This window comes from Eulemur rufifrons, chromosome 8 (genome assembly GCF_041146395.1).
Source record: "Eulemur rufifrons isolate Redbay chromosome 8, OSU_ERuf_1, whole genome shotgun sequence".
Lineage (NCBI taxonomy): Eukaryota > Metazoa > Chordata > Mammalia > Primates > Lemuridae > Eulemur > Eulemur rufifrons.
The window spans coordinates 59,814,747-60,313,253 of record NC_090990.1 but is presented as its reverse complement, the minus strand read 5'-3'; the positions used below and the strand labels follow the sequence as shown (position 1 = coordinate 60,313,253).

Below are 498,507 nucleotides of genomic sequence, written 5' to 3'. Positions count from 1 at the left end.
TACAATTTCAAACCCTCAAAACCAATCCATGCATCCCAGATTAAGAACTTCTACCACGGACCCTCAGCCCTCAAACGAATGAGTGTTAACAGGCATTCCAACCGTGTATTGAGGATGCATTTATTATTGATTTCAATTTCATTTTAGCTTTTCTCAGTGTTTCACACAGAATTAGGCAACCAAAGAATTGTGAATGTGGCCAATTATTAGGCGGGATAGCCACTGCTCTCGGGTTCTGTCTAATACACAGTAAATTAATAGGGAGATACGACAGGAAAAATAATAACAAAAAACCCACGATACTGTTTCTATGTGCCAACCTTAGCCAAAATATCCGTCAGACTCAGAGATTTAAGAATTCCAGTTGCTGAGCATATTTGTGGTGAAAAGCCAAAATAATGTTGCAAGGCTAGCTAAAACATGAGAGCAAATGTTACTATTGTTATCTAACGAACAAGAATGAGCAATCCTTTCTGTTTTCAAAATTCCCATTTAGTCAAATGGAAAATAGGGAGAATGGCAACACCAATGTGTGATGTTACTAGATGAGTAATAACTAAAAATGCACAGACTGAGTTCTATGTGAAAATATTTTGCACTTATAAAGTAAATGAAGCTCTTGAGACTTGAATCTGGAATTCGTAAGGCTATTTTTGCTTATACCCCCATTTTCCTCTCTGCTGCCTCCTCCCTATTTGCCACAACTTTCAAACATTAAAACCAATGGAAAGAGCAATAATGGTGATGACTACCACTTAAAGCAACTTTCCTGAGAACATTATCTCCTTTAATTCCCCAATAAACATTATAAGAGAGATACTATTACACAGTGGGTACGGATTATATTCTTTAACAGGAGAATAAGAAATACTGGGCCGGGGTGAGGTGGCTCATGCCTGTAATCCTAGCACTCTAGGAAGCCGAGGCAGGAGGATCCTTTGAGCTCAGGGGTTCGAGACTAGCCTGAGCAAGAGCAAGATCCCCGTCATTACTAAAAAATAGAAAGAAATTAGCTGAACAACTAAAAAATATATATATTAAAAAAAAAATTAGCCGGGCATGGTGGCGCATGCCTGTAGTCCAAGCTACTAGGGAGCTGAGGCAGTAGGATTGCTTGAGCCCAGGAGTCTGAGGTTGCTGTGAGCTAGGCTGATGCCACAGCACTCTAGCCTGGGCAACAGAGTAAGACTCTGTCTCAAAAAAAAAAAAAAAGAAAGAAAGATAGAAAGAAAGAAAAAAGGAAATGCCGCATTTCATTTATTTTTCTAAACCAAATGTAATTTGCTCCAAGTCTTTCTTCTGGGTTGGAAGAGTACTGTGCTCAATCTTAGCCATTATTGGATATATTAATTAAGATGATGTTAGCTACAAGTAAAAGAAGAGTGAATAAATGAAAAACAGGGGACTCAATGTCTTCTGCTATTCTGTACCAGGAAAAAAAAGTAGAGCCTGAATTAATTTTAAAGGCCTGTCCCTCCCCCAGATAAGCGGTCATGTAATACTCACTAAACCAGAGAGTGGAGTTTATGGAATAATAACAGTTGTTTCCACTGTCCAAATACTGCAATACTTGCTACAGCAACCATTGATGAATTTAGGGCATCTTATATGCATAGCATCAAAACAATGCTGTGTAACAAAGTTGGTACTTTTTTATAAAAAAGAAACAAACAAAAAAAATGCTGTGGAGTCAGACTGCCTGGGTTTGAATCCTTTCTCTGCTGCTTATTAGATGCATGATTAAAGGGGGAGAAAAAACTATTTTTCTATACTTTCAACACCCCTGACACTAAATAGGTTGAGGTTTTTTTCCCCACCAAACAATTCTTCAATTATCTGCAGACACCAACTGGGTGTCCTACAATTCAATTCAAGTCAATACTATCTACCTGGAATGCATCAGACCTGTTAAGGGCTCAGTCCCACAAGACTGCCCCTATTTCTGATGCCAATCACGAGTCCCAGGTTGTCACCTGTACTTCTGACTAACCAGCTGTAAATCAAGGATTCCCAAAATCCCCTCCTCACATGCAATGATTTGCTATAATGGCTTACAAAACACAAGGAAACATTTACTTACGTTTGCTGCTTTATTACAAAGGGTTTTACAAAGGATATAGATGAATCGCCAGATGATGAGGTACATATGGCAAGGTCTGGAAGGGTCCTGAGTACAGAAGCTTCTGTTGCCATGGAGTTGGGGTATGCCACCTTTCCAGCATATGGATGTGTTCACCAACTCAGAAGCGGTTCGAACCCTGTACTTCGGGGATTTTTATGTAGGCTTCATCATGTAAGAAGTATTGATTATTAATTCGATCTCCAGCTCTTCTCCCTTACACAGAGGATGGGGCATAGGACTGAAAGTTCTAAGCCTTGTGGTTTGATTTTTCTGGTGACCGTCCTCCATCCTGATGCTATACAGGAGCCCATCAACAGTCACTCCATTGGAACAAAAGGCACTCCTCTCAACCAGGAAATCCCAAGAGATTTAGGATCTCTGTCAGGAACTGAGGACAGGGACCAAATGCATAATATATTTCTTATTATTTCACAGTGGTCTTAGGCAGGGTATTTACCCTCTTGCTTTATGCCTCAGTTTCCTCCTGCGGTGTTAGAAAGATAAATGTAATAATTCTTGTAAAGCACTAAGATTCTTATGTAAGTTTTTTGTTTTGTTTTTGTTTTGTTTTGTTTTGTTTTTAAAACAGGGTCTCACTCTGTCACCTGGGGCTTGAGTGCAGTGGCATCATCATAGCTCACTGCAACCTCAAACTCCTGGGCTCAAGCAATCCTCCAACCTTAGCCTCCTGAGTAGCTGAGAGTACAGGCACATGCCACCATGCCCGGCTAATTTCTCTATTTTTTGTAGAGACAGGGTCTTGTTATATTCTAAGGCTGGTCTTGAACTCCTGGGCTCAAGTGATCCTCCCACCTCGGCCTCCCAGAGTGCTAGGATTACAGGCATGAGCCATTGTGCCCAGCCTCGTATGTAAGTTTTTAACCTGGGTACTTGTACCTCCATAGAGTACAAGGATGAAACTCTATTTCAATATTATTGGTTTCCTTTGTAATCCTATGTATTTTGTTTTATGCACATAGAAGCATTACGTTGAGAAAGGGATCCACAGACTTTGCCAGAATGTCCATAAAACCAAAAAAAAGGTTAAGACCATAGAACAATCCTGGTATATATTTCTAAGATATATGGCATATTAAATGAGACTCTTTGGTGTCTTTTGGCAGAAGCTCCAAAGCTGAGAAAAATAGATGTCCAGTATCCTAAGAATTTTAAAAAAGGATACTAGGCCATCCACACAGGACATGCTGGAAAAATGTGTAGTGCATTTAGCAATCAGTTCTCATGCACCTCCCTGGAATGATATGGCAGGATTGATGAAAGAAGTTTAGATAATGAAAATGCCTACAAGATAGTTTTCTGGAGTGCTATGCATTCTCCTTCCCCTTCCCCAGGAGTGTGGAAAGGAGAGTGCTTATCTCACCCTATACCCCTTCAAGCCAAGTAAAGGGACTTTAAGAAACTCAGACAACTCAACCCCTGTGCCCTGGAGTTTATGCCAATTGGAAAAGTCTAAAAGCGATATACTATCCAGAGAGGCCTTTGATGGCAGAACAGTGAGAAAGGACTGCCCCAGAAGTGGCCTGTACTTGCAACTTTGCAAGAAAAATTTTCGTGTGGGGCATATGAATGCCACTGAATGTAATCTGATATTTTATTTAGGTTGTTCAGGATCATTTCTCACTACAGCTCAGACAATATGTGGCCAACGTACTTCACGAATGATCAGTGGAAACAGCACTTATCAAGTGACAACAGTAAGCCTGACCAAAGAAGTCTAGCACATTTAGGATTTGAAAACAATTACATCACCTAAGTAGATGAACACTTTTAGGTAATTCATATCTCCAATTATCTTTTACATTAACTGCTAAAACTTGGCAGAGTCCCCAGAAATACTTCAGGGCCTCCTTTCAAATTAACACAATGATATAGGGCACATATTGGCCATTGTATCTCTGTTCTCATCATCCAAAGTGTTTTGCAGAAACCCTCTAAAAGTCCTGTAAAGAACTAAGACAAATAAGGCACCAGAACTCAGAATATGGTTCTAGATGCTAATTTAGAACATCTATCCAGAGTACAGTGGTTCCATAAACACATCCAAATATTGCAGATTCGGTTCCTCAAAATGTTAAACATAGGGTTGCCATATGACCCAGTAATTCCACTCCTAGTTAATACCCAAGAGAAATGAAAACATACATCTATACAAAAACTTACACAAATATGCATAGGAGCATTATTCTTGATAGCCAAAAAGTGGCAACAACCTAAATGTCCATCAACTGATGAATGGATAAAATAAAATGTGGTATATCCATATAATATTATTTGGCCATAAAAAGGAATGATGTACTAATAAACCCTATAACATGAATGAACCTTGAAAACATTATTCTAAGTAAAGAAGCCAGTCATAAAAGACCACATATTGTATGATTCTATTTATATGTAATGTCCAGAAAGGCAAATCTATAGAGACAGGAAGTTGATTAGTGGTTGCCTAGGGCTGGGAGGCTTGAGGGGAAATGGAAGTAACTGCTAAAGGCTATGGAGCTTCTTTTGGGGGTGGTGAAAATGTTAAATGTTCTAAATTTTTTTTTTTTTTTTTTTTTTTTTGTGTCAGAGTCTTGCTCTATTGCCCTGGCTGGAGTGCAGTGATACAATCACAGCTCATTACAACCTTGAACTCCCAGGCTCAAGTGATCCCACCTCAGCCTCCGAAGTAGCTGAAACTACAGGCCCATGTCACGACACACCAAACTATGGTTAATTTTTAAATTTTTTTGTAGAGACAGAGTCTCACTATGTTGATCAGGCTGGTCTTGAACTCCTGGGTTCAAGAGATCCTTCCACCTCAGCCTCCCAGAGTGCTAGCATTACAGGCATGAGCCACCGCACCCCACATGTGCGTATATTTAAATGATGGAAATTTTAAGAAGTACAAGACAATTACTGTCTTTCCTAATTAGAAAATACATCTTATACTTATTTCATATTTTCCCATTCATTTGTCTTTTTCAGCAACAGGTTTATCGATTTGTTCATTTCCTACATTGTGCCATGTACTGTGCTGAATGCTGGGAATACTAGAATGAGTACGAAAAATCCCTTCCCATAGCTTAGTTCAGGAAATAGAAAAGCAAACAAATCATCGCTATGTCTAATGTCTAATGATGACTTTATAATGCATGTTGTATGGTCAAGCAGCAGTAATCCCTAGAGAATATGCTATAGACTACAAGGAAGGACCCATGCAGTGTGGAAAAGTCAAAAGAAGCCTCCTCTCCCTTAAAAAATCAGTAGAGTTCACTTTTGAGAGAAAAGGCAAAAGGCAAAAGGACATTCCATACATAAGGAAAGCAGCACTCAGTAGAAGAGGCACAAGCAAATGTTTTGCATTTGAGGAAAATGAAATGTAGGCTAGAATAGCTTGAGGACAGGGTGTTTGGGTGTAGCAAAAGAGAAGGTAGGTGGAGCATATTTGGGTCAAACTAAGGCGATGAGAGAGACTAGGATGAAGCAAGCAAGGTGCTTACGGACCACAATTTGAAGAGGTACTCTCTGGTTTCTGCAAGTGCATGGTTCTTCATTATTGCATTCTAGGCAACTTACTTGCCTCACCCTAGGCCCTTGGTGACAAAAAGGCGTCTTTGGGGCAAGGAGGAGTCACTAAAGACTTATATAATTGGATTTGTGTTTTAGAAAGGGCGACGTTTAGTCTAGAAGTGTGGCATTGGACTAGAGGACGCTGAGACTAGAGTAAGAAAGACATGTTAGGGAGCTGTTAAAATAATCCAGTTAAGAATGACGAGGATCTGTATAGAGGAGCCTTCCTAGGCTTCATCTCCCATGTAGTCAATTGAAAGTCTATCAATTTTATCTCCCAAGTAACTTTCATTACCATTTCCACTGCTAAGCCCTTACCTTTGCCTGTCTGGATTCTGCAACAGCCTGCTTCTACTCTATGCTGGTCACTGCTGTCCAAGTAATCCAATATATAGATCTCATCATGTTGCTTCCTTTCTCAAATTTTTTCATGGATCTCTAGAAGGAAAACTACTCAGCAGATAAGATCACTCGTAATCTGTCCCTCTCTGTCTAGTCTTTTCCCCTATTCCCTGCTCTCAATCTTTGCTTTAGCAATACTGACCTCTTGTAGGTTCTCAACTGGAGCATATTCTCTCTTGTTGATGTGCCTTTGCCTATGATGTTCCCTCTGCCTAAAATGTTCTTTCTCCTTTAGCCCATCTGGAATCTTATTTGGCTCTAATGCCAGTATTGGCTATCCATTCATCACTCAATTGTCATTGGAGCTGCCTTGTTCTTTCATGTCTAAGAGCTGAATGCTCTTATGCACTTGACCCAGGTGAAGATAATAAATCCATTCTTTGGGATTATTTTAAAGTAGGATCTCTGCTTTTGGAGAAAACTCTAAGATGGCAAATTAAGAAGTGAGAGATGAAGAGATCATGAGGGAATCCTAGCAATGTCGAGTCCCTGGCTTTACCTACCCTTCCCTGGGTCAATAAATCCCCCCCCCTTTTTTTTTGCCCAGCTCACAAATGTGTTTCAAGTGCCAAGACAGTGATCCCTGCTGGAAACCTCTAATTGCAAGCATCCTTGTCTATTGATCTCAGTGTATTATAATTTTCTCGATGATCTGATGTGATAATCTGAAAAAAGTTTGAGAAGCACTAGCCTAAACTAGAGCACTGATTCTCAGCTGGGGGTGATTTTGCCCCCTGGGGGACATTTGATACGTCTGGAGACATTTTTGTTTGTCACCATTGGGAGGAGGTGCTACTGACATCTAGTGCAGTGGTCCCCAACCTTTTTGGCACCATGGACCAATTTCATGCAAGACAATTTTTCCACGGACTGGGGGTAGGGAGGCAGGGATGGTGAGCAATGGGGAGCAGCTGTAAATACAGATAAAGCTTTCTTGCTCACCCACCACTCACCTCCTGCTATGTGGCCTGATATATCCAACAGGCCTCAGACTGGTACTGGTCCACAGCCAGGGGGTTGGGGACTGCAGATCTAGTGGGTAAAGACCAAAGATGCCGCTAAACATCCTATAATGCACAGGAACCACCCTCCACAACAAAGGATTATTCAGTCTAAAATGTCAACAGTGTCATTTTTGAGAAAACTTGATCTAGGTAACCTGAACCATTACTCTACGAGTGAACGAGTGAACAGATGGTAACAGATTCTTGGCAGAAGCTTCAAATGCCAGAGCCAAATACTTCCATATTCAAATTAAAGTACCACCTGGAGGGGGGGAAATTACTTCTCCCTCATGTCAGGCCAAGTCTGAGGGGCTTCGAGAGGACCGTTTGGAAAAAGATGACATGTGTCCACTGGAATCTTGGAGAAATGAGACCTGATAACTGATTCACATCTGAGAAGTCTTAAGACAAGAAGCTGAGGCTGCCTCTGAGCAGAAGATGCACACAGGGCTGATTGGGAACAGCTCACACTTCTGTGCAAGATACTGGTATGCTTTTTGTGGACCAAGTGAATGCCCTGTGTAAGCTGGACTGAGTCATCTTGAGAGCAGCTGTCCAATAGAACTGCCAGTATGGATGAGATGACCCTAACCTAGGGATGGACCCCTGGAAACCAGGAGACCGAGATGTCTGTCATAGGTAGCCAGGCAGAAGATACATGGCTGAGCCAAGAAACTATAGGTGAGGGTTCCCCAGGGATGCACTGCATGAGAGAAAGGGTCAGCTTCACAGGGCAGCTACATCCGGAGGGCACTAACACCAAGCTAAAACTGTTTCAGTCCAGAAAGATTCTTTCTGTTTTTGTCTTCTCCAACCCTGGAGGGGCCCCAAACAAAAAGCTAGTCAGCCAGGGAGAAGGAAGAACAAGGTGGGGAGAGTGGCAGAGAATTTTTGAACTGCATAAGTCTGGTCATTTTTGACATTGCACTTTTCAGCATTTTTTTAATACTAGGGGGGAAAGACCATTATTTTATTATTAGAAAATAATTGGATGACTTTTTAATTGCATGAGATTGACAGGAAAAGCAAAATGCTTTTCTCAGATTTTGTACTAGGAGAGGGATCCTCAGAGATTTTCAGGGATAATAATGAGATAGAGTAAAGTTGGTTTCTGCTTGCCCCCTGCCAAATCTAGCTTGTTCATCAAATTAAGAACAACAGTTTAATTGGGTTTCTGGCACTTATAACCAAAAACATATTTTAAAGCCTCAGTTTAAATCAGGGTTTCACCACAGGGGGACTAATGGTGTTTTGGACTCTCCTGTCACATCAATGCAAAGGAAAGTGACTAATTCCTTCTTCCGCCAGTCCTCCTCAGGAATATTGCCAACTATCCACCCAGGGGACAAAACCACCCCCAGTTGAGAACCAATGAATATTTGAGTTCTTCAATGCTAGGCTCTGGGAATATTATGAACAAGACAGATAGTCACTGTTCTCATTGAGCTTAAGTTCAGAGGAGATAGGTAAAAACATAAAGTACACAAAAAAAAATCTTAAAATAATTACAAATTATAATAAATTCTCTGAAGGAAACAAGCAGGATTCTGAAATGGGAAATAATGGAGTGATATACTATGTTAAACAGAGCATATATAGGTAGGAGTTAGCCAGGTGAATAAGGGATAGGGTTCGGGAGTGTCTGTAAAAGTGTCTCTGACTAAGGGAACGGTATTTGCAAATGCTTATTTAGTCTCAGGTACATGAACAATAAAATGTATGTTTTGTACATTGCTATTTTTCACTTGCCATTACTCAGTTGCAAAAACAAGAAAGCATTTATTTTGATATGACCATTCAATTGTCTTCTTCTTTCCTCCCTTTTTCTATCTCTTCTTCTTTTTTCCTCTTTCTTTTCTTCCATCCTGTCATTTTTTCTTTTACCCTCCTTGCGTTAGAATACACTTCAGTACCTGGCCTGATGCACAACTCTAGGTCATACAATTCACATTACATTCTCCATGAATGGCACCTCTCGAATTCTACTCCAGAATCAGTGTGACTTAGCTGGGTGTCCACCATATGGAATGTATAATCTCTTCTCTCAGAGAGGGAAGTTAATTGATTTCCCAGTGATGGTGTTCTTCATTATAATCCATCGAGAGGTATTATTTCAAGAAAAGTAAAAGAGTAAGCCTTCTGGATTGAGGCATAAAAGGATAAAAATAAACACCCAAGAGTGGAGGGGCAGGAATCCATGGAAGTTAAAAGTGGGAGAGATATTGCAGAGTGTCAGAGTGCATTTGTTTCATGAGGACTGGTCCACAGCAAGGACTTTACCTGGTGTCCACATGAGAGGTACTTGCCTGCTATCATCTAGGCATGAGTCACACCTGCTTTGAACAGCCATGTCAGTTACTCTCCCTGAACTGACAGTGCCCTAGAACCCCTTCAGGACAGGTAAGCCCAAAGAGGACATTGGTTACCAAGCAAAAGAAAGGGAGTCTTTGGAGTTGAATTGAATTTGCTAGAATGCTATAAGAACAGAATACTCCTGATACATTTTCAATGCAAGAATTCTGGAGAAGAGATGTTTGCCTGTTTTTCTCTTTTGTTGCCTGTTTTTCTTATTGACTTGTGGAAACATATATGTACATGAATCTTTATCAGTTATATATATTTCAAATATCTTCTATTTGCTGGCTTGACTTTTCATCTCTTGATGTCTTTTGATACAGAAATGAGATTTCGTAGGTGACACATAATTTTTGAAGGAAAATTATTTAATGATGGGAACATTTCCTAACATCATTTTTCAAAATGCTCTCTCCACTGCCCCGGTCTTTCAAATGTAGTTATTTTCTCACTTATTTTTAAAAATATCACTTTAACTTTGAAGTGATAGGTTCAATGTATACATTACAAATTTTTTTGTGTTAGGTAGCATATTGCTGATAGCCACTTGTCATTACAGAAAACTTCAGAAATTTAGAACATTTGTCTTTTTTCAAACAAACCTATAAAATTCTCATTTAAGTCAGAAAGTTCTTTGCTGCAAGACGTCAGGGAACAAATGAGTTCACGAGCATTCTCTTATCTCTTTACAGAGGAGTATAAATATTTAAAACATTTAGACATTTGATTTTTTTTTGAAATGAAAATTAACTACCTTGCCAACATCCTGTAGCTTGTAAACTGTCATTTTTGAAATAGGCTGAAAATAAAAGGAGTAGCAGCATCATGAGTACCCTCCAAATTTGAAACTTCCATTCTCATCAGTAAACCCAGGGTAAGTTATCATTTGTGGTGCAAACTGAGGCCTCAGTGTCAATGTCTACATAGAATATTGTGTCATGGTTAATTTCTTTCATTTTTACCATAAAAATAAGTCTAAGCTCCTATATTTTCTACTTGTTCTCGATGGAGATTGAACATCTTGCACAACACTTGGGTACATGCTCCTATTTTGGAGACCAAAGAATTAGAGGTAATGAGACAGATTGAAACTGGCAATTTTAACAATTTTTATTAATTTAAAGGTTTTTATACATGGATTTGAACATCAATCGAATGAATTAACAGTTACGTAATTAGAAGGCGAGTCTCTTCCAATGCTCCAGGCACTAATCAGATACTAAGGTTTCTATAAATATTTTATTTGATCTTCTTGATTTTGGCCAAAGGGGAAAATGGTAGAGATAAATTTCTTCTGTGCATATGTGGAAAAGGGAAACATAATTGCATCCGGAAAATCTAGGTCCTAAGGAGTTGAGAGAAGAAAGATGAGAAAGGAATACAGTGTTGAATTGAGATAAGTCTAATATTACTTTGCACAAGGTCGAAAACCTGAGGCCCCTCGGTGGCCAGCCTTCATGGGATTCTGTAACGCATCGAAACAAGACCTTATAATGGTCATAATGTGATCGCAGAAGAGGGGGAGAACACATGTAAAAACGAAAAAAGCCCTAAACTTCAAACTGCCACAGGTACACGGGCCCTGTACAGTCAGCCGCCTTAGAAGTCCGAGCCCCAGGGCCCGCCAGGGTCCAGGCACCTGGGCCGAGCCCCACCCCCTGGGCGGGCTCTCTTCGGGGCTCCGCCCCTTCCCGCCCTCCAGCGACGCCCGAGACGCCTGCGGCGGCGGTGGAGACACCGGAAGGAGCCGCGGCTACTGCGGGAAGTGGCTGGTTCGGGAGGCGGGGACCCCACGGGCTGCGCTGCGGCGCCGTTTTCCGGCCCTCCCGACGCAACGCCGCTCCTTTACGAGGCCAGGGGTGGAAAAGAGGAGCTTGCGGAGGTGCGGCTGCGAGCCACCATTGGCCGCGCTGGCGGGGCCCGTGGGGAAGGCCGTGGAGGTGAGTGCTGCGCTGCTGGGAGGGGCGTGGGGCCAAAGGGCGCCGCGCCCGCCGCCTGGGAATGGTCTCGGTTCTCGCTTCCGCGCGCGGGGGGTGCGGCTGCTGCAGCGGCCTCTTTTTCATGGTCTTGGGTGGTGGTGGGCGCGCGGGCGGGAATAAGGCCTTGGCTTCCCAGTGCTCTGCGTTGCAGAGATAATCTGGTGGCCGCTCTGTCAGGGGTCGGCGGAGGACGCGAACCGGCTCTCCCCTGGGAAGCAGGAGGCGGGAGGAATAAAGTGAGCCTGGGAGAGGGGCTCCGCTCCCTTCCTCGGTTTCCCCACTCCGGCTTGCCAGTCTCTCGGCGGATGCGGGCGACTGAAAGCCCCGCCAGGGCACTGGGTTCTGGTTTTGCTTTGCGGCGCAGTTGGGGTGACGAGACCTGGTCTTGCAGCCCCGTTATTTATTGTTGCGAACGGAAAAACCGAGATGTCATCGTCCTTGGAATTTTTATTCCACCGATGTTTGATCCTCACTACGAGATTACCCCTTACCGTCTGTCCATCTGCAGCTTTTGTTTGGATCAAATTTCCACAGTGTGGTTTCACAGACCTTTACTCTGAAATATTTCTCACATACGAAATGCTCTTCATTTGAATAATATTTACAAGGCGGAAGTTGAGCTTTTCCATGAATGATGAGATTTTTTTCTAGGTGCTGTGCACTCAAGTGTATTGAGGATTTACATTCTCATATAATCCCTATTAGGCCTGGAAAATTGAGCCAGAGGGTGAAATACTGGCAGGAACATAAACTAAATGGAGGATGAATTTCGCCTCAAGGATCTCTAGACTTCTTGCTTAATAAATAAATGGAATTACAGAATTTTTTAGTTTAATCATATTTTTCCTTTAAGAAAAACTTCTTACAAAATGTAATGAGGCCGTCATAGTTCCATTTCTGGTTGAGACAAAACAGTAGAATCATCTGAAAAGGTCGGACCAAATCAGATTATTATAATAGGCTATTTGACGTGAACATAATACAAATATTGTTAGTGAATTCATACTATTAATATAAATAAGAGGGAAATTAGGAATCTTATTGAAAGACAATGCTAATTTTAAGAAAAAATAATAGCAATAGTTATTATTATGTTATTACTAGTTATGGTAGGAGCTTTATATTATTTCATTTACTTTGGCAGGATTGAAAAAAAGGACAAGATGAAAAATATTCCTGGAATAAAATATTGACCTGATATGTGCAAGAGGGATATTCTACTTAAGATTGCTTCTTATTTATGACCTGGTTTATTGTCAACTTTCACTTTTTCCTGCCTTTTTTGAGCTCTTTGTAACCTATCAATAAGCAAATCTTTTTACATAATTAGTTTAATGGCATTAGACTGTAGTAAATAGATGACTATTTTTTTTTTTTTAAGACTAGTCAAGTGCAATAGTGAGGAGGGGGGAAAGTAGTAGAACAAGGAGTTCAATCTGTAACTGACTGTGAACAATCAAGTGAGATAACTCACTACCTTCGGACCAGCCAATAGATGACTTTAAATATTTGAAATTCAGAGTTAAGGAGATGATAATTCTTACATTTGTATATTGCTATTAGAATTTTTAATGACCATTCTCATACACAACCTTATTTGATCCTCAAACCAATCCTCTTAGTAGGGAATGCCAAGAAATAAAGTCTTTCCCCATGACAGAAGCATTTCAAGATTGTGTAAGGATCAGAATTTCCTTAAAGCTGAAATAATTACTAAAGCAGCCTTTGACATAAACTGGAATTCAGATAGATTAAGATTGGGGCACTGTGAACTATAGCATATGACTGACTGTAGATTCTTCACAAGAAAATCAATTGTATAACATGCTGAGAGATTTTTGGTGAGAAATGCGAAATGCAGTCATTTCTAAAGAGGAAAATAACAAGTAACAGCTCTATTTAGTGTAATTTTTAAACTTGTTGAAAGTCTACATGTGATTGCAGGAGCATTTCCGTAAGTAGGAAACCTCCAAAGAATCTGAGATGAGTACAGTGGGTTTTAACTGTTTACAAAAAGGCACATGAATTATGTATAATATCGTATGCCTAGAACAGGTATTTAAGAAACAGTGGTGCATCCAAATAAATGTTGCTTTCAAATGTTATTTCAGAAGGCTAAAATAGGTCAGTGTTTTGAGTCTACCAGGGCAGGGCCATTTGGAAATTAAAAAGAATGAAACATGATTTCTGCCCTTAAGGAACTTGTAGTCAAGTGAGGCAGTTTTTTACACAATTATAGTAAGTGCCTTAGTATTATAAAAGTTCTTTAGGAATTTAGGTGAGGGAGGCATTACTTGTGATGGGGGCTTGGTGGAGATAGTATTTGAGATGAGTGAGCTTTGAAAGGTAAATATTGGAGGACATTTCTAATATGAATAGATTAACGAGTTCCTGGAAACGTACAAGTTATATTTGAGAAAGGGTCAGTAGAACAATTTAGCTGATAACAATTCATAGTTCATATGTTAGTAATAGCAGAGAAAGAAGACAAATTATGGAGACTTCACTGAAGGTGTTTGATCAGAAGAGGTTTGTGATCCACATGAATTCTTCTCTGTAATTGAGAGAAGATTGAGATGGGACTACTTGGGTGGCTTTATGTTAAGCTAGATCTTGACAGCATTACCTTTGTAGCCCTTGTGGTTTCTCTGTAGTCCTTCTTGAACTCAGACCTTGAGAGAAAGGACATGGGTGCAGGTGAGATGCTAGGAAGCATGAGTGAGGGAGTAGGTAGTCAGGGGGCTTACCCTTGTCCATGTTCTTGTATAACTGCCTCAGAATTGTCCTACCAAGTTAGTGAAAGGGGGCTAAGGTCGTCTTCTACCTATGACCAGTCTTCATTGATTGAGATTGCCACTAAAAATGCTGCCAGTACTTTAGTGTTCCCTGGTTAGGGCTGTGCAAGCTCCTGAGGTGCTGGAGGACTTAGTGAAGTGGTTCAGGTGGGAAGCTATCAGTATGCCTGGAAACTATCCATACCAGCTACAAGTGAACACTGAGGTGAGCTGAGGCCAGGTATCAACTGTGTTTGTTAATAAGCATTCTTATTGAGTAATCCAGATGTGAAAGAAAAGCCTCAGCTGGAGACCTAGAAGTGTGAGTTGAAGAGCAGTGGTGAAAAAGGCAGTAGAATTTAGTAACTGATAGAAAGTAAGGATGGGAACTTGGCATGGTGGTGCGCACCTGTTGTCCCAGCTACTCAGGAGACTGAAACAGGAGATTCATTTGAGCCCAGAAGTTTGAGTTCAGCCTGGGCAACATAGTGAGACCTTGTCTCTAAAAAAATAAAACAAGAAAGTAAGGAGGGAATCTGAGATGGTACTGAGGTTTGAAAGTTAGATAATTTGTGATAGAGAAGGGTTGGCAGAAGGTCATTGACTTTCAAATTAGTTATTTAAGGAGAATAAAAGAGTTACAGGGTGTTGAGGGTGAAAATAGAGTGTAGATGAACAGTCATTCGAAAAAGAAAATCTGGGTGGAGAGATGAACAGTGTTGCCACCCCACTAACTTAAAATGTCTGGCCCATATTGATTGTAAGTGTTTGTTAAGTTAGTCTCTATTCCTAGTGCTTAACACAAGTCCTAAAATATAGTAATGTGTTGAAAATATGGGACTGAATGTGACCTACAATAAAAACACCATTTCTTATAGTTTTTAACTGCTTATAAAATCCTGGTGGAGAAATTTCTAATATTTTTAGTGAAGGCTTTACTGTGTTTATTTGTTTATTTTAGAGATAAGGTCTTGCTCTGTAGCCCAGGCTGGGGTGCAGTGGCACAGTCATAGCCCAATGCAGCCTTGAACCCCTGGCCTCAAGTGATCCTCCCACTTTGGCTTCCCAGAGTGCTAGGATTACAGGTGCAAGTCACCATGCTCAGAACATTACTGTATTTAGATGAATAAATTTTGTTCATTTTATAAGCCCCAATATTATAGTCCAGTAAACAAATTAAAAAAAAGATCGACAGTTTCTCATACAGTATTTCTCATTTGATTATGGTTGTTGCATTTATTTTTCCATGATTCTACATGGTCTACGTAAGAATTTTTAATGACTGTCCTGTAATGCCTCTGTACTGTTATTTAACGCTTAAGCTTGCTTAGAAGTTAGACTTAAGAACTAATACCAATACTACTTAAGCTATTCTAAGAAGGAGGGGATACTCCCAAACTCATTCTATGAGGCCTATGTCACCCTGATACCAAAACCAGACAAAGACAACAAAAAAAGAAAACTATAGGCCAATATCTCTAATGAACATAGCTGTAAAAATCCTCAGCAAAATACTAGCAAACCAAATGCAACAACACATTAAAAAGATTATTCATCATGATCAAGTGGGATTCATCCCAGGGATGTAAGGATGGTTCAACATATGCAAATCAATCAATGTGATGCATCATATCAACAGAACAAAAGACAAAAACTATGAACATTTCAATTGATGCTAAAAAATTTGATAAAATTCAGTGCCTCTTCATGATTTAAAAAACTCTCAAAAGTATAGAAGGAACTTAGCTTAATATGATAAAAGCCATATAAGACAGACACAGAGCGAGTATCATACTGAATGGGGAAAAACTGAAAGCCTTTTCTTTAAGATCTGGAACAAGACAAGGATGCCCACTTTCACTACGGTTATTCAACATAGTACTGGAAGTTCTAGCTAGAGCAGTAAGACGAGAAATAAAGGGCATCCAAATTAGAAAGGAAGAAATCACATTATTCTTGTTGCAGATGATATGGTCTTATATCAAAAGAAACCTAAAGACTCCACCCCAAAACTATTAGAACTAATAAACAAATTCAGTAAAGTTGCAGGATACAAAATCAACATACAAAATTCGGTAGCATTTCTATATGCCAACAGTAAACACTCTGAAAAAGAAACCAAGAAAGTAATAGCTACAAATAAAATAGAATACCTAGGAATAAACTTAACCAAAGAAATGAAAGGATCTCTATAATGAAACTATAAAACATTGTTGAAAGAAATTGAAGAGAACACAAAAAAAATGGAAAGAGATTCCACGCTCATGGATTAGAAGAATCGATATTGTTAAAATGTTCATACTGCCTAAAGCAATCTACAGATTCAGTGTAATCCCCATCAAAATACCAAGGACATTCTTGACAGAAATAGAAAAAATAATCCTAAAATTTATGTGGAACTACCAAAGACCCAGAATAGTTAAAGCCATCCTGAGCAAAAAGAACAAAAATGAAGAAATCGGGCCGGGCGCGGTGGCTCACGCCTGTAATCCTAGCACTCTGGGAGGCCGAGGCGGGTGGATTGCTCAAGGTCAGGAGTTCGAGACCAGCCTGAGCGAGACCCCGTCTCTACTAAAAATAGAAAGACATTATATGGACAACTAAAAATCTATATAGAAAAAATTAGCCGGGCATAGTGGCGCATGCCTGTAGTCCCAGCTACTCGGGAGGCTGAGGCAGTAGGATCGCTTAAGCCGAGGAGTCTGAGGTTGCTGTGAGCTAAGCTGGCGCCACGGCACTCACTCTAGCCTGGGCAACAAAGTGAGACTCTGTCTCAACAAAAAAAAAAAAAAAAAAAAAAAAAAAAAATGAAGAAATCGGCCGGGCGCGGTGGCTCACGCCTGTAATCCTAGCACTCTGGGAGGCCGAGGTGGGCGGATCGTTTGAGCTCAGGAGTTCGAGACCAGCCTGAGCAAGAGCGAGACCCCATCTCTACTAAAAATAGAAAGAAATTATATGGACAGCTAAAATATATATATAGAAAAAATTAGCCGGGCATGGTGGTGCATGCCTGTAGTCCCAGCTACTTGGGAGGCTGAGACAGGAGGATCGCTTGAGCCCAGGAGTTTGAGGTTGCTATGAGCTAGGCTGACGCCACGGCACTCACTCTAGCCTGGGCAACAGAGTGAGACTCTGTCTCAAAAAAAAAAAAAAAAAAAATGAAGAAATCACATTGCCTGACATCAAATTATAATACAGAGCTGTAGTAACCAAAACAACATGGTACTGGCATAAAAACAGACACATAGACCAATGCAACAGAATAGAGAACCAGAAATAAATGCACACATCTATAGTGAACTTATCTTTGACAGAAGTTCCAAGAACATACAGTGGGGAAAGGACAGTCTCTTCAATAAGTGGTGCTAGGAAGCTGTATATCCATATACAGAAGAAGGAAACTAGACCCTTATCTTGCCATATACAAAAATCAAATCAAAATGGATTAAAGACTTAAATCTAAGACCTGAAACTATGAAACTCCTAAAAGAAAACATTGGGGAAATGTTTCAGGACATTGGTCTGGGCGAGGACTTCTTGAGTAGTACCCCCAAAGCACAGGCAACCAAAGCAAAATTGTGCAAATGGGATCACATCAAGCTAAAAAGCTTCTGCACAACAAAGGAAACAATTAACAAAGTGAAGAGACAACCCACAAAATGGTGAGAAGATATTTGCAAATTACCCATCTGACAAGGGATTAATAACTGGAATATATAAGGTGCTCCAGCAACTCAATAGGGAAAAATCAAATAATCCCATTTAACAGTGGGCAAAGGATCTGAATAGACATTTCTCAAAAGAAGACATACAGATGGCCGATAGGTATATGAAAAAAATGCTCAACATCATTAGTCATTAGAGAAATGCAAATCAAAACTATAATGAGATACCATTTCACTCTCGTTAAAATGGCTTTTATCAAAAAGGCAGGCAGTAACCAATGCTGGTGAGGATGTGGAGAAAGGGAAACGCTTGTACCCTGTTGATGGGAATGTAAATTAGTGCAACCACTATGGAAAACAGTATGGAGGTTTCTCAAAAAACTAAAAATAGAACTACCATATGACCCAGCAATCCTACTGCTAGCTATATATCCAAAAGAAAGGAAATCAGTGGTATATTGAAAAGATACCTGCACTCCCATGTTTGTTGCAGTCCTATTCACAGTGGCTAAGATATGGAATCAACCTAAGTGTCCATCAACAGATGAATGAATAAACAAATTGTGGTACATATGCACAATGGAATATTCTTAATATGTAGCCACAAAAAAGACTGAAATCCTGCCATTTGCAACAACATGGGTGGAACTGGAGAACGTTGTGTTAAGTGAGATAAGCCAAGCACAGAAAGACAAGTCTTGCATGTTTTCACTCATATGTGAGTGCTAAATGTTAAAAACAATTGATCTCATGGAGACAGAGAGTAGAATGATAGTTACCAGAGGCTGGGAAGAGTAGCAGGGAGGAGGGGGATAAAGTGAGGGTGATTAATGGATGTAAAAATATAGTTGGATAGTTAGATAGAATGAACAATATTTGGTAACACAACAAAATGACTATAATCACCAATAAGTTAAGGTATACTTTAAAAATAACTGAAAGAATAGAATCAGAATATTCCTAACACAAAGAAATGTTAAATGCTCAAGGTGATGGATATCCCGGTTACCCTGATTTGATTAATTCACGTTGTATGTCTGTATCAAAACATCACATGTGCCCATAATAGATATACAACTATTATGTATCCATAATAAATAAAAATTTATATAAATAAAAGAAGTGAGACTTAGGGTGAAAATTACCATCCCCTTATTTGAGCCTATATTAGAACTCTCTCATTCATTAATTTGCTTATATTTTCTCACTCTCTTTCTGGTATTTGTCACAATTTTTCAACTAATGAAGGCTAAATTGACCATATTTTGCCATTCATTGGACAGATTTTCTTTCCTTTGTAAAAAATGCTAATTAATATTTACAAATCTCAAAGGATTTCATTTGGAGTTAGGGTTGCCAGATTGAAGTTATGCTTTAGGATGATTGTGGCAATGTTAACAGTAGATTCCAGAATACATAGATTGTAGGTAGAGAAATCAGTTAGGAGACTATGTATTTCTCTTAATAGATTTAAGGCTCTCATTAATTAAAGTGTTAAGGGTCAATGAGAGGGAGGAAGGTGGAAGGGTGTGGTAAAAACCTATTTAACAGGTACAGTGAACACTATTAGGGTGGTGGACACACTAATAGCCCTGATATAAACATTATAAAAGCTATCCATGTAACAAAAACTTCTGTACCTCCTTAATACCTTGAAATAAAAAAGGAAAAGGGTCAATGAGACATGTTTTTAGGAAGAGGGAACTAAAAAGATTAGTACTAAATGTCTTTTTCTATGTTATGGTTTGAATGAAAATTAAGGATTTTGTATGCTAGAATAGTTGTTTAAAGGACAAGAAACAGTTCTTTAAAATGCTTGTCAATAGATTTCATAGTTTATTTTTTTTTATTTTTTTATTTTTTTGAGACAGAGTCTCACTCTGTTGCCCGGGCTAGAGTGAGTGCCGTGGCGTCAGTCTAGCTCACAGCAACCTCAAACTCCTGGGCTTAAGCGATCCTACTGCCTCAGCCTCCCGAGTAGCTGGGACTACAGGCATGTGCCACCATGCCCGGCTAATTTTTTGTATATATATATTTTAGTTGTCCATATAATTTCTTTCTATTTTTAGTAGAGACGGGGTCTCACTCTTGCTCAGGCTGGTCTCGAACTCCTGACCTCGAGCGATCCACCCGCCTCGGCCTCCCAGAGTGCTAGGATTACAGGTGTAGATTTCGTAGTTTAAAAGTCTCTGTGAACACTTAGTATGGATTGATTTAGAATGAAATAAACTTACCTGTTTGTTATTACACTTTTCACTGATACTTCCATTAGTCAGTTTTTGTTTTTTGGTTTTTTTTTTGACTTGCTTTTATTGTGTAGGGGTTTTCTTCCATGAATATCGAAAGATAAGCCATAAGCTTGTTATTGTGTTGTATTTTTTCTATTAAATGTAAAGTGCAATATTTAAAATGGCACCACTGGACTAGTACTGATGGAACCATAGTCTAGGTTGAAACTGTTGAAAGACAAATTAATTTTTCAATAATTGTAGAATTTTAATTAAATTCTGAGTTTTTAGTGCAAAATACTGTTCTTTGAAATACCTCTGACAGTTGGTTATCCAACCTCAGTGTAATGATTATGGGGAACATGCTACTTCCTTGGAAGTTCATCTATATTTGAACCAAAATCTTCTCCATTGATTAGATTTGCTATTCTAACTTTCTCAAGTTACATAGAAAAGAAAGGATCCCTCTTTCTTTGGTCATCGTGTTTGAATAATTGGGACATGTGTCAAGTCCTGCAACTTTTGCTTTCTGCTGTGTAAACATCCATGCTTTTAATTGTTGCTCATGATAGTTGACATTTATTGAGTACTTGCTATATCACTCTCTTCTAAGTACTTTATGTATGTTAATATGTTAATATATTTGTTACATGTAATTATATAATTATGTATTAATAATATATATTAATCGTTCCCAAAACACCATGAAGTAGATATTTATAATTGTATCAATTTTTTGGTTGAGAGAACTGAGGCATAGAGAAGAAATCTACCTATGGTCGCAAACATAGGAGATAGTGTTTAAGGCTTTCTATGGGAGGCACTCTTATTCTATACCTTTTAGTATTCTTAGATAAAATACTGTATTCCATCTATAATCTACTTAGTTTATGAGTACATTGAGACTGGCTACTTTTTTATTCTGAAACTTATTCTGTTGATTAATTAAGAATTGTATTGTGTCATAGACCTTCTAGGTCTAGAATCTAAATACCCGAACCATTTTTTTTGGCCTCACTTTATATGGTAGATTTTTTGAACCCCGATATAGAATATTACCTTCATCCTCAATTATATTTCATCTTGTTAATTTTAGCTTATTTTTCTAAATAGTTTAATTTTTCTCTAAAAACTTATTTTTTATAATTTTAAGTTTATAATTAGATTTCACTGGCCTGCGTTCTGTATCTTTATCCAGATTTTTGTTTAAAATATTGAACAGTTCTGCCACCTGCTAGTGAAGACTTCCTTTTGCATTCATATTAATTTTACATATAACTATTAAATAGCTACCAATTCTCCTGACATAATTTCTTTGTCATGTAAATCTGACTTTTTATGAATAGCTTTACTTTTTGGAATAGACTAGACAATTGATTATAGGCAGTTTGTCAATATTAAACAGTTCTCCTTAGGTTATCAACTATGCCCTGATATGTAACAAATATATTAATAGCATGGGTCCCTATGTTTTTCCTAATATTAAAATTTAAATATCTGATTATCTTCGTTTTTTTCCACCTACAGCTGCATCTGATTGTCTTCTATTAGGGTAGTAGGGTCAGAATTTCAGGCCTGGGCGAGGGTGGTGGCTCATGCCTGTAATTCTAGCACTCTGGGAGGCCAAGGTGGGAGGATTGCTTGAGTTCAGGAGTTCGAGACCAGCCTGAACAAGAGAAAGACCCCTTCTCTACTAAAAATAGAAAAAAATTAGCCTGGCATGGTGGTGTGCACCTGTAGTCCCAGCTACTTGGGAGGCTGAGGCAGGAGTATGGCTTGGGCCCAGGAGTTTGAGGTTACTGTGAGCTAGGCTGACACCATGGCACTCTAGCCCAGGCTACAGAGTGAGACTCTGTCTCAAAAAAAAAAACAAAAAACAAAAAAATTTGAGACCTGAAATATTCCCCCCTTAAAAGTAATATCTTTAAAAGCAGTTTTGATTTTTAATGTAGATGGGCAATTGAGCCCCCAATTTGTATATCATAGAGCACTGGACAAAACTGTATTTAATGGAATTAGAAACAACAGAACAAAAGTGGTGGAAAAGATAAATAAATCCCAAAGCTGGTTCTTTGCAAAGACCAATGAACTAAATGAATTTTAAAGAACTGCAAATTCTGGCTCATATACCCAATGTGCAGCTAAAACCAAACATTGTGATACTGGTGCTTGGAGATTGAATTTGGTCAAGGTGAGAAGACAGGGAGAGCAAAATCTTTCAGATCCATCTTAACAAAAGGATGAAGTAGGGAGCTTTTATGCAGTTAGGAAAGGAGGGGGAGTTTCAGAGTACTGAAGTGGGCAGTCAGTCTATGTTACTTTTAGTTTCAGATAATGCCTTGAGTAACCCAGACTTCTGGGCATCAGCAGTGAGTCACAACTTTCTCAAAGGCATTCATTCCTCCTGCAAAACAAGCTCATAGATTTTCCTCGTGATGCTGGAGTTTCTGCCACCTGCTTGACAAAGAAACGATACTTCGGCAGTTAATAATTTCTGTGAGAACAAGAGGTGCTGAGCAGGAAGCAGGCAGTTAACATGTGCAAGCAAAGAAGGGTCTAGTCAAGGTTTATATTATTTCAGTCATTAAAAAAAATGCTGGGGTACTAAAATCTCAAGGGGCTCAGCTATAAAACCTCTTCCATGAGGGGAAAGAATGGAGTAAAAATACACAAGATTAGGAATGAGGAAACACCATGGACCCCAAATATAGGAAAGATTAATCTTTGGCAAGTTTTCTTGAGAATATACATATAATGCTATGGTGCCAAAGTTATTTCAAGAGGAAATGGGTGATGTTATAGCAAAATACAAATAAGTAAAATTGACCCAAGAAATAAAAACTTGACCAGTTCTCATGAAAGGATTCAAAAGATGATTGAAGATTTGTCCTTGAAAAAAGCAGCATAGCAGATGGTTTTGCAGCTGAATTTCATTTAATTGTTGAAGAACAAACACATCATCATAATAAGAATGAACGCTATTCTTCACTATTAAAGATGCAGAGCTACTTAGTGCATTCTGTGAAGCACATAAACTTTTTTTTTTTTTTGAGCCAGGGTCTTGCTCTGTTTTGGGGGCTAGAATGCAGTGGTGTCATCATAGCACTCTATCCTCCAACTCCTGGGCTCAAGCAGTTCTCCCACTTTGGCCTCCCAAAGTGCAAGAATTGCAGACATGAGCCACTGAGCCTGGCTCGTGAAACACATACACTTTTATCTCTGATCAAAATGCTGCTAATCCTCCTGATTGAAGTACCAGAAAGAGCAAAAAGAAAAAAAAAAATGCTGCCAATGAAGATCAACCTTACTTGTATCTAGAAATATAAAATTTCTAAATATTAGATTAGTCAGTGGAATATAAGTATGAAGCAACAGACTAATAATGCACTTTGATCCAATAGGGTATATTGCGTCAATGCAAGGATCATTAAGTATCAAATCTTAATATAATGGATTATATGAACAAATGAAGCAAGAAATTTAGTAAGCCATTAGTAACTGTTGAGAAGGCATTTGATAAAGTTCATCAAGACTATAAAATATCTAAGTGAATTAAGAAGAGAAGGAAATTGTAGCAAATACCCTAAATATCAAGATCACTAAAATTAAGAACTTGATGAGGGTGCCCATGATCACACTTCTATTCAGTGTTGTCTTAGAGATTCTAATAAATGCATTATAACAGTAAAGTTAAATAATTGGTGTTAATATTAGAAAATAAGTAAAACTCATGTTTTCCAGTATATTCAGAGAATAGCCAAGGGGACTGAAAAGGATTAGTGAGAAGATGTGTCTTATAAAAATATTCTGTACAGAGGTAATCAGATTAATATAGTATTTGCATGGACAGATTAGCAGAAACAAATAGAGAATCCAGAAATCCATTATATGTACAAATTTAATAAGTGATAAAGGTAGTATTACAATTCAATGGGAAATGAGTAGATTATTTAATAGGTGGTGCTGGTACAACTGTCTTGCCCATCTGGAAGAAATAAAATTGGGTTCTTAAGATAAATTCCATATGGATTAAAACCTTGTGAAAATATGTAAGGATATGCTACAGATTTAGTTATACAAACTAGGATGAAGGAAACTTGAATCTCAGAAACTCAGAAGCTATCACAAAATAAGATGTATATTTAATTTTATAAGAATTAAAACCTTTTAATGGTAAAGGATACCATAGGGAAGTCAATGACAGTATTGGCATTAAGACAGCCATAAACCGGTGGAATAGAGTAGACAGCCCAGATATCAACCGTCATGTGCTGTATGTGGTCAAATGATTTTTGACAGTGGTGCCAAGGCCATTCAGAGGGGAAAGGAGAGTCTTTTCAGCATGGTGTTGAGCAAACTGTATATCCACATACAAAGGAATGAAATGGGACCCTTACTCTATACCACATACAAAAATTAACTCAAGTGGATGAAAGACCCAAAACATAAGTGGCAAAACTAACCCTTAGAAGAAAACAGGGAAAAACTTGGATCTTGGATTTGGCAGTGATTGCTTGGAATGACACCAGAAACATAGGCAAAACTTGAAACGGCCTTCAGTTAGAGCCATATTTATGGCTGGGTGTGGTGGCTCATGCAGGTAATTTCAGCACTTTAGGAGGCTGAGGTGGGACTATTGCTTGAGGCCAGTAGTTCAAGGACAGTTTGGGCAAAATAGCAACGCCCCATCTCTTAAAAAAATTTTTTTTTTTTACCGTGTTCCATTCTTTCCTTCCTTGCTTGTTCCTTCCATGTGGCAGGTGTTCTAGATGCCTATGATAGGAAGATAAATAAATGGCCAGGAGTTCAAATCACTCACTGACTGATGTAAGTGGTAGGCACAACTCCTAGAAGAAAACATAAGGGGGAACAAAACTCCACTTGTACCCCCTGAATCTATTGAAGTAAGAAAACATGAGAGAAAGCTTCTTGACATTGGTCTTGGGAACGATTTCTTGGATATGACACTGAAAGCACAGGCAACAAAAGCAAAAATAGATTAGAGGGACTATATCAAACTAAAAAGCTTCCGCACAGCAAAGGAAACAATCAACAAACTGCAAAGGCAACCTACAGAATGGGAGAAAATATTTGGAAGCCCTATATTTGCTGAGGGGTTAATCTCCAAAACATATGAGGAACTCCTACAACTTAATAGGAAAAAAATTAAATTAAAAAATAAAATAACCTGATTAAAAAGTGGGTAAAGGGCTTGAATAGACACTTCCCCAAAGAAGATCTATATAAAATGGCCATGAAGCATATGAAAAGATGCTCAACATCACTAATCATTGGAAAAATGGAAGTTAAAACCACAGTGAAATATCACTTCAAACCCAAGTGTCCATTGACAGATGAATGGATAAACAAAATGTGATATATAGTAGAATGTTATTCAAACTGGAAAAGGAAAGAAATTCTGACACACACTGCAACATGGATGCACCTTGAAGACATTATGTTAAGTAAAATATGAGAGTCATGAAAAGATACACTGTATGATTCCACTTGGGAGGTACCTAGTCAAATTCATAGAGACAGAAAGTATAATAGTGATTGCCAGGGGCTGGGGGAATGGGGAATAGGGAGGTTGATGAGTGTAGAATTTGAGTTTTGCAAGATAAAGTGTTCTGGAGATTGGTTGTATAACAGTATAAATGTACTGAACGCTACTTAACCATCTTTAAGTATGCTTAAGTATGCTTAAAGATGATTAAGATGGTAAATTTTATGTTATGTATATTTTACCATAATTAAAAAACTAAATAGATAAGTTTGAAAAAATATTCTGCAATATAGAGCACAGAGGATTACTTTTACAAGAAGAGGCTATGGACCCAATAGTAAAAAGGGCAAAAGATTTAAAGAAGCAGTTAATAAAAAAGCCAATTCAGGAGGCCATAACATTCGTGAAAAGACACTCAGACTTACTGGTTGTTAGGGTAATGCAAATTAATTAAAGTACTAGTGAAATATAACAATATGTCCATCAAATGACAGAATTAAAAAAACAGTACCTTTTGCTAATAGAGAAAACGGTGGTGTTGTGCAGAACATGGTATTCCCTTTTGATGTTAGTGAAATACATGTTAGTATAGCCCCTTGCAAGAAAGTAATCTTGCAAGACCAACCAGCCCATGTAAGATTAAATTTACAAGGATATTTTTCCCATCCAAGCACTAACCAGGCCTGACCTGCTTAGCTTCTGAGATGAGAAGAGATTGGGCATGTTTAGGGTGGCATGGCTATAGACTACAAGGATATTTTTAATGGCAGAATATGGAGACAAAGTGGCACAATGTGGAAACAAAATAAATATCCGTGAATAGAAGGATTGATTAAATAATTTCTGCAGTGCATGCATCATGAAGTCATGTATATTCATGAAAACAACACAGAAGGATGTCCATTAAAGTATTACTGAACAAGAAAAGCAGGATTCAAAAAAGTGGTAAATGATTGCATGTTTTTTGAAGAAACAGTGACAAATAAGGCCTTGTGTATTTGTGTATGATTATGTGACCATAGAAAAATGTTGAAGGATACATACAGATTTTATAGTGTAGATATGCTGGTGATAAATTCTGCTTTTGTATGCCTAAAGAAGTCTTTATTTTCATTTTGTTTTGTAAGATATTCACCAGGTATGGAATTCTATCTAGGTTGACAGTGTTCTTTCAGTACTTTAAAGATGTTGTCCCACTGTTTTCTGGCTTGCATTATTTCCAGTGAGAAGTCTGCTGTCATTTCTTGTTTCTCTGTACATTGTGGGTCTTTGTTGGCTGCTTTTAACTTTTTTTTTTTTTTTTTTTTTGTTAGGGAGTGGTTACAGACATTTTCTTTTCTTCTTTTTTTTTTTTGCTAGTTTTAAGCACCTTGTTTTTGATGTGCCATGGTGTAGTTTGTTCATGCGTTTTGTGCTTTGAGTTTGAATTGCTTGTGAATTTTAGGATTGTAGTTTTTGTAAAATCTTGAACATTTCCCCATCTGTCTCACTAATGCTCTGATTTAATTTTTTAAATCTTCTCTGTGTGTTTTAATTTGGATAGTTTCTTTTGCTATGCCTTCAAGTTCATTATTCTTTTACATTGTCTAATTTGCTGTTAATCTCATCCACTGTATTTTTCACCTCAGACATTGTGTTTTTAATCTGTAGAAACTTAATTTTTGTCTTTTTTTTCTGTCTTCCATGTTTCTCCTTAACATGTGTATGCTGTATTTTATTAATATCATCTGTGTTATTTCTGGGTGTCTTCTTTTTCTCCTCACTGTGGGTCAGCCCATTGTAGGCTTTGAGAATTGTTCTACTTACTCCTTTCCTGTGGTTCTTTCCCTATCTTGGGGTAGTTTAATCACATGTATGTGTTCACGGGTGCTCAACTGAATGAATATTTAATGGTAGCCCTTTACAGATCTCCAGAGCTCATTCACTGTCTATATGATCCTTTTGTCTCTGTTACCGAGATCTAACCACCCTGGCCTCCCGAAAGTCTCCACTCAAGGAGACTGCCAGATTCTGTTTGGGTTTTCCCCTAGCTGCAATGTGGCCTAGACATTCTCTCCAGGCAATAAGTTGGGGTGGTCATAGGGCTCACCTTGTTTTTATCTTCTTAGGACCAGTGTCCTGCACTGCCTGTTGTCCATTGTCTGAAAAACATTGTTTTATATATTTTGTCTGTTTTTTTTAGTTATTTAAGATGAGAATGTAAATCTGGACTCTGTTTGTTACGCATCTTGGCCATCGTTGAAAGTAATCGGGTAGGAGGGCAGAAGAATCTAACCAAAAAAGGAAGTGAGAGGTGGTAGGTGGGAAAGATTGTCAAACCTTTCCCCAAACATAAATAAGAAATAGAAAATATTAGCAAATACTGTAAATTTAACTTCACGCTCTGAAAGGCTGGAGCATGGCTTAATATTATGTAGTAATGTAACATTTAGAAATGTTTTCACTATTAACCCTAGAGTGGTTCCTGGTGAATTTTGTGTGTTGCAGTATAATAGTGGATTGATTATTTGATTTGATTTTGCTCAATCTTCCTTTTTGTTTTAATGGTTGTTTTAATTGTTTTAATGGTTTACTAATGTGTTACTATTTCAGCAAACTGCCGACAAACACTATTATAGGCTGTAGGGTAACAAAGGGGTTGTATACAGCATAAACTATTACATTGACCTGCAGGTTTATTGAATAACTTACAAACCATAAAAGAAATTAATTTTATAATATTTCTGAATGTAAAAGTTTCATACTGTTTCATTCTATCCTGGTAAGTTCCTTATCTCTTTCCCAAATAGTATTCTAAACCCCAAAGATGAATTAAGGGCAAGAAAAGCTCTGTTATTAAAAATGTACAGCCAAAAGAAGATCTGAAAATACTGAATTAGACTTGAGATCTTTATTCAGAAGTCGCTCACTTTACTTGAACTAAGCACTGTGAACTCATAAGTTTGCGTTCTGTCTAGAGATACTGGTTGTCTTAGCTCAGAGTGGTGGTGGGGGTTTTGTGGCTCTAGTGGGTAGAAGCAAGAATGTTGCTAAATATCCTGCAAGGCATAGGACAATCCCTTGCAACAAAGAATTACCTAGCCCTCAGTGTGAATAGTGCCAGGATTGAGAAACCCTGATATAAAGGGGCTCTCCTAATGCCGGGATACTAGATGAATTCTTTTATATTATCAGTAGGGCCTGCTGTTAGTGGGAAAAATGAAGCTTTTCATTTGAAGTTTCATTTCACTTCCTATTCTACCCTAAGGATATCTTTTTTTAAAAAAGATAAAAATGCTTCAAAATTGAGTAACTTGCCTATTCTCCCTTTAATTTATCCATAAAAAGTAAAGTGGGAGAGTGGGAAAAAGCAGCAAAGGTCATGGAGAACCAAACTTATATTTGTTTGTAGGTGTCAATTTTCATAAAATGTTTATTTGGTAGAGAAATTTCCAATTGTTCAAATTAACTTCAATTATGAAAACTTACTTAGGTATTTTAAAATATACTCTTTTTCAGGGTAGACTTGTAAACGTGTCATTCTTATGTTATCTTTTATTTAAATTATTTTTAATAAGTTAGCTTTTTTTTTTTTTTTTTTTTTTTTTTTTGAGACAGGGTCTCTCACTCTGTTGCCAGGGTTACACTGCAGTGGTGTCATCATAGCTCACTGCAGCCTCATGGGCTCCTGTCTCAGCCTCTTGGGTGGCTAGCACTATAGGTGCATGCCACCACACCTGGCTAATTTTTCTATTTTTTTGTGGAAATGGGATCTTGCTCTTGCTCAGGCTGGTCTTGAAATCCTGGCCTCAAGCAATCCTCCCACCTTGGCCTCCCAAAGTGCAAGGATTATAGACGTGAGCCACCTCGCCTGGCCAGAGGCATCTTTAAATTAATTTTTTGTGTCACTTTTCCTACAGGTATTACCTCATTTTGAAAGCCTTGGGAAACAGGAAAAAATTTCTAACAAAATGTCAGCTTTTCGAAATTATTGTCCACATTTGGATTCTGTTGGTGAAATAACAAAAGAAGATTTGATCCAAAAATCTCATGTAAGATATAGATTTTTTCTTCTACAAAACATTATATTCACTTTTCTCCCAATTATGCATTTTTCATAAATTACTATAGTACTCTATGTTCATCAGTCCCTTTTTAAAATATGTGTGATGTTATTAGTGAATTGTGTTTGGTTGTGTCAATATAACAAATGTCATCTCGATTTCTTTTCATAGGGTACTTGTCAGGATTGTAAAGTCAGAGGACCAAATCTTTGGGCATGCCTGGAGGTATGTGTATGTTTTTTCCTGAAAAGTTTGTTATAATAATAATAAATGTAAATCTGATTAATGATAACCAGAATAAATTTTGATACTTACAAAAAACATGTTGTAAATAAACATGTTTTTTAAAGATCATATTATTGATAACAAATTAAACTTTGGAAGGATTTTAACTTATAGTGCATCTGCAGAGTTTTTAGTAAATCATCCTGAGATATTTTACTCTTGCCTTTTATTAGAAATGTTGTAGCTTTTGGCTTAGAAATATATATTCTGGTTTTATTTTATGCCTTGTACCTTTTGGTTAAATTAGCTGACAGTGGAAAGGCATTTGATCATTGAGTTAAAACATGTAATCAAAACTTAATTGTAAATAAAATTATAATGCTATTATAAATATACACATATAAAATATCTTATTTTTCTTCCTGTATAATTATAGAATAGATGTTCATATGTTGGCTGTGGTGAATCACAAGTAGATCATAGCACCATACATTCCCAGGTATGTATATAAAAATGTTTAGTACAAGACATTTTTAAAAAGAGCCTGAAGGAGAGGGACCCAATATAACATTATTAATTCATGTTGTAATTCAAAATTTTGTGCTCTTTTATGAGTTAAAACTTCACTTATACTCTCTGTGAAAGATAGAGGGGTGCTAAGAAGATGAATATTAGAATAAATTAGTAATTAAGAAAGTATTGATTTAAAAAGTATATGTCCAGATATGTGGAGGTGATAGCTGGGATATTAGAAGGTTATGGAGGTTGAAGTCAGAGAATGGATGCTTGGGTTTGTGACATGGCCTGGCTAACTTCAAGTCTCAACTCATACCCTATTGCCTTTTCCTGCACATCATCCTAATTGGAGTCTCCTTTCTACTTTGCTCTGGTTATTTGGTACTTCCCGTGTGACTCTGGCATGCCTATTTTAGAGTATAAGGTAGAGCTCCCATTCTACACTATAAGTTTCTCAAATGCACTGTTTTTAAGATGCACATTGATGTCTCTACAACATCAACTGTTCTCAACCAGGATTCCTCAAGAGAATTAGTTAAGCCCATATACCCAAAGCTCTAAGGCATCATGGTGCATGATTTGCTTCTCTTTTGTGCATCTGGAATGGTACTTGCTATGTATCATCCTTGGGAGATTTGTGAAATCAGTCACTCAAGTCATTTTCTGTAGGGCTTAATTCTCTTGCAAAATTCTGGTTGAGAAAGGCTGAACTTTTATTTCTCCAAGATCATATATTCCCTATTGCTTGAGCTCGTCTATGCTTTGACCCATGTCATTTCTGTACTTTTGCCATTCCGATTTCCTAGAATAGTTATTTGCTATTGTCAGTTATTTTCTTGTGTTATACTTATTTGTCAGATGCAGAGATACTCTTGTATTTATCTTTGTATAATGAATAGTGGGAGGAAAATGACAATAGAATAATTTCTAAAGTAGGCTTAGATATTGTTACTATTCACTATACTTTAGCAGTTTATCTAAAAATTTGTTTTGGCACTCTAGATTACGTCTTTTGAAGATCTTGTTGTTCATCAAAGGCCAGCAGCTTATTTTCTATGATCTTTTGAAGAAATGTTTTCAAGTATGTCTAATTTTGGCTCCTCTTCTCCCTCTCATATGAAATTATGCAGGAGACAAAGCATTATCTAACTGTGAACCTTACCACTCTTCGAGTATGGTGTTATGCTTGCAGCAAAGAAGTATTTTTAGATAGGAAATTAGGAACTCAGCCTTCATTGCCTCATATAAGACAACCTCAGCAAACACAAGAAAACAGTGTCCAGGTAATAATCTAAATTCATTTAATTAAGGTATCAAACATTCAGGTAATTTCATAATTTGTCATACAGTTGAAATTTAAAAAAGGAATCCTGCCTTACATGTACTTTAAAAAATTTCTGTAATGTGCCTTTTTCCCCTTAAATGAAGCACTTATGCTCTTCTTTCTTGTGTAGCATACAGTGATAGATTAGGGTGAGATTGAAGCCACCTGTCTGAAGATGGAAAAGTAACTCATGAATTTTAAAAGCTTTAAAAAAAATACTTTAGGTAGTCTTTATTTTTTTCTAGTAAATATGATTGAAGGAGGGGGGTAGGCTGTCTTTAATAGGGAATGGCAGGTACTATTAACAATTTAGCTTCTTTTCCCCTTCTCCACTCGTCTTGTATTACTGTGAACTTTTTACTAATTATGGAAAACCAGATAGAATATAATAAAGCTTAGCATTGGTCTTTGGTTAAAGACTTTTCTCCCTTTAGATCAAGAGGCTTATATAACATATATAGCCTTGCTTGTAAAATTAATCACTTAATTTCAGAATTCTCCAGTCATATGAAAATAGGAAAAAGGGGCTGGGCATGGTGGCTCACACTTGTAATCCCAGCACTTTGGGAGGCCAAAGTGGGAGGATCACTTGAGGCCAGTAGTTCAAGACTAGCTTGGAAAACATAGTGAGACCCTGCCTCTACAAAAAAAATTTAAAAAATTTGCTGGGTATGGTGGCATACACTTTTAGTCCCAGCTACTTGGGAGGCTGAGGCAGGAGGATTGCTTGAGCCCACAAGTTCAAGGCTGCTTTGAGCTATAACCATGCCACTGCACTCCAGCCAGGGTGACAAAGTGAGACCTTGTCTCTTAGAAAAGGTAATAGGAAAAAGGAAATGAAGAAATTAGAAGTGTTGGCTTCTAACTTACTCTGATCATTTTTTTTTGGCGACAGAGTCTTGCTCTGTTGCCTGGTTAGAGTGCAGTGGCATCATCATAACTCAGTGCTACCTCAAACACCTGGGCTTGAGTAATCCCTCTGCCTCAGCCTCTCGAGTAGCTAGGACTATAGGCTTGTGCTGCCACACCCATCTGATTTTTCTATTTTCAGTAGAGACAGGGTCTTGCTCCTGCTCAGGCTTGTTTGGAACTCCTGAGCTCAAGCAATCCTCCTACCTGGGCCTCCCAGAGTGCTAGGATTACAGGTGTGAGCCACCGCCCCTGGCCTCTGATCATCATTTGATTTGATTAACAGCAAGTTTTTGTCATGTATGTTATAATAATAGAAATAACATTGCATTTCTGTTCTTGTTCCTTGATACCAACTCTCAGATTTTTCTGTTGTATCTTTGTATACCATTCTTATGGTAGACATTTGTGATAGTAAATTTGCTTGCCTCACACATTATGTAACTTAAGGTGGCCAGATTTTAGACAAGGAATATTTTTTGCATTTCTAGCTTCACAGTTGAATGACTCTAGTTAATAATCATCACCATTCCTATTTCTCCCTATTTATCATTTACAAATGTGTTTAGTCTTTTTCAGAAGTTCTGATAGTATGAAAATAAAAGTTTTCTTGAGTCTTCTTACATTATTAACGAAAGTGTGATGTGATGACTCAAAGTTTAATCACATAAGGAACTGATAATCTATAAGGACAAAATTATCAGCATCACTTACTAAAGAAAAGCAAGTTAAATAAGCTATCTGCTGCCATTTCTGCCAGAAGAGATCAAGATTGCAAACTCCAATAAATGTTGAATATGATAGAATATAGAATAAGTATAGTGACATTTTCCTGATGGCTTGTAGATAATTTTCTGGTGACTTACAAATATGTTATCACATAAAAAGCATGAACTTAATTTTGTGCGACCTCCTTATGATCCCATTGTTGAGAAATTATTAAGAAGAAAAAGTTACTCAAATTTCTTTACAAGTACAAAATTTATAGGCTGTTTGAATCCAGTTCACTATAGCATTATTTGTAAGGTAGCTAAACATTGGAAACCATGCAAATGTTATTAATAATATTTTTCAAATGGAAATGTCTTCTAGGTGGTAGCATTTTGAATTTCTTTTAAGCCTCTGTACTTAAATATTTTGTAATGAACATGTACCATCTTTATAAAAACAAAGTGAGAATACGGGACCTACTTAAATGTCCAATATCTACAGATGTCAGGAATGTAAAGGTATAAAGTGGGTGAATGTAAGTGCACATGCCTGCATTGTAGAGGTGGAATAAGGCTATAATAAGTTGGAGAACTAGAGTACACGCTAAATGCATGCTGCTATTCAGTTTCCGTCTCCATCTGATTGTTGCTGAATGGGTTCAGTTTACTTCGATCTTCTATTTCAAGAGAACTTGCAAATTCTAGTTTTTATGTGCCTTCTGATTTTTTAAACTTTAGCTCTTTTTGTTGTTGTTTTTTAAGTGTGGGTTATTGCTTTGCATAATCAGCACTAATAAAAAAGAAGAGGGGAAAGAAATTAAATTTAAAAAGTTAAAAATTTGGCTGGGCACGGTGGCTCACACCTGTAATCCTGGCACTCTGGTAGGCCGAGGCGGGAGGCTCACTTGAGCTCAGGAGTTTGAGACCAGCCTGAGCAAGAGTGAGACCCCGTGTCTATTAAAAATAGTAAAAATTAGCTGGGTGTGGTGGCGCATGCCTGTAGTCCCAGCTACTTGCGAGGCTGAGGCAAGGATCGCTTGAGCCCAGGAGTTTGAAGTTGCTGAGAGCTGGGTTGACCTCCATGGCACTCTAGCCCGGGCAACAGAGGCGAGACTCTGTCTCAAAAAAAAAAAAAAAGTTAAAAATTTTTAAAAATTAAAAAAAAAAAGTGTGGGCTAGCATTTGGCCAACAGGTCACCAGTTGTAATTTCTGAGGTAAGCCAGTTCTTGGAAATTAATATTAGAATATTTTATTGTTAAAATAAGAGACCATGTGGTATCGATAGTGTACTTCGAAGGTCTTTAGCTGCAATGTGGTGCCATTTAACTGGCATTAGTTGTTGGGTTTTAATTTTAAAAAGTTATAAAAAGTTGGTTTGTTACTCAAGTACGTATATTAACAAAGCTTAGGGTGATATGCTTTTACCTAATGTAGATCCTTATTTCCTTCAAAATATGAATGTAGATTTTATACTCTTATTATTGCTAATACCACAAATTCTTAGGGTTCTACTATTAAAATAACATCCCAGTTGTTTTTATAGTGTAGATGTTATATAAATAAAATTATTTTTTTAATGTAAGGATTTGTTCAAGTGTGCTATCTTTTTTGTTATCAAGGATTTTAAAATACCTAGTAATACAACATTAAAAACTCCTCTGGTTGCTGTATTTGATGATCTGGATATAGAAGTGGAAGAAGAAGATGAACTTAAGGCAAGAGGTAAAATAATTCTCCTGTGTAACACTCCTTTGTATGGCACTGCCTATTTCTTTAGTAAACTGTATAATGGGAAAATTTCAAAATCTGGAGGTGAAAGGGACTTGATGATAAAAGAACTCTGAAATTTGGCCTAGTAAAATTGTATTTGCAAGCAAACTTTTGATTTCTCTGGTATCAGTTTACCAAAGCTGGGATCCTAATTACTCTTTGGCATTTGAGCCTTATGGTCCTTTTTGCTTAATTGCCTTTTGCAGTCTGTTTGCACAATGGTTCTCAGTCCATTTTTCTATTCTTAACCTGTCATTGATGGGGATTGGTGGGAAATTATTAGGGTATCCTCTTAGCAGAATTTCTTAGAGCTGTGGTCTCCAACCCCTGTTAGGGACTGGACCACAGAGCTCTGACGCCCCCACTGCCCCCCACACCAAATTCTCTTCCATCAAACTTGTGGGGGGATGCGCACGGCAGGAGGTGAGTGGCGGGCAAGTGAGCGAGGGAAGCTTCATCTGTATTTGTAGCCACTCCCCTCCCCATTGCCCATCACTGGCATCACCATCTGACCTCCCTTCCCACCCTGAGTCCATGGAAAAATTGTCTTCCATGAAACTGGTCCCTGGTGCCAAAAAGGCTGGGGACTGCTGTTTAGGGGTAATATTCATTTAGAAAAAGAATCAGGTGATTCTGATACTCTCTTCCCTTGTTCCCCATTCACTCCCTCTCAACCCCTACATTGAGAACCAGTCTATTAGGATTTTCTATATTTTAAGCCTACAGTTCTTAGTATAAACTTTAATTTTCAGCTTTTCAGTTGATACTAGGCACATATTGAGTGTGTATATAGATAATTATCTGGAAATTAACACTTTGGTATAAGTTTAACATTATGTGAGATAATTTATAAATATGTATTTCTGTATGTTAGCCCATTAATTTAGCCTACACTATTTATTGGATACTTATCAAGTGTTAATTCAGCCATGTTTCAGAGATTCCTAGAAGTTTAAATTTTCTTTGTATTGCTCTAAATTCAAATAGCATTTATAATTTTATTTTTTAAGTATATGTTATTTCATCTTTTAATAATGGAGTAAACTGATGAAAGTGAACTTGAATATACATGGAAGAGATAACAATGACTTCTTTACTGTATTAGCTTGAGCCATATGAAATTGTCATTTTTGTAGGTTGAATGTTAGTAGTTTCCTATGGTTCAACCTAATAAATATTGCTTTTAATTCAATACATTGAAATGGGAAGGAAAAGCATACTTATCATTTATCATGATGTGAATTTTTTGCATTGTCGTTAAACAACTTTCTCACAATAAACTTAGTTTATAATGAGAAATATAAGTCTCAGCTAGTACTCTTTAAAAATGTCTGTTCTTAGTGAAATGATAATAGGAAAGGCTGTTCTTCTTGTGCAGATATCAGAGGTTGAACTAAGTAATCCTTGAATTTATCCAAAGCTCAAAATTTTGGTGATTATGATTTTGTGATTTTGATTTCCAAAAGTGTGACCTCTCTGAGTTGTTCAGGTTGCTATTTTATATTTCTGTGGTCCTTAATGTACTTTGGGAACCATAGTATTCCCCCCAAAAGTTGAGTCATTTTGTATTATTGAATGATGACTTAATTTATATTTTTTCTTCATAGGTCTTACAGGTTTGAAAAATATTGGAAATACTTGTTATATGAATGCAGCTTTGCAGGCTCTTTCTAATTGGTAAGTAGAGAAATTAATTTTGTTTTTGTTTATATAATTTTTAAATTCACTTTTTTTAGCAGAAAACTGTGCTACTATAGTAGTTAACTAACTCTCAAGGTAGAGTAGGCAAGAATCTGGTTTGGGACATAATCTGTTGTTGTCCCATTGGGGTTTACTATGTGTATATCTATAGTTTCTTTTTTTTTTTTTTTTTTGAGACAGAGTCTCGCTTTGTTGCCCAGGCTAGAGTGAGTGCCGTGGCGTCAGCCTAGCTCACAGCAACCTCAAACTCCTGGGCTTACTGCCTCAGCCTCCTGAGTAGCTGGAACTACAGGCATGTGCCACCATTTTTCGTATATATACATTTTAGTTGGCCAGATAATTTCTTTCTATTTTTAGTAGAGACGGGGGTCTCATTCTTGCTCAGGCTGGTCTTGAACTCCTGACCTCAAGCGATCCACCTGCCTCGGCCTCCCAGAGTGCTAGGATTATAGGCGTGAGCCACCGCACCCGGCCTATCTATCTATAGTTTCTTGAAGCTACTGGTCTTGGCTTAGACCCTAGGTAGTTGTGTGTCTTTGAGCAAGTTATTTGTTTATTACATCTAGAAAATGAGGAACTGGAACTAATTAATTCTTCAGATTACTTTACTTCAGAGATCATATGGAAATATTTTATATTTTTCTGTGGGTGGAAAGCTTCTAATAAATATTCAGATTTTTTTTCCTTATTGTAGCCCTCCAAAGTAGATAGGCCAGGTGGTATTACTCTTAAGATTAGATGCATTGAGTCAGGACCAGAATTCATAAATCACTAACTTTGACATTACCTTTGCTACCTGATTGAATTTTAGAGCAGTGGTTGGAAACTGAGCATAGACAGGTTTTGTATCTCTTATCTGAAATGCTTGGGACCAGAAGTGGTTGGGATTTTTTCAGATTTTTGAATATTTGCATTATACTTAGCAGTTGAACACCGGTGCCTAAACTGAAAATCCAACATTTGAAATGCTCCAATGAGCATTTTTCTTGAGCATCATGTCAGCACTCAAAAAGTTTCAGGTTTTAGAACATTTTGAATTTTGGATTTTGGGATTAGGGATATAAAACCTGTATATCTTCCCAAAATAGTTTCATTTCTATTATATATAACCCTGTATAAATGCTTTGTCTTCAGTTGTCTTATGTTTCATAACCCTTTAAAATAAAGAGAACTCAATTTTTATTAAGTGATGAGAGAACACCTCTTTGAAGAAGTGACATTTAATCTGAAACCTGAAGAATGAATATGAGCTGGTTGTATGAAAAGATGGGTAAAACATTCCAAGCAGAAAGATCAACACTTTGTAAGCAGCCTTGGGGTGAAAAAGAGCTTGACACTTCTGAGGAACTGGAAGAAAATCTATATGACAGGAGTACAGGAATAATGGGAGTGGGTCTAGGTCATGTAGGCCACATTATTTAGATTCTGTGTAGTAAGACACCATTGAAGTGTTTTTACAATGGAGTAGCCGAATAATCTAACTTATATTTTAAAAAGATGACTATGGTTGCCATGTGTACAGTGAATTGGCAGAAGAAGAAAATGGAATCTAGTAGATCAGCTAGGAGATTATTATAGCAATTTAGGCAAGAAATGGTGATGGCTTGTACTATTTAGGGTGGTAGGAAAGAAGTGCAGGAATTGAAGATAAGCATTTTTAGGAGAATGACTGGTTGATAGGATGTGGGTTAGAGTAAGTGGAGAAAGGGAAAAGGAGATTCATGGTTTAATAATATAATCATATGATGAAAGAACTGTAGGTTAATGCTATTGTTATTGTTATGCATGTAAGAAAACTAGACATAAAAGTTTAAATAACTTTGCCAATGTAACCAGCTAGTAAGTACTAGAGGAGAATTCTAAATTTAAGGTTTATGTGTGTGTGTTTGTTGTTCTGAATCCTTTGATGTTGATTACTGTACAGTACTGCTTCCACAAATTTACTTTGCAACTTCTTTGATTCCATTGGAAAAGATGTGACCAATAAGGTTACACTGTTTGCAAAGAGGTGGCTTAGTAACTATCCAAATGCCTTCAGTGGATGGTTAATTCATTGCAGGTCAGGATTTGGTCCTTTGCCCAGTCAGTTTCCTATAACTGAATAGATTCATGGAGGTTCCCTCAAGCTAGTCAAACTCATAAAAGATTATATTGCCTTATAAATTGCTAACTTGAGTCATCAACAGATAACAGTACCACATACTACAATGTAGAAGCCTGGAGGAAGAGCAGGTCCACTTGAAAGTTATATTTTGCGCATGTTAAATTTGAAATACCATAATGGCCATCAGTTCGGGTATTTGATATAAATCTGGAGTTCAGCTAACATGGTTCACTTTATATAAATTTGGCCATAATTGGCATATGGGTGAAAATTTTAGACAACCCAGGTGAAGGAGTACATAGGGAAGAAGAAAAGTTACAGGATCAAGTCCTGAAGAACGCTTTTATTTAATACTTAGATGTCTAAGAGCAAAAGGAGCAATAAAGAGGGAAAAGAAGTGGCCAGGGAGGTAAAGAGGAAAAGTAGAAAAGTGCATCACAGTAGTCCAGAGATTTGTTCAAGAACGAGAGAGTAGTCACCTATAACAAGTGTTACTGAGAAAGCACTGAAAGGTATTAACTGGACCTGGCAGCATGGAGAACTCTGATACATATGAGGGGGCCAAATCTGACTTGAATGGGTTGAACTCATTAAGAATATGAAGAAGTGAAGGTGAAGCTGTAAAAGGCAGCAAAGGAATAACAGATACAGAGATACATGTGCTGTCAATTCATTTAATGATTTGAAATTAATTAGTATTAAACTTTGATTCCACTCTGATATTTTTCTTTTTTAAATTAGCCCACCTTTGACACAATTTTTTCTTGATTGTGGAGGACTAGCTCGAACAGATAAGAAACCGGCCATTTGTAAAAGTTATCTCAAGCTAATGACAGAACTGTGGCATAAAAGCAGGTATATACTTACTATGTTTCTTTTCTTTTCTTTTTAACTATTATAAATATTAAAAGGGTGTAGGTCTATTTATAGAGCTGAAAAAAGTGGAAGAGAGACAGATTGGAGATAGTTCAGTTTCATGCATATTACATTTGCAACTGAATATCCAAATGAAAGCGTCATAGAAGTTTAGAATTATTTGGACTGGTAGTATAGTGTTGAAGTGCTAAAGCTGCTGTTACTGAAGCTTTTGAGTTTCAGTGCAGGAGTAGGCATTCTCACAATACTAAAATCAGACCCTAAATACCTATATTAATGTTTTCCTGTTTAAGTTTATTCTTTGTTATGTTTATACTTTGTTCTAAAGTTTAGCATAAGGATAATTATTTGCTGTAAGATGTTAGTATTTTGTTTAAGAACTATTCAGGAAACTGCTTTTTTGAAAAATCTTACAGTGGAGATTGATCATTTATTTGGGGGAGGAGAGCAATAAAATATCAATTAAAATATCACTAATATGTTCTCATGTACCTCTGAAACATAATACTGGGCAGATTTGAATGATTTTTGTGAAATATAAACAATTTTCAATTTATCGAGCACTTTGAATTCTTGGTTGTTAACTTCTAAAACAAAAATTAAAAATCCCCAAATTTCTCTTTAAAAATGTATTCTTCAGGCCAGGATCTGTTGTGCCCACAAATCTGTTTCAAGGAATTAAAACTGTAAATCCAACATTTCGGGGGTATTCTCAGCAGGTTAGTCTCTTGCTTTTCATTCATAATTTTAATAATCTTAAATAAATGTGGAAAATGCTATTAGGCTTTTTGTCTGTGTATGTCATTACTCCTTTGTCTTTATTTGCCAAGATTAGTAACCTATTATCATGTTTGTTTACAGTTTTCCAACTTTTAGTTTTATTATGTATGTTTTTCTAGACACTTTTAAATGTCCAGGTGGGTAAATACATCAGTATATTTCTTACAGCTTTTAGCTTCGAGTTCTACACTCAGAGATTAGAAATTTTCACCAATATTTTCTATATTTTATGCTTTCATTTTTTACATTTAATTATTCAGTACATCTGGCATCTATTTTGTGTTACAGTATCATTCAAATTTCATTTTTATTTTTCATAAACAAGTTATACTAAACTCTACAAATGTAAGAATTATCTTCCTATCTGATTTAAAATTTTCTTTGTTAATTTTTTCATTCTTATGTTAATATATGATAGGATCTGTTTCTGGGCTTTCTAATCATTTCATTGACCTATCCTTTTGAAATAGTACCACATGGTGGTTTCAGTTATTGTAGTTTTTTTATATAATATCTTCTAATATTAATACCTAGTCCTCTCACATTTTTTTTTCAACCCATTACCTATTCCGTGTTCATTTTTTCCCATGCAAATTTCTGGATCTTTAAAGATCATGATTTGGTGGTATGAGTTATTGTGTTTTCAGTAAGTACTTCAGGTTGATCAAGGCATTTTCTTTGAAATACAGTGCAAGATTGGGGGAAGCTCTAATTTAAGCCAAACATGTAAAATATTTGAATTTAGGACATCTCTCTGAATTCTGTCACATGAGGCAAATCCTTATTTTTTCTATGTCTTATCCTTCCAGTTTATTAGTAGCAACACTACTAAAAGCTGATCTCTAGATCATCTTCAGTTTATTAAAACTTTTATTTACACAACTTTTTAGAATTTAGCGTGTCCTATTCCTCTAGCACCTAATGTTTTACAAACTGATATTCTTCAGTATAGTGCTACAGATTCATAAATCAGTTGACAAACATATTTTGTATATTTTCCCTGAAGTTTATACACATGTAATGAAGTGATAACATTATGTTGCTGATGCATTAGGATGCTCAAGAATTCCTTCGATGTTTAATGGATCTGCTTCATGAAGAATTGAAAGAGCAGATAATGGAAGTAGAGGAAGATCCTCAAACCATAACTACTGAAGAGACCATGGAGGAAGACAAGAACCAGTCAGATGTAGATTTTCAGTCTTGTGAATCTTGCAGCAACAGTGATAAAGCAGAAAATGAAAGTTGCTCTAGAGGCTTTTCTGAAGATAATAATGAAACAACCATGTTAATTCAGGATGATGAGAACAATTCAGAAATGTCAAAAGATTGGCAAAAAGAGAAGATCTGTAATAAGATTAATAAAGTAAATTCTGAAGGAGAATTAGATAAAGATAGAGACTCTGTATCTGAAACAGTTGACTTGAACAACCAGGAAACTGTCAAAGTGCAAATACACAGCAGAGCTTCAGGTGACAATTTAATAATTTAATCATGAAAATGATAGTATTCATTTTTAGACAGTGGGTGTTTAAATAATTGTTACTTTGGGGATTTCTTATTTATTTATTTATTTGTTTATGTGTGTATGTATTTATTTAAAGAGACAGAGTCTTGCTCTGTCACCCAGATTAGAGTGTGGTGGCCCAGTGACAGCTCACTGTATCCTCAAACTACTGGGTTTGAGCTGTCCCCCTGCTTTAGCCTCCAGAGTAGCTGGGACAACAACATCCTCCTTTAAACTGTAGCATTCCCAGCTACTTGGGAGCCTGAGGCAGGAGGATGGCTCTAGCCCAGGAGTTTGAGGTTGCAGTGAACTATGACGACGCCACTGCATGCTAGCCCAGGCCAACAGTGACACCCTGTCTCGAAAAAAAGTAGAGTTATAGTTTAGCAATATTTGCTTGTGAGTGTTAAATTAAAGCCATAAAAGTACCCAACCTGAGGATAAGAGGAATTTTATGGGTCATTTAATTATATAAGAAATTTATCATTTTGAACTAAACATTTCATCAAAAGTCTTTTATGTAGTTATGTAGTAATCTAGAAAATTGGGCTTCTCAGAATTTAAGCAAATTCTGTTGAGTGCCCAGAAACAAGTAAAATAACCCAAGTTGCGATTTTTTAATTATACACACTATTGTATTTAGATTGCTGTCACTGGAGTCCCATTGGATGTGTTTTAGTGTAGGAGTTTAATTAACTATACTGAGGCCAGGCACGGTAGCTCACACCTGTAATCCTAGTACTCTGGGAGGCCCAGGTGTGAGGATTGCTTGAGCTCGGGAATTCAAGACCAGTCTGAGCAAGAGTGAGACCTCCATCTGTACTAAAAACAGAAAAAGTAGTTGGGCGTTGTTGTGTTTGCCTGTAGTCCCGGCTACTTGGGAGGCTGAGGCAGGAGGACCGTTAGAGCCAAGGAGTTTGAGGTTGCAGTGAGCTGTGATGATGCCACTGCACTCTAGCTGGGGTGACTGAGCGAGGCTCTGTCTCTGTTATGATAGATTATGCTATAATGTACTAGTCAGTGTTCCTTTGAGAAAGAACGAGTGGCCAAATTAATGATATTTGAGTTAAATTGCTTTGTGTATTACATATATCTCTTCAAGAGTTAACTTATCTTGGCTTAACATGATGTTTTAGTTTTCTAAATCACACATAATTGGATCATCAGAAGTTCAAATTATGTGATCTTAAAATAAGTGGCAGACAAGTAACATAAGAAAGTTCATCTTTTGTAATTACTAAAGAGAGTTACTAAACAATTTATTTAGGTATTTGAATGAATCCAGAATTTTTTCTTTTATTTATTTATTTATTTATTTATTTATTTTTTTGAGACAGAGTCTCACTTTGTTGCCCAGGCTAGAGTGAGTGCTGTGGCATCAGCCTAGCTCACAGCAACCTCAAACTCCTGGGCTCAAGCGATCCTCCTGCCTCAGCCTCCCGAGTAGCTGGGACTACAGGCATGCGCCACTATGCCCGGCTAATTTTTCTATATATATATTTTTAGTTGTCCATATAATTTTTTTCTATTTTTAGTAGAGACAGGGTCTCGCTCTTGCTCAGGCTGGTCTCAAACTCCTGACCTTGAGCGATCCACCCGCCTCGGCCTCCCAGAGTGCTAGGATTACAGGCGTGAGCCACCGCGCCCGGCCCAGAATTTTTTCTTGAGGAATATTTCCTTAACTATACAAAGACTAATGGTTTACCTGTGTACAGAGCCTTCTGGTCAGGAAAACTAGGAGTGTTAAGCTCCTTAATTATACTGACCTTGTGTAGAAGTTGTTGAATCAATAAATTTGTCAAATGTCAGCATTGAAAGAGTTAGCCTTGACACCAGCCCTTTCTTGTCAAAAGCCCAGTTAAACCTCATTAAGGGACATGCTGGTCCTTTATTGCTCTGTAACAAGCTTCTTCTTATACATAGTAACTAGGGGATGACCTAAATCAGGAGTCTGAGCTTTTACGTGTTTTAAAGCTTGATGAAAAAAATCTGGCAAAATCCATATGGCATGCAAAACCTAAAATATTTACTATTGGGCCTTTTCTAGGAAAAATTTGCCACCCCCTAACCTTGATCACATTAACTTTATTCCTTTCAGAAAGGCCTAGAGTGAGTCTTTTTTTTACCCCAAATAATATGCGGTCTGATTTAGTCATGGTTGAAATATTCAGAAGTGTCTATGTGAAAAATGATTTTGCATTATGTGGAAAAATCCCTGAAGACAATCTGTTTCAAAGTATCTTGTCAACATTTCTCTTTTCTTCATTCAAATAGTTATTGAATATAGTCCTTGTCCTGGAATATGTGTAAGGCAATAAGAATCCAACAACAAACTATCAAGATAGCTCTCATGGAACTTGTATTTTCTGGATTCATCTTATAATTTAATTCTAAAAAAGATCCCTTCTTGATGAATATATGTGTTTTCTTTTATCACAGTAAGAATAAAATGACATATGATTACCTTATGCTTAGATTTATTTTTTATTTTTTAAATTATTATGAGTACATAATAGTTGCATATATTTATAGGGATATGCTTCAATTTCTTGTTTGAGTCCCCCCACCCCAGCAAAGTGTTGCTCTGTTGCCCAGGCTAGAGTGCAGTGGCACGATATAGCTTACTGCAGCCTCGAACTCTTGGGCTCAAGCAATCTTCCCACCTCAGGCATGTGCAACTATGCCTGGCTAATTTTTTTTAATTATTATTATTGTTTGTACAAACAGAGTCTCACTATGTTGCCCAGCCTGGTCTCCAGTAATCCTTCCACTTTGGCCTCCCAAAGTACTGGGATTACAGGCATGAGCTAGTGCACCCAGCCTTTTGTTTGATTTTTATTACTACATTAGTTTGGGAGATTAATCTCTCTTTTTCCCACAGGGTTTTAAAACTGTCCTGAATATCTTTTTTTTTTTTTTTTAAATATTGACTGTATTTGGATAAATAAGATCCTCTTTGGTTTTGTGTCATTCCGCTGCTCATTTCCTGAATTGCCTACAACAGTAGTGTGTTATAAACATTAATTGGATTCCTAGTTGGAAAATCACTATTATTTTGCTTAGCAAGCACTTTGTCTATCAAGTATTCACCTGACATTTGTTAATGTGAATTGTGTTCAAAATGTCAAATTAGAAAACCTTTAAATTAGTTAATGTTATTGGACAGGTATAATAACTTTACTACTTAAGATAATAATACAAATTTCAATATTACAGAATATATCACTGATGTCCACTTGAATGACCTGTCAACAACACAGATTCTTCCATCAAATGAAAGTGTTAACCCACGTTTATCCACGAGCCCTCCTAAATCAGGCAATTTGTGGCCAGGATTGGCACCCACACACAAAAAAGGTAAAAAGTTTCCCTTATTTAAATTCTTTTACTTTGGGTCTTAATTTAAAATGCTGATTTTGACATTTGATAATTTGAAGTGTTATTCATGAAATATTATTTGTTCCTTTAAAATTGACAGCATAATTTTATATAACCATGATTTAAAATTTTGTTTGTTCTTTCTCAATTTTTAAAAGTTTACTTACAGTTGAGCAGTCTTTTTCTTGTGTAGAATTTTATTAGTTTTAACACATGAATAAATTCTTGTTACCACCACAACAGACAGAATATAGAATGGTTCTAACACCCAAAAGAATTCCCTCATACTAGTACTTTGTAATCAGATCATTGTTCTATCCCTAAGCCCTGGCACCGTTGATCCTCTTCCTGTTGTTTTGCCTTTTCCCTGAATGTCATAAACGGAATCGTAGGCCGGGCGTGGTGGCTCACGCCTGTAATCCTAGCACTCTGGGAGGCCGAGGCGGGTGGATCGCTGGAGGTCAGGAGTTCGAGACCAGCCTGAGCAAGAGCGAGACCCCGTCTCTACTAAAAATAGAAAGAAATTATATGGACAACTAAAAATATATATAGAAAAAATGAGCCGGGCATGGTGGCACATGCCTGTAGTCCCAGCTACTTGGGAGGCTGAGGCAGAAGGATTGCTTGAGCCCAGGAGTTTGAGGTTGCTGTGAGCTAGGCTGACGCCATGGCACTCACTCTAGCCCGGGCAACAGAGCAAGACTCTGTCTCAAAAAAAAAAAAAAAAAAAAAAATGGAATCATAGTCTTTTGAAGTAGGCTTCTTTCACTTAACATAATGCATTTGAGATTCAGTCATGTTATTGCATGTCTGTATAGTTCGTTCCTTTTTACTACCAAGCAATATTTCATTGTATGACTGTACTACTATTAATTCGTTAATTCCATCATTGAAGGACTTTTGAATTGTTTCCAGTTTTTGGCAATTATGAACAATGCTGCTCTAAACATTCATGTGCAGGTTTTTCTAAGAATGTAAGTTTTCATTTGTCTAGGATACATACCTAGAAGTGGGTTTAGTGGGTTTTATGTTCATTTTATGCTTAACATTGTGTGAAACTGCCAGACTTTTCCAGAGTGTCAGTACCATTTTGTGTATGGGAGTCCCGGTATTACAAAACGTAAAACTATAAATCTTTGAGAAGAAAACATAGGCAAAAGTCTTCATGACCTTGGGTTAGGCAAAGAACTCTTAAAGACATCAAAAACTTGATCCATAAAAGAAAAAATTAAAAATTTTTCTTGGCAATGGACATTGTTAGAAGAATGGAAAGATAAGATTGGGAGGAAATATTTACAGAGCACATAGCTAACAACAGACTTGTATCCAGAAATATATAAAGAACTCTGAAAACTTACTAGAATCCTTTCCTCAAACAAAGCCTTACTTGGAACCAAAATCAGGTAAAGCAGAATTACTCTGAAGTCAAGATGGGGAGACTGAACCCCACCTATTTCATCTTTAGCTTTTACTGCACTTTTTAACCTCTTTCTCTCTTCCTTTGACTTGGAGGACATAAGTAAACATACCAGTGATGAGGCTAAACTCTTCATTTTGCATATGGAAAAAATGCCCTGAATATTGTGCTAATTAAGGATTTTTTCATTTCCCCATTTGTACATTTATGGTGGCCAAGGATCACACATGTTTAAAAGCAACAGCAGCTTAAACCTTGTCTACTTAGTTTCTCTGTTTTTTGTTTGTTTATTTTTAAGTAAAGCTATTTTGAATGGTATTATGAAAATTTCCCTTCAGTGTAGTAATTTTTACTAGAGAAAAATGTTAAAGGATGTACTTTGATTGTTTTTTTAAATGTTGTATACTTGTGTTTCAATCCTAGCTCAGTCTGCATCTCCAAAGAGAAAAAAACAGCACAAGAAATACAGAAGTGTTATTTCAGACATATTTGATGGAACAATCATTAGCTCAGTGCAGTGTCTGACTTGTGACAGGGTGAGTATGAGGGAATTAGAATACACAGAAAATTTCTGTCAAATGCTTTTTTTTTAAAAAAACCTGGCAAAATGATGTGAAAAATTTAATTCTTTCTCTTTGCTACTGATGTTCATACATGCATTTCTTGTGTTTGCAGCAATATAAATTGGTTCTAGGAGTAGAATTTAGTTTTTTGGAAGTAATATTAATAGTAACATCCTTTTTAAAGGGTGGGTTTTGACCCATCATTGGACAGGCATATGTATTATAAGGAAAAATTACTAAATTTTTCATTTTGGTTACATATAAAGGTGAGAAGTTACTTAGCAACGAGAATTGGTAACACTTACGTATTCTACCAAGGCTGATGAAATAAGTATGATTGGAAACTGTTGCTACTCACAGGGCACAAAGCTGTGAATGTATCTCTTACATTTGGTTCTACTTATGCCTTATAAATAATTCCCCATGTTAAGATTGGAACTCTGATAATAAAGGTAGTGTCAAATTCATAGACAGTAATAAGGGCATACATTAAAATCATCATGAGTTCTTTAATAACAGTTAAATCTCTTAAAGTTTCTTTGAGCTTAAGTATGGTTTCATTTTAGTGAAATAATGAATATAATTAATGAATATGAAATAATATTTCAAAAACAATACTAAGTTTTCAGTTATTGTATTAGAATATCAAGTCCAATGTAAGGGCTTTCAATAGGGTCATTTTAAAGTAGGTTATTTTGGTGCTAAATATTTAAATGTAATTATCAGAAATGTTTTCAGCTATTTAAAATTAGATACCAGATTTGGCTCCCCCCCCTTTAAGAAAACATTTTAAAACTATCCTTAAAGGTCAGTTTTCAAAAATAAATACAATATTGCTTAAGAGTTTGGACCTTAAGCTACAGTGGCTGGATTTGGAGTGCTTGATGCTGTAATGTCTGTGACTGTAATGGAGATGCTAGTAGCTACTGCACTGGGTTAATGTAAAGATTAAATTTGGAATAGCACCTGGTATAGAGCAAGTGTTTTTTTTTTTGCTGTTCATTTTTTTTTGCTGTTCAAAAGCAGTTCATTTTTTTTGTTTTTACTTATTATAACTTGCTTTGATCTTTGGAATCTGAAATCTAACCTTATAAATGTGCTGGATTATTTTCATCCCATTTTTAAAACACAAAACAATTTTAGGTGTCTGTAACGCTCGAGACCTTTCAAGATCTGTCCTTGCCAATTCCTGGCAAGGAAGACCTTGCTAAGCTGCATTCATCGAGTCATCCAACTTCTATAGTCAAAGCAGGATCATGTGGCGAAGCATATGCTCCACAAGGGTGGATAGCTTTTTTCATGGAATACGTGAAGAGGTATGTATTTATTTTCTTTGTATAAAATGATTGTTAAAACTACTGTTTCTGCTGTACTGGCAGAACACTGCCTTTTTTTTTCTGTCAATGATGTTTCAGGTTTGTTGTCTCATGTGTCCCTAGCTGGTTTTGGGGTCCAGTAGTAACCTTGCAAGATTGTCTTGCTGCCTTCTTCGCCAGAGATGAACTAAAAGGTAAGATATAATAATATCTATGGCTAAATTGTTATAGGTGAAGCTAAAATACTAGTGGGACTAAATTATAAAATGTATTCACAAAAGCTAAATTTTAAGACAGCTTAAATAGTACTTGCTCATTGGTATAGTGTCAGTATTTATCATGACAATATAACTACAACAAGAAAAATCATATCCTAGAGGAATTTATACAAATTCCTATGTACAAGACAAAATGATAAGTGAAGTGTCTTAAAACCGTTCCGAGATTCAAAGAAGGTCAAACAACCAAAATAATGGGCTTATTTACATACCTGGAATTGTCTGTGAACTCTGTATCATTTAAGGTCCTTCACTGTTTTTTGTGTCTAGGACTTTGCTTGAACATGTGACAGGCAGTCAGTAAATTTTGTTGAGTGAGTAAATGGAAAGGATATTTATTATTTAAAGTAGGCCTTCAAAGTTGAAAGGAGTAAAGGGAGGGGAAGGTAAACAATGTTCTGACTCATGAGCAAAGACTAAAAAAAGGAACCTTGTTTTATTGAGCTGTGAGGTCAGCTTGTGGCAAAATCAAAGAATTATAGAACCAAGAGAAAGTAATTTGCTGTTAATTTAAGAGGAATGACCAGATCTGTTCTTTTTGCAGGTGACAATATGTACAGTTGTGAAAAATGTAAAAAGTAAGTGACATTGGTGATGCTTTTGATTACATGTTGTATATTTTTCCTAGTTATATGAATTGGGCATATGGAGTTAGATTTGCCACTATATTTACAAAAATATAGGTCAGAAAGCTTTGTCCTTATTATAAGAAAGAGAGTAAAAAGACAACTATTCTATAGCCAACACAATTTTGTTCCTGAAGAATCAGAACAATTGTTTCTAGGGTGCTCGATGCTGCTGTTCTTGACCTTAAAAGTACAGTGTGCTGCTTGCTACAATGTTCTCCTGGCAGTAGTGTTGATAATCCACCAGGGTGCCACATCTAGTGACTCTGTTCATCTTGGTGTGTGGCCCTGGCATGCTGATTTATCCTGGTCACTTTAGGGTTAGGATTTTTCCCCCCTGCCAGATGGGAGGATTTTTTAAAATGGCAGCATACAGAGCTGGAACTCTGTTTCCATTTATATGAGGATTCAGGACCTCATCCTGTCTGGATTCAGCTTGTAGACAGGCAGCTGTCCTAAAGCAGCTGTGTAAGATGTTCACCTGTTCATGCTAAGATAAAAATGTAACAAATTTAATAGGCTTATCTAAGCTATGAAAGTGTATATTTTGAGGGGTAAAATGAATGATTTTGCATAAAACATTTTTTTAAAAATAAAGCAATGTTGTCTTCTGAATTACTCTTTTGACAGGCTAAATTCAGGAAGAAAAAGGTATATAGTTTCAGATCTACATAAAATTCAGAAAGGGTATACCAACTTTGATGTTATCTGCTGTTATAATGGCAAAATAGAACAGCTAAAGTCTAATTTTGTTTATATCTACTACCAGCTGCCTTTTAATGTCTTGTAATAAATTTGGACTACAATGCTTCTTGGTGGTAAGTCAGAAAAAAGTGAGTGCAGACTTGATGAAAGAATATTTTGAGGTAGAGTGAACTGGGAAATTTTTCTGAGTCTTTGTAATAGAAAAATAATGGCCTCCTAGTAAGATCTAGAATCCTAATACAGACTTCTTGTTCTTGGCAGTAACCTCAGGGAAAAATTGATCTGCAGCTGTTGGTCCTTTTCCTTGCAGAAAGGAATGCTGTACTGTTTGGTTGATAAAGATGAAGATGCTGCCTTATACTTTTGGAAAGATTTTATCAGTTTGTCTTTGAAGCCCTACCTGACAGCTAAAAAGGGAGTTGGCTAGAGAGGGATCCTTCCTTGTAAAGCAGAGCAGACTAAGAAAAAGATAATAGTGAAGATGGAAAAGAACCTTGCATCTACCCCCAAAATCCAAAGTAGATTGTCAATTGTGTATTAATATTGATTATTAATAATAACCATCCTTTATTTCAAGTTTTTTTCCAACAATAAAGTTTTTTTTTTTTTTTTTGTCAAAACACCTTTAATGATGGAGGGAAAGATGCTAATACCTCTGCTATCTGCTTTTAACATTTTACTATGATAGGAAGCTCTGGAGCCTACAACTTTGGAGGAGAAGCCATCATTCAAGTCAGTCAACAGCAAACCCTCACTCTTTCCTCCTCAGAACTCCTGTTTCAGATGATCCTATGTTAAGAGTAAACCCTGCATCTCATTACAAGACAGAGAGGCAGAGAGGACACCACCTGGAGTTCGTCTCCCAAAGTCTGGGAGTCTTAAGACAGTGGCAAAAACACGAGCTTGGTCAATGGATAGACAAAATGGGGAGAAGAGGAGTCTTGAGAAAGGAAGATGAGGAAATATGAGGCCAGGGAATAACAGAGGAAGTTATTTAAAACTAGAAGCACAATGGTGCTAGGAAATCCTCCGTGATCCCTGGTGCACTGCTGCACACTATGTCATTAGCCCAAAAGAGTATGTTTGAAAATGTTCACATTGACAAGAATTTGAGACTTCTCCCTTCCATCGTGTCCCTTTCTTAATCAGTCAGGTTGCCAGCAAGCCCTATGCTTTAGCAACATTCCTCAGCTCTCCTTCATTACTTCATCAGCCACCCTCACCAACAGTACTCATTAAAGATAGGAAGTAATTGCACATTTTCTAAAATATCGCATGTGAGACCTCTTGGCAATAAATCAGTTTGTCTCCCAGCTTTGAGAGGGAGCTGGAGAATGAGAAACTGGAGATGAAATGGCCTGTTGACCAGTAACACCTGTGCCTTAATGTGACTGTCAAGGGATTTACTGGGAAAATTGTCCTATGCCCATCATTTCTCTGGATTGAGCCACCAATTACTGGAGTATCTTCATTGCCGGCATCTTGTGGAGCAGGGGGAGGGAGAAAGAATATACAGTTTGCTATTTATCATCAATAATGGGCTTCTCAGGCACTACTGTGGATGCAGGAGGCTGAACTAGGAGGAGGGAACTGTCTTCTCCTTGGTCTCTCTGGATCCTGTTGTTGGAGGTACCTTCCCAACCACAGCTCCTGTGCCAAACAACACTGGTGGAGCCAGGCCTAAAGTGGTAGTGGAGGTGGAGCTGTAACCCCAGGGCTTGGTGTGCAGGCCACTTGACAGAAAAGGTGTGTACTAGTTCCAGAATGACAGGAGACCCACCCCTACCAGCTGAGCAGGGTCTTGGGACAAGAAGTCTTGTAAGTTGACCTGCACTGTGCCCTTCAGAGACAGCTGCTGGCCCCTTTGGGCTGGGCTGCAATTCCAAATGTGGGTCTCAGGTGCACCTGCCAAAGGGAAAAGGAGAAGGAGAGAGGAGAAGAGGGGACAGGGTCACCAGGGAAGCTGGCGAGGGTTTCCCTTAAGAGTGTGAAAACTGTAGAAAATCTATTTTCCTCAGATATCAAGAATGAAGAGGGGAGAAAATTTCCTTAGGGGACCATCCCCTTGTAAACACAATAATTTCCAAGCTCAGAGACTAGAGAAAAGCCACTAGGGACGTACCATGTAAGAACTCAGAGGAAAACACAAAAGAAAGGCTCATAAACCGTGGAGGTCCTTCTGTGGAGCTTTCAGTTTCTGCTCCCCAGGTCAAAGGGCAGCAGATACAGAAAAACAGGCTCATGGAGTCATGGAATCATCTTTTTGGGGAAAGGAGGAGAGCCTGGGAAAGTAATGGAAGGTGAACAGGCAGGGATCAAGGGAAGAGCAGCAATATTCTGAGGGCCATGGGGGCAAAGGGCTATACCTGGTGGTGAGCCAGCAGCATATGTTTCTTGAGGGTATCCTGTTTGAGAAAGCCCTCCTGCAGAAGATGCAAGTGAACAGTGGCCCCTTTTTGAGTAGGTCGCCCAGTGTTCCTCCAGAGCTGCCTGGGTGGGAAAGATGTGGCCACATGCTTCACAGGCCTTTTTGCTCCTGCTCTCTTGGCTCCTTTTTCTCATTGCCTCATGCAAGCTCAGCTTCTCCACCGAGGCGGTGCTAGTGCCCTCCCCTTCTGGAGTGGGTGCTGATGCTGGGCTTGAGCTCCTCTCGGGTTTGGCCCCCTCTTCCTTGCCTCCTCAAACAGCACTGCTTCCCCGCTCCATCGGCTGAGGCTGATCCAGGTTGTCAGGTGGTGGTGGTGGCAGAGAAGTCTATTGAGTTGCTTTCTCCTAATGAGAAAGTCCATCTCAGTCCCAGCTGTGGCTGTTAGTGCCACTGTCTCCACTTCCTCCTCTGCCCCAGATGCCTCTTGCATATCACCTCACACTGATACTGTCTGCTCACCTCCACGCTTTGAACCTCTCCCTGTCAGGAAATCTTCACCAGTCACATCTTCCTCATCTTCTCCCTCCTCCTCAGACAACAACTCTTCTGGTCATGGCTGCTGAGACTGCTGCTAGGGGAAGCTCCCTGCCTCAGAGACTAGATTGCCATTCTCGTGGGCAGCTCCTCCCCCTTCAGGGAATGTGGTACCACCATTGGGGATCTGACTCCACAAATGCATCCAAATATGCTGCTGCAGAGAGACAGCGTTGGTGAACTTTTGGCAGATGGGGCTGGACTGGCCTTATGGCCCACAAGATGCACACTCAGATAGCCCAGAGTGGAGAAAGCTCTGCCACACACTTTGCATTTGAAGGGCCACTTACCTCCATGTTGGCCATAACACAGGCGTAGGGCCCAAGGACAGTTGAGCACACAGAGGTAGATGACACTCTGGTTAGGGCCAGAAGAGGCTGACGATGAAGGTGCAAGGGCAGGGGTGGTGGAGGCTCCTGAGGCAGTAGAGGCCACTGCCATCACTCCTTGTCAGTCAGTCTTTTCTACAGTTGCTGCAACTTTGATGTCTCAAAGGGTGAGGCCTCTAAGGGCTCTAGCATATCGGAGGAGAAGCTGCCAGTGGACTTAAAGTGATTGGTAAACACTGCCCAGCTTGGCAGTGAAGACACCAGCTTACTTAGCTGCACATGGGTCGCTGTGCTACTTTCTGCCACCCTCACTCCCTGGTGCGGTGTTTTCATCAGCTTTGCTCTTCCACTGCCTTTGTGAGCACAAACTTACTGAAAGCAGGGAGCCCTGGAGCTGCAGCTGTGCCTGCGCCAGTGGAGAGCAGCGTAAGGCTCTCTGTGGCACTGAGTGCTGTGGTGGAGACCACCAGAGGCTTGCACTTGACACTTCTACCTGGTATGGCTGCCTCTCCCTTGGCCTTCTTTGGTGGCACAGACACACCAGCAGGGCAGGCCACTGCTGGTGACTGCATAGTTTAGGTGTTCTGACATTGGGTGTGGGTTCATCTCCATGCGTGGGTACTTCTCATGATACTGGTGGAAATGTACTTTGAGGTTGCCATGGGTGGTAAAGCAGTTGCCACAGACATTGCACTTATCGGGCCTCTCATCTGTGTGGGAATGAAGGTGGATCCGCAGGGCACTGTCACTGCCAAATACTATGGCACAGAAGTGGCATTTGTGCCTTCCACCAGGCTTCTTCAAGGAACCCATTGCTTCACCACAGCCCAGCTTACCGTTCTTCAGTTTCAGGAGCCCTGGGGAGGCAGCCTCAAAGCCCTTGGGCCGTCCCAAGACACTGTGCTGCCAGTAGTCCAGTGGTGCTTGGGAATACCAGATGAGGGGAGGCAGTCGGCTGATCTGTGCTACCTGGTGGGGCTGAGGAGGGGGCAGGGTGGGTTTGTGGCTTCACTGAACCCCTCCAGCAGATAAAGGATGCTGTGACCCCTGTGTGTGGTAAAGATGGAAGAAAGCCGCTTGGCTATTTCTGCCCCTGAGGAGGAGGAAGAAGATGCCAGTGTCTTGCCAGTTTGGATAGGCTTGATGGGGCTGAAGAGGAGTAGTAGGGACTTGGTGGAAGAGGCAGTCCCTCTCCCAGGTAGCTCTCAGGGGACTGGCAGGGACACCCACCATCTGGCCTGAAGAGCTGAGCAGTAAGTAGCACTTGCCTGTAGATTTACATCTGATGGATCTGCTGCTACAGCACCCATAGCTCTTCCAAGATCAGGAATGTTCAGGTGGCCACTGTTTATATGTGGGAGTAGAGGTGGGAGTGGTGGAGGCAGGGGTGCAGGGGTAGATTTTGGAGGTAATGGCGTTGCTCCCAGCTTGGGACTTTCCCAGATCAGGTTCTTGACTCCCCTAGCTGCTATACCTGTGGGAGCGACCAGGAAATGCCCTTAAGACTCCACTCTGCTCTGGGCCCCAGGTGGGATCCATGGGCACAGAGGACCCAGATTCTGGGGGGTTGCTGTGCTTGTATCCATAACCTGGGAACTATTGTGACCCTCAGGCTCAGGTTAAGAGGAGGCCAAAGAGTTTGGTTAGAATTCTCCTGGTCCCCAATGACCACCATTACAGGAGGGTCAGTAGAACATGTTTTCTTTCTCTTGCTCGCTCTCTATGTCCCCCCTTCCTTTTCCTTTCCCCCTCCCTGTCTAAAAGTTTTAATACATTGACCTGAACTACAGATTTTATAAAATTGAGATTTTGCTTTTAGTTTTACTTGGATGTTTTATAGGCATGGCCAGACCATAGACAGTAGCACACTTCTTAAAACGTAAAATAGGCCAGGCATGGTGGCTCACGCCTGTGTGGCTCACTAGCACTTTGGGAGGCCAAGGCGAGAGGATTACTTGAAGCCTGAGCAACATAGTGAGACCCCATCTCTACAAAAAATAGAAAAATTAGCTGGGCATGGTGCTGTGTGCTTGTAATCCCAGCTACTCGGGAGGCTGAGGCAGGAGGATAGCTTGAGCCCAGGAGTTTAAGGTTGCAGTGAGCTGTGATGATGCCACTGCCCTCTAACAGGGGGAACAGAGCGAGACCCTGTTTCAAAAACAGACGAAAACAAACATAAAATAATTTCTATCAAAAAATTATACAGCTCTCTAAATTTTTATTACTGATATCTTGGTTTAAATTATTTTTTACAATAAGGGACTCTAGTGTTTTGATTATTAAGATATTTACTATATATGTGTAACAATTCAATAATTAGCATTTCTAGTCTGATAGCATTTGTCTCTGCATTTTCTAAAAGAGTTTTCCTATGTATTTAAATATGCTAAATCTTTTGTAGATTCATTGGTTTTCTGTTTTCCTGCCTTAGGTTGAGGAATGGAGTGAAGTTTTGTAAAGTTCAAAAGTTTCCTGAGGTATGGGCTTTGATTTTAATTGTTTATATTGTCTGATAGGAACAAACATAAAGTATTAACGAACATAATGTTGTAATAAATTCTTAGCCAGGTTGAAGAATGGAGTGGTTCTATTGGGAAGTTGCTTTGCATACCTTGTTAGAATTATTCATTTTTAAAATAGTAGGTTAAATACTAGAAGTGTGCTATGTTGAACACAGTTTAATAGGACTGTAGGATCTTGCAAGTATAAAGTATAGAATTAGAAAACAAACACCAGTGAACTTAGGAAGTGCCATGTTTCACCATTTCCACATTTTTACATCTCTTCAATCAGGTTATAATTGCAGGTTAATGTTAAACCTTGACACTTGAAATTCATTATATTTGATAGACTCCTTTATCTAGCATATAAAACTAAATAAAATTTTAAATAACTTTATACTTTTATTTTGATTGAACACCTCAATTTCTTGCTTGTATAATAAAAAAACTAGTGTACTAAGTTTTACCATTTAGAATACTTTTAGTCTTTTGTAATGACAAATTAGAGTTTCGAATTTTATTCTCTTTCAGATCTTATGCATCCACCTTAAAAGATTCAGACATGAACTGATGTTTTCCACCAAAATCAGCACCCATGTTTCATTTCCGCTAGAAGGCCTGGATCTTCAGCCATTTCTTGCTAAGGATAGTCCAACTCAAATTGTGACATATGATCTTCTGTCAGTCATTTGCCACCATGGAACTGCAAGTAGTAAGTATACCAATTTGACATTTGTTTTTATATTTAAAAAAATAAAATAAAACATCTGAATTGAGTCCTTAAATAAGACCTGATTGACCACAGGAGAAAAGTATTTAAAAACAGATTTTGCTGGTAGTTATTAAAAATGTGTCAGACAATTTTAGGAAATTGAATATTTTTTACTATGATATTTAGAATACTAGAAATTATATTGTATAAAGTTAAATAATAAGGACTTTAACATGATCATTTTTATACTAGGTTTTTAAAGATTACATATTCTGTCCTGTGTTTCCTTATATGGCATCAATAATATGTATTGAAAAAAATATGCATAGTTCTTGCTATATCTAAGTTGCTGTGCTAGGCACTAGGGATACAAAAGATTATCTTCATTATTGTTTTAATTTTGTTATTGTAATGATTTCTTTTCCCTCAAATTCAGGTGGACACTATATAGCCTATTGCCGAAACAATTTAAATAATCTCTGGTATGAATTTGATGATCAGAGTGTCACTGAAGTTTCAGAATCTACTGTACAAAATGCAGAAGCTTATGTTCTTTTCTATAGGTAATGGAAGTAACTATTTCACGGATAAGTAATTTTTACAAATATGAAAGAACATCTCTCACTTTGGGGTTATTAGTGACTTCTAAGACTTTCAAATTGCCGAGTAAAGATTAGAAATTGTTTTCCTTTCATATCATTAGACTAAAGTAAAAGGCTGTATGCAGAATGATTCTTTGTTCAGAAAACATTAAGTCATTTACTTGAAGGTCAAAGGGATGTATTTGGTTTTAGAAAGATTAGTTTTAATTAAAAAATTAGGCACTGATGGTGGGAATTAAGTATGAAATTTTCTCCTAAAATAGCAAATAAAAGAGGTATTACTATTAAAGTTTTTGGTATTTTTTAGTATCTTAGAAAATGTTAGCTACTGAAATAGAAAAACAGATTAAATATTTAGCTTGGTCTTATTAACAAACATTTGAATGCCTCCTAGTGTGTACCAGTAGTTATGTGCCTATGTACCAGTAATTAAAGTACAGTATCACCCCTACAGGTGTAGAATGAATTTGGTGGATGATACAACATACATTTTCTTTTGCCATTCCCAAGACCTAATAGGATTAGTATTAAGATGTGTGCTAAGTCTAATAAGAGGAAAAATTCACCTATTTGTCTAATATAGTAAAATGTATATTGAATTTAATTAATCATTGTCCTTAATAGGAAGAGCAGCGAAGAGGCACAAAAAGAGAGGCGAAGGATATCAAATTTGTTGAACATAATGGAACCAAGTCTCCTTCAGTTTTATATTTCTCGACAGTGGCTGAATAAATTTAAGACTTTTGCTGAACCTGGCCCTATTTCAAATAATGACTTTCTTTGTATTCATGGAGGTAAGAAATTCTATAATGCAAAGTGGTGATAGGTGTTTGCTATTAAATAATTTGCACTTTAGGAAAGAGTCAAGAATTTTCCACTTACACTTATTCTGTATTTCCCCATCTGCAGTCCAACTTAATGCATTTAATTACATACAGTTTCAGAAATTGGCCTTTTCTTTCTAATTACAGGCAATCTGTAGCCTCTTTTTTGAACATATATTTACTAAGTACCTGTTCTAGAGCCTAAGGACACCAAAGACCCTATTTCTGTTCTCAAAGCTCTAATTTAATAGTAGAGTCAGTTACACAAATGGCTAATTACAGCACAGTGAGCTCTTTTTATTACACACTACTTGTCTTAGCTGAAAGGCATTCCTTTGATAGTGATTTCAGCTACCAACTACATTCATGGTTTTTATGCCTTTTGTTTAAATGAATAGCTGGCTCTTTTCCTAAGTATGGAAATATATCTGGGCTTTAACAAAAAAGATGCCTCATAGTTAAATATAATTTATGCCTTTGTGATTGGCTATGTTAGTGTTTGTTCCACAATAAATAGGACCTTCGTGTGATACTTCGATTAAACTTCATTGTGGAAGACTCAGTATACTTGTTAATTATGTTTTTAGTAAAACCTCAAGGGTTAGGAATATCCTATATTGGATATAGAAACCTAAACTTTAACACACATTTCAATATGTGAATATCAAGGTGTATGTTCATGTTTAGGAAACATAATTACCAAAAATTCTTTATACTTACTGTTTTGGGAGAGGGGGTTTAAGAATAGTGATTGACCAGTCATTAGTTATTGTTTAAAAATGAGTTTAATCTTTGAAAATAATATAAGTGAATTAAAGAAGACAGACATGTCTAAATTTTTTTAGGTGTTCCTCCAAGAAAAGCTGGTTACATTGAAGACCTGGTTTTGATGCTGCCTCAGAACATTTGGGATAACCTATATAGCAGGTTTGTTTTTTAATTTTTTTCTTTTTTCTTTAGTTTTTCTTTTTACTGCTGTTAGAAACACACAGGTTTGTTTTTTAAATCAGATAATAGAGTATTGTGAAAATAAACTGGTTAAAAGGAGATTGGATTGATTATTTCACAGATGTTCCTTGTGCTGTACATTGCTTATGGAGAATATCCCTTCTTTTTCCTTCATTTATTCAATCTGAAGTGTGAGCAGGAAGACTTTGTAGCTAGTGTAACTGTAGTCTAGATAATTAATTCTGATTTTTTTTGTTCTGATTGTCTGTAAAGGTATGCTGTGATATTTAACTTTAAGTACCTTGTTGGAAAGATTTTGCATACCCTAGCACTAAAATTTTATATATGTATATATTTACACAATTGAATTTTCCTACTCTTAAATTTTATAATTTTATTTTAAACCATTTTGTATCATAATTCTCTTATTAATTATGTTTTTCTTAGTTAAATATTAAAAATAATTTATACCTTGAGTGCTTCTTACTTGAGAGGCCAGGGGAAGCTTTCATCTGATTCAAATCCGACTATGACTATGTATGTATAACTGAGGTTCATATATTATATGCTAATTTTTTTCTTTTTTTTTCCCCTTTGAATCTGGATTTCAGATCATTGTATGCTAATTTTTGAAAACCACTTCTTTTACTTTGTTGTGGCCTCTAACATTTTGGAAAAGAAGTAGCTATCAGGGCAAGTTGAAATATAGATAAAGCAGGTTAGGCAATAAACTAAAAGTCATTGACACTATTAAACATAAAATCAAATCCTCCTATGATTTTTAAATTTTTACAATACTTTGAGATTTTATTGTGTGGATTTATTCTTAACTGGGGATTTAGCCATTGACTTAAAAGTTAGAAACAAATTTCCTAGAAGATCACCTTTCTTTAAGATTATCATTATTTTAATTCTTAAATTCTTCATGCTTTAGGTATGGTGGAGGACCAGCTGTCAACCATCTGTACATTTGTCACACTTGCCAAATTGAGGCAGAGAAAATTGAAAAAAGAAGAAAAACTGAATTGGAAATTTTTATTCGGGTAAAAAAAGTGATGCTTTTTAAACTGTAAATGATTTAGGATAAGGATGAAGACCTGACAGTTAGCACAACTGTATGATGTTAGTGAAATGATTGGATGAAAGCATTGTAGTAGATTTCAAGTTTTCCGGGTACATAACAGTGAGTGACCTCAGGCACTTTATTACAACTCCAGTGAGATAAGTTCTCTCTCTGTGGGTTTTTCTTTTTATGGATTGGCAATAAATTTTGTTTTATGGATTGCTCCTTGCAAGAAATTTCCTCACTGAAATGGAAAATTACAGGTTTTCTTGAGTTAGTATTGTCTGCGGTATACCCAGACTGCGTGCACTACTTCCTTCCCTTTGTGAAATATAATATTGTTTTGTCTTTTGGGGAACTCTTTGTACTTATAAATATACCCATTTTCCTCAAAATGAGTATATTATGAGATGTTCCTTGATTGTAAACAACAGAAAGTTTTGGTCACAGAATTAAAAAGCTGAACAACCAGGTTTTATGGATAAGGACTAGTACAGTTTCAGCTATCTAGGTAGCAAGAGTCTTTTCAAAGTGCTGCTGTCAGTAACATAGCTCCAACTATTTAAGACAATCTAAAGTTTGGGTTACCTTAGAGCAGCGGTTCCCAACCTTTTTGGCACCAGGGACCGGTTTCATGGAAGACAGTTTTTCCCCAGTCCGGGGGTAGAGAAGTGGGGTGTCATAGGTAGGAGGGGGGGCGCTAGTGCAGAGCTCAGGGAGCGATGCGTGGCCCATTTTCTAACAGGCCATGGACTGGTACCAGGCTGTGGTCCGGGGGTTGGGGACTGCAGCCTTAGAGGCATGTTCATTGACAATTTTACTGAGATAATTTTAGGGGGAGGGATAATACCGCGGGAGAAAATTGGGATTCTTGTAGTAAAAGCAGGGGAGAAACTATTGAGCAGACCAAAATTAGATGTCCAATACATTCCATGTTATGTCTTCCCAGTGCATGTGCAGACACACACACACCTGCTTGTCACTGATTCAGGGTTTTTTTTAATGCCCTTGCCTAGAGTAAAGAAATTTTACATCAGGGAAGGTATGGATTTATTTTATTTTTTAATATTTCACATGGGCCTCATTTGCTTCCTGAATGTAAGGAAGCAAGTTTTAGTTGAATATTAAAAATAGTTCATTCTACCAATGCTTAAATAATGGTTAATAGCTGTATCTGTCACGGTTTGATTAACAGAAGCCATTCTAAGTGTTTTTAATAGAATTGGAATACAGAGAATGAGAGACTTACATAACCACTGAAAGGACTGGGCAGTGAAAGTCAGGATGACCACTGCTGACTTTCCAGAAGTTTTCAAGTGAGGTAGGCTGCCACACTGGCGGTAGGAGTGGGGCAGTGAAGAAGAGTGTGGTATCCTAGCCAAGACAGGGTGAAGAGAGCTTCTGTGTAGTGAATGGCATGAGCCAAATCAAGGGTGTTGGCGCCCAGGCAGGATGAGAAGGGATGCCCATGTTGGCCAGAGATTAGTGGCTGTAGGAGTGTAGCATAGTGGCAGTGAGAGATTGATTCCAGATGGGGAATTGATTAAATAATAAATGTAATGAGTGCTGAGTTCCTCATTATCAGATAAGGAAGTTTCAAGTATGGAAAGGGAGAAAACTAAAATGCACTTTGTGTTATTAGATTGGATTTGTAGGTATTTTTGTGTGCTCACGGTGATAACTAAGTAAATATGGAGGTATAAAGTGTGTGTGTGTATGTGTGTATTTATAGAAACTTGATGTTTCTTAACTTCACTGAAAGGACCTGGGATCAGTGATTACTCCAGAAGGATTTATCATACCTAACTGTCAGATCTTGGCTTCTAAACATCTTTTTGTGCTAAAAGGAACTAGCTTCCCTTGGAGAAATGGCTGATTCCAGGGCCAAGCCAGGGAAATTATAAGATGAAACTGGAACCTTATTGTGCTAAAAAGTAAAGAAGTTCTTGAAAAATGGTGGGGACCTGTCAAGAGTACACAGAAGCCAGCTTGACAGGGCTTCTACTTGCCAAATTTGGGACAATTTGAATTTTAAAATGAATTACAGTAACATATAATTCATTAAACAAAATAGGAGATGTTCTACCCATGTTGATATAAATAAATAAGTGAATAAATGAAAAGGTTAAGGAATAAGATATTTACATCGTTTCAACTTCTCCACAAAATGCTTACTAATTATAAGGGGAAAGGCTGGACATTGTAGCTCATCCCTGTAATCCCAGCATTTTGGGAGGCTGGGATTAGGAGGATCACTTGAGGCCAGGAATTCAAGACCAGCCTGGGCAACATAGCAGGATCCTCTCTCTGCAAAAAAAAACAAAACAAAAACAAAACAAAACAAAAAAAACTTAGCTGGGCATGGTGGCATGAACCTGTAGTCCTAGCTACTGGGGAGGCTGAGGCAGGAGGATCACTTGAGCCCAGGAGTTCGCAATTGTATTGAGTTATGATCATGCCACTGCACTCCAGCCTGGGTGACAAAGCGAGATACTGTCTCTAAAAAAACCCAAAACAAAACAAAACAAAACACCACAATGAGAAAAGACTAGCTTTCAGCAGAGAATCCTGGTACCACCTAAATGAGGTTATTAAAGTGGAACACCATTAGAAATGGAACAAATCGAACTCGTGTACCAAGAGAGGATAGAATGAGAAGAACATGATGTTACTTCTTTGGGACATAGATACGTAACCTGAATCTCAAATGAGGAAAGTCACAAACCCGAATTGAGGGATATTTTGTAAAGAAACAAGATATTTGGAGGAAAGGAACATCTGTTCAGCAACTTGTTTTGAAATTGGACTATGAAAAGAAAATTCTTCATATTGTACTTGGAATTTTCCTCTAAGTTTGAGATTGCTTCAAAGTTAAAAAAATTAAAAACGTGCATAAAGTCTCCGGAAATAATCTGAGCTCCCCACTTGTGGCAATTCTCAGGAGAATGCTCAGAAACCTGAGAAGCTGCTGCTAATGATGTCAGGACCCAGGTGGGTTATTTGGAGGATGCCTAGAAGACACAAGACGCTGATGTAAAAGATCTTAGCTGCTTATGATGCTAAGTGAGATTGGATTTTTGGGAAGATGCTTGGAAGTGGTGGCAAAACCGTATTTATGCCATCTCTGGATACCTCAAGCCTGCCCATAGCTGCCTCCAGAAGGAAAGAAAAGGTTTTGTTTTGTACCTTTCATATATTACATATATTATTGGCAGTGTCTGATCTGAAGCACTACCAGCAAGGGATCCTGGAAAATATAGGCTTCTCTTTGAAGAGGAGAGTATAAGAATGAATGAAAAATGATGACCATTAAAATAGCTACTACAGTATAGTCTGCCTCCCTGTCAACTCAGCATCCATTTGTATTCATACATCCAAACAACAGTAGCAACGGTATCATACTTTTGCCTAACATTATAACAATTAGCTCATGCACTAACATGTGTTGCATTTACCCTTTCTTTAAATTTAAGAGATCCAAAGTCCTATTGGTTACTCTACACATTTCTAAATGATGGTCATTTATCTGTTCAGTCATTGCAGTCACAATCTCCTTTTTATAGTCTGTAATCTAAAGAATAAACTACAGTGTTAACCAGTAGCAACATACCTTACAATAATAGTGGAATGAAAGAAAAAAAAAATAAATTGGTAATTGTTTCAATATTTGGTAAATGTTTATAAATATGTACAAGGGGCAAGGAAGACATATGTGTCTACAGCTGATCACTACCCATTCCATATTCCCTTTGTTCTCAGCCAACACCTCAGCTGGTTGTGTTTACTTAGTAAAGTAACCCAGACCATCATTCCTGAAGGGCCTGAGTCCTTAGCAGTCTTGTCTGAATTAGATTTCTCTAGTCTATTAATTTTAACCTCTGGATATGGAAATACTAAATGGCGCCTGCAGTGAGTTGAATGGTGGTCCCCAAAAAGATAATTCCATGCTCTGTGAATTGACATTATTGGTGAATGTGGTCTTATTTGATAAAGGATCTTTGTTCTTTATTTTTTCCTTTTCTTCTTCTTCTTCTTCTTCTTCTTTTTTGTTTTTGGAGACAGAGTCTCACTCTGTCACCCAGGCTGGAGTGCAGTGGTTTGATCATAGTTCACTCCAGCCTTGAACTCCTGGGCTCAAGCAATCCTCCTGCCTTAGTCTCCTGAGTAGCTGGGACTACAGGCACATTCCAACATGCATGGCTAATTTTTAAATTATTTTTGTAGAGATGGAGTCTCACTGTATTGTCCAGTCTGGTCTCAAACTCCTGGCCTCAAGTGATTCTTCTGCCTCACCCTCCCAAAGTGCTGGGATTATAGGCATGAGCCACCACACCCGGCCAGGTCTTTGCATATGTAAGGATTTTGAGATGAGATCATCTTGAATTGTCTGTGTGGGCCCTAAATTTAATGTTTGCTTTTTAAAAATTTTTTTTTCTATTTATTTTTTATTTCATTACTTACACCTTGCTGTTCGTATACAACAGTAAATGTCCTTTTAAGTAGACACAATGGAGGAGTGAAAACCATGTGAAGATGGAGGTAGATATTGGAGTGATACAGCCATAAGGCAGAAGCTTGAAGAGGCAAGGAATTGAGTCTCCCCTGGTGCTTCTGCAGGGAGCACAGTCTTACTGACACTTTAATTTTAGAATTCTGGTCTCCAGAACTGTGAAAAAATAAACAACTCTTCAGCCACCAAGTTTGCGGTAATTTATTATAGCAGCCTCTGAAACTAATGCAGTGGGTATAATCTCCTGGTTTCCAAACATAATCCTCTTTGCTCCTATATGTAGTAGTCATTTTATTTACCCTGTATAACTGGGATCAGTCATTGCAGCCAGTGCTGTAAACTTCCTCTTCGCCTGCTGATCAGTGGCATGAGAAACCCAAAATGGCCAGGGGGCTGTCTCAGCTCCCAGTCCAGTGAAACTGTTATTGTGTTGCCATGGGAAATAAATCCTCCAAACTAGTGGAGGCCAAAGTTGTGGGGATGAGAAGCAAAGCTTTTGTGAGTAGGTAGTAATAGACGAGCTCTCCTGCTTCCTTTTCCTGATTCTTAGCCTCATGTATTCTGGTTATGGGGAAAACCACCATATATTGGCTTCTAGTTTGGAGCATATACTAGCTACATCATGTAGGATAGTAACCACACCCACAGAATTTTGCCACACAAGCACAACTGAGTTTTCAGTAGGCAGCAGCTTTTGGGTAATAACACCCAGTAAGATCAGTGAATCTTACGTGTATGAACCTGTTTCTTCTTTTATGTAAAATGAATTCCATGGTCATAAGCATTGTGAGATATTATGGTAATGAATGAGACATTCATTCAGTAAGGGGCTGGGCACGGTGGCTCATACCTGTAATCCTAGCACTCTGGGAAACTGAAGCGAGAGGATTGCTTGAGCTCAGGAGTTCGAGACCAGCCTAAGCAAGAGTGAGACCCTGTCTCTACTAAAAATAGAAAAAAAATTAGCCAGACATCATGGCATGCTCCTGTAGTCCTAGCTACTCAGGAAGCTGAGGCAGGAGGATCACTTGAGCCCAGGAGTTTGAGGCTGCAGTGAGCTACGGTGACGCCACTGTGCTCTACCCAGGGTAATAGAGTGAGACTCTGTTTTAGAAAAAAGGAAAAAAGAATGAGAGACATTCAGTAAGTCTGAGAGTGGTTGTCCTGGAAGTGGTTGTGGGTTAGGATGGTAGACCCAAACCTAGTGTAAGTTACAGGTATTTGCAAATCACAGGTCTTCAAAGGACTTTGGATACAGTCTGGATATGACTATATGAAGAACTCATACAACTCAGTAAGCACACAAATACTCCAATTAAAAAGTAGGCAAAAGATTTGAATAGACATTATCCCTAAGAAGATATGGCTAATAAACACATGAAAAGGTACACAATCTGAGTCATTAGGGAATTCTCGTATGAATATTGATGGAGGGATGCAAAATGTTTGCCAAATGATAAACAATTTGGTAATTTCTTTTAGGTTCAACACTTAGCACGTGACCCAGCAATCCCACTCTTGGGTATTCACTCCAGAGAAATGAGAACTTACGTTCACATAAAACGTGTAAATAAATATATATAGCAGTATTGCTCATAATTGCCCCAAATATAAACAATTGAAATGTCCATCAGCTGACTAATGGTAAATAAAACATGTTATAGCAGTATAATGGAATACTACTCAGCAGTATAAAGATCATGGACTACTGATGCATGTAACAACATAGATGAATCTTAGAAACATTACACCAAGTGAAAGATAGACATAAAAAAAACTTATGTCTAATTCATTTATACGAAATTTCTAAAAGGGAAAAACTATGGAGGCAAACTCAGTGGTTTCAATGGCTGAGAGCAGGGAACTAATTGCAAACTGGTACAGGGGAGTGCTTTGGGGTGTTCCAAGTGTTCTAACTGGATTGTGGTGACAGTTGCACGATTAAAAATTTATTGAAAAACCACTGAACTTCACACTGACAATGGGTGGCTTATACCTTAATAAAGTTGTTTTTTAAAAAATGCAATTCTCTGATTATTCCATAACACTAGGGTTTTTTGTTTTATTCAACCTCCCCTGCTTCTTTTTTTTTAGAGATGCAGTCTTGCTATGTTGCCTAGGCTGGTCTCAAGTTCCTGGCCTCAAGCAACACTCCCCTCCTGAGTAGCTGGGTAGCTGGGATTATAGGCGTGAGCCACCATACTCCCCCCAACCTTTTTTAAAACAAAGCAAGTGCCTTAGTATAAAAAAAAAAACAACACTGGAGTACAAAAATAGATGTCCTTGGTGGATTGGAAACTAAGTGAGGTTTCTGAAAAACTGAAAAAGCAGATAGGATCAGACTGAAGAAGCAAACCAACAGCCACAGGAAATGACTACATGGCCTTCAAGCTTGGAAGTGGCAGATACCAATGATGACCTTAGCATTCTACCTGCTGCATTGTACCAGGCAGCAAGCATAAAGACATTTGCCTGGATAGAGCAGTGAATATGGACACATGAAGTGCATAAGGATATTATGTCCCCCAAAACAACACAACACAAATAAACAAAACATAGTAAATGAGTTGGTTGAATAACAGAATAAATACTGCTAGAAAGCAAATTAGTGTGCTGAAAGACCTAGCAGAAGGATTTCTCCTATAATGAAGCACAAAATGATAAGCAGATGGAAAGAAGAAAGGTTTTGATATGTGGGATAGCTATAGGATCTAATATTTTTCTAACATATTTGAAAATTGAATAGGGGGAAAGAACTACGTTTAAAGCAACAGTTTAGAGAAATTTCCCAGAATTAGAAAAAAAACACCTCTTTAAATTAATGGGGTAACTGTGTAATTTTTTAAAAGCCCCCACCTAGACACATAAGGAAGAAACTTCCTAATACTAAAGGTAAAGTACATCCTGAAAGTGTCCAAACCTGATCGTACAGAATCAGTCTGACATTACATTTCAGAAATCTCAGTACTCTAGGGACAAGTTGTACATCACAGAAAGTCCTAAGTTTAATTCCATGCCTTGAGACAAACATGCCTTGATTTCTTTGTTAACCATCAGAGACAACCACAGCATTTTCATTTCCTTTCATCGTTCTATTGCAGCAGATACCTTGTGTCCCAGAAAGATCTTTGCCCTCACAGAGCTTACATTTAATAAATCAGTTATATTAATATAATATGTTAAAAGATGATGAATACTATGGAAAAGGAAAATATTGAACAGAGTAGGAGGGATCAGGAGTACAGTGGTGAAGGGGGGAGTACAGGTTGCAGTTTGAAATTGTATGGTCAAGATAGGCCTCATTGAGAAAGTGAGATTTAAGCAAAGACTTGAAGGAGGTGAGGGAGATAGTCATTCAGATACCTGCAAAAAGAAGGAATAGCCAGTGCAAAACCCTTGAAAGGCAGAAATGTATTTGGTTGGTTCCGGGAATAACAAAAGAGGTCAGTGACCATTGGTGAAAAATGAAGAAGAAAGTATTAGAAGATGAAGTCAGATTGTGGGGCCAGATTATGAAGGTAATTCTGGGCTGTTATAGGGTTATTTGTGGATGGCCACAGGATTTTGGTTAGGTTTGATTAGAGGAATGACATCATTTGAACTTGATTGTCTATGTCCATAGGTAGTATGTGTCATGGGCATTGAGTTGCCCATCATGAAATATTTTTAGGAGTCTGAAACACTACTACAATTAGAAAAATTCCAAATACCCTCCATTTCCATGAGGCTCTGTTACCTGCACCTCTCTTTGTATACCAGCTTTTCTATCAGTTGGGTTTCTTTAATTATAAATGGTAGAATCCAGACTGGCTAACTGAAGCAAAAAAGAAATTTACTGAAAACTGAAAAGCAAACTTCCAGAAATTTGAGAACCACAGTAGCCTTGGGTATCTAGCTAACAAGAATTGATGTTGGAAATATGACTCTGTTCTAACCATTAGGTCACAACCCTGGAGATTTTCATTTCTGGCAAAATTGTATCTAGTTTGAGTTACTTACTCATTCCTTAGGGCTGGAAAAGAGAGTGGAACATCTTTAGAGACTGTCTATCACTTTTGAGAACTTTTATTTATTTATATATATGTGTGTGTGTGTGTGTGTGTGTGTATGTGTATTGCTTATGAAATGACATATATAAGATTATTAATTGCTACACTGGTAATATCAAACTGTCTCCCGGTATCTTAGGTAATACTAGATAGTGGATATAGCATGTTTAAATAAAGTTTATACATTGGATTTTTAATAAATATATGAAGTATTTATTGTTTTGAAGACTTTGCCTTCATTTATTCAATCTTTATGCCCCCTTTATGTATACTTGTCAAATTTTGAGACATAACCTAAGATTGTTTATTAATAGATGCTACCATGTATCCTTGTACTAAGATAACTTAGCATTATTGTACATCCTACTGTGATACCACATTTTATGTGCATGAGAAATTGCCCTTATCAGATGCTGAAGTAGAATGATTATATTGTTTTGCTACCAAACAAGTTCCAAATATTAGGTGACTGATTTTTTTCCTCCCTATAGCTCAACAGAGCATTCCAAGAGGAGGACTCTCCAGCCACTTTTTATTGCATCAGTATGCAGTGGTTTAGAGAATGGGAGAGTTTTGTGAAGGGTAAAGATGGAGGTAAGTGGTTACCTGAAAATTAAATTTTTTGTTCTTTCATTTGACAAATACTTCTTGAATATCTGTATGCCCCTGGGATCAGACCATTGAATGATAGAGAAAAAGATCCCTGCCCTTCTATTTTATATTCTGGTGGTTTAAAAAAATTTTAAAATACATGATATATTCTACTTTGTATTCTGATTGTTTTAAAAAATGTTAAGCCTATTTTATGAATTGTAGCATATTCATAGCAGGAATGAAAGAACTGAACAAAATTAAATTAGTCTGTGATCTTAATATTGAAAAAATTTTAAAAATCCAGACAGCAATAGGAGTTTGTTTAAATTATGGTCTATTCAGTACAATGAATACTATGTGGACTTTTAAAATAATTTTATATGATAATACTTAATATAAAAATAAGATGTTCTTGATATATGAAAAATGTTGCAACACAATAGGAATAGTTTGAATCTTTTGTTATTTTAAGAAAACAAACAAATATTATGCAAAGACAAAAAGACCACACCAATATTAAAACAGTTTCCCTATTCTTCTGTAGTGGGGTTACAATATTTTTTTCTTCTTTGTTCCTTTTTTCGAGATTTTTTTTTTTTTTCAAGAGATAGGGTCTTGCTATGTTACCAAGGCTGGCCTCAAATTCCTGGGCTTAAGCAATCCTCCTGGCTCAGCCTCCTGAGTAGCTGGAACTATAGGTGTGCACCTGGTTTTTTTACAGCTTTTGATAATGAACATGCACTGTATTTTTGTATTCAGGGAAAAAACAAATACATTTTTTCCCTTAAATTAAAAAAGAATGTATTTGACATTTTCTTTTCTAATACTTTTATTGCTTTTAACTTACTTTAAATAATGATAATCTGAAACAAATCAAGAATTGTACCATTTGCTTATTCTTGAATTTTATGTAATGTATATCATGTACTCTACTATTTCTGGCCTTTTTTTTTTTTTTTTGAGACAGAGTCTTGCTCTGTTGCTCTGGGTAGAGTACAGTGGCTTCATTGTAGCTCACTGCAGCCTCAAACTCCTGGGCTGAAGTGATCCTCCTGCCTTGGCCTCCCAGAGTGCTAGGATTACAGGCATGCGCCACCATGCCTGGCCTGTATAATTTCTTTTTAAACTATAAAGTAATTGTTATTTTTTAACATAAGTGGCACATTTTGACCTGTAATCCCCAAATGGATAGGTAAGAAATCATTTCTGTTAGACTTTCAGTGGTTGTGAGAGAGCCTCTCTCATCTGTTTCTGTTTCTATTTTGGGAGAACTAAGGCCCAAAAAGGATGAAGTTCAGGAGAAGATATTAAGAATTGACTATGATAATTTGGTTAAAAAACAACTAATCTGATTGTATAGTTAAAGCTGTCAATGATTTCAAGCACAAAATTGTGTGATTTTTTGGTACATTTCTTTTAAAAATGTGGGGTTAAAATTTTTCCTTTTGACTTAGATCCTCCAGGTCCTATTGACAATACTAAAATTGCAGTCACTAAATGTGGTAATGTGATGCTCAGGCAAGGTAAGTTTGATTCATATTTAAGCCTTTACTTACTAGTGTTTGTCACTGGTAGGGCTGTGTCATCTGTAGCCATCTATGGTACTTTGTTACCCAGCTCAAGAATATAATTCATAAATCAACTTGGATAAATAGTGGAAAGCAGCCAGTGTTTAATTTTTATCTGAGGAAAGGTTTTAAGGCTCTTGGTAGGAGCTCTAGGAAGAAGCATCTCTAACTTTTTAACAATGGACCATACGTTGCTGCTTATAACTGTATAGGCTGGCAGTCTGCAGATTCATGTTCCAAAAGTTCTCAATTATCCCTAGAGGATTTGTGCTGGAGGTTACTATGAAAGCTTTTGCAGTATGAATATACAGATTTGTTAACATTATTCTTTCTATATAATTTTAGGAGCAGATTCTGGTCAGATTTCTGAAGAAACGTGGAATTTTCTGCAGTCTATATATGGTGGAGGGCCTGAAGTTATCCTACGACCTCCAGTCGTTCATGTTGATCCAGATATACTACAAGCAGAAGAAAAAATTGAAGTAGAAACTCGGTCTTTGTAATTTTGAGGATATAGAGAATTCTAATGAGAAATCATTTTCACTTCCTCTGATATGTACACATGCAAAAACATTCCTAAAAGCATGTTTCTTTTCTTGATTTTTCATCTTTTATCTCATTTATTCCTTCTTAGTGGGCATTATGGAAGAATATATTAAAATGTATAATGTACTACAAGTTGGTATATTTAATGCTAAATATTTAGCATAAAGTCTTTCAGTGTAATATTTTTGAAAGAGAAGGGACAATTGTGATCAATTGGTAATCATTAGGTTATCTTTGTTCTACATACAGATCCATAGCATCCTTTGTAGTGTTGTAAATACTTTTGCTTTGAAAACTTTTTCATTACTCTAAATCATAACTCTGACCAATCTTTTCAGTTCTCTAAAGCTTAATTTAATTCTATAGTGTTGACATGGCTTCGTATAATGAAGAGCCTATTTTAAATTGAGAATAGTAGTCAGAAAATTGTTGTTAATTTCCTAAAGCTCAGGAAATGTAGAGTGTCACTTCTTTTGCACTGCAGCATATAACTAGCATATTGAAATATACAAAATGTCTTTTTTTGAATGTATCAAGAATGTATTTAGTTCAAGTGGAATTTGTCAGCAGATATCAGTAACTTATTGCCGCTTATATTGTAAAATGTTAAACTTCAATTCCTATAACCCTGGCTAGAATGAATTAATGTCAGTAACTAAAGCACTTAGGGTTAGTTTTAGGGCACTTTTTATTTTGAGAGCATGAAGTGTGGAATGTGTCAGTGAGATTGTTGATAAAGCTGAAGCCACTTGCAAATTGATTTTTTTAATGAAATACATAAAGTCTTTTTGAATAATATAGTATGCACTGCTATTTGCTTGATTATGTAATGTCAAAAGTTTAACTATATTCCAAGTACAAAAACATACTGGATTACATTGAGGATGTTGAATAGCATTCATGATGGCTTTGTTTTGGTTTGGGGCAGCTGTCACCGGCCAAAGTGATGTTAAAATTAGTTCAATAAAAATGATTTTAAAATATATGACTTGAATGTTGAATTTATTTGATAAACATTAAAGGTAAAGGGCATAATGTTTGTTGATATTAATATGCTCTTGTTATTTCTTAATCAGAAATATGCAATTAAGTCATCCAGTGTAACGTTTTGATACTTAAATGAATTTATTAATCAGCCATTTATGATCTATTTTAAGTTTTTCAAAAATATATAGTTTTTAGTTTTCTTCTTGTTTCTATTTCTATTTTCTTCTTCCCCATAATTGATACTATAGTCCTCCTCAAGGATTGAGTGATGTTACTGATCTGTGTATGAATCACCAGAATTTAGTGTAATGCCTGGTATTTGGTATTAATCAAAAAGGTTTGTTTTGCTTCAGTCACTCTACTAAGTGCTTTCCTTACATTTAATCCTCCTAACAACTCTATGACTTAGGTTAAGTGGCTTGCCCAAAGTTATAACGGCAAAGAAGTGGCAGATATGTGACTCCAACTCAAATCACTTACTTGTACACTGTAATATGTTGTTTCCCAGTGAATTCCTTTGAAACTTGGGGTGGTATTTCACATTCATTAATAGTAACATCTGTTATTGTAATATATAATATGCTAAAGAATACTGGTCCCTAAGAGCTTATACGATTTTTTTACATTATAATTGTCAAAATACATAAATGGGTAGCAGTACCATAAAGTCTTAAAGGTTGGCATGTTGACAAATGTGGGATAAAAAAATAGTTTCTGTAAGGATGATTTTCTTAGAAATTCTTAAGCTGAGAAATAGGAAAATTGCAGTCAAAGGCTAATGAGAACCTGTGTGTTAAGTCTATTGATTTTTTTTTTTTTTTTTTTTTGAGACAGGGTCTCACTCTGTTGCCTAGAGTAGAATCAAGTGGCATAATCATAGCTCACTGAAATCTCAAACTCCTGGGCTCCAGTGATCCTCCGGGCTTAGCCACCCTAATAGTTGGGACTAAAGGCATGCACCACCATACTCAGCTAATTTTTCTTTTTTCATTTTTTTGTAGAGATAGGGTCTTCCCGTGTTGCTCAGACTGATCTCGAACTCCTGGCCTCAAGTGATCCTCCTACCTCAGCCTTCCAAAGTGCTAGGATGACAGGTGTGAGCCACCTTACCCAGCCAAGAGTCTGTGGAAATGAAGGTGATTAGGTTTGGGGCCCTGGAGTCAGTTTGCCTAAATTCAAATCCTAGTAGCTTTATCACCGTCTAGCTATGGTTTGTAACACAGTTTAAAGTTCTCTGATCTCCAGTTTTCTACATTTGTTAAATGAGAATATTACAGGTTGGGTTTTCCAGGAAGCAGATACTGAGATGGTGTTAGGAAGGTATATGATTTGTTGGGGAGTAACATAGGTTAAAGAAAATGAGAGGAAACTGGATTGAGCAGGAGTTACCAGAGTGATACAGGCCTGACAAAATCTCTGTCAGCCAGCCCCATAAGGAGATCTGAAGCTAAGATTGCCCATTAGAGGAGTCCTGCATTGGGCAGAAATGGCTAAGTCCTTGTACTGTCAATAGGTTTTGTTCTGTTACCCGCTAGTGGCTACCTGAAAAAAAGAGTGAACTCAGTTTGACCTGGATGGAGTTAATAGAGGTTGTTAGCCAACCACACTCCCCTCAGCTAGGCAGCAAGTGCTTTCTTGAAGAGGGGTCTGAACAGCAAATCTCTGCCACACTTGATCATAGGATTACGATAATTATATATATTATATATAAAATACTTAACATAATTGGCAGTCAATGATATAACCCCTTATTCTCTTTTTCCCTTTGAAAATGTGTAACTTCTGTGCTTGTTTCAGCAGTGCACATACTAAAATTGGAACAATACAGATAAGATTAGCATGGCCTCTGCACAAGGATGACACACAAATTCATGAAGTATTCCATATTTTTAAAAAATAGAAAACATGTAACCTCTAAGGACATGTTATCTATGTAAGAGTTCTGTGAAAAATATTTAATCTGATTATCATGATGGGAGAAAAGATAAATTTTTAAAAGGCACATTGTATAAACACAGCTCTCTTGGACTCCAAAAAAATAGTGTTGTGATAGACAAGAAAGGCTAGATGAAAATTAAGAGAATATGACAATGCAAATGTGATCCTTGATTGGGTCCTGGATTGGAGGAAATAATTTATGAGGAACAATATTGGAACAGTTGGAGAAATTTAAATATGGATTATATATTAGATGATTGTATCAATGTTAAATAACTGGTAAAATAGAAGAATGGCCTTGTTAGGAAATATATGTAGATATGCTAAAGTTTTTAGGGTTGAAGTCAATGCTAATTTGAAATACACACACACACACACACATCAGACCATAACACCAAGCCTATATAGAATTGCTTCAGCCTAAATGGAGAGATACTGTAATAAAGAAGGAGTCCCATAAAATTAATTATTGAGTTTACTAGAAAGATGCTGTTGAGGATACTGCTCACATGGTCTTGTTTCTATTTTCCTTTTGCCCCAATTTTCCCATTTTAATTATTTTGAGTCCTATTTTACCCATTATACTGGTAATTTTTGGTAAGCCACGTAAGCCTTTTCAGACATGAGCACAATGTATTGGCCTTTTTGGTGATGTACAACAATTTCCCATTACTCATTAAACACCAAAAGGTTTTGTCTTGTTTACCTCCCAGTGCTTGACATAATGTATGAGATAAAATAGGTTCTTGGTAAATTTGTCTAATAAATTCATATTGAAGACTCCCTTTTTCACATTTCCCCCTCCCTGGTTTTTGGATATCACTCTATCCAATTTTTTTGGTACTGTTCTGGTCCCTCATTTCTCCTCTGGTTTTTGTTTTCTTTCCTTGCCTACAACAGTGTCAGTATTTCTCAGGTTTTGTTCTTGATTTTCAGCTCTTTTCACTCTCTGTGCTCTCTCTAGGTAATGAAATCTAAACCAAAGGGTCGAGTTACTATTATATTTGTAAACTCAAGACTCACAAATCTGTATGTTCAGCTTGGACCTGGAGCCAGCATCCTAGACATACATATTCAGCTGACTCCTGGGCAGCTTCATTTGGATGTACTACACTTACCTCAAACTCAGTATACCTTAATGGAACACGTCATTTCCCCCCTAAACTTGCTCCTACTTTACTATTTCCTATGGTCATTGATGAGACCGCCATCCCCCCATGTCACCAAAGCTAGAAATCCTAGACTTTTCTTTACCCAATCAACTACCTAAATTGTAGAGATTCAGCCCCCAAAATATCTGTACATATACTGTATTTGGACATGAAGACACTCATCAAACCAATCATAATAGTATGAAAGTGCCCCCAAATAGAAAATGGTTAAATAAATTATATAACCATCTCTTGGGGTTTTTAAAGAATATTTACTGACATAGGAAAAAGTGTATGATCTAATGAAAGAGATTAGGATACATGATGTCACATCAGATTTTATATATCCATAGAAAAAAACTATTACCTGGTTTCTTTTAGGTAATAGTAACTAGTGGCAGTACCAAGTAAATAATATCAAGTTCCATCCCATGTAGGGGGCTTTGCATCAACTGTTCTCCTTCTCTGGAATGTTTTTCCTGCCTTTGCCTAACTTCCTAACTGCATTGACACTTTAGGTCTCCCTCAGCCTAGATGTTACTTCCTCAGAAGTACTTTAGAACATGTACTTTTGGGCATATGGACATATTCTCATAGTGAACTGCACTCTTCATGCATGGTACTTACCAGATTGAATTTATGTACAGTATTTATGTGATTATTTCTTGAATGTCAGCCTCCCTCCCTAGACTGTAGGCTGTCAGAGTGGGGCTTATGTTTGCTTTGTTCTCCAGCATCTTGCATAGCATTTGGCATATTTGTTGAAAGAATGAATGGATGAACTACATCATTTTCAGAACATGTTCTGAGGCAGTGTCTTATGTGCCATGGTAAGGAACTGAGGGAAATGTCAGCTGGTTGCCCACTCCCAGGCCTTCTTTTATTTGGTTCAAATATTGGATTTTGGAATAAGACTGGGATTATAAAAGGAATGGCAGTGCTTTAGAAAATGTTATACAAACTCCTGAATTAGTTGATCTTGAAGTCTCTTCCATCTTCAACATTCTGTGTTGAAAATAAAGGCTATATAGGAATATGTAATTAGGGAGTGGCATTTGCCTCAAAGGTTGGCAGTGGTTCCCTTTTCCAGGAGCAATGAAACTCTTTTCCATTCTTCGATAATTGAGGATCTCAAGGGCTTCTATCCCTTTCCACTCAGCTGAGATCTACTCCAGGCCTAGAGTTTTCTTTTCTTAGCTAACCCTGTTTACCATCAATGAACTGGTCATTTCTCCTTATCTCTTAGGGCTTACTCCAAAGACCTTGCAGTCCAGCCACTTGGGGTTACTTGTAGTTCTCTCCCTTCCCACACTCATTCATGCAATCACCTCAGCTTAGAATGGACTTTTTTCTCTCTGTTTAGCAAAGTCATCCTGTAACTCAAATGCTAACCATTGTAAAAAGTCTTTCCCAAGCCCTCCTCTGCTAGTACAATACTTCATTCATATATCTATATAGGCTGGGCATGGTGGGTCATTCCGGTACTCCTAGCACGCTGGAAGGCCTAGGTGGGAGGATTGCTTGAGCTCAGGAGTTTGAGGTTGCAGTGAGCTATGATGATGCCAATGCACCTGGGTAGACCCAGGGCCACAGAGTGAGACTCTGTCTCTAAATAAATAAATAATAAAATAAAATAATATATATAAAGCCTTCTGTGGTTCAAATGGGCAAGTCACTTGATCTGTTTTATCAAGAGAAAAATATGAATAGTGTCACAGGTTGGGTTTTTCAGGGAGCAGACTCTTATGTGATTGGTATGCAGGGAATTTATTAGGGAATGCTCTTGGGATCATCACTTATGAGAGGGAAGAAAAGCAACAGCTATGAAGTCTCAATGAAATGCCTCAGTTGATCTTGAAGCAGGAGATGAGATGATCCATCAGAATTGTCCCAAGTTTAGGTGAGGGGGCTGGGCCTTTTTATCCCTGCATTGATTATTGGATGTGGCCTCCCTGAGAATATTATCACATTGTGTGACACTAGTATGCCAGAAATGGGCTGACAACTGATGGCTGGCTGTGGGCAACATTCCTGGTAGGAGATGGTAAGTACTTCATTCTTTTTTTTTTTTTGAGACAGACTCCCGCTTTGTTGCCCCAGCTAGAGTGAATGCCGTGGCTTCAGCCTAGCTCATAGTAACCTCAAACTCCTGGGCTTAGGCAAGCCTACTGCCTCAGCCTCCCAAGTAGCTGGGACTACAGGCATGCGCCACCATGCCCAGCTAATTTTTTCTATATATATTTTTAGTTGGGAAGATAATTGCTTTCTATTTTTAGTAGAGACAGGGTCTCGCTCTTGCTCAGGCTGGTCTCGAACTCCTGACCTCAAGCGATCCACCCGCCTTGGCCTTCCAGAGTCCTAGGATTACAGGCGTGAGCCACCGCGCCCGGCCTGTACTTCATTCTTGAAGGGGGATCTGAGAAGTACATCTCAGGACCCACCACAAATACTATCTATCTCATAGGATTGCTGGAAGCCTAAAATACGGTAACACATAAAAATACATAACATATTGCCTGGCACATAGGAATTAAGAAGCTATGGTTGTTATGGTTATTATAAATAGAATTTGGCTGTATGAGAATATGGGCAAGGTAGGGAATCTTTGTGTTTATTTTTGTGTCTCTAGCCTTAGTATAGGGCCTGGCACCAAACAGATTAAATAAAGGCTTGCTGAGGTGTTGATCGGCATAAAAATATGTCACCCTTTGTTTTGAAGCAGATGTTACTTATGAGTTGAATTGGAAACTGAAACAAATACAAAAAGCCATTTCAACTACTTAGTAACTTTTATTAGCAACATAAAAGAAGGCACTTTCCTGGGGGGAAAAAAAAGTTCCAAAGACCAGAAAAAAAGCAATGAAGCAGTACTTGACAATTGTCAGGCAAGAGCCCCAGTTAATGTCTTCTACCACTGGATTTGATGTTTGGAACATAATCTTCTAATTATAATCAGGGAAGGAGGTTTTAGCACAGTTTTCCCACAGCTCATAAACAGTGAAGTTGTCTATGGTACGATCAACCCAATGTAAGTGCTTATCTTCATTGTGTGTTAGGCTTTATTTACCTGCATGCTTTATATAGTTGGTAGATATGTTTTTTTTTTTTTTTTTTGAGACAGAGTCTCACTCTGTTGCCCAGGCTAGAGTGAGTGCCGTGGCGTCAGCCTAGCTCACAGCAACCTCAAACTCCTGAGCTCAAGCGATCCTCCTGTCTCAGCCTCCCGAGTAGCTGGGACTACAGGCATGCGCCACCATGCCCGGCTAATTTTTTCTATATATATTTTTAGCTGTCCATATAATTTCATTCTATTTTTAGTAGAGATGGGGTCTCACTCTTGCTCAGGCTGGTCTCGAACTCCTGAGCTCAAACGATCCGCCCACCTCGGCCTCCCAGAGTGCTAGGATTACAGACGTGAGCCACCGCGCCCGGCCGGTAGATATGTTTTGATAGAGTATTTATTGAGCACTGTTTTGTTCCAGACACACTTCCTATGATAGAGCGATAAGCAAAAGTTACTAATTCCCTGCCTTTAAAGAGCTCGCATTCTTGGTGGTGATGACGCCGACAAATAAGGTCTGGAAGTTATAACTGTTATGAAGAAATAAAAGCAGGTAAAGAGAGTAAAAGCAGTGATGCAGGTGTGCTCTTTTGGATAAACTGGTCTGGGCAGCCCGCTGATGTTGACCTTTGAGAAGGGACCTACAATACGCATCGAACATCGAGGAGTTAAAAGAAATCTGGAGGAAGTGTTCTAGCCAAAGAGAACAGCAAACGCAAAGGCCTGAAGTGGTTCGAGCTTGCGTGCTGTAGTAACAGCCGCAAAGGCAGAGAGGTGAGCGAGGGGGCTGAGCGAGCGGATGGAGATGAGGTAGGCAAGAGCACATATAATAATAAACGTATATGGCTATTTTTTTGGCCTGAGGCCACACTGCTAAGAGAGCAAGGGTTTACAAGTTTCTTAAGGGGCCATAAAGAGCAGGATGAAGCGGATTTCCAACAGCGAAGCTACAAGGACGCCTTTCTTCCATTGATAGGGCCAGGTTAGACCGTCGCAAGGGATGGACTGCGTCCTGCCCTCGGAAGACCAACCTTCGCCCAAGGGCAGGGGCGGGTCGCGGGGGTGGGCCTCGACAGCCCCCGGCCCTCGGGCGCTGCACGGGCCACGGTTACCAGCAGGCGGTGTAGTGAGCGCGCCTACAGCAGCCGCCGCCGCCCGCCCGTCCCAACGAGGAGGAGAAAGGAGGGGACCGGAAGGAGCCGCTGGTGCTGCGGGAAGTGGCAGGAGCGGGAGGCGGAGACCCACCTGGAAGCGCCGCGGCGCCGCTGTGGAGCTTCCTGCGGCAGCGACCACCCGAGCAAGTGCCGTGGCGGGGGCGGAGAGCGGTCACGGCTGCGGCGCCTCCCCAAGTGGCCCATGGTGCCCGGTCCCGCGCGAAAGGTGAGCAAGTGCTCGGAGCACGTGGTGGGAGCCAGACGCGGGGGAGGGAGAACGAAGGGGGAGGGGATGGTGGGGGGGAAACGATCGGCTCTGGGACTCGGATTTGGAGCCAAGTACCGGGAGGGGGTGGGCTGGCGGCAGCGGCGACGACTACGAAGCCCCCACGTGGGGCGGGGGTGCGCGCGCACGTGTGCGCGGGCGATAGGGGGCGGGGAAGGCTATTGGGGACGACGGGCGCGCGCTCGCTCAGTAGCGGCCCACGTGACAGGCACGCAGAAAATGCTCCACGTGACTGGGAGGCTGGCGGAGGCAGAGGGATGCGCCGTGTCTGGTATAACTGGTCAACCGAGAGTTTTTTTAGGTTTGCCTGCAGCTCTTGTATACTAGGAGAATAGAAAGAGACGTGTAAGGCGGAAGAGGCTTCCTGCTCTTTTTGTGTTTTAGACGTCTTCCAGTTCGTTGATGAAATACTTTGAGTTCCGAAATACTGACTTTTCTGTGCCGCCATGTTGTTTCTAGAGGAAGCTCGCGAGATGCTAGTGGGTTTGTATCGCGAGATCTCTCGATTCTCGCGGGACCTTGTTGGCAGAGCAGTTGTCCTGGATGGCGGAGCCTTGGCTTCCGGGGGCCTGGGACCCGCAACTCTTTCTACAAGGCAAGTCGTTAGGGAGGGGCGAGTGCCTCTTGGTGCCGGCAGACGTGCTGTATTAGCTTCCCCTAGTCTTGAAGGGAATACAGTAAACCCATTGAGGCAACACTGTCCTCTTCCCCATCCCCCTGCGGGCGCTCCGCCACCTGCAGAAGCTTATGTGCCCCTCAGCCCGGCTACTTCTCTCCACGCAGTGATAGTTCCACCCCAGTCCCACTCACTGGAAGTCCGGAGCCGTGCTCGAGCAGACGTGATGATTCCATTGGATACTGTTCTTTCAAACGTTCTTGCCAGTTTTTTCCCTTGCCGTTTTCTAAAGTATTGCAGACCTGTTAACCATTCTGTCGCGTTCTTTGCTGCAGTACCTTTCTTCAGACGCTTGAAACAACGCCTTCCATGTCTTCTCTCTGGGTATCATTTACTCGGTCATTGATAACTTTCTCATCACCCCGACTTTATATTACAGTAACTTTGGCGGTATTTGGAGGGTCCCTAATGTCTCTGACGGTACTTGAGGCAGGATAAAATCATTCTTTTGGTCATTTTATACGTACGTACTACTAACTCAGTTATCGGTAGGGTTTTGAGTGCTACTATGTTACTGAGATGTTAAGGGATGGTTGTTTTAGGTTATATATTTAAAGTAATTTAAGGTAATAGTGATTTGTTTTGGGTTAAATTTTTTTATTAAAAGCAAACTTCTCATAAACTTCGGTATCCAAGTTTGAGCTCAATTTTTTCTTAAATAAGTTTGAAATAAAATTAATTTCCACTTCCTTAATGTCTTCTAAAAAATGAATTTACAGTATGCCTTTGTTTTTTCGTATTCTTGAGCAGTATTTGGGTTTTATTTAGTATTCGAAGTAGGAAGTTAATTATAAAACTAATCAGGTAACTAGGTAATTCATTCATAGCTTGTTTTTTTTTTTAAACTACAAAGGTATATTTCGTTTATACAGTTAATACAGAGAGGTATACTGTATAGAGTAACACATTCCTTGTTACACACTTAATCTCTGCCCTTAAGTAACTGCTCTGTGATTGTTGTGTAGTATTTCAGATATTTTCTGTGTTTCAGTTTGGTTTTTTTTAATGAAGGACAGTAGTGAAGTGTTTTATGATGTACTGCTGCCACATTGACAATCAGTAAACATTTTTCTACTAAATTAAATTTTTACTTAATGATATTTGTTGTCAGGATTCATGTATGCATACATACTTAGATAAAAAGCAGATTTTTTTGTTTGTATTTTTTTTTGTCGTATAGATTTAGTGTGCCTGGTAGCTTTGCAGAAAACGTTCATCTAAAGTAAGATTTAAAGAAAATGTTTTGTTACTTGATTTTTATATTTCTATATTTAATGTTTATCTTATATATTTACTTTTATATGTCGTATGCTTATTTATTTATTTAATTTGAGACAGAGTCTTGCTCTGTCGCCCTGGGTAGAGTGCAGTGGTGTCATCGCAGCTCACAGCAACTTCAAACTCCTGGGCTCAAGAAATCCTCCTGCCTCAGCCTCCCAAGTAGATGGGACTACAGGCCCGTGCCAAGACGCGGGCTAATTTTTCTACCTTTAGTAGAGAGGGGTCTTGCTCTTGCTCAGGCTGAATTCCTGAGCTCAAGCGATCTTTCTGCCTCAGCCTCCCAAAGTGCTAGGATTATGGGTGTGAGCCACTGCGCCTAGCCTATATTGTACATTTAAACTGAAACCCAAGTATGTCTATAGTATTTTTTCAGTTTTAAAAGTTTATCAGCTTGATTAAAATAATAGTTCTGACCATGCAGTTTAGTGAACTCAACTGGAGAGTGGTAGATATATATCAGTTAACACAAATGTATGTATACTTAAATTGAAAATTGCTTAATAGCTATCATTTTGTGATTTTTTTTTTTAATTTTTTTCTACTTCAAACCTACCAGCAATATTTTTTATCAACCCTGTTACATAAAAAAGTGTCCACTCTTTGGGCAATGTGGTTTTTGTTGATAGTACAATTATTAGGAATAAAAGTGTGTTGAGAGGCGTAATGTAGGAAAGAGGGAAAGGAGTACATGGGTTGCTATTGAGATGGAATTAGAGAAGTTGCAGCGAAAAGAGGAGTGTAGAAGGTTGACATTGTGGCAGAAGTCATGGTCCAAAAAATAGGCAGATTCATAATAGTTGGGAGGACAACCTGAGTTGACCAGAATTTGGAATCAGTATTTGAGGCAAATTTTTTCCTCTATAATTTTTTTACACAATTCTGCAGTTCATCCCCCAAATTATTAGGTATCTCCTGTCATAAAAGTCAAGTCAGCACCTTAACTTCATATTTAATTGAAACTTGGCGAATTCTTTAAATAAAGCCATTGTGTTAAATAACATTTGTTAAGTACATTTTATTATTTTTGGAAGTAGGAAATTGTAAAAACAGGACAATGGGTTTGAAGGTCACAGTTCTACAGTGGCCTTTGCAAAGGTATCTATGCAAGTTTAGCTTGGTAATGGGGCCTTTGGTAGTCATGTGTGCATCTGATCTACATAATAATATATGTTCCTTGCTTTTACAACTTTTGCTTTATAAACTGTTTTCAGTAGTGGGTCTTGGGAAGTACCAGTCTTTTACAGACACTAAGTTATTCGAGGTTCTTGGTAGATATACAGAGGAAATCCAAGGAAGAGGAGAAATGTATTTTACATGGTTTGAGTTTGCTTGAGCAAAACTTAACCAAGAAATTTTATTTTTCTTTTTTTCAGTTATTATCATAGAAGTGGGGAAGGCTAGTGGGCTTGAGTGATCAGAGGAAATTAATTAGTAACAGTGATAGTACTGATTTGTCCTCACTTGAATTTTTTTCCTTAAGGTCTAACACCATGCTAATTTCCATAGACCTGTAACTTTGTGAGCTGTACAGTGTGATACCTATGTTACATATTAATTATATTAAGAATATAAATTTTATTTCTTACCTCTTCTTGAATTGGCGTCCAAGAGGGATTACATACAGTAAACTATTTCACCAGAAATATCAATGAAAGTACGTTATAGTTGCTTTTTTAAAAAGCTAATTTCATATGAAAATTCAGTTTGGAGTTATCTACAAGGAATAGTTGCTGGAGATTTTTTGATTTTTATAACTGTTTAATGTAGATGTGGTATATACTGTAGTGCCAATTGCTGTAATTAATGCTCTGATAACCACTGTAATTAAACTCTACAGAACACTGTCAGTAAATATTTTCCAGAAGTCCAAAATCACAGTTTGGTTATTTTGTTTGAAACTATCCTTCTCATCTTTTTTTCCTTTCAGCTGTTCTTTTTTTTCCATCAGTGTAAGTAATTTTTGTCTTGTCAGAGACAAGTGAGTTGAGTAACTTTCCCTGAGGATAATATCATTTTGTGATTAATTGAACTATTCAGTTGTTATTACTACTATTTTTTTGGAACTTTGGTGTATTTATAAGTTAGAGTCAGTAATTCAGCTAACATTTATTGAGTGCTAGTGATCTCAGCCATTTGGAACATAGCAGAAATCCTGGACATAAAAAGGTCTTGGCCTTCAATAAGTGTAATCAAGAACAATAAGCCAGTGGCCTTTAATAGGAAACTACTAATTAGAAATAGCACACAGATTAAAATCCACAGTGTTGACTATTGGACTTAGGAACACTGACAGCTGAAATGGCATCTTATTTAAGGGAAAAGGAAAATCTATTAAAAAGTAGATGGAAGTATAGAGTAGTGTTTTAAGGCCGTTACGTAAAGACACTCATATAATCATTTAACATCTGAGGGAATCACAATGTTGTAGAGTAGTAGAGTAAATTGAAAAGACTGTTAATAAAGTAAACATTTTCAAAGCTTTGTCATTATGTTAAATTTCAGTTTTCTGGAGAATTCACTTACAGAACTCCTTATTTGATTATACCAAATAAAAATGGTGCTATTGTGTATGAAATTTTCATTGTTAATTTTATTGCTTTTATCCATTTATCTTTCTAGTTATTTATTTTATATTTCAAGGAATTACTCCCAAACAAGGCTCAATTATATTTTATATTTGATACCAGTATTAAACAGCCAATTTCCCAAGATTAGCACATTTGTTAATGAAGGAAATAGAAAAGTAGGTAATTAGAATTTGTAAATGACCTGCTCGTATGATTCAGTTCTGTACTATTGAATCCTGGTATTGAGTCTCTATCCTTAGCCCAGCTAAGTGTCCTGGGATGAGAATTGTTTGATTTTGTAGTGAGTTTTCATTGTTGCATTGTTGGCCGTCTGTCTTTTACTATGTTAATTTAAACTTTGTGCTTCCTCCACTGGTGAAGTAATAGTAGATAGTATTTGACTGGGGTATAAAGTATGTTGTATGTATTTTAAGAATTTTTAACGCTGGCTTGAGGACTTTAAATCTTGGGAATTAATATAACCATTATTAGCATTTTGATATATTTCTTCTGTTATTTTAAAATACATTTTTTACATACTTGCAGATACAACATTTAATTTTATGTTCTGCTTTTTGATACTTTCCCATTCTCACAGTGAGTCTTAATAACTATCATTACAAATAGTATAATGTTCTATGCAGTGAACCTATCCTGTTATTCCTTATTTTAATTTTTTGCATATCTAAATAATAGTGTGAAGAACATATTTATACATATTTCTTGTATATAGTATTATCTCTTAGTATATTGCCAGAAATAATGTTTAGGTACATTTTAAAGACTTTTAAAACGTTGCACAATATTTATCAAAAGGGATAAAATTTACATTCCCGTTTGAGTGGCTGTTGCTCTATACCTTGTCAACATTTAATATTATTTATTAAAACTGTTAATAGGGTATAAGACATATTGTACTGCTTTATTTCGTTAATTATTAACGAGGTGAAACTTTATGATTAATATATGTATTTCTGTTGTGAATTTTTAACATAAACAGAATTTTTAAATTAATGCTGTCAAATATCTTGATAAAATTTTGTTCTGATCTTATTAAATTCCCCCTTTTCCAGAAATGTAATAAATAAACAGTACTGATTTAATACTGTTTCTTTAGTTTTTCTAGGTTTAGATTTAAATAAATTTAGCTTTTTACCTTATCTAGTATTGGTGTGAAAGAGAATTTAAATGTTTTCTTCCAAATTGATAACTGTCTCTACCCTTTATTAAATAACTTTATTTTCCCATTGTTTTGTTATGCTTCATTTTTATATTTTAGTGTTATATTTTATATTGTTTATCTTTATTCCAAGCCTTAAAAAATATTAGTATGTTTGTAGATGATTCTTATGACATGTTTAATATCTTTTGCCTTGGCTTTCTTTTTATTGTAGTGCTTGTTTTCTTATTGATTTTTAAGAGCACTTTATAAATTGAGGACAATAAAGTTTATTTTTTACAAAACAATGTTTTATAATTCCTTTTCTTGTCAGCCAACATTGAGATATTCTTTTTCCATACCCCAGGATTTAGTAGCATTGAATGAAGCAATTTATTTCTTCTTGAGCAGAGGTAAAATATGAAACTACTTAAAGGCACTGTATCAGAGGCCATAAAGAGAAAAACTACATTGGTAGATTTTGTGGAATTAGAGCAATTAACTTCTAAGAGCAACAATTTAGGATGTGTGCTTAAGGTATTTCCTTTGTTGAACAATAGTATGCAACTTGACATCATATCCCTCTAATATATTTAGTGAGAAAGTGTTAATTAGCTTTTGTAGGATTTAGGGTACAGAATCACAATACTTTTCTTCTTCAAATGTTGAGAATGGCAATATGATGCATTTACTGAAATTTAATAATGAATAACATAAGAAATTCAGATAAGCATTAGGAAGGCATCCATGCCAATGAGAGCATTTTTAATATTGAAAATGCTTATTATTTACTATGGTGTGTTTTTTTTCTTATGAAACAATTATTCAAGCCCAGGTACGGTGGCTCACGCCTGTAAGTAATCCTAACATTTTGGGAGGCTGAGGCAGGAGGATTGCTTGAACCCAGGAATTTGAGGTTGCAGTGAGCTGTAATGACACCACTGAACTCTGGCCCCAGGGGACAGAGTTACACCTTGTCTTTAAAAAAAACAAAACAAAACTATTTGAGATCTTAAAAAAATTTGAGAAAAGGTATTTATACTTATTTACATTTTAAAATCGATGGCTCCAAAGCTATTGTTTTGTTAAATAGTGACTTTAACATTTCCTGTTGTTTATACATTTTTGTGATTGCACTAATGCTAGTAAGAAAAACCTGGTTTAAGTAACTTAGTGTGAAACAATAATAAATATTTGAAAAACCGTGTATTTTGTGTTTGAACACCTAAAGAGAATTGAAGATGAAGAACTTGATGTGATGAAATTTCCTTCTATCTTCGGTTGCGAGGAGATTTAAAGAAATTGAAACATAGTTTGTACCTTTTGTTTCTTTCTTTTCTATTTTTCTTTTTTTTTTTTGAGACAGAGTCTTGCTCTATTGCCCAGGTGTTGAAGTGCTGTCATCATAGCTCACTGCAACCTCAAACTTTGGGTTCAAGAGATCCTCTTGCCTCAGCCTCCCGAGTAGCTGGGACTACAGGTGCATGCCATGACGCTGGGCTAATTTTTCTATTTTTAGTGGAGGCGGGGATCTTGTTCTTGCTCATCTGGAACTCCTGAGCTCAAGCAATCCTCCCACCTGGGCCTCCCAGAGTGCTAGGATTATAAGAGTGAGTCACCTTGTCTGGCCCTATACCTTTTGTTTCTGCTGGAATTCTGCTACCACTTAAGGGATCAGTTGCTTTTTCAAAATGTCACTGAAGTGGTCCAGGAAATAGAGTTGCTAATTATATTTTGGCACTGTTTACCCTCCTTACTAGTACTTTTTTTTATTGGTGAGAAGTTCAAGAAAAATAGTTCCTGCCATTCTTATGTACTTTCCCATGAGAAAGCAGATTGATGTGTTTCATAATGTGAAAATAACACTTTTAGTAGGCTTGCCTATATTATAGAGTGAGTTACCAAGATTATTTCTTTTGGAAAAGGGGTGTGTGTGTGTGAGAGAGAGAGAGAGAGAGAGAGAGATTTGTCCATTGATAGCCCTTGAATAATTTTGTAATACTTCTCTGTATTTACTCTCCACTCCCTACCCCACCCAAACTTATAATTCTTACCTGAACTGTCCCCACTGAATATAAATTTTTATGTTGTTTTGCCGTAATATATTTCTTTTCCTGAGGAGAAATTTCCTTTTATTCCTTCCTGCCTTTTAAAAAAATGTAAGTATGACTAAAGTATAATACACAAAGTTCTCAGAAGCGTATAGTTCAGTGAATTTTCACAATGTGAATACACCAGTGTAATCACCACTAAGAAGCAGAACATTATCAAAACCTCAGAAATTTGTGCCCTTATTCTTGTCATTAATGGTCCCTGCCCACCCCCAGCCCCCAAGGGAAATCACTTTTTTGCTGTCTAGTACCATAGGATAATTTTGTTTGCTTTTGAACCTAAAATCATACAGTATGTACTGGGCTTTGTGTCTGCTTTTTTTGCTCAACATTGTGAAATTCAACTACTTTATCTTCATCATGTTGTGATATAAGTAACCTGAGAAATCCTATAACTCAATCTCATTTATATTGGGCAATCTTAATACTTAAGACATTTTTCTCATGGCATTCATAGTTTTCAAGAACTCCTAGGAGGGGACATCAAAGAACAGCCTTCTTTGCTTTTAGATTGTGTGGTAGACTGTGTGTTCTAATGTTATTTGGGCAAACAGTATATTTTTTATTTCTGTCATTGATGACTTATACAGTACCTCAGCTGCTTTTTTTTTCCACTTAAAAATTTTGTTTTGAAAACTTTCATACAGCATTTCTGACCAGCTAATAGATTTTTGGACTTCTATCTTATGACTTAGTAGATTTCTTTTCATTCTTTGAATTCCTCAAGCAGTGATTCCCATTCTAATTTTTATGATACCCTGTAGTATCCTCAGTTGTTTGAAAGAATGTTACGAGCCTCTCCACCAAGAAAAAGGTCCCAATGTAAATCTAAGCCATTTTACTTTCAAAATACTTGTATTTATGAACACTACAACATTGTGGTGTGCAGATTATAAAATAAAATAGGCTATTAAAAAATTGGGAATCAGCTAAAAGCCTTACCTAGTTAGTATCCCCTTTTAGGTAGGCTTTAAGCGTATGTGCAACTTTCTTATCAGAAATTCTCCCTTTGTATTTTACTCCCGTTTTACTTTGTCATAGTGAAATGGAAAGTCATAGTGAAATATTTATTACTGTATTTCTGCACATAGTTTTTTCAGATAAGTCCCATAGTTAGCCTAGATGATACACTTAATTTTCTTGATAAGTGAAATTTGGTTATAGTTAGTAATTGTTAGGGCCAGAGTATTATAAATGGCCTATAGCTGTTGAAATTAAATATTTGGTTTAAGCATAAGAGTAACATGTATACTTTGGAGTCCTATACTTTTGACTTTATTTTTTATTTGCTGAGATATTGTGGAATTAAATGAGATGCAGAGTTTTAGCCTAATTTGAAAAAAAGTTTTTTGTTTGGAGATTTTAAATGTCTGACTTTGGGGGAATATCATATTGTAGGAGAACATTATCTCATGAAGAATGGGAGAGTAACTGACTTTTAAAAATTTTTTTCAGAAATCTTTTCTTATGTAGCCCAAGTCATGGAAGCCTAAGTAAGTGCCTTTCGTAATGGTTATAGAGTGAATTCTAAATTTGAATAAATGCTGTTGGTACCTAGTGAACTAGTCAGAGCATTTTCTAATTTGACTTTAGTCCCATACATTGGTAAACACTTTTTTTTTTTCCTATAGTCAGCAGTATTTCACCAAGGAAATTTTGATTCATTTGTAACTATAAGGCAGTGGGTTCTCAAAGTTGAGCATGTATCATAATCACATGGTTTGTTTTAACTAATAGGTTCCTAGGCACCACCCCTGGAGTTTCAGATTTAGTAGGTCAGGAGACCACACTTTGAGAACCACTACTTAGGGTATAGCCAGGGCACCTGCATTAAAAAACAAACTTAATACCCCACACGTGATTCTGATATACATCCTAGCCGAGAACCTTTGATCATTAGTTCTCAATACAGTATATGATTTGGAGCATAGCATGACTTGGGAATGTGTTACAAATACAAATTTTCTCAAATTCTGGGGACAGAACCCAGAAATTTGTGTTTTAAAGTTTGAGAACTATCCTTGTAACTTAAACATACAGTTCCTGGCACCTATCAGGGAACTTTTATTAGATTTCAGGCTCCACCCAGACCTCTTGAATGACAGATTCTGAATAACATAAATTCGTTGTTTTTAGTAGAGACAGGTTTTTGTTTGTTTGTTTTTTAGAGACAGGGTCTTGTTGTTTTGCCCAGGCTGATCTTGAACTCCCAGCCTCAAGTGATCCTGCAGCCTCGGCCTCCCAAAGTGCTGGGATCACAGGTGTGAGCCACCATGCACAGCCTCAGAACCTCATTTTACAGTAGTTCCCCTTTATCTGCAGTTTGGCTTCTGGAGGTCAGACAGTGTTAAATGGAAAATTCAAGAAATCATAAATTTTAAATTGTACACTGTTCTAAGTGTCCTGATGAAATGTATTGTCCCACAGACTTGAATCATCCCTTTCTCTAGTGTATCCACTCTCTATATGCTTCCTGCCCCTTAAGTCACTAAGTAGCCGTCTCAGTTATTAGATCAAAGAAAACATTCTTGGCCCAGCACGTTGGCTCACGCCTGTAATCCTAAGACTCAGGGAGAGGCCGAGGCGGGAGGATCACTTGAGCTCAGGAGTTCGAGACCAGCCTGAGCAAGAATGAGACCCGTCTCTACTAAAAATAGAAAAACTTAGTTGGGCGTGGTGGTGTGCACGTATAATCCCAGCTACAGCAGGCTGAGGCAGAATAGCTTGAGCCCAGGAGTTTGAGGTTGCTGAGAGCTAGGCTGACGCCTTGGCACTCTAGTCCAGGTGACAGAGTGAGACTCTGTCTCAGAAAGACAAGAACAAACATTTTGTATGTTCCTTGGTTTCAGGTATCAAATGGGGGTCTTGGAACATATCCTCTGCAGGTAAGGGGGGACTACTGTAACTAAATTCCTAGGTAGTTTCTATGTGTATCTAAGATTGAAAGATGATTTTATTTTATTTATTTATTTTTTTTTTTATTTTTTTTTTTTTTTGAGACAGAGTCTCACTCTGTTGCCCAGGCTAGAGTGAGTGCCGTGGCATCAGCCTAGCTCACAGCAACCTCAAACTCCTGAGCTCAAGCGATCCTCCTGTCTCAGCCTCCCGAGTAGCTGGGACTACAGGCATGCGCCACCATGCCCGGCTAATTTTTTTTTCTATATATATTTTTAGCTGTCCATATAATTTCTTTCTATTTTTAGTAGAGGTGGGGTCTCGCTCTTGCTCAGGCTGGTCTCGAACTCCTGAGCTCAAACGATCCGCCCACCTCGGCCTCCCAGAGTGCTAGGATTACAGGCGTGAGCCACCGCGCCCGGCTGAAAGATGATTTTTAAAACTGTTATAAAAGTAATACTAATAATTGAAATTTATACTCACTACAACCTTATATGGAGGGCCACTGTTATTCTGCAGATAAGCAAATCGAAGCAGAGATGGTAAGAATCTTGCTCAGTGCCAGAAGTGCTAAATGCAGGGTTTGGGATTTGAACCTAAGCACTCAAACCCTGCTTTTGAAGTTAGAGGTGCCATCTTTAGGACCATTTGTGTCCGTATGTGTCCTTCCTAGTTTTTCTAGCACCATAGTATATATTCTAATGAATTTTTTTTGTATAACATTTTGCAGTGACATTTGTTTGTATTTTTGAGACAGAGTCTCACTCTGTTGCCGGGGCTGGAGTGCTCTGGTGTCCGCCTAGCTCACAGCAACCTCGACCTCAAACTCCTGGGCTCCAGTGATCCTCCTGCCTAAGCCTTCCAAGTAGCTGGGACTACAGGCCTGTGCCACCATGCCTGGCTAATTTTTTTTTCCATTTTTTAATAGAGACAGGGTCTCGCTCTTGCTCAGGCTGGTCTCAAACTCCTGAGCTCAAGTGATCCTCCCGCCTTGGCCTCCCAGAGTCCTAACATTACAGGCATGAGCCACCACACCCAGCCAGCAATGACGTTTGAACTTTCTTCCTAGGTCTTATAGTCACCAAGACAATCAGAACTGGAAGTAGCTGTGATATGAATACGTTTGATTTTGTCAACTTAAATCAGAGAGCCTCTCTATAAAAGAACATGTTTATTTGGGAATAGAGCATTGCAATGGGAATACTCCTGCCATAGTAAACTGTGCATTCAGGGAGGTAAAGGAAGATAAAGGTTTTTAGAGGAAAAATAAGGAAGACTGCATAATTGTTTTGAGATAATTATTTTTGACTACAAGGGTGGCACCAGTCTGAGGTTAGGCAGGCAGTTGATGGGTAGACATCCTCACAGAAATATTAATATTTTTAAAATTTAAGACAGGGTCTGGCTATGTTGCCTAGACTAGATGTGAACTTTTGGGTTCAAGCAGTCCTCCTGCCTCAGCCTCCTAAGTAGCTGGGGCTACAGGTGCTCCCCACCATACCTGGGTTTATTTTTGCATAAAGTTTCTGGCAAGGTTGTGGGTTTTGCAGTCTTTTTTGATAGTTTTTGTCAGGTATACATGCATGGAAATGCTCCCTTGATGGCCTTCCCTAGCTCTGTTTGTCAGGGTTTTTTTTTTTTTTTTTTTTTTTTTTACACAGGTGACTCCGTTTTGATTCTGACAACCTTGATGGTCTTTAAAAATAGAGATCTCTAAGTTTATTCATCAAGGTGTTATTCATCCAAACATTTTGTTGCATTGTAAATTTTGTGTTTGTATGTGATTTTAGTAAGGCAGCTTTTCCTGGTTAGTGTTTCAGATAAAATATTTCACAGTGCTAATTGTCATATATTCAGGAACTGTATTATTTTATTGTATTTTGAGACAGGATCTGCTCTTTTGCCCAGGCTAGAGTGCAGTGGCATCATCATTGTTCACTGCAACCTGAAACTTGTGGGCTTAAGCAATCCTCTTGCCTCAGCCTCCTAGGGAGCTGGGACTACAGGTACATGCCAACCCTGCCTGGCTAATTTTTCTATTAATATTTTTTTGTAGAGATGCAGTCTTGTTATGTTACCTCCTTGGGAACATCTCATTATGTTTCCTCCTCAGCCTCTCCCAAAGTGCTAGGATTATAGGCGAGAACCACTGTGCATGACTTATATTGGTTTATTAAAGAGGACCACAGTGTGCAGTACAGTACCTAGAAGTCCCCCATGTGCTAAAATTACACTTTGGGGTTCAGTTCAAGTAAAACATGTAGATTTGCATGATAATCTAAAAGCTGTTGTTAATTTCAAGGGAGTAATAAAAGGAAGGGGCAGCTGGTTGCATTTATTATAGGTTTTTTGGGGGGAGATTTCTTAGTCATATTAATTCTTTTTTTAAGTGTACAATTAAGTGGTTTTTAGTAAATTTACAGTGTTGTGCAACATCACCATAATGCAGTTTTAGAACATTTCTATCACTCCAAAACAGTCTGTTTTACCTGTTTTAAGTCATTCCCACCATCAGCCTATTATAGGTTTTTCTTAATCAGTTGGTGCATTTTAGAAGTCCTTAGCTTAGTAATAAAACATACCTATACATTTTAATTCATAAACCTTTTTTTTACTTTTAAACTGAGTAAAAATAGTTTAATGGTATTCTACCTCTTAATTTCTGTCCACTTATATCAATTTACCTGATTGACAGAATTTAAAATGATGTGAACAGTAGTATTTAGGGCTAGGAAACATTCTTTCATTCACTTAGTGGACAATTCACAATATAATGGATGAAGAGGAAATGGGGAGAAGAGAAGATAATTAAGAAAACTTACTATGTATGGTTCCATGATAATATTGACAACCTTCGAATTCGTGTCTGTGGTTGTTACTTGGTTTCTGGAAAACTACTGTATTTCTATTTTCTTGTTTTGAATGCCTCACTAGAATGACACTTTTCTTAAAAAACCTTTTTCTCTACATAATGTGTTTCAGGAACTAGGTTATGAATAATAGCTCCGTATGCTCAAAAGAGTAGTTCAACTACCTGACTTTTATATCCCTTTAGTCCTTGGTTTTTATAGTTGTGCATAAGGCTGTTTTTAAACACAAAAGTATTTGAAGAATATGTTTGGCATAGTTTGATACAGTTTTTGGTTTTAATTAATCACGACATTAACAATAAAGATTATCATAGTTTTTGATAAATTCTCGTTTTTGCTTACAGTTTAGTCTCCTAAAAATTGAAAAGAATTGTCGATATGAAGTTGATTCTGACCAAAAAGGAAGAGCAGTGAGGTACATATAGAATTAACCATTATTGAACATCTGTTTTGAGCAAATGAACCCTTTTTAGAGTCACTTTTTTTGTGATGTAGCAAAAAAGAACATAGTGTGGAGACAGATAAACCTGGATTTAAGAACTGGCTGTAGCACTTACCAAGGTCTGAAACTGTAAGCAAGTTACTTATCTCTAAACTTTGTTTTCCTCATTCTAAGTATAGTACTTTCTACTTACGTAGAGAGTATATTAAATGCTTGATATAAAATAGATGCTCAATAAGTGCTATTTGTTATTTTATTGATGTGGAAATGAATGTTCAGAGAAGTTTGTCATACTGGTAAGTGACAAATACCTAATTTTAAAGGCCATGTTTTTCCGTGCCTGCTAGCTAGAAATGAAAATGATGGGAATCAAAAGGTAGTGCCCACACTGTCTTGGAGTTTATGTTAGGTAGAAATTCACAGAAAACCAGGTTTCAGAAATTTCAGAAAAAAGATTGCTAAGGCAATCAATATTGATAGAAGGGTCTTAAAAATGAAACCTGTTATTAAAATTACAAAAAGGGGAGAAAAATGTGTGAGTAATCTAAAGAAATTATGACTTCATAAGTAATTTCTAGTAAACATAAATTTCAAAAGAAAAACATATCAAGGATGCCCATATATTTAATGGTGCATAACTAATGGTTAATTCAAAAAGTAATGGTTCTGTGAGAATGTGGGGAGGCTAGAATTCTGAGTTAAGATTTGCAGAAATGCTTAAGGACCCCAAAAAGGGCTAGCTTTAGCTAAATCCAAAGCAAGATCAATAGGGAAGAAAGGCCTACTTATTGGGGAGAGAACGAACATTAATGAGAACTACTCAAATTCTGTTTTACTTCTCTTAATGTCTAGGAGAATGATTTTCATACTAAAAGGGAGAAGGTTAAAAAACTGCTTAAAGAGGAAATTTTATTCTATGATAATGTTACATGATGAAGAGTATCTAGTTTCATTAAATTTTAGATCTCCATTTCCAGTGCCTAACTTAGAGCAAAGAAGTATTAGTGTGAGTTTCTTGATGTCTATGCCTGCTTTTGGGTGTAAAGAAGACATTGTAAATGTTGGGTTTTTAAAATAATATTGAATAATTAGGATCATAAATGTAAAGACTTGTCTTCACGTTCAACTTACACATTTTCTTATTCTATTAATAAAATCTAGAAAGTTTAATACAAACTAAGCATATTTTTTTCTGAGTGGGGGAAGACTTTAATAGCCTAGTGATTATAGTTGAACAGATTACATCTCCTATTATAAAATCCTTCTTAAGTAAAATAACTTTTGTAATTGTTTTGTTTTCCTGGAATACTCTTTTCAAATATTTTCATGGTTTATTCTCTCACTTGTCAGGTTCAAATGTTACCTTATCTAGAGAGGTTTTCCCTGAGAGAGTTTTTAAGGGGCATCATTTGCATAGACTTCAATGTGAATGGTGCTCACTGGTGTGACCTTCATTAATGTCCCTAAAATAGCACCTTCTTCCTTCACTTTCCCTGGTTTTTCTTAGTAGTAATTATCATACCTGGTATTTATTGTTTGTCTCTTCTTAGAATATAAAGTCCATGAAGGTTAGGATTATGATTTGTTCTCTGCTGTAGTTCTCAGGGCCTGGAATGAAGCCTAGTTCATGGTGGATGCTCAGGGAATACTTGCTGAATGCATGAGTTTATATTGTAAAACTGCAGACTCCAATCTCTGGGCTGCCAGTATTGGTCTGTGGCCTGTTGGGAACCAGGCTGCACAGTAGAAGGTGAGTAGCAGGAGGTGAGCAATGGGCTCCCATCACCACCTGAGCTCTGCCTCATGTCAGATCAGCTGTGGCATTAGATTATGCATTATGGTGAGTTGTAGTAGAAATAAAGCACATAAGACATGCAATGCTCTTTAGTAATCCTGAAACCACATCCCCTCAACCCTCCCTTCGGTCCATGGAAAAACTGTCTTCCATGAAACAGGTCCCTTGTGCCAAAAAGGTTGGGGACTGCTGCTGTAAAGTGTTTGGAACAAGGTAGAACACTAGGAAAATGCTACATGAATGTTAGCTATTAGTACTACTACTACTGCTGCTTAGCTTACTTACATTCCCTATTTCAACAAGCAGGATTTTTCCCAAGAACTTAAAACTTTTAAATTTTATTTTCCCAGCTTTACTGAGTTATAATTGACAAATAATAAAACTTTTAAATTAAATAAATGAAACTTGTAAGTATAGTGAGTCACAAATTCTCTTAAATATTCCAATATTGTTTTTTAACCAAACTAAATATTCTTATATTTTTAAACTTAAAATCATAAGTGTGAAATCAGTTACTATTTTAAATTTAGAATTATAAGACTAAACTGTCACATTCTGTAATGTTAGAATTGTCTTAAACATAAGAACTTAAAAAATACAGAATAGTTTTAAACTTAACAGAGAAATATTAATATCATGAGTTTGTTGTACTTAATTTCAATATTTAATTCTAATTCATCATGGAGGTTGGACAGTCACTTACCTAAGGAACAGTTTTGCTGTCTCAAAGAAGTTGAGATTCCCGTGACATAGTTTAGGACCCCAGTTCAGTTACTATCTCTTGACAGCCTGACGTTGGCCTTGGAAGCTGCCTTTATCCAGGTCGTTTATCTTGTACCACAGGTATACAAAGTGAACTGTTAGCAAAAATTGTCCCTATGATAACAGTGGAACTCTAAGACAATGTTGGTTTTTTCTGAATTCAAGTTTAAAGCCTTTTGTAATTATTTTGTAGTTGCTGTTTAACTCCATTGCCCAGTCAAGTTCTGTTAACTTCACCCAGGCTGCTTCACCACTTGATTGGATTGCAGGAATCCATTTTATTTCTACTTGGCTAATGCCACAGGTTTTAGATCATTATAATGACATAAAGGAATTGCGAGGTATTTGGCTAATACCACAGGTTTTAGATCATTGTAATGACATGAAGGAATTGAGAGTTAATGATAGCTTTTGTTAATTTGTGGTGACTCAAAGTATGCCAGAAGACTAAAAACAAAAAAGTCTTTTTTTTTTTTTTTTTGAGACAGAGTCTCACTCTGTTGCCCAGGATAGAGTGAGTGCCGTGGCGTCAGCCTAGCTCACAGCAACCTCAAACTCCTGAGCTCAAGCGATCCTCCTGTCTCAGCCTCCCGAGTAGCTGGGACTACAGGCATGCGCCACCATGCCCGGCTAATTTTTTCTATATATATTTTTAGCTGTCCATATAATTTCTTTCTATTTTTAGTAGAGATGGGATCTCGCTCTTGCTCAGGCTGGTCTCGAACTCCTGAGCTCAAATGATCCGCCCACCTCGGCCTCCCAGAGTGCTAGGATTACAGGTGTGAGCCACCGCGCCCGGCCAAAAAGTCTTATTTTTAACAAAGAAAATAATAGTTTTGGAAATCATTTTCTTAGCACATCCTTGGAGGTGAGGTAGAGAAATACATTCGAGATCATCAACGTTAAGAACATTACTTTAATATGTGTAAAATAACCTTAAATAGTGTTAAGAAGGAATTAAGTGTCAGACTTTGAGAGAAGTATCTGAAAAGGCAGTTTTTGTCCTTGACCATATTAATGTTTTAGATACATGCACAGTTGTGCTTATGAAATTTCAGAACAACTCAGCTGACAAGGGTAAATGACTAAAACAACTTTCAAAGTTCTCTTTGAAACTACAGGCAGGAACCTATACTGTGAGTTGCTGAAAAGTGTGGAATTAAAGAAAGTATGGAATTCAGAAAGAAAAAGTTGTATGAGCAGAATTTTTTCAATTCTTCAATTTTAAGATACTGTATGTATTAAGAAAAAAATGTATTGCTCTGTTCCTTCAAGGAGCCTATAATGAAGTAGGGAATATAGACATATCAAATTATACATTGTAAATTCTGTGATAGAAGAATTAAGCATTATCAGAGCAATGAAGACAGCATGTAATTCTGATGGATCATTGAATTGGGCTTTGAAGAATGAGGGTTTTTTAGGAATTGTAGATGGGAGAAACCAATTTTGTCTGCCCCCTTCTCCTTCTTCTGTTATAGGACTGAAAAATCACTTAAGGGCTGTGTTTATTAAGATAGATATATTTGTGAGCAGATAAAGAGTAGATTGGAATGGGAGACTAATTAGGCTATTACAGTTGTTTAAATGGTTTGATGATAGCCTGAACTGGAGCAATAACAATATAGGACAGAAAGAGTAGACAGTTTTTTTCATGACATTTTGGAGGTAGAATAAGAAAAGTTTATTGACTATATATTGTTAGAAAAAGGAAACAGTTAAGATGTTCTAAGTTTTTTAGTTTGGGTAATTAGATATTTGTCACTGAGATTATTGATACAGAGAGGAGATGATTTTGGGAGGGATTGGAAGAATATGACTAAGGATTTTGCTTGTTAAATACAAGGTAATTTTAGGACATCTAGGTTGAGAGCTCAGAATATGCTGGTCTGAATATGAAGTTTGGGGTGGAGGTTGGGAATAGAGATATAAAACTGTTTATAGATTAAAATTATCTGAATGAGAGTTAATGAATTTACCTATAAGAGAGAGGACTAGAAAGAGACATGTACATTTTGGGGAAGAGCAGAGGAATCATGACTAGTGAGACAATGGAGGGAAAGAGACTTGATTTTTATCTCAGAGTTATGAGGAAAACTAGAAGGAAATGGAGGAAGTCAAAGATGGGAGTTTCAAAGGAAGGAGGGGATGATGACTTGGTTAAAAGCTTCAGAGGGATTTAATGGTGTGGGGACTGAAAAGGGAAACTTGTATTTAGGGGAAGAACTAGCTGGATTTGATAGAGACTTTCATGAGTTTGGTTTTGTGTAGTCTCAGGTATCCAACAGTGAGTTGCTTTAAAAACAAAAAACAAAACAAATGAAGTACCACATTGCATTAATAGGATTCTGTCCATAATAAGGGATATAATACGTATTCTGTGTAGGTTAGAACACATTTACAATGTTGGCCTTATTTCTGTAAGCTATACTTTGAGAAAAGTAAATGAAAAATTGAATATGTCAAGAGGAGGGTAACCCTTGAAAACCATTGGAGGAATTGAGAGTGCTTATTGTGGGAATGGAAAATTTGACTTGGGAGAAATGAGTGAACAAGGGGAGGGAACAGTTATTTTAAGGTAGTGAAAGGGTATAATAGATTGGTCCATGGAGCAGAATTAGATCCAGGATAACACCAGACTTTTTTTTTTTTTTTCTTTACGAAGAACTAGGATATTCTCTTAACTACAGTTACAGTGATCAAAATTAGGAAATTTAACATTAATATACTATTATCAAATGTATAGTCATTAATTTTGTCAATTATCCCATAATAGCCCTTTTATAGTTTTTTAAAATCAAAGACCATGTATTACATTTAATTATCATATCTCTCTAATCTCCTTTAATCTGAAATAGTTTGTCAAATTTCTTGACCTTGGCATTTTTAAAGAGTTTTAGACTAGTTTTTTTGTTGAATGTCCCTCAGTTGGAGTTTCTGATGTTTTCTTGTGGTTAGATTCAGCTTAAGTATACGGATACTTTCAATTCCAGTCATTACAGTGTATATTCAGATTTTCTACTTTTCCATATTTGTGATAATTTAAGTTTGTTTGCTTCATGTTTAAAAATACCTTGTTAACAATTTGAACCATGCTCAAAAAATGGAAAAGGGGCATCTTGTGATATAAGGAACTCCCCCAAATTGGAAAAAGGAAACAATTTTGAGTGCTCACTTTATGCCAAACGTTCCTCATTTTATTCATACGATAATTATTCAAGATTGGTATGCTTTTCTCTTTTATAGAGTAGTTAAATCTCTCCTTGGAGAGGTTGTAGTTTTTACTAGCTATCTGACTAAAATGCCCTTACTCCTTTCTGTCTGTGACAAGGCAACTAAGTGACAGAAAAACCAGTAGGATATAAACCCTGATTAGGTTTATCAGAAAATTCAGATGAGATAATAAATTGGATTAGTTAACCTAAATTTAAAATTGTCTTTAATTAGTAACATTAAAACACTTTAAGCTACAATGAGCAATAGCAAATTAGTAAAGCGTGTTATAAGCCTTCTTTTCTATGTAAAATATGCTTCATAAGCTATTTTAATGAACTTTCTCATGCAGTCATTTAAAAATGAATTTAGAATTTTTGTTAACAAATGCAGCTTTATCATAAAAGCAACCTGACAGTGTCCGTGAAGGACGTAAAAAAATTCATATTCTGTGACCCAGTAAGTCTGTTTTAAAGAAACAATCAGAGATGCAGACATGCAGTGTACAAGCACATTCATCACAGTATTTTTTAAATAATGAATACTAAAATAGCAGAAGCAGCTTAAATGTCCTAACAGAATGGAAATGGTTAAATCAGGAATTATTTATAAAGTTTTTATAGGGCCATTAATGATTTTAAATCCTTAATCATGTATTATTAAGTGGAATAAAAGCAGGATACAAAACTGTGTGTGTGGGTGTGTGTGTGAGAATTCTGATTTTAAAAATGCATGTAGAAATAAGAATGGAAGGGAATATACCAGTATAAGTGGTTGTTGAAATGATATAAGCTATATTTGCACTTTATCTTATGGATGTGTCTAAGTTACTGTATTTTGTATAATCTTCATTCATTTAACAAATATTTACTGGACACCAAGGACTAGATTAGGCTCTGGAGTATAAAAGTCAAGAAGATGAAATCCTTCTAGTGGAGCTTATAATCAAGTTGTGGGAGACAGAACAAACAAATATTTGCTTGAACCTTATTAAATTGCTGTTATTTGACCATTTTAAACCTATAAAACTGGCAGTTTCGTATAGTTCAACCTAATATGTATGTCAGATGGTGATGAATAGTAAGGAAGAAACTGAAAATAGGGTTAAAGGGCTAGAGATTGTGGTTGTGTGGAGGCAGGGGGTGGCTACCAGGGAGTATCAAAGGTAGGTGGTCATGTAAGCTTTCTTGGATACGGTGATATCTAAGCAGAGAACTTAAAAAAGTGAGGGATCTAGACAGAAAAGTATTCCAGGCAGATGGAACACTAAGTTGAACTCCTGAAGCCTTGTAGTTGTGTGATGCTCTATACTTCTGAGAATGCTTTAATATGTTTTTGTGGTATAATGTATTTTAAACACATGATTTAGCTTAGGCCAACTATATTAGCAAATTAAATTTTCCTAGGCAGAAGCATAGAACTAAGATTTGATTATCTTCTTCTTTTTTTTTATGTATGTGTTTTCTGGATAATAGGTCTCAACTTTTTCCCTATAAAAGATCTCCTTTATTATTTTCCTTCACAACTTATATTTTCCAGGGCTGTATTTGCTAAACAGATTGTGTTAATAGTTCTGATCAGCATTGAGATAGCTAGTGGTTTCTATATAATTTTCTAGTCAGAAATCAAGAATTGTAGATGGAACTGATGATTACTAGACAGTGTAAATATACAGTTGATCCTTGAACAACAGGGGTTTGAACTGCACAGGTCCAATTATATACTTGGATTTTTTTTCAGTAAATAGAGTTGGCCTTCCATATTAGAAGATTCTGCATCACAACTAAATGTGGATGAAAAATACAGTATTTGTGGGATGTGAAACCCAAGTATATGGAAGGCTGACTTTTCATATAGGCAGGTTCCAAAGGGGGCTGACTATGGGTCTTGAGTCTGCATGGATTTTTCTATATGAGGGAGTCCTGGAACCAATCTCCACATATACTGAAGGATTACTACGTTCTGTTCTCATTATTCTCGGATGCCATATTTGTGAACTCATCTATTAGCTTCAATTTATTTGTAACCTCCAAATCAATACAACTGGCACTTTCACAATCAGTTGCAGACATGTTTAGAGTGGTGAAAATTCAGTCGCCTGATGTACACATTCCCAACTGAGGTTGAACAGGATGATGCTCTATTCTAGTTCCAGCTTTCTTACTGTGAACAAGTGTTTGAGGTCTTTTTATTTAGTGCCATATCTTCTCTCTTTTGTCCTTTTTTTTGGGAGGTTATTTCACTGTATAAAATTACCCCCAAGTGCTGAAGTGCTGTCTAGTGTTCCTATGTGCAAAAAGGCTGTGATAAAAATCCACGTTAGATAAACTTCATTCGGGTATGAATTATGGTGCTCTTGGCTGTAAGTTCAATGTTTATGAATCAGTATATATTAAAGTATCTTTAAATAGAAACACATAAAGCAAGGATATGTGTTGATAGGTGATGAAAATGTTTTGATTAGAGGCTTGTAGGAGCTTAACTTTGAATTTCCCTTGGTATTAAGCATTCACTAATTCAGTGTGCTAACTTTATAGAACATAACTACCATGGATGAGAATTGACTGTATATGATTTGTTATGGCAGTTATGGTTTTTGAAATATTGAAAATAGCATGAGAACTCCTTTACCTGCTCTTCAGACTCTTAGAGGGGGTAGAGAATCCAGCTTAGAGGTTGATTAGTTATGCTGGTGAAAAATTTTTCGTGCCCTGTCAGAATGACAGTAACACTGTAAGAATTTAGAGGAATGCTACATATCTGATAAGATTTAAGGTCCTCTGTATTTTGCTATTCAGACCTTGACAGTGATATCAAGGATAGTTCTGGGAGGACTCTGTCGTACTGACAGAGAGGAATGGTAAAATATCCTAACTCTATGAATCTTTACCTTGATCTGTCTCCTCTTGATTATTTTATTTGCTTTTAAGACTTTTCGTAGTCTTACTTGTTCTTGATTGTTGTGTTGACAAAACCACTGAGAATTCTTAAGACAGAGGGGAACATGGCTTTTATAAAGGATTAAGAAACCATTTTATTACCTGTGACTGGTTTTTTAAAAAACTGACATTAAGTAACATCCTTAAAGATAAGAATCACTGAATGAAATTTATGGAAATTTAGCCTTTTATCTAAATTTAACTAATTGACAAATGCATAATCAGTCAATACAGCATTGCAGAATTTGATTTTAAAATTATTATGCAACTTATTTTTAATATTTTAAAGGTAGCACTTAAGAATCATAATTTTTATAAGCATTTTAAAAATGCAGTATACAGTTAGCTTTTGTGAAGAAAACTGCAAGTTGATAAAAGTAAAAATTGTAGATACAGAGGGATCTTTACATCAGGTGTTTCACATAGGCCTTGCTGAATTATTTATGCTTCAATTGCAGATGTCTGTGGAAGATGAATGGTTGTTTAGTATTAAGATCATATCTTAATGATAAATACGTAGGACATAGTATACATTCAATTAATGCATCTTGAAAGGAATCAATCTTGCTAGTGCAAGAATCATTTTCAAGCTAGCCTGTTCCAGGATTTAACAAGCTCATTTGGACCTAAGAATGATATATAATGCTTTCTCATTTCTTCTTCTAAGTCATCAGTAAAAAAAGGGACTTATTTTTATTTATTTATTTATTTATTTATTTTGACTTAATGAAACTGAAAAATCCAACATGGCTTCAGAGCAAAATTAAAGTGTTTAAATCTGCAGTCCCCAACCCTGGGCCATGGACTGATACCGGTCCATGGCCTGTTAGGGACTGGTGGTAGAGTTCTGATGCACCCTCCTCTTCCCTCCTCTTCCCTCGTCCATGGAAAAATTGTCTTCCATGAAACTTAGGAAACAGGGGTGGTAGGATCGGGGGAGGGGGTGCACAGCAGGAGATGAGCCTCCTTGAGCCAGCTAGTGAAGCTTCATGTGTATTTACAGCTGCTCCTCACTGTTCCCATCACCACCTGAGCTCAGTCTCCTACCCCCTGCCCACCTGTGATCTGCAGAAAAATTGGCTTCCATGAAACTGGTCCCTGGTGCCAAAAAGGCTGGGGACTACTGGTTTATATGATGTCTTTTTTTGGAGACAGGGTCTTGCTCTGTCTCCTGGGCTAAAGTGCAGTGGTGTCATCAAAGCTCACTGTAGCCTCAAGTTTCTGAGCTCAAGAGATCCTCCTGCGATCCTCTTGCCTCATCCTCTGGAGTAGCTGGGACTACAGGCATGCGCCACCATGCCCAGCTAATTTTTCTGTCTTTTGTAGAGTTGGAGTCTTCAGTCTTGTTCTTGCTCAGGCTGGTCGAACTCCTGGCCTCCAGCAGTCCTCCCACCTCTGCCTTCCAAAGTGCTAGGATTACAGGCATGAGCCACCGTTGCTGGGCCTACATGATGTCTTTTTAATGCTCTGCTTCTTTCTTTTGCTTGGTCATTGATGATTTTAGCCTTATTTTTTGAGAGAGAGTATTGTCTGTCTATCTGTCTCATTAACCATTATCTTAGTCTGTTTGGGCTGTCATAACAGACAACCATAGGCTGGGTAGCTTATAAACAAAAAATTTATTTCTCGCTGGTACACCCTTAGCCTTCTTGGCTTGTGATGCTCTGTGCCACCTGGGAATTCTTCAGAGAGTCTCCAGTGGCAAGAAGGCTCTCACCAAAGGCAGCCCCTTGCCTTTGGGATTCTCAGCATCTATAACTGTCAGAAATACTAATTCCTTTCTTTTTTGTAAATTACTCAGTTTCTAGTATTCTGTTATAAGCAACAGAAAATGGACTAAGACAGCTTGCTTCTCTTAAGTTTTCTATTCTAGGAGATAAATAGGAAATAAATACAACTGACACTTTTGGTATCAGGCCTTATGTGCTGCCTTGTGTTCAGTCCCACGCCTCTCCATGGATAGATGGATATTCTTTCCCTTTCTATGAGCAAAGGGAGGGACTAACTTTGCAGGAGAATCTTAATGACTTAACAAAAAGTATAAAATTCTCATCTCTAGTTCTCTTCTAAATTATTGTCATTCATTAAGCAAGAAACATACCATAGAAAACAGTAATAGATCTGTCAAAATATATTCTGCTTCTGATTAGCACTGAGTTTTTCTCACAAATTTCAAGTAAGTAGTGTAAAGTTGTTATTGATATTCTCAAGTAAATTTATATTTTAACTTCTGGAAAACTTGAATGTTCACAGCCTTTGGGAGGAAGTCTTAACATGGATCAGGTATCACTTACATTTCAGGCATACCCATCTTTCTCCTGGAAGAAGTTCTTCATTCAAAGTGTTTATAAAATTATTAACATGATGCAGAGAGTCACAGAGTTTCTTGGATTGTACTCTGGCTTGGGCATTAAGACCTAGGTTCAAATTCTGGCGTCATTATTTGTGTGATCATGGGCATTTCTTGAGTCTGTTGCTATATACAGTATATAGGATATGAAGATGATGTCTTACCTATCTACTTTGGAGGTTATTGTGAAAGTACAGTGAGAAAGTCTTTGTTATTGTAAAGCACAGCATCTGTAGAGTGGTTAAGACTGTATTCTGCCATTTAGCTTTGTAATGTTGGGTAAAATACTTAACTTTTTTAACCCTCAGTTTTCCCATATGTTAAATGGGGGTGATATTTTATAATAGTACCTATCTCTATAGTTTTGTGGGGGGGGTTTTTTTGTTTTTTTTTTTTTGTTTGTTTGTTTTGTTTTTTTTTTTTTTTTTGAGACAGTCTTGCTCTGTTGCCTGGGCTAGAGTGCCATGGTGTCAGCCTAGCTCACAGCAACCTCAAACTTCTGGGCTCGAGCGATCCTACTGCCTCAGCCTCCCAAGTAGCTGGGACTGCAGGTATGCACCACCATGATTGGCTAATTTTTATTTTTTTCTAATTTTAGTTACCCAGCTAATTTCTTTCTGTTTTTTAGTAGAGACTGGGATCTTGCTCTTGCTCAGGCCAGTCTTGAACGCCTCACCTCCAGCGATCCTCCTGCCTTGGTCTCCCAGAGTGCTGGGATTACAGGCGTGAGCTACCATGCCTGGCCTCCATAGGTTTTTGAGAGTTTTAAACGAGAATGCATATAAAGTATAGTGTCTAGTATATTGTACATAATAGATACATTATGTACTGGGAATACTTTGTATGATTTATTTCATTTAATTCTCAGGACAATTCTATCTGATAGGAATGCTTTCCATTTCACAAATGAGGAATGGGTGTCAGAGGTTAATTACTCAAGGTCATATAGCAAGTAAGTGGTTTACTTGGGATTGAAACCCAAAACTTGTGTTTTTTTAATTAAATAGTATACTTAGATGCCTCTCAAATATATGTTCTAGGTACATCTGCATTATATAGACAGATCACCTTTGATTCATGTTCATAGAATTTTTCAGATTGAGTTTTATGCATTTCCTGTGTTTTCAGATATATTCTATCCAAGTCTTATTAGGTTTCTTTAATTTGTTCAATCAACCAGAATTTTTGCAGAAATAAACACGCTCTGTTGTATATAATTAAGAACGGTTAATGGTTTGTTTATAAACCACTAGACTCCTTGTGTCTGGCTGATTAAGCTATTAGAGAGTGACTTTAGATTTTGCCTCTGTAAAGGGAAAAATACTCTGATTTTATTTTGTCTTTGTAAGGCGGTTACTTCAATCTGATATGCAAAACTGTAACGACTTCATAGCCAAGGGCAAAAGGCCGACAGACCCAGAAATGAAAAAATACCTATCCTTAAATATTTCTGGATGAAGTTTTTTGTTGCTAAGTCTGGGGAAATAGAAATAGCCAGTGTATTTAAAAGAAATTTTGGGAACTATATTGAGGTTTTCTTTCTTTGTGTTTTTTTTTTCTTTTTCTGTAGCAGTACATTTTTTAAACTTGGAAAAATAATGGGACACTTTTAAAATATTCCTACTCAAAGTACCTTCTACATTATGGCCATTCACATTTTACTCCATTGCTGTAAAATGGGCAATATTCAAATATAATCTTTCACTTGGTGCTATATATTTATTAAAAGTCCACTTTTGAAAGGCAGTTAATGTGGAAAAGTTTGTGTATTTGGGACTAAATATTTTTCTACTGGTAGTTCTCTGTGAAGTTTAATTTGTAAACCTTTGGGAAAATAAGATATAATTGTATTATCCTGGATGGAGCTGGAGCCCCATTCGCCTAAGTGAAGTATCACAAGAATGGAAAAACAAGCACCACATATACTCATCATCAAAATGGTACTAATTGATCAACAATTATATGCACATATGGAAGTAACATTCTTCAGGTAGGAAGGTGAAGGAGAGGATGGGTATATTCACACCTAATGGGTGTGGTGAGCACTGTCTGGGGGATGGACATGCTGGTAGCTCTGACTCGGGTGGGGCAAAAGCAATATATAACCTAAACATTTGTAGCCCCATAATATTCTGAAATTTAAAAAAAAGACATAATTTATGAATTTTATAAACAACTTGAAATTTATCTTTTATGAAGTTAGATATAGGTGTTTATGAAAGATAATTTCTGTTATTTGTAGGTCATAATAAAACTATTTTCTAAACTTTAATCTTTTTCCTCTGAGTATTGTTTTTATTGTACCTGGATATAATCTAAATACAATTCTTTACTTCATGTGTTTCTTTGATTAGAATTTTTTCACCTACTCTCAATGTAAAATTTTTAATAAAATTATTGATTTCATGTACTAGTTACTCTTTTCCCTAACACTTCTTCAAATAAACACTGCTTAAATAAATGCTCATTCTTTTACTACCTGAAATTATCAGCACAGGAATGAATAATGTACTTTGAGAAGTGTGAAATTAACTGAATTACATATAAAATCAGCATGTAACCGAAATTCATAGGAAAAAAGTGGGAAATAGTCCCTAATGGTTAATGGGTCTGCAGCTTATAGGAAAATTGCTTCTAAATGAGCCTTTTAAACTCTATTTATCTCCTTGATCTTACTTGTTTGTATATTTTTATTTTATTCCTTATGCCTTTAATCCACAAATATGAAATAGAATTATTGAATAATATTTAGAAATAATAGTCTGATAATTCTTTGTCTTTTTAAAACTTATTTTTGCCACTTCAGTGTGGTTCCAAGTTATTGTAATTAATTAACAAAAGTTAAAGTTTACAGACCAGTATAATTTTCAAAAAACTTTGAGGGCATCATTGTGGGGTTGCCAACTTTTAATTTTTTAAAAAATGATGTTAAGAAGCCGGATGCGGTGGCTTATGCGTGTCATCCCAGCACTTTGAGAGGCTGAGGCAGGAGGATCGCTTGAAGCCAGGAGTTTGAGACTAGCTCTGGGCAACATAGCAAGACCCTGTGCCAAGCGTGTTGGTGCGTGCCTGTAGTCACAGGGTATTTTGTGCCATTATCCATTTATATACATAGTTCTGGAGGAAGAACTAGGTTATTGGGGCTAAAGGGAAGATGGTGAATTCAGTTTTTTTTTTTTTTTTTTTTTGAGACAGAGTCTCACTCTGTTGCCCAGGCTAGAGTGAGTGCCGTGGCGTCAGCCTAGCTCACAGCAACCTCAAACTCCGGGCTCAAGCGATCCTCCTGTCTCAGCCTCCCGAGTAGCTGGGACTACAGGCATGCACCACCATGCCCGGCTAATTTTTTCTATATATTTTTAGCTGTCCATATAATTTCTTTCTATTTTTAGTAGAGATGGGGTCTCGCTCTTGCTCAGGCTGGTCTCGAACTCCTGAGCTCAAACAATCCGCCCACCTCGGCCTCCCAGAGTGCTAGGATTACAGGCGTGAGCCACCGCGCCCGGCCCGTTATCCATTTATATACATAGTTCTGGAGGAAGAACTAGGTTATTGGGGCTAAAGGGAAGATGGTGAATTCAGTTTTAAACAAGTAGAATTCGAGGTTCTTATTGAGTCCAGCAGGTAGTTGGATGTATGGAACTGAAGCTCAGAAGGGAAATGCAGAAGCTGACATTTAGATTTAGGATCCTTCAGCATAGTGAAATGATTGTACAATAATGAAAGACAGCAGGAACAGGAGGAGGGCTAAGACAGAACCTTGAGGAGGAGTACTGCCCGGGCAGAGGAAAGTTGGTTTAAGAATCTTTGATTTACTTTCTCTAAAAGCCTCACATACAGTGTATTAGCAAATTCTGTGGGGCCTGCCTTCAACATCTAAATTGAAGTGGATAATGTCTTACCACTTCCACTGGTCCTACACCATTATTTCTTCTATAGTAATAACAGCCTCCTAAACCATGTTCCATTTTTCTACTCTTTTGCTGTCTATAGTCTGTTCTCCACGTAGCAGTCTGAATGATCTTTTTAAAATGTCAAATCATTGTGGGGCTTTTTTTACTATTTTTTTTTTTTTTTTTTTTTTGAGACAGAGTCTCACTCTGTTGCCCTGAGTAGAATGCCATGGCGTCAGCCTAGCTCACAGAAACCTCCAACTCCTGGGCTCAAGCGATCCTCTTGCCTCAGCCTCCCAAGTAGCTGGGACTACAGGGGTGCACCACCATGCCTGGCTAATTTTTCTATTTTAGAAGAAATGGGGTCTCACTCTTGCTCAGGCTGGTCTTGAACTCCTGAGCTCAAGCAATCCTCCCACCTCGGCCTCCCAGAGTGCTAGGATTACAGGCATGAGCCACCATGCCTGACCTAAAATGTCAAATTATATTATTCCCTTGATCAGTATTCTCCAGTGGCTCTCATTTTGCTCAATATAAAATCCAAAGTCCTTCTTGCAGTCTACCAGGCCCTACATGATTGCTCTTTGACTGTCAGATCATTAGAGTTTCTCCCTGAACACTCGTCTTTCTTCATTGTATTACCAGCTTTATTTTTGTAGCATTTCTCACCTGACATAATTTGTATTTGATTTGTTTATATAAAGTGTAAGCTTTGTGAAAGCAGGGACTTTTTGTTTGTCTTTGTATTACCAGTGCCCAGAACAGTGCCAATTATGACAGTTGGTCCCAATTAATATTTGTTGAATGAATGGAAATCAGCGACAAAATTGGATCAGTATCACTTTCCTGCTTCAACTTTTTATTCCTTTGTTCTTCTGGGTCACATTTATTGTACTCTTGTTCCTTTCCCATTATGCTCTAAGTTCACAGTCACACAGCAGCCAGAATGGTCTTTTAAAAATGTATATTAGATTGTGTCCTTCCTCTCCTTAAAATTCTTTAATAGAATAAATAATCCAAATAAAATTTTAAGAAAGTAAATAGAAACATAAAACAAACACAGATCACAATTCTTACCATAACCTACAAGGCCTTTCATCTACTTGAAAGCTTATTTAATGATGCTTTCCTCCTTGCCCACTAGTTTCAGCCTCATTGGCTTTGTTCAAGTTCCTTTGACAAGCCAAGCTGTTTTCTATTTTAGGGCCTCTACAGATACTGTTCCCCTTGCTTCATGTGTTTTTTTTTTTTTTTTTTTTTTGTATACCTTACTGATTTATCCTTGATATTTCCTCTTAGTTTGAATAATGTCCCAATAATAATGTTTAATAATGTTTTCTAGGCACAAGGGAAATGAAAAATAAGATAGGGCTTGCTATAGAACACTTTTGGTGAGTGAAACAGACAGGTGAATAGGTGATGGGTATAGTAAATAGTTATTTTCAAACTCCTAGGGGGATAATTTGAGGGAGGGTGGCCAAGCTTACTGTCTTGCAGTTTACTTTACCCTTGCTTTTAACTTGAGTAGCTTCACTTTCTTCTATTTTTCCAGGATATAATTTAATTAAGGATTCTTATCTTAAAAAACAGTTGTAAAAAACACCACAAATGCTCATTAGTATGATAAGAGCTGTGCACAGACAGAATTCCCTGAGAAGGTAGTTGCATCTGATCTATGACATGAAGGGTAAGATAAATGTGAGGTGAACAAAGAAAGGAAGGTAAAGATGCCTGAGACAGAGGTAATAGTTTCAATCCTTGGCTGCTCATCATACCATCCTTGGAATTCTTAAGGAATATATACCTCTACATTTTGTGATAGTTCATCAAGCCATACATTTATGATTCTTATACTTCTCTTTATGTATAATTATACTTCAGTAGAAAAGTTAAACACTTATAAACATAAAATTTTAAAAATTACAGAAAACTACAGCTGGACTGAATTCTAGACCTATGGAATGAGAAACTCCTGATATCTTTTTTTCTTAAGTGTAATAGGTGATTCTTATACTTAGCCATGGTTGAAAATCTCTGTGATAGGGGATTGCAATTTAGATCTGGTTAGCTACTAGGGAGGATTTAGAATAGAATTAGGTAGCGATGGAAAAGCCAGGTACAATTTGCACCTTCATTAAGATGCTTAGATTTTAACCTGTGTCTTTGAAACTACTTTGTTTCTTGGGTTTATTTTGGAGTAGCATAATTGAGGAATAATTGACTGTAAATATTTAAAGTATGTAATTTGTTAAATTTTGATACATATGTACACTGTGCAGCCATCACTACAATCAAGATTATGAACATATCCAGCTCCCCAAAATTTCCTCAGACCGCTTTCTAATCCTTCCAAACTCCTGCTACCCTCTTCCACATCCGATGGTAAACCACTGATCTGTTTTCTCTCACCATAGATGGATGTTGAATTGTTGTCAGAATGCCTTTTCTGTATTTGTATAGACGATCTTATGGGTTTTGTTTTGTTTTGTTTTTAGACTGTTATATAGAGTGAATTGCATTGAACCAACCTTATGTACATGTAAACCAATCTTACATTTTGCGGATAAACATTTAGTCATGGTTTATCATTATCCTTTTATATCTTGGATTTGGTTTGTTAAAATTTGTTTAGAATGTTGCATCTTTGTTTATGAGGAATGTGGTCCTTGGCCTGGAGTTTATTTGTTAGTAGTTTTTAACCTATAACTTAAATTTCTTTAAGAATATTTAAGAAATTTCTTCCTGGGTAAGTTTTGGAAGTTTGTGGTTTTTCAAGGAATTTGTCCATTTCATCTAAATTGTTGGTTTTATTGACAAGATGTTATTTATAGTCTCCTATCTTTAAAAAGTTGAGACATACACATGCCATAAAATTCACCCTTTTAAAGTGCACAGTTCAGTGATTTTTAGTATATTCACGAAGTAGAATGACCATCACCAGTACCTAATTGCAGAAACTTTCATCACTCTAAAAAGAAACCCCATACCCATAGCACTCACTTTCTACTATCTCCTCCCTCCCACAGTCTCTGTAATCACTTACCTACCCCTTTTTGTTTGTTCTCTGTGGATTTGCCTATTGTGTACATTTCCTCTTTCACTTGGCATGTTTTTAAGGTTCATCCATGTTATAGCATGTGTCAATACCTCCTTTTTATGGCTTAATATAATAGTATTTCATTGTTTGATAAACCTTGTTATTCAGCACTTGATGGGCATTGTGGGGTTGTTTTTACTTTATGGCTATTATGAATAATGCTACTGTAAACATTTGCGTACAAGGTTTTGTGTGAACATATGTTTTCCTTTCTTTTGGATAGACGTAGGGATGGAATTCCTGGGTCATATGGTAATTCTATGTTTAACTTGTTGAGGAGCTACCAAGCTGTTTTCTAAATCAGCTGTATCATTTTATGTTTCCACTAGCAATGTATGAGGGTACAAATTTCTCTACATCTTTTCCAACACTTATTATTGTCCATCTTTTTTATTTTAGCTATCCTAGTGAGTGTAAAATGGCTTCTTACTGTGGTTTTAATTTACATTTCCTTGAGGGCTAATGGTGTTGAATATTTTTCATGTGCTTATCAGCTATGTGTATATCGTCTTCGTAAAAATATCTTTTTTTGGGTTTTTGCCCATTTTAAAATTACGCTTGTCTTTTACTTATTAAGTTGTAAGGATTTTTTTTTATAGACAGATATTTGCAAATATCATCTTTCATTCTGTAGGTTGTCTTTTCACACTGTCAAATTTTTGTAAGGCTTAAATGTTTTGATTTTGATGATGCCCATTTATTTGTATTTTTCTTTGGTTGCTTATACTTTTTGAATTTTAATTTTTTAATTGTGACAGAATACATACGACATAGAAAATTTCCCATTTTAATCATTTTTTAAGTGCTCAGGTTAGTGGCATTAAGTATATTCACATTGTTGTGTAACCATCATCATCGTCCCATCTCCAAAACTTCATTCATTTGGTAGAACTGTAACTCTGTACCCATTAAGCAGTAACTCCCCATTATCCCTTCCCCTCGTCCCTGGCAACCACCATTCTGTTTTTTGTCTGTATGAATTTGACAACTCTGGGTAATTATGTGGAATCACATATGCTTTTAGCATCATGTATATAAGAAACTGTTGTTTAATCCAAGGTCACAAAGATTTGCACCTATGTTTTCATCTAAGAATGTTATCATTTTAGCTCTTACATTTAGGTCTTTGATTCATTTCGGGTTAATTTTTGTTTATGGTGTGAGGTAGGGGTCCGGCATCATTCTTTTGTATATGGATATCCAGTTGTCCTAGCAGCATTTGTTGGAAAGATTATTCTTTCTCCATTGAATTGTCTTGATACCCTTGTTTGAATCATTACTTTTAAAAATATCTATAGAATCATTTTTAAAAATATTGATAATTTGTATTTTTTTCCTGATAAGTCTGGCTAGAGATTTATCAGTTTTACTGATTTTACTTAAGCAGCTTTAGGTTTATTGATTTTTGTCTGTTTGTTGCCTTTTTGCTTTCTATTTCATTGATTTCTGGTCATTTTTTCCTTTTTATATGGGTTATATTATCCTTTCTTTTTCTGGTTTCTTAAGGTAAAAATTGAATTTATTGAGACTTCTTTTTTTTCTAATAAATGTTTGCTGCTTTAGATTTCTCTGTAAATAATGCTTTTGCTGCATCCTACAGATTTTGATATGTCATGTTAGTTTCCCTTTTGATTTCTTCTTTGACTTATGGGTTATTTAGAAGCATGTTATTTATGTCCAGATATTTGGGGCTTTTGAGTTATATTTTGTATAATTGATTTCTAATTTAATTCCATTGTGGTCACAATTTATATGACTTGAATCTTTTAAAATTTATTTATTGTTATTTTTCTCAGTTAACTAAATAACTGAATTGCTTTAAGCTGTTTTGGACTATTTACATTTGAAGCAGTTACATTAAAGTGATTATTGACATAGTTAAGTTTAAATTTATCACGTTGCTATTGGTTTTTTATTTCTCCCATATGCTTTTTTTTTTTTTTTTTTTTTTTTTTGAGACAGAGTCTCACTCTGTTGCCCGGGCTAGAGTGAGTGCCGTGGCTTCAGCCTAGCTCACAGCAACCTCAAACTCCTGGGCTCAAGCGATCCTCCTGCCTCAGCCTCCCGAGTAGCTGGGACTACAGGCATGCACCACCATGCCCGGCTAATTTTTTTTTTTTTTTTTTTTGTACATATATATTTTAGTTGTCCATATAATTTCTTTCTATTTTTAGTAGAGACGGGGTCTCACTCTTGCTCAGGCTGGCCATATGCTTTTTGTTCCTTTATCCCTCTTATTCTGCTTTCCTTTGGATTATTTTTTAATGAAATTTTGTTTCCTTTGTTCACTTATTAACCATAACTTTTTCCTTCCCCTTCCCTTTTTAATAGTTGCTTTAAGGTTTACAGTATACATCTTTAATTTATCACAGTGTACTTTGAAGTGATATTATACCACTTCACATATAGTATAAGAATCTTACAACATTGTATTTTCCCTTTCCAGTTGTGCTGTTACATTTTACTCCCATGTATGCTATACACTGCATAATATATTGGTGTCTTTTTTGTTAGGATTTTTTTTTTTTTGAAGAAATGGGGTCTTACTCTATAGCCCAAACTAGAGTGCAGTGGCACAATCATAGCTCATTGCAGCTTCAAACTCCTGAGCACTTCCTGAGTAGCTGGGACTACAGGAGCATGCCACCACACCTGGCTGAATTTTCTATTTTTTGTAGTGCGGGATCTCACTGTGTTGCCCAAGCTGGTCTTGAACTCCTAGACACAAACAATCCTCCCAAAGTGTTGGGACTACAGGCATGAGCTACTGCATCAGGCGTAGTTTTAAAAGATATTTAAAAGCTAAGGGGAAAGTTTTTTATGTTTATTTTTACTTTTACCATTTCTGATTCTTTCCTTTGGATAGATCCTGACTTTCATCCAGTATGTTTTCCTTCTGCCTGAAGAACTTCCTTTAGCATTTCCTATAATATACATCTGTTGGTGATGTATTCTTTTAACATTTTAAGTTTGGAATTGTCTTTATGTCATCTTTTTAAAAGATATTTTCTCTGGGTATAGAATTTTTGCTTGATACTTTTTTCCTTTTCTTTTCTTTCTTTCTTTCTTTCTTTTTTCTTTTCCCAATACCTTAAAGATATGTCTTCTCAGTTTGCATTTCCATGGAGAAGTCTGTTATTCTTAGTTTTGTTTTTGCTTTTGTTTTTGTTTTGGAGTGTTTTTCTCTATCTGCTTTTAAGATATTCTTTTTATTATTGATTTTAAGCAATGGGATTATGAATTGGCTTACTGTAGTTTTCATGTTTCTTGTGCTTGGGTTTATTGAATTTCTTTGATCTGTGGATTTATAATTTCCATCAAATTTAGAAAATTTTGGCCTATTTCTTCAAATATTTTTTCTGCCTCTCAGTCATTTGTAGACTCCCATTACTCATATGTTAGGCTTCTTGATGATGTTCTACAACTCATTTATATATATTGTTTCCTGTCTTGTTTCTCTCTTTTATTTTGCATGATTTCTATTTGCTATGGCTTTGGGTTCATTGGCCTTTTCTTTCCAGTGTCTAATCTGCTGCTAATCCCAACCAGCATATTTTTCATCTGAAACATTGTGTTTTTCTTACTAGAAGAATCAATTTGAGTTTTTAAAAAAATCTCATATCTCTACCCCTCTACCTTTTTCAACATGTGAAGAAGAGTTATAACTGATTTAATGTTCTTCTCTAGTAACTTTGTCATGTACAGTTTTTTTTCTGTTGATTGAATTTTCTCATTATGAATGGTATTTGCCCACTTCTTTTTATGTCTGGTAATTTTTTATTAGATTCCAGGCATTGTCAGTTTTACCTTGTTTGGTGCTAGATGCTTTTGTATTCCCGGGCTTTGTTCTGGGTTATGTTAATAGTTAAGCTCCTTGGAAATGACTTTGTTCTTTTGAGGCTTGCTTTATATCTTTGTTAGGTGGGACCAGAACAGTCTTTAGTCTATAGGTCACTTTGTACCACCACTGAAAGTAGTGGTGTACTGAGCACTGTACTTGTGATGTCCCATGGATTATATGAGGTTTTCCACTACAGCTGGTAGATACACAAACTGTTTACGGCCCTGTGTGAGCCACGTGCAGTGGTGTGCTAGCGCTGCTTTTTGCAAGGCAATTGTTAAAATGTCAGGAAGTTTGTGAGCTAGTTTAATTCTTAATAGAATTAAATTATGCAAACTTATAATTGAATCAGTTACACTGAGAACAAGAGTAATAAATGTTCAAAGCTCACTATATATTACTATTTTTGTGCACTCATAGTAATTTACATCTGTTGTGTCCTTATGGTACAAATATAATGTATAATATACTACCATATATTTCTTACCAACTTCTCATTCACTGATATTATTTAGTAGCTTGAAATTGGCCATAGTGGAAGTATACACACCACAGACATTAGTAACCCTGTAAACTAGGAACTAAATACCAGTAAACCTTCCACTGTTAGGTTTTCCAGCATACCCTCACTAATGGGTGTCTTTCCCTTGGATACTGATCAGTATTTAAGAAGTACTTCTGAAGATCTACTGAGATCTTGTTCCCTCTCTGAATCTTTCTTCTTTTGTTGTGGAGAGTGTAGCTACTTTGGCCTCCTGAGACTCCTTACTTCCTCATCTTAACTCAGCGAAACCACCGAGCTTGCCTGGGATCGCCTTCCCTGCTCTGCAACCTAGAAACTCTCCAAGTAGTAAGCTTGGAGGCAATTATAGGCTTTATCGTATTTATTTTTTTCTCTTTCATTGGTCATTGTCTTCCACTGTCTGGTTTCCATTGTCTGAAAAATATTTCATATATTTTGTCCAGATTTTTACTTGTTTCAAACGGAAGCATAAATCTCATCCCTGTTAATTTATCTTGGCTAGAAGCATAAGTCTCTTGGAAGAGTTTTAGATAGGAGAGTGACATCTCACTTGGTAGACCATGCATTTTTAAAGGACCAAGATGTAAGTAGAAGGACTAATTAAAAGGCATTTGGGTTAGATCAAATGAGAGATGATGAAGGCCTAAAGTTGGTCATGGATGATGATACTACAGAGGTGGGGAATAATTTGAGAAATATTTAAGAGGAAAATCTAGTGCAGGGCTTGTTTACTCTGAATCACCTATATAATGATAAATGAAGAATCTGTGCTCCATTCTAAGTTTATTGAACCTGAATTTCTCGATGAGGTTTAGAAATTTGCATTTTAAATGAGTACCTAGGTTAATGCTTAATGAACACTGAAGTTTTAGAAGATACAGAGTGATATAGTGATATATCAGTGATATATATATATATATATATATATATATAGTGATACATAATGTTTTTTTTCAGAGTACGATCATCATTGTGGGGGGGGAGCTCCTACATTGGAATGACATGAAGTGCTTAAGTAAATATGAAGATTGATGCATTCATGTCCAGGCCTGCTGAATCTGAATTTCTGGGGTGATTGGGTCCGGCAATTTCTTAGACACACTGAAGTTTGAGAGCCAGTATGCTGAAGTACTTCATGGACATGATCTTTTCTGAACTTCGCAATAACCATGAGAGGTACTAGACTGGTATTATATCTCCCATTTTATAGATGAAGAAATAAAGCACAGATAGACAAAGTGGCTTGCCCATCTTGAATTAATTATTGAAGACAGAGAATCATGCTTCCATCTCCTTCCACCAAATCTGATACTTTTCTTGCTATCCTTCTGTTGACTATGAAATAGGCTTATCTTTAAAACTGTAGAAGGCATCCAAGACATCGAACCTATGGTTCTAAATAATTTAGGGAGCCAGGAAAATGTGTTCTTCTTTGGTCATGCTTTGTACCAAATAAAAATTTGGTTCAGCTCTTTATAGCAAGTAACTGTGAAAGGTAACTTGTCTGGGAAGGGTGTTTCTGTCTTTGACCATTATCTTAATGCTTTTTTACAACTGACATTGAATATCTTTTTCTTTTAAAATCATTGTATAGTGCACATATTTAGTATTTTCACTTGTAACAACTGAAGAGTCAGGTACTAAATGTGAGTCTATAGTATAACCTTTCTTTTTTTTTTTGAGACAGAGTCTCACTCTATTGCCCAGGCTAGGGTGCCGTGACATAAGCCTAGCTCACAGCAACCTCAAACACCTGGGCTCAAGCGATCCTCCTGCCTCAGCCTCCCAAGTAGCTGGGACCACAGGCATGTGCCACCATGCCTGGCTAATTTTTTCTATATATATATTTTAGTTGTCCATATAATTTCTTTCTATTTTTAGCAGAGACAGGGGTCTCGCTCTTGCTCAGGCTGGTCTCAAACTCCTGAGCTCAAATGATCCTCCCGCCTTGGCCTCCCAGAGTGCTAGGATTACAGGTGTGAGTCACTGCACCCGGCCTGTAATATAACCTTTCTTCTGAATTTTTTCCAAGCTCTTATAAAACTAAAAAATATTTGCAGTGTCTCATAATTTAGGTTGCATTTAGCTTGAACTTCACAGTTTTATTTTTATAGTAAATTGTGTGTCTTATAACTTTGCTATATCATTAAAACTGCTAATATTTTCTAGTGAAATTTTTGGTAGTCTTTTAAAGTGCTTATATATGTGTGCTATGAATCTGAGGTTCTGTAATCTGTTAAACACAGTAGTACCAGAGTTAGATTGCAAGTAGTAGGAAAAGTAATTATTTTCAGTGAAGATTGGCTTGGGGGTTTGCTTTTGGAATGCTTGAATAGTCAACAAATTTTCTTAGTACATGAAAACAAGCAAAATTTTGTACTAAGAAATAAATAAGAAGGCTTTAGGAATGGGACTTAAATAGTTTTCCATTTTGCTTGCTTTTAAAAAGACAAAATAGCTAAGTTTTTTAAATTTCTGGAAATAAGTTACCATAGTTAAATAATTCAAATGAAAAAATTATTGTAACTTGTCATAATTTAAAGTATGTACTTCAAGGCCGGGCGCGGTGGCTCACGCCTGTAATCCTAGCACTCTGGGAGGCCGAGGCGGGTGGATCACTCAAGGTCAGGAGTTCGAGACCAGCCTGAGCAAGAGCGAGACCCCGTCTCTACTAAAAATAGAAAGCAATTAATTATATGGACAACTAAAAATATATATAGAAAAATTAGCCAGGCATAGTGGCGCATGCCTGTAGTCCCAGCTACTCGGGAGGCTGAGGCAGTAGGATCGCTTAAGCCGAGGAGTCTGAGGTTGCTGTGAGCTAAGCTGAAGCCACGGCACTCACTCTAGCCTGGGCAACAAAGTGAGACTCTGTCTCAAAAAAAAAAAAAAATAAATAAAATAAAATAAAATAAAGTATGTACTTCAGAAAGCATATAGCATTGTTGCTGAATGCTTAAATTTGAAATGTACAGCAAATGAAATGAACACAATGTAGAGGCTATAAGAGTATTGGCTAGTTTAATTTCCTTGCTTGTTATAAGAGAGTCGTGACAACCTTGAAATTTAGAATTACTTAGATCTGTGCTAAACTTTTTTAATTTGTATAAATTTATAGCATACAAGTGTAATGTTACATGGATATATTGCATTGTGGTGAAGCAAGAATTTTTAGTGTATTCATCACTGAAGTAATGTGTCCATTAAGTAATTTCTCATCATCCACCTTCCTCCCACCCCCTACCCTTCCAAATCTCCATTGCTTATTGTTCCATACTCTACATCCATGTGTGAACATTATTTGGCTTCCACTTATAAGTGAGAACTTGTGATATTTGTCTTTCTGTGTCTGAGTTGTTTCACTTAAGGTAATGGCTTTCAGTTCCATCTATGTTGCTGCAGAAGACATGATTTCATTCTTTTTTGTGACTGGGTATATATGCCACATTTTCTTTATCCAGTCATCTGTTGATGGACACTTAGGTTGATTCCATATCTTCACTATTGTGAATAGTACTGTGGTAAACATATCAATGCAGGTATCTTTAGGCTATGATTTCTTTCCTTTTGGGTAGATACCCAGTCGTGGGATTGCTGGATCAAAGGGTAGTTCTATTTTTAGTTCTTTGAGAAATCTCCATACTGTATTCCAGAGAGGTTGTACTACTTTACATTGCCACCAACAGTATGTAAAAGTTCCCTTTTCTCTTGTGAACTAAGATAAAATCTTAATCTCCCCCGCCAGCTGACTGGACCCCCCTGTTGGCCAATGGCCAACTAAGTTGCCGGCCCTGAGAAGGAGGTCAGACATGCCGCATCATTTGCCCCTCCCTTCTTGGAGATATCCTTTGTAACTCCTTAACAGGCCTAAGTCTATGCAAAACAAAGCTTAAACCGCACCTGCGGGTCCTCAATCCACATAGCAAATCACTTGAGTCTGGGTATATGGCCAGTGACTTGTCTCTGATTAGCAGACTTCCTTATCTCTCTTAACTTGAAACATTTCAAGCCTTTAGACAAAGCTTCATTTCAACCCACCTATAACCTGTAAGCCCCCTGCTTTGAGATGTTCTATCTTTTCAGGTAAAATCAATGTACGCCTACAATTTTACGTATAATTCCTGTCTCCCTGAAATGTGTAAAACCAAACTGTAACCGGACCACAGTGAGTCCACTTGCTTTAAGGCTTTTTGGGCATTGCTCTGTGCCCTGGTCATCAAATCTGGCTCAGAATAATAAACCTCTTTAAGTTATTTTACAGAGTTTGGCTTCTTTTCCATTGACAATTTGTATTCTCGCCAACACCTGTTATTTTTTGTCTTTTTAATAACAGCCATTCTAATAGATATAAGATGATATCTCATTGTGGTTTTAATTTGCATTTCTCTGATGATTGGTGATGAGTGGCATTTTATCTTATACTTGTTGGCCATTTGTTTGTCTTTTGAAAAATGTCTGTTTATGCCCTTAGACCACTTTTTAATGGGATTATTTGTGTTTTGTTGTTGAGTTGTTTGAGCTCCTTGTAAGTTTTGAATATTAGTTTCGCTGTTAGATGTATAGCTTGCAAATATTTTTTTCCATTTTGCATGTTGTCTTTTCACTCTTTTGATTATTTCTTTTGCTGTGCAGAAGCTTTTTAGTTTAATTAGGTCCCATTTGTCTATTTTTATTTTTGTTGTCTGTGCTTTTGAGGTCTTAATCATGAATTCTTTGCCGAGATCAGTGTCCAGAAGAGTTTTCCCTAGGTTTTTTTTTTTAGTGCTTTTATAGTTTCTGGTCTCACATTTTGTTAAATTTTTTATGGTGCTAATTAAGATATTTTTTAATGGTTCAGAACATAAATGAATAGAGAATAGTGTTTGAGGATAGATATGGGTGTTTCTCAATCCCTCTATATTGTTAATGAAACTTTTCACTGAGAATACCTGAAAGGTTGACAACTCCCATAACACATTTTATCCACAAAACTGATAGCATCAGGTTATCTGCATTTTCCAAGATTTTTGCCTTCTTTTTGTTGTGTAGAATTTGGAGTGACACACCATGGCGAATCATTTTAGAATACCATTCATAGGCTTGTTTTTGTATGAATGAACATTTTTTTGTAGCTCATTTTCTTCACTGATAAACTAACTGGTTAAAATAACTTAACGTTTTATATAATGCTTTTTGTCATAATTATAAGCACATGGATGTGTTTCTTAGACTTGTAATCAGCAACCAAGTTTGTTTTTAAGAAGCTTACTTTTAAAGAATGTTTGTGCAGCTACACTGATTTATTTTAAATCACATTTATTTTCTATTTACTTCCAAAATACTTTTAACAGAGGGATAATTAGTCTATAGAGGGATAATCGAAGGTGGAAAGATTACTTCAAAAGATATCAAATATTTTAAAGTCACATTTAAAGTCATGATCTTTTTATACTTCATTCTTAAGCATTATAGATTCATTCCTTAATACATCATAAAACACACAAAAAGTACTTTTCTGTTAATGTCAAGCAATTATAGACTTCTGGGAAATAAGATATATCTATATTGGTAGTAAGAAAAGGAATCTGAGGAACTCTCAACTTTGTAAAATTTTAATTTAGAATTAAATTTAGAAAACTTGTATGTGAGTACTATCTGAGAAGAATTTGTGTTAGCAAATTATCTTAGTTTGTTGAAGATAACATGTATTTCACAATTAAATGTAAGGAATAATTTGTGAAATTTATTAGGAAATGAAGTGTGCTATGTAAGTGTTTAGAAATATTACTGCTTTTATCCACAGATCTATAAACAGTAACACATCCATAGTGACTATATTGTGGTTTCCCTTCACAGATATCAAGTTGTGCTAGTACAACCATATAAATAATTAATACCTGAAGTCTCAATGTAACATGGACATTAACAGTGATGACAGATAAATACAGACGATTGGGAATCAAATACTAGGCGAAACACTTTTAAAAAGGTAAGAAAAAAATGTAATCTCAATTAAGGCCACATGGGGTTTAGTTAGAAGTAATTGACTGAAGTTTCTTTTTCAGTGTATCAGGCTTTTAAGAAACATGTCTGCAGGATCCTGTCTATCTTAATGCCGGTAGAACTCAGCTGTAAGTATCAGTTCTACTGTGAAAGCAATAATTGCAGATGTTCTTGCCTGATAAATATCATAGTAGATGATGTTCCTATAGGAACATCATCTATACCTTATAGGGACCCAATAGGGGTAGGATAGTAATGTGGCTGACTAGAACTTGATAGAGTGTTAGAATGGGCACATCCCTCTGTGCTCAGAGACACATTTTAAGTTGTAGATCCTCTTTGCTTCTGACGATTGCCACCATCTTCTCACGCTATAGAACGTAATGTTTTACCATGTTTGTGAAAGGCTTCAGGGTTGGGTACAAATGAGTTGTCAGTTGGCGTCTTTCTTACAAGAAAAGTGAATTTTCAAGTCAGGGGTTACTTCTTGTAGGATCATATTTTTACTGTGCCTCCCCTTCTCATGTTAACTGAGAACATTTTTTAATGTACTGTAGTATTAAATGGCTATATTTAGATAATTTTCCTACCTTGTGCTTTTAAAAGAAATTATAAGGCATATTTGTGAGAGGTTGTATCTACAGATATTAGCCCTATTCCCCTTCTAACTAAAACGTAATCTATTTTTACTACACAATAACTTTAGTTTACAAGGTTTTATAATTGTTTCAGTCTTTAAATTGTAACACTTCACCAAAATGATGTCACTTTTAGAATATCTACTTTTATGCTTGTAATAAAGTGACAGTTTCCATCATAAACATGTGCTGGTCTTTTTCCTGGTATTCTTCCTTGTTTCCAGATGGGCATTCATAATAACCCATTTAGCCAGATTGTACAGTCTCTGAAGAGGATATCATAACACATTATTATAAAGTAAAAATTTAATTAACCAGACTGGCCCCAGAAATGAAATGTAATTAGATTAATTAAAATATTTGGCTAACTAGGTGCTAAAACAAGAAAATTCTTATTGTTTTTGTCCTTGTTGAAAATACATATGTCAAAAATAATAGAAATTTCCTTTTTCTTTTGAATCTTTTACTACTTTAATAAACGTCAAGGTTATTCTGTAGGTATAGAAGACTTGGTTGATTCTTTGGTGTACATAACCTAAATGATTTTTGTGGTTCAGTTTCCAGTTTTGCATACTTGAAGTCCAAAATTTGGAAAGTCCTCTAGGATAAGAGATTATAAATTCTGTTATGAAAAAAAATCTTATCAAGGCGATCTTTAGGTCATAGCAAAAAAATATTGCTTTAGAGCAGACTATAGAAAAGAACTGAGTCATATTTTGACTCAAACTATTACTGAGTAATTGTAAGGATTTGGTTTATTTCAAGGTCTTTTTGGTTTGTTTTTGTTGATTTCTAAAAGTCCTATTCCAACTTCTTAATATCCCTGAGGCTACAGACTTACCAGGAAGCACTGAAGATATAAGTATGAGTAGATTCTATTACCTGCTATTTCGTCTTATTATCGAAGGAGTGAATCTATTAGCATAAGTTAATTTTCTTCTTTAATTCTTTTTTTTATTATTTTATTTTAAAGAAAGGAATTTAGGAGGTTCTAGTATTCTCCATGGCTGAAGCTGAGAGTCTGAAACCCTGATGCTTAAGCTCTATTCTAGATCATAGCTCCAACTCCTTCAGGATATAAGGAAAAGAGATAATATTACCACAATGATAGATCTTTGGTTGTACAGGTAAGTTATTTAGTTTTGCAGTAGTGAAGACAACTGTAGTTTGATTTTTTTTTTTTTTTTTTTTTGTGGGAGGGGGTTGCTATTTTTCTATACTTCATCCTCTGTGGAAAATTGTATCATCTGGCTGGCTGTTTATAGGCATGTAGAACTATAGGGTATGGGTTAGGGATGAAATGTTTTCCCACTTTTTCCCTAAAAGGGTGATAAATGAAGTGATTGAGTATGTTGTAATCTCTAGATCATTAAATCTATCTTTGATACCTTAGATATTTTTTATTCAAAGGGCATTATGATATTCCTTGACTTCTCTTTCTTCCCAGTTGTCTTTTTAAGTGTATATTCATTCACTTCTTCTATCTGTCTATCTATCAATCAATCATCTGTCATATATCCGTTTCTCTTAATGGGAAAGAAAGAAGAAACTCCTTTATATAAGACAGTACATGATAGCGTTCCCAGACTTAAAAGAGGTGAATATTAAGAACTTTAAGTCGAATTGCATGGGTGGGTCCCCCAAATTTTACCCTTCTACTTTTAACCTTATAGATAATGGTGATAATTACACAGCTGAAGTAATTTGTCTTAAAAGAAGTATATGACATGCATAGCCTGAACATTATTAAACACTTTATGTTTGTGTCCTAGACAACTAGAAAAGTAATCGTATTGGTGACACTTCCCAGTTGCTTTTATTCTTTTTTCCCTTTTACTTTGTTTTGTGTATGTGACTATATACCCGTATCATGACTAGTTTTCTGAAAATTGTTCACTTAGTAAAACTAAATATTACGATAATCAATATTGACTAGAGCATTGGTGTTGATGGAGAATTGCCAGCCCCTCAATTAAAATAAAATATACCACTTTGGTGATGATAACAGGAGCAAAGCTTACAGCCAGGGTCTTTGAAATATCTTTTTGAGATTTCTTTCTCTTAAGTAAGTAGCTGCAGCAGTGTATCACTAGGTGAGGCTTTTTAGTTTAATCATTTTTCCTTTTAGTTGTTGTTGATGCAGTTCTACAGATGTGATCACAGGGGCTAGAAATTTATCATTGGAAACATAGCGGATTGTATTTCAGAGATTGTTTCATAATCCTGTAGTTAGATTTGGGTAACAATAAGTTCAAATTTAGAGGGGAGAGTAGTTTAACAGCAAATAAGTGGGTAGGATATGTGGAATTATGGGTAGGATTTGGGGCTTACTATGAATGCAGAGGCTGAAATTTGGTTGACTGGCCTATCTCAGATATACCCTCCAGTAGGATGAAAATTTATGAGGGTGGAGAAGAGAGGAAGGGAGTCTGGTTACTTTTAGTGGTTGATCACATTCTCTTCCTTCTGTATTCTAGAAAGTCCCACTACTCATTAGTTGGTGGATAGCATATAGGAAAATCTTCAGTCTAGTTGTTAGATTGGGCTTTGTCCATATGAATATATTAACTAATGATTTCCCCTAATTCTAAAACTAGAGTGATTAAATTTCTTTTTTCTTTTTTCTTTTTTTTTCTTTGAGACAGAGTCTCACTCTGTTGCCCGGGCTAGAGTTCTGTGGCATCAGCCTAGCTCACAGCAACCTCAAACTCCTGGGCTTAAGCGATCCTACTGCTTCAGCCTCCCGATTAGCTGAGACTACAGGCATGTGCCACCATGCCTGGCTAATTTTTTATGTGTATATTTTTTTAGTTGTCCAGCTAATTTCTTTCTGCTTTTTAGTGAGACAGGGTCTTGCTCTTGCTCAGGCTGGTCTCCGAACTCCTGAGCTCAAACGATCTGCCTGCCTCCGCCTTCCAGAGTGCTAGGATTACAGGCGTGAGCTACCAGGCCTAGCCATTAGTCCCTTTTTGTTAAATTTCATGCTTAGTTTATTAGCTAACTGTAGAAACTGTGTGCCTTTAGGTATGCCTATCCAAAATAGAAAAGATATGAAGAAAAAGATTAGAATAGAAGAAAAGATCATCAAAGGGAGGGTTGGTAAAATTTTATTTAACTCTAATCTTAATTTTAACCAGTTTAGGTTGGGCACAGTGGCTCACGCTTGTAATCCGAGCACTCTGGAAGGCTGAGGTGGGAGCATCGCTTGAGATCAGGAGTTCTGAGACCAGCCTGAGCAAGAGCAAGACCCCATCTCTACTAAAAATAGAAAAAATTAGCTGGGCGTGGTGGCATATGCCTGTAGTCCCAGCTACTCAGGAGGTTGAGGCACGAGGATGACTGCAGCCTAGGAGTTTGAGGTTGCTGTGAGCTAGGCCACAGCACTCTAGCCAGGACAACAGAGCAAGACTCTGTCTAAAAAAAAAAAAAAAAAACCAAAAACAAACTTTTCAAAACCAGTTTATTGCCCCAAGTGTATGTAGTATGTTAATTTCATGCAAGAGATTTTTATAGTCCTTTGTTTGGTGCTTCCTTAGCCAGAGGGATCATGGCCTTATTTATACATTTTTAATTATTAGGATCCAATAAGGAATTAAAGGGAATTATAAATAGGTCTCATTTAGCTTGAAACTTGATGGCTATTATTTTATTAGATTTCTGTCTGAATGCAGTGATCTAAGAACAGTACAAAAGAATCATCCGGGAATCTGACTCAGTGGTAGGTCTGAGACAGGGCCTGATATAGTCTGCATTTCTAACAAGCTTCCAGGAGATGCCTATGATTGTGTTGCAAGAGTTTGAGGTACTAAAAGGGGTCCTTGGTATGAAACAGGTTCTCTTTAAATACAGATCAGTAGTACAGGACTTGAAAATCCTAAAACTTGGGCTTCATGGTAGTTGTTGAATGAAATAAAAACGTTTTCAGGGAGCAAAAAAAAAAAAAAACAAGTTTAATCTTTATTAAACTATATTAATCAGTGTTTTGGTATTTTATTTAATCTTTCATATTAATCAGTGTCTTAATATTTTAATCACTAGAATGATAAATAAGATAGGCCCTCAGGTGGTATTTTACACTGATTTTTATATATACTCTATTAGAGGATCTGAGTACTAATAAATACATTTATTTCATCCAAAGTAGTCTCTTTTGAGAAGTTTGTACTGCAAGACAGAGATTTTCATTTGGATTGGTGTGGAAAGAAAAGGTCTAGGAAGCCCTTTTATTAGAATCATTTAAGAGGTTTATATGCCCTTAATTACCGTTGCATTTTAAAAAGTAAAGATTAACAAATTTTTTGTGTGTGTGTTTATAAACTATTACTATTGCCAGCATTAATTTTGAACCATAAATTATGAGCATAATTAAATTAGCATAAAGGTACTTGTTACATTTTGTAAGTAATTTATAAAATTAACTTATTTTTACATTTTTTGTATTTGCGTATGTATTTAATATTTAAAAATCAGGAATCTTCAAATTTGAGAGCTCCAGATTTGGGTACATGAAACAAATACATTGCTTTTAATATTTTTCAGTTTGTGTTCTTTTAAAACATCATTTGAAATTTAAGTTTTTTGTAACTAAAAGTGGAAATTTATGGGACATCCAATGTTTGTTACCTGTGGATAAAAACAGAAAGACTATAGTCTTGATGACAGGATACTAGCAAAAAATAATTACATGTCGAGGTCCCTATAATGAATCCCCAAATAAGTAAAAATTTACTGTAAGAAATGTATTTCTAAGTTCTGATTGCTGTTGAGTACTGATTTTTCACTTTATTGCTATGAAATTCTCTAGAGCAAATAATCATGCTTTGATTCCAGGGCTAGTTTTGAGAATTTTGTAAGATTTTTTAAAAGTTGTTAATTAAAAATTTAAAAGTTTGGCATACTTTGAAACAAAACCAGATTCAGCCAACTTAAATATTTTATAGGATAGTTTCTCAATTCATTTGTCTGCAGGCAAAGGGAGACAATTTCCTTTAATGTTCCTTTTTTGTATGTGGTAGCATTTTGCCTTGTCTTCTGTACTTCTTCTAACCTTTCCATTATTAGATCCTCAGTTGAGGCAAAGGATATATATGAGGAAAGGAGAGATTGTATTTGATTTTCAGCAACAGGGGATAGAATGGCATTTGGAGGGTTATATGAGAGGAGGGAGGCTGTTGGAAGGATGACCAAAGGCAGGAGGGAGGGGATTTTGAAACTTTGCACTACAGGTATCACTGACCTCTTCTTTTTCTAACAACCATCCTGTCCCCTTTTTGAAGCTAGGCAGTGGCAAAGTATCTTGTGAAAGCTTGAATAGAAGAGGAGCAGGGGAATAGAGATGTGAAATGTTAACAACTCCTTTATTCTGCTTCATGGGAGAACCTTTGGAAGACATCACTAAATTGCTCAGTGTCTATCCAAATGGATTAATCTGGGCATTTTTCAATATCTGTCACATTTCTGTCTTATAAACACCAAGCATCCACACCAGAAAACCTGTTCATCTCCCAAATCATGTATCAAAACTTGCATACAAAGGAGTTCAAAGAAGGAAAGAGTGGATTATATGTGTGCTCCTGGTTTCTTAAATATAAATGTTTGCTTTGGAGGCCTTTTCCCCCATTTTCTTCTATCCTCTTTAGAATACTTCCTTTCACTTGCTGATTTATGGCTTTATTTCTAGAGAGTTGGAAGGCTTGGCATTGCTTTATTTTGTTCTTAGCCAGTGCAAGCTAGGATTGTGATTTCTGTCCGTCAATTTCATTACAAAAAATTCTACAACCAGAATTTTTTGGATGCCAAATTGTTTGTTAACAAAGGATTTGACCTGAAACTCATTTTGTAAGAGTGAATGAAAAAGAAGAGAGCTTGCCTATTTCCCAGGAACGTTTTGAGAAAATATGAGAAATGATGAGAATAGTTTTTATAAGATAACTGCTATATAAATTTAAGATTATTGTTTTAATAACCAAAATGAAATCGCATGTTTAAGATAGATCTTTTCTGGGTACTTTGTGCTTATTCGAGAGGCAAATATACAGTGTGGCAGGTAAAGAAAGAGCTTGGTCTCTGGAGCCCTGTCCTACCACTTACTAGCATTGTGACGTTGGACAGATTACTCAAACTGTCTTTGCCTTCTTCATTTGTAAAGTAGGGATAATAGTAGCATCTGTCTGAATTGTTGCAAGACTTAAGTGAGTTAATATATATAGAAAGCATATAGAAAGATTCATGGAATATATTAAGTGCCATAAAATTGTTAGCTATCATTAATAGCATTATGGGAAATGTTAATAAAATAATTTTTATCATGTAATTTATTAATATTGGCTATACTTGGATTAAAAAGTTATAGTTTCATGCTTTTGTTCTAGGTGTATTAACTATTACCTTTTTCTCATTATTTTGTTTACATTTTTGAAGGTTTCCCAATGAGTGGATCATGATGACCGTATTGTAGGGACTTGCCATAGTATGGCTGCTTCCCGATCTACTCGTGTTACAAGATCAACAGTGGGTTTAAACGGCTTGGATGAATCTTTTTGTGGTAGAACTTTAAGGAATCGTAGCATTGCTCACCCTGAAGAAATCTCTTCTCATTCTCAAGTACGATCAAGATCACCAAAGAAGAGACCAGAGCCTGTGCAAATTCAGAAAGGAAATAATAATGGAAAAACCACTGATTTAAAACAGCAAAGTACCCGAGAATCATGGGTAAGCCCTAGGAAAAGAGGACTTTCTTCTTCTGAAAAGGATAACATAGAAAGGCAGGCTATAGAAAATTGTGAGAGAAGGCAAACGGAACCTGTTTCACCAGTTTTAAAGAGAATTAAGCGTTGTCTTAGATCTGAAGCACCAAACAGTTCAGAAGAAGATTCACCTATAAAATCAGACAAGGAATCAGTAGAACAGAGGAATACAGTAGTGGACAATGATGCAGATTTTCAAGGGACTAAACGAGCTTGTCGATGTCTTATACTGGATGATTGTGAGAAAAGGGAAATTAAAAAGGTGAATGTCAGTGAGGAAGGGCCACTTAATTCTGCAGTAGTTGAAGAAATCACAGGCTATTTGGCTGTCAATGGTGTTGATGATTCAGCTGTCATAAACTGTGATGACTGTCAGCCAGATGGGAACACTAAACAAAATAGCACTGGTTCCTATGTGTTGCAGGAAAAATCAGTAGCTGAAAATGGGGATTTGGATACCCAAACCTCAGTGTTCCTTGATAGTAGGAAGGAGGACAGTTATATAGACCATAACGTGCCTTGCACAAATTCAGAAGTGCAGGTCAAGTTGGAGGACCACAAAATAGTAACTGCCCGCCTGCCTGTGGAACATGTTAATCAGCTGACTGGTGAGCCAGCTATAGGCACCCTTTCTGAAATTCAGTCATCTTTAAGGGATTCTGAGGAGGAAGTAGATGTGGTGGGAGATAGCAGTGCCTCAAAAGAGCAGTGTAATGAAAACATCAGTAACGACCTGGACACAAGTCTTGAGAGAATGCCAGTCTCCGGAGAACCAGAACCATCTTCAGTTTTAGACTGTGTTTCAGCTCAAATGATGTCTTTATCGGAACCTCAAGAACATCGTTATGCCCTGAGAACCTCACCACGAAGGGCTGCCCCTACCAGAGGTAGTCCCACTAAAAACAGTTCTCCTTGCAGAGAAAATGGACAATTTGAGGAGAATCATCTTAGTCCCAAGGAAACAGATCCAACTGTTAGTGGTAATGTAAGTCAGTCTCCTACAAATCCTGATGAAATTTCTCAAAATGAAAAAGGGATACGCTGTGACTCTCAAAATTATGGAAGTGAAGGACTAAGTATGCCACCCTCAGAGGCAAGACTCAATATTGGACATTTGCCATCTGCCAAAGAGAGTGCCAATCAGCACATTACAGAAGAGGAAGATGATGATCCTGATGTTTATTACTTTGAATCAGATCATGTGGCACTGAAACACAACAAAGAGTATGTGTAAATATGGTAACCATGAATTCTGCTTTGTTTATTATTCCCCAAGTTTTCAGTATCCATAAGTGTCCATTTATAGTGTTTTTATTACAGCTAAAAATTAATGTTTTAGCTGAAATTTTAGGTTTAATATAATGATTTTCTCAAATCTTAAAAAAAGAAAGCTCTGAAAAAAGAAAGACTTTAAAACTCTATTATTCTTCTCTATGACATTATGATCTTGCCAGTTCTGATATTTCACACATCTCAATTAGAAAAGACATGGTTGGTGGTGTTTTGTTTTTTAATAAGTTTTATACCATTTGAGTTAATTTATAAAATGGAAACATCTTGAGTTATCACAGTACACTTTGTTCCATATAGTGTAGAACAATTAATAAGTGCTTAGACAACATCTAGATATGGGAGATCTAGTAGGCTAGAAATCTACTTTTATATTTAATTCTCAATTAAAAATTTTTTTTTAAATGTGCTGTATGCATGATGTTTGATTTTTGTGACTTAGAGAAGTAGATATTACTGTTAACACTATGACAGTATGTTGTAATTAGCATATTAGGAAGAGTTAGTCTACAGCCACGCTATAAACATTTGACACAGCCTTGTCTGATATTAACTACAAAGGAAGACTGTAGCTTCAAATGGTATTGGCTCTCAACCTTTGCTATAAAGGGATTTTTGAAAATAAAGAATTCTGTGTCCAAATTCTTCACAGTTTTGCTTAGATTTCCTTTAAAGTATTGTAGGCAGTAACACAAATGAATTGGAGCTGTGTCTAAATAATCCTGAAAGGAAATGTAACAAATAGAGCTCATAAATACGATGAGCAAAGTAAAAGACGGACGTAATCACCTTTACTGTCACAGGATAGGCCTTTAAATTAATATTGCAACCAGATCATATACACTGTGCAAAAATACTTTGAGGAATTCTTTTCATAGTTTTTAAATTTTTAAAATTAATTAATTTATTTATTTTTGAGACAGAGTCTTGCTCTGTCACCGTGGGTAGAGTGCAGTGGCGTCATTGTAGCTCACTGCAACCTCAAACTTCTGGGCTCAGGCAATCTTGCCTCAGTCTCCTGAGTAGCTGAGACTGTAGATGCCCCAGAAGGCCTGGCTAATTTTTTTTCCTTTCTTTTCTTTTTTAGTAGAGATGGGGTCTTGCTCTTGCTCAGGCTGGTCTGGAACTCCTGAGCTCAAGCAATCTTCCTTCCTGCCTCTGCCTCTCAACCTCCCACAGTGCTAGGATTACAGGTGTGAGCTTCCACACTAGGCTTGAGGAATCTGTCTAATGTTTTTGTTGTGACAATTACCAGACCCTGGTATATATGGGATCAAAGTATCGAATCTTGGTGTGGTATATTATACTCTTTTACCATGCATTATAGATAGGTAATAATGGTGGCCTTTTAGCATAGGCCTCTTTTCTGAAAAATTTTTTTTTGTTTCTCCCCTCCCCTCCCTCCCTTCCTTCCTTCTCTTTTTTTTTTTTTTTTTTTTTTTGAGACAAGGTGTCAGTCTGTCTACCAGGCTAGAGTGTGATGCTCACTGCATGTCAAACTCCTGGGCTCAAGCAGTCCTCCTGCCTCAGCATCCCAAGTACCTGGGACTACAGGCATGTGCCACCACACCTGGCTAATTTTTCTGTTTTTCATAGAGACAGGGTCTTGCTGTTGCTTAGGGTGGTCTTCAACACCTGACCTCAAATTATCCTCCTGCCTTGGCCTCCCAGAGTGCTAGGGATTACAGGCATGAGCTACTGCACCAGGCCTGTTTTCTTTTTATATAATATTTTAATATTGGGTTTAATAGTCACTTTGAGCATTTTATGAATTTAACTTAGTGACAATATTAGGAGTCTCATGTATCTGAAATATTTGAAGTCCAATTTGAGACAGAAAAACCTCATAAATGAAGTTTTCTTCAATTAGAAATAAGTTGAGTTCTACAGTTCATATATAATATTAGCTTTTAAAAGTAGAGTTGTTTATCTGCAGGCATAAGGAAGCAAAGCATATATCTTGGGAAAATGCCAAAAACTCAAAACGTGAATTTTTACAAAATGATATTCTGTTCTTTGTTTTTTATTGTTTTAGTCTTGTTGAAAAGATTGATTATGGAAAATATTTTTCCAGTAATTCACTATGGTGTTACTTTTATGTAAAAGATTGGCTGATGGTAATTCTGAAGGATGATGTTCCTATAAAACAATTATCTAAAGATATTGGCCATAACATTCAGTGATGTGTTCTATATTCATAACTCTTTGAGGATGAGAACAATACAGCCTCATAGGTGCCTTTCTGTATTTTATACAGTGTGCTTTTATGTATTTATTTATATATGTATGTTTTTATTTCAGAATATTATGGGGGTACAAATGTTTTGGTTACATAAATTGCTTTTGTACTATTTGAGTCAAGTTATAAATGTGTCCATTATATATTTATTTTGTGTGGGTTCCTTAGGATATATAGAGTCCTTTGGAATTTGGATGCTAGTTGCTTTGTTAGGACAGTATTCTCAAATTAATGCCTCATTTGGGTGACTTTGGGCAAAAGCAAATTCTCATTCTTGCTTTTTTTCCTTGCTCCAAATCCTTTGAAGATAGCACTTTTGAAACTTCATTTTTAACTAACTCCTTCCTTCCTTTTTCCCTTCCTTCCTTTCTTCCTTCCTTCCTTGCTTCTTTCTTTCTTTCTCTCTCTCTCTCTCTCTCTCCCTCTCTCCCTCTCTTTCTTTCTTTGAAACAAATCAGGAGAAGTGAGATGGAGAGGGAACATCAATATTAGCATCCTGGTTAGAGATAATTTAAGGAAAATTAGGAGAGGGTATTTGATCATGTCGGATGTAATCTCTTTCAGTGAAGTCTTTCTTCCCCCCCCTCCACCTCCATTCGTATCTGTTTTATCTAGAGTCAAGAGATGGTTGGATATAATGTTGGCTCTTTTTACCCAAGTTGTCATTGTTAAAGTAGCATCATGATACCTGTCTAGTGTTTTCAAGTCTCAAGAAAATTTCTGGCAGTTCAAAAATGATGTTAAAAAGCACTTGGGGTTAACAATAAAAAGCCTCTGGGGGAGATGGATTATTATCCTCCTGTACACACAGGTACACATACCTTGTCAGATATTCTTTCTTTTCTTATTGTTCCTATGCAAGAAAAGTTCTCTAGGTAATTGCCTTTTTTTTTTTTTTTTTTGAGACAGAGTCTCACTCTGTTGCCCAGGCTAGAGTGAGTGCCGGGGCGTCAGCCTAGCTCACAGCAACCTCAAACTCCTGAGCTCAAGGGATCCTCCTGTCTCAGCCTCCCGAGTAGCTGGGACTACAGGCATGCACCACCATGCCCGGCTAATTTTTTTTTCTATATATATATTTAGCTGTCCATATAATTTCTTTCTATTTTTAGTAGAGATGGGGTCTCGCTCTTGCTCAGGCTGGTCTCAAACTCCTGAGCTCAAACGATCCGCCCACCTCGGCCTCCCAGAGTGCTAGGATTACAGGCGTGAGCCACCGCGCCAGGCCGGTAATTGCCTTTTGAAACTAGGATTGGGCATTGCCCAGCCTAAACACGAATATCTTTACCAGTAGAGAGTGAGTACTTTCTGATAGCCGGTTTTAGAAGTAGGTTGTTAATAGAAAACGCTGAGCATGGCATGGTTTTTTGTCTACAGCCAGGAGGATATAACTCAACCTTATTCTAGTTGAAACTTCCCTCTAGGCTAACAACGATCATTTAATCAGCAGCCTTTTATCCTAGCATTCAGCTTATGATTTATCTGTCTTACTTGCAAAAATAGCACATATCAGGTCATTTAATCATTTGTAAATGTTTGAAAGGATAATGTATGTAGGGTTTTAGCCTTGGATTTGACTCATGGTAAATTAGGCGACAGGCCAGGGAAATGCATCTGCAGATATTCTGAGTAGTACCCTTTTGCTGCTCTAGATGCCATCCCTCTTCCCTAGAACATAAATCCACAGTGTGCTTGTATATATTTATTTTTCCAAATGGAGAAAACCACTGTGTGAAAGGAACTGGAGAATGTCTCTTTCTCAGGCAAGATTCCAGCTGTGGATTATTTTATTAGACATATCATTTCAGAGATTAGGGGTAGGGTATCAAAAGAAATGTACTTCATCTCAAAGCTCTCTGATCTTCAAGGTTGACAGATTCTGTTAACGTGGTAAATAATACAGTGCCTAGTAACTCCTTTTTTGGCCTAAATAGCCTGATGGACTGAGATCCTTTACTTAACTGTGCTTGCCCTTTCTCTTTGGGAATTGACCTTTTGCTGATTTTGAATCAGAAGCAGTGAATGGATCTCTCAGTTTTGAATTTCTGGCTCTAGGAAGCACAGGTATGGAAGATTTCAGGTCCTAGGTTTTAATATTAAGAGCTTTTCTTCCAATTCAAAAGGTAATCACTACTTAAATAAATTTATACTTGAAAGATCTTGGATATTTTCATTTAAGGATCTTTGATATTAATTATAACCCTTCATAAACAGACAAGAGTGTAAAAGGTCAAATTTAGGGTTTCCACATTCTTGACATCTTGAGATTAACTCACTGATAACAGATTACTAACATACCAATTTTTAAGTTTCTAGATAATCATGTAAGATAGTTATTGTTTATCTAAGAGTGTTGCTCAGGTACTCTGCAGGTGGTAATCTTATTTTCAAGCCACATTAAAGAGTATTGCTAAGAATTGTAGTTTTAAACTTGGTTTTCTGAAAATGTTAATGATACTGAATAATTACAGTGTGTCCTGTTGTAACATGCTTATTTAATACTTGATGAAACATTTGATATTTTCATCAATTTCAGAAGCTGCATAAAGAAAATCTTCATCCATTCTTATAGATTTACATCTTGAGAGTCTACTTTTACTGTTGGTCAAAGTAATTTCTTTTAAGGGGTCCCTAGGAATAGAGATGGGTTTTGCTTAGAAAGCACTAGAGGAGTCAACCTTCCCTGGATAAGAACTTTGCATTTGTATTGTGCTTCATAATTTACAATTTCATATAGTTTCTCATTTGACAGTCATAGCAAATTGAAAGTAAACATGATAGGTGGCATTATACAATTTGTATTTCCTAACTTGTAATTAAGGTTTTTGAGTTAAAGTATTGTAATGAATTACTAAATGGGATCAAACTTCTGTCTTTTAATTCCTAGTCTGAACTATATATACTTAGTTACCTCATCTAATGAGGACTTATTCAATGGACATTTGGGTTTCTAGGTTGAGAACCCCTATGGAGCACGTCTTGGGTACTCAGTTGTCAAGAATTCTTTACCTTGAGGTTAAGCTCTGTAATTGTAGTCATAATTATCTGTTATTAATTTGTGAGAGAATCATCATTATAGGTAAGTAATATGCTTTATATATTGAATGAAATACTTTCATGTTCACTGTTTTAAAGAACATCTTGTTAGTGTGTCTGTGATGAACAAACTGGGGACATAAAAAAACTATAGCTTTAGCTTGACTTCAAATAGAGGATTTGGATAATTTACAAAGAATACTCTAGGGGGGTTTAGAATGTAGCAGGTATATTAAAGTCAGAGGTAACTAGGAAAAACTTACGCTTGGGCACCTTCTCAACTTACTGGAAAAGGCTGTAGAATATTAGCCAGTATTTGACACAAAGATTCGAGAGGTAGCTGCCTAAATTACCCAATTTTGGGTTGTAAGTGGAGTAAGCCATTGTCTAACCAAATTATTTAATTCTTTTTCCTTTGAATACCAAAATCTTTTGTTTCAACTACTGTGGATAGTGTCTAAAAGTGATTCTCTGGTGTAATCCAAGTATATTTGTACCCAAGTATAATTTAACCTTTTCTTCTTAATCTTTGCTGATGAAGGTTATATTGTTATACTTTTCTGGCATCACTGCCAGGGTAGATGTTTTTTTTTTCATATGTTAAATGATTTGGGGCTACTCTGCTTTTTATGTTCTTATAATTTGGCTTCTTTTCTATGTTCCTTTCTAAGTTCTGTGACTTTTTTTTTATTCTTCATTTTTGATGGCTTCCATTAATCATTTGTGCTATCATAGTACCTTCCTCTATTAACCAAGACTTCCCTTCTAGTTGATTGCTTTTAATTTTCTTTGAACTTCAAAATCAGAATAAGTAAGCGAAATCAGAATAAGTAAGCTTGTCAGAATTATGTCTCAAGATTCTTGAGTGATGACTGAGGAGTTTCTCTTTGAATACTTAAGTGTTAGTGTATGGGATTTTTGTTTTGATTATATGTTTTCTTGTTTGCTTTCTGGTTTGGAGGCTGTGTTTCTTATAAGCTACCAGATATCTAAATTCTAAGTAGAGACACAATAGTTGTTTATTTATGGTTTTAAAAGACTCATTTAGCAATATAACCCATCTGAAATAATTGTTTTTTATCTATCATTTTGAGACTAATTGAAGTGTTACCGTTTAGTTGCAGAAACTAATTTTTTATATGCATGTACAGAAAAACTTTTTTCCTTCTATACTCACTCCATGCTCAGTACTTCACTTCTGACACCAGATGTGTAGGAAAAACCAACTGTTTTTCTCCATACTCACATTCAACACTTCTATGGCCAGATGTGTGGTGGTTTTTCCCACACTGACCAATTCTTTGACTCAGTTGTGTGTCCTACAGTTCAATCCACCAGGTTAAGGGACTCAGTCCCACAAGACTGCTCCCAACTTCAGATGCCTATCACAAGTAGTAGATCTTCATGTTACCCACAATTTCTGTCTGACTTGGCTACAAATTGGAGGTTCCCAACACCCCCTCCTCAGGTTTGATAATTTGCTAGAGTGGTTCACAGACCCCAGGAAAACAGTTTACTTATTATTGCTGATTAATTGCAAAGGATATTTATATTTTAAAGGATAGAAATGAAAATCCACATCAAGAGATACATAAGGCAAGGTCTGGAAGGATCCCAAGCACAGGAGTCTGTGGAGTTTGGATGTGCCACCCTCATGGCCCATAGATGTGTTCACCAACCTATTAACTCTTTGAGCTGTCTTTGAGGGATTTTTATGGAGGCTTCATCACTTAGGCATGATTGATTATTAACTCAATCTGCAGCTTTTTTTTTTTCTTTTTTTTTTTTTAACCTCCCCAGAGGACAAGGGTTGGGGCTGAAGTCCTAAGCTTCTAATCATGGCTTTGTCTTTCTAGTAACCAGCCCCCACCTAAGGCCCCACCTAGAGTGACCTTATTAGAACAAGACGCTCTTATCACTCAGGAAATTCTAAAGGATGCAGGTGTTCTGTGTCAGACACTCCTGTGACTCAGGAAATTGCAGAAGCCTTTGGAGTTCTGTGTCAAGAATTGAGATCAAAGACCAAATAGTAGAAAAGAAGATTGTCCTAGCACCCCTGTTTACAAGAGTTTTTAGGACCTGGGGGTAAAGACCCATATATATATATATTTCTTATTATTTTACAAGTTGGCTCAGAAATATTATTTTTATATGTTAGTAAGCAGAATATACCATATATGCTATTTTTATGTTGATTCATGTCATCAGATATTATGATGTATGGTAATAAATGGGAAGATCTTTGAGACCTTTCTACTTCTCCTTTCTGTTTTTCCTTTGTCTCAGTTTTCAATAGGGCCCCCTTTTTTTAAACGTCTATTTCTTTTACATTATTGTGGAAAGCTACTTCTGTTTGTCTCTTTAATTTCTGATTTTCACATAGAGAAAAATCTGAATGTGGCCAGAGGAGACTGAGTAATTTGTTTAGGGCCCTCGTAGTAGGCAAAATTTTCTGTGGTGTACAATGATTGAATTTTCACATGTCTGGTAATTTTGAATTGGATCCTAGACATTGTAAATATGTTGCTGAGGGCCTAGATTTTGTTCTTTTTCTTTAAAAAGTGTTGACATTTGTTCTGACAGGCAGTTAATTTGGGGATAAGCTTGATTCTGTTATGGCTAATTTTTTTAGTTTTGTTAGGGGAAGTTTGGAGTAGCCTGTATACTCTAGGTCTAGTTTAGCCTTACTTCTGTGGCATGGCCTTTCTGGTATCTTGTTTAAGGAGGTATTTACTGTGGGTGGTTGAAACCTGAATGATTGTAGCCTTGTGAGGACGCTGTTAGTTGTTCTGTGTACAATTCTTTTCATTTGTTCTTTGCTTGATCTGTGGAGTCTCGTGTGTACAGCTTTGTATTCAGCCAAAGACCCAAGAGGATCTCTGTGCAGATTCTGTGTTGTCTTTCCTTTTTCTCTGTTGCTTCTTCCTCTTTGATACTCTGTTCCACAAATTCTAGCTGCCCCAGCTTCTGCATACTCTTTTTGTCTCTTTACTCACCAAGACCACCTCCCTGTTCCATAATGCTGTCAGTATTTCCCAGTGGAAAGAGAGGGAGATAATAGGGTTTATCTTATTTGTTTGCCCTCTCACAGATCACAGTTCATGTTATGGCTTGTCTAATGTCTGGAAATAGTTGTTTGTGTATTTTCTCTGGTTTTCTATATGGCAGGGTGGTCATTCAGTGTCAGTTATTGTGTCATGACAGTAAACTGAAGTCTCTGATGGGGTTTTCATATGCACTGAATATGTTTCCTTCTGATGACGCTCATCCCTAGCCTGTATTTTGATCATTTGGGAATTATTTTTTGTTGACATTCCTGTGACAATGAGCACTAGCTTTTACTTATACTTTAAAAATTAGTTTAAACAACTTCTGTCAAGAAGCTGAACTCCAAGAAATGGGAATAATAGGAATTTTGATTGAAGAGTGAAGGTAATTTTTACTTGAATTTGTTTTAATTTTGTTGATTAAGTGTTGCTGTGGTTGGAGCAGAAGTAAAAATTGGGTTATTGGTTGAGATAAAGTTAATGAAGATGGAGATACGAAAAAATGTTTCCTAGATTTGAAATAGTAATCCTAAGAGATTAAAGACTAATGTATCTCAGGTTTTGTTAGCTGTTTTTCTTAGATTTTTGGGGGCTTTTTGCTGTAACAAATTTGCAGTTTAACGTTTTCAGAAAGTCTTGGTCAATATGCTGTTTTTATGACTTATCAATTTAATCCATTTTCTAGTAAATTATTTTCTTTTTAAATAAAATTAAATGTAGATTCTTTTGGAGAAATTTATTTTCCCTGGTACTTTAATTTTTACCATTTAAGTTGGAAAACTTTGATTCAGCTTTTCTTTTTGCTACTTTTCACTTGTTTTACATTGTCATTCCCCTTAGTTTTTAAATGCATTCATATATTTGAACTAAAGGTTCTCAAAATATAAGAATGTAAGATTATTTTGTGTTTAAACTTTTAGTTGGAAGGAAAGGGTCATATTAATAGTTTATTCGCAATGAGGTAAGAAGTGAGATTGAAAAAGATTACAATCAAAACCTGAGATGTCAGCATGGCGAGGTGGCTCACGCCTGTAATCCTAGCACTCTGGGAGGCCGAGGCTGGTGGATCGCTCGAGGTGAGGAGTTAGAGACCAGCCTGAGCAAGAGGGAGACCCCGTCTCTACTAAAAATAGAAATTATCTGGCCAACTAAAAATATATATAGAAAAAATTAGCCGGGCATGGTGGCGCATGCCTGTAGTCCCAGCTACTTGGGAGGCTGAGGCAGGAGGATCGCTTAAGCCCAGGAGTTTGAGGTTGCTGTGAGCTAGGCTGACGCCATGGCACTCACTCTAGCCCAGGCAACAGAACGAGACTCTGTCTCAAAAAACAAAACAAACAAACAAGCAAACAAAAAACCAGAGATGTCTTAATAAACATTTCAAAAGATGCATTTGTATGTGAAGAACCAAGTTAAATGAAACAAATAAACGTAATATTTTATGTGATGACTAGTTTTTTTGAGGCACCAATCATTACTAATGTTTTTATTTTAAAGATACTATCTCATTTAAATCTAGAATCTCAGTATATTTTAAATTATTTACAAAGGCAGGGTTATTGGACTAGATTTGAGGAGCACGCTAACCTCCTTCCAATTATTATTTTTAGCTGGCAGTATGGTGCTGAGCAAATGTCTTTTTAACTTTTGTGGTGGTTACTTTTCTCACCTATTAAAAAAATGGGCACTATTTGATCTCTGTAATTCTAATTAATGTATTATATACATGGTTTTGGATTCACTTCTTTTTCTGTTCTTACCCTTTCTTTTGTCATCACTTAGGTTTCCGTTATTGGCTTTCTTCTTCCTTTGCCTGCTCTCTCTGGCTGTTCTCTCTCACTGCTATGACTTATATTGCCATTTATAAATATATACTGATGAATTTTCAAATGTATCTGTCCAGCTCAGATTATACTTGAGCTTCAGACCATTTGCTAGATAGCTCCATTTCCATGTCCCACAGTAAATTGAATGGAATATGTCTGAAATTGAAGTTATCATTGCTTCTTCCATACCCACATTCAATATTCAACATTATCTTTTTCCTTGATTTGGTGTAGAGTCTTTTCACTTGCCTAATCTTGAAAAAAGAAGGTATTCTTCAGCTACTTCTTCACTACACCCGCCTCTCCCACTAGTCTTACTGATTCAACTCCATTTCTTTTTCCTTAAGTTTAGGTCACTATCATCTCTTTTCTGTATTACTTGAAATGCTTCCGTGTTTTCCTGTATTACTTGAAATGCTTCTGTATTTGCTTTCTGTGGTGCTGATTTTTTACTTCCCCAATGGACTCCTATACTTTAGCTGGAGTAACTGTCTTAGAATAAAATCTTCTCTTTAGAATGAATTACTGCATGGTTTTTTAAACATCTCTTTTACTGTTTGCCTCTCACTCTATATTCTAATCAAATTAAATCTTGATTTCCTTGAGTTCCTTTATTATTATGTTTAGTCTTTCTCTTCTCATATGCGTAACTACCTGCTCTAGTCTACCTTTCCCCCATTTCCCTGGTTATTGTCCTATGTCTACAAAGGGAGAAGGTGCTCTCTATTTAGACATCATATTCTTTCTTATCTTTCTAAGATTGATTAGTTGTTCCTGTGTGCTCTTTCATAGCAAATTATAATTATCTGTCAATATATACAGTAGACCATAAGCTCTTTGAGGGAACAGTGTCTTTCTAGTTGGTTGATATATCAGTACAGAAATCTCAAGGCTTATTCTGCTTTGAAAATGTCAGAGAAAAATTTAGCATGCTGTCATAGTAGAAAAATTTTAATATCATTAGTTTAATTAAGTTTAAGATTATGCAGTGTTAATGATTTTTTTTTTTTTACTTTAAAAAATCTGTACTTTAAATATTCCAAAGAAAAGATAAACTGTATAATCATTAAAATCAGGTATGGGGAGAGATATAGGGGAAGTTTCATGTTCAGGGATGGGTTGTCTGAATACATTACCTAGTGGTAAAATAAGGTTTTTATATGACCATATAAGAAATGTAAGTTCACTTACTAATACCAGACCCTAAAGAGAAAAAGTCATTGTATTGTAAAATAAATTTATAAATTTGGTATTGTCAGAATGTTTTATATGATTTTAAATATGTTTTTACAGTATAGAGTTTTGCAAGTAGGCTTTAAAGAGTCTACACAGTAGTAAGAATTTGATTGAGGTTGTCTTTATTGAGTTGAAGAACTTAAAAGAAAATTTGTGTCCTTGCCTTTTTATGTGTGTCTGTTCTATTAATATTAAAAATTTTCAATAGAAGGTAGTACTCAGGTTTCTCTGTATAAATTTGTAATTTTGAGTAGATGCTAGAAATAACTTAAAATAATATAACATGCCCTGTGTCTTTGGAGTTACCATAAAATGATAGCAGATGTGTAGTTTGACTATTTTTGAGATGTGTTGCTTGTTACAGTATTAATTTTTAACTAGTAGTTACTAACTTGTCTCCACTATATGAAATGTTTATGTATTTGCAATACTAGAATAAGGGGTGAACATTTTAGATGTTACAGTGGATTGTTTCATAGAATGGGTAATCTAAAACTCTGGTGTAGGGAAATATGTGAATCTTGATCTGATTGGCCAGGATTTTTTCTAGATGATCATGAAACTTATATTGGCCATAGTACAATTGCATTCATTTTTCTATTTGAAGAGAGAAAACTCAAGAATTTTGTTGTATAGATTAGAAAAGCAGGCACTAGGAACAAGTTGAAAGGTTATCTTTTAAGGTCTATTCCTAAAGAATCTCAGAGTCTTTGGGGGGAAAAAAACATTTTTTGAAGGTTATAAAAATGTGATTAAAAAAATACAGATTTGTTTAAAATTTCTTGTGCAAGGTACTTCAATAACTAGTATAAAACCCACTGAAGCTATTTAAAACTAGCCAGGGAAATAAACAAAGTTAAGGTAGTCAGAGCTTGTTTTAGTAAGAGCTTGTTGGATGCATGAAGCAGAACTTCGCTCAGAGTATCTCAAACAGGGTTTATTTTTAAAAAAACAACCATAGACAATCTTAAGACTATTTAAGGTCAGGAAATAAGGTCTAGGCAGGCCCCATGAAATTATAACCTGTCAGTATTCAGCATTACATATACCCTCTTACCTCTGCTTCTCTTTGCACAGTGCAGACTGGTTATTCTCTTTTTACTAATGTTTTTGTGCACACCTTCTTCCTTTCCCCTGTAGTTTCAGTTGGCAGATGGCATTGACTTTCTATTCTACTTGTCATGGTTCCAAATTTGTATGACCTTTCATTCCCAGAGCCTATTCACATTCTCTAAAGAGAACCTGGTTATTGACTATCTAGTAGATTGGCTCTCTTGGGTCAGTCCACCCTGGCAAAATTATCAATTCTCAGTGGTGGGGTTGTTGAAAAAAGAAACAAAAAAAGGCTACATTGGCCTATCCTTTTAGCAAGAGTATATCTTCGAGCAAAAAGGTTGGTGGACCGTGTAGGCTGTCAAAACATGCCCATTATAGACCATTTGGTTTTTGGTTCAAATTGTATTCTTGATCAGTTGTCTATAAAATGGGACAGGGAAATGTGCGTAAATTGCTAGTGGGAATGCAAAATGGTACATCTACTGTGGGGAACAGTTTGCTGGTTCCTCAAGAAGTTAAACATAGAATTACCACGTTACCCAGTAATTCCAATTTTAGATATATACCCAAAAGAATTTAAAATAGGTGCTCAAACAAAAACTTGTACACAGATGTTCATAGCAGCAGAATTCACAATAGCCAAAAGGGGTGGAAATAACCGAAATGTCCATTAGCTGATGAATAGATGCACAAAAGGAGGTATATCAATACAAAGGAATGCTTTTAAGCTGTAAAGAGAAGTGAAGTACTGATACATGTTACAATGTGAATGAATCTTGAAAACATACTAATAAAAGAAGCCAGACACAATAGGTCACATATGCTTTAAATGAAATAATCTGGAATAGGCAAATTTATACAGACAGTAAGCAGAGTGATGGTTGCTGGGGCAGGATAGAATGAGGAGTGACTGCTTAATGGGTATAGAGTTTTACAGTGATGAAATGTTTTGGAACTAGGTAGTGGTGATGGTTGCACAATATTGTGAATATACTAAATGCCACTAAATTATACACTTTAAAATGGTTGAGGTAAACTTTATATTGTGTATATTTTACACAGCAAAAAAGATGCAAAAAAAATTGTATGTGGGGGGAATTGTGTACATATCAGGGGTATGCTCTAGATTATCCACTGGGAGATAGGGGAAAATGCTATTTATGGGTTTTTTTCATTCTTAATAATTTCTGTTTTTTCCTATGTATGTTTATAATGTATGTAAGTACAGTAAAACATAATTTATAAGTAAATATACATATGTTGGGAACATGCTTCACAATTGTTATTTTTTACCAGCAGAGGTACTTTGAGCAAAAAATAGGAAAACCATTGTTTTTAACAAGGAAGAGAGAATTACCGATCAAATTTTTGCTTTAGTATTTAGGGGAAGTTCTTAAAGATGATACCAGATTCTCTTGAAGTAGATGGGCTACAGAATCCTAGTAATACATTTAGAGAAACTACAGAGCTCAGCTGGCATTCACTTAACAGTTTTCAAAATAACTTGCTTTTAGCTAAATTGTGTGATCTATTATAATTGCACTGACATTTTATTTATTTTTTTGAGACAGAGTCTCACTCTGTCACCTGGGCTAGAGTGCCCTGGTGTCAGCCTAGCTCACAGCAACCTGAAACTCCTGGACTCAAGTGATTCTCCTGCCTCAGCCTCCCGAGTAGCTGGGATTAACAGGCATGCACCACCATGCCTGGGTGATTTTTCTGTTTTTAATAGAGCAGGAGTCTTGTTCTTGCTCAGGCTGGTCTCGAACTCTTGAGCTCAAATAATCTGCCTGCCTCGGCCTCCCAGAGTGCTAGGATTACAGGCGTGAGCCACTGCGCCCGGCCTGATTCATTCTTTCTTTAAAGACAGGATCTCCTGCTTTTTAGCCCAGGTTAGCCTGGAACTTCTGGCCTCAAGCAGTCCTTCCTTGGCCTCCCAAATTGCTGGGATTACAGGCGTAAACTGCTTTGCTGTGTCTCCTTCACCCCCTTTTAGAGGCAGGATCAAGCTTTTTTGCCCAGGCTGGACTGCAGTGGTGTGATCATAGCTCACTGCAGCCTTGGACTCCTGGGCTCAAGCAATGCTCCTGCCTCAGCGTCGAGAATAGCGAGGATTGCAGACTCAGGTCACCATGCCTGGCTTTAATTTTAAAAGCTTTGGGGAATGCTTAAGGAAAATTTTGGTAATTTCTAAATCAAAGAATTTTTTTGCATAACTAAGGCTGGGCGTGGTATTCCTAGGACTTTGGGAGGCCGAGGCCTGAGGATCGCTTGAGGCCAAGAATTGTAGACCAGCCTGAGCAAGAGTGATACCCGTCTTTACAAAAAACATAGAAAAATTAACTGGTCATGGTGGTGTATGCCCATAGTTCCAGTCACTCAGGAGACTAAGGCAGGAGGATCACTTGAGCCCAAGAATTTGAGGTTGCGGTGAGCTATGATGATGCCACAGCACTCTGGTCCAGTGACAGAGTGAGACTATGTTTCAAAAAAAAGAAACAAGAATTTTTTTGCATAATTAATTCCCTTGTTTTAAATCTGTTCAAGGTCCTTTCAAAACTAAAGCTTTTGTTAAAAGAACAATGAGATTTTTATTCTGAGAACAAGAAATTTAATAATATAATTCGCCTGTATTTTGATTTACATTACACAATACCCTTTTAAAATTTATTTTTCTCAGATTAAAAAAGTGATAACTTATTTCGTGGTAGTGGAATTATTGGGACTTCATTGCTTTTCATGTTTCACACTTTTTGCACAGAGTTTGGGTTATGTAATTTGAAAATATTTAAATAATCTATAAAAATTTCTTCTCATAAACATAGGAGATTTTAAAAATAATTTTAACCGAAAACCAACTTCCATTTTCTTATGTGAAGGAGGAAAGAGCATTAAGCTATAGAATCAAGAGACATCAGCGTGGGTGTTAGCCCTTAGATGGGCAATCATGAAGTTCACCTAAGTCTCTTTGAACTTAACTTCTTCAATTGTGAGATGAAGAGATAGTGGTTATTCTTGAGGTGGTAACTTCTAGCTCTTATATTCTATGATTATGTGGCACTGTAGTTGGTATTTTATTAGTTTTGCTTTAATTTTCTCCTAAGCCTAGACTGTAGCCCCCTTTACAGCATTGAATGTGTCTTAGATAAGCTATTATCAGAAACATTCAGTGGCTAAATGAGAGTTGCGTGTCTTACTTGATAGCAATCTGTGTATGTTTAAAAAGCATATTTGTTTTTTCATTTTATTAGTGCCATGTCATTAATCATGTATGTATTACTGGAAGATCTTAGTTGAGTTATGTACTTAAAAAATAATTTTCTGTTTATTGTTTATAGCTTTTTTGGTAGTATTTGCTATATTTTTAAAAAGATGTCATGCAGCCTATGCATCAGAATTAGTACTGCAAAGCTTTAACTCCTTCTTTCGTATTTGTTATTTAGTTATTGTGGCATTTAATCTAAGGGCCCTTTGAAATTTTTGATGTGTTAAAAATGTCTTACAGAGTATACTGAAAGATATGCTATTAATAGTTACTTTAAAAATTTTTAAGGTGTATTCAGTATAGGTGAAAAGTCAATATGTAGGATATAACTTCTTAGTATATCAGGTATGACTAGCACTCTCGGAATGTGTTGATGTGGGGCCAGGAAGTGTGCCAAGGAGTAGAGAAGGTCAAGAGAAGAAAGAGAAAGGTCCTTGGCTGGATGTCTTTATTTTATTATACTAAATGGGTAATTTAATTTCATTTCCTCCTTTAAAAAGTCTCTTTACCTACTCTTTTCTGTGCCTACATAGCAACACTAGAGGTGAACCATTTTGGTTCCTCAATCTCTACCCACCTAGACATATGTTAATACTAAGAAAAACTTTAATTATATATACCTGAGAAGCAGGGTTTAGAAATAGGTGCTTTTTTATTTTTTGTTTTATTTTTTTAGAGACAGTCTCATTCTGTTGTCCAGGTGGAATGCAGTGGCAGGATTATAGCTCACGGCAACCTCGAACTCCTGGGCTGAAGTGATCCTCCTGCCTCACTGGGACTATAGGCGCAAGCCATAGCACCCGACTAGTTTTTCTTATTTTTTGTAGAGATAGTGTCTCGCTGTGTTGTCCAGGCTGGTCTCGAAATCTCAAGACCTCAAGCGATCCTCTTGCCTCAGCCTCCCAAAGTGCTGGGATTACAGGCATGAGCAGCCACTGTGCCTGGCCTGCTTTTTTATTTTTATTTTTTAAGGAGTGGAATAGCAATGGAAAATGAGTTTCATTTCTCTTGATTCTAATAAAATCAATTTATTACATTATTTAAGACCTGGTGTTCACAAGTTAATTCTGTGGTTAGGATTCGAAAGTATAAATCAGCTAAATGCTAGTGAAAACAAGTTTTTCCTTTACAGAAATTTATGATTACATTTTTCTGGAAGTAGAAGAGTTATTCCTGTATTATATTTTGTGTTAGGGTTTTTGCGTTCAGTACTAAAGACCAGTAATCCATGAAGAAGTTACCAGCAGCTAGATGATGTCTTAATGATTTACTGAAGGCAAAATGTATCAAGTATAACCCCCCAGAGAATTGGTAAAAGTAAAGATCATTGACACTATTCTTTTAAAAATAAATTTTATTGTATATGTGGTTTACGACCCTTTGTCACGGGATACATAGAGAAAGTAAAGTGGTTACTATAGTGAAGCGGATGAACATATCTATCATCTCACATAGTTACTTTTTAGTGACAAGAGCAACTATAATCTCCTTATTTAACAAAAATCTCTAATATTGTGCAATTTTATTTATTGTAGTCATGTTGTATGTTAGATCTCTAAACTTCATCCTACATATCTTCAATTTTTTATCTTTTGACCTATGTCTCCCCATTTTCTCACCCCCCACTCTCTGCCCATGGTATCCACTATTTTATTCTTTGTACATTTGAGTTCTCTCTCCTTTTTAAAAATATTCCACATATAAGTAAGAGCGTGCATTATTTATGTTTCTGTGTCTGGCTTATTTCACTTACCATAATGCCCTCTAGGTTCATCTGTGTTGTACCAAATGGCAGGATCTCCTTTTTTAAGGCTGAATGTTCGTGTCTGTGTGTGTGTGTGTGTGTGTGTGCGCGCGCGTGTGTATGTGTGCGCTCACGCATGTCACCATTGAGTATGATATTGGCAAGCCACTGGCTTGTCATATAGCCTTACTTCTGTTGAGGTACATTCCTTCTATACTTAATTTCTTGAGCATTTTTATTATAAAGGGATGTTGAATTTCATCAAATGCTTTTTCTGCATCTGTTGAGATGATCATATCATTTGTATTCTTAGTTGTATTAATGTGGTATATTACATTTATTGATTTGCATATGTCTGACCAGCTTTGCATTCCTAGTTGATCATGGTGAATGATACTTTTAATGTGCCATTTAATTCAATTTGCTAGAATTTTGTTGAAGTTTTTCACATCTATTTTCATCAAGGATATTGGCCTATAATTTTCTTTTCTTGTAGTGTCCTTATCTGGCTTTGGTATCAGGGTAATGCTGGTCTTGTGAAATGAGTTTGGAAGTGTTCCTTCTTGAGATTTTGGGAAGAGTTTGAGAAAGATTGATATTAGTTTTTCTTTAAATGTTTGGTAGAATTCAGCAATGATGCCATCAGGCTTTTCTTTGGGAAACTTACCATTCTGTTAAAAAAATTACAGATGTTTCTATGTATTATATATTGGCTAATTTTTTTCTAATTAGATTATATTTTAACCTTTAGGATTTTTTTTCCATTTAGAGCCATCTAAGTAAAAATTTACTCCGACATTTTCCAGTTTAAAAAAAAAAGGGTGTGTGTGCGTGTACGTGTGTGTGTGTGTGTGTGTGTGTGTGTAATTTTAATGGATAGTGGATCTAGTCTAAAAATAATGACAAGCATTCTTTTACAAAATGTTATCAGGCACAACATAGGAGACATAGGAATGTGCTTAAGGTAATGGAAGTGAACTGGTACTACAAAATGCTTATTGAACTATTTTGAGGTGTGGTAAGCCTTAACTGAAACATATTTATATTCAAAAGTAAACAGATTCAGCAAGGTTAGCAATCCAGGGAATGGGTTCAGAACATAAGGATGCTTAAACTGTCTATTCTCACATAGCTTACTAGAAATACTACTTCTGATACATGACAGATAATTTTGCTTTCTTGATTTCTGAATATTTAAAAAATCTCACAAAGAATTTTTTAGACAGTGTGTCATAGTTACACATTATTTTTGCACCTTCGTGTTTAGTTATTTCATTCCTTCATCTCACTTGTGAATTGCAGTTTCTTCTCTAATCTTAGTAATTCCTAATCCATTTCTTTTTAAGATTGATATAGCATAGTGGTTTTCAAATCTAGCTGTCCATTAGTATCACTTTGGATATTTTATAAATATATGAATGTGGCCAGGCAGGCACGGTGGCTCATGCCTATAATCCCAGCACTTTGGGAGGCCCAGGCAGGAGAATTGCTTGAGACCAGGAGTTGGAGACCAGCCTGGGCAACATAGGAAGACCTCGTCTCTACAAAAAAATTTAAAAATTAGCTGGGTGTGGTGGCACATACCTGTAGTCTTAGCTACTCCAGGGGGTTGAGATGGGAGCATCGCATGATCCCAAGAGTTCGAGGTTGCACTGAGCTATGATCACCGCATTGCACTCCAGCCTGGGTGACAGAGCAAGACCCTGTCTCCTGGGGAGGTGGTGGGGAATGAAAGCCTAGTCCTGCCCCACGGAATCAAATTTAATAAATCTGTGAAGCCTCAGTCATCTCTTTTTCTTTTTTAAAGAGCTTTTCAGGTGATTCCAGTATTCAGGCGGGGTTGGAAACCACTGCTAAGATACAGAATAATTGGAAATCCATCCAAAGCTTTTAATGCTGAGAGTAAGGTTTTGTTTTTTGAATGATTCAACTTAAAAAGGGAAATTTTAGTCTGGTTTTTCAATTAAAATATTTGTGCTATGAATTTATTTAGTTTTGGGGGAAAAGCTTTGATGAATATGTATTTTTTCTTTTTTTTTTTTAACCCTTTAAAGTGAGTGCTAGTCTTTAACTTGGTATCTAATAAGATGTCTTCTGACATTTGTTAAGCGTTATTTCCATTGTAATCTATTGCAATAATAAAACATTCTTTTGCAGGAAAGAAGAATTTTAAAGTGGCATTCTAAAAAGTATATGTAAGCAATACTTTTATAGAAATATGTTGTACATTTATCATATTTTTATTAATTTGGTCTTAAATTTTAAATAGTAACTAGTAGACATATATCTGTAATTTAGCAGATGTAGTTTTCTTTTATCTTAATATATGTAAATCTTCATGTGCTGAAAGCTAACAGAAAAATATGTTTTATGATATTAATTTTTTGTTAATGATTATTTTAAATTTTATTTTCAGTTCTCACAGGTTATATTATGTAGAATAGTTTATTCTCATAGTAGTTTACAATCTATTTAAAACAGATCATTCTAAAACACAAGTTTCTAAGATCTAATCCGTCTGTAGAGTAGATTTCTGTCATTTGATATTCATCAATTCAGCAAATACTGAGTGCCTTCTTCATGTTAATGGAGTGGTGGTTTCTGGGGTAAATGAACAGATAGGTCACCTTTAACTAAATGTGTGTGTTGCAAGTAATTGTTACAAGACCATCTATATTTTTATGTGTATAAGACTTTCTGATATATTTATTTTTCTAAAAAGTTTCCTTTTGTAAAAAGGGAGACAGGAATATAAAATGTTAGGTGTCATCATCACTTGAAGGTCAGTGTAAAGTGATGACAAACACTTACAAAATATTAATTAAGCCAGTAAGAAAATTAGTGTTTACTAAGATCATCAAGATTTCCCCCCCTTTCTGTTCAGAGTCTAATGCTGAAAAAATGGAAACCTCACATAAACCAACATTTGGTTAAGTTAATCCTAAGAGTTTGAGAGAAAAAAAAATTTAGAAAGGTCAGATAATGTATTGGCAGTGGGTGCTGGGTGAGCTTGGAACGTGTGTGCTGTGGCAGCACCCTGTTCACAGGCAGATGTAGTTTATCTCTGTGGTCACAGTGCCAGGTTTTACTAATTAAGTAATTTAAAACTGTCTTAAAGATAGAGTGAAAAAATTGCAGTACCCTGTTAATCATGCTTATAAATCCTGTAAAAATAATGGTTTTGTCCAAACCTGTATCTATTTCACTTACTAAGTAAGTGTTCTTAAGTCTAAGTGAAATCCTGGTTGATCACTGGTATTGTGATTTAGGGTTCTAAGTATTTCAGTGCTAGAGTAAATTACCTTTGCTCAATGTCAGTGCTGTAGTATTATAGATTATTTAAATTTAGTTTTGTCAATCAACGGATATGCCCTCTTTGTTGCTGTTGGTTTACTCTGAATAGTAAACCAACCATTGCCACCATTGCCAAAAACCACATACTTCTGTGTATTGGTACCACTGTAAATGCATGGTTTCAATTTATAGTTGGGGACTTCTCAGGTGCCTCGTTCCTTCCATGTTTCTCTAATCAGCTTTTTCTTCATGTCTATTTAAAAGCTTTTCCCCTGTCATTAGGGTACCATATCCTCATTCAGCAGAGGGGTGAAACAGAACTTCCGCCAACATCTTGCTACAAAACCTAATTTATCTATATCTTTCCCCATCCTTGATGAATGAGCATATATCGCCTATTGATCATGCTCTTGGGATTCAGAGAAGCTTAGTTGGCTTCAAATCCACCCTTGAAACCTTGGTGAGGTTAGTTAACCTCCTTGAAGTTTTGTGTCCTCATACATAAAAAGAGGGTAATAATACTTATAGGACTCCTGGATGTTGTAGGACTTAGCATGGTATCTTACAAGTACTAAATTTTCAATGCAAAATGATAATAATAAACAATCTTTTAGACAAGTAAATAAAGGGATCTCTTTTTCTACTGGAGGCTAAACCTTCTGCCAGTGAGTTGGGTCTCATCTCCTCTTGTTTTAGGGACCTTGTTCTTTTTTATTTTTACTCTTACTTTTCAAAATCAACCTTTCTGGTGCCTTGTTCCCATCGGCATTTAAACATGCATAGATCTTTCCTGATTTAAAAATCTTTTTATGCCCCTTTTACTTTTGCAGCTACTGTTCTACTTACCTTTCTTCCATTCACAGGTAAATTTCTTGAATAAATTGATTGTATTTTCTATTTCTTTTGTTCATCTTTCACATACTCCTAAACCACTGAAATCTAGTTTTGACTCTCATCATTCCACTGAAGTGACTTACCAGTGATTTCCTTGTATGAAGTCCAGTGGAGACATCTCATTGTTTTACCTTAGATTTTTCATTAGCAGTTGGTTTTGTAGGCCATACCTTTTTTCTTGAAACACTTTTTTAGTTTGTATGATATTTGTCTGGACCAGGGGTGGGAAAGCTTTTCATGTTGGAAGGCCTCATTAATTTAGCTGTAATCAAATAAGGCCACATTCAAGAAACTTCAGTTAGATATACTTAAAAACGTACATTATTTTGTAAAAATCTAACTACTGTGTACTTAATTTCAAAAAAAGAAAACTATTAATTTTAAAGTTAACTTTTAATGACTTTGTTGTGTCTGCTTTTTGTTGGAAAGCATTTGAATATTTGATTGCAGCATGGAGGTCCGAAGTTTCAGTTCATTCTCTAGATGGGTATCAGTCATTTGTGACCTTAAGGGCATCTTGATTTGGGTTAGGTAGGAGAATATAGATTCGTAGCAATAAGTGGTTGAAAAGCAAGAAAGCATTTTGGGGACATGTTGCCGAAGGCGTGGGTATTCTACTACATTTTTCTTTATTTCAATTGGATCTTTCTTAGCATAGAACAATGACTTTAAAATTTCATCTACTGACAGCTCAATCAATTCTATCTGTAGTTCTTTAGGCCTTGATGACATCAACTAGGTGAGGCTGAAATGCTAATTTGAGTGTGATGTCATGATTGTCAGTCAGTGAACCCATTGTATTCTCTATTCAATAAGTCTAATAACCTGCGTATTCATAAAGTGATTCACATATGTCATCCTGCTCATCAATGACCTTTGCTAATTGAGGAAAATATTCATACAGAATTTCCCCTTGAAGAAGTGTTTTGCAAAAGAATACCTTTTTTTTGAAATGGTTGTATATTTTTGCCACATATCACGTATGGACTTAGTTTTCCCTTGCAAAGAAATGTTCAAGTTGTTTGATTTGACATGGTTTATCACACACAAATGCCACATTCCCTATGGAAATCTTCTTTCAGTAATTCACATTGCTGATTCTGTTCTTGCAGAGACAAAATTTTGGCTAAAACCTGCCCTGTGATAGCCAACACACTTTAGAATGATACAGGAAATCCACACTGAATACTTCATCTTTCAATTTTAGCACGTTATGAAACTGAGGATGCCGAGTTGTATTTGCACGAATATAGTTAACAATACTTATAACTTGTTGCAAAGTGTCACTTAAAATAGTAGCTTTAGCACAGAGATTTTGCTGATGGGAGATGCAGTCAAAAGAAATGAGAGCATCTGGATCTATTAATACTTTTTTTTTTTTTTTTTAATCTGTGCAATAAACCCTTCTGTTTTCCGGTCGTGGAAAGCGCACCGTCTGTGCGTACACTCATTAAATTTACCAAATTTAGTCCAACTTCATGACATTTATCTTGAAAGTTGTTGAAAATATCTATTCCCTGTTTTCTGTTCACAAGAGTGCCCAAAGCGAGTGACTCATTGTAGCAAAGAAAATCTTCTGTTATGACCCGAATGAAGTGTAAAACCTGTGTCTAGTCAGTAGTATCAGTTGATTCATCCAAAGTGATTGAATAATACATATTTTCCTTTTGAAGTATTGCATGAAGTTGTTCTGTTAAGTTGAAGGCTAATTCATGCTGATGATCAGTTATGGTTCTCCTTGAAAGAGGCAGTTGTTTGTACTTTGAAACGTTATCACGGTGTAAGCATCCTACAACTTTGACAATGCATTCTTTCACAATTTCTACATCACTAAATGGCTTCTGTTTTTTCCCAAGTATATAAGCTACTTTATAAGTTGCTTCAGTGGCATTATTTCCAGTTCTTATTGCTGCTTGAAAGAATTGTCTTTGCTTTTGCTTTTCATCTTTCAATTTCTGCAGTACAACTTTGAATACCTTCCCTCTAATTTAAAATATTCGTGGTCCTTGTGAGTGTTATAATGCTGATGAGCATTAAATTTCTTTAATGTTGATAGTGCAGTATCATAAAGCAAGCAAATCATCTTATCTTTAGCAGACAAGATAATACTGCAGTTCCTGATCCTCATTAACAAATCTGTTTTTTTCCTTTAGCGTTTTATTGGCCTTCTTTGATATGATGGGCTGTTAAGCAGACAGTATTAAAAAATACTGTTGAGCTGTGCAACTATTCACAAATTCCACTTCAGACAGAAACACAGTGCACCATTGTCAAAAGCTGATAATAGACTGGCATACTCAACTCCCTTAAACTTTCACCAACCAGCCTTGTGCAATAGTGGTGCCAGTCAGGAGGGGGAAGTTAGAACTAAATCATAAGCGTAGCAGCTGTCAATTTAGCCCTTATGGCTTGCTAATGTTCTCATTGTGCCGGTCAATAATCTGGGAGGATTATTTTGTTGAAACTTATTTTATTTTTTGCTATATAAAAGATGAACAAAAATGCATTAATAAAAATAAAAGGATTTTATTCTGTAAATTATGTAATGTTATGTAAATTTTGGATTCAGTCAAAAGGCCACATGTAGCCTTAAGGCCACAGGTTCTCCACCCGTGTTATGGACAGTCACCGAGTGTTATAAATTTCAAGGTCACCTACTTACCTCTTTCTGTCTCTATTTTCACTACTTTAATACAGTCCATCTTTTCTCTGGGTTACTACAACCGCCCATTAAATTGGTCTCCCTCTGTAGTCTTGCTCCGTTGTAATCCATTCTCCTTGTTCTGACGTAAGTGATCTTTGTAATTTGCAAAATTTTTGTTATTCTCCAGCTTAAAACTCCTTAGGAAGTCCAGTCTTGGCTTTATGGGGCCCTGTGTAATTGACTGATTTCTTCTCTCGAGCTTCAACCAAACCTCTTTCTGGTCTTAAGTGCTGTGCTTTGGTTAGAAGCATTTCAGCCCGTGGGAGCTGAGAAAGGGCCGCTTGAGCCCAGGAGACCACCCTGGACAAAAGTGAGAACACTGTCTTACTGAAGTATCAAAAATAAAAATAACATTGGGTGAACTGAAAAAAAAAGAAGCAGCAGCATTTCAGCATCTGCATGATGTCCCTTCTGTTTGGAACAATCCCTCAACTCCTTCCCTTCTGCTCCCTTTTTCCAGCTAATTCTCTGTCTCTTTTCTGGTCCCAGTTGAACTTCTTTTGGGAAGCTGTCCCAGACCCTGAAAGATTTTTGTTTGATGCCCTCCTGCATTGTGTGCTTATCTCTTTATAGCACTTAACACCCCATATTGTAATTGTCTTTTTACTTATTTGTGTTACCCCCTTGACTGATATCTCTGTTAGGAAAAAGCCCTTGTCTGTTTGGTTCACCATTATATCCTCAGTGCTTAATGCAGTACTTTAGCCTAATAGGTAAATGATTAATGAATAAATGACTGAGACCTTGCTGGTTCTCCAAGTGTTTGGAACATGAAAAATGATGTTAAAAATTATACTTTAACATCAGAATATAGAAATATACATATGGCTTTATTTAAGCCTTCTCTTTCTCTTTAAATCAGACCAAGTGACTAATTTATTGTTACAGATTTTAAACCACATAAACAAAAATGATCACAGACAAGGAAAAATACAACTTAGCTGTCATACTTGATTTTTTTTTTTTTTTAAAGTTTCATAGAGATAGCTAGTGTAGATAGCTTCCAAATACTAAGGTAGACTCTGGAAAGAGAAATCTGATAAACTTTGTAATAGAAGCCATGGAAGGAGCTATATTTTCAGGATTGTTGATGAAACCTTCTTGCAAAAGAAAATACCCTTTGAATCATATTAGAAAATATCCTTCTTTCAGAGAACTAAACATGTAGAGAATATACCTAATGAAGACTTTTGGTGAGGGGCAAGTGTTTTGTACAATTGTTTGAGGTTGTTCAAACTCCTTTTTAATTATTTACTGTGATTAAGATACATTTAATTTTTTAAAATAATATCTCCTGGTACTCTTTCTCTGCCTTTGTATTCTGTTATTGGATTAGTATTTGTACTAGTGGATGAATAGGAGCAAAAGAGTTGTTAAATGGACTAGTTTTATTACTGGTTTTGCTATATTTAAAAGTAAGGCAGGAAGTTAAGGCCTCATGTTAGGTTTTGGGTCATTTGAGTGTTAGCTGTTAGGCTAACTCTCAGTGTATAAAATCTAAGCTCGGTAATCCAGATACATTAGGATGTGTAACTAATCATATAATGGAAAGAATTTTATGGTAGGAATCTCCCACCAGTACTTAACCCTTCTATCTTTTGGTTTACATATGTCATTAGTAAAGTGGTAACAATACCTATTTCAAAGGGGTTTTGATCAAGAATGAGTATGGGTGGGCATGGTGGCTGGTGCCTGTAGTCCCAGTTACTTCGGAGGCTGAGGCCGGATGATCACTTGAGCCCAGGGGTTCAAGGTTGCAGTGAGCTATGATCACGCCACTATACTCAGCCTGGGTAACAGAGCAAGACACCATCTCTTTAAAAAATTAAAAAAAAAAAAAAGTAAGTATGATTACATTTGTGAACATAACTAATATATACTTAGTAAATATTTGTGTAATGAGAGTATAAGTAGGGCAATAGTAACTGTACAAATAATAAAATTAATAGTAGTATAATGAGTAGTATTATAAGGTAGCAATAGCTATAGAAGAATTTTTTAAGTTTTTATTCCATCTTGCAATTTTAAAATTTTATATAAATCTAGCCCTTACCAGATGTTCATATACCTAAATACTACTTTTACCACTCATTTAAATACTGTTTAAAAACCACTGTGCTATAAATACTTAAGTTGATCTAATATGACTCTGTAAGAGAACTGCCATTACTAAATTGAAGGAACTGTTGTCCTTGAATTTTTTTCTCCCTCCAGCTTCCTCGTCAGAATGTATTAAGAGTATATATTAACTAAACCAGATATAATAATGCCTATTTTAATGTCACTACTGTACTTAAAGCACTAAAATTGAAAGAATAGAATCGTGCTTATTTAATGGCTTGTTATATAGCTGTAGTAGGTCTGGAGATTAGATTTATTTGAGAAAGTTTTTACAATATTGGAAGTACTTTTTAGCAACTATCACTCTTAAGCAGAATAGAGATGGTATCTAAAAAGGTGTTTTGAATAAATCTCCCTGTTGAGCATAGGTAGCAGCTGAGAATTATTTATAAACTGATAAGTTCTGGAACCACTGAAACGATCTCTTTATGTAGTAAAATTTAACCAGAAATAAATGGCAGTAAGTTTGCCAACATAAAAAGTTTGATTTTATTAATGAATTAATCAATTGGTATCTCTTAAATTCTGGTATGTCAACTGGTGGGGTCTTATAAACATAACTAACTACTTTCCCACTTACTATCCCAAGATAAAGCAATAGTAGCTACAAAGAAGGTTGAGAAGTTTGTTTATATTTACAGTTGACCCTTGATCAACACAGGTTTGAACTGTGTGGATCCACCTACAACATGGATTTTCTTTTGCCTTTGGGGTCCCTGAGATAGCAAGACCAACCACTCCTCTTCCTTCTTCTCTTCAGCCTACTTAACATGAAGACAATAAGGATGAAGATCTTTATGATGATCTATTTCCACTTGGTGAATAGTAAATATATTTTCTCTTCCTTGTGATTTCCTTTTCTCCAGCTTACTGTATTGTAAGAATACTATATGTAATACATATAACATTATAAAATGTGTTAATCACCTAATATGCTATTGGTAAGGTTTCCAGTCAGTAGGCTATTAGTTAAGTTTTTGGGGAGTCAAAAGTTGTATGTGGATTTTAACTGTGTAGGGGTGAGGGGGTATCTGTGCTCCTAACCCCTGCATTGTTCAAGGGTCAACTCTTATTTGTTGTTGTTTTGAGACAGTCTCAACTCTGTTGCCCAGGCTAGAGTGCCATGGCATCAGCGTAGCTCACAGCAACCTCAAACTCCTGGGCTCAAGCAATCCTTCTACCTTAGCCTCCCGAGTAGCTGGGACTACAGGTACACACCACCACACCTGGCTAATCTTTTCTGTATATATTTTTAGATGTCCAGCTAATTTCTTTATATTTTTTTTTTGGTAGAGACGGGGTCTCGCTCTTGCTCAGGCTGGTCTTGAACTCCTGAGCTCAGACGATCCGCCCGCCTCGGCCTCCCAGAGTGCTAGGATTACAGGTGTGAGCCACTGTGCCCAGCCTCAGGTCTTTATTTATTAAAAAATAAACTTTTTAAAACAATAGTTTTAGATTCATAGAAAAAATCTCAAACATATTACAGAGTTCCCATATGCCCCCTACCCAATTTCTCCTATTACTATCCTACATTTGTATACTATATTTGTTATAATTTATGAATCAATATTAATATAATTAAATAAAGTGTATACTTCATTGAGTTCCTTCATTTTTACCTAATTTCCTTTTAATGTTCCAGAATTCCATATAGGAATGCATTTAGTTTTCATGTCTTCTTAGGCTTCTCTTGGCTGGAGCAATTTCTCAGACTTCTTGTTGATGACCTGAGTGGTTCTAAGGGGCGTTAGTCAGGTATTATAGGTGCCTCTCAATTTGAATTTGTCTGAGGTTTTCCACATGATTAGACCAACATTATGGGTTTTTGGGAGGAAGAGCACAGGAGTAAAATGCCATTTTTATCATATCCTACTAAGGGCACATGCTATCAATGAGATTCATTGGTATTGATATTGACCATAATCACCTGACTGAGATGGTATTTGTCAAGTTTCTTCACTGTAAGATTATTCTTTTTTCTTTCCCTTCTATAGTGTATTCTTTGGCAGGAAGTCACTATGCACAGCTCACATTGAAGGTTAGAAATTGTGTTCTGCATCCTTAATGGCAGAATATCTACATAAATTATTTGAAATTCTTCTGTATGGGAAATTTTTCCTTTTTTTCTTGATTTATTTATTTATATCAATATGGACTCATAGTTACTTATGTTATACTTTGGGTTGTAGTGCTGTCCTACTTTATTTTTGCTCATATCGTTCCAGCTTTCGCTGTTGGAAATCTTTGTTAGGTCCTGTGTCCCTTTGACGTACCCCCATCAAGGTGGTGTCTTTCTTTTGTTGTTTTTGTTTGTTGAGTACATTCTTACTTTCTGGCATTACAAAATACTTCACACTCACTTTGTATATTTCCTACCTTATTCCTAGAATCAGCCATCTATCCAAGGAAGCCCAGTTCCCTTTATTGGAGAATGGTATTAGAAAACTAAGATTTGGTTGCTAAATGTGCTTATTGCTAATGGGAGGTTACTGCTTTTATTTAGCTGTCTCAGCTAACAAAACAAGAAAATATGTGTGTGTACCAACCCATATATATGCACACACATATCTGTAAACATTATTCTATATGTAATCATCCATATCTATACTGAGCTAAGCATGAATTCATTTGATGACTCCAACTCTAATCCATTACCACATGGATCATTCTAGCCTCTTCCCCTTGTTTATCTGTAAGTTCTCACTCTAACAGTGGCAAACTGGGCCATCCATCACCCATTTATTTAATTATTTAATTCCATTATGTATGGACATCGGTATCAGAATTTTAAAACCATTTCCCTGTGGGAAAGAACTGTATCAACTAGAATATAGTGCATATATGCAGTTCCTCTTGCATTTAGTCTTATGGAGGCTTTCATTTCCAAAGTTGCTTAGGTTAGCACCTTTTCCTCCTATCTACTCAGTGAGGTTGTTTCACACAATTGTAATACGGTTAGATTTTTTTGGTTGCTATGATCCCCTGAACTTCTAAATAACTTTTTAAAGATCTGCATGCATTAAGGTTCATTTTTTGTGCTTAAAAGGTTTATGAGTTTTGATAAATATGTGATGTTATATATCCAACATTATAGTATCATACAGAATAGTTTCACTGGTCTAAAAAATACATTCCCTTTGCTTCATGTATTTAACTCTCTTCCTTCCCTGCTAAACTTCTGGAAACTACTGATCTTTGTACTGTCTTTGTACTTTTGCCTTTTACAAATTATCATACAATTAGAATCATACAGTATTAGCCTTTTAGGCTAAAGAAAATTGCCTGTTAAATGCTCTTTTCTAGTATCTTTAGAAACTTTGTTTTGGAATAACTCTGATGGAATTCTAGTCCAAACTCCAACCTAATATATCATTTCTCTAGACTACCCTTTGATGGTAGTCATTCAATGTATGTTTAACTTTATCTAGATCTAGGAAACTCACTACTTTATCAAATAGCTCATAGCATTGTTCTTTTTAATTTGACAGAAAGTCTTTAGTAGTTGTTGTTAAGCCTCAGATTCCTCCCTAGACCTTTTTACTCAATGATTTGACTTTGAATTTGGGATGACTTGAAATAGATCTATTCCCTTTTCTACATAGCAGGCTTTCATATCTTGAAAACAATTTTACTATGCCCTTTTGCCAGGAAACTTTCAACTTGCTGCTTTTCAGAACCCTAGTTGGTTAACAACTTCATTCTGCGTGGTCAGAATGTAATCTTATACATTAGCTACATAGCTTTCTGTTTCTAATAGAATGTGGTTTCTATTGCCATTTTCATCTCTCTCAAGTTTTATCTTTTTTTTTTAAAGAGATAGAGTCTCACTCTGTTGCCCAAGCTGGAGTGCAGTGCCCTCGAACTCCTGGGCTTAAGCAATCCTTCTTCCTCAGCCTCATGAGTAGCTGGGACTACAGATATATGCCACCATGCCTAGCTAGTTTTTCAAATTGTTTGTAGAGACAGGGTCTTGCAGTGTTGCCCAGTTTGGACTGAAACTCCTGGCCTCACGTGATCCTCTTGCCTCAACTTTCCAAAGTGTTGGGATTACCAGCATGAGGCACTGCACCTGGCCTCAAGTTTTTCTTATACATTGGACCATATTAGCCTTAAATGCAAATGTTTGCTTGTGTCATCATTATTCAAATCTTACATTTGTTCCTTATTACATTAGAGTGGTACTTCTTTATTTAGAACATCCTTTGGAATAATCTGTGGAGTTTTTAAATGAAATATAATGCTCTACCTCCTGGGGATTCTGGAATTGGAAAGAGTTTAGAAATTTTCCAAATTTTTTTTTTCTTTTTCAATCTTGTCTGTTTTTAGTTGCTCTTTTAAGATGCTCCCAGAGACTCTCCTATTTTATAGAAGAGGAAACTGAGAGTCTGTGATATTGACCACAGCTTATCTTGTTTGAATGGGACTAGAAATCCATATCTCTTGATCCCATCATTTCCGTAGCTTTTTCTATTAGTTATTTAATGATTTTCATTTTGTGGTCTCAACTTGCCCTCATGGCTGTAATTTCTCTATACTATCAATATTCTCTCAACTTTTATCATACTTAATTTTCCTATGTGTTTTCACTTGCACTGTTCTACCTGAAATGTCTTAACCTCTTTTTGCCTTTCCTGTTGAAATCCTTCAATCCTATTCTTCAGGATTTATCTTGATTTTGACATCTTATATGATTCATTGCTTATAATTCCCAGAAATGATCACTTTCTTCATAACATACTTATGCATTCATCATAGTCACATTTTACATATATGTTTTCCTCAGTAGTACATCTATATTAATCGTAATTCTAGCAAATTTTAGGAATTGACCAAGAACTTCGTAAGCTTTCTTATTTTTCAGTATTTAAATAAGCAATGGCAACATACACATGCACGTCCTCTTAACTAAACTGCAGTGATCTTAAAGGTAGGGCTGCACGTTGGTTATACTTCTGTCCTTCAGAATGGGTAATGTAATGGTATATACAATGAGTGTACTTGGTGAGCATTTAAATGGGTTCATACAAGTTCAAGCTGATTATTATGTGCTTTTTGAGCAGGCATTTCACACTTTTACCTCATATTGAACTTCTGATCAGCTGGGAAGACCACAGTTTTGTTTGCCTGTTAAGGCAAGTTCATGCTATCCTATACTTGTCTGGTTTTGTGGTTCAGTGCCAGATTTTTTGTTTATGTGATTAAGTTTTATCTTGTTGGTCTAGTATTCTAGCTTGCTTTTTATTTTTTAATATTGATTGTTTTCATCTACAGTATTTGCTATCCTTCTCAGCTTCATGTCATCCATGAATTTGGTAAGTTTGCCTTTTATGTGTCCATATAAGTCTTAAGTGTCACGAGGGATTAGGATACTTAAGAGCTTCCAAATGTCATATATACCATTAAAATAATGCTCTGAATATGGTTGTTTAGCCAATCAAAAGTTATCCATCTGTATAACTACTCAGGTCTTCTCTTATGGCTTTTGTTTTCATCTGTATGAATACTTTCTATGTTTCTTGAACCTTACTTTGCTATGTGACAATATTAAAGAAGTAGAAATAGGCTTCCTTTTTAGGACCACATAATATAATAAATAAAATATCACATTCATTTTAGAAACTAGAGGGATAGGTGTGCCTAAAAAATTTTGCCTTCAGGAAGTATACTATTTAATGACGTAGGGAACAGCCAGTCCCTTTAGAAACCGCAACCATTATATTCCTGGTAATTTCCCTTTAGAAATAACTTCTATGAGAGAAAAGCTGTTAGTGCCTCTAACTGTGAAGCAAAGGAAACTTATTTTATGGATCTTTTTAAATATCTTCGTCTCTGAGGGCACTTACTTTGCATACGTCTAGCCATGGGCAGAACTGACAAACTTAGGTCTCGGATTTTATTTATTTATTTATTTATTTATTTATTTATTTTGAGACAGAGTCTCATTCTGTTGCCCGGGCTAGAGTGCTGTGGCATCAGCCTAGCTCACAGCAACCTTGAACTCCTGGGCTCAGGTGATCCTCCTGCCTCACCTCCCAAGTAACTGGGACTACAGGCATGCACCACCATGGCTGGATAATTTTTTCTATATATTTTAAGTTGTCTAGCTAATTTCTTTCTACATTTTTAGTAGAGACGGGGTCTTGCTCTTGCTCAGGCTGGTCTCGAACTCCTGAGCTCAAACGATCCGTCCACCTCGGCCTCCCAAAGTACTAGGATTACAGGTGTGAACCACCACGCCCGGCCTCAGATATGATTTTGAATGAAATAAAACAGAGACTAATCCTCTGTTTGTATATATGATATAAACTACATCTATTTATAACTCAGGAAGAATGTATAGTAATGAGTGACCAGAGTGGAACAAGTGTCTATTAATCCTAGAATGTTTCTCTAAGAACAAAGCTTTTGCAATCACCTATCCTCATTTTAAAGCTGAAGAGGCTGAGGCCCAAAGTTTAATTACTTGAATAAAGTTAGTTGCTGATAGAGCTGGGACTTGGAGTCTTAAGTGAATCTTAAAATTCTAAAAGAGTAGAAATGATTTCTCTATGACATTTTCTTCCTAGAAAACCTACTTTCCGTTTAAAAAAACTTGTACACTCCCCACATACATATAAGAGTAATGAGGCCGGGCGCGGTGGCTCACGCCTGTAATCCTAGCACTCTGGGAGGCCGAGGTGGGCGGATCGTTTGAGCTCAGGAGTTCGAGACCAGCCTGAGCAAGAGCGAGACCCCACCTCTACTAAAAATAGAAAGAAATTATATGGACAGCTAAAAATATATATAGAAAAAATTAGCCGGGCATGGTGGCGCATGCCTGTAGTCCCAGCTACTCGGGAGGCTGAGACAGGAGGATCCCTTGAGCTCAGGAGTTTGAGGTTGCTGTGAGCTAGGCTGACGCCACGGCACTCACTCTAGCCTGGGCAACAGAGTGAGACTCTGTCTCAAAAAAAAAAAAAAAAAGTAATGAAATATTTACATGCAGTTATAATTATGAAATCAAACAGCCTATAATTGCATAACCACTATCCAAGTTATGAAATAAAATATTGACAGCACTCCAAAAGTCTCCTGTGGATAGTTTCAGTTGTACCTCACCCCTGTCCTCTTTTCACAGGCAACCACCATTTCACTTTTGAGAAAAATCATTCTTTGCTGTTTTAAAAGGTTTTAACCAACAGTTTAATTTTTCATGCTTTTAGACTATACTGCGTGTACTCTTTTATGATACATTATGTTTGTGATATTCATCTGTTGATGTAAATAGATGTCCATTTTCATTGTTATATAATATTCTGTTATTTACCTATACCATAGTTTAGGTATTTTGATTAGATGAACATCTATGTAATGTCCTGGTTTGAGTTGTTCCTTGTTTGGGATTGTTATGAATAAGGCTGCTGTGAACATATGTCTCCTACTGTGTATATTCAAGAGTTTCTTGAGGTTACATACCCAGGTATGGGCTATCTGGGTCTTGGAGTATATACGTCTTTAGCCTTACTAGTTAATTCCAAACTGAAATATTCTAGCCCACTCTGAGAGAGCTCTTTATTTTCTGTTCACCCTTATTCCTAGGATACAGTCCTTCAGAATCCCAACCCAAAGCCTAGATTGGTTTCCCAGGGACTCTACCGTAGACTTCAACTTTGATCCTCTACTGTTTGAAGCACTGCTCAGCCCCTCAGTCTGCTCTTCGGAATCAATAAATTGCTGGGCCCCCCAAACATGCTTCATCTCTCTGATTTCCATCTTGTGGATCTTGAGGTAGTAATACCTCACCATTTTGTTAGCTCTTTGCTTTTAAGAACTTTAAAATATTTTTTCCAGCTTTTTATTGATTGTTTTCGGTGAAGAGTTTGTTATGAATTTGTCTAATCTGTATTTTCCAGAAGTATAAATTTGTCCCCATGGAGCTTTTAGTTTTTAATTATATTTTTAAAAATTTTATTTGCTTCCTCTTCAAAGCTACATGCTCAGTTTTTGTAGTTTGCTATTCCCTGTAAATATTTTCAAGCTCATCTTTTATTCTTACTCTTTATGTCTTGCTTGCTTGTATGCTTGATAATTCTTTAATGTGAGCTGTTCACTTTCTTTGGAAAATTATTTATGGGTTATCTTTGAGGCCTGGGATGAAGATGTATTCCTCCAGAGGGGATGGCATTTGCTTCTGTGGGTATCTTGGTGCAGGGTTGTGAGTAAGAAGGGGTTGTGTACCAGTCCACGACTACTGCCTTAAACTGTAGTCATGGCTTGAGTTTTTTTGAGCCACTCAAGTAATATGATTTTGGGCAGTAAATGTGTGTTCTTCCCTCAGTTCCCAGGCAACTCTCCTTGGGGGTGGGAGTGAGGGATAGGGTACTAGCTTGATAGACTACCTACCCTGGTGACTTTGTCTTTTGTTCCCTGGCCAAATTCCAGAAAATTGAGCTCAAGCTTTCATGGTTTAGTAGCAAGCCATAGTTTTAGCGTTCCCTTTCCCAGTTCATTCCTTCACTTAGATTTTGGCCTGTTAATAAAACCTTAGTATCTTGCTGGTTCTTCCATACTTTTAAAGTAACAAGTAAATGTGATGGGGTTTTTTTGTTGTTGTTCATTTTTAATTCAGGATTTTAGTTATTTTCAATACAGGGTTGATCTTTATACCTGAAAGACATATTATTGGAAGCTGAGTTTCTGTCTTAACACAGAATATCATAAAAGGCTTTTGGTCATTCTTTAATGATTTCTGGATTTTCATTGAAAGTGAATGGCAGATTATTTGTGAGTCATTGAATTTGCTATTCCCATAGATCCTTCAGCCCTTCATGAAGGAAGGAAGAGAAAGTATCACATTATACATCTCCTATTTCACCAAATAGATAATTTTCTAAATTGTGTGTTCTGCTTACATACATTTATTTTTATGTCACCCCCGGTTGTCGTCAGTGTGTTTAATCAAGCTCAGTGTTCATAGGGTAATCAAACTGCTCTTTTCTAGTAGCAAAGTATAATGAAGAAAATGCTTCTTCATTCTTCAGCTTTTATTTAGGAAAATTATAAAACTTAGAAAATTTAAGAGAGTAGTGTGATAACTGTACACCCTTCACCTAAACTCATTAGTTGTTAACAACTTAACATTTTCTAACATGCATGTTCTCCCTTTTTCTTTATCCTCCTTCCTATCTGGCATAGTATACTTTTCTTACTGCTGAGTCATTTAAAAGTAGGTTGTAGACTCCTCCTGTACTTCAGCATATGTCTCCAAAAAAGAAGGGCATTTCCTTGTATAACCTTAAATACCATTATTGCACCCTAGCAATTTAACATTGGTACAATAAAATGATATAATCCACAATCTATATTGAAATTTTTCCATTTATCCACAAAAATGTCCTTTATAGCCATTTTCCCCCTTGTGGGATCCAATCCAAGATTATGCCTTATGTTTCCTTGTCATTTCTCTGTATCCTTTAATCTAGAGCAGGGCTTGGCAAACTTTTTCTTTTTAAATTTTTAAATTTTATTTTCTTGAAAAGTGTGTGATTACTACTGGCAAACTTTTTCCTAAAGGGACAGGTACTAAATATTTTAGGCTTTGTGGGTAATGTGGTTTCTATTGCAACTACTCTACTCTGTCATTGTCACTAGAAGGCAGCTATAGACATTATGTAAACAAATGAGTGTGACTGTATGACTGTGTTCCAGTTGATAAAACTTTATTTATAAAAACAGGCAAGGCATAGCTTGTAGACTACTGATACAGAAAAGCTCCCGATCTTTTTTGTTTTTAGTGACACTATTTAATGACTATTTTGAATGATCAGGCCAATTTGGGGGCAGAATTTTCCCAATCAGGATTTTTAAAAATGTTTTCTCCTTAGTTTTTTTGTTTGTTTGTTTGTTTGCTTTTTGAGACAGAGTCTCGCTTTGTTGCCCAGGCTAGAGTGAGTGCTGTGGCATCAGCCTAGCTCACAGCAACCTCAAACTCCTGGGCTTAAACGATCCTACTGCCTCAGCCTCCCGAGTAGCTGGGACTACAGGCATGCGCCACCATGCCCGGCTAATTTTTTCTATATATATATATATTTTAGTTGGCCAGATAATTTCTTTCTATTTTTAGTAGAGACGGAGTCTCACTCTTGCTCAGGCTTGTCTCGAACTCCTGACCTCTAGCAATCCACCCGCCTCGGCCTCCCAGAGTGCTAGGATTACAGACGTGAGCCACCGCGCCCGGCCTTCTCATTAGTTTTTTTAAGATTACAAATACCCATGTAATCTTAAGAGTTGTTTCCACAATAGAAATGGAAATCAGGTTTTTTGAAAAAGATTCTGGTGCAGATGAAATAAGATCTTTCCTTTCTTTCTCTGTCAGCATCTCCCTTCTTCCCTACCTCCCTTCATCCCTCTCTCTAATGATTATTGTGTATGTAATATTACTGCCTAGAAATTGGAATAAAATTAACTTCCAGATTGCTAATTCTTTGGTATTCTCCTTCAAACATCAGAGTTTTTACATATCTACTCTTTTATGTAAATGTTTTTTATATTCACAGATGTGAATAAAGAATTCAAGAGGACTTGGATACTGAAAGGTAGTGAAAATAACTTAGATATAGACTTGAAAGGATATTTAAATTGTAGCCAAAATAATTCCATAATGTAAAACCTAAAAATGTCCCTGTGTTGGAGACATGTTACATAAAATGAATGATTCTTTGCCATTAAGTAAGCTCACTATTCTTAGCATTGTGTAATATTCAGCTTTAGAAATAGATAACAAGTAATTTTGATAGGTTTAATACAAAACTGTCCTTAAGGAAAAGCTATAACCAGCATCCATGCAAAAATGTGTAATTTTTAAAGTTCTTTTTTCTTGCTTGGCTTGGTGAGTAGCAAAAGTGAAAGTAGCATGTTTTACTGGAGCGTAAGAGTTTCAGGAGTGTTAGTTTCCTTTAAATATCTGTCTGAACATTTGTGGTGATGGGTGCTATCCTACCTTCTTTTATTGGTTTTGACTGAGACAAAGTTTTTATTCATATTGTGCTTTTATCAAAATTTGCTCCTGATTTGACCCTTTATACCTTGTAAAACAAGTCTAGTTCTTTTTTTCTACATAGGTGTTTTAAATAGATTGAAAAGATATTCTATTGGAGGTTTTCATTTCTTGACTAAATATTCTCAGAGTCTTCAACCATTCTTCATATCACACCTCCACCATAAATAACTGGTATCATCTTGGCAAGTTACTTAATCTGTGCTTTGCTTATCTTTATAAAAAGGATAGTGATATCTGTGTCATAAATTTATTGTGAGGCTTGAGTTACTACAGTTAAAACACAGCAGTGTCTAACATGTAGTACACAGTCAATGAATGTTAGGCACTGCAGTTGACTCTTGAACAACACGGGGATTAGGGACACAGATCCCCTGTGCAGTCGAAAATTCACATATAACTTCTGACTCCCCTAGAACTTAACTGCTAATAGCCTACTGTTGACTAGAAGCCTTACTGATAACATAAATAGCCAACTAATACATATATTATATGTTATATGTATTAAATACTGTATTCTTACAGTAAAAGAGAAAAGAAAATGTTGATAGGAGGAAAAAATGTATTTACTATTTATTAAGTGGAAGTGGGCCATCATAAAGGTCTTCATCTCGTCTTCTCGTTGAGCAGGCTGAGGACGAGGAGGAAGTGGAGGGGTTGGTTTTGTTGTCTCAGGGATGGCACAGGTAGAGGAAAGTCTGTGTATAAGTGGACCCACACAGTTTAATCCTGTGTTGTTCGAGGGTCAACTGTATTGTTATTTCTTACTGCATTGTTTCTCATCCATCTTGTCTGTACATGAACCTGTTTGTCTTTTTCAAAGCACAACTGAATGCAGTGGCAGGTGTGATCTGGTTAGCCCAGAGGAATGTAATAGTCACCTCCCCAGTTCATTTGGACCAAAGTTGGGGTTTTGTTGTTTTTAAAAATTCATTGTGAAAAATTTGAAACACATATAAAAGTAGACAGACTTGTGTGATGGACCCCCATATACCGACCCTCTATCCCCAATAACATGGCCAATCCTGTCCCATCCACACTCCATCTAGCTCCTTTTCTTACTCTCTGGTATATAGTTCCTGTGTTATACCTAAGCTCCGTGACTGATTTATCTTGATAATTACTCAAGATTTTACGATAATGCCTGTTTTCTTAATAAATAATTACTGAATTAATGAATAAATGCATCTTGCCTTGGATTCATGCCTGGATCAGCTTCTGTAGTTTGCTTTTGAAGGTGGAGTGGGTGAGTGGGTGAGATAGAAAATAGATTTGTTGATATCATACTGTTTTTTTTTAAATGATTCCTTTCATATCTGCACAGGGAGATATATATATATCTATGATAATCTTACTGGTGAAATCTCTGAGTACTCTAGGAAGTAATTCAACATATCTGGGATAGAAGACTTGAATTCACTGTTTTCTTACAGTCTTTTCATTATTCTGGCCTTTAAGACTTTAGCAGTGTTTAGGCGTTCCAATCTGATAATGATTTTGTCTTAACTAAAAAGAACCAATTTTGGAGTTGAAGAATTATATTTCCTTTGTCACTTTTGTTGAAATTAGTTTTTAAAGCCAGATTTATTATGGAATAATTTACATACAGTAAAATTGTTAATGATTTGCTGGCTTCAAATAGAGGCCTGTTTTCCCAGTGTCAGTTTGCTCCAAACATAACAAAGGACAGTTGCCTTAGTGACTGTAGCACTTTTTTTTAAGCCTTGGCTCAATTTTTCATAATTGTGTTCTTACTTACACCTTGTTTTTATTATGCCTACAGCAGTTTGCTGAAAGTTTAATAGATTCACAATTGTTTTTCAAGTGAAACTGAAGTGTGTAACTCCTGCCTAAAACAGGGATAGAGACACCATGGCAATTCTTTATTTGTATTTACATAGTGGGGTTGGAATTCTGGAGGTGAAGTATAACAGTTAAGGGTATTATAGAGAGGATAGCTTCTAACACTCAGCTCACTACTATCACCCTGAGATTGAGCCTAGGGGAGCCTGCCTAGTAGAAACAGCCAGCTGAGGCAGGGTTTGTAGACTCCATACACCTCAAATTAAAAGGAGGCTTAGTGGAAGTGAGTTTAGACTTAACCTCTGTAACTTAGCCAGGAGTGCCTTAATACAGCCCTAGCTTTTGCACTGATACTACTAATGTTTAAGTGAAGTAACTTTAGTATGACAGGAGTCTCACCCTTCACTGTTAGCAGTTTTACTTTAATTATTAAACATTTTATCAGGAATTAATTAACAAGAACTTGAGAACAAGAATAAGATGTTTTAGACAGGAGGCTGAGAAAGTGTTCTGATGGAGAACATCATGTAGCAATTACACAATGGCTGTGAACCTCAAAATTGCTTTTGTTTTACCTGATATTTCTGCTAGTTTGCTGACTTCTTTACTTAAAAGATTCAGTATACTTTTTGGTTCAACAAAACATCCGTCCATTCATTTATTCATTCAGAAAATACTTGTTGAGCATTTAAATACTGGCTAAACAAAACAGTGAACAAAACAAGTGTGCTTGCCATTATGCAATTTACAGTCTAATGGGAAACAATGAAATTTATTTGAAGCCATAAAGAAAAGTTGTGCTTCACTAATATTTTAAGGACTTAACTGCTTATTTTAAGGTGAACTTGGAGTGACTTTTTCTTGATTCTTTTTGAAAAATGTATGTGAGCATTTAGAGCTTTTTGGGTTAACATGTTTCCCTGTGTATTGATATGTGAAATTAGACATTAGAGAGATAAGATAATTTGAAGAGAGAAAGAGAATATTAATTAGAATATGTGAACTGTCGTGAGATTTCAGGAGAATGACAAGTAGTAGATTTGTGTGGGTAAGCTGCATGTTAGCTGTGCTAAATGGACTCTTGTAGACATGAAAGTAAAAATGTCTTTATGGTCTTCCTTCTGTAAATGCTCAATGCTTAAGAATTGAACATTGGTCTTTATGTTGAGGAAAAGGAAAAAAATAACAGATTTGTTGATGGAAAAGTAAATCTCTAAAATGGGGAGTGGGGTGTAATAGAAAGCAAATGAAAACCGTGAGACCTAAGATCATGTTGGAATTATGTGACAGTGTCCTGTGACTCTGGGCGAAAAAAGATCTCATATTCCTTATTCTAGCAGAGTGGCTGAATTTGGCAATCCCTCCTGTTGTTATGATTTTAATTATTTTTATTTAGCAGTTTCTTAACGACTTTGATTGTTAGAAAGTCAAGATGCTCTCTTATTTTCAGTACTTATTTAGGCTCAAGAATTTAAAACTTAGGATGGGGGAAAAGAAGGCTTTGCTTTCTCTAACTGATATTTTCTGACTAGGTACTTCGTAACTCAGGAAGACCTCATTTATTCCCAGTAATATGTATTACTAAACTCTTTCAGGTAACTTTTAAAAGACTGTGTGACTTAATAGTAGATCATGGCTTGAACTCAGTTTTTATTTATTGTTGTTACTAGAAAATTTTAGTGAGATATTTTTCTTTGTGTCTGTAGTTATCAGAGACTGTTACAGACGATTGCTGTACTGGAGGCTCAGCGTTCTCAAGCAGTCCAAGACCTGGAAAGTTTAGGCAGACACCAGAGAGAAGCACTAAAAAATCCCATTGGATTTGTGGAAAAACTCCAGAAGAAGGTATGTATTGAGCACTTTTAAAGATTACTAAGATATATTTGGTAATAACTTCAGAGAATTTGTTTTATTCTTTTTATTAATACATGGTATTTACTTTTTAAAATGTTTAATTTTTTTCCTCTATAATTAACCATACTACTTAAGGCAAGATACCACTTTCTTTTACTCCCAGCACTATAAAATATACCAATATGAAAATAGCTGGGATCTTTTATTGGATATTTGCATAGGAACTTGTCCTATTCTTTAGCCTTTTTTTTTTCTAGCTTTTCCTGTTACCTTCCCCATCTTTTTCAAACTCTTCTGCTCTCAGGACTTCAGGATTAATAAACGTAAAAGAAAAAAATACTTCAGCATCTATTAACTGCTTTTGTTTTGAGTTACTTTTTTTGCACATCAACATATTGAGATAGAAAACAATGGTAGTAAAAACAAAAAAAAAAAAATCATTTTATTTTTTTTGTTTGTTTGTTTGAGACAGGGTCTTGCTCTCTTGCCCAGACTGAAGTGCAATGGCATGATCACAGTTCACTGTAACCTCTAACACTCAGGTTCAAGTGGTCCTTCTGGCTCAGCCTCCCAAGTAGCTAGGACTACAGGCACATGCCACCATCCTGACTAATTTTTTAAAAATTTTTCTGTAGAGATGGGATTTCACTAATGTTACACATTCTGGTCTTGAACTCCTGGCCTCAATTGGCCCTCTCTACTCCACCTCCCAAACTACTGGCCACTGTGCCTGGCCAAAAATTCTATTCTAAATGTCTTTAAGGTTATAGTAGCCAAGTCTATGAGGAAGAAGTATAAATTTTACTTAATCTTGAAATGTGGTTTTTTAAGGTGTGAAAATTTCTCATAAGTTTCTGTTTTTGTTACACTGTTAACTTACATGTTTAACATTTAACCATTTAAAAGTAATAAAAGTTTTCATAACAATTTCTTGGCATGTAAATATGGATATAATCTAGATGTGCATTTGTACTGTAATAGGGAATCACTAATTGCTCAAATTTGAGAGGCATAACTTAATCAGCATTGTATGAAAAGATTAAAGCAAAAGCTATGAAAAAGAATCTTCTTTGAAAAAAAAAACTTGTGTAATATGACAACTTTAGTATCTTTATGAGTTACCTGTTTTTAGTGAGTTAAAAAAGTCATCTACCACGTGTCGGGGGAGCAGCCCTGGGGACTTTATTTTATTAGATAGATTAATTTATTGTTTGAGTTTTTCTAGCTGTATTATTTACTTGACAACCATTCCTTTCTTTCCATGCTTTCAGAAAACATTGACTGTCATAATAGATACAGAATCTATATATTGATTTGTTGAAACTGTGAAAGTTTTTAGAGCCCTGTTATACTTTCTCTGTTAAAAATGTAGTCCCCTTATATGTTTATAGATTCTGCATTACTGGTGTGAAAAAGGTACAGTACTTATAATGGTTATTTGTAATGGATTCAATTAAAACCGATGGTCTTAGAAAAGTAAATATTAATAAAAAAGGCATTAACCTGAATCTGATTTCATTTATATTGCTGGGTAGGCAAAAACATGAAGTTGGCATGTACACTAGATTTACTGGTTCTTCATTTCCATTTTTAGTTTAGAGCTGAATTTTTTTCCATTTTATTTCAGAAACAAGCGTGATATTGACCATCTTAAGAATTTTTTACAAAAATATACAGAAATTATTAAATTCAAATATTTTAATAACTATGGAAGACTTGTGTTCTTTGGAAAGAAATTTTTCTACTAGATTTAATTTAGAAGTTTGATTCTTCTGTTTTTCTGTGTTTACTAACACATACTTAATTTGCCTATTTTCTTTCGATTTACCATATCAGTTAAGTTGTTGGCATGTTATCAGTTTTTTTTTTTTTTTTTTTTTTTTTTAGTGGACATCTAAAATTCCCAGTTGAAATGAATGAAACTTGTGATATATATTGGTATATAGAATGCAGGGAACATGGCTGCTTAGTTTTATTTGATGTTACTATCATTATATTTTAAAAGATACCATCTTCTGTCTAAAAGTAGTACGTAGGTTTTGCCAAATTCATTTCTTCTTTACTTATTATCATCTTGAGCATTTAGACTGTGTTATTTTAATTGACTTTATTGTCTGTTGGATTTAAATAGTGAATAGAAATATCCAGTTGATGATTTGGATTTGGAGTTATCTGAAAATTTGACTATAGTTGATTATTTCTTTAAGTTTAGATTGTTACTTTGTTTTTGTTTTTTTGCTTTTTTCCAGGCTGATATAGGGCTTCCTTATCCACAGAGAGTTGTTCAATTACCTGAGATTGTATGGGACCAGTATACCCATAGCCTTGGGAACTTTGAAAGAGAATTTAAAAATCGTAAAAGACATACTAGGAGAGTTAAGCTAGTTTTTGATAAAGGTAAGAAACTACATGATAAAAATTCAAGTAAAGAAATATCTGACAATGTCTTGCTTTAATAATTCTATACATGGTCTTGTTTTTAGTAGGTTTACCTGCTAGACCAAAAAGTCCTTCAGATCCTAAGAAGGATGGAGAGTCCCTTTCATATTCCATGTTGCCTTTGAGTGATGGTCCAGAAGGCTCAAACAGTCGTCCTCAGGTAAGCAATATGAAATACTGGAGTAGGGAAATTTAAATTGTAGACAAAATGTTTTAACATTTTGCTGGTTTGTGTTCTTAAAATTAATGCAGTCTTTCACTGTAAGATAATGAGGACATGAACTTTGAAGTTAAGAGAAACCCGGGTTGGAATCCCAACTTACTAGCTATGGAACTCTAGACTTGTTTATGTTAAAGTCTCCAAGCTGAAGTTGCCTTTTACATAAGATGTAATTAATATTGTCTATGTTGTAGAGTTGTTGTGAGGATTAAATGGGTAGTACATGTAATGTGCCCAGTACAGTGTCTGACACATAGTATTTACTCTAAAAATAACTCTGTGTGTGTGGTGGGATGTGACCAGGAGTTGAGTCCTGATCTTGCACTATTGGTTAGATGAACCTCAGTAGCCACGTTATTTTTCCGTTCTGAACCTACAATTCCTTTTTTAAAAATGAAGTTACAGTACCATCATCTATATCACAGGATTGCTAGCAGTATAAAACCAAATGAAATAAAAGAATGTGATAGCATTTTGTAAACAGTAAAAAAAATGTATACATTAAAAAATAAATTTAGTAAATATTTTCAAATTCATAAAAAAATTCCACAATTTGTGTACTCTTTGACTATATCAAAGGGCAATCTTTATTATTTTCTCTTTGACCAAAGCCTTGTTTTATATGCAGATGATAAGAGGACGCCTATGTGATGATACCAAACCTGAAACATTTAACCAATTGTGGACTGTTGAAGAACAGGTAATAGATATTTATAAAGTTGTGTAGGTTAAAAAAAAAAAAGTAAACTGTTAACATTAGAATCAGTATTATGAGTCAAGTGTATGTTGTATGTGATCCCTCTTACCCACGGGTTTAAAATATTTAGACTTATTTTTGTACACCTTTTTGCACACTTCAAGAATTTTAGATTTTCAGAATATATGAACTCCTGTTTGGGGATAATTTTTAAAGAAGGAACCTGGGTTTTGAGAGAGGGATAGAAATGGATGGTATAAAGTAGATGTTTTTCTAATGTAGCTTTGGGAGAGAGAAAAACCTGAGGCCAATAAGGCTGAGCCTCAAAGTGCATTCTTATTTTTGTTGTGGAGGGGAGCTAAGGAAGCCAGATCAGAGTGTTCTGTTGCATTTTGTCATACAGCTAAGATTGTTTCTTGGTATATGACTAGGATTTTTTGTGGATGAAGTTTGAGACATATCTCTGTCTCATGTGGGTTTTAACCCCACAGCTATAATAAATTTAGCAGTTTCTAAAACACTTTAGGAAACCTTTATTTATTTCAAGCATCCAGATTTTTCTGCACCTTTAGGACTATGGGAGGATTTAGGATATAGGAGATAGAGCAGAATATTAAAATCAAATATTTGAATGGAGGACCACACAAAAGAGGGAAAAGTCTCTTTTAGTAGTCTGAATTCAAATGAATTTACACATGTTTTTGTGACAACTGTAGGGGAGAGCCTGATATAGTCTAGCAAGAAGAGATAGTGGAAATCACAAAGATGTGTCAAATACCAATTTACTTATTTATTTTTTGTTTTCTTGTGCTGTCTTTTTACTTAAGTGAATAGAAACACTTTATAAGGCCTTTCATAGGTTTATCCTCTAATCTCGTTTTTCCCTGTGAAGTCTTAAGTTCCTAACTAGAAATTTTTCCTTGATGAGTATTTCTAGTAATGTAACTTTCAAAGTTGGGAAGGGAGTATTTAACTTTGAAATGAAATGCAAAATGTATTTATTTAGAAATTCAGTAGTTTTAATTGAATATTTATTTTCTTAAACTTGGTCTTGGGTTTGGCTTAGAAAAAGCTTGAACAGCTACTCCTGAAATACCCTCCTGAAGAAGTAGAATCTCGACGCTGGCAGAAGATAGCAGATGAACTGGGCAACAGGACAGCAAAACAGGTAAGTGAGGAGATGGCTGCAGATTGCTGGCATGTTTTTAAAGGAAGGATAATGTAGCCAACATCAGCAACCTGCCATATCATTTTCAGCTGGGATGCTGTGGTATGCATGTGGGTTTTTGTTTTTTTTTTAATTTGTTAATTGTATATGTCTTTGTTGATTTCAGAAACAACTTGATAATTCTGCTTTGGATTATTACAAAATATTTAAAAATAAAATAGTCAACTTAGCGTCTCTTGAATGTTTAGTTAGTATACTAATTATGTACTTTTTGGTTAGACTGTGCTAATAGATTGGTTACATTGCCTTACTATTCCTTGGTTGTCTTTCTAAAATTATATCTTGCAGTTTCCTCCTTCTCATTCCTATCTATATTAATAGATGTGTTTTTATGCTGCAAGTGTGAGTGTTCACAAGTTGAAATATGTGCTTAGCTTTGAATTTAAATTTACTTGAATGATTTTTTTGGTCTAGATTTTAAAATGTGGGTGTATTTGGTAGCAAAGTTATTTCTAGATTTATGATGAAATTTAAATTGTTAGCATTCATTAGATACACATGTACATTTTAATTTTAGAGAACTACTCAGGTATTGTATGTCACCCCATTATGTTAAAAGGTTTGTCCTGTCTCCTTAGGTTGCCAGCCGAGTACAGAAATACTTCATAAAGCTAACGAAAGCTGGCATTCCAGTCCCAGGCAGAACACCAAACTTATATATATACTCCAAAAAGGTAAAAAGAAAATAGATGAAAGTAAACCTTAGATTAAATTTGTGAAAGTCAGGATATTATGTAAAAATGTGCATACTTGTCAGAATGGTGTTTTATTTTTAAAATTCTGTTCATTTGAAGCATTTTCTTATATTGGGCATAAATGCAGGATAGGATTCCATTATTGCTGCTCAGTGAAATTCTGTGAGCTTTATGAGTCTTACTTTCTGGGGAATAATGTGAATGAGTGCTACTTAAGAGATTTTAGATTGAATATATATCAGAAAGGCCTTTGTGAAGTTAAAGTTTTAGGATGTTTGAGTCTTTAATAAATACAGTCTATTTCTGTTTTGTAGATATGCTACATAAATCCCAAAATAGAAAGATTTATTAAGATATTTTAAAGCCACGCACAGTGGTGTACACCTGTAGTCCCAGCTACTCAGGGGGCTGAGGGAGGAGGATCACTTGAGCCCAGGAGTTTGAGTCTACCTTGGGCAGCACAGTGAGATCCTGTCTTTTTTTTTTTTTTTTTTTTTTAAAGAAAGATATTTTGTTTAATCCTTACTATTCTTGAAGTATAAGTAGTATCACCTTTACCGATAATACTATATTAATAGCTGTCTTAGTATTGAGTACTCTGGGCCAGGGACTGCTGTTATATAACCTTTTATCAGATAAGGAAAACTATATTCTCTTCTGCTTTCTACAGTGAAAAAGCTACTATCTCTTTTCTATACAGAACACTGCCTTAAATTGTAGCCAGTTTCTTATTGTAATTGCAAAAAATAAAGGCACCTGATTGGCGTTTTTTCATTTCCTTAATAAATCATCCTGATACTTCCCCTCCCCCACCACTGCCATCCTTCTCATAAAAAGAAGCTAATAGTATATCTATTGATGATACTCTTTCTTATTGAAGCTATTTTATAGAATTTTACATTAACAACATTGCCTATGCAACTTCACATTTTACAAGTTTTAAAACTTTCTCTCTCTCTCTTTTTTTTTTTTTTTTACTAAGCTTTAGAAGCTTGTTTTAATTTGCCAATTGTTTTAAATATTTTAGATCCCCCCCCACCTCCTGCCTCATGTAGCATTACCTACATTAGATATGTAGAGTTCATACTATAACTCTGGAATGTTGAAACCTTGATAACCAATGTTCAACCTAAGAACTCTAATTTTCATGATTAATTTCTAAGCTGACTTTGTATGTGTGTTGTGTACCTTATGTTTTCACACCTGAGACTGGATGATGATAGGAAAAGGAATACTGGGGAAACCTACACGTGTTCCTTCCTTTGGATGTACTGCATTTTGGCTATGAAGATTATATCGCTATAGTCACAATGATTCCTTGTCATGGTTAGAGTTAAAAGTTTGGGATAGGTTAAATGATAGTTCTCAATGTAGTTAAGGATATTCTTTGTTGTTGTGCTATTAATCAAGACAGGGCGTCTGCATAGCGGTTGAAGTGAAGGCTTAGGTGTACCACACAGGCCTAGTTTATAAGCCTGGTTCTACCGCTCTCTAGTTGCAACACAATGAACAAGAAACTTAGCCTCCCTGTGCCTCAGTTTTTTCATCTTTACATTAGAGATGATACCAACGACTATGTAGGAGTGTTGTGAGGATTAAATGACATTGGCATAGAGTAAGCAATCAGTCATTTTTAGATAATTATTGTCAGATATTTATAACGTTGTGGAAATTTTCCTTTTCCTGGATAGTTTTATGTCTGGCTTACGCCATGTCACCCTCACTGATCATCTATAAGGTGACCATTGGAGGAGTTCAATGCAGCCAACATTTGAATGCCAAGAGTATGATGAATAAAAATATAAGCTAGATATTGAGCATGTGGTCCATTGTCCTGTTGTTAGAGTATTTCTCCTACATTTCTTTTTTTCTTTCTTTATTTCTTTTTTTAAGGCTAGTTGTGCTTTAAAAATCCAGACAACAGAAAAAGCAACAACATAAGAAGAGTATGCTAAAGGATAGAAGTGAAATCCTTCTGATAGACTTGTTAGAAGTAACATTTATACTTCTGATTTTTTTAAAATGATTTTCTACTCTCCCAATTAAAAATATGTTTTCTCACTTAGTCTTCAACAAGCAGACGACAGCACCCTCTTAATAAGCATCTCTTTAAACCTTCCACTTTTATGACTTCACATGAACCACCAGTGTATATGGATGAAGACGATGACCGATCCTGTTTTCATAGCCACATGAACACTACTGTTGAAGAGGCATCGGTAAGTTGCCTATTTAGTTGTTATATGGATCAGGGTATAGAATGACAGACAGTACCAGGATTCTCTAATTACGGCTATCCTTCAGAGATTGTTGGTTTCCCCCCTTTTAACTAACAAATCAAATTTATGGTTTTTGTAACAATATGCTGTAAAATTTTTTTGTAAAAGAAATTTTCAAACATATACAAAAGTAGAGAGAACAGTTAATGAACCCACACAGCACCTATCACCCAACTTGAACAGTTATCAACTAGTGACTATCTTGTTTTCATCTCTACTCCCTACCCACCCCAACTCCACTCCGGATTATTTTGGAGGAAGTCCTAGATATTATACAATATTATTATCATGTTTATAAAAAGGTTATTCTTTATGTAATGAAATATACACTGTTCACATTTCTCTAAGCATCTTACTTGTTATTTTTCCCCCTAATTTGTTTGTTTGGAATTGGACCCAAATAAAGCTCATAAATCACAATAGGTTCATTTTTCCTTCTTTGATTTTTGCACTCTCAATAATTTTTATGTTAAAGAACTGGATCATTTGTCCCGTAGAATTTATCAGAATGTGGATTTTATTGATTGTATCTCCCTTGTGTCATTTAACCTGTTCCTTTGTTTTCTGAATTTCCTGTAAATTGAGAGTAGGTCTGGAGAATTGATCAGATTCAGATGTGTTTGTGTGTGTGTTTATTAGGTTGGGCAGGACTACTTTGAGTGTATTAGTACTTTCATTCATCAGTCTTAGTTGTCTCTCTTTTTTTGACATAGCAGCCATTGGTCATTGCCAAGATCCATTAATTCATTAGATGTTATAAAATAGTGATATTCTATCATTTCTTCTTCATTTATTTGATGGACTATTCTATAAATTAGCCCTCCTCCGCCTACCAACTACTTGGTTACTCTAAGGTACATATAGAAAAGGTAGGGTAACTGCTCAGTTCTCCCTTTATTTTTTTGTGTGTGTGGGTTTTTTTTGTTTGTTTGTTTTGTTTTTTATTGTTGTTTTGAGACAGGGTCTCATAGCTAACTGCAACCTTAGACTCCTGGGCTCAAGCGATCCTCCTGCCTCAGCGTCCCCCGAGTAGCTGGGACTACAGGTGCACGCCACCCCAACCAGCTAATTTTTTGGGTTTTTTGGTAGAGATGGAGTCTCACTCTTGCTCAAGCTAGTCGCAAACTCCTGGCCTCAAGCAATCCTCCCACCTTGGCCTCCTAAAGTGCTAGGGTTATAGGCATGAGCCACTGTGCCTGGCCTCCCTTTATTTTCTTGTTTTTAAAATAATGAGTTTATTATATCCTCCAAAGATGAGATTTTAAAATTTTTTATATTCTTTTTTTTTTTTTTTTTTTTTTTTTGAGACAGAGTCTCGCTCTGTTGCCCGGGCTAGAGTGAGTGCCGTGGCGTCAGCCTAGCTCACAGCAACCTCAAACTCCTGGGCTCAAGCAATCCTCCTGTCTCAGCCTCCCGAGTAGCTGGGACTACAGGCATGTGCCACCATGCCCGGCTAATTTTTTCTATATATATATTTAGCTGTCTATATAATTTCTTTCTATTTTTAGTAGAGATGGGGTCTCGATCTTGCTCAGGCTGGTCTCGAACTCCTGAGCTCAAACGATCCGCCCACCTCGGCCTCCCAGAGTGCTAGGATTACAGGCGTGAGCCACCGCGCCCGGCCAAAATTTTTTATATTCTTATGAACTATTGGACCTAAATATATTTAATGTATTTCAATTTGTTCATGTTAATGTCTTCATTAGTGTTCATATTGGTCCATCTTTGGTCAGTTGTGGCCTATTTAAATTGGCTTCCAAGTTCTTTTGATAAGACTCTAGTAATGTTTGATAGCTTCTTTACTATCTGTTTTAACAGGGAAAATTGAGGCTCATCTTGTATATTCCAGTCTCAGACCTAGAGTCAGTCCTTCTTCCTTTGATTGGGAAATGGTATTTAGAGACTGTATTTTTTTTTTTTTTTTTTTTTTTTGAGACAGAGTCTCGCTTTGTTGCCCGGGCTAGAGTGAGTGCCATGGCGTCAGCCTAGCTCACAGCAACCTCAAACTCCTGGGCTTAAGCGATCCTACCGCCTCAGCCTCCCGAGTAGCTGGGACTACAGGCATACACCACCATGCCCGGCTAATTTTTTCTATATATATTTTAGTTGGCCATATAATTTCTTTCTATTTTTAGTAGAGACGGGGTCTCGCTCTTGCTCAGGCTGGTCTTGAACTCCTGACCTTGAGTGATCCACCCGCCTCGGCCTCCCAGAGTGCTAGGATTACAGGCGTGAGCCACCGCGCCTGGCTGAGACTGTATCTTGACTCTAGGAATGTTACTTGCTGTTGAGTTAATCATTGTTTCTAGGCCTATAATGTTACTTGCTGTTGAGTTAATCATTGTTTCTAGGCCATTGTTTCTAGGTCTCTGTCCCCTATTGGGACAGAGCTGGAAAATATTTTATATTTTTGTTTAAGGATGAAAGATATCATAAGCATAAGTTTTCATTTCAAATTCAACTTAAGGACTGTTGATCATTTATTTATCCTCATTGATCTTAAATATGTGTCTCCTTTGTCCCATGCTGAAAATCGCAGTTCTCAATGACATCAACATAATACTTTGTCTCATACTATTCACAATAGTCTCAGGATATATTAATACCTATACCACTATCAACAATATGATTACTGAAAACAGAATTTTTTTCAGTTCATTTTTTGCCTTAGCGTATATCCCACTACAGAAGTAAAGTCAAATTAGTTTTTAAATCCTCCTGGAATAATTCTTCTCAGTTTTGTCACCAGCTGGATACTAATTTAAATAAAAAATTTATTATAGAGCAAATACAGTAAAATTCATTTTACTGTCTATTCATAGGGATTTCTTTTTATTGCTGTTAATACTTTTTATTATTTTGCTATTTCTGACACTCCATTTTCCAAATACCTTACGTGGTTCTGATTCCTTGCTTAAAGGACATAAAGATTACCTTGTATCTTTCTTAGTACTCTGATTATAAATAATTGGAAAAGGAGATTTTAATGAAAAGTCAGCAAATAAAAGTAGGCTCCTTTGTTCTATTTCTAGATAGTATATAACCAAATACTGATTATATACTTTGGTATCAAACTACCTTAATAACTGTATTCCCTAAAAATTTTTTTCCTTTTAAACTTGTCTTTTGAAAAGCAGCTAATATCAACTATGTCTTAAGAAATATCATTTGTATGTAATTTTTTACTTTGTAAATTATTAGAATTATTCATTTGAGAAATATTGAAACTTATGTGTCAGGCTTTGCTAGGGGTCAGATACATAGTTATGAACAAAATATGCCTAATATGTGGGCTCATAAATCTTATTCTTATGGGAAGAGATATATGTGTGATCATATCAGTATAAATTACAAATTTTAAAAAGTACTTAAAAGGAAAATTAGGTGCTCTCATAATTGCTTAAGAGGTACTTAATGGAGATTGGGAGTTTAAGAAGACTTGAGAAGGTGACAGTGAAGACATTTGAAGGATGAACAGACAAGGAGTGGTGGTGGGATATTTAAAAGAAATACATTTTGACAAAATTGGCAAATTATAGTGAGTTAAATTTGATTTAACTTTTTTTGTTTTTGATTTTGTTTATTTTTAAATGAATACTAGTTCAAATCATTCTGATTGCTTTAAAATAGCTATCCACAATGTATATTTATGAAGCCTCTGGTCATAAAATGTATAGATTTCAGTTTATCTTTTCAAAAAGCAAGAGCTATAGAGATTACATGTATATAATTTACTCCACACTATTTTAGCCCATTTTGAAATTAGTCTGCTTTAAGTAAATTTAAAATGATTATGACTAGGAAATCTATTTATGGATGAGTGAAGTTTTTAAAATTTTTAATTTTAATTGTGGTAAAATGTACATTACATAATATTTACCATTGTAACCATTTTTAAAGTATACAGTTCAGTAGTGCTTAACTGTATTCACATTATTGTGCAACCAGGCTCCAGAACTCTCATCTTATAAAACTGAAACTCTGTACCTATAAAACATTTCCCCAGAAACCACTCTTTCTAGCGCCTGGCAACCACTATTCTACTTTCTGTATCTATACATTTGACTACGTACCTCAAATAAATAGAAGCATATACAATATTAGTCTTTTTGTGACTGGCTTATTTCACTTAGCATAATGTCTTCAAGGTTCATCCATTTTATAGCATGCATCACAATTTCTTTCCTTTTTATGGCTGCATCATATTTCATTGTGTATATATCCACATTTTGTTTATCTGTTAAGTTGTGTGGATACTTGTGTTGCTTCCACCTTTTGGCTACTGTGAATAATGCTGCTGTGAACATGGGTACACAAATGTCTGTTCAAGTCACTGCTTTCAGTTCTTCGGGGAATATATCCAGAAGTGGAATTGCTGGATGGTATGGTAATTCTATGTTTAAGTTTTTGAGGAACTGCCATATGGTTTTCCATGGCGGCTGTACCATTTTACATTCTCGCCAGCAGTGCCCCAAGGGTTCCAGTTTCTCCACATCCTTGTCAACGCTTGTTATTTTCCGTTGTTGTTTGGATAGTAGCCATTTCTGTTGTTTTGATAGTAGTGTGAGGCGATTTAATTTTTCTTAACCTTATCCTTGCTGACCAAATTTAATAATATTCTTAGACTTAAAGTGCAAATTAAAAATTTAGAAGTGTTTATACGCCTTCATTTGCTTAAAATATCTGAATTTAGCAAATTTTATTATAAAATTTCTTGCTATATTATTTCATTATTTGGGTCACATCATATTTATTAATGTATTCCATTACTTACGTTATTTTTCTCAGTGGTGACATAGGAAGGTAATAATATCATTTGATAACTTTGGTTAACAAGAATTTGAAATGGATGAAAGATAGAGATAAAGTAGGTGAAGTGCAACATTGTAAAGAATCTTTTATCCAGCCAAAGACTTTGGTCTTGATGCTGTAGGTAGTTAGGAATCCACTGGGAGCTTTTAAATACTGGTGGGGGCAGAGGAGGGAGTGGATACTAGAGGACCAATTTGAAAGATATTGTAGAAAGTATTAGGAAGTGACAGAATTTGTTAGATTAGATACAAGAGAGAGTGAAAAATTTAGGATACCTCTTAGATTTCTACCTTGGGCTGCTAAGTGTATCAGGCAAATCTGGGTTCACATCACCCAACTCTGCAGCTAATAATGTGACCTTGGGCACATATTATAATTTCCATAAGTTTTAGTTTTCTTGATGTAAAATAAACATAGTAGTTAATAATATCTGATGTTGCGGGAGGAATGGGAAGGGTAGGGGTTGTCTGGTCCAGGAGTGGAAATTGATGGAATGTGGAGGTTAGAGAATTGGGATGCTTTTAGGAAATTGGTAATCATGGGATCTGTCATTAGGTAGGGTTAGGGTTAGGGAAAGAAATAAATCCTGAGTGGCAGAGCATGAATAAATTGGGAGAATAGGAAACAGGATCAGAAATTTTAGTGAGGTTAAAAATATTAATAAACTGGTTATATGGAGTGAGAACATGAGAGAAGTGGAAAGAAATAACATTGAAGGTGGGAAATCTAGATGTAATGTTTTAGATGTAAAGCACTCCTGGTTGAAGGCAAGGTCCAGGGTATGGCTATTGGAGTGGGAGACTGAGACAGAATGGAGATGGATGGAGGCCATTGCAGTAGAACCAGTCTAAGAACGGAGGCTAAAAATAGGGATTGGGCATCCGTGAGGATCTTGAAGATGCCCAGGAAGATGAACAGTGTTCTCAGCAATTTTAAATAGATTTTGCTCTTTGAATACAAAATTACTAGTCAATTTGGGGGAAGAGGTCCTGACCATATGTATCTAAAAGTTTGGAATTGTAAGTGAACTTTTTATTTCAACTCAATATATTTATATAGTTTTGACTATTCATTTCTTTCACAGTCTATTCTAAATAGTCCTCTTTGTAACTCAGTTCATCTCCTTGAGTAAGAGAAATGTACTGTTTTGATTATTGGGAGTAAAGAGCAGAAAACAAAGGCAGGGATTGGTTTGCTTGTTATTAAGAAAATATCATGTTTACAGGAGCAAATGTAAAAATCTGTGGAAAAGAGAAACTTTTGTACACCAGGGAGAAGTAGATTATAAAGAGTCACTCGAGTGGCCTTGAACGTATAGCAGTAGGGTTGGGCTTGCATTTAGTGTATGGCATGTTCCCCTTGTATCTGAATTATGAGGTAGTCTACTGCAATTCAGAATTATTAATACATTAAAAAGTCCTCCAGAAGTATTAGTGTAAAATATTGCTAATAGCAGCATTTTTTGTGAGCCCTAAAAGATATCTTAAAAGTAAAAAATATCTTATCAATAGAAAAATACTCTTTATCAGTATTTCTTACATTTAGTTCATTTTAATTATCAGCTAACATTTTTGTTGTTTTTAATAGGATGAAGAAAGTATTCCTATCATGTATAGGAATTTACCTGAATATAAAGAACTATTACAGTTTAAAAAGTTAAAGAAGCAGAAACTTCAGCAAATGCAAGCTGAAAGTGGATTTGTGCAACATGTGGGCTTCAAGGTAAATTCTACTTAATCTTTGTATTCATTTAATTTTTAAAAGAATGATAAGATACACTTTAAAGTGGTTTCTGGGGTGGTGAACTCCAAAACTTCTAAGCATGTAGGAAAAAGTTTTCCCCGTCCCATTAATTTATACAAGTAATGTGCCATAGTTCCTGATGTCAAGAGGTTTATGATTCAGTAGGGTGAAGACAAAATGCACAGATACCTGTAATTTGAGATAAAATATGGGAGAGATTTTTGTTTAGCTGTTTCTTTTTTTTGTTGCTATTGTTCATGGATCAAAAATGGTTTTTTCCCCTTTCAGACTGAGAGGCTAATAGAAGTACATCCACTCATTCCACAAAATTTTGAAATACCCGTTATGTTCCAGGCACTTTGCTAAGTGCTAGAGATTCAGCAGTAAACAAGATGGACTCAGTTCCTGCCCTTATGCTGTTTTGATTCTCATCAAGAATTTAGAGAAATTAAACAAATAAAATAGTTGAGTACAACTGGAGGGTAGTCAGAGGCTGCTATGGTGCCTTGGAAATTTTGCTAAGGAGTTTAAACTATCTTAAAAGGGTAGAGAACCATTGAAAGTAGAGTAAGAGTTAAGCAGAGTAACATGAAATTTGCATTTCAGAAATATCATTCTAGTTTCTTAAACTATTAATTAATATTGATAACCTTTAGAAAGCAGTGGGTTTAGAGTTGAACAGGTTTTACTTCCTGACTATCACATTGTTAAATTCTGTAAAACAATACTATATTCATGTATGTTATTTATATAATAAAAATTAAAGGAGAGGGGGGAAGAAGATCATTCTGGCCACACTATGGAGACTGAATTAGAAGGCAAGACTGGAGGCAAAGGGACCAGTTAGTTATTCTTTTGGAAATTTAGACAAAAGATGAAAGTGTCCTGCACTTGACTGGTGGCTGTAGAAATAGAGATTGACGGGTTTGGGAAACTTTAGGCAACAGAATTGAGTGTACTTGGTTGGATTGGAAGAAGTATATTGAGACCATGAACTTGGTGGCATTGCTGGTATATATAAAGGATTGACGTGTGCTGTGACTGATAAACTAAATTGAAAATGAAATTATACCTCTGATCCTCTAGAGGTATATTAGCTATACTATATTAAATGGTTTTTCCCTCTTGATCTTTCAGTGATTCTATTTTTCCATTAGAGATTTTCCTAACTGGCAGCTCTGGCCTTTCAAGAGAAAACTCTCACCACTTATCATAATTTTGCTGCAAGGCCCAATGATGGCTTGTTTGCCAGTCTGTCAGCCACTCTAGTTGGCCTCATGATCAAAGAAACTAGAAATGAGATTTATTTTTATTTCCAAAATTGCACAGAACACCGAGGGCTACTGCACCAAGAAAGAGCTAGATCTGCCTTTTGACACGATGAGCATTGGCCATTAAGGGCCTTTAGCCTTCATAGAGTGATTCAGTAAGATAAAAGTTTAGAGAGGATTTTATGGTTACCTGGGTTTATGTTAGCTACAGTAACCTGTTAAAACAATTCTGTAACATATTTGGATAGTTTTAACTGTGGTATTGAGTCAGTGTTTCTCATTCACAATCATGTACTGGTCTGAGTTACCTTTCAGGTAGATGGTTACCGATAACAAAATGCCCAAGTTAGAGATAATTTACTTAACTTTTTAAAAAATAAAGCACATTGAAGATTATCTAATCTCTCTCTCACCCACCTCTATCTTGATCTTGAGTAGATGGAATTTTACCTAGTTTGCTAGAAATTGTATCTAACTTATAACCATTTTTGTGTTATACCACTGTTCTGTGCTTGGGAAGAGAGGAGATGTCTATGTGTATGTGTGTTTCCCAGCAGAAAATTTAAGAAGTTGTGAAACAATATAGCCTAATCCTTTTTTTCTTTGAATCTGTTACAGTGTGATAACTGTGGCGTAGAACCTATCCAGGGTGTTCGGTGGCACTGTCAGGATTGTCCTCCAGAAATGTCTTTGGATTTCTGTGATTCTTGTTCAGACTGGTAAATGGTTTTTTTTTTTCATTGTCAGTCTTAAATTTTGATAAGAAAAGGGCTTCTCAGCCATTAGTGAATTTGATTTCTAAACTTCTTAGAAAATAGTCACACTTAGTGAATTAAACTTTGTTGTTCTAAGCAATTAATTTTTTTCCTTAACATGTCAAGTAACTTTCCATTAGAGATTTTGATAGATTAATGGATTTAAACAGGTAGAGCTGTGAAGAAGTTTTGGAATATGTAGACCAAAATGCATCCACTTCCATCTAATGATGTGTTTGTGTGTGTTTTTTTTCTTTGCAGCCTACATGAGACAGATATTCACAAGGAAGATCACCAATTAGAACCTATTTATAGGTCAGAGACATTCTTAGACAGAGACTACTGTGTGTCTCAGGGCACCAGTTATAATTACCTTGACCCAAACTACTTTCCAGCAAACAGATGACATGGAAGAGACCATCATTTACTAGTCCTCTTCAACACATAGCAATGGTATCATTGTTAATTATGTGCACAGTTTGGAAAGATTCTCTGCTTTCCCTGAAATGACACTCAGCATGAGAGCTTCCTGAGTGTTCTCGTCAAGTACAGCTCTGCACCGTGTGGCTCTAGATCACTGTTCAGCAGCTGAACACCCTGGTGAGCAAAGGGTATCCCTGGTGAATTTGTCACCACCACCTTAAAGCCTTTTAGGTGGTGATCTTAAATGGGTGAGATGGAAATGAGAGCACACATAAAGAGAGAGTAAATTCCAAAGGTTTCAAAGAACTCGGTCATAAATATGATAATGAGAAGACAAAGTATTTATATTAAAACAGTTTAGTAGCTTTCAGTTTTGTGAAAATAGTTTTCAGCACAGAAACTGACTTCTTTAGACAAAGTTTTAACCAATGATGGTGTTTGCTTCTAGGATATACACTTTAAAAGAACTCACTGTCCCAGTGGTGGTCATTGATGGCCTTTAGTAAATTGGAGCTGCTTAACCATATTGATATCTAATTTCTTTTAACCACAATGAACTGTTCTTATTACCAACAGTGAAGCACTACAGGAGGCAGCTGTGGCATTGCTTCCTTAACCAGCTCATGGTGTGTGAATGTTATAAAATTGTCACTCAGATATATTTTTTAAATGTAATGTTATATAAGATGATCATGTGATGTGTACAAACTATGGTGAAAAGTGCCAGTGGTAGTAACTGTGTAAAGTCTCTAATTCACAACATTAATTCCTTTAAAATACACAGCCTCTGCCTCTGTATTTGGAGTTGTCAGTACAACTCATCAAAGAAAACTGCCTAATATAAAAATCATATATATGATAATAATTTCCCTCTTTTGTAGTCTGCACAAGATCCATAAAAGATTGTATTTTTATTACTATTTAAACAAGTGATTAAATTTAGTCTGCACAGTGAGCAAGAGTTCACATGCATTCTTTTATACTGCTGGATTTTGTTGTGCATCATTTAAAACATTTTGTATGTTTCTTATCTGTGTATACAGTATGTTCTTGAATAATGTTCATTTGTCAGGAGAACTGTGAGAAATAAACTATGTGGATACTGTCTGTTTATATTATAGAATGCTTGTTGTGACTTCCTTTTGGTTAGATTTTGAATTTTTTACCAGTGTTAAAACCAGAAATTGGTTTTTTAAAGTTTTTGCTTTACATATGTAAGGGTTTTCTCTCTGTCCTTTATAATACGGACTATATTATGGAAAAAAGGGTGAACTTGAGAAACCCTGCAAAAGATAATATTTTCACTCAGTATGTGCTAAAACACTAAACTAGCTTACAAAAAAGAAACACAGACTTGGTTAAAGAAGGCGGCAATTCTTACTGCCCTGATGTGAAAACTAATCTTAAGTTGAAAAATTTTATTCTGGTTGTTTTTGATGAAAATAAGCCCCATGTATTTAAACATATGGTTTTTGAAAATCACCTTGTTTCCTGAAAATTATTATCGACTATAGGAAAAGATAGTATAAATATTCTAAGATTGATTAAGTGTTATACCTGACCCAATTTTTAGAGTCATCTGTTTTTTCCTATTTTAAATCAAGAGAACATTATTTACTAATTCTCTTTAATACATAACAGGTACTAAATTCATACCCTGAATTTTTTTAAATGAAAAAAGTAACAGAATTTTAAATATAGAAATGAGAATTTTAAAGTAATATATTGATTATAGATCACTGATGATATAGATACAGTATATCAGATGGAAAAGTAAATGGACTTGAGCTTAAAACTTCCCACCCTGGAATTATTAGTTGGGGGAAGAGGGGAATTGTTAGAATTCTGGGCATTTTGATATTAAATGTTATGTGAATATGCCAGAAGATCTTTCAACCTGTTAGCAGTTGATGGTAACTTCTGTAACTTATGTGTTTGTATAGAAATAATGCCAATTAGTTTTGGAGAACTATTCAGATCTATTCAAAAATTCCATAAAGTATGAGGTATGCTTTGGAACAGGGCTATGAGTGATACAATTGTAATACAAACAGAATAGACACAGTAAACCAGTTGAATGCATTTTTAAGAGCAAATATTTTGAAGCTTTGGTAAAGAGGATTATGTTCTGCTTGAGCAGAAGATGTGTTTATTTTGCATTTTTCAGCTCCAAGCAAATAGCCTCCATGGCCTTAAAAGGCCCTAAAGGATAGTAGTAGGTAGTATCTGTTGTTTTAATTTGCAGGTTGCAGGAATGGACAGGGCTGTCGCGTGCCAGTAGGCTTCCATCTGCCTACAAAGAAGTATCGGCTGTAAGTGACAACAGACTGTACGAGATCTACTTGTTGAAGAATTTATTAAGTGGTATTCAGTAGGTTAAAAATTTATTTCCTGATATATTGTGCTCAAGTTACTTGCTAATAACTGAAGAAACTTTTAACGACATCTAAAACCGCTGCCTAAGGTTTAGGCAGAGGAGATTTCTTTTGGTGTGATGCACGAATAATAACAAACACTGATATAGTACTTACTATGTGCCAAGCAAGCATATAGTAAATAATTGTCAACAACCCTATAAGGCAGGTTCTTTTATCATCCTGTTTTCGTATGAGGAAATCTAGCCCGAGAGAGGTTAAATAACTTGCCCAAGGTCATATAGTTAGTTAAGTGGGGTGATGCTTGGACTTTGGCCTAGAGAGATCACTCTAGAGTCCTGTCTGCCCCACTACCCTATTTCCCAAGGAAGAATATTTCCTTTGTGTCGGGCATCACTAAAGTGTTAGGAGTGGAGATGAGCAGGGTTTGCCTTACATTCTTTTTTCCTGGTGTGGTGTGGTTCCCAGAGTACAAACCTAAGCGTATATCCGGGTTTGTAGTACAGAATAGAGAAGCATATCTATGGGTGAGGAAAAAGCACTGAAATGTTCTGCCATTGTGAATTAGAAAAACACATACATGTAACTTTCATATTCTAATTTGGCAGCAAATGTGGTCATATGGCTTTGGGCAAAATTGGGACTAAGGCTTGTTATCTCATGCCTTGGGTAGGATTTTTTCCATGCATGGTGGGTGCGTCTCACTTAATAGTATGCCTTGTCTGTTTTTCTCCCCTTCCCCCTTTTGTTTAATCACAGAACACAAGTTACTGAGGTGTGAGGAACGTTTTTTAAAAAATGAAATGGAGACAATGATACATCACATGTAGTAAGGATAAGTATTATTTTGTGAAATGTCTTTCATTTATAAATATAAATGTGGTGTGCTATATAAACTGTATTTCTTACTGTGGACAACAGAGTTTGAAGTCCATTGTTCTAGGTGCACTGGCTAGAATTGAAAGTCTCCAGATTCCAGTAGGTGTTTTCCACAAGCTTCAGAAGGTATTGTCCTTTTTAAGCTGTAAAGTGTTTGTTTTTATTTCTTACTTTGACAAAAAATGTGCTTCTGTTTATATGATCAAAGAGGAAACATAATTAACCGTTTTTTCACAGTTCATGTAGCTAGTTAACTGGATTTTTGAGAGTTATGTCACATTTAGTTCCAGGAGAACAGAGACCATCCATGTCTCTCTTTATCTCTAGGGCCTGACTTTTGATAGATTCTCGATAGATATTTGTTGGTTGTATGACCAACATTTTGGTTACATTTTTTTTCTCTTGGAAGTTAGGAGATACCACCTATGCCTGAATGTGTCTGTGAGAGTCTTAGCTTGCCTCAGGAGATCTTTACAGGCCTCTGAGAGGACAAGGAAATTGGATTCTCTCTTATCTGGAAAACGTGGTTCAACTCAGGTGGCTGAGAAGAGTTTTTTTCATCTGTGGGACCGCAGTTAGGTCATGTGTCTTGATTCTCTGCCACGTGTTTAGAGGGATATAATGGAAGGGACACTGCAGTGGAAATTGTGTCCTGGTCCCAATTGTGAACGTGAAACACTAAATAGATGTTGACAAAGAACCACCCTTCACTGAGCAGTAGGAACTAGTAAATGGTTTACATGTATTATTGACTTGTTTAATCCTCACAACTCCTCTGTGAGGTTGGTTACTATTATGTTCTCTTCTATATACATGAGAAAACTAGAGGTACAGAGAATTTTTAAATGTGTTAACACTGAGTAATAATTGCTGTGTGTGGGACTGGCTATACAAAGCTTTGCCCTTGTGGAGCTTATAGTCTATGCAGAAGACATGCAATAAATAAATAAAAATTAATTTTAAGCAGAGAGAAATACTGTGAAGAAAATAATGCTCAAAGAAAAATAATAATGGGAGAATGGGGAACAGTCTACCATTTTAGATGGAATGACCAAAGAAATCTTCAAGTGACAAGGTTAAATTTGAACAGAGACCTGAATGGAGTGAGGGAATTTGCTGTGTGGATGACCTGTAGGAGGAGACAGAATGGTAGCAACAGCAGGGGCCCTGAGCCAGTGAAGAGTCTGGCTTGTTTGGGCAACAGTAAGATGGCCAGTGAGGCTTGAGCCAAATAAGTATGAGGAAAGTAACAGTAGCTGATGGTGTCGGCGTGGAATCAGGTGTGGCCTTGAATGTAGATCATTGTAAAGGAGTTTAGATTGTGTTCTGATGTCTTCTACATACATACAACAACAAGCCTTTTGCCTTTCCTGTTTTAAAATCTTACAACTTTAAAGCAGTGATACCATTTCAAGCCATTCAAATGAGTAATGTGTTCTGTAGAAGATCTGATTTGCTCTTCTAGATCCTCTTCAGGGGCAAAGCCATTCACTCCTGATTTTTTTCAAGGCAGCTGCCAACTACAGCCATAAAAGCCATGGCTGGGCCTCTCTGTTGTCTCGTTTCCCTTACCTGTGCTGGCAGAGCCGGGGTGGGCAGGGACTGTGTTTACCGGCATGTGGTATGTGTTTCAAGAATGTTAATCCCTACAAAGAGTCATTTTATGTTTTCTGGCACAACTGATAATTTTCATCCTGTAACCTTTTTTTTTCTAATTTGCTCAAATATTCCTTATGCTCCCCTGTAGAGTGTGACAACCTGGGGTAGTAACAAAAGTATTTGACAATTGTGTGAGTTGTGGGAACATGCCCCTTTTTATTAATAGAGGCATAATTGTAACCAAAGAAATTTAATTTCTTCTTTAGAGAACACTGACATTTCTGTTTAAGAATGAGTGCAAGAGAAAAAGGAAATACGAAAATTACCATGTATCATGAATACATTAAGAGTTCTCTGTGTAATAGTTCAAAACTGATCTATGGCCAAAATTAAAACCATATAAGCATACCGTAAATCTTGACTATTACTGTGTTTGCTTCTAATTCTGTTTGGAATAAAGCTTCAAATGCTTTCCAGAATGATGTGAGTTACAAATAAATAGAAAAAGAGTTATCCTGTCTTTTATTTACTTTATTTGTACATATCCATTTCAAGAAAAAAATGATTTTAAAAATACAATTCTGTCCCAGAAATGGACCCTTATCTGCACAACCATTGAGAAAAAAAAAATCATGCAAACTGAAACTCTGGTCTTTTGTAGTAACGGAGTGGAAGATGCAGTTTTTCCAGTAGAATATACAAGAAGCTCTGATTTGACAACTGATAGCACAAAAGAGAACCCAAATTTCACCGGTTTGATGCAGGGAAACACAATTTTGCTTGCATATGGGTGTGACAAGATTTGCAAACCCCTGGAAAAGGCCCATATGGAACAAATACAACATTGAAATCTGCTAAACACCACTTACTGACATGCGCCTCCCACCCACATCAGTTTTGTTATTGTTACTGTATTTTTTACTTGCTTGGCAATAAGTAAATGGGTGATCATTTAAAGTCAAAATTCTAAGTTGATACTTGCCCGATGAAATAAATTATTTCATGCTTTCAGATTACTTTTGATCATTAATTTATAATTACTGAAATGCACTGCCATGTAGAGAGGAGACTGGGTTATACAGTTGTCAGATTTGTTCCCTTGGCCATTCTGAAAGTATTCCAAGGAGCCCATTTCCTAAAAGTAAATGTTACTGATGACCTAGGTTCTGTTGTCTCAAAAAAGCTATTCAATTTCACGTTTTTAAGACTTCTGTCAAATTTTACTTGCTTGATGCCTCTACATGGTGCATGTGACATTGTCTAATCAACCCACTCTCTGGTTCTGACCCACTCGTGGGTGAGAGCGGAGGAAACAAAACCAGCCACCAGAGAAGATGCCTACGCCTGCCCCCACGGTAAGGGCCTTCTCGTCAGGGAGCAGCGCGTAAATCTTGAAGAGGGGAAGGAAGATGTGGTGTGGAGTTAGGGATGCTTGATGAGGGCAGAACCAAGTGATCAGACTCCAGCAAGGCCTGGGGACATAAGGGACACAGGCTGGCACTGCGCTGCTGGTCACGTACTGACTAGCTCTGAGGTGTGTCCTGCGTGCACAGACAGCTCTCACAAGTGTGAGGAAAAGGTTAATAGTCACAAATACACCATGCATGGTTTCCAGACACCTCTCACACGGATCTAGCTGGGAAGCAATATTATGTCAGGATTTAGGAGGACACAAAAGGTTTAACTTGAAACATGTTGTGTTAAGGGATGAACCTTTTAATGTTTTTCTCTCCACTCTCCTTAATGAACGTGCATCTTCGCCTTCAGTAAATAGAGTCAACAGCTGTGCAGAGTTGAAGAAAAACTTCCTCTGGTGTTCCCTCTGCATTTATCTGTATTTAAAAGGAAAAAAAAAAGTCTTAAGAATTATTTGTAAATAAGATCATTTTTAATACTGAAAAAAGAATCACCTGCTTATAATTTGCTCTGAAAAATTTTAAAACACAAAACTCCCTAAACCAGAGGGGAAAAAAAAAAGTAGTAGTTGTTTAAAAGCTAGGTGCCTAAATTGTTTAAAACAACAGTGAGATACCACTACACATCTATTACAATGGCCAAAATCCAAAACACTGACAACACTAAATACTGGTGAGGATGTGGTATGATAGGAACTCTCATTTATTGATGGTGAGAATGCAAAATGGTACAGCCACTTTGAAAGGCAATGCAGTTTCTCTTTTTTTGAGACACAGTCTTGCTCTGTCACCCAGGCTAGAGTGTGGTGGCATCAGCTTAGCTCACAGCAACCTCAAACTACTGCCTCAGCCTCCCGAGTAGCTGGAACTACAGGCGCACGCCACCACACCCAGCTAATTTTTTCTGTTTTTAGTAGAGATGGGGTCTCACTCTTGCTCACACTGGTCTCAAACTCCTGACCTCAAGCAGTCCTCCTGCTTCAGCCTCCCAGACTGGTAGGATTACAAGCATGAGCCACTGTGCCCAGCCTGGTATTACAGTTTCTTTTTTTTTTTTTTTTTTTTTTTTTGAGACAGAGTGTCACTTTGTTGCCCTGGCTAGAGTGAGTGCCGTGGCGTCAGCCTAGCTCACAGCAACCTCAAACTCCTAGGCTTAAGCGATCCTACTGCCTCAGCCTCCCGAGTAGCTGGGACTACAGGCACACGCCACCATGCCCGGCTAATTTTTTCTATATATATTTTAGTTGTCCATATAATTTCTTTCTATTTTTAGTAGAGACGGGGTCTCACTCTTGCTCAGGCTGGTCTCGAACTCCTGACCTTGAGCGATCCACCCGCCTCGGCCTCCCAGAGTGCTAGGATTACAGGCGTGAGCCACCGCGCCCGGCCCAGTTTCTTAAATAAACACACTCTGTACCAAACTTTTCAGCAGTTGCACATCTTGGTATTTTTAACTCAAATGAATTCAAAACTTGATGTCTACACACAAACCTGCACACAGATGTTTATATTAATAGCAGCTTTATGCATAATTGACAACCAAGATGTCTTTCAGCATTTTAATGGATAAACTGTGATACATCCAATGGAATAATATTCAAGTGCTGAAATGAAATGAGCTATCAAGACATGGAGGAAACTTAAATGCATATTATTAAGTGATAGAAGCCACTCTGAAAAGGGTACATAACGTACTGTATGGTTCCAACTAGATGACATTCTGTAAAAGCCAAAACTATGGAGACAGTAAAAAGATCACTGGTTGTCAGGAGTTGGGGGTGGGAAGGGATGACTAGGCAGAGCACGGAGGATTTTTAGGGCAGTGAAACTGCCCTGTGTCGCACTACAATGGTAGATACATGTCATCATACGTTGGTCCAGACCCATAGAATGTACACCACCAAGAGTGAACCCTCACGTAAGTCATGGGCTTTGGAGATCATGATGTATTCATGTAGATTCATCTGTTGTAACAGATGTGCCACTCCTTTGGGGGATGTTGACAGTTGGGGAGGCTATAGTCTGTGGGGGCAGGGTAGATGGGAACTTCCTATGCTCAATTTTGCTGAACATGGACCTAAAACTGCTCTAAAAAAATAAAGTCTATTTGCAACAATGACAACAACAATTAAGTGCCTGTTTAAAGGGTCATGGAAAGACTTAAAATGAGACTTCTGAGTGTTCTGGGTGCATTTGGAGTAGGGTGAGAATAGGGCAGAGACTGGGGGATGAAGGTGAGGGGGGTGGAGACGAAAGCAAAAGCTAGGACCACGATTGATTAGGGGTGCCAAGGGCAGAGTCCGCTTGGAGGTCATTGATAAGCCAGCACAAGAAGCCAACAACAGAGCAAGTGGGAAAGGGAGCTGATTTTCTGGGCACGAAGACATTACCCCCCTCCCTCTCCTAACATCATGCCAACCACTGAAATTTGTTCCATCACACATGTGTCATCTATAGAAGGTAGAGACCTGGTGAAGCACCTGGGAGGCTGGGGTGATGCTGGTGGCATGCGTCACCACAGAACCAACTTTGACAAATGTCACTCTGGTTACTTTGGAAATGCTGGTATGAGGCATTACCACTTAAAGAGGAACCAGAGCTTCTACCCAGCTGTTGGCTTTGATAAAACGTGGACCATGGTCAGTGAGTGGATGCTGGTAGGGGCTGCCATGCTGGTTTAGTGCAATGGGGTTACTATAAAGTTCTGGGGAAGGGAAAGCTCCCAAAGCAGCCTGTCATCCTGGAAGCCAAATTACTCAGCTGAAGAGCTGGGGAAAGGATGAAGTGCATGTGTGTTGGTGGGGGGTGGGGCCACGGGGGGTGGCTCGGGGGGCGGGGGGGGGGGGCAGGGGGCGGTGTCCGGGTGGCTTGAAGCCACATGGAGGGAGGTATACTGAATACTAACAAATGGGGAAGAAAGAAAAAAAGGTAGAGGCCTGGGGAGCCACATAAGACTCATGAGCGCAGGGGAGAGCTCGCCAAAATGCAGCTTTCCAGGCCTCATCTCCAGCGGGTCTCATTTGGTGGGTTTAGGGCTGGGCCTTCAATCTGTATATTTAACAAATTCTCCAGATGATTTATGTTGTGGGCCATCTTAGAGCACACTTTGAGAAACACTTGAGGATTTCTTCAACTCTTGTCTACCTACCTAAATCTTTATGCAAACGAGTTTCAATTTTGCAACCCTTAGGGACTTCACTGATTCCAAAGGTAGAAGGAATTCTCAAAAGAAAAAAAAAAAAATCTTCCATGTTGTAACTCCCAAACTGGAAAAATCCCAAATGTCCACCAGCAGATGGATAAACAAATTATGATATACATATGACATAAATACGGAACATTATAGCAATGAAAAAAAGAACTGCAGCTAGATTCAACAACATGGATTAATCTCACAAAGTTGGGGGAAAGAAGCTAGTCTCAAAAGAATATGAATACAATATGATTCAATCCATATAAAGTTCAAAAGCAAAGCTAAATTATATGGGCTTGGGGTCACACGGGGGATAAAGCAAGGAAATGATGATCACAGGAGCCAGGATTGTGGTTACTTCCTGGGGAGAGGAAGGAAGAAGTGATAGAGCAGACACAGGGTGAAGCTTCCGCAAAATTCTTCTATTTCTTGACCAGTATGGTAGTCATGTGGGTGTTCGTTTTATTCTTCCAACTGTACATAGCATTTTTAGGCTTTGCTGCATGTACACTATATCTTACAATATGGAAATTAAAAAAGTTTTAAAGTTCTAAAAAGTTCCTCCTCCCAATAAATGTGTCATACTTTGTCCTTAAAGGAGAATCAAATATAGCAAAATCTGCAACTTGTCTCTCCTGCTAGAGGCCCTCCATCTGGAGGGCAGAGGCCATGCCCTCGCCACAACTTTGCCCCTCACAGCACCTTGCTCACTGTTCTACACCTCTGCCTCCTTTTCCTTTCAACCAACAAGCATTTCCTGGGTGCCCACAGGTGTTTTGTGTTGGAGATACCAAGTTGAACAAGAAACAATGGTCCTGCTCCCAGAGAGCTCACAGCTTAAGGTAGAGACAAACACATTCAACAGGAATTTACACTGTTAAGAGGTAAGCACAGGAGCTATGGATAAATAAAGGGGCACCTTGCACAATCTTGGGAGGGCAGGCGAGCTTCCTGAGGAAGGTAATAACCATGGTCATCTAAAATGATAAACATTACCAGTAATGATGCTACTTTTTAAGTAGCCAAGTAGTCCTAACAATGATCTTAGAAGACAGGTATTGTTATACCCATTTTACAGATGATGAAACTGAGGCTCATGAAAGATGAATTAAATTTCCCAAGGCCATATAGTTAAGGAAGTGGCAGAAACCTCGTTCAAATCTAGGTCTCTGACTCCAAAGTGTTTGTACATACTGACTACATTATAGCGTGTTGACCAGTTCAAATGGCTGGATGGTCGAATACGGGGCAGGGGGAGAGTAGCAAGCAGTGAAGCTGGAATTGCAAGCAGAGGTTGGGCTGTGAAGAGCCTTATGTACCCTATTACCTGACAATAATGAGGGGCCCTGTATAGGTTTTTAAAGAATGGGTTGACATGAAACATAGGCACATAGCAAATCCTTGATAAACATCTGTTTAATCAAAAAGAGTTGCAAAAAGTTTGAGGGGGAAGGCAAAGGACCTGGTTACTGTCCTCATTGCGCTTCAGGACTGGGACTAGCCACCCATCCTCTTGCCGCCTCAGTTCCCTGCGGAAGGAGGACTTGGTAACCTCCAGGTTTGGCTCCAGCCTTGATGCTCTATGCTATCCCCAACCAGACTCCACATTTTAGTGGGGACGAGACTCCTTGCAGCAGGCATCAGCAGTGTGCAGTCTAGTTTGGCATTGCCAGTGAGGATGGCCTAGAGGGACACACGTGGATTTGATAATAAAGAAGAGAGAGGGCCTTCCCCACGGAGGGAATGGCATGTATAAAGGCACACAGGTCTGAAAGCACCTGGAGTTTGCAGAAAACTGCGAGTCATTTGTTGAGGACAAAGCAAATGCTGCGGGGTCAGGGGAGGAGGGGGGAAGGAGGAGAAGAGGCTGAAAAAATACATCCGGATGAAGAGCCTCTCGTTGTACCTATTCAGGGCATTTTACATAAATGGAATCATGATACGTGGTCTTTTGTGACGGGCTTCTTTCACTTAGCGTAACATTTTCAAGGTTCACACACTGCATTCGTGCAGCACTTCATTCCTTTTTATCCCTGAATAATGCTGTATCACCCTTAACCTGAATGCTCAAGACATGCCTTGGGATGTCTGCCCTCCTCACATCCCTGGTCAGCAGATCTGTTCCTGCCCACAGCCCTGCTGAACAGCCACCTGACCTTGCCTTATCAAGCCCTGGGAGGAGACAGAAGAGGAAGGGGTTGCTAGCTCACCCTCCTGCTCCTTTCTCGGGTTTCCTCCCCTGCAGCGAGGGTGGGTGTGAATCCACAAACACTTGGTCTATTGTTTACACCATCCACGATCATATCAGTGAGAAACACGTCAGGTCTCTGGTCCCCAAGAAGTTCCATGAGCACAAAGACTCAATACAACCCTTTTGTGCATAACTAAGTTCACTCTAGTGATCCAATTGTTTGTCTTCTGCACAAACACTTCCCCAAATCCACCCCAGGTCTTTCCCAGAAGAGAAAGCTGATCAGAGTAGGGACTGACCCAGTTACCTCCTACCTCAGCTGCATGCGAGTTTTCTCATTGCAGTATCACTGCCTAGCCGAGGGGCGCCCGCAGTGGCCCTTTCAGCCTCAGTTACGCCCCCTGCTTCACCTGGACAAGCCCCAGCTCTGTCCTTGGGCCATTTCTTGTCCTCACAAGGTGGTCAGTATTTTGCAGTGTTGTCTTGCTGAACTCCACTAGTTCCTTGCATTTAACTGACTCAACATGTTCCATTTCTACTAACTGGCCCTGAAACATTTCTCTTCTCCAATTCATCTTCTGTAACCAATACTACCCAACACTCCCCAACCTATGTTTTTGTAAATTTATCTTCTTTCCAAAAGAAACCCATGACTGTTTCCCATATTCTTATCTAATACTCACCATGTGTCTTTTAACACTGACTAGTACAAAAAACTTTTTTTTTTAAAGAACATATTATGTTCTGTTTTCCTCCATTTTTTTTGTAATTGAAAACTTGGTCCTTCAGCATAATGCCAGTGTTAGACTCACATGATGTGGGGTGATCACGACCCAGGATTTCTTTTAGACTCTGATAAGAACACATTTGTTCATTACAACCTTTGAGTCCACAGTGTAAAACTCCTCTTTTTGCCATCACAGTGGACTAAATGGCTCTTTCAACACAGCCAACTGGATGCAAAGTGACGTTCAGCTTCCCATTTCCTGGCCAGATATAACCCAGCATTAGCCCAAATATCTGTATGCTGTTAAAGAAAAAAAACTATTCAGTGATACTTTCTAACGCCTGGTAAGGAAGACTTTATCGGGACCATTATGATAGGTACGGGGACCACGGCAACAAGACTGTGCAATGGGGGAGAGGGATGGGGCCCAACTCTGAACACAGCATGGCAAGTGGGAACTTAAGTCAAGGAGCAGGGTGGGGATCAGTGGATGTAAAATTTCTAAAAAGGTAACATCAGGAGTAAGGGAAATCCTTGCTGAAGACAGGCCTGCGTGATCAGAGGTCACCTGGGGGGTGGCAGAGGATGAGGGACCTGATATCTGGGGTGATCAGATACTGTGGATAAGGGATCTTCCCAAAGTGATTTAGCAGAGCTCTTTGCTAAAACTGGATTTGCAAGTAGTGCACAGATGAGCACAAGAGAAGGTTCGGGAGTCTGACTAAAGTTTGGTTAGCGGAGTATCTGTGTCCAGCTAGGTGGCAAGCTCTGTGAGGACCAAGTCAGCACTCGGCACTGCATCCTCAGTGGGCATCATCTAGGCGGGCAGGCAAAGAGAAGGTTAAACAAAAGAATGCATCCTCCGTGTCCACGCTCCTTCCTCCTTTCCTCACAGAAATGAGCTGTTGTGGGGGCAGAAATATGCTCTTGGAGCCTGTTTTCTGGTCCACAAACTGGGCTTTATGGAAAGACAGGCGTTTCTCTCTTCTAAAAACCAGGCCACTTGGTTCCGGCATGGCGGGCTCAAGAGCACAAGGGCCTCGAGGGTGGTGCCTGTTTTCTTCCAGCAGCCAGGGCTGACGTTTTGGGGACAGGGGGGCCAGGCCCCAGAGCTCTCTGTTTCAATTCCAAGCCTCCCTCCTCATTTTGCTTTGTGGCTTAAATATGGCGATTTATTTATTTAATGAAATAAAATTGCTTGTTGCTACCCAACCAGAGTCACGTGCTGTGACACAGTGTTTGCCTCTGTGGAGTCCAAAGGTGTGGGGAGGTTTAGCAACAAAATCAAATAATCTGGCTTTCTAGATAGAAAAAGCAGCCTTTTACTTGCGTTAGGGGGAAATCCACAAAACTAGCTGGGATCTTCATTAAGGCCCAAGAAGCAAAGTTTTGAGAATAAAATATAAAGGCAGTGGGGCAACATGTTTTTTCTAATATGTGCGTGTGCATACACCCGCGTGGCAGGAAAGGTCTGGATTCCTGGACTGGACTTTTAAGGAGCAACAGAGAGCCCAGCTGAATGGATGGGACTATCTTCTCTACTCTCCAGATTTCTTCTTTGGTTCTCCACAGGTTACACCCTCGATGCTTCCTGAATCTCAAAGTGGATTCTCCTTGCTCTCTAATTCCCATGTGGAGAATATTTTATGAGAATAAGTGGCTTTTATATTTTCTTATATAACTGCAACTCAAAAGAAATGGAAAAGAATCAACTTACTAAATGCTTTCTAAGTTACAGGAACTTTTCTTGGCGCTCACAGCTTTAGCAAATTTAAACCAGTTCGTCTACAAGGTGCTAGTTTTTAATGTCTTTTGTGAACCGAGAAGAGTCCCGTGCAATTAGCTAGCTTACTGTTTTGTGTGAATGAGACTTCCTCAGCAACTGTGCAAACTTGACGGTAATATTCCTCCAATGTAGGGTGTGTTCACTCTATAATCAATGCTTATAATTTATAGTAAGACTGTTTCCAGGAATAGTCAAAAGTTAGTTTCATGATGCCCTTTTTCTAAAAGGGCTCCAATCAGCAAAGTCAGGATGTGTGAGGTTTTGATGTATTTAACTGGAAACTAGGTATGGAGATTTGCTTCTGACGTTAAAAATTTACGCTTTTGGTCTGAGACTTGATATAAAATCCTACAGTAAGTGATGTCCTGAGCAGTATAGAAAAAGATTCTTTTAAAAAGCTACCAGCAAGTGAATAGGAAATACTAAATTTGAGTTTTCACCCGAGTTCTCGAAGGAAAAGTAGAGCAGTCAGTGATAATATTTCTACCCAGCAGCCAACAGAACATATTACTAGATTAGGAAAGCAATGGCACTGCTTTGGGAACTGTACGTTTTGTCTACTCTTTCTCTTTAGTTCCATGAATTTTTCAATCACAAAACAGTTGGCCAGTCCGAACACTGGGTATGTCTAGTCTTGTTTTTCCTGAATTTTCCCACACTGTTCAAAACATTGCTTGCCTTTCATTTTTCGTTTATTGGCGCCACAGGGCTTCTGGGACAAACCCGAGCTGTCACAGAGTGGTTCTGAATTATTGTCTGTGTGCCACCACCTTCCTGTTGTAATCTTGTCCTCTGTTAAACCAGACACGGCCTCACACCACAGGCATCCCCCTCCCCGCTAGAGGACAACAGCAGCGGCTCAGCTGCCCGAGCACGGCCTGGGGAAATCAGGTGCATTGTTCCAAAGTTAAGGTTATGTAACAGGCCATCCATTTCCCATGTCCGGTCAGGCCACACCTTCCTCTTCACTCTCAAGGCCATAGAAAGGCCGACTATATAGACCGGACTTGAGAGAGACTTACGGACAAACTTTAGCAAAAATATAAGGATGATATACGATCAGTGCATTAATGGCTTCTCTATAAATGGGATTTCCCGCAGTACATGCAGTTTCACTTAAAATGTTACACGGCACTGTCTTTCCCTCTTTCTTCTTTCTCTCCATCCTGTCTGAAGTTTTCATTACGGTAACAGATCTTTCCACAGATATGGGAAAAAAAATCCATCCTTTCTAAAAATGACCTTTCTAAAACATCTGGCTCACTCATTTTCCTGTCGAGTTATCCAGCGATTCCCTGCAGTGCCTGCGGTATTCAACCCAGGCTTCCCAGGGTGGTCCGGAACTGTGGGATACGCAGCCACTAGCACGACTGAGCACAATCTTTAATACTATATAATTAAAGTTTAAAACTGACATTTGACCCAGTCAGTGGAAAATTTAAAAATATATTTGGAACAACTTGGGTCCGTGAAATCTACCTTTTCAACTGTAAATTTTATGAAATATAAATTCTAGCATTTCCGATGAGAATTTAGCATCTGAATTGAGGTCTGCCCTAAGTAGATTTTGAAGATACCTATTCAAAAAAAGAATGTAAAAATATTTTGTTAAAATTTTGTTGAAATGATAATACTTAGGATATTAGGTGAAATAAAATATATTGTTAAATTAATTTCACCTGTTTTTTTTTTTTTTTACTTTTTTATGTACTAAAGAATTTAAATTATATATGTGGCCCACGTTGTATTTCGTTTGCACAGTGCTGATCTAGCAAATGTATTGAATGGAGGAGGAAGGAAGGAATGAATGGATTCCAGGCCCTTCACAGTCTTGCCTCAATCTTGCTGTTCTGTCTAATCTGCCACTACTTTAATTCATCTATTTGGCACTACATCTCTTGCCAGCATTACGGGGCTCTTTCAGGCCAGTGCCCGTTTCCCTCTCCTCTAGCTGGCATGAACTTCTATTCATACTTCAGGACCCAGCTCAAACGTCCTCTCCTCTGAAGCCTTTACCTACCTCCCCAGGGCCAAGCTCTGTGTTCCCAAAGGCCTGTTCTTAAGTCCTAGTACCGCACATACTACACCTTGCTATGGGTACAGAGTTTCATGTCTTTTTCCTCTTCGAATTCCCAGCATTAATTACCATGCCTTGGATATTAGAGATACCCGATAAACGTCTGCTATGTCAGTGACCTCATGTAGGACAGCACCAATCCTCTGCTGGTAGAAACCATGACAGTGGCTCTGGAGAGGTTCTGAGTTAAAGTGGGCCCCAGTGAAAGGGGAGCCCTGAGATTGCCAAAGACAAAACTTGCCATGTGCTTAAAGCAAACACAGAGGAAGAAAATGGAGAATGTGCACAGGCGAGTACAAGTCTGGAATTCTCTCCTGCCTGCTGTTTTGGGAGGACACAAGCATGCAGCAGGCACATTTCAACAGGACCACAGGGGTGCAAAGAATACTGCACCGAATCAAAAGGTCGTTGCAGGAATCTGGTGAAGGTCTGACAATCAGGAAGGGAAGGAGGTGGAGAGAAGACTATTTCAAGCAGTGTCACGAGGAATACCTTTATTAAGCCTCTCAGAAACATATGGAAGATTTATGCTTCATTTGTCAAGCGAGAGGATAGAACCTTAGGGCTCCTGTAAGTCAAACCCTCTCCTTCATGCACTTTTCTCTTCATTGCACCAGCAGGAGGGGGGGTCGTGTCTAAACCCAGGTTGCTAGTGGTCAACCAGTGCAGATCCAGATTAAATCTGCTGATAAGCAAACCCCACTGACATGGGGGCATTGCTGAAAGAGGCCGAGCATCAAGGAGCTGGGAAATCCCAAAACATTTTTATATTTCAAAAAACTCTTCCTAGGGCCACATAGAGAGAAAGTAATGTAGAAACGAATGAGTTAAAAAACAAAAAACAAAAAAAACAGTCTCTGCTTAAAGTAGCTGAGCAGTCTCTCTTACTAGAAAAAGACTTGTTAGTAGTAGATAAAAACCAATCAAACTAAACTAGAAACAACCTAGTTGAATAATCTATAGAGTATCTATGTTATAGCATATTATATAACTATTAAAAAGAAAACATTGTTATATGCATCGATCCAAGAGATGTTTCAGAGAAATGTGTACGGGTTGGTAGTAAATACATGAAATCAGAACCATCCCCCCAGCATAGTAGGCTGTGTGTCCATAGTAGATAGATCAATGTCAGAGAATGGGGAGGGGAGGAGGGAGAAGGGAGGAGGACGAAGGGGGAAGGGAGGGGGGGAGGTGGAAAAATAGACAATAAACTGTTCGCATTGGTTACTGGGGTAAGGTTGTAAGGAGCACTGTTAATTATGAGTGTGTGTACACACATGTATACATAGCCATGCACTGCATAATGATGTTTTGGTTAGTGACAAACTGCATATAGGATGGTGGTCTCAAGATTGTAATGGAACTGAACAATTTCTACCATCTAGTGACGTCATAGCCATCATAACATCATAGCCCAATGCGTTACGTGTTTGTGATGATGCTGGTGTAAACAAACCTACTGTGCTACCAGTCATATAATAATGTAGCACATATACTTATGTATAGTACATAATACTTGATAACGATAATAAATTACTATGTAGCTGGTCTATGTGTTTACTATACTTTTTTGAGACAGGGTCTTGCTCTGTTGCCTGAGCTAGAGTGCAGTGGCATCATCACAGCTCACTGCATCCTTGCATTCCTGGGCTCCAGTGATCTTCCTGGCTCAGCCTCCCAAGTAGCTGGAACTACAGGTGCATGCCACAATATCTGGCTAATTTTTAAATATTTTGGTAGAGACAGGGTCTTGTTATGTTGTCCAGGGTGGTCTCGAACTCCTGGCCTCAAGCCATCCTCCCACCTTGGCCTCCCAAACTGCTGGGTACAGGCATGAGCCACCAGGCCTAGTCTATACTATCCTTTTAATAGTTATTTTAGAATGTATCCCTTCTATTTATTAAAAAAAAAAAAAAGTTAACTGTAAAACAGCCCCATGTAGGTCCTTCAGTAGGAATTCCAGAAGGCAGGAGATGACAGCTCTGTGCATGTTGCTACCTCTGAAGACCTTCCAGTGGGACAAGGTGTGGAGGTAGAAGACAGTGATACTGATGATCCGGACCCTGTGTAGGCCTAGGCTAACGTGTATGTGTCTTAGTTTTTCACAAAAAAGCTTAAAAAGTAAAAACTTTAAAATTAGAACTAAGCTCATAGAATAAGGATACAAAAAAAGAAAAAATTTTTGTACAGCTATACAATGTGTTTGTGTTTTCACCTAAGTGTTATTACAAAACAGTCAAAAAGTTTCTAAAAATTTAGAATGTTTATAAAATAAAAAATCTGTAGTAAGCTAAGGTTAATTTATTATTGAAGATAAAAATATTTTGTAAATTTAGTGTAGCCTACGTGTACAGTGTTTATGAGTCTACAGTAGTGTACGGTGATATCCCAGCCTTCACATTCACTCACTCAGACACGTTTCAGAGCACATCCCTGTCGCTAGGTGATGCATGAATATGGAGTGTGATATCTATCTGTCTGTCTGTCTATCTCCAGTTGGTCCTCCGTATCCCTGGGCTGCGCATCTATGGAGTCAACCAACCAGGAATAGAAAATATTTGAGGAAAATAAACAAAACAAAAAATAATACCCATAAAAAACAATACAGTGTAATAATCATTTACATAGCATTCACGTTGTATTTGGTATTACAAGTAATCTAGAGATGATTTAAATTATATGGGAGGATATGCCTAGGTTATAACCAAAGACTATGTCATTTTATATAAGGGACTTGAATAGCCGCAGACTTTGGTATCTGCTGCAGTCCTGGAACTGATCCTCCACGGATACTGAGGGACAACTGTATACATCTCTCTACTCTTCCACTTATTATAGTGAGCATTTATTACTTTAGTAATTTGGAAAAACATCCTTCAAAATAAATCTAATAACCAGCCACCAATGAGAACACTCGACCATTTTAACTCAGCTAGGACTGTAGAACAGGAAGGGGAGCAGGAGTGACTCCAAGACAGACTGGACCTCCTGGAAGAGGCCTAAGTTTCAGTTTCCCCGAGGCGGGTCCTCCCCTTCCCTGAAATACCGCTGATAACAACTAAAAGGTCCCGGACTTGGAACCAACCAATCAGAAGCCAACACGACCTTGGAGCCAACCAATCAGGAGCCAACACGATCAGCCACTCTTGAAGGAGCAAATGAACTAAGGGAGGGAGGGGGATGGTGTGCCCAGCGTATGTAACCTATTGAAAAGTATAAAAGCTTAGTTTTTACCCCAGGGCGGGGTCCTGGTTCTTGGAGAGGCCGCTGCGTTGCCGCTCTGGGACTTGGACCCTAGCTCCAGCTAGCCAATAAACTCCTTTGCCTGTTGCAGCCTCGGTGACTCTGCCTCTCTGTTCCTGGGGCGGAGGGGAACTGGTTCTAACAGGACCACTGAGCCACCAGCTAACGCTCTCCTCTGTTTAACCTATTTGATCTTCAGAGAATCTCAAGGGAAACATCTCCCCTGGCTTTAGCTTGCATGGGGTATGGCAAGCATCCCGACAGCCTCTCCCAGCTTCCCACTAAATAGCCACGGAGACCCACAAAAAGGTGAATAGTCACAGGAATTCTGAAAACGTGGACTGTTACCCATTGCCAATGGAACTGGACCCCAGGATCTGTTCTTGACTCAGAAAACGACCAGATAAACAGGCACGTGTCCTTCTGCTAAATGGCCCTGACTGCTGAAGGCGAGGGTTGTTCTCCCTCCACTCACCACCCCACCTTTTTCTGCATCCAATTTAAGACCGTAATTAGCAAAAGAACAACCAAGGAGGGAGGAGACCATTCCAAAACGTGAAGGCCCGTTTCAGGTCCAGGAGGGCAAACAGGAATTGCCCCGGGGGCCAGTGCCTGGCGGGGGTGCAGAGGGTCCCTGCTTATCACACCTGAGCCCCTGGAGCCGCGGGAGTGCAGGGCGTCCAGACACGGAGACTGCACGAGGAGCTGTGCATACTCTGCCTTGCAGCGCGAGATCTGAGCGCGGCCAGTACTGAGCGCCTCCTGAACTCGAGGGAGCATAAAGTGGGATCAGTGACAATCTGCACACTCTGTGTGTTGGCAGCACCAGCTCCGGAGGATTCCTCCAGCCCCACCCCTGAATTGGAGGGTGTGGCAGGCTACAGTTTCCAAAGCTGGCTGCAACAATTTCTCCCATCCCACACACTCTTGTGAACGTGACTTTACCGCTCGCCCATCAAGAGATGAAGTACAGTCTCCCTCCCCTTGGACCTGGGCTGTCCTTAGTGCCTGGCTTGTAACAAGTAGAATGCAGTAAAACCGATGCCGCGTGACTTCCTAGGCTAGGCCAGGAGCAGCCTTGCAGCCACTGCCTGGCCTCTCGGAACATGCGCCGGCCGATGCTCTCACTCGGGCTCCTCCCAGGAGCGAGGCCGTGAGAAGCGCAGGCCATTCCAGAGCGGCCAGGTGTAGGCGCTCAGGTTAACGGCGAAGCCACCCTGCTCAGGTGCCAGGCATTTGAATGAAGAGCCGTCTTTGAAGTGGGCACAGCAGCCCCAGCTGGGGCAGCTCCCAGCCTTTCCAGTCAGCCCTAGCCGTTCACCTGCTACCGCCGAGGCCCCAGATCCCGGAACAGAAGAGCCCGCCCCACCGCGCTTTCCCCAACTTCCTGATGCGCAGAAGCCATGAACATCAAATGATGGGGGTGGTTTGTTACACAACAGATGACTGGAACATAAGATGAGTAAACTTAAAACAAACTAGGGTTTCTGGAAAAAAAAAAAAAATTACCACAGAAAATGGCAAAAGACACACTATTCTAGTGACTCTGAAGGAGCGAAGATCTCCGAAAATCATATAATACAGAAACGGGAAATTTTAATGAAATTCTTTGGATATCTGACAGTGAGTATTTACTGAGTACTTTTTCCCTGTGCTACACACTCATGATGAAGCTGTACGCAAGACAGACATAATTTTTGCACTAGAGGATTTACTTTCTCTTGGTAGATGTAGAGAAGTATTTGTAACAAAGCAGGATAAATACAAAGATGGAGGAAGAAACAGCGCTATAAGAACACACAGGAGGAACGAGGAATGCGTAACTGTTGCTGGTTTAAACAGTCTGTAACAGGACATGGTTGATATGAAAGAAGAACAGGCTTAGACTGAAAAGGCAACAGCGTGAGATGAAAAGAATAAGCTAACAAATAAAGATACCATTTGGGAAAAAGTTAACTTCCAAACTTGTCTCTGCCTTTTCCTCTACAACACTAAGTACTTAAAAACAATGGAGCAATATTTACTTATTTTGGTAGAAAAATAATATTATAACTTAAATTATATGCAGTGAAACTGTCATTTGTGTGTAAAGCCACAAGGTGTTTTCAGATATTCACAGAGAAATTGAACTAAAAATTAGTTTGAGTTACTTTAGCCAACTGAAAGAAGAATTAAGATTAAGAATTTAGTACAGAGAATTCAAGGTATAAGAATAATCTTGGGTTTTATTTTGCTTGTGTTAGGCCCCAAAACTTAGGAATCAAGTCAATTATGAATTATTAAGTGGATTTTGCAGGCAAGGGTTGAAATTTGACCCGATAGTGCCTTCTGCTTCCACTTTTCTCAGTAATACCAGAAACTACATTTCTCACATTTTATCCCTCAGTTCATAGGGCATCTCGGGCCAGGTTGGATGACCACCCAGAACAATAACGGGGACTGTTGCATCTCAGGACTTAATAAAAATGGTTAAGCTACTTATGAAGTTGAGACACTGCAGCAGCAGAATTGCTGAGCAAAAAAGCTTATTTCTCCTTTACAAAAGCAGAGTTGCCAAGGAACTTGATGTTTTTCATCTGCAAAGTTCATGTTTAATGAATCACTGGCCTTTTTATTTTTTAAATCAGTTTATAGTAGTAAATAACACAGGGACAGACATAATCTATTACAAGCCCTCTTCGTCTGTGCCCTGGGGTGTTTCTGGCCTAATTATGCCATGAGCTAAATATATGTAAAAAGGAGAAAAACAAATGTAAGAAAATATATCAAAATGTTCATTTGTGATCTTTGGGTAGAATTCTGGATAATTTTTATTTTTAATCTTTATACTCTTAGATTTCCTAGTTTCTTTTTTTAAACAATTTGTAGTTACTTGTATACTTAGAGAAAAAGAGGCTTTAAATATCAATTTATACAATTCTGTAAATGCCACTTGAGGTAGGTATTTCTGTGGTTTGTCTAAGTTCACAATGAGCCCTTCTCTTCTGGGAATTCCTTGTCCCCCACCCCCATCACGGGGAAGAGTCCCAGGGACCCATGTTCATACCAGTCAGGTCTTAAATGTTAGCTCCTCAGAGAGACTTTGCAAACAGCCCCCCAGCACCTCCCCACAGCAACTCTGTTTTATCCTTAGAGCTCATTAGCAGCTGTTTTATTTTCTTGTCCACTGTTTTTCTCTTTTCACTGAGGGGCTGTGTCTGTCTTGTTTACTGCTGCGTCCCCAGCACCAAGAATCGTATCTGGCACATCGTATGCGCTCAATAAAATAGTTGTCACAGAACAAATGAAAGAGCCCACGTGACCCCGCTTGCCTGTGCATAGCTAACAGGCCCAGGGAGACCCTGAGCGGACAAGGCCAACCGGAACTCTCCGGAATTTGGAGCTGCGAGTCAGAGACTGTGGGAACATGTGAAGGTGGAAGGTGTTGGGGGCCATATGCTGGCTTCTGGGCCAGAGAGAGAGTCACCTGGCCTAGAAACAAGGAGCAGGCATGAGTGAGAAGCAGCGGGGAGCTTTCCAGGGCCTGGTCCCACAGCCCTCAGGGGCCTGCTGTGTTTCAGCCTGGAGTCACACAACCTTAGAGCTAAGCTCTAGGTTTCAGGTTAGCCCAACTGGAGTTGGAACCTGTTACCTACAACCAAAGAGTCCGGGTCAACAGCACCTATTGTCACCATCATGTTTTACAAATTCCAGCAAACGGATTTGGGGGAAACACTCCAGCGGTGGGACCGCCTGGCAGTGTGATGACTCACCAAAGTCTTCCAAGTTGTGCCCGGGGCTTTCTGACGCCCAGGCCAGGATCTTCACAAGGGCCTCTTTGGCTGGGGATTGTGCTTTTCATCCCCAAATGCTGCATTTCAATAATTTATTCCAATGGAAGCACTCTCACTCAAGGTGAAAGCAGACTTCCTCCCGTGGGCGAGCCTAGCCAGTTGGGCGTCACTGCCCGACTGCCGGCTTAAGAAAGCTGCCGAGGCGGCGTCCAGACGGGGTAGGAGGTGCTGAGGCTGATTAATGGCATCTGCCCCAGGTGCACGGAGGAACGAGATAGGGTGGAGCAAAGTTCTCTAATGCTTGCTCATGTGCAAGGCAAAGCTTTGCTTTATGAGACGGAGGAAAACAGAAAGTCATGGGATATTTGTGTCACATACACTTCTATCCCTTGAGTGTATGCGTAGTTCTAACTTTATTGTATAAGGATGGCATAGTGAGGACACAAAGAATATTGCAATGGCTGTGTAAATTCTGCTTTGCCTTTTAAATTAACCTTGTTTGAAATCTCATTGCACTTTCTTTGGCCAGCTGGTGGCCAAAAGGGCTGTCATGGAGGCTGGTGGGGAGGGAGGGTGGCGTCAGCTGACAGTTCCACACTGCGGGGCAGAGGCCTGATGGAGGTGCCTGTGGACCATTTCACCCTGGGGTCTAATTCCTAAATAAATCTCACTCAGCTGCTGATTTGTCTCACTTGTTTTCTTGATAGTGCATCCACCACCCCCACCTGGTTTTTAGACAGCTCCTTAACTGGCCCAGAAGCCCACCTGGGTGAGCAGCCCTGTCTTGGGCTCCGTGAACCAGTGAGGCAGGGAGGAGGGGCAAGAGTCCCAAGAGCTGCACAGGAACAAGACACAAGCTGTTACTTGGAAACCACAGGGAGATTAAGCTGATGCAAGACGACTGGGCACAAGCCCAGAGCCAGACAACACAGGGGGACAGGGGCTCTCTTCTCCAGCGGCAGCAATCGCCGGCCCTCCCCTGCTTCTCCCCCAGTCCCCCTCCATCGCCCCAGCTGCTGGCAAACCCCACAGGTACAAGCAGGCAATTCTCAGTTTCCTGGGCCCGGCATGGGCCGTCTCCACAGTAGGTGTGTGGGGCTTGTTTGTCTTTGCAGCTGTGTGGGTGGCAGACAGCCCTGGGCAGAGGAAGTGGACAAGCAGTCTCCCCCAGAGGCCCTGTGGGTGTCCCGAGGGCCCAAGCCCACGCTGCTCTGCCAGCCAGGCTGGAGTGGTTTTAAATATTTTTGATGTGGATCATTAAGTGTTACCTCACCATGGACCCAGCTGCCAGCATCTCCAAAATGCAGGGGAAGCTGGAGAGATGAGCCAAAGAACACTGGAACCTTCTTTTCCTACTACTAAATAAAATTGGTAGGAGGCTATTGATTTGGACGAGGCCCCTGTACTGGGCCCAACAGACCAAACCAATATGGAGTCTTTCATGCTAAATGAAACTAATTAACTAAGTAACTTGGGCGTATACTCATGTAGCAGATGGCTGAGTTTCGGGTAGTTACAGCAGCTGAGCTTTAGGCAGTCGTAGGCGGCCAGCTGATTCAAATAAGGCTGGAACCAATTAAGCTCTAGACCTCACTTCTGTTTCCATCCATAGACACTGCCTGACCACGTGGCTGGTTCTTTGAAACTTTTCTGCTTCCTGAGGGCTGCCCGATTCAAGAATTGTGAATAAAAGCCACTTAACATCTTTACACTAAATTTGTTGTAATTTTATCTTTTTGACACCACTTAGAAAGTTCTAAGGAAGATTCTAGAAATCAGATTTACCTGAGAATGCTGTTAGCTCTATATCCATTTGCCAATTGTTTGTGAGTTTGTAGAATTCAGATTGGAATAATACAAGCGAAAGATAAAAGGGATTTTCTGACTGCAAAGGTGGTTAAATCCAGAATTACTTAGGGATTTTCCCACCTTTATAAATCTTAAAAGTGGAAGAAACTCCTACCTGGATAATTTCTGTGTATGTTCTAGGCTGCACAAAAGGTGGAAATCACCGACTATAATCTTGGAAAGACCTTTGTGACCCTGAATTCGTAAGATCTTGCTCTTATATAATGCACTTTTTCTTTGTTTTTAAAGATTTAAGTCTTTGTGAGGCAGCCAGAGGTTACATGAAGCACAGCAAATAGGTTTTATCTTGCACATCGAGTCCTATTAAGTGGTAGCAGCTGCCCAAAGTGCTGTGCTAAGAAGCACTCTCAGGCCACAGCTGGGTGCTGCAGGAAGGGGGCGGGATGAATGAGCAATGGCTGCCATGGATGTGGAGGGTGGAGATGACGGCTCTCATGCCATATATGTGACATCCCTGAGTTAAGTGGAGAGGCACCTTTCAGGCTTCTGTACCCAGGGCTTTTTAGGGTTCTGGAAAATGGACTATTAAAGGGGTTAGAAGATAATAATTCATTATCAGTGGTTTTCCCCAAGGAATTGACAATCTAGTTGCCTTGGAGACAAGTCTGTTATTTACAGATGATGCCTCCTATCCTGTAAACGGCAAGAGGCAGAGCCCCACTCTCCCCATTCTGGTTTGGGTCCTCGGGACTTTGTTCCTGGATGCTGTCCCAGCCTCCCAGTGGTCTCTAGACTCCCCTTCTTGGGTCCATTCCCCCAAGGCTGCTGGAGTGAGCTTTCTAATCAAAACCTTCCTTAGAAGGTTCCTTAGAACTTTCTAAGTAAGTGGTGTCAAAAAGACCAAATTACAACAAATTTAGTTTAAAGATCTTAAGTGGCTTTTATTCACAATTCTTGAATCGGGCAGCCCTCAGGAAGCAGAAAAGTTTCAAAGAACCAGCCATGTGGTCAGGCAGTGTCTATGGAAACAGAAGTGAGGTCTAGAGCTTAACTGGTTCCAGCCTTAGTTAAATCAGCTGGCCGCCTACGACTGCTTAAATGATGGTTTTGTCTGTCCCCTTCAGGAGTTCCCACAACTCACAGGACAATTATTTGCTCCTGCCTAAGGTTCATCTTGACCAAGCCCCCGCTGGCCTCTCCTTCCCCACGTCCTGTCCCTCTTTCCCTTCATGTCACAGCCAGGCTGAGCCAGTCACCCCTCCTGGCCTGCTTCCTCAGTGTGGGCGGCCCTGCTGCACTCAGCACCCCCACCCAGAGACTCAGCCTTCCTGGATACCTCGCCTCTCCCCTTGGACTGGATGAAAGAGCCCTCACAAGCCACTCTGCGCCTGCTTTGACTGCATGTTGCCACCGCATGTTTGTCTGTCTCCCTTACTAGGCCCTGAGCTCTGCAGGGATGGAAGAATCTTATCTGCATCCAAGCTACTAGGGCAATGGATGGACCACAGGTGTCTGATATATGCTGATGGAATGGGTGGAAGAATGGGGATTGGGTAGTTTTCCCAAATTCATGAAATTAATGGTGGCTCAGCATACAGCTCATGACCATGAAGTTGATACTACCCATTTCCCCACAGTATCTTCATTGTTTCCCCTCATTACCTGCTCTCCTGGCCCCATATGTATGTGGCTTCTCCCCAAAACATTAGTTATTGCAAGAAATTAAGACAAAGGAGCTGGCTTCTCCCCCAAACATTAGTTATTGCAAGAAATTAAGACAAAGGAGCCAAGTGCCAATTGTGAATTCTGCAAAACTCTCGAAGTTCAAAGTCATTGAACCTGAGGTCCAGGAGAAACCTTTCAGATCCTGTTCAACTGACGTCCTAGAGATCACCCAGAAAGTCCGTCTCATCCATGCCTCCCTCCCTCCCTCCCTCTCCCTCTCCCTCTTTTGGAAAAATGAGTTGTTTTCAGCAGCTATGATGGCACCTGTGAAAATTATATGACCAACTTTTTTATGGTCAATATGATGACAAATATTTAATTTTGATGGAGACAAAAGTAAAGTGAGAAAGGGACTCATTTTGGCCCCAATTCTGCAGCTGCATGCAGCCCTAACTCCCAGATCCCTTAACCAAACTTTCCCAGCTTTTTCTGTTTCTTGGGGGGGAGGAGAGGGTGGCTCATTTAGAGGGGGCAGTGGAATGACTTGCCTTCTGTAGCTGTGTTTTCGTCTCATAGTAGGTGATCACCGGGATGGACGCGCGGTAGTAGGCTTCCAGGCGCTTGGCGATGGTCTTGGTCGTGTCGTCTGCGTGCGGGCTGCTCTGGCTCCTTTGGAGAAGGCGGTTGGTCATGGTGTCTGCCGAGCAGTCCATGCAGATCACCAGGTGTGGGTCTCCAATCTGGGGGTGGGAGGAGTGGAGCACAACACGGTCAGAAATGTCACTCTGTTGACCTTCTGGAGAGGCCTGGGGCCTCTAGTTCTTTCCTTTCTTGGCCTTCTGGTTCCACTCAAGGTCCCAGGGCTACATCGCGACACAGCTGGAACTGGACTCCAGGCTCCTCGTTTCTACAGGCTGCCTCGGAGCCCCCATCTTTCCAATCACCTCACATGACGTGGGGATTACATGCCACCCAGTGCAGCCACAACCTGTCCTCCACACTAAGGGGAGGGGAGGGGTGTGTGTGTGTGGTGTTTCCTCCTACGTGAAGCCTTCCCTGACCTACTGCGGCAGAGCTAACCACTTCTCCTTAGTGCCACCATGATACCTTATACCAGCCATCGTTGTGGGCAGTGGCTGTGTTATGTGGGGCGAGCGGAGCACACAGAGGTTGGAGTCAGGCCGCTTAGGGTCAGATCCTGGTGTGATGACTTGTCTCCAAGAGGGACTTCACCAATTCCTTACCTCACTTTACGTGTAAACTACTCCCCCACTCAGACGCAGAGCCCTTCCCTCCACCCCCTTGAAGCTGAACTGACCTGTCACTGTTTAACTTTTGACCAACAGACTGTTCCAGTAATGCTGCCACACGCTTTTAGGGGCTAGGTCATAAGAAATTTTGCAGTTTCTGCCTTGTTTTGTGGAACACTTGCTGTGGGGGAAGCCAGCTATCCTCTATGGTGTCCAACTGCCCTGCGACTGCCAAGCAGCCAGGAAGCCCAAGCTAGCCACGTGGACAGGCCGTGTGGACAGAGATGGCCGACCAGCCCCCAGGTGATTTAATACACCCCAGCCCCGGCTCTAGACGGTGTGCCCAGACTTAGCCACTGTCAGACTGCAACCCGGTAAGGGGCCCCGAGTGAGAACCAGCCAGGTGAGCCCATCAACCTCCAGAACCATGAGAGATAATAACAAATTGTCCTTTTTTAGATTTTTTTAAAATGTATTTTTATTTTTTAGAGACAGTCTCACTATGTTGCCCACGCGGGAGTGCAGTGACCATTCACAGGAGCGATCACGGCACACTTCAGCCTTGAACCCCTGGGCTCAAGCCATCCTCTTGCCTCAGCCTCCCAAGTAGTTGGGACAAAAGGTACATGCCACCATGCTGGCTTACAAATCGTCTTTTAAACTGACTTCATCATTAACTAAAAGTGTCACCCAACTTCTGTGCACCTCAATTTTCTCATTTGTACAATGAGATGATTATAGTTCTGTGAAGATTAAATAAAACTAAATGAGGTAATGCAAGTATGCTTCTTGGCATGTAGCAAACAATCAGTATTCACTGTTATGCTTCTTTGCGCTACTGGGCTATGTTCTGTTTGCAGGGATTAGGAATCCTCTGTCCCTGGTCCCAAGTCTTGCACACAGTAGGTGATTAAGATATGTTTTAAAGAGTGAATGATGCTGATATGATCTGTGACATGAATTTCCTCATCTCTGCATCCTGCTCTGAGCTGTTTTTTTTGACTCTGGTGTCCCTGGGGCACATCAACTCTGCCTCTGCTATCAACTCCAACCCTGGATCAAAAGAAGCCATTACCCACGCCTGACCTAGCCATTCAGACCACGAGGAAAGGGCTCCACCCACTGTGGAAGTTCGTGGATGGGATGAGAACAGAGGTGAGAGAACCTTTAGGCAACACACAGAAACGGTTGCCAGAAAGTGTTGATCAAACATTTGAGGGATGTACTTTAAGGAACAACATGGGAAAAATTCCCCAAAATCTAGAAGAGTGAAATAAACCTCTAGAATATGTCATGCAACTTTTCTGAGAGTATGAATTGGAAGAAAAAAATGAGAATTTTGCAGCAAGAAAGGCTGAGTAAGGGTTAAGGAGAAAATGACACTTGTTGACCAGCAGAGGGCGAGCTTGGGAGGCAGCGTAATGTTCAGTCCGAGTTCTGCTTCCTGAAACAGTTTTGGGTTAGGGCTGCATGAGGTGGCCAGGTGATTTTTCCAATTGGGGGGTCATTTTTCAGGCCACTTGTGGGGACAGGAAAGGTAATTCAGTGACTCATTCGGGAACAAACAGAGATTATGTGTATTTGAGCAGGAGCTGGAAGCATTACAGATGAACCTCTGGACCAAAATAAGTGTGGGCAGACAGGTAGCTCTGTCTTCCCCACAGGTTCCCGGAGTGTGGCCCCTGGACCAGCAGCATATCATTTGGGAGCTTATTAGAAATGCAGTCTCTGGGAGGCCGAGGCGGGAAGATTGCTTGAGGTAAGGAGTTCGAGACCAACCTGAGCAAGAGCGAGACCCCTGTTCCATGTCTACTAAAACTGGAAAAAATTAGCCAGGCATGGTGACGCGTGCTTGTAGTCCCAGCTACTTGGGAGGCTGAGGCAGGAGGATCACTTAAGCCCAGGAGTTTGAGGCTGCAATGAGCTGTGGTAACAGGGTGACAGAGCAAGACTCTGTCCCAAAAGAAAAAAGAAATGCAGAGTCCCAGGCACAACCTGACCCACTGAATTGGAGTCTGCATTTTAACAAGATCCCGAGGCGATTATTCACAACGTACTAGAGAAGCTGCTCCACCACGCTATCTCCTTGTGCCAGAACTGTGGGGTCTGCTCCAACCTCTGTCTCCCAGAATCAGTGCTCTCTTCCTGCATAAAAAGCTACCAAGCAGTCATTCCATCTGGATGCGACTTGAGCCACTTGTTTTAATACTTAAATTTTTCTTGTTGTTTGGCAAGTCTCAAACCTCTGTGAGATTACCTAGAAATTTTTGAAATGTTTGAGTAGGTATTATCTCTGGGTGTTTAGTATTTGTTTTATACTTTTGTGGATTGCTTCATATTATATAACTTTTATTTGTAAAGTCAAAAAATGTACATTAAAAAACTGTAACCATTTATTGAACACCGTATGTAGGCTTAGAAATGTATAAAAGCACTTTTCAAGGATCCCATCCAAACTTGCCAACAATCACTGAGTTAGGTATTTGCAACCTACATTTTATAGGAGAGGAAATTGAGATCTGCAAAGTTAAATGACTTGCCTGCCAGTGGTGAGTTACAAAGCCAGGCTCTGAATCCCGGCCTGTTTACGCCAGAGTCACTCTAACCAGGGGATCTCAACTGGGACAGGGGATGGAGATGGTGATCAGAAACACTGACTCCTCCCTCGTATTCCTTCTGCCCTGGTCACACACACCTATGTGCACACACACCTCCTCCCCTTTCCCAATATACCATGCTGGATACTGAAGGCACAGATCATTAATTCAATGGGGGGGGGGGGGGGCGGAAAACCAGCCTTGGGAATAGAAGATAGGAAGGTAATAGGGAAACCACACACAGACTTACCCCTAAGTAGTGGACATTAGTTTGTGTTTGATTTTTAGTGAAGTCATACACAGTAGCCAAGTAAATCCTCAAAGGACCTTACATCTCAGAGAACTCAGTCATAGGTATGCAAAAGTGTCAGCCTAACTAACTGAACTGGATTTTTTAAGGCAACAGGTTAGTCCCGTGCATCAGGCATACCAACCTCTGTGACACAGAAAGGTTGGTGAGATTCCTGTAGGCTGGCTAAAGCCTCTCACAGGCTTGAATGGGCTTCAAACGGAGTTGCAGGCCTGATACACACACAAGAAACACTATGCTTTCAACCAAGCTGATTACTCTGAATTTCTGGGGCAACTTGGATGTCCTTATCTGTCTTTGCCAAATTTTGAATTAATTTCTTGCCTATAATTTGGAGGAGACTATACAAATGACAGGGTCCCTGCAGGGGATAGATGAGTCAATGGTAGCTCATTCTGTGTTTTTAGCATCTTTATTCTTCTGGTCAGATTTAAAGAAGGTGCTCATTTTGGAGGGCTGGATATGTTCTCTTGCACACCTACTTAATTGATATTAGAATCCTCTAAAGTTACTATACGTAAGAACAAAGACTCTTGGTCTCTGTAAGCCTCACCCAGCAGCATGTAAAAGACTGTCCTTGTAGATGTCTAAACTTCTCACTTAAGGGTTGTAGGTTCAGTAATGAAATGGGGCCCTGGTATATTTTCTGAATTGGCATCATGAATTTTAGCAACAGTTGAAACTGTCCAGTCACCATATTGGTGACTCTTTCTCGCTCCTCAGTTCTAATTAGGTTTCTTCTCTGCCACATTCTAAAACCTGTCTGAATGAGGATCACAGTGGGAGAGGAAGTTTTGCTTTACTTTAGGAAAGATCACATGGATCATTTCTGTTCATACTTACCCAAAGATCAGGGGATAGACTGGCCCGCATAGAGCCCTGAGCTTACCCTAACTAGGTTATAAACAAAGGAGAAAGGAGTGAGGGAGCAGGGATTTTAGAGGTTTGTATGAAGTGTGATTATAACATAAGTGACCCTAGCCAGGCATGGTGGTGCATGCCTGTAGTCCCACCTACTTGGGAGGATTTCTTGAGCCCAGGAGTTTGAAGCCAGTCTGGGCAACATGGCAAGAACCTCTCAAAAAAAAAAAAAAAAAAAAAAAAAAAAAGTGACCCTAACCTAGGTAATATTTTATAGGCTTTTATAGCTTAGAAAGCGTATTTATATATGTGATGTCATTTGATTTTCACAAAACCCTTTATTTTATTTTTTTATAGAGTTAGGGTCTTGCTATGTTGCCCAGGCTGGTCTCAAAATCCTGGCCTCAAGCAATCATTCTGCCTCAGCCTCCCAAAGTGCTAGGATTATAGGCATGAGCCACTGTGCCCAGCCCACACAAAACTCTTTAAATAAGGGTTGGTGGTATGAATTATCATCTCCATTTTACAGAGGTGGAATCTGAAGTTGAGTGACTTGCCCAGGGCCACCCTAATATACAGCAGAGGTGAAAACCCAGATTTTCCGATTTCAGTGCACAAGTGTGACATATTTTTAAAGATGTTACCTTGGGAGGCTCTTGTGTGGATCCCAATAGAGCTAGAATTGCTCAAAACGGTGTGGAACCCCATAGGCCTAAGTTCTGGGATTTGCCTTCAGACCCCGTTTATAAAAAGCCCCAAAGGAAGAATAAGGATTATAATTTAATTTTGTTTTTGTTGGCACCCAGTAGTTGACTGCCCCCCTAAAAAAAAAGAAAGAAAAGAGAGACAGAGAGCAAGAGAGAGAGAGAGAAAAGCCCATATTTATTTACTATACATCTTATTCTTGACCATTGAGGGTTTTAAAAGAATAGTCTACTACCTCTGAGAGCAGTAAAAGCAAAACAAACAAACAAACAAAATACTTCTATTTCCAGCACTTCCCAGCAAGTTCAGGACCTGTCCTGACTTTCCTGGCGGCCCTCTCGGGGCTCTTCTGACCCTAAGTTCACTGGCAAGGAAAGTGGGAAATCCCCTAGTAGCGTGCTCACTGCCCTGTAGCCTGTTGAACGTTAAATGACACTGATTTGGAAATGATTTCTTGGACATGACACCAAAAGCACAGGCAACAAAAGTATAAATAGATAAATGGACTACATTGAAATTAAAAACTTCTGTGCATCAAAGGATGTGATCAAAATAGTGAGAAAGCAACATGTGGAATGGGAAAAAATATCTGCAAATCGTCTATTTGATAAGCAGTTAACATCCAGAATATATAAAGAACTCCTACAGCTCAACAACAAAAACAACTTGATTAAAAAATGGGTAAAGGACTTGAATAGACATTTCTCCAAAAAAGATATACAATTGACTAAAAAGCACATTTTTTGAAAAGATGCTCAACATCACTAATCACTAGGGAAAAACAAATTGGAACCACAAAGAAGGCCAGGCATAGTGGCTCTCACCTGTAATCCCAGCACTTTGGGAGGCTGAGGCAGGAGGATTGCTCAAGGCCAGGGTTTTGAGACCAGCCTGAGCAATATAGCGAGACCCCGTCTCTATCACCACCACCAACAAAGCACAATGAGATACCATCTCCTATCTTTTAGGGTGGCTACTATTAAAAAAAACTCAGAAAATAACAAGTTTTGGTGAGAAGAAACTGGAATCCTCATGAATTGTTGGTAGGAATGTAAAATGGTGCGGCCACTGTGGTTGGCAGTATATAGGTATATGTACAGTATGGTGGTTCCTCAAAAAATTGAAAATAGAATTACCACCTGATCTAGCTATTTCACTTATGGGTACATACCCAACAGAGTTGAAAGCAGGCTCTCAAAGAGATGTTTGTGCATCCATGCTTCTAGCAGCATTATTCACAATGGCCAAGAGGTGGAAGCAACCCAAGTCTCTACCATGGATTAATGGATAAACAAAATGTAATATAGACATACAGCAGAATGTTATGCAACCTGGAAAAGGAAAGAAATTCCGACATGCTTGAGGACATTTTGCAGAGAGTAGAACGGTGGTTGCCAGGGGCTGGCTAAAGTGGGGAATGGGGAGTTGTTTAATGGGTACAGCATTTCAGGATAGCAAGATGAAAAGAGTTTTGGAGATGAATGTTGGTGATGGTCGCACAACAATAATGCCATTGAACTGTACATGTAAAAATGGTTAAGAGAATAAATTTTGTTATGTAGACTTTACCACAATTTGAAAGAGTAGAACAATCCTCCTAATTCCATTTTTAAACAACTAGTTGATTTGTATTGAGGTTTGTGCTCATGAAGTGGTTTGTTTCATGGGAAGATGCTCATTAGAATTCTGGTCCATGAGTGTCCCCCAGCAGGAACTCTCTGGAACTGCCACAGCCACAGGGCTCTGCTACACAAATGCACTGCTCCCTGCCCCCCCCCCCCGCCCCTTGCCGATGGAGGCTCTGGAGCCAAGGGACAGCCAGAGCCTGCCCAGGGCCCGCCCTTGCAAACAAGCCCTGGGCATTTTTTCCTAGACTCTGGTTTCACATAGGAAATGTACTGGAAGGGGAGCAGTTGACTTTTAAATATTTAGATATTTAACTTCTGAGGAAGGTAAAGGAAACAGAGGCTCAGAAGGAGGTCAAACTAAACCCCAGGAGACACAGAACACAATTCACCTTAATCAATGTTGCTAGAGGTGGATGCAGATGGGTCCCCAAAATCCTAGTCCTACCAGCAGTTGTCACTTACCAGTAACTGTGTGATCACGGGCAAGTCATTAAACCTCTCTGGGCTTAACTCACCACCTTTAACATGAGAACAATATGTATATCTAAAAAGGTTATTTAAAAAATATCAAGTGAAAGAATGTATATGAAATGTTTCAAAACTAATCTAAAGAGATATCTCTACAAGGGAACCTCTCTGGACCTATTCCGGTTCAGGGAGTTGCCTGATTTTTTTTTTTTTTTAAAGAGCTATCTCTAAAGATTTGAATTTCTTATAGGTTTTGGAGTCAGTCTCTGTTTAATAAATGGGACAATTGTACTCTTCTTGCATGGACTTTGTAAAATTGCAGGTGCTACGTATAAAGTGTATAGCACAGGATCTGGCCCCGAGTGGGTTCAATACGTGGGCAGCTTCAATGGATTTTATTTCCTGCTGCTCCCCTCAGTGACCCTGACCCACCCTCCTCTCTCGGAGAGGATGGGGTTGGGGAGGTTGGGACGGTGGGAGGATGAAGGGATGCGCAGTTTCGATTCTGCCTGTCCAGCATCCATTCCCCCATCTTGTGAGGACAGCCCTACTTTTCTGGGGGTAATTTTCCCTCCCGCTTTCAGTCTGCGTGGTTCAGGTGCGGTGCCTGTACCCTCCTCCCTTCCCATCCGCCCTGGCCTTGAGGCTGGGCCAAACAGCATACTCCCTGCCCTGCCCCTTGGCCGCAGTGATTGGTTCAGTGATGGCAGGGCTGTGATCTAACCCAGGACAAGGGAGCACACCCCTGGGGCTTCTGCTGGACCCACTGGGGAACAGAAACGTGTTTCTGTGAGGTCACTTAGATGGCAGCATGTAAGCCTGGGTCAGGAAGAAAATGAGGCCAACACAATGGAAGTAAAATTCAAGAGATAAAGAGAATCAGACAAGTGATGAATAAATTTGAATACCTAGATTCAAACAAGTCTGAACCTCTACTGGATGCTTTAGTAGGTCAATAAATCCACCCCTCTGCCCTTCTTTCTTTTTTTTTTTTTTTTTTTTTGCTAGTTTGAGTTTCTGCCACTTGAAAAGCTTTGATTAATGTGGTGGGGAAAGCGATAGCCTTTGAATTTAACCCCCAACTTCGATGATGTCCCCTGTTTTCCTTCTGGAACGATCCCCATAACAACAGCTCACCCTGCGTCCGAACTCTTTCCCTTGCCTCACTTCCCGAGGATAGCCGTCAATCAGGAAGCCCTTGGCGCCGCTGAGCCTGGCCACCATGGCCTCCTTCAGGAGCTCCAGAACGATGCCCTGGAGCAGAGGGAGAGTGGTCAGGACCCGAACGCTTCCCCAGCACCACAGCAGAAGTACCACAGGTCTCCCTCAGTCACCCCACCGAGGGAGGGAGAAAGGTCCAGGTAAGATTAACCGCAGACGACAATGTGCCATATTTCATCTCACCTCCCCCCGCCCCCGACATTTTAATGTCTATGAAATTGTCAGGTATCTTACAAGCAGTGCTGGGTCATAGTTTAACTGTTAGTGTTTTTTCTTACTGGTATATTCTTAGCAGTTATATTTTACGGAGGTGTCTTAAAATAACGACACCTTAGGTTGGATGAAATATGACAGCCATATTTCATATGGTAGCCCTCCAAGAATTAGGCATAATGGCGGTTTAAAACTAGACAAAACAAAATGTATTTCATTGTTAATTATTTTTCCAATAAACATTTTATAAAATTTAATATCCATTGACTTTGGAAGACTTTCAGTAGATGTTTACTTTTCCAGTAAATATTTTCTAAAATGTGATATCGATTTACTTTGGAAGACTTTCAGTAGCATTTTCTAGCAACATGCTTTCTCTGTTAAAAATTTTGATTTAACAAGTGCTTATGGAAAATAAGGGAAGAGGGACACATGGAGGTTTGGGAATGGGTGTAGGAAAAATGCAATCAGCTGCTAAAATGGAGGAATTCCCTGTTCTCTGGCTCCCTGGCTTTTGGCAAGGGTTTAGGGAATGCAGCATCACAAACATGGTCAGAACCTATGCCTGGATAATCATGAATTAACTCCTCATGAAGTTTATATTCTAACAAGGAAGACAGACAATAGACGAACAAATAGGTATATCAAGAGTCAGCTGGAGATAACTGATGGGCACAAAATTAAAGCAGGGCAAAGAGATACTGAATGCTGGGGTGCTATTTTAGATAGGGTGGTTCAGGGAAGGCCTTTTTGATAAAATGTGACATTTAAGTGGAGATCTGGATGAAGTAAAAGAGAAAACTATGTGATTATATGAAGGAAGAGGACTCAGGCTGAGGAAATAGCAAGTGCAAAGGCTCTGAAGCAGGAACAATGAGGAGGCCAGTGGCTGGGTGGGACAGAATGAGGTGCAAGTGGTGGGAGATAACCCTGGAGAGGAAGCTGGAGGCCAGGGCCATGGGAAGGACTCTGGATTTCATGCTAAGTTCATGGGGAACCATTGGAACCTTCAGAGGAAAGGAATAATGCAATTTGGTAAATGTTTAAAGTAATCACTTTGGCTACTGTGAAAAGAAGAGGCTGCAGGGGGAAAAGCGTGGGTGCAGGGAGGCCAGTGAAGAGGCGATAGCAACAGTCTGTTTTCCTCTCCTGAGGGCTGTTCCAGCTTCCAGGCAGCTGGCTAGAGAGGATGAAGAGAGCTCTGTAAGTGAACAGGAATTGTATTGTGCAAGCCCTAATTACAGAGCCTAGCAAAGGACCTGTAGGTGCAGCAGGAATGAATATTTTTTTTATACCCATGGCATCCAGATTCTCAGAGATGGATGGTAACTTGAAAATAAAAAGATATTAAACAAGGATATCCTTTACTTATATTACATATGGAAGATACCAAATTTCAAGAAAATGCTATCATACCTTCCAGAAGCAGACCAAAACATTATTTTGTGTTTTCTGGGGGTTTTTAATTCTAGGCTCTACTGCACCACACTCACCACTATCTTGAAGTTTTTTAAATTCTAAAGTGGGGACGAATTTGGGGGGAAATGTGAAATAGGCTAACACTTTAGGGGCTGCCAGAGCAACAAGACAGAAGAAGGGAGCTGGGCCGCCCAACCCTGCCTGCCTCCGGACTGTCGCGTAGGAGAGAAATAAAACACAGCTATAGTCCCGTTGGGTTGGGTTTCTTTGTTCTAGCAGCTCAGACTCATTACCACAGTCCCACAGGTCTCCCCAGGCAGGGCAGGCAGGTGTGGGGGGCAGGCCGCGTTGCTTACTGAGGGTACCAGGTCTCCGCGTTCCATGACGTCTCTGATCAATTTGCTTCTTTCAGATTCTGACGCCAGCTCATTACGCAGGAGCTCACCAGTCGAGAGATGCGTAAATCCATATTTTTCCGCCAGCTTCTCACATTGTGTGCCTTTGCCAGAGCCAGGGCCACCTTGAAAAGAAGTCAAGTATCAGACATGCATCCCAATTCTGGTGCCTCATTTTCGACTGTAGTCGCCACAGAGAGCAAACCTCAGTGCGTCATTCACCAACCATGTAGTGAGCACTTAGGATGCACCAAACCTCCGCCTACTGGGAGCTGTGCTGGGAGGGATGGCTACAAATGAGAATGGGAAACTTACGATCCAAGGGGGGTGGTTTAGACAAAGAAGAGACAGTTACTTTTTGCAGACCGCTTGTAACTAGTGGTTACAAGCGGTTACAATGGGACTAATAGCCCGGCTGCCGCAGAAGCACATTTCTCCCTTTGCATCAGAGACGTGAGTCGGAGAAGTTTCCTGGGAACTGACCCTGCTCCTGAGCAAAGCACTGGCTGCAGTGCCTGGTACTGAGTGAGTGCTCAGCACATGCTAGCTGTTAATTTAAAAAAGAAATTGTTTTTATTTTCAAATAGTCACAGACTTACAAAAGAGTTGTGAGCAGACTACAAAGAACTTTCTGAAACATTTGAGACTAAGTTGCTAATCTCAAGTCTCATCACTCTAGAACATTTTAGTGTCATTTCCTGCAAACAAGGAAACAAGCGCGTCGTCCTTCATAACTATATCCTCAGACCCCCATTCACATTTCAATTGAATTGTCCCAACTGACTCAATAATGTCTTCTAAAGTCCAGTGGATCAAGTTCAGAATCACATGTTGCCTTTAGTTGTCACGTCCTTCTGGTCTCCTTCAGCATGGAACTGTTCCTCTGGGTTTCCTTGACACTTTTGAAGATTCTAGATGGTTATTTTGTAGAATGTCTCTCAATATGATTTTTCTGTTTTTTTTTCCTAGCCATTATTATTAACTGTATTCTGCCCTTGATGACTATAACATTTTTGACTTGCCTTCCAAGTTCAACCAGTTATTAAATCATAGGATTTTACATATGAAAATAAGAAAAGCCAACCTTTGGTTACTACACCAGTCACTGTTCTAAGCATTTTATGAATATTAATTTGAAAGAACTTAAGAGGCAGGCACTGTTATAATCCCCATTTTACAGACGGGAAGCAGAGGCACAGAGAAGTTAACTCTGTTGCTTTAGGCTGCATAGCTAGTAAGTAGCAAGTTTAGGCTTTGAAGCCCAGGCTCTGACCCTCAGAGGTATTCTCTTCTCCCTCCCTCACTGCGGCCAGACTTACCTGGCCACAGTTCACGTCCTCACACTCTCTGCCTGGCGTGTGGCAATCACTCCACCTCTGCATGTGAGAACGGGTGAGGCTTTGGAGTCCAACACACCTGCCAGCAGGGGGACGTGCCTGAAAGATGTGTCACTCCCCAGCTGCACAGCATTTGGTGGCTTCCCATGCCCCCTAGACTAAAATCCAAACTCCTGACAGTGGAATTTCAACTCTCCAGAATCTAGTCCTATTTTATTAATAATTCTCCAACGCCTTTATTTCTACCCTCCCCCATCACTGTCTTGCCCACTACGTGCAGTTCCCTCAACACCACAGACTGTTCTAGACTACCAAGCTTGTGCTCTTCCCTTTCCTGAGCTTGAAAGGCCCTTCTTTCCTCCTCATTTTGTTCTTCCCCTGCCCCAGCTTTATTGAGGTATGACTGACAAAACTGTATAAATTTAAGGTGTAAAGCATGAAGATTTGATACATATATACAATGTATATATATATATATATATATAGTGAAATAATTACCACAATCAAATTAGTTAACATATCTAACACCTCACATAGTTACCTTTTTTTTGTGCATTTAACATCTATTCTCTTAGCTAATTCAAGTATACAATACAGTATTGTTAACTACAGTCACCATGCTGCACATTAGGTCTCTAGAACACATTCATTGTATAACTGAAAGTTTGTTCCCTTTGACTAACATTTCCCTATTCCCCTGCTCCCCTCAGCAACCACTGTTCTATTCCCTGCTTCTATGATTTAGACTTTCTTAGATTCCACACGTAAGTGGGATCATGCAGTATTCGTCTTTCTGTGTCCGGCTTATTTCCATTAGCATACATCCTCCAGGTTCATCATTGCAAATGGCAGGTTTTCCTTCTTTTTATGGCTGGATAATTCTCCATTTTCCAGCTCATTTTCTTTACCCATTCATCCTCTTTTCTAACTATCGAGTGCCTCCTCATCCCTTAGGCCCAGGGCAGATGCTTCCCCCTTCTGGCAGGAACTGGACCTCTCACCCTCAACTGTCGGAGCGGGTGGTGTGAGCAGCGTGCTCTGCCCTACACTGGGTCTCCGAGCTGTCTGCCCTGGAGGCCTGTCTGGTGCCCTCAGCACCTCAAACTGCACCTTGCACATACCAAGTGCTCCAGAAATGCCTGATGGATCCAAGTTTTCCTGTTAAAAGGGAATGTTTAATATTAAAATGCAAAGCATGATTGAAATTTTATTAGAAGTACAGTAATGAGAATTTACAACTCGTTCTGTAATTTTCTTGGTTTGCCTTTCTTCATACTCAAACTCCTTTTTTTGTGCAGTTGGTATCTTCCCTCTTAAGGAACAATATCAGTAGTTGTCCCTCTTTAGTAGAAGGGCCGCTCATTCTCTCTTCTTTGCCTTGGCAGAAAATCCAGGAAAAGTCTGCATTTTCTATCTTCTGCGGATCCATACAGCTTCTCTAAGCCAAACGGGGAGGGGTCAGACCCTTCACAGTAGTGTCCTGGATGGGCCAGGTGTAATGGGAAAACAGCAATTAGAGAGGCTCGCAAAACATAATGCCAGTTGCCAGCTAATGCTATGTTTGCTTTAAGCACGATGGCGCCTGTCTCCTGACATAACAGGAACAGAGAGTGTGGGAACAAGAGAAGGCCACTGGAAGAAGTGCTTCCAGATAAATGACTAGGGGGAGCAAGTGACTGAGCTCCTGCAGAGGCCACCAGGCTTCTGTGGCTGGATTTACCTAGAAACTCTTTTCCTGGGATGGCTGGGAGCCAGTCACATGGAAAAGATATTTTCAGACTTGGCTTACAAGGCAAAAAATGCTGTGTTCCAGTTATTTTCTTCCTTCAGCATCCTACTAATATGACTATTATAGTTTTTGTTCTTCTAAAATGTTATTTAATAAATCTCGACACAAAGGCAATTAAAAATCTTCAGCTCAAATTAACAACAGCTGTGTGTTAAACAGCAGCCGCTGCCCCAGTTAGAACCCTTTCCTGGGAGCCACAGCTGCAAATTCTTAGCATTCTTCGGCCAAATGTTGCAGGCACTGTGGAATTTTAAGTAATCTACACAATGGCTTGATTCTTCCCTTGGCTCCAAACTGAAGAACAAAGTGATTTTTATCACTGCAGTGAAAGTGCAGAAACTGCTGCTGGAAACATGAATTTTCACTTACTGTCACTGACATGTGTTTGAGGTCTTAACTTATGACTTTTAAATAAAAAACAATGGGGTCTTGATATCCCTCCAGGATAATTTGTTACATAGAAAAAAATCTTTTGAGGCACCACAACCACATCTCAGAATAATGAGTGGGCTGTGTTCTCTGGTGACAAGATGACTGATGGCAGACAGGAGCTGTCACATTGACTGTCATCCTGCTGGCTTAAGGCTCAACCCCCCCCGAACAAACCCATATCCAATATCACATGGTGTGATTCACAAAGAGAGTCTGGGATATGAGATGCCATTTTAGTGGGGTCTGTCAATACTTCAAAAAAAATCTTTTTTCTCAAGCTCAAATGTAGTTTACAGAATTTTCCCTCTGAGGCCAAAGATGCTATATTGTGAAAACTGCAGATACTGTGAGCACCCACTTATACAGCTCAGGATACCCACGGGTCCCCACAGCGCTGCCTCAGAAGGAAGGGAGAAGAGACGGCAGGTGAACTGTGACCCGGGAGCCGACGTCTGCATGCTCTGCAGTACCTGGTGTCCTCTAAGGTGGGACTGAAATCTGCATCACCTCGGCATGCCCACATGGGTCACCTCTTCCAGTCTGCCTTTTATTTATGGGAGCAATCCTCTCCTGTGAGACACCTCCCGCATTCATCCTCTGAGCTCTCCAAGAGAAGGGCCTGTCTCTTAAGCAACTGTTGCAGGTACTTGGCCTCAGGAAAAAAAGAATGAAATGGCAAAGCTGGTGCCTTGCAGCACATTCTGGACCCAGTAAGAAAACCCAAATAAAGATGGCAGGTAGATAATTAGCTGGATCCCAAATACAAACAAATGCCTGCACTTAAGTTCTGATTACACTTGTAAGTGTTTTACATAGTAATGGCAGCACAGAGCTGGTTATAATGACTTTTGTTGCCATTTTATTGTATCCTGTTAACTGCAGGATGCAACCTGGAATGAAACATCAGGCCTAATTAATACAGCTCTTCATTTGGAAAACCTCTATTGGGCAGCTAGTATGGGTCTGACACTGTCCTAAGCACTGGGAATAAAAAGACCCGGAACTGGGTCTTTTCCATCAGATAAGTCACAGTCTAGCGGGGAGCATGGGTGGGTGAACTGCCACGGCAGCAATGCCATAGTTTCCATGAGCGCGGCCTGTAAACACCACCCTCACCCAGGCGGGGGAGGGTAATTGCTCTTGGCAGGGGAAATGTGGGGAAAAAGGCATAAGCTGGCCCTGGTCCCTGCAGTACTGTCACTTGGCGCATGAAAGTGTTCTGCAGAGAATGGCGGGAGTGGAGGAATGTGATGTGTCAGGAAGGGCACAGGGCAGACGATCTGACAATAAAGACTGCTGTGCCATTTACTAGTCATGTAGTTCTGGACCAGTCATTTAATTTCTCTGAATCTTAGTTTCCTCATCTGCAAAATGAGGGGAAATAATAGCCAACTGTCTGCTCATGTCACTTGTGGCTCTCCTTCCTCCCCATCTCCACACCTGGCCAGTTGCCAAGCTCAATCACGTCTACGTTTGAAAAAGTCTCTGGAATCTATCCCCTGTTCCTAAATCTCACTGAAAATGTCTCTTGCCACGTCTCTCTGTCAAAAAATTGGTTCTTGCTAAAAGCTATTCACAGCGGAGGTTACCCAGCTCTCTAGCTCTTCCTGAGTTACATCATCCGACGCATCAAAGTTTGAATCAAACATAATCGAAAGCCATCAGTGAGTCTGGGGACTCGCCATCACTTAGAGATGTCCAGACCACTTGTTGGTACTTAAGATATATTAGGCCAGGTGTGGTGGCTCACGCCTGTAATCCTAGCACTTTGGGAGGCCAAGGCAGGAGGATTGCTTGAGGCCAGGAGTTCCAGAGCAGCCTGAGTAACATAGTCAGACTCCATCTCTATAAAAAATAGAAAAATTAGCTAGGCATGGTGGTGTGCACCTGTAGTCCTCACTACTCAGGAGGCTGAGGCAGGAGGAGGGCTTGAGGCCAAGGAGTTTGAGGTTGCTGTGAGCTATGATGCTGCTGCTTCCCTCTAATCAGGGTAACAATCCAAATGAAAATATTTCCACCATTTTCTGCATCCTCTGGTTATCCTTATATTCTTTCTCTTTTTTTTTTCAGTAGCCTAAGACTGCCTGTTTCCATTTCCTCCTCGTTTATTGACTCCCTATTCTCCTGGAGACTCTTACACTCATCACTCTGTCAAGCTGTGTTTTAAAATTCAACAGTGATTGCATAATTGGCAATATTATTGTTTCTAGTCTTTAATATCTTTGACTCTTTAGTAGCATTTAACCCCACTGACAGACATCTTCACATTCTCTCTTCCCCTACAGTCTGCTCACACTCTCTCCCTTCCTTTGCCAGCCTGAAGCTCAGAGAGAGCAGAATTCACATTAGCGTCCCCACAGAACCCCGCACAGTCCCACAGACAGTTGTTAATTAGAGCCCTGTGGGCTCACAAAGGGCACAGCTGTACTCCCTTTCACATAAAAGAAACATGGGACCAAAGGCCTTGAGTTCCAGGTTCACATCTCAGGCCTTTCTCCATCTGGTTAGATGACTTTGATCAAGTCCCTTATCTGCTTTGAGCTTCAACCTCTTCAATTACAAAATGGAAACGGTCACAATGCATGTTGGTCGTGAGGACAAAATGAAGCAATGCACGTCAACTGCTTGGATCAGCAACTGGCAAAGGGAAACACTCAACAAGTGCCATGATTGTTACCTGTAAAATGAGCAGCTAGTGCTAGTGATGCTCAAAGGTCCTTTTAGCTCTACCATTCCATGATTTTACAAAGACTGGACACAATATTTTTACACTGTGGTACTATTTTAACGTCTTCAAAGATGGATAGTCTTCACAGGTGTAGCTTGTGAAGGTATCAAATATCTTTTGCAAATCAGACTACCCTATTTCTAGATAATCTTCAGATTTGTTTAAAAAATCTATCATATTTCTGCCTCTTGAAATATTTCTTTCTCCCTAAATGAAATTGGGTCCCAATGTTGGGTTCAGTTTTTATGACCAATAACTCCTTTTGGATTATTTTGGAAGAGCTACGATGCCGTCATCATGAACTGACTGTGCCCCAGGAGCATGTTAGCTGGTCTGGGCGCGTGAGTCACATTAGACATTCTGCATCTGGGAGGAGTGCATCACCACGCTGGGCTTCCGCGGGCTGCTGCTAGGAACTGACTCTCTTTTATTGAAACAATTATGAAAAATAGACTTTTATCCTCAAAGACAATATCTCTATTAGTTCTTAAAGGCACTGACTGCTTCAGGTAATTGGGCAAATATATTGAAATATGCCAGGGTCAGCTAAAGGTTATACAGAGAAACTTTAAATGGGACCGGGAACTTCTCGATAGCAGGGACTATGCTTTATTTATCACTGCCTGGTATACAGCAGGTACTTGATAATTGAGTGAATGGTGAACTACCTGTGAGCTTTAGAGCGGCAGCCCTGGACCTGGCAAGGAAGGCAATTAGGAGACCCAGGTTCTAGACCACTCCTGCTTTAAACTAGCCGAGTGACCGTGGGAGAGTCACTTTGCCTCTTTGGGTACCAGCTTCTCTGTCTGTAAACTGACGAGGCTGGATTAGATGAGTGGTTTCCTGTGTTGGATTGGATTACTCTTCCTAAAATTTTCAGCTTTTCTTCCATAGTGCTGTGGAAGGATTATTCGTCCCCATCTTTTTGAATGTAAGAGTTCCAAGTGCTTGCCTCGGTCAATGAAATGTGGGCAGAGGTGGATGTGTACCACTTTTAGGCAGAAGTTTTTACAGCCAGTAAGTAGTTGGCCAGGTTTCTTTTCCATGAGACTGGCAATGTCCCAGATAATAGGGGCTCCACCGGCACGGTTACCAGAGTGAAGCTGGAAAGCTGCTTGAGAACATTCCTGAATTAATACATCTCTAAATCTCTGGGCTGAGGCCTAGGAATTTATAGTTTTAAAAAATTCCCCTGGGAAAGTGTACAGATATCTCAATGTACTTTAAAACATGTAAGCAAAAAAGACATACTTTGGATGAATAGAAGGACAGATGTGTGATAAAACAAGATAGACAAGATGAGTTTCCTTGTCTGAAATGCTTGGGACCAGAAGTGTTTCAGATTTTGGATTTTCTAAAATTTTGGAATATTTGCATTATACTTACCAACTGGGCATCCCTAATCTGAAAATCCAAAATCCAAAATGCTCCAATGAGTGTTTCCTTTGAGCATCATGTCAGTACTCAAAAAGTTTCCAATTTTGGAGCGTTTCAGATTTCAGATTCTTGGACTAGGGATACTCAACCTGCAGTAAAATGTCGGTGGTAGAATCTAGGTGGTGGGTATACAAGTGCTCACTGTAAAATTCCTTCAGCTTTGTTGTACGTTTGAAATATTTTCATAATAAAGATAATTGCTTAAAAAATTCCCCAGGTGGTTCTGATGATTAGCCTGATTTGGGACTTCTAGACTAGATAATTTAAGGAAGGCAATTTGCTGTGAACTCCCTGACAGTCACTGCAGGAAGTCTCTGTTGATCTTTCTTTTCATATTTACAATGTAATACTGCTGAGATAATGGTTTATCATGAATGAAAAATTGTTATGATGGTTAATAAAAATCCTCAATGCCTTATCAAAAGCAGGGCTATTCCTCTCTCTTGCAGATGAGGGGAACGTTTTGTTTCCTCCGCACCAAGCTAGAGAGCAGAGGAGGAGAATGGCGGCCTATTTTGCATGAGTGGAGTGGGTCGGAGGCCACACAGGTTTGAGAAGTCATTGTAGACTATTCAGATAAAAGTCTCTGGTTCATGATGCTTTTGGTTTGATATTTTATCTAATAAATACCCGTTTTATGTGTTTTTTGCAATAATTAATTTAATCCTTACAACAGCTATTTGAAGCTCGTGCTATTTGTATCCCTATAACAGATGAAGAAACTGTGCCAAGGGCCAACTGTGCCCTGGTACCACTAAGCTCTATAGCCTCTCATATGCAGTGGGGCCTTCTGCCCCTTCTTTCTGGAAATCAGACAGACCTGGCGTTCAGAAATGCCCTGCACAGTCCTCAGTCACTGGGAGTGGTCACCGGAAGCCGGGCTGTCATCATGGCCCCGTAGGGCTGCCAGGGGAAACACAAGATGCCCAATTACACACTGCATGAGACAGACTTTCACTAAACACCAAGTCATTGTTTATCTAAAATTCAAATTCAACTAGGGGACCTGTATTTTTATTTGTTAAATCTGGCAACCCTATCAGGTCCCACCACTTACTAGCCGGGAGACTCCAGGGATGTGATCTAATCTCTGTTCTGACAACTAACAGTCTGATTTTGCAATTCATTCAGCTAAAACTCACTACAGCTGCAGTGAAACATGTAAAATGTCTCATTGAGACAAGACTCAGAAACTAAATGCCAAGACTCTAGCTCTTACATGGACAGAAGACCAATAAGTTCAGGTCTCAGGTGAGAGCAAACAGCAGGCACCATGGTGGTGGCGCCCAAACGTTTCCACCCCGTGACGCTGGGTAAGCGCCTACAGCTCCTAGCACCCTCGCCCCATCTCCACCCTAACCCCATCTTCAAACAAGGACAGGGACAGGATTTCCAAACTGCCCATGAGAAAACACCATTAAAACACCTGTCCTTGATTTTTTCACTCATAGGTCTCCAGGGCCTTTTCCAGACCCAAAGCTGGAAGCACATTTATTTTTTGAAACCTATAGACCAGACCTTTCCAAAAGTTGCTTCAGTCAGGCTCTGCTTGTTTGGGTCTCTGAAGTTTTGGAATTCATTGTTCTAGAGTGCTCTGCCTCTTCCAAATCCTTCTTAAACATATTAAGCCATCTTTTATTCCTATATTGTAGCCTACTTCACACTAGGATTTTAGGCATGTATTAAATGAATGTTATAGGAAATGTATAAACCTATCCATTCCTTTCTATTTTTTCCTTCTTTTAAAGATATAACTGCTCCCCCCACCCCCCGTGAAAGAAATACATGCTCCTTATTGAACATTTAGATGATTCAGAAAAGTAAAAGAACACTAGTCCCACTCCCCAAAGATAACTGCCAAATACACATTTTGTTTGGCTTCTTTGTACCTTTTTTTCCTAGATGTGATTTTCTAGTTTGGTTTTCATTGGCAACCTGTGTGTTCTGATACCTCACCTTTTGGGCTTCTGTAGTCTCATCTGAAAATAAGCTTGGTGTTGTTTCAAGGTCATTTCTGGCACTGTCATTCTACACTTTGTCAGAGAGCTTGGAGAATATTTGTGCTTGCAGTCTATTTGTGTACAAATACAAAACAACAACAACAACAAAAGGAAGTGAGGATATTAAGACAAGTAGGAACATTTGTGGTAGAATATGTTAGTTGGATTGCATCTGAGGTTTTGTGTTCATTTCTGGACCACACTGTGGAAACTGAAAGTCTTACACATTGTGATGGGAATATAAAATTGGTACAACTTTTCTGAAGGGCAATTTGGCAATATAAGTAAAACGTCTTAAAAGTTTTCATATCTGTGAGTTTATCCTAAAGGGAAAAAAAATCACTGCTTTAGTTACATAGAGATTCATAACAGCATTTTTAATGAAAGCAAAATATTGGAAAAAATAATGCATGACAATAGGAAGAAACTGAATAAATTATAATATAGCAATACACAGAAATAGGTTGCAATCATTAAAATGAGACAGACACAAAAGAATACATACAGTATAATTCCATTTATATAAAATTATAAAATGTCTACAGTAACCTTTGCAGGGAGCAGTGATTTGAAAGGGGGCACAAGGGAGGCTTTTGGGGTGCTGGTCATGTTCAATTTCTTGATCTGCAGCTTGGTAAGACGGGTGTATTCAATTAGTGAAATTTCATCAAACGAAACCCTTATGACTGAGCATTTTACTGTTTTTCTGTTTTGGTTGAATTAGAAAAGAATTTTAAAAAATGACACAGTATATTCAGATATACTGTCTGAGAAAGATGCCCATGAGACTTTATTAAAAACAAAAAGTAGGTTTTAAAATTGCATGATCTTGCTCTGATGAAAATGTATATCTAAAAAATAGACACATGGAAAAAAACTAAGAGAAGTATAAATCAAAATGTTAATAGTGTTCATCCCCAGACATTGGGATGGTGGGGATTTTGTTGTTGTTGTTGATACATGTTTTCTAGAATGAAGATGTATTATTTTTATGAAAAGAAAATAAATCTTTAAATTAAAAAAAATTCTGGCCAATCTGTTTTAGGAGATAGTTTGGCGGCATGCGTCCAAAGAGACATGAGGGAGATGACAAGAGTTCATTCATTCATTCCATAAGCAAATACGGAGAATCCATACGAGCTAGACTCTATTTAAGTGCTGGGGACACAAAGATGAGAATGCAGCACCCAAGGAGCTTACCACCTATAAAGTAACAGAAGAAACTGGATGTTTTTAATCGGATGAAGATGTGAATCACAGGAAAGGAGTGTATGTCTTCAAATATTTGGATGGCTATGATGGTGGAGAGAAAGCTGATATGTTCTGTGTTGCTCTGCAGGGCAGGACTAGACCAAACAGTGGAAGTTTTCACAGACCAGGTTTTAAAGACTCAGTCTTAGGAAGATGCAGGGAAGACCAAGCAGATGCAGCTAGTACCCTCAAGGCTAGGACTGTCCCCTCTGAGCTCACCGACATCACAGTGGGTGTGAGGGAGGAGGGGTGGAATTGCTGGGCCTTTAGCGGATGCCCAGAAGGGGATGTTGGGCAGCCCTAGAGGATGCACTTCAAAAGCAGGGCTGCAGCTTCTGCCTACTTGCTTTGTTTTGGTTTGAGAGTAGACTGTGGGCCTCCGGGAGGCCCAGCTCAATTCTACTGTGGCCATGGACACTGATGGCAGCATCTGCTCCACAGTGAACATCTTCTTTCTGTTGTTTTCGTGAGCTTAATCTTACCAGGGAAGATTAAAAACCAAAACTTGGGGCCGAGTGTAGTGGCTCACACCTGTGATGAGGCTGAGGCGACAGGATCACTTAAGGCCAGGAGTTCAAGACTAGCTTGGGCAACACAGTGAGACCCCATCTCTAAATGAATGAAAAAAATTAGCTGTTCATGGTGGCATGTACCTGTAGTTCTACTCTGGGGTACTTGGGGGCAGTAACTTTATCTGAGCTCTCATCATCTTCCATTCCATTCATTCACGTTAAAGACAATATATTAAATGCCAGTCATCCTGATAGGTACTGCAGAAACAAACTGGGGGGGGGGAGGGGAAAGAGCATCGTTTCCCTCATGAGTTTTAGTAAAAACCACCCTTCCCTTCTATCAACTGGTCACAACTGCCTTAAAGAAGATGCTGGTAATGGTGGCTCATGCCTGTAATCCCAGCACTTTGGGAGGCTGAGGCAGGAGGATCACTTGAGCCAGGAGTTTGAGGTTGCAGTGAGCTATGATCATGCCATTGCCCTCATGCTGAAGCAACAAAGCTAGACTATGTCTCCAAAAAAAAAAAAAAAAAAAAGGCAGGGTCAGTGGAAAGCGTTCCCACAGGCAGACTCCAGGAGCCTACTGCTGGCCTCGGCCAGGTTTCTCACTGATGAACATTATCTTCCTTTCTCAATAACAGACAGTCTCAGAGCTCGTCTCCACAGCTCCACGCAGACCAAGCTGAGGAGTGCCGAGAAAACAAAAGTGTGTTCTGGATGCTGCTCTGCCTCACCCGCTTTCCATGTATTGACTACAACAGTTCATCCAAGCAGGGACATATGTGACTGGACCAAATATTTAGGCTCCTTCCACTTTACACTGAGGTCGCTGGGCTGGTGTTGATGGGCTGATGTGCGGCACTAACACGTGATCCACTTCCTAGTAAAAGTCATTCCTCGAAGTACGGCAGAACCACGAGGAACATCTCCTTAGAGTCAATGCCCCAGACAAATACAAGAAAAAAACATCACCTGGGTCACAGCAACATAAGTCATGTTAAATCAAAACAGCTGCACTGTGTTACAAGCGGAAAGAGTCTTTTATTGCCTTGACCACCTGATGGTTGGTTTAAGTAGGTTTCATTTGCAGCCAAGAAGACACTCTGAGACTCTTGGCTCAGAAGAGCCTGGAGCAAATGGGAAGGGAAATACTTTGTGAAGCTACATTTTGGAGGGCCAAAACCAGTCACTGTTCTCTTAATTGTGACTTATTACTCTGCTTCATTCTTCAAGGCAAAAAGTGTTCTCCTACGGTAAAATGGTCTTCTATAGTGCTGAGCTGTTGTAAACAACGGCAGGAATGTGTCAACTAGAGGAAATTGCAGCATATAGGCAGGGTTAAGCCCAAGGCCTAAGAGACTCATTCTCAGTCAACTGGCTGTAATTTTAGCCAACTACAGCTGGTTGTAGGTGAAACACCACTTAACAGCTCAGTCCCTTAGGGAGTGTTTAATTTTTACAAGAAACACCGAGAAAACAGGAACTTACACAACCTCTAAACCTCTGTCATGGCTCCCCCATCTTGTAGGTATCCTTCCCTCCTCTGAGTCACTTCTGATCCCATTCTCGCCCCTCTTTTCTCAGCACCTCTCCCTCTTCTTGGTTGTCTCCCCTCGCTCAGCTTATGCTAGTTATAATGAGAGCCAAAGCCCGGTGAGTATTTACTAAGAGCAGTGTTGCAGGGGTTAATTCCTTTCATCCTCACATCCACCCTATGGCCCAGGTACTAGCATTACATCCACGACAGGTGAGGAAACTGAGGAACAGGGGGTGGAAGGACATTGCCCAAGGTCGCAAGCCAGTACCCGCGGGAGCTGGCATTTGAACTCAAATAGCTCTTGACTAGAACCTAGAGTCTGTACTGCCTTTCTCTTCATACAAATGTGCTCGAATCTCTCACATTTTAAAAAATATTCACCCTTGACCTTCCCTTCCTTTTTATATTGCCCCACTTCCCACCTCCCTAACTCTTTTCTTTCTCTCAGTCAAGTTTCTCGAAAGCGTAGTTTGTACACAGCCTCATGTCCTTACCCACAGTCACCGCAACCCACTGGCTTTACTCCCTTCTGCTCCACGGGAACTGCTATCACCACGTCGCCAATAATTCTTTGGTTGCCAAACCCAACAGACAATTTTCATTACATTTCACTTAACCTTTCCCAGATGGAAACTCTTTCCTCCCTAGCCTTCTATGACACCATTTGCTTTTGACATTCTGCTTTCCTCTCTGTCCTTGTCGCCTCTGGCTCCGGCACAGGTGTTCCCAGGGCTCCATGGCTCAGCTGTCCTCCGGCCTGGCTCTGCCAGAGCTCACTGTGCGATCTCTCGCACACAAACGGTTTCAGCTGCCACTGAATCCTGCCATTGAATTCCACACCTGTGTCCGCAGCCAGAACGAATGTTTTGAGTATCAGACCTCCAAAACCTCTTGTTTAATGGACATAACTACATGGATGTCCCAGAAGCACCTCGATCTTAAACTGTTTAAAACCGAACTCATCTGTGCCTCAAAATCCATTTCTTTTCCATATTCCCTATCTCCTTGAATAGCACTTCCATCCACGTGGTTGTCTAAACCAGCCACTTCTGAGTCATGCTAAATTCATTTATTCACCTGTGCACAGGTGGGTCTTTATGTTCTGTTCAATCTACCTCCTAAAATCCCTTGGGTCTATTTCTTCTTCATGTCATCTGCCTCCTCCTTCTTTGCCAGCATGGCCATCCTGGTGGCCTTCGACTGGCCTCCCTGCCCCAGCCGAGGCTCCCTGTTGCTGCTGCTCTTTCTGAAATCGGAATCTGAGGACATGTTACTGAGTAAAAGCCTTGACGGCTCCCCTTGCACAGGCTGAAGTTCGCACTTCTCAGGCGGTGTGGCAGCCTCTCATGACCGGACTTTGCCTGCTTCCTGCTCTGCCGCGCCCACTTCCCGGCCCTCCCACCTCAGAGGCTCCGTCTCCTTGCCCTGGGCTGGCCCCAAGTTTCTTCCCACTTAGCACTTGGCCAATTCCTGTCTTCCTCAGGACTCAGCCCTGACACTCCCTCTCCCCTTGCCCCACTTCAGTCTTTCTCTCCGTCACCTAGGATGCCATTGCCTGGACCGAGCTGTGCTATTTGCTTGCTCCGCCCCACGACAGGGGCTCCTTGAGACCAGGGAGCCTTGCCTTCCTCTTGGTATGCTCAGGCCTATCACTTTGATGATATATTGTAAAGACTCAATAACTGTGTCAAAGGAATCAATGAAATTCACCCAAAGGCACACATACCTAATGACAAATTTACTATAGCAGAGAGAGAATATCTTTATCATTAGGGGAGATTTAGCAGCCTCCTTTCAGTGTCTATATCCCCTGGTCTAGGCTAGTTTTCGCTCTACCTCCATACTAAGCTATTGTTCAAGATCAATGTGTAGTTGAGCTACTCCGTCCAATCCACAAAGACAGTCTCAGAACGAGCAGGTTCCCTCAGATCCACCCAGCATCACATTCTCAAACACGTGCTCACTGTTGCCTTGGCCCGCAAAATAGTTTTGGTGATGCTCACAAAACAGGACCCATAATATGTCTTCATAGCAAAAGATGCAGCATTATTCTAAAATCAGTGCACTTTCAGTGACGGTTCACAATATTTTTATGGATTCAAATTGTTTCCTGTTTTGAAGTTAATTGGGAGAAACATGGCTGGGGTGCTCAGAGGTCTATTTCATTAATATTCATTTGCTGTCTTATTTTATCTTTGTTTTCAGACATCAATAGCTAGATATATGGGAACAAAGTAAAACAGAAAATTGAGGTAATTATTCAAGAATTATGGCAAACACTTCTCTTCCTCACTATATTCCCAAAACTTTGCCTACATTTTGGCCTCCTTACTTACATATGCACAGACACTTTTAGAGCATGGGCTTTGAAGTCTGAGAAACTTGAGTCTGAGTCCCAACTCTGTCACTTATTAAATATATAACCTGGGAAAGTTATTAGCCTTTCTGAGCCTCAATTTCTTCAATTTCTTTCCTTTGAAGTGGTAAAGAATATGAGTACTGATGACTGGTATGAGGATTAAATAAGACAATATGTATAAAGACAGTATCTGGAACATAGGTCACCAGTATATGTTAGTTTTAATATTGTTCTTAGGTAGTTAAAATGGATATTTTAGAGGTAGAGGATGGGGGCTTTGACTTATTTAATTGCCTTCACACTTCACTTCCTTAAGGCTATGTCTCTGTTGTACAAGTTTCCAATTAAGAGAACAATTAGCAATGTGTTAACTCATTGGCTGCTCAAATTTGGGGTGGACAGAGAACAAATGGTATTTTGGCATTTTAAAAGAAATTCAAAGAGGATCAGGGGTTGGCCCAAGGAGACACAGAACTTGGATACAAACACAAGAGCTTGGGTGCTCTCTTCTCTCCAGTGCTCGGTCCTGCTAGAGTCCGTAGCGTCTGCCAATGTCCACTGATCATTCTCAGTGCGTCTCTGGACAAGCAGAAGAGGCTTTCAGGTTGTCACGCCTGGAGATGTGCCTCCACTCAGTCGCTAATCAGTCAGCAGCAGGACACGGACAAGGAGCACTTGCCATTTCCTTCAATATACTTGGCCTTCAGTGAACAGGCTGAGCACCTAAAACTTCACTGGCTGGGCTCAGTTGATGAGTTAATAGTGCTTCCAAAAAGATTTCAGCCAATGGGGAAAAGATGATGAGCGTGAGGTCTCCATTCACTTTACCTGGAAAATTCATGCACTTGTGCTCTTTTTTTTTTTTTTTCAGTAGTAATTTGTCCTTCTGAATGACTCTTAATTAAATCAGCAACATCTTTCTTTTGAGAAAATAATTTAAAAACATGAAAAAAAAACTTCTGCCGTGTCATGTAGTGTTCCAAGACCATTTTATGTCTTTTGAATTTCACAGTTCTTTGAGCATAGTAAGCCCTTGATAAAGGTTTATTAATTTGGTTTGATTAAATGAAGAAAGCATTGCATTTTAGTTCAACATTACTTAGAGCCTTTTCGCAGCGAAAAGGTTTATATAATTAAGTATAATAGGTTCATTGTCAGCACATAATGTCCGCATTCCTCCAACATTAGAAAGACATCTCATTGGTTTGTAAATGCATTTGAGGCTCTCTTGGAAAGTAGTCTAATGTCTCTCTTCCTTGACTTTCCCATTCTGAATGGCCTGGACTACGAAAATACAGACGTGGGACCTGGGAGAGTGTGAAGAGCCCCTTAGTGTCTGTGTCCCTCCAGGGGAGAAAGAGCTGTGGCAATCCCGTGCCTGTGTGGAGCAAGGACCATGCTCCTGTTGGGCCAGGACATAGGCGGGGGGTAGGGGTGGGGGGTTAGATGGAAGCTCATTCTCCATGGGAACTCAGCTGTATTAGTCAGGCTTCTCTAGAAAACCAGTAGGATATATATGGATATGTAATAGGGGATTTATTATGGGAATTGGCTCACTCCACTATGGAGGCCGAAAAGTTCCACGAGAAGCCATCTATGAGCTGGAGAATAGGGGAGCTGGTGGTGTCGTTCACTCTGAGTCCAAAGGCTTGAGAACCTGGGAGGTTGCTGGTGTCCAGGAGAAAATGGATGACCCAGATCCAGAAGAGAGACAGCAAATTCATATTTCCTCTATCTCTTTGTTCTGTCCAGGCCCCCAACAGAGTGCATGGTGCCCACCCACATTGGTGAGGGTGGATCTTCCTTACTCAGGCCACTGATTCAAGTGCCATTCTCTCCTGGAAACACCCTCACAGACACACCCAGAAATAATGCTCTACCAGCTATGTGGGCATCCCTGAACCCAGTCAAGTTGACACCTAAAATTAACCATCACACCAGCCTAGCTTATGAGCTGTCTGGTTTCACTTCATAGTGGTGACAAATCAAATAGTCTTGGTTTTCTTAGTCTAATCCAGTGATTTCTGATAACTAAAAGTCCAGTTCAAAGTTCAGTCTCCTTGTCAGGGCTATTCTGCCACCTTGAAGGTTTCTTTGACCTTCCTCCAGCCCTGGTTCTTTGGGGTGCCGTTGATCCTTTGAGGCATGCCCCTTCCACCTTCCCTCCAGCCCCTGCTTTGGGGTCTCCTGAGGCACCCCTCTTTGTCTTCTTCTGACAAGCGCCCAGCCTTTCCTTTCAGACATCCCTGCACCACTGGGTACACAGAAATGTTCAGAGCTTTTCCAGGCCTACAGGAGCTCAGAGAAACAGGGTTTTTCATTAGATGCACCCCTTTTTCCCTGACCTCTTCCTTACATTCATAAGGTTATTTGCTTTTGAAAAGACAAATGAAAGCCAGGCACAAGGAAATTTTTCCCTTCAAGATCCCCTAAATGTCCAGGCGGAGGTCACGAGATAGTCTTAGCCAAAGAGGGGATTATGGGATTAATCAGAACCTTTAAAAACTCTACTTCTGCTTAGAAACAGGACGTTGGTACTTTGAGACGGGAGTCTGCCAACCTCTCACTTGCCGGCAAATTAATACACTTCTCTTGCCTTCTCCTTAAAAAAAATCCCCTAAATGCTAAATCTGGCATTTCTCTCTGTCCCATATACCTGTTCAATACCCCCAACCCCAGGTTACCCCAGAGTGGTAGTTCTCAAAGTGTGGTCCACAGACCCGGGCAGGGTCCCCTATTTTCATTACAACACTAAGAGGTTATTTGCTTTTCACAGATGGTGCAGAAGTAATGGTTGTAAAACTGTGATGAATCGAGGCAGTGTATTATTCCACCTGTGTTCGTCACTGTATTTTTCACTATGATGTTCTAGCACTAAAAAGTAGAAACAAAACGCAAATGTTACTTAAAAAATGCCCTTGATGAGGCAGTAAAAAACATTAATTTTATTTCGTTTTGACCCTTAAGCATATATCCTTTTACTATTTTGTATGACAAAATGGCAAATACACATAAAGCACTTCAGTACACCTACGTATAATGGTTTTCTTGAGAAAAAGCACTTGTGTGATTATTTAAGTTGCTGAACTAGCTGCTTTTTAAGTTGAACAGCATTTATACTTTCTGAAAGACCATCTCACACATAAACTATGGTTTTTTAGACTTGAGTATCTGGCAGACATTTTCCGGAAAATAAATAAAGCCTGTCACTTCAAGGAAAAAAAAACAACACTGCCAGCATTTGTTGCCAATGATAAAATCCAAGCTTTCATGCTCCAGATCTACCACTTACTAGCAAATTATTTAACTCTCTAATATCTTACTTGAAAAGTCAGGATGGCAATAGTGCTTACCCCATAGTGTATATATAAGCATTTGATAAGATAACATTATAAAGGGCTTTATGCAGTGCCTAGTACATGTCAATCACTCAATAAATGTTGGCTGCTATTATAGCTACATTGAGTTAAAACAATTAGTTTTTCCATATTTAATTTAACCAAATATGTGAGTCATTCCATCAAAAGTGTTCATGCTGAGCCCCAAGTAGATATTAATACTTTAAAAAAATTAATTCATAGTTCTCTAATAACAGGGCAATAATGAAATGACAGCAGGGCTATAAGGGAACAGTGACAGGCATGGAAATATTGAGTTTTAAGCAGAAATTCTCATTTCTCCGGTTTTCCTCAGGAAAATAGGACTGTGCAGTAGTTAAAAACACAGAGTATAAAATATCATCAAAATACCTTTCAAAACTCACTACTTAGAGACAGTTTATCACAGCACCAATGCCAACATACACAGTGCCACCTGTGTCCCCGACACACTGCAAGCTACGGCCTTTGAATGATGTCTGGACCATTATGCCATTAACATCACACCTCACCTGAAAAGTCAGATGTGTTTCCAAATAGCAGCACTTCTCCAAGGCTCTGGATATAAATTAATGGAAATTTAGCTTATGCCATAGTTTGGGCATAGGTAGGCAATAAAAAATGAAAAAGAAGCCAAAATAAATTGGATAGGAACAAGATAATAATGAAGAGATTAAAAAAAAAAAAAAAAAGAAATGTACCAGAAAAGATTGTGAAAAACTGTAGGAGCCTGTTAGTGGGACATAATGAGGCTCTTTAAAGGATATTTTTACATTTTCCAAATGATGTTCTGTTTTCAGCAAGGATTGAGTCGCAGTCTTGTACATTGGCACGGGTTCTCATACCTTGTGTGTGAGCAACCAAAGGCCACAGAGTCTTTTTCAAACCTTTTGATCATCTGGCCCTGCCCTGTGTGATCCCTTCTCGGTCCTTTGAAAAGTATTTCTCTATAAACTGCTACTGAGCTGCTTTCTTCGTGAACAAAAAGGTAACAGTCACACAATATTCAAAGGGTAGCCTGGGTCCATCCTTGCCACCTTCCCCTTTGGTGCAGAGGGCACACTTCCAGGGGACATTTTTCCCCTCAGATGGTGGTCAGTGCTGTCACCTGCTCCCACTCATAACCATTGCCTTGCAAATGAGCAAGATACACCACCAGCTCAGGGGGTAAAGAGTTGCTGTTGCTTGTTCTTGGGGAGAAGGTAGCAGCTACGCAGAGAAAGGAGGGTCTGGTTAGGCTTATAATTAACCTGAAAATCATCCTGCCAGAAACAGCCACAGCAGCGACAACCTGCCTGGCAATTCCAGCCCAGGAATTCCAATCGCTATTGGTTGTTATGGAAACGGGCCACACTGCTTCCTAAAGAATTCATTGTTCTAACGAATATTTATTGTTCTAGTCACCCCAAATGAGGGATGCAGACACAAGGGATGGAGGAGTACAGAGGAGGGAGATTTATCAGGGAGCTAGAACTTCAGCCTGACCTTGGGGCCTGATTAGATAGGAGAGAAGGCATTTCAAGTGAGGCAAGTTCAAGAGATAATAAGGACAAAGGCGGGGTGGGAGCCAAAGACTGACAGGTCATGTAGTGGGAAATAAGAAAGACACATTGACGCCAGGCAGGAGAGAGCTTTGAAGGCCAGTCTATGGAGTTCGGACCTTTCTGTGGACAAAAAGGAATTAAAGGATACTTTAAAGCAGGGGAAGAGCAGGGGAATATTAATTTTGTTTTAAGACTAACAATGAGGATGTCAATTTAGGCTCTGGCTAATACTGCAGCCCCAATGTTGTTCTGTTAGATGCCAAAACAATACTTTGATAAGTAAAAATTCAGTCATTGTTTCCTTTAGACAAAACTGTATTTGTTCCACTGAAATCAACAGACTTTTGTGTATTTAAAACTCATTAAAACAGCTATGAGTGTATCTATGACATCCAGAGTATTTTTATAAGCTTCAAATTGACCTGCAATAATGCAATCCCAAAATATCATTCTGCCATCTGTCCAGGAAGTATTTAGAACCGAGGCCTTAATTTTTAGAGTCCAGTAAATATCCTAGAAGAAGAGCAGTCATTTCCCTTTGTATCACAGTGGCTTTGTACCTTCTGCTACCCAAATAGTAAGCTATAATCTTCTTCACTAGAGTAGTGACTGATCAATAAGCTGACATACAGGAGAGTTTGGTTAAGAAAAACCTTTTGCTCAGAGCAGTGGTTCTCAGAGTGTGGTCTGTGGACACGTGAGGGTCTCAAGCTCTGTCTAATGCCAAAGATTTTGTATTGTGCTATTTGACCTTCTCAAGGGCACAGGACTTAGTAATAAGTGAGCCAAGGTCTGTAGTTATGCCTAGACAGACAGAAATGACATTTGAAAATACATTTCAAAATTCAACTGTGAGTGCTTGAATGATGTGCTAGAGACAGTTTAACAACCACCACAAAACATACTATACTATTTTTAGAAGTTTCTTGGGCCACATTATTAAATTAAAAGCCACAGATTTCTATGTAATAATAAACGGCTCCTACTTTGAATTCCTAGATATCAAGTTTAAAGGAGCTCTCCTTTTCCTAATTTGGCTCCTAATATAAAAGCTGAATAGGAAATATTAAATATAAGACATTGTATATGGTCTGGATGCCAAGAAAACTGATTATTAAAATTTACGTGGATTGAGGTCAGGAGTTCAAGACCAGCCTGAGCAAGAGCGAGACCCTGTCTCTACTAAAAAAAATAGAAAAATTAGTTGGGCGTGGTGGCACGAGCCTGTAGTCCCAGTTACTTGGGAAGCTGAGGCAGAAGGATTGCTTGAGCCGAGCTGGGGCAATGGAGAGAGACTCTGTCTCAGCAAAAAAATAAATAAATAAATAAATTATGTGGAAAGGGGAATATTTGTAATCTGTAGCACAACTGATTTTCCTTTAAAATTATGACATTGAGCTTCTCTTCCATAAGAGATATAAGTAATGCAGCTTTTCTTTCTGAAAAGACTATAAAATGAGTGTGGGCGGAGTCCCTCTAGTTCCCAAGGTTAAGGTCAACAAGAGGCAAGTGGATGAGAAACAGAACTAAGGTAGGTCTCTAGAATTCTCTTGAATTCTGGGCTGTTCTCTCCGCTTCCTCTCACCTCCCATTAATCCCTTCACTGGCCCCATCTCTCCTTTTAGTTCTCTGTTAAATATTATCCCTCAGAGAAGCCTTCCCTGGTCAACCCTCTCTAAAGTAATCACCCAATAGTACCCCAAACATTTGGCCCAGCTTGTTCCCTGTATCGGTTTGTTCTTTCCTTCCTAATACTCCTCACGATTTCAGATATGTTCATTGTCCTCTTCATCTAAGATGGAAGCTCTGTGAATCCTGCTCACTGCCCAGCATGGAGCCAGTATTCAGTAAGTGTCTGTCAGCTGGCTAAATGTGGGAGACGATTGGAGTTCAGGTAACAACACTGCTGAGCAGTGGAAGAGGGGGACCCTGGAATGATGAACTACGGCCATGGACCCTGGTCCCCTCTCTGCCACCAGTTGGGTGAATGACCTTAACGACACCCCTTAACTTCTCTGGGCTTCAGTTTCCTTATCTGACAATGAGGGAAATTTACTCAGAGATTTCCAAGAAGTGCCCTGACTTTAGTATGCAAAATTCTAAGTTTATCTGGTTGTATTTCTGTGGTGTTGACAACCATTTTTTTCCCACTCATTGAGGAGGTACAGACCTTTTCATTATTCCTAAGTATAAATAGATATTTTCTGGAAAATATACAGGTAAGTGTATTAATTTTTTAATATATTTGAATGATTAGAAGAAAAAGTACTAAGTTTTGGGAGGTGCTCTGATAATACTTGTACTCTTTGGTGCATTTTTTTTGAGACAGGGTCTTTCTCTGTCACCCAGGCTAGAGTGCAGTGGTGTCATCATAGCTCACTGCAGCCTCAAACATCTGGGTTCAAGTGATCCTCCTGCCTCAGCCTCCGGAGTAGCTGGGACTACAGGCATGTGCCACCATGCCTGGCTAATTTTTCTGTTTTTTGTAGAGATGGAGTCTCACTATGTTGTTCAGGCTGTCTTCGGTGCATTTTAAACTGCTACACAATGAGTTCCCTTTATTTCCACGAGGAAAACTGGAAATCCACCTCTCACACTCATTAGCTATGTGATCTTAGACAAGTTCTTTAACCTTCCCGAGTCTCAGGTTTCCTGTCTATGTAATAGATACGCAATAGGGATAGACTACCAACCTATAGGATCATGTAAGGATTAAACGAGATAACCTGGAGAACAGTAGGTACTCAGAAAATGTTGGTAAACCCCATAGGTATTTTACCCCACAATTACCAACGAGTTTCACTGTACTGGTGCAAAGAACAAATTAGATTGTTTTCACTAGGTAGCATATAGGGTATGGTATATTTGAATATGTGGTCACTGATGCATTCGGTTTAGGAAGGAAGGGGTCATTGTTCAAACAGAAAAGGTGTGTGTTAGATTTTAACATATGGCATCCTCCTACCCTTATAATGCACTTTATTATTGTAGAGCTAAACTTAAAAGTTTGACATTTCTTAGAGTCCTACTTTTTCTATGCTGAAAAGACAATCCAAAAGCAATAAACTGCATAAATGAAAGCAACAATCTGGAAAACTCAGGGGTGTTATTTTGACTGAAAAAGAGACAAGACTTCAAAACAGCGAGAGAGATGAATAGCCTTTTTTTGCTACCAAGTTCTTATTATTAGCAATTGTATTAGAAAATGCGAGGTCTGTTACTCACCAATTATGAAAATAATTTTACACTTCCTCAAGTCTTCCACGAAGCCTTTAAAGCAAGAATAACTGAAATTATTGGCAAGAAATACTGTATTAAAGCCCTGCTTTTACCCATGTTACATAAAATCCGAAATCCTGTAGTTTTATTTGATAAAAACAGCAATCCCCAACCTTTTTGGCACCAGCGACTGGTTTCATGCAAGACAATTTTTCCACGGACCAGGGTAGGGGGATGGTTTCAGGACGATTCAAGCGCATCACATTTACTGTGCAGCCAAACCTCTCTGCTAATGATAACCTGTATTTGCAGCTGCTCCCCCGTGCTCGCATCACCACCTCAGCTCCACCCCAGATCATCAGGCATTAGATTCTCATCACCTAGTTTACAGTAGGGTTCGAGCTGCTGTGAGAATCTAAAGCTGCCGCTGATTCGAGAGGAGGTGGGGCTGAGGGGGTGACACGAAGATGGGGAGTGGCTGTAAATACAGGTGAAGCTTTGCTGCTGGCCCAGCACTCACCTCCTGCTGTGCAGCCTTGTTCTTAACAGGCCATGACTGACGGGTCTGTGGCCCAGGGGTTGGGGACCACAGGATAAGACACTTGAAGTTGAATAAATGTGTTAATAGGTTACAATTAATAGTCAATTGATGACCATTTCAGCCTTATTCCCAGACCCAGGTAATATATTAATATTTTCATTTTAACATGCACTATAAATTTTAGGTGGTAAGACTGATGTCGTTAAATAGCATGCATTACAAAGAAAGCTAATTTTAAAAATTACTTCTAAATCTTCCTAAGAATCTCAGTGTGGTGTTATTTCACATTTTTAAACATTTGCTAAGCTACCTTTTAATAAAGAGGGCTTAAAATCACAAGTAGAATGTCTGGAAAACAATATTTAAAAAAAATAGTTTCTATTTATAGCAAATAATGTAGTTTTCCATTTAAGGTAGCAATATAAAATTTTCTTTTAAAATAAATGTATTTAAGTAACACTTCATATTTTATGTAGATGATAACTACTTTTGAAAGTTAGATCATTGTTCTGACAGTTATAAAACTTAGTTTTTAGTAAGATTGGGGTGGTTCATTTATATATACAATGCTACATTTTTGTAGGAATCCACAATTAGCTGAGTGAAAGCCTCAACTCTACAGGGAGACAGAGAGAGGGAGCAGGAAAGGAAGAGACAGACAGAGACAGAGAGACAGAGACCAAGCAAACTGGGCATGAAAATTAGGTTGGGGACAGAGATGGGAGAAAGAGCTGGAGGCAGAGGAAAGAAGTGACTTTGAAATCTTTGGAACCATATGTTTTTCACGGCGAAGGATGAATTTTTTTGTTCTTTTTCATCAAATCCAATCTCTTTACAGAGTAGCCCATGGTGACTGGAAAAATCTTATGTTGTCTGGAGTTTTCTATTAAAGATGCACTGGTGTCCCTAACACATGAGACCAGATGGTCATCTCATGTTCTCCGGGCGGGGGGTTTACTTTTGTGAAGCTGAGCAACACTGAATCTATTTGCAAGCTAGGGAAGTGGTCATGGTTGTTAATTAATTTATTTAATTTGACATGGCTATATCCTATTTCAGTTTTAAAAAGTTATTTTTGAATTAATGATGGTACATTCATACAATGTAGTCACTACAAATTAAGTTTATAGAGTTTTTAATGACATGGGAACATATTTATGTTATGATATGTATACGAAATTTGGAGATAATACTTGTGTATACACATTTATTTTCAATTATGTAAAAAAATATATACAGGCAACACACTGGCATGCAATATACTCTAATGTTAACCATGGTAAGTTAAAGCTCATAAGGTTTTAAATGGCTCTTATTTTCTACCTTAAAAACATTTCTACAGTGAGTATGTGTTAATTTTATAACCAGGAAAAAAGAAAACTGTATTAGGCAATCAATCATGCCCTCTCCAGTTGAGACTGAGTTGATTGTTTGCACTTAGCTAAGTGACAGCTAAGTTATAGCTCATATTTCATGGCTCTCTCCATGAATCACCATGATGTCATTTGGTAACTGTTATTTTCACATACTGCTATTGCCATTAGCATCAAATGACACTTTATCTACCGCCTCATGCTCATGGATCAATGCAGGGTTAGCGCTGGGGTTATTTAAAAAGCCAAATCACTTACTTGTATGTGTTCAGAGTCAATACTACAAACATATTTCCATGAACCATATCATAACAACTTTTATTACAGAGTGGAAATGTTAGAAGGTATTTTACCTGGGACAATCATGAACCTTATCTTTTTGGAAAGTCTCAAATTCACATAATTTTATGTTTTCAGCTACACATACAGCTAATTATAGAGGGATTTTTTTTTAGTTTTTCCAAGACTTTTAATATTACAAAAATTACAAGGCTGTATAACCCTGGTGCGTGTTAGATTGGGTCCCAATGGTACAGTGCAGAAAAGTAATTACTATACAGGAAAATGAGTTTTTGTGTTCCTATTAAGTTTGAAGTGTTGAATTAAAGTTAGCTCTCTTTACTGCAAGACTCGTGGGAGCCTGGCTATGCTAACATATATGTGATTCTTCCAATGGGGATAGAATGTTAAGTGTTTCTCAAACATATTTGACCAGAGCATCTTTTCATTGAGCATCTCAGGAGTCATATTCTCTGGGCAGTTAGGAAACACATCTCATAGGGATGCATCCCTTTGGTTCTTTATGTGGACCAAGGCAGGAGAGATCCAAAGAGTCCACTGTTAGTCATGCTCCCTGGCTAAGGGAAAAGTATTTGGTATTGTTGGTATTTTATTTTCTATTAGTTGGTGTTTAATAAAAAAGGCATGCTCAAAGGTATTAAAACGAAAACGTTGGTATGATCAGTAAGGGAACTCACCTCCCATGGTATCCTCTTCAAATACATTTAACTGGTCATCACCCTGTGAAAAAACATCATAATTATCAGATGATAATAATAACAGGTATTGTGCTAAACTCCTGGCCAACATTAACATACTTAAACTTTCAAACAACTCTAAGAGAGAGACACTTCCAAACAATTCTAAGAGGGACGACATTTTACAGATGAAGGAACTGAGAATTCTAGAAGTTGCTGAAGGTCACACAATAGGGAGGGACAGAGCTCAGGTTTAAACCTGGGTCGTCTGTCCCCAGAGTCCACACTCTCTTTTTAACCAGCACAGGAGCCCGCCTCATCATCTTGGTGCACGAGCTATCTGTGGACAGAAAAGCTGGCTTCAAGAGGACAAAACCCTTCAGGATCGGCAGCTTACCGAGAGCTGTGGTCACAGCTGTTTTGAGAATAACTCCATAATTTAAAACTAAGCTTGGCAACTTTTTTCTGTAAAGGGCCAGGTAGTATTTCCAGCATTGTGAGCCACATGGTCCCTGTCGCAACTATTTAACCAGTCACTGGCCATAGCTTGCCAATCCCTGAATCAAAGCATAAAATAAGGGAAGTTGGAGTGACCAGCTTTTACTGATGGCTGCCTTTAAAATTTTCATTTTATTTTTTTAATCAAACAGATGCTCTATTCCTTACAGAATAGTCCATGGTGGTTGGAAAGAAATTCAGAAAAATATTTTATAAAAAGGCATTTGGTGAGAATTCTTATTCCCACCTATGTCTTCATCTGTATCACTTTTCTAATCCCTCACCACTTATAGGTAACCACTTACAGAAATTTCTTTCAAGGTGCATAAAAGACAACTTCCAGGGATACACTTGAATGTAAATATATATATATACATATTTTTTTTTTTTTTTTTGAGAGACAGTCTCGCTCTGTTACCCAGGTGGAAGTGCAGTGGCCTCATCATAGCTCACTGTAACCTTAAGCTCCTGGGCTCAAGTCATCCTCCTGCCTCAGTCTCCCAAGAAGCTGGGACTACAGGTGTGTGCTACCAGGCCCAGCTAATTTCTCTATTTCTTTGTAGAGCCAGGGTCTTGCTCTTGTTCAGGCTGGTCTCAAAGTCCTGGCCTCAAGCTGTCTTCCTGTCTTGGCCTCCAGAGTGCTAGGATAACAGGTGTGAGCCACTGCATCTGGCCTAACTATTAATATATATTCTTATGATCTCCACTTCTTACACACAAAAGTATCACACTTCTATTGTACATACATATGGGTTTATGATATAATACTATTCTATAAAATACTGTTCTTCCACTTGCTTTTTCACTTATCAATATATCCTGGAGAACTTTCTGTATCAGTACAGAATGTTATGGGCTGCACAGTATTCTATTGTATGGATGGCACCATAGTTGATTTTTTTTTTAACTAGTCCTTTATTGATGGACTATTGAGTTGTTTCCAGTCTTTGACTATTTTGGAAAAAGTGGCACAGTGAATAGATTTACATAAATGTCATTTCATACACCTATTTCTGTAGGCTAAATTCTAAGAGAGGGTACAGCCTGGCCAAAGAGTAAATGTATCTATGATTTTGACAGATTTTTGCCAAACTGCTCCCCATAGAGGTTGTACCATTTTGCAGGGACAGCCTCTGGCTGGGGCTTTACACCAGCCTCTTGCCTCTAATTCACTTTGATGCGAGAGTCAGTTAAATGAGGTTGTTTGGCTGCATTAACGCTCTCTTGAGGTAAACTGCCCTTAAAGCACTTGTTTAAGGACAGTCTTGCCATCCTTTTTAGAACATACACCTTCAGGGCAATTTTACTGCTTGTCTTCTTAGATTTGCCTGTGTATCCAGAGCTATTCCATGTGAGAGAAGAGTTCTTCAATGGAGTGGTCATTCAGGGACATGTTTACATTAATTAATTCTCTTCCAAGATTAGAAAAAAACATGAATTACTCCTCAGTGAACACCCCCACCTCCTCCCCCCCATCCGCCCTCCCACTTCCCTTCCTGAAATCAGTGCATTTCAGAGCTGGGCGTATAGGGACCAGCTAATCCAATCCTGCCTCCCCACTCTCCCATTTTACAGATGAGGAAACTGATATTTAGAGAGGTCACGTGAAGGGCCCAAAGCCATGTCATCATGTCCTTAGTGAGGTTACGGATGGGCTGAGACCACACTGCGTAGCTTTTACAGATTTAATCCAGTAAGTGCAGTGGTGTCCTCCTCCCCCACCCCCACCTCCGCTCACCTGGCCAGGGCACCCATCCCCCAGCTGCTGCTGAGGGCTCACGGCAGTCTAGGCCGCTGCTTCAGCTGGGATGACTCCATGAAAGCCCAGGCGAATGGGATATTTGGAAGGTGCTATTTTCCAATGATTTTCAATAAACTTCATGGTTCCAATGTGAATCTTTTGTAAATAAAATTAATCTGGTATCTTACACTTACACACACACACACACATACACACACAGAAAAGCTAGCGGTGAATGGCAAACAGTTCTGGCTTTGGTGAAAAAGATGCTAAAGAGGCTAAGAGGCACTAAAGCTTGTTTCTTTTCAAGTGCTAGGTGTGTTCTGCATGAAAGGCATTAACTTCAGAACGTCGACTGGACAAGGAGCAAAAGGTAGTGAGTGGGCTTATTCAGGAAACACCTGATAAGGGGTTTACACCCAGCTTCTCTGCAGCTGCATCTTCAGTGAGGCACAACCTGAGAAAACTCAACCCATTAACCACCGGGTCCCACTCCGTGTGCCTGTGGGCGCTTCTTGGTGTTACCAAGTGATGTGATTGGATGTGACTTTCCGTCCAGTCAGACCTTTGTCACCTTACGTCTGCAGTATGGAGCTAGGCTTTGTGTGTACAATGGTGACTTTCCACAGTACTGAACTAGGTTTTGGGGGCATGAAATGGGATACTACCTCTTCTGAACTAAAAGGGACAGTATAAATCCAGGCACAGATTTTATGTGAATGCCATTTATGACCCACAAGTATGGAGCCAAGACACAGCGTGCGATGATGTGATTAATACTGGTAAAGGTGGGAAAAGCTGCAGCAAAGCCACCACCACAAAAAGACAATCTCAGGTTGCTACAACTTTTTGATGCTGCATATTGGGTAACATGTTAGCAATTAATGGGGAGAAATCTAGAATCCTATTGAAGGGACATATTCAAAACCTCAAGATGGGATTAGTGGCTTTGTGGGACACTGCAGATTTTGATAACAGATTTGTTTTGTCTCTATTCCTCATTTTCCAGTCAACCCAGAGCCATAAGGAGAACAAAAGTAATCCACACTCAACTTTATTTCCCTACATGGACACATAGGCAACAAGAAACTGCTTTTGCAAGGCTGGATTCTGGAACCATTATTTGTAGAAAGCGCAACTAATTGGGGTGTGTGTGTTTTCCTTTAGGCTCAGAGTGCACATCATCACCACTTTAAAATGTGGTTGTCTTGGCTGGGTGCAGTGGCTCATGCCTGTAATCCCGGTGCTTTGAGAGGGAGGTGGGAGGATCACTTGAGCCCAGGAGTTTGAGATCAGCCTGAGCAACACAGTGAGACTCTGTCTCTACAAAAAAATAAAAACATTAGCTGGGCATGATGGCAGGCACCTGTGGTTCTAGCTACTCGGGAGGCTGAGGCAGGAGAATCACTTGAGCTCAGGAGTTGGAGGCTGCAGTGAGCTATCATTAGGCCACTGCACTCCAGCCCCAGTGACAGAGTGAGACCCTGTCTCACCAAAAAAAAAAAAAAAAAAGATGTGATTGTCCAGTCCCAGCCGTTCCCAATTCTTTGAATTATTGAATTTTAGGTGGGGGAAATCAAAACAGAACAACTTACCATCACAGATGGGTCACCAATTTTAAGAAACTATTAATATGTTCTTCAACCTGCTTTGATTACAGCATAGTGGGTGCTCCTGGTGACAGGACCAATTTCATGTGGCTTTGCCACAAGCAGATAGCTATTTCAATAGTGCTTTACAGCTCTGAGGGCCTGCTTGCAGATACGCTCTCACTGGATCCTCCCTGCGACCCTGTGGATGCAGAATCTGTCACTGAGGCTCTGAGGTGCCACACGATGGGGATGTGCCTGAGCTTCCCATGTCCAAGAGGTGGGCTGAGCTTTCAGCTCCGCTCTCTGACGCTAACCTCTGCTTCCTCAGCACCATCCTCTTATTGCTATCGAAGGTGGGAATGTTTTCACATATTCCTACTGTTCTTCCTTAATTAAACCGTTTTGGTTTTTAAAAACATTTTTGGGGGCCGTGAAATTAAAGTTCTCCAGGGGAGAAGAAAGAAGTAGGTCATTTTGGGGATGTCTTCCTAGTTCATAGAAAGTTGTTCGTATTAACCAGTGGTGTGTGTTTCATGTTATAAAAATATGTATGGCTTCCTATGGCATTATGAGAAAGGAGCATACTTAACAATAAAATATTACACCTAAAATAATTTTTTTGCTCTAAAATTCACAATGAGGCAAAAAAAAAAATTTTTTTTTTCTCTGACACTGAACACGGATAACAACTTCAAAATTAAAAAAAAAAAAAGGATTTCAAAGAGATTCCCTAGGTTCTGAGACAATGTGAGGAGTAGCCCATTCCAATTTTTTTTTTTCTTTTTTTTACTGCAACTAATTCTGAGCAGATAACCCACATTCTAGAAGAATCATGAACCATGAAATGCTAGCACATGAGGATTTTCCTAGATTTCTATTTAAATTGGCCTAGTGGCTCATGTCTCTGTTTATAAAGAAGTAACAGCAGGGTGGTAGAGCCCAAAAATGTCCTGTAGTTCATGGAAAAGTTCACTTCACTGAGGAGCAGAATCTTAAAATGATAGAATAATAATTTAAAAAGAACCACCAAAAAGAGACCAGGCTATTTCCCCATCTTGTAATCTGAAAGTGATTTTTTTTTTTATTCTTTCCTCATGTCTGTTTAAAAAAAAAGCAAACAATTCACACACAATTTTTTTTTTTTTTTTTTTTGGTGGGATAGACATGGTCTCACTTGGCTGCACAGGCTAGATGAAGTCGTGCCCTCATAGCTCACTGCAACCTCACATTCCTAGGCTCAAGCCATCCTCCTGCCTCAGCCTCCCAAGTAGCTAGGACTACACAGGCATGCATCACCACACCCAGCCAATATTTTATTTTTTGGTAGAGATGGAGTCTTGCTATGTTGCTCAGGCTGGTCTCAAATCCTGGCCTAAAGTTGTCCTCCCACCTTGCCTTCCCAAAGTGCTGGGATTACAGATGTGAGCCACTGTGCTTGACTCATAAAGAATTTTAAAAAAATGATTACCAGAACTAATATTTAGGTAGTATTTAGAGTGTTTTCAACATGTACAAATCTCACCTGATCTCAGAAAAACACTAACAAGTAGGCAAGTTTGATAGTTTCCATTTTTCAGATGAGGAAACTGAGGTTCAGAAGGCTTATGTGACTTGTGCAGGTTGGGCTCCCTTACTCCCAAGCTGGTCTTCAGCCTCCCTCCTGCTGCTCCAAATGGAATGAGATGACACACTTGTGTATCAAGCGCAGGATGACAGAGTATAGCGAGTGAGGAGGGGCGTCACTATAAATGCTCTTGCACCACGTGAGTAGAAACAAAGATGAATTCATTTGTTAAGAGAGGCACTGCTGCTGCCTCATGCTTAGCAAATGATCTGAAAGTGAATTTTACAAGTTTTACTGGTAAACTATGAATGAAGTTTCAAAATCCCTTGTACCTTCAGCAGAATATTGGAAAATGGAAACATAACTGCATTTTATCAGAAGGGATCAGAAATGAAACCAGTCCTTGAAAATGTTTTGAGTGTTTACAGTTCTTTTCTAAATCATTTAAAGTAATGGGCAATTTGAAAAAAAGCGTACGGGAAGTGGTACGTAATTTGGTTACACCCAAGAATTTATTCTGCTCAAGTCCCATTTCTCATTCACTGAAGTACATGCAATTAGAGGCCTGCTTGCTATGGAAGTACTTACATAATTGAGTAAACAAGGATTAAAAAATACAGTGGACGCTGGGCTAACCTTTTCTAGTTGCATTAAATTGCAGGTTCTCTACATGAACTGCTTTAAACAGTGGTTTACAGATCCAGTTCTCTAGGAGGAATGGTATTTTTCTTCTTTTATGTATAAATTGAAATGTTGGTGTCTCTAATGGGAAATTTTAAAGAAAAAAATTTTTTTCTCACTGCTTTCCTATAAGTTCCTATTTTTACCACCTCAAATACGTGTCCAACTCAACTCTCTGCTAGAATTATGAAAGAAACACTTTGATCTTCTCTTTCTACACCAAATGTGGCACCATTGCTAGCCAGGGCTCTGTGAGGCTGGTGGTTTAAAGGAAGGGGCAAAGTTCCCATTCTGATCCTTTTTCATCTAAAGTTAATGTTGGCCATAGAGTCACCTCTCACCGGTTTCTTACCAAGGCTAGTGAGAGGTGACTCTATGGCCAACATTAACTCCTTGTTTTCCAATTCCTTGTAAAACAGAAATAAGTGGCAAAGCTTAGCTTCAACCACTAGGAATTACAGAGCATATATACACTCTTAGCAAAATGGAAAATCAGACCAATTATAATGTTAGAATAAAACACACTGTATGTATATTCACATGTTTTTCAGGGGGAAAAGGATGACCCAGAGGCAGCGTCCTTTGTCCCACCATCTTTCTTTAAAAAGGAAGTAAGACTGGGAGAAGGTAGGTGTGGATGAAGGACTCAAGGGGCTCTGGCAGCTCCTCCTCCATTCCATTCCCTTCTGAGTTCCTCCGCTCCTCACGGTTGTACCCTAATGCCCTCTCTGCAGCCTCAGGCACTTCTTGATTACCGCTATGGTAGACGCAACAAACGGCTTTCCACGGGCCACTCCCGAATCTATAATAGTCCAGCTCTGACCTGGACTTTCATTACGCCTTGACTTGGATGTGTGTTCAGTTCCCTGAGGCTCTAGAGGGTAAAACTGAGTGGGGAGTGGGACAGGGTTAGTTAGTGGCCGTGGGACATAGAGCCAAGGTAGAGGGAAGGACAACATTCAGGCTGGAGTTGGGAATCAAAGAGGCAGGTCAAAAGAAATGTTCTTCCCACCAGAAACAATATCTAGGCCTGAGGTGATGGGGCTTTAATCAGAGTCTGCAAGTCTGAGAAGGGCCCAGGGGGAGACAGCCTGGAGAGAGTGCTGAGCAGTTGCTATCTACAACTTGTATCAAGTTCATGCTGTTTTGTCCACGCTAGTTAAGATAAACTCTACATGAGATAAATGAGTCAATTAATCTTCCCAGAACTTGACCCCTTTGCTCTGGCCTCTGGACCTCTGCTTATGTTTGCCCAGCCTGGAATGCCTTCCTTTGCCGTAAGTTTGTTTACGTTCTGCCCCTTCTTCTACCCCCTCTCCTCCCGAGCCTTCGCCAGTCACTGCTCCCTCAGCAAACTCCCAGTGCATCATCCATTTGGCCCAGAGCATGTGTGAGTGGTAATAACAGCAATAAGAGCAGGGAACACTTTTGGAGCACTTGCTGTATGCCAGGCACAATGCTAAGCACTTTATGAGATGATCTCATTTAAGTGTATTGTTATTTAACTTTCTATGTATACGATTCACTTTTCCTATAACCCCCTCAAAGACAGGGCTGTCTTTTACCTTTCTGCACCACAATGACTAACATAGAGATGTGCTAAGTAAATATTTGTAAATAATGATTATAATAAGAAAGTAAGGCCAGGCGCGGTGGCTCACACCTGTAATCCTACCACATTGGGAGGCCAAGGTGGGAGGATTGCTTGAGGCCAGGAGTTCCAGACCAGCCTGAGCAACATAGTGAGACACCTGCCTCTACAAAAAATAGAAAAATTAGCTGGGCATGGTGGTGCATGCCTGTAGTTCCAGCTACCAGGGAGGCTGAGGCAGGATGAATGCTTGAGCCCAGGAGTTCAAGGCTGTAGTGAGGTGTGATAAAGCTACTGTACTCTAACTCAGGCAACAGAGCAAGACTCTGTCAATCCATCCATCAATCAATCAATAAATATAAAATAAGAAGAAGAAGACAGGTTTTTTTTTTTTTCCAAAATATGGTAAGGGTAGTCAGGTAGATGACACAATCAGATTTCTCCAAAAGGAAGAAGGGCAGAAGCAATATGAGGAAGAAAGGTCTAACTCTTTAAGGTCCACAGCTGTCCAATCGTGGAAAGGTTGATTTGTAAGAGCCCCCAGCATAACAGGTATTCACGCAGAGGCAGAATAACTATTCGTCATTGAAGAGATTCTTAGACCTTGTAGAAGGCTAGAGCTCTCTAAAGAAGCTTCCAATGCCAAGATTCTACTGTTCATTCAACAGTTCTATGACTATTTATTGAGTTCTGTGGTAAACAGAATAATAACCCCACTCCCAAGATGCCCATGTCCTAATCCTTGGAACCTGTGAATATGTTACCTTACATGGCAAAAAGGACTTTGCCGATGTGACTAAGTTAAAATCTTGAGATGGGGAGATCATCCTGGATTATCCAGATGGGCCCAATATAATCATCGGGGTCCTTATAAGAAAGAGGCAGGAGGGTCAGAGTCAGAGGAGGTGTGATGCTGGAAGCAGGGTGAGGATGATGCCACTGATGGAAGGGCCACAAGCCAAGGAATGTGGGCAACTTCTAGAAGCTGGAAAAGGCAAGGATATGGATTTGCCCTTAGAGCTTCCAGAAGGAAATGCAATCTTGCTGACACCTTGATTTTAGCCCAGGGAAACTCATTTTGGACGCCTGACTTCCAGAACCATAGGATAATAAAGTTGTGTCCTTTTTATCCACCAAGTTTGTGGTGATTTGTTATAGCAGTAATAGGGAATACACACAAACTTCCGCTATACCCTAGCACTCTTCCCGGTGCTGGGAACGTAACAGTGAGCAGTCAGTTCTGACTCACTGAGTATATGAGGTATTTGAGTGTGTGCCAAAACAAAGGTTTGCAAATGAACTTTATCCATGGAAGCTTTTATTCAAACAGAATTTCATATGGAAGCCTAATATCTAAAACAGACAGGAATGGAGGTACTATCAGTGAAGGTGGAATGGGAGGCTCCAGAGCTCTTCCAGGCCCCCCCATCTGCCTCCCTCGATGATGTCTTTGGCAGACACTCTTGGATGCCTAGTCAGCAGCCTCCTCCCTCTTTTCTTGCACATAGAGCCCACTTGCCCTTTTGGATGCTGAAGATGCCAGATCCTTGCTTTCTCATCCTCCTTTGCATTGTGGGTATGGGTTTGTGACCAAATCTGGGCCAAGAGGTTGCGAAAAGCAATACTTTGGTGCACTTTATGAGAAAGATGTTTTCCCTATTAAAAAAGAGAGACACACATGGGGAGGGTCAGCCTCACTCTCCCACTCTAGCTTTTTAAGTGGTTGTGCGAGATGCCACATTTGGAGCCACCACCGCCACCTTGCGACCTGGAAGGGAGGCATTGCCTGTGTGCTAAGGAGGGCAGATAGGAAAGAGGGAAACAGCCTGGGTCCTGTGTGACTTTGTGCCACTGCTGGACTAACCCTGGCACCATCTACCTCTGGACTGTGGATAAAGGAGAAAACATCTTTAATTGATTGTGGTCATTTCAGTTAGGTTACTTGCAAGTGGCAACAAGCTCACTGAATCCCGTTGAACTTATTCAAAATTGCAAAATCCTTGCTTAGTGAATAATGGTGCGAATATACAGAATTTCATTTTTTGCCTACATTTAAAAGGCATTTGTCATTAATTTAATAAAAAAGTTATTAAGGGTTAAGAATATTTGGAATCCATAACCTAAAATCAGCATGTTTTTAGAGCTTTTGGAGAACTCAGTATTCTCCCAAGAATCTGGCCACTGTACAAGACCCAACAACATTCAATGCTCCTACAGAGCGTAGCATGTGCTGAAACTGGAAATCTTCTAATTTCCAGGAAGGATGCTTTGTTGCGGTTATTCTTGCTTTTTCATTACTAATTAGGACTACTTTATCTTCACTATTATCAACTTAATTTGTTGTGGGCTGTTTACTTAATGCCACCCTATGTGACAATACTTCCTTTGTATCAACGATCTTTGGGGATAAGCTTTAAGATCCCCAAGTTCTATAGACAAACCTCCATACTACCCCAGGCACAGAAGCTATGTCTCTAATCAGCCCCGGTGTGCTGGGGCAGCGAAGGTCAGTGCTATCGCACCGTTATAGTTTTCAGGGAAAAGTACCAACAGGTGGAGTAGGTGGGCAGTGGATACAATAAAAAAAGCATTTCAATGCATCCTAAATCCTAAACTAATGTTTCCATCATCATACGATATTGGTTATAATAACAATCACTACAGTTACTAAGTATCATCTCATTTAATTTGCTCACTGCAGCAGCCTGCTGAAGGAGATGTTACTGTCCTTACTTTACTTACTTGAAGCTGTGTCTTGGAGGTAATGGGATGTGCCCCAGTCGTAGAGCTGGAAAGTGTGTGAGCAGGGCTTTGAATTCAGGTCTAATTCCAAAACCTGGGCACCAACTTTTTAAACTATCTTCTAAATGTGCCATTAAAGTAAGAAAATTCAAAGTCATGAAGACAAATCATGGGGACTCGGTTGTGTTTGTGTTCATAAGGTATTTTTTTCCTTACAAATTCAAAACTGTATTAGAATTATCAAATATACACTAAACTGTTTGTCAAATAAATATATTCTATTGAAAATAGTTTTTACCTATACATATTGACCCCCCTAAAATACTTAAATAAAATTTCTGGTCCTGTGCTTCCAATATATTTTGTCTTCTTTTTTTTCACGCATGCAGTAGGTGCACAAGCACTGCTGGAAAAAGGATGTATTAGTTGCTGAACTCCCAGCAGGTACTGCAGCAGATGCTTTCAAAGCTATCTCATTATTCCCATGCTAATATCACTAGGTAGGACTTTACTATCCTTCATTTATAAGTGCGAAAATTAAGGCTATTAATATTTTACTTTATAGTTTTACCTACCTTAAGGAGAGGAATAAGGCACATCGGTAGCTAAAAAAAGTTTTGTCCTTTTCTGCACCATTGTACCAAGCAGTCTGTGGTCAATCAATGGCTACTGTGGCCTCAGGTTTTCAGCTTTCCCTGTACTCATGCCCCCTACAATGTCACTCTGCAGATCCACTCATCCAGAGGGGAGTACTTTTCCCCACTTTTGAACCTGTGCCCTTCTTGTGACTTGCTGCTCAGCCAATAGAATGAGGAAGATGTTACAGTGTGCCAGTCCCAAGGCTGTACTTCAAGAATTTTGTAAGCTTCCTCCCTTCTTGGGCCCCTGTCACTGCCACAGAACTTGAGCACGAGAGACCACGTGGAGCAGAGTTTGGGTCATACCAGCTGAGGCTATGCCCAGACCAGTGAAGTCCTGGCTGACACAGCCGCTGACCACATACATCAGTAAGGATTTTATCAGAGAAACAGAACCAGTTGTCTACTTATGTCTGTGTCCATAGTTATATCTACGAGATTTATTGACATAAACTGGCTTACACAATTGTAGGGGTTGGTCAGGCGAGCCTGAAATCAACCTGGCAGGCTGGAAACTCCTGGGCAAGAGCTGACGCTGTGGGCCACGTGCAAAATTCCCTCTTCCTCTGGGAAACCCCACTTTGGCTCTTCAGGCCTTTCAATTGAGTGGATGAGACCCAACGGGGTTATCGGGGATAATCTCCTTTACTTAAAATCAACTGATTATAGCTATTAATCACATCTATATGACACCTTCACAGCAATACCGAAATTAGTATTTGATTAAATAACTAGGTACTATAGCTTAGCAAAATTGACACATAAAACTGGCCATCACCCTGTGAATATGTGAGTGAGCTGCGATCAGCTAAGCCCAGCCTAGATCGGTGGAACAGCCCAGCCAACCCTAGTTTCTCAAGAGAAATAATCAACATTGTTTTAAGCAACTAAATTCTAGGCAGTGACACAGCAACAGTTAACTATACACAGCACTTCTTATTTTGAAACGATACGTGAAAATCATTTAGTCAAAGGACTTTTACCTTTTCCATTTTGGCTCTCTGCTATAGTTTTCCCAAGGCAATGCAGAAGACAGCTATCAGGATGGCTAACAGAGTGACCTGGCCTAGCTCTGTGCCTTCTGGAAATGTGTTGAATTTGAAAGCCAGCCTTCATTGCTCGTCTTTGTCTGAAAACTCTCAGCACAAAGCTTCAAAGCAGGTAAAGAGAAATATTCTACTGTCTTTTGAAAAGCCTTTAGCAAAGAGCATTTGGAGAATATTTAAATGGCACGATGACATCATCTGGCAAAGTACACATTCAGCCTGGTACCAAAACACAAACAGATGCAGGAGCCAAGGAAACTGGCCTGCTCTTTTCTACTTCTGAAAGTCCCGCATATATGATGCGGTAACCAAGAAAGAAAACCACCACCAAATGTGGAAATAAAAGAGGCTCAGGTAAGGCAGCCTGCATGAGGGTTAACCCTTAAAAACTGGGACATTCAAAATGGAGGGGTGGACCCCTGCCACGGAGCAAATGCAGCCCTTTCCCCATGGCTTGAAGCTGGAGGACTGCCCCCAAGGCACAGCTGTCACGTACAGCTCTGTGGTTGTGCACTGCACAAATATTCTTAGCTAAGAGGCTGAGTAGAGATTGAATCCACTCACCAACCTGTGTGTCTCCACAGATGTATCTGCCTAGAGGGGGTCTTTTTTTCTAATTTGTACAAACCTACCACATGGGCTAGCAGTGGCCTGCCTTGGGGTGAAGTTTTATCAATTTTTTCCATACTAAATATTCAGAATAGAAAAATAAAGGGAGTATAAGAGAAAGAAGCAAAGCAGAGTTTTACAGCTTTTGCAAGTGCCACTTCCATGGTTTCACCATGGTGCAACCCCCCCCCCCCCAGTTTGAATAAACATGCTTTCCATTTATAAGCCCAGGGCCTTGCTACACTATTGTGGTCCCAGGCCAGGCCTCTGAACTCCCCTGTGACCCAACCTCAGCACTCACGCCCCTCCTCTGAAAACATTCCAGAGTGGCCACCGCTGTTCTCTGCCTCCTTTGCTGACTCATGATAGGGGCATCACCATCCCTTTCCCACTTACGTGATGACGCTCTTGGGAGGACCGGATAAGGTATGAGGAGAAAGGGACGATATAAATGCAGAGTGTGCTTCCTGTTTATGAAACCACTCCACCTCGGGAGGGGCCAGGCCTGGCCTTCTCAGACACACCTTATGAGTTCAGAGTGGCCTCTTCCTCTGAAGTTGCAAGATCCAAAACTTTAAAGAACCATGGCAATGTTCCACAGGGTGGAATCAATCCTTCTCATCAATGCCTTTTCATGTCTCCTCTTTATTAAAAGTACTAAAATTAAAGAATTAAAAGCCCTAAAGAGGAGTAAATATGGAGAAGACTTTGCCATGGATTTGATACATTAGTATTTATTTAGAAAAAAATCAGGCATGGAATTCCCATGTGTGAACTAAGTGGTCTATAAAATAATTATGGTATGCTGAAAATGACTTACACCTTTGAACATCAGCTTCACAGAAGCACATTTATAAATCATCAGCTTTGGACCCCCAACATGTTTTCCCTGCTCTCATTCTCCTCGTTACTGTGCAGCACGCCCCGAGCAGAAAAGACATCTAGAGGGTGGAAGAGGGATGCTGGTTGTTGTGAATATGCTCCTCACAGGAACCCCGTGAAGGAGTAATCAGGAGCCTCCATTCTACAAGGAAGGAAAGTGAGGCTCGGGAGGGTGTGACACAGTGTCCGATGTCACACCGCTGGCATGTTGGAGAGCTGACGCCTGAACCAGGGGATTGGACTCCAAAGACTCCCCAGCTTTTTCTTATCCATGAATGAATAAATGAGGAAACTTCATACTATTTTCTACACATCAGTATGTTAATACATATTTGGGGAGAGCTACGGTTTGTTCCATGTCCACATCTAAGTTAATGTGGTCCCACAGAAGCCACTGTATTTTCTTTGGATATCAATGTCTTGTATTTATATGGTGCTTTACACAGTAGAGAATATTTGCATTTCTACTACCTGCAATGCAGTGTGGTATGTTAGAAAAAGCACTTGACCTCTAAAAACCTAGGTGCTATGGTTTGAATGTTTTTGTCCCCTTCAGGTGTTGGAAACTTAATCCCCGATCACGAGGGCTCCTCCCTTATGAATAGGTTATTGTGACTATGAAAAGGGCTTGTGGATGTAGGTTCTCTCTTGCTCTTCTGCCTCCCACCATGTGAGGATGGAGCAAGAAGGCCTTCACCAGATGCCGGCACCTTCATCTTGGACTTCCCAGCCTCCAGAACTGTGAGAATTAAATTTTTGCTCTTTATAAATCACCCAGTCTGTGGTATTGTTCCAGCAGCACAAAATGGACTATGGATACTGGGTCTGGGTCCAAACTCTGCTCTGTGCTTTTGGTAACATCAGCAAGGCCTTTGTTCAACACTGAGGGCCTGTCAGGTACCACGCCCCGGGCTGGGGGCACAATGGCAGGCAAACAAACACAGCCCCTCTCCTCATGGGGTTGGTGCCTGGTTGACTGATATTAGGTAACCATGTAAGTAATATATATTAAATATGCATGTGTATAAAGTATAGGGTTCTAGGAAAATTAAAACAGGAGCTCTGATCTGGACTGGGCTGGAGTGTGGACTCTAAGTTGGCCAAGTGGGGAAGGCAAGGAAGGGGAGGGCGGGTGGGGAAAGACAACCATGTCCCAGGAAGAACACTCAGCTGATGCAAAGGCCAGAAGGAGGAGCACTCACCTTAGAGAAGCTGACGGCAAGCCAGGGAGGCTGGGCTCAGACCGCTGAGAGGGTGGTGCACTGAGGGTCAGGCAGAGCCTCATGGGCTGTGGGGAGGGGCTCAGGTTTTATCCCAAGAGCAATGGCAAGAAAGACATCAGAGGGCTGTAATCTGGGAAGTGACTTGATCAGTTTTGTGCTTTTTATAAAGACCACTCTAGATTCTGTGTAGAGCATGGCCTGGAGGTTTCCTTTGGTCTAAAGTGGAGAGAACAATGGCCACTCCAGAGGCCACTGCTAAGAGAAAATGAGACACTGGAAGTATCTTGTAAACAGTAAATTCTCGTACAAATGTAACATGTTATTATATCCTTTGTTTCTTAGTATGGTCAAGGAAGGAGCTATTATTCACGTCTTCAGAAAAGTCATGTCTCTAGTTTAAGGTTATAAAATAAGTTCGGAGCCAAAATTAGTGCTCAAACCCACCCACTACTCCCACCTACTCTTCTGATGCAGGCTCCACTCCATCACCCTAAAATTCTGTCCAAGAAGCCTTCAGTGGAAGCTGGGTGTAAGCAAACATTACCAAGGAGCATTCTGAGGTGAAATCTGAGGCTCATGTTCTAACTGCTAATGACAACTCTAGCATTCAGCCCAGCCTGGAACAGATGAACAGTACATGCTGGTTAAAATGCAAAGCAGAGAATACAAAATCTTAGGAAAGCCTGTGGGAAAATAACTCACCACACATATTACTTTCTTTCTTTTTTTCCCTTTTTAAAGAATGTTAAGCTCAAGAGCAACTATAGTACATTTATTTCTTCATTTTTTCTCACTTAATTGAGCAGTTGCCATGGTAACTTAAGAACAGACTACTCATTGCCTTCAATGAATTGCAAATACGCATTTTTCATCTACTGAAAGTTAGAGCGATCTTTTTAAAAAAATGATAATCTTGAGCTGTTGCCTTTTTTTCCTGGCCTGGTATCAGCCTTCTCTCTTTATGGGACTGTGAAGTGGCAGCACTTCATTTTCATGAATGAGGAAAATACATCCTGGGGAGAGAGGGTTTGGAAATTGCATCAGGATTCAGACCCGCCAGCCAGCCAACAACATTCAAATGACACAGTGTGCAGAGCAGGAGGGCAGGCACAGTGGGAAGCACAGAGGCAAACGGAAGAGGTGCCTCTCTTTCCAGAAGCAATCATAATGTTAGCCCCTTGAGATTTTAGTACCCCAGTATTTTTTTAAGGGTTAAAATAATGTAAAAATTTGACTAGGCCCTTGTTTACTTACACATGTTAACTGCTTGTTTCGTGCCCAGCACCTCTTATTCTCAAAATAATCATTAACTGCTGGTGTGTTGTTTCTTTAGCCCAGGGGTCCCCAACCTATGATGAGTTGTATAATTATCTCACTATATATTACAATGTAATAATGATAGAAATAAAGTGCACAATAAATGTAATGTGCTTGAATCATCCTGAAACCATTCCTCTCCCCTCCATGGAAAAATCGTCTTCCATGAAAATGGTCCCTGGTGCCAAAAAGGGTGGGGACCACTGTTTTAGACAAGAAGAAGAGAGAATTCTGGGGTCACAAAAAAATTTATGAGTTTGTTTTACAAAAAGAATAAATGCCTTTAAAAAAGTTAGCTGCTGACATTCAGAAGTCTAATTACTCAAGACGTTAACTAAGGCCAAAAAAAACACAGACTTCACCCTTGGTTCCCTAAAATCCCTTCCCTTACTCCCTAGCTACATAAAACTCCTTATTTCATCCTTTCGTTAAGACAGATCTGAGAGATCTTGTTCTCCTGTCTTCTCATTTTGGCCAAATCTAACAAACCTTTTTCTGTCTCCAAGCACTGGTATTGTAACAGAGGGAATGGCCTGAAAAAAAAAAAAAACCACCAAAAAAACCCGGCAAAAATATTTTCTGTCTCTTTAAAACATCCTCCACTCCTTTTTGGGAACTAAAACCTGCATCCCTACCTCAGGCCAGTGGTTGGGAGGGGTAGGGTAAGTCTTTTGTTATTTGTGCTAAAGGAGAAGGCTCAGCCCAGACCTGATAAAGGGAGTCCTGGGTGGAGGCCAGGGGATTGTCTTCAGCAGATGGGACCTTTGGAATCATCAACTATAGCTGGACAGTAACTACTCTAAGCTGAGAAAGCACCTTTAAAAGCTCTGTATTTGTGCTTATTATTAGGATAACGGCATTTCAGACAGCAGTCTCCATCCTCCTCCTTTGCTGGTAAAGTAATAAAACTTCTCTTTCCTTCCTCCTTAAACCACTTGTTCTCATTCTTCTGATGCGGCCTGTTTTGAGAACAAGTGCTGAGCTTTTGGTAACAGTATCACAGTGTTTGGCTTTAGGTCTGCATCTGGTACACGAGCCTAAATTTAGGATTCAACAATTCTGGCAACTACAGCAGGACACTGTGCCCATGGCTGGGAACTGAGTGTATGGGGGTCCCTGCAGCTGCTCGGCCATCTTGCCTGGGGGACACCCCTCGTTGCTTCCTTTCCTGTTAGTGTCAATTGCCTTTGGCGCAAATTTGCTTGGAGTGGAGAAACATACCGGTCTCGGTCTGCTTTAGGTTTTGCATTTGCTGGGTGAGTCACCATGACACTTGAGCTCATGATTCTCTAGCTCTCCTTTTGCATTTTGTTGGATATTGAAAAGAGGGACCTTCATTTGGGAGAGTTGAGGGAATTATTAGACTTTTGTTCTGTTCTGCAGGAACTGAATTTTGTTCTTTGTGTGAACATTTATGTCATTTTGTGTGTGAGTGTGCCAGCTCTGGGAAACTCAAATTCAATCGCTGAATGCAGCCCATTGGGGTGCATTCTCCATGGACCGCTTCCAGTTGTGAACAAATAAAGCATAAAAGATAATTTTCTCTTGTAATACGGTCTGGGCAAAACTCAAGCCAAAAGTATTAGAGTTTAAGAGATTAGAGAAGGAGGATGAACTTTTGATCAGTGCTTTGAATCTTTCTGCCATGCTGCCAGCACCCCTTAGCCAACACCTGCGGAGGCACCTGAACCCCTGCCTCCTTGCCAGGCAGATGCCCTGCTGGACCCACTTCTGTACAGGGGTCAGGGTACAGAAGTGGGACAAGCCCCTTCCCCATGGATAAAAGTCAGGGAAGTCAGGATATGGTCTCACCATCCTGTACTCAACAGGGTACCCAATTTGGCCCGGAGGCTGGGCCTCTTTGAGCAGGGCAGTTTCCACTTGGCCAATTCCTAATTGGAGGGCTAAATGCCAATGGACAGCCAGTGGGTATGATGTGTGTACACTCCCCATTTCCCACCTTGGACATATTTAACAGGAAAAATAATAAGCCCTCTTCTCAGGATACCCTAGACACATGGCCAAGTTATTTTCTTCCATCTTTTTTAACATATCATCCCACCTGGGCTGATATCTAAGCATTAATGAATGTTTACTCATGACTGAGGAATGCTGTAGGGTTATTGAAAATGCAAGTGAGAAAGCCCATCTGGTTCACCTTGAGGATAGAAGCAACCGCCCTGAATCTACTGACGCTGTCCCTATGGTTGAGCCAAACTGGGATGTCAACAACGGGGGGTTGCCCTGGCATGAGCATTATAAAATTGTATTCTGGAGGGTTTAAAAAAAAGAATCCCACAATTGAAAGCCTAGATAAAGTTCAGGAAGTTCAACACAACCCCACTCAGTTTTTAGAACAGTTATATCAGGCATATAAAAAATACACTGATGCCAATCTTGAGGCCCCCAGGAATCAGAGATTGGTAAATATGACCTTTATCAGCCACAGTGCCCCAGATATCAGGAGAAAACTGCAGAATGTAGACAGGGTCCTTGGGCTGCCAATCTCACCTTTGATGGAGCTTGCTTTTGAGGTTTACAACAACAGAGAGGATGCAGGGGAACAAAGGAAGGTAAAGCAACAGGCTGTCTTGCTGGCCGCTGTGCTTGATCAACCACCAAACCCATGGGAAAGCGAGAAAGGGAGGATTCAAAAGATAAGAGAAGAGGCCCTCCTTTGAAAAAGGATCAATGTGCATGTTGCAAAGAAGAGGGATACTAAAAATAAAAAGCCCCAAACTGGAGAAGGTGACAAAGAAAGATAAGACCCCTCAACTCAGATGGTAGAAGTGGAGGGGAGAGATATAGATGAAGAATAGAAAAGCCCAAGGGCTCCAACTGACCTGGAGCAATCTGTCACCAAATTGCCCCACGAGCCCCAGATATGAATGACAATGGGTAACAAGCCGATCGACTTTCTTATTGATATGGGGGGGGCACATATTCTGTAGCTAACGCCCACTTATCCCCTGTTTCAGAGGAGATTATGATGGTCACAGGAGTGTCAGGGGAAGCTGTAACTTGCCCCTTCCTGCAACCTTTAGATTGTCATTGTAGAGACACAAACCTAAAACACAGTTTTGTTTTGTTTTTTTATATATGCCTAAATGTCCTGTTCTTCTCCTGGGTTGAGATTTACTTGCTAGACTAAATGCTCAAATCGTTCCTTCCCCTGGACGTCTGGAGGTGGAGGCTCCACCTGAGCACGGCTGCACTTTGCAGATGCTGCTACTGCAGCCTAACAGTGGAACTCCTTGTGAGATACCCGAAAATTTCTGAGCAAGGTAAGAGAGAGCACCTGGGCAGATGGGAAACCAGGTTGGGCCATAACGGCTGATCCAGTGAAAGTCATCTTAAAGAAAAAAACCCCAGAAGACACCTAACCTAAGACAATATCCATTAAAGGAGAAAACATAGAAGGGAATACTACTCCTACTGGCGGCTTTCCAAAAGCAAGGTCTAATCCTCCTGCTATTTCTAAAATGCAGATCTAACGGGATCTCTCTACTTCAAGGCTGCCAAGGGCTTTACACCACTGCAGCTTGCAATGCCCTTTCCGACCCGGCCAGCCCACCCTCCAGGCTCATCTGTGTCATTGTCTGCTCACACACATTCTCCTGGCTGTTTCTCAATATATGTGCTGTCATTTATTGGGCCTATTAGCTTTACGTAGAATGACCTGCCTAGCTACCTACCCAGCTCCTCTTATTATTAATAGAAGACTCATTTTAAGTCTGAACTCAAGAGTCACTCTCCTTTCTCCCATTGGAATTATCCCCCTGGCCCACAATGTGCTCACAGAGCATGTTGTATCTCTGAGATGGTGCATATCACATCATACTCTGTCCTATATTAGAGTTAGTTGTGCGTTTTATTCATCTTTTCATCTTTCATAATGCCTTGAACATAGAAGGGACAGGGTAAGAGGTTCCCTCCTCATTAACCCATAGCACTTCTGTGATTCTCAGCATAGTGGACACTTATTGAACTCTGCTCAGCACCCATCCTGCCTCTATAAAGTGACCCTGGCCACAGGTGATTGGATCAGGAGGCACCTGAACCAAGCTTGGACAATTAACATCCTTCCTTACGAATTTAGAACGAAAGAGATTGGCTCCTCTGCTGACTGGACTGGTTGGTAGATACTTTTACCACCATGTGACTGTGACTAGCAGAAGAAACAGGCCCATAAAGAGAGAAAAATGACATAATGCATAGAAGGGAACACACAACGAATGGAAATTCTCAATGGCCTTTCAGCACCTAGGTCCACATCGTGCCTAGGGCTCAGGTGCATTCCTTCTTGGATTTGTGAGAGGTCCCCATAGATTTATAACAAATTTACCTTTTTTTTTTTTTTTTGAAAATTCGTTTGCTTTCTGCCTTTCAATAGCACATGTTTTAAGTATGACTCTTGCAAACAATACCTAGCTGAGTTTTGATTATCCGTCAGTGAGTCTGGTCCATCTACATTTACTGTGATTATGCATAATGGGGGGTATTAAGATCACAAGTAAAATAATCCTTTCAGGACTGGTTAGCTTCAACAGGACAGCAAACCAACAATTGCATTCAAGATCCTGCTCAGGGTGGACTGAGCAGGAGGGAAGCACCACTGACAGAAAGGGGCCTCCAAGTCACAGGTGCCCCGTGAGTGTGCCGCCAGTGCGCTTGCCTGCCCCTGGGGAGAGAGCTGTGCTGTCTTTGCCCGCCCGATTCGGAGACAGCCCTTTGAAACACTAGGCTTAATGAAGATTCTGGATACTTGCTAGCACCAAATGAACAAATTTACCTTTTGCTGAAGCTAGCTTAAACAGGTTTTTGTGACTTGCAACCTGAAGAATCTTAACTAAAACACATAGTGAGGAAATGCTTTTGTAACTTCTTGTCTTTCCAGACTAGGAGCTTTGAAAGCAAGGACTAAGTGAATCTAAAGTTTTGTGACCCTAGAATCTGGCATAGTGGCTGACATTTAGTAAATGTTCAATATGTGCTTGTTGAATTGACATATTGACATTTTCCTGAATCAAATGAGATGACATACAAAAATTGTAAAGCACTCAATCAATGTGAACCAAACTTATCAGACTAACTGTGCTGAGCCACGACCCCTACTTCCTCCTCCCCAGAGAAGAAGGAGGTGTTCTAGGGACTTCTCAATCATCAGAAGTCAGCCAGGGAGAAGAGGGTGCTGGTTATTGGGCCCCCTCAAACATTAGGAGGGAAGAAGGTCCCCCTTCCAGCTGCTATAACTTATTTGTAATACCCAACCAATCTGTGTTTATGACAGTCCCATTAGAATCTGGATTCTTTGCACACCATAAAAAGATTTTGTACTAAATTGCAAATAAGCCAGAAGGGGCATAATTAAACTACTGAAGATAATAAATTTCAAGATAACTTTAAGCATTGCAGAGCCTCAAGTTTATGCAGAATTGAGACAAATTACTTTTCTCCACTAAAGTAGGGTTCAAGTTATCAGTAATAATTATCTTCTTAGCCTATCTCAATAATATTTTCCACAAACCCAGTTTTATTATTTTAATGTACAGAGAATAATGCCACCGTATTTATTGAATATGACTTGGAAACTGAGGCCTAGGAAACCTACAAAATACCCAAATTTTTGTGTTTTTTCTACTTTTATGTAGCTATTCAACAATGATAGGAAGCATATTTATTAATATTGACAGAGATTCACAATATATTAAGTGAAGAGACAAGTAATTAAATGGTAGGTATACTGTGATCTCATTTTTATAAAAATATATAGATATATAGTTTATAATAAAAATAAAAATGTTAACATGTTAAATAGCTTAAATTTGGGTACATGGTTATATATGCTTTTCCTTTTAAATACCTATATAATTTTTATAAAATGAACATGTATTACTCAAGTAAAAAAGTTTTAAACAGAAAATTCAGAACTCACATATAAATCATCTATTTATCCATCCAACAAATATTTGTCAAGCGCCCAGGCCTACTACTTAACTTAGATCAAGATGGTAAAAGAAATCTTTGGCTTGACCACCTTCTTATTTGGAAGATCTATTGCTACAAGTTTATGATGTGGATAATATAGACCATTTATTCTCTTGTCTATGACTTCTGAATAGGATAAGAGCTTGTGAAAAAATAGGAAATATGTTTAGAAAGCAGAAAGTCAGAAATGCTTTTCTAAAGACTACTGTTAGTCTATAAAGAAAAGTTTCCATTTTTCAAATTATGTTGCTAAAATGTTATTTATTTTATTATTTTTTTTTTATGGAATTAGAGGTAGAAGTAGTTTCGGTTGCATTAATAAATTGTATAAAGGTGATATCTGGGTTTTAATATACCTGTCACCCAAATAGTGTACATTGCCCCTGATAGGTAGTTTTACTTCCATTACTTCCATTACACCCTCTCATTCTCCTTCTGAGGCTCCAATGTCCACCATACCACCTGTATGCCCTTGCATATCCCTAACTTAGCTCCCACTTATAAATGAGAACATACAGTATTGGTTTTTCCATGCCTGCGTTACTTCACTTAGCATAATGGCCTCCAGTTCTATCCAAGTTTGCTGCAAAAGACATTATTTTATCTTTTTTTATGGCTAAGTATTCCGTGGTATATATGAATCACTTTTTTTTAATCCACTCCTTGGTTGATGGGCACTTAGGTTGATTACATATCTTTGTAATTGTGAACTGTGCTGCAATAAACAAACAATTGAAGGTATCATTTTGATATAATGATTTTTTTTTTTCCTTTGGGTAGATACCCAGTAGTGGCATCACTGGATCAAATGGTAGATCTACTTTTAGTTCTTTGAGAAATCTCCATACTGTTATCTATAAAAGTGGAGCTAATTTACATTCTGACCAACAGTGTATAAGCATTCCCTTTTCACAGCATCCACACCAACATCTATTGTTTTTGACTTTTTCGTAAGGACCATTCTGACTGAAGTAAGGTGATATCTCATTGTTGTTTTAATTTGCATTTCCCTGATGTTTAGTGGTATTGAACATTTTTTCATATGTTTGTATCTGCTTTTGAAAAATGTCTGTTCACATTGTTTGCCCACATTTTATTTTATTTTATTTTATTTTTTATTTCATCTTATTGTTATGGGGGATACAGAATTGCAGGTTACATATGTTGCCCATGTACCGCCTTTCCCCCCAAGTTAGAGCTCCAGGCGTGTCCATTCCCCAGGTAGTGCGTGTTGCACCCATCATGTAGGTATATGTCCCTTCCCCCCACCCCCCCTTCCCGAGTCAGCATCTTCAAGTGTTACCATTCCCCAAACGGTGCGCAATGCACTCATTGTGCAGGCATACCCCCATCCCCTCCCCCACCCCCCACCTCAGTCTGATATCCGATTGGTGTCGTTCCTAGATGTGTATTTAGGTGATGTTCAGGGAAACCAATTTTCTGGTGAGTACATGTGATGCTTGTTTTTCCATTCTTGGGATACTTCACTTAATATAATGGGTTCCAACTCTCTCCAGGAGAACCATAGAGATGTCGTATCTTCATTATTCCTTATAGCTGAGTAATATTCCATGGTATACATATACCACAGCTTACTAATCCAATAATGTATTGATGGGCATTTGGGTTGTTTCCATATCTTTGCGATTGTGAATTGTGCTGCTATAAACATTCCGGTACATGTGTCTTTGTTACAGAATGACCTTTTTTCCTTTGGGTATATGCCCAGTAATGGGATTGCTGTGTTTGCCCACATTTTAATGGTATTATTTGTTTTTTTTTTTCCTTAATGATTTGAGTTTCTTGTAGATTCTTTGTGGATTTATAGTTTGTGAATATTTTTTCCCATTCTGTAGGTTGTCTATTTACTCTTTTGATTATTTCTTTTGCTGTGCAAAAGCTTTTTAGTTTAATTAAGTCCCATGTATTTATTTTTGTTTTTGTTGCATTTGCTCTTGGGGTCTTAGTCATGAATTGTTTGCTTAGGCCAATGTCCAGAAGAGTTTTTCCTATTTTTTTTTTTTTTTTTTAGAATTTTTATTGTTTCAGGTCTTACATTTAAGTCTTTCATTTTGAGTCAATTTTTGTATATGGTGAGAGATAGGCATCCAGTTTCATTCTTTTGCATATGGCTATCCAATTTTCCCAGTACCATTTATTGATTAGGATGTTCTTTCCCCAGTGTAAGTTTTTGTCTGCTTTGTTGAAGGTCAGTTGTTTGTAGGTATTTGGCTTTATTTTTGGTTTCTCTATTCTGTCCCATTGATCTATGTGTTTACTTTTATACCAGTACCATGCCGTTTGGGTTGCTATAGTCTTGTAATATAATTTGAAGTCAGGTAATGGGATGGTTCTGGATTTGTTCTTTTTGCTTAGGATTGCTTTGGCTATTCAAGCTCTTTTTTGGTTCCATATGAATTTTAGGATTGTTTTTTCTAATTCTGTGAAGAGCAACATTAGTATTTTAATAGGAATTGCATTGAATCCATAGATTGCTTTGGGTAGTATAGGCATTTTCACAATATTGTTTCTTCCAATCCATAAGCATGGAATATTTTTCCTTTTGTGTGTGTCTTCTATGATTTCTATCATCAGTGTTTTGGAGTTCTCCTTGTAGAGATCTTTCATCTCTTTGGTTAAGTATATTCCTAGGTATTTTAATTTTTTTTCCAACAATTGTAAATGGGGTTGAATTCTTGATTTGATTCTCAGCTTGGTCATCATTGGTGTGTGGCAGTGCTGCTGATTTGCATGCATTGATTTTGTAAACTGAGACTTTATTGAATTCATTTATAAAATCTAGGAGTCATTTGGATGAGTCCTTAGGGTTCTCTAGGTATAAGATCATATCATTAGCAAACAGAGATAGTCTGACTCCTCTTTTCCAATTCTGATGCCCTTTATTTCTTTCCCTTCCCTGATTGTTCTGGCTAGAACCTCCAATACTATGTTGAATAGAAGTGATGAAAGTGGGCATCCTTTTCTGGTTCTAGTTCTCATAGGGAACGCTTTCACCTTTACCCCATTCAGTATGATGTTGGCTGTGGGTTTGTCATATATGGATTTTATTAATTTGAGGTATACTCCTTCTACGCCTAGTTGGTGGGGATTTTTATCATGAAAGGATAATGGATTTTATTGAATGTTTTTTCTGCATCCATTAAAATGATCATATAGTTTTTGTTTTTACTTCTCTTTATGTAGTGAATCATGTTTATTGACTTGCAGATGTCAAACCATCCTCACAACCCTGGTAAGAAACCCACTTCATTGTAATGACTATTCTTTTGATGTACTGGTAGATTTGGTTTGCTAGTATTTTATTGAGGATTTTTGCCTTTATATTTATTAGGGATATTGGTCTGTAGTTTTCTTTTTTTGTTGTGTCCTCTCCTGGCTTTGGTATTAGGGTGATACTGGGTTTGCAGAATGAGTTAGGGAGGATTCTCTCCTTCTTGATCTTTTGGAACAGTTTCAGTAGGATTGGTATCAGTTCTTTGAACTGCTGGTAGAATTCATCCATGAATCTGTCTGGTCCTAGACTTGTTTCTGTTGTTGCTTGGAGATTTTTTTTTTAAATTACTGATTTAATTTCATTATTGGTCTGTTCAGGATTTCTATTTCTTCCTGATTCAAGCTTGGAGGTTTGTATATTTTCAGGCATTCATCTACTTCCTCTAGATTTTCTAGTTTGTGTACATAGAGGTGTTCATAGTAGTCTCAGATGATCTTTTATATTTCTGTGGCATCACAGTTGTAATGTCTCCTTTTTTCATTTCTGACTGAGCTTATTTGAGTCCGCTCTGTTCTTTTTTTGGTATGCCTAGCTAATGATCTATCAAGTTTCTTATCTTTTCAAAGAACTAACTTTCATTTAATTGATCTTTTGTATTGTTTTTTGGTTTCAATTTTGCTTAATTCTGCTCTATCTTTGTTATTTCTTTTCTTCTGCTAGTTTTGGGTTTGGTTTATTTTTGTTTTTCTAGTTCCTTGAGGTGTGACATTAGGTTGTTAATTTGTGATCTTTCTGTCTTTTCGATATAGTCATTTAGCCTTATAAACTTCCCTCTAAGAACTGCTTTTACTGTAACCCAGAGGTTTTGATGACTTATGTCACTGTTATCATTCATTTCAAAAAAGTTTTAAAATTTTCATCTTGATTTCATCATTGACCCAGAGATCACTCAGGAGCAGGTTGTTTAGTTTCCATGTATTTTTATAGTTTCGATATTTCCTCTTAGAATTGGTTTCTAGTTTTATTCCACTGTGGTCTTAGAAAATATTTGATATGATTTCAATTTTTTAAAACTGAGACTTGTTTTGTGGCCTACCATGTTGTCTACCTTGGACAGTGTTCCATGTACTTATGAGAAGAATGCACATTCTGCACTTTTTGGTAGAATGTTCTGTAAATGTGTTAGGTCTATTTGTTCTAAAATCTAGTTTAAATCCAGCGTTTCTTTGTTGACTTTATGCCTCAATGGTCTGTTTAGTGCTGCCAGTGAAGTCCCTCACTATTTTTTTTTAATTTCAAAATATTACAGGGGTACAAATGTTTTTGGTTACACGGATTGCTTTTGTTATGCTTAAGTCAGGGTTATAAGTGTGCTCATCACCCAGTTAGTGTTCAATGTACCTGTTAAGTAGGTTTTCACCCATTCCCTCCTTCCCCTGCACCCCGGCTTGATTTCTACTGAGTTTTACTTCCCTTTGTGCACATGTGTGCTCATTGGTTAGTTCCAATTTAATAGCCAGTACATGTGGTGTTTATTTTTATATTCTTTAGATACTTCACTTAGGATAATGGTCTCCAGTTCCATCCAAATTGTTGCAAAAGGATTTAATTCATCCTTCTTCATGGCTGAGCAGTATTCCATAGTGTGTGTGTGTATAGATATATGTATACATATATATACAGACACATACCACATTTTGTTAATCTACTCATGAATTGATGGGCAGTTGGGTTGATTCCACATCTTTGCAATTGTGAACTGTGCTGCAATAAACATTTGAATACAGATGTCTTTTTGATAAAATATGAAGTCTCCACTATCATTGTTTTGTTATCTATCTCTTTTCTGAAGTCTAGTAGTATTTGCTTTATGAATCTGGGAGCTCCAGCATTAGTGCATATATATTTATTAGTGTTATATCTTCTTGTTGGATTGATCTCATTATATAATGATCTTCTTTGTCTCTTTCACTATTATTGATTTAAAGTCTACTTTATCTGATATAAGAATAGCTATTCTGCTCACTTTTGGTTTCTGTTTGCATGGAAAGCTTTTTTTCTACCCTTTTACTTCGAGTTTATAAGAATCTTTACAAGCTTTAGGAAGCTACTATAGAATGTGTTCTAGAAAAGAGAGGGAATACACAGAGAGGAAGATATCAGATCCCCGAGACTGGAGAGAGGCTCTAACAGGACCACACAAAGAGAGTTTATTAGCTTTCAGAAAAGGCTGCATGGGACAGGTGAGAAGACCAGGCTTCAGGTTTCAGTGATACCCTGCATGCCACTCCTTCCCTATTCTGTGTGGTTCTTTATAACTAGGTGACCAACTATCCCTATTTTCTCAGGACAAAGGGATTCCTCAGGATGTGGAACTTTTAGCTTTAAAATCGAGAAAAGTCCTAGGCAGGCTGGGATGGTTGGTCTCCGTACTTGGAACTGTGGTCCATCCTTGTTCTTTCAAGTCTGTGCCTTTGCACGTGCTGTTCTCTCTTCCTGGCAACTACTCTCTGCCCCATCAACTCCAACTTGCCCTCTAGGCCTCAGGTCAAGTTTTGAGATGGAGAAGTGTATCCATGTTGTGATAGCTCTCTTCTCCAGAAAGGTGTAACACCAGAACACAGCCTGGTAACCTCCTGAGACATTTCTATTCAGGCAGATGTTAGATGAAACCTCTCCATGCTTGGAATGGAGAGCTGCAGTCAGGGCAGGGTTTAGCCTCATTTTCCTGTAAGATCAAAGACTAGTGCCCTTAAGCACAGGGGGAAAACCCCAGAAAGAATTCACCACAGGCTTCGGCTGAGGGAAACAACTGCGGTAGTAGAGTCTTATCATCATAGTTCACTAAAAACTATTAAATCTCACAGTTACTATTGAGGAATTACTTGCTGTTTTAGGGCCTTCCCCTGTTGGTTTTCTCCAACAGACACTGCCTGACACTGCAGACAAAGGCTGGGCTGAATAAATATATGGAAACTGCAAAATTCCAGGCATCTCAGTTACACTTCTCCTACTTAAGCATCACTTTCATGAATTAGCACATTTTCTTCACATTTAAACTAATGTGAAAAGATCGCACTTTCTTACATTTTGGAGACCACTACTCCTGGTGCTTTTGATCTACTCTATTTTTGTACACTTTTTCATCTCTTTCAGCCATCAGCCTTCCTAGCTACTTGCAGTGGGTCTCACCCTAGCTAAACATTAGAATTACCTGGGAAGCTTTTAAAACATAATTTTGCTCAGGCTTCACTCTCAGAATCTCTGAGGGTGGCTTCACTCTCAGAATCTCTGAGGGTGAGGCTTGGATACGGGCAGGTTTTACCAATTCACCAGGTTCTAATGTGCAGCTGGGGAGACGACTACTGGGTTTAGAGCACTGGCTTTTGTCTTCATCTGTTTGGGCTGCTACGATAAAATACCATAGACTGGGTGGCTTAGGAACAACAGAAGTTTGTATCTCGCAGTTCTGGAGGCTGGGAAGTTCAAGATCAAGGTGTTGGCAGATTCTGTGTCTGGTGAGGGCCTGTTTTCTGGTTCACAGACAAAGCCTTCCCACTGTGCCCTCACATGGTGGAAGGGGCAACACAGCTCTCAGGAGCCACTTTTACAAGGGCATTAATCTTATTCACGATGGCTCTGTCCTCATGACCTAATCACTTTCCAAAGGCCCCACTTCCTAACACCATCACATTGGTAATTAGGTTTCAACATAGAGATTTTGGGGGGACACAACCCTTTAGACGATAGTAGTTTTGGGGTCAGGGAGACTTGGTTCAAGTCCTCCTTTGGCAACATACTAGGTGTTTTATCTTGGCCAAGTAATTTTACATTTCAAATCTTAGTTTTCCAATCTGTGAAGTGGGCTTATGCATGTTGACCAGATAGGGCTCTGGTACGGATAAACTATATGAAACCATTATCTTAATGCCTGACCCATACTGAGTGCTCAGCAAGAGTAAGCTGGTCATTGTTGCTTGGGTAGTGGAAAAAGCTTCCTACCATTGAGCAAAAGGAAGGGCAAAGCCATCAACCAGCTTGCTCAAAGTCCTCGTCCAGAGATGAAACCTGAGGTCTTAACTCCAGGTCAAGATTGTAGTCTATAAATTAAACTCCACAAAAGAAAAAAAAAAGAAGCTTGAGAGAGATCATCTTCATTTAAATGGTAACCTAGACCCACACAAGAAAACTTGTAAGATTAATGTCATCCAATTATTTGGGTACCTGGTGGAATGAGTTAAAACTTTTCCATAGTGAAGAGCTGCAGATAGAAGTGTTATCTATTTAACTTGACTTTGCCTGATAATGATTGTTTCGGTGATAAATGTTAATCTCCTGTTTTGCTGAATCTATTAAGTCTTTTTGGAAAACATAAATTAAACAAGCTAACTATGGTCTGGTCTACAGAATTTAAATATATGTTATTTGAATGCAATTATTTTCAGAGTAAATAAAAGCTGATGAAAATAACAATGACTAAAACCTCTAGAAATAAAGCTAGCCAGATATGTGATGAGAAAATAACCATATCTTTTTTTTTCCCCCTCCTATTGGTGACAGGGGTGGTGAACCTGTGGCCTTAAGGCCACATGTGGCGTTCTAGGTCCTTAAGTGCGGCCTTTTGACTGAATCTAAATTTTATAGAACAAATCCTTCTATTAAAAGGTATAGCAGAGAAAGATGAAGCTTTTTTTGCCCCCTTTGGTACTTAAAAAAGAACAATCTTGAAATCAGAAGGCCGCAGGCTCCCCACCCCTTAGGATCAGCTTACTGAGAGAGCAATTTGGAAATATATAATAAAGTTGAAGAAGCACAAACCCATTAAAAGATTGGCTGGCCAGCTGGCCTTATCTTATTTGTGAGGAAGCTGACACCCAGAGAGCTGAGCTGATTTCCCAATTTCCCATTCACCCCAATGGAGATTTAGAAGAGGAAAAGATTTAGCAGAGGCAAGAGGCAGCCCCTTTCCATTAATAATAGAAAAACTCTTATACAATTGAACAAGGAGACAGTATCAGGATGCTTGCTGCACCAAATTTAGACACTTGTACCCGAATGTTTATAGCAGCACAATTCACAATTGCAAAGATGTGGAAACAACCCAAATGCCCATCAATTCATGATTGGATTAGTAAATTATGGTATATGTATACCATGGAGTATTACTCAACTTTAAGAAATAACAGTGATACGACATCTCTTTGGTTCTCCTAGAGAGAGTTGGAACCCATTATATTAAGTGAAGTATCCCAAGAATGGAAAAACAAGCATCACATATACTCACCAGAAAATTGGTTTCCCTGATCATCACCTAAATGCACATTTGGGAATGATACCAATCGGATATCAGACTGAGGTGGGGGGTAGGGGGAGGGGATGGGTGTATGTCTACATGATGAGTGCGTTGCGCACCGTCTGGGGAATGGTCACGCTTGAAGGTGCTGATTCGGGGAGGGGGGGTGGGAGGAGGGGATGGGTATATACCTACATGATGAGTGCAGTGCGCACTGTCTGGGGAACGGGCATGCTTGGAGCTCTCACTCGGGGGGATGGGCGGTACATGGATATGTATGTAACCTGAACTTTTGTACCCCATAATAAGCTGAAATAAAAAAAAAATTGGAAATAATCTAAATGCCTGTCATTAGAAGAATGGATAATGAAATTGTGTTCTAGTTTTACATTGGAATGCTATATTACAGTGAAAATGAATGAAGCAGATTGACGTTATCAGCATAGACTGAACAAAACAGTAAGTTGCAGAAGGATATATACAACATGGGACAATTTATAAGGGGTTGAAAACATGAAAAAAAAACCCTTACATTGATCAGAAATATATTATTTACTCAACAGTCAATAAATAAAATAAATATTTCTTGAATTCCTGCCATTCCAGATGTTCTAGGTGCTGTTGACATATCAGTGAACAAAGAAAAGTACTTGCTTTCCTGGAACATACATTCAAGAGACAAACGTACACTTTAGTAGACATATAAAGACAGATAGGAGATTGATAAACACTGAATTCAGAACAGTAGACATCTCTGGGGAGGGCCAGAAACTGTGATTGGAGAGGGAGCGAACAGATATTTTCAGTTATTTGCAATGTTTTATTTCTCAAGCTGGGAAGTGGGTAAATGATATTTGTCATATCATTTTCTATAGCTTTCAGTCTGTCTGAAATATCTTATAAAATCAATTTACTTCTGTTTCCTAGTTTTGCTTGTACAAATTTCTTTTGTTCCTGTAAAAACACGTTTTCCTCTACAGATAGTAGTGAGATCAAAGAAACATAAGATTAATGGAGATGTTTTGGGTACTGGCTGTATGTAGTATTTAAGAAGGCCTTTGTGTTTGGAAATTATAAGAACTTTTGAATGTTTTGAACAATACTGTTGTTTCTAGAAGGATGTAGAAGCACCAGCACACGGCCAGGCCCAATGAGACAATGATTGCTTGCTGGATGCAGGACTGAATGTGGAGCTAACTTGTTTCCATGGAAAAGTATGAGAGGTTCTGTTGCGTGTGCTAGCAGCACCATTTAATCTAGCCCGGCCACACAGGTGACTGGTACTTTGGAGGACTAGCTTATTGATCAATGGCCTGCAGATATTTTAGCGTTTAATATACTCTGCATCCTTAGTCATAAGGGACTAAATTGGACCCAATTTGACAGCTCTTATTTTAAACAATTTAAATTCACAGCTATACCTAAAAATTTTCCTCTTTAAAATCCTTTACCCCATCAATAATCCTTGCTTTATTATTGGAAGTATATCTAATTAGAAAGAAGTAGAAATATTGCAATGCTATTCTTTATACCCTTTGGTCCTTATTACTCCTAGAGGGATAATCAGAGATTTAGGGAAAGTTTATGTGCAACGATGTGGCAGGAAAGCATTATTTATAACAGTGAAAAGATGAAAAGAGAAATAGGCGCCCTGCAGTAAAGGGAATGATGAAAATAATATAGTATTCTTATAGAATTATATTTCTAGTGCCATTAAAAATGTATTTATAAAAATTATTCAATGACATGGGAAATTCTATATTACTAAATGAAAAAATCTGATAACATTCTGAAACATCTATCAATCAATAAAATATTCCACAATGTTAATGTTAATTTTCTTCTTTATACTTTTTGTGATTTTTCAAATTTTTCATAGCATGTAGTGTTGCTTTTGTAAATAAGAAAAAAGGTATTAAATTTAAGAAAATAAAGAAATGGAAGAGTATTACACATTGAAAGAGATGTAATCATAGATGACATTTCTTATAATCTTAGACATCTGTTTTATGGCTTGCTCATTTTATGAGCTTGTGAAGAGATTAACTGTTAACGACTACAAATACTAGGATAAAATGCAAGATATACATATATATTTTTTTGGTTGTAAGAGGGTTTCTGGAGGTGGTTATTATAGATTCTGGGGCAGCAGCATGCCTTACTGGAAAGAGATGAACTTGGAGCAAGGACATCATTAGTTGTATGACCTTGGGGATAATGATCTTTTCCTTCCGGAGTTGTGAAGATTAAACTAGATCATGAGAGCTCTTGGCACAGGATAGGCACTTAATAAAAGCAGTTGACTCTGACTTTTCTTCAAGGTTATGAATATACAGTAAAAAACTGGGAGTTTTAGGGTGGTGTTCTAGGCTAGTTTCCTCTGGTCAAGATGAGTTAAAAAGCAAAGGGGTTTTAAAAGGGGTGTGGTTGATTTACTATTTAGAACCAAGTGTGTTCTTCATGAGTCTCCAAGCTTCTAAATTACAGACAAGACACATTAAGAAAAAGCTCCAGACCTCCTACCAAATGGCATGCCTCAAAAGTCCATCCCATATGTTCCTCTCTGGGCCCATTCCCACTGCCGACCTTGTGGCAGGTTCTAGCAAAATCATCAAAGAGGTGAATGGGCTCTGACTGCCTTTGATTTTTCCTCACTCCAACAGTCTGTCTTCCTTTGACTCATGGAACTGAATGTGGCTCCCTGGTTTTCCAAATTCCTTTGTCCCACTGAGGGCTACCATGAAGTACAACCATAGTGTAGTGGTTAAAACTTAGTCTCAGTGACGTCAGAATGCCTGGTTTTAAATCCTTGACATGTTACTTAACATGTCTGGGCCTCAGTTTTCCATCCGTAAAATGGGAATAATGATAAATTCTCATAAGGTTGTGGTGAGGTTTAATGCACATAAAGTACTTGGAATAGTGCCTGAAACATAGTAAGCACTGGAGAAATTTTACCTATTATTATTCCTATTCCTTCAAGTTCTTTCTCTAAAAATCTCTCACCAATTCAGAGATAGAAAGCAACCTCCTAAGTAAGTAGGCCACATATTATGGAGTTCAGGAGCATAGACTTTGGCATTGGATAAAGGTGAGTTGTGTCACATCCCTGCCACTGTTTAGTTGTGTGACCTGGGCCAAGTTGCTTAATATTGTTAAGCCTCTACCAAAACTTGAGGCTAAGGGTAGGGTTGCTAAGATAATTGAATAGTGCTTGGCACTGTTCTTGATTTGGAGTGGGTACTTAATATGTTTTAGCTATTATAATTGCTCTATATTATCACATTTGATCTTCAAAAAACCCCCACTTTGCAAGTGAGAAAACTGGCACAGGGAAGTTTAAGGCCAAATAACTAGTAACTGGTACAATCAGAACCCAAACCTAGGCAGTCTGACCCCTCAACCCACCGTCTTAACCCCTGGTCACCCTGTACACCACCACCCCTGCTTATATGATAAGGAATGCATTTATACTGCAGGGCTGATGGCTGACAATGACTTAATTTGTTTCTACCCCTCTGAATAGGGTTAACTTTTAAAAGAAAACTCCTATGAATTCTTGGTGTTTGATAAAACAAAGATTTTTACTGGTCTGATTTTAAATCTGAAATGGATTGTACAGAATTAACAATGTTCTAAGATGATGGAAATTTTACTCAGCTGCAGTTACATTTGGTTAAATGATATAAATTAATGAAGAAAAATGGATAGAGACCTTCAAGTGACGCAGTATCCCCCTCCAATCCCAATTCTCTAGGGATGAGATTTCATGTACTGACGCAGGGTAGTGGGGGCAATGTTTAGATATTTCCGGGATGGTGATGATGGGAGTTGATGTTTAACACACACACACACACACACACACCTCTTGGCACTTTCTTAAACAAACAGGCTCAGAGATGGAAAGGACCTTAGGAGGCAAATAATTTTCCACCCAGTATAAAATCACTTAAAAAAAGTCCTGAAGAATGGTTACCTAGAATTTGATCAAGTTCAATGAGTTATTCAACTGGATAACATTAATTAGAAAACTACATGTTGGTCTGAATTTATACATTGATCAATTTATACATTTATATACTCAGATCAATTTATACATTGCTCTGAATTTCCATCTCTGTAATTTCCATCTGTAGGGCCCAATTCTCGGTTACACAGTAATACAAAAGTGTAACTCCCTCTTCTAGTGTGATAAGGGACTTTCTTTGTCGAACGGTTAACTATTGAGCATGAGTCAGGGGCTGTGCAAGATACTAGGAGCAGAGCCGTGAACAAACCACAAACTCTACCCGCCACAAAGTGGACAGGCCAGCAGGAGCCTGGGCAGTCTTCATGCCCCCTGTTGATGTTCTTCTCCACTTAGAAATTTTCATATCCTTCAACCACTTCTTGCATGATAGTTTTTTGACCCCACAACATGCTAGCTACCCTCTTTGAAAACATGTAAATTAACAAAATTTCATCATTGCCATGTAAATTCATTTTATCCCCTGTTTTCTGTTTACCATTTATAGAACATCAGACTTCTTGCTTGTATTTCCCTTTGTGTTTCTTCTTCATTCTGTTTAAGGAACAAGTATTTCTGAAGGGCTCCCTTCTATAATTTGTCAAGCATTTTGCAATGAGTTGAGGACAGTGAAGAAGACATTTTTTAGTGTCCCTAGGTATAATCTACTGGGGCAGAAAGACATGTACCCAAATAGCCATAATTCATGTGATACATGCTATAATAGACATAGGAACAAGTGCTGGTAAAAGTAAGAAAAATCTGCCAAAAGTTTTCAGGATGGCACTGGAATCCCAAGTAAATTCCTTACTTGCACTCTTTATTATTTTATTACTCTTTGTGTGATTATTTAATGTATTTCTAGGAGGGTCCTTTCAAAATCTTGAGTGGTAAAGCTGTTGTTCTATAATGTATTTTCTACTTAAATTCAGAAGAGGATATGAGGGACTTATAGTCAATAAGCAACATGCTAAGACTTTATGTTTATGTAACTATGTATATAGTGCTTTTCATTTGATAGAAAGCCTTGGTAAGAACGAACTCTGAAATCTTCACCTCTTCCTCTCCATTTTATAGATTTGCAAACTGAGGCTCAGAGAAGTAAGTGGATGTGCCAACAGCACAAAGTCATTAAGTGGCAGAGCAGAACTCAAACCCAACCAGGACTCTAAGCCTGGGAGCCTTTACTTGTTCCAGCCACAACCATCATCCCTAATAAAAACACAAATTCAACAGAAAATTGAAATGAGAATGTACAGTGTAACCCAAATCCCAATAGGAAGAGAAAAATAATTTGTCAGTAGGTGGAAATGCTAACTCTGTTCCTTAGCAACTACCTCCAAAGAGCAAAGGGCAACCTCATCACATTTCTCTTACTGGCCACATTTAAGTTTGTGTAAGCCTGTAATCCTGTTTGCTTTTAGCCTGGGTCTTCAGGTCTTTGCAACTCCTCCCACCCTTACTTCTGTAAATACACAATAATCCCAGAAGCTTATCTGGCTTCCCATTAACAACAGTTTCCTGTCTTTTAAGGCTCTAAGACACATCAGATGATGGGTCACACCTGAGTTCTATTTCCTTTTCTTTATTGGGCATTGATAATACTGTGTTATCACAAATATTTTCATTTTGCCTTCAAAATGACATGGCATTCAAGGTTATTCCGGTTAATAAGATGTTACAGGAGCCATGAAATTAATTATAAAACCTATCTGACAAGAATAATAGGGTTTTTGAAAAGAGAAAAAGCAAACAGTCTCTACTGATCAGTTCTTCTTATGTTTTTACCCCTGGAGTATATCCTATTGCTTTGAAATAAAGAATTCTATCAGTTTTCATTTCCTTCTGCAAAGATTTCTCCTATATTCTTGTGATGGAGCATGCCAGACATGCATAATGATGAGGCATGTATTTTATGTCTTCAGAGTGGAAATCTATTGAATTCCTGGCTCAACATTTGCAACCTAAGTCATTTAACATAATTGTTTAATATTTAATATTTACACTGAAAATATGAAGGACATTCCTAACTTTGTAGTCAAGAATGGCAAAAATATAACCTTATTAACTTATGAGGTTTAAAAATGGGATTTGTCTTTCTTCTCACAGAATCAATTAGCCCCAATTCCTCATGGCCAAGGGAGACAGCGAGGAAGTGTTGGCTGCCTGAACCTGCAGCAAGAATTTTTGTTTTAGTTTTTGGGGAAAGCTAGACTGACATCCTAATGACCTCCGTCTCTTTCCAAAGTCCCTCTTCTCGTCCTTCCAATAGGCCAGCAATGTCTTTCACCACCAAGTCCAAGTGCTTCCTGCAGAGCTGAGAGGCAAACCTGGCCACTCCAGCTTCCTGGCTTCAGCTGTTCCTTGTAGGACTTTCCACAAAAACCTGACTTACCTGTTAGAATAGGACTTAGTGTGTCAGCTACAACTTGCTAAGTCCCCCAATTCTGATCAGCACTGTGTTATTGAAATACATTGCCTTGGGAATGGCAATATTTTAGATCAGCTTTCTAAATACAATCTAACACATGCTTTGGCTAAATGTAATATTTCTTGCCTTAGAACCTGAATAGCACTATGGAAATTCCATTAAACACACACACACACACACACAGACACACACACACACACACACACACACACACTGTCCCCCCACAATAAACTCTGTTATCTGTTCTGGCCAGGGAATGTGGCATTATGATTTTTTTTTTTTTTTTGAGACAGGGTCTCCCTATATTGCCTGGGCTAGAGTGTAGTGGTACGATCATCACTCACTGCAACCTCAAACTCCTGCACTCGAGATCCTCCTGCCTCAGCCTCCGAGTAGCTGGGAATACAGGTGTGCACTACCACACCTGGCTAATTTTTCTATTTTTTATAGAGATAGGGTCTTGCTAAGTTTCCCAAGCTAGTCTCAAACTCCTGGCCTCAAGTGATCCTTCTAGCAAAGTGCTGGGATTACAGGCATGAGCCAGTGTGCCCAGCTAGCATTATGATTTTATTCATTAAGTCTGTTTGGACCCCTACAGGACCAGATGGTTTTATAGCTGAATTCTACCAAACTTTCAAAGAAGAATTAATACAAATATTTCTTAAATTTGTCTAAAAAATAGAGCTGGAGGGAATACTTCCTAGCACATTTTATAAGGCCAGTCTCAGCTTTGTACCCAAGGCAGACAAAGACAGCACAAGAAAAGAAAACTATAGGCCAATATCTCTGAATACTGATGCAAAAATCCTCAATAAAATTTTAAATCAAATTCAACAGCACATCAAAAAGATCATATATCATGATAAGTGGAATTTATCCCTGGAATGTATTATTAACATATGCAAATAAATAAATAAATGTGATATATCACATTAACAGACTGAAAGACAAAAATTGCATGATAATATTAATTGATTTAGAAAAAGCATTTTATAAAGTTCAACATCATTACTTGATAAAAGCTCTTAACAGTTTAGGTATAGAAGGAAAGTTCCTTAACATAATAAAGACCATTCATTAAAAACTCACAGCTTTTTTCTCCCTATAATTAAGGGGGAGAAATTGAAAGTTTTTCCTCTAGGATCTGGTAGAAAGCAAGGATGCCCATTCTCACCACTTCTATTCAACATAGAAGTGGACATACTATCAAGAACAATTAAACAAGAGAAGAAACTAAAAGATACCTAAATAAGGAAGAAGTAAAATTTTCTCTAATGGCAGATGACATGATATGTAGAAAACCCAAAAGACTCTACTAAAAACTATAATCCCTAATAAACAAATTCAGTAAAATTACATGGTATAAGATCAACAATCAAAAATCTGGGGCAATCTAGCCAAAACAGAAATCAAGAAAACAAGTCCGTTTACAATAGCATCACAAAAATGAAATACCTAGGGATAAATTTAACCAAGGAGGTGAAAGACCTGTATACTGAAAACTATAAAACATTGATGAAATAAATCTGGTAATGTGTTGCTTCCCAATTTGTTCCTTTGGCTCAAGATTGCTTTGGCTATTCGGGCTCTTTTCTGATGTCACACAAAGCACAAAATTATTTTTCTTGATCTGTGAAATATGAGGTTGGTATTTTGATAATGATTGCACTGAATCTGTAATCACTTTGGGTAGTATGGACATTTTAACAATGTTGATTCTATAAATTCATGAGCATGATATGTTTTTCCACTCGTTTGTATCATCTGTGATTTCTTTCCTCAGTGTTTTGTAGTTCTCTTTGTAGAGATCTTTCACCTCCTTGATTAAGTATTAATATATTCCTAGGTATTTTATTTTCTTTGTAGCATTTGTGAATGGTATTGAGTCTTTGATCTGATTCTCAGCTTCACTGGTATTAGTGTATAGGAGTGCTGCTGATTTGTGTACATTGATTTTTTGTAACTTGAGACCTTGCTAAATTTATTTATCAATTCCAGGAGTTTCTTGGTGGAATTTTCGGGGTTTTCTAGCTTTAAAATCATGTCTGCAAAAAGTGATAGTTTGACCTCTTTTTTCCCCATTTGGATATTATTAATTTCTTTCTCTTGCCTGATTGCTCTGCTAGGACTTCTAGCACTATGTTGAACAGAAGTGGTAACAGTGGGCATACTTGTCTTGTTCCAGTTCTTGGTGGAAAGGCTTTCCACTTTTCCCATTCCATATGATGCTGGCTGTGGGTTTGTCGTATATGGTTTTATAATTTTGAGATATGATGAAAGAAATCAAAGAGGACACAAATAAATGGAAAAACATTCCATGCTCATGGATTGGAAGAATTAATATTGTTAAAATTTCAAAACTACCTAAAGCAATATATAGAGTCAATGCAATTCCTATCAAAATCCCAATGATATTCTTCACAGAAATAGAAAAAACGATTCTAAAATTTATATGGAACCATAGAACAATTCTGAGGAAAAAAAACAAATTCGGAGGCATCATATTTCCTGATTTAAAATTATATTACAAAGGTATAGTAATACCACAAAGACACAATGCAGAATGGATAGTTTCTTTAACAAATGATGCTGGGAAAACTGGATTTCCACATGCAAAAGAATGAATTTGGACCCTTATCTTATACCATGCACAAAATCAACTCAAAATAGATAAAACGCCTAAATGTAAGACTGAAACCATAAAACTCCTAGAAGAAAACATATGGGAAAAGCTTTTTGACATTGGCCTTGGCAATGTATTCTTGGATATCATATCAAAAGCTCAGGCTACAAAAGCAAAAATAAATGGGACTACATTAAACTAAAAAGCTTCTGCACAGCAAAGGAAGCAATCAAAAAAGTGAAAAGGCAACCTATGACCTGGAAAAAATATTCCATGTATCTGATAAGGAGTTAAATCCAATATTCATAAAGAACTTTTATAACTCAATGGCAGAAAAATAAATAACACAACTTAAAAATGGGCAAAAGACTTGGACAGATATTTCTCCAAAGAAGACATAAAAATGGCCAATAGGTATATGAAAAGGTGCTTAACATTACTAATTATCAGGAAAATGCAAATCAAAACCACTATGAGATATCACCTCATGCCAGTTAGAATTGCTATTGTCAAAAAGATGAGAGATAACAAGTGCTGGTAAGGGTATGGAGAAAAAGGAATACTATTGTATACTGCTGGGAATGTAGAATGGTGCAGCCATTATGAAAAACAATAAGGAGGCTCCTACAGAAATTAAAAATAGAACTACTATACGATATAGCAATCCCTTTTCTGCATATCTACCACCTTCTAAAGATATCTATGCTCCCATGTTCATTGCAGCATTATTCACAATAGCCAAGATACAGAAACAGCCTAGGTATCCATCAAGGGATGAATGGATAAACTGCGACACACACACACACACACACACACACACATACTCACACACACTGGAATATTACTCAGCCTTTAAAAATGAGGAGATCCTGCCATCTGCTATAACATGGATGGATCTGAATGGAGGACATCATGCTAAGTGAAATAAGCCAGACATAGAAAAAAAATATATTGCATGACCTCACTTATATGTGGAATTATTTAAAAAAGGTAAAATATATAGAGATAGATAATAAAACAGGGGCTACCAGAGTTGGGGTGGGAGGGAGGAAATAGGGAGATGTAGATCAAAGGATTCAAAGTAGCAAATATATAGGATCAACAAGTCAAAAGATTTAATGTACAGTATGAAGATTACAGTTAATATTAGTATATTGTATTCAGAATTTTCGCTAAATGAGTATTTTATAGCTGCTCTTGCCATAAGGGGGACAAATGGGTAACTATTTGAGATGATGGATATATTAATTTGTTCCCCTATAGTGACTGTTTTACTATATGTATCTTTTAACATTATGTTACATACTATAAATATACACAATAAAATTTACTTTACAAAATTAAACAAATTAGTAAAAAAAAATATTTTTCTTGATGTAGAAACTGAGTATCACCATGGAAACTGAACACATACACACACACATACACCCCCCACCCCCCATAGTAAACTCTGTTATCTGTTCTTGCCAGGGGATGTGAAGTTATGATTTTATTCATTAAGTCTACCCTTACAGTATCCCTGTCACAGTATAGTGGACATAAAAGAAGTCCATGATAGGGTCCTCTCTCTCAAGAAGGAAAGAAAGAAGAAATATTTACCAGATGGTTTACTATACTGGGTGCTTTTACAGAGATTATCTCTTTTAATCCGATAACCCTGTCAGTTATGTCCATTTTACAGGCAAAGAAACTCAGGATTGAAGAGGTTAAATATCTTACAACTTATAATTTGACCCAGGTCTAACTCCATGCTCTTATAATGGATACATATAGGAGATAGTCAGGGAGTAATATGAGTTGGTACATAATGAAGTACTAAATTAAATAACAATTGAGCATCACAAATAAAAAAAGTTCAAAATTCAAAACACTTCTGGTCTCAAGCATTTCGGATAAGGGATACTTAACCTATATAATTAATACATTAACTGTCATGTGAGTTGTATTTAATTCATGCTAGTTTTGAGTCCAGGGCCTCGTGTAGCAAAGCCCTGGTTGGTTTGCGAAAATCTAACTTCATGTGCTTATTGTTACAATTAAAACTGACAATTTAATTCTAAAAACGTGGATTTCATTACATGTAACTCATGCACAGAAAACAATAAAAAATAACAAATTAGAAAGGATAGTTTTAATAAAATACCATAACTCCAGGGAAAAAAATGTTTTTTCCCAGTGTGTCATCAATGTGTTAAGTCGCAAGACTTAAGGTATAAGCCTCAAGGGCTTTGGGTGTTCAGTATCAGGAAATTAATGTTTACTCTAATTATTATAGAAGATCTCAAGTAAGAAGAAGTAGGATTTAAAATGAGCTTTGCAGATGTGAAATTTGTCAGAATCAAAATGGAGTCATTTTGGTTTAAAAAAAAAAACTCTGAAAAATGGAGCCAGAGAAGGCCATGAGGGGAGGGTTCCCATGCACAAATGCCTGATAAAGAAATCTATTACAAATGACTGCAAAAACCACAACATTGCACAAAGGCCATTGCAACCTTAGACAAAAAAGTACTTCTGTGAGGACATCTGCTCAGCAACTGCCTGTCCAACCTTGGATAGATGCCACCCTTGTTATTGATCCTTGTAGCCAAGGATAATTATCTCAAAACAATTATGGATTAATAGATGGTGATGTCAGCAATATGGCTGTCTAGAAGTCCCTAGTGCTCACCCCCTTACAAAGGCAGCCAAAACAACAAAGGAACAACTACATTTTAATGAAAATAACTAAAGCAGAGTACTGGAGTACATCAAAGGAATTGGACTGGAGCTGAATATGCACACTCCCTCCTGGGGAAGTGGTGCTTTGGCAGAACTTCTTCCTAGCCTCACACAATCTGGGATACTATCAAACCCCACCATCCCAAGGTCTAGACTCACCACTTCATAATGCCTCATCCCCAGGGACCAAAGTTGCCACTGAGCCCTATTGGTTCAGGGTCCTGAATTACAGCCATTCCCTTCACCCTGGGCTCAAACCTCCAGAGCACTTCTTATTCCTGGGAGTCAGGCCAGGGCTGAGCCCTGCTTCCCAAGAGTGGAATTACAGCTACAACCCAACCTCTGGACCCAAGATGTTAGGGGATGTCTCAGAGTCACAGAGCCTGGCTATGTAAGTAACCTACATCCAACCCTATCACAGAGAGTGGACCTGTACACCGACACCCAGGTGCCACAATAGGTTTGAACTTGAGCCTAGGCCTTGACCCCATAACGGCTCCAAACACCTGCACCTAGAACCCAGTGCTACTGAAGCTGCTTATATGCTGTGCCATACCTGAAACCAAAAGGGATCCCCTTGGTTAAGTGGCCCGATTGTGGGGAAGATGAGACTAAGAAGCCTTTGCCATCAAGGATATTAACAACCTACACCGCCACTATTGCTACCACAGACTTCTATGGTCTAGCCCACTGAGGCACCCACAGTTACTGCTGAGGTTGAATGCAGCTGAAGAAGCTGTACAGTGACTATACAACTGCACCTACCTGGAAACAGAGTCACCACACCCTTCCCAACCAGCACATTAAAACCTAGCTGTAGATGAAAGTCTTTTTCTATAAAAGCCATTCTAGAAAATTTGGAAGAAGTGATTGTTCCACTAGATGCACAAACATCAATTTCTACTACACTTTATACCAAATGAACTTAACAGATATTTACAGAACATTTCATCAAACTACTACAGAATACACATTATTCACATCACCACATAGAACAGTCTCCAACACATAGAACATCAGAACACAAAATGAGTCTCAACAAATTGAAATATATCAAGTACCTTTTCTGACCACAATGGAATAAAACTAGAAATCAATTAACAAGAGAAACTTTGAAAATTGTACAAATACATGGAAATTAAACAACATGCTCCTGGATGACTAATAGGTCAATGAAAGAATTACAAAGAAATAAAAATTTAAAATTTCTTGAAATAAGTGAAAATATAAATATGACATACCAAAACCTATAGGATACAGCAAAAGCAGTATTAAGAGGGAAGTTCTTAGTAATAAATACCCACATCAAAAAAGTAGAAACATTTCAAATAAACAACTTAACAATGCATCTCAATGAACTAGAAGAGCAAGAACAAATCACACCAAAAATTAGTAGAAGGTAACAAATAATAAACACCAGAGCAGAAATAAGCAAAATTGAGACTTAAAAACTACAAAAGATCAAAAAAATGAAAAGTTGGTTTTTTAAAAAGACAAAATTGACATTTTATGACCATTAGCTAGAATAACCATAAAAAAGAGAAAAATACCCAAATAAATATAATCAGAAAGAAAAAGGAGAAATTAAAACTGATACCGCTGAAATACAAAGGATCATTAGAGATTGTCACACACCAAAAAATTGGAAAACCCAGTGGAAATGGATGAATTCTTGGACACATGTAACCTACCAAGATTGAACCAAGAAGAAATAGAAAGCCTGAACAAATCAACTATGGGTAACAAAATTGAATCAGTAACTAAAAGTCTCCCATATAAGAAAAGCCCAGGACTGCTGAATTCTATCAGACATTTAAAGAAGAACTAATACCAATTCTTCTCAAACTCTTCCAGAAAATTAAAGAGGAGAAAATTCTTCCAAACTCATTCTATGAGGCCAGCATTACCCTGACACCAAATTCAACAGGGACACAGCAAAGAAAGAAAACTACAGGCTGATATCCCTGATGAAAATAGATGCAAAAATCTTCAAAAAAATACTAAGCAAAATGAATCCATGAACACATTAGAAAGATCGTTCACCAAGATCATGTGGGATTTATCCCAGGGATGCAAGGATGGTTCAACATAAGCAAATCAATAAAAAAATACATCACATCAACAGTATGAAGGAAGAAAACCATATGATCATCAATAGATGCAGAAAAATCATTTTATAAAATTCAACATCCCTTTGTAATAAAAACCCTCAACAAACCAAGTAAGAAGGGGCACATCTCAACACAATAAAGACCACACATAACAAATCCACAGCTAACATACTGAACAGGGAAAAGATGCAAGCTTTTCCGCAACAAACTGAAACAAGACAAGGATGCCACTCTCACCACTCTTATTCAACATAGTACTAGAAGTCCTAGACAGAACAATCAGGGAAGGAAAGGAAATAAAGGGCATCCAAATTAAAAAGGAGAAAGTCAAATTCTGTTTGCAGATGACATGATCTTATTATACATAGAAAGCCCTAAAAGTTCCATCAAAAAATTCTTAGAACTGATAAACAAATTTAGTAAAGTTGCAGGATACACAATCAACATACAAAAATCAGTAGCATTTCTATACACCAACAACAAGCTATTAATAGCAGGGAAAGAAATCAAGAAGACAATCCATTTATAATAGCTATGAAAAAAATCTAGGAATGAATTTAACTCAGGAGGTGGAACATGTCTACAAGGAAAATTATAAATATCAATAAAAGAAATTGAAGAGAACACACACATACAAATGAAAAGACATTCCATGTTTATGGATTGGAAAAATTAATATTGTGAAACTGACCATACTACTTGAAGCCATCTATAAATTTAATACAATCCATTTCAAAATACCAATGACATGCTTCACAGAAATAGAAAATACGATTCTAAAATTTGTATGGAACCGCGAAGACCCCAAACAGCCACAGCAATCTTAAGCAAAAAGAGCAAAGCTGGAGGCATAATACTACCTGACTTCAAAATATACTACAAAGTCAAGGTAATCAAAACAGACCAGATTCACAGACCAATGGAACAGAAAAGAGAACCAGGAAATAAACCCACATATTCATAGCCAACTGGTTTTCACAAAGGCACCAAGAACATACCCTGGAGAAAGGACAGTCTCTTCAATAAATGGTGCTAGAAAAAATAGATATCAATATGCAGAGGAGTGAAACTGGATCCCTATCTCTCACAAATGAACTCAAAATGGATTTAAAGACTTAAAAGTAGGTCTGGGCTGGGCATGGTGGCTCATGCTTATAATCCCAGCACTTTGGGAGGCTGAGGTAGAAGGATCACTTGAGGCCAGGAGTTGGTGATCAGCCAAGGCAACATAGAGAGACCCTGTCTCTACAAAAAATTAGCTGGGTGTGGTAGTGCATACCTGTAGTCCTAGCTACTTGGGGGGCTGCAGAGCCTGCAGTGAGCTATGATGATGCCACTGCACTGCACCCCAGAGAACAAAAGCAAAAATAGACAAACGGGATTATATCAAACTAAAAGCCTTCTGCACAGCAAAGGAAGCAATCAATAGAATGAAGAGACAATCTGTAGAATGAAAATATTTGCAAACTATTCATCTGACAAGGGATTAATATCCAGAATAGACAACTCAAACAAATGAACAGCAAAAAACCAAATAACTGGATTTAAAAATGGGCAAATGAGCTGAACAGACATCTCTCAAAAGAAGACATACAAATAAATGGCCAAGGGATATATTAAAAAATGCTTAACAACATTAATCATCAGGGAAATCTAAATCAAAATCACTATGAGATAACATCTTACCACAGTTAGAATAGCTATTATCAAAGAGATGAAAAATAACAAATGCTGGTGAGGATGTGGAGAAAGACTCATACACTGTTGGTGGGAATATAAATTAGTACAGTCATCATGGAAAACAGTATGGAGGTTCCTTAAAAAACTAAAAATAGAAGTACCATATGATCCAGCAAGCCCACTGCTGGGTATATAGATCCAAAAAAAGGGAATCAGTATATGGAAGAGATATCCTGTACTCCCAAGTTTATTGCAGCACTATTTATAATAGCTAAGATACGGAATCAATCTAAGTATTCATCAATGGATGAATAAAGAAAATGAGGTATTTATACACAATGGAATATTAGTCAGCCATAAGAAAGAATGAAATCCTGTCATGTGCAGCAACATGGATGGAAGTGGAGGATATTATGGTCAAGTCAAACAGGTCAGGCACAAAAAGACAAATATCACATGTTCTCACTCATAGGTGGGAGCTAAAAAAGTGAATCATGTGGAGGTATACAGTAGAATGGTTATTACCAAAGGCAGGGGAGGGTAGAAAGAGCGGGGAATGAAGAGAAATTGTTTAATGGGCACAAAAATGCAGTTAGAAGAAATAATTTCTAATGTTTGAAAGCAGAGTAGGGTAATTAGAGTTAACAATAATTCATTGCATATTTCAAAATAGGTAGAAGGTTTGTAATGTTCCCAACACACACAAAAAGATAAATGTTTGAGGTGATGGGTATCCTAATTACCCTGATTTGATTATTACACATTATATGCATATATCAAAATATCACATGTTCCCATTAAATATGTACATCTATCATGTATCAATAAAAAATTATGTAATTCTCATTTTTCCTTTAAAAACCTTTCCTTTTCTTTACCTCCCTGAATATGCATGTAGATTTCTAAAGCACATGTATTCCCATTGCAATGCCCATTCCCAAATAAGTATCATCACCTTTGAAAGAGTTTCTTTCTTTGTTATTTAGGATGACATAGATGGTATCAGAAGTGAGAATAAAGTTGGCTCACTTAAGACAGCCCCTGAAATCCAGTGTGGTAATGACTGAATCTTTTGCACTCTGTTTCTGTGAGTTGCCTTTGCTGCCCTGATGAATCTCTCCTGTCAGAATTTCTGACTCCCTTTGGTGAGTTCTTTTGTACTTTACTCAGGGTCTGATTTGGTTATAAGGTCACCTTAATAATGGACCTTGTATCCCTCCTAGGATGATAAAAGACTTTTATCTTTTCTGGAAACCCCTTTCTGGTATAGGGACAATGTTCTTCTGGTTTGAGTACTATGGTTTCTACAGAATTTACATTCTTCTTGTAGTGCACGTCCTTTCTGGTGAATTCACTTTTGGTCTGCACATCTGGTTTGATATTTTGATGGATCTGCATGCCTGGCTTAAAATTTTTGTGAGCACTCTGATATTGGTTTCATTTTGGTTTGGTTATATGCATTTATAAATAATTTGTCCCTTATATTAATAAATAATTTATCTTTTACTCCCCTACCCCTTGCTTGCTTTTGAAAATCTTCTCTGAGCAAAAATAAACATTCTAAATGGGGAGTGTGTATGCTAATTAAAAGCCACTAGAGTTTTTGCCACCATCTAAAATACTAGTCTAAACTCCTGCCATTCCCTCACCGAATTTATAGGATTTTCTTTGCTCCCAAAAGATTAGTAAGAAACAGAATGGGATTCTCAAACATTAAGGCATGCCAGTTTTTTTGGGACTCCAGCTGACTACATGGCTTTTCCTCATGCATGTTTTTAAATCAATGCCATCTTTGGCATAATTCAAACTACCAAGCTTGTTTTTCTTGATACCAAATTAAGAAACCACAACTATAGGGCTAAAATAAAACGCGGGTATGTACAGGCTCCTAACTTCTTTATCTTTCCATTTTTTTCTTTTCTTCCTCCTCTTTGTTTACTCAGAATCTGTTGGCTTTTTCACTTTTATTAAGATAACCTACTTTTGCTAAATTCAAAAGCTACTTAGATGTTTTTCTTAAAGTATTTCAGCAAGATAAGAGAAAAAAAGAGAGGGCTTTCAAATTACAATAGCCACATGGCACCAAACAACCTAGACCTGCACACTTAAGAGTCATTTCTTTTGGAAACGTAAATTTAGCTCTGCCTAGCTAACAACTGTTTCGGATGATTTAACAATCACTTTAGTTAATTAAAAGATAGTCTAAAAAGGAAAGAACTAGACAAATGTTTACAAAAATTAGGCTCTTAGATCAAACAGGTCAAAATCTTAAGCTCAGAGCAATAGTATAAGGTATGTGTCTATTTTTATACCAGTATCATGCTGTTTTGTTACTATAGCCTTGTAGTATAATTTGAAGTCAAGTAGTGTGACACCTCCAGCTTTGTTCTTTTTGCTTAGGATTGCTTTGGCTATTCAAGCTCTTTTTTGATTCCATGTGAATTTTAGGATTGTTTTTTCTAATTCTGTGAAAAATGATGCTGGTATTTTGATAGGGATTGCACTGAATCTGTAGATTGCTTTGGGTATATGGTCAATTTAATGATACTGATTCTTCTGATACATGAGCATGAGATGTTTTTCCATTTGTTTGTGTCATCTATAATTTCTTTCATCAGTGACTTGTACTTTTCCTTGTAGCTACTGTAAGTGGGATTGCCTTCTTGATTTAGTTCTCAGCTTGACTGTTATTTGTATACAGAAATGCCACTGATTTTTGCACATTGATTTTTATATCCTGAAACTTTACTGAATTCATTTATCAGATGTAAGTTTTTTGGAGGAGTCTTTAGGGTTTTCCAAGTATAAATCATATTGTCAGCAAACAAACATAATTTGACTTCCTCTTTTCCAATTTGGATGACTCTTATTTCTTTCTTTTGCCTGATTACTCTGGCTAGGACTTCCAGCATTATGTTGAGTAGGAGTGGTGAAAATGGGCATCCTTGTCTTGTTCCAGTTCTTACAGGGAATGCTTTCAACTTTTCGCCATTCAGTATGATGCTGGCTGTGGGTTTGTCACATACGGCTTTCATGATTTTAAGGTATAATCCTTCTATACCTAGTTTGTTGAAGGTTTTTATCATGAAGGGATGCTGAATTTTATCAAATCTTTTTCTGTATCTATTGAGATAATCATATAATTTTTGTCCTTAGTTCTGTTTACGTGATGAATCACATTTATTGATTTGTATATGTTGACGCATCCTTGTATCCCTGGAATAAAACCCACTTGATTGTGGTGTATTATCTTTTTTATATGCTGTTGGATTTTGTTTTTTTTGTTTTTTTTTTAGACAGAGTCTCACTTTGTTGCCCAGGCTAGAGTGAGTGCCGTGGCGTCAGCCTAGCTCACAGCAACCTCAAACTCCTGGGCTCAAGCGATCCTCCTGCCTCAGCCTCCCGAGTAGCTGGGACTACAGGCATGCGCCACTATGCCCGGCTAATTTTTCTATATATATATATTTTAGTTGTCCATATAATTTCTTTCTATTTTTAGTAGAGATGGGGTCTCGCTCTTGCTCAGGCTGGTCTCGAACTCCTGACCTTGAGCGATCCACCCGCCTCGGCCTCCCAGAGTGCTAGGATTACAGGCGTGAGCCACCGTGCCCGGCCTGGATTTTGTTTTTTAATATTTTCTTGAGGATTTTTGCATCTATGTTCATCAGTGATACTGGTCTGTAATTTTCTTTTTTTGTTCTGTTTTTATTTGGCTTTGGTGTTGGGGTGATACTGGCTTTGTAGAATGAGTTAGGGAGGATTCCTTTCTCCTTAATTTCAGGATTGACACTAGTTCTTTGTACGTTTGGTACAATTTTTCTAGTTCCTTGAGGTGTGATGTTAGGCTGTTAATGTGTGATCTTCATATTTTTTTGATATACATGGAACATTCTATAAGATAGATTATATGATAGACCACAAAACTAGCCTCATTAAATTTAAAACAATCAAAATCATATCAAGTATCTTCTCAGAGCACATCAGAATAAAACTATAAATCAATACTAAGAGGAATTCTTGAAACTATACAAATACATGGAAATTAAACAACATGCTCCTGAACAACCTTTGGGTCAATGACAAAATTAATATGGAAATTAAAGAAAATTTAAAACAAATGAAAAAGTAGACACAACATATCAAAAACCTCTAGGATACAGAAAAAAGGATGCTAAGAGGGAAGTTTATAGCATTAAATACCTACATCAAAAACAAAATAAAACTCTGTATCTTTAGTGCCTAGAAGAGAGTCTGCCACCTATGTGTACCCAATAAACATTTGGTAAATGAATGAGAAAAAAATGAAAGGGATTGATTGATCAAAAAAAATTTCTAGACACTAATGTCAAATGAGCTCTTGATTTCACTAAAGTCAGATGGACCGTTGGGCAATCCTCCTCCTGAGTTTCCTTAGCTCACTCACCATTAAATTCCACAACAATCCAGTCCTCTACTCTCTTGAAACCTCAGATTCTCAACAGATGGCTTTGCCTCTGTAAGTTATCTGACAGGAACTCATTAACTTCCCACCATTAAACATACAAACCCACACTCCTATCCTATCCATGTTCCTTCTGCCATAATCCACATATGGTTCATCTTCTGGTTTCAGGCCAGCCCCTCCACCTGGGCTTTACACATTCATATGGACTTTCCTTTCCCTTGTACTTGTATATTCTTTTAAACATGCTTAAGTGTCTTCCATTACAAACAAACAAATAAACAAACAAGCAAAGACAACCTCTTCCAATAGTTGTTTGTAAGGTCATCAATTGCCTCCATGTTTCCACATATAATGGTTATTTTTCAGTCTTTCTCTTCCTTATCCTCTCAGCCACATTTGGCACTCCTTGTTTCCTGAAATACTGTTTTCTTTGGCTTTTGGAAAACCACATTCTACTGATTTTCCTCCTATCTCTCTAATGGCTTCTTCTACATCTTTTTTGCTATCTCATCTCTACCCAGTGCTCAGCTATAGACCCTGTTCTCTTCTCAATTCTGTTCTCTTTATCTCATCTCTACTCACAGCTTCAAGTCCTATCTATATTCAAAAGGCTTGTAAGTTTATATTTCCAGCCCACATTTCCTTTGAGCACCAGACCTGTATATTTAATCACTCACTCGAATTCTCTACTTGGATGTGTTAAGGCACTTTGAACTCAGCATGTCTAAAATTATAATCATGATCTTTCCTTCCAGAACTGATCTTTTCTTAGTGTTCCTTCTCAGTAAATGCCAGCACCATCCACCCAGGTGTACAAGTTAAAAACCCAGGAGTCATCTCCAACAGCTCACTCCCCCTTGGCTCCCATATCCATGCCAACATGAAGTTCTGTTGATTTTGCCTCACAAGTTCTCTCAAATACACCACTTTCTCTCCATCCCTTCCTTCATTCCATTGCAAGGCACAATCCATCATCTCTTGTCTGGACTACTGCAGCCTCCCACTGGACTCTAATGTGCTTTCCTCCATTGTGTTCTTCATGTTGCCACCAGAATAATATTTTTTTTAAAAACATGAATATAATTATTTCAACACACTCTCCTGCTCCCTCTATCCCAAAAGAGCTCTTCAAGGTTCTCCATTGCTCTAAGGATAAAGTAAAAACTCCTAACCTGCTTTACGAAACCCTACTTTCCAGGTTTATCTCACACCACCTGCCCCCGTACTCTGCACTTCAGCTACACTGCCTTCCTTCAGACGTCATGCTTCTTCCTGCTTGCACATGCTATTCCCCTTTTTGTGCAACTCCTCCTCCCTCCATTCTTTCCTGTTCTCTCACTTTCTCACACATATCTGGTTACCTCTTACTCATCTGCTAGATCTCAACTCAAGCATCTCTTGCCTTCGAGAAGTCTTTCCTCACTACACTGAGCACAAACTACAGAGGGCACCATGCACTTCTCCCAAGCAGTTGACACAACTTTGTTTTTTTGATCATCTATTTCTGGCAGAAGCTGTCTGTGTCTTCTTTTGTTCACCATTGTATCCCCAGCACCTCATACAGAGTCTGGCACATTAAATTTTCTCAGTATTATTGAATGAATAAGTAATAAAATTGAAAGCATGGGCTTGGATGAAGCATTGCGTAGTGAGAGAAGAGGTCCTAGGGTGGAACCTGGTGAACACAACGTTTTAGGGGGTGGGAAGAGGAAGAAAAACCATGTTGAGGGAAGAGACAAGGAAATAATGGCCACAGTGGTGGCATAAGTCAAAGGAGGCAAGAGTTTTAAGAAAGCAGAAGTGCTATTAGTGTCTTGGGTGCCAGACATTGTTAAGAACTGGGAAATGAAGCTGTTTGATAGGGCAGAAGGGGAGGTGAGGACATAGGAGCAGGGGAGCTCACTGCTTTGTCACCAAATTTGGTGTTAGAGGGAATGGGATTAAAAAGACAATACCCTACTCAGCTTTTCTATGATACTTGGCACCGCTGAGTATCATAGCATACTTTCCTCAAAGTAGGTGGGTTGGTAGATAAAGATACTTTTTGGAAGAGAAAACAATACTATTCAATGGAGCAAGGTTCTGTGTAAGTTGGGAGAGGTGGGTTTCAGAACTTGGGTGAAGTGCAAGCCTGGACAGGCTTCACACCTCTGCCTTTGAAGCTGGTTGAATGGACAAAGGTACAAAAAAACCCAAGGATGCAGTGAAGGGAAGTTCTGTGAACACAGCCTCTGCCAGAAAACTTCTTTATCATCACAGAGAGATCTAACATAGAAATCAGTGATGGTAATTTAAGTTTATATTGGAAAAACAAAACAAAAACAAAATGTAATTTTCATTGTCAACAACCATGAGGTGGAAGCAGGAGGGAATGATTTCACATAGGAGCATGCTCTGCTTTCTGTACTGATACTAGAAACAAGCATTTCCACACAGCAGATGACTCCAGCCTTTAGGTATACCTCGTTCTATTGCACTTCACTTTGTTGTACTTCGTAGATGTTGCATTTTTTTGCAAATTGAAAGTTTGTGGCATCCCTGTCTCAAGCAAGTCTATTGGTGTCATTTTTCCAACTGCAGGTGCTCACTTCGTGTCTCTGTGTCAGCAATAAAGGAATTATTTTTTAATTATTTATAACTTTTTAATATAATGCTATTATATACTTAACAGACTACAGTACAATGTAAATATAACTTTTATATGCACTAGGAAACCAAAAATTTTGTGTGACTTTGTTTTATTGCAATATTTACTTTACTGTGATGGTCTGGAACCAGAGCCTCAGTATCTCCGAGGTGTGCCTGTATATTTTCCATGAAGTACATACAGGCTCCTCTCTTTTACTCCATGAAAGAGGTAAGCCAATTAAAGAAGAGATATTATCTGTCCCTGTTCTCCAATTTACCTCCAGGGTTTCTGACAGTGCCTGACCAAAGCAGGTGCGCTGTCTACATTGGTTAAATAAATGAATGAAAGATAATCCTTTAGGAATAATTCCCCCATTCCCCTCAACCCAACCTCTCTGCTTACTCATCATTCTCTGATATGAACTCCATCCGTCATGGCACGATCTATGACCCCTGTACTCACTGTTTTACCCCAGCATCCCATGAAGAGCCTGGCTCATAGTATATGCTCCATACACACTCCTAGAATGAAAGACTGTCCCTGAGCCTCAGTGTTGAGAGCACTGCTAGCCTGGGCTGTCAGCTTCATTAATTTTTTTTTTTCTTATGGGGAAAGTCTCTACTGTTATTGATGAGGCAGTTGTTTGTTCTGGATAGCTGAAGTGCAGAAGTGTAGCTTCAGGTTTTGAGAACCTAAGCAATAGTTTTCTCTGTGCTGAGCAAATGTTTCCAGTGAGCAAAAAAGTACACAGAGAAGAGAAACAGCAGGCATTTTCCTTGGTGTGACATTTGTCAACCTGGTACCATTTTCAGATTCAGTGTGTGGGCTCAACAGCTCTACACATTCTGCTCAATTAGAAATTTTTAATTTTAATGAAGTCCAGCTTTTCAATTCTTTCTTTCATGGATTGTGCTTTTGGTGTTATCTAAAAAGTCATTGCCATACCAAAGGTCATCTAGATTTTCTCCTATGGTATCTTCTAGAAGTTTAATAGTTTTGTGTTTTACATTTGGGGCTATAATCCATTTTGAGTTAATTGTTGTGAAGAGTGTAAGGTCTGTGTCTAGATTCACTAATTTACGTGTGGATGTCCAGTTGTTTCAGCACTATTTGTTGAAAAGACTATCTTTGCTCCACTGTATTGCCTTTGCTGCTTTGTCAAACATGAGTTAAGATCAGTTGACTGTATTTATGTGGCTTTATTTCTGGGCTCCATATTCTGTTCTATTAATATATTTGCCTATTCTTTCACCAATACCACAGCATCTTGGTTACTGTAGCTTTATAGTAAGCCTTGAAGTTGGGTAATGTCAGCCCCCTTTGTTCTTCTCCTTTAATAGTGAGTTTGGTATTCTGGGTCTTTGGCCTTTCCATATAAATTTGAGAATCAGTTTGTCAATATCCACAAAATAAATTATTGGGATTGCATTGATTCTACAGATCAAGCTGGGGAGAGCTGACATTTTGACAATATTGAAACTTCCTGTCCATCAACAGAATCTCTCTCCATTTATTTAGTTTTTCTTTGCTATCTTTCATCTTTAATAGATATATACCTATTCATATTGTCTGTTTCTTCTTGTGTGAGTCTTGCCTGACTGTGACTTTCAAGGAATTAGTCCATTCCATATCAAAGTTGTGGGGATAAGATTGTTCATAATATTTCTTTATTAGCCTTTAATGTCCATGAGATTTGTAGTGATGTTCCCTCATCCGTTTCTGATATTAGTAATTTGTATTTCTTTTTCCTTAGTTAGCCTGACAAGAGGCTTATTGATTTTATTGATCTTTTCAAAGATACAGCTTTTGATTTTCTTGATCTTCTGTACTGATTTCCTATTTATAATTTCACAGATTTTTGCTCTAATTTTTCAGTTATCATTGAATTTTTTTTATTTCAGCATATTACAGGGGTACAAATGTTTAGGTTATGTATATTGTCCTTGCCCCACCCGAGTCAGAGCTTCAAGAGTGTCCATCCCCCAGGCAGTGCACACTGCACCCATTAGGTGTGTATATACCCATCCCCTCCTCCCCCTCTATCTGCCCAACACCCAGTGAATGTTATTACTATATGTGCACATAAGTGTTGATCAGTCAATACTAATTTGATGGTGAGTACATGTGGTGCTTGTTTTCCCATTCTTGGGATACTTCACTTTTATCAGTCCTTTTTTTCTGTTTACTTTGGATTTAATTTGCTCTTCTATTTCTAGTTTCCCAAGGTAGAAGCTTATATTATTGATCTAAGATTTTTCTTTTTTACTAATATATGCATTCAATGTATATATAAATATATGCATTCAATGTCTTAAATTTCCTTCAAAGCTCTATTTTTGCTGCATCCCATACATTTTAAAGTTATATTTTCATTTTCATTTATTCAAAATATTTTTAAACTTAAACTTTTCTTGAGATTTCTTCTTTGACCCACATGTTATTTTGAAATGTCTTGTTTAATCAACAAGTATTTGGGGATTTTCTATTATCTTTCTGTTACTGAATATTAGTTTAACTCCACTGTGGTCTGAGAGCAGACGTCGCATGATTTATATTCTTTTAAATTTGTTAAGGTGTGTTTTATGACCCAGAATGTGGCCTATCTTGGTGAATGTTCCATGTGAGCTTGAGAAGAATATGTATTCTGCTGCTCTTGAATGGAGTAGTCTATATATGTCAATTATACCCAGTTGATTGGTGGTGGTGTTGAGTTCAACTACGTCCTTACTGATTTTCTGCCTGCTGGATCTGTTCATTTCTGATAGAGGAGTTTTGAAGTCTCCAACTATAATAGTGAATGCATCTATTTCTCCTGAAGCTCTATCAGTTTTTGCCTCAAGTATTTTGGCACTCTGCTGCTAGGCACATGCACATTAAGGATTTTTATGTTTTCCTGGAGTATTAATCATCATACGCCTTTTCTTCAATCCCTGAATACTTACCTTGCTCTGAAGTCTGCTCTGTCTGAAATTAATATAGCCACCCTTGATTTCTTTTGATTAGTGTTAGTGTGATATACCTTTGTCTGTTCCTTTACTTTATTTATGTGTCTTTATATTTAAAGTAGGTTTCTTGTAGAAAATGTATAGTGGGGTCTTACTTTTTGATACACCCTGACATACTTTGTCTTTTAATTGGTATATTTAGACCACTGCCATTTAAGGTGTTTATTGATATAGGTGGATTAATATCTGCCATATTTGTTGCTGTTTTCTTTTTTTGTTTGTTTTGTTTTGTTTTGGTTTTTATTTGGAGATAGGGTCTTACTGTGTCACCCAGGCTGGAGTGCAGTGGTGTGATCGTTACTTGCTGCAGCCTTGAACTCCTGGGCTCAAGTAATCCTCTTGCCTCAGCCTTCCAAGTGGCTGGGGCTACAGGCACATGCCACCATGCCTGACTAATTCTTTTTCTTTTTTTTAATGTAGAGATGAGGTCTTTCTATGTTGCCCAGGCTGGTCCTGAACTCCTGGCCTCAAGTGATCCTCCCATCTTGGCCTCTTAAAGTGCTGGGATTACAAGCATGAGCCACCACACCTGACCTGTTACTGTTTTCTATTTGTTGCCCTTATTTTTGTTCCTAATTTTATGTTCCACACTTTTTCTGCCTTTTGTAGTTTTAATTGAGCATTTTATATGATTCAATTTTCTCTCCTTTCTTAGCATATCAATTGTACTTCTTTTCTTACTTTTTTTTAACAGTTACACTAGAGTTTGCAATAAGTATTTCCAACTAATCCAAGTCCATTTTCAAATAACACTATATCACTTTATGAGTAATGCAAGTACCTTCTAATAACAAAATATTCTTTTTTTTTTTTTTTTTTTTTTTTTTTTTTGAGACAGAGTCTCACTTTGTTGCCCAGGCTAGAGTGAGTGCCGTGGCATCAGCTCACAGCAACCTCAAACTCCTGAGCTCAAGGGATCCTCCTGTCTCAGCCTCCCGAGTAGTTGGGACTACAGGCATGCACCACCATGCCCGGCTAATTTTTTCTATATATATTTTTAGCTGTCCATATAATTTCTTTCTATTTTTAGTAGAGATGGGGTCTCGCTCTTGCTCAGGCTGGTCTCGAACTCCTGAGCTCAAAGGATCCGCCCACCTCAGCCTCCCAGAGTGCTAGGATTACAGGCGTGAGCCACCGCGCCCGGCCAACAAAATATTCTTAATTCCTCCCTACTGCCCGTTATATCATTGCTGTAATTCATTTCACTTAAACATAAGCACATGTGTATGTATGTATGTACACACACATATACGTAGGCATGCATAATCAAATACATTATTGCCATTATTATTTTGAACAAACCATTATCTGTCAGATCAATTAATAAGAAAAGTAAGTTTTTATTTTACCATCACTTATTCATTCTCTGATACTCTTCCTTTCTTTATGTAGATCTGAGTTTGTAAACTATGTCATTTTCCTTCTCTCTAAAGAACTTTTATTAACATTTCTTGCAAGGCTGATTTACAGAAAAAAATTCCCTTAATTTTTATCTTAGAAAGTCTCTATTTCTCTTTCATTTTTGAAGGATAATTTTTTGGGATAAAGAATCCTAGGTTGGTGTTTTTTTTCCTCTCAACACTGTAAATACTTCACTCTTTTCTTACATACACGTTTTCTGAGAAGTTGAATATAATTCTTATCTTTGCTCCTCTGTAGGTAAGGTGTTTTTTTAATCTGGCTTCTTTCAGATTTTTTTCTTTGATTCTCTGCAGTTTGAATATGAAATGCCTAGGGTTTTTTATTTTTGTTTTTTGGGGCATTTATCTTGCTTGGTATTTTCTGAGTTTTCTAGATTTGTGGTTTTTGTGCCTGACATTAATTTGGGGAAATTCTCAGTTATAACTGCTTCAAATATTGGTTCTGTTCTTTTCTCTCTTTTTCCTCCTGATGTTCCCATTAGGCATATGTTACACCTTTTTTTTTTAGCTGTCCTATGGTTCTCGGATATTCAGTTCTGTTTTTTCAGTCTTTCTTCTCTTTGCTTTTCAGTTTCAAAAGTTTCTATTATATTATCCCTGAGCTCAGAAAATCTTTCCTCAGCTGTGTCCAGTCTACTAATGAACTCCTCAAAGGCATTCTTCATCTCTATTACAGTGTTTTTGATTTCTAGCATTTCTTTTTGATTCTTTCTTAAAATTTCCATCCTCCTGCTTACATTATCTATCTGGTTCTTGCATTTTGTCTACTTTTTTTTTTTTTCATTCAAGTTCTTAGCATACTAATCATAGTTTTAATTATGGTCTGATCATCCTAACACTCCTGCCATATATGTTTCTGGTTCTGATGCTTGTTCAGTCTATTCGGACCATGCTGTTTGCCTTTTGGGATGCCTTGTAATTTTTTCTTGCTCGATGGACATGATGTACTGGGTAAAAGGAACTGCAGTGAACAGCCTTTAGCAATGCAGTGGTAAAGCACGAGGGAAAGGGAAGCACTCCCTAGGCTCCGTGACCCTGAGGCCCCGGACTGTGAACTCTCAGGCTTCTTCTCCCTTTGGGTGGGACAGATGGCTAGAGCAGGCTGAAGTGGGCTATTTCTCCTCCCCCAGGTAGGTTTGGCTCTGGCAAAATAGTTTCTTCTGAGGACAGGCCTTGCTAAGAACAGAATGCTTTGGCGTATATCAGAATGATTCATTTTAGCCTTCCTTTGCTAAGAAGACTAAAGGGGATTTTTTTGATATTTACTGTGAGGAACTGGTAGAGCTCCAGGAGGTGAAACTCACAAAAGTGCGGGGGCCCCTCTTACCAGATACCTCTGGAGTTTTTAACTCTCAGACTTGTCCACACTGAGCCTCCAGCCATTGTAACTGTTCAGGTTTTCCTACCCTGGCACAGGTCCCCATGGAGGTTTCTGCTTGTGGGTTTCTGTTCAGTTGTGATTCTCTGTATTTGCCTGTCTCTCTAATTTTTGGTGCAGTGGTTTGTCCTATAACCTCACTTCGCTGACAGATCTAAGAAGGGTTGTTGATTTTTCAGTTTCAGATCTAAGAAGGGTTGTTGATTTTTCAGTTTGTTCAGCTTTTCACTTGTTAGGACACAGTAGCAACTTCTAAGCTCGTGATATGCCAGTCCAGAAACTAGAAGTGCTCAGACAATTAGCATTCACTTGGCTGAAGATGTGGTGGCCTGTCAGCTCCAGAAGGGCACCGATTTCTGAAAAGTTCAGTTTAAGTCAGGTTTTGGGGGTGGGGAGGGAATGAGACTCACGTTTCTAGAGCATTTGTTCTGTACCAGGTACCTCCCTACCTCTCACAGCAGCACTTTCTAAGTGGGGTTACTGTCATCATCTAGAAGAGGAAACTGAGGCTCCAAAGAGGCTAAGCAAGTTACAAAAAATAACACATTAATTAGAAGAATTGGAATTCATTTTCTTGGCTTAAAAAATGGATATTTATTGAGCATATGCTATATGCCACGCTTTGCAGCAGGCATTGAGGATAGACAGAGAAGAACACAGTTCCCGAACTACAAGAGAATGTCACAGCACAGGGTCTCATGGGCCTGCTGAGAAGGTGAATGAAACACATAACAAGAGAAGGGCTTCCTTGAGGAGAAACTTGGTTCTGAAAATGCACATGGGTTATCTGGGACAGAGGTGATAGGGCTGGGGAAACTTCTACGCAGAGGAAAGGGCCTGTGCGAAGCATAATCCTTTTGGGGGAACTGCAAATGGCTTGGCGTAATCAGTGTGTTTTGATGATTGGCCAGGGATGAATTTGGGGAGGAAAAGGTCAGATTCTGATTTGTAAGTTTCTATGTATTAGGCTAAGAGGTTCTGATTTAATTCTGAAATCAATGAGGAGTCAAGAAAAGTGTTAACCTTTGGAATATTATGACTGTATGTGATTTCAGGAAGATCATTTTGATGGGTGAGCAGACTAGGGCAGGGAGACCGGTTAGGAGGCTGTCCCTGTGGTCCCAGGACCAAGCCAGGAGCTGTGGACTAGAGAGGGGAGGAGCAATTCCTGCACAGGAGAACTGACCAGCTTCTTGATCAAACTGAAGTAGGGAGGGAGGGAGAGGAAAAAGGTAGGAAGACGCCCCTGTTTCTGGCTTGGGCAGCTGGGGGGATGGTGGTGTCATTCACAGAAATAGGAGAAACAGAAGGAAGAACAGATTTTGTGGGGGAAGATGGTGAGCTTGGTTTTGGACATGTTGAATTTGAGATGCACATGGGAAATCCAACTAGTATTATTTAGTAGTCAGATATATGCAATAGGAGCTCACCAGGAAGCTCTAAGTGAAGCCAGAACCACAGCTGTGACTGAGCTTTTCAAAGGAGAATGTGTGCAGTGAAGAGAGAAGGGGCCACAGCCAGGATGCTAGGGAGCACACAGAGTTAAGTTATAGGCTCTTGGAAGGGAGTTCAGCAAGGAAACCAAGAATGAATGAACCGAGGAGAAGAATGAACACATGGAGGCTGGTGTTGTAGCCTGTGGTCAGGAGCAGGAGTTTTGTGGCCAAGACTGGCTTGCGGCTTGCTAAGTCCCTCTCTCCCTTCCTGGGCACATAAGTAAGCTCCATTAGCATTCACTTGGCTGAAGATGTGGTGGCCCCTGTCAGCTACAGAAGGGCACCGGTTCCTGAAAAGTTCAGTTTAAGTCAGGTTTTGGGGCTGGGGAGGGTGCCTGCTTGCATCTGGGTGGAGCCAGTGACTAGGGTTGCTAGTGAGACAATATACAATTAAGCACAAGTACATCTTCCTCAAGTTCTCGTCCTTCCCATCCATGATCCCTTTGGAAGGAAAGCTCTCAGATTTTGAGTTTTATGTGCTACCCCAGCACAGTCTAGTCTATCTTTCCTGATCCTGCCTCTGCAGTCAGAAGGCTGGATTTGAATACTGGCCTTACCTCTTGCCAGCTGTGTGACCTTGAATAAGCTGCTTAATTTCTCTGTGCCTCAGTTTCCACATCAGTAAAATTGGGATAATAGTAATATCTACCTACATAGTTATCTGAGGATAAAATGAGGTAATAAATGTGAAGCACTTAGAACTGGGGGAAGGGTGTATGACAGGGATCAGCAAACTATGGCCTGCAGGTCAAACCTACCCTACTGTCTGTTTTTGTATGGCCTCTCAGCTAAGCATGAATTTTACATTTTCAAATGGTTGAAATAAATCGCATGAAAATTACATGGAATTCAAATTTCAATATCCATAAATAGAGTTTTACTAGAACACAGGCATGCCTGTTTGCTTACACAGTGTTATTGCTGCTTTTGCAGGACAATGGCAGATTTGAATAGTTGTAACAGAGACATATGGCCCACAAAGCCTAGAATGTTTACTACCTGGTCTTTATGGAAAAAGTTTGGTGACTCCTGGTTTGCAGTGTCAAATGCAGCAAAGGTCAAGAAAGATAGCTAAAAAGTGTTAACTGGCATTGGCAAGAGATTACCAGTGACTCAATAACAGCTTTTTTGAGTGGTGAAAGTAGAAATTGGATTTTGGTGTCAAGCAGATCAAAGTTTAATTTCTGACTCTACAACTTGCTAGCTGTGTGGTCTTAGAAAGTCACTTAAATTTTGTGGACCTCAATTTCCTCAGCTGTAAATTAAGGATTAGCAGAGCAACCTTCTTGAGATATTGTAAGGATTAGCAATAATGCATATAAACCTAAACCATAGTGCCTGGTTTATAGTAGCTGCTCAATATATGCAAGTTCTTGCTTCATTTAATCTGTTGTCACCCAAATTGTTATTTCTGAAAAGATGGGTAATGTTTCTACACCTTTAGTATTTTATTTTTGTCTTCTGTGCTCTGATGTTTTACATTACATGTTAAGTTGTTCAGTTCTTTAATTAGGCCATCCCGTTTAATACTGACCTTCCTGTTTAACACTAAAATTTGTCCACTCTCCCAGCATTCCTAACCCCTTACCCTGTTCTACTTTTTCTTTTCTCATAGAGCTTATCATCTCTGACAATCTAGAGAATTTACTAATTTATTATGTTTATAGGTTACCATTTCTTCTTCACTAAGATGTAAGCTCCTTGTGGCAAGAGTCCTTGCTTGTGTTGTACAATTATGTATTCCAAGTGCCTAAAAAAACCTGGCATATAGTAGGTACTCAATTAATATTAGTTGAATAACTAAATGAAAAAAGAATAGGTGAGGATTTCTTAAAAAAATTCTGCTCAGAACTTCAGGACTGGATGTACTCCTTCAATGTGGAGATGTATTTTTTTTAACCTCTATAAAATTCTCAGCTATCATCTGTTAAAAGACAGCTTCTGCTCTATTCTTTCCATTCTTTCCTTCTGGAATTCCCTTTAGAATATGTTGGCTCAATCATTCTATCCTCAGTGTCTCCGAAACTCTTTCTCAATTTGACAACTATTTAGCTCTCTCTTCTATTCTAAGGCAATTTCCTCTGCTCTATCAGCAAATCTCCTTTTAGCTGTGTCTAGTCTACTATTCAACCTGTTAATTGAATTTTTATTTCAATGACAATATTTTTTGTGCCTAAAAGGTATTTCTTCCCTTTTCTCTTCTGCTTCTTTTTTCTCTTTTGTTCCTGTATTTGTTTCATGGTTTTTGACCTTCCCTTTGAATACTTTAAATATTCCTATATTCTAATTTCTTTTGGAATTTTCTGTTTTTTTTCTAGTTCTTGGCAGCATGGAGCCTTCCATTCATTTAACCAGCTGGCTTCCCTGTTATAGTTCATTTCTAAGCAGTCTGTAATTTTAGATCGTGAGTGGTTCTTTGGCATTTGCCTCTACTGTGGCCTTACAGGTCAGCAACTGAAAAGGCTCCCGAAATGTATCACTGAGTGGCCTATGTTTGGAGGCTAGGATGGGAGGCTGTATATTGTGGGTGTTAGGCAATGTGCCCTAAGTTCACATCCTCACTGTGAAACTACTTGTGTTATCCTGAGCAAATTACTCTTCCAGTCTTAATTTTCTTGCCTGTGAAGCAGACATAAAATTTCTATTTCCTACAGATGTTGTGGAACTTAGATGTGTTGTCAACATAAGGAACTTAGCATGATGTTTTGCATGTAGTACATGCTTAATAAATGTTAAAAATTACTATAAATATGTGGTAGCTATTATAGCACTTGTCAGTATTATCTCCTTGCTTTGTACTATATGGAAGAAACTTAATGCTCAAGAAAATAGCTTCCGAATATGTATATGAAATGTACAGCCAGCTATTGCATGTGGATACTGTTCAGATGTGTTTGCCATATTTGTGAGGAATATTAGTTGAAGAGAGGGGAAAAAAAAACCGCCTACAAGAACATGTTTGCTTGGCTTTCAGCTATTGCTGAGGAGCACTGATGAAAGGGGGAAGAAACTTTTAGACATTATCCTTTCTTTAAAAATAAAACCTAATTAGGGAGTTGGATCATCTGCCAACTATTTGGAATCATTAAAATATAGCAGCAGGAAGAGAGTTCTTCTGCTGAGAGGAAAATGACCCAGAAAAATTTCTTCAGTTTTATTCAAACAGAAAATGTACTTAACTTCTTGGCTATGTTTTCCTTAGTCATCATTCCTTTCCAAAGGTTAGAAATAGAATAGCAGAGCCCTGAACCTGTAGCTGATGCTCAGTAATTATTATCAGTTTATTAGCGGGAAGAGACAGAGACACAAGCAAATTCTTGGGCAAGAGAACCTCGTTTCTATGTCGTGTAACTTTGGACCACAGACCTTTCCTTAATTAATGGCTATTTTGGATCTGTGAATAAGGCAGGACCAAAGAGCCAGATGTAATGAATGAAAGCTGTAGACTATTACGATTTATATGAAATATCTTCTGTTATCTGTAAAGATTTCACAAAATGAGGGTTTATAATTCTAATTTTCATAAAACATTTACACAGGTTAAAATTAAAAACATTTAAAATAGAGAAGTATTTTTAGATTTTAATTACCTGATCTTCATAGTCAGATCCTGTATCAAGGATCTCTCCTGTGTCCAACATCATTGAAGGATCAAGGTCACCTGAACCTAAGATTAGGAAAGGAAAGATTAGCTGATGGAGGTTGTCTATGTATGTTTCTAAAGAAAAAAAAAAATAGGTTTCCATATTGTCCTATGGTTACATTAAATTCATAAACATTTCTAGACCCTTCCCACCTGCCAGGTGCAATGTTTGGGCTGGGGATAGAAAATGCAGATACTCTGGACATAGTCTCCACCTGTAAGAAGAAGATAATATTGTGGGGGAGAATAATTTGTTAATGGCAAGTTTCAAAAACTAAAAAGAGCAAACTACTAATTCTGACCAGCAGTGGAGGTGATGGTGGAGTTAGGATACTTCACGTGGAACTAATCTATGAGCCTGAACTGTGAGGATGAACATGGGCTGTCCAGGAGGAGAAGCAGTTTCAGGACGTGCAATAGGAATTGAGGTAGAAGGAACACCACAGGCAAAGTACAGAGTAGGAGGAGAGAAAGGGGTTTCCAGAAATAAGAAGGGTTGAGTTTGCTTACTCCATGAAAATCTGAGAAGTTTTTCCCCATGCTGTTGGGTCACCTTAGTCCCTGAAGTTGAGAAAAATCAGGTTAACTTAATGTATTAATAGACTATTTCCCTTCAGTACTATAGGTTATATTAGCTCACTTACCCATCAATCCCTAAGGCTCAAACTTAATCTGGTAATTTTCACAGTGGGGCCTATGAAGCACAATTGACTCATTGTTCTCATGTAATAATTCTTTTCTGCTGGGAAATATGTATCACTTGACTAACCAGAAAGACAGAATTCAGTACTGCTCATGAAATATCATGTGTCTTGTGAAAATATAAACCATCTCATGTTTGTAACTTGGCCTTGGCAAATAATTCTTGGTCAGAATATGCAAATGAGTAATATTCAATGCAGATAGTTTTTTTTTTTTTTTAAATCAAGCATTTCATATGCTTCTCAGATATGGACCTGTCCCTGAGATGTTGCTTTCATACTTTCTTCCAAAACAAGCCAAGGTATGTCCTCACAGTCTTTTCTCATCTCTTCTCTACTGTTTTCTTCTCTTCTTTTATTATCCCTACTGTCTACCAAATTGAAAAAACACTAGCCATTACCAAATTGATTAAATACTAAACAGTAATACCATTGTTTGTTGTGTTTGTATCTCTATTTTTTTTAAATGATGATGAAGTTTTTCAAAATGGAGATACTTGAACCATCAAACCATTTTGGAAAGGTAATTGTAGAGTTGCGTAATGTGCCACAGAGTTGCATAAATGTGTTTAGAACAACTCTAGGTGATGCCAGTCACATGGTCACATTGTCAGAGCAGCCCTTCCTACGTCCATTGTTAATAAGGTGGTTGCTAAAACAGAGTTGGGAAGACTACGCACCATTCTATTAACAAAGACTAGAGGGGTGCTTGGGGAAACTTTAATTTATACATATACATTTTAATTAGTGGGCTTATATATAATTTTTCTACCTTTGTACTTTTGGTATTTTTCAAATAAAGCATTTTCTAAGCTGCATCTTAGGGCCAAAATGCTTGAGTGTCTTAAAGTGCAGTTTGAAGTTCAGTTTGCACTTGTGTTGTGAGGCAGTGAAAATGTCAGAAGTAAAATTTATATTTTTCCATTATAAGATCACAGACATTTTAGAACCAGTATTTCACAGAATCCCACCCCCTCATTCTAGAAAAGAGGAAAATGAGATGCAGAGAAGTTGAATAACTTGGCCAAGGTCATGCAGAACATGCCTGAGATCAAAAACAGAACTGGTGGCTCCTACTTCTTCTAACACACCTTGCTGACTGTAGGTTCTAGGCAGTAGCAGTCCAAACGGCTTTATAAATATTCTCCTTCCCCACAGGACTGTGCAGTGGAGGAGCGTGCTGCCTATTCTACGATATGAGAAAATGAGGAACAGTGAATGGCTGGTGATGAGGCAGGTCAAGGGGCGGCTGCCTAAATGGGAGACTCAGAAATGGAATTAAGGATGCTCGTTCTAGCTGGTGACAATCAGTGCTCCTTTCTAGGTGGCTGCTATTGACAGCGTCGTTAAAGATAACACACATTTCATTTAGCTTTCATTACTTGTACAATATGGTTATTATCTGCTACTGACTAGTCCAAGTGGTAATAGCTACTAGGATTCGAATGACTCCCTCACCTCAGCTGTATGCAGAGTGATTCATGTGGGGTGAGCAACGTGATCAGAACATGAAATGTTATTAAACATATAGCTGCTTTTAGTTCCTGTGTCCTACTTACTTAATTAGAAACTATTCTTTCGGTTGTTTTCAAACAGTACAACATAAAGGGCTCTTAATCAACCCAGTTAACAAATATGCATTAATATTAGAAACTGGAGCAAGATAATTAGAAAACTATCTTCAGCAATGGTAGAATGAAAAGATCTTTGTTTCAAAGAAAACCTCACGCTTATAAGGAAGAAGAGATTGGCTTTCCTAATAAAATGCTTTTAACAGAAATTTTATTGTATCATTAAGGGATGGAATTCCTCGAAACATTGTTGCTCCTGGCAACAGTAACAATATATCATAGACATAGGCAATAGACAAAGGATATCATTACCAGCTCAGATAATGATTGAATGGCTTTCATTTTCTTTTAGCATGGGTTGCTTGGTTTGCTGAAAATTGGACCTTTAATAATAGTCCAAGGTTTCACATACAAAATATAGAGGTAAATATAGACATATGTACACATTTTGCCTTCTTTTGTCGGATAATTTAACACATACAACTGCAATGATCTTGTTACTCAAAAAAGACAGCAAAATTAGGACATTTTGAAAAAGCATTAGTGTGGCTTTCATTTGCCCCTATTTTGAATTTTTCAATTTCTTTTCAGATTTAAAAATATTTTTCTACAGATAACAGAGAAAGGTATGAGCTGAAATACAGAACCTCACAGGGAGCATTCACTGCCACTAGTTTTAGATGCAGAATGGTCTTCAAAAATATTATTTTCATAGAATGACTTTTGTTCTTTTGGATAGATGCCCAATAATGGGATTGCTGGATCGAATGGTAGGTCTACTTGAATCTGTTTAAGGTATCTCCACATTGCTTTCCACAGGGATTGCACTAGTTTGCAGTCCCACCAGCAGTGTATGAGTGTTCTTGTCTCTCCGCATCCACGCCAACATGTGTTGTTTTGGGTTTTTTTGATAAAGGCCATTCTCACTGGAGTTACGTGATATCTCATTGTGGTTTTGATTTGCATTTCCCTGAAGATTAGAGACGTTGAGCATTTTTTCATATGTTTGTTAGCCATTCTTATATCTTCTTTTGAAAAATTTCTATTCATGTCCTTTGCCCACTTTTTGATAGGGTTGTTCGATTTTTTCTTACTGATTTTCCTGAGTTCTAAATAGATTCTTTTATCAGTCCTTTATCTGATGTGTAGTATGCAAAAATCTTTTCCCATTCTGTAAGCTGTCTGTTCTCGTGACTGTTTCTTTGGCTGTGCAGAAGCTTTTTTTTTTTTTTTTTTTAAATGACCATTGAAACTCCAATATTTTTTTTTTCACACTAATAAAAATTGAGATTTTAATCAAGAGTCTGTGAAATACCCCTAAAAGCTATTTCTTCTGCATTGTTTTTTTCCAGTTATTCTTTTTTTTTATTTCATCTTATTGTTATGGGGGATACAGAATTGCAGGTTACATACGTTGCCCATGTACCGCCTTTCCCCCCAAGTCAGAGCTCCAGGCGTGTCTGTTCCCCAGGTAGTTCGCATTGTACCCATCATGTAGGTATATATCCCTCCCTTCCCCACCCCTTCCTTCCCGAGTCAGCACCTTCAAGTGTTACCATTCCCCAAACGGTGAGCAATGCACTCATTGTGTAGGCACACCCCCATCCCCTCCCCCACCCCCCCCACCTCAGTCTGATATCCGATTGGTGTCGTTCCCAGATGTGTATTTAGGTGATGATCAGGGAAATCAATTTTCTGGTGAGTACATGTGATGCTTGTTTTTCCATTCTTGGGATACTTCACTTAATATAATGGGTTCCAACTCTCTCCAGGAGAACCATAGAGATGTCGTATCTTCATTATTCCTTATAGCTGAGTAATATTCCATGGTATACATATACCACAGCTTACTAATCCAATCATGTATTGATGGGCATTTGGGTTGTTTCCACATCTTTGCTATTGTGAATTGTGCTGCTATAAACATTTGGGTACATGTGTCTTTGTTACAGAATGACCTTTTTTCCTTTGGGTATATGCCCAGTAATGGGATTGCTGGGTCAAATGGCAGGTCTACTTGAATCTGTTTAAGATACCTCCATAATGCTTTCCACAGGGGTTGCACTAGTTTGCAGTCCCACCAGCAGTGTATGAGTGTTCCTGTCTCTCCGCACCCATGCCAACATGTGTTGTTTTGGGTTTTTTTGATAAAGGCCATTCTCATTGGGGTTAAGTGATATCTCATTGTGGTTTTGATTTGCATTTTTCTGATGATTAGGGATGTTGAGCATTTTTCATATGTTTGTTAGCCATTCTTATATCTTCTTTTGAGAAGTTTCTATTCATGTCATTTGCCCACTTTTTGATAGGGTTGCTTGATTTTTTCTTGCTGATTTTCCTGAGTTCTAAATAGATTCTTGTTATCAGTCCTTTATCTGATGTGTAGTATGCAAAAATTTTTTCCCATTCTGTAGGTGGTCTGTTTATTCTCTGGACTGTTTCTTTGGCTGTGCAGAAGCTTTTTAATTTAATCATGTCCCATTCATTTATTTTTGTTGCTGCTGTGATTGCCTTGGGGGTCTTCTTCATAAATTCTTTGCCTAGGCCAATGTCTGTAAGAGTCTTTCCTACATTTTCTTCTAGAATTCTGATTGTATCACACCTAAGGTTTAAGTCTGTTATCCACCGTGATTTGATTTTTGTGAGAGGTGAAAGCTGTGGGTCCTGTTTCAGTCTTCTACAAGTGGCTAGCCAATTCTCCCAGCACCATTTATTGAATAGGGATTCTTGTCCCCAGAGTATATTCTTTCCCGCTTTGTCAAAAATTAGGTGACTATATGAGGATGGTTCTATATTTGGATTTTCTGTTGTGTTCCACTGGTCTGTGTCCCTGCACTTGTGCCAATACCAGGCTGTTTTAAGAACCACGGCCTTGTAGTATAGTTTGAGGTCTGGCAAATTAATACCTCCCATTTTGTTTTTGTTGCTTAAAATTGCTTTTGCTATACGGGGTCTTCTTTGATTCCATACAAAGTGTATAATTATTTTCTCTACGTCTGTAAAGAATGATGTTGGTAATTTAATAGGGATTGCATTGAATCTGTAGATCACTTTGGGTAGTATAGACATTTTAACAATGTTGATTCTTCTGATCCACGAGCATGGTATATTTTTCCATCTATTTGCAAGTTCTGCTATTTCTTTTCTCAGTGTTTCATAGTTTTCCTTATAGAGGTCCTTTACCTCTTCAGTTATGTATATACCTAGATATTTTATTTTCTTTGTTGCTATTTTGAAGGGTATTGAGTCTTTAATTTGGTTTTCCAATTGACTGTTATTGGCATATATAAATGCCTTTGATTTGTGTATATTAATTTTGTAGCCTGAGACTTTGCTATATTCGTTAATCAATTCCAGGAGTCTCATGGTTGAATCCTTGGGGTTTTCCAGATATAACATCATATCATCAGCAAAAAGTGAGAGTTTGATCTCTTCCTTCCCTATTTGGACTCCCTTGATTCTGCTCTCTTGCCTGATTGCTCTCGCAAGGACTTCCAATACTATGTTGAAAAGTAATGGAGACAGTGGGCAGCCCTGTCTGGTTCCAGTTCTAAGTGGGAGTGCTTTCAATTTTTCCCCGTTCAGAATGATGTTGGCTGTGGGTTTGTCATATATGGCTCGTATCATTTTTAGGTAGCAGAAGCTTTTTAAGTTAATCAGGTCCCATTCATTTATTTTTGTTGTTGCTGTGATTGCCTTAGGGGTCTTCTTCATAAATTCTTTGCCTAGGCCAAAAGACACCTGTACCCGAATGTTTACAGCAGCACAATTCACAATTGCAAAGATGTGGAAACAACCCAAATGTCCATCAATTCATGAGTGGATTAGTAAAATGTGGTATATGTATACCATGGAGTATTACTCAGCTATAAGAAATAACGGTGACATAGAATCCCTTTTGTTCTCCTGGAGAGAGTTGGAACCCATTCTATTTAAGTGAAATATCTCAAGAATGGAAAAATAAGCACCACACGTACTCACCAGCAAATTGGTTTCCCTGATCATCACCTAGGTGCACATTTGGGAATAACACCAACTGGGTTTCGGACTGAGGTGGGCTGTGGGGGGGAGGGGACGGGTGTATACCTACATGATGAGTGCGGTGCGCACTGTCTGGGGAATGAACCTGCCTGAGGCTCTGACTTGGGGGGGATGGGCGGGACATGGGCAATATATATAACCTGAACTTTTGTACCCCCATGATAAGCTGAAATAAAAAAAATATTATTTTCAGACTGTCTCTTTAAATTTAAGTGGGCAGACAATACAAATTGACTTTAGAGATACCAGAGGTAACTAACTATATTGCTTTCTGGGACAATGTTACAGACTTGTTTCCTCCTAGTGGATCTTTTACCTAAAGTTTTAGGAAGATCCTCCTCCCATTTTGAGTGCCAAATAAGGAGACCTTCCTGCAATTGCAGGGCTTCTTCAGCAGTGTAGGGTGTCTGTAGATAAAACTCCTCCAACACTTTCACTGCCCCCTCTAAAGGAAAGCAATTTCTCCCTTGTCCTGTCTCTTCCATCAAACTGTAAGCTACATTGTGAGGGTAGGGTTGTATTTCCTCTCTGAATCTAAGAACAAAACTTAGAAATTATATGCATTCAATACATATGTATTGAATGGCTGAAAAGGAATGAAAGGGCATTTACATTTACCTTTATAGATCTTGCTCCCATTCACTCGCTCTATAAACATTGAGTATATCCTGTAAGTGCCCAGCCTGCATTAGGACTGGAATCCTGCTCTAATTCCAATAGGCATGGAAAAGTGTTATTAACAGTTTGCATCAGAATTCCTTTGAGGAAGAGCACTGTGTCTCTTTGGAACAATATCCTGACAATATTTGGGACTAGAAGGTAAACTCTTTGAGGAATAGTTGGTAGGCTATTTGGGTGAGAAGTGGAAGGGGAAGATTTTTCTGTTCTCTAGGACAGGAGTTGAGGGAGGGAGGGAAGGAGGGAGAGACCAGAAGTAGACCTAGGAAAAGGGGGGAAAGTTGGTTGTGTAAGATGTGGTTCCTCCCTGTGAGCCTTCAAATCCTCAGCAAAGTTACGAACTCATATATAGCCTTTTCAATGCCATAGACACATGTTTTACACACATAAACCATTTCCTCTTTACAACAATCCTATAAGGTAAGTGCTATTATTATTTGCTCTTTATAGATAAGGAAATGGAGGCCCAGGGAGATTCAGTGATGTAGCTAGATAGTTCTGCTAGAAGTGTTAGTGGAGGAGACACTGCAGATACAGCTTGAAGGGTGCAGAGGTTAAAGGCAGTATGTAAGAAAATGCATGGAGGCCAAGAAAATACACACTCTACCCTGGAGCCAAAGAAGACCTGGTGTGTCTGGGAGTCACAGGGACATATGCAAGGGCCTTGTCTAGTATGGGATGGGGTCTGAGAAAGCCTGCTTGAGGAAGTCACATTTATACTGAGGCACAAAGTAGGATCTGGCCAGGTGCAGGATGGGGCTATGGAGTTGGGAGAGTGAAGGGATGCAAATAGGGCCAGGCATTTCTGAGCAGAAGAGCAAGTGCAAGTGGCCTGAGGCAGGAAGGTACTTGAGGCATTCAAGGGACCAGAGGAAGTTAGTACGGTTGAGCGAGAGGTGGTGTTGCAGTAACAGGGTTACTGTAAGAAAGCTAGGGATTGGGGCTTTCTGCTATGTTAAGGACACTGGTTGCCCAGACTGCAGGAAGTCACTGAAGGTTTTGTCTTTTTCTTTTTTTTGTCAGGGAGGCAGGATGATTAAAGCTGCATTCTATGAAGATTCCCATGACAGCAACAGGATTCACGACAGACAGCAGGGGCCGGGGATGAGGAATGACAAAGCCTTTGATGAGTACAGGAGGAACAGAGCAGAAGGTCTGGATTCTCAAGTGCCCCTGACGAATGATGATCAGTGTAGGGTGTGAGGGCAAGAACATTCTTGTATGGCTCTTGGAATTAAGGTCAAGGCGAGAGAAGGAGAACTGCAAGTCACTCACACGGAGGTGATATGGGAGCTGTGGGGCAGCTGAGGTTCTGCAAAAAGAGACAGAGTTCAGAGAGAAGAGAAGAGTGGAGGGACAAAACCTGGAGATTGACAACTCACAGAGCACAGGCCACAGATGTGATTTGTTTATTGAATGAGTCACCAACATTTGCGAGCCAGGAGATTTCACCTACAAAAGCAGGTTTCTGTTTTCTCTCCAGAGAGAGAAGACCCCAGCAACACTGGCCCATTCCTTAATGCAACACCGGCCTAAGCTGTGTAGAGGCTGCCTCCGACAGAGGAAGTTCCATTTACTTCTGCTTTACCACAGTCTTTCCCAGGCTCACTGCACTCGCCAAGGGCTGTTAGAGAAAGCAGGCTGATCTGAAGGCTGGAGCAGAAGCCCGATTTCAGGGGTCTCAGGAGTAGAACGAAGCTAGTGGAAGCTGAGGCTGTAGGTACGAGACTCATCTGTTCATAAGCTCAGAGGTATAGAGAGGAAGGAGTAGACACTTGGAAACCACTGCTATGGGCCAGGCACTATGCACTCTGCCAAGGGCATGTTAAGAGAATGAGGACACAGCACCTGCCCTCGGGCAGATTTCCTACTACCACCCCGGTCACCACAGTTGCATCACTGCAGGACAAGGCTACTTCATGGAGAAATGCCACTAGTGAGCCACGAAACTCCAGGAGTTCTAAAGAAGCTTAAATAAACCCCTCCATTCCACTGAATTAGCAAACTGAGGACATGTAGCAGTTAGACATTTGTTGTAGAAGCAGTTATTTTTAAAGTAGGTTCTAACTAAAATATTAACTTGAAAAGCACTGGAGTTATAGCATTTTTCAGAGTAGCAATAGTCTTGTTTATGTGACTCTCAATATTCCATCTTTCCAGCAGTAGGCTAACTTTTTGTAAATCTCACCTGAAAATTAGGCAGGTGAGTTTACATCAGTTATCTGTGCTCTATGGGTTTTCCCAGAAAAACTATACCAGCTTGACCTCCTTATAATTCTATCTTTGTTTGAAGCTGCTCCAGTGGCTTCCAAATAGTGCTTTAAAAATTTAAGTGTTAGCCTTTTTCTTTACAGCTTTTGGTCTTTACCCTTTGAGGCTATAACTCAGAAGAAAGGTCAGGACTGAGGCTAAGACTGGACAGTCATCCATACAGAACTGACAGTTAAGCCATGTGGGACAGTGAGTTGACCCAGAGTCAGAGAGAGTAAAGGAGAATGAGGGGGTCAGATAGAACCTGAGTACTGCCTATCACAGGGGATATGATTTCTCTGCACCAGTGTCCAAAGGCAAAGTTCTAGGCAAGAAGGGGCGGTGTCAAAACAGGAGCTGTGGGGTGGGATGGGGGTGGCTACCAGATTGGAGAGATGCTTTTTCCAGGCAGCATGGGAGAAACCTGTGTGAGTTAGGGATTTCTGAAGGAACTGTAACTTTTAATTGTTGCACAAAGTATGGGTTAGGTTAGGTTTTTTTCTATTGTAGTAACAGAGGTCCTATGTTGCATTGTGACTCCCTGTTAATTTACATGTGCAATTACAGAAAGAAAAGCAGTGACTATAAGGAACTATAAGTGACTGTAAGGATTTATAGCCCTTCTCTTCTGTTTGGTAACTTTATTTTTTAAACCAGAAAGTATGAGACTCTGAGGACAGTGTCATCCTTATAACCTTACAGCACTCTGTTGAGCTTCATTCATTAATACAAAGCCCCAGACACTTGGCAGGTGATCATGGTGTACTATTTGCACAAGGACACAGTGACTTACCTGCTGTAGCCTCTTTGTTTGGAAATAACTTGTTGTCAACTGCCACACTGATGTCATAGAACACTTCATCCTCATCTCGGTCGGCGTCAAACTGGGGGAAATCAGGACAGACAAGTTTGGAACATGAGAGTACATAAATTAGTTAATTCCAAAATGTAATGAGCATGCATCACACAACTGTATCTCCAATGAAGCAGGACAACAGGAATGAAAGCATCTGAGTCTTTAATCAGATGTTTAGAGGGCTTTCAGCATAAACCTCATATCAAACAGTAAACAATATTAGGAAATAAATGTATAGTCGCCTATGTTTAAGAACAATGTATAGCATTTTCTTAATTTATGAAACAAGTGTTAGAAAAAACAACTGAAATTTACCTTGTGGCTTTCCAACTTAGTTTTTCTAATTAAAAAAACATGAAAATATATAGTTCTAAACAATAGGAGGAATGATTTTCCAATTTATTGCTAAAAAAAGAACAAAAGAACCCCCAAACCAAATTTTAGACACTATACTAGATACTATAGGTACTATATTATAGATATAGTATAGGGACACTATAGTTTTAGGTATAACAAAAATTACAGATTTAAATGTTCATTTTACCATTCTTCAAAATTTATAACATTTAAAATATTTTAAAATATTTTGTGGTTATAGTTATGAATTCTCTATTTTCTAAGTTCTTCAGTGGTTTAACACATTTTTGTCTCTTTAGTTTTTAAAAATAGCTTTACTAGGTTATAACTGATATACAATGAAGCACACATATTTAGAGTATACAAATTATATGTCTTGACATATTTTACACCTGTGAAACCATCATAAAAATAAAAATAGTTGACTCATCCATCACCCCCCCAAAGTCTGTTCACGCCTTTTTGGAATCCCCTGTCCTTCCCCTCTCCCCAGGTAACCGCTAATCTGCTTTCTGTAACTATATTTTGCATTTTCTGGAATTTTATATAAAGTGAATAGTACAGCATGCAATCTTTTCTGCCTGGGTTCTTTTACTCAGCACAACTATCTTGAGATTCATCAACGTTGTTATATCCATAGCTCATTCCTTTTCATTCTTCAGTAGTATTCCATTGTATAAACACACTATTAATCCTATCCTGGATATCTTTCATCTCAGACATTGTAGTTTTTATCTCTAGATGTCTGATTTGACTTCCCCCCCCCCATAAATCTTCCATGTCCCTATTTAAGTTTTAGAACCTCTGAAATACAATCATCATAACTGTTTTAATGTCTTTTCCTACTAATTTTAACATTTGTGTCACTTCTGAGTTGGTTTTGATTGACTTTTCCCCCTCATTATGGGGCGTATTTTCCTGTTTCTTGCATGCCTGGTGATTTTTTATTAGAGGCTGGGTAATGGCAATTTGATCTTGTTGGGTATTGGGTATTTCTTGAGCTTTGTTCTGGAATGTAGTTTAGTTACTTGGAAACAGCTTGATCTTTCAGGTCTTCTTTTAGCATCTGTTGGGTTGGACCAGAGCAGTGTTTAAGGGCTAATTTTTTCCCCACTGTTGAAGCAAGAGTGTCCCTAATCCTTTGTGAATTAAGAGGTTTCCAGTCTGGCTGGAGGACACAGGCACTATTCCACGCCCGGTGTGAGAACAGGTACTGTTCCCTCTAATCTTTTTGGGTGGTCCTTTTCTCAGCTTCAGGTAATTTCCTCACATGCGTGCACCGAGGACTCCACTGAACATTGGAGGGGCATCCTCTGCGTATCTCCAGAGTTCTGTGTGCATCTCTCTCATCTCTGATACTTTTTTTGTCCTGAGAACTCCAGCCCCCTTGGTTTCTTGCACTCAGCTCCACCTCCTGAACTCATGGCATCCACCAACCTCCCCGGGTCTTCTTTTCCCTGCACTGTAGCCAGGGAACTCCCCGGGCAGTCGGCGGAAGCGATGCTAGGGCTCGCTGCCTCTGTTTCCCTTCTCCCAGGGATCACTTCGTTGTCTGACATCCTATGTCCTGCAAATTGTTTTTATAAATAGATTTTTTTTCTGTTTATATTTTCAACTGTTTTACAGGGGAGGGAAGATCCAGTCTCTTTTATTCCATCTTGGTCAGGAGTGGAAGTCTCAACCCCTTTCACTTTTAATCTTAGTTATTAATATCTTGAAGATATTTCAGAAGATTTAAGCAATTTATTCCTTTTTATTTTCCCACTGAAGTATTTCATTATTTGGGAAATATAGTGAGAGAAATTTGGGAAACTTAAGTTAGAAAGTTATTTCCTCACTTCCCTTTATACAGTCAAAGCACATATGTATAACGCTTCCCAGTGCTTTCACTGTGTCACACCCACCCACGGGAAAGGTGAGGCAGAGAATCTTATTTCTACTTCACAAGTGAGTAAATATCTACCCAGAGAGGTGACTTGCTCAAGTCACATGGCTAACAAGCAGAAGAGCTAGGACTTGAACTTGGGATGACTAACACTTTCCATCCTACCAGGTGGCATATGATCATTACAGTAAGACAAATACATCCATTCTGCTCCAGTGAGTGTTAACACAGCCCTTTTGTCCAAAAGCCAAGGGAGAAAAACAGGTGGTGGTTAGGGCAGATACAAGGTGGCCACAAAGGTACAATTAGTGCCATCTCAGTGCGCTGCTTTCTACACCCATGTACTGTGGCTATTTTTTTCTTTCAAGACATTAGCGATCATCAGGACAGGGTAATACCTACTAAGAGAGGTTTTGTTTTTATTTTTTTCTTGGACTTTTGAGGGATGAGTTTCAGCATTGTCATTTTATAAATAAAGAATATAAGTTTATGTTAAGCCAGGATTCCCTAGAAAATGGAGACAAAAGCAAAACTTGTAAGTTAACACTTTATTGGGATGTATGTGGGTGTGTGGGGGGGGGGCAATAAGTGTGAGGGAAAAAGGGAAGTGAGGAAAAGAAGAAGGGAAGTGTTACTGAGCAGGGCCCCAGCTTCATGAGAAGATGCAGCCGGTAGCTTGGTCTCCGGAAAGGCTAAATGGAACTACGACATCTCAGGCCAGTCCTCCTCAGGAGGAGGGAGGGAGAGGAATTTGTCCTCTGGCTCCTTTCAGCCTCCTTTCTTTCACTGGTCCCAGCTTTCCCTATGAGGAGCTGAGTCCCCCCACTTCTTAGCTGTGCTACCCAGACTCTCTGAGCGGCGGCTGGGAAGCCAAAGCCCATGCCCTGGCGAGCGGCACAGCATTTGAATCTAGAAGTGCTGAAAGCAGCCAAAGCCTCTGGTCTGGTTGGGTCTGGGTGCTGGCTCTGCAGCGGGTCCCGTCACGGTGGGGATGGTGAGGCCCTGCCCTCACCCTGAAGAGGCTGGCTGGGGCCATCAGCAACATTAGGAAATGCAGTGATGGTCCGGGCGGCGGTGGACAGGGCTTTCCATTCGAGAAGCAACCAAGGCCAAAGGGGCACATGGGGCCATGTGAGTCAGGGGAGGCTCGTACACTGGTTTTAGACAGCTTAAAACTCAGCTAGCTCTTGATCTGAATTTCTGCTCTCCCCTGTAGCAGCTGTCTCTCTCCTGTTGCAGCTGTCTGACTTTGAGCAACTCATTTCTTAGCATCTGTACAACGGAGGTGATAATACCCACCATAAGAGGTGGTTGTGAGGACTAAAAAGATGGTCTACTTAACACACTAGTGTAGAGCCTGATACAAATTGTAGTGCTTTTTCTTCTCTCTTTGCATCCCTAGGGCTAAGGGAGTATGTCTGATAGATCTTAGCTTCTGTACTGCACATGTACATGCATACAAACACACACACACACACACACACCCACACACACACTTTTTTTTTAAACTCGGGGATGTGGAGTGTGGAATACAAGAAACTTTGAGGCTCTCTAGGAGATCTTACATTCTCCAACTGATTTGAGCAAGGATATTTTTAGTTCCAGCACAGACTAAAGTTCCTGATTGTCCAATCCAAGGGGCAAAGGTAAAGTACAATTCATGAAATCATTCAACAAGTATTTGTTAGGTAACTATTATGTGCTAGGTAGACTCTTCAACTGACCGCCCCAGCTTCTGGACAGAAAAACACAGAGCCACGAGGAATGAAGACAACATTCACACGGTCACCTCTACTGTGGTATTGTGCAGATACTGCTGAAGCCAGTTTACTCTCACATCAGGACCAGAGAATTAAATCAGACTTCTTCATTTTCTACAACACCCCACTTCTACAATCTGGGACTCTTCTTACCATTCTTTTGGCAAACATCATGACATGGGAACCCTAGAGAGCATTATGAGAGACTATTTTCATAATTGCCACTTAACGGGCAGAAATTTTTACAAAATGATGCTATTCAGTGTTGGAGAGGTTGTGTGTATGGTGAAGGGAGAACTGGCTTTTAAATCATTAAACATTTTATTTATTATTGGTTTTGAACAAACCATATATATCAATAGTTCTCAACCAGGAGTAATTTCCCACTCCCCCCACAGCACTTTGGCAATGTCAGGAGACGTTTTCCGTTGTCACACTTGCAGGGTGTGGGAGGCTACTTGCCAAGGATGCGGCCAGATACAGTACACAGCACAGCCCCTCACAACGAGATTTATCCCGTGTCAGCAGTGCCAAAGTTGCAAAGCCCCAATATACACTAAGGCATTCTGCGCTTTAAGATTGCTAAAAAGTATTTTGAAGCTCAAGTAGTGATGCTTTGTTTTGTTTTAAAGAAAAAGGTTTTGGCCGGGCGTGGTGGCTCACGCCTGTAATCCTAGCACTCTGGGAGGCCGAGGTGGGCGGATCGTTTGAGCTCAGGAGTTCAAGACCAGCCTGAGCAAGAGCGAGACCCCATCTCTACTAAAAATAGAAAGAAATTATATGGACAGCTAAAAATATATATAGAAAAAATTAGCCGGGCATGGTGGCACATGCCTGTAGTCCCAGCTACTCGGGAGGCTGAGACAGGAGGATCGCTTGAGCTCAGGAGTTTGAGGTTGCTGTGAGCTAGGCTGACGCCACGGCACTCACTCTAGCCTGGGCAACAGAGTGAGACTCTGTCTCAAAAAAAAAAAAAAAAAAAAAAAAAAAAAAAAAAGGTTTTGAGCAACAAGAACCTGGGCTGTTAACTCTAAAATACAAAGGGGAGCAGAAGTGGTAGAGCTGCAGGGGGAGCACAGGTGAGGAGTGATGAGGGTTCCTAGGAGTAAAATCCTATTTACATCTCAAGGGTCAGAAGAAGATCCAGGGAGATGTAATTGGGTGGCAACAGACCAGCTGATGTCCAAAGTTGTTCCCAACTCTGAAATTCTGCAACTGGATGGGGCGCTTTATCTTTTGGGTGTTTGTTATTTAATGTCTAGCAACCTTAAGAAGACCCTTTTCTTATTTTGAGGGACAGAACACGGAGGACATGGTCTGCATAATCTGTTTTATGTCATTTAATGTGAGAGGGCTGGGGAGGTCAATTGGAAGTTTCAAAACGAAATGCTTACCAAATTCCCTGTAGTTCACTCACAACACGTTTTAATTTAAATAACAAATGCTGTAACAGCTTTCAAAAGCATACAAAATATATCTAGATTAGGAAAGGAAATTATAGTAAAGGGAGTAGAATTATGCACCATCTGAGGATAAAGTGACAATCATGGTTTGCATTTTTAACAGCAGAAAGGAGTTTTTGTTTTTGTTTTCTTTTGGCTCTGATTTTCAGACTGCAACAGGCTGCCCAAATCTTCTCCATAGAGACAGGGCTTTCCACATAACTAACAATTTTAGGTCTATGAAACCTCCTAAATTGACTCAAAAAGGATGGTACCAGTTCAATCTCCCTTTCAAGAGTCTGCCTTTGATTAAACTTAGGTCTGTCTCCCATTTTTTTTCTCTTGAGGAAGAAATAAATTGGCTCTGTTATTAGTATTGTTTCAGTTTTATATATCCCGTAAGTATCATTCTCTAAGGACCAAAAGAGCTTCTTGAAATTTTTACTCCTCCCTTGTTTCATGCAAGGGATTCAATTAAGCACACTTTCCACCAGTGGCATTCCCTGCTTGCGACTAGAGATCCCTCAACATGAAAATAACTGCCCTTCAAATTTTCTCTCTTATATGTTTGGTGTCTTCCCTCCCAAAGATGGATGGGTTGGTGTTCTCTTTGTAGTGACTGTTTTTCTCCATCTAAAAATGGGACATTTCACTAAGATAGTAACATACTTTAAAAATTCATGGTGCCTGGAGTAAAATCTGTATTTTCAGCAATGGAGTATTGACCGCTGATAATACTTTGCAGAGCCATGTTTCTAAAGCTTCATAATTAATCACAAAACCTGAAAGAGAGAAACAGCTAAGTGGATGTGGTAAATGAAGTGGGTGGGGACAACTCTCTGTCTGAGAAAGCCAAACCAATCCCATGTTTTGATGAGAATTCCTGTGGTTCGGCCCCGCTGAGCCAAGCTCTGTAGAACATATTATTTCTTAACAGAATGAAATAAGGGCAAAACATGCAGGAAGACAGATCTAAAACCAGACATGGTTGGTATGCAAAGGGATGAATACAGACCACTTGAAAGCTGCGAATATCTGGGCGAAAGACTTATTTTCTCAGACTTCTGTACAGAACCTTTAGTTCATTGGATATTCAGATTACAGGCCGTATTTAGAAAATCTTGTTGGCAAAAAGTCAACACAACAGAGAGATTCCAGAGAAAATTTTCATGATATTTATGAAATGTTTTAAGAAAAAAATTCTCCCTGAACTTGAAGCTTTAACAATGTAATAATGACATTGGTTTACTCTGCTATAGAAATCTAGAAGAGAAGGCTAGCTCAAGATGATTTTGGTTACCCTTACTACATTAGCTCAGAGAATAGTTTTCAGAGTCTTCATCAGCACCCAGTAGCAACAGGGCTGTAAACAGAGCACCAGGTAACATTATCATTTACTGAGCAACTACGATGTACCACACACTGTGTTAGAGGTTTTCTTTATATATTTTTATCAATTGTAGTTTATAATTTGGATTTTATATGGATTTATTCAATCCCCACAATAACATTATAAAAAGGGTATCATTATCCCCATTTTAAAGATTCAAAACTAAGCCCCAGAGAGATTAAATAACTTGCTTGTCCAAGGTTATGTACGCAGCAGAGCCAGGATCTGAATCCACATCTGTTCACATCAAACTGTGAGCCCCACCAGCTACCAGGCTGTCAGGATCAGCTCTCAGCTCCATTGAGGCAGCCTTAGATCTTAGCTGGGCACTTGCAGAACAAAGCAGGGCTTTTAGAAATACTCTTAGGAGGGACCGCCAAGAATCCTCGGAAGCCATGCCAAGCCACATCCAGATGTAATACACTCAAATGTTCTTTGTCTCGCTTCCCATCTTGGGGCCACAGTAGGTGATTTTATCTCTCTGCATGATGGATGTACTCTGCTGGCTGGCTGTGACTGGTGGCAGAAGAACTTCCCTAAAGGTTGGCCAGGAGCATCAAGAGGAGAAATGGCAGGTGACGCCGACCACAAGAGGCAGATGACTTCTAGACTCCCTGTAGAGCTCTCTTGGTGGGGCTTCAGCTTAAAGCTGTCAATTGCACAGGGAAACTGGCTACAGCCCATTAATCCTCTTTGTTTATTGTTGACTCTGGCTGCACCCCACAGCAGTGTTCTAAAACTTCTCTCTGCAAACAACCCTGCCATTTAGTTTGTGGAGAGGATTGAGGGCACCTAGCATGGATGCTGTTTTTCTCCTCTCATCACTATTCAATCCCCTTCTGGAATCAAAGGAAGAGGAGGCCCACCCCCTTCCGAGAGCCTCTGTGGGGTGAGAGAATAGTTTTTTGATCTGGGTCCATCTCTGGTCTGGCACTTCCTGCAGAAGCTGTTCTGTTCTGCCCCAGGGTTCCAGCCACCAGCACCCACCATCATAGTCCTGGCTTGATGGCCCATCCTACCTCCCAGCCAGAGTGTCAGCTCTCCCCAACCCGTTTGCCTGCTAGGGTGCATTCTAGACTCCTTTTCCAGAGCTCTTTTGTCTGGTTGTCTCTTTAGGGGATGGTGGGTTCAAGGCCAGACTGCCTACAATGAGAAGGGAGAGGCTAGGTATTAAGCCATACAGGAGGTTGCTGTTGAGAGAAAAGGGCCTGAGTATAAAGGATCCAAGTCAGTGGAGGACAGTAGGGTCTGAAGGATGGGTGGCTGCAGTGGCTGATTATTTAAATTTTATAGACTCAGGTACAGGCCCAGAGCAAACATTCTTAGTCTGACCAATGTCCAGATCACGAGTGGACATCAAGTGCCCAATATTCTGCTCCCCTGATCTTTGGGCACTACGACAGGACACTTCTAAAATTAAGTTGCTCCAGAAAGCAGGATACCTTCTAATAGAGATAGCTGAAATAAGCCCATATTTAGTAAATGCCGAAAGGAAGATTTTATCAAGATGGTACTGACTGGATGATGCATTGCTTCTCATTCAAAAGTTAACTAAGAAATTGATCTGTAGCCCAGAAAATAGGGTTATGTAATAGATTTTTGTGAAATAAATAAACTTTTAGAATGTGTCTTGGAATCAACGTGATTGTTTCCAATCTCTTGTACCACCTACATGATGTGATTTAATGCAACAAAGATAGACTGAACACCTACTTTGTGTCAGGTATAACACGGGGCCTGACGCGTGGAAGGAAGATTAAATCATGTTAGCTTTTCTGTATTTATTAAAGCACCAATGAAGATTCAAATACTTTGAAATGACTTGGTATAGAAAGGATTAAAAGGAGAAAATGAAGAAAAGATATGCTCACTGTAGACAAGAATTAGACTCTGCGTTTCCTGGTTTTTTCCTACTGTACCCTGCAGCATTCTGAGCTTAGCACTTAGATAACAAATACTCATCAAAATGAATTAACCAGAAAATTAAATTAATTAAAATACCCCTTTCCTCCTTTTATTTTCTCTTCTTCTCTCCCCCCAGCGTTCCAGCAATTTGAGCCTGCACATAACTACAAAGTAGTGGGAGAAAGACTTAAACCTTTGCCAAGAAAGCTTCCAAACTAGAGAAATTAGTTAGAACACCAGAAGTCAAGTTTCAGCCTCATGTGACATTTGGTACCTCTCCTAATTACAGGCTCCATTATTTCCAATGCTCAAGTGTCTCCCTGTTACAGAGCCCTAAGTGGTACCCTGAAACCCTGAAAAGACCGCCGTGCTGCTTATGTACCAGATGTGTGACTAGGGGCTAATTTAGGCTGTAGGAAGATCAGGCTCATTCTGTTTTCTTTTATTTTTTTCTTCTCTTTCCTTTTATTATTAATTTTTTTTAGTTGACATGATTCATCTTTTTATTTTTAAAGTTTTCTCTCCTGCAATGTTGCCTTTAAGTACCATGGCCAAATACAGCCAGATCATAATTATGTGGAAGATTCAATGGAGATCGAGCGGAATCAAAGGGACCAGCTCAGAAAATGGAAAACTAAGGGAAATGTATCTTGCAATAACAACACATGACATGTAATGAAAGATATCACTAACAAAGTAGAAAAAGGGTTCGGATTTTAAATTTCTTTTTAGTTAATATACACCATTCAAGGTTACCAGCACTGAGAGACTTAACATTTATACAAACATATTTTATTGGCATAGCGAACAATCATTCTGGATAGAAAACCAGCTGCTAGAAGAGTTGTGCTCATGTTTCCCCCTGTTGGAGAAGTGGACACAAAGTAAGCATGACTTTGGGGAAACAATTTAATCTAATTCAGGAAAATATGGCAATGGATCTGCCCGCATGGATTTAAGGTCAGGGCTGAGAGGCTGATGAGTAAACCATTCCTAACAGCTCAGCATGGGAAGGGCTGTGATGGGGGCGTGCCTGGGGGTTCCTAGGGGTGGGGTGGGTAAGTGTGACTCGGGGGTTGTGGGGCTCACCAGACGACAGTTCCCGGGGAAGCTGATGCACGAGTCAGGTTCTGAAAAAGTGAGACAAAGCAAATGAAGACAAGAAGGGAAGGGTGTTCCAGGGAGAAGAACAGCAGGGAAAAAGAATGAAGGTACAAAGGCATAACTTCTTTGAGGAAAATGAGGGTGCCTCTCCCTTAAAATTCTGGGACTCTCCTTCTGAGAAGAGATGGATGATGTTCTTTCTTGCTTCCTGAAGTTATCAGAAGGCCTTCCTGTGATGTTTAAATCTGGTAGCTGACTACTGTCTACTAGAAATCCCCAGCCCTGTGCTTGTAGTGAGTGGGTGCTGTGTTGGGCACCCAGGAATGTGACAGGTGAGCTCACGTGCATAACAGTAGTTACCGTTTATTAAGCACTTACTGTATGTTAGACAACAGGCAAAGCACTTGGCAAACATCTCAATTAAATTCCAGAACAACCCTGAGGTAACACTTTCCCGAGGAAATAGTTGGCTTAGAGAGGTAAGCACTTACTTGAGGTCATGCAGGGGAGAACGCAGCTTGGATAAGAACTCAGCTCTTAGGAACTAAGCTATTTTAGCTCCGGGAAGAACACATCCTATGTCCTTAGTTATCCCACATTCATTTATTTTTCCTCCCTATTTTTAGCTTGAGGGTCACTTCCAAATTTAGAGCCTTTAAACAATGATCCTCATTTTTTCCTCTACTCATTATCCCCAGGTCTAGTACTTTGTGATAATGTTGTTTGTACCCTGTTCCCAAAAAACCAAACTGGCCTCTGTTTCAGAGTAATTAACTTATGAGCAAGATGGCTGTGACAGACTTGATGGTAAAAAGTTATTACAGAATGCAAACAGAATGGAGGATTGTTTAGCAACTGAATAGCCACTGAGCCCTTTGGATAATTGAGCAATTTCCCCCCAAGTTTTAGGAAAATATAAAACAAACAAAAAAGAAAATTATGAGAATGGAAATCAGATTTATAATAATGGAATTTACATTTAGATCCATGGGCAGAGGAAGAAAATTAGTAAGCAAATGGATAAGAAAAATCCCAATAAATGCTTCTAATGCTAAGGCTTTCTGTGGATTTAGCTGACTCAACCATAAGGATAGTTACTCCTCTGCTAAAGTGGTCTGGGCTTTGACATGAAGCAACATGTAGAAAAAGAGGTTACATGCCATCTATACCTACATTTTATTTGTTGAACTGAACTAAAGTGGATGACACAGAAAAATAATTCTATTGGCCATGTATCACCCAACCAACTAACACATTCAGCAAATTCAGACTTGTGTGTAGCCCAGTGTTGATTCTGTGAGTACGGTATGGATGGATCTTTCAGGCAGCAGTTGAGTTGGATTGGTACAGGGGAAGAAGAGGAGTCCAGGGTTACAGATGAAGAATATGGGCCAGGTGTGATACCTCATGCCTATAATCCTAGCACTCTGGGAGGTTGAGGCAGAAGGATTGCTTAAGGCCAGGAGTTCGAGCCCAGCCTGAGCAAGAGCAAGACCATGTCTCTATTAAAAAATAGAAAAATTAGCTGGGTGTGGTGGTGTGTGCCTGTAGTCCCAGCTACTTGGGAGACTGAGGCAGGAGGAGCCCTTGAGCCCAGGAGTTGGAGGTTGCAGTGAGCTAGCTATCATGATGCCACTGCACTCCAGCAAGGGTGACAGAGCAGAGACTCTGTCTAAAAAAAAAAAAAAATAGACAATGCCTCTATCTCATCCTATGGAAACTCATTTATGTGTGTCCTGGCTCCATCTTCTCTATCACTTTTATTGTTTTGAGGTTATTTTTTGTTTAATTATGCCTCCATCTTTTTTGTTTTTAGATACGCTTAAGCCCCTGGAAAAAAAATCCTTCCTAGCTTCCTGAAGACATTAGCGATGAGAGATTCTGTTCTACGAAGGTGTGACTGCACTCCAAGACAAAGTGAGCACAGCATCTGAAGAGGCTCTTAGCCTCTGTGCAGCTGCAAGCCAAGCCTGCTTCCTTTTGTATTTTCACCTCTGCAACCACGGGCATGGGCAGCCTCTTCCTGAAGGGGATTGGAACCAATAATCTTACCTAAGGTATAAAAAGTATGCAGTATTTACAAAGCAGCAGATTATTTCTAATTGTTATAGGAAAGATTCTACATGGTCATGAGAGGTATTATCTACATGTGGTGGATAATAGAGATGGAAGGCAACTAGAATTTGTTAGAAGCCTCAAGACAAAAAAGCTAAGCCTGAGAAAAACAAAATGCCAATTTCAAATGCAACCTTCAGGCTTTGTAGAATGAGGCAAACTTGATCACACAAAACCAAAGGCAATAAGTTAGCTTTTAAAAAAATGACAAAGTGACTTTATAGGACATCTAGAAAATTTATCATATTTTGCAGGATTTTCTTTTCCAAACAAAGTTCCATTCTTATCCTAAAAAAAGAGAATCTACCAGCAGTGTAGGAGATCAGCATCATGCTCTGAACTCTCCCAAAGTGTCCTTCTTCCTCACACTTCAAGCTTCACTGTAGGAACAGGTGAGGAACAGGAGGGCCCTCATATTTACTTTTTTCCCTCCAACAGTGGATGAACAGAGTATTTTTGAGGGGACTCCAGACTTAAAAGCCTCTTATCCTGGGTATTATTAGGTCCTGTGTCTCTTAAAAGCCATGTGAGTCACATCAGTTTCTCAGTAAATTTCCCAGCAAATTCTTGTATTTGTAAGCTTACTGGAAATTTCTAATAGTTGGTTGTGACTCAACCAATATTTTTTGAGCCCCTAACATTTGTTGTGGGTAGTTTGCAAAGGTGTTTGACTCCAGTATCATATATTAGATTATGTTTTCACCTCTTATGAATGTCCTCTCCCTGTCCAAGTAGAAAGGAACTTCCATTAAAGATGAGTGAGAAAATGATACTATTAAATGTGTGGAAGCTTATATTAATTAATTCATTTAAAAACATTTATTGCCCACCTACCATGTGCCATGCACTGGGGGTTCAGTGTTCAATAAAATAGGACTCTTGTCCCTGAACAGTTCACAATCCAGTGAGGGAGATATTTACTTAACCTTAACCTTAATACAGAATAAAGGCTGTCACAGGGCTATATAGAAACGTACAGTAGGAGATCAAAGGAGAAAGGAGGATTAATTGGTCTCAGAGAGGGAAGGAGGATTAAGAAGGATGTCTGGAGTGGGTGGGAGTGAGGATAAAAAGAAAGTGTCATAGGAGAGGCAGCATGTGAGTCCAATACTTGTTTGAATTTATGTCTGCCCCACCAGATCTAGTAAAGATACTCTTGCTTATCTGACAACAATTTATGAATCACAAAGCACACAACCAGATCTACATTGTTTTTTTTTTTCATCCAGCTGGAGAATTTGTTTTCTTAATAATGTCAACAACAATGCATTGTTTTCCTTGGACCACAGGTGACACTCAAGGGAAATGATGAGGTCTAGAGCAAGACTACAGAGGTAGATCACCTGGAGGTGTAATTCTGAAGGAGTTACTGATTCTCTAAGCTTCTTTCCTTATCTATAAAAAGGTGATAACAATAGTGTATTGTGGTTGTGGAGTATTAGTATAGAACTTGGTGCATGGTAAATCTAAAAAAGTTGCCTATTACTATACCGGGCAGTGGCAAATATTTGTCCATGTAGAATCACATTTTCTGCATATATTTAAGGTGGGATAAATTTTTTTAAGTCCCAAATGATTTACATCTCTTTCTGATAACTACTTAGGTCTCATCATTGCTTCTTCTTTTAAAAAACCCCCTTGGTTTACATTTATTTTATCAATACCATTACAACAATGATAAAAGAAACAATAGCAACAAATTGCCACAGTCTGTGCCTGGCTTTCCCTTTTCTACGATCTCTTGCGGACCAAGCACAGTCACGGACCTAAAGGAGCTGCTCTGCAAGTAAGTAAATGGATGAACTACTTTCTCGATGGTTTTGCCTCAAAAAGAAATATAGGATATCACAGAAATCACATCCTAAGAACTAGGGTGGATTTCTATGTTTACCCTGAAAGTTGGCAATAGCTACAGTATCAGAAAATGCTTTCCTGAGTTTTAAAATGTTTAAAAGGAAATCCCACCACTAATTTCCTGGTTGGAAGGGCAAAATGAGAGATTGTGGGCAAAGTGTTGAATGTGGAATGAGAAACTACAGTAATGGTACGAATCCTAGATAACCAGAATAGGTTTCCATGGATTATAAAAAACAGTCATTCCTTTGGCCACCAAAAGGCCATTTCCTTTTGGCAAAAATTCATGACCTACTTAGCTGTCTTGTCACAACAGTCAGAACCATCGTCGTGAATGTGCAGATTCGGATTCTGTGTTTGCCCAGTCATAATTAACACAGCTGAATGACAGCCAGGAGAGCCGAACATCATCCCCTGAGTACAGACTGAAGAGAAATCAATATAGGTTCTCTTTTTAAAATTCAGATACATAATTTTTAAATATTTGCAAGTAGCCAGATACTTATCTCACTTTAAGATAATATTAGCATTCATTTAAAGTGTGTTATTTTAATTTTTTTCTTTAACACATTCAGCAAATTACAGAGGGATTTTGGCTTAACCTTTAAGTCAGTTATCTCGTTAATAACATAGAACCAATTAATAATTACCCCGCAGAAGATCTAAGCAACTCATTAGAAAGGCCACAAATGTATCAGAGGCTTTTCCACATTCTATTCAGGAGATTTTGAGTTTGAAAAATTGTGCTTTGGAGGAATACTGAAATATTAACATCTGTTTTCATCTCATACCTTCCAATAATACTCATAGCATATTTTAAACTACAGCTAGGCCTAAACATAAACAACCAATTAGCTAATTAGTACAAATTTATGGGATACATGTACAATTTTGTTACATGCATAGATTGTATAGTGGTCAAGCCAGGGTTTTTAGGGTATCCATCACCCGAATAACATACATTATACCCATTAACCAATTTCTCATCACCCTCCCCCTTTCCACCTCTTCATTATTCTGAGTCTCTGTTATGTATCATTCCACTCTTTACATGCATGTGAACACAATTTTTAGCATCCAGTTATGAGTGATAACATGTGATATTTGTCTTTCTGTGCTTGGCATTTTTCACTTCAGATAATGACCTCCAGTTCCATCCATGTTGCTGCAAAAGATGTAATTTCATTCTTTTTAATGGCTGAATAATATTCTATTATATATATGTATAGAATATATATATGTATACACACACATACTAATTTTATTTATCCATTCATCTGTTGATGGACACTTAGGCTGATTCCCTATCTTTGCTATTGTGAATTGTGCTGTGATAAACATATGAGTGCAGGTATCTTTTTGATAAATTGATTTCTTTTTCTTTGGGTAGATACCCAGTAGTGGGATTGCTGGATTGAATGGTAGTTCTATTTTTAGTTGTTTGAGTTCCTTGTATATTTTGGATATTAGTCCCCTCTTGAATGAATAGTTTGCAAATATTTTATTCTATTCAATAGGTTGTATCTTCACTCTGTAGATTATTTCTTTTATTGTGCAGAAGCTTTTTAGTTTAATTAAATGTCTTTTGTCCATTTTTGTTTTTGTTGCCTGTGCTTTTGAGGTTCTTTGCCTAGACCAATGTCAAGAAGAGTTTTCCCTAGGTTTTCTTCTAGTATTTTTATAGTTTCAGGTCTTACATTTAGGTCTTTAATCCATCTTGCATTAATTTTTGTATATGGTTAGAGATAGGGGTCCACTTTCACTGTTCTGCATATGGATATCCAATTTTCCAAGCACAATTTATTGAATAGGATGTCCTTTTCCCAATGTATGTTCTTGTTAGCTTTGTTAAAGTTCAGTTGGCTGTAAATATGTGGCTTTATTTCTGGGTTCTCTATTCTGTTTCATTGATCTACATGTCTACTTTTATGCCAGTACCACACTGTTTTGATTAGTACAGCCTTGTAATATAATTTGAAGTCAGGTAATGTGAAACCTCCAGCTTTGTTGTTTTTTGCTCAGGATTACTTTGGATATATAGGCTCTTTTTTGGTTCCATATGAATTTTATGATTGTTTTTTCTAATTCTGTGAAAAATGGCATTGGCATTTCAATAGGGATTGCATTGAATCTGTAGATTGCTTTGGGCAGTATGGTCATTTTAATGATATTAATTCTTCTGATCCATTAGCATGGGATGTTTTTCCATTTGTGTCATCTACAATTTAATTCATCAGTGTTTTATAGTTTTCTTGGCCAGATCTTTTACCATCTTAGCTAAATCTGTTTTTAGACATTTTATTTTTTGGTAGCCATTGTAAATGAGATTGTCTTCTTGATTTCTTTCTCAGTTATATCATTATTGGTGTATAGAAACACTACTGATTTTTGTACATTGATTTTATATCCTGAAAACTTCACTGAATCCATTTATCAAATCTAAGAATTTTTTATAGAGTCTTTAGGTTTTCTACATATAAGATAATATCATCAGCAAACAGGGATAAAAAACTGAGAATCTTCTGGATGTTTCAACTACTCTGCATTACCCAAAGATTCCAGAATTTCTAATTTTTATTTAAGGACCATGTTGGATTCTACATGCCGGTCCTTTTAGAAGGAGGGAAATGTAGCTGTTAATTCTATCTTCTAAAAGGAAAACAAAGCCACCCAATGAAGATAGAAATGACTCAAGATCAGTGGTTATTAATATTTGCTTTACCCCATGTATTTCATCTTCCTCATTTCTGAGCATTTGGTGTAATGAAGTAGTTAAATGCACAAGCTCTGATGTCACACCAGCTGTGTGGCTCTGGAAAACATCCATCTCAGTTTCTGAAGGTGTAAAATGGAGATGATAATATTAATAGTTCCTACCTGATGAAAATAATCCATAATCCATGTATTGTGTCTGCACATGGAACATGTTTTACAGATGCTAGTTATGATTATTATCTATTTCTTATGATCTAGTTCTTCAGTGCCTTTTCTGCAGCATCTATTCATGTGTTCATTTACCCATTAGCTATTAGTTGAACATCTAAAACTGTTCTTGTGGTAGCCATAGATTCATTCTGTTCTTGAACTCCTGGTCTTAAGCAATCTTCCCACCCCAGCCTTCAAAAGTGCTGGGATTACAGGCATGAGCCACTGCACCTGGCCCCTCTACACTTTCAAATATGATACTATTCCCTCCCTATCTCCACCATTTTCTCTCAGGCAGATGTGGTCTTCACTTGTACCAGTAGTGTATCATGTCAAAGTAATTTTACCCTTGAAACCGCAAAGTCATCCTTGGGATATCCAGCTTAATATCTCACAGGGCTCCCAGGTACAGTCCCTTGTAATTCAGGCTGCTATTTAGGCACAAATAAGTCAGTTACTATACTCAATGCCATAAGCTTCACAGATCCTCCATTATGCTATTTGGTTACCGCCAAGCCTTCTATCTTCCACAGAGGACAGTCTGCATTCCAGGGGCTGGCTCCGCTGCAAGCCAGTCTCCTGTTCTTTTCTTCTACCTTCCTCCACTTCCCTGATATTCTGAATTTGTTTCCTTAATTTTTGATCTGTGACTCAGCCTGTCCATTGCAACAGCAACATTTCCAGCCACCCCACCAAAAAAGCCTTAGGATTTCACACTCCCCCTTTGGCCAAATGGAAAAAGTTCAAGGCTGTAATAAAGCTTGCTTTTTTTTTTTTTTTTCCAACAGATCTCATCCTTCCCACACTGTTTTCAGTAGTGCGTAATAGTTCTCTCAAATGTCAAGCTTTATGTAGCTGACAAGATTTAACAAGTATTTCTCCCACATTTCATTCTAAATTATCATAGTTTCCCATACACAAGGAATGCTTAATGAAAAAAATGAAAGGTAAGATCCAGGATCTTTTACATGGCTTTGGGTTACTCAGACATTAAAGATTTGGTGGCAAAAGCTCTCCCTGAATGCTGAGAATAGCTTACTGACAGAGAGACAGCATGCTTGGGGTGGTGATAATTCAGAAGCTAATGCTCATATCAATTTGCTCCCTAAATGTAGCATTTTAACATTGAACACATACAGGGACAGAGATGTTGTGACTGCTGTTTCACTTTTCCTTCCCTTTAATGACAAACATCTGTTAATCTAGCAGCTTGACTTGTACCATCAAATATGCATGTCACTACAGAGACCAGTGGGGTTAGTCTGAATAAGCAATTAATACCCAACATTTGTGCCATTGTGTTTGCAGAGTTATGGAAGAAAAAAATGTCAGAGAGTGGAATAAGAGGTATTTAAACTTTGAGTCTGTGAAAGCCCCATTTATATATGTGCATAACAATGGAACTTTTAAACAATATGATCATTAATGTGCCATTATGTCATAATGGATCAAGAAATAGTAACGCTTGCTCTTGTTTAAAACAGTAGGATAATAAGAAGAGAAGTAGTTGAGAAACCAATGTTAGAAAAAAGTGTCCAGGTGGTGGTTTTAGCAGCCAATTTTAACCCAGAAATAATAGTTTACCTTGTTTTAAGAGTAAACCTTTACTAATGGAAAAGCCAGTCTTAAATAAAAGATAAATGAGGGGACCATTATTTGCTTTTCAAATGACTTAGTTGCTCCCTAAAAGTGCTACTAGTCAAGTACCAAGTCCTATTAATTCTCAGAAGAATGTAACTAACTTTCAACAAGATGCAAGAGGCTTGTTTTGATTCTCTTCTGCTAATAACTTAAAGATGTTTGGGATGCATCAGATTAAGTTTCTTCATGTATAAATGAAGACATTCCGGGTTCAGTCAGTGGTTTCCAACTTGGGAGTCTCCCTGGGGTTTAGGAAAGCAGTGATAAGCATCCATAAGTTACTTTTCTAGGTATTTTACATTTCAGAATGCCTAATGGACATTGTATTTTTATCTACAAAGATGCTCTGAATCTGTGGTCCCCAACCCCTGGGCCACAGACCAGTACCGGTCCATGGCCTATTAGGAACTAGGCTGTACAGGAAGAAGTGAGTGGTGGGCAAGTGAGTGAAACTTCATCTGTATTTACAGCTGCTCTCCATCACTCAAATCACTTCTTGAGCTCTGCCTCCTGTCAGATGAGTGGTGACATTAGATTCTCATAGGAGTGTGAACCCTACTGTAAAGTGTGCATGCGAGGGATCTAGGTTGCATACTCCTTGTGAGAATCTAATGCCTGATGCTCTGAGGTGGTGATGCTAGTGCTGGGGAGTGGCTGCAAATACAGATTATCATTAGCAGAGAGGTTTGACTGCACAATAAATGTGATGTGCTTGAATCATCCTGAAACCATCCTCTCCCCCCATGACCCCCACCCTCCGCTGGGCCACGGAAAAATTGTCTTCCATGAAAACAGTCCTTGGTGCCAAAAAGGTTGGGGACCACTGCTCTAAATGCCAACTAAAACGTTGAGTTTCTTTGCTTTGCCTTGTCAACTTAGTAAAGTAACGGTGGTTAATTCATGCAGATCAAAGGCTCTGATTTGTTATGACATCCTTGAAATTTCCAGTGACAACTTGGGTAAAATAATGTGTAATGTTCCTTGGAGATGAAAATATTGTGGGTCTCTAAGTTTTTCCATCTTTAACATTCTAATCTCCTTCCTTCCATTGTCACTGCCATTGCTGTAGTTAAAGTCACTTCCTTCTCCTAGCTGTCATATTGCAATAATTGTTTAACTCCTTCTTGGCCTCTGGTTTAATCTTTTGGTCACAGCATGCCACGTACCACCAGCAGACTGATCTTGCCTACATTTTAATAAAAAATATTCAGGGACTAATTATTTCAGATAAAATCCACTCCTGGCATGGCCTCTCCAGACTGCCCTTTCATACTTACTTCCTCTCTTTTCCAATACAAATCTTACGCTGTTGCCAGCCTGGTTTACTACTCACCTCACACTCACATACGAGCTGGCTGCCTCTGCTCTCGTGTGTGTCCTTTCACCTCCAGAGTGCTCTACACCCTTCTTCTTAGTCACAAGCTTCTTCTCAACACTCAGCTCTACTCCCACCTCCATGAACTGAAGTCAGTGCCAGTCTGTTACTCTTATTTAGCATTTGGAATACGCTGCCTTATAATACTGTCATCCTGAATAAACGATAGATTCTTGGAAGGAATGGACTTCTTGTGATTCTCTGTATTTCTCCACACAGCCCAAAATATTAATAAGTTACTTGGCTTACTAAATCTTATTGATTGATTTACAAAAATTACTCTACACAGATTGCAAGGAACACAGCTATTATATTAAGCAAGGTTGTGACTACTCCAAGCCTTCTTTAAAAAATTAAAAATAATTTAATCAAAGTAATATATTCACAGAGTTAAAAAGAAAGAGATTATGCTATCAAAAGGCTTAATGAAAAATAGCAATCTACTCTCCCTTGCAGGCAACACATTTTAAATTTATCTGTTTCTTTTGCAAGTTATTGCCATTATAAATGATGTACCTTTACTGCTATTTCTTGATTCCTCAAGTTTAGGATTTATCTCTTACATCACTTTCCATCTCCCATTGTTGTGATCTCTTGATACTATTATACCACTATTTTCCATTAAATGCTTAATGGTCTTTCATGGCACGCCATTGCTGTTCTGTGGTGATACTGTTTCCTCATATTTCTCTCTGAAGACGTAACAGTGTTGTTAATGTTTTACCCCGTTTCCTGCTTTATCTCTGTTTCTTCCAGGTTCATTATTTTCTGTTGTTTGTATTGCACCTGCTTTCGCATTGAAAGCTTTCCTCAAAAGGCCTTTTGGTTGAAAACACATATGTATGAGTGAGGTCATTTTGCCAAGAGATCCCCCAAGTATCAGGATGCAGTTCATTGAGGCCCCTCGGTCGACCCGTCAGGACCTCGACCACTGGTGCTGTGTGTTGGCAGAGCAGGGGCTGTGGCCGCCAGCCCCTGGGCAGGCTCTCAATCCACTTTCGGCCTCTGGCTCACTGTGGCTCCTGCACTTGGTGTGACATGCTTAATTGTTGCCCCTAATTCTTATGTTGAAGTCTCATCCCCAGTACCCCAGAATGTGGCTGTATTTAGAAATAGGGCCTTTAAAGAGGTAATCAAGGTAAAATGAGATCGTATGGGTGGACCCTCATTCAGTATGTCCTTATAGGAAGAGGAGATCAGGACACAGACTGGTACAGAGGGAAGACCACGTGAGGATACAGGGAGAAGACAGCCATCTGCAAACCACAGAGAGAGACCTCAGAAGAAACCAACACTGCTGACACCCTCATCTTGAACTTCTAACCTCCAAAACTGTGAGGAAGTAAATTTCTCTTGTTTAAGTCACCCAGTTTGTGGTGATTTGTTACAGTGGCCCCAACACACCAATAAACCTGCTGTTTTTGCATCTTGAGTTTTTCTTAGTTAATTTCGGTGGAGAAAAGCCCTCGAAATTCTTCCCAGGGCCAGAGGCATGAGTAACAGTGTTCTGCCCATGGGCACAGTGGGGAGCCAATTCTATACACTAATTTTCAGCACATTTCTATTTGGGACCAAACCTCGTCTTTATGTTCTGCCATCGCTGGTGCATCCAGAGCCTGACCCTCTCCAATGTTATGCTTTTTCCCTTGTTCATAACCTCCTTTTATTAATATGTATTTTAAACTGACTTCCTCTTCCCTATTAAATCAGTCACTTGTATCCTATCTGCCTTCTGTCTTCCAAAAATTTATTGGAATCTCTTATTCATGGATGGTCTCCCATGTTATCATTGTCCTTGTGGTTTGCACATTTTTTTTTCTTTATCGTTATGTCAGTGGACTCTTGGGAGAGGGAGGAAATCAACATGAGTGAGTCTACTAGCCACTCTTTTTTTTTTTTTTTTTGAGACAGAGTCTCACTCTGTCGCCCCAGCTAGAATGCTGTGGCATCATTATAGCTCACTGCAACCTCAAACTCCTGGGCTCAAGTGATCCTCTTGCTTCAGACTCCAGAGTAGGTGGGACTATAGGCATGCACCACTACACCTGGCTAATTTCTTCTATTTTTAACAGAGATGGGGTCTTGCTCTTCTTAGGCTACCCTTGAACTCCTGAGCTCAAGCGATCCTCCCGCCTCAGCCTCCCAGAGTGCTAGGATTATAGGCATGAGCCACTGTGCCTGGCCTACTAGCCATTCTTAATCTGACGCAAGTCTTTAATGTTAAAAATTAGAAATAAAATAAAATCCATTTCTAATTAACTATTTAAAGTAGCAATAATAATGTCCTACTTGATTAAAAATGTTATTTGAAATTGGATCTTAAATTTTATTTCATTTTTTTGTCCATATATATTCGAGGATTTACAATTGAATAAGTAATAAGTAGTTATACCATGTAAAAATGGGACATAATTCTGAACCAAATTTGATCTCATTTATAAGTAATATAATACAGCAGAAATTATAGACAAAATATTTAGAGCAGTTTTATTGTAATATAAATTAATTGTGTATTATAGCATTTTATTGTTGTACATTACAGTATCAGAAATAAGTATGATATTCATCAAAACTTGTTAATTGCTATTCAGTAGGTGAGATGGTCAGGGCAGGAGATTTTTGTTCATGTGTCAGTGATATTTGGATATTCTGTCTTCATACAGTTAAACTGAGACTTTACAATGTGTAAGCGTGTGTTTCTGTTTTTGTTCTCTCCTCCTGCTCTGCCCCCAATAATAGATATTTTGGCCAAATTTTACCGTTAGGTATCAAATTCCCACTATTTATTAAACAGCCTCTAGGCTTTGTTGTGTCTTCTGAATTATGTGATATTAAATAGGTCACTAACTGCTTGTAAATTCTATTTCTTGACTGGTTGCCTTTTATGGGAATATGTGAAGTGCCAACATTTTTTGTATAAACGGTTGCTAAGGAAGGTGTGTAAAATGACGATAGTCATGGATTCTGCAACGTGTCTATTATCTCTAACTCTCTAAGAGAATTACTGTTTGAGTTCATATTTACATTCTGTATAAGTCCTTGGTAAAATACTGCCTTTGCCAAGTTAAAGTCAATTTAAAAAATTGTATTTTGAAATTATATTTGAAATGTTACAGAAAGATACAAGTGGAGCTTTTTCAAACTAAAACTGCAAATGTTTCTCTGCCCTTCTGGCCCATTTTGCATGTGTTTATATAGTGTTTTGCATATGCTTTACATATAATCCACATTTTGTTACCACGTTTTGTATTCTTTTCCAATGTCACACATGGATCAGGTGCTGTTTTACCTACTCAGCATATATCCACTCATTTAGTCCGCCAACATCCCTATGAAGTGGGTGCTATCCCACACCCCATTTTATAGAGGAGAAAACTGAGGAATGCATGTACTGTTCTACATCTAGTAAGAGGCAGAGCCAGGACTTGCACCCAGGCAATTCATTTCCACTATAATATACTGCCTCACTCCACAACTATCAAGTAATCCTCAGTCCTGCTATTCGCTAATTTGTTATTATTTGTTATAGTAGTGTCATCATTACATAATCCTAGAAGTATTGGTGCAAAAAATGGGTATGCTCATTTTGATAGATGCTGTTCTATACTTTGAATTCTCTTCCATAGTGAGATTGTTGGTCATTGGGTTATTCCTACTTTCCCTTTTTTTTTTTTTCAATTTAATTTTACAGAATCAAAGAGTCTAACAGTATATCTTGTTAGATACAATATGTCCTCATAATGTATACATTATTTCTTGTACAATGATATGAAATAATATGGGAAATATTCATGATAAATTATTAAGTGAACAGTGCAAGTTAAAAACAATAGTTTCATATTTTTCCCCACCCCCCCCTTTCCCGAGTCAGCACCTTCAAGTGTTACCACTCCCCAAACGGTGCGCAATGCACTCATTGTGTAGGCATACCCCCATCCCCTCCCCCACCCCCCACCTCAGTCTGATGTCCAATTGGTGTCGTTCCCAGATTTGTATTTAGGTGATGATCAGGGACCTACTTTCCCTTATGAGGCATGCAGACTAGTATAAAAGTTTCCTAATTCTTTTCTTTTCCTTTCTCTTTCTTTTTCCTTTTTTTGTCTTCTTTTTTTCTATTTTTCTTCTGCATTGTTTCAGAGGCATCATGGAATGGTAGAAAGAGCTTGGGTAAACCAAGATTTGAATCTCTCTAATCTGAGTGATTTAATTAACCTTTTTCTGGGTTTCAATTTCCTCATCTTTAAAACACAGTAATGTCCACCTATAGTATTTTAGTACGAATATGAAATAATATTTGTAAAGTGTCTATCTCAGTGCTTACTTAAGTAGTTTTCCAGTAAATGTAGTAGCTGAAATTATCACCATCACTACATAGTTCTAGAAATATTGCTGCATAAAAAGGCTATGTTCATTTTGAAAGATTTTAATATATACTTCCAACTATCTTTCATAATGATATAAAACTTATATTACTGCCTGCAATGTATGAGTATACTCTACAGCTCTGTCAATGCAGAGCTTCATTATTCTTGATAATTTAAGTAGTAGTGAAGTGGCAGTCTGTATTTTGGTTAATTAATATTTCCTTGATTACCAGCCAAATGGGAACATTTTTCCTAAATGATGTCTGCTCACATCCAATCAGTACAATGAGGGCCTGTTATTATGCTTATGGCTTTCTTTAAATGTGAAGTTTAGATGTGAAGGTAACTGTCATATTCATGTTGGTTTTGTTATACCTCTATTATAACATATTTTTAATATTTTAATAATAAAATTCATCTACTTTTTATTTCTTTTATTTGCCCAATAATAAAGGAAAATACATTTTCCTTAATAACTGGAGGAATTATACCATTGCATTTTTAAAACGAAAAACCCCACATATTTAACTGTTTCATTCAACTAAAATTTATTGGGGCCTGTGGTATAAGGCTTGTGTTAGTTGTTTCATTTTTCTTTATACTTACAGCTATTCATTCCCCAGAACAATATCACCATTTAAAAATACTTGATTTAACACATATCTATATTTTTCATTTTATGATTACTGTATTAAGTTCTTTACATTTTGATCTCGATATTTTGATTGGCATTGCACTAACACTGCTTTCAAACATTAGGTTCAGAAGCAAGGCATATGTTGGGTTTGATTAAAATTATTCTTTATTTTTCCCATTAAGGTTTGGGAGAAATAAATAAATAATAATAAATAAATAAATAATAAAGAATGCCATATTAGCTTAAGTAGCAGATAATTAATATTTGCATTGATATAGAGCACGGGATCTCTTTTTTGTTCATTTTTCTTCATTTTATGACCATAACAGATTTTCTAGATCATCACAAATACCTTTTAGTTTATTACCCTGGATGTTCACTATAAATGGTTTTTGAATGGGGATCTTTTTCTCTCTTTATTCCTGTATTGATTCCCATTTTTTATGACTTATCACAACGGCAGGAATATTTAAAAATATAGAAATCTTGAGTACAATAAACCATACCCTTGTTTTGTTTGGAAACGTGTAATACGTCATTGTTAAGTATAGTGACTCCTAATTTCAAGTAAACATTATTACAAAAGAATCATTTTGTGCTTAAACTTTATTTTAGAGAATTCCAGAAAAATGTGCAATTTTATCAAATGTCTTTTTGAGCAATCTATTCACACACTTATCATGATGGTTTTTAATCATTGTACCGATATTTATCATAATGGTTTTTCTAATATGATACCAAATTGTATTCTAAAGATAAACTTTAATTATGGCAAATGAACTGATGAACATATTCATTTATTCTCTTTGCATTTCATTTACTTAGGCTGCACTTAGGGTTGTGTGCACAAGAGTTTTACTTTTAGCAGTAAACTTGGCAGTATTTAGGCTCAAGATGATAGGTGCCTTAAGAATCCTGTGACGCTGGCTGAAGGGGTATTATTATTATAACATCACAACATTATAAAATTTAAGGGCTGGAAGATCTGTTAGAGAACATCTAGTATCCATGTTAACTCTTGATTAACAATGGAGGAAACTGAGACACCAAGATGTTAATGACTCGCCCAAGAGTCCACAGATGGTTGGTGGCATGACATGCAATAAAAACATATAAAAATGTGTTTTACGTCCTTAGGAGAAGTAGCAACATTGAAATCCATTAATGCATTGTAATTTATTATTATCATTTGACCCAGTATTGCAATTTGAGCATAATCTCTGAACACAGACCACATCCCCCCCAAAAGATTAAAGGTTTACAAAATGGGTCTTATGAGGAAATGTAAAAGGAATTGAGTTCATCTAGTTTATAGGAGAAAAGATTGAAAGGACTTAATATCATTTTAATGCAGAAAAAGAATCCTTAATGAAAGGAATGCCTGAAAATCTGCTTTACAAAAGTTCATGGAGGAACTCCTGGTAAAAACAGCTGCCTGAGATCCCCTGGTAATGCAGCAGTCACCTTCAGCTTGTGCAGCATCTCCCTGCGCTGCAGGGCGGGTGAGGAGGGGTGGCCTGTGCATGGTGGGGGAGGCCTGGTAAGCAGTCCCCAAAATTAATCATGGGTTAAAGTTTATTCTCATTAACCTACCACTTTGCTTATTTTAATGCCGTCTAGTGTCCTCATTGGCATTGTTTCCACATCAACATGGAATTTATTTTACTTAATAAGATGTTAGCTACTTTTAAATAATAGAGTGTTTCTTGGATTTAGCTGAATACATACAACAAAGAACTCTGAGTACCCTAGTTGGTAGTAATAGGAGAATAGTGGTAATGATAAGGTAGAGTTACCTGAAAACCCCAAAAGTTTATGAGCTGAAGAAAATTGTTCAGAATCTCTTTTGTTCAGTTCTGTTAAGCAAGCCCTTGTGAAGTCAAGAATACCACACTACTGAGGATTTAGTAAAGACATTTTGTAACTGCCTGTTTGCATATCTGCCTTGCCCTCCTGTACAGGATGTCTTTGAAAGCAGGACTATAGTTTTTTCTTTGGGTGCCAAGCATAATGCCGTGTACATGTTTTGCATACAGTTGGCCTATGTTAAATATTTGTTGAAGAAATAAATGGACGACTGGAATCTGGGCTGTCTTAATCCAGTTGGGCTGCTATGACAAAATACCATAGATTGTCACTTATAAAAAACAGAAGTCTATTTCTCACAGTTCTGGAGTCTGAGAAGCCCAAGATCAAGGCACTGGCAGATTCAGTGTCTGGTGAGGGCCCTCTTCCTGGTTCAGAGATGACCATCTTCTTACTATAACCTCACATGGCAGAAGGGGGAAGTGAGCTCTCTGGGGTCTCTTTTATAAAAGCACTAATCCCATTCATGAGGGCTCTGCCCTCATGATATAATCACCTCCCAAAGGCCCCTAACCCCTCTCAAAGGTGGTTGATGTGCTAACAACCTCCTAATAGCATCACATTAGGGGTTAGGTTTCAGTGTAGGAATTTTGGGAAGATATAAATATTCAGTCTATGGCATAGCATAAACTGAATCTCTTGCTTAAGAAAGAGAGAATTTCCTTTATTAATGTTCTGAGAGACCCTCAACCTTAAAGCATTAATAATATTACATTGAAAAGTAGAGTTAAGATTTTCAGTCTCACCCTCACCTCCTTCTGAACTCCAGACATAATAGATTTGTTCCCTGACCATGCCATCTTCTTTCACCTGCAGGTTCTCTCCGGCTAGAATGTCCCAGTCCCCAGTCTTTACCCAGCTAATTCCCATTTTTCCTTCATGACTCAGCTCAGGACCACCTCTTCCTGGAGACTTTCCCTGACCTTCTTAGACAGCCCTGTCTCTGTGGCACAACTCTACCTCGACAGCACACAGTGCCCAGGACCATCGACCGACTTCTCTGTGCCCACCACTAGTCTGTGCTTTCCTTGAGCGCAGGGAGCATGTCTCAGCCTATGTCTGCGCCCCCAGTGCTTAGCATGGTGCCTGGTACACAGGAGGTGCTCCATAAATGCTTGTTGATCAGATAACTATGCTCACCATTTTCCACTGGGGCTTAACATAATGTGTTATATGCAGTAATGCTTGATAAATATTTGAGGAACTGAGTGAACATCCTCCAGATGAAATGTGCTGAGTGGTAGAGTGCAACTGGTTGGAAATGCAGGCTCTAGAGTCAGTCTATCATTTACAAGTTGTGTGACCTTGGGCAGTTATGTATCCTCCCTAAACTTCAGTTTCTAGTCTGTAAAAACAGGGGTAACAAGAGTGCTGACCCCATGAGGGTCAGGAGGGTTTTGTGAGGACTGGCTGTACAGTACTTATCACAGTACCTGGGCCTTGGCAGGTGCTTGATAAATGTTAGCTATTATTATCACGAAGTGAAGCACTGAGAACTCCAAGCTTGGCTTTTGCCTGTTACTGCACTTTCCTCCCAACCTCAAGGGCCAAAGCAATGGTGCTCTCAGCAGCAATTTCTGTCATCCCAGCCTTGCAGAGGAGGGTCCCAAAGAGGAACTCCACCCATGTAGCCATCACATTTCTGCTGGCTCATTCAGGGGCTGCCTTCTTAGCAGTTTCAAATACTCCTTACTCTGTGGGCTCCATGGGAACCTTAAGAATGCTACCATTAATAATTATTAGTTCTTTGGAACCCTGCAAGCTGCTGACATGCTACAGAAACAGATTTAAAACCCAATTTTCCTATAAGAAATGATCAAATATGGTTTAGATTTCATTGGCTTTCCAGGCCTGTGCAAAATGCATACTTTAAGCTAAGCACTGACCTAGATTTGTTATTTATGTTTTTTTAGGTTCATGTCATAAAAGTTATAATCGGAGAAATGCCCATGCAACAAAAGCATGCAGATCAAATGGCACTAACAAAGTAAATATACTGTATTTTTTTCTTGTTTCTGTTCCTCACATTTATTCTGCTATCAAATTGCAACTTGGAAACTACCTGTGCTTTAAAGATAAATGTGCCCTGCTTAAGCCCAAATTCCTGTTTAAGATGTTAAAGAAGTCACCAATTAAGCCATAAATTTACAACACAGAATTTGCTCCTTCACCCTCACATTTCCTGCATTGTCAGGGTCTCCTACTGCCACCAGAAAGGTTACCTGGATTTCTAGGAACAAAGGACTCTAAATGAGATAGTCAGTGGTCCTTTAACTCTATGCAGAGAACCAGCCCAGACCTCTCATGCTAATCTGTAGGGCTGCTAAATCCAAAGGGCAAATAATCCTCCTGTCACCTGTTGCCAGCAGAGAAAGGGAGCAAAAAACCTAAAGCCTCCTTTCTGGGGTCTGTGATAAGGATGATGATTAACATGTTCTGTGAACCGCAGTGGGCAAGTCTCCAGAAGGGTGCTGACGATGTCAGCTGCATCCACTGCGAGGGGGATATTTATCTGTGGGGAGACAGCCATCTGAAGCTTCCTGCCAGGGCTCACCCACAGCAAAGGCTCTGTGCCATGCATGCTCCTTCCTGTTTAAACACTGGTCCTTCTTACGCTGGATTACCCCAGACTCACCAAGGTCAAAGTGCACATGACAGGTTCAGACCACAAGACTGTGGCACCATGCTACATAGGTGTTTGGGACCAGAGACCAAAATTCAGAACCACGGTTTTTACAGGATATTCCTTCTTGTGCTTGCTGTAGTGTGTTTTTGTCCAGACTTTCTAAGATTGTGAAGCACGCCTACCCCATGTATAACAGCTGGAATGATAATCCACCTCAAACACTGTGGATTGTGCCTCTTCTCTGTTCAGATCTATGGCAGTTTGCTGTCATAAGCATCTAAAAGCCCCATCAGCCTAGAGATTCTAAGCACTCCTGACACTAGGATTACATCAACCCTAGTCCTTGTTACCTTAGTGGCTCCATTATCTTCTCTGGCGAGCTCCCACAGTTCATCTGCATACTTTTTCACATACCCTCTCTCCAGTTGCTTCATCCATCCAACCTTGTTTTAATATACACCCTTAATTAATCAGAGCCTACCTTCAGATCCTACTATACTGCTTCACCTGTAGTGTAAGGACCTTACAACAGGATTTTCCCAAGCCTTCCCTCTCATACCTTGAACTCAAACATTTTACACTTTACATTATCAACACTTCACTTTTACACATGCTATAAACATAAAATATATGCCTATTAATTTTGCCTTAGACAGTTTTCTTTTTGAGTAATTGAAAACAAGAAAAATTAATTTTCCTTTATCTGCCTTTAATATATTTCAAGCTCTCTTTACTTCTTTGTGTAGACTTATGTTTCTGTCTGACGTCAAACTCCTTCACCTGAAGAAGTTTCTTTAATATTTCTTATACTGTAGGTCTGTTGGCTATAAAGGCTCTCAGTTTTTATTTGTTGAAGGAAATATTTATTTCTTCATGTTTGAAAGATATTCTCACTGGGTACAGAATTCTTGGTTGTTTTGTTTCTTCATTTAGCACTTTAAAGATGTTACTTCATTATCTTCTGGCTTAAAAGTTTTCTGACAAGAAATATGTGGTGATTCTACCTTTCTTCCTCTATAAGTGTCTTTTTTTTTGCCTTCAATATTTTCTCTTTATCTCTTGTTTACAGCAGTTTGATTATGACATGCTTAGATGTTTTATTTCTTTTTGTATTTACCCTGTTTGGTGTTCTCTGAGCTTTTTGTATCTGTGCTTTGGTGTCCATCAATAATTTTGGGAAAACTATTTCTTCAATTTGAATTAAATTTAAATTCTTTTGCCCTATTATCTCTTTTTCTTTCTGAGATTCCAATTACATGTATATTAGACCATTTGATATGCTCAGTTTTTTTTTATTACTTTTTTCCCCTTTGTACTTTAGTTTGGGTACTTTCTTGAAGTTCTTTGAGTCTTCCGTTGGCTGTGTTGATTCAACTACTGACCCTGTTAAGACATTCTTTGTCTCTTACTGTTTTTCATTTCTAATATTTCCATTTGATGTTTTTATAGTTTCTATCTCTCTGCTGAAATTTCCCATCTGATCTGGAATGTTGTTTATCATTTCCATTAGTGTCTTTAACATATTCATCTTATTTTAAATTCCTTGTCAAATCATTCAAACATCTGTGTCATATCTGGTTCTATTGATTGCTTTGTCTCTTGGTAGTATGTTGCCTTTTCTTATCATTTTGTATGCCTCATAAGTTTTGTTCAAAGCCAGACATTTTGTGTAGGAGAGTAGGGACTGAATAAATAGTTTTTATGCCTGGAAATGGGCTTGCCTTTCCTATAGCTCAGGCGTTAGTATGGCTTTTGAGTCAACTTTGTTAGGAGTTAAACTGGGTTTGAGGTTTCTTGCTGCTTTGTGGGCTCCTTCAGGGCACAAAGGCTTCAAATACCTCTAGGGATATCTTTTATTAAGGGCATGGGGTAATTTTGCAGAGAATTTTCCTTGACGTCTGCTGCACTCTGAGAGTTAGGTCTTTCCTTTGCCCTATGTTTCAGAGGTGGTCTGTTTCAACACTCTTACAACTGTCCTACCAATATTCCACTGTCACTTGTTACACACAATGCTGGTTATTCTGATGGTGGGGGTAGGGTGGGGGAGTGTTCTGTTGTTTGGTTTAGTCTCAAACTTAGACAGGCACTGTGTCCCTGGGTCTCAGAGCGTGGCCTTCTTGGTGCTCCTGCCCTCCCACAGCTGTGGTTCTAGGACCACCGTGCATTCCTGCCCCTCATCCAGGGATAAAGGGTTTGTTTTTCCTACTCCTTTCTTCCAGATGCAATAGGTTTCCACCAGTTCCCTAAGGATATGTTATTGTGCTTTTCTCTCCACAGATTAGGACTTGTGTTCCACAGGTAAAATAAAGGAGATGTGTCCTGGAGGGGTTTCATGTTTCTCCGCAGCAGCTGCTGTTTCTCTCCTGAAAACTTACCACAACAGGCACCTTTACCAGGATGTCTGCCAGCCTTTTTTGTGAGTACCTGGCAGGTAGGCGTCTGTGGAGAAAAGTCTGTAAGGAGGGTGTCAACACCCCCTGTATGTGGCCGCCCCAGAGGCATCACCCTTGGCCTTCACCAATTTGTTAACTTTTCTACCTGAAATCTTCTTACTTGTATCCAGCTGCCCATTAAGCCAGTAAGCCTCTTCCTGCAGTTGTTGTTGTAAGGGTTGGACTAAAGTTCTTTCCAGATCTCTACATTCTGAGCAGAAACTGGATGTTTCTCTAATCTTCCTTTAAGACATGTCTACAATATCTTTCCTCAAGGAATCCTTCCTAGATGAACCCCACAATGACTTTCACCTTTATTTACTACATTATTTGTATTTTTATTTTATTTCCTTAATACTATATGACATTTTTAAACCTTCATTTCATTGCATGAGTACAAATTGAACATCTACTATGTGCCAGGTATTGGAAATACAAAGAAAAAAGGTACAGTTTTGGCCTTTAGAAAGCTGGGAGAGACAAATAAGTAAGGAAATATTTAAAATGGTTACCACTGGGTTGGGGAGGGCATGAGATCAAGATGTGCCGTATGCAGGGTCTCAAATGTATTGGTGATGTTTTATTTCTTAGGCTGAGGATGGGTATGCAGATGCTTGCTTTATTGCTATTATTATTCAAATTGTGCAGACTCATTATATTTGCTCTTTTGTATTTCCAAAATGTTTCACAATTAAAAACTTAAAGCAACACTGTAAGTAGTCACATTGCAGAGATCAATATGCACATATAGGAAGAATGAAAAATGATTAAATATTATTCAGATGAGTATTCAAGACTTGGGATAAAATTTCCATGACAGCATCTTATGTGGATTTTTTAAGATGTTGTGTCTCAAATGTCTTCACTATGTGGAAGTGAAGTTGGTGTGTTCTGGAAAACTGAGTTAGAGAACTTAAAGAGTGGCTTTAACGTTGACAAATACACTGATGTTAGGGATGCATATAAAGAATTTGAATAAAATTGTTTCATGATGTTTAGAAAAAAATTCATAATAAAACAACATGATAAGTGCTGTCAAGGAAGTATTTAGAGGTTGCTATAGGAACACAAAGGAGAAAAGTTTCATAAAGATTGTGACATTCAAATTCAGTCTTAAAGAGTAAGTAGGCATTCTCCAAGGGTAAAAGGCATGCAAAGGAACATCTTTTACAAAACCACAGAGCTATGAAATTATATCACCCACATAGGAAACCACTAGTATTAATATTTCAGTACAGTCAGAAGGAAACATGATAGAGTAGCCCTAAGTGTCACACTAAGAAAATCCTCATTTTATTCAAGAGATAACAGGGAAGCATTGAAATTTTAAGCAGCTGAGTGATATGATCATACATTGCCCATGAAGCATGTGGATAATGGTTGGAAGGTACTGGGCTAGAAAAAAGGAAAGCAGTGAATCATCACAGAAATGTCAACAAAAAAGGTGGCAGGGGAAAGAAACTAATAAAAGTGGTAGTGTAACCAGTGCAGGCCCCATTTTGAAATTTTCCTGCCAGTTTCTTTTTTTTTATTTTTATTTTTTATTTATTTATTTATTTATTTTTTATTTTATCTTGTTATGGGGGATACAGAATTGCAGGTTACATATGTTGCTCCTGTACCGCCTTTCCCCCCAAGTCAGAGCTCCAGGCGTGTCTGTTCCCCAGGTCGTGTTCATTGCACCCATCATGAGGTATATATCCCTCCCTTCCCCACCCCCCCTTCCCGAGTCAGCACCTTCAAGTGTTACCACTCCCCAAACGGTGCGCAATGCACTCATTGTGTAGGCATACCCCCATCCCCTCCCCCACCCCCCACCTCAGTCTGATATCCAATTGGTGTCGTTCCCAGATTTGTATTTAGGTGATGATCAGGGAAACCAATTTTCTGGTGAGTACATGTGATGCTTGTTTTTCCATTCTTGGGATACTTCACTTAATATAATGGGCTCCAACTCTCTCCAGGAGAACCATAGAGATGTCATATCTTCATCATTCCTTATAGCTGAGTAATATTCCATGGTATACATATACCACAGCTTACTAATCCAATCATGTATTGATGGGCATTTGGGTTGTTTCCACATCTTTGCTATTGTGAATTGTGCTGCTATAAACATTCGGGTACATGTGTCTTTGTTAAAGAATGACCTTTTTTCCTTTGGGTATATGGCCAGTAATGGGATTGCTGGGTCAAATGGCAGGTCTACTTGAATCTGTTTAAGATACCTCCATAGTACTTTCCACAGGGGTTGCACTAGTTTGCAGTCCCACCAGCAGTGTATTAGTGTTCCTGTCTCTCCGCACCCACGCCAACATGTGTTGTTTTGGGTTTTTTTGATAAAGGCCATTCTCATTGGAGCCAGTTTCTTAATGAGGAAATACTGGCCTTAACCCTCCTCTTTCTAGCTGGCACTCCCTTGCATGAGTGTCCCCTATCTAATTAAGTGCTTGTTTAGAGTTCCAGAGACTGAGTCTGGAAACAATGAAGACCCACACCAGGAGATTACCTCAAGGCAGCCTTTGAGGTAACACCAGCCCATTCACCAGGTGGAGCAATAACTCAAGACAGTCATCATGTTGGCCAGCACCTCCTTGCCACTCCCGCATGCCCTTCATACCAAATTCCTTTTGAAACCCCTACCCTCAGCCCAAGATTTCAAAATGGCTTCTTTGAGGCATGAACTGTGGCCATGTCCCCACTGCCAGCTCTGGAACAAAGTCACTTTCCTTTCACTACACTTCCTCCTTGTCACTGGCTTTTGCAAGCTGCCAGTAGTCGAGCCTGTGCCTGATTAGTAGCAGCAGCAATACCAAGGAGGGCCCAACCGGAAGAGATAGCAGAAAGTTGGGATGATGGGAACTTGGCCACGATGATGTGGGGTAAGTGAGAGAGTGAGGTCCAGGGTGACTGAAGTCTAGGGTGACACTGGTCTCCTTAGGAGATGGTCTTGACCTTTATTGAGAGAAGGAATATGGGGAAGAAGCAGATTTGAGGACGGGTAGAAATTATAAATTCAGTCTTAGACAGGCTTTGTTAAGTTAATTGGCTGTGGGACAGACCCCCAAGCAGAGAGGACCCCACTGTCAGGGAGTCTGATGTCTGGGTTTGGAGCTCCCACAGAGAGCACAAGGAGAAGACAGGAGAGGCAAGAGAGAAACCAAGAACGACAACACAGTCTGAGAAGAGAAACAGCCCACAAAAGAAGGGAGAGGAGCTGCTTCATACTTGTGGGGCAAGTGACTGTCACATCACTTGAAGTACTCAAGTAGAGTGATATAATTGCTTATTTCAGCTTTATTACAGTGCAATGCTATTTAATGGTGTTACATAATGAGACTGGGATTTCTGTTTATTTCTTATTCTACCCATATCTCTTTTACTTTGGCTGACATTGTGCAACCTCCCAGTAAATATAACATCAAAATGTCAATGGTTCTTTTTGAAAATCAAAGAGAAAAAAAAAATTAAAAAGAAGACCCATAGGAACAGCTACATGTACCACTGATCAAATCAGTAATAATATTTTTTTTTTTTGTTGTTGTTGAGACAGAGTCTCACTTTGTTGCCCGGGCTAGAGTGAGTGCCGTGGCGTCAGCTTAGCTCACAGCAACCTCAGACTCCTCGGCTTAAGCGATCCTACTGCCTCAGCCTCCCAAGTAGCTGGGACTACAGGCATGCGCCACTATGCCCAGCTAATTTTTTCTATATAGATTTTTAGTTGTCCATATAATTTCTTTCTATTTTTAGTAGAGACGGGGTCTCGCTCTTGCTCAGGCTGGTCTCGAACTCCTGACCTCAAGCGATCCACCCGCCTCGGCCTCCCAGAGAGCTAGGATTACAGGCGTGAGCCACCGCGCCCGGCCCAAATCAGTAATAATATTAATAATAAAAAGTAAGACAAGGTTTTTTTCCCCCCATGGCATTGAGTGCACTGAAGTTTTTGCTTTGAGCTCGGTTTTACATCAGCTGTACGCCTGGTGGGCTCACCTTCTCCAGTCACTGGCAAGTGAGCACCGTCAGAGCCTGCCTCAAACTACTTGCCCTCCCTCTTGATTTACATTAAGTGAGCATGAGGAGAGAAGGATGGAGCCTGAACCGTGTGGCTGCAGACTGTAAATCAAATTATTGTCATGTTCCCTAATTACTGTTCAACGTCTGGAGTCTTAAGCGACACAAACCAGTGGTGCCCTCTTTTAATTTTCATGCAGCGCCAGAAGTCTGAGGCCGTGCTGAAGGAGTTCAACACTGAAGCATGAATTTTACTGCTGTGTTTTTCATATGAAACTGTTATACATTTAAAAAAATTAATCATTAGCTACAACACCAATCTCTAATAGCTAAAACACATAGCTCTTGATAGTTTATAATACATTTATACCTGCATGCTCTCATTTGAGCATCACAGTAACTTAGTAAAATAAATACTGTGATTTATCTATTTCTGCAGATGAGAAAACAGAGGTTTAGACATTATTAGGCCTTACATATAGCAAGTAGCAGGGTGAGGAGTCAGTCTCAGGTTTCCAAATTCCAAACCATGATCCTTCCCCTACACCACACCATCTCCCATATGGAACCATCACTTTGGACCTGTTTGATTATTGCAGCCTCACCCTTCCTGAATAGCTGCATTCTATTGTGCAGACACCGGAGAAAAGTGCGCAGTGCAGCGTTAAGATGATCCAGTGGGATCCAATTTCCCAGCTCGACAAATGAACTACTGTGTCATACCTTCAGGGAGCAGCATTACAGAACAGCTGAAAATCCCGTCCATCAAAATGTTTGTGACTTACAGAGATTGTAAGAAGAAAATCTCTTGCCACATCTAACAAGGCATGAAGAGAAGGTGGGAGATGGGGCACATAGCATCAACACTCTAGGGAAGTACAGCTCTAGGGCTGTTAGTTTTCATTTCCACTTGCTACGGTACTATTTTTTAGGCCTGGGATGGTAGACCCCCAGCATGCATGCTGTCGTCTCCTTTTCCTGCATTCACAGCAGTCATTACTAAGCAAACATGACACGCTTTCTGGTGGAACTCACATTGCTCACCTGCCTCAGCACAGTATCTAAGTGGGCTATTGATCAAGTTTGGCATGCCAGATGGAATATTTTGGAATTTCTTCTTTAGGTCAATGATCTGCACTACTTTGTGTTAGCACAAAGCATCACAAGCATAAGTTCTGACTTGGCTTGAATCAATCAGAGAACTCTTACTCTTTAGATGAGTGACTTGGTCAAGTACCTTCAAGTTTCTCTAGCTTCAGTTTCCTCATCTATAAAGTGAAATTAATATCTTATAGTACAGTGTTATTGAGAGGACTAAATGAACTAATAAATATGAGTCACTTAGCTCATTGCCTGGCACATAAGTACAGAGTGAATGGTGACCTTGTTACTGAGGTTACATAAAACCCACTGCAAAAGGAAGAATAATTAATTTTAAGAGTATGATAAGAAGGCACTTACTAATATGATTAAAATAGAGAAATCAGATAAAATTAATGAACATTAAATAATGTATTATCTGATTTTTCAATGATAACTTTTAAGTTTCTCTATTATATACTCTCTTCTTAAACCAAATCTGTACTTATAGAAAAGGGGTCTCAAGAATAAAGCATATTTAGAAGGGGTATTGCTAAACCCAACCTTTTGGCTTCTTTTTTGTGGTTCTTAACAAAATGCATTACTTTGATTGGTATAAGAGAACTGAACAGAAATACAATAGAGAACTTCAGCCTAAAAGGAAATTCTTATTTGGTAGGATTTCATGATAACTACTTGGAGAATTAATTGGCTACTTTACTATCAAGCAAAGTAAAAGAGAAAGAGCAAAAGCAAAATATTTTGCTTGGCTAAGAAAACAAAACTGGGAATTGTTTAAGGAGTGGTTCAAGGAGCTTTTCTGGAATGGTTTTGGGTTTTAAAAGAGATTTGCAAATCTATCTAATATTTTGAATTATTACGAGATAGTACTGAGAATGATAAGCAGGGAAATAAGATACTAAAACTACATTCTGTATTTTTGGTATATGCTTCCGTAAAGAAACTGAGATGCCAATCTAATTTCAGATGAATGTTTACAGACTCTAAGCTAGAATTCATTCAATTGGGAAATGATACTATTCTAAAAGGATATCTCAGAAATGATACATTTACTCTATGTATTTTATGGACTAAAAGATACATATATAGTTTCTTGGGCAATTTTTGATATTAGTATTATTTATACATACAGATAAATAGTATATACATATACACACATATACATATATCAATAAACATACATACATAAATAATTCTCATAGCAAAAGATATGTACATATACATACACACATTTAGAGATGGGTTCTTGCTATGTTGCCCAGGCTGGATTCAAACTCCTGGGCTCAAGCAATCTTCCTGCCTCAGCCTCCTGAGTAGCTGGGACTACAGACACACACCCTCACACATGGCTTGAATAATATTTTTAAATAGACTTTCTGATATACTGATTCAGTGTAACATTTAAGATTTAGGAGTTATTTTTAAAATACAGAATATGTTCACTTCAAAAGCATTTACAATGTACTTCTGGGAGTACACAATAAAATTTTGAATAATCATCTGACAATTGGATGACTATCTGTTAAGCATGCCTATTCAATCATATGTTTATTCATATGTTCACTCATTAACTCAACAAATATTACTCTATTGCTATATGTAAGCAATTGGAATTAAAATGATGGATGAGACAGAATCCTCCTCAAGGAACTTACAATTACAGCATTGGGAAAATAAATCATCTATTGAATGAAAGATTACACTAAATGGCATCTAAGACTCTTTCATCTTTGAAGTCTATGCCTCAACTATAAAATGTTTTTTAAAATAAGAGTATCCGCCAACTAAAATATATATATATACAAAAAATTAGCCGGGCATGGTGGCACACGCCTGTAGTCCCAGCTACTCGGGAGGCTGAGGCAGTAGGATTGCTTAAGTCCAGGAGTTTGAGGTTGCTGTGAGCTAGGCTGACGCCATGGCACTCACTCTAGCCCGGGCAACAAAGCGAGACTCTGTCTCAAAAAAAAAAAGAAAGAAAGAAAAAAAGAGTATCCACGCTGGAAAGGGTGTTGTGAGGTGGGAACTCTTCCTACACAACTGGTGGGAGTATAAACTGTTACAAGCTTATTCTGGAAAGTAATTTCACAATATGTATCAAGAGTCTAAAAAAGAACCAGAAATTTCACTTCTTAGCAACAGTTCTGAAAAAATAATTAAAAATGTGGACATGGATAAACAAAGATGCTTGTCACATCTTTATAATGGTTAAAAACTTGGAAACCAAAACATCAGAGAATAAAAGAATGGGTAAACAAATTAGACAGATCCCTACAACAGAATACAAGGCAGCCACTGAAATGGTATTTATGTGGAATTTGTAATTGGTCAATGCTCATGTTAAAATTCTAAGAACAAAAATTGGGCACTCAGTCATATATACAAGATGCTTTAATCTCGTATGTACACACACACACACATACACACACACTACTTTTAGTTATTTATATTTTATTTATAAAGAATATCAAAATGTTTGGAAATTAAAGATTTTTGTCTAGTGGCATGCAAGTGGCTACAAGACTTCCCAAAGTCCCTTTTATCCAATGCTACTTTGTGCATGAGTAATTTTGAGTCCTCATTTATCCAAAGTGATTTCGTAATACTTTCCTTGATCAAAGAGAGAATAGGGTTTAGAAATTCATTCTGAAACGTTGGTATTTTGAGATTAGTAAGTTAACTGTATTAAGAATGACCGAGTCATATTTTTGTTTTAGAACGTTCAATGTAGAGATTTAACCACAAGCCTAGTTTGTTAAGAGTGACTCTTTTTTTTTATTCCCCAGAGTGCTGAAAGTTAATAATAACTTTTTTCCATGGAAAGGGTGAGGATGGCATGTGGGAAGTCTTTGGATGCCTAAATTTTGGTGTTTAAGTGCTATAAAAGAATTATTATCATGATTGGGTTAAGTAGTTGCATTTCATGACTTACGTGAAAGAGAAAGAGGCACATGTTTATCTGCAATTTTTGTTCTTAGAATTTTGTAAAGCACTTTTCTAAAATTTACTGTAAAATTTCAAAGGAAATGTATTTTTTTTTGTTTTAAATCTAATGGTATTATTCAAGGGCTGATAAGTGTCAGTGATTAAAAATTTATGAATGTATGGGTTATTACTTGAAGTGATTTATCAAAGATAAGCACATGGTAATAGCACATGTTGCATTAGTAAGGATTAGGAATAAGAATGATAAACAAAATCAAAAGCCAAAGGTTCAGATGAACCCATGCCTTTATGGAGGAGTGCAGGTCTCCCCACTGGTCATTTCTGGGGGCATCAGGCAGCGTGGCAGGACTAATTAAATCACATAATTCTGTTACTTCAATCCCTCTTCCTTTTCCCATGATGGATTCTCCCAAGGAGCATTAATAAGTATTACAACTTAATAACTAAAATTATCTCCTTTCCTTCCATTATTCTGTAGTTTGCACACTCTATATGGAGTAGTGAAATAATAGAGACTTCCATTTATTAAACATTTATTAAATGCCAGGCTCCTCACAAGAGTTATCTTTTTAAATCCTCCTAATAACCCTGTAGAGTGGGAGTTATTTATTTGTTTTGTGGAGAAGCAAACTGACCCAGATGAAAGGTAAACTGCTCCAACGTCAGTGAGTCAGTGGTCAGAACTTAACATCTGCGGGACTTGGAAGCCCAAATTCTTTGCACCATACCCCCCAGGGGATGGTAAAATGCCTGTGGGGTAGGTGACAGTGAGAATAAAAATGAACCAGATGAGGGTACACCAGACACGGAGGGACTTAGCAGCAGGCCTGACAGTGCCATTGGGTTGACTTCCACACTTGTTGCTTTTGCTACCTCCTCCGAAACCCACTTTCCAAACAGCACCTCCAGGGCTATAAAATATTCTTTCCACCTGAAGATAACTAAGCTTCAGAGAAAATTTTAAGGTTGGGCCTAGCCTCCTCTTGCCTAGAGAATAGAAAGTCTAGAAAACCAACTCCTGGACAAGCTAGGACTGTTCCTTTAAGATAACCCACAAAACTATGTTCTTGGAAAACTCTAAATGGTGCCAAGAAGGGGTCCTGGTCATGTGAGAGCTACAGTTAGTAGTAAAAGCACATTATCATGAATCAGAGCCTAAGCAGAACTCTGACTGCAAGAGAGAAGCCCCTTAACTGTGTGAGGGCACGTGAATGGAAAGGGAGTGTGGATATTTATAGCCTCCTCATGCCCACATCCTCTCTGGGTCAGCATGGGATGGAGTCAGCAGGTAATGAAATGTGATATCCAGCTACACATAAATGATTTAAAAAGAAGAAAGCAGAACTGGTAAAGGAAGACTTCAGAAAGGAGTTGTAGAACAAAGTATGGCACTCACCATTAACTTAAGATGGTAACGGACAGCCAGAATAATCCCAGAACTACCTGAATGATTTAAAAGGCACCAGGTTGTTTTGAAGCCATGCATGGCTGGGGTGCAAGGTCCCAGAGCCTGGTTCCCAGGCTGCAGCCCTGCACTGCTTGCAGGCTTGCTGAACTGGGCTGGGCTGGGGCTGGAGTCTGGCATTCACTCTATGAACAATGTGAAGTAAAATACTCCTTTCTTTCCATACTTTGAGGCTTTCCAGTGCAAGAGGCTGTACTAAATGTGAGAACACCCAAGAAGAAGAATGCCACTCAGTGTTCCTATCCCATTCCATCCCCCTCTTTGAGAATCTTCATCCATCTTTGAAGTTTTTAAACCTCATTCATGAAAACAGCGGATTATTCAGTTATCACACATGAAGTTGAAAATAAATCATAATCCAACCCCCACTCTCACCCTGGTCTATTTGCAGTTTCTTCTGCTTGGTGTGAAAGTTTACTTTGAGAGGGTCTGTAAGGCTTTTGAGGCTGCTTGTGAGTTTGTGAGAGTGAGAATGTGGGGATGATTTGTTACAGGCTGGAAAGTAGAATTTGCTTCCTTTCAGCTTTGAGATTTGGGGCTTAATCACTTTCCAGTGACTTATGGGAAAAAGTGTCAGGCAGCCAAGCTCACTGCTGGAACTCTCCCCGGGGCTGGAGGTGAAGTGTGAAAACAAAGCTGTACCTGTTGCTTGGGGCAGGCGTGAGCAGGTGAGAACCAGCAGGGTGGGACCAGAGCCCTCAAGAAGACATCTGCCTAGTCTCTAGTCCCAGGCTCAGGGCAGGCAGCTCCTGCCACCTCAGCCTTGGGAAGAATACAAGTTGCTGAGAAAAGTTCTCCCAATAACACTGGGTGTTGTTCCAGGAAGAAAAGTAACATGGAGAAATTGCCTGGCTTTCTCAAAGCAGATATAACTGCCATGTCACATTAATATCGAATGACATACTGGAAATGACATTTGCTGGCAGTGATATTAAAGTGTGTTTTGTGGAAAGGCATGGCTGCACTCTCAACTCCAAAACTTGTCTATTTTCCTTCAATAATTTATGATGAATTTATCCTTAATGCTTTTGTCAAGATGCTTCATGAAACTAAATGTTTACTACCTTTAAAAAGTAATGATTACTTCTAAAGTAAAATACTATTTCCTTATAATACAAATAGTTCTATTATTATAGGTTCTTATTTTAAACAATTTGCACTTATCATTTTTCTGTACTGTATATCATACAAAAGGCAATGTGGTCCCATTTTGTCTTCAGATATATTTAATACAAATGAGAAAGGTCAAAATTAATATAATTCTCATGATTACTTGGTATAGGAGATACTAAGATTAATACATGTGATGACAGACTAAACTGACAACACAGGATTGTATTAACTTGAATAATTTGAGAAAGCCTACAACATTCCAGAAGAGGTGTATATATTATTTATGTGAAGAAGAAAATTAGGGAAAAATAAAAGTAGCATCTGTTTTCACAGAAAAAATTTGCTAATGTAACACTTCATTAAAAATTTAGATTGCTCTCAATATTTTAAAACTAAATCTTGCAGAAATATATATTCTTCTGAATACACTTGAGATTGTACACTGGGGAGAAGAATAGACTTCAGCATTAGAGAGGTCTTGGTTCGAAGCCTGGCTTTCACACCGACCCTGATTTTAAAAAGATTATTAAGCCTCCCTGAACTTGAGCTTTCTAATCTATCCATAAAGTGGATAGAAAGACCTCCTTTGAATAAGGGTTTTAATAGGGATGAAATGTGCACCACTTCAATGAATCAAAAATTTGGATAGAAATTTTTCAAAAGAAGATATAAAAATGGCTAACAAACATATGAAAAAGTGTTCAACATCTCTAATCATCAGGGAAATGCAAATCAAAACCACAATGAGATATCACTTAACTCCAGTGAGAACGGCCTTTATCAAAAAGTCTCAAAACTATACATGTTGGCGTGGGTGTGGAGAGACAGGTACTCTCATACACTGCTGGTGGGACTGTAAACTAGTGCAGCCCCTGTGGAAAGCAATGTGGAGATACCTTAAACAGATTCAAGTAGACCTACCATTCGATCCAGCAATCCCATTACTGGGCATCTACCCAGAAGAACAAAAGTCATTCTATAAAAAAGACACCTGCACCCGAATGTTTATAGCAGCACAATTCACAATCGCAAAGATGTGGAAACAACCCAAATGCCCATCGATTCATGAATGGATTAGCAAAATGTGGTATATGTATACCATGGAATATTACTCAGCTATTAGAAATGATGGCGATATGGCATCTCTTTGGCTCTCCTGGAGTGAGCTGGAACCCATTCTATTAAGTGAAATATCCCAAGAATGGAAAAACAAGCACCACATGTACTCACCAGCAAACTGGTTTCCCTGAGTGCACATTTGGGATTCACACCAATTGGGTATTGGACAGAGGTCGGGGCTGGGTGGAAGGGATGGGTGTATACCTACTTGATGAGTGCGTTGCGCACTGCCTGGGGAATGGACACGTTTGAAGTTCTCTCTGGGGGGGATGGGGTGGGGGGAGGGGAGGAGTGCACACCTATATGATGAGAGTGATGTGCACTGTCTAGGAAATGGACATAACTAAAGCTCAGACTCGGGGGGATGGGGAGGCATGGGCAATGTATATAGCCTGATCTTTTGTACCCCCTTAATGAGCTGAAAAACAAACAAAAAATAAAAAAAAAATAAAAAAAAAATAAAAATAAAAAAATTTGGTAGACTTGACATGAACTGCAAGTATTATATGTTGACTAAGGAATGATAACCACTTTTAATTGGCAAATGGAGCTGGATCGTAAAATTGATTACACATACAATTTGAACATCCTTAATCTGAAAATCTGAAATCTGAAATGCTCCAAAATTCGAAGCTTTTTGAGTGCTAACATGACGCTACAAGTAGTAAATTCCACACCTGACGTATGGGATTTCGGATTTTCGGATTAGGGACTCAACCTGTACAGGTATTGTGGGGATGCTACTGTGCTGCTTAGTTGCCCTGGACACATCCTTTGTTCACTGTATTAATGGTATGTCATTTTTTTTTTTTTACTGTTCAGTACTTATGTGTGCATAAGTGTAAGAAAATGATTGCTTATTGGTAGCATATAAACTCAAAGTCCAGAATGACGGCTAAACTACCACAGATTGTCCAAATGAGTGGCTGAGTTAGTGACATCTTTGCTTTCTGATGGTTCAGTACACAAACTTTTGTGCACAAAATGATTAAAAATATTGTATAAAATTACCTTCAGGCTATGTATATAAGACATAAATATAATAAATTTCATGTTTTTGGGTCCCATCCCCAAGATATCTCATTATATATATGCAAATATTCCCAAATTTGAAAAAATCAGAACTCTGAAATAATTCTGGTCCCAAGCATTTTGGGTAAGGGCTATTCAACCCATATACTATATTCATCTTTAAAAATTCATGTATAACTATTGAAGATTCATATATAACATGATTCTATCAGAATAAAAAAGCACTCCCATAATATACCTCACAAGTTCGCTTGAGAATAATTTTAGAACCAAAGAACAACAGAAAATAGCTGCAGAGTCTTGGCATTTTTGAAGTGTGATGATACCACTCATGATAGATTGTTGACATTTAACAATGATGGGTGAAGTCTAATATGCATCAATGGTCATTATTTTAAAAATGGACTAAATACTAAGCCTTCTGCTTAAAATTTATATAAGGTAAAAGCCAATTTTAAATCACTGAGTAATTTACCGGCATTTTAGCCCAGTGACAATCCCTTGTCATTATGATTTGACCTTACTGAAGAGTAGAGATATTATAAACTAAAAATTGTCCATAAGATAAAATCATACATCCTTTCCTGAAAATTTAACTCTAAGACATATGGTTCATGTTCACACATTCACCCAAAGTAGAATGTCAAAAATAAAGCAGCTGAGTACAGATAACTTGATACCATGCTCTTTGGTACTCACAGTGAAATAAAATTTTGCGACCATTATTCCTGGCATAGAGGTACAATAGTGTGGTAGAAAAAGCATGGGCTTTGCATCTAGGCAAACACAGAATGAATTCTGGTTCTGTCACTCACTTGCTATGTGAACTTGGACAAATTAATTGATGTCTATGAATTTAATAGTCTTATTCATATTATAATGAAAGTTTATTTAACAGATGGGAGATAACAATGACATGCAAAACAAAAATAGCAATAGCACCTACAAATTATTGCAGGCTTACAATGTACCAGGCACTGGACCCCAAATGTTTTATATATATAATCTCATTTAATCTGCATAGAAGTTCTCTGGGGGTCTTGTTAGCCTAGTCCACAGATGAACAAATGGAGGCTTAAAGAGACTAAGTAGGGTCTAAACCTATCTGACTAGAAAATTTGGTTATTCTGCCTCCTTCACAATGCATAGAAGACCTAGCACTTGTACATAAAGTCTGATACTCTTAATAAATTGTAGCTATAATGACTATGATAATCCTATTTCCATTATATGGTTTTTGAAAAACCATATGAATTATATGGCTTTTGAAAAAAATCTGTAATTATAAAAGCAATGTTTATGTGTGTATTTGGAAATGAAAGAGAATTACAAAAAAAGATAACAGAAACTTCTTGCAAACTTATCACCTAGAGAATTCCAGAGTTAAAATTTTGCTATATTTCCTTCAAGATTTAAAAAAAGTATAATGTGTTAAGATAATTTTTAACTTTTTACATTTCTATGGTATTAAAAGTCTTTGTGGTATATGTATACCATGGAGTATTACTCAGTTATAAGAAATAACGGTGATATAGAATCCCTTTGGTTCTCCTGGAGAGAGTTGGAACCCATTCTATTAAGTGAAGTATCCCAAGAATGGAAAAATAAGCACCACATGTACTCACCAGCAAATTGGTTCCCCTGATCATCACCTAAATGCACATTTGGGAATGACACCAATTGAGTATCACACTGAGGTGGGGGGTGGGAGGAGGGGATGGGTGTATACCTACATGATGAGTGCATTGCGCACCATCTGGGGAATGGACACGCTTGAAGCTCTGACTCGGGGGGATGGGAGGTACATGGGCAATGTATATAACCTGAACTTTTGTACCCCCATAATAAGCTGAAATAAAAAAAAAACAAACAAACCTTACATCATAACAACAACAAAAAAAGTCTTTGAAAACGTAATTCTTAATGTCCATGAACATATTATTTGAATGTACCATGATATAATGAACAATTTTCCTATTGCTGGACTTTATTTTCTTTTTTGTTCTTGTAAATTTATTAACTCATTCAAGTATTTACTGATCACTAATTATGTACCATGCAATATTCTAGGCATTGAGATATAGCAATGAATAAAACAGATAAAAAATATCTCTGCTAAGGCGAGAAATTACTAAGATCAAATCAGAATTAAATGAAAAGGACAACAAAGAAACTATAAGGGAAATTAATAAAACAAAAAGTTGGTTCTTTGAAAAGATAAACAAAATAGACACACCTCTAGCTAAACTAACCAAGAGCACAAAAGTAAAATCTCTAATAACCTCCTTTAGGAACATGAAAGGAGAAATCACAACCGATGCTACAGAGATACAAGATATCATCTATGAATTCTACAGAAATCTTTATGCACACAAACTGGAGAACGTGGAGGAAATGGACAAATTTTTAGAAACACATAGTCTTCCCAGGCTCAACCAGGAAGAAATAGAGTACCTGAACAGACCAATATCAAGAACCGAAATCGAAACAGCAATAAAAAACCTTCCCAAAAAGAAAAGCCCTGGTCCAGATGGGTTCACACCTGAATTTTACCATACATACAAAGAAGAACTGGTGCCCATCCTACATAAACTATTCTCCAATATTGAGAAGGATGGAATTCTCCCCAACACGTTCTACCAAGCCAATATAACATTGATACCAAAACCAGGAAAGGACGCAACAAAAATAGAGAACTACAGACCAATTTCTCTCATGAATATAGATGCAAAAATTTTCAATAAAATACTAGCAAATCGAATCCAAGTACTTATCAAAAAAAATAATTCACCACGACCAAGTGGGCTTCATCCCAGAGATGCAGGGGTGGTTCAACATACGTAAATCTATAAATGTAATTCACCACATAAATAGAAGCAAAACCAAAAACCATATGATATTCTCATTAGATGCAGAAAAAGCATTTGACAAAATTCAACACTCTTTTATGATAAAAACGCTTAACAAAATAGGCGTAGATGGAACCTACCTAAAAATGATACGAGCCATATATGACAGACCCACAGCCAACATCATTCTGAATGGGGAAAAATTGAAAGCACTCCCACTTAGAACTGGAACCAGACAGGGCTGCCCACTGTCCCCATTACTTTTCAACATAGTATTGGAAGTCCTTGCGAGAGCTATCAGGCAAGAGAGCAAAATCAAGGGAGTCCAAATAGGGAAGGAAGAGATCAAACTCTCACTTTTTGCTGATGATATGATGCTATATCTGGAAAATCCCCAGGATTCAACCATGAGACTCCTGGAATTGATTAACGAATATAGCAAAGTCTCTGGCTACAAAATTAATATACACAAATCAGAGGCATTTATATATGCCAACAACAGTCAATCAGAAAACCAAATTAAAGACTCAATACCCTTCAAAATAGCAACAAAGAAAATAAAATATCTAGGTATATACCTAACTAAAGAGGTAAAGGACCTCTATAAGGAAAACTATGAAACACTGAGAAAAGAAATAGCAGAACTTGCAAATAGATGGAAAAATATACCATGCTCGTGGATCGGAAGAATCAACATTGTTAAAATGTCTATACTACCCAAAGTGATCTACAGATTCAATGCAATCCCTATTAAATTACCAACATCATTCTTCACAGATGTAGAGAAAATAATTATACATTTTGTATGGAACCAGAGAAGACCCCGTATAGCAAAAGCAATTTTAAGCAACAAAAACAAAATGGGAGGTATTAATTTGCCAGACCTCAAACTATACTACAAGGCCGTGGTTCTTAAAACAGCCTGGTACTCGCACAAGTACAGGGACACAGACCAGTGGAACACAACAGAAAATCCAAATATAGAACCATCCTCATATAGTCACCTAATTTTAGACAAAGCAGGAAAGAATATACTCTGGGGACAAGAATCCCTATTCAATAAATGGTGCTGGGAGAATTGGTTAGCCACTTGTAGAAGACTGAAACAGGACCCACAGCTTTCACCTCTCACAAAAATCAAATCACGGTGGATAACAGACTTAAACCTTAGGCGTGATACAATCAGAATTCTAGAAGAAAATGTAGGAAAGACTCTTACAGACATTGGCCTGTAAGAGTCTAGGCAAAGAATTTATGAAGAAGACCCCCAAGGCAATCACAGCAGCAACAAAAATTAATGAATGGGACATGATTAAATTAAAAAGCTTCTGCACAGCCAAAGAAACAGTCACGAGAATAAACAGACCACCTACAGAATGGGAAAAAATTTTTGCATACTACACATCAGATAAAGGACTGATAACAAGAATCTATTTAGAACTCAGGAAAATCAGCAAGAAAAAATCAAGTAACCCTATCAAAAAGTGGGCAAATGACATGAATAGAAACTTCTCGAAAGAAGATATAAGAATGGCTAACAAACATATGAAAAAATGCTCAACATCCCTAATCATCAGAGAAATGCAAATCAAAACCACAATGAGATATCACTTAATCCCAGTGAGAATGGCCCTTATCAAAACAACCCAAAACAACACATGTTGGCATGGGTGTGGAGAGACAGGAACACTCATACACTGCTGGTGGGACTGCAAACTAGTGCAACCCCTGTGGAAAGCATTATGGAGGTATCTTAAACAGATTCAAGTAGACCTGCCATTTGACCCAGCAATCCCATTACTGGGCATATACCCAAAGGAAAAAAGGTCATTCTTTAACAAAGACACATGTACCCGAATGTTTTTAGCAGCACAATTCACAATAGCAAAGATGTGGAAACAACCCAAATGCCCATCAATACATGATTGGATTAGTAAACTGTGGTATATGTATACCATGGAATATTACTCAGCTATAAGGAATGATGAAGATACGACATCTCTATGGTTCTCCTGGAGAGAATTGGAACCCACTATATTAAGTGAAGTATCCCAAGAATGGAAAAACAAGCATCACATGTACTCACCAGAAAATTGGTTCCCCTGATCATCATCTAAATACACATCTGGGAACGACACCAATTGGATGTCAGACTGAGGTGGGGGGCGGGGGAGGGGATGGGGGTATGCCTACACAATGAGTGCATTGCGCACCGTTTGGGGAGTGGTAACACTTGAAGGTGCTGACTTGGGAAGGGGGGGTGGGGAAGGGAGGGATATATACCTACATGATGGGTGCAATGCACACGACCTGGGGAACAGACACGCCTGGAGCTCTGGCTTGGGGGGAAAGGCGGTACAGGAGCAACGTATGTAACCTGAAATTCTGTATCCCCCATAACAAGATGAAATAAAAAATAAAAAATAAAATAAAAAAAAATATCTCTGCTTTCATGGAGCTTACAATTCAACAAGAGGAGGTAGACAACAAATAAAATAAACAGCATACTAGAAAGTAATAAATGTGCTGGAGAAAAATAAAGGAGGCAAGGAGGATCAGAGTGCCCTGAAAGAGTATTACATTTTAAATAGTGGGTCAAAGAAGATCGCAATAAGAAGGTAAATCTCATTGAACAAAAATTTGAAAGGAGTAAGAAGCAAGCCACGTGGCTATCAAGGAAGGGCACGCAAGCACAGGAAACAGCAAAAGCAAAGGCTCTGAGGTGGAACTGTGCCTGGGAAATTCTGAGAACAGAGTGGGAACAGTAAGAGAAGGGGAATAAACAAAGAGGTCAGAGAGGGAACAGGATACCACATCACACATAGGGCCCATGGGCCATGGTCATGACTTTGGCTTTAACTCTGAGTGAGATGGTACACCACTGAAAGGTTAAAGCAGGGAAGTGACATCATTTGATTTGCTTTTTAAAATGTTTCCTTGGGCTGTTATGTGACTAGACTGTGAGAGGGCAAGGTCAAAGCAGGGAGACCAGTTAGGAGGCTATTGCAATAAGCAAGCAGAGAGATGGTGTAGCTTGGACAACAGTGGTAGTTGGTGGAGGTTGTGAGACCAGTAGGATTTTGTATATATTGGAATTGGCCGTGGGATGCGAGATTAGATAGAAGTCAAAGATTACAAACCTTTTGGCTCTAACTCCTGTAGAAGGATAGAGGTGCCATCAACTGAAGTGTAAATGACTGGGAGTAGAGTAGGGTTGTATGAGGTCGGGGGATTAGGAGGCAGTAGATCAGTTTGTACATGTCAAATCTGAGATTCCCATTAAGCATCCAAGTGGAGATGCCAATGGGCAGTTGTATATAGGAGTCCAGAGCTCAAGGAAGAGGTTGAGCTTGGAAATATAAGTTTGGGAGTCAGCAGTGTACAGAGAATTTATAGACATGAGGGTGGATGAGATCACCAAGGAAGTGACTGTGTGTGTGATGAATATCCTTCTTTATAAACATTTATCTTTATCTATGGTCATTGCAACCAACAGGACAGATTTCTGGAAGTGAAATTATTGGTTTAAAGGGCATGCATGTGGCTATGGCTTTTGATTCACAGTATCAAATTACTTTTCAAGGTAGCAACAATTTATATTCTAGCCAACACTGAATATTATGTTTTGAAGTAAGCTCTTTTAATTTGACAAATATAAAAATGGAGTTTTACTGTTAATTTGATTTTTGCAATGATAGCTATAAAGTTTTTATGTGTTTGATGATTTTTTTAATGCCACTGACCTGAATGAAGGAACGATGATCATTTTTATTTCTTCTGTGCACTGACTCTTAATATCCTACTTAGAGAAAGTTTTCTGTTAGGGTACTTATTTTTTTTAGGTAATTTGCATAATTTATAATTTTATTATCCTTAACTATTTTTAATATTTTTTGGTGTGTATCTATAAGATAAGGAAGTACATGATATGAAGAAGGACCATAAATACTTGAGGTGATGGATACCCCAACTACTCTGATTTGATTATTACACGTATATGCCTGTATCAAAACATCACATGTGCCCTATAAATACATACAACTATTATGTACCCATAATAAAATTAAAAATTAAAAAAATGAAGGATCAAATTGATGCTATAGTGGCCTTTCTTGTAACTCATGATTCGTGACATTCCAGGTCATTTTATATGCTTGGGCAGATAATGGCAATTTTAAAGTAGTAAAGCTTTGAATTACAATTGAGGAAGCATACATAATACAGCTCATTTTTAAACCACATAATAAAAAGAAAAATCAAAAGAATGCAAAAGAAGTTTTTAAAAATCAAAATACTGTGCTCACTGAAGTGAAATTATCTGAAAACTGGAAATGCCAGAGAGTAACAAAAATTTTAAGTAAACTATCTTTTACTGTCATAATAAACGACAGTAAAGAAAGAAAATAATAACAGTAAACATTTATATGTACTTACGACATGGCTGGTGCTGTTATAAGCATGTTATGTATATTTCCTCATTCTTCTCTATTGCCCCATTCTTCTCTACAACTCTAAGAGGCAGATACCAGTCAGGAAGCCCTTTTTATAGAGCAGGAATCCAAGGCACAGGTAGGTTAGGTAGTCTGCCCAAGATGTCACAGCAGAGCCAGGCACACAGTGCATACGGTCTGAGTCAAGAGCCCAAACTCTGTATCAGAGCTTTATGCATATTATTTCACTTACTCTTGATAGCCACCTTCAGAGGTGAATTCCTGTCTCCATTCTAGAGATAGAAAAATGAAATGCAGGACTTGCCAGGTCCTATGGACAGAAAGTGATAGAAGCTGGATTTGACCCAGATCACTTTGAGACCAAAGTTGGAGCTCCTTCCCCACATTGCCTCCCAGTAAATACTTAAGAAACAAAACTTGTGGTACAAGTGTTAAGTAGTAAAGGAATTCAGAAATAGAAGGCTGGAGTAGTCAGCCTGACCTTTCTCCTGTGCTAGTCTTGCATCTTCTAGATCTTGCTCAACTCTACTTGCTCCCATTACCAATCTATCCCTGAAAGGTGAAATAATGATTGACAGAAAAAGATAGGATATGAAAGGTGGAAAGGAATAGAGTGGACATCTCAGGCAAACAACAAAGCTTGGGAGGGGAAACCAGAATAGCATGTTGGGGAGCATTAAAGAGACCAGACTAGAAGAGAGTTTGTGTTGGTTTATGGACTTGATTGGTCTTTCTTATTTTTCTGGCAATTTTCTTCTGGACTGTACTTTGGCACATTTTCATTATGTGGCCTCTTATGTGTTGCCCTGAACTTCCTTTCTGTGATCAAATTTCCATCAAACTGTAGCTTCTGAAAGGCAGAGAGTTTATCTTGCTCATGCTTGATCCCTGGCCTATGAGGACAATATGTACCTGTTGAAGTTAGTTGCACTGCTGGGTTTGATCTATTTTAGACTTTTAGATAAGCTGCTTCCATTCACAGATTCAGTGTCTGTCTCTTCCTCTCAAATGTGCCCCTTCTACCAGCACTGAAGCACACCCAAGTCTCTCCACCTCTAAAACAAAACCAACCAACACACAAACCAACCCAAAACTCTCCTCAACCCCATTTCCCTCTCTAACTACTGCCTTATTTTTCTCTTTCCTTCACAGTCAGACGTCTTTTCTTCACCTGCCCGTCCAGCTCCATTTTCTCACCTCCCACTTCTCTGCCTACTCCAATCTGGTTTCTGTCAATACACCAAACAAGCAATGGCTGATAAAATTCATGAACTTTCTTCCAGTTGTTAAAATGAACAGGATTTTTTCAGTCGTCATCTTGCCTGACATCTCAGAGAAGCAACTTTGGACAGTTTGCTCTGCTCTCCCTGGAACACCTTTAACTTAGCATCTGTGATACCCAAATCTCCTTTTCTCTCCCATCTTTGACCATCTTCTCTTCTCCTCCTTGACTCATCTTTCTTGACCAACCTTAAGATGTTCTTTGTCTCAGACTCTTCATTGCTCTCTAGGCAATATCAGTCAATTACAATCTATTTGCCATTGACAATACGTACATAGTGAATTAATAAATGGACAAACAACCTAGTGCCTTCTATGGCCTCAGCCCTAAAAAAACTCATTTCCCTTTCTTTGTGTTGACTGCTTCACTTGACCCTTTTCCTGTGCCATTCTTGCATCTTCTTCTAGATCTTGCTCAACTCTACTTGCTCCCATTACCAATCTATCCCTAAACCTCAGCTAACCCAAGATCCAGCTTTTGGTCTATTAACTCAACTCCTGGCTCTGACAAAGTTCTTTAGTTTTGAACAGTTTTTGATATCCTTAATTCCTGGTAGATTTTGTGAAGGAAGAAGAAAATATTGTCCCCGAATTTGACAGTCATTTGACATACCATGAAACCAAATAAATAATATGAGGTTAAGCCAGTGAATTATATGGGGAGAGGCTTTACAAAGAGCTCAAATAAGCTCAGTATGCACTTTTCCCTTATGGAAAATATTTCACTGGCTTCCTGTAGATATCACATTGCTGTATTTTATTTATTTGAGCTGAATTCTCCCACTTTTTATTTATTTGAATTGGGTGACTTACTGTTATTCTTGATCTTCAAGAGAATGCAGTTTTTAAAAATTTTATTCATTTTTTCCAGACAATCAACAAAATACATGTTATAGTAAAAAAATTTTGTAGAAATGGATAAGAAAAAACATAAAAATCATTCTAATTTCCAGGCATTACCAAACACATGTGAATTTTCCATAGAAACATGTTAATTATGCAAAAATATCCTTTATACACTTGTGGCAAAAGGAAATAGTTTTAATTTTTTTCCTAGAACATAAACTAATAGAATCTTAAGGGCTCTCTGATTTTATAATTCTTTTTTTCCTTTTCTTTTTGAGTTCAGGAAATGTTTTTCCTCAATAAAAACACTGATTTTAATTTACACCCATCATTAAACATAATCTAAGTTTACAAAAATAGGCTTTTTATTCCTTTTTCTTTTTGAGAGAATAGGAAATTTACTATTCAACTGGCAAATCACGTTATTGTGGGTAAAATTATAATTGTGTCTGAGGTAAGAAAAATATAATTCTCTGAAGCATGACTCATTTTAAAATGGAAAGAGCCAAGGACAGAAGGAATTCAGGATTTGAGAAACTTTTTAAATAATTAAGACAAAGTTCTATTTGTAGTCAAAAACAGAGCTTAATCTTCTACTTTTCTCTCATGTTTTCCTGTTTTAGCTTCATCTCTGGGATCAGACTACACATTTTTGGATCAGGAGTTGTCTTGGGTTTTTTCTGGATCCCCAATGTGATCTGCAGAGGGCTCTGTGGGTGCTTAATAAATATGGACCTTTCAACTCCCCAGCATGTGGGGATCAGAATAATTTCATCGTGTGCTCTATAAGCAACTTACAAAGGATTCTCACATGTTTTCTATTGGAGTCTTACACCAATTCTGTGAAGTAGAAACACTGAGATAAGACTCCTAAGAGGGCAAATTGCCCAACCGATATCTTGCAAATGTGTTCATGAAATAATTTTAAGTTAAAAAATTTAAAAACAGAGTATGATATGATTTCAACTATCATATTGTCAAAACATCATAGAAAAACACTGCATGGAAAAAGACTCAAAATGTTAACAGTGATTATTTCTGGTTACGGAATAATGGATGATTTTTACTTTCTCCTTATACTCTTTTGTATTCTTGACCCCCGACGCCCACCCATGCACGAGCACGCCTCCATAAGTATCACTTGTTTTAAAAAGAAAACATAAGATTTTTACATAAGAAGAATTAAAAACAGAAGTAAACAGACTCCATTTCTCCTCCTGATAGAAATTTGAAAGCTGCTCATCCTTCAGGCAGCTCATGCTTGCCAATGTTGAGAAGCAAAATGATAGAAAATAACATGGCATGCAACTGCCAAGACAGATTTGTGGTTGACATTTCTTCTGAAAAACGTCTTCATTAAAATAAGTTACTGTTGGTGTTGTCTCCTGATTTAGTCATTTTGAAAAGTAATGAGTAGCTTTCAGAACTGGATTTCAGGTTTCTCATGGAACCCATCACTTTGAATGGATGGCTATAACTTAGATATGCTTGAGCATATGATAGAAGAGAATTTATTACCAGGCACGTATAATCTTCCTAAAACATATCTGCATAATGGTGTTTAGCATAGTGAAATACTCAGCAAATGTAAGCTATTACTTATCTTTATTTAGCACATATTTTAATTAGATTATTTCTAAGTGTTTTGGGGTATGGGCTATAGATTACAGTAACAACTGTAGATGTCATTTATTTAGCTACCCATATGATATGACTGCTTTATGCATATTATCTCTAATCCTTAATTAATCTTGCAAGTCAGTTATCTTCATTCTCATTTTAGAGATAAGGGTACTTTAGCTTAGAGGTTAAGAAACTTGCCAGGATTCAAACCCTGGTCTTTGTGACTTCAAAGTCAGCCCCTGGCCCACTATACAACACTACATTTTGCTTAATCTCATATTTACCATTCAGTCTCTGGCAGCAGTTTCCAGCATAAGGTTTATTTGAATATATTAAAAATGGAGCAAGGTTTTTGAATGACATGGGCATGAAATTATTAAATTAGCAGTCCTACTCAACGTCCTTGGTGTCTACTGAGGCCATCCTCAGAGATGGAGAAAAGGGGAAAAAAATCAACAAAGAGAGTGAAAGCAAAATTGGAAGAAGAAAGGAGAAAAGAGAAAAACCAACACCAAAAGCCTGTAAAACAGCTTCTGAAGGGGTTTGATAGCTGGTGACAGGTTTGGCAATGTTGCTTTTGACTGTTAAGCTGCGTTCAATTTTCTCAGTTCACCATCTCAAAGGAGCAGCAGAAGCCATCTTCCTGAGATTTAAAAAATGCCTCTAGAATATAGGAATTTCTCTCTTGTCAGAAATCCAATATACTGAAAGAATCAGGATGAGAAAGTACACAGCACATGTGTTTGTTATAGCATTATTAACACTTCTGGCCAGTACAGGGGGCAATATCATCAAAATAATAAGCTTAGCTAGTCTGATTGGTGCTTTCTCTGTGCTGGGCACTGTGCTGAATGCTTTAATTAGCTTTTCTCCCTCAATCCTCAGAGCCTACCTACGAGGTAGGTGTTATGAGATTAAGTCTTCAGATGGTAGAACTGAGGCCCTAAGAGCTTCAGTAACTCATGCAAGGTAAAGAGCTGGTGAATGGCCTAGACCTAGAACCATGATCTGTTTCCTGCTGACTTCTGAGTTTTTAGTCATCAGCCCTATTTTTCTCCTTTGATAGATGCTGCTGCTTTCACTTGTCTGGTCATGTTCCTTTTTTTCCCTAGATTCTTCTCTTTATGTCTCCAAATCCAGGATGTGATTAGAGTGTTGGTTTAAATCTATGTTTCACTCAACAAGTATTAACTGAGTACCTACTTTGCACCAAGCAGTATTCTAAGAGGTTGGGATATAACAGTAACAAAATTTGTCAAAATACTTTCTCTCATGGAGCTTTTGTTTCAGTGACATTACACATTATTTCTGAAATCTGCATTACTTGAAGAATTATAATATACTTAATGGGAGTGTGGAACCAAAAAATATCAAAATTTGATGTGTTGGCCAGGCGAGGTGGCTCACGCCTGTAATCCTAGCACTCTGGGAGGCTGAGGCGGGTGGATCGCTCGAGGTCAGGAGTTCGAAACCAGCCTGAGCAAGAGCGAGACCCCTGTCTCTACTAAAAATAGAAGGAAATTATCTAGCCAACTAAAATATATATAGAAAAAATTAGCCGGGCATGGTGGCGCATGCCTGTAGTCCGCATGCTACTCGGGAGGCTGAGGCAGTAGGATCGCTTAAGCCCAGGAGTTTGAGGTTGCTGTGAGCTAGGCTGACACCACGGCACTCACTCTAGCCCAGGCAACAAAGCAAGACTCTGTCTCAAAAAAAAAAAAAAAAAAAAAAAATTGATGTGCTATTTAAGATGAACTTTGAACTGAGAGATCTAAGACTCAAAAGGAAAACAAACTATGTTTATGACAATGTAAAGACGAGAAGTCTTGAAAGGTGTTACCTAAGGTCAGCTGCAGAGAAGGTGTGAAAAAAAGGTTTTCAAGCTGAAATATCTTTTCTAGCTTTGTTTTTGTTCTTTCTTCCCCCACATATATTAAGTACACACACATATATATAACCTATTAAGTGCTCATATATATAGATTTTAAACAAGGGTCATCATAAAATTGATAATGCATCAATATGGTCTATTAATTTAGTAAATAGATATTGAAGGTGAACTTATGGACTCCAAGCCAGGTTCTGGAAATAAAATATTGAAGATGACAATAGAATTATAAAGAAGAAAGTAGACAGTGGAGTTATAAAGACAGAATTACGTAGAAAAATGATAGAGTTATAAAGAAGTAGTAAAATTATAAAATAGCATAATAACTGCCATGAATGGCATCAAAGTGGTGTGTTATGGGAGCTCATAGGTGGGACATCTGTCCCCATCAGGGTGGCCTCCGAGAAGAAACCAGGTCAAGACAGAGTGGTGGGGCTGATCAGGACTGCAGGGAGCGGGAAAAGCTTGGGCAACAGTCCCAGCTGAAGAGAATGCAATCTTTGAACAACTGCAAGTAACAAGGTAATTTGAAATAACTGAAGTTTCCCATGTTGCTTCTCTTCTCTTACAATTTTAAAAGTCGGCTATCATTTCACAGAATATGGAGTGGAGCCGTGCCATTATGGAATTGTCTCCTCATGCAATTTTAGGAAATTAATTAGTTGATATTGTTAATATCAAATTTCAGTGTTTAGGAATTCAGATTGAATTGATGAGATGAACAGGCAATCAGAAGTAAGCTACAGTCACGCAACACTGCTCATGGAGCCAAAAGGATTTCACCTAAGGCCTTACAAGACCTTCTGAGGCAGAGAGGGTTTATCTGGAAATTGCTGCTATACTAGTCATTCAGTTGTAAGGGATCATATCATTTTTTTGGACTTCTGCCAGAATTAATTTATCACGAACATATGAACTCTAAAGCTTTGATAGAAAAAAATAAACAGTATCAAGTATATATCAAATGATCATGATATCTGTATTCAGATTTTTAAGCAGAAGTTTCAAGATAGAGGAAAAATCATATCTCACAATGCACAACACTATTGATATTTTGAGATTAAACTTTCAGGTAAGAAACAAGATTTTTGTTACCAGAAAAATCTATTATTTCAGTTTTTCCTTCTTGGTCCTGAAGTTGACAGCAATTGTGGAAACTGTATGAAGCAATACTCTGTAGTATTTTCTGAGAAATCTCTCGTGGTTGCTGACACCTTCAAATGACCTGTGAATTGGCAATTGGTAGAGGCCAGGCCACTGTGGAAAGCATGAATTTCTGAAAGCCCGAGTTTAAAACATTACCAAAATGCTACTTATCCAATCGCAATGAATGAAGGCTAAACAAGTTCTTGTTCACATTCAACTTATTAGAATGAAAATCATGCAGTCCAATTCATTAATTCATGAATTATCAACATATATTTTTAAGCACCTGTTATGTGCCTGGCACTGTGCTGGCCGCTCAAAGCAGGGCACTGAAGGGAATGGCCTACATCATGTTACATCATGTGCACATGCAAGCTTCCTCTCTACAAACATCCTCTTAAATTCAGAATTGTGGGTTTCTTTGTTATTAATACTTCATAATGGAGCTCTGAAAGCCCAAAATCAACATCTTCATTAATCTTTGAGTATCCCACATTAGCTAGAAATCCCAAAATAATTGCCTAAAAAGAAACTGATGAATATATTCTCAAGTTTACTTTCCCCACTCCATCCCTGGCTGCTCAGCCCTTGATTCTGTCTGTTCTGGCCACCTATTCCCATTTCCAATCCTGAACTTCGTAATGACCATGACTCTTCACTCAGAAATTTCAGATGCCTGATCACTTCTTTGAACCTGCAGGGCAACCTCTGCTCTAGGGTGTTTTGAGTTCATCCAGTCCCACAGGAGTTACTGTGGAGAAGGCAGGAGCCATTTACTCTGTCTTGTAGACCTCTGCACATCCTCCCATCTGTCATTGTTATGGTCAGATGCAGTGAGGCCACCCTTCCTCTCCTCTCCTCTCCTTTCTATGTGGGCTCCTTCAGAGCAGGGACATGTCTGCATGTCTGTGTCCCACCTGCCAGGTTGGGTTAAACTAGGTGGAAGCACCATTCTGGGGGCCGTGCCTGAGTAAGAGCTTTCCAGAGGCCAGCTAGGTGGGATGCAATGTGACAGAAGAGAGAAGCCTGTCACAACGGAGAAGACGACAGTGAGTCTGAAGGGTGAAGTAGGGCAGATCAGAAATAAATAGCAATGTCAGAGTGAGATGTGGAATAGGTGAGGATTTACCTAGAAAGGACAGCAAACTTCTGTCTTTGCCTGAAATCAGATAACCTAAGTAGAAACAGCTGGCACACACAAGGCATTACCTTATTTTAATACCTACCTTACAGGATTAAGTGATTAAAAGAGGTAAAAATTTATAAAGCCACTGTCAGAGCACTTGATAATAAACGTTAGTTCTTCTTCACTTCTCTTACAATTAAATTCTTTATTTTGTAAGATTAATTTTGTAAATTAAAATGGAGATTAGACCTGAGGAATCTCTGAGCAGACTAGAGCCAGTCAGGCCTCATAAGTGACCTTAACTTTGCTTGATTTGCAAACATGAACAAAACAACTTGTGCTATTTCTTGCTAAATGACTGTATTAAAGAAAAAGGAAACTTAAGGCTAAGCAATCAGAAGCCACCAACTAACTTACATAACTAGGGGCTTTCCAGCAGGATAGACCACATAAGGCAATTGTATAACTGTAACCAGTCAAATATTTCCTTCACTTTACCTCCTTGTTTGCCCTGTAAAAGCCTTCCCCTTGCATTCCCTTGTCAGAGGCCCCGAACCACTTCCAGTTTGGAGTTGACTAATTCATGAATCACTGCTCAAATAAACTTTAAAAAAAAAAATGTTATCGTGCCTCAGTTTACCTTTTAGCAGGTATTGCTTCTCAGTCGGCAACATCTTGCAGGTTATATTAATATGAAATTATAAATATATTTTCTGACTATTCTAAGAGAGGGTGTTAGCTTTTTGCTTGGACACAAGTTCTGGCTCAATTCTTTGTTAGTAACTGAGTGGATCCTGTGAGATAGAATCTATTTCAAATCTCACCTCCTTTATGTACTGGCTCCAGGATTTACGACACATTCCTGAACCTCTCTGAGCCTCTTTTTTTTTTTATTACCTCTTTTTTTCCCCATTAACCTTAAAGAACTGTTGTGAGAATTAGATACAAAGTGAATAAAGAGTCTGGCATATTAAAGATGCTTACTGAAAAGTAGCTATTATTATTAAGCATATTTTCTATTTTTGCCATTTTTGATAGAGTTACTTGCAAATGTATTTTACCATATCTTCTTAAACAGAAAAAAAAGTGGATTTTTAAAAAACCCTTGTAATGCTTAGTATAGGTTGACTCACTCAACATTTATTCTAGTCCCTTTCTCTTTTATCTTCCTCTATATCAGAGGCCAGGAAGCTATTGACAAATACTCCATTTTGCAGCTTCTCTTGAAAGCAGGGAAAACACATAACCCGGTTGTGACCAGGAAGACCTAAGTGTCAATCAATAAGGGAGGGAGAGGGCGTTTATGGAAAAGCTTTGCTTTCCTAATGAAGGGCAATAGCTGTGGCTTCGCAGCCCTATGCTCTCACACCTTTGTCCTGTGTGCAATGCGGACTGGACGACCAGAGCTGCAGCAGCCATTCTGTCATAATGAGAAAACATTAAAGATGGTGAAACAGAAAGACAGAAGGAGCCTGGCTTCTCGATGACACCATTTAGCCATATGCCACCCCTGGATTAAATTTCCATCCATCTCTGCACTTAATTTCATACAAGTCAAGTAAACCTATTTACTTAAGCCACAGCTATTCAGTTATTCTTTTGTTTGTAATGAAACACATCCTAACAGACATAAACCTTTTATTTTTTGATGCAAATTGATCACTTTGCAGTGCTTTAATGGAATTATATCCTAATGGCTATCACATGTGTAGGACTGTCTGCCATGAAAATAAATGTTTCCAGATATATCTATAATGATTGACTTAATTCATTAATTTATTCACTCAATGAACTATTTTGAAACAATCACTTGTGGGAAAAACTGGTGATTCAACTGACTCTACCGCCCCTTTGCTTTACAGTGCTTCAGCTTGTCAGAGTCCTCGTTACGTCACTTTTCCTTCCCTAACCCCCTTCCCTTCAACCCTGCCATAAACACTATCCAAATGGGAAACCAATATGGTCAAATAGCAGAAATTTATGTTACACCTCGTATACAGGTGGGTTGTGAGTGCTATCTTTCCTCACAGCACTTTTTTAGTGATCCCCCCATTTGCCATTGGTTCCAGATGGTGGTAAATCCTGCCCTCCAGAGAAGCAAAACCTTGTGCCACCAGCCATCACCCCAGTCCAGGCCCTCATCAAATCCCTTCCAGATGCTTCCTCCATTCACTGTTTACACACAGCTACCAGCACAGTATTTCTAGTCATGTCAGTCCCTTGCTCAGAGCCTCAAAGCCGGCCCTTGCCCACAGAATAGCCCTTCCTCCTTAGCCATGCACTTCAGTGCCTTCCTCAGTTTGACCCCAGCACATCTGTCCCCTCTTGCTTCTAAGTCTCACTACTCCCTTGGACACCCATATCCTGCGTCTGCCTATCATGCCCTTCTTTCCTGTTTCTCGGTTCCAACTCTTCCCCATCTCTCAAGGGTCAGTGTTCCCAGCAGAGCCTTCCCTACTCCTTCCAAGAGGATGCCACTTCCCTGCCCTTGATTCTTCCTGGCCTATTATACTTCTGTGTGGTGGCACTTACCCCTTCCTGTGCTGTGTTCAAGTTATTTATGTTTCTATCTTCTGTGTGACTGTACCACAAACTCAGAAGACAGGCTCTGGCTCCACAGCGTCTCTCCATTCCCTACCGTACCTGATGTGGCACCCTGTGTATGGGAGAGTGTTACTATACGGCATGTCAACAGACAGCTATGGAATGAAAGAAGGATCTCTGCTGTCTGATGAAAAGGCCACCATGAATACACAGGCTTTCAATAAAATTGCTTGGATGAATGACTACAAAAGGACTATTACAATGGGGGAAATGAACCATAAGACTTAAAGTAGACAAGGACAGGGTCTTGCCTGCCCTAGAACTGAAGCCATGGATGTACATTTGATTTGTGGAACTGGGCATGGCAAGAAGAAGATGGTAGTAAGATAAAAATATTAATACAAGGTGCAATTGGCCATTGGTGCTAAAATATCCTTGCGTATAATGTGTACTTGGATTAGCCAATTTTATAAATTACCTTAATTATTTTGCATCAATTACCTAGTAAACATTCCTTTTTTAAAAAAAACTCTTAAGATAATGTACCAACAGGATTAATTTTCTCATTTATCCTTTTCCAAAAAACAAAAATGAAAAGATTATACACCTGAACAGAGATGCTTATCAAATGACAAACACCTGGAGAAAGCTGTTAACGGGGCTTTGTTCTTCAAGATTCAGGGCGCATAAATGTCCTGTTTTGATGAAGGGACAAAACAGTGATCACAAGTACAGCCTTTGAGGTCAGGAGCCTGGGTTTGGCCAAGACTCCACTGGTCTCGTGGGATCCTGGGCAGGCTACATTTTCACGTGCTTTAGTTTTCTCATTTACAAAATGGAGATTTGGTGAGCAATAATGAGCTACCATATGTGAAGCATTCTGAGTAGTACCAGGCACATATTCAGCACTCAGGAATTGTCAGCCATTGTTTTTTAAGGTACCATCTATGCATAATATTTTCTTGTATTTTCCTGACTGGTAAGTCTTAAGTGCCCATCTTTTTCTTTTCTTTTGTCTTCTTTTTTTGGGGGTGGGTCACTTAATTAACTACAGTGCTACTCTTTAAAGATATTAATCAATTCCAATTATAATAGTTTGGCCTTAAACATGAAAAAAATTCAGTCTAAGAACATTACTAAAAATAGTATTTTCTTACTCATGTTCCCAGTAAGTCTCAGTATAACATTTTAAAGGAAATTAAGACTTAATTTTGGAAGTCTGGAATGCTCATTGGCACTATTATAAAAATTATTGTTCTGATCACAGAGTGTCTCTTGGAAAATCAATCAGCTGAACGAGAGAAAGAGAGACAGAGAGAGAGAGAGTGTGTGTATTTTCCAGTTGGGAGCTGTAGGGTTGAAACAAGAGTTTATAGGAAGTTGTATGACATGACATTCAGCTACCGACTATTTTCTAATCTGTTTTCTTTTACTTTAGAAAAATTACAAAGACAAGCTGTTGTGAAAGCCAGTCCCACAGATATAGCACAGATCTTAAATATTCTTAGATAGATCTGTCAATGACAATTCTTGGAATAGTAACTTTCTTGATGTGAATCTCCCAAATATGTTCACTTGAATATTATCTTGATTTTGCTCACATCATTTGTTCTGTAGTTATCATTAGCGAGGGCCCTGCTTGACACTTAAGATGATTAAAAAGTTGTTCATGGGGTTTTTTGGTCTCTATTTTACAGGTGCTGGCAATAATAAGTGTGTTTATTTTTAAAGTTCCTCCTTATTTTTTCTGTTAACACCTGTATGAGACATCACAATAAGAATATTGCATCTGTTGGTGTGTGAGCTCTTATCATCAGGCGCTGACAATAGCACTGCCATATAATCAGCATCAATTTCCAACTTCCAAAGGAGATGCATTCGCTGAGTCATCTGGTTTTCTCTCTGCCTACAGAGTGTGAATACGACTAGCACCAAGGGAGCTTTGGGTGTGGAAAAGTTGTGAGTCAGGGCGTTTGCCTGTTACAGAGACAGAATGCCAGCATTAGCTATAAATATGGTATCTGCTTTTCTTCCTGTTGTTTTGATGCTGTTCAGGAACCAGCATAATTTGCCTCCCAGGACCACGGATGTTGCTTTGCTCTATGTGGGTTGCCACTTTGTGAGCAAATGGCTTTATCTCTCAGTGCTTTATTTTCCTTTCTATACAAAAGATCAGAAAATGAAACTGGAATCAAAGTATTTTAGTTTTTAGAGCCTGCAATAATGACTTTATAAAAGTAATCAGATTTGCTTTTCAATTTAGTTCTGGATATTTTAAAGCCAATATTGCAAAGACCTATGTAAACAGGTAAAATAAACGGTAACACTGAGTAATCCACAGTGATGGTACTCAGGTCAGCATCAGCACTTTTCCAAGGGAGGCACCTTCTTGCCAGCTCCAGACATAGGATTTGATAAATGCTTGTTGCTCAGAGGATGTGATGCCATTTAAGCTGCTCTTCATTCAAGTCAAAAATGGATACAGTATTTCTCATGTTACTTCTGGGCTCTCCACATTGAGGTTCTATCAGTATTAGGTTTCATGCCAGAAGGTACTGTCTACTTAGTTTAAAAACACTCTAGTAACTAAAACACTCTTTGGAGGGCCATATATCCAGGTGCGTGCATACATCATTGTCACCCAAGTAAATACCTTCCAGAATACCTGCACTGCCTTTCTGATTTGTTAACCTTTGAAACTCCTCCTTGACTATTTTCTTAGTTACTAAATCCACCAAATAGAAATTAGTAGGAGCTTTTGGTTACATGACAATGGGTATTCAAACAGGATATAACATGTTATGGTACTTAAAGGAAATACAGCTTCACTATGTTACACGTGACAAACTCAACAATCTCTTACCTATTATGAAGCAGTAAGAGAATTTTATTCCTGCTAATTTTAAGAGAATAGGTTTGTTTGAGCAAACTGTTATCAAGTATTATCTTTGCCTTTCTTATGGGTTGCTCAATCTGCTGAGGGTTTATGCCGTTTAGATTCTTTTCTCCTTAAGTTTTTTTTTTCCTTTCCATTTTCACCACCGTGTGCAGCGATGCTGGTGGAGACGGTGATAATTAACCAATGGCTGTACATTGAGAGCTCAGGGATAAGTGTGCTTGTATTCTAAATGTTAATGTTGATTCCCACGAAACGTGAAGGTAGTTAACAAATAATTATTCAGTAGTCTGTCTAAATTAACTTGTATAACACTCTTCCTATTTACTTTTCCTTAGTGTACGAGTGTATGATGGGATGGGAATTACAGTTAGTTCACCCTTAAACAACAGGGGTTTGAGCTGCACAGGTCCACTTACACAGAGACTTTTCTTCCTTCTTCTGCCATCTCTGAGACAGCAAGATTAACCCCTCCTCTTCCTCAGCCTGCTCAAGGTGAAGATGACGAGGATGAAGACCTTTATGGTATCCACTTCTCCTTAATGAACAGTAAATATATTTCCTCTTCCTTACGATTTTCTTAATAACATTTTCTTTTCTCTAGCTTACTTTATAGTAAGAATATGGAATATAATGCATATAAATATACAAAATATGTGCTAATTGACTATGTTATCTGCAAGGCTTTGGTCAACAGTAGGCTATTGGTAGTTAAGTTTTTGGCGAGTCAAAAATTATACATGGATTTTTGACTGTGTGGGGGTCGGTACCCCAACCTCAGTGTTGTTTAAGGTTAACTGTACATGGTTTCAGTGGTGAATTTGAAACATACAATGGGATTCTAAAATTTGAAGGAAGTGATATGGATCAAATTAAGCAAATATAGTGCAAATGGGGTTATCTGAGGCTCAGGGGCAAAGTCTGATAAATAAACAATAGTGTGGTTTTAGAAGGATATGTTTTCTATGTCAGTGGTTCCCCAGCACCGATGGTAGTTTGTGATGAAGTAATTCCAGTTTTAGGGCAAAATGAGAAAAATAAGGCAAATGTTGGGAGTTTTTGTAAAAGCCAAACACTGCTTTAGAGAATTTTTTTGGAGTTATATTATTCTTAATTTTTTTGGTGTGTTAAAAATATCTCTCAAGCAAATGGCAGGAGTAGACAGTTCTTTTTTCTAATGCCTTTTTTCTGGTCTATTAAGCACAGAAATTAGGGAATCACTGGTACATACGGCCTTTTATGCCAGTGTGGCCCTACCCACATTCTCTGCCCACTTCTGTAGGAAAATTGGAGCTGGTGAATGAGAAACAATCCTAATTTTAACATTTCTCAGCCTATGCCTTTCCTGGCTGAAGAGATCCAGTTGGGAAACCTGGCCTCTTCCTATAACTACAGCTTGCTTCTCATTTCAAATTATAATTCTCTTGCTTCCTTCTACAAAAAGTCCAAAAGAAAACTGACCATCTGCTTACCTTATAGTCTAAATATGTATAGACATGTGTAATAAAAGAATAAAAATGAAAAGGTCCATGTAATGGCAGCCATGTCAGTAAGATACAGTATTCAGCAAACAGCATATTTTCCCTGGCTCTTTTGATTAGGTTTTCTTTTTAGTCAAACTGGTTTTGTTCTTTACTCAAATCTGCCAACAGATACACAGTCAATGATGAGGTAAAAAAGAGTGGATTGACGTCTATTACAATTCAACTACATTATTCACACACAGCTATTATGTAGCTTGATTACTTAGACAATGTATTAATAGAAGTTAAAGAAAACACTGCGTCAATTTGATAACTGATTAACAGACACTTTTAAAGAAAAAGATGAATTTGGCACAAAGTTTTTAGAACCTAAATGATTCATTTTGAATTTCTTCAATAACTTATCTATTGGAGAAAACGCAACAGAGTTCCCACAAAGAGCACAGAATTGTTGCTAGTGGTAAGATAAGCATTAGAGGGGGAAGGAAGAGAGGAAGAAATACAAAAATTATGAAATAATATCAATCATGTAAATTACCCTTACAATGTTCCAGGCACTGTCCTAAGCTCTTGACATCCATTTAATCCTCACAATCACACTAAGGAAAGACTGAGGATTATACCCATTATACCCTTACCTGTAGCCTGGCATGCGAGTCACAGAGCAGATAAGTAACCTACGGGAGGTCCCACAGGTGGTAGGTGGTAGAGCTGGAATCTGAACCAGACCATGAAGCTGCTTGGTGTATCTTAACCATGGTCTCAGTATTACCATCGCCTACCACGTTACACACATGCTCTCATTTCACCCGTACAACATTATGAGGTAGGTAATGTCATCTCCACTTTACAGATAACGAGACCAAGTCCTAGAGGCAAGCTCCTTGTAGGGCATCATGAGATTACTAAATGTCAGTGGAGCTGAGATTCCAAGTAAGAGGATTTAGACACCAAAGCCCTAGAGAAAAGGAGCATAAAGATGAAGTTTCTCAACTGGACTGAAGAGGGACATGGTCTCTGTGATCCTTAAGAACCTTGCACAGAGATAAACAATTAATCCTACTCAAGGGTGGGGAGAATCTGTTCTTTTCACGACAGGGTATTCCAATCCCTGACACAGCACATGACATGTGAGGGCACCCTGCATGTTTTCACACTTACTAACTCGTCACAATCCTCACACCTAATAACTGAACAGGCATTACCTAATAACTTAATAACTCATTGTTTAATATCTCTTTCACCACACAGGCTGTCAGCTCTGTTCATTTACTGAGAGCTTACTACATACCCGGCAAGTACTCTTCTAGGTGCCTGCAATAATCTGTCAGTGATAAAACAAAGATCCTTATCCTTTGCTTTTTCAGCTTTGCACCCCTACCACCTAGCAGAGTATCTTGGTGTTTAATAAATACTCATTACTTGAGTAAATGAATCAATTAGGAAGGCAAGTAGAAGAAAAAGAAAGAAAATCTACAGAGAAAAGGAAGCATTTGTGTTCGATCTATTAACCCCTAGACTTCTATTAAAATTTTAACATGCTTGTGACTAATAACAGTGATCATTATAATCATTTAACTCATCTTTAAAAGTAGAAATGCTATCAAATATATTTTAATTCCAAAAGTAAACTATGATCTAGGTTCTGAAAGAGGACACGTTTCAGGATGTGCATTGCTTCTTTGGCAGACTATTTTTTCAAAATTTATTCTCCAGAGCTCAGCCTGTATTTGTGTTCACTGCTTTCCAAAAGGTGACTTTATAAGGCAAGTTTTCTCCCAGTAATTAGAGGCATTTATCTTAAAGCTCATTTGGTTTTAGCAGTGAGGTTACAGGCTGTCATCCACATTGTTATTGACTCCCTCAATTAGAGGCAATGGCATTTCACCTTCATGCAAAATATTAGTAAATTAACAATCCCCACTCTGCATTCATTTGAGAAATCTGCTCCGCTTGTGATGACGAACGTGACAAGCAGGGAGTAATCAGAGACCTCCGGTAATACCTTTAAGCCTTGCAAACATCAATTAAAACTCTGGCCCTGCAGTTTGCAGTTGGGGTTTGGTTTATAGGGTAAATTTCTTTTTTCTTGACACAATTCAAAAGTCAGCTTGTTAATTGGTGAGAAAAATAACCTCCCCCAAAATAGCCACAAAACATACACCCCGATTTTCCTGTATTTTTCTTATTACTCAGTGTCTGTTTTAGACCAAAAAAATGAACTCTGGCATCGTGAACAATTTTCAGATCAGATTTACAACTCTCTGACATGATAACTTTGACTTAAAGAGCAAAATATTTCTTTATAGTGCTAAAAAGACCTCAAAGAGATTATTCTTCAAATGTCATGACTTTCTTTCAGGCCTAAGGGCATCTTAGTTTAATGTAGGGAGTTTTAAGTCAGGAATTATTAGGTCACAGGAACTCTGCATGGGTTTAAGTTGATTTACCTAAAATTTGTGAAAAACACTTTATGTGCATTTTATTGGGATGGGCATGCATCGCTTTCATCAGATTCTCTCCAGAGGCTTGTAACCCCACCAGGCGAGAATCTGGTGCAGTGGGAAGGACCCAAGGGCTGAGAGGAGGGGTCTGCCAGGGTCTGCCACTATCTAGCTGCCAAGGAGCTGCTGTGATTTTAGTGCCACTCTTGCATAAAGTGCTTTCTTCAGATGGCCTATTATCCTCTTTGTCTCCTCTATGGTTTAATACTGAATCTGATGTTGTAGGGATCATCAATTTAGCTGAACCCTCTAACATCCTAGATTCTAAAAACTCTATCAACTGATGCTTCAGTGTCACCCTTCATTGGCACGCTGAATACCATTTACCACAAAACAAACTAAACATTTAAGAAAACATTAATATTTGCATAGTATCAAATGGAGCAGAAAGTTAAACACCTCCCATTTTGATATGTTATCACCCTTAGGAAACTTTTTTGTAAAGTCAGAATCTTATTTCTTTGTGCAGTACATTATGATAAACGCCCAAGTTACAGTTTAAATCTTCTATAACACCACACCAACTGTGTGTTTATAAACCTGTCAATTTTAGTTTTTTAAAGACAGAAGAGGTGAGAAACTGGGCAAGTATTGCTTAAAATTACCTGAATATTAGTAGTTCTTTAAAAATATTTTTTTTACTTGGGTGCTACAGAATTCTGGCCAAGGTTAAAATTTATCATCTTTTGTAAAAATCAATTAAACTAAAATGAATTTTTTTTATCATTATAGCTTAATAGAAGCAAATCAGGGCAAAATGATAGATTTTTTTCTTTCCATTGGTTCACATCTCCCCCCAAAAATCACTTTTTAAGGTAAAGAGGATTTCTGAGTGAGAACCTGGGCCAATGAGAAATCTGAAAGATCATTCTCGTACTAAACATGTAAAAGCAGAGCTAACTTACTGTCATGATCAGCCCCTTTTCCTGGAAGTATTTAACCAAAGGAGCAGCATTCTGCTTGAAGTTCATTAGTCTCCTTTGGGTGGCTTTCAGATTGTCGTCTGGCCTCCCCTGCTGTTCCGCGCGCTTCAGTAATCTTTCTTTGAGCCTTTGATTAGCGCAAGCCAGGAACACCACCAAGTCAGGAGTACAGATCTGTGGAGGGCATCAACAAGCAGAGAGACGTTCAACACACCAACCAACACAAGTGTGGGGAGTGGCATTCATCTCCTGTCGTAGTCCAAGTAAATGGCATTCCCCAACCCACCTGGTGTTCCCTAACCCACCTGTATGCAGTAGCCCCACATATTTCAGGAAAACACTTTTTGTCTATGCTTAAATAAGTTTCCAGGTTGAATTAAGAACAACCTAGGCCAAACTCTGCCAAAAGTATTATGTGACCTGATTTTAGAGGGGAGGATGACTGTTTTTATTTTCTTTTTTGAGACAGAGTCTCACTCTGTTGCCCAGGCTAGAGTGAGTGCCGTGGCATCAGCCTAGCTCACAGCAACCTCAAACTCCTGGGCTTAAGCGATCCTACTGCCTCAGCCTCCCAAGTAGCTGGGACTACAGGCCACCATGCCTGGCTAATTTTTTCTATATATATTTTAGTTGGCCAGATAATTTCTTTCTATTTTTAGTAGAGACAGGGGTCTCGTTCTTGCTCAGGCTGGTCTTGAACTCCTGACCTCGAGTGATCCACCCGCCTCGGCCTCCCAGAGTGCTAGGATTATAGGCGTGAGCCACCGCGCCCGGCTGGGAGATGACTGTTGAGCCACAGATGTTTTCTACAACAAACAAGTACTACTGCTATGATTATTTGCTGCCATTTAAAAACTATCTACTGTATGCCAGGCCCAATGCTAAGTTATTTCCTTATGATATTGCTAAACTTTACAATAATCTGCAAGGAAATATTAGCTCCATTTTATAGATGAGCAAACTGAGGCTCTGAGAAATTAAGTACTTGTCTGAGGTCACATGGTCAATAAGGTAAAAGTTGACATTTGAACCCAGGTCTGCCTGATCTAAGGCCTCTGTCCCTCCCACTATCATGGTGCACCAAATGCCCAGAGGCCTTCATGAATTTCTGAAAATGCCAAGGAATGGCATGAAAAGAACCTATGAAATAAAAAGTTTTTATTTAACTAAATTAGAACTGGTATTGCATTTAAAACATAACATGACCACGTGAAGTGAATGCAGTTTATTGATGAGTATGGGACAAGGCAAAAAGGTAGTTTTGCTTAGCAGTTTGAAGAAACGATCTCCAAAATTTTTATTGCATCTTCACATTAGTAATTTTTTTGAGCATACACCCCAATAAACATAGACCTAATTTATAAATTATGCATGTGTTGCTATACTAGTATAGAATGCATTGTAAAAATAAAAATTTAAAAGGATGAGATACAGTAATCATAATTTTAACATTTTTCTTCCCAAACTACAGTGATTGCTTTGTGTACTCTGGAGACCACAAGTTAGAAAATGGACTTTGGAGGCTGGGAGACATAGATTCCGGTGTTTGCCCCAAGACTTACCAGCTGAGTGATGGGCACATGGCTTAACCTTTCTAAACCTCTGTGTCTTTATCTGTCAATAGAGATATACAAACCTGCCTCCCTGAGTTATTATGAAGATTAAATAAGATAAAATACACAGCATGAACTGGTTCCATGGTGGGCGCTCAATATATTTTAGACATTTATTATCTCTTGGTTTTCATGATTCTGTGTGGTCCTGGTTCTCCTTTAACTTATTGATTTTTTTCCTTTGTTCACATTTTTCCCTCCTCAAACCCCCAACACGAGGTATTTCCCAAGGCTTAGATCATATTTTTTTCCCTCCTTAGGTTCTCATTCTCTCGGTGCCCTTCCACTGTTTTAGCTTCAATGACTCCCTTTTGCTGATGGATTCCCAGTCTACACTGTCAGCACTGACTTTCAACAGCACCTCAGTCCTATATTTTCAAATGTTTATGTGACAGCTCTATTTATAAGTCTTCATGTTAGCTGTGACTCAGTAGGCAAAAAATTAATCTCAGCACCTTCCTACCTAAATGAAGTCCCCATCTTATTTATTTGCTTATTTATTTTTATGGTAGCAACATTCCTTTCCTAAGTGTCTCAGCTAGAAGCCTTAGTATTAATTCTAACCCTAACTCATTAAAACTGCAATCTCTCCAGGCTATCACTGTTGCCTATCGATTTTGTCTTTGAAACATCAGTCACACTTCCCTTCGCCCAATTCTCACTGCCACTGTGTTAGCAAAGGCACACATTTCCCTTCGCCCAATTCTCACTGTCACTGTGTTAGCAAAGGCACACATTTCCCTTCGCCCAATTCTCACTGTCACTGTGTTAGCACAGGCACACACTTCCCTTCGCCCAATTCTCACTGCCACTGTGTTAGCAAAGGCACACATTTCCCTTCGCCCAATTCTCACTGCCACTGTGTTAGCACAGGCATGACTAAGGGCATGCATTTTACAATCAGATCGTCCTGAATTTGAATCTAAAATCTACCATCTTTGGGCACATTGTTCAATCCCTTTGAGCTGCAGTCTTCCCAACTGTAAAATAAGGGGGAAACCCCTAACTAGTAGTTTACTATTTCCCAATTTTTAAAAAAAGCATGCAAATTATTTTTGAGGAATCTTAAAAATTTAGAAAATCACTTGTAATTTTAAGTGATTGATGATAAAGATATTAAAGTTAAAACTTTTATTTTATCAAATATTACATTATAAAATTTATGATCAATATAATCTTCAGTAATATTCAGCTTCACCCAACATAATAAAGGATAAATTTTAAAATTTACTTTAAATTATATAACAAAGAAGACAATTTTTGACAAATAAAATGACATATTGTGCTTGGCTTGGTGATAATGTATATTAAAATACAGGAAAAAACTGAACTACTAGCTCAGTATTGAATGTAGATAAAAACTTCTTGCATTTTGAAATTCTCGCATTTTACACTTACATTAAATGTTTTACTTTAATACATTTTTTGTTTGTTGCAGACTGTAATGTAAGTGCTTCTCTCTCTATGACACAATGAGGTCATGGATAGCCTTATATCCACATGTGATTACCATAATGATTACAATCATCATTATTCTTTGTCTTTTACTACAGGTATTGGCTTTTGAAATACTAAAGACAGCTGAAAATTTATGTGATTTTTTTATACTTTGAATAAAGTTGCATTTAGTTTTTTAAATTAATAGATTTTTTTCAAGCAGTTTTAGATTTACAGAAAAATTGGGTAGAATATATAAGATTTTTGATCAATAGATGCAATTTCAGGTCTGATAAAGATGACCTTGAAGTGAATCTGGAAAGTTATTGAATTTTACAATTGTGATTAATTTGCTATATTTCCTTGGTACAAATTAAATAACATGACTTGAAATAAAAAGATAAATGTAAAATAGCCGAGACCACCATGGCAGCTAGGGATAATCAGCTCACTGCCCAACTGCAGTCATCAGCACACTCTTCAGATTCCTAGTAACTCCACATACATCCACTCACTTGGCCTTAGTTCTCCAACAGTGGCCCACTCTAAAGGGAAAAATAATAAATTGTTTGTCTTTTTCTAAACTTTAAAATGGAAGCATACATCATTCTATTTCAAAAGATGTGAAAACTCTAAAAAGTTTTCATGAAATACACTTGTGAAATGTGGAGAAGTATCACCAAACAAAAAGGCTGTCATAAGATCCTTGGCACACCTTTTCTTAGCTCATATTCTCAAAAAATATGTGAATTGAAAAAAAAAATATGTGATTGAATGAATAAGCGAATGAGACTAAGAACTGAGGTATCACTTTTGTCTACAAGGCAGGAAACTTACAAATTGCTGATATCGTTTCTCCTACGGAATCAACTAAATCAGTCTTTTTTTCTGTCATTATATAGACAATTCAATCTCCCTATATCCATTTTTCAAGCCCTTACTTGAATGATTGTTCTGTTAAAAAGAACCTATGACTGTCTTTGTATAAGCAAAGATGTGTTTACTGTTTCAGACTGCAAAGTGAGCTCATTTTAATGCTCCCTATTCTTAACTGTCAGTACTTTTGACTGCCCTGTTCTTTATGAAGAAGTGTTAGAGGCCCTAGACTCCATAATTCATATCAGCTACATTGTCAGAAACCAGAAAGCAAAGTTCTAAAGGAAAAAGAAGATCCCAGTTGAAACAAAAACTAGAATCACAGAAACTAAGAGATGGAAAAAATTTGGAGGTTATCTAACCCAAATTAATGCCAAACCCTGTAATCATCTCCACAGTCTCTTGACAAATGATTTTAAAACTTGAACACTTAAACTTGAATGTTCTGCCTGAGCACTGTATAGTTGTACTTACTACTTAGGAGGCAGTCCCTTTCATTATTTGATGACTTTAATAACTGAGAAGTTCTTACTATTAATAATATCAGGATAAAATTTGCTTCCCTATGTACAGAGAAAATGTAAAATAATTTTTTAACCAATTAAACCTTTATTGAACATATATCATTATCAGAGAGGCTAGACCATATCATTATAAAAGGAAAAAAGATAACTTTACTTCACTATTATTTAGCACAGAGATAATTTCTGGGCAGAGTTTTCAACAGACCATGGGGCTAGGGGACAAAAGCTGGAATACGGGGCCCACCAAAGAGAAGGATCTCAGAGGGCACCACCCCAACCGTCACCCCAAGCTTTCGGTTGGAGCCTACAAAGGAGAATAAAAACCTCAGTCCCCTTGCCCCCGCCACCAACTCCTTATACAAATGGAAAGTTAAGCCTGGAGCTGAGTCATGCAACACCCCTTTCCAAGTGAATAGCTGTTACTAACATTATGCATTAGCCAGATCCCCACAAAACAGTAAAAAGCTTCAGGCATCTATGAAGGACTGCCCCCACAGATCATTCATAAGGAAATTCTTTGCTGGCGTCCCATAAACAAGGACATACATATTGTAATTTCAGGTCTGCAGGCTAAGTCCAGCTCCTAAAACTAAAGTCTGTCTGATTCCACACTGATCAATGTTGATTACAAATTTATCTTCCCAGGTGTAGAACAGAGACAAGATCAGTCACTCCTCCACCTACTCAGAGAGGTCTGCATAATTTATTTTTCCTTTACTCCCCTTTTCTCTTCAAACATTCACTTTATCTTATGTAAAGTGTAGATTTCGTGGGCACTAACTAACGTCTCACAAGAATGTATTAATAACTATGTCTTACTGCCTATTTTGGGTTGTCAAGCCCTAAAGGGCTAGATCATCAGAGTATGTGTGAATCAGCCCTCACAGGCTGAATCTCATTTAGAATTAGGCTGCAGGCATGGTGGCTCACGACTGTAATCCCAGAATTTTGGGAGGCCGAGGTGGGAGGATCACTTGAGCCAGGAGTTTGAGACCAGCTTTGGCAACATAGAGAGACCTCATCTTTACCAAAAAATAAATAAAAAGAAATGCTAGAATCGTTTCAAACCCTCATTACATTAAGGCAATTGAATGTGTTTAACAGACACAGATGAAAATAGAACTAATGAACTAAAGGATAGGTCAGAAGAAAATATCCAGAATGCAGCAAAGGGAAGAAAAGGGGAGAAAAAATACATATAAGACATAGATAGAAGGCTCTATAAAAACTGAGCAAGAAATGTTTGAAATTATAATAACTAAAAGTTTTCCAAACTGACAAAAGATATCAAGTACTAGATGCAAGAAGCAATATAAAACCAACAGCAATAAACACAAAACTCAGATCTAAGCATATCATAGTAAAATTCCTGAAAATCTAGATGGACAAAAAAACATCTCTAAAGCATCCAGAGAAAAAGAAATGAGAGATTAACTTCAGGGGAACAATAATCAGCCTAATAGCTGAATTTTCAAAAGAAACAATGAAAGCCAGAAAACAATGAAATGATTTTCTTAAAGTGTGGATATACAATAACTGCTAACCTAGATTTCTATATCCAGCAAAAGTATCTTTCAAAAACTAAGACTAAATAGTGAAATTTTCAAACAAACAACTGAGAGAATTTGTCATCAGAAGTTCTATTTTAATGGAAATATTAAAGAGAATTCTTTAGGTAGAAGAAAATTGATCCAAGATAGAAAGTTGGCCGAGAAGAATGAATGAAGGGCAATGAAAATGGTAAATACGTGGGTAAACCTAAATAAATACTAAGCATATAAAAGTATATTAAAAGTATTTTGTGGTATTAAAAATAGAAAAAGCACATAAGTCATGAGGCAGGTAAATGAAGTTCAGTTGTTCTAAGGTCTTTGACTTGTTCAGGAAGTGGTAAAACTACTAATTTCTGTGAGACATTAGTAAGTTAATGATGCATGCCATAATCTCTAGAACAGGAGTGGGTAAACTTTTTCTGTAAAGGGTCGGATGGCAAATATTTTAGGTTTTGCAGATCATATGCTCTTGTAGCATGAGAAGTAGCCCTAGACAATACAAAGACTAATGGACATGACTGTGTCCCAATAAAATTTTTATTTACAAAGACAGGCAGCCAGTAGGACTTGGAAAATAGCCATAGTTTGTTGACCCCTGCTCTAGAATAAGCACTAAAAAATTATAAAATAAAATATAATGAACAATCTAGCAGAAGGGAAAAATTAAAAATTACTTAATTCAAGAGAAAGCAAGCAAGGAGAGAAGAAACATAAAACAGTGGGACAAATAGAAAGTAAATTGTAAAATAATAGATTTAAACCCAAATACATAAGTAAGTGCATAAAATTTGAACAGAAAACATATTTCAATTCAGAAAATAAAGATGGTGCTATGGTTTAGATATTTGACCCCTCCAAATCTCATGTCAAAATTTTATCTCCAATGTTAGAGGTGGGGCCTAACAGGAGGTGTTTGGATCATGGGGGTGGATCTCTCCTGAACAGCTTGGCACTGTCTTTGCAGTAATGAGTGAGTTCTCACTTATATGAGTTTCCATGAACTGATTATTAAAAAGAGCCTGGCGTCTCCCTCCCCTCTTTTGTGCCTCCTCTCTAGCCATCTGATCTCTGCACTCGCCAGCTCCCCTTCACCTTCCGCCATGAGTAGAAGCAGCCTGAGACCCTCATCAAATACAGATATGATGCCATGATTTTTGTACAGCCTACAGAACCACAAGCCAAATAAACTTTTCTTTATAATTTGCTCAGCATCAGGTATTCCTTTATAGTAATATAAATGGCCTAGGACGGATGGACTGGATAAAAACAAAACAAACACAAAATCCAACTATTTGCTGTTCATAAGAGAGTGCCTTAGCCTGGGCTCTCCTGTGTATGTGTGTCTTAGGGCAGAAAGCCAAACATGCACCATGAGTTGCTGCATAGTACACTGGCACAAAGCTGGTCGCAGCAGAAATGGCCAAGTAAAAAAACAGACTCCAGGGTATGAGATGGAGCAACAGAGGTGTTTGATATGGCAGAGCACCAAATACAAAAATGCAGAAAAGCTAAAAGCACAAAGATGATAACAACATACCAGGCAACACAGTGAGACCCCACCTCTACAAAAAAAAAAAAAAAAAAAAAAAAAAATTTATAGGAGTAAAGAGGAGGGCCACTTTCATACAGCAATTCTTAAAATACCTGATGTCAGTTAATATTTTTTCTCTAAGTCTTCTTTTCTCCAGGACAAAAACCATTTCCCCTCCAATTATTGTTACAATTTCATTAAATTACATGAATTAAATGAAATCTGTTCTACTCACTGAGGCAAACTCTGATATCACCATGAAGAAGTGTCTATATAGCATGTTACTGAAAGGGTGGTCCTTGCACTAGCTGCCCTTGTGCAGACATCCTCCCGAAGCTTGTTAGAAATGCAAATTCACGAGCTCCATTCTGTTCTACCGAATCAGAACCTCTGGAGATAGGATCCAGGAAAGTGTGTTTTAACCTCTGCTTTATATTACAAGAAAGTCCCGATATGGAAATGAGTGGTCAAGGGAGGAGCTTAGTGAAGTTGTAGGATCTTTAAAAGTAAAATAATATTAACAACAATAAAAATCCAAAGGGGATCAATATGATTAAACATAAAAATGAAAGAAACCTGTTTTGTTTCACTTAGGGAGATAACTAGTATGTGAAACCTTATTTTGATAGTGTAGGCATTTCCTATTGAAAAGCTATTTTATCTGCTATGGCCTGAATGTGTCTCCTAAAAGCTCATGTGTTGGAAAATTGGTTGCCATTGTGGCAGTGTTAAGAGGTAAGGCCTGTGGGAGATGATATGGTTGGGATATTTGGTCCCTTCAAATCTCATGTTGAAATTTGATCTCTAGTGTTGAAGGTGGGGCTGAGTGGGAGGTGTTGGGTCATGGAGGGCAGATCCCTCATGAATGGCTTGGTGTTCTCCTTGTGTGATAATGAGTGAGTTCTGGCCTTGCTAGTTCACACAAGAGCTGATGGTTTACAGGAGCCTAGCACCACCTCTTCCCTCTCCCTGCTCCTTCTCTTGCCATGTGATATGCCTGCTCCCCCTTTGCCTTCCACCTTGATTGAAAGAGCCTTGAAGCCCTCACCAGAAGCAGATGCTGGTGCTATGCCTCTCATACAGCCTATAGAACTGTGAGGCACACAAACTTTTTTTTATGAATTACCCAGTCTCAGGTATTCCTTTATAGCAACACAAAATGGACTAACACAGGAGGTGACTGGGTTAAAGCCATTACAGCAGGAGTTTGGCCCTCTTTTCCTCTGTCTTGTGCTCTTCCACCCTTCTGCCTTCTACCCTTCCGCCATGGGATGGCCCTTGTCGAATGCCAGCACCATGCTCTTGTACTTCTCAACCTCCAGAACCATGAGCCAAATAAACTTCTTTTCTCTATAAATTAACCAGTCTGTGGTATTTTGTTATAGCAGCACAAAATAGACTAAGACAATACCATTTCCATAATCCTGTGGTAATCTCTTACAGCCCAAAATGCATAGTTTTTATTATTTTAGTGAAGTAGTAGTTACCCTGTTACTCTGTCCTTTGACAAGCCTAATTAATCATATCTGCTGAAAAGAGTATATCATTAATGGTTTCAAAAATACTAGCATTCAAGTTAGTTTATGAAACATACATTTCTGTAGTTTGAATTTTCTGGTACAAATCTTCATTTCAATAAAAGCAGTTGGGGTACATAAGTCTGCCAAGATGTAGGAATTTAATGAAGATGAAAAATTAAGGTTTTAGTTAATATTATAGATTATACCATATTGACAATAAGGAAATGAATGTAAACTTACAATGCTATTTTCCTCAAGATGTCTTCTCCCTACCACTAATTTGATTATTCAGCCATCTATTTCATCCATTTATATATTCATTCATCTAATATTTACTAAAATCTTATTTTGAGCTAGATGGTAAAGTTCTAGAAAGGTAGACTGAGACTAGATGGGCTGGCATTGTCTTCCACGCTATGCAGCTGGGTTTTTTTCTTATACACATGGGAGTAATATATTTTATTCTGTGCTTTAGGGTGAGTGCCAATGGTAGTGTCAGCAGCATACTGTATAGGGAGAGACTGGAGGCAAGCAGACAATCTGGAAGAGCTAATGAGCCTGGACTTTCTGCAATGATGTGCCTCTTATGAGTAGAGGTCAAATAAAATATAATGTAAAACATGATTCTTAATATTGTCTTTATAGATATACTTGATTTTAATGATCACTGAAGAAATGGAGGAATCATTAGTGCCAGCATTAGGCAAACAGCACTGAAATGAACAAAAGCACTTTCTGAGATTGGAGGGAAGGGAGAAATGAAGGCAAATGGGTAGAGTTCAAAAGTATATCAGCTGATTCTACACCTGTGGGATGAGCCATACCTGCCTGGTTCATAGTGGTCAGTTTATGGACCCTTCATTACTAGTGCATGTAATGCACGGTTGAGTAGATTGCAGAAAACAGTATCTATTAAACAGTGGTCACATGATTAGATGATAATGTTGGGCAATGTTGCCAGATCCAGCCAAGAAAAATCACCACAGGGATTTTCCTTTTCATACTGTTAATGTCACCATTTAGTCAACTTCTAAACCAGCCCTCTCCATCTGCCTCTTTACAATTAACATTTAAACTCATAATATTGACAATAGGAATAATTTTCTATGAGATTCTGTCATTGGTATGCAAATGCAAACCTGATTTATATTGTCTACTATGTTCATAAATTCATGGAGGCAAAGAAGATTGGGAGGGATCCTTAAAGGTCATGTGGCCCAAATCTCTATTTGATCTATTACATATCAATTAATTTTCAAACAAATTATTGGAGCAAATATAAGACGTATTTTTAATTTCATCAAATAAGATAAAATATATTCCTTTAAAAAAGAAGTTACATTTTTATTTTTCCCTGACCTATCTATTTCAGACAACTGGATTTTTATGCTTTGAGACATACTGCATTCATTCAAAAGTATTATTAGATAAGTAGTTTAGAAATTCATAAAGCAAGAGGCACATTTCAAATCTTTCAGAAGCATTTCTTGGAAAAAAATAAAATATAAGAGTATATTAATATAAACTGATATTGTGGGAATACAAAATAGATGAGAAATTATGTGATAGCTCCATTAATATTTCACGTACAAACTTACTGAATGGAAAATAGACTAAAAACTCACCACAAAATGTCATTATTAAAGACTTCCATTTGGAATTTAGATGGAAGTACTTTTTCTTCTTTAATTTTGGTGTCATTCCAAAGAAAAATGGATATATTTTTCTTAGGGATAAATTATCTTGATTTATGTGGCTAAGAGAAGCTAACACTTCAAAAGAAGATGCATGCTTAATATAGTTTTATTTCACACTTACCCACATTTATTGCTTAGCACTCACTCAAACACAAAGACTGTCTCTGAAGAAATTCATAAAAGACTATTAAGTTATTAATGGCTGGAGGAGGAGTGATGGTATTGCACTCTATTCATTAGACATTAGTATATATTGCTCTTTGGCTTATTTCAAAATAACTCTTTCATATTGCTAATGAAAAAAATACTTTAAACTCATATTCTGACAATACTTGAGGGATTCAGTGTGATCTAAACAAATTCCAGCCAGAGTCTGAGAACATATCTTTAGGACAACTTGTTTTCAAGATTTTCTTGTGCATTCTAAGTATGAGAATCACTAAGGACAATGCATTCATTTTTCTACTCATTCAATCACAAGCATTTATTAACTGTTTAATATGTGCCTTCAACTGGTTAAACTAGGTCACTATTTATTCACTCATTGGAGTTACATCCAAGTCTGTGTCCTGGTAGGCAAAAATGGGTCTATGAGAAACCCTGTCAATAGAATCAAATTGTCCTTCCCTCATTCACTCACTCATTCACTTACTCCATGAGATTTTATCTGAGCACTACCAGGCACCAAAAGTATAACAGTTACAATTCATATTTAAAAGGTAGCTCATAATCTGGCATCCAGCTCTAACTTGCTCTGATACAACATGAAAGGTGATGAATCCAAGATTCATTTTAGAAGTTGATGGCCTGGCAACCATCATCACATCCAGAATAGCAAGCTAAGCTGAGAGACTACCCAATGAAGTGATCAGAAGAATATGTGAAATCAAGACTCTTTTAGACAATCAGGAATAGTCTCTGCTCAACAATTCCCCTATCCCACCCCATGCTCCTTTAAATACAATCCATGTCCAGGAAGAGGATGGAAGTTTTGTGTTTTTTTTTTTCCTGTAATGATCTAATAAGTGTCTTAGTAGATTCATGGTTCTAAACATCTGTCATGGGAAGTTAAAGTGTTTAACTCTCTAGTCTATATATGGGGGGTATATGGCCCCATCCAGGAGGGTTTATACCTGGGATGGGCAGAGAATCATCATTGCTTATGATCACAGCAATCTGGACACGGCTTTGGCATCCTTCTCAGCAGAGCAGATCAAGGAGCCACTACCATTTGAATGAATAAAATCTTTTTGTCACCACTGGTTTATATACATAAGTGAGGTAGCTCCATAAGGCATTCGTGAAATTAGTTTTAGTTTTATGCTATAGCCATAAGGAGTAACCCACATTATTATGTTCCATACTCAACTAATTGAATTTTTAATGCTAAGCAGTGGTGGACAGAAGAGGCATTTTTATTAAAATCAAAGAAGTTATTTCCTAACATTGTTGATGCTCATTTTTATTAATAATATTCTACTCAGCGCTTTTGGCAGGCTAATCTTTACCTTGCTTTCTCATTAGCGAATGGGTAATTTTCCAAGGCTCTACAAGGCAACAGCTATTATAATAACAGGTCTTTTCAAATTGTGCTGGTGCCATTGAGTTGAAGCCAAACTTTCGAGTCTCTGTTGGCACAGCAGCAGCTGTTTTCACCTTAGTCTTTCTGCTAGAGCAGGGAGCCAGAGCACTGAAATATGATTGTTCTAACAGGATATTTTTAGATTATTAATTTAGTGCTTTATTGTTCCCCTGTTTTTGGAAATGTATGAGTGATTTGGGGAGAAACTAATTTGAGCTGAAAACTCATTCCAAATATTTCTCTCCTCTATTTGTCTCTGTGTGTATGTCCGTGTGTCTGTGTATTATATCTATATATACATGCATACATATACATACACATACATAAACACACCTTGCCTAATGGATAATAATATTTGGTGGTTCAAGTAAAATATATTTGAGTGAATTTCCAAAAGGCTTATTATTAAATTTTAATATTAACAGAAAGCAAAGAACCACTGATATGGAAAAGCCCACCAGAGATTTTTTTTTTTTTTAGGAGAAGGAAAGAGAAGTTTATTATTATGCTGGCAAAGGAGGAAAATGGTAGACTTTCTTGTCTAAAAATCCAAATTCTTGAACATAAGCAGAAATACAGAGCTTTTAAAAGGGAGGGCCCTCAATTCTAGGTTATTCTAGGTTAACAATTCTAATCTTCCCATCTCCTACCAGAGATTGTAAACAATTATCCATTCTATTTATTCACTTGATCCCTCATTTACTTATTCATTGAGTAAATATTGAGTGTTTAATTTGTACAAAAATAATATTAAAGAATTTCTAAAAATTTCTAGGTAAGAAGAATCAATTGTTAGCTCTAACAGTTTTCGCCAATGTTTAACAATTAGTACTTTTAAGGAGATTTTTCTCATATGAAATTCAAATTAACTTATTTTAAATAAAAATAAATTATGGATGCTTGGGAAACAGATATGAGGAGATATTATAAAGAAAAACAAAGATTTTGAAACTGAGCAGACCTTGTAAGATTGAATGCACTCTCTCTTTCAAAACAGGCCATTTTGGAAATTAAAAATTCACTTTAATATGTTGTCTACTGTTCAAAGCATTTTGGCTCTAACTCCAGAGAGGTTCTTTTGAATGGTAAACCCCAGTCCTTTCAGACTTTTTTTATTGCTCGGGGAGATGGTATAGATGGGTGGAGAGAACACTGAAGAAAAGAGTTAGAGGTACTTAGTGGCTACCAATCTTTTTAAATTCAAAGATTCTTTTAAAAAGGTTTCACAAAATCCCAACAATCTCCATAGGGAAAAGCTGTACTTTGGTGTCAGTTGATTGAGAAAAAGCTTGTTTGCCTAGTTTTGTTTTCTCTGCAATGACTCAGCAATCAGCAGAGACAGGGACTACCAGTTACAGGTGCAGGATAAAGTAGCCTCTAAGATTTGTGCTTGAGTTACTCTCCTATGAATCAATGTGCTCATGGAGAGCATTAGTTAAAGCATGAATGAGAAGAATTTCTTTAGGCCATGACTCACAGACAAAAATAAATAAACCAAGGATTACACTCAGATTAAATTCAATAATCAAGGGCCACTCACCACATTAGAAAATTAGTCACTACTCACTTTTCTAATGCAAACATACCCTCCATCCCATCCACATATTTAGGCAAGTACCCACGACTATGTATTTGAACAATGCTAGTTTAAAAAAAGATGTTATTCTTCTAAGTCAATATTTTAAAAAAGAATCATCATGGAAAGTTAAACAACAATCTAGAGGTTGTTCCTCCTGTTTTTATAATACAGAGAAATTTGCTGCTAATATATAGAAATACAATTGATTTTGTGCATTGACCTTTTATTGCATTAACTTGCTAAATTTAATTAATAGTTTTGGTAGTGATTTTGTAGATTATTAGGATTTTCTTTGTAAATAATCATGTAATCCATAAATGCAGACAATATTACTTCTTTGTTTCCTATATTTATGCCTTGTATTTATTTCTCTTATCTTAGAACATTATTTAGAACTTCCAGTACAACGTTAAATAGAAGTGGTAAGAGTAGACATCTCTGCTATTCCCAATTGTCAGGAGGAAAGCACTCAATATTTCACCATTTAAGTATGATGTTAGCTATAGGTTTTTGTACATGCCCCTTATCAGATCAAAAGAATTTCCTTCTATTCCCGATTTGCTGAGTTTTTCCATGATATAGTGCTGAATGCTGTCAAATGATTTTCTTGCCATTGTGGTTAAAGAACATACTCTACAAGATTTCGAGCTTTTAAAATTTATCGAGGAGCAGAGTTACACAGCGGAAGTGTGCTGGGCCTATAAAATTTATTGATACTTGTTTTATGGCCTAGAAAATGGTTATTTCAGTGAATGTACCATAGGGACTTGAAAACACTGTGTATAATTCATTTGTGTTCTAGATATTGTTCTTCAAATTATCTATGTGCTTACTTATATTTTTTCCTAGATGTTATATTACATGCTGAGAAAGAATTATTTAATTTTCCAATTATGCATGTGCATTTGCTTATTTTTTCCTTTATTTCTGTTAATTTTTGACTCCTATTTTGAAGGTTTTTTATTAGGTATATACACATTTATAGTTTGTATGTCTTTCTGAGGAATTGACCCTTTTATCATTATGAATGTTCCTATGTCTCTAGTCATACTCTGTCTGAAGTCTACTTTAATATCAATAAAGCTTTTTTAAGTTTAGTGTTTGCATGGTATAGCTTTTTTTGTCCTTTACTTTCAACTTCTGTCTTAAATTTTTAAAGTGTCTCTTATAAAAATGAAGTGTACTCATTTCTACCCAAATAATGAAAATCCTATCTGAACCTTTCTGTAAAGGTAGGAATCCTTCTGTAGTGTAAACAATTACCCTGTTTATTCATTTTAGACATGCAGCATCTCTGACATTTTTCTCATAACATGGGGCACACTTGTACACATATTCATTCTTCACAGAGTGCAATGTGCCTATAGTCAGTGAAACTAAATTGGTAAGATCTGAGAATAGTATCTTGGACTTCCAAAATGTATGACAGCCAGTTTAATTTGAATTTATATTTTTGGTAATTACTTAGGATACTTAAATTATAATTGTATCTGCATTTTCTCAAGGAACTGGCCTTTTCTATTAAAGAAATTAAGAGAACTGTGACTGGAAATTAAGGAAATACAGTAGTTTTTTGTTTGAGTGAATCACTGTGCAGAAAACATTAACACTGGGAGAGTCTTTTGTCACTCATCCTTATCAAGTATTTGGGGGACATGTTAACAAATGCATGCTGGCATAAAAGGATGAAGATACAGTTCTTGAACAACCATTATATGCAGTACCTTGCAGAGCTGTGAGAAAGACAAAAAGTAGATGAAAAAGAATCTGCTCTTAATGATTGTGTAGTTGTACTGTCAATTTTCCCTTCGCCCCTCTAGCTCCACTCTCTACCATTCTCTCCACAAATCTGTGTGCTTGGTGACTCTTCTGTAATGTCTCAGTGGGTTCCCTTGACCTCTGGCTTCCAGAAGGCTTTGTTCAATGGTAAACAGCAGCACGAGACCAGAGGGAGGGAGGAGGGGAAAGCCTGGGTGTTTATCCCTCGGGTATGCCTCCTCTGGGATCATGACAGGCTGGCTACCTCTCTAGTGAAGGTCAAGGTTTCTGCAAGGAATTCCTCTTCATACATCTGTCTTTTTCTGGATCCAAGTTACTGCTCCCCCTTCTTGAACCTGTAGGCCAAGCGATGGAAACAGATCTCACTTCCACCAGCCCTGTGCTACTGCACTAGCTTTTGTAGTTTCTTCATGTCCTATGCACTTTTTTTCAAAGGTGTCCTATGCATACCTTTTTGTTGTTTCCCCATGTTCTGTGCCCATATTTATTACACTCTTCTGTTTAGCCTGTTCGAGTGTGCCATCACTTTCCTGCTGGAACCTGACTGACAGCAGGCTGATGAACTAATCATAAGAACTAATACGATAAGGACCATATCAATGTTACAGATTGTAACATAATTTGCTGAACAAGTGGAGGTTAGGGAGAAATCTCCAGGATTTAGGGTCCTAAAGGAAAGTGTCCAAGAGAAGGTGAGACTGGACAAGCAGTAAAAAATGACTACTGAGAAGAGACAAATAGAGAGGGAGCAAGGACTAAATATGTTGAAGGCCTGGTGGTGAAATACAGCACGTCCTGCTCAGATCACCTGCGTGGGGCAGTGATTCCAGAGACACGTGCACCTAATGACGTTAATGCTGGGAACGCATCTTACCTCCCACGCAAGAAAGTGTGAAGACTAGTGAAGGTGGCATTATTGGGATAACTGTGGATGTGCTCCAACTTCAGTACTTCAGTATTCTCAGCGACAGACCGCGTGTTCCATAACTATGACAACGTGCTCTGCCTGAGGATCTTGCTGTGTGCTGTTATAGACTAAATTAAAGTTTGCACTTTGGTTTGTTTAGGAATCAACTTTACTAAAGGTCGTTAATTTATAAACTTGCAGATTCTTGGGTTCCACCCACAAGAAATTCTAATTAAGTAATTCTGTCAAGGGACCTGAACAATTTACATTTATTAACAAGACATATACCTGATTCTGACATAAAACATATAGGGAGAAACAGGTATGTGAACAATAATTGACATTAAAGGTTTTTAATCAGAAGGGTGAATTAATGACAGTGGTCTTTTAGAAAGATTAATCTGGCCATAGGACAGAAGACAGACGGGATGTGGAGAGAATAGAGGCAGGCAAGGTTGCTGAGAAAAGAATTTTAAAGTCCAAACAGATGGGACTGTGCACCTGCACAGCAAGAAAGGAAAAGGGAAGAGACAGACATGAGCAAAGTGAAGAATGGGCAGGTATTTACTGAGCTTCATGGTGTGGTGGTTTAAAATATGTCAACAAGTTTTTTTTTCATACTCCTACAAAAAATAAAAGTGGATTCTAGTTCCCTTCCCCTTGAATACAAGCCAGCCTTACTGACTCCCTTCTAACAAAAGTGGGTGAAGTGACACTGTATGACTTCTGAAGCTAGATTAGAAAAGGTGACAGGGCTTCCTTCTGGCTCTCTTGGGTTAATGCCTTTGGAGCCCTGAGCTGCAATGAAGTCCTCCACCCTGAGACCTCCATGTGGAGAGACAGGAAGAGATGCCTTCAGAGCCCCAGCTGCTCCAGCTGTTGGAGTCTTCCCAAACCAAGCATCAGGCATATGAGTAAAGAAGACTTGGAGATGACTCCAACCCCAAATGCCATTTTCTTTTCTTTTCTTTTTTAGAGATAGGGTCTCACTCTGTCACCCGGGCTGGAGTGCAGTGGCACTGTCATAGCTTACTTTAACCTCAAAATCCTGGGCTCAAGCGATCCTCCTGCCTCAGCCTCCTGAATAGCTAGGGCTACAGGTGTGCACCACCACAACTGGCTAATTTTTAAAATTTTTTGGTAGAGATGAGGTCTTGCTATGTTACACAGGCTAGTCTCAAACTCCTGGTTTCAAGTGATCCTCCTGCCTTGATCTCCCCAAGTGCTGGGATTACAGGAGTGAGCACTGCACCTGGCCCCAACCACGATTTAAATGCAACCTCAATAGAGACCTTGAGTCTCAAGAGAGACTCAAGAATAGCTGAGAAGTTCTTGACTTTCTAATTCATAGAATGTATGTGAAATTATAAATAATTATTGTTTTAAGCTACTAAACTTTGAAGTCGATTTCTTATGCAGCAACAGAACCTAATATTCATGGTAAGGTCAAAGATGATTCTGATTTTATCTTTGTACAAAATTTGGAAATTTACTCTTTATATAGGACAATTATAAAAATCGCATTTGTCTTTTAACTTTAATGGTCTTTTGTAGTATCATAGCACATTGCAATAAAAATAAATGAATAATCATCTTCTTCTAATATATTCTCAATTTTGAAACCTAATTATTAAATAATTATAAACAAGCTTCTAAGTCATTAGTTCCAGGAGAAAGCATTGACATTTTCTTTAATATTTTGCACTAAAGTGCTAATACTTAGGAAAAATATTGCCCAATTAAAACTAAATCACTTTCCCTTAGGAGCAAATCACATTTGTCCCCCTTAGGAACAGCAAATAAAATTAGAAATCTGTCAAATCAATTCACTATGCAAGTAGGATGATAGCCCTCTAAGGGTTGATTTTCTTTTATCTCTAAGCTATTTTAAAAAAAAAAACCCATATTTATTTAGTTGAGAATTTTTCTTATACCCAATCTCACTCACTCAAACTCAGAACTTACTCAGTTTTAGATTCCTTTTAAATGGCAACACTGAGGCTAAATTACAGATCCTAGAGGAAATCACGATTAGAAAAAGAAAAAAAATTAACGGATAGTCATCAATACATCCTCCAGCAGGCCTCACACTCTTTTATCCCACGTTGCATGATGAATGGGATTCCGGGGCTGCATGTGCCCAAGGCCCACAACCCTCCTAAGCATAATTCCTGGGGTTCCCTCCCCAACACCTCTCCCATTATGGCCACTCCACTCTGATCCAAGTAAAAATGCTTCACGTCTATTACTAAGTATCAGTACTTAACTGTGAGCATTACACCTCCAAACTATGAATAACACACCTCAGAAAACAAAAGCACCCTGGTGAACTGCTGTTTTCAACAAGAGTTTGAATTTGTGTAAATGAGCCATTGTTTCAGTTACTCCCCAAACAATCTCTGAGTGTTAAGTATCAGACATGTTTAATTCCCTGTCCCTGGGTTCCTTAAGTAGGATGTGTGCACCCAGGAGGATGGCTCAAGATGATGATTTGGGGTGCAGAAAGGAATATAAGAGTTTCTGTTTAAATTTACTTTTTAAATTTAACAAGGAGGAGAAATTAAACGTCACCAATCTTTAATATGTACGCTGAAATTGTGGTGTCCACCATATCAAAGTCACCCGTCACCTATGTAGGATCTACATATTTTCATGAGGTATTTTTGGTGACAGAATAACAATTATCGCTATACCGTCAGTTTAATTTTAATCAAATCTTTAAAGCCTGTCTCACAAAGTTTTAACCAAGTTTCTTCAAAATAGTTTCATTTTAGGCCAGGCATGATGGCTCATGCCTGTTATCCCAGCACTGTAGGAGGCCGAGGCAGGAGGAACACTTGAGGCCAGGAGTTTAAGACCAGCCTAGGCAACATAACGAGATCCCACCTCTATAAAAAATTAAAAAAAAAAATTAGCCAGGCATAGTGGCGCACACCTGTGGTCCAGCTACGCAGCAGGCTGAGGTGGGAGGATCACTTGAGTCCAGGAGTTTGAGGCTGCTATGAGCTATGATCACACCACTGCACTCCAGCCTGGGAGACAGAGCAAGACCCTCCCGGTCTCTAAAAAAGTTTCATTTTAAATCACTTTGTGCTCAAAATTTTAGTGAAAGAAAAATAGTTTTTATAGTAAAATAAAATATAAATTTCCAAAATTATTAGTTATTTCACTTTCTTCACACCATCTTAAATATTCTCCTTCTGTGCATTTTATCACTTACATTATAATGTATAGTAGGGACTAATGCTCAAATGAGTTTTACTGATCGTGTACATGATCAAAAAAGTATGGAAAATGATATCCAAATGTATTAAGTGAAAAAAGAAAAAGGTGGGAGAAAGAATCTCTGTACATATTTCCTTGTAGAAAATATCTGTAGAAGAATACATTGTCTGCATTCTTAGGAAATAACTGAGACAAGAGTAACAGAGAGGGTTTCCAGTGCATGCAATTTTATATTCTTAAAACATTAAACTATGTAAATGTGTTATCTATTCAAAATTAAGATTTAAAGTGAGAGATAGGGAGAGAGAGGGAGATGGAGAGAGAGAGCACACACTATACACTATATGTATTTATACCCATTTGTATATGATTATATGTATATGTATTTTTACCCTGAAAAGGCACATGTATTCATTTACCTTTATGTTTTCAGAACAAAGTACAATAGCCTGAAACATGATAGTAACTCAATAAATATCCATTGTTAAATGAAACTTCTCAAAGGAATAATGTAAAAAGCTCCCATCTCCTGAAATACCTGTGTCATTTCATACCCTAGAATACTGTCGACCTTCCCATTGTTCTCTCTCTCCCATTCACTTTATCCTCCTGCTAGAACTAAATAGTCCCTTTATAAAGTTATAGATAGGAAGAATAAGTTCTAGTGTTCTATACTACTGTAGAATGACTATAGTTAACAATAATATATTATACAGTTTGAAATAGTTAGAAGGAGGATATTGAATGTTCCAATACAAAGAAATGATAAGTGTTTAAGATGATGGATATGCTAATTACCCTGATCTGATCACTATACATTATATGTATTGAAACATCACTATGTACTCTTAAATATGTACATTATGTCAATTAAAAAAATTAAAGTATATTAAAAATGGTATCTTTAAGTGAACTGTATTTGTATCATCTGCACTTCTTGTTCCATCACCTTTTTTTTTTTTGATTGTCATCTCTTTCATAGTGTGAGTCAATTTTAGGTTATAAAAGTAATATTGTGGCCGGGCATGGTGGCTCACGCCTGTAATCCTAGCACTCTGGGAGGCCGAGGCGGGTGGATCACTCGAGGTCAGGAGTTCGAGACCAGCCTGAGCAAGAGTGAGACCCCGTCTCTACTAAAACTAGAAAGAAATTATCTGGCCAACTAAAAATATATATAGAAAAAATTAGCTGGGCATGGTGGCACATGTCTGAAGTCCCTACTCGGGAGGCTGAGGCAGTAGGATTGCTTAAGCCCAGGAGTTTGAGGTTGCTGTGAGCTAAGCTGGCACCACGGCACTCACTCTAGCCTGGGCAACAAAGCGAGACTCTGTCTCAAAAAAAAAAAAAAAAAAGTAATATTGCAACAACTATAGTTAGAGAATACTCTGGCATATTAATCTATGTTTCTAAAGCAGTGGGTGGTGGTTTATGACTGAGCCTCAGGATCTACCTAGAACGCCTGGGTTCAAATCCCATCTCTGCCTCTTGACAGCTTTGTGACTTTGAACAGATTTCCCAGGCTCTTTGAAAACTTAGCCTCCGTCTCCTCAGGTGTTAAATAGGAACAACTGTTTTATTCATAAGGTTGTTTTGTGGATTAACATATATTAATATGTTAACACATATGGGTTCAGAACAATGTCTGACACATAGTAAATTCTCAATATGTGTTCAATATTGTCATTACTACAACTATTATTAATTTATTATTTCTCCCTCTCTTCCTCTGTGTCAATCAAGCAAGTAACTAGCTCTGTATTCCACTGTCTCTTGGAAGACGTAGAGGCAGGTAGAGGTAGAGACAGGGGCAGGCAGAGACAAAGACTTCTGCTTTCCTACAGACCGAGTCTTCAGGAGAATCCTGATGGAGTGGAGAGGCACTGCAGGAACAGCCTGAGGGAGCTGATTCCGTAGTCAGCTTTGTGTGAGAACATAGGCTGTGCTGAAAAAGAAGTAACAGATCCTGACATGCAAGGCAGCTGCCGACACAGAGCAGCCCTTTGGACTCAGTTCTGCCAGCAGCGGGCTGCAGCTGAGAGAGGGGGAGGAAGAGGGGCACTGTAAGGCACAACTCCAATGCCTTGTAAGGGCCAGGCTGGTGAAGGGAAGAAGAGGCATGGGCAGGAAGGGAGGGTGGAGGTGGGGGAAGCAGTGGGGGGGTGGGAAAGGGAGGTGGGGGGAGGAGCAGCGACTGACCCTGCCTAACAATAGCAGCCACTACTCAGGTGTACAAACATGGACTCAAAGCTGCTAAATCTCTGAAATTTTCAAGAAAAGCAAAAGACTGCTTTTTAATTTATAATCTCCCAATTTTTTTTTTTTTTTTTTTTTGAGACAGAGTCTCACTCTGTTGCCCAAGCTAGAGTGAGTGCCGTGGCGTCAGCCTAGCTCACAGCAACCTCAAACTCCTGAGCTCAAGCGATCCTCCTGTCTCAGCCTCCCGAGTAGCTGGGACTACAGGCATGCGCCACCATGCCCGGCTAATTTTTTCTATATATATTTTTAGCTGTCCATATAATTTCTTTCTATTTTTAGTAGAGGTGGGGTCTCGCTCTTGCTCAGGCTGGTCTCGAACTCCTGAGCTCAAACGATCCGCCCACCTCGGCCTCCCAGAGTGCTAGGATTACAGGCGTGAGCCACCGCGCCCGGCCTATAATCTCCCAATTTTAAAATTCAGCGCAAAGTGTCTGCAGCCTGAGGGCTGCCCATTTGTAACCTCCAAGTTTGAGAAAGGTAGTAGTCTAGAGTGTGTATTCCATCCAAGATTGTAATCCTGGGCCGGGCGCGGTGGCTCACGCCTGTAATCCTAGTACTCTGGGAGGCCGAGGCGGGTGGATCGCTCGAGGTCAGGAGTTCGAGACCAGCCTGAGCAAGAGCGAGATCCCGTCTCTACTAAAAATAGAAAGAAATTATCTGGACAACTAAAAATCTATATAGAAAAAATTAGCCGGGCATAGTGGCGCATGCCTGTAGTCCCAGCTACTCGGGAGGCTGAGGCAGTAGGATTGCTTAAGCCGAGGAGTTTGAGGTTGCTGTGAGCTAAGCTGACGCCACGGCACTCACTCTAGCCTGGGCAACAAAGTGAGACTCTGTCTCAACAAAAAAAAAAAAAAAAAAAAAAGATTGTAATCCTGGCTCTGTTTTTGCCTGCTGGTCACTTTAGGAAAGTTACTTAACTTGTCTGACCCTAAATTTCCTTACCTGTAAAGTGGAATAATGACAGCCAATGTTGTGGAATAAAGTGATAACATGATAAAAATCAATGATAAAATATGTATATTCAAATATAAATGATATTTGAGAAACGATATACTTTGCTTGTACCAAAAATAGAATTGAAAGTGTAGAAACAGTGGAAAAATCAGGTCAGTTTTACATCAATCAGTATCTATAAATATAATAGAAAGCAAAAGTCTGGATCTTTGCGATATTTGGGTCATAGAAATAGAAAATTTTTTGGTATGCACTTGGAAGAAAACTGACCAGCATTATCATCAAGGACGGTCTGCACAGGCCCCTGACAAGGTAGCTGGGGTACCAAACCACCCCTCACATGAAAATCACACGGAAGTGGATGCAGAAGCCTAATTAGGACAGGGACAAAGGCAGCATTGAGGGATCAACCTCTAGGGGGAGAAACTTGGAAAACTGGGTAGAACCAAAAGATGGTACGCAGAATGGAGGGAGTTTGGGTTTTATTTCAATACGTAAAACCAAGATGTGTATTTGAAAACACCGCAGATCTGTGGTTGTCTGCACTGACTGCATCAGTGGTCACGCGAATGAGTCAGGTATCTTCAGGAACCAGTTCTTAGAAAGGGGAGTTGACAAGAGATTATAGTGAAAGGCACAGAGACTTTATAACAACACAACTGATCTCCCTGTACCTGTGAGAGGGGAGACTGCCCAACACTGAGGCACAGAGGGGATGTCCACAGCCTCCTCACAGTGTTGATGCTAATTAAGATCATGTATTTAAATCACAGCACAGTGCCTGGCACTTGACACATGCTTCCTCGATATTAGTTCTCCTACCACAGGCTCATTTTGGGACTCTGGATTATCATCACCTCTGGCTTCAAATAATCAATTATTAATTCTTTTTTCATTCAAGAGCAGGAAGGGAGGGGAGGATGAGGGAGACAGGGTGTGCTAATTAGCAGGCCTCCAAATGCTTCCAGCCCAGCAGTGTGGCTGTCCCAGGATTCCAGCTGAGACATCACTAGAGTGGTTTCCAGCCATTTTTAGCAGTAGAAAACTTTGTTCAGACAAGTCTTAGATGGAAGCTCAGAACACAAAAGCAGAGTTGTTCTGGGCAGCTGTAACACCTCAAGGTGACTTCTAAGGGTTTCCTTAATTTGAAAAAACAGCCCCCACAAAGTCCCTTTACCTTCAAGCCTCTGAAAAAAGGGAGGGAAGAGTTGGACCTTCCCCTTTAAAAGTCTATGGAGTGTTTTGTCCTTAATATGAACTAATGGTAAGAATGACTTCTTTTTTGTTGAGTGTTTACTATGAGTCACAAACTATGTTAAGAACTATAGGTACTTTATCTTATTTAATCTTCACGACAATCCTATGAGGTATTATTATCCTCATTCTTCAAAAGAAAACATTGAGGCCTCAAGGAGATCAGTAAATGAATCAAGAGCATGCAGTAAATGAGAATCAAAACCCACTATACTCCACTGACATTATAATTAACTTGCCTGATTTATACAAGGATCTGAGAAACTGAACTCATTTTTTATGCAGTCACTCGAATCCTTCCTTCATCTGGATATCAATGACACTAATGTTTATTTGCCACTTCAAATCAACATACATTTAATGAACCCAATAAAGTAAAGGAATGTGCTAAGTTGGCAGGGCAGGTGTGAGGGTCCTGGGGGTGGTAGTAGTGAGAAGGGAAGAAGAAAGGAAGAAAGTTTACAACATCAACCAGTTAGCTCTGCCTTAAAGAGAACAGAATAGAAGCCTATCTGGAGAGACAGACAGGTATACCCACAAACACAAACAATAATTCTGTAAAGATCAATTGAGCACTAAAAGAATTGGTTAGAAAAAAAGTAGCTCATTCATACATAAACTATCTACACACAAAACTAATAAAAAATGTACAAGATGTTTATATGGAAAACCATAAAACTTAATAAAGAACATAAAAGCAGACTTGAAGAAACAGAGTGATATGACAATGTTCATGAATGGAAAGATGTCAGTTCTCTGAAAAATAATCTATATATATGTGTATAATATAATCTATATTGAAATTCAAATCAAAATTTCAAGTTTTTATAGGTCTGACAAACTGATACTAAAATTTTAAAGAAGAGTAAATGTATGGGCATAGCCAACTTTAAAAAGAAGAAGAAGGGGAGGGTATTGTCCTTTGGTTATCAGGATATAATTTAGATTTGTTAAATTGAAACTAAAACATTGATGCAGAAATATATAACAAAAGAATTAAATAGAGAAACCATAGGCAGACCCATGTCTATACAGAATAAATCACTTCAATGGAAGAAAAGATGAACAAGTCCACAAATGATCTTTGGAGCATTGGATACACTTTTCATTCCTATTTAAAACATACAATAAAATTCTATCTCCACCTCACACTATACACAAAAATTAATGCAGATGGAATAAATACCTGAACCTTCAAAACAAAACTAAAAATATAGAATATATTTATGAGATCATAGGTAACACTTTGTTAAAGCTCAAATGCAAAAGCTAAGGGGAAAATACTCATAAATATACCACATCTAAATTTATAATTTCTGTAGGGAAAAATATATTTTAAACATGGTCGAGGAAAGATATAAATGGAAGAAAATATTATGAGATACACAGCAAAGGATTTGTATCTAAAGTGCCAAAATCAATTTAAAAAACCTCAAACAATCTAACAAAGAAAAGGTAGCGGCAAGATTACATTTTAGCAATTCTCAAAAAAGGAAATAAAAATGGCCAATAAACACATTTTTTAAATGTTTCAGTTCACTAGTAATTAGGAGAATGCAAATTAAAATACAACACAGAAACATTTCTAATCCATCAGATAGCCTAAAATGAAAAGGTAAGTATTGATGAGATGTGGGAAAATAGGAAAAAAGTAATCATAAATTTACAAAACCACTTTTTAATATTGAAATCTAAAATATAGATTTAAAACTATACATGTATTCATGTATGTTGCATATATATTTTTTAGGATAGAGATTTTTTTTCTTAAAAAAATTCATTTCCAGAAATATGCCTTAGAGATCTCTTTGACATATGCAAAGGGAGATGTGTTCAAGGATGTTGATCACAGCACTGTTGGTAACAGCCAAAATTTTAAAGCAACTTGAATGTCCACTAATAAAATATGATATATTTATAGAATGTAATATCATGAAATGGTTATAAGGATGAGCTGTGTCTATATGTATCAACACAGATAAAGCTCAAAAACAGAATGCACAGTGAAAAAAGCAAGGCATGCAATGATATAAATAGCACTGAGGAAATAGCAGGTGCAGGCCACTGTGAAAAATAGAAAGTCGAATGTGTAGGTAGACATATAAAACTGGAAAATTACTTGGGACCAAACAGTTGAATATGTTGTTAATTACTGTCAGTTTGTGCCTTTTTTTTTTTTTTTTTTTAACAGATTTGGTGTAGACTTCCCTCCTTCATTTTCAATAATAGCACCATAGAGTTCTTACTGATTTCAGCTTTACTGTTTGTTTGGTTAATAAATCTTCACTATGGAAATCTAGCTTTTTTCCCTATTCCCATTCCAGGAAATACGAAATTCTACACCTTTTAAAAAACACTTTGTTTAGGTTTTCACTGTGGACTCTGGGCTAACTAGTAAAATCCTGGCTATGCAGTCTGTTCAGCTGGTGGCGAAAAGATCTTAGATTTCCCACACTTGTCCACCTTGATTTCTTTCCCCTTATTATTCTGTTTTCTCTTTTCACTGATCAGGCCCTCAAAGGTGAGAAAAAGCTATTTTTCAGAGAGGAAGGAACTACTATACAAACCCAGGGAGTACAACCAGGGCTCTACTATGGTTATAAGGAGAGTCTTATCCCCCTGTCTCCCCAGCCCCTTGAAATGACAGGCCTGGGACTGGGAGAGCTCAGCTCTTGGGCTGAGAAGTGAGGGTGTACAGGAAAGATGGAGCTATGCACAGCTTGTAGCTTGTGGTAGAAACTGCTGCTTGTCTATCAAAATCTGTTTCCCTTTTCTTCCATAATGATGCTTCTGTAGCTAGACCCGTGACTGACTGCTTCACTACATTTCCCAACCTCCCTCATAGCTGAGATGCATCCCTGTGACTTAGTTCTCACCCACGGAGTGTGAGAAGTGATGTGTGCTGCCTCGAGGTCTGGGGCTTAAGAAATTGAGCACGAATCCTCTGCACTCTCTTCTCCCTTCCAGCCAGCTAGAACCTGGCCCTGGCAGTGACCTAGCTTTCACCATGCAGATGTCAACAATGTCCTAGGGCAGTGGTTCTCCATGTGTGCTCTTGAGACCCCTGGGGATCACCAAGCCCCTTTGCAGAAGGCCACAGGTAAAAACTATTTTCATACTAATACTAAGACATTAATTATGTGCTTTTCCCCCTCTCATTCTCTCATAAAGGTACGGGGGACTTGTGCAGTGGCTACATGAAGTGTAACATCACAGAAGTCTGAATACAAAACTGGGTATGAGAATTCAGCTCTCTCCTTTTAGCTAGACGTTAAAGAAATTTGCAAATATGTAAAGCAATGTCTCTCTCATCACTTTTTTTTAAGGTTTGGAAAATATGGTTACTTTTCATAAAAGTTTGTTATTTAGGTTAACTTGTATGGATTTATTGTTATTTTTAAATGATTCAATAGTTTAAAATTTCTGTTTTAATTTCTCATATCAATAGACATAGCCCATGTAAATGAAAGCTTTTAAAGGTCTTTCATAATTTTTAAAAGTATAAAGAGGTTTTATGACCAAAAATTTGAGAACCTTTGCCCTAGGGTTGAAGGGACAATAACTTGGAAAAAACCTGCATCTCTGAATGAGTGTGAAACTGCCCTGCTCTCATTCACAGTGAAGCGATCCATCATAAACAAGAGAAATAGGTTTCTGTGTTATGCCACTGTATCACTGTGTCTTTTTATTACAGTACCTTGGATTTACTCTAAATAACACAGACAATAGTCATGTAAGTGGGATGCTGCTATAGCAAAAGACTAAAATATGTGGCATTGGTTTGCTTGGGTAGTAAGGGCACAGATATTTTAGGCTGAAAAGTTGATAACCCTTGTTACGCCATTGCAAAATATTTGGTACCACTATTACTGTGATAACTTGAAAGGCAGGCCATGTTTCAAGCTAAAGAAGAAATAGCTAGAAAGAGCTAGAATGTCAGTATATTGTTTACTGCTCTTTGCTGTGTATAGCAACATATTACAAGAAATAAACTCAAGAAAGAATTGACCAATTTGCGAGCAGATATAAAATAAAATATCCAGTAATTTAAGATCTCACAAGGCTGAAAAAGCCAACTAATGCTATACCTCCAAACCATAAGAGTTAGGCCGTTGCAAAAAGGGGTCCCATTAACCCACCACCACCACCACTAAAAAAGTCACTCAGCCCTGAAGCAAAACCCAGACTTAGGATGTCGTCTTTCTTCCCAAGCCTGCTGTTTTAGACGGCCTCAAAGTAATTGTCATTAAATGAGAAAACAAAGAAATAAAGTAGCTTAATAACTATATCTGTAAAAGAACTCTGAGGTAGTTACAGGCACTAACTGGAAGCAAAAAGAGAGGAATCCTACCAAATTTGGGGTTGAGGGGGAATGGTTTTATCACAGTAAATGTAAACCTATCCAGGAAAGTCACGTGCTTTTTTCAAACTTAAAATAGGTCCCCAGGAAGGCACAGTCTTCAGCGCACCACTTTGAGGGGCCACGCAGGAGTAATGCACAAGGAAGAACTCAGAGGGCCGGGGCTCCAGAAGAGAACAGACAAAGGGTTCCTCCAAGACAGCAGAGCCAGGAGTTGCCAGTGGGCTAGACATGCAATCACTTCACTGCCAAGGCCAGGACCCTTTGCAATCCCTGCTGAACAGGATTTGCTACTTGCTATGGTTCAGTGACCAATGTATAAATTTCTAAAATTCCCTTTTATGAATAGGAACCTTTATTTTACTTGTTCTGGTCTTGCTCTTCCATTGTTTATTGGTGGCAGAGAGGGAAGATAACTTGAAGTTTAGTTTACAGCTAGAGAGCATGAGGAGTCACATCTGGACCTGATGAAGAAAACTATACATCAAGTAGAGATTCTCGACTTTTGAACTAGATGGTGGGACTCCGAATTATCTTCCTTAGCGAGAGAGTGAGTACACTCTGTGTGGGAAGAAGGGAGCAGGTTGGCTTTGCATGGCCAGAGGGGCAAACTGTGGCCGAGGCTGCTAGTTAGTTCTCCCAACTTTCCACAGTAATAAAATCGTAGCCAGGCACCCGGAGGCCCAGCTGGATTATATTTTCCAGCCTTCTTCACAATTACAACATGACTAAATTCTCAAAAATGCCATGTGAACAGAAGTGCCGGATGTAACTTCTAGATCTGGGCCTTCAGACCTTCACGTTCTCTTCCCTTTACATGCCAGCTGGAACCCATCTGTGATGGCAACCCTGCTTCAACCACAGAGCTGATGACAGCTGTCCCAGGAGATGGCAGAACAACAACTTGGAAGGAACCATGGTCCCTAAATGACCTCAAGGAGAAAAGCTGGCCAGCCAATCTGGACTATTCACATGGAGGCTATTCTCTAAGAGAAAAATATACTTCTTTATCCTCCGAGCCACTAAGTGTTAGGTCTTTTGTTACAATGGTCTCACCATCATCCGTATATGGCTGACATCAGAAATTTACCACCAGCAGGAATTGCAAAGGGTCCTTACACCCTGGCCTGTGAAGAAATCCTGGGGAAAATGTCTGCATGTGCGTGTATATGTGCCCACATTTGCAATAGAAAAAGCTGAGTTAACACAAAACCTTAAAGAGCTATAGTATAATAAAAATATCTATTTAATGTTATTCTTTATAATAAACCAGTAAATGTAAGTAAAGTATTTTCCTGAGTTCTGTGTCATTCCAGTGAATTACCCAACCTAGGGCACGCATTGTGGGAACCCCCAATTATACAGCACAGGTGATTGCTACTCGTGTCTGAAATGGGGACAATCTTGTGGGACTGAGCCCTTAACCTGGGGGCCCTGCTCTAATTCTGGATAGTTAGTGTCCAAGATGAACTGAATTCTTAGACATTCAGTTGGTGCTGGAGGACTGGAGAATTGGTTTGAAAAATTCCGTAGGTTTGGTGTCAGAAATGATAGCAGAAAAAAAAGACACCACAGAAGCCTAAGCCTACCCAGGGTGTGGTGTAATCAGGGTGGATCCTGACACTGCATTACATTAACACTTCAGCTTTGCCTCTGCACCTGCTGAACTCCTGCAGGATCAGCAATGGTGGCATCGACCTCAGGCACTTCTGTACTGTCCACAGTGGCCAAGAACCTGCAGGCTGCCACAATGCCAATCTGAGAAGATGTTAAATCAGAATTTTTCAGCCTCAGAAGTGTGGTTGAAAACAATGAATGCAAGTGACTGCACATTCTACAGAGGGATCATCCTACTGAATTTGCTAATAGGTATCTACAAACTAGTATTGTAACCCATGTCTAGGCTATATAAGAGAATGGTGATTGATCAGGTACTTAGAGAGAGTTACTGGAGAGTTATGCTTTTCCTGCCCTTCCCCCTTCCCCAACTCCAATGCAAGTCACACGAGTAAGATTTCAAGATTCTGAGACACCAGTTTAGATTTCTAAGCCTGAACCAGGCACAAGCTGGGGACAGCAGAGGTGTTAGATTGGATGAAAATTAAAGTTTTACTTTAGATAGCTGAAAATGAGACTATTTTGTTAATGTTTTTTAAGTGACCAGAAAAAACAAGGGATCTGCCTGAATTATCATCCAAGGAAAAAGGGAGATACTCAATATAGCATGTTTAAAAAGCAATAAAGAAACAATCAGGTAGCTTCATCTGCTTATACCAAGTGCAACTCATTTAATACATGTGGTGGACCAGGTTTGGGTGGCAATGCCAAGAATCACACAGAATGGCTGCCACAGCACTTGTTTTCAAACAGCAATACATGTGGTAGCAACAGCAACATCAAAAACTTGATCAGATTTTTCCAGTTTTCTCTCTTCAAAGCCAGATCAATTAAAACCAAGCCCTTAAACTGAGCACCACACGTTCTGGATTTAGGGTGGGATGGGAACCCCTAGCAGGGGAGAAAGACATTCCAGCACAATAGGTGATCCAAAACAGTTAATTGGAATATTCAAAGAGATGCTTTGTAAAGCTACCTCTCTCTCCTTGATCTGCCTAACTCCAGGCTTTCTTTTATGTGAGACATAAACTTACATCTTATTTGACCTAATCCTGTGTCATACAATATCTGCAACATGTTAAAAAAGGCTTCATATAAATAAGACAACGACAAGTCTGTAGAAAAATGGGTGAAGGAGAACAGGCAATTCACATAAGGGAGAAATACAAATGATCAATGAATATATGAAAATATACTCAACCATAATAGTAACTCAAGAAATATAAACCTAAAAAACAAACCATTTCATACTTATCAGATTGGCAAAAATTTTAAATATGAGTTATATCTGGTTGGAAAGGGTCTGGAGAAATATGTACTCTCATTCAATATTGATGAAAATATAACTTGGGAAAGTCTTTTCGAAGGATAGTTTGGAAATGGCTATGAAAATTTAAAATGCATTTGTATATGAGCACATGCACACGTGTGTGTGTGCATGTATGTGTCTATGTGTAAGTATAGGAAAAGCCCTAGAGGAATATATAACAAATTAACGGTACTTTCATTTCTCAGGCAAGAAGGGGAAGTGGAATGGAAGGAGGGTGTTAATGAACTTTTACTTTTTACAGCAGGACTTAACATCTTAATACACACAATAATGTATGACCATACATTATCTTGTAATTAAAAATTATAAATGAAAAATCAGTTACCTAAGACTTTAAAATAGTAAATAGGTAGGCAAAAATATTTTAATTGATTTATTTCCCCTGACTATGTTGAGTGGGCATAGTCAACTTAAATTTGAGTAAATTTTGGCAACCAAACCCTGTCTTAATATGGGTTAGGTAAGTGGTGCAGTATTTCACAACCCAGTGAAGAGGGCTTCCTTAATTTGTAGAATGTTAAGTACAGAGTGGTGTTTTACATCCACGGATATAGCCCTAAATAGGCTTGTTTTTAGTAAAGATTAAAAAAAAACAAAAAAAAACAAAAACCCTTAGGAAAGTTTTTTTGAAATAACTTTTAGAGAGATTTGCATTTTTTAATAAAAATAATGCATTCTATTATTAGTTTTTACCTTTCCTTTTGGCAGAGACTGTCTTCAATTTTTAAGCATTTGCCAAGGAAATGACCTGCCAACCCATACTAATGTATTTGCCCATTTTCAGACCAAAATTCATTAAAAAAACCAGCAAGTCTTCCAAGAAATCTTTTTTTTTTTTTTTTTTTTTTAAATCTTACAGTTTCAAGCAAAAAGTAGGTCATTTAAAATATTAGGAGACATCCTTACTTGGTCCTCAAAAGATAGAGCCTGGGCAACATCTCTCGGAAAGCCATCAATAACAATGCCCTCTTCATCAGGTATTTGCATCAATTTTTGTTTTATTTCTGTAATTGTTGTTTCCTTTTATAAAGAAAAAGGATGAAAAACCACAGTTAAACTTAGTACACTCACAATCTGTATAAAAATTTTTACAGAATAAAAGCAAATCATACAGTAATACCTGTGGGGCCAATTCTCCTGTTGTAATTATCTTGGCAATAAGACTCCATTTCCTATTGCTGCTGGTACTATGGATCTTCTTTCTTAATAATTCTCCCACCGAAATGTATTGGAATCCATAACGTTCTGCAATTTTCAAACTTTGAGTGCCCTTTCCACTTCCTGGACCACCTATTATTTAAAATAGGCAAAATTGTGACCGCATGATACAATAAGGAAATCTCTTTTCTTTTTTTCTTTTTCTGTTTTAAGAGAGATAAGGATTTGCTTTGCTGCCCAGGCTGGAGTACAGTGGTGTGATCATAGTTCACTGCAGCCTTGAACTCCTGGGCTCAAGCGATGTTCCTGCCTTAGTCTCCTAAGCAGCTGGGACTGCAGGCATACACCATCACATCTGGCTAATTTTTTTTTTTTTTATTAGGAACTCCCTTTTATATAACTACCTCTTTCATCTGAGAGCAGATTCTGGACCACCAGTAAACATCAGGGTGGGTAGCTGTTCCATTTATGACGTTCTCAGTGCTACTTCTGAATGCAAAGCAAGGAGAGTCTTACCCAAGGAAAGGGTAGAACTGTCTTGACCAACTGTATTAGATAAAAGAGACATTTTTTCCTAATATTTAAAAACATTTGAATAATGCAGTTGAAGGAAACCTTGACTATTTTTTAATGTAAAATCTAATAGTTTTCCATCTGTAATCAAAGAAAAAGCTGTGAGATACAAAAGACAATGATCAAAATAACAGAAATAGATGGGTTCCATGCCAACAAAGAGTTAATGTGTAATTTGGTGAAATGTAACAATTATTTTTTAAACCAAAGGTACACCAATATTGACAGTTTATTTAAATTGTTTTTGAAATCTGTTTGCTCATGCATATCCTTGCCTTATCTCCTTTGAATTCAAAGGTTTTATGTAATGACTATGTGGAGTGAATAGAATAGATCCTTAAGGTAGAAAAATTCATAGAATAACTTTGAGCTTGTGATATGTTAGCATGAAATAATCAACATTTTGCAACTCATTATGAATCATTGGTAATTGCCATTTTTTAAAATATAAATAATCACAAAATATTAATACATATGCCTCAGATTTCATTTCCAAATCATATTAATTTTTCAGTTAATTTATATTGCTAAACAATCTCAAGTAATTAGAATTTAGAGTCAGAATAAATTTTTAAATAAAACACATAGCAAGCAGCCCACTTTACAGTTATTTGATGGCAATTATCAAAAAGAAATATTAATAAGCACTTAAGTGTAAATTATTGAACATAGTCAAAACATTTTTAAAAATTACTGTCTAATAAATAGTGAAATGTTTTGGTAATATTCATTAAAACATAATTATAATTTATTAAGCAATATTGAAAATAAAAATTAACAGAAAAATGAGTTCATCTTTCCCTAATATCAAGATTTTTGCATGAAGTCATTTTATATCTAATTATTTAATAAATATTGTTATTGTCTCAAATAATGTAAATAAAAAGAATGAAAAGTCTTCTTTTTTTTTGTACAAAGAATTCTGAGTGGGTAGATTTGGTTAGCAGAATTCTAAGATCAACTAATACAATGTGAGTCATTTTTTATCCTCAATCCTAAATAATGCCCCTAGTAATATCCAGCTTTCACCTTTTTTTGCTTTATTAAACCTAGTATAGAAATGTAGTTACATTTTGACTATTCTCTTTTAAGAAACACTAAATACTATTCTATTAAACTTAACATTACGAACTACTTCTACTAGATTATTAAATTCTTTATTTTGCAAATCAAAAGTAAGTTTTGGTTCTAAATAGCTGCTTTTAGCCTATTAACATATGGGCAAATCGTGGATTGGCTTGAAGAAAAAAAATTAAATGACCAAATTCATTGACAAATTCAAACTAATTTAATCCCTTAAAGAATCAAAGTTATCTTTCAGAAACTATATTTGCACACTTGGTCTCACAAACCATCAAACTCAGAGATTATAAATTCCATGGAATTTTTTAAAATCACACACATGGAGAAAGTTATGTCACCTTCAAGGAAAAAAAAATGTTTTGTCAACTAATGGAGGCAATAGCAGACAACAAAAAAATATGATTGGCACAAATGACAGAGAATAGCATTAATTTATTGAATGAGCTTCCTAACAAATTAATTTTACTTTCTTCTCTCTAAAGCTAGAATGGGCTTAATTTTGTTTTATTTTCTTATCTCTAATACTTGTCAATATTAGAATACATCTAACTGAGATTTTATGATTATGTTAACATAAGAGAGATTCATATCTGGGCCAAGAGGGCCAGCTTTAAAAAAAAAATTCTGGGCCGGGTGCGGTGGCTCACGCCTGTAATCTTAGCACTCTGGAAGGCCGAGGCAGGTGGATCTCTGTAGGTCAGGAGTTCGAGACCAGCCTGAGCAAGAGCAAGACCCCCATTTCTACTAAAAATAGAAGGAAATTATCTGGCCAACTAAAAATACATATAGAAAAAAAATTAGCTGAGCATGGTGGCACATGCCTGTAGTCCCAGCTACTCGGGAGGCTGAGGCAGTAGGATCGCGCTTAAGCTCAGGAGTTTGAGGTTGCTGTGAGCTAAGCTGATGCCACGGCACTCACTCTAGCCCAGGCAACAAAGCGAGACTCTGTCTCAAAAAAAAAAAAAAAAAAATTCTGTAGCACCAGAAGGGAAATTTTATTTATTTAAATATAATACCATGTGAACATCTGTATCTCCCCTTCATCTTTTTCAGGTTGGAACTAATAAAAATTTATAAGGTTCAGGTACAATTATTTTATAATTCCTCAAAAGTAATAAAATTGCCTCAATTTTCTAAGACAACCTAAGATTCGCCTTTTCCTTTCTTCCCTTGTCTCAATCCTTTTAAAATTATTTATACTCATTGGTTCTCCACCATTCTTGTAATACATAAAATGTTATGATGCAGCATGTAAGTCTGTAACCAGAATCACAACCTTGGGAAGCAAGTTGATTTCACTGAGTAAAAAAAGAAATGTGAAGTGGGGGAGATTTGAAGATTTATATCTTCTCAAAATATTTTATAACTCCAAATAGTTTATTAAAATATTTTAATCATTTTCACATAAAATTCACAGTGCACAATATATTATATATGTGCTCTTTTACACAAGAGCACTTTGGTATTAAATGATGTGGACAATTAAGCTTCCATTTATTCATCCTGTTGATAATCACTAATACTTTACTAACAGCAACAGGAAAAACAAAGTACAAAGAATATGTCTGTCTATACATAAACCATAAAACAGTGGAATAATTCCCAATTATTCTTCACCTGTAGCTCTGTCATTGAATAAAGTATTTCCTTGTCTTCTAGGTAAAGACTCAAAAATTTAAAGCACACAAAAAATATTCCACTTTCAAGAATAGAGATTTATGGTATAATGGTGGCCACCATAAGCCATAAGAATATTGACTCTTTGAAAGCTCATTTCTAAACTCTCTTCTTGCAAGCTTGTTTTTAATAATTCAGGGCTAAATATATTTGCAATCTCATTTTCATTTCACTTTGAAATGTACAAATGTCGCTCCTTTTAGTCTGATGAACTTAAATTCTTATAATAGCTTGGTATTTCTTTGCATGCTTTTTTTCCTAGTTGCCATCATCTTCTGTCCTTTGAAGCACTACTTCTCTGCATGGGTGCTGTATACATTTGGTACTCTGTTAATATTAATAGTTACTGGCTAGAATAGCTTTGAACATATTGATGCAAGATTTTTGCTTTTGGTCATCTCTGTGAAAGTTGAGTCTAACTGGTAAGTGAGACAATAACAACATATGTTGCATGTTCACAGGTCTCTTCATGACTTTTATAGATTTTGAGAAAAAATTTGCAAGAGTGGCCAAAATGCATTTTTCAAAAATATTTCAAACATTTTCAATACCGATGCCTTGTAAAATAGCATAGAACTGACATTTCCGTAATTCAACATAAGATTCATAGTAGCAATTTTTAAAATGATCTATTATCATTATTATTTTGGTTAATGCTCAGTTGTGTATGCAGTATAAAACACTATTCTATTAGATTTGCTTGTCTAATAAACATGCAAACTTAGATTTTTATTGTAGGTGCCAGTTTGTCATAAGGAAGATTCATTTATATGAATCTTTAGCAATATATTATTATTTATTTTTTCCCTCTAAAGTTAATAGTGAATAAAAATTCAATTTTTTGAATTAAAGGGGGAAAATCATATCATGTTTAGAAAATATTCCTTTTTTTCTTTTAGAGACAGGGTCTGGCTATGTTGCTCAGGCTGGACTTTAAGTCCTGGGCTTGAGGGATCCTCTAACCTCTGCCTCCTGAGTAGTTGAGACTATTACTGTGCTCAGCTCTTAGAAAACTTCTAATGGACTCAGTTATCTATGTTAAAGATTATAGAAATAAAACCACAGGACAATAAATCTTGAAGAGATTACTTACTTTCAATTCATTATAAAGAATCTGTATGACATTGTAATGGGAATCTATAAAAATGCAAAAGCCACTAGATTATATAACAATTTCTGTTTTATTGAAATTATTCTAAAAATATTTCCATTTACTGTCCCTTGAGCTTTTGTTTCTATTGCTTGTCATTATCCAACTAAGCATTTTCAAATATACATAATTGACATTTTTTGACATGTAAATATATAAACAAAGTTAGCCACAGTATGAAAATTCTGCTATCTTCATACCTATGACAAGAATGATTTTTGGTCGAGGTCTGGTAGGATCAAAAACCTCATACTCCTCAATTAACTCTGCAGTCTCAGAAAGATCCGTGTCACTTTCTATGGAGAATTGATGGATTGGAGGGAGCCGATCATACCGCCGATATGGAAAGTTTGAATTTTCAGGCATTACTGCAAAAGAGTAAGATAACTTTGAAAAGGAAACAAAGCATAATAAAACATTTTTCACACTTAACCAATTAGTAAAAGAAATTTAAAAACTAAACAGGTTTGATTTTTTTTTAAACTGGAATAAGACTCCTTAAGTAGTCAGCAAACTTTTCCTTAAAGGGCCAGAGTCAATGTTTTGGTCTTTGAGAGCCATGCAGTTTCATACTCAACTCAGCCATGGTAGCATGAAAGCAGCCATAGTAAAACATAAACAAATGAGTGTGCCTGTGTTCCAATAAAACCTTATTTATAAAAACCAGGCAGTGAGATGCATTTGGCTGATGAGACTTTGCCACCCTCTGCTCTAGAAGGACCTTCAGATACTGCCTAATCTTGTTGGGTAGGTTGTACACATCTGGGCCTCTACAGATGGTGCTACCTGGAGTTGTGCAGTACATAACCTTCACAACCCTATTCAGGTGTCCATACAGCCAATGCTTATGCATCATGAATTTCATTCACTCAACAAATACAGATACACACTTACTATGACCTAGGAACTCAGTGGAATGGCTTGGTGGCATAATGAATAAAAAACTAGGATACTGTCACAAGTCAGGAACAAGGGTCAAACAATTTCTATAACTGGAATATCTTTCAACATCATTTAATTTTACTTAATCTACTTGATTTAAAAATGTAAATATGAAGATTTAAGTGTACATCTACAATGGTAACAAATATTTGCCATTGTCACTTATGTTTATAAATATAAGACATGTTAGTGGGTTGAGGGTGATTCAGTAGAAGAATGAGATGTAGTCCTGTCCCTTCAGTGTCTACAAACTAGAACTTAAATGCTTACGTCTGACAACTGTATGCACAACAGGCAGGATAAGTGCTAAAATGAATTATCTTCCATGGTAAACACCACAGTAATTCAATGAATGCGTAGATCCATTTAGGCTAGAGTGGTAAGAAAGTACTTGCCAAAGAGGCAGGACCTGAACTTTGAAAGACAGGCACAGGTGATGAAATGTAGAAAGTATATACCAGTTGGTGGGAACAGCACAAAGACTCAAAATCAGAAAGACAAATGACATATTCAACAGGACAGAGGACAAGGCTGGCAAGTCTAAATCAAGAAGATGGTCTCAACTAGTTGTTGATATATAGTTTGTGGCTCCCTCTTCCTCACCCCAGGTATCAGAGTTCCAGGAGGCGCAGAGAAATCCCAATTACCCTAACGGCACCTTCACAAAGGAGACAGAAGGCCACCTGGACTTGCATGAGGGATTCTGCTAAGGGGACTACTGTATCTCAGCATGGCTTAAGGCTCACATCTCCTCCCAGAGGTATGATCAGTAAGAACTTCCCAATCTCTGATATAATAATTGAAGCCATTGACCATTGACCCACTGGACTCAGTTTTGTGAAAAGAGTAGGGTAGTCTGCAAATGACAGTGGAATATTCTTTAGAAAAAGCTGGGACGGGATACATCAGAAAAGGCACCAACAACAGTATCCTGCTCTGCCTTGACATTTAATCACTTCATCCAACACAAGGCAAAACTTGAAGCATTCTCTTTCATTACTTTCTTCCCTCTCTCTTCACATCCACTCCCATAGACTTTATTTGCAAAACAAATATATTCCAAATGCACATACTTTCTAAGACCACAACTCTTTCCTAACCACCATCGTCCTTTACCTGAACTACTGTAATAGACTACTGATCTGCCTGCTTCCACTCTTGTCCACACAATCTATTGCCTGAAATGCTCTTCCTTGTTGGTCCCATGGTTGACTGCTTGTCATTTACACTTCAGTTTAAATGTCACCTCCTGTAAGAGGACTTTACTGACTTTCTAATCTAGTATAGCCACCCAGTGAATCTCAATGACATCACTCCAATGCTCTGCATGGCACCTACCACTTCACCCTCTGTAAGTTTTCTCATTCATTCATTCATTGTCTTCTCCTATTAGATTGTATGTTCCATGAGAGCAGGGATATTGTCTACCTTCTACAACTCTGTAATTCTGCGATCTAAAACTATATTTGGCACAGTGTCCAATAAATATTTCTTATACTAATAAGAAAGACAACATTTTGTTGAAATAAATAGTTTCCCATAGAGAAAACTCAGAAGATAAAATGGGTAGGTATAGCATGGCCACATGTGGAGAGTCTTGAATACCAGGGTAAAAGGTTTAGCTTTAATCTGGTTGAAAGCCAGCAGAGGTTTGGGGGGTGGTACATAGAGAAGTGACATAATGAAATATATTTTCCAGGAAAATTAATCTGGTGGTAGTTAGAATGGATTGGAGTAGCGAAAGACTAAGAGCAGAGAGAGTAGCAGCTAGGTAGCGAGAAATGCAGAAATAGGCTAGAGTGGTAGTTGGGGAAATGAAAATGAATGGCTGGATGTAAAGGTTATGATTAGAGCTGGAATATGAGAAATGAAAGGAGATGACAATTCAAAAACAATGTCCAGGTTTCAAGTCTAAAAGGATAAGGAACACATTGCATTTCATATATTTTTCTGCAGTCTCTTTTCTGCTCCAGAAATCTTGGGTTTCTCTCATTCCTGACCACATCACAGCTTCTTTCTCCACCTCAGCAACTTCTGTTGTCTGTTCCCTGGTACACTCTCAATCACCTCCACCCTTCTCTAGCTAAGACAGCCTCACCTTTGTGTCTCCAAGTATTAGCATATCACTTCACCCAGGAAGCCTACCTTGAACCCCAGCCTAGGCTAGAGCCAGCCCCTTGTTAGTATGGTTAGTTCCTATTGCATCCAATGTGCTCCTAATTATATTTTTTAATGCCTGATTTAATTGCTAGCCTATAAGCTCCCTGAGAAAAGGTGCCATGTCTGCTCTTTCTCTGTGATTGCATCCTCAGTCCTAAAAGAATGTCTGGCACATAGTACTACTCAATAAGTGGTTATTTTATTGCCCGACTGACTCATTGACTGACTTCATGGAAACAGGAAAAGGAGAAGAAAGGGCTGGTTTTGAAGCAAACATAATGTATTTAGTTTTGGACATGCTGAGTATAAAATAACAATGAGCCATTCCAGAAAAGAAGCTCTATGGATGTTTGGAGCTATGGGACTAGAACTCTTATTCACAGATAATTTGTTGAATTGTATGCATATGGTAGGAAGAAAAAGATGCTCATCTCATATCTAATGCTTTAAAGACTGTCAGACAATAATTTATCCTTGCTTTATCACATTTTAACTTAGGAAAGTAATTTGATTAGATGATGAAACTGTTTTATTTCATAGACTAATTTTTCATTATAATAAAATCTTAGCATAGTTATGTCAATGGTTTTACAAAAAATGCATAGATCATTTCATTTCTAGAAATAATCACTATGCTTTAAGTTACTGGGTAGTTAGCAATTTTGTTGAAATTAATAAACTATTTCACACATTACAGCCAAAACCTACAAAGCACAAATGAGTAAAGCATTTCTCATAAATAGAATTTTATTATTACAGGACAAATCAGTTTAGAAACCATGTTTCATCTTTTAGCATACCTTTCAGATACCAGACAATGGGATACAACATTCTTGTCACCATAGTACATGGAAATTAAAAGATCTCTGGGTGGGAATTCTGGTAAAGTATTAGTAGGTATGGAGAACCTAAAATTAACAGGCAATTTTATTTTAATGAAAGTTAAGCCTACATTTTCCATTCCTGTTTTAGCTTCTCCTGCTAGATCCAGAGTTCCCAATTCGTCATTTGTGGACCCAATATAGCCCCATAGATGTGTTTTACTCAGCTCAACACCTCTTCAAAATTTATACTTGACTGCCTTTAGACGATGACTGTTCTCTCTAGTTCTGCTCTCTAGCTTGGCCACAGTCCTCACCATTCTCTATTAACACTAGACCTGCCTACCTTCCATGTGTAATCAAGCTAAATAACAGTATTAAATAGAAGCATCCAGATTTCATTTTGTTGCAGTCACTTTTATACCGAGTCTGAGATCAGCTTTCAACTAACTGAATGTTATAACCTCTCAGATTTAATTTAAAAAATATAAAAATATCTTAAACTAAATCCAGTAATATCTGAGGTTTATTAGTGCTTTAAGGTTTAGAAAGCACCCATATTTATCTCACTTGATCTAACAAGGCCATGGGGTATATATTTAACACTGAGCTAGAGTCTAACAGCATGAAACACCTGGGAAGTAAGTTAACCATTTTGGGAATGTGTATGAATTACGCAAACCCATTATCATTTTGCTCACCAAAGCAGTACTAAGGTGTGTGCTTCAGCAGCAACTGGCTTAAGGTACTCTGGTGACTCACAAGAGTACCTGCAGCCCACAGAGGTGCCAAGTGTAAGCTGTATCTACACAGTTTGAATTGGAGCCCTACATTCCAATTCAGTGTATTCACTACTCTGTGTATCCTAGGCTGTTCTCAGTGAACCAGAAACCTCACTGATTTACTACAGCTTGGGACTCTGCTCTGTTATCAACCAGAAACTGCGTCTCTGAGTAGACTGCATGGGGAGAATAAAATATCTTTAGTATTGGAATGGTTCTAAGGGTCAAATCAAAATATTGGGTGCAAATTCAATTTTGTGAGCACAGGAAGATATAACTTTAACCTGAGGACTTACCACAGAATGTAAACACATGGCTTATTTCGTAGTGAGTGATGTTTACCATCTATCTATGTGAGATGGATAGGGGTGAGAGACCTTGGGGAGTAATGAGATTAACTTCTCTCTAAAATATGGAATGCTAATCTTATTACCTTATGGTTGTACCAAGTATTTCGAATTATTTCTCTGTTTTTAGTTCTGTTATAACATTTGAAAATTTCTGAAATTAGTTTTAAGTAGCAATTTCAGATATCTTGGTTGCTTCTCAGCGGCACTGGAAAATTTGGTTGGTGGGGGGTGTCACATCAGCAAAACATCTGAGTACTCAAATCTAAATCACCTCGTATTGACTCCTGCAAGAATAGGGACTCTTCTCCTTTTTGGAGATATTCCTGGGGAAATGTTATTTCTGCTTTCCCTCTTTTGCTTGTGTTTCTTGAAAATTAGCCCACTATGACTTTTACCCATACTGTATTCGAATAAAATCTAAGTGGATGATGACTGAAAAAGGTTAAACAAACTAAGATTGGTTTCCTGCTTATATTCATTACAAGCAGAATTGTTGTCACTTCAAATTCTGTCTGTACAGCATAACTTTATGTGGTACAGTTTTGGAAAATGGTTTAAGTTTTGAAAATACACTGATCTTGCCCATGAGATCACAGTATTTTATAAAAGAATTTTAGAAATTCTTAGAAAACAATTAACTTAGTTCCCCCTGATTGGAACTGATTCTATTTTGCACATACTAGTATACTTCTCAACTTCCTCTAGAGCCTCAAAGGCTACCCCTAATTTTGATAAGCACATATTTCAGAAAGAGATCAGAACACCACAGATCTTCTCTAATGAACTCCAGTTTTAGTTCTAAACAACTCCTAAAATTTAAACAAGTTTGCTCCTTCTACTTCTTTTATAGCACCCAAATGCCTAAACATTGCATTCAGTAACTTCTTAATACATTTTTATTGAATTAACTAGTATAAACTTTACATAGATTTATGCAGAGGCATTAATATGAACTCTGAACTTGGTAACATGTTAATAAGCCAAATATCTTTCCAGCTAATGTAAAATGTTGAATTGGTACGTAATAACTACCAATTTTACCTGTTTTCTACTCACTTATTTGGAAAAGTCTTATTTGCAATTTTAAGAAAAATTCATGGTTTGCTAATGTCATTTATTTTGCCAAATGATGAAGTAATGTAAAATTTCATTAACCTGTTAGCGAATTGCTGGACAATGGTATGTAATTTTGTTTGTCTTATCATGGAGGTGATTAGAATTAGTAGCACAGAGGGATCAATCATGTTCCAGGGACTTATACTCTTCCAGGCATTTGTAAACTCAATAAATTAAATCACTGCCTAAAGTCTATATATGTTTTAAAGAGAATTGCTATAACTATAAAACTATTATTCACATATACATTACCGTTTCTTAGAAAGGATCTCCGTGGCTGTCCCCCATTTAGAGGAGGTAAGGTCTTCTTCTCCTGGCTGACAAATGTATCCCATTTCACCTTGTCACAGCCACCTAGTTCCTTTACTTTCTGTAAACAACTTTCCAAGTACTCTACTGGGTCTTCCGGCTTAGAACACATCAGTCCATTCAAAAGGCTCTGAAATATAACAAAATAGGTACAAATACATTTCAAAACCACGTTTGTTAAAATGGTGTTATGTCCCATATTTGAATTCGGAGTTGTTTTTGTCCTTTGCATTTGTCTTTTAATAAACAATTAGAGTCAAAACCATGATTTGAATAATTAAGATAATCCCTTAAATTCCTGATGAATTAATTAGTTTTCAGTTCTGTATTCTCTGCCTGTTAAGCAATTTAGACTAGTTTAAAACAGAAAATCCTTATCACAGTGAGATAAAATACAGCATGCGAAAAATGCCCTGTCACTATTTATCTTACTCCCGCCCATTCTTAAAGTCTCCAAGCCTCAATTTCTTCTATAAAATGGGGGCAATAATGAATACATCATAGGGTTGTTTAAGAATTAAAAAATTAGTATTTGTATAGTGCATATTAAGTGCCTCCATATAGTAAGGATGCAATAAATGTTGGTGGTTTTAGTTATTATTATCAGGCAGTCTCCCTCGAATCTGTAGGTTGGCCTCGGACTCCCTCTTCTGTGTTTCTGTGTTTCATGGTCCCAGCATGTCACATCACACTTGTCATTTATTCTGAAACCCTCGGTTTATGTGGTCTCCTTTTGTAAACTATAAACTCTTCAAAAACACAGATCATATCTCATTTATTTTTCAATCCCCAGCAACTGACACTTTCCCTGTCATGTGATAAGTGCATATTAAACCGTTTTCTGATTAGGAAAAAAAAATCCCTCAAAACTCAAGTCTGAAACAGACTGAAAAAAATTGAAGTCTGAAACTAAAATATTGCTATTTGATACACAGTTAAGTCACTACAATAACCACTGAGGTGCCAGAGGTGGCAAAAAGCACAATTCTGCCATTACTTTTTCTCTTCATGGTGTCCAATGTGTCATATGTACTAGTTTCTAAAAATGCTACAAGTTTGGAAATGTTGACTCCTGGGAACTGGCCAGATGTGCAAAATATTTTCCTTTATAGTATTTCATGGAAAAAGCATAAAGGATTATTATGACCAATATACATTATTAACATACAAAACACCCTTTGAAAGGCTGATATCTTTCCTAAATATAGTATTTTTTTATTTCAGCATATTATGGGGGTACAAAGTTTAGGTTATGTATATTGCCCTTGTCCCCCTTCCCCCTGAATCAGAGCTTCAAGCGTGCCCATCCCCTAGACGGTGCACATCACACTCTTATGTATACACCCATCCCCCCCCACATCAGCCCGACACCCGATTAATGTTATTCCTAAATGTGCTCGTAGGTGATGATCAGTGAAACCAATGTGATGGTGAGTACATGTGGTGCTTGTTTTTTCATTCTTGGGATACTTCACTTATTAGAATGGGTTCCAGCGCTATCCAGGATAATACAAGAGGTGCTATATCACCATTGTTTCTTATAGCTGAGTAGTACTCCATGGTATACATATAACACATTTAATTAATCCACTCATGTATTGATGGGCACTTGGGTTGTTTCCACATCTTTGCAATTGTGAATTGTGCTGCTATAAACATTCGAGTGTAGATGTCTTTTTTATAGAATGTCTTTTGTTCTTTTAAGTAGATGCCCAGTAATGGGATTGCTGGATCAAATGGCAGGTCTACTTGTATCTGTTTAAGGTATCTCCATATGGCTTTCCACAGAGGTTGCACTAGTTCGCAGTCTCACCAGCAATGTATGAGTGTTCCTATCTCTTGGCATCCACGCCAATACTAAATATAGTGTTTTGTATTCAAATTATTCTTGTGTAATTTTCCCAGAATGGTAGGCAATTCTTACTAGGTACATTGGTTTTCTGAAATCCTAAATAGAATGGGTAACTCCATCAGACAAGTCCAATTGCAGAGAGAGACTAACTCAGCCACCCATTCCAGTTTGTGTCAAAATCTGTGCTATGTACACACACACTGCAGTTTAGTTTCCCACATTCCTCCTATACACTGAGTCATTGTTAGCTTTATTGATACATAAAGACCTCTGTGTCATATCTGCATTAGCCTACCCAACATACTCTCAGCCCTGTGTGGCGTTATTATCGCATTTTACTGATTAGGAAATCATGGCTCAGAGATGTTAGTGACTTGCTCAAGGTTACTCAGCTACAAACTCCTAGGACCAGGATTCCAACTCGATGTTTCTGATTCCAAAACCTCTATATTCCTTTCTGTACATCTTGCAAAAATATGAAAAAGGGTAAAAGAAAATACTAGATTCTCTGTGCCCCATGCATACTCTAACTACAATATGAATTACTCAAGATTAGGTTGCATACTCTAACTACAATATGAATTACTCAAGATTAGGTTTTCTACTTTTTTTTAATCCCTGCTATTGCCTAAAATGGGTGAAAACACTTAATCTTTTCTAACTGGAAAATACACATTTCCAGCCTCCCTAAACAAAACTGACTACTCAAAGGGCATGGATTTTAAAAGCAGACAATGGGTTCTACTCCTTCTTGGATAATTTAAATCCTTTCTTCTAAAAGCCAGCCATTATCAGGGACTGAACACAAGCAGAAGACATTATTACTCAGTCTCTGAGTTAATCCTTTGAGAATTTGAATAATTTAATTTGACTTTCCATGATATTCAAATTAATTGCCAAATCTCTGCTCTAAGGTACAAAATCAATATAAACACAAGGTTAGCTAGAATTAAAAACTCATGACAAAATCAGGAGAAAGTGGTTTTTTAAAAAAAGAAAATTTAATCTAAAAATAGAAACACATTTCAAACATAAACCTACCAGAGATAGCTCCATTTAGCCTACAGGATCTCTCAAATCAGAAAGAAATTTGAAAAGGTCAGTTAGATATATCTACTTGTTCGACAATACGTAGATTCAGTAATCAGTCAATTGGTCTATAATGGTGTCTAATAACCACAGCTGGGGCCAATCCAATGTTTTGGAGTTTGATAGATACCTAATTGCTAACCTGTGTATACCTAGAATATTGTGATTTTGATGGAGAAAATCCACTTTAGAAGCCTAAAGTATTTAGTTTTATAGACTATACTCATCACATGGAGAATTGCCAGGTTTTGCTTCCCTCTTGTACAGTGTACACGGGTTCATCTTAGTGGAAGACAGAGCCTTCGACGGTCACCAGCAGTCTTCTTCCATCTTCCCATCATTCAGGATCGAATCTAAGTACACTGTAATACTGTATTTCACCTAAGCAAGTTGACTTCCTTTTCCAGGTGTGCACTATTTAAAAAATTTCCCATTCAAATGCAGAAAAGTCAATAAAAAGCATAAAACCTGAACAAAAACACCTGCTATCACCTACTTGCACCGTGTAGTCATGAACAAACTATCAAAATTCTTTGTGGCTACCTTCTACCAAGGAGGAAAAACAGTGCCCACATTTATTTAAAAAAAAAAAAAAAGACTCATTAGTAGTATTTTGAAATCCAGTGGCCCTCTTACAGATGTTTTATTCTTTTAGAAGTGTAAAAATGAAATTGATCTCAGTAGTAATATTTGTGAGAAAAACCTTCAGCTCTTAATCTCAATGTTTACATTTTGAAAATTAAAAAGCCAAAAATCTCAAGATTCCCACACACTTCCAAGACCTGTCCTTATGCAACAGCACCTGCTTATTTTCACGCAGGAGTAACACATTTGCTAGATTTGGGCCTCACACATCACATTTGAGCTCAGTGGGTGGTTTACCTGGAAATCTTGGCTTCAAATGACCTGAAAACAGTGTGGCACATACAGAAGTGAGAAAAAAAAATGAAGATCTGTAATTAACGCGGCCCATTTTAAAAGTAGTTTGAGGAAATTGGGGCAAATTATTTTTCCAAGTTGTGTTTTTAAATTCCTTTTAACAGAACAAATCTCCCAAACAGGAAACAGAACTCATGACCTTTCGTTTACTCTATCAGGCCATCATTTTTCAGAAATAAGGGGCCAGTTTTGCAGTGAATGGATTTCCCTTTCAGTGCTCGCCCTATGAAGCTTGGTTTGCTTTCATTCCTTTTTTGTTTTCAATAAACCCAAAGCAAAAGCACTTAGGATTCAGGAATGTTTTTAAATTCAAATATCAAGAGAAGGAAAGGAAACAAAAAGACCTGAGACAGAGGCTTGGAACTAACCAAGGGGTTTTTTTAGTTCATCACTCAAGCCTCCTCTCTCACATTCTCATAGTGTCCCCTGGTCCCTAGTGCAGATGATGCTGTGATGTGGTCGAAGACAGAGCAACAGGAGTTACGGCTGCCTCGCCGCACCCTCCCCACCCCGCTCTCTCTAGGTGGGATGGAGAGCGCAGGCGAAAGCCGCGGCCGGAGAGGCGAGGGAGAGCCATCCTTTCTAAGGCGACAGAAAAACGTGCTCAGGAGTTCATTCACCGAAAGCGCAGAGCAGTACAGGGTGCCTGTCATGGGGAGGTAGCGCTGCACTTGATGGGTTAGGATTTGTTTTTCGCATTTTCATCCTTCTCTTCCAAGCTGTCCCTGGCGAGGGCTGCTTTCGCCCACATTTCCCCTTCTCCGCAGGGGTCCCGACCCTCGCGCGTAGAGAGGCTAGGGCCCTCAGTCTTTGCTCGATGCTGGGCGACAGTGTACCCACCTGGCTTGGCCCTCGTCCCCGGAGAGCGAGGCCCGGCCAATGTCTGAAGCCCACCTGGGCGTCCACATCCGAGCCCCCAGCTCAAAGACTGAAACTTGATCTGTGAGATTCGGGCTTCTAAGACCAGCCATCTGACGGGGGACCCTGGCAACCCGCGGGAAAGGCTACCACCCTCAGGCGAGCGGGCCAGTGAGCTTCTGCAAACCCCTTCACTTCCATGCCCCGCGTGGGGAAGGTGGGACGGGGCGCGGCTGCCTCACCCCGAGCCCTGGAGGTACCGTGCCCGGATCCTCCCGCCCCTCTGCCGGCCCTAGCCCCTACCTCGAAAAGCTGAGGGATTTCCCTCCGGGCCAGATACTCCTTGGCATCGTTGGTGTTCATGGCTGTGTCGCGCGCGCCTCGGGGCACCGGCAGGGAGGCTCCGGGCTGCGGAGCTGGGGCTGGCGGGGTCCGCGCCGAGCACGGGTGCAGCCCTCGCTCTCGCGCCAACACTCGCACACGCGGCTCTCTCCGCCCAGGCCGGGGCCCCCCTCCGCCTCTCCCGGGGGGCTGTGGTCTCCGTGCTCCCGCCGCCCCCGCCTCGGTGCCAGTCCCCGTGCCCGAGCTGCGGGCTCTGAGCAGCGGCGCCCAGGCTTCCCGGGCTCCCAGGCAGCGCGGCCGCCAGGGGAGGGGCGGAGGGAGCGGAGGAGGGAGGACGGCGCGGCGGACGCCAGGCAGCAGCCGGCCCGCCTCTCCGGCTCTGCGCGCCGCGCTCCGCGCCTCCCGGAGCCGGGTCTGCTGCGGCGGCCGGTCACGCTGCGCGGGCGGGCGCGGGGTGCGGGGGTGGGGACGGGAGCGCGCGGGGGGTCGCAGTCAAATCCCCTGGTGCCGCATCGCCGCCAGAGCGCGGCGTTTTCCTGCGCGCGCCGCCCCCGGGACGCAGCGACCCGAGACCAGGCGGCTAAGGGAACAGGGTCGGGGTCTCAAGGAACCTGTGACTTTTTCGCTTCTACGGACCTTGTATACACACACACAATTACCCCCTGGGTCCCCGAGGAGCTCCCAGGAAGAAACGTATTAGTCACAGAATTTATCGTTTATTTCTAAGGTTACTGATCTTTCATGATCGGGAGCTAGGGGAAACGGGAAAAGGGGTTCATGGTGCGGAATCTACCCGCTTAAGGTAATTTTAAACTCCTGAGTATCTTTATCCTTCAGGAAAGTTTTGCTAGCTGGTTTCGAATTTTTTTCCCTGCCAGTGTCACAAATCTTTACCTATTTTAGTATAAGACTTGAGTATGAGCCTGAAATCTTCATCAACAGAAGGACCAATAAGTAGTCAACTAGTTAATTACCTCCACCGAGAGGAATGAGAAGGTGGAGAAGAGAAGGGCGGGGTAGAGAGCTGGTGATTGCTTAAATTGATAACGTGCTTAGTAGGTGGGCGTCATTAGTTAGATCTGAGGAGTGTGCAGTCAGTGGACCGTGGGCCCCCGGAGCACCCCGGGGAGTGTGGGAGAATATGGGTGGGTGCGCTAAGGCATAATGCGTACTGGATCGACTTCCTGTGGCCGATCATTGTCAAGGTGTACCCATCTTTCGCCTGGCTCCCAGGATGACTCATTTCCCCCATTAAGATGGCTTTTCATTGTCTGTTTGAGAGATCGTCCATGCCCCCTGAGAATATTATCATATTCTAACTTCGTGCAACGCCTGACACGGTGGGAGAGTGTGTGAGAGAAAAGGACATGCCAGTGGGCACTGGAGTCTGGGGTCTGGCTGGAGAGAAGCAACGCTGCCACTGCTTTAAAAAACAAAAAACAAAAAAACCCTGTGTCTGAATATCCATTACAAGTTCATCTTCGCAGATATTTTCTCGGTTCTATTTCTTGTCATCCAAGCAACTGCTACTCAGGCCTTAACTATATAGCTGCAGCTTTGTTTTACCCCGGGGGAAGGAACTCGAGGATTAATTAGTTGAGTTTTGTAAAGTAAATGAAGTGTTGTGAACACTTGTGAAACCATGTGTCATATGGTAGCCTTAAATGAAGCAGGTATTTCAGTTCTAGGGAAATTGGTGTCTGCCTTTAGAATATGCCACATCATTACAGTCCCAGCTTCCAACGTTTCTTTACCTTACTTAAGATCAGCTATGGCATGAACACATGGATGTGCCTGAAAAAGAAAGAGAAAAAGAAAAGGAAAAAAGATCAGCTGGGGCAGTAATGAAAGCAGTGTCTTTTCCCTATGCAGTGGTGCATGACAAGTCCACAGCCTGAACGCTTACTTTGTGAGCAGGCACAGTGGTGGTGAAGTATGTAGGACTGAAGAGGCCACTTTCTGCAGGGCTTTTCAAGGGCACCCTTTATAGAAAAGAATCTGGCAGAGCACAGTTTACATCTCTCCCATCCTGGTCCCAGTCTTTGAATGAATACATGATTCTAAGTGTACTTTAGTTTAGCCTAGCAAGTGATGGCAACTTGCTTGCAAAAAGAGATTGGATAAGAAAAACTGCATTGCACTAAAAATTGGAGATGGCCTGAAAAATGTCGCAAAATGGAGATATGGCAAGTTTTCAAGTAGCCTTATGCACTTACAATGAGTGCTTTTTGGTGTATCCTAGGGTGGAGAAAGATGAAGGAAAGAGGTAATATGTTCATAATTACTTTTGCAAAGGGAGTTGTAGCCTCACAGGGAAGGGCTATATGAAAGAAGTATAATGCTTAAAAGCCAGGCTGATGGTATGGAAGAGAGGAAAGAGAAGGGGCAAGGAACACTAAATATACCTCTGCCATGGGAAAGCTGGCCTATGATTCTCTGTGATGAAATTCTAATGGTGGGTATATAAAGGGCTCATGGACCTTTGCCCTTTGTTTATTTGGGGATGCATTCCTGCAAGTTCTAACAAATTGAGATGATTACTGCATGTCTGGTGTCTCTGGGTAGAATCTCTTCTGATCACACTTTGGGAGAGCATGCTAGGTTCTCAGTGAGATACAGCAGTGAGTAAGGCAGACATGATCCTTGCTGTCAAGGAACTTAAATTCTACTGGAGAGTATGTGTAAGAAGTGCAGATGGGTAATAAGCAAATCAAAATGCATAAACAACATCAGATAGTGACAAATGAAGGGCAAATAATAAAAAATACCCCCAAAAGGCATATACAAGAACATAATAGATAGTGATAAATACCATGATGAAAATCAGAGTTAACCGTGTTGCACTGAAGCAAGGGCACAGAGGGGCCAGATCTGTTCTGTGGAAGTAGCAGAGGGAGTGGAAGTGGGGATAACCATTAGGATGATGACTAGGACTTCCAAAGGGCTAGGCATCCTTGAGGAGGAGGTTCTTGTGGGAACGTTTCTTTCCCCAGGTCATCCCTACAGCTGGCTCACTGCTGACACACAGGCTATGTCTCAGCAAAAAGACAAACCTGCTCTGTCTGTATTATTGAAGCGTCTCTGAGCAGGGACCATTTGCCCCATCCACACAAAGACGGCTGGAAGGGCTCTATGCTCAGGACAGCACTCCCCAAACCCTACACAGATGGCTGGAGGGAGCCTAAGCCCAAACCTCATTCACTCCTAACAGATACTTACACCATCTATGATCTAACTGGAGCAAGTTTAGCTATTAAAAATTTTTAGCAATAAAGTAGAAAATATTTCTCATGTTGCAGTTCCTCGCCCCAGGAGGGGAGCCTAATGGGATTGGCAGTAGGCACAGGTGTGGTTGATGGTAATGATGCAATGACAAGTTTGGTCCTAACGCAAGGTGAAAGTTTACTGAGTGTTTGTTATGAGGCAGGCATTGTGCTAAGTACTTTACATAAGGCATATCACATATGTATACATATTTCATATTTAATTTTTAGAACAACCTGTGAGACATGTATTCTCATGTAAATGAGATAACCAAGACCCAGAGAGCCTAATTTCAAGGTTATACTAATAGGAAACATCAGTCCGACTGCACCATTGTGCCATTTAATCCCTATATATCATCAGCCCTTAGAGCATCATTATCATAATGCCTTTCAAGTTTACAAAGGCCCATAACAATTTTTTCTTTTTACCTTTCAGTGTTTTCTAAGGGTCTTTCCATCCTCTCTTCCCTATATATATCCTTCTTTCATGTCTTTTTTTTTTTTTCCAGCAGATATTAGTTTTGTATTTGGCGGAAAATGTATTGTTTAAAACATAAGCAATGTAACAAAACATGTGTAGCAACAAGTTTATCTCAGTGGACTTTCCAACTGTTCAAAGCCCTTTTCTGTTTGAGAGTTCTTGCTTGGCTCAAGAGGTTGCATAGGCAACACAATATTCCCATTTATTGAACTTTTGAGAGATGTATTTCTTTCATGCAGCACCAAAAAACCCCAATTATCTCTCTTCTAATTATTCTATGTCCTTCATTAATTGAGAATCCACTGGGCTATTTATATCTGTGGGAAATTTAAAAATATTTTGTCTGGAAAAATACTAAATATGTAAGGCCTTCCTTCCGTAAGTTTGTGTATGTTGTCCTGATAAGTATGCCCCTTATTTACAAGTACAGTTGACCCTTGAATAACACCAGTTTGACCTGTGCAGGTACATTTATACACAGATTTTTTTTTCCAATAAATATATTTGGCCCTTTGTATCAGCAGGTTCTGCATCCACAACCAAACACAGATTGAATATACAATGTCGTGGGATTCAAAGCCCAATACCAAGGACTGACGTTTGTATTTATGGGTTCCCCAGGGTCCACTGCAGGACTTGAGTATGCACAAATTTTGGTTTATACAGGGGGTCTTCAAATCAATCCCCCCAATACTGGAGGTCAACTATATTCTTTTGAAAAGGTTTTTCTGGGACTTTTACTTTTTTGATGAATGTGGAATGTACACACTAGTTTGTGAAATCTGGGGTAAATTCAGGCTGGAATAATGGTGGGTAACACAATTCTCCAGTCAAAGAGGAATTTCCCTATGCTCTGTTTCTTTACCGTACACTGGCGAAATAGCTCAGCCAGACACTTAGATTCTGGATCTCAAGGACTACTAGGAATTCTTGGGTTAGAGGTTGAGATCGAAAACTCTCTGATGAGTCCTGAAAGGATTAAGAAAATGTCCAAGTTAAATAATTGCTATACAAGAAAGTAGGTATGATTTAGAAAATCTTATACTATTTACATATGCATTAATTAATATATTCATTGGTCAAGCATTTATGAAATAATCTTTTATGTTGCAGACCTGTGTTTGGAACTGGAAATACAAAGCACAAGACTGAAAATGTTCACTGTCTAATAGGGAAAGACAGACTTGTAATAATTAAGTACAGATAAGTGTTAGAATGTATTTCAATACTATGATAGAAGTAGATTTGTGGAGGAGGGTTGTTACCGTGGGGACACAAGGGTACATGACTCACATAAGCATGTATATGACAAAAAAGTACTTAATAGAAAGTTTTAAAAATAGACTTTCTTTCAACTTTTCTCACCACCCTCAAAAAACTGTTTGTATTTTAGCTGCTTTCCCTTCCAGCTTTTACACATATAAAAAAATTCCATCACAACTTAATTCCGATCTCCCTTGCTGAGTCCTACTTTCTGTCATTTTTCTTCTAACGTGAGTCCCTTTTTTCGTAATTACTTTTTCCTCCATTATTTTTCTTTTGCTATTCTGTCATGATCATGCTTTTGTGTATATTCTATTATAGTATTTATATTCTGCCCAATAGCATGGTTATTTGCAAAACAGTGTCCTTTAAAAGGCTATCAAGGGCTTTTGGAAGGGGTTTATCTTTGCTGGGCACTGTGGCAGATACACAGTGTCTTACACATAGTGGGGCTTAATGCATGAAGCACTTTGTCACATCGCTTCATTTAAATTGTACAATAACTTGAAGTAGGCATTATTTTTTACTTTTGAATGTAAAAATAAAATGAAAGCTGAGTCTCAGATCATACAAGTAAAGAGTGATTGAACCATATACACAAAAATCAATTCCATATGGATTTCGTATCTAAATGTAAATGGTAAAACCATCAAGTTTTTAGGAAAAAATCAGGAGAATATGTTTATGACCAAGGAGTAGGCCAATGTTCTTAAATAGAACATTAAAGGCATTAAAATGAAAGAATAAATGATAAATCAGACTACATTAAGAGTAAGAACTTTTGTTCCTCAAAAGACATAATTAATAGAATGAAAATGCACCCCATTGAGTGGAAGAGAATATTTTCAATGCACATATATCCAACAAAGGGCTCAAATATATAAAGAACTTTAATAAGGAAAAGATAATCCAATAGAAAAATGGACAAAATACTTAAGCGGACACTTCACAAAAGATGATATCTAAAATCAAATTCAAATGGCCAATAAATACGTGAGAGCTAGTAATTTTGTTAGTCATCAGACACATGCAAACCAGTATCACAAGGTGATACCACTATATGCCCACCAGAATGGTGAAATTGGCAAAAAAACAAAAAACAGTACCAAGATAAGTGAGGCGGTGGAGCAGTTAGAACTCACGTACACTGTTTGGGAAATGTAAACTTGTATAACTACTCTGGAAAACTGTTAGTAAATAACTGTCAAAGCTGAACATATGTATACATATAGTCACCAAAAGATATGTATTAGAACCTTCATAGAAGCACTATGAAGCCCCAAACTGAAAATTATCCCAATGTTTATCAACAGAATACATAAATGTGTTATATTTGCCAAATGGACTAACTAGTATAAGCCTGTGGTCCCCAACCCCTGGGCCACGTCTGTGACCTGTTTGGGGTCTGGCCACAGGGAAGTGGATGGGGCGGGTGAGCAAGGCTTCATGTGTGTTTGCAGCCGCTCCCCACCACTCACATCACCGAGTGGGCACCGCCTCCTGTCTGATCAGCAGCAGCATTGGATTCTCAAAGAAGCACCAACCCTACTGTGGACTGCGCATGCGAGGGATCCAGATTGCAGGCTCCTTGTCAGAGTCTGGTACCTGATGATCTGAGGTGCAGCTGGGGCGCTGGTGCAGGCGCTGGGGAGTGACTGCAAGTGCAGATTGTCATTGGCAGAGAGGTTTGACTGCATAATGAATGTGGTGCGGTTGGGTCATCCTGGGACCATACCACCTTCCCCAACATCCCCCCCCCACCCTCCTGTCCATGGAAGGATTATCTTCCATGAAGCCAGTCCCTGGTGCCAAAAAGATTGGGGAATGCTGGTAAACCATGAGAATCGTCAGTTTACAACTACATGTAACAATATGGATGAGTCTTGCCAGATACAAAAAATACACACACATACACACACACACACACACACACACACACGATGTTCCATTTATACAAAGCACGAAAACAGGTAAAACTATACTGTTAGAAATGAGGACAGGGATTACTTGTCTGAGAATGAGGTGACAGGGAGCACAAGGAGGGTTTTGCGGATACTGCTCATGTTCTGGTCCTTGAGTTGGGTGCAGGTTGCATGGGTATCTCAGTGAAAACTCATTCATCTGTACAAATAGGACAGGTACTCTTCTGTGTGTATGCTATACTTCAATAAACAGTTAAACATGAAAATGTAGGAGGTGGTAAAGTATGAGATTCAAACCCAAGACCATCTCACTCTTAAATTCCATCCCCTCCTAATGGTTCTGTGCTATTTTATCTTTTAATAAGCAGATTTTAAAATAAATTTGCAATTTATGGCCCTTTGCGTGTGCCTTTATTGTTGTAATTAGAGTCAAATTGCTGCTGTGAACATTATACTGCATGTGGTAATAATTTGTTTACAGATTAGTCTCTCTCACTGGTTTTGAGCTCCTCACAGGAAGGGACCATGTCCCAGCAATCTTTATATTCCTAGGGCCTTGGCCCAAAATAGGTACACATGAATGCAGGAATGAAATATCTGTATCTGTATCTGTATCGATAGAATGCTTAGGACTCAGCCAAAGAAATTTAGGATGGTACCCTAGCAGGAAAAAGTAAACTTTCTAATATTTTTAATTTGAAGTCTTTTCAAATTATACCATGATGACTTGAAAGAGTTAATGCCATTTATAGGGATTCCAGATTTACCATGTAGGAGTATCTTTAGGTGCTGAGAAATTCTAGCTCAAGTATTAATATCTTTGTAATTTCTGGAGATATAATGGTTTATAAATACACGATTAAGCTACACAAATCATAATGAAGATAGTGTTTTATGATAATTTAGTCAACAGATGTTTCTTGAACATCTATTATGTGCAGGTATTTCTGGCACTGCTGTGCTGCAAGGCACATAGGTGAATAAGACACATTCATGGAGCATATATCCAGGAAAGGGAGCAAATATACAATAGATATCATAAGTATATTATCTTGTTGTTACAAGGTGATAAATGCCGTGGGAAAAAAAAAAGTAGAAGAGGGTAAGGAGGACCAGAAGGTTGGCTACAGTTTTAAATAGGGTGGTCAGGGAAGGCCTCACTGAGAAGGTGACATTCCAGCAAAGATTTGAGGAGGTGAGGGAGCAGCCAGTTCAAATGTCCTAGGGAGCGTGAACTTCTGGCATGGTCTGGCAACAGCAAGGTGGCTGTTGCAGCAGCAGCAGGTTGAGGGGGGAGGAAAGCAGAAAGGAATGGGGCCAAATCACTCAGGACCTTGTAAAACCTTGTCAGTTCTTGAACTTTTGCTCTGAATTAAATGGAAAATTAGTGAAGCATTTTCGGCCAAGACTAACGTGATCTGACTTACATTTTAGCAGGATCATCTGTCTGCTGGTTTAGGAATAGGTAAGAAAGCAAAGGTAGGAGGGGAAGAACAATTGGGAGGCTGTTGTGGCTCAGGTGAGAGATGATGAAGGCACAGACTAGGATGTTGGCAACAGAGGCAATGAGAACTGGTTAGATTCTAGATATATTTTGAAGATAGAACAAACAGATTTCTTGACAGATTGGATGTGGTATATGAGAAAACCAGAAAACTTCAAGTATGACTTCATGGTCATGAAGGGTATTATGAAGACTACTAATTAATTGGCCTCAAGCAGCTTACTAACTTACAAAAAGAGATACACAGTAAGGAGCTCTATGCAACCCAGAAGAATGACAAGGACAACTTGCTTTGAAGGGGGCCAACAGATCGTAGGTTCTCTCTACTGCTTAGTGACCACATGTCTTTGTTTTCATCCACAACCCCTGGCTTATGGCAGCCATTTGAGCTCCAAAGTTAACCTACACATTAGGCTCACTTACATGTTGCGCAACCTCTTGTGCAAGTAGAAGAGAGGAATTTCCACTTGTTTAAGGATATACTTTCACTCAACTCAATGTTTTAGAATTTTCATGTCCATTCTTCTGCATGAATATTTTACCTACCCATGGGAAATCTGTAATTCCATCAGATCTAGTCTTTATCAGTCAACCAGTCAACCTAACTTGGCTATGATACATGTAAATAAGGGAACCACTCGAACTCCAAGAAAACTCTAAATTTCTAAGCTGCAGGTAAAACACATAGAGAAACATTTTTATTTTGATTTAAATAAACATTCTGACATACGCTTAGAAGGAAAAGCTTTTTTGAATCCTGTGGAAGCTCCAGGGAAAAATAAACATATGAGATCAATTCATTTTTTTAAAATTTGTTATACCTCACTTTGAAATAAAAAAAAAAACTATTCTACTGTCAAAAAAATTTGTTTTCACAGAATGCAAATAACACATTTGAATTTTTATTTTTTTTATCATTATTGACAAATAGCAATTCTCTGAACCTAGAGCCCTAAAATTTCTAAATCACACATATGTATCAGGACCAGCATGTCCTTTCCAGTGTTTATATTGCTTATTTTTGTGTCTTCACTGTATGTCTCATGAACAATGTATTAGTAATGCATACATTAATCAGCCTAGGATGAGTAAGATATAATCTTTCCATGCAAGGAATAAAATGTGTTGTTTTTCAATAGTCACAAGGCATTCGTGTTGGTGTGATAGAAAATTTTAACTTACCAGAATTTACCATCTGTTCCTGTTTTTATCTAGTCTGTTTAACCACGTTTCTTCTATTAATTGTTCTTCTGTAATACAATTAATTAACATTCACACTACTTTTTAAAACTAGATTCAATCATAAAACTAAAGATCTAGTGGAGATACACGAGTACTGATTAATTTAAAGAGGTCCTCCCTTCCCCAAATAAATCAACATTTTAGACGGTGCAAAGGAAAACTAATACTAAAGCACTTCTCCAAGCATCTCCCTCTCTTACATAAAAATTTGAGTGGCTACCATCATCTGCACTATCTGATATGCTACCCACTAGCCCCATGTGGCTTTTTACATTTAAATACATTAAATTTAAATAAAATTAAAACTTCAGTTTCTCAGTTGAACTATCCACATTTCAAGTGCTCAATAGCCACATACCCCTAGTGGCTACCATGTTAGATAGTACAGTTACAGAACATTTCCGTCATCACAGAAAGTTCTATTGAAACTGGTATAGAGAATAAATTGCAAATTTCTTAGCATAGAGGTCTAGGCCCTCCATAATCTCATTCCACTTTACTGTATTAGGTATATCTTCTGCTATACTGCTTACGTGTAACCCATGCATCCTGCACTTTGTTTCTGAGCCCTTGCTTGTTTGATTCCGTTAGCTTATAATTAGTTTCCTCTGTTTCCACTTAGTGACATACTCCCATACCTTCAAGGCCTCACTTAAAGACAATCTTCTCTATAAAAGCCATCTTTATTTAGCCCTAATTGATTTAAGTGATTTCTTTCTTTATCCTCTCTAGAATGTTACTTGTATCTCTATCTTGCATTGTTCCTTATTTCTGTACCTTTATCTCTATCATCTACCCCAGCCCCCAAAATATGTCTTCGTGGTTGTACCCCTATGCAGCTTATCATGTCAGGTACATAATAAATACTCTAAAATTATGATCTGAGTGGTTTATAATAAATTTAAATATTACTTCTGTTTTGTGAGCACAGCAGCCCCATTGCTTGATGTGCTTTGAATTTATAAATTTGTTTGCTCCATTATTTTCTAAGATTACCATTTTCAAACCCCATCAACATTGACTACTCTTGGGGAGGAGAGGAAGACTAATTGCATCAAGTTATAGACACAAGTTTATATTCATGATTGTAATTCAGTGTTTGAGCATTTGAATTGCCTTCACTGTTATCTCTCATGCTTGTATCTAGCAAACAGGATGCAATTTAAATCAATCAAATAGAGAGTGTCTACTAATCCCCGATAATTGGGGCTAGGTGTCCTTCCCATCCAGCTGTCCCTGGTCACTGGTTTTACAGAATCACAATCATCAGGACAGAAAAAGATTGTTATGACCTTGTTCATGCCTTTCAAAAAAACAAAAAAACAAAAAAAAACTGTAGCCTGTTGCTACACTTCCACTATTTAGAGCAAAACAAAGCTTCTCATCAGTTCATCTATTTTCAAATTACAAGGTCCAAATAGATTCCCAGAGGTCATCAGTCCTCTCATTTCCAAAAAATACTGCACAAGACTGTGCCATATTCCTTTTAAGCAAAATTTCTAATTGTGTTCTTCTTGTCTTCCACAACATTCCAATTTGTACTTTTCAGAAATTGGAAGGTGTTATTTGTGAAGATGCTAATGAAATGTTGGAAGTCCTGATGTTAGAACTACCTTTATGAAAGGAGAAGAGAAAGTTTCTCTGTTATCTCGAGCACCCACTATCAAAAGAAGGTGTTCCCTAACACAGCCCTAGTGTCTTCTTGGGGACAGTCAACCTGCTATCTTTGGGCTTGATAGCTCCCATTCAATATGAGGGAAAGAGAAAATATTCATATGCTCAGCCTGAAGTAAAAGTACTCATTAAATCCTCTTTAAAATTATTATAAATACCTTTCAACTCATCTATCTTATGGCTACACCAAATGACCGCTCAGCAGGTGACTTCTTTACCTGTATATCTTTAGCCTTGGCTTCTCTCCTGTGCTCCAGTTTTGCCATGACAGTGGGTTGCTTAATATTCATTCTTTCATTCAGATAACATTTATTGATCACATACTGTATGCCAAGCACCATGCTAGGTTTTTAGGAAACAAAGACACAGCCAGTGTGGCAAAGTGCTCATGGTCGCCCCAGAGAAAAAGACTGCTAAACCAAAGAGACAAGTGGCAATATAGCAGAAATAGAGCAGAAAAAACTTAGACTGTGGAGTCAAAATTTCCAGGATCATCTCATTCTTGCCCAGCTCTTTGATGTCCACAAGCTATTAAGCAGCCTGAGCCTCAGTTTTCTCTTTTATAAAAATGGCATATTAATCCCTATCTCACTGAATTGTGAAGGTTAATTGAGCTGGTAAGTGTGGAGTTGAAACTTAACCCAATTCTCTCCCTCCAAATTCCAGTCCATTGTCTACTGAATTTCTTATTCTATCATTTAAGACCCTGATCCTAATTATCCACGACTCCCTCTCCCACATTATATGCTCACATTAAACTGATTTGTTTCCTCTTCCTTGGGTACACTTGCCTGGTGCTCAGGCACTTCTTTCTGACTGGAATATCTTCCCAATTCTGTGTGGCTAAATTTTTCCTGCTTCAAGGATCTTGATGAAATATCGTCTTCTTTGTAAAGCTTTCCTTGATCTCTGTATTGTGCAGTAACTGCTTCCCATAAAATCTGGTAGCATTTGTTCAACCTTTTTAAAAAACATTGTGCTTTTATGAGGCAAGGTACATGAAGTACTAGAATGAGAATGACAGTATCTAAGTAGTGAAACCTTATAACTGTGGCAACAGTTTGTCATCTGAGCTTGAGGACTATGTGGTGGCACAATTGTACCTCTGAAATGAGAAGAAATTAATGGAGTATAGAAAAGGGATGATCAAGGCTGGGCGTGGTGGCTCACGCCTGTAATCCTAGCACTCTGGGAGGCTGAGGCGGGTGGATCGCTCAATGTCAGGAGTTCGAGACCAGCCTGAGCAAGAGCGAGACCCCGTCTCTACAAAAAATAGAAAGAAATTATCTGGCCAACTAAAAAATATATAAAGAAAAAATTAGCCAGGCATGGTGGCACATGTCTGAAGTCCCAGCTACTCGGGAGGCTGAGGCGGTAGGATCGCTTAAGCCCAGGAGTTTGAGGTTGCTGTGAGCTAGGCTGATGCCACGGCACTCACTCTAGCCCGGGCAACAGAGTGAGACTCTGTCTCAAAAAAAAAAAAAAAGAAAGAAAGAAAGAAAGAAAAGAAAAGAAAAGGGATGATCAGCTTTTTTCATATCCAACCCTCAGTCTGCCCTTGCTACTTCTACCTCGCCACATTTATTTTCTTCTCATTCTCTTCAGGAAGCTGATTCTAAAGTAAATTAGAAATGGTGGTAATGAAACAGACATAAAAACTTGCTGATATAAGTCCTTATGAACAACTCCAAAGTGGGTGTTTTTAAGCTTTAGTTGTTACCCTGGTTCTTGGCAAACATGGGTTTATTGGCTTATTTTTCTTTGAGTCATTTCTCAAAAGTCTTGAATGCCTAAAAAGATGTGAATCTCTAGAGCTTCAAAATGTTTTAATTATTGAAGAAAGAGTGGATTTCACTGTAATCTGATTTGCTTCATATGCCATTAGACCACTTAACCAATAAATATATTGAATCTTCCTTAATAAGACATATTTTCCATGATAGCAATTTGGTACACATTGTTGTAAAGTTTGATTTCAAGGACTTTGAGAATACACAATGAATTAAATTATTCATTACCAAAGTAAGTTCACTTTCTATTTTTATGTAAATATTAGTAAAGTTCGTTGATCTCTATTAACTGCCTGTGCTCTCTAAGGAGCATACATACAATTTGTTGGTAAGCTATCACTACTTTCATGGCAGTCATCGACAGCCAGGCAGGGGCCAGAGATGCTGGGACCAAACCAGTGGACAGTTCTAGATAGTTTTACATGTCCACTGATACTGCCAATTGTACCTTCTTTTGCAGGAGTGACCATCATATTAATGACCACTTTCCCATTAATATGAATATGTATGAATGATGATATATAATATGAACATGTACAAATGGTTTTGATGAACTCTGTGAACAGCTCTATTTATTAATCCCAACTCACAGATGTACTTTCACACTCCATGCAATGAAGCAAACGGGCCCTTTCTGTTTACTTCTTATATTGTCTCTGCATTGGTCATTACTAGGAATTTTAAAACACTGTTGATTTAGCACCTCTATACATTCAATTTCAAAATCTTGGTCATTTTATATGTCTCTACCAACCAGAACTGACTATAGAGAATAAATACCCCCTCTTTTTTGTCATTGAGACTGCCACAGAATTTAAGCACTTTCCAAGTTGTTTAGAATTTTAAAATTTTTATTAATAGCAAAATATTTTTGTCCTGAATCTCTGTTACGTATTTCCCACATTCTCTAAGATTTGACATACGATTTTTCTTCTCTATCTGTTCTCTTCATTTAACCGCATTCTGAATTATTTTATTCTATACAGAAGGCCTGATTTCTCCCACTGACCCATCGGTAACAGTCTGCTGATGGGCATTCCCCACTGCTAAATTTCTACTATATATGAGCCATTTCATTTTGAGACACTTGATGCATGGTAGTGTGAGGGCACTGCTGATAGATTCTGTAAACTTGTTTTCTGTTTTCACTGTATCCGCATCCAGCAGCTGCATCTTCACCTGTACCTCAGATATATGGTGGAGCTCTCAGTCTGGGCCTCCTGCTGAAAAATAGAAGGTAGATCTAACAGATGGGTAGAACTTATGACCCTGGGGAGAGTATTCATCCTCTTTCTTTTGTGGCGGCCTATCACTTTCTCATTAGTGGTTAGAACAGGCTCTGGTAATAATTTCTTGAGTAACTAGTGTGAGCCTAGAGCTTGTCCTTCTTCATGGCCCCATGACTGGAAGTTTGAATGTGAGCATGGAGGAGAAGGAATCTCAACTCTCTCCTCTGGTGTCCTCATCAATGGAAGAAAAAAACAATTCAACCTGAGCATTATGTAACCTCTCTACTATTACACCACCACATAACAACATCAAAAGGATCCTAAGGAGACTGGGAAATAAATTCTACACATGATTATGGACCACATATGGAAGAAATTCCACGAGTGTCTTCATTGAACTAGGCAGGTTAGTGCCTTAAATTGTTCTGGAACCAATAAGTTCACAGCTGACTTATAATCATTTCCCTTCATGTGATTTGAACTGTGAGTCATTTGTTCTGCTGAAATTGTGGACACATTGGTGTATTTTTAACTTACTATGAGCCACTCTTCTAGAATAAAACAGAACAGAAATGCAGTATGCAATTGTCTAGGGGGAAATGGTGTGCAAGGCCTTGAGTGGAGATCTATGTCCTGGATCTTGCAGGAGGTGACAAAGGGCTCCAGGGCTGAGTCTGCCAGCCTATATTCCCCAGAGCTGCCTTTCCAATGCAGGAGCAGAAAAAAAACACAATTTCCCAGAGCAATCACTCCTTGGGGCTCTTGTAGCCCTTGGTTTCTGTGTCTGCCTCTCTTCTGGACCTGTCTTACTTACCTTTACAGTTCTCAAACCAAGCACTGGTGTGTAAGCCTTAGCAGAATCTGTACACATATTTGTCAAATTCATCCACCCATTCATTCATTCCTTTATTTAACAGATATTTGTTAAGCACCTGTTATGTTCAAGAGCCTGTGCTAGGCACTGGGGATGCAGCAGAAAACAAAACGGATAATCTCTGCCCTGAAAGAGCTTAATTGTGTGTATATGTGTATGTGTGTGTGTGTATGTGTTAAAGGTGGGAAAAGTCAGACCATACATTAATAATTATACAAATAATTCCAACTACAATATTGGTAAGTGCTCTGAAGGACTATGGAGTACTGACCAAACTGTGCTAATTAACTAGCAAAATAACACTGGTCAAATTACTTAACCCTTCAAATTTCAGTTTTCTCATTTGTAAACTAAGAAATTTGTATGCGCTAATGTCTAAAGTCCATTTTAGGCTTGAACTTTATGATTCTGTGCTTACTTCATGAAAAACTATGTTTTTACAAAGAACATCTGATTAAAATTATTCATTAAACAATAATACCAGAAACAATGATCAGAAGGTTGTCATTTTATAAATTTTCAAACCTCACCACAAAGAGAGAAATAAAGAATGTTTGAATAAACAAACAAACAAACAAACAAAAACCCCCAAACACAGTTACATTAAGAATTAAAGTAAAATCGATAAAATATCTTGAATCTTAAATGTCTTGACATCATTTTGGATGACTAGCAGGATGGTGTGATGTATTAACTGAGAGCTTTTCTAGCTCCGGAAAGTTACAAATAGTGCAGGGGTTACAAAAGATAACACTTATTGAGAATAAAATTAAATTCTTCAATGCTGACATTTTAAAAGGCTCCGTTCTTTTTGAGAGACTTCTGGTTTGTTCCTAGGTGAAACAGGCCAAACTGAATTGATGGCCCTTACCTGTGAGAATGATAAAAAAGGGTAGGAGACTAGGAAAGGAGAGTGTTTTAAGGATTATCTCCTCCTCTCCCATGGAGAAAGGAAGGAGGCACTCAAATGCTTTCTTTTTCTGAAGCTGAGGAAAAAGAGCCCAAGAGATTCCCTCCCAAAGTTTGTTGGGTAGCTGACAGAAGAACAGATTGACATCTCAAATCCTGGTGGCTGTCTGCTGACCCACGGCTTCCTGTGGGACTACTGGAATGAGGGAAAGAACACTGGGAAGAGATGATGTGACTGAGGTAAGCCAAGGAGTCTGGGAGAGGAACTTTCCTTGCACATTCACTACTCCCAAGAGATACAGCAGATACTTGCGAGCAGAGCCTCACCTATGCCACAGAGGGTCCTTGAGTCGGGAGGGAGCATAGGCTTGGTGGTGATTGCTGCAGCATGAAGAGGCACCCACATAAAAAAGATGTAGCATAATGCTAAATAGGGACTCTCCAGCTGAGCAGGTCCAGTCTCACAAGGTACCACCAGTGACCAAGCAGAGTTTCAAGGATCTGAGTATTTCAGCAGTAGGGTCTGTTGGATCCCTCACTCACCCCATGCCAAGACAACAGATTGGAAGCTAATCAGTGGTGATAATCACAGAAAGGGGTCAACAACTCTGCCACCACTTGGGTGGAAGGATTCACAAAGAGAACAGTGGTTACATTCAAGAAAGATGAAATCAATTACATAACCCTGGGCAGTCAGAGAAGGAAACATTTGTCCCTTCCCTTGCCTGAAATGAGGCTGAGTTGGTAAAGGAGAATGACTGGCTTCTCACCAAGCCAGTAGATTCTAGATCATGAATTATATGAGCTTCAGATTTCAGGTTCTAGTGGATCCAGGTCAAACAGCAGCTAAACAAAGAACATCACCCAGCAGACCAGAGGAAGCAGAGGATCTGGTGGCTGAGGACTCCAAGTCCTTTCCGTCACCCCCTCACCTAGGGCACCCCCTACCCCTACCCTAGGCCACCCCCTACCCTCATCACATGAAGACCATTTTAGGGAGAGAAACAGGGGAGGGCTGTCTAAGAGCTTATATGTGTTTATCTGAGAAACTGAATACTACACAAATAGGTGTTTAAATGATTGTATGATACTAAGCTTCAAGACATAGTGGACCTATAAGAGTTAATTTTGTTCCAACTTACCAGTGGATGAGGGACTCAAGGGAAATCTGGAATAGTTGTAAACAAAACAAAATATTTACATTTACTTTTTTTTTTTTTTTTTCTTTTTTGTTGAGACAGAGTCTCACTTTGTTGCCCAGGCTAGAGTGAGTGCCGTGGCGTCAGCTTAGCTCACAGCAACCTCAGACTCCTCGGCTTAAGCGATCCTACTGCCTCAGCCTCCCGAGTAGCTGGGACTACAGGCATGCGCCACTATGCCCGGCTAATTTTTTCTATATAGATTTTTAGTTGTCCATATAATGTCGTTCTATTTTTAGTAGAGACGGGGTCTCGCTCAGGCTGGTCTCGAACTCCTGACCTTGAGCAATCCACCCGCCTCGGCCTCCCAGAGTGCTAGGATTACAGGCGTGAGCCACCGCGCCCGGCCTACATTTACTTTTTATATCTTGGTATTCAAGTCTGGATTTCTGACTCCCTACACCCTATTAATGAGTTAAACAAATAATTGAATCATAAAAAGTATGAAAAATTAGGTTCTTTTAAAAGAAGTAATGTAAAAGTAATGTGATACAGAAAAATCATCTATGACAGAACTATTTTGATATGAAATAGAGCAGCTTCATTTCCCAGCTATGCTACTTATTAGGTGTGTGGCCTTGGGCACATTGCTGAATCCTCTCTGCCTCAATTTCTTCACCTTTAGAAAAGATAAAATAATAGCTACCCTGCAGGATTATTATAAGGATTAGAAATAACACACATAGAATTCAAGTACAGTCCCTGGCACATAAACGATGCTAAACATTGGTAATTGCCATTAGTATGATTCCTAAATGCTGTGGCTGCTAGAACAGGGAAATCAGAATCACTGGCCCCTGGTTACTATTTGCTTTATATGAATACAGCTTAATAAATCTCTTAGCCACAACCAATTTTCTTACTATATGTTGTAGACAGTGTATGCTTACCAAAAACTACCCTGGGGTTTAAATTCTATTTTTTGCTCACATTAATTTGCAGAGCCTTATAGGTAAAATATACCCCTTCAATGAATCACAGAAAAATAAATAAAATCTGAAAATTAACTTTATAAATCAATGAAATTTTTAAGGCTTGTTTTTTAGACAATGAAAATGGAGAGTTAAGAAATTTTTATTTCATCCTCTAAGGTAGTCAATTAGGTTATTTTTGGCTCATAGTTACTCCTTTTCCAAACTAGCAGAAATATTTTGTCCTGAAACATCAAAAAATTACTTTAATTCACTTTAAAGAGCTAAATAGGTACCTGTTTAGATGGGAAAAGTATGGATAAAACATATTTATGAAAATAATCATAGATAACAAGAAAGTATTCCTAAAGTAGTATAATTTACCACTTCTATAAATACATAAATAGCAAGGGGTACTGAGATTTTCTGTTTCTGGTAATTTATTTTTCTTATGTATCCACAGCATTTCTCTATGTCAAAAAGATGTTTACTAACATACATTAAACACAACAAAAAAATCTCTTAAGCTTCCTAATTCAGAATGACGTTAATGTATGCAAACATGATCACAGCCACTGAGATGAAAATAGGAAAGCTGTAATGCATCCAGATATTTCCCATATCTAGGTATCTTTTGTTGTTTAAATTAAGCATTTTTTATTGAATTTTCCTAGCTCTTATCTCCATGTAATCATGTATAATCACAATTTGAATATTGCCCCAATGTTCTGCTATCTGTGATTACAATGACCCTCTACTCCACGTCACAACTACAGCAGTTGTACTCCTGGATGACTGAGACACTTGCAAATTCAAATATTCTGTGTCATTGGTCCCTCATCACCATCCATCTATGGGCACCAAATACCTCCTACTCATAGGCTCTATCTTATCTTCTCTTTGTGTCATCCTTGGGATGGAGAATTTATAAATCCTTAAAAGCAGATGGAAAAAAATCAGCCCAGAAGCAGTTGTTGATTCACATTATCAACATATTAATCATACAGAAGTCTAATATTAAATTTAGCAGTGAACTCTGAGGCAACAGAATAAAACATCCCAGTTTACCTCACTGATTATTCCTTTTCTTGTTACTTTTATTGGTTCTTCGTCTTGTCCCTGACTCTTAACTGTGGAGCGCACCAGCACTCAGCCCCTGGACCCCTTTTTTTCTCTGTATGGACCCACTCCCTTTGTGATCTCATCCAGTCTCATGGCTTTATATGTCATCTGTATACCCTCAGTCTTTCCAAATTATATCCCCAGCCTCAACCTTTACTCCAACTACAGGAACTGATATACAATGCCTACTTGGTGATTCCACTCTTATGTCTAATTGGCACCCCAAATTTAATATTCCAAAACCAACTTCTTGATCAGCCCTTTTGCCCCCAGCCTTGTGAAATCTTCTCTACCTTAGTTAATGGCCACTCAGTTCTGCCAGTTGGTCAGGCCAGAAGCTTTGGGTCATCCTTGAGTCTTTTTCTTTCATCTCCCAAATCCTGTTGACTGTAGCTTCAAAACATGTGACTTCTCTCTGCCTTCACCACCACCACCACCCTGGTCCAAATACCACCATTTCTCACCTGCATCATTGCAGCAGCCTCCTGTGGGTCTCCCTGCTTCCATTCCCTGTGCCTACCTCTGTTCTCAGCCCAGCAACTAGCGTGATCCTGTTAAAAACTGAGTCCAATCATGTTATTCTTTGCTCAAAACTCATCACACTTCAGAGAAAAAGCCAAAATTATTTTACAATGGCCAAACATGCCCTACATAATTTGCCTTTGGGCACACATACACATCTCTCCCGACCCCCACTCCCTGCACTCTGACCTCATGACCTTATCTCCTACCAATCCTTTTCCTCTTCTGCCTTGTTCATTCTGCCTCCTGTGATTCCCAGATTCCACCCAGTATGTTCCTTTCTCAGGGCCTTTAACTTGCTGTTTCTTCTGCCTGGACTGCTCTTCCCTCAAATAACCATGTGGTTTATTCGCTCACCTCCTCATTCCTTTGCTTAAATGTCCTCTTCTCAGTGATGCCTTCCCTGATGACCTTATTTAAAACCGTGAAGCCTTCTTCCCTGACTACCCTCTACACCCCAGAACTTGCTATTCTCTCTCCTCTCTTATTTTTCTGTATACTACTTACCACCATCTGCCAAACTATACAATTTGCCAGTTTATTGTTTATATTTTCTATCTAATGGTCTTCTCACAATCAGAAGTAAATTCTAAGAATTCAGGGTCTTTTTTTTTTTTTTTACATTCCCAGTGCCCTGGACTTAGTAAACACTCAATAAATATTCCTGAAATGAATAACAGTGGACACATTCTGAACTTTGCATGTGCTAATTAATTGAAATCTCGCAACAAGCCTATGAGACAGGTCCTATCATCATCTCCATTATACAGATAAAGAAACTGAAGCACAAACTGAGTAAGTTTCTGGCTCAAGGTCACATAGTGATTCTGGGCACAGTAGAGAGGAATTTCCAGCCCAGACATTGTAGATTCAGAGTTTGAGATCTTAACCCTTTTGCTACATTGCCCTCAGAAAATTTCACCTCAAGGTCGATAACTTGAAATAAAATATTTGTATAATGGTTTTACTTTGTATTTTTCCTTTCTGGCTTATTAAATTAGAGGAGCTTAGTGAAACAAATATGCTTCCAAAACCTTGGTATCAGTTACAACTCAAAAGTTTCAAGTGGGCAAAGTGAAGAGTAACTGTTTCCCCCTCCTTAGTATATAAAATTAGGATTTAAGATTTTTGTCTTTTGACATAGGGCACCAAGGTGTTCATGGTGTATTTGCAATATTAAAGAACTAGATCAGACTTCTCAGGTCAAAGGACAAGAACTTTTGTCTGTCAGACCTCACAATCATTTTCAGTTTGAGAAATGTTGTCACGTAGGCCTCATGGAAACAAAATTGAACTTGGTTGGGTTTGAGCATCACCTCTGAAATTTGCAGGTGTCATGATGCCACAGGAAAATACTTGGTTTCCTCATCTGCAAAATGAGGCTCATTACATACATCTTGCCTATACCATTGTTTTATAATGTGGTGTAAATGTATATTATTATCAGTTGATGACAAATTGTTTTCCTAACTGCTGAAAAGATTAGAAATGAAATGAAAACAGACACAAGGTATAGGTTGTACCATCTTTGCCAGGAAGTAATTTGTTTCTTCTCATATTTATTTTATTTCTTTGCTTATTAATGTTACATATAAAAGATTAGAAGCTCTAACCTCACTGGCTGGAAAGGTATTTTAATAGGTAAATTATAATCTGTAGGGGAAAAATGACATTTAGTTTAATCTGATAGGACTTCATTCCTGGAAATATTTAAAGTCTTGACTAAAACTACTGGCAAGTTATTTATTTAATTACAAATCCTGGTTGGATTTCTTGCTCAATATAATAAACACAATAGATTAATTATTTTAAAACTAATAATGCTATCTGTCAATATTTTTGCAGTTTGATTTAGAAATTCCCTTACAATGCATATTTTTTCTCACATTTTTCCACAAACTCAATGTTTTCCCATGTAATTAATGATAACTTATTTTGTTTCATTTAGGAAACGGTTTTAGCATTTCCAGGATTTAAAAAAATAGTATTTGAGGCCAGGCACAATGGCTCATGCCTGTAATCAAGACCCAGACTGAGCAAGAGTGAGACCCCATGTCTATAAAAAAAAAAAAAATAGAAAAATAAGCTGGGCATGGTGGTGTGCCTGTGGTCCCAGCTACTTGGGAGGCTGAGACAGGAGGATCACTTGAGCCCAGGAGTTTGAGTTTACAATGAGCTATCATGACACCACTGCACTCTAGCCAGGGTGACAGAGTGAGACCCTGTGTTAGACAAAAAAAGTATTTGAGTCATTTAAATTATTAACTATATATGTCATATTTATTATTCACCTGAGATATTTTAGGTCACATGAGGAAAAAGATCAAGTAATTTCTAACCTTAATGTCTTAGTTTTTCACCACATTCTCTTATCCTTTTCCTCCCACCTTTGTCTCCCTGCTCTGATCCCACACCCTCAATCCTCCTGGATTGCACTGTGTGTTTTGAGATCATTCTCCTACGGTATCTCCAAATCATCAGTAAAATTACTGCTTGTTTGTTTTGTTTTGTTTTTTTTTCATGGAAACTATTGGTAGGCTTGAACTTTGTGCCCAAGTGCAGGTCCCTGAGTGGAGACATAGGAAGGCTACAGAGAGAGCCCTGTAATCCCATATGCCTTGAAATTAGAGCATCAAACCCAAGTTTCCATAAATCCTTGAGGGATAGTCAAAGCCTCAAATGATATTGGGTTATAAAAATTTTACCCTAATCTTCAAAGAACAATGAGAATATCCACTTAAGGAGAATTTTTAAGGAGACTTTTGCAATCCAGATGACTGAGAACTATTGTCCTAGCCAGCAGTCCCCAATTTTATCAGACCCATAGATAGTGTTACCTGTATATACATCTCTCAAAGTAAAAATAATTCTCTAGGTATACTATAAAGGATAAATAAAAAGGAAAGCAATTCATAATAAAATAATTGCATTTCAACATGCAAAAACTATTATTAAAACTACTCTAGAAAATTAATGAGAAAATCCGATGTACATTTAAAATCACCATGAATATAACAGGTACACCTTCGGTGTAATATGACTGTGTTTTTATAACTTCCCTTACTTAATGAGTAAAGTTCAAACTCTTAGGCATAGCACATAAGCTCCTGGAGATATTATCCTCGCCCATCTCTCTCCTGTCTCTCTTCCTTCCACTCCATTCTTTATTCTATAATATTATACTGCTTGAATTGGCCAAATGCAGACACTATCCCTTCGGTCCTTGAACCACCACCCCCAAACCAACTTTACATACACACACACACACACACACACACACACACACAGCTGTTTCATGGCTCCTTCCCTTTGCTCATGTACCTGGATGTTTGGAATCATCCATCCAAGATTCAGTGTAAGCATTTGCATTTTCTCTACCAGAAAGCCTTCCAAGAACTCCTTAGCCTAGACTGACTTCTCATAAGGCCCTGTGCAAGCCTGAGGTACTTTACCTTTCTATGTCCCCTATTAAACTGCAAACCTCTCCAGTGCAGAAATGACCTCCTTCCATTTCGCTTTGCAGAGTGTTCATGGAGTTACATGGCCCCAGTCAAAAACAGCAGAGATACTGATGCTGCTACTTCTTCTCCCTGTGTCCCTATGACTCAATTTACTTCCAGGCCACTTCTAGCTACTGCTTCTTAGATACAGTTGAATGCTACAGCTATCATGCCCCTTGTGAAGCAGGTTCACTTTGCACTGGTATCAACCAATCCCAGGGGAGGACTCTAAACGCCTCACCAACTGCATCTTGGGCTGTGCCAATTTCTATTACTTGCATGAGTCTAGTGAGACAGGACACTCACACACAAGTGACATGAAGCAGGCTTGTTGCTCACAGATAGGCAGCAAGGGGCAACAGAAGCCTAGTTGGTCTCCCAAGGCTGAGGAAACCTTACCAGGGCAGATGGAGTCTTATCTGTGCGTGCCCCACTTGCACCGCAGCTAAGGGACCCGGAAAAGCAGCCTGCCCTAGGTTTTATACCCTGGGGCATGGGCATCACTGGGCTAAAGTGTTGCAGGACATCCTGTTCTAGGAGGGACAGGAACAGAGCCTGGGCTATTCTGGCCAGTTGCTCCTTATTTCAGGATGTTTCATCCCAGCACATTGTATAGTTATTCTTGAGAACTATTAATATAAGAAAGGGTAAAACTTGGTCAGTCCAAATCCACCCAGAGAACTCCCTTGCCATCCATCCCTGACCTAGATATTCACCTTAGCAAAGTTAGTCCATTTCACATACCCACAGACATGCTCAGAATCCAGAGGTGGAGGTTGGTCTCATCAAATTGATGTAGCACCTTGACTGACACAACCTCAGTGCAACATCATTGAGCCACAGCCAGACAGTATTTCACTGGGCCCGGGAGGACTACTGTCACAAACAAGAGAGTAAGGCCTGCCTGGAGCAGTGACCTACCCTAGGGTCCCAGTGATCCAGGTAACAAGTTGCTAAAGAGGTCAAAGAAGGATCCTTCAGGAAGGCCCTGCTCTCTGTGGCCAGTGGGCCTGCTTCCAGATCGCTTCCACCTGTGTCTCTACAATGCCAGTGGTGTTTATCCAGGGATAGCAGGAGATGTTGGGAATGGCACATATTTCTCCCATTTAGGCTAAAAGAAGGTATAGATCAATTCTGTTGTCTAATACAATCTTTTAAAGGGAGTTGAGGGATACCAGCTGGGCTGCCAAGGCAGTGGCAGTGGAGGAAGCAACATCTGCCACGGTCAGCAATAGGTTTATTATAATTTCTTTTGAGCACTGACTCCTATGTATGGTACCAAAGATCTCATAAAAGAAATAAGTTCAGAGTCAGTTACACCTCCTGGCAGGTATCTAGTACACCTAGTATACACCTTTAGGGTGCTGGCCCAATGGTGCACCTCATTCCCAAAGGTAATATCCAGGGGTATTCCCAGCACACCCAACATGGATCCCAATATCCGCCAGCTTTCCAGGCATGACATTGCCCATCCCATATTTAGGTCACACCTTCGGGTGCACACATCACTCCTTCCCTTGTTTTATTGTTCAGTGACCCATTCATGGATATGGAGGGACTGGCATTTGCTAGGCAAGTCTCAAGTCAGTTTCATGAACTCTGTCTCCCCACCCCCACTATTGTTCATGAATCCCCTACACAGAGGGCTGGCAACAGTCCAGTCCTTGTTTTCATTGTTGCAGCTGGGACACTTCTCATCCATGTACTCAAAGGAGCGCTGGGCATCAAAACACCAGCCCATCAAGGTTTTGTTACTTGTGGTTGTGACTTTTGCCATCTTAGGCCAGTTAAATTAAAACAGGGCATCTCTTCTCCCTCCCATGTGGGGGGTACCAGATTCTCACTTGGTAGGCCAGTGCTCAGGCTCTGTTGTTGTCACTGTGGTGTTAGAAATGCTGGTGTAGTTTATCACTGGCAGAATAAGAGACTTGTGGTCTGGGACAGAGCGAGGTACATAACTTCATTAGGTTACCGGTGATGGCCACAACTTGGGAGAAACTAATGAAGGCATTATACTTCCAGGACTCAGCTGTCTCCTCCTTGTGGAAAAAGCAGATTGCCAGGTTAGTGTCTCACCCCCACCCCTCCTTGGGTCCCAGGTGATACCTACCTATTGCCTAGTAGAGGTTGGACTGAGTTGGTGCAAAGACCTGGTCTGTCTATCCTGTCCTGAGGCTATTGCCTCTGTGGGCACCTGTTGTCATTGTTTGACCCTAACCTTTCAACCTTAGTCGTCCAGTCCAGGAAGGGAGGTCACATCCTGTACAAACTTGACATGTCTTATAACATCGTCCACTCTGTGGGAAGGATTAGATGTCCCCTGTGCTACTAGAGGGACCCTAGCACCCTGATACTTCTTGGTCTTGCCCCTCATCACTGTGGGATCTCATAAAATGGAGTCACCTGCGGGAAGCATCATCTCTAGATTAGAGTTAGGGGGCCCTGTCTGGGGTACTATGGTGATCTGAATTGCAAACCAGTCCCAGGACATGCACTGTAAAAGGACAAAGGAAAAAGAATGATTGGGAACACTGAGATTGGGATACTGTAATCATAGCCTAATCAGGCAGTGGTTCTTCACCTTCCACCAAGCTCAGTATTTCCCAACATGCACTGTGTTGCTGTGTTTTCCTTGCATTGGAGTGCAGTGTTTAGTGCCCACACTAACCTTGTCAGATGGGGGTACCACCCCATTAGCAGGCTGTCTTTATGTCCTGGCTTCAGTTGCTGTGTGGGTCAGTTGTTCCATCATTCAATGGCTCCATTGGCCCTTCGATGACAGAGTACATGGAAAGTCCATCATATTCCATGAAAATACCATCCATTGTCATGTTGATGAGGCAGTGAAGGATGGTCAAGTGAAGTTCCATGGGGTATCAAAATTCATGATGTAAGTTTCTCTCAAAGGTGGCTATGGTAGTCTCAGTGGCCAAATGAGTCACATATATTTGTCTCCTCTAGGGAGCAAGCTGTTGTCACAGTCCTTGTCCCCACACAGTGGATCCTTTAATAGTCTAGTAACTCAGTTATCATTCTCCTGACCAGATGGCTAAGCTGTTGGCCATGGCCCACAAGTCAGTGAAAATGTAGCAAGATATGTTGGGAGGGGTAGCCTAGGTGGCCATCACCACTACATGAAGTTTGACCCATCATATGGAATATTCATGTCCAGTCTCAGTCAAAACGTGGCTATCCACTGGTTCTCTGGTGGCTGTGGCCCAGTGGACCCCATCTGCTTGCTGTTTCTCAGAGCCCCCATGCTATAGTGTCGGTAGGCACCTCTCTGAGTCATGGGTTCCCGGTAGCCACAGGAGGAACCAAAGCTCCTCTGTCTGTTGCTTGGTCCCTTCTGGTAAGCTAGCCATTTGTTCATGTAGCCTACTGGTCCCTTAGGTCCCTACTAGGTCCCACCCAGACCTAATCATAAATGTCCCATTTTCATTTGATAATTGAGCTCTGTTGAGCCTGTCCAACATTACTGGTGGGGTTTGTGAAGCCCAAGAGAAAATGGGCAGTTCAGGTCACAGAATCACATGCAGTACCCCATCTGTAAGATGTTCAGCCCCAGCAGTGCTCAGCAAGCAAGGAGTCACCATTCAAAAGGGGATGTATTTGTGGCTGCCTCAGGCAACTTATGAATCCAAAATCCAAGAGGCTGGCATACCCCAGTGGCAGTTTCCTGTTGCCAGAGACTCCAATCAACATGCATGAAGGTTGAAGACACCTGTAATTTCATTGGGTTAGCAGGCACTAAGGGTTCCAAAAATAGTTCCTGAGCCACAGTTTGTTACAGCTTCAAAGGTTTGATGCTGCAAAGGGCCCCATTCAAAGTTGGTGGCTTTCAGGTTATCTTGTCTAAGGGGGCCAAAAGAACACTCAGGTGGGGTACATGCTGTCTCTAGTACCTAGAGAGGCCTAACAGCTTTGGGCCTATTTTTTATTAGTGGATGCCACAAGAGCCAACAATTTTTGCTTGACTATATCTGGGATATTTTTTTGGCTTCTTGCCCAAGTGGCCTTGGCACTCAGCCTCCAAGAGTTCATTGTCAGTTTTCATAGGTCTTTTTGACCAAACTGAGCTGTTACATTGTGACAGGGTGGTTTGTAACATTCTGTCTGTAGCAAGTCCTGAATTAACAAAGTAATGTCCTTTTTTCCATTTAGCATGCAGTACTGCTTTAGTTGAATTACCTGTTGAGGCTTAAGTAGCTTAGGTGGCCAATAGGAGTGGATATGCCCTACTGTTATGGCTCACATTCTTAGCTGTGAGGGGTGGCCCTTAGGTGGAGGTGATGTTCTGTGTCATAAGCAGATGAAACATCAATGCCTATAATACCTTCAGTGGTGGAAATCTCAGTCACTGGCACTTGAAATGGTCCAAAGGGCTCCACCCACAAGCAGACAAGCACCATGGGTTACCATGATGTCATCAGTTTAATTTTTTTTCTAAGGGTATCTAGAAATACTGTCATGAGGGCTCCAGTATCCCAGAACCCCAGAAAAGTCTGAATTCCCCTCTTTTCTCCTTTTTTCTTGACAGGAGTGGGAGGCCACTGGTGGCAACCTGAAGACGTTGGCCTCATCCCTAACTGCCATTCAGCTCGAGACGCTAGGTCTGCAATGTCCCTTTGTCAAACCAACATACCCACCAGGCTACATGAGACTTCTCTGGCTTTTATCCACATCTGTCCATTAGATAGTGAGCCTCCTTTCTGTGAAGGCCTGAGTTGGGGACACTAGTCCCCTCTCTGGTGCCTCAGGGACCATCTGAGTACCCATTTCCTGAGCTCTCTGACCCTGGAATGGGTGATCACATAAGTGCCCAACAACTGGGGAATCATGCGCCTGGCTCCTCTGTCTCCACATTTCTTTCTCTCTGCCTCAACCCATGTAGGCATCTCATTCACATTCGTGGGGGATGATCTATGTCCCGCTTATCACCTTTCCTTCCCCACAGATCATCCAGCTGCATGTACAGCCCCTGCACCCCCAGGCTGACGTCTGTGCCCTGGGCTGAGTCCTGGCAGGCATTGCCCTTCCTGCTTTGCTAGGAAGCCATGATTCTGTCAGACCAGACCCTGCCCACTGTGCCAATTTTGCAAAGCAGGTTCACTGAGAGAACTGTCTTGCACCCCTATGTGGGATATTGGGACCTCTTTCTATTAAAATTTTTATGTACATCATTATATTTGTTCCTTGTAACCAACGTGGAATAAAAACTAACTACAAAAAATTTTACTTTGAAAAACTTACAATGAACTATAGTCCACTTCTTCATTTTTTTTTTTTTTTATTCACAGAAAAATCTCTTTTTAATTTTGGGATGAAAAGAGGCAGTGTGGCTTAGCAGTTATGAGGGAAGGCTCTAGAGTCTGACTGCTAGGGTTTCAATCCTGGTTCTGCCCTTTGTAGCAAGTTACTTAAGCTCTTTGGCAAGTTACTCAAGCTCTCAATGCCTACATTTCCTCTTGTGAACAATGGGGATAAAATTAGTACTACCTTAGAGAGTCGTTGTGAGTGTTCAATGAGTTAATGCCTGTAAAGCACTTGGATCAGGGCTCATTAAATGTTAGCTGTTATTATTATTATTGTGAAGTGGCTTGAATGAGGCCATTGGGCATGCCTCATTCTCTGTTGGCACATAGAAATAAATTACCTCTGCAGAATTTCTGTACAGATCAATACTGTTTTTTTTTCTTAATTTAAGCTATTTTCAAAATGTACAAATAATAGAACTTTCTCCTCAAAACGAAGAGAATTCCAGGAAGAGGCTTTTAGCAGGAGGAGAGGAGCTCAGATTACAAGGACATGCAGGCTGGCAAGCAGAAGCAACGGCCACTAACCCTAGCTGGAGAAGATGATTTTGAGCTCATCTGTACACCTGCTGTGAGGATTTAAAGGCAAAAGTCACCACTGAATGAGAGTTTGACTTTTTTCCTCCCTGCCTATGTTATTCTACGGCAGAAGAACCATGAGTGCTGCTGCCTCCTTGGAGCAGCAGGTGTCCCCTACTCCACTTTGGCCTGGTCAAAAGAAGCCAGCATGTGGTCTAGCACAGGCTAGATGCTAGCCTGACCTTCCAGGTCACTAAGAGGGATGGATGAAGAAATTCAACCTAGGGTCCCACATTGAGTGGCACTGGAGAAAGGCTCACTAATATCTGTTGGCTTCAGGAACATCTGTTAAACTGAATTTAGGATCTTGTTCTTTGTCTCCATGAGCTGAAATTTTTCCTGGGATCTCTTCCTCCCCTCTCATGCATTCCAGTGTCCCTGCATATGAAGCAACTTTTATTATTGAAACACATGAAATTAAATTATCTTTTCTGCTGAATGATAGTTATCTTTTGGTCTAACCAAGTAGGCTAGACCTTACCCACATTAGATGCTTGATAAATGTTGAATGCAAAATTAACCAATCAAGGACATAGACTCAAGGATTTAAAACTTCAAAAGCCACAGAAGTGAACAGAAAATCCTGTTTTTTCACCCTCTGTGCTTTAGCCCATTGTCAAAGGGACACTATTAATCATGTCTTATTTTCCTTTCCAGAAAGTATCTATAAATATAGAAGGATACATGCTTTTAGTTTATGTAAATAAAATGAAGTTTCTGCCTATTTGTCTCCGTGACTATACAGATGATATTCCATCACACTTGAGGGGAATTCATTTAGGATGGTTTGACTTAAAACATAGACTTTATGACAGAGATGACATTCATGTTGGAGAGTTGTATGGGCCATTCCAAAGAAGAGGCAGTTATCCTCTAAAGCAACTGACACTGAATTACAGGAAGTTTGTGTTGTGCTGCCAACTGGAAAAGAAGTTCCATATAGATTAAAAGATCCAACATGGAGAAATCAAACTAGAATTTCAAAACTGGATTCCAATTGGAAATCCATAAGAGTAGGCAGTTCAAGTTGCAAGTGCTAATTTCTGATGAAGCTCTTTCTCAGGCGATAATTTTTTGCAGTACCTTTTAAGATGAGTAGCAGCAGGGATTTATTTATTTAATATTGGTTAATGAATTTCTCAAAGCACTTTGGGCAGGTTTGATAATTCTATGTAGGTCCTCCCCTCCCCCTTTTAATATTTTGCAGTATACACAACAAATATATGAGTGTTTACTCTGAGCCAGGCACCATATTAAGTGATAGGGTTATAAAAATAACCAACACTTGGTTCTTGACCTCACAGAGTTCAAGTCAAATTAAGAAAAATATTCCATTAATGGTCTGGAGGATATTTTAGGTGTCCACTTTAAGCCCATCAGATTGACTTTGAGTCTAAAGTTCTTAACCTTGAAGGGAGGAGAGATAGACAGGGCATCCTTAGATACTATGGATGAGTTTTTTAATGGTCCTTTATTCATAAATATTCATTCATTCAACAGATATTTATTAGTACAATTATTTTGTCAGTAGGCCTTTGTTGGTCACTGTGAGGACTTTGGCTTTTACTCTGGGTGAGATGGAAGTGATTGGAGTATTCTGAGCAGGAGTGACATGATCTGACTTGCATGGTAACAAATTTACTACGGCTACTATTCAGAGCATAGAGTCTAGGGAGCAAGGGCAGAGAAACCACTTAGGAGGCTGTCACAATAATCTAGAGAGAAATGATGGTGTCTTAGACCATGGTGTTGATGGTGGAGATAATAAAAATCAGTTGAATTCAGGATATCTTCTGAAGATATGTTCAGAGATGGATTAGATGTGGAGTGTGAGCATGTTGTCAATGGAGAGTTGGCTTTAACAGCATGTACACTAAGTGCTGAAGTATGAAGAAGTGAGCATGAATACAAGAGAATCAATGATAATAATTGAAAATTGAAGGTTAAGTTGGACTAAGAGAAGGAGAGGACCTTAGATGAGGTGAGGGAAAGTGAAAATGTAGTAGAGTCAATGGATAGCTGGTTTTGATACAGTAAGGGATCTTATCTATTAATATAGAGTTCTAAGAAAAATAGACAGTGGTTGGAAGATGGATGATAGAAATTTTGATTATGAAAGGCTTTCAATTTTTGGTAATAACAAGGTCTAAAATATACCCTAGGAATGTTTGGTGATGAACAAGATCATTGAGGAGAAGAGGTAAAGGAACTTAGAGGCTAGAGTATTGGGAGAATCATCTATGTGGATTTTAAAATCACTAAGAATTAAGATAGCAATGGTATTATATATTTATACATACACACACACACACACACCATGGAATACTACTCAGCCATGAAGAGGGATGACTTAATGCTTTTTGCAACAGTTTGGATGGAACTGGAGACCATTATCCTAAGTGAGATATCTAAGGAATGGAAAAACAAACACCACATGTGCTTGCTATTAAATTGGAACTAACTGATGAGCACACATGTTCATGAAGGGAAGTAAATCTCAAAGGAAATCAAGCAGGTGGGAGGGGAGCAGAGGGGATGGGCAAAAACCTACCTAATCGGTACAGTGAATACTGTCTGGGTGACAGGCACATTTTTAACCTTGATGTAAGCATTACAAAAGTGATCCATGTAACTGAAAACATTTGTAACCCCATAATATTCTGAAATAATAATGATAAAGATAGCAACAGTGTTGAAGAGAGTGACAATGAACAAGAATTGAAATCTGGCAGATGACTTCAACAAGAAGAGGTAATGGTATAGTCTAGTCAGATGGTGATAGTTGGAGAGTTTTATAGAGGAAGAAAGGAGAATGACCTGGAGTGAAGAAAGGAGGGCACCTATCTTACATTCTGTTTTACCTGCAGGTCCAATATTTCTGGATACATGGAAGAAAAACAGGCACCATATGAGAGGGCCCCAGGGAAAAGCCAAGTTTACAATAAAGCAAGAAGGTGAAAGAAATTTTGAGAGAAGAGAATAGAAAATAAGAGAGTTTGCTGCTTTGTGAGTTCCAGAGGGTGTAAGTTCTCTTCCTATTCCTTCCATTGGATAAATGGAGGCTGGGAGCATGGTGGTCTTATTCCAAGAGCCCCTTCAATAGGCATAAGCTTTATAGGTTTTGGTAAATCATGAATATATATTAGCAGAATATATATGCTTTGGAATTTCTGTAGTGGAAATGCCTTTTGCATTTTAGGGTTAATACACTTTGTCTACTATACAAAGCACCTAGAAGTAGAATTAATCCTTTTACCCATCACAGGTTTTCTGTAATGGGCACATGAAGAGATTAATCAGAAACAGAGAAGGGACCCGTTTGATGAGGGTGCCCTAGCACTAGGACTATTGAGCAAATAGTGGGGGAGACTTCCTGAACATTTCACACTAACACAGAAGAGAATTGAGGTTCCTGGGACACTTACTGGTACAACATTGATGAATTCTAGAAATTCTGCTGGATAAAATTCAGAGCCAAAGACTGTATTCCTTATCTAGGTTTTGTTATGCTCAGCACCTTGTACCTCTGGTATGGGGTGCCTGACAAAGCCAGGCTTGCCTGTATCTTTCATTGATTAGATCCAGCAATGCTTGGCACTGAAGTAGCAAAGTGCTCTTTTTTTCTTAATAAGTATTCTATGACATTAATTCACAGTTGTAAATGAAGTTGGATTTTCTTTCTTTCTTTTTTTTTTTTTTTTTTTTTTTTGAGACAGAGTCTCACTCTGTTGCCCAGGCTAGAGTGAGTGCCGTGGCGTTAGCATAGCTCACAGCAACCTCAAACTCCTGAGCTCAAGGGATCCTCCTGTCTCAGCCTCCCGAGTAGCTGGGACTACAGGCATGCACCACCATGCCCGGCTAATTTTTTCTATATATATTTTTAGCTGTCCATATAATTTCTTTCTATTTTTAGTAGAGATGGGGTCTCGCTCTTGCTCAGGCTGGTCTCGAACTCCTGAGCTCAAACGATCCGCCCACCTCGGCCTCCCAGAGTGCTAGGATTACAGGCGTGAGCCACCACGCCCGGCCTAGATTTTCTTTATAAAGTTTTTTTTATTAGACTAACTCATCACATTTCACTGACATCCCTCAGCTAGAATAAGGTAATGAGTTTGTAAAAGCACTTTCTTCCCTGATATGATATTTTGGGATAAAAATTGATCTTATGCCCAAATAATTTCAAAAGCATTTTATTAACTTGTTTCTGGAAGATTCTACTTACACATTCTTAGAATGGAAACTGAATGATATTTGACATACTTAAACTGAACAGATCATATTTTGTACCCTTTATAGACATCATTAGAAAAGCAGTAATGAAAATTGAATAGATTTAGCACTTAATTATATACAAGAGAACACAAAATTTGTTTTTCTCTGACACCCATAACCTCATATATAACCCTGTGGCACTGTTTACATATTGCTTAAGCACAATTCTAGCCTTAATTTGTAGCATTTTTTGTGCCTTTTTTGGTCTGTATCAGAAACAGAACATTGTGATTATTCAAAGATCAAAATAGTTGTTAGGCTTATCTAATGTGGCAGATACAAATGTCACAGACACAAATTCATGTTTGCAAAAGATTGTACCTCACTTTACTTTCGCATAACTAAATTTAATTTTTATCTCTATCTCCTGTTTCCACCTGATGGCAGAAAGCTTTAATCTTGTTACTTGAGGGAAACTCAGGCAAATACAATAGTTTCTCAGTCATTTAGGTTTAAATGTAGTCCAGTTCAGAGGACTCTATTTCTTCCCCTCCCTCAGGATGGCATCTCCTTTGGGGGCAGGGGCAGGGGCTAGAGGGGTCACATATGACATCGTGACACTGGATAAGCAGAGAAATCTGCTCTGGCATTCACTGAGGTGGCTGGTAATTGCTCATGCTCACATACACCAGGTCGGCATCTGATTTCCTGTTTACACAGCCCACATTGGTATTTTTAAGACTTTTGGGCCTCTGGTGGTTTCCTTTGTATTTGTTTTCTGCAGCAAAAGGAAAGTTTGGTCATTTCCCCTCACCTGTCTGGGGCTGTGAGGGACCCAGAGTCGCCATCAGGCTCTCCGTTCTACTACCCTCATCTCATTGTGGCCAAGGCACTTCTTTGAGATCATTTGGGCTTCACTTTCAGAGCTGCAGGTATGAAGCAGACACAAGTCCCCTCTACAGAATCTCCCAAAGTTTATATGGTGGCCCTGTTATCCAACACCACTCGAAGATCAGTTCTTGGAGAGGTCAGGAAAAAGGCCTTTCAAAAGGATCTTCCAAGAATGAAGATTTCTCCTTCTACTCTTGAACTCTTCTCCTGAGAGGATGGAAAATTGGTGTTACTCTGGCTCTTTTTGGGAAGAAACCTTAGACCTCAGTTCTTCTAGAGTTCAGCCTTTTAAACCTCAAAAATATACTAAGTTTGGATGGGTACAGTGGCTCACACCTGTAATCCTAGCACTCTGGGAGGCCAAGGTGGGAAGATTGCTTGAGGTCAGGAGTTCGAGACCAGCCTGAGCAAAAGCGAGACCCCATCTCTACAAAAAAATAGAAAAATTAGCCAAGCCTGGTGGCACATGCCTGTAGTCCCAGCTACTCAGGAGGCTGAGCAGGAGGAGGCTGAGCAGGAGGATCGCCTGAGCCCAGGAGTGTGAGGTTGCAATGAGCTATGATGATGCAATTGCACTCTAGCTGGAGCAACAGAGTGAGACTTTGTCTCAAAACAAACAAACAAACAAACAAACAAAACCTACTAAGTTCAAGGGCCAACTTTGTAATTCAAAATATGAGTGTTGACCACTTCTTTTTATTAATACAACCCTGCTATCCCTGGAGGCAATGGATGCCTTGACCAAGTTGAGGGAGGTACTAACATGAGGAAGTGCTGGGGAACTGGCAGAGGAGGAGGATGTGGAGGGGAGTGGAAGACACACTGGTGAGAACCTGGTGAAGCCATTATCCCACAGCATCTACTTTGACCTGGCGAACATCACCATTTGCATATTCCTCTCTAGGTTCTGTAACCTTAGTCTATTTTAATTTTCTTCTGCTTTCATCAGTCTATTTTCATTTTTTTCCTACCTCTTCAATCAGTTCCTTTTTCTCTGTTCCTATTTTTGTCCCAAACAGTGAGGTTTTGGTTTTGGCTCGTGATGTTTCTCTTGTCTTTACCCTTTGCCTCTTTGAAAGTCTATGCATTTCTATACTTTCACCTGGTATAGCCATACAAATAGTGCCCACATCCTAGTCCTCAGGGATTCCTCACTATTTGCAGATGATTCAAATATATTGAGTCTTTCATTAAAGCTCCTCCATGTTCTGTTACCAAACAGATTTCTAGCTTTACTGCTAATGACAGTCATAAAAAGAACCCTCAGCCAGCCCACTAATTTGGCCTAATTACCGTCTCCCCACCACTGTTTGTTTTTGGATGTCTGTCTTTTCAGATATCTGAAGTACCCAACCCATCCCCCTGTACCCCCTTCTCCATTTCCCCTTGAAAAACAAACCCTTGTTTCAAATTTTATTTATTATTCTTATTGATACATAATAATTGTACATATTTATGAGATGTGTGATATTTTGATAAATGCATACAATGTGTAATGATTAAATCAAGGTAATTAGGATACTCTCACCTCAATCATTTGTTATTTCTTTGTTTTGAGAATATTACCAATCTTCTCTTCTACCTATTTTTAAATACACAATAAATTATTGTTTAACTACTGTCACCCTCCTGTGCTATTGAGCACTAGAACTTATTTCTTCTATCTGTATTTTTGTACCCATTAACCAATGTCTTTTCATCCCCCCCAGTCCTCCCCTTTCCAGCCTCTGGCAACCATTATTCTATTCTCTACTTGCATGAGATCAACTTTTTTAGCTCCAACATTTGAGTGAGAACATGCAATATTTGTCTTTCTGTGCCTGGCTTATTTCACTTAACATAATGTCCTCCAGTTCCATCCATGTTGCTGCACATGACAAGATTTCATTCTTTTTTTATGGCTGAATAATATTCCACTGTGTATATGTACCACATTCTCTGTATCCCTTCATCCACTGTTGGACACTTAGGTTGATTCTGTTTCGTTCCTACTGTGAACAGTGCTGCAATAAACATGGAAGAGCAAATATCTCTTTGATATACTGATTTCCTTTCTTTTGGATATATACTCAAAAGATCATATGGTTGATTTATTTTTAGTTTTTTGAGGAACCATAGTGTTTTCCATAGTGGCTATCCTAATTTACATTCCCACCAACAGTGTATGAACATTCCCCTTTCTCTTTATCCTCACCAGCATTTATGTTTTGTCTCTAATAATAACAATTCTAACTTGAGTGAGATGATACCTCAAGTGATTTTGATTTGTATTTCCCTGATGATTTGTGATATTAAGCATTTTTTCATATACCTGTTGGGGGTTTATATGTCTTCTTTTGTGAAATGACTATTTAGAGCATTTGCCCATTTTTAAATTGGATTATTTGTTTGTTTTCTATTGAGTTGTATGAGTTCCTTATATATTCTGGTTATTAATCCCTTGTCAGATAGATAGTTTGAAAATAGTTTCTCCCATCTGTAGGTTACATCTTCACTTTCTTGGTTGTTTCCTTTGCTATGCCAAAGCTTTTTGGCTTGATGTAATCCCATTTGTCCATTTTTCCCTTTGGTTGCCTGGGATCTTGAGGTATTACCCAAAAAGTCATTGCCCAGACCAATCAAGTAACTGAAGTAATTCTCCAAAGTTTTCTCCTAGTCATTTCATAGTTTCAGGTCTTACATTTAAGTCTTTAATCAATTTTGAATTGATTTTGGAATATGGAGAGAGATAGGGATCTAGTTGCATTTTTCTGCATATGGATATTCAGTTTTCCCAGCACCATTTATTGAAGAGACTGTCCTTTCCCCAGTGTATGTTCTTGGCACGTTTGTCAAAAATCAGTTGGCTGTAAATGTGTGGATTTGTTTCTAGGTTCTCTATTCCGTTCCATTGATCTATGTGTATGCTTTTATGCCAGTACCATGCTGTTTTAGCATGGTTACTATATTTTGAATTCAGTTAGAGTAATGCCTCTGGATTTGTTGTTTTTGTTTGGGTTTGCTTTGGCTATTCAAGGTCTTTGTGGTTCCATACAAATTTTAGGATATTTTTTCTATTTCTATGAATGTCATTGTTGTTGTTGTTTTTTAGGAGAAAGAGTCTTGCTTTGTAGCCCAGGCATCAGGGCAGTGGCATGATCATAGCTCACTGCAATCTCAAATGCCTGGCTTAAGCAATCCTCCTGACTCAACCTCCCAAGTAGCTAGGACTACAGGTGTGCACCAACATGCCCAGCTAATTTTTTTATTTTTTGTAGATGCAGGTACTTGTTATATTGCTCAGGGTGGTCTTGAGCTACTGACCTCAAGCTATCCTCCTGCCTTAGCCTCCCAAAGTGCTGGTGGTACAGGCATGAGCCACTGCACCTTGCCATCACTGATAGTTTGATAGGGGTTTCGTGGAATCTGTAGATTGCTTTGGGTAGTATGTACATTTTAACAATGTTAATTCTTACAATCCATGAGCATGGCTATCTTTCCAATTTTTTGTGTCCTCTTCAATTTCTTTCATTAGTGTTTTATAGTTTTCATTGTAGAGAGCTTTGTTAGATTAAATTTACTCCTAGGTATTTTATGTATTTTTTGTAGCTATTGTAAATGAAATTACTGTCTTGATTTCTTGGTGTATAGAAATGCTACTGATTTTTGTATGTTGATTTTGTATCCTTCAACTTTACCAAATTCGTTTATCAGTTGTAAAAGTTTTTTGGTAGAATCTTTAGGTTTTTCTAAATATAGACTTATGTCGTCTGTGAACAAGGCTAATTTGATTTCTTCCTTTCCAGTTTGAATGGCTTTTATTTCTTTTTCTTGCCTAAATGTTCTGGCTAGAACTTCCAGTACTATGTTGAATAAAAATACTTAAAGTGGACATTCTTGTCTTATTCTAGATATTAGAGGAAAGGCTTTTAATTTTTCCCCACTCCGTATGATACTAGCTGTGGGTATGTCATACATGGATTTTATCATGTTGAGGTATGTTCCTTCTATACTCAGTTTCTAAGGGGGTTTCATTGTTAAGTGATATTGAATTTCATCAAATGCTTTTTAAGCATCTGTTGAAATGATTATATGGCTTTTGTTCTTGATTCTTTCAATGTGATGTATCAAGATTATTGTTTGCATATATTGAACCATCTTTGCATCCCTGGGATAAATCCCACTTGATCATGATGAATGACCTTTTCAATGTGCTGTTGAATTCAGTTTGCTAGTATTTTGTTGATAAATTTTGCATCTGTGTTCATCAGGGATGTTGGCCTATAGTTTTCTTTTTGTTTCCCTTTCTGGTTTTGGTATTAAGGTAATGATGGCTTCATAAAATGAATTTTGAAGAATTCGCTCCTATTTAATTTTTTTGGATGAGTTTGACTATAAATTGGCATTACTTTTCCTCTAAATACTTGGTAGAATTCAGTAGTGAAACCATCAGATCCTAGGTTTTTTTTTTTTTTTTTGATGGGAGATTTTTTTATTGCTGTGTCAATCTCATTATCTGTTACTGGTGTGTATATGTTTTCTGTTTCATCCTGGTTCAATCTTGGTAGTTTGTATGTGTCCAAGAAGCAATTCATTTCTTCTAGGTATTCCAATGTGTTGGCATATAGTTGTTCATAATAGTGTCCAATGATTCTTTGTATTTCTGTGGTATCAGTTGTAATGTCCCCTTTTTGCTTTCCTATGTTATTTATTTGGATCTTCTCTCTTTTTTTTCTTAGTATAGCTGAAGTTTTATCCATTTTATCGTTCCAAAAGGCAACTTTTCACTTTGTTGATCTTTTGTATTTTTTTTAGTCTCAATTTCATTTATTTGTGCTCTGATCTTTATTATTTCTTTCTTTCTACTAATTTTGGGTTTGTTTTGTTCTTGCTTTTCCAGTTCTTTGAGGTTGCATGATTAGGTTGCTTATTTGAAGTCTTTCCACTTTTTGATGTAGGTATTTATTGCTTTAACTTTAAAACATACAATAAACAGCAAGTAATAAGTCATTAGCAAAGAAACATAAAGCGAGAAATGTGCATTAAAATGATGTATAACATAACCACATTTATTTAAAAATGTGTTCCAATATCAAAGGGCAAATTTCAATGCTAAAACCACAATTACTTTTGCACCAACCTAAATATATTCGCACCAACAGTGTGTAAGTGTTCCCTTTTTACCACATCCATTACTATTCTATAGTTTTTGACTTTTTAGTAAGGGCCATTCTAATTGGAGTAAGACGGTATCTCACTGTAGTTTTAACTTGCATTTCCCTGATGATTAGTGATGTTGAGCATTTTTTCATGTGTGTTGGCTATTTGTATAACTTCTTTTAAGAAAATGCCTGTTCACATCATTTGCCCATTTTTAATGGGGTTGTTTGTTAAGAACACTGAATATTAAAAGATATTAAAAGAACTAAGTTTTTTTTATAACCGTGTAACTTTTTGTATTTGTCTTTGAAATCTTCATTACTTTAGATAAATAGATAACTGAGTATTATTTCATAGTGACCTGTGATCCTATTTAATAAAGAATTTGAAACCTTTTGATATTTTTGACAAAAACTCCCCAAATCAAATTATAAAAAATTTTTTTGACCTCAAACTAACTTTGAGATTTCCCAGAGGGCCCCTGGAAAATATCAAAAGATTTGTTTTCTATTCTTATAAAAGAAAGATGTTAAACTAATTAGACTTATTTGATATGTTAACTCACATGGGAAACATTGTTAAGAAATGAATAATATAAGTATTAATGAAATGTATAAAATTTTTTAAAATCTTATATTTCCTGGTATATTATCAGTCAAAATTCTAGTTATTATTTTAAAATGTTGTATGTCACAGAAATAACCAAATTTCTTTGTCAACTCTATTATAATGAACTCTCACCAGATGTTTGACCATTTAAAATCTTTTGTCATTCTAACTATTATTTTACTTTAATGTTTTCCTGAAATCAACTACAGATAAAATTGCTTTATCTTCTCAAAGATTCATGAAGAAGACTCTGGCAAGCATAGGTTTCTGATGACTGTAAGATCATACCATTGAGCTGGATAAGAATTTCTAAAACTCTAATGGAGAAACTAATTGATTCATAAAACTAAACAAAGATCAAGCAGAACAAGAACTAATTATATGACAGTAAATAAACTGATGAGGATGATTATAATGTTTATGACTTTGTTTAACCATTTCTGGTTCTTTCGTGTTTTGTTTTCCAGATGTAAAGAATCCTTTTTCTCTTTTTATTTAGGCTGTCTATAGCTTATAGCAATCTGGTAAAGTATACTTTGGAAATATTTGAAACATCTTTTTCTCCCTACCCGATCCTTCCAAAATTCAGAAACTCTTATTGAATATTCTTATTTTCATGGCATTGTAGTTATTTTTATAAGTAGAATCTGTTCTTCTTGTAATAGTACATAAGTACATAAAGTTATACATAAGTAAAAACATTGGTTATATTGCCAACATTTTGACTGGAAAGTCATATTTGAGAATCATGTGCATTCAATCAGATATGACCAGTCTTAATGAACTAAGGTTGACTTTCTGGAGCCAATAAGGCCCTTTAAAAAAAACCAGCCTCAAACCTGGCTTAAAGCAATCCTAGCCTTACAGGTGAGTAAGGAATGTCACTTCTCAGTAGGCCCAGGAAGTTCAGAATATTTTGGGAAACTTGAGAAGACAGAAATTCACCTAAATTTATAGATATTACAGGTGAATTCTGATGGTGGGTCCCTGGCTTGGCTTCCCAGTCTAGAGAGGCTTTTAAAAGTCTAATCTGAGATTCCTTATTAAAAGTTCCAGCCAAGCAGACTTAAACATTGAGTATATATGACCAATCACTATTCTTGCGTCACTTATAAACAATCAGGCCAAATTTAAGGAGACTATACTTATTTTACAAACAAATTACTCTTACTATAATTATCATTGGTAAAAATGAGGGTGACTTTAGAGAGAAAAACTGCACTGTAAAAAACTAGTTATTCAATTCTAACCCTATTCATTGTCTTTGAGGCTTTGTTATCTTCCTACAAACTGGACTGCATGTGAATTCTAGTTTCTTCCAATAGCTGGCTATGGCTGTCCAAAATAACATTCCCAATTTTCTCTTGCCTTTATGACTTAGAATCACTAAAACCTAAAACTTCTCTTTTCCCAAAGCCCTGCAAGCTGAAGATAGATGAGTTGATATAAACTTCATAGAAATCATCACAATAGCTCATGTATCAACAACCTGCAAGCCTGCTGCTGTGTGAGCCACTGAGAAAGTTCACCAGAACACCTGATGACATCATCAGAGACATTCAAACAGCAAAAGATGCTTTGAGCCCAACATCTAGAAATCTTCTTGACTGGCTGCCCTCTGGACTCAGAAACTGAGTTTATAATTTGCTCTGTTAGCCTTTGTTTTTTCTTAGTTTGTATAGTAATGCCTCTTACTAAATACCTGATTGCTCAAACCATATAGAGACCTAACTTTCATAGGAACCTACCTGCAACACCATCTCCTAAAATGAGACACAACTGTTTAACTGTACTGACCTATTCTCAGGACTAAGAGATTGGTTGGATAAGATGGAGAAACCTACCAATTCAGCTTCTGGACTATGAAATTTCTTGGGGATGTTTCAAAGGCGGGCAACAAGAGGTGGCATATACCACCCCAAAATATCCCACTTTAGCATAAGGGTTATTTTGAGCTACAAGCACTTAAACAAACAAACAAAAAAAAAAAAAAAAAAGAAAAAAACAGTGGCTGGAAGGACAGTCTGACCCTCCCCTTTTTCTTTCTGAAAGTAGAAGACAAAACCTCCATGTGGAAGATGTTCTCTCTATACCAGAAGGCAATTTCCATTCTTATCATCAAGGAAAGGAAGCTGAGATGGAGAGGATTCTATGTCCACTTAATATAATTTCCCTTTCCATTCTTACTGTTTTTTCTCTAGCCTGACCCTTATTATTTGAGAAGCAGTGAAGGCTATTGGTTAAATAAATAGATTCAGCAGTAGACTGCTTGGGTTTGAGTCCTAGCTTCAGCACTTACTAGGTGTGGAACTTTAAGCAAATTATTTGCCATCTGTATAACCTCAGTTTGCTTATCTGTAAAGTGAAGATAATAATAGGATGTGCCTTATAGGGCTGTTATAAGAATTAATACACATGAATATATGATAAATAATTAGCATATACACACAATAAGCATCATATGTTAGCCATTATTACTTTTCTCACATAAACCATTATCAAAGCCTAACTATCTCTAGTATCTTTACTGCTGTCTCCTTAAAACATAAATTTGATCATGCTTCCTTGCTGCTTGAAAACTTTTATGGCTGTGCACCATCCACAGGATGAAGTTCAGTACTCTGGCACAGAGTAAGTACATGGTTCTTCACAGAATAGCACCATTTCCCATCACTCAGGCCCATGCTCTGTGTTCTAGTTGTTTGGGTCACTCATTCTTCCTCAAAGTTCAAGCTTGCCTTTCTCTGAATCTGTATCTCTGCCTGGAATGTGCTTCTTATTCTTCTTCTTCCCTATCCCTGAAGACCCAGTTCTAATATTGCCTGTTCTGTGAAATCTTCTCTGACTTCTCCTAATAATAATTATAGCAATACTAAAAAAAAGTGACAGCAGCTACATGTATTGAGCACCTACCATATGCCAGACACTGTGCTACACATTTCACATTTATTATTTCATTTAATCTTTTTAACGACCCTGTGAGATAGGACTAATATTAGTCTCCATTATAGAAATGGAGAAATGGGTTAGAGAGGTTAACTAGAATTAGCAATTTCTCTGAACTCCAGTAATACTTTAGATATACCTCCATTATTGCTCTATAACCCTGTTGCACACTTACTTACTCAAGCTCTCTGCCTCCCTTCCCGCAGAATGAGCATTTGCAACTAAGAACTGTGCTATTTCGCTCCTCATCCTTGGGGCTCACTGTGATGCCTGGCATATCGTAGTTAGTCAGAAAGTGCTTTCTCTTGCCTGATTTGTGTCTTCACTAAGGTGTCCGAAGTCACTGTTAGATCACTTTTTGTAATTAATAAAAAGTGGTCTTACTAATAACTATCTAACAGAGGAAAATAAGCTATCAAACAGAAAGTAAGAGAAATAAATTTACAACACAACTATCTTTTGTTTAATTAAAACACGTGTGGCCTAACTTATCTCTGAGTTCTTCTCAGCCTTGAAGAAGTTCCTGAGCGGACAGTAGGACTGCAAGCTTCCCTGCTTCCTCAAGAAAAGACAGTACCAGATGCCTTCTGCTATCAAGAAGAAAGAAGAAACTAATTTCTACTATCACTCTGCTATGTGAGAAACAGAAAAAGCCAACACAGCAGCTTCACAACTGCTTTTGTTTTCAGTCCCCGAAACAGACAAGAAAAATGGAGGCATTTTTATGCTTTAAAAGAAACAAGCAACTTTCCTCATGGCCCTACATTTCTTTCCTCCCTCTGTGTGTCCTGGCCCCTCTCTCTCTCTCTCTCTCTTTCTCAGGAAAATAAATAAACTTTTACTTCTGTATATCCTAATCACTGTCTGAGAATTCTTTCTCCCCCGTGCATGGACTTCACACCCTAAAAATTATGTCTAAAATTTCCTTTGAATCTTTGAGCCTCATTTAAAATTGCATCATTAGCTTTTTTTATTGGAAATAAATAATTATAAATCCCCTTTAAAGAAGGAATGGAGAAAATAAGAGAGAGCCACATGGGGATATTAGAATTTGTTTTACTTATTTGAAAAATTGACTTTGATCTCAAATGATAAAAAACTCTAACTATAGGAAGAAATAAAGTGTGAAACAAAGCATTCATACTCATTTCGTGGTACTGACACAAAAGGAGTAAAAGTGCATTTTATTTTGATTAAATTTGTTCTGAAACCTCTATACCTAATGATGCCCCTAAAAACTAATTTTGTTTTGTACTTTTTGAAACAATAAGGCTGCAGCTATAGAAATTAACTGATATCTTTCACTGATGGGTACTTCTCTACTCAAAACAAAATATTTCTTATTAGCAAAGCTTTTGAAACCACACATGAAAAGATTAGGCTTTTTCATCAGAACTTACGATATAAATAGAAATTCTATGAAAGACCTAGTTTTCATGAAAATTTTGTTTACTTTTTTACCAGAATATGCTACGACAGTGAGAGATGTTTAACCATGTGAATTATAACCTAACTCTATTTACTTTACTATTTCCATTAATATAAATTTTAGGAATACTAATATGAATTTTACAAAGAATTCCTTAATGTTGTGAGAAAAACAAGAACATTGAAAATAAGTGTTTTTATTAATTAACTAAGTGAAACTCAGGAAGCCAGTGGAAGCAAATTTTGCAGTGCTGATACAAATCAGACGACCAGAATAATTTTTGCCCCCATAGACATGCAATGTGATGTGCTCTTGGGGCAGGCAGAGAACATGATGGTGAACTTGCTAGAGATAGGGAATGGGCCTGATGGTAGGGGACAGAAGAAGGAAATATTAATAACTAACATTAATCAAGTGCTTATTATGTATCAGACACTGAGCTAAGGGCTTTAGCCTGTATATATGCATTATCTCATTTAAGCCCACAATAACTCAATGAAGTAGGCTGTCTTAGTTTTGTGCTACTATAATAGAATACCACAGACTGGGTGATTTATAATGAACAGAAATGTATTGGCTCATGGTTCTGGAGGCTGGAAAGCCCAAAATTGAGGGGCCATTTCTGGTAAGGGCCTTCTTGGCTGCATTGTCCATGGCAGAAGGGAAAAGAGAGGGCAAGAAAGAGAACAAGAGGGGCTGAACTCATCCTTGTATTATATAAGGAACCTACTTCCATGACGATGAACCCACTCCTGGAATAATGGCATTAATCCATTTATGACAGTGGTGCCCCCATAATCCAAATACTTCCCATTAGGCTCGACCTGTCAACATTACCACATTGGGGATCAAGTTTCCAACCCACGAACTTTGGGGGACACATTGAAACCACAGCACAGGCATTTTTATTATTCTCATTTTATAAATGAGAAAACCAAAGCTTAGAAAAATTATATAACTTGCCCAAGGAGACACAGCTAGTAATGTCCTGCTGAGAGCAAAGCCCATGCAGTCCTTATGCTAGTGGCTGCCTTTTAACTGCTATGTCATAACAGACTCAAGAGACCTGCCGGGGGGTGGGGGGTGTCTAGGGGTTCTGTGTTCAACATTAGCCCCCATAAATAGTAATTTATGGTGATTATATGTAAAATTGTTAGGTTCACCTTTTGAAGTTCAACAAATAGGAAATTGAGAACATTTCTAGTCAAGACTGATCACTGTTGGTTTTAGGGGCTTTGGAAAGGGCTCCACATTTTAGGTATGCTCCTTAGACCATGAGAGCGCTAAATGCACAAATAGGAAGATTAAGACATACACATAGAATCACATACTTTTAGATGACAACTGAAGAGGCCATACTGCCAAAACCATTATAGGGATAACAGTCTTTATAGCAGTCTCAAAATTCTCCAGAGAGGGTAGTTTACAACTTCCTGAAAAAAACATGAAGGTCATGAATTTCTTTCTGATGGCTAACCTAAATCTATCAAATTAAAATTTAAGCCTCTAATTTCCTTAAGCATAAATGATGACCATTTGCTCATCCATATATGTTCAAAAAAACTGTATATACAAAATGGTAATAACTCTGCAGGAAAATGGCGAAATTTGGGTAAATTCAGGTTCATTACTGAGTAAAGTTTTAGGTGTTAAAAAATTTTATTAGACTCAAAGAATTTCCCAGTAGTTGATGAATCTGTCAAGTGTTGATATATAGCCAACACTAAAGGTCTCAGTAATGATTATGTGCTTAGGGTGATCCATGCCCTTTTAACTTTTCTTCTCTCTTTGGCTGACTGCCCCATACAATTGCTTTGCTTATTGGCAATTACAATCCTTCCATCTTGCTATTTGTCAGCAAATACGTTGAAAAATATTTGTTAGCGGTTAACAAAACACTTAGTCAAAATAAAATTATATATTATACAGAGTCATCTTTTAAAATGTGCCCACTTTTTCTTACTAATAATTGACTTGTTTTGCCTTCTTCGATATACCATGTCACTTTTTTAAGATTAATTCCCTGAATTTGGTCCTTACTAATTGTCTGTTCTTGTGTGACAATAATGCGACCTATACTTTTTATTGATGTATTTCATTTTAAAAAATAGACTTTATTTTAGAGCAGTTTTATGTTCATAGCAAAATTGAGCAAAAAGTACAGAGTTACCATATATCCTCCTCCCCTGTCACACATACAACCTCCCCCACTATCAATATTCCTCATCACAGTCATAGATTGGTTACAGTCTATGAAACTACACTAATAGATCACTCTTGGTGTCGTACATTCTATGGGTTTAGACAAATGGATAATGACATGTACCCACCATTGTAGTATCATACATAATTGTTTCACTGCTCTAAAAACCCTTTGTGCTCTGCTTATTTTCCCTCCCCTTCCCCTTAACTCTTAAAAATCACTGATCTTATTACCGTTTCCACAGCTTTGACTTTTCCAGAACGTCATACAGTTAGAAGCATACAATATGTACCTTTTTCAGATTGGCTTTTTTCACTTAGTAATTAAGCATTTAAGGCTTGTCCATGTTTTTTTCATGGCTTAAGAGTTCATTTCTTTTTAGCACTGAATAATAATTCATTGTCTGCATGTACCATGGTTTGTCCATTTATCGATTGAAGGACATCTTGGTTGCTTGCAACTCTGGCAATTACGAAGAAGTTGCTCTAAATATTCATGCACAGGTTTCATGTGGATAAAAGTTTTCTTATGTTCATAAGTTTCATAAGTTCATTGGGGTAAATATCAAGGAGCATGACCAGTAAATTGTATAGTAAAATGTTTAGTTTTGTGAGAAACCATCAAACTATCTTCCAAAGTGGCTATAGTATTTTGCATTCCTACCAGCAATGAATAAGAGTTCCTGTTACTCTCAATCCTCACCAGCATTTGGTGTTTTCAATATTTAGGATTTTGGCCATTCTAACAGGTATGTAGTGGTATCTCATTGTTGTTTTAATTTGCAATTCTCTAATGACATATGATGTTGAACATCTTTTCATATGCTTATCTGCCATCTGCACATCTTTGGTGAGCTGTATGTTCTTTTGCTTATTTATTAATTGTTTTCTTATAGTTGGCTTTTTTTTTTATTTCAGCTTATTATAGGGGTACAAAAGTTCAGGTTATATATATTGCCCATGTCCCACCCATCTCCCTGAGTCAGAACTTCAAGCGTGTCCATTCCCCAGACAGTGCGCATTGCACTCATCATGTAGTTATAATCTCCCCCGCCCCCCGAGTCAGAACATTCAAGCGTGTCCATTCCCCAGATGGTGCGCAACGCACTCATCATGTAGGTATACACCCATCCCCTCTCTCCACCTCCCACCTCAGTCCGATACCCAATTGGTGTTATTCCCAAATGTGCACTTAGGTGATGATCAGGGAAACCAATTTGCTGGTGAGTACATGTGGTGCTTGTTTTTCCATTCTTGGGATACTTCACTTAATAGAATGGGTTCCAATTCTATCTAGGAGAACAAAAGGGATTCTGTATCACCGTTATTTCTTATAGCTGAGTAATATTCCATGGTATACATAAACCACAATTTACTAATCCACTCATGAATTGATGGGCATTTGGGTTGTTTCCACATCTTTGCAATTGTGAATTGTGCTGCTCTTATAGTTGACTTTTAAGTGTTCTTTGTATACTTTAGATAAGTCTTTTACCAGATGTGTTTTTTGCAAATATTTTCTACTATTTCATTTTTTAACCTAATTTTTTTCATGGTTTCTAGAGTTATTCTTTTCCTCAATTAGTAGTTTTCATTAATTAAATTTCTTTGGAAAATCATTTATTTATATATTTACTTAACTAACATTTATTTAGCACCTTTTAGCATTGTCCTAGGTCACTGGAATAAAAGATAAGGCCTTTGATGTCCTTGGCCTGAAAGAATTCAATATGACTACCATGGGGGACAGTATAACAGGTGCTACAAAACAAATATATGTAGGGTGTCATGGGAGCAAAAGAGAGTTGCAAATCTTCTGGCATAGATAGTGGCAAATGAATATAACCATAACACTTAATAATGTCTGAGATTTACTTATTGAGTTCTTAACTTTGTATCTGGCACTATGGCCAAGAGTTTTACATACATTATCATATTTAATAACTCCATGAAGTATGTATACTCTAATTTTATTAATTTAACAATTTCTGTTCAGTGAAGGGTAAGATGGAAAAAGTTGAAAGACCAATGACTGAATAGGGAAAACATTTGAAATGTCTAAAATCAACAAAGGATTAAATATCTGGACTATGTGAAGAACCTCTGAAAATTGACAAGAAAAGGATAGGAAATACAACTTAAAAAGTGGTAGAATATGAACAGGAAATTTATATAAGAGGAAAGTCAAAAGGTTAACAAGAATATGAAGATATGCTCAAAAGTATTAGTAACTTGAGAAATGCATATTAAAACAATGAACTATCACTTTCCCCTATTAGAATAGAAAAAAGATGAGAAATGCCAAGTGCAGGGACACAGGAATCCTCATGCAGTGTTTGTGGGAGTTTAGCTAGACATATTAAATATGCACATATTTTGACCCAGCGATTCTCTGTTTTCATCCTTTCTCCATTTTTCTGAAGCAATATTACAAGCCCTTTGGAACAAATAGTGATTGATCTTGACTATTCTTACCAATCCTGGACCCTTGTCAGTGATTGGTCCAGAAATGGGCATGTGACCAAGACCTGAACATAAGGAGAAGTGTGCTAGGAAGCTACTAAGATTGTGTTCCCTAATAAAAGGTAAGTATATGATACTTGGAGCTTTAGCACCCATTCTGCTACCAACGGAGCTTTAGCAGCCATTCTGCTACCAGGAGGAACACATCAGAATTCCAAAGCCAATATATCGAGATGGCAGAGCAGAAGGACCTTTGGCCTTTGAAGGAATTATCATGTTTGCACACCAACTTTGAAACAACCTTTCAGTGGACTGCTAGTCTCGCCATGTAATTAAACATCCTTATGGCTTAAGTTACCTTTAGCGGGTTTTTCTATTACTTGAAGGCAAAATCATCCTAACTGATTTAGTGTTCAAATTTTTTGAATAAACAAGTACTGATTGTTATAAACATCACAAAACAAACTGTTCTCCTTGTTGGTCTCATTTCTACCATAAAAGAAGTTAAAGAAGTGGAGGAAATAATGAATACAGATAGCATAATACTAAAAAAAATTGGTTGGTTATGAAAATAGCTATATTATGCTCTAGATTAGATTCTTGGGGCTACTGTAACAAATTATTACAACCTGTGTAGCTTAAAACAACAAATTTATTCTCTCACAGTTCTGGACCCTAGAAGTTTGAAATCAAGGTGTTGTGAGGGCTATGCTCCCTCTGGGGAAGAACCCTTCCTTGCTTCTTCCAGCTTCTGGTAGCTTCTGGCAATCTTTGGCTTGTAATTGCATTACTCTTACATCTTTTTCCATCTTTACATGAACAACTTTTCTGCTCATATCTCCCTGTGTCCTTTCCTCTCCTTATAAGGACACCAGATATTCGATTTAGGGCCCACCTACTCCACTATGATCTCATCTTGATCCTTACTTTGATGACATCTTCAAAGACCCTATTTCTAAATTAGGTCACATTCTGAAGTTCTGGGCATACATGAATTTTGAGGGAACACTATTTAACCAACCACAGATCCTAAACATTTTATTGCATCTGTAGCAAGGATATCTGAACTTCTAATATCCCATTTTTATGACACTCTCATTGATATATTTATTTATAGTTTCTTCTGTATGCAATGATTATCTGTCATAAATAGCATATAACTTCTCATTATATCATCATCATTGTAAGTCAATTTTACATTATGATATATTTTTTGTTAAACATAGGCACAGTTATGCTGATACTCATTAAAGGACATTATCGCTCAAAGCTTTATAGACCCACAAGTGTACTGGAAAGCAAGGAAATAACAAACAAAAAGGATCAACTAAATAAAATTGACAGCACTTTATTTATTTAGTGATTTTTGATGGCATGGTATTTATTAATAGGCTCTATTTTTCTTTTGGTTTCCCTAGAGATGTTAGTCGTTAACTCAAAAATCATTAGTGTATGTTTATCATAGAGATATTATTCTTCCCCCTCCCCTGCCCAAAGTAAGCTCAAAGCGTAGTCTGGAAAATTACTACTCATCTGGAAATTATAAGAATTAGAAGATTCTAATGTTGAGAAATTTGGAATCCTTACTTTTTAATATCCAGTGATACCTACTTCATTTATTAAATTCTTTTGAGAAAAATTCCATTAGTGATATTTTGTGTTGATTTCAAAATAATTCTTGTTCTTTATTTCTTTGCTTGTGTTCCTTAATTTTTATCCAATAAAAATAGAACTTCAAGCAGCAAAGAAGCTAGGTCTTAGTTCCCTCAAGGTCAACATTAAGGACATATCACAGCTCTTTTTCATAGGTGGACTACCAAAAGGTATTAAATCTAATATTTCCTTAATGTAAGCTCTAGACAAGGAGGCAATTTAACCATTTTTTCTTTTACTTTTTTTCTATTGACTTCAATTTATCAACTGAAATATTTCATTTTTACTGAAGTATTTGAATGAGAGAAAATGTCTGAACATTAAACTGAATTTGGTTAAATTAAGCAGAAAGAGCAGACCATTTCCAGCACCGAGCAACTGCTGTTACCAGATATAAAGGGAGGGAGGAGTGTTAGTTATTTCTTTAGAAGAAAAAACATTAAAAGTGTTCATTTTTTCCTGATAAAAAGTGATATCTGCTTTTTGTAAAAAAAATGTATTTCCTGTCTCTGCCTGGCAAATTCCCATTTATCCTTTAGTTCCAAGATGAGGTTCCTTAGGAAAGCATTCCCTGACACTCCCTAGTACATGGGGATGTCGCCTGTATTTCTCCTTTGTTGAACTTATTACAATATAATTAATAATTTGTGTAATTATCTGTTTAATATCTGCCCTGTCTACTATATATAAGTTCCATGAAGGTAGGGATGGTGTCTACCTTATTCCCTACTGTGTTCTCAGTTCCAAGCACATTCTCTAGCACAGTGGAGATGCTCAATGAATACCTTGAGTGATTGAAAGGATAAATGAAAATAGAATGCTCACACTCTTAATACTTCAGAAAAAACCCTGATAACATTTTAGTAATCTTCCTTCTTATTTTTTTCTATTTTTCTTCATGATTGGGAAATTACTCTCTATATAATTTTCTACACTGTCTTTTCACTTACTATTACCTAGTTTTGCTTTAAATGATTATTTTTACTTAAGAAGTAATGTAAGTCCATGATAAAACAAAAAAGTTCAAATAACATGGAAGAACGACGAGTAAAAGTCCTCATAGACCCCAATCTTTATTGCTAAATCTCCAAGGGATAACCATTGCTAACAGTTTAAGTATCTGTATTAGTTTCCTATTGCTGCCATAACAAATAACCACAAATTTAGTGGCTTAAAACAAAACAAAACAAAACAAATATATTATCTGACACTTCTGGAAATTTTAAGTCCAAAACGGGTCGGTAGAGCTGTATTCTTTTGGGTGGCTCCAGGGGTGAGTTGATTTCCTTGCCTTTTCCAGCTTCTAGAAGCTATCACTTTCCTTGGCTGGCGGCCCTTCATCACCCTGACCACTGCGTCTGTCTTCAACTCTCTTTCTCTT

The 498,507-nt window shown here is 38.3% G+C and overlaps 3 protein-coding genes, 1 non-coding gene and 1 pseudogene across 6 annotated transcripts; 3 read left to right on the top strand and 2 right to left on the bottom strand.

Moving 5' to 3' along the window:
• Positions 1-11,241: 11,241 nt before the first annotated feature.
• On the top strand, positions 11,242-72,481 carry USP33 (ubiquitin specific peptidase 33). Of its 3 annotated transcripts, none has more exons than XM_069478107.1 (24): positions 11,242-11,393; positions 29,505-29,636; positions 29,820-29,873; positions 30,310-30,372; positions 31,520-31,672; positions 34,953-35,055; positions 36,711-36,780; positions 39,650-39,763; positions 40,425-40,503; positions 41,619-42,036; positions 45,288-45,428; positions 47,290-47,402; positions 48,573-48,745; positions 48,869-48,939; positions 49,568-49,601; positions 56,077-56,122; positions 56,678-56,858; positions 57,295-57,421; positions 58,085-58,254; positions 59,130-59,211; positions 60,167-60,275; positions 69,346-69,448; positions 70,903-70,971; positions 71,362-72,481. In XM_069478107.1, exons 2-24 carry the CDS (start codon positions 29,556-29,558, stop codon positions 71,517-71,519), a joined length of 2,712 nt encoding a protein of 903 aa, XP_069334208.1. In that variant the 5' UTR covers positions 11,242-11,393; positions 29,505-29,555; the 3' UTR covers positions 71,520-72,481. The 3 variants fall into 3 exon arrangements, with proteins under 3 accessions (XP_069334208.1, XP_069334207.1, XP_069334206.1); XM_069478106.1 differs by having other exon boundaries at positions 48,845-48,939; XM_069478105.1 differs by lacking the exons at positions 11,242-11,393; positions 57,295-57,421; positions 58,085-58,254 and having other exon boundaries at positions 29,522-29,636.
• Positions 51,618-55,909, bottom strand: LOC138389623 (sal-like protein 2; annotated as a pseudogene).
• A 1,854-nt stretch (positions 72,482-74,335) lies between the features above and the next one.
• On the top strand, positions 74,336-74,440 carry LOC138391032 (U6 spliceosomal RNA). The gene has a single exon (XR_011234675.1). It is a non-coding gene; the product is annotated as a U6 spliceosomal RNA (small nuclear RNA).
• Positions 74,441-79,939: 5,499 nt separating this feature from the next.
• ZZZ3 (zinc finger ZZ-type containing 3) lies at positions 79,940-189,775 on the top strand. Its single transcript, XM_069478104.1, has 15 exons — positions 79,940-80,079; positions 122,386-122,518; positions 122,595-122,660; positions 124,144-124,297; positions 129,591-131,140; positions 172,210-172,348; positions 174,607-174,754; positions 174,844-174,956; positions 175,645-175,716; positions 176,780-176,881; positions 177,520-177,615; positions 179,703-179,855; positions 186,315-186,449; positions 188,360-188,460; positions 188,758-189,775. Exons 5-15 carry the CDS (start codon positions 129,642-129,644, stop codon positions 188,900-188,902), a joined length of 2,703 nt encoding a protein of 900 aa, XP_069334205.1. The 5' UTR covers positions 79,940-80,079; positions 122,386-122,518; positions 122,595-122,660; positions 124,144-124,297; positions 129,591-129,641; the 3' UTR covers positions 188,903-189,775.
• Positions 189,776-195,529: 5,754 nt separating this feature from the next.
• AK5 (adenylate kinase 5) lies at positions 195,530-446,301 on the bottom strand. Its single transcript, XM_069478103.1, has 14 exons — positions 446,242-446,301; positions 441,144-441,330; positions 434,921-435,088; positions 430,200-430,369; positions 429,986-430,099; positions 397,465-397,656; positions 327,394-327,484; positions 317,307-317,383; positions 253,135-253,177; positions 250,250-250,294; positions 226,683-226,846; positions 224,611-224,727; positions 216,203-216,394; positions 195,530-195,604 (listed from the first exon to the last, which is right to left on the bottom strand). The coding sequence occupies exons 1-14, from the start codon at positions 446,299-446,301 to the stop codon at positions 195,536-195,538; spliced, it is 1,689 nt and encodes a 562-aa protein (XP_069334204.1). The 3' UTR covers positions 195,530-195,535.
• Positions 446,302-498,507: the final 52,206 nt, after the last annotated feature.

Excerpts from the sequence above, each read along its gene's own strand:
- USP33 (XM_069478106.1), top strand. The coding sequence starts at position 29,556 with ATGTCAGCTTTTCGAAATTATTGTCCACATTTGGATTCTGTTGGTGAA. Across the intron at positions 58,255-59,129 it reads CTTTCTTTGTATTCATGGAG|GTGTTCCTCCAAGAAAAGCT; the intron begins GTAAGAAATTCT and ends AAATTTTTTTAG. Across the intron at positions 69,449-70,902 it reads TGTGAAGGGTAAAGATGGAG|ATCCTCCAGGTCCTATTGAC; the intron begins GTAAGTGGTTAC and ends CTTTTGACTTAG.
- ZZZ3 (XM_069478104.1), top strand. The coding sequence starts at position 129,642 with ATGGCTGCTTCCCGATCTACTCGTGTTACAAGATCAACAGTGGGTTTA. Across the intron at positions 177,616-179,702 it reads TATATATATACTCCAAAAAG|TCTTCAACAAGCAGACGACA; the intron begins GTAAAAAGAAAA and ends TTTCTCACTTAG. Across the intron at positions 179,856-186,314 it reads CTACTGTTGAAGAGGCATCG|GATGAAGAAAGTATTCCTAT; the intron begins GTAAGTTGCCTA and ends TGTTTTTAATAG.
- AK5 (XM_069478103.1), bottom strand. The coding sequence starts at position 446,301 with ATGAACACCAACGATGCCAAGGAGTATCTGGCCCGGAGGGAAATCCCT. Across the intron at positions 253,178-317,306 it reads GATCTGACTATGAAGATCAG|GGTGATGACCAGTTAAATGT; the intron begins GTAATTAAAATC and ends GTTTTTTCACAG. Across the intron at positions 226,847-250,249 it reads TAAAATTATTTTCATAATTG|GTGGCCCTGGCTCTGGCAAA; the intron begins GTGAGTAACAGA and ends CTTCTTTTCAAG.